The sequence below is a fragment of the Colias croceus genome, chromosome 7 (assembly GCF_905220415.1).
Source record: "Colias croceus chromosome 7, ilColCroc2.1".
Taxonomy (NCBI): Eukaryota; Metazoa; Arthropoda; class Insecta; order Lepidoptera; family Pieridae; genus Colias; species Colias croceus.
This window is the reverse complement of record NC_059543.1, coordinates 4,629,040-5,140,147: the sequence shown is the minus strand read 5'-3', so window position 1 is coordinate 5,140,147 and position 511,108 is coordinate 4,629,040. Positions and strand designations below refer to the sequence as shown.

Sequence of the window (511,108 nt, the reverse complement as noted above, 5' to 3'; positions counted from 1 at the left end):
TACAATAATGTGATCTCGATAATTTGAAGAAATATAAAAACTAAACCTGCCGAAATATTTCCTTGAAAAAGTTGTTATAATAATCGCCATGAGATAATGCGGGTACAATAATTATCTCTTACTTAGCCTTATTACCTACCTCGACTTCAATTTGAACCAATCCGTCGAATCTGGATTCATTCAAGAAGACGTTAAGGTCTACGTAGAAGTATAAAGGCTGGACATTGTCCAAGAGTCGGTACTTAGGGTCATCCAAGTTGGTATTGTGACCGACCCATTGGAATTCTGGCTCTGGCTCCGCAGAGACAAGTCCTGCTAAGAGGACGATGAAGGCCACCAGCATTTTGCGATCTGAAACAGTTTTAAAATTCACTTTTATTTGTATTTTCTGTGTATTTCGGAAAATACATGCTTAATCGCCCACGTAAATTTTTATCTCTATATTTCTGAAAAGTGGCCAGGTATTCGAAATTTATAATTTCTGAGTTACTTAAAGGTTTATAGTTTTAAAAAGGCTACCTAAAATATCAACTACATATTGTATTGTAAAATATTTGTATTATGTACATTGCTTGCATACGTTATAAGTTATGCTAGATTTAAAAGCTCACCACTCAATTGATATATATCATTACTAGCTTTCCTCCCGCGGCATCGCCCGCGTAGTCAAAGAAAAACCTGCATAGTTCCCGTTCCCGTGGGATTTCCGGGATAAAATCTATCCTATGTCCTTTCTCGGGTATCAAAATATCTCTATACCAAATTTCATGCAAATTGGTTCAGTAGTTAAAGCGTGATTGAGTAACAGACAGACAGACAGACAGAGTTACTTTCGCATTTATAATATTAGTATGGATTACAATTGCAATTAGTTTTACTATAAATATTTGCAAATTGTAATTTAATTAATGCAACTTACCCATGGTGACCACTCCGGTGCCTCACTGCGGACTAGTTATTTTATCGAAACAATTACATTTATCAATTCTTAATCATGTTATCATAATAAAGGTTTCTAGTATGAATGATAATGATTATAATGCCTTCATGATGACGATGAATATAGTTTTTTTTTCCTTAAACCCTATCTTTTTAACATAGCCATAAAATGTAATAATAATAATTTGTTAATGTCACACTCAGAAGCAAGGTATTTCGGGGTGTGGTAAGTGTAGGAAAAACCCTACGCTTTCTTGTACTTAGGACCTTCGTACTGATTAGAAAGTTAGAACCAATGATTTCTGGGTTAATTTCCATTAGGCATTGAACAAAAAGTGTTATTGTTAATATTGTTCAGTAAGATCAATATTCAAAGTGAAATTTGGACAATTAGATACAGAACACGGGTGCAATGCTGCAAACAAATTCTAAAATTTGCGTAGTATGTAGTACGTTACGAATTCGAAAGTATTCATATAAGTCATATTATGCTACAAAGGGCCATATCTACATATTATATTACATCAAATTATTTAAGGTATTTAATTAGAAAGGAATTAATGCTGTATTGGTTAAAATGACTTCGAAAATTGGCCATTCTCTGTCGTAAAAAGAGATGACAAAAATGTTATTGTGGGATATATAGAGGAATATAGGAACGGAGAAAGCGACTTTGTTTTATACTATGTAGTGTTTAGAATCATTCATGCCAATTAAATTCAGATTGTATATACAGAAATTGTATTATAGGTATAATACAGAAAAAGTGGCCGACGTTTCCCCTAAGTATAAGCACAGTATAAGTTTATGTCTATTTTTTTTGAAAGAAGGAGTTCTAATTAATAAAAAAATCTTAAAAACCTATCTGCCATTATCTACCTCTTTGTATCATTTACACAAACACAAAAAAAACTCACAAGGAAAATGTAAAAAATTTAATATCAATACAAATAACAATAACAATATTGATTACACTAAAATTTATGCCAATAAATTAATGGACACAGTAACAAGAAGCGTTACAACGCTCAGTACAGCAATATTAGCTGAATTATCATCATCTTTGTCTTCATCGCTGTCTCCTCCATCGGATTCATTGTCGTCTCCATCGGCATCGTTATCGTCCTCATTATCCTCATTTTCAAAATCTAACTTTTCCTCAACATAGCCGCTGTTGAAGAAAGTTACGAATTCAGACAACCTCCTGCCGGACCACGCTAAGTTGTTGCGGCTAGTGTTGATTGCATTAACGCCGGTGTTGTAGGCAGTACCTAATACTTCGCGATTCTGGTCAAGCCAAGCTTGGAACTGTAAAGTAGTGTATATTTTAGCGGGAAAACAATTCCATACAAGAAAATTAATTATATTATTGCAGAAATTTTGACTATAAATCATATAGAGAATACCAATCTTAAATCCCATCTCAAATTACAACATTTTTGTAATTAGGTATTTTTCAGTACTCATTGTATCTTATTTTAAATTAAAAATATATAAATAAGTAAACCAACCTCTGTCATTTGTGCCTCTGTTAATAATCTGGATCCAATGTTACTAACAGGTGTTGTTGCACTGCCAAGTCTATAAAATTTAAAATATCATAAATAACAACTCTATTAGCAGTAAATTGTAAAGATTACAAATTGCAGTGACTTAATAATAATCAAAGAAAATTAAGGCTCTTTAAATCTAGAGTTATTCCAAAGCTTACCCAGTAATAACTTGATTGAGATTTCTCTTCAGCCAGTCGAACAGCTTCATTGTATTTTCCTCATTACCAGTGGTGGCTGAATTAAGTGCTGTTGAATGGTCCTGCGGTCTCACAGTTTGTTGTCCATCGACGATAGCGTTTAGGAACGCTTCAAGACTTGCCGTATCGCTTGTGCAACCAGCGCTTTGAAGCATCACTACTACCTCATTGGCCAATTGTTCATTCAAATATCTGTTCCAGAAAAAGTTGAAGTCGTCGGCATTTCCTTGTCTCAATCCACTGCAATAGACCCATGGACGCATATTCGCTGGGATGCTGGAATAAATAGACCGCTTATAGCGTAAACGTAGCAGGCAAGGTGTTTAATTGTTTAAAGATTAAAATGTATTGAAATATCAATGTATTACATACAAGTACAAGTAAGTAATAGGATTTAACTGGAAATAAATCAATTTTAAAATTCATTAACATTTTTAAATATTAAAAAAGAGATTATCTTCGAAACAAAGACCAAGAGCTATCTATGTATAGATTCATAAATAAAATACAGCAGTAAGACAAAAAAACTTACTGCTGTCCTTCTTTCCAGCGTTGGAAGTAAGTTCTAGCGACTGACGCACATTGTGCATCCCCAACATCGCACAGGAATGTCATTAAGTACATCCTCAGTATTCCATCCATAAATGATTCACCAGATCTTTCTTCGTAACCAAGTCTAGCAACGACAGCCTTGCTGGAGCTTAAGATTTGATCCTAAAAAAAAGATTATTAAACAGAAATGAAGACATTATCATATCCATTGTTTTCAGTAACTATTTTATTTGATGTGTTAGTCAGAATATATATGTAAGAATACAAATCATGTACCCTCAATTTAGCCAAATTGGCGGAATCGTGAGCTAAACGTCTCCTTGCAAAGTTGTAGCCGGTGATGGCGGCAAGCCATGGTGCGTATTGGTCTTCGAATTCCAAGAATGACAGTATGTTGAAGATTCTATCATACGACATCAATCCAGCTCGTGCAAAGTTGAATAAATCATCAACAATCTGACAAAAATACAGGAAATGGTTAATTCGTAAATGAAAATAAAATAAAACATTCATTGAAGACATTCTAAGGTAAACTTGTGATAATACATAGTAATCATTCAACTAATAATAATTTAATTTAATTATTATTTACCTGAGCCCTGTTGTATTCGTGAATAGTTGTTCTTTCGTTACTTCTTAAAGCTCTAGTTAACAAAATCCAGTTATTGCGATCATAGTTTATTCTGTAAAAACCTGAAAGAAATATGCCGTAACATTTAAACTGTATTTATTCACATCAGATCTTAAATTCTCTAACATCAAATTTATGCTTAAATTGTATCATTATAAAGAAAAAATCTGTAAAGGCCTGACTGACTTAGTTATAAAAGTAGGCTAAATGAAAATGAAATCAAATGGATACTGTCGAGGTCCTATCAACATGTTTGTTAAATATTTTTACATGTAAGTAAAAAGTAATTAAATTCTACACGATATTACCTGATTGTTGCTTGTTGAAAATAACCCATTGTGGTGTTCTGGCACCAGTATCGAACGACATAGCTTGTGCTGTCATCACGAAATTTGGTTTGAGGTTATTGAAATCGGGTAAGCCAGCCCGCGTCCATGTGATAGGGATCTCCCAAGTACCAGTAAACTGAGAAACACCGGTATCTCTCTCCCATCGGGCCTATAATAATAATTGATTCATATTATACTGCAGTATTGTAAAATAATTCTAAATAAAAATATTTAAAATAATAATTAGTGAACTAATTCTGATTCCATAGTAAAAATACATAAATTTACCTGTGTTACTGTAACGCGACCAGTTGCCTGGTCAACATTGACGGTAAGGAGAGGATGACCAGCCTTTTCAGACCAAGTTTTAAAGTACGAAGCAATTGTGATACCGCCATAAGCTGATAGAGCACCATCTTCAGCGGCAGCCGCGTCCAAAGCTCGGAAAAGATGTTGCAGTTCTGCTACATCAAACTGCCTATTTAAGACAAACCAAACATATTAAAATAAACTCAAAAAGCTTACTTTGATGTTCCTACGACAGAATAATTTAATTACCTTTCCTTCAAATAGCTTCGAAGACCTTTAAGGTATGTGTTTTCACCCATTAAATATTGTGTCATTCGCAAAATTGCTGCTCCTCTAGCGTATGTGATAGTTGAAAAGTGAGCACTGACACTAGCAGGATCACTAACATCAGGATTTGTGAGAGCATGTGCGGTATCAACGGAATCAGACAACAGAGCTACGTGAAGTTGTTCAACAATAAATCTTGTATTGTAATCCAATTCTGGAGCCACCTGTGAAATTAAATATCATATAATAGAAGTTAAATAAGCCGAAATATTATTAGATTTTTTACTGTACTTATACACAAAACTCCCCAAGATTCAAAAGTGAACCGCTAATTAAAACAAGAACAAAAAATGAAAACTTTTATCAATTTCAAAGAGACTTACCATTTGAGTGAGATAATATTGGTAGAATCGAGCAAATCCCTCATTGAGCCATAAGTTATCCCACCAAGCACAAGTGACCAAATTACCGAACCACATATGGGCTACTTCATGGGACACAATGTTTGCAACTCGTTGTTTGTAAAAATGATTAGAATTCTGATCATCATAGAGGATGTTTGCTTCTCTAAAATAATTAACACATTAAATGTAACGTATTCTATAGTAATAATACGCAGGATATTAATTTAGCATACCATAAACTGTTAAGATGAATAAAAAATTAGATTGTAATTCTTAAAGTATACATAAGACTATACCTGTAAGTAAGCAATCCCCAGTTTTCCATTGCTCCGGCAGAGAAATCAGGAATAGCCGCCTGTTTCATGTCCAAATAAGGAGCCATTTCGTAATATGGATATTGCGTATATTCTTCCATAGCATCTAAAAGTTTGACACCGATATCCAGAGACCATTGCCCTGTAGTACCAACATTGTCACGAGCATAGATATGGAAGGGTCTCACGGTGTCATTATTTGTTGCTACTTCGTCGTAGTGAGAGACGATAAAAGCAAGCAAATAAGTTGATGTTAGCGGGGTGGTGTGGAATGTTTCGGAAACTCTATTAGTACTTGCGATTCTGCAACATCATGAGCTTTTTTATTACTGTTTTTCAGTCAGGATAATTAAAAAAAATGTTTCTATGAAACATATTCACGTAAGAATTAAAAGTTTATAGTTAATCCACTTACGTTGTCCTAGTTTTGATAGGCATGTTTGATATCGTCGGGCTAAAATCCAGTTCCCTGATTATGGTAATATCAAAGAGGGCCTTGAATCCTGGCTCGTCGTAGCAAGGAAAAGCTTGACGGGCATGACCTGGCTGGAACTGTGTGGTACCCATCCATCTATCACGACAATTATAAATATTTGACGAAATTACGGTTGATTTTAGGTTATATTCATTTAAAGAAGTAGAGGTAAATATTAATATTTATAACAACTTTTAATAAACAAGAAACTTTTCTCTGTACTTCCCAGTGATATGTATTTGTTTTGTTAGACATACACAAAAAATAATTAAGCTTATCAATTTTAATTTAAAATTTATAAACATGTAAGCAATAAGGATAATCCTATACATTCAAGTTTCTTTTTCAATTAAATTACTAAAAATAAAACTCACCTTTTGTTACCTGTACTGTCGACATACCAGCTTCTATAGAAACCGCGCATATTTTCTTGTAATCTGCCTGTAAAGGTTGACTTTATGACGTATTGGCGACCAACTTCCAGCATGGAATTAGCGCGGATCCTCAAAAAGCTATATGGCATTTCACAAGTGAACGTATTAGTCGCTAAAGGTACAACTACTCCGTTCAATTCTAATGTTAATTGCTGGATAGTAAGGTCATTGCAATGCAAAACAATTTCATTGGTCGCTTCGGCTATGGTTGTATAAATAACAACGTTTCCTTGAAATGTAAATGGTTGAATATTGGTAGGTACGGTTTCAAAGTAAGGTGTAAGGGTTACTTCGTATCGTTGTGGCCTGGAAGTAGTGGGAAGGCGGTAAAGAGGATCACTTAACATTGCCGCAAATTCTGCCCACTCATCTTCTGGTATTGGGATTGGGCTGAGGGCTACCAGACCCTGAATAAGGGCCAACCCCAAAATTGGGGCAAACCAGCGAACCATCTGCAATACAAATATTTCGTTGTTTTCCTTTCAGGCACTAGTGATTTGTATTAATTTATTCATCACTAAACAGGATTAATTATTTTATCTTTTTTTTTCAGTTGTGACTTACTTAGTTAACTTTTATCTAATTAACTACCTCGTGATTTGTGAAAAATTGACTATTTTTCACAAATCACAGATAATAATTATGATTATTAATGAGCATTCATTTCCTTATAATGTGGTCTAATTTGAAATATAATTTCATTTAGGGCTCAACAACATAGATGTATGATAATAAATATTTTATTCAGAAGAAGAATATTATAAAAAAAAAAACTGAGAAACTTAATCAATTTTTGATTTAAATATTCAGGCAAAATACTTGTGTACTTACCATTTTAGCGCTGGTTTTCCATGAAAATAAAGGATTTAGGCTAAATACTTTATTATCGTCATTCGATATATTGATAATGTTATCTTATCCTAAGTCTTATATTTAATTGCTTCAAGATACACTTCTGAAGGTCAAAAAACTGATAGGATTAAGAATTCGATTGTATATAATATCAATATTATAATCATGATGATGATTATAAGGCACAATTGTGATATAAATTTTGGCTTGTGCTTATGATAAAATTGTGATAGACGCATTTTTAATGTGTATTTTCTACTATATTATAATTTGAGTCAATTATATTGCAATTGTAGTAGGTAATCTGATCATGAAATATATAACGCCAGAGTATTTTCCACGTAATCATCATCATCATCATCATCATCAGCCCATATACGTTCCCACTGCTGGGACACGGGCCTCCTATGAGGGTCCACGTAATAACGAAGCCTATTTATTTATTTATTCGAGCTTTTGACTTCGTAGATATACTTCCTCTGTACTTCATAAACTTTGCCTAAGATTAATTTTATTATTACCATAAATGTATTTTGTTCTCATGGAGATAAAATGACCGAGAATATTTATTGAATTTTCAAAAGTTATTGCATATTTATAATTGATGAAGCCAAAAATTCCAAGATTACGATAGCGGAGCCATTTCCCAGAAATAATCAAGCTTGAAATATTGTGACCGCAATTATGTACCAGATTCCAAAAATTAAGATAATACCTATGGTATACCTAAGATAATACCCTAAAATTAAGATAATCTTTGTAGAGGATATTTTAGTTTTTGTGTTTTTAAGGTAGTAAATAGTATGAAGAAGAGCATTTCTTTCAATAGTAGACATTGAGATATTATTTATCAATCTAGTAAGTGATTTATATGCGGATGTCGCTTACCTACATCCTTAATGTCTTAGTTTATAAATATTCACCACCGCATAGGTTCGTTTGACGAAATGAAAACCCAAAAAAACCTGATCCACTTCGTTTTTTTATCAACTTTAATGACAGTTAATATTTTTGAGTAAATAAATTTTTGTTAGAAGCTAAAAGTTGTGTAATTTCTACATACATTTGTTTTTCCTTCGTAAATTTGTGTCATTTTAAAATAACAGTATATTGTAATAAACCACACGATTCTAAATACTTAAAAACGAGTAATATAAATTAGACTATCTTAAGGAAAATGATTATGATACATCTTATCGGATTTGTGTTGAACGTCAATACCTTTGTCCTTTTACTACTTCATCGACTGAAAGTTTCCAAGTTTTAGTAAAAAACAGCAACTCGGTAGCTATTTTCCGATAATTTTGTAAATATTTTTATTATCATGTTTACAAAAAGAAATTATTAATTATAAATACAAGGTACTTTGATTGATTATCAAGTGAATCACGTGGAATATTTCACTGCATTTTTTTAAAAACGTGTAAATTTTAATCTCTTCTTTTGAAATGTTCACAATTATCAAATATTTTATCGGTAACAGTAGGTAGTTCTAAAATGTAATCTACATTTGCTTCATATTGTTAATTTTTGATATATCTATAAGTATATGATATTAAAAAAATATAATATGTGTAATAAATCATGAGGAATAATAAAGAGTAATAATATATTATTTCAAAATCTCTTAGTCAAAAACATCTATCTGTACTTCCAGCACTTTATAGGAATATAGCTAAAGCAGGTAGGGAAATTTAGAAGGTATAAAACAAAAGAACGTACCTATATCAAAAAAGTTTAATAGCAAATAGTATAAAGTTAAATTTAACATAAATTACATTAATAAGTTAGTGACTACAGCCAGCGTCAACACAAACGCTGACAGGACGGCTGTAACAGCAGAATCAGGGATATCTGGTGTAACAGGCTCAGTTATTTCTGGCCTTGGCACAGTGACGGGGTCAGTGACCAATTCTGGTTGTGGCGTGGACGCTGCTATAACCTCATCCCCATTAACTAAGTAGTTGTTTATGTCGTTACGAATCGTCTCGACGAACGCTATGCTCTCTCTCGTTGATTCCGCCGCGTTGTAGATGCCAGTGTAGGCATCACCCAAGGCAGCTTGTGATTGGTTCGCCCAAGTTTGGAACTGTAACAAGATGTATTGTTTGCAATCAATGAAATAAAACTTCTGAAACGATCAATATTTATTAGATTAGATTATTAATTTGTTTATTATCATTACCAGCATATGGAATAGTAATAAGATTGGGATTATTCCATAATATATAAACGTCATACAAAATTAAAACTTACCGAATTAACTTCTTCCACAGTTCTCAGTCTAGATGCAATATTCGATAGCGGAGTGGACGGGGAGCCAAACCTGCGAATACGAGTTTTTTTTTATATTTAATGAAGTTATTTTTTATTTTAAGATTTTTTTTCAAGTATATTTTATATTTTTTTCATTTTTTTTTATCTATTTTTTTTTCTAAATAACTTTATAAAGTTATTGTATTGTATTCATATTTACACATTAAATTTAAACTTCTAAACTTTTCTTTTAAAAATATATGTACTTACGCTTGAGTCACACTAGCCAAGTTATTTTTAACAAATTCTAGAACAACTTGTGTATTTGCTTCATTTCCTGTCAATGCAGCGTTGAACGTAGTTGAATAATCTTGAGGACGAATTTCGTAGTTTTCTTGCACAATCGATGTTAATAGCCTGTTAAAAAGAAAAACATTGTCTTTATTAAATCTTTATCAGTAAGCGATATGCTTTATGATTTTACTGCTCTTAATTTATGAAAAAAATAAATTAATGGTGCATAAAGTGGCTCAACAATTATACACTATTTTAATATGTACAATATCTTTAAATTAAAATTTATATGAAAAGAAAATCAAGGTTCAAAGTGTGTTTGAGTGCAAATTCAATCACGCAAGGTTTCCTCAGAACTGCACTCTTCCAGACTATTCCTGTTGTACACTGGCAAGAATGCTGAAATTCACCACAACCTTATCTTTCCAAAATGTAATGTCAGTTCTTTTTAAAAAATATCATTAGGTACTTCTAACTGTATGAAATAACTATATAAATATACGAAAAATAATATAATAAAGAATCAATGCACTATGTCTTTTCCTTTCCATAATGCCACTTAAAAAGGTTTTTATAACATGGAACATAGAATATATCTGAATTCATACCGCGTCTTCTACATATCAATAAACCTCCTTTAAAAATGTAATACTCACTGATTCAATGCCTGCACATTAGCTGTGCAGCCCAGAGTCTGGAGCAGCTGGATCTTCTCAGTGTAAACATTGTGTTCCAGGTATCGCCTCCACAACGCTGCGAAGTCGTTGTAAGAGCCAGCCCGTAAGCCAGTACAGTATACCCAGTTTCGGCTGTTTACTGGTACTCTGTAAGAAGTTTCTATTAGAAAAACTGAATGGTGTGGATCATAATATTATGAAGAGAATATCATATCTAGAACATTAGCTATATGGAAAACCAAATTGTTCAATGTTCATATATTTTAAGTTAACATATCTGACAAATGGTGAAATTTTGCAGTATTTTAATGTATCTATTGTAAAGTCTATAATATCATGAAATACAAACAACTTACTCGATTCCATTCACAAGAAGCGCGTTCAGTTGGGTGGTTGCAGCAGTACGGCAAGCTGCTACATTAATGTTACACAGGACAGGTGCTAACTGGCGTCTCAAGTACGATCTCATGAAGGTCTCATTGGCCACAGGGTAGTATGTCAGTTCGCTCATCACACGCGTTGACCAGCGCGTTATGAGACTCTGTGGAAAAGGTATATTAACTAATATTATATTAAATTTAAAACAATCAGATTTATTAACCGACTTCAAAAAAAAGGAGGAGGTTATCAATTCGGCCGGTATGTTTTTTTTATGTATGTACACCGATTACTCCGAGGTTTCTGAACCGATTTACGTGATTCTTTTTTTGTTGGATGCGGGATGGTGTCGAATTAGTCCCATAAAAATTTTATTCGGATAGGCCCAGTAGTTTTTATTTTATGAGCATTTTTGTCGGTATTTGTAAATGTTGCAAGTGCAAGTTTGAAGTCGGTTGTTTTTAACGCAGTTATAATATTGAATCTACTTATTGAACGTGGAAACAGAAAAGATTCAAAAGTTCACCAAATTGTAAGTGAAATATTAATATCCTTTACGTTTCAATCTCAAAACAGTTAAGTCTGACTCTGTAAAGTCCAACTCCACAGTCCAACTATTGTCGAAAATTAATTTGAACAATCTAATGTAATAGTCAGTTTAATATTTCTCTACCTCTAAATTAGGTAATAGATCAGTGCCAGCGAGTCTGTTCCTCAACCAGGAGAATCCATTCATGGCCGCCACCCAGGGAGCGTATGCCGTCTCTTGTTCAAGGAATGACAGAATGTTGAATGCTCTGGTATAACTCATGAGGCCTGAACGAGCGAATTGGAAGACGTCGTCGACGATCTAGAAGAAATAAGCGTTTTATGTAATGTGGTTCAATGACTTTTTCATATTTATTAAAATTAAAATACCAATAGCACTTACTTGAGCGCGATTGTATTCATGAATAGTGGTTCTTTGTGCGCCACGCAAAGCAATGATGATTAAGTCCCAGGTATAGTCATCATAGTTAACTCGGTAGTAACCTAAAATTAAAAAAAATAATAATACTGTAAAGTTCAAGGCCTTAAGGTATGTACAAAGAATAGTTGATTTCAAGCTTACCTGTTTGTTGTTTATTAAATACGACCCATTCGTCACCGAGAGATCCGCGATTGACAACAGTAACAGTTTTCGTTAAGATATGGGATGGTTTCGTGTTGGTAAAGTTTGGATTGCTAGCGGAGGCAAATGTAATTGGTATTTGCCAGTTGAAATTAACAGCTGCGTAGCCATAATTGATGTTAAAACGACGCTACAACAAAAAAAATGTTTAGTCTTTTACATACGAATTCGCAAACAAGTCCATAAATTATTTTCACTGAATAGTTCAAAGAAGTTTATTTATTAGCAACTAGCTTTCTACCAAAGGCTTCGCCCGCGCAGTCAAAGAAAAACCCGCATAGTTCCTGTTCCCGTGGGATTTTTGAGATAAAACCTGTCCTATGTCCCAGGGTAAAAAGTAGCCTATGTCCTTTCTCGGGTATCGAAATATCTATATACCAAGTTTTATGTCAATTGGTTCAGTAGTTAAGACGTGATTGGGTAACAGACAGACAGTTACTTTCGCATTTATAATATTAAAAAGTATGGATGATGAGTATGATTTTATAATTGAGTATACCTGTGTTATAACCATGTCTCCAGTTTGATGGTTAACTTGTACAAAGAGCACAGGAACTCCAGGCTGATCATGCCACGTCTTGTAATATTCGACTACTGAGAAATCGTCTCCATATTGAGCTATAGCACCGGCAGCAACGGATGCGTTGTGCAAGGCTTCTGTTAAATCAGTTGGCAAGGCTACTTGGAAAGACCTGTTTACAAACGAATTAAAGATTGATTTATGTGGAAAGAACATATCTTTAGTTACATAGTGCTATCAAAAAGATACCGAATCTGGTTGACAAAGATCTTAATTACGTGATAAGATATTTTTTCCTATAACACACAATCGATTTACGTACTTGTTAACTAGGTAATTTCTTAATCCTTGTCTGTGAACTTCGAATCCAAGCAGATGCTCCGTCATTCTTATGATGCATGCTCCTTTATTGTATGAAATTGTTGAAAACATGGCCCATACTTCATCTGGATCTCCCACATGAGGGTGGTACAAGGCATGAGGATTATTTTGGGAGTCAGCCAGCATTGCAGTGTGCACTTGTTCTACTACAAAACGAGTATCGAAACCCATGTAATCCTCAACCTAAAATTAGTAATTTGATGAGATCCACCGTTGTTTGTAATAAACACTACTATAATTTGCTTAAATCACGTCTTATTACATAACTGATGAATAAATTAAGAATACAAACCCAGTGTGTAAGATAATATTGATAGTATCTCGCAAAACCTTCATTCAACCAAAGATTATCCCACCAGTCACAGGTCACTAAGTTTCCAAACCACATATGGGCAATCTCGTGAGAGAGGATATAAGCAATAATTTGCTTCATATTATCACTGGTCTGTTCAGCGTCGTACATTAAGTATGCTTCCCTTGAAGAAAAATATATTCATTTTATTGTATTATACCATAGACTAGCTGTGCTCCGCGGTTTACCCGTAGTTCTCCACTCTTGTTGATCTTAGCGACATGATATAATATAATATATAGCTATAGCCTTTCTCGATGAATGGTCTATCTAACACCGAGAGAATTTTTCAAATCAGACCGGTAGTTCCAGAGATTAGCGCGTTCAAACAAACAAACAAACTCTTCAGCTTTATAATATTATTAGTATATTAGTATTGAAAAAAATGAAAAATGAAAAATATATTTATTTATAAACCAAATGTTTTTTACACACTTAGTTTGACGTTGCTCGCTTTACACATATTGGCTTAATCTATGTTTATTAAAAACAATAAAAAGGATTCCCTATAGCACCCACACTAGGCAAGCCTGTATCGTGGGCACTGAGACGATTTTACCAAAAAAACAGAATTAGATGTCCTCGGTATGATCAACGCTTATTATACGTACAAAAGCATTTTATCACTTATAAGCTAGATACAGAATAATTAATATGGAAAATACTAAAAAATACAGTTAATATAATAAATTATGGAATAAATAAAATAAATGAATATATATAGATTATATAATATATAATATGTAATAACAATAAATATAATAAATATGTAATACTATTGGTGCCGATTATACACAAATTAAAATTAATATAATGATGCAAGAAGATTTTCTGTTGATACGTAGTTTAGAGAATTAAGGTAATTAGTTACGATGATCTTTGCTTTTTTAGAAGTGCAGTTTTTTATGTTACAATTGGAGCTAATTTTATTATAAATAAATATACCAATAAAAGGATTGAATCGCTTAGCAAAAGAAGTATTTACACGAACATTTGGTATTTTGTAAATACGCTTTCTCACATAATTCTTGTAATGGTGAGAGGTTATGACCCATTTGTGCGTAGATATAAATTTATCAAGAATAAAAAGTTGGCGAACTGTAAGAACACTGGCGTCTTTATAAAGGTCAAAAGTAGGATATCTAAAAGGTTTTTGTAACATAGTCTTAAGTACCGCTCGTTGAGCCCTCTCAATACGAATTAGGTTTGACTTAACGGCGCCTCCCCACGAACCAATGCAGTAAGTAATTAGTGATTGGCATAGCGCGAAATATATAGTTTTGAGTAATTTGAAGTCGGCAGATCGGCGGAGTTGCTTCATAATGAAAATGATTTTACGCACGCGATCAGACAGAAGATTTATATGATTCTTAAAACTTAGATTTTGATCCACCAAAACCCCTAAGTACTTGGCAACTTCAACTCTTTCAATGTATTGAGGTGCACATTCGTCAGGAGATATATTTATTAAATCGATAAGTGATGGGGCGGACGCAGCAGTCTTATGAAAGCAGATAAAATTCGTCTTGTCTAGATTCAGGGTCAACAAGTTACGTTCGAGCCAAGAGTTTACCTGTATCATTCCCTGCCTTGCAGCCAACACTGCCTCATCCCAACTGCCACCGTGAAAAGTTATAGCAGTGTCATCCGCATAACAAAGAATATCAGCATTGCTGAGGGGGAGGTTGTGAATATCATCCATGTAAAGAATGAAGAGAGTGGGACCCAGGATACTGCCTTGTGGAACACCGTAATTAACTTCTTTCGTGGCACTAACACTCTCTCCAATCTTCACACATTGAAGTCTCCCTCTGAGATAACTTTCGAACCATAGCAATGCATGACCCCTGACACCTTTATTATCAAGTTTTCTAAGCAGCAGCGGGATAGAAACAGTGTCGAAGGCCTTCGCAAGGTCGAGAAAAACACTGAGACATGCGTTTTTGTTGTCCAAATGTGAAGCTACTATAGATGTCAATAGGCTTACAGCATCTGACGTACTTTTTTGACATCTGAAACCGAACTGACGAGATGATAGAAGATTATTGGACTCTAGAAACTTGGTAAGGCGGGAGTTAACAATTTTCTCCAGAATTTTCGAAAAAACGCCCAATAGTGATATCGGCCTATAATTATTGGGATTGTCACGAACTCCTGATTTATAAATTGGGCAAACTGCAGCAACCTTCCAGCTATTAGGGAAAATACCGAGTGATAGGCTTCGATTATATATTGACGTTAAAGGACATAAAATTTCTTCCCGAATCTGCTTAATTAGTGAATTATTAAGGCCATCAAGGCCAGGTGATTTTTCATTTCGTAATTGTAAAATAAGGTTTTCAACTTCAGATGTATCCGTTGGACTCAAAAAGAACGATTTTGCTGGGATATTGTTCGATTTAATACTAGAAGCCAGCGTGTCTTGAGTAATTTGTAATTTATTTAAAATATTAGTAGCATATGATTCGCCGACTGAGGTAAAATGTTCGTTACATATATTTAGAGATTCAATAGTTCCATTTTTATTAATATTTAAGAGATCTAAAGACTTATTTTTGTGGCTATCTATGTAACAAATATTTTTAACTACATTCCAGAGCTTTTTGGGGTTTCCTACACTAGATTTTAGGATATTGGCTTCATACTCGCGTTTCAGTTTTTTCAACAGATTATTAGTAAAGTTACGATAACGGTGGTATACGTGGAGTAATACTGTATCGAGAGGGTTTCGTTTGACTCGAATGTGAAGACGATCTCTGTGGCGTATGCAACGCAAAAGACCGGGTGTTATCCACGGCTTTAAAATATATTTTGACCTGGAACAATGAACAATTTTTTGAGTATGTTTATGAATAATTGTAAGTAGTGTTTCTGTAAATGTCTCAACCAAAACATGTATATCACTTATAGCCATAACCTCGGACCAATTCACTTTTTTTAGGTCGTTTTTGATGAGATCTATATTTCTTTTAAACATAAACATTTTTGGTGTATGAGTTTTTATCTTCCCTAGTCTCATGCCAACCATGACAGTATCGTGATCTGTTATATCAGTTCCACAAACTAATCCCACAACAGCTTTGTTCGTTTTAACAAAAATATGATCGAGACACGCCCCTTCTCTTGTAGGCTGTGTAATCGCGGGAACAAGACCAAATTCTGCTAAGATACATAAATAATCATACCACCAGGAGTTTGCAGACTGTGCCAAAATGTCAATGTTAATATCACCCGCCAAAACCAAATATTGAAAATTTAGTGTTGTAAGGTGCATGTGTAAAGAACCAAGAAAAATTGAAGGATTTCTGAAGGACGGGGAGCGATAAATACCTAATATGCACGTTTTTTCATCCAGAACAAGCTGCAAACAATTTGCATCGTCGATTAAAGGTTCCGACACTGAAACGCTCAGGGTACTCCGTACATAAGCCACAACTCCACCGTTTTGGTTAATGAACTTGTTGGTTTTATATGCAGAGTAATTAGGTAGTATAGGAATTTGCAAGAGATCATTGAGCCAACATTCAGTGAGTATAATAACATCATACACTATATTTAAGCGTTTTAATGCTACAATTAAACTATCAAAGTTTTTATTTATGCTGCGAATATTTAACGAGAAAATTTTTAAATTATATTCACTTGTAAGATAAGTTCTGCATGATTCAAGGTTAGAAACAGTGTTACATTTTATTTTATACGAATCTAAGTCTGTTGCAATGTTATTCACAGCCATTAAAAATAATAATTGTTAAAATCCATTTGAGTATTAATTTCATGTGTTGGGAAAAAAGTGAAAATAATTTTTTAAAAATGTAAATAATATTTTTTCTCGCCTGATGATAATATTGTAGCAAATTTGTGTATGTACAAAACTGCATTAATAATATATTATAAATGTCTTTAGCATAAATTAATGTGAGATAATATAATAATTTATGTTTATAATAAATATAATAAAATAAATACATATAAAAATAAATTATAGATTGTAATATATACATCAATAGTTTAAATAGTACAAAGTTATACACGGTTAACATATTATGTCGATGAAAATATAAGACAAACAGGGTTCTTTTCAAACTAATTGAACAATAATTAAGACTTTTACAATTGAAAGATAATGAATCAATAATTTTATCACTACGGCTGACTAGGGACGTGTTTGTCTGTGTTAAAAATATTGGCAAGAACTTCTCGCGACCGGATATGAATTGCGCTTTTCCCTTCGCGCTGTCTAACATAAACGTTTCCGTTACTGCACCAACAGAAGGCATAGCCGAAATTCTTATATAGACTTCGAGCCTCACGAAATAGAATTCGATTATCTTTGGTTAACCTTTCGTTTATATAAATCTTACAGGCATCTCCGGGTAAATTAAAATCTGCACTGCTAATGTTTTTTCTTGATTTTGCGGCTTTCAATATCTCGTCGCGCTTCGAGCGGCGAAGAAATCGAACAACAACGGGACGGGATAGCTTATTGGTATTGTCAGGGCCCTTCTCCTTCGAAATACGGGGACCCACTCGCATTGCCCAGTCTATGTCTACATCGCTTAGTTCCACGCCGACTTTTCGAGCCGCTAATAATATAATATGATGAAGGTTTTCGTGAGAAGTCTCCGGGATACCGGCTAATTCAATTTCATTACGTAGATGTTGTTGCGCTTGTAGGTTTAATTCGCATTGAAGATTGGATATAGTGACTTTCAGGTCATCAATCTGCCTAGAGTTACATTCCAATAGCTTGATACGCGATTCGCTTGTATTAACCTTCTCCTCTAGTTTATCAAGGCGCTCGTTACAAATTATCAACGATTGAGTGGCGTCTTCTAATTTCAGCTTGACGGAGGAAAGTTCCTGGGTCAGACGACGAATTTCGGTAGTGAGTTCCTTTACGTCTTCACCCGTCACTGTCGCGGCGGACGTATCTTTTTTACGCATCGTAATAAAATGAGAGTCGCTAGTGCACCTCACCGGGGTATTGCTATTATCACCCCCTCTCTTTTGGGCCGAAGAGCAGTTAGGACACTCCCATATGTTTTTTTGTTCTGCGGATAATCCACTCACATTAATACATAATGGACAAAATTTTTTTCCACAGTCCGCAGACGAACATTTGACGAAGTTGTTATCTTTAAAAGATTTAAGGCAACCGGAGCACTTCATATTAACTTAATAATAGTAAACTGTGACGCCGCGATTTTTTACAATATACTTCCGTGTCAGTTCTGCGGAGGCTTATCTTTGCCGTGCGTCGACTCGTAGCCAATGACTAACGGCAAGCGGCCGCACGGAGATGTCACCCGGTCGCTCACAGGACTTACGTGAGGTAATCGCTTGCACGGAGATGCTGCCGCAGAACACTACCCGACACTTTATTACTTGCGAAAAGAATTACTTTACTCACTAAATTGATTGAAATTATATATATAATTGCACTAAATACTTGTTGCACTGTTCTTGTTCGTTCACAAATAGTTTATTTTAGAAAAATATTATAGAGAAAACTTGTTAACTTTTACAGCACTAAATAATTATTAAATACGGAGCTTACACAAAGACCAAGTTAACGATTTGACCGAGGCGTCAAAGATGATTTTAGTGAAGATATTTTTGTTATATCTATATTGCGGCAAAGCCAATAGTCTAACTTTAAATAACTGTGTCATAGCTTATCATTAGAATCAACTACAGGGTGTAATCGTTAAGTGTGCACAGGCAATTACTCCGTAACTATTAGAGATATTAAAAAACTTTAAACTGATATCGAAAGTACTTAACCTAATGAGTAAAATGGCCATAGTAAATTTTTAAAAATAAAACGAGAAATATCAAAAAAATTAACTTGAAACCCTCCCATACATTTAGTATGAGATATGAATATCCCATGTACATTTAATATGAAAGATTTTAGCTTTTTCTGTCTTTTTTTGGTTTTCTGCTTTAAATACTTCGCAAATATGAAGGGAAGTTCATTTAGAAACTGTAAATACACCTCCTCGTTGTATTGCAAAATGAGGATGTCTATTCGAAAATCTGCTATGAATACAAAATGTATGGGAAATAAATTGTATGGGAGCGTTTAATGTAACATTTTTAAGGGTATTTCTCGTTTTATTTTTAAAAATGTATTCTGGCCATTTTACTCATTAGGTTAAGTACTTTTGATATCAGTTTAAAGTTTTTTGATATCTGCAATAGTTACGGAATAATCGCTTGTGCACACTTAACGATTACACCCTGTATACATGTTTTAAATGTTTTACCTAGTCAGGCTCTACCAGGAATAATAAAAGTATTACAAGAAGAACAATTATTTTTACCGCCCATGACAAAAAATCTGTCAGCTTGCGTTTTGTAGAATTAAATTGGAGCAAATTTGAATTACTTATATTAACGTCTTTATTAAGCTTCAGTTACTACTATTATATGAAAGATAATTTTATCATACCTATAGGTTAGTAATCCCCAGTTCTCCATAGCACCTGCTGAGAAATCGGGAATAGACGCTTGTGTCATCTTAATGTGAGGGGAGACGCTGTAGAAATCAATCCCTGTGTGATCGCTCATTTCAGCTAATAATTCCTGTCCAACTTCAAACGCATAGTCACTTTGATTAGCTCGTATGGCCCCTGGTCTTGCAATCACTTCATATGTCAAAGTACCATTTATTACCAGGTCTTGTGTTTCGTACTCGGCTACTATGAGTGCAATCAAGTAGGTGGACATGATGGGTGTAGTGTGGTATATGTCATTTTCATAATTTCTGAAATTATTTTTCAAAATTAACTTTTTTTCAAAATTAAACCTTATCATGAGTGAGAGAGGAACTAGACGTATTTGCGCACTGAATAAGAGGATGTAAAAAAGAGGTGCTTTAAACCATGTCTTCTTTGTTAAATCTCAACGGTGAATAAACTTTACGTTTACGGGTCTGCCGTACAGGTATAGTACAAATCATAATCTAAAATTGCTGTGAAAGTATTTTAGTTGAATTTGTGTTCAGCTAGAGAGTATAGAATTAAACTTACGGAACAGTAGTGGTATTTTCTCGAATTCTTGTGCAGGACCAACTTTTATAAGTACTAGGCCGACGAATTGTAATATCGAAAGTAGCCTTAAAACTTGGCTCGTCGTAGCACGGGAACGCAGCGCGGGCATGTGTAGCTTGGAACTGGGTTGTTGCCATCCACCTGGACAATTCGACAGTTATTACAATACAAAATATATAATACAGGTTTTAGTCTAAAAAAGTTGTTATTCGGTAGAAAAATGTTTGTTATTTTCTAGGCCTCCGGGCTATCAATTTAATTCATTAAGGTCTGTTTCCTGTTTAATAAGCCTCGGAGTCTTTTTTTATTTAAGAAGTACATAATGTTTTGTAATACGAAATTAAATATATTTTTAAAGTTGTGTAGGTACATTTTACAGTCAGAAGTTATCGCCGGTCAAACTCAAAACTTTATAGATAGTTTTGTTTTCGCATGTACACGCTTTGCCTTTATAGAGTGACAAACGATTTTCACTGGTCGTCGGTCAATATCAAAACCACGCAAAAACCAGTCAAAAACGTCAACACATCATAAGCGACGGTGTAGACCGTCAATGAGTTTTGGCTGTAACATGTGTATTATAAACGGTAAAATATTTTGTATCGTCCTTTATACGTTTAAAACGATTTTGATTACCTCAATTCACCATTCCAGGTATTCCTGTACCAGCTTCTATATATCCCGTTCATGTCTCTACGTAGCTCGGCATCGAAGTCAATTGTCAGCTTATACTCCACGGGAGTAGTTGCGCTATACTGGAGAGCAGTTGCTGGTCGAATGCGCAAGAACTGAAGTTCTTTGTCCTCCACATATGTCGATGGGATAACAGTATTACCTTGGTGAAGACTGACTTGCACAATTTGCAACTCATTACTATGGATTACTATTTCGCTTACATTGGCCTGAGTTGCTGATAGATATATCGATACTGTGCCAGAAAACCGTAGGTTTGTCATATCAAAGATCCATAACACTTCATAGTGTCTGGGCCGCGTGGTTGTAGGCAATCTGTATTTTGCGGGATCATTGTATAAAGCAACGTCAGAATCATCAATTCCTTCAAAAATCTGTCCTTCCAGTTTTTCATCTATGAAGATTGTGTTTCTTGTGGTCGGTGGTGTTGGTACAGCGTGAACGTACAGCGTGAAGCACGCAGCCAAAAAAAGGAGTAGATATGTCGCCATCTAGAACAACGGATTAAAAATCATTTGTACAACATCACATAATATACCATCATCAATTAATGAAGTCGGTTGATACAAAGAAATCATGTATCATCTCGTAGTAATATTAAACCAACTTAACAATAGCTTGACTCTTTCTTATATAATTATTGATAATTTTGAATTATTTTGAAAACATACCTATTACAGATGCACAGTTAAGACTCGTTGTAAATTATACAAGTGCTTTTAATTGTGTGGATATCGCACACACATTCTTTGGCACACCACAAATTTCTAATGCCAAGTGCGCCAAATAATACGGTCAAGTTGATAAATGATATATTGTTATCCACCAGTTAATAATGAAGTACCTATAATATATATTAGACTATTTGCCCATGTTGTAAAAGTTATGGGTCATTTGAACCACCAGGTGACCTATCTAGAACGATATAAGAGCATAAAATAATAAGATTCAGCTGCACTATGCCGTCACTTGTAAGCTGTCCACCTGAATGCAGATGAGAATTCGAAGTACAGGTAGAGATTTTTTCCCCTTGTCTCCATGATTTTTGTACGGCGTTGCGGAATAATGGATTAAAAGCAGTATTGAAATAGTATGACACAAATGCCGTACAAAATCAAATGACCAAATTTACCCTGGCAATTGTCGGAAAATAAAAATAAATTCTGACTTTGTGGACCACCATTTTTGTATATAATAATAATTATATACAAAATTATATATTACTATAATACTATGGCATAGTTTGTCCGAATCGGCAATTGCTTATAATTTAGGTATGTTATCCATATCTTTATTTTTATCAGATTTTAATCTTTTTGTATTATAAATTTTAAGGCATTTTATCTGTTAAGCACGTGTCATACATTATGAGTAAGATTTCGACATAAGTACTAGTCAAATATTATTTATTTTGAATTATTTATCTTTACGACGTTAGGTATTTACATATTATTAAATTTTACCGAACTAATCTATACGAAAAAGGAAGAGTATTTTGTTTTACGCTTATTAGTTTATTGTTCTATCCTTTCCTCAAATAATATTAAAATGTTTTGTTACATTGAATGACCGACAAATCGACTATTACCTATCGCTCTTAAATCAGACTTATTTCTGAATAATATAAATTTATTATCTATAGGTAATTATTTTAAAAAGTTGAAGAGATTGTTTGTTTGTTTGAACGCGCTAAATTCAAGTACTACTGGTTCGATTTGAAGACTTCTTTCGTTGTTAGATAGCTGATATATTTGGTATATTATCATCACGCTAAGACCAACAGGAGAGGAGCAATGCCTGTGAAACCGTGGGGCACAGCTAGTATTCTATATTACTTGAGCCTAGTCATATTTTAACTTCTAAAACCATCAGCGGATATTTTTGTTGATAAAATTGATTAAAATCACTCATATCTTCATGGTTGTAACTGGAAAATATTGTATTCTAACACCCTTATCAACGAGGCGGTAAATGTAAAATTAATGTAGGTAGGTATTATAATATTGGTCAGATATTTAGTCATTCTATACCTATTATCCCTAATATGAATTAAATTATAATGAATGAAAATTCTTTATTGCGTGAAAGATAAATACATAGTATAAAAAAGGGGGCCTTATCGCTAGGTGGCGATCTCTATCAGGCAACCTTAACAATAAAAACAGATAATAAAATCCAAAGCAATTATGAAAAACGTTGATAAGTTTCCAAAATAAACATATATTTATAAGGAATATCATTATACAGAAGGAAGATAGGAGACAAGAGAAATGAAAAAAATACTATTATATGTATAAAATCTCATAGGTCATTTAACTTGAAACTTAATGTAAATATTTAAGCTTGTCTATCAGTGAATATACCCTTTTCTACCATTTTTGTGGTACTGGCTTATTAACATGATGTAACTTTGGTATAGTCAAGAATTGAAATAAATAAAGGAACCTATTGTATCTCTTTGCGCTTGCCGCTGACTAAAGCCTGCTCTCAAAATATATTATTTCTGATATAAAACATTTTGGAAAACTGGTTGAAATATATAAAATGAAACAAACCTTGATACGAGGCGACTGCAACACCACTCGTCCACTACTGGATTATTGTAAAATAATCGAAAGCCCAATATCTTAAGCCTTTTATCTCATATCTTATAATAATTTGTCTGTCATGATTAAGTGCAAGTTAAAGCCAATTGTATTTAATGCTCTTTTCAAGGTTGGTAGACGAACTACGAGTAGGTTCATCCAACATACTTGTTTGAAACTTTTCTAGTACCTACAGATATCCATAAAAAAGAAAAGATTTGATGTTAGGTATTGCCAACATCGAATGGAAAGAAGCATTCTTAATGTAAAACTAAAAGACAAAATTAGGCTGAAAATAATTAGAAAACAAAGTAAAGTATAGTATAGTAGTATATTAAGTATCGAATCAAACAGCTGAAATGGAAATGGGCAGGACATTTAACAAGAAGTAAGATAGAAAAGTGGACAAGGGAGGCAACGGAATGGTGCCCTAGATAATATAATAAAAGAAGTAAAGAAAGGCAATATCGAAGATGGGAGGATGATATAAAGGAGGTGGCAGGACCATGCTGGACGAGGATAGCGAGAAATAAAACGATGTGGAGAATTCTTGGGGAGGCCTATGCCAAAGAGCAAGACAATCATAGAACCGGTGTCTAATAATACAAACAATAATATTTTTAATTATGTTGCTTTCATAAACTTACATGTTTAATAATACTTAAGTAGCTTTTAAGAAGAAATGTAACATTTAGATTGTTAATAAAGGCTTTATTAATTTATTATATTTATTTATTGGTAATCAAAACGAAGGTTTGAAATAGGTATCAAAATGATGATGGGCTCGCTGACGAATTTTACCGACACTCGTGGCCCCATCATTGAAGCGTCTGGTCGCAACGCAGTGGGGTTTGATCGGTAGGAATCCGACATAACCCACGGCCTCTTATCTGGGAGCCGTGGGCCTATGCAAGACTACCTCAATAAATATAAAAAATAAATCTATCAAACGAAGAAAGAATTAACTTATGTTTACTTTAATTTGAACTCTATTAAAACGTTAATCGAAAAAAATAGTATAAGTATTCATGTTAAGTAAGTTAATTTATTATTTATCCATGCAAGTGCCGCAGATAGCAGCGACATTCAATTTCATCAGAGAGACTAGCTTGAATGTTTGCTGTTGAAATAAAAAACAATTATTTGAACAAAGACTTTATTTACATCATTTAGTTATATATTTGTAATTATTATGGCGGATAAGACAAAACTGACGCATAATAAATATTATGTGCACGTAATAATACAATAGCAAATGTGAAGACGATGTTGACGATTTTTATGAATTTAAATACTATAATGAACTTCTGCTACCTTTAAGTATAAAAATAAAGTATCTATACTAAAGAGTTATTTAAAAATAAATTAAAAGTACCACAAGATATAATTATAAATACTTTTATAAAATTTGACTAGCTTAATACGTAATAAATAACTAATTAAACTTAATGATAAAGCACTAAAAGTAGTGTGAACATATTCACATTTATGCTATACAATCAATTTAATTTATTAAATGACCCTATTCATAATTAGTTTATAATATGTCGTGGCCATATCGTAGATTTGCTCATTCCATGAAATGATTGATCATTTCGTAAAATGGTCGCATTTCATGAAATGGTTGAATGTCTATCGGCCACATCATGATGTGGTTTGAGCAGATCAATGCTAAGAAATCGTTTATCGATATGGCCAACTAAGCGGTTTTTTCATGAAATGATCAAAATTATTTGATCATATCGTAAAATAGTTACATTAATTATTATTTATTGGTAATGTTTCCTATTTCAAAAAACGAACCGCTTCTAGCACTCGCCGGTCGCTGCCGCGGCACTAACTTGAATGACATTGAAGAAGTTCTTTACATATTTTGATATATTTTTTTATATTTTAACGACTCCCTATATTTTATACGATCTGGCCAAATGTGGATGACAAAATCGTTAAACATTAACGATTTTACGATCTGGTCATACTATGTTGGCCACATCATGACATGCAACCATTTCACGAAATTATCAATCATTTTATGAAATGAGCAAATCTATAACGATATGGCCACGACATAATATGCATTGTGCATGTAAGTGTTTTTTTTCTTGCCATTCGTTTACAAAATAACAATGAGACCAAATACAGAGTACCTATATAGATTTATTATTACCTACATTTCCACTTGCTGATGAATTTTCTGATAACCTTTTTTACAACTTCATAAATTAGGTGAAAGAGCCTATAATAAAATAAAATAAACTAATGTAACTGAGATACATCCTATGAAATATTTTCTCGATGCTTGTTTTTAGTTTGGCTCTTAGTAAATGATTTATACAATATGTCATATTATATAATTATACCATGATACAGAAAATTTATCAACTAGGTCTTAGATTAAGGACCAATCCTACCAATCCTTAATCTAAGAACTAGACCGTATATACCGTGATATTAAAATATGTATAATGGCATCCTTAAAATCCCAGCATTAAAGAAATAGATAAAACTATAAATCAACCATTGTGTTACTTTTTTTCATAAAATAATACATTCTTTCGCATTTCTATACATAGGCGAAATATTTTTTATGTAGTTATAAAAATTATAATAGATAATACTAATCTTTTCTGTTTCTATTAATTACTTAATGTATTATTTAGTAGTATTTTTTTCTGCTTTTAACAACCAATCAACGATGGTGTCATAGTTCCGCTCCATCCATTGGACATTTGCTTCAGTTCTTTCTAGAACTTGTTGCACCGGTCTTCCCAAATGCTTTCCGTGTGTATCGACAAATCTCGTCAGCTGGAAATTTAAAATCATTATAAGGTGATAACTGGAGATAACCTTTACTTTTCGGCATGCGGGTTCGTATACCGTGTAATTTCTTTGTTTAGAAAAAAACAAAATTAAGTTTTTAATAATTGCATTTATTTCTTTAAAAAAACTATCCAGGTTATATCAGGCTTACTAGGTTGTAGTTTAGTACATTATTTATCGATGTTCTTACAGGAGTTATAATTATAATTTTATAAATATTATTTTATAATTATTACTTGTTTTTAGAAAGGTTAAATAAAACTTCACAGTGTTTATTTAGAGGTAACAAAATAATTACCTCGTCATATTCGTGAACTTGGTTTAATCTTCTCGTAACCAACTTCAGTATGGAGTTGAGAGTTGATACTGAACCAACACTGAAAATAAAATATTCATATATTAATAAATTTTTAACGGATTTTTTTTTTCGCAAGAAATGTATTTGCAGCATTGGAATACAAAAAATAATAACTCAAAGTATTTTACAGTTGTTGTGATGTTATATTTTTTTTAATAAAACGGTGGAAGACGCAAGTTCGAATCCCACCTCCCTCGTGATCGAATTTTTTTTCTTTAAATTATATTTATAAAGCATTTGAATTTATAAAAACCAAAATATCATATCCAGTCGTGATGTTATCAACATGCGTATACAAAGTGACTTTATATAGGTGTAATTGTTTTAAAGAGGGCAAAGTATAGTAGTAGATATTATACACCACTATTTTTTAATCAGTACATAAAATTTTACAGGGTGTTAAGTACCTTTAACCAATCATATTTGTGTAAGAAATAATTAAAAACACTAACAAACAGAAATGTCCCAAAATTGTCCACATAAATATGTAAAAATTGTTAAACCTATTCTTAGTCAATGACCCACACTAGGTATTGTGTTGTAATTTTCTAGCGTACGATTTCGAATAGGTCCGCTGGACAGCTCCATTGATAAATTCCGGCAAACTCGCGTCGAAGCTCGCCATCCTTCACCCCGCCACCCCCTTTCCCTCTGTGGCCTGCACCCGCGTCGCAGTTCGCAGTTCGCAGTTCGCACCCCAACGCCGCGCGTTGCGACAACGGACAAACAGTGCCTAATTGTTAGCGGAAGTGAAAACTTGCTTTTTTTCGTCGCGTTTGTTTACGTTTTTCCCGGTACAATATCATATCAATTCATATCACGGGATTATGTACTTATGCTTCGTGCGTTCTTTTTGAGTGGAGAAAATGCGAGTGCAGCAGTACGTATGTACAGATAATACCTAGTACCCGAGTCCCGAACGCTCGATCGCCAAATGTACGAACCGTCGTGGTAAATGCTTACCAGCAGGCGTTGTCACAAAATGCTAACGTGTAATGTACTAGCGTATTTTTAAGAGGATCCTCGACGTAGTACGAATGTCGAATAACGCTGCGGTTCATGAATTTCTCACAGCGGAGTTTGGAAGTCAGTGGATCGGTCGAGGCGGGCCTGCTGGTGTCGAACAATAATTAAAACAGCGCATATTGGATGAAGTGAAAAGACAAAAAAACATACCTACTTACTTCTCTCGTTAAAAAACAATTTAATAAAACGTGCACGTCTGTGTATTGATAATGGTGGTGGACATTTTGAAGGACAATTTTATTATTGAAATACTTGTAAGGTTAGTTAAGTTAAGATAATTGTAAATACCAGCTGATTCTAACTTCACACGCCAAAATCGTTTTTTCTTTCAATACAGATTAGGTATTGTAAAAACAGCTGATTCTAATTTCTTAAACACGCCAAAATCGTTTTTTTCTTTCATTACAGAGTAGGTATTGTAAAAAACAGCTGATTCTAACTTCTTAAACACGCCAAAATCGTTTTTTCTTTCAATACAGATTAGGTATTGTAAAAAACAGCTGATTCTAACTTCTTAATTTATACGTCAAAATTCGATTTTGATATTGTTTGCTTTGTAATTGCATACCTACGTACCTATTTAATTTATTGTAAAAAAGTAATTATGCCGGTCCTAAGCCCGGATGAAGTATGAAGGGGAGATTTGAATTTAGGAAATTAAAATAAATAAAGTTAGTAACTACATCTCTTGTTTCATTTTATTGCCCAAGGTTAGGTAATACTATCAATGAATAAGTGAATGAACTCTGCAATGTGTCTATGATTTTAGTGAGACTTTCATAAATAAACAAATGATTATATCTTTGCTATCTATCGATATTATGTAATTCTAACATCATGATCACGACAATAAAGTATTCGCTAACATGTCCTTAAAGTTTTTGTACTGATTTAAAAATAGTGGTGTATATCTATGTATAAATCATTTAGAGAAAAAAAATAGAAACATTGCCTAGCTTAAACTTATTTCTTTCATTTTAACTTTTATTTAGGTACCAAATTCTTAGGGAAAACGATAAAAAAGTAATAAAAACGCTGCAAATATAAAAGTAACTTACTATTCCTTAATCCTCTTCCAATTATCTCTTACATAGTTGAAAGCGATCGGTTCGCCGATGGACGAACTTGCTACAGCGGAAAACACTCTCACTGTGTCCTGCTTACGAATACCACTGTCGTTTCGTAGTGACAGTTCTAAGTATCTAAACAAGGAAATAAACCATTAGTCATATAAAACCATTAAAAAAAATTGTGAAGGGTTTATCCATATTACATAGCAAAATCCATCTATCTCTGTGTTCGCGATAAACTCTAAAACACTGAATCGATTATCGTTCTGTTTTCTTCAATTGATAACGTGCTTCCCGTGTTATATTATTACGCTTGTGGAAAGCTAGATTTAACATTTAGGTACTAGGTATATTGTTTTGGTCGAAACAAATCTTGCATTTCAAAAAAACGATTCATTGTTATCAAACTCTTCTGAAATTCTTGACCAACTTTAATGATATTTTTTTTGTATATTACGATCGGTATAGCCAAGTATAAGTGATAATGGTGGTACATCCCAGTATCAATCTTATATTTATATAGAACTATACAAACAAAAACGGTAAAACACTGATATTATGAGAACTAGTACAAGAGTATCAAAAACGTAACTAGATAATAATACAATACCTTACCTGTACAACAGATATGGTGCCCTGGTACACCCCAGTATGGAAAGGAGCAGTTCCCTCTCAGAGGGCACGCTGGCGACGACGAATCGCTCCCACGCGAAGTTCCACTCCCTCGCACCTCCCACCTGTACTCCCACACAGTATACCGTACTTCGAATGTCTGCGTGGATTCTGGAAGTATTCGTCTATTGGAATTTGTTGCCAAAATACAGATAATACATATTATTTCTTTATAAGTAGCAATTTTAAGATTTTGCTACAAATTGGTCATTAAACTGTTGTTTTATTTATTGATGTCATGTTACCTTCAAAGTTAACTATTTTGAAACCCAAACTAAATCTGCTAGTATTTAGTGAGTGATATTACAGTTTATCGATTTATCTAGCGCTGGCCGAAGCTCGCTGATGATAGAGCCGAAAGTTATTGTGATTCCCTTTGACTGAGACATTAATAAAGTTTTTATTTTCCTACTAATTAAGATTTATGATAATTTAATAACTATTTAAACGAACATTTGTATATAATAGGTAATGTTCCGAGTTCAAGCTAAAACGACTGTGATCGTATAAAGAATGTGGTAATGTAAAAAACTAAAATCGTCTAATAACATTTGCTCAGACGCAGAACAGACACAATGTAAGCGAATATTTAGATTTTAGACCATAAATTGGCTATATTGTAAAAAATATTCATAAATACTCCATATTGTACTTTCACAATAGAAATATCGTTCAAATAATATTGGTGTCATAAAACTTTGTGACGCTCATGCCTCATTGATAGTTGTTTATCAGTAATTCAATAATGGAATTAATATATAGTTACAAGGAAAATCCTTATATACGATAAAATCTATTATATACAATCTTCGATATTATAATTCACAAAACGAATCGTAATAAATTGCAATGAAAAACACGGCCTGTAAATTTTATGATTGATGTTGTTTTTTGCTGACTGTGCTGAAAACATTCGTGTTATCTTTTTAAGCTATTGCATAGCTTCTATCGCGGGCCTTGAGCGCGGGGAACGAATCGAGAAATTCCGTTACGAAAAAACCTCACGCTCCCCACTCCGACGGGCGGAGGTGTGGCTTGAAGGCATAGCATGCAATAGCTTTACCGCGGCAGTCCCCGAGTGCCACACGTCTTTTTTTTAATATATATGTTGAGTAATATTTACGCGTTTAAAAACAATAACTTACAATCTACCTTCTTTGTCTTAACAATTTTATTTTTTTTTATTCCAATTACAGATGAAACATGAACAGATAGGTTCCTAGTTACCTATCACCAACCTATCTTCTCTCATAAAGCTTTAGAGAACAGTGAAACTGTCAAATAATATAACTTTATAAAGTATTTTTACATGAATCTCAAACCATACTGATAATCTCTTTACTAAAGAGTCTTCTTAAACAAACATACACTTACTCATTAAAAGAATCTGGGTTCGGGTGTAACATCCAGTTCGTATACATTCGCACCGCATGTTCCAAACATTCCGCCTGTTGCAAGTGACAGGCTGTAGACAACATGTCGACCCGATGCTGGGCTCTAACTACGCTCTCGTTCTGAGATACATCCCACCCTAAGTCAGCTACAGTACCATGTAGCAAACGGAGCACGTAACGCTGCGGGATAAATAAAGTATTCTTTGTATTCTGTTAAAAAAAGTCTAACTTACAGCCGACTAAAAGAAGGCAGTTTGTAATTGGACTATTTTTTTGGCTTGTATAATCAGAACTTTCGTCTAGACTCTAGGTGAACCGACTTTCATGATTGTGAATTGTGATGATATAATATTATAAAGCTGAAGAGTTTGTTTATTTGAACGCGCTAATCTCAGATCTCAGGAACTACTGGTCCGATTTGAAAAATTATTTTTGTGTTAGATTGCCCATTCATCGAGGAAGGCTATAAATAATCACGCTAAGACTAACAGGAGCGGAGCCCGCGAGTGAAACCGTGGACCGCAGCTAGTCTAGGCTATAAAGTTAAACTTTGTATTAAATGTTGTAAGGGCGAAAGCTGAAAAGTCAAGCTGTTATTTGTTCATAAACTTCAAATTCATTTTCAAAAAAGTAACTATCTATAAGTAATCAACCAAAATTCCTTTACTCTTAATAATTATTATTCTTATAACACATACAAAACAATATTATCATGATACCTAATATTCCATACGGTTTATCGTTAACTATAATCTCATCATATATATCATTAATGATAAAATTCATTGCGTTAATAAAATTACTAGACTATCGATAAATAATAATACTATAAATGAGTAATTCATAATAATAATTAAACAAAGTTGAAATACCCAATGCTCTATATCACAAAGTACCTACTTTATTTATTTACGTCATCAATATAATATCATCATATAGATATTTATTACATTATTATTACACCGTGTGACCAAATATCGATAACAGTGTAAAAATTTAAAAAAAATTTTTACATCATCAATAATGGAATATTTTGGAACTACCAACTTAATTTTTATATGTTAATAATATAATCATTAATTATTTTCTGTACATAGTCACATTTCATGCGTCGTTTATAATAATAAAATAAAAAAAAAATATTTTAAATGAATGGTAAGTAATAGTGACACGATTATTTTGTCCATTTCGAAACAGGTGACGCCATCTCTTGATACTTTACCGTTCCCGTGGGATTTCCGGGATAAAACCTATCCTATGTGTTAATCCAAGTTACCCTCTATATGTGTGCTAAATTTCATTGTAATCGGTTCTGTAGTATTTGCGTGAAAGAGTAACAAACACACACATAGTCACAAACTTTTGCATTTTTAATACATATTAGTAGGATATCAATGAGCCTTACAATCTAACTAAATAATATTACAGAATGTACAAATTAAATGTAACTTTGTTTTATATTTACTCGAATCATTAAATTCTTGATAAATACCAAAAAATTACCTGATATTCCAGATAATAAGCACCTTTAGACAACATAGTGTCTATATACCCCAGAGCCACCAATCCCGCTTTCCACGGAACATAGCTTCTCTCATGTGACAGATAGCTCGTGATATCCAAAGCTACTCTGTAATCGAGTCTTCCAGAAAGAGCCAGATTCATAGCATCGTCGATTATCTGTGCTCGGTTAATCGGATGGATTTCTTCGAATCGTTTCGGATCGTTTAGAATTTTGATAAGCATCTCCCAGTTACGTTGGTCGTAGTTAATGCGATAGAAACCTTAACAAAAGAATTATTATTCGTAGCTTATTTTGCAAAATGTACTACAGACATACATTTATTCGTTATTAACTTATAAGTAGGTTGTACAAGAAATATGAATAATTATGATTATTACTATTTATAAAGAACACATAACATGCGCTCAAGCAGTCAGCACTTTCTTTTCAGTACTCTAATTATATTTTTTTAAATTCTTGTGAATGAAACTATCAGCGCAATAATATCGTTAACTACAAAGTCAATAATTTCTCAATAATAAATCCATAAATAATATACACAAAGTATTTTAACATCATACCAGTCTGTTGTATATTGGCTATAATCCAGTCATCTTTGCTGATAGAAATATTCTCGACAACAACAGATCGTTCTCCCTTCAACCATAACTGCGGTTGAGTGGACTGGAAGTTTTTTTCGGAAGCTGTTGTGAAAGATATCGGAATCCACCACACTGGATTCTCGTCAATTGTGTTGTTTATCAGGACGAATCTTTCCTGTAAATAAGAGAAAAAATGTTATAATTAAGTAATAAAGTGGCTTTTATCTTACAGCTTCTGATAAAAAAGCGCACGCCGTTGCTGTTTTATTTTCTCGGAAAAAATGAACCATAACACAATAATTAAGCCTCATATTTTGTACACTCATATCAATAAAAATCTACTAGTGCGGTCATTTTAATAGCAAATATTTATAGGTATTCAAAATTATCAAAAATATTAAATAGATAGGTATTATGCAAGCGCAAGTACCTAATAGTAAGTTCGTTCTAACCTTCTTAACTACAACCTGAACCTTGTAATAAAAGATCAATAAAACACCATTTTAACCTTACCTGTCTAAAACTAACAGCGCCAGTATCATAATTCCTGGTTATCGTAAGTACTGGGAAGCCAGTTTGAAGCGTCCAAGAGTCCATGATAATTGCAACGTCGACGTCAAAGTTGCCCCTTTCTCTTGCAGCATTGGTAAGAGCACTCCAGAGGTCCTTCTGTTCTGCGTCACCATACTTCTTGGCGTTCAGGTAGTCGGTTATACCGGCGTTGAAGACGTCATCAGTGAGGAAATGATTCATCATACGGAGTATAGCTGATCCTACAATTGAATTTGGTTTAGTTGAAAAAATTATGTATAATATATAAATTGGTTTAAATTTTTATTTGTGTAATAACGAACATTAGTAGTAGGTACTCATCGTCATAAAAGGTCAGTAAAAATACCTTTTCCATATGAAATTTTGTCAAAAATAGCGCCAATCTCCTCTGGGTTTCCAACTTCTACAGAAATTTGATGGGATGAAGTCAAAGCATCTAATTTGAAAACGCTCTGAACTTCATTTAACACGAAAACCTCCATCAACTTCCAAGTGCTTTCAACCTAAAATGAAATATTTTTTTATTGTTGCTTAAATCTGTACTCTCAGGAACCGTTTGGCAAATAATTGCAGATTCACCAACGTATCCTATAAACTAATATACCTCTATAAGATAATTCTTAAAGAAAACGAAAGGTCATTTTATTACTTATTTGTGCAACACTGTGTAGACAAACAATCTATCATAAATTACAAAAATACGAAAACAAACGAACGTATTCCTTCTTAACATTTTATGTATTACAAATAAAATTACACTTACCGCATCAACAGCTACATACTCCACATAGCTAGCGAAGCCCTCGTTCAGCCAGATCTCCGACCACCACGCTGGCGTGACCAGGTTCCCGAACCACTGGTGCGCGATCTCATGTGCTACCACGGACGCTACGCGAGCTTTGGCCGTGGTTGGCGAGACGCCGTGGTCGTATAGCATTGCTATTTCTCTGAAACATTACATATAACATACAGCTGAATTAACTGGTATAAGCCTTTAGAAAGAAAGAAAGAAACCATTTATTCCAATACACACAAACACACAACAATAGATTTATAAATTAAAAAAAAAGTTACGAATACATAAATTTATGTGTGGTTGCGTGCACTAAAAAAGGTAGCTATTCAGGATACCTGAAACATAATACCTCAGCACAGATTTTCAGTGACCCCCTTACGATAAATCAATAAAAATGAAGTACGGCCATCCATAGAGCTAGAGCAGTAGTACGTAATTTACAAATGTTGTCATGATTAAATCTATACAATTCACTGGTACATTATTGTTATAATATTAATTATTCCTCGAAATGATATTTTCTTAAAATTTGATAACGGTCAAATAAATAAAATTATATTGCAATGTCTCCGAACAAAAACATTGATATTAAAATCCTAAAGGCGAATTTAATTCTATTACTAATTTCATCATTATCCTTACATCCAACAAAATAAAAGCAAGATCTACCAGGCAATCGCAGAACAAGTGTAGAAAACATTTACAAAGAATATTAATGAAATGCTCCTAATAGAATACAAATCTAAATAAAATATAATACAATACAATTGTGTATAAAGTACACTAATTGCATATTAGCCAACCACAGAACCAAACCCACCATTAACTACATCCGATGGTCCGAACAAGGTCCGAACCCTTCATATATTTCCTAAACCACGTGTTAATCTCACGGTTAATTAAGCGTACAACTTAAAAGGGAAATAATTTGGGCACCGGTCACCCTAACACTACACATGATTGATTATATTTTCTCGTTATGCAATAATCGATTGACACCCTCATCCTGATGTATGACAAATTTTTATCCTCCAAACACTCCCGTGGGTATTCCGAATTACAAACCGTTTATTGTTATCAGATTACAAATTATAATTACAAATAGGTCTCTTATTTTAAAAACACCACCATACGTCGTTTATTATAAATGATGTATATAATATATTTAGAAGATTGAGAATCTGCAAATTATTCCAAACTAGGAACGTAAATATCATTTGTATATTTTTAATAATATAATTTTCATTACGGATAATATAGGAACTTAGCATTTAGAAATGAGGCTGCAAATTAGTCGATTAATTAAATTAAAATTGATACCTGAATGTTAACAATCCCCAGTTCTCCATAGCACCAGCTTTAAAATCTGGCAGCGCAATCATATCTATCTTCGGCAATGGGAATTTGATTTTATAGTATTCTTCCAAAAACTTCAGTATCTTCGGACCAATATCTAGAGCGTAGGCCGCAGATGATAATGCTTCCTTTCTAGCCCAAACTGAGAAGTTGTTATAGCTCATATTGCCAAAATCAGTTACCGCAAACGCAACTAAATACGTTGACATCGGTAGAGATTCAGCATAATGATCCCAGATGTAATTCTTCAGGACTTTGCTGAAATGTATTTATAACCATTATTTTATAGTCATTCCAGAAACACTTCCGTGATTAATGCAAAAGCGTAGAAGCGACTGGTCCTGGGTTCGAATCTCGGTGTAGACGAAAAAAAAATGACAGTCTGACAGGACAAAAAAGTGATCTTCTTTTTGTTAAGAACATTCATTCTTTTCGCGATTGCAGTAAATTTAACAATAATTTTCTTATCATTTATGTTTTACTGTTCTCAGAAAGTTAATAAGTTAAACTATAATATACTTACTGAGGTTCACGAGAAACAATATTCATATTGGATACGGAACTCATATTTACTGGTCGAGCTATACTAATTGTAAACTTTGCTTTGAGAGCGGGCTCATCCCAACAAGGAAAGGCCCTTCTCGCGTCCGTAGCTTGAAACTGTGTTACTGCTATCCATCTGAAAAAATAATCAAATACGATTATGAAGACGGCTTTAAGACATTAAATTTGTTTATGGGTTATGCAGACGAAGAACCCTTACCGCTTGTCCTTCTTTTCTTCATAGGAGCTTCTATAAAATCCGTGTAAATTATCATTCAGAATCCCCACATACGTTATATTCAAAACGTACTGCTGACCTGCTTTTAACGTCTCTTCAGTAGTCAGTATGTGAAATTGCTTTGAGACATCTTCCCTTCTCTGTAGAATTTTAATTGGCCTACCGTCTTCCTTCTTGAACAATTCTATACTAATGAACGTCAACTCTACACCGTGAAACGTAACCGTGTCTGTTTCATTTCTAACCGTTATTATTACACTAATTTCACCATCAAACGTAAAATTACCTTCAAATATATACGGCGTTAATTTTAAATAGTATCGGTCTGGTTTGATATTTGAAGGTAACCGTACATCGATAACTGTATTTTTCTCTGGTTGAGTCGTAGTTTCTATTAAAGCTGTTGTTTCTATATTAACACTAGGTTCTGTACTTAACGGTATCACTAATAGTTTTGATTGGTCACAGTGAGATAGTTCATATTTTGTCACATTTGCTAACTGATCAGTCCTTGGACAGGCTGCGAAGTTATATACTATGAAGGCAGTAGCAACGAGCGCTAGAGAGAAAATAACAAATATCACTGTTGCAAGACCCTTGGAAAGGTACACTCCTCTCTTGGGTTTTGTCGCAAATTCAGTTTGCAGGGTTCCGTCCATTTTGGATGCTTGCCGAACTTTTAGTTACGTCATTGCTACCTGGAACAAAAAACATGTAAAAAATCATATGATTTAGAGTTCTCGCTACTGTGATATGAATTATTTCGCGATGGTAGAGCGCTTCTTTATGACAGGTGCAATTAAATTGGCCTTTGCCGGCTTTCGCCAGCTGACAATTTTAAATGAGATTTCTCTTTGGAAGTAGACATTCAATTATTACTTACTAAAAAGTACAAATCAAAACAAACCAATCTAGTGACTCAATCTACTTTAACGTTGCAAGAACACGTACGCTTTCATTCAGAACGTCATAAATTATATGGATTATTTTATTGCTTTGAAGATAACTTTTGAATTTTAATGTATGATTCAATAACTTGCTAACTAATTTTCATATATTCATATTAAATCAATGAATAAAATTTAGTTATTTATTGTTTGTTGATAATTAAAACTCTACATCATCATTATTTTTAATTTTTGACAAAAAAACAACGCGGAAGTAATTAAACTTATTATTGTAATTTAAATAAAAATTACAATTCATTAAAGCATGTCATATTACATAGATAATAACAATAGTTTAAGGTCAAATCTATTAGATAAGAGATTCTAGAGACAGCAAGATAATTGAACAAATTATGGTGCCACATACGTATTGAAAAAGGGTATATATATGAAAAATATTCCCATTGAAGAATATTAAGTTAAACTTTTCCTATAATTGCAAAATCAATACTTCAATGTGTTTTCGATTGAAATATATGCTCGTCACACAATACATGCTCGTCCTTTAAATATGAGAAATTATTTACTATTGTATTAAAATTGTAACAAGCCAATGACTGTAGGTACAGTTTACATAATAGATGGTACAAAATTAAAAGTTATATGAGTTAGGCATGGATATTATTAAATATTAGAGCAAGATAAACCAGGCACGAGAACATAATCTGTCCATATTATGTCTTTATACACTCATCACCCTTAAAAAGACTTCAAGGAATTAAATATAATTTTATAAAGTTCTATTAAACTTAAACTGGACGATTTGCCACAGACAAAGCCGTGAGGATAAACTAGTGTAACAATAAATATTTTATCTATTTAGCTGCAGCGTCGTGACCTATAATATGAAATGGTGTAATAAGAGAAGTGAAGTTAAATGGTTTTACGGTATCGAACTCTGGAAAAACAATTTAGTTTGATGCGCTCGGTTGTATCATAAGTGTTTACAGACAAAGTGACGTTATTTAATCTCTATTATTGCTTATAGAATTAGTTGACAGTTATTATTAAACTGTTTTTTTTTTTATTAATTGTTATGAATTCGGGAAATCCGCAAAAATATTGCTTTGTATTTTTTTTATCGTCAGAAACTATCTTGAAACGGAAAAAGCTAAGTTTGATATGTATTTTACGTTTTAATATTATGAAATATGTCCACTCATATTTTATATTTTTATAGGCCTGCTTAAAAATCAAAATATGTACTCTGTGCAGTAGGATAGCCTATTGCACAGCGTGTACCTACGTACCTACGTACATAGGTACCTTATATTACTTTTATACCGAGTACAACTCGGCTAAAGCACTCACACTATCCACAAAAGCAAAGAGGCTAAGAGATAATAATTTAAACATAAAGATCGATTACTGATGGTTATAGTCTTAAACACAAATTTGATTAGAAAACTTAGACCGTCTCAACACGGTAACCTTACGGTAACACTAACGTAAACATATAATTGAGTAATCTGTGATAACACTATCTTAATAGTACCATGGCCTAAACGTTAACATAATAACAAAAAAAATGTACACACCTTTGAAGCTAATAAAAAAAGGAAATGAGTCGCGCGTCTTCCTTCTTACGAACCTCTTATTACTTCCGACGTCTTTATTCACACAGCCTATTGTCTTTGAGACCACCATTGATACAATGTTAATGGTACTTCTAGTGTTATCTAATTATCAAGGAATCTATGAACACGTGTGCGTTAAGACATAAACAATAGATAAACAAGATGATTTGTAATATGATAACTATTTTCAGTTTTAAAATGAAGTGCACTTTTGATCGATTTTTTGTATTAAGTACCTATATTAATTAATAAAAACAGAATACATGGATTGTTTTTTTTATATCACGACATTGTGTTACTACAGTAACTACTTTGTGAATAGATTCAATAAAATTAAATATTACGTTGAGTTGCAGTTTTGCGTCATTGCAATTTTTGCGATTATTTCTCACGAGCTACGACAATATTTACACTCCGGTAAAGTCAAAAAACCTATAATATACTCCCTTAAAAACATCTCATTTATTATTATTTACCCGGTATAATACACAATATTATGAACACTCTGTAAACCCGTCAATTAAACTTTAAAAGAGCGTGTCCCTTGAGGCGCTCCGTTATTTAAGTTTGAAAGCGCTTTCAAAATTGCACAAACATTTTAAGCTTTCCAGTTTCGTGGCTAGAAATGTTGATTAAAATTTAAAAAACGCATTAACGTTGTTATTCTTCGTCCTTTCTAAAGCCGTGTACACACTCGTTGACCGCAATCTATTGAATAAGTTTGTAAAGGCGTTTGTGTGCTGTAGTGTGATTTATAATAATTTTATAAGAATTTTTATAAGATTGTGAAATAATTTTTAAAGCATTCAAAGCCGGTTTCTTATTTTCTGGATATATGCTGGACATTGTAGGTATAACGTATTGTTGTATTACGCATATTACGCTTAAAGTACCGAAAACAACAACGATAATTTCATGTTAGAACTACCACTACCTACGCACTGGATCAATGTAGAAAGAATTATTTATCTCACATCATTTTCAATATGATACGAAAGGAAAATCTTACATAATTTACAGTGAATTAATAAATGCTTTATGTGCTGTTTTTCAGGCAATAACGCTGGACCGTTTAGAAGAAATTAACATATTATTTACTTTTTCAAAATGGACATGAGAGTGTGAAAACTCCCTAACATGAATATACATTACCAGGGTACTCTCCTTTGAGAGGTAAGCGACGGCACCAGTATTATCATAATAATGGAATTTTAATTTTTCACTTGTTTCAAGGTTGTATAAAAAAATCATACAGAATAAACTTTCATTGGCATAATTGATTTTTATACGTAATAGAGCCATGAAACCCCCATATTTATCTATATTTAAAAATTCATAAGAAAACTTCGTTAATGTAACAGGAACTGATTAGCTGACCCGGCAAATGTTGTTCTGCCTTACTCCCATCACTTATAGGTATGAAAAATATATAATTAGACGTTATCCGATTCTAAGACTTACACGATATCCACACAACATTTCATAAACATCGGTGCAGCCACAAGCATTCAGCATTTTATAAAAATATGAAAATGCTACAAAACCAGAGTTTTCCCAAAATCATTCATTTGCAAGTTAATCGACATACTTCTGCTTAAAAATTAATTTGAATAGTTTTTATAAAACAAACGTGCTATGCGCTTTAAAAATACATCGTCAAAGTCATTATCTCAGATTTTTCCAAGCCGAAGCTCACATTGAATGCTCACTCTACCAAACTACTAAAAGATAGTCCAACTAAAGTAAAAGAGATATTCAAATGGCCGTAGGAATAATGTATGATACAATAACGACCCGTCTCCGGTACGAACAGCTCATTGAATCGCAAATTCGATACAAACTGCTTCGCTGACCTGGCCTTCGGAACAAAGCCCTTATTGTAATTCTGTGAACTCAATGATAAATCCTCTCCTCCTCGTGTTGAGTACCGCTCCTTTGAGCTGGAACATCCAATATTATGTGAGATGTGACAAGTCTGTAGCTTCACCACCATTAGCCCACTATCATATTGGTAACATGCTTAAAGTTTATATATGTACTATGGGATAAGATTTTATTTAGATGTTTTTCATCGTCAATTCAGTTTTTAAGGGCCTACGATTAAGAAATCATAAATTCAGTCACAAGAAAATGATACGGCATTATAAAGTACCTACCAATTATGATTTCACCACCCTAAAAGTGTAACAGCTTATAAAACGATACATATAAAAGGCAGGGTTAAAAATATCAACATCATGTTGCGTCTAAAATCAACGATGCAATATAATTCAATCGCAGCATTCTCCCGAAGGGTATTTCTGTTTTCAACAAAATAGCATTAAACTCTACCATAAATAAAGCCCAATTATTTTTCTTTATTTTCAACAAAATCTATATATATAAAACTCAAAGGTGACTGATATAGTGATCTATCAACGCACAGCCCAAACCACTGGACGTATCGGGCTGAAATTTGGCATGCAGGTAGATGTCATAACGTAGGCGTCCCCTAAGAAAGGATTTCCCGAAATTCTTGCGGGAACGGGGAAAAACGGGGATGCACGTTTGTACGTGATAATTGACTAGCTTCCGCCCACGACTACAAAGTCGTGGGCGGAAGCTAGTCAATTATAAAATATCATTACGGGAGAGGCTTTTTCTCATACACTTGACTTTTGGTTAATTTCACTGTCTATCAAAATTAAACATAATAATATTAGGCTTTCTTCATTTATAATTGCGGAGAATATTTGCTGCTTTTCTTTTAAAAATTTAAATCTGCAAATATTAGGCGATGCCACTTCCTAAGTTCCTACGTAACAAATGCGTGAATTGTGTTCAAAATTGCTGTTTTACTTTTACTATTTGTCTAGCCGTTATATACATAAGAGCAAAACTGTGTATAAAAGTTTATAGTAATAACAGAATAGTTTAAGCTAGCTGCTAGGTTAGGACAGACATTTAGCACGTAATCCCAAAGGGGTAAGTGGTAAACATACAATATACACCCACAGTTTACCCTCGTTATGTTTACGCTGTTACAAACACGCGGCCTGAGTATGCTAATATTATATATGCGAAATATGTATATCTGTTTGTTGCTACGTCTGAGCCGCTGAAAACATGGATAATTTAGATACCTACAGAAAAATGGGATCATAAAAAGGGACTAGGTCTAGTGTTTTCACAAATTAAACTTTACGAGAGTGAAATAAGAAATGTATATTGTTATTGTTGTGTTGTTTTGTTGTGTAGAAATGTATGTTGTTGATCATGTATATTGATGGAAAACTAGTAAGTACTAATAGGACTACTTTATTAAGAACTAATTTTTACTTTATTAAGAACTAATCTTACTTATTATGTTACAGCTTGTGACTATATGAATGTATAGATAAGCTGTTAATGCCTAAGGCAAGGCTGAATAAACAAGTCAGTCTATAGCTCGATCATCAATACCGTTACTCTACCAATCCAACATTGAAATAAATTAAATATCTTCTACTGAACTTTTTTATCATCCTTCTGAATCATTGTTAAATCATGTAATTTTTCGATTCGATTCTTCAATCAATATTTATAGGGGTTCATTATTTTCTTAAATTGGAACCTTCATTTATTTTATATCTTTCAATGTGAACTTTAATTGAAGAAATAGGTAATATATCCCTACAGAAATACCACGTAGGTACTTTGAGTATTCAAAATTAGATCTCATTACCCGCGAAATAAATAAACAATCCACTGATCTAAAGCATGTGGAACCATAAACAAAACAGGCGTTTATTCACTACGTGAGAAGGAATGACGGTCTATTTTTGTTATCTACGTATTAGCAACAGGTCACTTTAGGGTTCGGTGGGAGAATTGCTAGATGACTCAGAATTTCGCTATATTCGCTCGATAAATTACAGACATTTTACCCAAAGACTGGCATTTTTGAGAATCCCTCTTATAATAGAATGATGATTATAGCACAATTGAGGGGAATGTCTCGTCGTCACCGACACGTAATTAAGCTTCAAAAGCACACTTATATAAACAATAAACATATTGATGGACGACTAGCTCTACAAATAAATTTATCCAAAAATGCCGAACTCAGTGATCGAAACCAGGCACTACTAAAAAAGTAAACAACGGAGTATTTTACGTTGCTCATGAACCATATCACCTTGTTCGTGAATCATATTAAAAATAACATAAAACATTTTTGCATGATGTAATTATTATTGTGGTTTTTCAATAAACAATATAATGTACACTTTAATCACATTAGATTAAAGTCATAGAACTATATCGAGATATAGTTCTGTGACTTTAATCATTCAGTTCGTCTCGTCAATGTGAAATTAAACAATTATATTATGAATGCGTCCCAATACATTATTCAGATAAGGTAATATGAGAATGAATATTAACATTTTACATCAGTACCTACAAAATAAAGAAACAAACACAATTACGCTATATTATACTATTATAATCAAGATGTAAACTAATTTATACTATAACATTCAAGGGAAAATCATACATTGAAATACATTTTCTCGTTAATCCACGTATAACCTTATCAATTGGCCCGTAAGTCTATTTTCCTTCGCGCCATAGTTTTTCTCGAGTATGATTCAATAACATTGACTCAGTCGCCTTACTGTGTATACTTGATAAACTTGTTCTTTTCTACTCAATCAAGTCTACATGACGTGTAGCAAGTATATAGAGAAGCCCTCGATTAATTTAATCTAACTTTTCTTATTACTAGTTATAAGGCTTTCAGCTAGTAATTATACTCTTATGGTTGTTTAGATAGTGATTAATTTACAAACATGATTAATGAACGAACATGGAAGGTTAACAACTTGTATTAATTGATCCTTCGTTAGCTACATTTTCCGGCGAACTTTCCTTTTTATATTATAAAATAAATGTACAGCGAAAAGCCCAGCTATCGTCACACTAATTAAATTGTTCGTTTGTTATTCACGACCCTTAAAAATCACAAATCCCAATCTGAATGATAAGAACCAAAATGGATAGCTAATAAATCGAACGTTATCACGTATTTAACTAGGGGATAGAGGGGTCCCTTGCGTGGCCCCTTTGTAGCATATTACACTATTCTGTCCTTTTGTTGTGATAAAGGGCTCTTCCCCCTCACACGTGAAAAACACAAAGGGTTTTGAACCAAAGTTTTAGTATTATTATACGCTGGTAATAAAAAATAAAACGATGGCCACATTGTCGAATGCTGAGAATTAAAATGTAACGCTTAAACCGTGACAGTTTGTATGAGGTAATGCATTTACTATGAGCTATGCTAACGGTTGAATAATGCATTTTGATTTTAATAACAACAGCTAGTTGAACAATGAATGGTAACTAGTTTTAGTAGACGCTGATATTTACGATTTTTCAATTTTCATTATAGTTTTGAATGTATACTAATAAGAAATGTCAGATAAGTTACAGGGCGCTTTTTAAATTTTACGTTGCTAGTAGATAATTATATTATTAAGTAAGATATTTTAAAATTTATTAAAACAATAGCATTGTAACATTGAAAAGTTTTAATTCAAGAATATTTTTTCAATAAACTATAACTTAGATTAATTTATATATTTATATCAATAAGTAGTTACCTAATAGCCACTTATACTGTGTCCTCGAGCACTCACAAGTTTACAATTGACTATTACTCTTCCATATAAAGATTAACTAATAATATTATTGGGTATTGTTTTCTATACGGTTTGAACCGTTAGAACAAATGAAAATGTACCTAAGGAAATTTCCTTAGGTACATTTTCATTTGAAGAGAGTCTTAATAATTATTAAGACTCTATATATTAAACTTATAGTATAACTTTTATTTCGCCTTCTTCTTCCTCTTTATTCCTACAAAGTTTTTTGGACAGCAATACAATCTATCATACAACAATGACCAGATTTCCTGATGTCTCCGTTATTATTACATATAATAGAGGTAAGAGGTAAGGTAGGAAGCATCGCGTCGATATTTACAAGGAGATTTCAATATTACAAATCGTTTTAAAACAATTTGGCGTGATCGATTGCCGTCGTTCCTGTTTTGTCAACGCTTTCAAATTGCTTTTTAATTACCACTCAAGGGAAAACAACTTCAATCACTTTCGCAAAGGAATGTTACAAGTTTCTTCAACTGCCGTTTGTATTTTTAAATATTGGTATTTTCCTACGAGTTTTATAAAGCTTCGAACTCGACAGCTGCTAATTCTTTCCTAGTTGTTTATGAATCTGACCATAATTTTATTCTGGCTAAATTTATTAAACACATCTATCAAATTCAGACGGAAAAGTACAAAGGATACATATCGAAGATATTATTAGTAAATAAATTATCTTGTTACGAGCCATAACGTTTTTACAAAGTTGTCAATCGGCTAGACATTGATTTTTATTCACATAATGTTTTAATTAATATCCCCAATTCTATGAAGAAAATATTTTTCGAGGAAATTGAAAATATTATGCTAGAAAAGTTAAGCCATAAAAGGCTATATATTTAAAATTTATTATTTATTTCCCACACTTTTTATTGTTAATTTAGGGTAGTTTACTTTAGGTTAGATGTACACTAGATAAAATCGGACACTGCAAAATTATTATAACACTGCGAATTTCGTAATTAGGTAGGTATCTACCAAACGGAATTTAGTTTTCCCAGGAAAATTTATATAAAATAATATCAATAATTTTTCAATATTCTATTTCTATCATAGTTCGTTAGGTCATAAATCGAATATTTATATACTGTCCACGTTACCTTTAGAATCACAGGAAACATAAAAGGCCATTGAATAATTTCCGTAAGCGTGTAGGTATAAAGTGCTTAATTACCTTCCTCCTTAAAAGATATACCGCCGATTTTTTCACGAAATACGAAATGATTTCCTTAAGGAAAATTCGTCCTTAGTATCCTTGAACCTTATCACAAACATAAATATTTATCTAGCGTATTGAAAACTACGTTACAGGACGCCGGCCGTTTAATATATTGCTTCGTTTCGATCGCTGCTTATAAATTAACTATAGGTAATAAAAAATCTTTACCTTAACGTGACGTAGTGTCCATTGTTCTTTTAATCGCGGCTGTTAAAGGCGGGAAGACACGTTAACACAGGACACAACCGCCTCATTCGGAGTTCTGGTGGCAACTGACCGCCCAGCTTTGCAGTGGAAAGGGGCAGAAGGCTAAGCTCACGAGATTTTTGATGGAAATGCGATAGATCGTCGATTTTCAATATAACGCTGCTGAAAAACAAGATGTTTTTCAAACTCGAGTCGAGGATGTAATTCACGTAGAGTAAAGCGCTATCAGGTCATTAATCTTAAACGGAGATATTTGTTTTTGTTTAACTGCCTATTTTTTTAATTATTTATATATACGTTTTATTTAATTATTTGATAACATACTTCTGAAATGACTAAATTTTAAAAAAATAATGCAGGGTATTTTTCATTGTCTGCCCTAAATTGACTTCAATTTTTTTCAAGTGACTGTGTATGGATGTTTCTCTAGCTGATTCTATTTCTTACCACTTCTTAGTTCTTACTCTGTACAGCCCCCCTCCGTATCTACAGCTTACGTCAATCTCATACATTCGTAGTCTATTCTATTGAACGCTACGCTAACAGAAAGCCACTTGGCTAGGGGGGCTGGTTGCTAAATGCTAATAGGCATGACGACAGTATCCATAAATGATCGTATTAGTGTTTTTAAGGGAAAATGTATACTAAATAAATTCAATATAGTGACTTAAAAATCTTAAAAACACTAAGATTAATGAGATTATCAATAAAATAAAACATTGAAATTCTGCAGTTGGCCATTTTGACTAAAACACGCGTGACGTCACGCTTAAGTAAACAACTCACGTCCGATGTATTTTGTTGTTATGAATATGTTGAGATTACGCATTTTTATTTATTTTCTATTGTTTCACGTATGCTTTATCGACTCAAAACATAAATATAATTGCGAATTCACGAATACGTGGCTTCGGGGTTCTCCGCGCCAACTTTATACAATCATTTCTTATTATTTTCTCGCTTGAAATAATTACTAACACATTTTTGAGCATTATTTAATGTGGATGCACACTGAAATACTGCACACCACTTATAAACTTTGAAATTCGTTTCTATAACACATATTAAATAAATATTTTTTTAATTTTCTTCGCAATGCATACAAATAATTACGTATTTACTAAAAAGTGACGTCACGTTACGCCATGACACCTCCGAGCTGTTTTGGCACAGTTGATAAATATTTTTTTAAAAATGGCTTTTATCTTCGTTAAATTTAAGTATATTACCGAAATATAGGGTTTTTCTTGTATAGTAAACGTATACACACATTATGGAAGAGGATTTCAAAATCTTTCGTCATGCCTATTCTGTGTTCTTACCGCTATGCTATGATGAACTGAATAATGAATACATTAATAATCAACCAGAACATAGTAATTTTTAAAATAATAATAATAAGAACAATTCTTATCATTATGAGTAGATACTGCCTTGTCTAATGCGAAACATCTAGTATCAAATTTTTTACCTGAAACTTATTCGACGCTACTAATTTCTAGAATTTGAATCAAAGCATAATAATGGACCCTCGACTATCTAGTTATTGTTTGCGCTAACTATAGTTTAAACTTTGTTTAAGCTGACTTTTTTATTCATTTTCAATTCGTCCAAATATTCAATTGTGCCAAAAATAGAAAATTAAATGCTTTTCTCGTTAGATTTAATTCCCAATAGATCCCTTACATAATTACTCGACTATATCTTTCTAATTAGACTACCCCACTTGATGTTGTGTAGGGAGTAGTAGCATTTAATTTGGATTTGAAGGTAAAATCTTTGTGGTGAACCGGGCGTATAGAGAATGATAGAGTTCCACTACTTCGAAGTTCGAATGAAAGATTAATTGTTATAGCGCTGTTTCCGATAGGTAGTTTTTTTTTTGTACGTAATTCGTTACAATATTTATTTTTTATTCATAGTTCTATTGTGTATAATGTAGTACCTGCTTGTTATAATTTTTTTTTTTTTATATGTAAAATATAACAAACACAAAAACTATACTAGGGGAGACCGGGTACAAAAGTAACACTTTGTACTTTTGCCTTGATTTCTCACTGGGTGTTACTGTTATCATTAAATTAATATAACCATATATAAATTTATTTAATATTCTTTACACTTGTGACTCAATTTATTACATTATGTAGTGTTTTATATTAATAAACGAAATTTAAAAAAAAAATCGTCAGTTGTTACTTTCGACCCCGTACGCAGGTCGAAAGTAACACGTCGTGGGTCGAAAGTAACAAGATAAAGGGGTTGGTAATTAACACAATATTATGATGGTAAATCAACAAATTATTTGTTTAAAGACTTTGTATTAATAACACATATCAACTATTGTATTTTAAATATAATACTTACAAATATAATACAAAACAAATCGATAAAAAATGTTCTTAGTTTAAGGCGACTACACCACCGAAACTAGCGCCCCCCCAACATTTTATTTTTTTACTCCTAAACCAGATCAAATTTAAAAAATCTAGCTCGGTACTTTGCTAGTATATTACTTGTAGTATTTTTGGTATTACTTTTCATTATTTTGCATTCGGTAAATTAGGAGAACTTTTGATTACCGCCAAAAGTGGCCACTTTTGGCGGTAATCAAAAGTTCTCTAGAATAATGAACAGTTAGAATAGTGAAAAGTAATACCAAAAATACTACAAGTAATATACTAGCAAAGTACCGAGCTAGATTTTTTAAATTTGATCTGGTTATGGAGTAAAAAAATAAAATGTTCGGTGGCGCTAGTTTCGGTGGTGTAGGCCTCTTAAGTAATGAGATTAATTGAGGAAATCATTCTTTTATAATTAAAAATTCTACATTCTGCATCCATCCACTAGCATTCCCAGCTCCAGCACAGGACCCTCGGCAATACGATAAAAGTGGGATGTGTTCTCCTAGAGCATTAATGGCAACAGCAACAGTTACTAATTTTCCACGCTCTGCTAAGGTTATGGCACCTACTTGTTTAATTCCTTTTTAATCTACAATTTTGTTAGGTTTTTGGATAGTGGTCACCCCTGTCTCGTCCATATTACAAATATCTTTTGGCTTAAACCTTTCCCAATACCTACCTACCTTTCCCAATACCTCAGCAAGGTTATCAAAAAAATTTTTCACATTATGCTCGTTGATGGAGATAACTGTAAATAAACTGCAGAGCACTCGATTAAATAGTTGCGTAGATTAATTTACTTGTTATTAGTAAATCTCGATTGGCGCAAGGTAGCTGCACTAGTATTACCGGCTTTTAAAAGCCGGATTTTAAAAGTCGATTTATTTATTTTCTAAATCTATATAATGTTACATGGCAAATATTTTTTTTTTGCAACGCCTCTAATTGTTGCACTATCTTTCAAAATACTCGTCAGCCGTGTCTGCAATTCCTCGATCAGTAGTTCTAATGCGTTATCGCGGCATTCTGTTGAAGTAAAGATGTATATAAAAATATACATAATCATAATGGGACAAAAATAACATGTTACTTTTGTACCCATAGGGCTATGTTACTTTTGTACCCGTCTATATTTTTGACAAGTCGTGCAACAAAACTTTAAAACGGAACGTGCTACATAAACAATATTATGAGCAATGTACAATTACTCTAATCAAGAATGGATATGCAAATATTCAGATTTCTCTCATCATTTTAAGACTACGTAAACGTTTAATAAAAAATGCCGAAAATCTTACTTTTGATAGGTGAAAACACGTTTCGTCCTGTCACACAGCCTAACAGCGCGTGGCGCACGCGGCGAATGAATACAATTAAGGGGGGCGCTCCCGGCTATCGCCTGACAGAGGCTAAGCGGTGTTCGCCCATTGGATAAATCTAGAGAGCATTTGTTACTTTCGACCCACCGTTACTTTTGTACCCGGTCTCCCCTACCTAGGTATATCGATTTGAAAAAAATTATTTTACCATACTTAGAGAGTTAGGGGGTGGGAGTGGGACACGCAACTAGTTGTTTGATAAATATGAACATATAAAAAAAAAACACAAAAAGGTACAATAATTGAGTTATATTAATTTATAAATATACTTTTCTTATCTTTTTTAAAAGCTGCTGGCTAGCTATAACGGATTTTGCATGAAATTATAGCAAATTAGATTGATATATGTATCATTAGCATCTTTTTGTAAACTCGAGCCATCTTTTTAAAGCATCCCTTACTTGTGAGGTTTGTTAGTGCAACGAATAGATAGCACTGTTCCTTTGAGATAAATCATAAATGCGTTATTAGAATAACATATTTTATAGGTATTGAGATTTATAAACTCACTTTCTTATCATCCATACGAAATATTTAAATCTATATTTTCCAATACACAAACAATAAAATAAATGAATACCTAATCTACAATATTCTACAGTTAAATAAAATTAAATAAAAATTGTTTGCTAAGCATGAGTGTTGTATATTTTTTTGTTATTAGATCTTAAAATATTTACCTTTTAAAACCGTGCGATTTTTAAAACGAATGTAACTCATATCTGTGAACTTCAAAACTTTATAAATATGACAATCTTCTAAAATAGAATGATGAATTTAAATTCAAAATTCAATTTTTTAAGGGTCGGTAGAGATCGTAAAGCTACGAACAATAGAAGCAGAGTAGCAATGAATAATTAATATAGTTTAAAAAATTTATAATAATAATAAAATAAAGTTTATTCGACTCAAACATACGCCAGTATTATATTGTCATATTATTATATTGTCACCGAACCTTGATAAGGGCGGCTATTCACGTACCTGCAGCAGGGGCGATATTGGAACAATCCCGGTTGGTCGGCAGTCAGAGCAATTCCAGTTGTCCTCTAAATTGCCCCTGCTTGCCTATACAGTTATACATATCACAATTAAGGACCCAATTTAAGGGTTCAATTTCAAAATTGTTCCTGCTACAGGTACGTACGTGAGTAGGTTTAAACCTACAAATTTTGACTCAAATCTGTTCGTTTTAAGTACCTAGGCCGAATTCGAGCCTTAAGAGCAAACAAAAGAGCCTTTTTTTCCATACTAACGTAGTCCCCTGTTTCCTCCCTGGATTGTGCCATTAGAGCAATATATTTTTTACTATTAATCTATAACATACAGGAAAAGCTAATAAAAGCGCTTTAAAAATGCCGAAAAAGAGGGAAAGTATTTTCATATTGCACAATATAGTAGGTAATATGTGCGTTGCCGAGGGGGTCGCGGAAGAATCCCTACCAATAGGTACCTGCGGTCCCATCATTACAGCGGCTCGACGGAACACAGTGGGGTTTTAGTCGGTAAGATCCGACATAACCCACGGCTCCTTCCCCGGGGGCCGTGCGTATCTTTGGAAGATTTCCCCACTTTAAAAAAAAAAGGTAATATCGGCGTCGATTTGAACCAGGCTTCTTAAACTCACACTTGTTATCAACAAGCTGAAGCCGTTCAAATGAATTCGTTATTATTTTAATCTGTTTCATGATTCATCACATATTCCGTTTAAGAAATGATCTGTGTTATCATGACTGAGCACTTTAACACAGAAACTTTTCGGCCTCTTGTTATCAAATTTTGCCTTGTTTTGTCACTGGTAATTATGAAAAGTTTAATTGTTATAGTTACAGTTATCAAAACGAATGATAATATTTTGATTCATGCGAATTTCATCACATTTATGAAACTTTAACTAATGACGTACCTAGTCTATTGTTAATTTCAGATAGTTTAAGCTTTTAAGGTTGTACTTGTGTAGGTATATGTATTTGTAGGTCAATCAATTTCTGATATATGTTACTTATCAATACTATATCTATATTATAAAGCTGAAGAGTTTGTTTATTTGTTTGTTTGTTTGAAAAATTATTTCGGTGTTAGTAAGCCCAATTATCGAGGAAGCCTATAGGCTATATATCATCACACTAAGACCAAGAGGAGCGGAGCAATGCGGGTGAAACCGCGGGGAACAGCTAGTTTTTCATAAGAAGGCCTCAAACTCATGCAGCAGGACTGATATTAATTATCAGTCATTCAATACCTAATGAAAGAAATGTATAGAGCTTTACTGATTTTTAGGTATGTCTGTTTGTCCGTACAAGTCTTAACAAAAAACTAAACCGTCTGAATAGTGTCAAAACTAGAATATGAAACCAACAGTCACGCAACAAATGAAAAAATTAATCATCAAAATCGGTTCACCCAACTTCAGAGTTAAAAATACCTAAAATACTTTCGAATTGAGAACCTCTTCTTTTTTAAATCGGTTGAAAAGAGAATTCCGAAGTAACAAACTAAATTGCGTTTCAAATATTAAAATTAGTACCTGAAGTTAAATAATAATATACAAATATACTTTCAAAAATTTTGAATATACTGTACAAGTTAATTTTACTGAATAAGCTGTATATGAAAGGAAAGCATGTATTGTTTTAAAGCTCATGAAATAAACTGTCATCTTTATTATGTAAAAAACGGAAAAGTAAAAAATAAAATGGATTTGATATTATTAATTACTACATATTATTTAGATGTGCTATTTATTAAATAGTTCTAAGTCGGTGCCAAGCACTCAGAACTTAGTATTAAGCCCGTGCACCGACATCAAACCTTTTTAGTAAATAGCACATCTAAATAATAATATGTAGTAAATAATAATAGCAAATCCGTTTTATTTTTTACTTTTCCGTTTTTGAAGTCGGTTGTTTTTAATGTAGTTATTTTTTTTATTATATCGTCATCGTTGTGATCCCGTAAATACCTTGTAAGGATGACGTTGCTAAAAGTTAAACAAATTGCATATAAATAGTTAACTGGCGATAATGTAACTTAATTAAATAGTGTAACTGTACGAGAGAGCACATAAAATCCTATTACGTAAGTACATAGATTCAAAGTGTTTTTTTTTTTTTTCAATTGATTTTCACTAAATTATTCGAGAAAAAAGAATTCGGTCGATAAAGCGGATTCCATCCGATTTCAAAATACGGATGGTTCTCGATGAGGTTCTCAATTCGTTTTTTTTTTCTTATTCAAGAATTTTTGATATTGGTGGTAAATGTGATTTATCTCATCGGGAAACCTTAAACTTTGGATGTTCCTTCACATATTGATTGTGACAAATAATGATTTCCGTGTATAGTAAAGATTAAATAATCAAGAACATAGTTTCTAAATGATCTAGTTCACCTATAGTTATTCACGCAATATTTTGTGCACAACGTTTTATGGCAATAAAAAAAAGCCACGACGCGTCTGAACATACATCGGTTTACCACAATTCAATTTATGGACGAGAATTTATAATGTATTTTCCATAGCCTATTTTTTTTTTACTTATTGTAAACAAGTTGGTATAATGAATAATAATATTAAAATTAATTTATTGCAGAATGATTCTGAATCTACTGGGAATAACATTGTTGTGTGTTGTAACATGGCTGTACTACCGTTGGACACGTGTGCGGCAGTACTGGGCGAAGCGCGGGGTGCCGCACCTGCCGCCCAATCCCATCATGGGAAGCCTCACCTTCCTGCAGCGACAAAACCCTGTAAATATTGCTTTCAATACTATCCACAACGGGTTACGGTTTTATATAATATGATATTTATATGAACCAATTTGCATGTAATTTGGTATGGACATATTTTGATACCCGAGAAAGGACAGGCTACCTTTTATTGCGAAATATGTACCACGGGCGAAGCCGGGGCGGGCCACTAGTACTCTATATAACAATATTATTCATTCTAGTTTTATATTTTTCAAGGGAGTTTGGATGGTCAACATTTACAAGCAATTCAGGAGCCCGTATGTGGGAGCATGGATGTTCTGGCGGCCAGCTCTCATCATCAATTCACCAGAATTAGCAAGAAACATACTTGTTAAGGATTCTTCATTTTTCCGTGATAGATTTCTTAGTTCAGGCTCCTCGGATCCCATTGGTTCACTGAATTTGTTTACAGTAAATGTAAGTACCTATTACAGAGCTGCATTAAGTGCCATATCACACTAGCGGATTGCGAGCGGTTTCAAAGCGGAGCGGGTGCGCAACGAACACGCCGCGGATGCGCAGCGAACACGCCGCGGATGCGCAGCGAACACGCCGCGGACGCGCAACGATTTCGCTGCGAATAGAAGCGTCAACGTCATTTTGTATACTCTCGCACAAAAGCCAGCCCTTGCCTAACTTCCATTCAATATTTCCATAGTTTCTGTAGCACTCCATTTTTTAACCGTACTGTGGAAATGCACTTACTTAACTAAAGCTGATGTATTATCAACTGAAGTTGTTGTAAAAGGTGCTATAAAATTGAATTACTAGGACTTGAGAATGTAACATACATTCCAAAAGTATGTAACGACTGACCACTTGACCAGTATAATCTCTCCCATAGCAACGTATTTTATAAAGAGATTTTGTGAACCTAATTATGAGCAAAGTGATAGTGAGTTGCTGGTTGCTTGATAAAATTTTCTATTCACTGCTAATTGCTATTTATCTAATAATAAGATAGTCTTGTTTAAGTTAAGGAGCTTTAAAATTTATTTCGCTAGTGAAATTTCATAATGAGCAATTAAGTTATCTGATTGCATTTCGACCAAGATTTAATAGATAAAACAATACTTACCCTAAACATTAACATGTTATGAAATTCGTAAAAAAATAATGATCTCATAATTATAATTATACTATCACAAGTTATAAGTAACAACCAGCACGGATTCCATTTTGTTAATGAGTGTACATGACTGCGACGTAAACGTTGCGCATCTGCCACGCGTCCGCAACGAATTCGCTGCGCATCCGCGGCGTGTTCGTTGCGCGCCCGCAACGTATTCGTTGCGCACCCGCTCCGCTTTGAAACCGCTCGCAATCCGCTAGTGTGATATGGCACTAAGATTTAAGCTTAACTTCGATTGTTCATATTGCTAAAATAACATAAAGTTATGTCTAAGGAAATTCGTAAATTACATGAGACCTTAAAATATATTCTTTTATATTAATTATTGGCAATTCAATTGATATCCCTTTGAAATAAAAATAAACAATTCCGAACATAACCTATGTACCATAAAAAACTGTTTTTTTTTTTCTAAGTTACCTTAAAAACTGCTTTAAGTTACCTTAAAAACAATTTCTGGAGTAGGTACTTAATCAAATAATTATTCTCCTTTTTTAGGATCCTTTATGGTCATCAATACGAAGACGTCTTACAAGTGTATTTACAGCTTCCAAACTAAGAGCTTTGCAGAGCCTGGTTGATTTAAAGTCAAGCCAATTGGTGCAAAGAATAAAAAATGCACAGGACACCAGTAAATTAAATATCAGGGTACGTATTATTTATTTATTTATAACATTTATTTCAGATAAATTTAAAATCCATATAGTTGTTAGTAAAATGGCCTTAAAAACTATGTTAGTATTATTAAAAACTATGTTAGTGTTAGTATTATATCTAATATTAAAAACAATTATGCCATTCCAACCAATCTTACGGACTTAAATCGTTTTTGTACTGACTCTACAGTATCGTCTTGTCGTAATATATTTTAAGGTTTATATTAAATGTATGTTTCCAGATGGTGTACATGGATTATACAACAGATATCATCGGCACAGCAGCTTTCGGAGTGGAGACCAATGCCACCCTCACTGGTGTGGACCCGATGCGTACTGTCACGCAGGCTTTCACGTCTTTCGATCTGTATAGAGGCCTCTGTTGGAGCAGCATTTTCTTTTTCCCGGAACTTGTGGATAAGTTTCGGTAAACATCAACTCGTACTCATCTATATATAATTATATATCTGTGATTCCAATAACACATAACACTCGTTATCATAAAAGCCAGTAAAAATATTTTGCGAAGAATTATGACCACAAAAGAGTTTGAGCCCAATGAATTGCTTACCTATTATAAGATCGTATAGGTTTTTAATTTTATCTAGAATATCTAAAGATCTATATTCACAAGATTAATTTTCAATTATTTTCAACAGATTTACGTTCTTCCCAAAATGGTCTACTGACTATTTTACAAAAGTCTTCAAAATAGCCTCAAAACACAGAAAGAATGAACGACCGCGAGGGGATTTGCTCGATGCTCTGCTTAAGCTGATGGACGAGGGAGCAAAAAGTAACGAAGGTATAATTAAAACTATTCATAACACTATCTTATTATAGTTTCTTATTTTACTTTTTTCAGAAGTAAATAAATTTGCTTTGAGAGATTTGGAAGACAAAGAGAAGTTGCTTTAATTTGTTACTATTTTAATTATTGATTAATAAATACCCATAGATACTAAGTTATTAGTAGGTAAGATATAAAAGATAATCTGATGATCCGATCCGACATTTATTTATATTAAATATCATTAATACTCTTACAGGAATAACTGAAGAAGTAGTTATAGCTCAGGCTGCAATATTCCTATTTGGAGGTTTTGAATCAACCTCAACAATGATGACCATGAGTTCTTACGAATTAGCGTTCCATCCTGACGAACAGGTAAATATTAAAGAAAGTATAAATAAATAAAACTAACAGCAAAAGTTTGATATGAGATATACGAACTTTGAAAATATAATGTATTTACAAAGATATTGTATTCGTAAGCTTATAGGAATGCACGAATTTATATCTTAAGTTGTTTGTTTTTAGGAAAAGTTGTACGAAGAACTAATAGCATTCCAATACGAAAGTGAAAATGGTCATTTGGAAATATCAAAGCTTGCTGATTGTCGATATCTCAATGCTGTTATTAAAGGTATGTATAAAAATGTATATCTTAATATATATAAATCTCGTGTTTACTATTTGTTTATCCTCAATGGACTCCTAAACCACTTAACCGACAGTTCGATCCAACTTGAGAGATAGGATAGTTTAAATCTCAAATCGTTTTATAGAAAGCGGGCGAAGCTGCGGGCGGTAAGCTAGTTTTTATAGAAAAAAAATTTTCAAAATTGTTCATTATCCTTGCGTGAGTAAAGTTTCGTCTCCCTAAGAACCTTCCATGTGCATTAACAAAAACGTTTAAAAAAAATACCCGAAAGAGCGTAACTAGTTTTTTTACGTTTCAATAATACATTTTTTTTGTCCTGCAGAAACTCTTCGTAAATATTCTCCAATGGGCTGGCTGGATAGAATCGCTGACAGGGATTATAAAATAGATGAGAACTTAACAATATCCGCGGGAACACCCGTGTACGTTAACAACATTGGCATGCAATATGACGACGAGTTGTTCTATGAAGCAGAGAAGTTTATTCCAGAAAGATTTCTACCCGAAAATGCGGGTAATATCAAACCATTCACATTCTTGCCTTTTGGCGAAGGACCCCGAAGTTGCATTGGTAAGAAGAAAAATATTTACACTTTTTTATTTAGTTTGTGGCATAATCTTTAAATAATCAATATCATTGGAGAGTCTTTGACAACACCAGCTTTCTACCAAGTGACTTTAATTAAATTCATAACCTTCTTTTCAAGTGTATCGGTTTTTAATAAATGTAATATTTATTTATTTCAGGCAAACGATTTGGACAAATATCTATGAGACACGCATTAGCAAATTTAATATTAAATTACAAACTGGAAGCATTACCTGGAGCCAAAAAGCCGAATGAAATTAAAATTGAAAAACGCGGTCTCCTCCTTGTCCCAGGAGAGGAACTTTATATAAAATTTATTCCCCGAAATTAGCATGCAAAGTTATAAGTTATTTTTATCTCAATTAATAAAATATTTACTTAAAAATTGTAGTTGTTATTGTGTTAGAAAATTAATAATAACGTGTCCCAAATTTAAAAGCATTTAAATGAAATAGTACCTACATACTTACCTTTCCCTAGAATATGATTCTATAAATAATTATATCGATTGAACATAATTGTTTTTATCGCGCATACTAGTTATTAGATTATCTGTATTAAGATTTTAGATTATCTGGATTTAATGTTCAATCTATACTATAGTCGAGCCAATTTAATAGGCAACATTTGACGTCTATCAATTTTATCTTCATATGGTGGTAACCTGCTTAAAAACATCGATTAAAGTAAATTAATCGATACGGACTTGAAACATTTGTCAATCGAACTTGAAACACATGTCAATAATTTATGATAATTTTTATTCCCAAGTAATCAATGCATTCGATTCTAGATGTCAGATTTCGATTTTTAGAGTAACGTCTCTGGTATTTAAAAAGAAAAAAGGTTTATTGACACAAAATTGTAGCGACGTCAGTTCTTTGAATCAGAAATTTTTTATTATGTTTAGAATGGTTTATCAGTAAAATCAAATCCTAAAATTACTTGTATCGGTCATTATTATTATAAATATGTAATCATAATTGAAAAAAGTTAAGCAAACGTGCAGTTCTAACAAAACGAAATATCATGTTATTCTATGTCGTCGTTACTAGGTTACGTTGTTGAATTTTGTTGAACTGTCAAATGTTGCCTATACCCGGCGCGGCCTAAGATGATCCCTATGACAGTTCGTCTTAGTGATTGCTCGTATGATGGATCGTGTCGATACTTTACTATTTTATAGGCAAAGGCGTGGTTTGCATTCAGCCACCTCGGCAAACATGTTTTTACAAATATTATAAAATGAATTTTTAACGTCTATTATGTAAACGAAACGGTAAGTAAAACGAAAGTTTTCCAAAACATAAAAATACACCTTATCATTTTCTCGTAATTTTTAACCCGTTTAACACAGTGTATATTATTTTATCATGAAAATGGAATCCCCCATTTAATTTTTCTAAAAAACTTATATTATCATAGGTAAGTAAATTAACGCGAACGGTAATTATTAATTAAGTATGCTGCGATCTTCTGTTCCATTCAATAGTGAATGAACTATAGCTTAAGCATGGAAAAAATGTAAACTCGTTTCCATTATCGAAATTTGTTTATCGATACTTTCCGCACTAGTCGATAAATGCCAACGATGTAAGTTTTGAAGGACGTAAACGTAAAGTCAGATTGATATAATTTCTCGTAAATGATAAGAATTGTTATAATTCCAACGGAATATCATTATAATAGGATAAAGCTACGTAAAAATTAATAAATGCCATTTTTAGACGCCTCCAATACGTTTCTAATTTAATGGTGACGCCATTACAAGTTTGTCTCTTGAGAATAACTGTCAGTGTCATAGGGATCATCTTAGGCCGCGCCGGGTATAATGGCTCTACTATAAATAACCTTACCTATAGATACCAATTAACTGAAGTATTAAATATTTTCAGTGTGTGTAATAATTACACTAATGACCGTTGTCGCTCTTCGAGTGAGAACTTTTTAGCACTTTTCAACCATCATCATCTATACAATATTGCCAGCAACATGTTATCAAAAGCTCTCAAACATTGCTGCTAGCTGTGATTGAAATTTGTTGCTCAAATAATTTTTTCCATGAATACGAACAAAACAGACTTCATGTTTTCCTACCAATTTTCTCTTATTAACTTTATATTCGAAGCAAAATGAAAATAGTGGACACTCAGTTTCCTTACTACTATAAAATAATATAAGTACTATAGTCTCGTATTATCTATCGAAAATACATTACATATAATATATTGCTGATTGATAAATGTAAATACATACCTACTGACTATAATTTCTGAAGATAGTAGATAAATATATTATCCATTAATGATGTGTTAAGGGTATAACGGGGGAAGGAAGTGAACCACATCTATCTTAATATTACGTAGAGGAGAGATTTGATAAAAAAAAAACAATAAAAAACAAAAAAAATGATAACAGATTCCAATCTGCTTTCTTAACGACCGTTTTAATAAATAACTCTTTTTAAAACAATTTTTTCTACACTTATTATTCACCCATCATAACGAGTTATTCACCAGGTAATTAAAAATATATATTATACCTACATATAATAATATTAAAATTGTTAATATTAATATCATCACTTTCCACGTCCTTTACATATGTCTGTTTTTCCGCTCAGTACATCTGAAAACATAATATTATTGTTATTATGAAATGGATCCCTAATAAAGAAAAATCAATGTTTAGTAATTAGTTAGTAAAATAAGCAAATAATTTGTATTTATGTTTAAAACAAAAATATGACTTGGCCATCGCATGAAAACACAATTAGGTACATACTTAGATTATTAATTAATGCCATTAGTATCAAGTAAAAGTTTTTAATTAAAACATAAAAGATTTTCAATATTGATACGGTCACTGATGTTGTTAGGATTAGCTAATTACATAATAATTTAATGCACGATGACCCTTCTGTAGAGATTTTATTTGATACTTGTAGGTAGGTACTCTAAAAAGCTTCAATGTGTGCTGTATGTTAGCGCCTTAGAATTTAAATAATCAGTCAATCAGATAATGATAAAAACTTCCACTACTTTCCACGTTCTTGAAGTACTGGTTCAAGAACTGTAGTGGAAGTCACTTCCATAGTCCATGCCCACTGCATTTAAATAGTAAACTCGTGATAATACCACTTAATGTGATAGTGTCAGTGTACGAGGAAGCACATAGATATCCAAGTATGTGAGTCTTATAAAATCAAACATAACTATTAAATTAACTATAACTATATATAACAGTATTTAGACAATACAGGCGGAAAGCTAGTAAATTATAATAATTTACTAGCTTTCCGCCCGCGGCTTCACCCGCGATTTCAAAGAAAAACCCGCATAGTTTCCGTTCCCGTGGGATTTCCGGAATAAAACCTATTCTATGTATTAATCTAAGTTAATCTCTATATTATGTAAACACACACATATACATCCATCCTCACAAACTTTCGCATTTATAATATTATTACTAGGAGGATTTATTCATTCCTTTAATTTTGTTCAGTTTATTTCTTTCGAAAAATTCAAAACTGCATCGTTTTACTTTTTGTTTCACTACTTAACCCGGCGTCATTGAGGTTGGGTCAAAATGACCCAGCTTGTTTATAATTTAAAATATCTTTGTAATTACGTGCACGATTGTGCTGTTATTTGTAGTAGCTGGAGCTAACAATGTATATTAAACGTTTTTGAAGTGAAATCCTTTCGACGTCGAGTGTACTGGGAGCTCCACGCGTGTATTTTTGAAAAAGGTAAATATGACCCATCCTCACAATTGATGTAACAATTTCGCGCCATGGCTAAGTTATCGATTTTTACTATTGTGTATGATTTCTTGATGTCTGCAAAAATTTTTTTTGCTTGTTTCTGTGAATTTAATGTTTTTGTTTGTCCAACAGGTACTTATTATAAAATAGGTACTATAAACGGATAGAATAGAAAATATCACGTATCATGGCGGGTTTAGACTCTTGTCTGACTCAGACTTACCTTATTATGATGATGAAGTAGAAGAAGAGGATCATGTTAGAGTGCGGAGTGTGTTTCAAGCGGAGAAAAGCGAAAACCCGAATCCAATACCTTTTACAATAAAACTAAATATGGGGTTGACGTCGCTGATGAACTTTGCGCCTCATATGATGTGAGTCGTAACTTCAAAAGGTGGCCCCTGACAATTTTTATGCCATGTTGGACACACAGGAATTAATCCTCTTATAATACGTCGCATAAATAAATACAAATCAAACGATAAGCGACGTAATTTTTTGAAAAACTAAGGTCTTGCTCTGGTCTTAGAACATTTGAAAATTCGCATGGAATTGATCGATTGCAATGACAAATGGGCAAAAGAATCAGAGAATTTATTTGTGGATCATCAGAGGAGCCACCTGCAATTCCCGCAAAAGATGTTAAGTGTGTCAGGAAATAAAAATAGTAAAACAAAACATTTTTGTCAAGCTTGCCCTAAATTTATTTGTCCTGAACGCATCATGGCTTTCTGTATTAATTTCATTTACAACGAAGATTCTAAATAGCTTTATTAAAGTTTTTTTTTCTAATATATTAGACTTAAGTTTATAAAAATGCTATTTGTAACCAAAATTACTGGTTATTAGCGTAGTAATGACATGAAAACGTAAAAGGTCTATATTTTGTTCCTATTTTTATGAGTTTATGTCAAAGTTGATTAAAGTGAATAAAACGTTGGTTAATTACTATTTTTATTTTATATTATCAAAACCAGAATACCTATAACCTATAATAATAACACAGAATACTAATTTTCTTAAAAAGTTTAAAAATAACAACTAAAAAATATATGGGTAATATTGACCCACCTCAACGTTGGCGTACCTGTTTTTTACCACAATGACGCCGGGTTAATTATTAAATATCTATTAACAACATAGGTACTTAATTAGATCACACTTAGGAAAGTACGGGAGGAGTAGGGTTGCAAGTTTATAGGGTAAACCATAGGTACATAGATGAATTTGTAAATATAATAACCTAGCATAACATTAAATAGAAATAAGCTAGGTACTAAATTATTTTATAATCCTAATAAAACTCCATTATCTTCTTATATATAAAAATGAATCGCAAAATGTGTTGGTAAGCGCATAACTCGAGAACGGCTGAACCGATTTCGATAATTATTTTTTTATTATAATACTTGAAGTACGAGGATGGTTCTTATGTAGAGAAAACATAAACATGTACCACGGGCGAAGCCGGGGCGGACCGCTAGTGTTTTATCGAATAAAGATATGAAATTGTTTAAATATAATGTACACATTACAGTAATCGCCTTGTCAATAAACAATGCAAGAGAATATGATCTGATATTATAAAGATAAAACAATGTTGATTTACTTTTGTCTTAGTAACTCCATAGTCCATACATACTTCACTAGCGTCTAGCTCTGCGCCCGCGGCTTCACCCGCGTGGTCATAGGAAAATTCACTCTTTACCGCAGCTAAGAGTAGCCTATATTAACACTCCCGGCTTCTACTTCTCTCCAGATACAAAAATCATAATATAAAATCGCTTCGATGCAACTTGAAGGAAAGAGAAACAAATAAACACATTTTATTTATTACTAGGTTTCCGCCCGCGGCTTCGTCCGTGCAGTCAAAGAAAAACTTCCCGTTTCCGTGGGATTTCCGGGATTGCGTCATTTTCAAATGTTTGTTTGTTACACACAAAAGCTGCTGAACAAATTTTCTTTTTTGGCACACACATAGAAGGTAAGTTAGAATGACACATAGGATAGTTTTTATCCTGAAAATCCGACGAAAACGGTAACGTTTTGAATTTTATGAAACGAAACTATACAGGTTTTCGTTTAAATACGCGGGCGAAACTGCGGGCGAAAAGCTAGTGAGTGAGTGAGTGAATTATCTTATGGAGATATTAGAAGATTTATTAAAATAAACAGTAATAAATTTTCTGAACAGATAACCTTAAACACTATCAAACATTAATTAATTAATATGATATAATGTTATTTAAACAACGCATAGATGCACATATGTCTGGATAATAACTTTAATTATCTATTTGTTATAAGTGCAGTCTGTGCTTATCAAAGCAAATAAAACTTTATAATTTCGTCCATCCATTTACCTATGATTCTGAAAATGATTAAGCATACATACGTAAGTATAAAATTCGTAAAATAAAATACATAGGTAGGTACCTACGTCTATTAATAATAATAAATTTAGTACATACCGCAATAATTTTGTTTGCAATTTTCTTATTTTTATCACAAACGTTCATCAATTTCCTCTACTTTATTTTTGTTAATAGTCCGAGTCCGCACATTGGCGATTAAAAATTGATGCTTACAGCATACGGTAGATAGATAGGTACCTACCTAATATCACAGTTTATCAATTTATATTAGCAATTGTCAAATTATGGTGATATCTTACGAAAAAATAAAAAACACCTACGGCATCTATTTTAATGTTTTTTTTTTTTTGTAAAGGAATAGATAGATACCTGATTTGCAAAACAATTCTTTTTCACTCTGATTCATTAGGGCGCGGATCCATAAAAAATAGAACTACCTTCAAATGTATTGTGTTACATTGCTCCTCCGACGTAGGTATTTATTTACTTCTACCGCACCGCACAAAATTAACAATAATAAAAATACCAGTAAACAAAAGCTTTCCTTCACACTTGTTTCCAATAAACTACCATATTGTGCTTCTTTTTTACAGTTACTTAGTTATAAGCTGTAGATGTCTGTCTATGTGTTGGAATTCATTGATTGCAGAATGCTTTGGAATCTTCTGGGAATAACAGTGTTGTGTGTTATAACATGGTTGTATTACCGGTGGACTTGCGTGCGGCAATACTGGGCGAAGCGCGGAGTGCCGCACCTGCCGCCGCACCCCGTCATGGGGAGCCTCACCTTCCTGCAGCGACAGAACCCCGTAAATATTTTGAATATTACTGCCTTAAAAATACTTCAGTACCACGTCCTTATTTCTATATTGTTAAAACTGGTTAATTCTCTTCAAAGGCAACCTGGATGATCAACATTTACAAGCAATTCAAGAGCCCGTATGTGGGAGCATGGATGTTCTGGCGGCCAGCTCTCATCATCAATTCACCAGAGTTAGCAAGAAACATACTTGTTAAGGATTTCGCTTTTTTCCGTGATAGATTTCTTAGTTCAGGTTCTTCAGATCCCATTGGTTCTCTAAATTTGTTCACAGTTAATGTAAGTATTACTACCTCTCGTACCTATATAATAAAATAAAATAATTTTGGAGTAAGTCCTAAAATAAATAAATACTTATATTAGTTGAAGATTTTTTTTTTTGTTTAATTAGAGGTAATAAAAATCTGGAAGATTTAATATTAAGTACTTATTAAATTCTTCTTTCTCAGGATCCCTTATGGTCAACAGTAAGAAAACGACTTACAGGTGTATTTACAGCTTCCAAACTAAGAGCTTTGCAAAACCTCGTTGATTTGAAATCGAGTCAATTATTACAAAGAATAAGGAATGCAGAAGATAACACTAAGTTAAATTTAAGGGTAGGTAGTCGTCACTCACAAGTCACATGTGAATATTTAAAATCCTTTCGCCTTTGACTCTTGTATAAATCCCGTTTTGAGCTCAGTCAATCATAAGATATTCTAAGAAATAATAACCTTGATACATAAATTTGCACTTCACATGATTAGAAGTATAAAAATTGTACTGCATGGGACAAACCTGATTCGAAGATAAAACATGTAACTAGAACTTCTTTATTTCTACCTTAACCTTGTTTCTTTTACAGGCAATATACACGGACTACACAACAGACATCATCGGAACAGCAGCATTCGGAGTGGAGACCAATGCCACCCTCACTGGTGTGGACCCGATGCGGACTGTCACGCAGGCGTTTACCACCTTCGATCTTTATAGAGGCCTCTGCTGGAGCAGCATTTTCTTTTTCCCGGAACTTGTGGATATATTTCGGTAACTTGTAGACATCATTATACATAATATAATGTAATTGATATGAACTATGATTTCAAAAAAAATTGGAAAAGATCTACTTGAGAAAATTTCATACCTAAAAATTTCTATAATCTACTGAGAAGGATCCTATTGTATTTAATAGCCTATATTAACAAACAGCCATTACAGTATGTTTTATTGTATATACCCATAGAAATGATAGAAATAACATAACCAACAGGTTCTCCTTGTTTCCAAAATGGTCTATTGACTATTTTAAGAAAGTCTTCAAAATAGCCTCGGAACACAGAAATGACAAACGAACGCCTGGGGATTCTAAAGATTTGCTCGACGCTTTACTTAAGCTGATGGATGAGGGAGCAAAAAGTAACGAAGGTATTATTTATCTTTATCTATATACTATATAAAAATGAAATCCGCTTTTCTTGGTCACGGCATCACTCGTGAACGGGTGGACCGATTTCGATAAGTTTTTTTTTTATTATATTCCTTGAAGTATGAGGATGGTTCTTATATAGAGAAAACGTAAATATGTACCACGGGCGAAGCCGGGGCGGACCGCTAGTAAGTAATAATTAAGTTAGTTTTTAAAACATTAATATTGCGCTTTCAATTAACTTTCGTCAGAAGATTATTAATTTTATACGTACTTACTTTAAGTAATTTGTTTTTTACTTGTTCAATGTTAAATAGGCCAAAAATCTCAATCAATCAATCATTATCTTGCAGGTATAACGGAGGACGTAGTAATTGCTCAAGCAGCAATATTTCTATTTGGAGGTTTCGAATCAACGTCATCAATAATGAGCGTGTGTTCTTACGAATTATCGTTCCATCCTGAAAAACAGGTAATTTTGATTAATGTCTAAAATCTAAATTAAACCAAATGTTCTATATTTTCATCTTATTATTTATTTATTTATTATGAACTTCGATAGAATCCTAGGTATTTATTATATTCTTGATATCAAACGATTATTATTTTTTAGGATAGGTTGTACGAAGAATTAATAGCAGTCAAAAATCAAAGTGAAAATGGTCATTTGGAAATATCAAAGCTCGCTGATTGCCAATATCTTAATGCTGTTATGAAAGGCATGTATCCATACTAATATTATAAATGCGAAAGTAACTCTGTCTGTCTGTCTGTTACTCAATCACGCCTTAACAACTGAACCAATTTGCATGAAATTTGGTATAGAGATATTTTGATACCCGAGAAAGGACATACCTAGGCTACTTTTTAGTTTTTACCCCGGGACATATGAAATCCCACGGAAACAGGAACTATGCGGGTTGTTCCTTGACTGCACGGGCGAAGCCGCAGGCGGAAAGCTAGTACAAAATATAATTTTTTACTTTCCATACCTATGTATTTTGTCTTATTACAATTTGCAGATTGTAGACTGTTAAATCCTCGTGATATGTGGAGATCCAAGGGAGACCTTATTAGTTATAAGTGCCATTATGTCAAACTCCGTAAATAAATACTGTTCATTTTATCATACAGAAAGTCTTCGCAAATATTCTCCAATGGGCTGGCTGGACAGAATCGCAGACAAGGATTACAAAATAGACGAAAACCTAACAATATCAGCTGGCACACCCGTATACGTAAATAGTATTGGTATGCAATATGACGAAGAATTCTTCCATGAACCAGAGAAGTTTATTCCCGAAAGATTTTTACCCGAAAATGTGGGGAATATTAAACCATTCACGTTTATGCCTTTTGGAGAAGGACCCCGCAGTTGCATTGGTAAGTATTTCAATATAGGTAACAAATAGGTATAAATTATTTTTTTTCTTATTAAACTGATAACTACAAAAATATTAGGATAATATTATATAGGGATTAAAATAACTGAGATCTGAGCTTGAATTAGGCTCTAGACTAGGCTCTGCCAGTTTTACCAACTTGGATTAAATAATAAATTTATCGCGTTTTATCTCATGTAGGTACCTAGGTACCTAAGTACTTACATAAATTAATAATACGGGAATATCTTTTTTTCAGGTAAACGATTTGGTCAGATATCTCTGAGACACGCAATGGCAAACTTAATATTAAATTATAAATTTGAAGCTTTACCAGGAGCAAAAAAGCCAAGCGAAATAAAATTTGAAAAACGCGGTTTGTTCCTTGTACCAGGGCAAGAGCTTTACATTAAATTTATCCCGCGGAGTTAAATCGTTAAAATAATATCATTATGTTATTTGAAATGTTATTTTTTATAATTATATTTTATTTACATAAATGTTTAAATCGTGCTAGAAAATTAATAAAATATTTCCAAATTTTAATTTTCTTGTTTTTTATACCTACTTATCTTACATATTGTAATACACGGTTCAAATCCTTTACTTTAATAATGTTTAAATCCTGCTGTTTTGTGTACATAATGCACCTATATACTATGATCACCTTTATGAATATCAAAAGTATCAAAATGTTTTTTTCCTACTAAAGCCGATGTTACCAGGTCCATATTTTTTAAATTTGCCGCCTTTTACTGGGTTCAGCTTTGGCTGGCCAGACTCTAGCTTTCCACCTGCGGCATCGCCCGCGCAGTCAAAGAAAAACCCGCATAGTTCCCGTTCCCGTGGGATTTCCGGGATAAAACCTATCCTATGTCCTTTCTCGGGTATCAAAATGTCTCTATACCAAATTTCATGCAAATTGGTTCAGTAGTTAGGGCGTGATTGAGTAACAGACAGACAGAGTTACTTTCGCATTTATAATATTAGTATGGATATACCTCTCAAGCGAAGGATTCTGTGGAAGGATTACATTGAAATTCACCCATACAACTCACACTTCACTGTTATCAACTAGACTAAGTATCTGATAGAAAATAATATATTATCGTAGAGTTATGATAAATTATTGTTCTTTAACTACCTATTTGATACTATCACACAAAATAAATAAACAAAAATCGATACTAAATGCAAACAATGAAGCTGTTGTTCCTGTAACCCTTCTGACATGTATTCTATTTTCCACAGCTATTTTCCCTGATTTGGGCAATATATTTTGAACAAAATAATAATGTCATTAAAATTCCGATAGCGCCACGTTCACGAGACTTCTTTCGTGGCAAGTTCTCATCATCTGTGAAAGACATGACATAATTTGAGTGTTGACCAAGAAGCTTATATCCTCTAATACACTGGAGATTGCACTATGACCATTAACTTGAAACAAGAAACTATGACATTCAATGACGTCAGTCATGTTATTTGTCTCTTTCTGTCGAGTGACCACGCTGGTTTGTAAATTCAGGATTTTTCAAAATAGAAAAAACTAAAAATCATGGTCTATAAATAATAATGACATATATTTTTAACAGTATTTATATTATAATATTATGGTCATACTTTATAGGTAGGTACATACAATTTTAATTGGTATAGAATGATAGTTATAAATAACTTTTGGCTACAAAGCTTGGATATGAACCGATATATAGCATTAACATCCTTTGTAAATAGAGGAAAGTTGTGTTTTGCATCAGATGCTGTTTACCAAATTGTTAGCTACTCAGATCTTCTTTTTAAACGCGTTGCTTCGACGGGTCAATTTCAAGCCAGAATCATCAAAGAAAAACTGTTTATAGCAGCCTTGCACAAATTTCAGCTAACTTTACAAAGTTTATTTTTCAAAAGGTATTTTTTTTCTGGGTCGTAATCCTCAGTAACCTTGATGGGCACATATATTTCTTTTTATTTTACTTTTTGGAAAGCTGAAATACGTAAAACAAAAAAATATGAGGTAAGTTAAAAAAGTATAAATTTCAATGTAAAAACGAACAATCTTATAACTACATGTGAGTGCAATACCGATGTCATGTGTTGTTTCATTACTAGTAACAATCTTTAAAATGGTGTTCTAAATTTTCATCATAATATTGTTATTACAATATATTCTCTTCGCTATCCATAAAAACTCGTCATCATGGTTACCTTACTTGTTAAATCTGTTTATTGAAAACTTGTTGAAAAATGATAAAGTATTAGGGAAATAACAAATTTAACATGACTGCTTACTAAAATGATGCTAAATTAGACAATTTTTGCCATTGAAATGATTCTAAACAGGTAAATGCAGGAGTATTGAGGAATATTGTAAATAACGTAAATATACACTTGCCTGTGAAATTCTATGCCAGAATTTGGTGTCCAAACACTTCTGCAATTTTGCACAATACAATGCATTCTTTATATTCGGAAAATATTCATTAAATAAGCAACAATATTAACTTAAATATTCGAAGCGACGCAATTTTTTTGACACACATGCCATATTGACAAAGTGAGAGTTGCTACAATTTTATTATGGTGACTACCCATAATCAGGGAGTATCGCTTTTTAATAATTGGTTCAGATACTTAGTTTATTTAGCATAAATAATAATTGTCTCATCCAACAATGCTTCTGAATGACGTTGTTGGCAATTTATCAACAAACTCATGTACAAAAACTAACCTTTTGCACAGAATATTACAGCATACATAGTAGCCTTGGGAAAACTTCGTATTAACAGTGGCAATACCAAGTTAGGTGTGAAAGTGATAAAAAACATGAACTGGGCAATATTTTCTTGTTACACGTCAATGTTCATACCGAAATCTCCAGTGTATTAGATATAAGCTTCTTGGTGTTGACCAATGTGTTGACCACTGACCAATGACTGGAATCCAATTCGGCAGTTTAATTTGAATATTTTTCAACATTACTAATGTCAAACTGAATGACAGTTGACAGTTTGACGTACGCTGTGAATTGCTCTTAGCTGTGATTCCTTATTCATTGTACGACAGGCGCCATACAAAATATGCTTAGCCAAGTGGCACTTGTGACAGGAGACTACGCCAATGGGCGTTCGATAACTAGCGTACGCTATAACATCTTGTAGAAATCGAAACAAAATGGCGATTTTATAATCAGCTGTCGAAGTTTCGTGTTGTGTTTAGTGATTATAAAATTTTAGTTTTCATAAAATGCACGCTTTGAGACTTTTAAAAGCTGCGCACGATGAAGAACTTTGGCTCAGGCGCCAAAAAAGAAATGCGTCCAGACGGAGTTTAGAGACAATCAATGAAATGCCGGAACAATTGTTTCAGGAGCGTTTTAGGTTAAGTAAAAAAACTTTTAGCGAGCTTTGCTGCAGCCTACGTAACGAAACAAACATACGGGGGACTAAAGAAATTCCTTTGGAAGTAAAGGTAATCCACAGTTTCTTCACTGCGATTGTTTATAATTATTAGTGATGTCCGATATTTTAAATGCCCAATGAAAGGCATGTGTTGTGCATATCTATTAGGTACCTATATTACGTATCCTAATTCTACTTATATTCGTAGGTTCTTTGCGCTCTGAGTTTCTTCGCAACGGGATCCTATCAGAGAATTGTGGGTGTCACACAACATTTGCCACAACGCACTACAAGTAGATGCATTAGGCAAGTTGTGGAGGCACTCAACAGTCCTCGGATAGTGAAAAAATGGATAGTTTTCCCTCAAACACACCAAGAAAGAACAAGAATTCGACAAGAGTAAGTGTTTTTATTAATTTATTTATAACTTTCAATGTACAACTACGACATTGGGGCCTTCAAGAAAAGAGCTTATTTGTCCATAAAAGGCCGGCAAAGCACCTGCAACACTTCTTATGTTGCAAGTGTTTATTTCTTATGCTTAAGTTGCTTGCTCTGACATAAAAAAAAAAACTTTCAATGTTTTGTACAATTTTAATAAATAACATAATCCTTTGCATTGAAGAAGGTTGCTGCTATTGTAGTCACAAACAATTCTATTATACCACAAAATGTTTGTTTCTGTTCAATTCTAAATGTTTTAAAGGTTTACAAAATATTATGACAAATTCATTTGAAAGTCTTTTTAACAATTGTATTATATGTTTAATATATGTAGGTAATTGTCTTTGATTATAAAATGTGAATGTACCTAATTACAGATTTCAAAGGTAATTTCAATTGCCAGGGGTAATTGGATGCATAGATTGCACTCACATATCAATTGTAAAACCCCACATTGATGAACAGAATTATTTTAACAGAAAAGGATACCATTCCTTAAATGTGCAAATGGTAAGCTATTTTTCTTTGCATATGTATTATTAGTTAGTAAGCATTGTTTTTAATCATGTTTCATTAAAACAAAATAACAAAGCAACTGCAAATAGAATATTTTTTATAACTTAAATTTTTTTTTTCAGATATGTGATGATAATTTAAAGATTAACAATGTCAATGCAAAATATGGTGGAGCCACGCATGATTCCTTCATATGGTCATCCAGTGAAGTGGAACCATACATGCGTGGACTTCACGAAAATGGTGAATTGACGTGGCTGTTAGGTAAATCATTTAATTCCTACCTACTTCTACATATTTATCATAAAAATATTGGAGTTATAATTTATAAAGCTCTTTAACTACATTATTTGTTTAAGGTGATTCTGGATACCCACAGAGAGCGTGGCTGATGACACCAATTTTAAATGCCGAACCAGGTTCTCGAGCAGAGGTGTACACTACACGCCATTTACAGGCACGCAATTGTATTGAACGATGTTTTGGTGTATTGAAGGCTCGTTGGAGATGCTTGCTGAAGCATCGTACACTCCATTACCATCCTCGTGTTGCCAGTGAGGTAACTATTGCATGTTGTGTTCTGCACAATATTGCACTGGATGCTAAATTACCTCCCCCTAATAATATGGCTGAGCAACAAGAGGATGGTGATGAACCGAGTGTGGGGGTTGGACCCATTTCCAGCAACCAAGATGAGCTGATGAGTGGCAGAATAATGCTAAATAATTTAGTTAATAGATTAGTTTAGTAGGTTATTTTTGTATTTTTGTATTTTTTAAAGTGTGTTGTGTGTAGTTTTAATGTGTATTACTTTTAAGCCTAATTTAGTATGCCTGACCAAGTAGTTTTGTATAATATTTTTTCGCTCCTAAAACATTATTTTGTTTACCTACACAGATTTAAATAATGAAACTGCATTAGTTACAGTATATATTAATCCTTTTAAAGTTTCTGATAACTGCTCATATTTTAGTGCAGGTCATAGGTGAAAAAATTGATCATTGTTGCAGCCTCAACCTGTTTTTTATATTTTTAAGTTTGTAATTTTTATTATTGTATTTTTTGTTAGTATTTAAAAAAGTGTGTACTGAATTAATGGTGGTATAAACTACTTAACTAATTAAGTAATAAAATATACTATTATTATGTATATATATGTTTTATTTAATATTCTTAAAACTAAAACAAACACTTAAAACAAATTAAGTACATATAAATCCTATAAAATTTAAAGATTAAAAAGTAAAACAACTAAAGACAGAGGACAGAAAATACTGTACTTAAACTATTAAATTAAAATATTAAAATCTAAAACAAACACTTAAAATAAATTAACTACATATAAATCCTATTAAATTTAAAGATATATATATATATATAATAATAGTTTAAAAAAACTAAAAAACACGCTTTTTGCAAATTGAAAAATGGAATAATTTTATCAAATTAGTGTATTGTCATCGGTCCTCAATAAATCTACAAAGTTTGAACGAAATCTGGCCGTTTAAAGTGGGTCAAAATCGCGCCCAAAGAAGTCGGTTACAAACAAACATTCAAACATACAGGTGAAGCTAATAAAAAGCGTGTAAAAAGTAAAACAACTAAAGACTGAGGACAGAAAATACTGTACTTAAACTATTAAATTAAAATATTAAAATCTAAAACAAGCACTTAAAAAAAATAAAAAGAAAGGCACTAAATAATACACTTAAAACCCTATGAAAAAAAAAATTAAGATGCGGGCCCTTGAGGCAATATCTCCAGCAACCTTTGCCCGATAACAGCTATTTGCTGCATCACCCTAGTTTGCTCGCGATTTGCCTCAACCTTTAGCGACTCCAGCCGCAGTCGCTCCATTTCTCTTTGGTGGAAAAGTTCCTCACGCTCCCTCTCACGTTCATGGAGAAGCTTTTCCCTTTCCCTTTCTCGCTCATGGAAAAGCTTCTCTCGCGTCTCCTCCAGTGCAAGGCGTCGTTGTTCAACCGCCACAAATTCTGTAGCGGCCCGGTCAAATGGCGTTAAGCCGCGATTCCTGCGAGCTCTCTGCATCCCATGTCGCGGCGAGGCAGTCGCAGATCGCGGTGACGCCGATGACCGTCGACCAGTGGGACGCGGAGGAGAACGCGGTAGAGGGGGCGGGACGTACTGGTGGTGGTGGTGGTGGTGGTGGTGGTGGTGGTGAGGGCTGTGGGTCTAGCAGTAGCGGTGATGCTGGCAATGTTGGAACACTTGCTGTTGAGTAATGAAAATAATGTTAAGGAGGCAAATATAATTCTGACTTCCACTTATATTATAAATTAGAAATGTTCATCCATTCCATCTGTTGAATAATATTCTCTAGGATACAAGCAAAGACTAATTTATTCAAGTCATTTAATGAATTATGTTCAATTATTATCGATTAAACTATATTATGACGATTGAAAACAGCTCCTAGAAGAAGGCTAATTTAATAAGTAAATAGAGTTTAATAAAACTTACTATTATAATTAAAATTCTCTAAGCCTACAGGAATTTCAATTTCCACATCTTCAGGAATGGGTTCTTCCCTTGGTACTGGTGGCGCCTGAAAAATATTTATTTTTATCAATATATTAGTTATTTATAACTTATCATATACTCTTAACACTTACAAATGTTACGATTAGGAATTGTTAGCTAAGTATTTTGTATAATTGATATAGATTTATAAAGAATAAAATATAATTAAAAGATATTTAATGTTCTCATCAACATTAAATATCTATTAATTATATTGTGATGGAATTACATTTTCAAACACTAGCTGTGCTCCGTAGTTTTACCTGCAGTGCTCTGCTCCTGTTGGTCTTAGCGAGATGATATATAGCCTATAACCTTCCTCGATAAGTGGGCTATCTAAAATCGAAAGAAATTTTCAAATCGGACCAGTATTTCCCGAGATTAGCGTGTTCAATCAAACAAACAAACTCTTCAGCTTTATTATATTAGTATAGATTTTCAAGCTGTTTATTTGTTTTATTTATTTAATACAATTCATTTTACACAAGTTGAAAGAGGCTTATATGTAATCTCTTTCAAAATAAATATAAATACTATTATTGGCCATGCAAGTTACAGAGGAATTGGTGTGATACGTAAAGTTGCTATAATATAATAGTACTAACATTAAAGCCATGCTCTTGTATGCCAGCTTGACCAAGAACAGCAGTCTCTCCCAGTATGGCACAGACTCGGTCTTCCAAAACTGTTAGAGACAGCCTGCTGCTTGGACCACCACCAGTACCATTTGTGTGGTTGGAAATCAACATTTTCTTTTTTTTTGTTTTAGTCTTCCAATCTGCCCAGACCTTTAGGTTTACATGTTGTGAGTTAAAGCGGTGCATGAAAAGGGCAATAGCAAAATAAATGAATAAATTAAAATATACAGCTATGTTAACAAGATGCAAGTAAATAGCAAAACAATTGAGAGTTTGCAATATACACTTAGGTTAACAAGATGCAAGTTAATAGCAAAACAATTGAGAGTTTGCAATATACTCTTAGGTTAACAAGATGCAAGTAAATAGCAAAACAATTGAGAGTTTGCAATATACACTTAGGTTAACAAGATGCAAGTGAATAGCAAAACAATTGAGAGTTTGCAATGTACACTTAGGTTAACAAGATGCAAGTTAATAGCAAAACAATTGAGAGTTTGAAATATACAGCTAGGTTAACAAGATGCAAGTTCAAACTTACTTTCTTCCACTTCTCTTGTGATTTGTGAACCCCACCACCAACTGAATTAAGTAATAATGTGAGCCTTGCCCACATTTGGTCGGCTTTTAGTCGACCCTGAGGTCCCCGCTGTGGTCGAGAGAGGTCACCATACCTATGGGTAACACACACAAATGAAGCACTTGGTATTAATGATTTCATTGTTTATTATAAAAATATTGAAGCAAGTTTGGAATCAAAGCTGTATTTTTTTAATAGTACCTTTCCATGAATTCTATAAGAGCAGAAAATTGCTCCTGGCTGGCGCGCAGTCTCTCCATTTCTAAACTAGAAAAATAAGTACACATAAATAAATTAAATTTAAACCTTGAGGACATTATATCTTTTTATGCCTCATTGCAAATGCAAAATTAACTTACCTCTATCTGGGGGCACGGTAGTGCCCCCGCCAAGACGAGCAAAGCGAACAAGCGAAGCGCACGGGCACTACCTACCTTTTCTCGAAGCGCTTCGACGTTTTTTTGAACCCTCATAACTTGGGTTTGGATTATGCTAGATCAACAAAATTTTCGGGATATATTGTCAATAGCGGACTTATTGAAAATATTAAGTTTTAATTACTTTAGCTTTTATACTTCAGTTTTTATTTATATCTAAAAAACGCTAATTTCGTCACTGACTCACTGATGATCATCAAAATTCTTAAGGTATTTCCTAATGTCCTAGAAAGCTGAAATTTTGTATGAAAGCTAGTATTAGCACACAAACAACAAAAAAATTATAAAACTTGTAACTTTCATCCCCCAACCCCTTAAACTAGGGAATGGGAGTTTGTTATGAGACCTGTAATTTTAAATTAAATTCTGATGACGCTAGAGGTCTAATCTAATAATCTAAAACTTGGTTCCCCTAGATATATATCTGCATAGGTACTCCTTGTTAAAAAAAAAAAAAATTTAATCGACAAATAAAATTTTGTTACAAACAACTTACAAAAAGAAATGAAATCCCACCAAAACATTTTCATGTAAAATGTTGCCAAGACGAGCCCATATGACTCGCACTGTGAAAAAGTTATCAGATCTCATGTAGAGCCAAGCTTCTAACACTACACGCCCTAACTCTACAAGGCCTAACTTCACAAACTCTACACCTTAGTCAAAATATGTGGCTTGGCCGTTCGTTACTACAAGAACTATTGTATAACACAAAAGTAATGAACAGTGAATTAATTAATTTTTCACCTTACGCCGATGATGTGAATGTAGCGAAATGGCCAAGCCACATATTTTGACTAAGGTGTAGAGTTTGTGAAGTTAGGCCTTGTAGAGTTAGGGCGTGTAGTGTTAGAAGCTTGGCTCTACATGAGATCTGATAACTTTTTCACAGTGCGAGTCATATGGGCTCGTCTTGGCAACATTTTACATGAAAATGTTTTGGTGGGATTTGTATTTTTATAATTTAAAGCACAACCTGTATTTTTTAGTTCACTTCAAAAATTTTTTGACTTTTTACTTTTTCCGTTTTCGGAATTCGGCAGTATAATTTGAATATTTTTCAACATTACTAATGTCAAACTGAATGACAGTTGACAGTTTGACGTACGCTGACTGACGTTAGAATTCGAAGCCATAGACATTAGCGTACGATCCAATAGAAAGCGTTCGCCAAGTTCTAATCCACTTGGCTACATGTCGTTTATCGTATTCGATATGGCGTCAACGTTTGTAGAAAGAGAAACGCTATAAATCGTATGCCACTTGGCTAGGGGGGCTGGTAATTTTAATATGTTCTATGAATAGGGCCGTAATAGGAGATGATATAACCTAATACAGAGTTACCTGGAAATAACTACCACCGTAATAGGAAAACTACTCCTTTTTTTTAACCGACTTCAAAAAAAAGGAGGAGACGAAAGGAGGAAACGAGAGCGCGGAACGAGCGACAAAGAAGCACAATCGGACGTTGTCACGTTCAACTATCGTCAGTAAACCGACTTTACAGACAACCAATTTTTTTTTTTTTTATGTATGTACACCGATTACTCCGAGGTTTCTGAACCGATTTACGTGATTCTTTTTTTGTTCGATGCGGGATGGTGTCGAATTGGTCCCATAAAAATTTTATTCGGATAGGCCCAGTAAGTTTTTATTTTATGAGCATTTTTGTCTGCATTTGTAAATGTTGCAAGTGCAAGTTTAAAGTCGGTTGTTTTTAACGCAGTTATCATTATAATCCTAATGCGGACCCATCAAAAATTCGATAAACAAGAGAATGTAAATGCTTTATCAAACGATAACAGTTTTTTGGCTCATAGAGCAGGCTCCAAGGAGATGTTCGTTTGCATAAATAGCGGACCTAAATCTGACTTCTGATATATATTGTATAGATCCCAGACATCCTATAGACAGATGTTGCCAACCAGTTTTGTGGTCCCCTTCCCCGCACCCCGGTTATTAAATATGGCATACAAAGAAAAAAATAAACATTTCCAAAACATGCCGCGTGGGGTATCAAATGAAAGAGCTTATTGAGTAGATCACGAATATATAGCATACTATAACATTTCTTACACTTTCTCTAAGATTTTTTAGAAAATTTACGAAAATGGTCCATTTTTGAGTTAACTTTAAACCACTATAGATTGAAAACTCATGAATATATTTTTTAAATTATTATTTTAAATAATTAACAATAGTCCATTGTTTACGATTCAATAGTTCGTACAGTGAAATAGTTGCATGGGGGAGTGGGGGGGAGCATTCAAAGATGGCGAGTATATTTTCAAGTTTAGGCCAGAAATAAAGGCCTAATACAAAAATATCGGTGTCAGGGCTTGGAATAATTATCTCTGCACTGTCGTTGTGTTTGACAGAATGAAAAATATGGCAGAACATTCTTGAATCAGCCTCTTAACCCGTTTAGCGTCCTACGCACAGTGGTTGTAGCGTAACTCAAATTGTACTGAGAGCGTCCTGTGCGTAACGCGGCCCGTGACATTGAAGGTCATCAGTAGAGACGTACAAGTGAATGTTTCCAGTATAAAAAATATTTCTCTATGCTGATTCAAGAATGTTCTGCCATATTTTTCATTCTGTCAAACACAACGACAGTGCAGAGATAATTATTCCAAGCCCTGACACCGATATTTTTGTATTAGGCCTTTATTTCTGGCATAAACTTGAAAATATACTCGCCATCTTTGAATGCTCCCCCCCACTCCCCCATGCAACTATTTCACTGTACGAACTATTGAATCGTAAACAATGGACTATTGTTAATTATTTAAAATAATAATTTAAAAAATACAGTGCGACACAAAAGAGATGACAAAAAATGAGGGCGCCACCGTCGCTCATATAGCAACACTGATACTGCGACGCAAGCAATCTTGATACTATAGAATAAAAATCAAAAAATAAAAAGTAATAAATACCGCGATTTAAAGTTGTTTCATTCATCATCGTGTAAATTTAAGACAAAAATACATTAGTATTTTAAATGACCTACCTAGGTCAAATTTTACTTAAATGTATTTGGAATTAGTTTATAGAAATCGGTCAAGCCATTTAGACTGCAGAGGCGCACATAGAATCAAACATACGAACAAACAAACATACATACATACAGCTCAAACCTAAGGCTTAAACACATTACGCTCCTTCTGGGTCCGTCAGGTAAAAAAAACAAGGTGATTTGAAAACTACATATTTTTATTTATTTTTTGTAGATATTCTCCTTCATTTTTACTCCCTTGATCCACTATCCTGCGTACTGTGCTTTCAGAAACCCCTATAACAAACGAATTAAGATGAATAAAATGAAATAGTACATTTAACATATTTATTTAGTAGCTTAAAACTATTTTTTTTATGTCGGAGGCCAAGACTCACTTTGGATCCCTGCGTCCACTCTAGTAAGTAGCAAGTAAAGATTATAAGCATAGATAGCTGTATGAAAATAGTTATCACTATACTATTTAAGGGTGGTTGGATTGGATATAACTTCTTGACTCAAATTGTGCTTGTCGCACTATAAAAACTAGTTTTTGTTTACATACAAATAACCTCAAATTAAATTTCAAAAACGTAATAATCGCCATAGATACGTACATTAAACACTCGTCACTAATGGAATATTCTATTTTACGTAGTACTGAGCAAAAATAAATGGAATCTCACCGGTATAATCTGCTGTACGTCTGTAAACGTTTTCCAAATATTTTTCTCGTTTTTCAGCTTGAAATTATGAGAAACACCGAATGAAAACTTTATATATGGCATCACGGACACCGCTACGTTTAACCTTTTTCATGATTTCTCCTTTTTTGAGTAAATTTCTTGTTTAAAATAACAATTTTATCTCAACTTCACCAAATAAACAACAAATTTTTTTCAACTTGACAGCTGCATTGATAATTCAGGGTTGCCAGATAATGAAAGAAAAATTAGTTCCAAATTAATTAATTTCATCTCTTTTATGTCGCACTGTATATTCATGAGTTTTCAATCTATAGTGGTTTAAAGTTAACTCAAAAATGGACCATTTTCGTAAATTTTCTAAAAAATCTTAGAGAAAGTGTAAGAAATGTTATAGTATGCTATATATTCGTGATCTACTCAATAAGCTCTTTCATTTGATACCCCACGCGGCATGTTTTGGAAATGTTTATTTTTTTCTTTGTATGCCATATTTAATTACCGGGGTGCGGGGAAGGGGACCACAAAACTGGTTGGCAACATCTGTCTATAGGATGTCTGGGATCTATACAATATATATCAGAAGTCAGATTTAGGTCCGCTATTTATGCAAACGAACATCTCCTTGGAGCCTGCTCTATGAGCCAAAAAACTGTTATCGTTTGATAAAGCATTTACATTCTCTTGTTTATCGAATTTTTGATGGGTCCCCATTAGGATTATAATGATAACTGCGTTAAAAACAACCGACTTTAAACTTGCACTTGCAACATTTACAAATGCAGACAAAAATGCTCATAAAATAAAAACTTACTGGGCCTATCCGAATAAAATTTTTATGGGACCAATTCGACACCATCCCGCATCGAACAAAAAAAGAATCACGTAAATCGGTTCAGAAACCTCGGAGTAATCGGTGTACATACATAAAAAAAAAAAAAAATTGGTTGTCTGTAAAGTCGGTTTACTGACGATAATTGAACGTGACAACGTCCGATTGTGCTTCTTTGTCGCTCGTTCCGCGCTCTCGTTTCCTCCTTTCGTCTCCTCCTTTTTTTTGAAGTCGGTTAAAAAAAAAGGAGTAGTTTTCCTATTACGGTGGTAGTTATTTCCAGGTAACTCTGTATTAGGTTATATCATCTCCTATTACGGCCCTATTCATAGAACATATTAAAATTACCAGCCCCCCTAGCCAAGTGGCATACAATTTATAGCGTTTCTCTTTCTACAAACGTTGACGCCTTATCGAATACGATAAACGACATGTAGCCAAGTGGATTAGAACTTGGCGAACGCTTTCTATTGGATCGTACGCTAATGTCTATGGCTTCGAATTCTAACCAATGACTAAGGAATCCTATGGACAGGGCATAATGTTCTATACAAACAACTGATTATACAAATATCATGCATTTCGATACCGAAATAATAAAACGAATACTGTCTCTTTCTAACTAATGAATATTCTGCTAAGTGAAAATATATGACTATACGTCAGTCAGTGCTAATTCTATACCTTTTGACATTTGAAGTTAGCTGAAATACCTACTGTGGCCGGGCGCCATTTTATGTTCTCGTTATTATGATGTACATGCTCTGTCATTGCTCCGTAGTAAACATTGAAAAATATTGAATATTTTTGTGATTGTGACAAACATTTGTGTCTAAAACATATAGTGTGGTCAAGGACAAATAGTGGCATAATACCAAAGCGCAGTATTGTGGGATGTGGCTCCGGAAAGAATGAAAACTAGAAAAGTTTGTCTTTGCACCGGTATGTATACGTTTTGACTGAAATATTAGTTATTACTTTGCTGATATACTTATTTTCATGTATATTGAATTGAGGAGTATTCACAGACTATGTTCAGTGTAAAATTGTTACCAAATATAGCTTTATTTTGTATATTTTCGTTCTAGTAAAATAATGAATTTGGGTGCTAGGGATGACTTATAATATCGACATCAGCAAAATGTTCGATGAAGACTTAATCTTAAGAATAGTTGCTTTGGTAAATACACTTCCAAAATAACAAATTAATTTTGCCAAGAGCAGCAGAAGGAAAAATAAAACACTTAAATTTACCTAATATGAATTTTAACTTAAGTAAGATTAATCGCTTTTATAGTAGGTACTTTAAAAATGTATTTACAAATAAGTCAGGTCAGGACTAAAATTATAATAACCTAAAAATTCATTTTTTGAAGGTTACCAAGAAGTGAAAATAGAAAAGGAGAATGGTAAGAAGCAATTGAAACTGAAAATATCAAGCCAAATGTAAAGGATATAATATCATAGTATGTTCCCTACATTTCCCCGAAAGTGCTTTCAATAGAACAATGGATGTGATTAGTCTGCACGATGATGCTATACCAGTATGTCTGCCGTTGCATTCACACAGGGTGAGGTTTTTATCTGTAGACACGTGATGTCTTCCAATTTACTTTTGGTCTTTTTGTTTAGATTTAGGGCTGTCATTTATAATCTAACGTTTCTCCTATTTTGAAGGAGGCCTGTGAACAAACTGAGATGGTTTTATATGATTTTTTGAGTACAAACTTGGGTGATATTTGGTTGTTGAAATGTTATTGACTGAGGGAAAGTGCAATTTACTTTAAATACATGGGGTGTTTTAAGTTATTTTTCTATTCTTTATAAATTTATATTTATAAAGCATTTCAATGCCATAAAACCAAAAATATAAATTCAAGTTCCGCTATTGTAAGCCCTAATGTTGATATTAATTTCAAACCATCAGCATTGCCCTTTTAATTAAAATGTATTGCATTTTAGTTTAAATGTAAAGTGAACAATGCTAGTAAATGTAAACTGTGACATTTCATTTCCAGGTACCAGTTGAGCCTCAAATCCCGAACTCAAAAATGAACAGAGTGCATCCGAGTGCATTCCAGGCTGCACAAAATAGTTTAGCTCTATAATTTTCTCTATTATTATATATTATTGTTTTTTTTTTGTCTATTATTTATAAATAAATAAATACAATTACTGTATATTGTGTTGTTCATCGTAATAAAATACTATTATATACCTATATTAGTATATATTATGTTGTTTCATTATATTACATTCCTCAAAACTGAAATTACCAAATTGTAAGTCTACCGTAATCCTTATATCGAAGTCATACTTAATTTTATTAATTGGCATTGTCATTTTTTCCATTTGTAATTTTACTTCTATGTTTTGTACAATAAAGTTAAAATAAATAAAAAAGAGTGTGTGTTTAACACGCGTTAGAAGTTACGCGCCAAAAGAAGTATAACTTCAAAAAAAATATATTAATATTATTTTTATATCGATAAACATAATAATGTTTATCGATATATTCTCGGCACTAAACACCGCCATGTTTTGTTACAAGCAATATGGCGCCGGCCACACTTTTTTTGTAGGTATGTCACTTCCATGTGATTCCTTATTCATTGCTATTTTGTCACATTGTGTCATTGTCATAAATTCACAATGACTAAGGAATCCTATGGACAGGGCATAATGTTCTATACAAACAACTGATTATACAAATATCATGCATTTCGATACCGAAATAATAAAACGAATACTGTCTCTTTCTAACTAATGAATATTCTGCTAAGTGAAAATATATGACTATACGTCAGTCAGTGCTAATTCTATACCGTTTGACATTTGAAGTTAGCTCAAATACCTACTGTGGCCGGGCGCCATTTTATGTTCTCGTTATTATGATGTACATGCTCTGTCATTGCTCCGTAGTAAACATTGAAAAATATTGAATATTTTTGTGATTGTGACAAACATATTTTGTGTCTAAAACATATAGAGTGGTCAAGGACAAATAGTGGCATAATACCAAAGCGCAGTATTGTGGGATGTGGCTCCGGAAAGAATGAAAACTAGAAAAGTTTGTCTTTGCACCGGTATGTATACGTTTTGACTGAAATATTAGTTATTTCTTTGCTGATTTACTTATTTTCATGTATATTGAATTGAGGAGTATTCACAGACTATGTTCAGTGTAAAATTGTTACCAAATATAGCTTTATTTTGTATATTTTCGTTCTAGTAAAATAATGAATTTGGGTGCTAGTGATGACTTATAATATCGACATCAGCAAAATGTTCGATGAAGACTTAATCTTAAGAATAGTTGCTTTGGTGAATACACTTCCAAAATAACAAATTAATTTTGCCAAGAGCAGCAGAAGGAAAAATAAAACACTTAAATTTACCTAATATGAATTTTAACTTAAGTAAGATTAATCGCTTTTATAGTAGGTACTTTAAAAATGTATTTACAAATAAGTCAGGTCAGGACTAAAATTATAATAACCTAAAAATTCATTTTTTGAAGGTTACCAAGAAGTGAAAATAGAAAAGGAGAATGGTAAGAAGCAATTGAAACTGAAAATATCAAGCCAAATGTAAAGGATATAATATCATAGTATGTTCCCTACATTTCCCCGAAAGTGCTTTCAATAGAACAATGGATGTGATTAGTCTGCACGATGATGCTATACCAGTATGTCTGCCGTTGCATTCACACAGGGTGAGGTTTTTATCTGTAGACACGTGATGTCTTCCAATTTACTTTTGGTCTTTTTATTTAGATTTAGGGCTGTCATTTATAATCTAACGTTTCTCCTATTTTGAAGGAGGCCTGTGAACAAACTGAGATGGTTTTATATGATTTTTTGAGTACAAACTTGGGTGATATTTGGTTGTTGAAATGTTATTGACTGAGGGAAAGTGCAATTTACTTTAAATACATGGGGTGTTTTAAGTTATTTTTCTATTCTTTATAAATTTATATTTATAAAGCATTTCAATGCCATAAAACCAACAATATAAATTCAAGTTCCGCTATTGTAAGCCCTAATGTTGATATTAATTTCAAACCATCAGCATTGCCCTTTTAATTAAAATGTATTGCATTTTAGTTTAAATGTAAAGTGAACAATGCTAGTTAATGTAAACTGTGACATTTCATTTCCAGGTACCAGTTGAGCCTCAAATCCCGAACTCAAAAATGAACAGAGTGTATCTGAGTGCATTCCAGGCTACACAAAATAGTTTAGCTCTATAATTTTCTCTATTATTATATATTATTGTTTTTTTTGTCTATTATTTATAAATAAATAAATACAATTACTGTATATTGTGTTGTTCATCGTAATAAAATACTATTATATACCTATATTAGTATATATTATGTTGTTTCATTATATTACATTCCTCAAAACTGAAATTACCAAATTGTAAGTCTACCGTAATCCTTATATCGAAGTCAAAATTGAACTGGATTTATCAAATTATACAGGGTTAGCTATCTTGTCCGGCGAGGTTGCTGGTGTTTTACAAGTAACCCTGTATAGGTGTTACCGTCACGAGCAGCCATCGTCATACTTAATTTTATTAATTGGCATTGTCATTTTTTCCATTTGTAATTTTACTTCTATGTTTTGTACAATAAAGTTAAAATAAATAAAAAAGAGTGTGTGTTTATGTACACGCGTTAGAAGTTACGCGCCAAAAGAAGTATAACTTCAAAAAAAATATATTAATATTATTTTTATATCGATAAACATAATAATGTTTATCGATATATTCTCGGCACTAAACACCGCCATGTTTTGTTACAAGCAATATGGCGCCGGCCACACTTTTTTTGTAGGTATGTCACTTCCATGTGATTCCTTATTCATTGATTCTAACGTCAGTCAGCGTCAATGCCACTGACATTAACAATGCCCTCTATCGATATCCGTTGGCTTATTTTCGGATACATAACCTCAGAATAATAATTTTTAAGAACAAAATATTATAAAGTTATTTAAAAAACCAAATATTTACTTAGATGAAAATATGATTTGTCCAGACTTCTTAGAATTTCAGGTTTGATATATTTATTACTTGTTGTTCAGTGTATGTACTTTTTTCAGAAAATATGCAATAAGATGTATTCGTACTTGCATGCTAGTTTTTAGTAACTGTAAATAAAATATGATGAAATATACATTTATTTGCAGGATATTCTGAAAAAAATGCGTGTTTTAGATGATAAAATAGTTTACTCCCTGAATACATCGATACCGACAGAGTCCTTTAAAAACAAAGTAGATGCCTCCTCAGCTTGCCAAGACTTATATGAACAAATTCAGAAGGGACATGGTGAACGAGAAAGTGTCATTAAAAACTGTATTGTCGTGACTGCTGATACAGTTAAAAATTTAAAAGCAGCAAAGGAACAAGCTCCAGACGATATTGATTTACTGAAGAATTTAAAGTCTGAACAAAGAAAGGTAAAAATGCATAATTTACAAGTGTTGTTACCAAAGCAAATAAGTAAATGTACTAAGTACCTATTAATTGATTCAGATTGAGACAAGTTATTTCGATTATTTCAAAGAATTAACTTTCTTGGAAGCTTTTTGACCATGTGATGAATATAGCATACATTATCTAACAATAATAACTAGCAAGCCGGTGAAATATTATTAGACTGCAGTTAAATGGAGGCCCTGGCCCAGTATTGCCACTTAATCCATCTTATGATAAAAGAAGGTATCCATTTTGTAAAAATAAAAAATGCTTAGATGTGCTATACTCGGATAGAGGAAAATGTTAAACCACTCGTACTTTGACTTGTATCAGATAAAACACCATGTACTTTTCACCCTACAAGAGCTCTTATATAATCTAAAATAGCATCATAGCCACTTTGGTTGTTACACGCTGTAAGCGGTCCGTGCGCTGTTTGGCTCAAATATGTGATGTTCAAATCAAATTGTCCATCAACCATTTGTCTTACAAACATATGAATTACTAATAATTTGAGGAAATGTTATGTCTATGTTGTTAGTTAGTTTTTTTTTTTTTTGTTATTACAGTAATTGTGAATACCATCTTGATAACTGAGCAGATGTTTACTTGATTTCACTTGTAGTGTTAATTTCGAAGCAAAAAATATCTGAAATTACTGGCAGATCTTACAAATAATAATTTTTAACTAACAGCAAAAATCCTTATTAAGGTCGTTAGTTAAAAGATGTTTTTATTTTGGACTCTTAACTTATGAAATTAACCCATTGAGCCCCCAGCGGCCCGATCGGTCCACGACACAATAGATTTTCTATTGTGTGTGTGATTCCGGGGGCTTAGTTATTAAAATCCAAACAATGTGAATTTTTTTAGAAATTATAGTCCATATAGTGTTCATTATAAGATAAAATTTAAAAAATCAACTAAGGTATCTCTATTATTTTTCTACTATTTTTTTGAAAGTTCTATAAAACTCTAGGTGCGACCCGATTCAAATCAGTCGGTAGTGAGCCTTTCCAGAGAGAGGACACGTTGCTGGGCGCTCTGCCTGACCCCTGTTGACCTTTGCCTTGCATAGCTAAAGGATAGCGCAAGCTTCAATAGATCAAGTAGATATAATAGAGTAAATTGAACGCTCTCTCTTAATTGTTGTCATTTATGGGCATTTTCACTTTCTGATGTGTCTTTTTTTCATACAATTGTTAAAGGTACATAGGTTCAATTTCAAGTAAAACATATCATTTGAAATCACCAAATACAAAAATCATGAAACATTCTGAAATCATAAATAGTCATAAAGCCATTAATACATAAGTCCATAATCTTCAATTTTTTGATTCCGTCATTGGCATCTTGAAACAATTTTTTCTTCCACCATTTTCAGTAGTGGTAATGTTATCAATATGCACAGATAATTAATAGCAAAATCAATTTTTTTCTTGCTAACTCGCCAGATCTTGCACCCCCAGCTTATCAATTTAAATTACCTTGGACCTTAGGGTCCTCACTGCTGTTTGTTATTATTATATAATTTTGCTACCATTTAGCAGTAGTGATCTTATAATATAGTATAATCCCTTTAATATATTTTAGAAAATAATACTTTATCAATTTTATGACATTGTTTATACTTTTTTAGTTACGCCTGCTGCAAACTGAGCTAAGTGTAGAAGAAGTAATAAAGGAAAAGACATCTAAGTTATTCACCGAAAAATGTAGAACCTATTACAAACCTGGAATGTAATAAAGACTGAAGTATGCATTTACAATGAGGATTTGGTTATGTAAATAATAATTATAGCTTTATAGATAGAACAAAAATATATATTAAAACATTTCCATTGACATTTTGTTTTATTTTACTAATACATACTATCCCTTAGGAATCTAGTTAAAAAAATTAGCATGTAGTCTCCTTATTAACATTAAAGAGAAGCATAAATAATAAATAACTCGAAAAATACACCTTTCTATCAATATTTTATCATTCACTGCACATTATATCATAGAAAAAAAACTAGTCAATAATAGTAAACACCAGCTGTATTAAATATGTACTCAATAAAAAAAATATATTTGATATTTTACTCAAAGATAGTAAATAATATCAATCTCATTTATGAATATAGATTCTATTAAAATAAATTATATATTTTTTGTTGTTATTATACATATGGAAAGTGTTTACTTTTATGACTCATTTTTAATGTTTAAACTTTACACCACAATATTTTAATAACAACTTAAATATGAAAGAAAGTTACACCACTTATTATAGAACAGGGTATGGACGATGTTATAATATGTCTACTTTGTATAATATGTTCTTAAAAAAAATCGAAAAACTTACAAAATGGTCTTACTCTTGGTCTTACTGAATAAACAAGGAAACATATATTAGAAATGGTGTAACCTCAAAGTTTTATGATTATCTAAAGAGATATAATATTATAATATTTTTTAAATTCTCTAAAACATGCACCATGAAATGAATGTTCAAAAAGTTCCGATAACAAGTCAATTAGTTATGTAACTGAAAATAATTTTTTATTTTAGTTATAAATATAACAAGCACTAACATTTTATAATCACCTACAAGCAAATTGTGAAGAAAAATATTACTTTGAAGATTATTGTTCCTTCTTTTTGAACTCTTCCTGGTATTGTTTGTGCCAATCTAAGTTCATTTGATGAACTGATTCTCCTCTTTTGGCAGCATTTTTGCCTGACCAGATAGCAAAACCACTGGCAAGTGCAGTCAGAAACATAAGAATATTAGATATTTTTATTCTCGCCTCACTGCGCGATCTGTCTATCAACTCCGAGCTAAAATTGAAAATAAATATAAATTATTTTTTTTAACGCTTTTTTAATATAATGACCTAAGAAACTGTCACAGTTTAGAATTTCCTTACGTTACAAATTTCGGAATTTCATCCTTGCTTTTGTACTTTTTGGTCCACACAAGTAAAAACTTTTGGAATTCACTTGGTCTGTATCTCGATGACAGTGATTCCACATTGGCCTGGCTGGTTTTACCTTCTTGGGCTGGTGTGCACATGCATCTTCTTATTACAGAAATCGGCGTACGAAAACGTAATATTTTCTCCATTTCTTCGTCACAAAGTATTGCGCAATCTAAAAACCAATACCTATGTAGCGTTATTTTTCAGTTTGGCTATTCACATTTCACTTTCAGTCCGTAGTTACTCTATGGTCCGTAGACTGAGAAACTAACTTAGCTTAGTTACTCTGTCTACGTTTCAGTCATTTCACAAAACTAAAAAATAATAATGATTAATGACAGTTTAGACAGATAAAAAAAACTCATTATAAAAATGAAACCCGTTTCGCGTTGTCACAGCATCACGTGTGAATGGGTGGACCGATTTCGATAATTCTTTTTTTAATAAATTCCTTTAAGTACTAGGATGGTTCTTTTGTAGGGAAAACGTAAATATTTACCACGGGCGAAGCCAGGTCGGACCGCTAGTACACTCTAGTACGTAGGTAGGCTATTTTTAAAATAATATACCAATTTTCCCGTTATTAGGTACACTGGGAGGGCGTGAATCACAACTTGTTGTCAGAACTCAGAACCACAATTTTTATTTTTCCTCAATAGAATTACCAACATCGCTTACATTATTATGTTATCATTATTTTGGTATTCTTCAATAATTCTTGACTCGTCAGAAACATTCGTACGAATAGTTTAAGCGAATAACGAAAACGCTTAAACGTGCTTATACCGTATATCTTTAATTAATGCATTTAGATAATGGTGTGTGATAATATGATTTCCTAAAATATTTGATAAAAATTTTATTTTGGGTCTGTCTGAAAATGGACTCAACGATCTTGATACTGCTTATTTTATTTTTTTGAAGTGAAAACTTCTTTAGCGGCGTTGGGTATAAAACACAGAACAGTAAGTGGTATAAAATTTAAACTCGCGTCGACACGTGGCCTGATCGAAAAAGCGTTATTCCATGCGTAAGACGGATACCATTCTTAAATATCAAACATGCTGAACGTTAATAATCAAGTTTTCACTTCTGCCGGCACTCCCGGAGTGCAACCCGTCTTTTTTATTTTGTCCTCAATATCATTAGTCACAAGCAAGAAGCTTATATCTAATACACTGGAGATTGCACTATGACCATCATCTTGTAACAAGAAAATATAACCTTGAATGACGTCAGTGTTGTTTTTTGTCTCTTTCTGTGGAGTGACCACGCTGATTTGTATATTCAGGATTTTTCGAAATAGAAAAAACTAAAAATCATGGTCTATAATTAATAATAACGACATATTATATTTTTAACAGTATTTATATTATAATATTACTGGTCATACTTTATAGGTACATATTACAATTTTAATTGGTATAGAATGATAGTTTTAAATAACTTTTGGCTACAAAGCTTGGATATGAACCGATATATAGCATTAACATCCTTTGTAAATAGAGGAAAGTTGTGTTTTGCATCATATTCTGTTTACCAAATTGTAAGCTAAGTACTCACATGGACGAATATCTTAATATATATAAATCTCGTGTCACAATGTTTGTCCTCAATGGACTCCTAAACCACTTAACCGATTATAATAAAATTCGCACACCATGTGCAGTTCGATCCAACTTGAGAGATAGGATATTTTAAATCTCAAATCGTTTTAGAGAAAGCGGGCGAAGCCGCGGATGGTAAGCTAGTAATATATAGGACTGATCATCGCCATACTAGAGATCGTACCACTAAAATTCAGACTATTACTAGATGGCGCTCTGATTTGAGCTTATTATTTAACTAGCTTTCCGCCCGCGGCTTCGCCCGCGTTTTCAGAGAAGACCCCGCATAGTTCCCTTCCCCGTGGGATTTCCGGGATAAAACCTATCCTATCTCTCAAGTTGGATCGAACTGCACATGGTGTGCGAATTTTATTATAATCGGTTTAGTGGTTTAGGAGTCCATTGAGGACAAACATTGTGACACGAGATTTATATATATTAAGATTTGCAGTTTTTAAAGCGCCACTAGTGACCAATTTTAGAACTAAGGAAACAGCAACCTGTGACAGCAAACTATCGATTTTCACTTATTACATCTAGAGGGCGTTGTTTTAAAAACTCGGGTGTTTTTGAATTGTTATTTGTTTTATGTTATTGCTCCACGATTTTATCTTAAAATTTTGTTACACGTCTATTTTTGTACTTTACAGGCATGAACTTAAGTAAAATAAATAAATAAGCTAAAAAAGGAAATAAATTCAATATTCATTAAAAATTTTCGGTTTGTGTAGCTGTTGTGTTCCTTGTTGTTCTTGTTACAATTTACCAAGGAACGATATAATTGGTCTACCTACGCCTCTTAAAACGTAGTGATTATAATAATATATTTAGTAGCTGTGATGCTTTTATTGAATGGGAATATGGACTAACTTAAGCCCGCGGCAGCTCTGCCGACGTAGAATACAGCTAGATACAGGGTAAAGTGGACATAATATCATCTCCAGCCGTGAGATGGAAAGTAAGTTTCTTAATATGCTAAACTGCATTGAAATCGGTTCTTCCGTGTTCTTTAGTGTTAGGTGTTAGATTAGGTTTGAAAAGACGTACTAGACGTACATAGACTATCAGAGGCGGCTCATGACAAAATTGTATGGGTGTTCACTTGAAATAAAACAACGAAAATACAATAGCATTAGCAGGATAATTTATTCCAAAAAAAAAAAATGAGCACCACATTATAAATGTTTATTTAAACACTAAAATTATAATTATTTCAAAACGAATTCAATTATTATTTAGCAAATAATTAGACAATCCCCGAATTTGCATTCGCGAGCGTATTCATACCTTAGAATTCATAGTGTTTGATGGTGTTTGTTTATAATATAGGAGCGGCAACGTCGCGCGCAATTGCTGCTGTCATGCGTGATGCATGAGATTTTCGCAACGTCGCTTGAAAGCGGCGCTCCGAAAATCTCCGAAAATGGCTATTTTTCCATAGTAAATCTTTTGTTTCACGCGCAGGACTGTGGCGAAATTTCTCTTTCACTCTTATTGGATTTCGTATGTAGGCAAAGTAATGTACTGAATGTTGTTTCATAGGAGCGCAATCGAGAGCGCTACGTAAGCGCTTCGCGCGTTACTTATGAAATGAACGTAGTGTGTAATGATGTATTTTATTTGTAATGTGTGAAGGTAGTTACTTATTTTATTGATATTAATATTGGATTTTTTTACGATAGATTTTAAATAATGAGCAGGTATAACTTTATTATAATTATTTATGGGAGTTCACTGCACCAGCGCTTCTTAGGACAAGCCGCCTCTGTAAGGCCGCGTTTCCATCTGCAAGTAAACTTCTGCGAGAACTGTCCGACAGTCTGTCTGACAGCAACTTGCACGTCTACTTGCAGGTGGAAACGCGGAATTAGACTTGCAAGTTGCTGTCAGACAGACTGTCGGACATTTCTCGCGGAAGTTTTCTTGCAGGTGGAAACGGGGCCTAAGACGTGTGTATTGATCTTCTGCTTCCGACATATTCTTTCCCGAAGTCTACTTACTACCTAAAAAATTTCATCAAAACGGTTCAGTTGTTAATACTTAGATGCGTGACATACAGACATACTTACTTTTTCATTTTTAATATTAGAGAGGATGTTGACGTTTATTCAGTGTTGAAAAATAAAAAAGTTTATTCATTTGGTACTCATTTATTTTTTAAAATTCGTAGTTTTGGATGCATTTTAGTTTTGTCTAAAACATCAAGTTTTGACGTTTTACAATAAAAGTTAACTTTTACTTTATTTAATTGGTTTATAATGGACACTATACAGTGATCATAACATGTAAAGTTAAGTAGCTCGGCTGCCTCGGAACTCAAAAATTGCATGATGTGCTTAGAAAGTTGAGATTTCAAGTTAATATAGTGCAACATTTTTTCAAAGTCCAAATTAAATGCATCGAGGGCCAAGGAAACCAATTTTATAAGATTGTCACTGGGCATCTTAAGTTTAATTGTTTTGTTAAATGAGAACGATTTATTTAAAATAAGTACCTAATTCTTTTTCACTGTTTAAAAAGGCTTCTTTTTTTTGTAACGTTTGGTAGCAAAATGTCACAAACATTATTTTTTAACAAGTGCATGGCTAAATAGCCTGCAAAGTAAGTAACAGAGCAATGTTCAAGAGTTGCGGGTTCATGATCATCGCTCTGCTCGCTGCATTGAACTTGCTGGGTCGACGTTTCAACTTCAGACAACAATATTCTACGAGAAGGTGTTTTATTGCTACATGAAGGCTGTGCAGTTGTTTCTTCAGACGTCTTGGAAGGAAGATTGGTTGGACATTCAATAAATGTTCCATCTTCATCTTCACAATTTTTTGATGATGGTAGTTTTATCAATGAATTGACTATGCTGCTCCTAAAAATTGTTCTCAATTGTTTAGCCGTTGGGTTCCTATTTGACCCGCTTTTTTGCCTAAACCTGGCAAATAGATTTTCACAAACGTCTTGATTCAGCCTGTTGGTTATTAAAAAATCAATGTTGTCTGTAGACTCTTCGTCAAATAGTTGCAGTACTGCTTTGCAATTCTGGACTATGCCATCGAAACAAGGTGGTCGAGTCATAACTAATTTAACGTTTTTTTTTGTTTTTCTAATTTTTTTTTTATTCCCGCAAAAACTTCTATCCCTACATTTATTGAATTTATAACGTATGTAGATGTCTTCGAAAGACCAAATCTGTGCGGGTTTTTATCGTACTTTGATTTGCTGTTGAATGCATCAAATAAATTATTTACTATTTCAACAAATTCTGCAGTATCATTTGCACTATGACTCTTTAATTCACCTGTACTTTTGGCTGTCCTGATTGCTGCGGCAACGGAATTACTAAAAACCTGAGTCGCCAGACTAACATTCATTTTTTGAAAGGGATTTGGGCTTATATGACGATCTGTTATTTTAAGCAGGCACCTGCTCTTCGTAGATTTTTTATCCAATTCATATGTTCGAATTATATCATCAAATGAGATAATTTTATCTCCATAAATAAAATCATTACTCATTAAATTATTTCTAACATTTTTAATAAGACGTGGGACATCAAAAAATGCATAAACTTTTTTTTTCATTCACAAAAAAAAGGGAAAGTCTATGGAAACACCTAAATTTTTGTACAATGTTTGGTTTGTTGACATTTGATGTTTTGATCACAAACGATAGCCTTGGGCAATAAACCGTTCTCAAAAAGTTTATTTATTATAGATTTTACAAATAATTTTAACATTTCAGCCTTTACATTTACTTGACAAATAATAATATGCTATTGGCATTTTCCATGGCTTGTAGAGCCCCCTCACAACAAAAACAAGAACATATTTTGCAATTTTGTTTGTTCTATGGCCACCTCCATAGTCCTCAAGCCCTTCTATACAATCGTGTGTCTTCGAGTACTCTAAGCTTCGCATAATGCTCATTTCGTCGAAGCTTACTACGCACGCCCTTTCTAAAAACGAAGAATGCTCGAATTTTTCTTTAATATTGTAAAATATTTCCTTTGAAATCCCAGGTGGAGTACTTACTTGTTTTTGCAAGCCATTTACGCAAAGTACTTGGAGCTGCCAATCGAATGTCTTGTCTGAGTAGGTGCATATATGCGGACGGTGACTTATAAAATAAACTCAAACAAAATTTTCTTGCATCTTTTGACCATTTCGATTTATCATCTTTTTTTCTTAATTGCATCTTCACTAATGTTTTTGAAGCTTCACTTTCAATATCATATAATCTGATGATGTTTTCATTGTGCTGCATCTTGGCTTGGAGGCGTCTAATTTGAGCTTGAAAAGCTTTATTTTTTCTGAATGAACTGCGGGCCTTTTCCTTCAAGCTTGCTCTTTTTGGGGTGTCCGTTGGATTGTTTTCAAACAAACACCTTGGTGACAATCGTCTTTTTGGGCCTTCAAAATTGCATCCTCTTGACACATGCGTCGTTGGAGTGGATGGCATTGAATCACAGACATGTATATTAAGTAGACAACGCAAGTACCGCGATCTGATGAAAACCAAGCGTGTCATATTTTTTGTACTGACCTTGACGCGTTATGACGTCACGAGTGCTTTTTAAAGGCCCTACTCACGGTTCAACACAACCAACAATCTGCTGAAACAATTTGTTGCAGTCGCGATTGAGCGTTCTCTACTCACGATTCATCCAACCCTCAATCTGATGACACAATTTCATTCCGCGATTGCTTGTCACAACGTGTGCACGTCACGTTGATGCCTGGCCTGATGCTAAACCTCAACGCAATAATACGCATTATTAATGGATATACTAATTTATGAAATATAAGATAATTATCTTTGTAAAGCTTGATTTTTTTCCAATTTTATTGATAGATTTCAAGGGCTATAAAGTATAAAATATAAACATCTTCCTCAAATATGTAAAAATGTCTTTCCCGCGTTTATTTCAAAACCGCCATTTTGCGATTAACGCGGCAGCGCGATTGAGCCGAGATTGGAGCAATCACAATACTCACGTTTCAACACGCACACAATCTGCTGAGACAATTTGTCGGGTTGCTTCCGCGCCGATCCAATACACAACATGTTGGGTTACGCCCCCAACGTGCCCTCAACTATACTATTCACGACACAATCTGTCAGCTCACTGCAGATTGTGTCAGCAGATTGTTACTGAAATTGAATCGTGAGTAGGCTACTTTAGTGATGGGAATTTCATTTTACGCTAAATCGATTAGGGACGACACTCGCGCGGCGATTCTAGTATATATCGTTTTCAGTATATCAATTGTCGGATAGGCTGTTTTTGTCAATAGTCGAAGCTTTTTTCCTTCAACAAAGCTGGCTTCATTAAAATGTTTAGAGCAAATTGTGCTATATTTTGTTGGAAACCAATCTTTATGTCCCGTTGCATCGATCCATTTTTCTTTTATGTTCGGGTTACTTGGAAAACTGAAAAAACAAACATAGTCTAAGCAATAAGGAGTTTTCTTAAAAAACTCCCAAGATGACACTTTAACTAATGGCGTCCATGTCCATATTTATTTTTAGTACCTTTGTATTAAAATACTTAAAAGTTCTAGGTCAAGTCGTATTAAATGACAAAAAAAATCTATGCCTTTTTTTCTGAAAAATTGCTCCTTCAAATTATCATTTTTCTGTCCGATTATAAAATCGATTAGAATCGAGAACTGTTGCATCAAATGAACATCACTAACCACAAAATTGGACAGAAAAATGAGAACAGAAAAATGAGAAAACGCTATTCATTGCTTGTTATCATACGACGCGATCTTTACCGTGCCAAGTAAAAGCCGCAATGTATTCCGAATCATTTCGTATGATTTGGTATCCGTGTTTGTCACGATCGTTTTCCACAGATATTCTTTATTTGATTTTAAAATAAATAGTGCATATTCTGATTAGAAAATTACTTACCGGTGGAAGGAAACATCTCTGCTAACTCGGCAACTCACAGCTGTGGAGTTTCTACAGTTTATAACGGCGCAATTCGGCATTTTACTTTATTCAGCTTCACGTCTTTCCTTGGCGAACTGCAAGCGCGGACTGAGTGTAGGCCAGCGTCAAGTAAGATTCATAAGCTTAGTTTGGACACGGGAAATACATACACTCGCTTAGTCTATCTTGATACATGTCTGTGCATTGAATGCACCACGTCAGCTGGCGAAGACCTTTCACAGAATTCCTCTGATGACGTACGATTCTTCTTCCGGTAAAATTTTGAAGGGGTTTTGACCTTCAGCACTGCCGGTGAGGGGGGTGCATCTGAAAAATTACAATCTTAAATAACATAATCATTACATCATTTTAAATAATTATTTTTTTTTAAACACAATAATAAAAATACGTTGTGATTTAAGTTTAATAAGTAATCATACTCATTAAACTTAAATCAACATGGCATAGACATAGAATATATTTTATATGTATTTAAGTATATTATATATTATAGTAAGTCTTATTTTGACCAGTTTTAATGGTATGCAATTATAATAACAACGACAATCTCATCCACAACATAATTATATTCAAACGATTTTTTATTCAATAAGACTGTTTTATTGGCTCTTAACTCCTATACTATAAAAAAAGTGAAGTCCCGTGACCCCTTGTGGGGTAAGGGGCAGATGCATTATTTTTTATTTCCAATCCTTAGTTCTGTGGCTAATTTATATTGTTTATGTTATATGCCACAGAATTAGGTACCAATAATACACACAGTACTATAGCAATTGTGTTATCTTGAGCCGAATGAAAAACCTACAAAAACAGAGTCTTTGTTATGTTGTTATTTAACAATATGATGTAATTATGTTGCTGTAGCTTGTAAAATGTGTTTATGATAATTATCATATAGCACAAGTGCAATCTATTGACTTAAATGCATTTAAGTCAATAGATTGTATTCAAACCGATGAATAAGTGATTATAGAATGAATGCTGGAATGGACTGAACGGACAGAGGGATGTCCTTATGTTTAGTTTTTCAATTCTTTCCATGGCAATGATAGACGTTTTTGTAAGAATCTACATTATATTTCAAGCCCTTACCCCCACAATAAATGCTCTAATCATCACAATGTCAAATTACCCATACAGTCTTTGTGCAAGCAGCTTCTATGAAAATGTTTGAATTTGTAGGTTTGACCAGTGTCAAACACATCAAAATACATCACTAGGGGCCATCCATAAAGTACGTCACACGTAAAGAGGGGGGGAGGGGGTCGACAAAGTGTGACATGGTGTGACAAGGGGTGGGAGGGGTCTTAAGTTTCGTGACATCACATTTCAAAATCTAGATTCTAGAGGTACTAATCGCGAGGTACTAGTTTATATTCGTCCATGGTACTCAGATCTTCTTTTTAAACGCGTTGCTTCGACGGGTCAATTTCAAAGCCAAAATCATCAAAGAAAAACTGATTATAACATCCTTGCACAAATTTCAGCTAACTTTACAAAGTTTATTTTTCAAAAGGTATTTTTTTTTCTGGGTCGTAATCCTCAGTAATTTTACCCTTGATGGGCACATATATTATTTCTTTTTATTTTACTTTTTGGAAAGCTGAAATACGTAAAACAAAAAATATGAGGTAAGTAATTAAAAAAGTATAAATTTCAATGTAAAAACGAAAAATCTTAAAACTACATGTGAGTGCAATACCGATGTCGTGTGTTGTTTCATTACTAGTAACAACCTTGAAAATGGTGTTCTAAATTTCATCATAATATTGTTACCTATTAACATTATATTCTCTTCGCTATCCATAAAAACTCGTCATCATTGTTACCTTACTTGTTAATTTTATTTATTGAAAATTTGTTGAAAAATGATAAAGTATTAGGAAAATAACAAATTTACAACATGACTGCTTACTTACTAAAATGATGCAAAATTTTACAATTTTTGCCATTTAAATGATTCTAAAATTTTGTAACCTAAGATTCTAAACAGGTAAATGCAGGTAAAAACAGGTATTGAGGAATTTTGTAAATAACGTAAATATATACACTTGCCTGTGAAATTCTATGCCAGAATTTGGTGTCCAAACACTTCTGAAATTTTGCACAATACAATGCATTCTTTATATTCGGAAAATATTTATTTATTAAATAAGCAACAATATTAACTGAAATCTCGGAGACTGAAATATTCGAAGCGACGCAATTTTTTTTTGCACGCACACATGCCATAATGACAAAGTGAGAGTTGCTATAGGTAAACCAGAATCTGATGGCAATTAGGGAAATTAAAATTTTGAGTGTGCAACCCTAGGGAAAATGGACTGAACGATCTTGATACTGCTTATTTTTTATTTTGTCCTCAATATCATTAGTCACATTACTTAAGTGGACAATACTGTACTTAATAATGAGATATCCACTTAATATTATGTAGGTAGGTACATACTTACATGCATAATATAGATACAATTATACATATTACTTTTATACAGTATACAGGTAATACATATTATTATTTACACATACCTATATTTGTATATTTATTACCAGTATGCCATGTGAAAATATCGATATAATGATAATGTAGATCAAAACTGCTTATATTTTTTTATAAAATAAAATAAAAATAAAATAAAACTATGTTTATTTTCGTAAGTATTAACAGATACACATTATAAAATTGACTTGGACAGCTTTGACTTGAAGAATAGCCGTATTGGAAACTCCTGTAATAAGTTTTCATAAAATTATATTCTAATCAACAAACAATATTATAGTTACCTACATATAATATTTTTTAATTTAAAGTATCAAAACGGGTAAGTCTAATTTACCAATAAAATCTTCAAAATTGAAAATTGTGATGTGTTGGACCCTTCTTCATCGAATGTTTTCTTATCAACAATATAAACAACACATCTCGCTTGTGATCGCAGCGGCTTTTTCGACATTTTCGAAGATTTTTTAGACAAAATCCTAAAAATTATTCATCAACTGCAAAATGACAAATAATTTAACAACCAATTTGATAGTTGTCAAATAAGTTGCCACATGAAAATCTTTTATTTCTTAAATATAAATATGCCATCAGATTCTGGTAGACCTATACAATTTTATTATGGTGACTATCCATAATCAGAGAGAATCGCTTTTTAATAATTAGTTCAGATGCTTATTTTATTTAGCATAAAATAATAATATTTGTCTCATCCAAAAATGCTTCTGAATGACGTTGTTGGCAATTTATCAACAAACTCATGTACAAAAACTAACTTTTTGCACAGAATATTACAGCATACATAGTAGCATTGGGAAAACTTCGTATTAACAGTGGCAATACCAAGTTAGGTGTGAAAGTGATAAACAACAACAACTGGGCAATATTTTCTTGTTACACGTTTAATGCCGGCACTACACATAGGCCAACGCGTTGGCAAGCGCGTTGGCACATGCACTGGTCCATGTGTAGAACGGGCGCAAGGCGCGTTGGTGGTAGGTATTTGAACGTTGGCCAGCACACTTGCAAGCTTGCCGCGTGGTGTCGGCAACATCAAAGGACCGTCGCAAGCTTGGCGCACCATCCACACATTGGCCGCGTGATCAGTTTGACTGTAGCAGCGATCAGGAGTGCGCGTTTTTTTCTTTCGGCGAATTAACACCTAACTTGACAAAATGGCGAACAATATGAGTAACGAGGAATCATTTATATTTATTGAGCTCTATCTAAAACTATCTAAAACTGCCTGTGGAACCCAAAAAATAAGTACCATAAAAATAAAAATGTAGTATGTATTAAAAATGCCAAATAAATAAGGTTCTTGGACATGCCGTTTTCCTCACAATGTTTTACTTCACAAAGAGCATCCTACTTCATTATTATTTTAATTTATAAATGTGAAAGTGTGTTTATTTCTTTGTTTGTTACATCCATTTTGAATCCGTCCGCACATTGGCTTGAACCAAACCAATAACCATACTGAACGACCACGTCGACCTCACAAGCGCGTTGCGCGTGCGCACCGCCAGCGCGTTGGCGAATGTGCTGGCCTATGTGTAAAGGCGACTTATTGTTCATACCGAAATCTCCAGTGTATTAGATGCTAGATCCTGTGGCTAGATCTGTGATTAGATGTAAGCTTCTTGTTCTCACTTCTCACTATTTAATTTTGACATAATTTTATATGTTGTAATGGTTGTACATAATATTAATAAATTAAAAATTAGTCAATAGTAAAAAAGCTTTTTAATCTGAACTGAACCAAAAATGTTGTATCCGTTGCGGTAAAAATAAAAAAAGGAAAGACTTTTCATTCATGACGTGATCTCCCTAGAGTATATTTTGTTCTGTGGACGTGATCAGCAGAGATCACCAATGGTACATAATTGAAAATTGAAATAGATTAAAGAAATATAGGTAAAATAAATTTTGTATTTGTGATAGATGGTGGATTGGTTGCTCAAACTAACAAACCTAAAACAATAAATAGTAAGTATTTTGTCATGTCTTTTGAATTAATTATAATCGATTGAAGTCTAGATTTTAGACCAAGAAAAAGTAAGTTGTTGAAAAACGTATTGTTGCATGTGTACAAATTGATTTAGGTCCTGTTTTAATGCACTACAGTAAACAGATTTTATCATAAATTCATGATTTCGAGTTCAAATGGTACAAAGGGTATACGAACTGTTGTTTACTGTGTGCGAAGGTGTAAATAAAGATTGAATTTACTATCTATATCGTCTTTTTCGTATTTATATTCTCTTCATTGATGATATCTTAAATCATTTATTTTTTATGTGTTATGTCATATCCTTAAGAGTAAATAATTTTTACTTTGATTAAATTGCTATGGTAGTTAATTACCTATTTAGTATTTATTTAATTTACTTATTAAATTTGTGATTAATTTCTGTATTTGTATATCATCAGTGTTCACTAAATTTAGGCCTTCTATATATAGCTATATAAAAATAAAAAATAATAAAAATTATTTAAAGTTCACTTTTGTTATTTAACTTTATGCATTTTTAGGGACTGTTCCCATTATTTTTAATTAGAATAGTAACAAAATTCACAACACAATTCAAATCATTATACCAAATAATCAATGTCTGATTGGAATACAACTACAACTAAACATTGCATATTGTGGAGAGTAAAGTTAATTTATATTAAGAAATAGTAACAAGCAATCTCATGACCATATAAGTCTCACATTTGTTTTATGCTTATTATTCAATGACATAGATACCACTAATATGTTGGTATTCAAAATGAGTATGTGATTAATTTCTGTATTTGTATATCATCAGTGTTTACTAAATTTAGGCCTTCTATAAATAGCTATATTTAATTTATAGCCTAACCTCTTTGTATGGGCTGCTGAGGTGATATGATAGTTGATAAATTGATAGTTTGATAGGATGATGTAAAACCAGTTGTAGCTTTTGATCACTTTATTGTTGATTGATACTTTAAACTTATGATGATATATATGATTAATGATATTTGATAGTTGATGATATTAATTGATAGTTGATATAGCGCATACACCTTGAGCGCTTTACACGAGCCGCGAGCGCAGACTAACTGGGTGAAGATGTTCTTGTCACCGTAATGAAATAGGATCGTGTAAAGCGCTGAGTCAGTATGTACGGCTAGCCTGTACACTCTTTTTTAAATGGCTTTTTCTCAACAAATGGTACAAACTATATTGTGCTATTTAATTAAATGTCTAGGAGAATAATATAACATTTTACTAAATTGTCAAATATTGTGCTAAATTTAATTTGAGGCCATAATCCAATAATGTTGCATATTCATTCTATATATTCTGTAAATTTATTTTGTATAAAAGAAATAAATAAAAATGTATTATATTGCTTTTAATTCTTAATAGATGTCGGGCGGCCACAAACACCGTTATAAGAATGCAGGTCTCAGTGCTGATGAGCTTAGGCGTCGTCGCGAGGAGGAAGGAGTGCAGCTACGAAAACAGAAGAGGGAACAACAACTGCTTAAAAGGAGAAATGTGAATCTCCCCGCGCCAGATGCATCTGATGCTTCATTACAGGTAAATTATATAACAAGCTGCAAATTGCAAAATGCAAACCCCACAAGAAAATTTTGTCAAAAGTTAATTTGTGATGATAATTTTGTGTGATTTGATGATGATGATGATAGTTGATGTGTGATGATGTTGTGTGTGTTGAGGTTCATGTGTGTGTGTATTGCAATGCTAAAATATACTTTTTAGGTATATATTTTTAATTTAATTATTTTTACTTCAGGATGACATAAACCTTTCACCATCTGAGGACATCACACCGCAGATGGTGGCGGCGCTAAACGGAGATAATCCACACGACCAAGTGATAGCGACACAAACGTTTAGGAAACTCTTAAGTCGAGAGCCCAACCCTCCTATAGATGAAGTGATTCGAACTGGAATTGTTCCTAAATTTGTTGAATTTCTAACAAATAGTGCTAATCCCACATTACAGGTGCGGTAAAAATCCATTTTTTGTTCATATTTGTATATTTTTAGTGGATATTTTAATCAAAAATTCATGTGTTACGTGGTCTTTATTTAGTAATAATAATTTTTCCACTAGTTTGAAGCGGCTTGGGCGCTCACGAACATAGCGTCTGGTTCGTCAGAGCAGACGCGCGTAGTAGTCGAGTGTGGGGCGGTACCGGTACTCGTGTGGCTCGTGAGCTCTGGCGCTAGTGATGATGTTAGGGAGCAAGCGCTATGGGCGTTGGGCAACGTGGCGGGTGACTCGCCGCGATGCCGCGACACGGTGCTCTCGGCGGGGCTGCTGCCGCCGTTGTTAGAGTGAGTGTGAAGTGCCCTTTAAGAGTGTGACCTAGCCTTTATGAAGTGCTCGTGTGGCCCATGAGTTTGGGCGCGAGCCTTAATGCCTAATGGTGTTTTAGAGTATGTGAATGAGCCCTTATAAACTTGTGGTTGTGCACTATGACTTAATACACGCCTCTTCCGTAGTCGTCAGACTTAAATAGTTTGTGGGTGTTTAGTTTTATCACTATTATTGAAGAAATAGTCAAAATTAAAAATATGAATTTTTGTTTCTTTCTTTGCAGAATATTAAATAAGTATTCAAGATTATCCATGACCAAAAATGCTGTGTGGACGTTGTCAAACTTATGTAGAGGGAAGAACCCGCCAACAAACTTCGAAGCCGTAGCTCCAGGTATGTTTTAAATTTACTATCTGCTGCTGCTGTTTTTCGGCATTATGTAACATACAATATAAAATAGTTCCTCTATAAATTGACTATCTAAGATAATAATATTTTTTTTCAATTTGGAACAATATTTCCTCAGTCAAGCAAACAATTAAATTCTTCAATTTCATAATTCTGTGATAGAATTTGTATTTTGTTATTTTCTATTTTTAGGTATTCCAGTATTAGCGAGGTTGCTTCACCACACAGACGCGGAGGTGCTAAGTGACGCCTGTTGGGCTCTCTCATACTTATCTGACGGACCAAATGAGAAGATTCAAGCCGTTATTGATGCTGGCGTGTGTAGACGACTTGTTGAATTGCTTATGTTAGTATGTTTTCACTATGTGTGCATAAATATAATATCTGTGTCAATTATGATAGGTTTCTGGTCAGAAATTAAACAAAAAAAAATTTTGACATAATTAATGCATACTTTTGTTATATTATGGGGATATCAACTAATATTTTTCAAAGTTAATCCGCAAACAACTTTGTCCAACGTCAATCCACAATCCAACAAATAAGAGGCGACGTCCCGCTCTTCCAGTACAATACGTGTAATAGCATTTGTGTTGTAACAGGGCTTTAATGTCTATAATGTTGCAAAATATGTTGTGCGCATATTTTGCATACATTATAGCCCCTACTATAGTCCTTTTCAGCTATGATGATTCCTGTGACACTTCATCGTGTTCCGAATTACGTATTTTATGTTTAAAACGCCAAAATGATTTTAGTGCATAATATTTTTATTTTATGGCGGCATTATTACCAAAAATATAAAAATGAGACATCTTAAGCTTATAAATAAAAAACAGTATTGTTTAGTTTAATATAATGAAAAATAAAATAAAATAACACAAAAATATAATACCTACGCAACTCGTGTACATGAAATGGATCGTTGAAAAATCATAGAGTTGGAAAATCATATAATCGGCGCCCATCTTATGATCGTTTGTCAATCGAGTCAATCGTCTGTAGGAGTGCGTCAGCCTTGTATACAAGTTGCATTTTTATATTGATACTTTCCGTGGTATTCTGCTATTGTTACTAATTGTTATTGTTGACTTTTTGTTGCTGTTGTTTGCTAAGTTTCCTTAGTTAATTGATGGCGAAATGCCGAAAAAACTAATTTTGGTACATTATTCAAATCGATTTCATTTCCATATAAAATATTATCGATTATCGAAAACAATTGATATGATTTCAGTACAGACATCTCTTCACGTGTCAAAAATCGATGTGTCACAGAAATCATCTTAGGTGGAAAGGACTATAATAGTGCTTGTCTCAAAGGAGATTGGTTGCCTTCAAGGCGGTTTATCTTACTCGACTATTATTACATGACCGTACAACGAATCCGCAGGCACAACAAATACACGGTGGTGTCTGCCGCGTTGCGCGCGGTGGGCAACGTGGTGACCGGCAACGACGAGCAGACGCAGGCGGTGCTGAACTGCGCGCCGCTCGCGAGCCTGCACGCGCTGCTCAAGTCCAGCACGGAGGCGCACCGCAAGGAGGCGTGCTGGGCGCTGTCCAACATCACCGCGGGCAACGCGGCGCAGATACAGGTGAGTGTGCTGGTGCAGACGTGCCAACCGGATAGGACACCCATTGAGATATACATATGGAGACGACACCGTCTACATCACTTATGTTCCGCTCAACATACGCCATATGGCGTAACTGCACGCTCATTTTTTATTTGTTTTAAAGTGAAACGCATCAATTAATATGCCTTCGTGTGTGTTACGATATTGCACAAATAATACAAATAATACGGAAAAGTGCAAAGGTATAACTTTCATCGGTAAGTACCTAACTAGATAATAATTTTTAAAACTTAGTTAAAGCAAAAAAATGGCGCACAGATTTTGTTCGTGGTGTCTCCTCCATACGTAGTAATATTATCTCAGTGAGGACAGCGGGGTTGTCGTGAACTCTCAAAGCATTACCGGGGGGTTTCACTCCGAAGTTTAGCATGTTTCGCAATTCGCGCCGTTGCCGACTGAGTTGGCAGTCGAGCTCGGTTTGCCTGCAACTCGCCGCTCGCGCGCTCACTGAGTTGGTCGCGTGACGTGTGTTCGCGTACCTATGATAAATCGGCGAGTACTAACCCTGAGCTATTATAGCTATACAGCTAGCTATTATTTATGCCTAAAGTTGACTTTTGTTAGGGACTATTATATAGTCTGTGGCGTTACTTCCAGTGTGGGATTGAGACGGCGCTAGACGGGTCGTCTAGCCACGCTCGTCGGGTATTTGTTTTCAATTTTCAGGTATAGGAAGAAAACGTGATACCTATGTAAAGAGTAGATCCTTCCCCTCCTCTAATGTGACTTACTAAAACTTATTTCGAGAAACTGAAATAAATTTATTACCCGTCAGTTTACATTTGTAAAATTATTGCTTTTCCGAGTCTAAAGCATCACGAATATCTGAAGTAGTATTCTAAAGTAAATTTTTAATTTTTATTCTTTACGTTTTTAAATGTATTTTGTGATTTTTTATGAAGATATTAAAATTGATTGCTGAGTTGAAACTTGGCACACTTACATAAGACCGAAGACAATACAATAATTAAGCTAGTTAAACTTAAAAATAGCATAATAATTAAGTTTAAAAAAAAAAAAAAATTCAGAATATGTACAAATATGTCTATATATTTTTTTAAAATTATTTTTAAAACAGTTATTAATAATTAATAATATGTATGTTTTCTTATTCTGTATTTTCATATTATTACGTAATCCGTATATAGGTATCACTTTGGGTGTCATAAGCGGGTGTCATTCAGCTGTCTCACTTTGTAAAACCAAATAATATGAAATGTAGATGAATAAGAATTTAAACTCATAAACTGTCATTATCATAATTAAAAATACACTCTATGTACTATCAAGTCTATTCTCTATGGTCGAATTTAAAGAAATGACTTACAGTTTGGGCACCTACACAGATCTATTACACCAGATCTGTGGGCACCTAGTAGTGACTTGTAAAACACTGAAATTACGTTGTTACTACAAAGTTTTCTACAGGTGATATAGAAACTATTATTTTCTTATCGTTTTCAAAAGATGTTCGGCTTGACATTCACGCCTCATCGAAAAGATATTGATAAATAAAAATTGGCAATCTTATCATATGTATTATGTTATATTTAATGTAATAATCTAGTAGCTATGAGATATTATTTATAAATCACAATATAATTTAATGGATGAAAATACTTAACTTCCATCTTATTTATATTTCACCTATTAGATATTACAGTAAAAAATTAAATTAAATCATTTATTGAACAAGTATACATTACACAAAATATGGACCCCAGACTCTTAATATAGCTTTCGCTGTGTTTCAGGAGCCTGTGTAAAAGTGAGAATATATTTTACGAAATAATCTTCACTTCACCTATACACTTGGCACAGAAGCTAGGGTTCGATTCCCAACGGGTACCGACCGACCGAAAAAATACTTATCTGACAGGACACAGTAGACTGCATTTGCTTATTTATCTGTTTTATATCCCAAATATTAAATGTGTGTTATAAGTTGTATATCGCTAATCATCATTCTATTAATAATAATATTATTATTAACAGGCTGTAATAGACGCAAACATTTTCCCAACTCTGATAGACATACTGAGGCACGCAGAGTTCAAGACGAGGAAAGAAGCCGCGTGGGCCATCACTAATGCGACAAGTGGAGGGACCCACGCGCAAATCAGGTATAACTATTTTTAGTTTCGATTCTAAATAATATTTATATAGTTCATATTTCCGATTATTTAGATATTTTGGTGAATAGTGTTTTGTATTAAGATACCTATTTGTTTAATCAGGTTATCTATCTGAATTCTTACCCTATCTTAGGAAAATTGTTTCAGTTTTATTCTTTGGTGCTAAAAAAGCATCGAAGAATAAAACATGACACACAAGTCAATAAAAAGAAGTGAAAATATTTTTTTTCCATCGATCTTAACCGGTTTTCTTATAGCAATGAGTTCTAACCACTTTCTGAGTTCAATAAATATATTTGTTTTCTGCAATTTGACATATTTTTAAAGACTTGTTATAAATGTTATAATTTTGTTTGTTTGTTTGCTAGCTATCTCGTCGAACAAGGCTGTATACCGCCCCTATGCGATCTATTAACTTTGACGGACGCGAAAACGGTGCAAGTAGCTCTTAATGGACTTGACAATATATTGAAAACAGGACTAAAATCTGACCAACGCAATAACCCATATGCTGGACTCATTGAAGAATGTTTTGGTAATATATTATATTTCTTAATACTACATATTTTGCGAAAATTTCGTTATTGTTCTAATATGTTTCCTAAATTACTTATAATATTTCATGCAAAATGCTGGTTACAGTTATTGTTTAAAACAATTTATAACCCCCTGAAGTTCCTCCATATTGTATTCAAAATAGTTCATATTATATTTCCACTTGTAACACACTTCAGAGGAGTCTAGTTTTTCTTTCATGGTTGCAGACTGTAATAAATAGATGCTTTCTAGTATTACTTGCAAATTCTGCTTGTTATTGAAATACTTTTAGTATACTTACTCAAACTCAAACATTTATTTATTCAATTAGACTTCTTCAAGAAGCACTTTTGAAACGTCAATACATATTTTTAACATTTACCATCGATTCGGAAAGCAGTATCTATGGAGAAGAATCGGCAAGAAACTCCATAGTTGCTATAATCATGATAATTAATCTATGAACTGTAGTTTATATTAAACTGTTTTTATAATAACAACAAATTTGCTTAATCCACAGGCTTAGACAAGATAGAATTCCTGCAATCCCACGAGAACCTCGACATATACCAGAAGTCGTTCGAAATAATCGAGAACTACTTCGGCTCGGAGAATGAAGATAGTCGACTGGCGCCAGAAGTGTCCTCTACCACGGACCAGTACACGTTCAGCGCGGACCAGTCCGTGCCTATGGGCGGATATCAGTTCTAGACGAGCGGCGACTCGTATTGTGCAGTATGTATACGTTTGTCTATGGTTGTTTTGTCATAAATGTCATTAGCCAGCGGACCAGTCTGTTTGTCTATGGTTTTGTGTTCTTTAAACGTTCATTCAAAGTATGGTTAGAATTTCATGCCTCTATACCCGGCGCGGCGAATGATGATCCCTATGACAGTTCGTCGTGATTGCTCGTGTGATGGGTCGTGTCGATACTTTACTATTTTATAGGCAAAGGCGTGGTTTGCATTCAGCCACGTCGGTAAACATGTTTTTAAAAATATTATAAAGAGAATTTTTAACTAAAATTTTTAACGTCTATTATGTTGTTGTTGTATTAATTTAAGTTTTTTTAGCATAGATTAAGTAGGTAAGTAAAACGAAAGTTTTCCAAAGATAAAAATGTGCCTTATCATTTTCAGGTAATTTTTAACCAGTTTAACACAGTGTATATTATTTTAATTTTTATCATGAAAATGGAATCCCCCATTTAATTTGTCTAAAAAACTTATATTATCATAGGTAAGTAAATTAACGCGAACGGTAATTAATTAATTAATTATGCTTCGATCTTCTGTTCCATTCAATAGCGAATGAACTAAAGCTTAAGCTTGGAAAAATGTCAACTCGTTTCTAGTATTTTGTTTATCGATACTTCCGCACTAGTCGATAAATGCCAACGATTTAAGTTTTGAAGGACGTAAACGTAAAGTCAGATTGATATAATTTCTCGTAAATGTTAAGAATTGTTATAATTCCAACGGAATATCATTGTTATGGCATAAAGCTACGTAAAAATTAACAAATGCCATTTTTAGACGCCTCAAATACGTTTCTAATTTAATGGTGACGCCATTACAAGTTTGTCTCTTGAGAATAACTGTCAGTGTCATAGGAATCATCATTCGCCGCGCCGGGTATGAGTTGTGAAAGATGTTTCTCCAGTATGTCTGTCTTCAACTTAGTCAAAAATGTTATTTAATTCAGATAATATAACAAACAGCAAGTAAGATTATATATTGCGAGATTAAAAAACATATTATAATTTAAATTTATTTCTTAGAGGTTACTTAATTATATATGTTTTATTCCAGATGCCTATCGAGGGAAGGTGACTAAAATGGCTTCCGCAACTTAAACAACTACACCAGAGTGTAATTATATTTTGCACCATTATGAAGTAGTGTAGATTGTGTTAATTATATATATGTCTAAATTTATTAACATAAACCTCGCCTCTTATATTCTTTTCGCAATTGTAGATAACGGCATATCTAGTTCAATTATTTTATTGTAATGGTATACATTACGTTGGCCACGCCAATCCTTATTTGAACCTTTACCTTATATAATTATATTACCTATGTATTGTTATGTGATAGACAACAAACTTTATTCGTTATAACGTATTAAAGATTGGTAACCGTTTGTTTTTGTTGTTTTTTTAACTGCTTTAATTTTTAATATTCATCACTCAAATATTTTATTGGAAATCAACTGGGACGTCATGATACAATTATAGTTTATATTTTACTTTCATCTCATGAAATAAAGACGTGCAGTTATATTTTTGTTGTATTATTATTGTCCTATAATTTATTTTTAAATAAACAAAGACCCCTAGAATAGCAGAGTTCAGACCTACCATCTTCACTGTGTATGTTAGGTTGACTGAAGTGTGGCGATTAACAAACATATTTTTACTTTTTACACAATCGTGTTCGTTATTCGCACGAATGTATAAATGCGTTATAAAAATATTATAAAAATTTGTTTTATATCATAATATTCCCTTTGCTCTCTGTGTGATATTTTTTTAATAATAGTAATAGTATTGATTTATTATACCTACCCACGCAACAAAAATACATATTGGAGACGTCAAAAACAACATATTTCTATATGTATATCTATAATCTATATTCTTATGTATAAAAATGAATCGCAAAATGTGTTGGTAAGCGCATAACTCGAGAACGGCTGAACCGATTTTGATCATTATTTTTTAATTATATTCCTTGAAGTATGAGGATGGTTCTTATGTAGAGAAAACGTAAATATGTACCACGGGCGAAGCCGGGGCGGACCGCAGGTTAAAAATAAAACTACAAATAATTATCTTTTAGACTTTTATTAACATTTATAAAATTTAACATATTCATACAATATTCCTATGCCGTTTACTTCTTACGTCTATAATATTAAAACTTTACATAAAATATATAAGGTAATTTCATCTTGGAATCCAATAAGATCGATCCTTATTTTAATACATAATATACATATAAAAATACATTAATAATTAATATAAATCTACATATTTTGTGACAAATTATTATAAGTTTATGGAATGATAAGCCTCATTTATGAGCTGTATCCAATAAATAATTACTTGCCTATGCCTTGGCACAAACAGGTTTACGCATAATAACAAAAATATGTTATATAAAATTAAGAGCTGTCAATAGAGTATTTTTTCCCATGGTAACTAGGTATAACAGCTAAGAGCTAGCGCGCAAGAGCATCTTTTGTCTCCGCAACTATTTTGTCTCCCCCATCAACTCTGTGGGCTAGTAAAAAAGTGCGCGCGACGCAACTCCCCATAGAGTTGATGGGAGAGACAAAATAGTTGCGGAGACAAAAGTTGCTCTTGCGCGCTAGCTCTTAAATGTAAGTCAGTTAAAACACAGATTTGCTGAAGACAATTACGTTCTAAATATTAGACAATAAAATAATATACAGAATGTAGCTTCAGAAAAGTCACGTTGTTATAATAACACTGCCTGCTTTTAATTATCCTCCTCTATGATAGAGTACATACTATGTTTGTTTGTTTTACAATTGTACTCTTGCATCAAATAGTTATGGCACATTATATACAATGTGCCATAACTATTTGATGTTATACATTACGTTGGCCACGCCAATCCTTATTTGAACCTTTACCTTATATTTATTGTTATGTGATAGAAAACAAACTTTATTCGTTATAACGTATTAAAGATTGGTAACAGTTTGTTTTTGTTGTTTTTTTAACTGTTTTAATTTTTAATATTCATCACTCAAATAGTTTATTGTTACAATTATAGTTTATATTTTACTTTCATCTCATGTTTGTTGTCCATTATGACATTATTATTTATGTGACTTTCATAGGAAGAAAAATACCTCTTTCACTAATATTTCAAAAAAAAAACAAATAATATTCGAGTTGTTTATTATAACTACATTAATAGTAATAATTTCTTCACAGAATTTCGTAAAAAACTTAATTAAATTATTGAGAAAATATAATATAAATACCATAGTATATAACATTATGTATAACAATTAACAGTTAACAAAAAAAAAATCAATAGAATATTTCTACAAAAATAAACTAAAATTTAAGGCCCATATCATTAAAATGTGTTATTATTTTTAAAATTACATGTTCTTGGTGCAATTTTTCCCAAAACATCATACGTTCGTAAAACGGGTTTCTGCCTTTCGTCAAATCAGCGCCTATGCTTAAGAAATTGAGCTTATTTTCATTTTCCACAGGATCCCACGTTATTTGCAACAAGTCATCATTGTCTGTTGGAGTTGGGTTTCTAAAAAATATTAAAATATTTTGTAATGATGTACACCAGAAGTACCTAGACCTTCTATTGAATTTTAAATCTCAAAGTTTGCTTAAGAGCTAGCGCGCAAGAGCAACTTTTGTCTCCGCAACTATTTTGTCTCTCCCATCAACTCTATGGGGAGTCGCTACGTGCGCGCACTTTCATACTAGCCCATAGAGGTAATGGCAGAGACAAAATAGTTGCCGAGACAAAAGTTGCTCTTGCGCGCTAGATCTAAAAGTACATTTCTTATTGTTTTTTTTTTACAATTGTAATTACTTTGAACATTTAAGATGCTATTGAAAGAAAACTTATCATAACAAAAAGGATCACAAATTTAAATCTATACTAATATTATAAAGCTGAAGAGTTTGTTTGTTTGATTTAACGCGCTAATCTCGAGAACTACTGGTCCGATTTGAAAAATTATTTCGGTGTTAGATAGCCCATTTATCGAGGAAGGCTATAGGCTATATTATATCATCACGCTAAGACCAACAGGAGCGGAGCAATGTGGGTGAAACCGCGGGGAACAGCTAGTCAATGATAAATGACAGAAATGTTTAATAATTTTGGACGTATTTTGGATGAGGATAAGAGCTTTGGTGGACTGTAAAAATTGAGATATATAATATATTATATCCCATACTAGAATTTCCTACGTAAGATTATTTAATTCTAAGTACATATGTATTTATTACTTTACTTTTACTAGAGTTCATTTCTAGACCCACTTCCCTGCCTCTGTCTGCTAAAGTTTGTATCATAGATTCCAGTAGTAGCTAAAGTAATGACGAATTCAACACCCATAGACATAACCATCAATGGACAAAAACTTGAATACGTAGAGAAATATGTGTATCTCGGCCAGATTATATCACCTTATGATCAAATGTCCAAAGAAATAGACAAAAGAATTGCAACAGGATGGAAGAAATACTGGGCCATGAAAGAAATCATGAAAAGGAAGTCTCTGGGAATTAATATCAAGAAGAAAACATTTGATACCTGCATCCTACCCTGTATAACATACGGCTGCGAAACCTGGGCTCTAACTAAACGCCATAGGGATAAACTAGCAAGTTGTCAAAGAGGTATGGAAAGGAGCATGCTGGGTCTGAAACTAAAAGACAAAGTTAACAGTACAGACATCAGACATAAAACAAAATTAACAGACATCCTTAAAAGCATAGACCAATTAATGGAGATGGACTGGACATATACTCCGCTGCAAAAAAGAAAAATGGAGCAAACAGGTGTCTCTCTGGTACCCTAGGGATGGAGTAAGGAGCTGGGGCCGCAAAGCTAGGAGATGGGAGGACGAATTAAAAATGACCGCAGGGCCCTTTTGGACAAGAGTGGCAGCAGACAGAGCACAATGGAAAGAGTTGGAGGAGGCCTTTGCCGTAAGGCATACCGAAATCAGAGATATTTTATAGTGAAATTTTGTTTTTAGTTTTAAGTAATTTTATGTTTATATATGTCAACTTTTTTCGAAAATAAAGGCTTTATTATTACCTATGTATTTAACAAACATCACTATGTAAAATCATTGTCATAATTATTCAATAAAATAAATGCTAAACTTATGAAAACACAAAAAAAAAACATATGTTTATTAATTTTGTCATCATGAGTTGCAGTATTTAAAAGTTGATAACAACTAAAGCTAAAAGTTGACGAAATTTATGATAAAATTGTTTAGTTACTTTTACATTTATTTTAAACATAGTCTTAATTGCTAGATGCTTTGATATCCATCAAAGTTGAATATTATGTAGGTATTCCACAATTCACATGCATAAATACAATACTACCACAGATAATCTATACTAATATTATAAAGCTGAAGAGTTTGTTTGTTTGAACGCGCTAATCTCGGGAACTACTGGTCCGATTTGAAAAATTTTTTCGGTGTTGAATAGCCCATCTATCGAGGAAGGTTATCCATACTTAATATTATAGATGCGAAAGTAACTCTGTCTGTCTGTCTGTTACTCAATCACGCCTAAACTACTGAACCAATTTGCATGAAATTTGGTATGGAGATATTTTGATACCCGAGAAAGGACATAGGCTACCTTTTATTGCGAAATATGTACCACGGGCGAAGCCGGGGCGGACCACTAGTAGGCTATATATCATCACGCTACGACCAACAGGGATTGGGCGACGGGGGTAAAACCGCGCGGGGCAGCTAGTATTACATAATACTATACTATCACTACATAATATAAAACAAAGTCGCTTTCTCTGTCCCTATGTCCCTTGTAGGCTTAAATCTTTAAAACTACGCAACGAATTTTGATGCGGTTTTTTTAATAGTGATTCAAGAGGAAGGTTTTAGTAAGTATTTAATTTATTAGGTTTGAGACAAAGCGGGTGAAGCCGCGGGTTCTAAGGTAGTTAAATAATAATCTAAATAACTTACCCATATTTAGCAAAATTCGTCCACATTTTAATAACTCTGTTCCTTGTTGTGATTGAGTCACGGCTTCCTTTATAGTATTGAGGTGATGATGATGACTCAGGTGAACCTGATTTTATTCTGAAAAGAAATGGTAATTCGCCTGCATGTCCTATAGAATTAAAGAAGTCTAATATCTTGGGCACATACCACTCTCCACCGTAATGAACTACATAGTAATAAATGTTGCATTCAGGAGCAACCTGACTGTGTATCCTTATAGTTTTGTCCATGTAATATAGAAAATAATAATCCGTAAGAAATTGCAAATATTGTTTCCGTGTGAGTTCATTGAGACTCTCAGCACCTTCAAAGTAGAATGATAGTATTTGTTGTCCAATTTTTTTGGAAATATCACAGTTCACATTTGACAATGTTTTTGGAACTAATAAACTTACATTCTTATTAAACTTTTCATAGTCTTCATAAAAACCTGCCTTCATATATTGTAAAACAGATGCTTCAATATTATTGCTTCCTATAATCAGAGGTACTTTATTGAATTTGCCAGATTTTAAAATGATAGCAGGGCTCTTGCTAAGAAAAACACACTGGCCTTCAAAGTCATTTTCTATACAAGGCTTGAAGATGGAGTCAAATGTATCATTTTCTAATCTTTCGCCCGCTTTAAAACATGAACCATATGCTTTAATTAGTTCTTCGGCTGGGATGGTACGCATCTCTTCCACAATTTCTATTTTGTCTGTTTTTGTAATGTTCAATTGTTTAGCTAACTCTACTACACCTTCTGCAGGATTCCTTCCTAATGACCATCCATTCAAGGCACTAGAACTTTGTATAATAGCTTTGTGGAATAAGCCTTCCGCCATAGGCGAAAGCATCAATAAATGTACAATGGCACCACCAGTACTACTTCCAAATGCTGTGACATTGTTGGGATCACCTCCAAATTTGCTAATATTCCTTTGCACCCACCTTAGAGCAAAGACTATATCCTTTAAACCACTGTTACCGGGAGCAGCAAAATCATTTACAGATAGGAAACCTAAAGGTCCTAATCTAAAGCCGCATCTGACGAACACAATATCTTGATTATTAATTAAAGTTGGATCAAGGATCTGATCGATATAAAAAATGAAATTGAAGCTTCCGATCCAAAACATAACAGGTAGTGGTACTTCAGGCGTAACATTGGGTGATGATACCTCAATGTAAAGGCAATCTTCAGAACCAACAATTTGCTCTTCCAAGTAAAAGCTCAATGGCAATGGTGCATCTTGAGTACAGTCACGTAAATCTGTCCAAGGCTTGTTGACCATTGGAGGCTGAAATATTTTCAATGTTATTTAATTTATTTCAACTTTCATAGTTATTTAATTTATTTTCTCTCTACATTAAACATTAATGGTGAATTGGCATTTGGCAATATGTCATAAAAGTACAAAACTTATACACCTGCAAATCTGCTGAATTTGTTAGGAGGCCGACAACACTTGCAAAATAATAGTTACATAAAGAAAATCACAACATCTGTAATGATATTTTAATAATTGACTGACTGGTTGGCCTAGTTGGTAGCGACCCTGCCTTTGAAACCAGATATGTGAAACATCAATGTTTAATCTGTGTCCGGGTGTTAAATCCATACTTTAATATTATAAATGCGAAAGTGTAATTCTGTCTGTCTGTTTGTTACTCAATCACGCCTAAACTACTAAACCAATTTTCATGAAATTAGGTATGGAGACATTTTGATACCCGAGAAAGGACATAGGCTACTTTTATGACGCAATCCCGGAAATCCCACGGGAACGGGAACTATGCGGGTTTTTCTTTGACTGCGCGGGCGATGCCGCGGGTGGAAAGCTAGTTTTTATATAAAAATATATTTTTAAAATAATATTATGGTCCATAATGTGAAAAATGTTCTGAAATATTTATTCATTTCATCAATCTATTAATTGTTAACAAATTTATCTAACCCATTGAGCCCCAATTGGCCCGATCGGTCCACGACACAATAGATTTTCTATTGTGTCTGTGATTCCGGGGCCTGAGTTATGTTAAAGGAACATATAATATGGTTAGTCATTTCACGTAACACTCAAAAAGATAAAGAGATTTTAATTATTTCTGGCTAGTTGTATTTATTTTTCCTTAACTATAAAATTTGCAAAGCTTACACAAGCAGAACAATGGTAGGTGTAGGGAGCTAGTAACTAATAAATCCTAGTAAAAACTAATGAGCCAACTATATATTATATCTTTTGAGAAATAAATGTCTTTTACCATATATATGTATTTTGTAGTAAGTGTTTATTTAGAGACACCCATATTTAATAAGCATATAGTTAAGGTACATATTTGGTTACCGAACTTATTGGCACTAGTTTTTATCAAGCAGTAATAAATTACCAGAAATCTGAGACGTCCCAATGGTGGTTCTGCATATGGTATGCTTTTGAATTTGTAATATGTCCCTTCATCACTTTTGTCAATATATCCACATATAGGACCCTCTTGTGTCTCTATTATATACTTAGATTCTTCAGGCAAGTTATCCATTTTGCATTTATGTTAACTTTTCATTATCACTTCAACTATCAGGTTACACTAAAATGTAAAAAAAATACTAAATAAAGCTCAATTACGTATTTGTTTTGTAAGAATACATGATATCTCTATTACTTATAGTTAAACCTTACCTCTTTTTTGATTATGAATCAAATAATTTTTATTCTTTTATCATATCTTATCTTATGTTTAGTCTAAACTTATTAATTATATCACAGAGCAAGTAATATAGTAATTATATTATCATGTTTCACACATAGAGCTAATTCAAAACACTTCAAACATCAAAAGTAATTTTTTTTTTCTATCACAGTGACACAGACACACACTACACAGTCCAGACTCCACAGAGTAGGTAATTATTTCAGAAATTTCAAATAATTACGTTGTGACGTGACCAGAGCTTGTGATAAATCTGTGCGTATGTTGTGGCCAAGAAGCAGTTGTGGGCGTTGTGGCGTATGTCCTTGAATTAAATTGTACTCTGTGCCCTTTGCTTTGTACCACAGTTAGATAAACATTATATTTGGATGTCTGTGCTTTGTACATACGCGATGTAGTACGGTACATACCTACTTAGTGGGTGAAGTGAAGACTTCTAGCCAGTCATAATAATGTACTCTGTGCTTCTCTCGGAGCAATTAACTAGCTTGTTAATTGCTCCGAGGTGCTTCTAGTGTGAGACCCATTTGTAAAAAAGTCGTCAATTAACGATTTTCGTCGGACTCACCTCCGCCATACGGACTACTGATAGTGATACCCACTTAATCGGCATATTTTTCTGAACACAAAAAGTGCGGTAGTCACTTCCTAGGGGTATGGAGGGGGTAGCTATGAGGTAGCGAAGATGACCGTCGGGCCATCCTATTGTGCGGTATATCTAGATAACCACCTACTGGGCCGATTTACAAAGAGTGTCAATTGAGAGAAAATTAAATAAACATTATTTGATTCCTAAGATTCATTAATGTTAAACTAGTACCAACTGAAATATCTTCAAAAAACAACATTTTATGAAATATACAGGATGTCCCACTGTTGGTATACTAAGCTCAAAGGAGTTTATAGTTTTGCATAGGCTGAGTACGTAAAAAATACTTATAAAACTCCAAACGTAGTTTTTTTTCAAATAGATGAGGTGTACACATAGAGTACACACCTAGTCAAGAAACCCGCCCAACTTTGCTACCAGCACGTGACCTTAAAGGCGTGATTAAACGACGCGGGCTAGCCCGCTGCCCGATCCTACGCGAGGTCTTTCGATGAAATTGACTTTACTGATGAAGTAATGGGCAACAGTCTGTTGTCCTCAACCTTTCAGCTAGATTCTATGGGTTCAGGTAGCGTGGGATTTGCTACGTTTGCATACTGCCAATAAAATTCCTGGTATGTGGCTCTTAGTGTATGCAGGCGAAACGCAAATCGTTGAGGTTATCTAACACAAGAATCAGATAACCTCAACGACTGATAAAAACTAAAACTGGTTTTATAACTGACTTATTCTGCCTGTTAGATGGAAAAGATTCATACACTCAACTGAAATCAAAGCCTGTCTATCCGATTTTCTATCAAAATAAATAGGCATTCATCAGAACTTTTAAAAAAAGAATTAGAGAGCAGCAATGTTCCAGAACATCATAAAACTTGATAAATTACCCCCTAATCCCTATATAACAAGCGTCTCACCTGCATGTGCTGAGACTGCTGAGAGCCACCTTTCAGGCATATTATTGGCAGAGAATGCACACGTAGCAAGACCCATGCTTCCTGAACCCATAGACTAGCTGAAAGGTTGAGGACAACAAACTGTTGTCAATGTATCGAAGTGATATGATATCGTTGTGTTATAAATGTTTTAACCAGATTTATTATGTAGAAGATATTGATCAAAACAATGGCGATGATAATTAGATAAAAAAGATCTACGAAGCCGACGACGAAGACGACCACAAACAAAATTTTCATCCAGTCGCAATTTAACAAAATTGTGAAAAACACACTTATAAATAAAATATTAAAATTTCGTGTCGTTCTGATGATTGCAATTTTAAGCTAATGCATACCTAGCTTCTATCGCGCGCCTTGAGCGCGTGGACCGAATCGAGAAATTCCGTAACGAAAAAACCTCACTGCTATGCAATAGCTTTACCGCGGCAGTCCCCGAGTGCCACACGTCTTTTTTTATTAATTTTTGTCCTTGTACTTAATAAGTTTGCTAAAAAACATTATTATTATTAGCCAAGTAAAGTGCGCTGTCCTACGCTATTTATTTATGCTGATTACATTAGAAAAAACACTGAAAATACTAACTATGTAATAGTTACGTTTCTGCTCACATAAATATCAGGAAATTTAAAAAAATGAAATAAATTTGCATGTAGTTTTTATTCAGAATTATATTATTTTACACAGCTTTCCGCCAGCGGCTTCGGAGGCATAGTCAAAGAATCATAAGCATAGTTCCCGTTTCCGCGGGATTTCCAGGATAAAACCTTTGTCCTTCTTCATGTCTCAAGCTATCTCTGTTCCAAATTTGAAGTAAATCCAAACAGTACTTTTTGAGTTTAGCCCGGACATACAGAACGACAAACAAACAAAAAATAAAAATAAAACTATAATTTTGGCTTCGGTATCTATCACGCCCCAAGTATTCTTTTAAATAAATATGCAATGTACAGTTTTGACTTTCCTAGTTACGATTTTATTATATTGTTTTATGTTAAGATAATTTCAAGATGATTCATACTTCTACAACAGAGGGCGTTTATTTTCAATAGATATAACTTTGAACCTAAATACATAGGAATAAGGTTGAAATTTGTGTTGAATTTGATCATAATTCATTGTTATTTACATTTCTATGGTGACATGATGTACATTTTAAAGAAAAACGGCATAAGGTATTTCTAAAAAAAAAATTACACATGAAATTAATTAATTATTCCTTTACTAGTACAATTATTACAACTTGTAGAAGAATTTCCGCAATGGAAAAATGCTGAAACACACCAAGTTTACACATGCACGTGCCGCAACTGAACAGCGACGAACGAAATGGTGGCTTGGAAGTCACCTGAGTATGGACGTAATATTACGTGACGCATTATTTTGATCTTGCTGTAACTTCTAAAATATGAATCATTTAATTTGCATATAATTAAAAAGGCAGTAAAAATTTTCATGAAATCATTTTCGTCAAGCTGACTAACGTATTTAAAATGATTGATTCCTATGAAAGATCGTCAGAGATTGCTCGTATGATGGGTCTTTACTTAGTTTACTATTTTATAGGCAAAGACGTTTCTTGCATTCCGTCACGTCGGTAAACATGTTTTTACAAACATTATAAACTGCATTTTCAACTAAAATGTTTAACGTCTATTATGTTGTTGTTGTATTGATTTAAGTTTTTTAGCATAGCAAAGTAACTAAGCAAGTAAAACGAAAGTTTTCCAAAACATAAAAATGCACCTTATCATCTTCTCGTAATTTTTAACCCTATAATTAAACACGTATGCGCTAGTGTATATTTTGTCACGAAAATGGATGTCCCTATTTAATTTGTCTAAAAAACTTTTGTTATCATAGGTAAATGGGTATTTTTCAGTTAAACTCACTATTTGGTTTGATTTTTTGGTTTTAAAAATATGTACTCATCTCCATTATCGACATTTGTTGATCGATACTTAACTACTTACACTAGTCGATTTATTATATTACCCCACCACCACCCATGTAAGTTTTGCAGGACGTAAACGTAAAGTCAGATTGAAATAATTTCTCGTAAATGTTAAGAATTGTTATAAATCCAACGGAATATCAATTTAATGGCATAAAGCTACGTAAAAATTAATAAATTAAATTTTTAGACGCCTGCAATACGTTTCTAATTTAATGGTGACGCCATTACAAAGTGTCTTGAGAATAACAGCTGTCAGTGTCATAGGGATCATGTTTCGCTGTGCCGGGTACAGTCTATTTCTTTTGTAATCTTCCAATATTTTTACGAGAAATTACCAATTAAATATCTTTAGCATCGTTTGAGTCGATTTTAAGAATAAAATAACCATTTTTAGTTAGTTTGATTCCCGGTCGATGCAAGTCAATTTTCGAAAATCTTCGAATGCAGTTCTATTTCTTTTTAAAAATAAAGAAATGTTTCCTTCCAGCAAAATTCGCTATCTTCAGATAATTAATATATTAAACATAATAGATTAGATACAAAATATTATAAAATATATCACGTGTATTTATTTTTAGTCAAACGCGTACAACTTTTTCGCATATCTTTAATTATTTTTATGTCATTCAAAAACAAACTGCAATCTTTCTGTCTACCTCTGAACGTTTAATATAGGTAGTTAGTTTAGTTAGGTTGGTAGAAGGGTAGTAGTCTTTAATTTACTATAATAAAATTAGCAGTATTTTTTTATAAATAAAAAATTGATTCTTTGCGGGTATGAAAAAATACACGTGATATGGGAGGGGGGAGGGTTAGTCTTAAACCTCACCACGTATCACCAAGTGGGAGGGGGGTCAAAAATACCAAAAAAAACATCACGTGATTAATGGATGGCCCCTTAGTATTTAATGCAGGTAATGTTTAAAAACTGCTCAACTCGGGACATTTATTTTAAAATAATATAATATTAGTATAGATTTACATTCTTGTTTGATCCACTTCCCGTTCGTAAAATTCGTTTAATATCTCTTGATTCATAATAGAATCATCACAGTATCTCAATTTCTTTGCCATATTTTTTTTTAGTTCTTTTACATCAGTTGCTAGCATATTTTTGAATGCTGTTGTGGATATCATGTTTGCAAAGAATTTTCGGTTGGTAGTGAATTTATCAGCTACTCCAACAGTTGTCTTGGATGGAGTGTTTATATAAATATTTATATTATCCACAAAATACCTGTAAAATGCACTTGTATTAAAAAATGATAGAGATAACGTTTCACTACACTTACGTAGGTAGTTTTACCAAGTAATTCCAAGCGCGTCGTCATAAGAGGCCATTACAATTTGTAACTGTTCTATAGCGAATCTTTAACTGCGAAGAAAGCTCTTCAAAGACAACAATAATTTTAAGGATTTAATTGCGTTCTATTTGTACCTACTCACCTTAGATCATTAAGTACTTACCGTTGGTTCGGCATACTTGTTGAGTAACATTTAATAAACATATCAATTAATTCAGTCATTACTGATTCCGCAATTTCGTTACCTTCTGTCCTGTAATTATTTCATACATTAATAATAATTAATCGAGAGCAATGTTGATCGATCACTTTCCTATTAGTTACAACCAAAAATTATGATAATATCAATACGTTTCACGTATTTACTTTCTTTGCTCATTGTTATCACAAAGAACTAGTTTCATTTGAAGATACATTAAAATAAGCGTTATTACGAGTGACTGAATTGTTGACATTTTACGAGCTACTTGAAACGTGATAAAAATACTGTATAATAACTATTATGTTATAAATTTCCCACAAGTCGTAAAGCACCAGCCGATCAAAGAATAAAATATTTTCAAAATAATAGATGCACTTAACTAGTTACTTACTGGGAAAATATATTTTTATTAACTGACATTAACCCAATATTATTAATTAATAAACTATATTTTGAGAGTTTATTTATGTGGCTTGATTTTTTTTTTAATTCTAGATAGGGAAGCGCTTGACCACAATCTCGCCTGATGGAAAGCTAAGATGTGTTCTCAGATGGTACGCGCTTCGCGCTTCCCTAGCAGGTACCTACCGTTTCACTCTTATATATGGTTAGGGAGCCACGTGCAAATTTGGTTCATTATTTCCTCTCAAGAGATAATTCGTCAGACGCATCAGAGTATAGTATTATAAAGCCTCGTGAACGTCAGCTGGCGCTCGGTTGGGGGGGTGAGCGGTTGTAGCCTCCCACGCACGTAGGAAAAAAAAATACATTCATTCATTTCCTCTCAGCTAAAAATTTGTCAAACTGTAGCTAACCCAATATCTCAACGAAAAAAAATAATCAGCTGGTTACAACATGGTGTATCCAGTCAGTATCCATGGTGTATCGTCAGCTGGTGTCTCGAACATGAAAAAAATAAAATTATTTTCCGTGATTTCCTCTCAAACAAAAATTTACCTGATGATAGCTTATATGTAACTGTGGATATATATATAAGTCAGCTGGCTGTATCTTGGTGGAAAAACCGTCAGCTGATACTTTGAAAGTTATTACATAGGAGTTAGACAGAAGCATCTATTGCCAATTTATATGCATCAACTGACTAGGTTTTCCTCGAATTATTGCTAGTTGATTTTTTTTACTTATCGCATCAGTATATTAACAATCAGCTCACAAATTTTCATCTGAGATGAAATGACGTATCTTTAATTATTATCGTTATTTTTAAAAATTCAAGCAATACACGCTAGCATAATATAGACAGTAATAAGGTACTTGGAGGTGGTTAGTTGTGCGCATGATCGGGGTACTACGTACATTCAGCCACATCGGTAAACATGTTTTTACAAATATTATAAACTACATTTAAAAATAACTATCATATCATCAAATTCACATAACTACCTAAAAGTGTAACAAATATGAAATAATCCACTAAAAACCTTAGTTAACTATAATTATTAAAAAAATAAAAGTATAATATATAATTAATAAAGTTATTACTTATCTTTTACGGGGACTTATGTTGATGGAATTCCACGTATCTCGATGATTTTGTTAATGTCTCATTATATTCGAGACACCAGCTGACGTATAATACACCATGCTGTAACCAGCTGATTATTATTTTTCGTTGAGATATTGGGTTAGCTACAATTTGACAAATTTTTAGCTGAGAGGAAATGAATGAATATACTTTTTTTTCTTACGTGCGGGGGAGGCTACAACCGCTCACCCCCCCAACCGAGCTCCAGCTGACGTTCACGAGGCTTCATAATACTATACTTTGATGCATTTTACTAAATACCGCTTGAGAGGAACTTGGTCATAAAATCTGCTTCTGGCTCCCGGACATGGAGATATTTAATTGTTATAAAGGTATCTAAATATCTAATAATAAAAACGAACGTATTTTACAACAAATTTATTATTGTTTCTTATAAAAAATTGTAAAAAAGTTACACTCAGCGTTAAGCTTCGTCATATTCCGGTATATCGAACACCAACAGCTTCGCAACATTTGGTAACTCGTCAGCTACTGATCTCTTATTGCGTTTCACACACCGTGGTCGACCTTTTACGCTTGTATCTTTGTAATATCCCATATTACAAATACAAAAGTTTGGAGCTGAGCAAATACCATTGGGACAGCCGCCAGGACAGTGTGCAATACACCTGTAAATATTATTTTGAACGAATAGTTACAATTTGTCTTTGAGTGTGGTGATGCAACATAACATCTGGACAAAAATATTATTATGAACTGTTGACATGTATTTTTAACCGATGATTCCCTTCAAAATCTAGTTAAATAAGGTTCATCGAGTAGGTAACAGAGGACAGATCATATTATCCTTGCTTGCAAAGAAAATTGACCAGTGAAACATAACTATGAAATGCATCTATCCCGTACCTTACCGACAAAGTCAAGTCAAGTCAAACAAGTGTAACATTCACATTCAGTATTAATAAAAAATTATAATTACCTCGTCTCAGTTTCATCAGTATTATCCAAAACGTAACCTCGATTACATTGGCATCTGTTTCCTTCAATGCAAAATCCATTAATGCAGGGTTGTGAACATTGAGGTTGGAATTCTTGGTTATATTGCTGAATATCAGGATATAACTGGCTCTGGTACCCTGTCTGACCTTGCGAACCTGAAGAGCCTTGCTGACCGTATGAACTCTGACTAGTGGAATTGACTTGTTGTCCCCCTGTGTATATTTGACTTCCGGTGTAACCTTGACCTCCAGATATTTCTTGGTTACCTGGGTAACCTTGACCACCAGGATACTTTTGATTATCAGGATTACCATTGTTTCCTGGATATCTTTGGTTTCCAGGATATCCGTGGCTTCCTGGATATTCTTGGTTCCCAGATAATCCATGACTTTCCGGATATGTATGACGACCAGAATATCCTTGGCTTCCTGTATTTACTTGATTATCAGTACTTCCTGAATTTACTTGGGTACCAGGATATTCATGGCCACTAGGATTAACTTGATTACCAGGAAGACCTTGGCTTCCTGGAATATTCTGGTTACCAGGGTATCTTTGACCTCCGGGATACCCTTGATTTCCAGGGTATCCTTGATTCCCGGGATACTGATATCCGGGATATCTTTGATTAGGATATCCAGGGTAACCTTCGTTTCCTGGTTGTACTTGTCCGGGCTGGCCAGGATAGTAATTAGGTCCTAGCTGCCTTGGATTAACACTTCCTGTGTTATTTATTGGTCTTCCCTGGTTACCGGGACCAACCTGATTTCCAGGATACAACGGAATATACGGTTGTTGAGAAGGAGGCGATATTACGGTAGTCGTTTTAATTTCAGGAAATTCACATCTGCCCGGGGCAACACATTTTCCATTCGGCGCACAGTTACTAAAAAGAGAATTGGAGAATTATTAATAGCGGCTTATTTATTGATTAAAATGGTAGGTAGGTATTAAAAGTTTGTGGAAATCACAACAAATCATGTGAAACTTACTCAGTACATTGTGGAACACATAGTCCCTGTTGATCTTTTCTGAAACCTTGTGAGCACCTGCATTCATTGGGAGCGACACAGTCTCCATTTACGCATTTATCACATACTGGTTTGCAGTTGCCATCTGGACTGGACTGATATCCTTTATTGCATTCACAGGTATTGGGCGCAGTGCAGTTCCCTTAAATTATTAAATATTAGTTACTTCTGTACTTACCTACTTGTGATAAATAAATAAATTACGCTTAATAAAATAATAATGTGCGGTATGTGTTTAAATGAAAATGTTTAAAGTGATAAAGATAGTATTATGGGTTTGAATAAGTATCCTATGGTCTTATAATTTGCAATTTGTCATTTTCAATATTTACCTACCTATGTACAATATCACTATAAAATGTAACAGTTCAAAAAATTATAATAGTATTCGTACCGATTCCACCGCAGTTTTCTCTACAGTTTGGTAGGCAGTATTTACTATCCGAATCTAATTTGAAGCCTTCTTTACAGAGGCATTCTCCTCCACTGCAATGTCCGTTTTGACATCCGATAGGGCAAGTCGGGATACAGAAACCAGCTAGGTTTTTCACGTGGTCTGGGAAGCAGGTACATGTGTCTGGCCCAGTGCAAAGGGCATTAACACATTCCTGAGTGCACACTGGGTCACAAATTCTGAAGTTGTGAATATTCCTTATATATCCTTTGCAGCAGGACCGAACCCGACTTAGATCTGGGCGGGACTGAAATTGGAATGTGAATATTTTTATGAGATAAGTTTTAGTAAGAGAAAGCTTTTTAATAGGAACTGAAAGATATAAAACATTAACTTACACCATTACCACGAGGCACATGTGCTTGGTCGTGAACTAAATTGGCGGTCCTGAAAATAATAATTAAATTATTGTTTAAAGTTTATTTGTAAAACATAGCACTATGAGGTGATGGTGCTTATGAAACTTATTCACATCTCTTAGTAAACTACTGTTCGTTATTCGTATCGTTTTATGTATTCGCCTACGTGTGTTTTATACCGGTATTAAAATATAGTTAGAGGTATGATCTGAGTGCCTATTGCAAGTTGAATAGGATTAATCATCAAATAACTTACGGTACTTCTATGTAACACACTCCAATTTCATAATCCCTTTGATATGATGTATTGTATCCTTGTTGAGTTTTATTTTGGCTGCCGTAATAACTTCCGTAACCTTGTGTTCCATTTCCGTAAAAGCTATAAAACAATGACATTTTTACCCTCATATTTTAGTTATTACCCTTACTTATTTACTTTACTTACTTATAGGCATATAATATAGACTTACAATATAAATTGAAATATTTCTATCTATTAATTTACTTTATAAAATGTAACTTGTTTATTGTAGATGGATAATTAATTGATGGTATAAGGAAACAGAACATGTTATTAGATACGCTAATGTTTATAAATTGTTAACCACATTCAAAAACAATGTCTAAATTTACTTTAGCTTTTGCTACACCGTAAAATACTCTAGTTATAATAATTATTACATAAGGTGTGCTTTAAAAGCGAATGGAGAATTATTTGATAAGGTGTCAACCAGAGAAGATAAGAAATGAAAGCAGTTCTACTTACTTAGGTAATTTTGCACCCGGATTATACTGTCGATAGCCACTATGACCTTTTACAGATTTCACGTTCATATACTGAGCGTCATTGTTTGCAGCCACACAAACTAATGTGGTTACAAGTAATATAAACAAACGCATGACCGAATCGATCTATGCTAAAAAAAGTAAAGGTATTTTAGATATAGAAGAGGAAAATAATTTTAATGTACCTATTTCTTGAAGGTAGAGTTAGTATTGTAGAGCTTTTATTATGTTCTATTAATTTACTATGACTTAAAAATAACACATTGTACATATTGTTATAGTTTCCAAGGAATCCAAGGGAATAAAAACATTTAAGTTCAAATAAACCTTAACTTTAAGTTTATTAGATCACTAACTGTTTTCCGCGGTTTCACCCGCATTGCGCCGCTCCTGTTGGTCTTAGCGTGATGATTTAATATAGCCTTCCTCGATAAATGGGCTATCCAACACCGAAAGAATGTTTCAAATCGGACCAGTAGTTCCTGAGATAGCGCATTCAAACAAACAAACAAACAAACTCTTCAACTTTATAATATTATATTAGTGTAAATATTTCATAATAGTATGGGTATTTACCTAATATAAATATGAATTTTGTCTAAATTATTAATTTACATACCATTAACTATTTATAACGATTGTCTCAAGTCTCAACTGTGAACTACTCTGTTAAACTAATACAACAACACTGAGTGTATTTATATTCGAATAATAATGCTTTGGATGATTAACGTTTTAATATTTCTTTACAAAAGGTTCCGTACATATTAATTTCGCCATTATTCTATAGAAGCAAAACATAATAATATAATGAAATGTTTGACACATCTATTTGTGTTTGATTTCGGTTTTCGTTCTAAAAAAAATATCCAGCAATAATAAAAAGAGAAAAACGAATCCACTTGCTGAACAAACATGACCACTTCTAAAATCAGATCTTTCTCGATGGTTTTAATTTATTATTTCTATAAAAAATAACTTATAACTTCAATTTCATACTATTATATTTTATATGAATATTAAATTGAACCCTAGATGATGTTGTCATCAGTAGCGATGAGATAATGTTGTTTTGCATTTTGTGAATCAATTCCCGGTACCTACCAACAGTGTCATTTGTATTTAACGTTAAATATAAAAAAAACATGTTTTATTGGGGTAATAATTCGCTTATTTTCGCTACGTAAAATTTTGATGGGATTTTTAACTGGCGAATGTTGAAAAATAATCTGCTCTAAGTATATGTATAACAGGGACTTTAATCGATGACAAGTAAAATTATGTAATAGGTAAATATAGTACCTACCCACTATGTTAATATTGTATACTCTCAAATAAGCGAAAATTGTTTCAGTATCAATTTACTCTATAAAAGGATTTTATTTTGGAGCCTATGAAAACCTTTTCAATTTCTTAATTTCATATTTTTATTACTCATTGCATATTTTTTGCAAAGATACTGTGCCACTTTAAATCGAGGTTGTTACAAATCTTCCACTAGGTAATGATCGACGTTGGACAGAAAAATACGAGGAAAATATGTGCTATGGTTTATAATTATTATTTTTGTATAAAGCTATGCAGAGACCATTTAACATGACTGATATAGGTAAGTAGGTACATATTATATTAGACTAGAGTCGTATAGTAGAGTATTCACATAGGTAGCAACAACTCTGAACAGCAGCCCTGCATCATGCAGTGCTGAATGCAAGCGATAACAGTACGGTAATTTACAGTTAAATGTACAATATTTGTTTATGTTCCACGAATTACGATTTCTTGATCGCAATTTCATAGATGTTAACAAATTAATTACATACAATAACAAACACATTATTATTTCGTGATACCTACATCATCACCATATACCTGAGAACAATTAAATCAACCACTGATAGTACTCTTCTCCAAAAGGACATAAACTCTTTGGCAGAATGGTGTAACATCAACAAAATGAAACTTAACTCAGAAAAATGCTACCATATACGATTTAGCAGACATAGAAGTAGAGGCATTATTGCACCCAGTTACCAGATTAATAATATCATATCTTAGCAACAGTAGATAAAATAAAAGACTTAGGTGTTTATTTCGATGCAAAACTTAATTTTCACGCCCACTTCAACAATATAATTAATAACGGTTTCAAAATGTTGGGCTTTTTACTGAGAACTTGTAAAAATTTTAGGAACCCTCTCACAAAAATTACCCTCTTTAATGCCCTAGTCAGAAGCAAATTAGAATATTGCAGCGTAATATGGAATCCAAAATACAAGATTCATATTAACAATATTGAACGCATTCAAAAAAGATTTTTGTGGCATCTAGCGTATAGTTGCAACGTAGCCAAAAAAATTCGTAGTTACTCAGAACGTCTTGATTATTTTAAAATACGAACACTTTATCAGAGGAGGAAGGTTTTGGATCAGGTCTTTTTACATAAATTGGTGAATGGGTCAATCGATTGTGCGTCATTGGTATCTCAGCTTAACTTTAAAGTTCCAGTCAGATTGCCTAGAAATTCTAATAATATGCCGTTCCATACAAAATTCCACAATAGTAATCTAGGCCATTATTCAGGCATTTCTCGCCTTACCAAAGAATATAATAATATAGTTTCTGGCAAAAATAAGACTATTGACATTTTCTCAAATACTGTACATAAATTTAAAAAGGAATTGCTCTCGATTGAACCTTTGCCAAAACCCAGTTGATCAAATGTAGTTTTCTTTTAACATTAATTTGATTATTTTGCCGTCAAAATTGGATTTATGTTTTATGTATTATGTATATATGTGTATTTTTTACCTAATCTGCAGTTAGCTGCAGACTGTGTGTCTTAGATTTGGATTTAATGTTGTATTTGTTAGTGGTGGTTGCCTATAATTGTGACAGCACTATGTCTACGATTGTAATTACTTTAATGCTTTTATCTCTGTATCAGTGTATGTCATGTTGGTGATCCTTAATGAAATAAATAAATAAATAAATAAATAAATACCTACGAGAGTTATGTATTTGGGTGCGAATTATTTTCTGTGCACTGTATAGGTACCTATTTACTTTGTATGGTTCAAATTTGGGAATAAAGATATTAAGGCTTTCGGTATAAATTGCCAAATCTATTTGGATCTTATGCATAATAATATATTCGCGGAAATGTAACTACCTAGGTAGTTAATTCGCAGCTAGATATCGTAAATGCATATTTATTTTGTCAAAGGAAACACGAGATATGAAATGCCCACGCTTGACCTCGGCTCTGTTATCTATCGGATGTTAAATGTTTCTACGAATTTTGCAAAATTAAATAAACAGGGATCGATGTAGTTAAATTAATCGTGATATAATATGTACTGAGAAACTATTTGTATCATACGTTGAACGTTTGTTTGGGTCTTTACATATTTTATGAACCTACTATTTTTAATTGATATCTATTAAAGATATTTGGTTATAAATCATATAGAGCAAGAGCCCGCTTCAGCCAGGCGCACAGTATTTCATAAAACCAGAAAGTTTGTCTGCGCACGTCACCAACACAGGTAAGAAGAGGTAGGTATTGTTTTAATACTGTGCGCCTGGCTGAAGCGGGCTCTTGGACTAATAACAACATAATTACGTCTAAAATCTAAATTATTATAAAATCTGTATCTGGTGACAGGTGAAGTAGGTATCTAGAATATACATATTACCTAATCTGTGGCCAAATCAAGAATCACGGCCACAGTATTTAGTTTTATGGATTATTAATTTTATTTGTTTGGATGCAATAACAATGAATCTTGATTCAGAAACACTTGATACAGAAAGCTAACGCTAATAATACAAAAAAATTGCTCTTAAAATATTTACATAAAAGAAATTGTTACTGACCCTGTTTAATACTGCAAGCTGATTTTTATTTAAAGGCGTCTAAAAATAAAATCTTTCTTTGCCCCTAATAAATTTTAAGGAGCAAGAAGTTTTTTTGTACATCAATAAATAATATTTTGTGAGAGATGCATTTTTAAAATCTGATTTTACTTATATCATATCCAGTATTTCAACATCTTTAGATATTGGAATTTCTCAAATTTGTTTGTCAATCTATGCTCAAATGCGACTTCGTTAGTTACTAAAATTATTCCACAAACAAAGACCACAACGATAATTAGGTAGTTTAATAATAATTATTCTTAGGCATGGGGTATGAAGAAAAATAAACTATTAAAAGTTAAAACCTTATTAAAGCCTGTCCCAGACAGACGCGGCCTGCGGTGGCGATCTGCTGTTGCCTTCTTGCTTGACCGTGATAACAATATACTGCCGCGGCCGCGGTGGCGGTCATTCTAACCTACAGCGGCACATTAGCTCTCGAGTCTCACCTGCAAGTGGACGTTAGTAATGGCCAATCGTATGAAGTTTTATTGCTTTTATTGCCCATATTTTGTCTTTAATTCTTTTGTTTTTTTAGTCTTTATGTGATGTATCATACAAAACTGGGTACTTTTGCACTGTTTGAATAAACAACTCAGTGTTTATAGGCATAATTTCACGCGGTACACGCGGCTTGTTGCAAAAATTTACAACTGATCGCGTAATGACCGCCTCATGTCCGCGCGCTCATTCACACAGAAGCGGTGGCGGAGAGGGCGGGGCTTGCGGCCGCGGTAAGCCGCGCTGTGACCGCGTCCAGGCCGCGTCTGTCTATGTCGTTCAGGGGCATTTTCACAAAAATGTATACCCCCTGATTTTCACCTGTCCCTCGAATTAATTAAATTCTATATAATGAAGTAGTTGCCAGAATTATTTATATATGCTATCAAAGTGAAGAAACGTATACAATATTTTGTTTTTTTAACAAAAACTATGACATAATCTAAAATAAAGTTAAGTTAATTATAAATAACCATTGAAAAATGTGTAATTTTACGCTGTCCCCTGCTTACTCTTACGCGTTTATTAAATCATTTCTTAACTTTTTTGTTAGAAAGGTACCATCTTTTAAGGTTTTATTTGGTCCAGGATAATCAGTTACTGTGATAATAGTTAAAATATAATAACCTTATATAACAAAAATAAAATATAAAAAAATAAAAAAGAAAATCAAAAAAATTGTCCTTCCCGGAACGTTCAGTTTTGTCACCGATTTTCTAAAAAAGAAATTACTGTGGTTCAAATAGTTTTGCATTACTGTCAACACCATAGCTACTGCTATGCAACTTATCAGGTTAGAAGCCTTCAGGGTCCAAAAACTGCTTAGAAGGAGTGCACGCGTGTTTGCAAGCCGCAGGGACCAAATTCTTCATTCAGGTATGTGACCATATTTTGGCTTATTTCTATCTATTTATCTTGTAGTATTTAGTTAATTTTGTTTTAAATGTTTTTATATGTAAGTTGATCAAAAGTTTTGATGAATATAAGTGTTGTGGTTATATTTTAAACCGTTTTTATTACGAGAGGATTATCAAATGTGACTTCCGCTGTGTGACTATTTGAGCGGTCACATATACGCTGAACGAAAAGTCACAACATGCCTGAACACATAAAGCAATGTTTACATGGCGATTTTCTTGAGCTATAAAAATATTTTTCTAAGACATTTTTGACTGAGTTCCAAAAGTAGATTTCAAAAATAAAAATAATTTCCCCATACAGATCGCAACAGCTGATTGATCATTTTGCATGAGGAAGTAAATTTTTTTTTTAGAGGAAAAAAAGAAGCAGTATGCATAAAAAGAAACAAAATAATCCAGCAGAACTAAGAATCTAGACAATGTGCCTTGTTTAACTACGAAAGGTAATAATGAAACAAAAATCTTAATTTTTTTTACGATATTTTTCATTGGTTTTTTTTTTATTTACAGATTAACCTTCGTGTTTGCAGCGTCCACTGAAACAAGATTTTTTATCCAATATGGTGATTGAGATTATTTATTTAAGGTTAATAATAAACGAATCACGAAGACTGATTATCGACTGATTAATTTGATTAGTGCCAATATAAAACATAAAAAAGACTTCTTATTCTTGAATCTTGATAGTAATTAACCCTTTAGATAAATAATAATAATGTGATGGCTTAGTCCGAACTGATTGTGATAATTTAGGTTGAAGTTAAGTTAAGTTTATAATTAGGTATATTTATTATGTGCCTGCGTACTTTTTTTTCGCCATGTAAACGCACCCTTTCCCTTTTTAGGTATTCGGTTGTGTGACTGTCCCTATAATACGGAGCTGAATTTTTTAAATATTTCAGTAGATTTTACATTTAATGCCCTTCAAATCAGTCCCTTTAATGGAGAATAATACATAAGTGTTATATTTGTTGCCTTTTCTCTAAAAAAGTATCTAACATTTTAAATGTAAAGATAATAATGACAGTTAAAGTACCAGAGTCACAATACTGAATGTACTATTATTTTTTTTAATTAGCTTAGATCCAAAAGTTGGGAATAGTGAGTGTTTAAAATATACAAAATAACGATTTTAAGTTAATAAATAAACAATATCTAAAAATTCTTATATTTTGCACTGTTTTTCCAGCTACTGAATATAGTCACAAAACTGATATAAAATTGCGAGTCTTTCCATTGTGTCCTATTATTTTTACAGATTTCTCATTTTAAACCCATTGTATTATATTTTTTCTTGAAGTATATTGAATTTCCGTTTTAAAGAGACCAAAAAAAGTTTAAAATATAATACTTTATTAAAAAATGTATTTTTCAAGCAGGGGGTACATTTTTGTGAAAATGCCCTCCTAGAACTTTCAAGTCATCCAACTGACCGCCACCGCCACCGCCACCGCAGGCCGCGTCTGTCTGGGACACGCTTAAAACACATTTTTTTATTTCAACTTGAAATCCTCATACACAAATTATTCTATTTAATATTACAGGTAAAAGTCTTCATTATTTTGAATCCTTGCCACAATCTACTCATAGTTCTTATTTATAATATAATAAAATAATTTTACAAGAAGTTAAACACGTTTTCATTGATGTTCACCAACGCCATCTTTGAAGTAAAGTTAGTATCTCTTGTGTTTTATTTTTAAATTAGGTCATAATTCAGTCACAGCTTCACCGTTTAAATTCATGACTTCAACGGCGTGTTCAGAGGGTGGTCGCCAGCATGGTATTTCTGCATACAATGGTTCAGAGCTAGTGTTATCCATTGCATCTAATTTGGCTTCACACTTTAGCGCGTCAATGGTATAGTCGGTAACAGACGTTCGTGCACTATGATGTTTCTCATCGTGAATAATAGATGGCGCTATTGAAGACCGAGTAGATATTATGCCGATATCGTGGTTCCTCCGTGGTAAATGGTCGTAATGACACTCAAGTATTCCTGAAAAAATAAGAGAAAATTAGTCAATTGTGTCATGTGTGTTTAATTGAAATCGTCTTACTTTATCATCAAAATATCATTTACCTCGGAAATTTTCCAACATAATTGGCGAAATATTTTGAACTACAACTGGTCTCATGAATTGTTTTAAGTTTCTATCCAACGTAGATATTGGTTGATAGTGGCATTTTTCTGATTGTGGTGGATCTATAAAAAAAAAAGTTATTAGAAAGAAAAACAAAAAATCACATGGCCCATGAGGGGATCGAACCCGCGACCTTCGCGTTATTAGCACGACGCTCTAACCAACTGAGCTAATGGGCCAACGATAGGATGAATGAATTTAATAATATTTTTTTAAGATGAAATTCATAATCAGTGCAGGCGTGAGGGCCACTTGAGAGAAGTAAGTGCTGATTTACACAGGATCAGTAACTGACTACAAATTTGAGGCAAATCAGTGCTGACCCGAAAAAAAACCCTGTGTAAACAGATTTGAAGTCAGTACAGAGGCTTGAAGTCTATGTAAACAGTTAACGGCGCCGAATTTCGGCGCCGCGACTGACTTGTCTACTGACCCTGTGTAAATCAGCACTAACACTTGATATGTGTAAATCAGCACTAACACTTGCGACTGACTTTAAACTGTTTACATAGACTTCAAGCCTCTGTACTGACTTTAAATCTGTTTACACAGGGTTTTTTTTCGGGTCAGCACTGATTTGCCTCGAATTTGTAGTCAGTTACTGACCCTGTGTAAATCAGCACTTAGGTTAACCAACTTCAGATCTTGGCGCCCCCCATAATTTGTCGCCCTGGGCCATTGCCCCCTCTAGCCCCACCCTAACGCCGGCCCTGTTCATAATATTATTATTTTGATATGCGTCGTGTATGACTTCATACATCAACACTCGTCATAATATGAGAGCCCTCCATCGGAGGTTTATGTCACAAGAATATTTATATTAGGGGAATGTAACATGGATAAAAATAATATACATATTAAGTACATTTAAACATAGTATTCAATTATATTAATTTTTAATGTATTTGTTATATTATATACATATTTTAAAGGTTACTAAGTAAGTAATAATAAAAAGAAAACGAAAAATAAAATAATATAAAAACTTCTGAAACGTCTGAAATATCATCAGTATCATTAGCCAGAGAAAAGTAAAGGCTTTTTGAATTCATAATATAAGATTTACCTGGCAGTGGTGTATGAAATATGCTCCTCACGTATGGCGGCGGTTCGTCATTATTATCAATCATTACTTGCATCCTAATATCGTTCATTTTTCTAACATCCTCATAACTTGGTCTCCTACATCTTTCAAACATAACTATTAAAACTGCTACTGTAATTACTGCCATCATTATACCACCAGCAACACTTATTACAGAAATAAGATCTAATGAACTTTTTTCTCTTTCCTTTTCTGACATAACGGCTGTGATATGCTCCGGTTCTGTTAAAATATGAAATGTTTCATCTTCAGTTGGAGTTTCAGTCGAAAGAACGTTAGAAATTGTTTTAGTAACATTTTTCTGATCAATCCTATGTGTCTGTTTTACTGGACTATGCGTTTTCAATTTACTTGTAACATTAGTTGTGACTGACTTTAATGTAGTTGTCTGCAAAGGAAACTCTTTTGTTTTGAAAATACCATCTTTCAAATACCTTGTCTCATCTTTTAGATTTATCGTACGTTGAGTTGTTATTTTTGAAGTTATGTTAGTCGAAGGTCGTAAAGTTAAAACGTTAGAAGATTTCAAGATTTTTTTAAATGTGCTTGAATTTGAGGTGCTGGACATGCTGTTAGTCGATTTAACTGTCGATGTTGGTATTTTAAAAACTGCCGCTTTGGTTGAAGAAGTAGAATGAGAAGAAGGAGTGCTAATAAAAGCTTTTCTTGGAATATTCTTAGATACAGCATTAGTAACATTTTTTGCCTGAAAGGAGGTAGAAATATTCCTTTGCGGTGAAGATAATATTTTAATAGTGAACGGTGCCTGTGTTGAAGTTTCTGTCGACATTGATTTCGTAACACCGGCTTCTATTCTCTCCAGATCCACATATTTTTGTTTCTTCGAACTTACATTAGTCCTTAATGGTGTATAAGAGGCTGTTGTAAAGGCTATTTTCTTAAATGAAGCGTGTGATACTGAGGTTGGTATTATGGAAACTATTATGGTCCTTGGTGTAGTAATTTCAGATAATATTTCATTTTTAGTTCCATTTACACGAACATGCGACAGATCGTTATTCACTTTTATTTTAAATTCTGTGGATATGCCTTTTTGGGTTGGTTTTATCCATATCTCCTTCGGTTTCAATTTTGGAATCGTCAAGTTAGATTGCTGTACTGTGTCTGCTTTTTTAATCATGTCCGTTGTTGTGGGAAGATCTTTTGTTGTACTTAAAGTAGCTCTACTTGTAGGTGCTGTGGTAGTAGAAGTTGATGTTGGAGTTGGAGTAGTAGAAAGATTTTGATTTGAAATGGTTTTAGTAGTTAATGGAATTTTAATAGTTGTTGAAGTAACATGCGCAGTGTTCATACTGTTTGACGTACCTTCTGCAGGCGTTTCAGTTCTATTATATATAAAAGTACTAAGCGTATTCATTGTAGTTATACCTTCAATTGCTTTATCAATATGTGAAATTGATGTCACATTGAATATATCCGACATAGTTGGTTTCTCTGGGGAAGTTGTTGTGGTAGTACTACTGGCTTCGGTTACTATGTTTGTAGTTGGTTTCGAGAAAAATGTTCTATTGGAAGGAGGACTAGTTGTTATTTGAGTAGTTATTCTTAAAGTCGTACTTGTACTTGTAAATATATTTGTTTTAGTAGAAGGGTGAGTTGTTTGGACAGTAGATTTTGTTGTTGTTAGTAATTCTTCCATTAAAGCAGGCGGAGGCGTTGTTGTCATGCGGATATTACAACTGAAAAAGAAATAGATCAGTCATTATAATTGAGCTACTTTTCAATTTGGACGTTCTCTTTCCATCTTTGCATTGTAGCTTTTGTAGATATCATAAATCTGCATTGTTATTTATTTATTGTAACGTAACGAGTACTGCAATTAGAAAATTCTAATTTATAAATTTCTTTAATATTAATAGTGGTAACCCACCTCTCACCTTGCCATCCTTCGAGGCATTCACATCGTCCAGTGGTGGGTGAACAGAATCCTTTTAAACATTTGGCGCATTCATGAACGCAGTTTGGTCCCCATTTGTTCGGAGGACATTCTAGAAAAATTAAAATCTAGTATTGGAAAATTAAAGAATAAAGAGTTGTAGATGTTAATTGCCAACACTATACAGGGTTATTTGTAAAACACCGGCAACCTCGCAGGACAAAATAGCTAAAATCATAAGTAACAACATTTGTTCTACGACTTTTGGCATAACGCAATAAATTATTTTTAAATGATTTTTTAAGCTTTTATTGTACTCTCCTAACATTTGTAAGTCTATGTCCTATTCATTATCGAAAGTACGACGCGACGCCCCCTTTCCCCTCCCGTTCGCTTCTTGTTTACGTAATTTTTGGAATGCGCGTAGAGTTTATAATATTCAAACGGAAAATTAAATGAATATTTATTTTTGTATGAAAATAAAATCTAACAAATTACCAAAAGTCGTAGAACAAATGTTGTTACTTATGATGTTAGCTATCTTGTCCTGCGAGGTTGCTGGTGTTTTACAAGTAACCCTGTATATATCACGATCTTGAAAAGTTGAACGAAGTAAGTATCACTACAATATAATGTAAAACAAAGTCATTGTGGCTGTCTGACGGTCCATATGCTTAAATTTTATATTTTCATGCAGCATTATTTTCATTTCAATAGATAGAGTGATTGTGGAGGAAGGTTTATAATTTATTAGGACAAAGCGCGAGAAGCAGCGGGCGGAAAGCTAGTAAAAAAAGTTGGTTAAATTGTAATACCTTCAGAACATCGAGTTCCCATTTTTCCGTTTGGACAAATTGGCACACAAGAAATATCTTTCATTTTGTATCCCGGGCAGCAAACAGCTACTTCAGCCATACGCTCCTCTGTCTGTAACCCATTAATTTTAATTATCTATGTCTTTTTGATCTACAAAATACCACATTTATTTTATTTATTTATTTACAATTAAAATTGAAATTACCTAATTTCAATGTTTTCTTTGTTTAATTTTTACATTTAGGACATTTACATTAGTTAGATTTGTAAATCAAAAAGGGCTTAAATACCGACTACTAGAATTTTATCCATACCAGAAGCTTTGTCTAATAAAGAAGATGTTTAGTTACTGTAAGAATTACCTACCATATTAGTAAAAAAATAATGCTTTAGACTCAAGGTACAAGTCCGAGACGGGCCGCAGACCGCAAACTGCAACAGCAAACTGCAAACGACACCACTTGTTTCAATGAACATCTATGAAATTGATTCTAAGCGCGGCGACACTGCTGCCTGCAGCCGCAACGCGCACCGATTCATAGATGTTCATAGAAACAAGTGTTGTCGCTTGCAGTTTGCTGTTGCGGTTTGCGGTCTGCGGCCCGTCTCGGACTTGTACCTTCATGCATTTATTGTAATGTCACCCATCCTTGATAATGATAATTGGACTAAGTTTGAATTAAATCTGTCCGATTAAAATGGATCAAAATCGGGTCTAAAATGGAAGGGCCTCCTTCACCTGTATGTTTGTATGTAACAAAAAGCTAATAAAAGCGAGTTATAATATCTCACCTCTAATCTCGTTAGGTCTCGCATTTCGGTTTTCCACCGTGAACACCGTGGTGGCATTGAGAAGCACCATTCGTAAGTCCTGACCGACATCGGTGCGCGATATTTTACACGCTTCGTGATATTGTATCTGGAAAATTGGAAAATGTTTATGGAAAACCATACGTGAAGGTAAATGGCGTCTTTCAAATATGTACATATAGAAGATAGAGATCGCCAGTTTGGTCAGTTAACTTTAAATTTTTAGATTATTCAATCTATCAATCTTAATATTTATTGATAACTCATTACTCCGAACAAATTCATACAATCATTAGTTCTCTATTGAGATGATATTATAATATTTAACATAAGAAAAATAAGTAAACTCTACATAGTTAAAATAAATAATAACTAATAAGTATAAACAAGGTGTAGGTACAATTCACATAATGCTATGTAATAGAATAGAATAGTTTCATCGTTAAAATTACTGCTTTGCACCAAAAAATTATAAAAATTCTTACTTTTGTTGTACCATGCAGACATTTGGACCACTTAAACTTGTCACTTGCACTATTATCATTGTGATGAACACAGTAAATACACAAAACACTATATTGGTCCGAGGCCATGATTGTATCGCTATCATTTTTAACGCTAAATCATTTCCAATCCATGTTTCAAAAAATATTTTCCTTCCACTTTTGCATTATCATTTACCTGAAGAAAAATAATATATTTTACATATTATCAAGCAAGGAATTGAACAAAATAAACTGATATGTTTTTTTTACTGAGATCTGTTCAAAAACTGTTAAAGTACTCCGTATAAATTGTTGGGGTGATTTTATAAAAAAAAATATGTTAAAAAATTGGAAATTCCTGTGGTTAAAAATGTACTCACAATCACAGTTTTTTGCTGTGCTTGTAAGTTATAACACTATCATATAAACCACAAAACCGGTCTCGATTATTCTAGAATCAATTCCCGTGTGACATAACCAGTAACCATGGTTTTAATTACGAATTATGCAATCAGAATTAGGAAACGTAGCCTATCACACGACTGTTAGGCGACAAATAATTTAAATGCCCTCTTTACGCTCCCCATCCTGTCGAGTTAGTTGACCTTTATTATGAGAGAACACTAGTAGAGGGAATAAAAACTATTGTCATTAATAAAATTTATTAAACTACAATGGGAATTAGTCTAGTGAATGATTTCCGATGACTAAACAAAGACATGATGATGTCCTAATAATATTGTAAGGTTGATGATGGACGCTTTAGATCCAGATAATAAAAAAAAAATACAGTTCGAAACGTTGAATCGAAATGGAGACAATTATATGCATCTACCTAACAAGACTTTATAAAACAATTCCTTTAGTGACAATGAAATTGAAATCTTGTTTCATTAACTAATATTACCTATCATTTACGAATTATCTATCTATCAACGCACAGCCCAAACCACTGGACGTATCGGGCTGAAATTTGGCATGCAGGTAGATGTCATAACGTAGACGTCCCCTAAGAAAGGATTTCCCGAAATTCTTGCGGGAACGGGGAAAACGGGGATGCACGTACAAAGTCGTGGGCGGAAGCTAGTTATTTTATAAATCTTTAACAAGATGGCAGTCGATTTTCCTCTCAAGTTTTCGTTTATGTATCTCTGTGTAATAAATTTCGCAAAAGTATGCGAAAAATAAATAAAACAAAAAATATAATTTTATGGTTTGTGTATTTGTGTAACTATTACTCAAGTAGTAATTAACGATGTGTTTGATCTAAACATTTTCTCAAAATAAATCTTATATAGAACAAAAACCTCATCGAAATGATGTAATTATGTATCAGTTTTATTTGTCCATATACAATTTACAGCCCACGCACCTCAAAATGCGTCTATTGTTGTAATACATAATAACCCATTATTTCTTTACAATCAATCAATAATGCGTATATGTTTTGTCAGGGAACAGTTACTGTAACTAGACGTAATTGAGGGGACCAAACTACTATCTTCCGCTCTTCTATTATAATATAATAATATAAAGAACATTCGAATTGGGCGTTATAAAATATTATAGGAAGAGAGATGATACATTAGCTCTGCTTGCTTTGTTGTAATTTGAAACTTTAAACTCAAATTCTGCATCGTATTGGCTCAAATTTCATGTTATACAACTTGTTGTCATAATATGTATTGCCTTATTTCTTCGTCATGTAACTAAAATGTACCATCATAGTGAAAAGTGTAATAGTCTATTAAATAATAATTAACCAAATCTTAAGAAAAACTACTGAAAAGTTTATATTATTCAATATAAATCCTCTATGTTCACTCTAAAATATATTTGATACCTTACCATAAGTGCACTTTTATATGGGACTACGATGTAGCTTTTGAACTTTCCTACATGTTCATTCATAACTCTGGTCGAGTAGTTAACGAAGGACATGTGAGACATTTATTAGAGTTAATTTATAAGGCAGCTGCCTATAACCAAGGATAAATTGCTTTAATGACTCTAGCGTTGTAAATGCACATTTGGTGATTGAATTTAATTTTTTATAGACGAAAAATGAGTTGCCCTCATTTGGATGTCGTAAAAATGTGCTAGTTTAATTATTTAGTGTTTAAACGATTAACGTTAAGATAGATAATTAATAATTAACATACATAAGTTACATAATTAAAAATAATTAAAATTTATGAAAGAAAATTATTGATATTGTGCTCTACTTTAACAAGGCTGCAAGGCACTACATATAAGCTTTAAAATAATTTTCAAAATTGCTTTTAAGCTTTTTGGAATTAATTTTGAAATAAATTCCTATTTTAATACTGATTAATAAAGCTTATTAAAAAGAAATACAGTATAAATAAATAAACGGTAGCTACATAGAGACAAAAGTAGAGTTGCATTGTTTATGATATTCAAAATGCATGAAGATTTTAAACTAATACATATTAATAAATTGACACAAATAACAAACCTTTTTTTAAACATAACACAAACACAAATACACCACAATTTATTGCAAATACTACTACGCGATTGATACAAATGTACCAGGAGATAAGGAATATAGGATAGATCGCGTGTTTTCGACGATGCGACCGGGATGCGACTGGGATGTGATAGGATGTGCTGATAGCGATGCGGGTCGTAGAAAAAATAGCGGGACCACGGCCATAATAGCTTTCTCAGAAATACGGCACAAAAACTATTGTGCGGGATCCTTTGCTTTAAATAATTGAACGTAAAAAGTTATTGTTTATATAAATAATGTAAAGCAGTGATATGATAAATATTTAATTTATATTGTTAATTTGAAATATAAAAAAAAGAAAGTGTGATGTAATTATGAATAAATATATTATGCTGATAGTTAAAGTTGTAGGTACCTGCCATAGTTCAAGACTGTGGTTCTGAACTTCTGAGATGAAGGTATTGGAATTTAGGATCGGTATTCTGGATAAAGGTAGAAGGTCAAATATTTTGTTTATTGAATAGTTTCATCTTTCTCTAGTATTGTTATTAAATTTATAGTTTAGTACGTACAACAAAATAACATGCTGGATAGATTTGGAATGAAATCTTGATAAAAGTGAAAAACTACAAAATTTTCAATGATCGAAATAAAGTTATCTCGGCGGGTAATTAAAAAAAAATACACATCACTACATTGTATAAAAAAAATCGCTTTCTCTGTCCCTATGTCCCTTTGTATGCTTAAATTTTTAAAACTACGCAACGGATTTTAACGCGGTTTTTTAATAGATAGAGTGATTCAAGAGGAAGGTTTTAACTATATAATTTAGGTTTTAGACAAAGCGGGCGAAGCCGCGGGCGGTAAGCTAGTTAATTATAAAGTGTATTTCAATAGAACTTAACGCGAGTATGAAATGTAAACAGAAAAATTAGAATAATATTTGTAAACAGGAATAAGCGCGCAAGGGCGTTGAAACCAAGCGGGAGATTTGTTCAAAGCTCATTTGGGAATGTGAACTTTATCAGTTGCAGTTAGGGATCAAATTGGAGTGGCTATCAGTTGGATGGCTTTAAGCACGGGGGACAGCAATTCAATAAACGAGGCGACGTGAAGTCGGGGTGATCCAATATGAGTGTTTCAGTTGCATCCGTTATGAGGGGATATTGTGTAATGTTAGTTTTATATAAGCACTTGAAGTAATAGTGTCATTTTATAAATTTGAATTTATTGGCTTTGCTGAGTTGTTTACAAATTTCGTACTACGAGCATGTCTGCGTGTAGAGACGACATAGAGACTTAAGTATGTTTTTATTTTAAGGATAACCTTTTTTATAAATGAACGATCAATATAATAACCTATATGGGGTAATTAAAATTTAAAAATGAAATTATTAAAAGATAATGAAAAATTGAAATGTGTATAAGCTGAAATTTAATGTTGCAAACAACATATCGGAGGAACATAACTTATTAAGTATTTTGCAATTAATTTCACGCACTAGTTTGTAAAAATACGTAATACTTCAAGTATCATACCCATCAATTTTGGCGCGAAACTAACGTTTTGTATTTGTAGGTAATTGATTAATATCTTTGATTATTACTTCCAGTTCTTTTACCCTTATTGTATGTGTTATCCTTTACTGTACTTTGTGTAATATAGGTAATTAAGTTTTGTAACCTATTAATAATTATAATATTATTATTATTGTTCCAAACTTAAAAGGAGGAGTATTCTTATGTATGTATTTTTATTTCATATGTACTTACATGTAACACTATATTTTATTCAGTATACGTTGATATACCTGTGAAGTAGTCGGTGTATTCACACGAGACCCTTAGGCACGCTTCCGCAAAGGCTTTAGGGAATGAGGCTTTGTTACAAGCCTTTGTTTTAACACAAAGATACCAGATTCCTTTTTAAAGTGTGATTACACTTTGAAACTTTGTAACAAATGGGGATGTTTGTTGAAAGCCTGTTTTATTTGTGACACCTTTTCTTTATTATTGCTATCTAGGTATTCTTTGTAAAAAAAGCTATAATGTACAGATGAAAATTGCTTTACCGAATTGTGTTTTAATTAAAATAATTAATCAATAAAGTATCACCTACATTAAATGCCTATTCTGGGTATTAAGTCTATATATATCTTGTTAATACCTACTAATATCAATTATATATTCTCTGCTAATATGTTTTATAAATGGTAAAGTTTGTGAGGATGGATGTATGTGTGTACTATGTACATAGGTAGTATGTATGTTGTTACTCTTTCACGCAAATACTACCGAACCGATTATAATGAAATTAAGCACCCATATAGAGGTAACTTGGATTAACACATAGGATAGGTATTATCGCGGAAATCCCACGGTGACGGGAATTAAGCTGGTTTTTCTTTGAAAACGGGCAAAGCCGCTGGCGGAAAGCTAATGTAATATAAAATCTTAAGAATCCATGATTGATATCGCAAAGTAGATTTTATTTAAATTATATAATAATTTTGTTCAATCAGCCGACTCAGTTATTAAAATCATTGTCCTAGTTCATAACAATATTATCGGTAGCTTGTAATCATCACATAACGAAACAATTAATGTAATTACTTTGTAATTGATCAAAATTATTAACCATCCATCTCTTCGCAATTGTTTTGTAACATTTTGTTTTTTGCTTATTAACCCAAAATACATAACTATTAGGCTGAAACAAGACTATTGCATATAAAGACGTATTATTATTGCACCATCATTACTATTTTGTTTGACTGGGTTCTAGGTACATAATTAAAGAAAATATTGGTTGATCAAATTTCTAACGGTCGCGGTGGGCTGTGGAATGTTGCCAATAGGAATAGGAAAATGTAATATGGTAACTTTAGTAATATTTTCACTTTTATCAATTTGTAAGATATTTGGTATACCTATATCTTAATATTAGGTATGTTTTAAAAAAACCTTAGAACCTAAAGGAATATGCTACGAGTATGGCTACTATTTGTCAGATTTGGGTATATTTTTTGTACAAAATAAAAGTTCTTAAGATGAATTACAATTTAAAAAGAATGGAGAATTTAGAATAATTAAATCTTGGAAGCGATTGTCTTCTTTTTAGTCTCGAACACCGTTCTAGACTTAGGTATGGGTAATTAGTAGGATTCTTAAAATTATGAATAAAAGTACAAAATAACTTGAAATTCTTTATTCATATTTCTCTTTACAAACACATAATAAATTGTTTTATGAACAATATTGAGAATATTTACAAACTAAGTTTAATATATATTCTAAATAATATACATATTACAATAATTATTAATTAATTAACATTTTACACGTATTTATACTTAACCCTGTTTAAATGATATAAGGTTATTAAATATTTGGCTTAAAATACTTCCCTAAAAAAAATATAGAAAAATTAATATTTTTAGTACAGTGCCGCCACTTCACTTCTTGTAAATAAAAATAAAAATGGTTATTTTATTTGAACAGAAATACAAAGAAATTGTCGAATAATGTTTATCTGAATCTTATACTAACAACGGTGGTAACCATGGAAGTGAACAGGATACATAAGAAAGAAGTTAGGTCAAATGTCTTGTTTGCAGCGTTGTAGAAACCTCCGTATACTTGGAGACCGGCAGTCGAAATGCTGAAAAAATCATAATACATATTTTAATGTTACAATATTGCTCTACAATGGTTTTAAACTAATTAAATGAACTAGTAAATGAACTAACTAAATGAACGGAATTGAATGGGTTCCAAGTAATTCAATGGAAGAATAAACGGTTATCTCAAAAATATCTTTGATTTTCCCTTTCAGAAATGAGTATAAGGATCTGAGTCAATATGGTAGCAAAGAGATGAACATTTTTGGTTTAGCAGTACTTGTTAGAGATTTTTATAATAAATTATAAATTATTAACAGGCATATCTTGTATGTACTACACTGTTCTTATTCCTTGTGATTTGCTGCTCTTTGTATATAGCCGACTGCGATAGGCAATGTTGAGCCACGGCACATACTTACTTCAAAATATCGAGCTTATCGAGATCTAAACTTTTTCTTTATTTAAGGATTTTTGTCAAAAAGGACGATGTCAACTCCATCGTACCTGGTACATGGTACACTTAACAATCTTAAATATGATATTATAATATGATATAATATCATATTTAAGACACTTTTTACCTGAATTTACAATAGTCCCCATCATAGCTCCAGCCCAGATATTCGCCGGTTCTCAAGTTCTCACTTCGCAGCCAGTCTTCGAGGGGTCTGAAGTAGTCGCGTAGGGCTTCCCCATTTAGTCTAGTTTCACCAATAGATTCTTGCAGGACTTGACTCCAGGGAGCGGAGGCACCTCGTTCCATTAACCGTCTGCAAGTGAATTATCTTTTTTAGTCTGTGGCTTTATAATTATATGCACAACGATTTTTTTTCAGCTTTCTTATAAATATGAATAATGAGTATTTTATTAAGTGTTCTTCAGTGCCGGAAAAGAATTTTGAGTAAAAATGGTTTTGAAAATGGCACTGTTGCGTCTTAAAAATTTGGAAATAGGTTCTACAACATAAATTGAGTTAAAGTAAATAAAGTTATTTACGTACGTATTACGTTTAAGTAAATATTGATATTCTAAGGAAATATATTATTTTTCTTCGTTTAGGGGAACAAAATAGTCGACAGAAGTATTATTACGTTTAAGTAAATATAGTTTTCGGTTAAAAGCTTTAAAGTTGTTAAGTAACTTTTGATTTACAGTAAAAACGCGTTATTATTGCCTTATTATATAAAACTAGTTTAAAAAATAGTGATTCATAAAGCCTCCTTGATATCTGTAATAATTGCTATATTATGCAACAAAGATAATTTGTTTCGTTGTAAGACATGATAAAATTAAACTAAATAAAGATTTCATGAGGGCTGAAATAATTATTTCGGATCGTTTAACACTGCGTGTATGTTCTACAGTGGAGGAATTTGGGGCAACGTAATTAACAATGTTGCTTCGTATTCGTCACTTATATATTTACTATTATTATACTGATATAGTCACTTGTATAGCTCGGCTTCACTCGGAATTGGGGTAAAATATAAATAAACTGTGTATTTATCAAAATCGTTCGTTGTTTTTGAGTTTAATTATTAATCACATACAAAAATTGCATTTATTCTTTTAAGTTTTTAATGTTAGAAAAAGTAGCTGGAAGTATGTTATTATTACTAAGGCAATACAAATACGATACCTATAATATAATACCAGAGATAATATAATAGACCGTACATACTATACTTACTGGATAATACCAATGTTACTACAATGCAAGTATTTAATATCAATGACTTATGTAAATGCATGATATGAGCTTGCAAACCGCAGATTATAATTCGTAAATTGATATTTAAAGGTACAAGTCCGAGACGGGCCGCAGACCGCAAACTGCAACAGCAAACTGCAAGCGACAACACTATTATTTCTATGAACATCTATGAATCGCTGCGCGTTGCGTCTGCAGGCAGCAGTGTCGCCACACTTAGAATCAATTTCATAGATGTTCATTGAAACAAGTGCTGTCGCTTGCAGTTTGCTGTTGCAGTTTGCGGTCTGCGGCCCGTCTCGGACTTGTACCTTTAAGAATTGCAAAATCCATTGATCATATTTAAATATTCATTTTAACGCTTTAATATATTACTATTAATAAATCTATTAAGAATGTATTATTTTACTTTTACAATATATATGTATTAATAACCAAATGCTATATTAAATTATTAATCAATGTCAGGTTTAAATGATTCTAATGACTAGAGGTCTTAAAATTTGTAGCGAAATAAGAAATGTATGAATTAATAAGTTCCTAAGTAAGTGGTATATTCGGTTATAGTCCACTGCTTTCTGGGCAGATTCCAACGTAATCCAAAATTCATGGGCATAAAGCTTTTTTCATAAAAGAAAAAAAATTACATAAAATTTGGGTACAATAATTGTTGGAAGCATATTTGTTGGAATCCGTAAGTTCCTGTCTGATAATAAAGGTTAGATAGGATAAATTTCGTTGAAATCAAGTTGAAATCCGTTCTGACTTTATGTATTTATTTACTTATTTATAATTTGCATAAAAAATATGTTAGTATTATTTATTAGCAGTATATGTATGATAGGTGACTTGCTATATATTATATACTAAGTCATAAGACCAAAAAAAAAATTAAATGAAGAAAAGATAAAATAATATTATAAAATTATTTAATTGCTCTCTATTCGAGAAAGGTTAACATATAAATCATGTTTTATAAAAATTGAATCTTTAAAATAGCCTTGGGTATTAGTATAATGCGTGGAGTCCATGAGAAAGCGGTCGAGGAAGACTATTAGTTTACTCAGATGGCTAAATTACTTAGGGCATTGTCTTATGGATCATTGCGTAAATAATCCAGCGGCTAGGCGTTAATTACTGAAGTGGAGCACATGCTAATTGAATACTTAGGAACTGTATCGTATCTTTTTATCACTTCTACAATCTGTCGCGAAACACTGCCCTACTTCTAGGTTTTTAGGTGAAAGGCAGTCGGAGTGGCAGCCATTTGCAAGTCTGGCTTTGTGTGCTTTCAAAGCGCAGAATTTGTATTAAATTATTATTGACTGAAAAATAATTAAAGAGAATTTCATAAGTAATAACAATTTTGTGGATGAATTTATTACAAGGAAGTCTTTTGAATGATCTTCAAAAAATAATTGTTTTAAATTGCGTCTTATTTGGTATATGATCATATGAATATGTTCTGCGTTATGCAGATTAAATATTAGATAACCAGGCCTTGCTTTGTTATGCTGTAGGTCGATGCTCGGTCAGTATTTATTTTAAGAAAAATATTTTCAGAGATACCTAGGTATCGGAAGTGTGAAAAAACAATGCTAAGCTTAAGCCATAAATAATATTTATATTTCCGAAGGAAGTAATTAAAGAATATTCGTATCTTTCCTTCAAACGTTTTCTGATAAAATAAATATTCCAATGTCTATATAAAAATATTTTAAGATTAAAATACAAGAGCTCTTAAAAGCGTTTATCGTAATAAAGGAAACGTAAATTGTTTTAATTTTAGTTGTTAAAAGTATAATATAATTAGTGATATATCGGACGTATCGTAACAAGTTCGTACATAGAACATATTATAATTTATTAAGGTCGTTCCCTGAGCGAGTGACCTTGAGCATTCACACTTCTTTCCCGAACCACAGCTATCCGCCGCTTCCACAATACTTCGCAAATAATTCTTGCGCCACCTAACGCGCATCCGCGTGAACTGTTTCAAATACAAGTAAAATTCACAGAGCTCAGAAGTAACAGACATGGCATACAATTAAAATATTTTTTTATATAAAAAAATTATAATGGTGCATACACATAATTTTGGTCTTTACCAATTCAGAGTTAAATTATAGTCATATGGATGAATTTAATATTAAATTTTTAAAATGAATCAAAATTGATGGTACTCTGTAATGATCATCATTCGGTGATATTTTTATATTTCTTTAAAACTAGATACACAATCCCATTCAAATGTTCTACAAAAACTGTCGCCAAATGGTTTGAAGGACTTCTAGTTGAAATAAATATACATGAATGTAAATAAAACCTTAAATACACCAACTTTTATACACAAATACATAAACCTTTAATAGTCTAGTGCGATAGCGTAAAGTATGTTAGTATATTCAACCAACTTAAAAAAGTGTGAGTGTTTTATAAAACCCCTAGGAAATGTATGCAATATCGAAGCTTTTTGAGAAACGCATAAAATACTTTTTTAAGAATTTTCATACATATTATGTTACCGGCAATGTATTAAATCCGGCATTGTATACAATTCTTAGGAAATGTATGTTATTCCGAGAAACGGTCGGAATGAAATAAATATTATTATATTCGTCAAATTACTTACCTACAAGATGGCGCCGAGAAAAATTTTACATCTTTTTGTCATTGGTGTCATTTTCATGGTTTTTGGGGTACCATTAACCAATATGAGGTCAAAATTAAAATTCAAGATTGCGACGACGATAATTTACATCTTTTTGTCGTGGGTGTCATTTTCATGGTTATTGGGGTAGGTTTTAACCAATATGAGATCAAAACTAAAATTCAAGATTGCGCCGACGATAATTGAAATCTTTTTGTCATGGGTGTCATTTTCATGGTTTTCGGGGTAGGTTTTAACCAATATGAGGTCAAAACTAAAATTCAAGATGGCGCCGACGAAAATTTTACATCTTTTTGTCATGGGTCTCATTTTCTTGGTTTTTGGGGTAGCTATTAACCAATATGAGGTCAAAATTAAAATTCAAGATGGTGCCGAGAAAATTTTTACATCTTTTTGTCATGGGTGTCATTTTCATGGTTTTTGGGGTACCTATTAACCAACATGAGGTCAAAATTTAAATTCAAGATGGCGCCGACTAAAATTTTACATCTTTTTGTCATGGGTGTCATTTTCATGGTTTTTGGGGTAGGTTTTAACCAATATGAGGTCAAAACTAAAATTCAAGATGGCGCCGACGAAAAATTTTACATCTTTTTGTCATGGGTGTCATTTTCATGGTTTTTGGGGTACCTATTAACCAATATGAGGTCAAAATTAAAATTCAAGATGGCGCCGACTAAAATTTTACATCTTTTTGTCATGGGTGTCATTTTCAAGAATTCGACTATATAGCTTGTATTTGTTAATTTGTTTTAGTTTACTTTAAAGGAGAAAATTTCGCTTCCAAGGCCTTGTTTCATGCAAAAACAAGATCTATCACGAAAGCGAGTTTTGTGATATTATTTGAGCCACGGCGTAAATTATACTCAAATTTGCTATATAGTCGAATCCTATATATTACGGGAGAAATCAATTTTAAAGAGCATTTATTATTGAAATACATATTTAAAAATGTAATGTAAAACGCAAATCTGTGTCAATATTCCGACAGATATTCGCTTTTTCACTGTATTCGCTCAACTTTGTTTAAAATAGAGTTCATCTAATATACTAAAACGAAGAGAATAAAATAAAAAAGAGCGCGTGAGCCGAGAACACATGTCAGAAGTAAAACTTCTTTGGTAAGATTCATAGATACGAAAATAGCCGCCTTACTCCATGACGTGACGGTATTACCATGACGCGACCTTGAAATTTTACTCTCAACGCGCCTATAGAACTTTCACATCAAAAAGCTACACCTTAACCACATAATTTGAATTCTGCTCGATTAATATATAAACGATTGTAAGAAAAACCACATAAATGACATCCATTTCGAAAAAATGTCAAAATTTTGTCAGCGCCTGGTTGTATTTTAGATTTGACCTCATATAAGCTACCACAAAAACAATGAAAATGACACCCATAGCAAAAAGATGTAAAATTTTGGTCGGCGACATCTTGGATTTTAGTTTTGACCTCATATTGGTTAATAGCTAACCCAAAAACCATGAAAATGACACCCATGACAAAAAGATGTAAAATTTTCGTCGGCGCCATCTTGAATTTTAGTTTTGACCTCATATTGGTTTATACCTACCCCGAAAACCATGAAAATGACACCCATGACAAAAAGATGTAAAATTTTCGTCGGCGCCATCTTGAATTTTAGTTTTGACCTCATATTGGTTTATACCTACCCCGAAAACCATGAAAATGACACCCATGACAAAAAGATGTAAAATTTTTCTCGGCGCCATCTTGGATTTTAGTTTTGACCTCATATTGGTTAATAGGTACCCCAAAAACCATGAAAATGACACCCATGACAAAGAGATGTAAAATTTTCGTCGGCGCTATCTTGGATTTTAGTTTTGACCTCATATTAGTTAATAGGTACCCCAAAAACTATGAAAATGACACCCATGACAAAAAGATGTAAAATTTTCGTCAGCGCCATCTTGAATTTTAATTTTGACCTTATATTGGTTAATAGGTACCCCAAAAACCATGAAAATGACACCCATGACAAAAAGATGTAAAATTTTTCTCGGCGCCATCTTGGATTTTAGTTTTGACCTCATATTGGGTAATAGCTACCGCAAAAACCATGAAAATGACACCCATGACAAAAAGTAGTATACTTAAAACTTAAAATGTTGTTTGTCTAATCCTAATACCTCACTAAAAATTTAAAAAGTAAAATGTGATTTATTGTATAAATTAATAAATTTATAATAATTTAAATTTAATTTTTATAAAATATTTTCGATTATTAAAAAAATTATATTTATAAAGCATTTGAATGTTTTAAAAACTAAATATCATAATTATATAATAATATATTATAATAACATTGACCAGTTATTATATTATTGATGATTTCTAAAATCTCACTATAAATAATTAATAGTAGTAGCGTCTATTCCTCGCTCATTGTTTGATATTCGTAGATTCGAATAAACATGGGTCACGTGATTGTCATGTGACGCTCACGGCGACAAACGACACAAGCTTCACCCTCGAGACCTAGCGGCCGACTGAATCTCCCATACAAGCGCAAGAGATATAGTTGCGAATACGCCCAAAATTTTGAATAAAATGTTTATAAAATCTAGTTTAGGTCCTATCCAAAAAAAATTCTTACCATTATTTTCGTAATGAAATTGCCTATCCAATAGTGTAAATACCAAATCAAAAGAATCATTAGTTTAAGAGGAGATACACGGTATACATAATTATTTCTAATTTCTGGGATTTCTTTGGGAGGAGATTAATAACACTTTAAGTCAATAAAATAAAAAAATACTTTTGCCATTTTTGAGCCAAGAATATGTAGAAATTTAATGTATTTTTATTTAGTTGATATATCTTTTGGATAAGAAGGAGATAGCTCCAGAAAACAGTACAAAAAACGGCTAGAGCTGGGTTTTACTCTATTCCGCGCCTTAAGCGTATTAATCATCTGGATTGTTATAATTATTATTAGAAACTCGCCCGGTCCGGATTTATTGTAATGGTAACGCAGTGTTACGTCTGAATGTTAAGTAATGCACTAACATCAAACGTCAATTATTATTAATATTACATATAACTTCTAGAAATTGCATATTATTGTGTTATAATAACTGTAATGCATTATTTATATATGTATAATGCATTACAGTTGTTACGACACTTAGGAGGTTAAAATAAGGGGTATTTCCATGTGAGTCTAAGTGAAATGTTATATTCTGTGGCATCATAGAGCCCTAACAGATTTAGTTGCAGTTTTATGTATCGCAATCAAACTCAAATTCTTATTATTCATTCAAATAGCCTTCCTATAGAAGCACTATTGAATAGTCAAATACATAATTAAATGTTTACCACCGGTTCGGAAAGCAGTTTCTACAAAGAAGAGTGGGCAAGAATCTTTCTTGTTTATCGAGATGTTACCTGTTTGGTGCTGTGTTTTCGCTTTTGACAGAAAATTAAATGATAATTTAGTTTTGAAAAAAGTATTTAATTCATGTAGTCATTACAATATAGATTTGATATGATAATAGTCAAGTGTAAATTGGAGCACTGCTGTAAGCATTTTTCCGTGTGCCGTAATAATTGTGTGTGGTGAAATGCAGTCCGAAGGTATCATTTAAATATTGCAATAAAGCAGATTTGCATGAACATTCTATTACATAAGTTATGTCCAGCCTGGTTGAGATAAAAGCAGGACTATATGGGTAGTGCAGCTAAAATGTTACATTTCAGCCATGACATATTTTTCTATCATGTCTCCTTGATTTCTTACATGAAGCCGTCTAGTTCTAAAATAAGTTAATGGTGAGTAGACTAGATCGTTGAAATATTATCTACATATTATGCATAATATAATTATAAAGAGTAATATGAAACACAAAATGCATAAATACATTCAATTTTTTTTAGTATTGAGAAATTAATGTGATATATGGTATATATGTATTTCAAATCACAGACTCCTCTACAATGCATATAAAAGAGGAAGTTATACGTACAGTCAATCTAATAGTTCACTGATGAAGCACTTTGGGTGCTCTACCTACTTGATTGTCATAAAGCAATCCTCTTGACTATGAATGGATAGGCATCCTTTCATGACATTTTAAATTTTAATGTTGAGGTAAATAATATGGTATATAAAGTAAAGGTAAGCATACCACGAGCCAAACTATCTTTTGCAAGTCATCAAACATAATCGAAAATGTCAAAAAGTAATTTCATTAATAATACTTTTACCAATACCCTTATCAGAAATGTAACGTTTCAATAGATAGCTGGTGTAACGAGTTTGATTTATGACAGCTAATTTACCATGAATGATGTGAAAAGCGGCATTTTAAGCGCTAAAGTTGATACATTTTCGTATTGCAAATCTGTTGTTTTCGCAACGATATCGACAAAGCTTCCTACACCTATAAATATATCTATATAAAACGGGCAATCTGTACACATAATAAAAGGAAAGTCTGACGTCTAATATTTTAGAATTTTTTTCTGTGTGTCTGTATGTATATCCGTACTAAACTCAATAAGGACTGGAGGGATTTACTTCAAATTTTGCACGAAATAGGCTAAGACCAATAGGAGTAAAACCGCAGGAGTAATGCGGGTAAAACCGCGGGGCAGAGCTAGTAAAAGATAAGGAGACACACAGACCATTCATAATTCATGTTAATTAATTAAAATTTATTTTAAGTTATGTCGCAATTTCATTATTATATGACAAGAGTGTGAATAAAAAATTCAAGGCAAAATAGAGTGGTATTAAAAAGCTGTTTAATATGTATAGATTCCTAAAAAGGAGGTATTACACATTGCATATTATATCCACATATCTTTGTGTAATTAATTTTAAAGACTGAATTATTCATATTATCCCTAAGAACAAATCGAGAAGAAACAAAACTTATGAAACTTGAAAAAAATATTGAACTCATATTAATCCAATTTTAACGAGGGTATCGAAAAACAATTACTGTTCCAATACTGCGCTTTCAAAATACACTTATGTAAATAGCTTTACCGTAAAACAGTTATGCAAGTGTGACAATATTGAGTAAAGTTCGAGAATTAAGTAGGCTTTCAATATTATTGAAAGACATATTTGTCTAGACTAGTATGAAAGTGAAGCGTTTTTTATAGACTGATTGTCCTTATATGATTTATAACACGAAACGTACCAGGTTTTCGCAAAAAGCAGTCAAATCTATACTAATATTATAAAGCTGTAGAGTTTGTTTGTTTGTATGTGCTAATCTCAGGAAGTACGGAACCGACTGAAAAATTATTTCACTGGTAAATAGTCTATTTGTCGAGGAAGCCTATAGACTTATAGAGTATAGGCAATAGGCATATCATCATTAAGTGTAGGTTTATGGATCTAAGTATGTGACTTTTAGCTTTTGGGAATGTTTGTTCAAAGTCATAGTAATGACTAAGGCGATCTTATGAAAAAAGACTTTCATCTTCCCAAAATGATCCTAAATGCACATAAAAAAAAATTATAATTTTGTCAAATTAAAACATAATGATAATATATGACTTATTATAGTATATTAATTGAATTGAATATTTGTAACTGAATATATTATATTGTTCGTTCAATTATTTATCGATTGTTAAATTGCACGATTTATTCTTAACTCTCTAAGTTTATTACTAGAAGATTAAGACGTTTGAAATAATTTATTGATTCTAAAATAACTAAGTCCTACGATTGGTTAAAAAAATATAATTCACTGTTTGTGATTGTATGTGTCATGTAATGTGACATAATATGACAGAATTAATGAATAGAAAATGCAAAAAATTTTTGCTCGAGGAATTTTATAATAAAGATATTTGTAGTAAGTTTGTAGCTAGCTTTGTAGGTCAAATGTATTACTTATATTTTTTTAATTTCACATAAGAGAAATGAAGAATTTAGTTCAACGATGAACTAAATCTTTATATGGTAATGTAATCAAAAATAAATAATAAATAAATTTCGTAATTAAATTCCGTCTTTGTATCCAAATGTAAACGTACGCAATAAGCTCATTTCACACAATCTCCACCTACATTATATAACGCATTTTGCAAATAAATTTTCGAATCATTACAATAATCCAGCCCGTCGTAATAGAGTTAACAATAAATTTAACGGCCCGCATGATGCCCTTAGGCCAAGTGGTCACTTCCTCCGAGACGGGTCAATTGTGTGCAGGCCGCTTTATTTTCTCCTTTTTATTCACGCAACGGCTATTTGCGATAAGCTGTGTTGGTGTGAATGTACTTGGTGAATAGGGGGAAGATTATAAGGGATTATTGGTGCTGTTGCTATGGAACAACTATTTTATCGGCTGTCAGTTTTCTGGTAGTAAAAAAATAAACTTAGAAGTTTCTGAGGATAGGTTGATAGATTGACTTGTTACGCGTTCTGATCATCAAAACAGCAAATCGGAAGAGAGGTATAAAGAAAATCGAAAGATATCAAATGATTCGGATTAGCGCGTAGGTTTAGAACAGCTATAAAACATGTATCAGAGAGAAGTTGGGGACTACAGCTAGTCAGGCGTATGATTTCCACATAGGTATCACATGTCGAGTTCACACATTAATAATATACAAATTAAAGGTTTCAATTTTTATCCGTTTTCACATAGCCTGAATTCTCACGTTATAATGTGATTAATTAGTCATCATAATCCAATGACGTATTTACAGTATTTGAAATTCATTAAGCCATTGCAAAACAAGGTCACAGGAATGGCACGATTATAAAATAATTATCGCAGCCGTTCACATGCCTGTTTCTTAACTAGGAAATCCTGTATTGAGAAAATTTAATGTATTTGTGCTTTTTGTCGGTAACGAAACTTTGCAAAGTGCAGGAAGGAATAGTTCCTGAAATACATAGGTCGAGAAATTCCGTCATAGCTTACCTTTTTATGACAATATCTATCTGTATAGTAATCTATACTATAAAGCTATATAAATAAATATTATAAAGCTGAAGAGTTTGTTTGTTTGAACGCGCTAATCTCGGGAACTACTGGTCCGATTTTAAAAATTCTTTCGGTGTTACGTTAGATAGCCCGTTCATCGAGGAAGGCTATAATATCATCTCGCTAAGACCGACAGGAGCGGAGCAATGTGGGTAAAACCGCGGTGCACAGCTAGTGTAATAACACCGTGTATACCGTGTATACCGTATATAATAATATACGGTATACAATGAGATATCAAGAATATTCTTGGAATAGTATTTGTGACTTTGTATTACTCAAAGCAGCACCTGGTACCTACGTGTAATTTATTTTCTCTCCAAATGAATGAATGTTTTAGTATGGAGAAGCATTTCAGCTCGTGGAAATGAGAATTTGCTAAATGTATGAGGAAAAAAATTCCTTTATAGGATTTTATTGTTTGTTTTTGCTCGTGTTTTTATTTTAGCTCGTCGTCTAAAAAGTGATTTTTTTATTGCTTATGTTAATGCTTTCTATAGTATGAAGTAATACGATTCTGATTTCTTATTGTATATGCAAATGTTCATCATAACACATGTACATAAATGGTAGTAGAGCCTGAATAGTAATTAAATGTACTTTATTAAAAATATTTTTTGAATAAGTATAACACGTTGCATTCTTGTTAAGAAAGACATAATTTTTAAAGAATATTTTTAATATGAGTAGGAAACAAAGCTCCCTCTATTTTTTCTTACTTCTTACTTTCTTTTTAATTACCAGCTTACTCTCGTTTTCGTCTTTTTACCGAGCTTTTATATTGTGTCTAAGTTTACTTAATGACGTAGCGTCACAGAATACACAATAGTAGCTAAACGCTAGTAGCGTGTGACTGTCGCAAAACAGGTTAATGTCCTTTGTTATATTTTCCAAACATTCATTTTATAATTTAATGCTTACGTTAAGATCCTTCCAGCTTCAGGGTTTCTATATATATCGCATTTGTGCAGCGGCCGAGTCGGGTCCCCAGGAATGTACTGACCGGTCCTTTCGCAAAGTGATCTGTGGATTTGGAACTGCAGTATGGTGCTGACGAAATATCTGCAAAGAGAAAGGATTATTATAGCAAAAATTACAATACTTATTTCTTAATCGACTTAAATAATAAAAAATATATATTTCCTATAAGGATACATGTACCATTTTTATAATCCAAAAAGCGCTACTAAACGAAGTCTATTGGAATAAATAAATGTTTGATTTTGAACCGATATAATAATATGATAAGTGAGAAAGTAAATTTAGTTTTGTTTATTGGTAATTTAAAGTAACGATAAATATAAATTTAAATAAACCTGTAAAAATCTATCAATCCATAGTGATAATTTGCTAAAACTCAGTCACTATTGTTACGTAAAAGGGTCGGATTAAAAACAATCTCTGAAAACAGTTTAAGGCAGTTCGTTAAAGGGGTCGATAAGGAAGCAGTAAATGAAAGCATTAGGACAACTTTATTGCCCAATCAAAATGCTTGCAAAACTATTGTATGCTCTTGCTACAAAATACTTAAAAGGGGGTCACAATTATATTACGTACATATTTACAAGAAAGATCCTTAATTTGAAGAAATATACCTACGGCTACATAATAATGTTGGCTCTAAATTGATTTGTGTGTACTGAGAAATAAATTGTACATTCATTTTGAATGTGCCAAGATATAATAAAATGATGATGTGCTAATTGAATGTCATCAGTAATAATAATTCATGTATTACTTTAGAATTTTATTTTTTACACACATTAAATTAAGATATAGTGTTGAGTGCATGTGAGTTAGCCCTGCGTAGGTACCCATGTGCTGAAGTAGTACCTACTCACACAGTACGTTTATCAGGTTGTATGTTAATTGTATGTTTGTTACTCTTTCACGTGAAAATCTCAAACGGATTTTGACTTGTGTACCAAAATAGTTGATTAAAGATACTTTAACCGTAGTAGGTAGTAAATTATTATAAATGGGCGATATATTAATAAATCGTCCAGACGTGATCCACTTTGTTTTTAAATTGCAATAAATGAAATACATATTTTTCATCGATTCATAGAAGTTGATGGAATGTTCTGACACGATACTCTATCAATTATTGAAACAATTACTTAACTGCATGTTAATCAGTGCAAATAGCAATTATTATAAGATACTGTCAGTACATTTGATGTAATAAAAAGGATATGGCTTCTTTAACAGCGGATAAATGCGTACGTAAAGGACTACGTGCATTTTATCAGGACATCATTTGCATTATATACCTACTATGCTAATTAAAATGTTTATTAAAATTTAATTTTATCTATAAATAGCATATAGAAAAAAAAAGATAAAGAAAATAAAATATATGACTTCAATATTAAAATTCTAGTAAATCCGTGCAAGGTGAAAACATCAATATTATCATCAATATACAATCCCACCAAAAACATTTTCATGTAAAATGTTGCCAAGACGAGCCCATATGACTCGCACTGTCAGAAAGTTATCAGATTTCATGTAGAGCCAAGCTTCTAACATTACACGCCCTAACTCTACAAGGCCTAACTTCACAAACTCTACACCTTAGTCAAAATATGTGGCTTGGCCATTTCGCTACATTCACATCGGCATCGGCGTAAGGTGAAAAATTAATTCACTGTTACTTACATTTGTGTTATACTAGTTCTTGTAGTAACGAACGGCCAAGCCGTTGAATGTCGTGTTGAATGTTTTTCATCCGATGATTTCAGACAAAACAAAACATAGTATTTATTTTCTTTATGATTTAATTTCCCAAAATGTGTTCATATCATTTTTGAAATAAATTACAATAATGAAGATCCAATATGGCGCGAAAGAAATTTCACGCCATACATAATATTTATACGGTCTAAGTAATTTTCTAAGTAATAAATGAGTAATTTTTAAATAATCATATTATATAATGGTTATTACTATTAAATAGGTAAGATTATAAAATAGCTTTTGTAATAATACTTACCTATATTATGTTATTTAGTAATTTACTCTATTTTAATATTTTTTGGTTGAGAGCATTTATTTTTCATTTATATGTATATTTATTATAATAACGGTTATATGTTAATAAAGACGCATATTATGAAGATAATAAAAACCTTTGTTAAAAACGAGTTTGGAAATACACGGAAAATATGTCGGTCACATCAAACATACTTGAATATTAAATTAATTTTATCATGAAATAATTATTATATTAAGATGTAACATACTTTATTAATTCTATTTAACATATTATTATTCCATTTTAGTATTACCACAGATAACATTATACTATTTATTACAACGATTCAATGTGAAGATTTTTATTAGGTACCTGTAAAATATACGTAACGTCCAATATGTGTCACATTTTATCTATAATTCGCTACTATGTTTTTCTGCATTTTCCAACCAAGAATGTGTACATAACAAACTGGTCCTATTTAGTTAATTAACGTACAGAACATCTATCACGCTCACTAATCGAACGTTATTTTTGATTACGAAATGTCTTATATATCTTCAGTTTTCTGTTTGTACCGTAATCACTTGGTTATTCAGATAAAACTAGTTAACTATTGGACTAATTTGAATCGATTGCATTCTCTATATGGATGACTAGCTGTCCCCGCGGTTTTACCCGTAGTGCTCCGCTCCTGTTTCTCTTTGATTATACATGGTATATGGCCTATAGCCTTCCTATATAAATGGGCTATCTAACACAAAATAATAATTCCAGAATCATATCGACCAGTAGTTCCTGAGATTAGCGCATTCAGACAAACAAACTTTTCAGCTTTGTAATATAATAGTACCTATATAGATGTGAAATGTTACAAAATTACAAGTCTGCTGATCCCAAGGTTTTTATATTGTTCTATAGCAATTTATTACAATGTAATTATACCTTAGTAAATAATATAATTCAATACCTTACATCTCTATAATCATTAAATAACAAATGGTCAAGTACATTTTATTGCAGATTTCAAATCGTTTGTAGATTAGATTATAAGCATCAGATTCAAGCATAGTTCAAAAGTTTCATTACCATTTATGTATAAAGAGACCATAAAAGTAACGTTATTGTTTATCTTAAAAATATCTTAATTCATGTTTTACTTTGTTGCTTTATATAAGGTCCTATAATGGAATATAACATGTCTTCGTCGTAGGTACTCACATTTGATGCAATTTTTAATTTTGTAATGCACAAAAATGTCGTAGATATAACGATTGTCCAGATTAGACAGACTTTATGAAACGCATGGTTTTCTTAAGTATGCTTTACATTTTGAAAAGCTAATACGTGTTTTATTATACAAACATAAAAAAAAAAATAAAAAATTATTTATTGCGCAATGCATAAAACACAAAAAACAATAACTTATACAAATACTACCAAATAAGCTTAGCTGTATAAATTGGCGGCGTTATTGCTTTGAAGTTATCTTCTATTAACAGGTTCACTGTCCACAGACCATTCTAATATAATATTATGTATTGTGATCTTCACAAATGTATTATGTCCTTTTTCTGCTAAATTTATTAAGTAAATAACCACAATTACAATGGAAACAATTCAAACAATTTGAATGTAATGGGAAATATATTGAATACACATAACAGCCACTTTTGGAATCGAAAGGAAAATTGGCGCGATTTATCATTTTGATTGATGCTCTATTACAAGGTGATATATTGAGCGTCTATTTGTTGCTTACTGTTACATCGATCATTGACAACAATAACCTGTATGAAAACACATTTAATTTAATTTATTTCTATAGAAAAAAAACATGTACATAGTAACGTATTAAAATGTAGAAAAATATAATGAATGAAAATGAGTGAAAATACTTTATTGCATTGAAAATACATAAATACATATAACAAAGACAAGACTACAGAAACTGCAAATGGCGGCCTTATCGCTAGGTAGCGATCTCTACCAAGCAACCCAACAATCAGAGGAAATATAACAATATGATGTGGGTGAGCAAAAATGGCAATACTAACACATTGAAAAAATAATAATAATATGAATTAGATACCTAGATGAAAGCATAAAGCCTGTACATTTAATTACACTGCATTAGATTTTTTTAATAATACATATAATAATAAATGATAAATGTCAATTAATTTTAAACCTTTCGCAATACATAAATACGCAAAATTAATGTGACGAAATGGTCATCTTTCGTAACTATCAGTTTTTAATTTTAACGATAATTTATAAATACTAGTATACATATTTATATTATGTATATTACACCGATGAGGTCAAGGAATGCTTATAATGTGACACAGTATTTAAACTTATGTAAATGTTCAATTCAATTAATTCCGATGCAAAGATACGAATCTATACATTAATAAAATTGATTTGTTGAAAGCTTGTACATAATAGATATGACTGGGTAAAAGTAAAACAACTTGTTCACCAGGTTTATTCCTTATGTGGGCAAAAAGTAATAAAATGCTCCTCTGTACTAATAACAGTAAACGTGTTTACATAATTTTACTGCGTCTCTCAATTGTTTTTACAACTTACGATGCGGTAACGATACGATCTTTTAACATTATTGATGTGATTGATAAAAATAACTTAAAGATTAAAGATTTAATTTTTATTGTTTCTTTAATATATTTTATATTTAACCTTTAGTCGAGTTAAATTTAAACTCTTGCAACATTTTACATTTGAATGAAAACATGCCTTTGATCAGAAATAATATTTGTTATTTAATTTAATGAGCGTTAAATTATTTTATATTTTGTAAGAATTATCTTATTTAACCTTAGAATACAAAAATGGGAATATTTTGTAATATGTGACTTAGAGTAAACATTCTTAAAAATATATGCATTTTTAAAATATTTAAACTATATGAAACAAATTGCAATACAAATATTAATAATGCTCTTGAAGAAGTTGAAGACCTCTAAAAATATTTAAATCGGTGCATCCGATATCGTATCGTATCGCAGATTGTAAAATGCACCCAAAATACCCGCATGAGCGTCCAATTATTTCTTAACAAGAATTTGTAATATGATAAATTGAGGCAATGAAATGAAATAGTTTTAAGGCGAAGGTCATTTTCAATCACATCACTAAATTACAAAATTATAATATGTGTTTGTTCGCATGAGTGATTTGCTACTGTTTAATAACCTATGAGTAAAAAACTACTGGATCGATTTTGTAAATATACGAAACAGATAATTTTCTTGAGTAACATTACTTACATAATATTAATATGGATATTTTTAGAAGTTTTGGAATTTTTAGTTATTACAGAAATATATTTTTTTCACTTTTGTTTTCAGTGTAATAGTATATTCATTACCTACGTCTTCAAATAAACAGAAAATTCTACTCAAAAGTTGCCTGGCTGAGATCAATCATTAGCAATTAGACTGTCCTAAATATGTTAGTGTTTATAGTGCCAAAAAATGACGATCGCCTGTAGCACAGATGTAATACTTGCTTACTGTGGGATATCGTCGTTTCTTTAATATCTTCTTTAAATGACAATGTCGTTTTATTTATAACTACAAATATAACTATTAATTTATTTCTTCATCTCCGTATTCTATTATCTGTAATTCTCGACTGCATCTCACATTTGAATCATCACAAGGCTTTCTGAGGCTTCTCATTTCATTTGAATCTCTAGGACTTCTATATTAAAACGCTAATGAAAACGTCGTATTGACAAACTCTTGCATAAATTGAATTACATTACTACGTGGGTGTAAAATTTATGAATGTTTTTATCACAAAATAGATTACTAAGACACAGTTGCAGTGTAATCAATATTATATCAAGTTTGCATATTCGTGTTGACCTTTTCGTTTTTCTATTAGCTGCTTTCAAGTAAAACAGTATAAAATGAATATATTTACATGTTAAATTGTTATGAATTATTTATTAATCAAACACCGTCCAAGTCTTCAGAAAGAGACTGCAGTTCTAGTTCGTATCATGATAAAAAAGACAAGGATAAAGTTTCAAAATAGGATAGGTTGACCCACTGATGACTTATTTTGAAAAAGATAATCTAAATAATTCATATTATAACTTATTTACGTTTTATAGAGATATTATCTAGCTATTTTATGAATGAAAGATTAAAGATAAATGGTTATCTTTGTGAATCAGTCACGCTGAAATGGCTAAACGAATTTACAGCATGAGATTCGTTTGAAGATACGAATGTAATATGTACTTCTAATCACATATATATGTTAATATAATATTACAAGCTTTTAAATACCCAACAATCCCTTACTAATAAATTGCGTATACTTTTTATTATTATAAAAATAATGCCCTACATTTAAAAGTTGAAATTCATACCGTACATGCAATATACTGTGATAAAACCGAGTCTTCTCGTTGCATAATTATTATGGTTGCGTTTGCCACTTTAGGCAATGTAATACATACCCTATGTAATTATACAAAGTAAGTCAATGGGCTCCATTTAAAACATTAATAGCAACTAGTTTGTGCTAGTGCCGTTCGTGCGGAAAATCATCAAACGCGTGCTGTTTATGTTTGTTCTTGTTATGTGTATATAGAATTGTTGTTAATTACGTCGACCCAAATGCCATATCTTTTAATTCAAACAAAGAAAAAAAAAACGAAAGGAAAAGAAAATACAAAGGAAATTTCATATTAAGCCATATTATATATTTTAAATATTTACGCGGAAGAAAAAGTCGTTTAATTATAATAATATGGTGCAAAATTTAAAGAAGTAAAATGTCTGTTACAAACAGGTCAAGGTTGAAGCAAGAAAATTAAATAAAAAGTAATAGTCTCGTTTACAATTACTTAGCAACGTGGAATTTCCATTTGAATGAATATAAACGTTTTTGCTTATGTATATAGTTCTTTAGTTAATTCTATTTTAGTTTGACTGTTATTTATAAGTTCTTATACATATTCTATATGTATACGTTATATAAATCGCTGTTAGTAAACCAATTGAGAATATCTAATTGTAAATGTTATGAATAATGACTAAAGTGATGGACAGCGAAATTAATAAGCAATAATGTAACAGATAAAAACATAGAAAGTAAAAAATATGTCACTGAACTGAATGTCACATAGCCATATCAACAAGCCCCTTTTTAATCAGTGCTATAAGTGATTTAAGGGGTCAAAAACAATGGTTTGTAGTTTTAACATTTCATGCGCACCGTGTTCACTGTGATCCTTGACATACAGCAATGTTAAGTCCGTTGCCACGCCTTGGTTACTGCAAAAGGATTTGAGTTCATTGACATTTATTTCACTGCTTCTAATTAACGCTAATCTATGAATTATTATAGTACTAGTGAGTCATTGTGGAACAATATTTGCAAATGAGTAATTCAATCCTTGTGTTCTCTGAATTGTAAATAAACAAATTTAATAACTAACATGTAATTTTATATGTATCTACAATGACAATAACCGACGTAAGAATTCAAAATTATTAATTTAGCGATTATAGTAAATTGAAACGATTCGAATGTTTATTTGTCACGGTCAGTTTAAGTAGCATATCAAATTTCTGTAGTCATAATCTTTTAAGAGAAGCCGCAGAAGAAGGAAAGCTATGCAATAATGAAAAGTGTGCATTATACGATAGGGTAAGCCAATACGAAGGCATAACTAGGAAGCTCTATCATCTATAAAGAGAAGTTGGTAATTAAGAAAAAGCTGCAAACACAGAGATAATGCAAACCAACAATCAATTTTATCAATCAGTTACGAAACTAACCATGACAATTATAAAAGAAATAGAACTCGACCTTTATCCCTTCGCAGGTGCTGTGGAGGCCATACAAATAATAGCACGAATTTTTCTAACCGGACCGTAATATATCAGTTAAGATAATCTAAAGTGTTATACTTGAATGAAGTTTTAATTACTAGAGCAATGGCGACATTGCTGGTGTCAAATAAGTGCTCCAATGAATCAGAGATGTAATTTACATAGGACAAGGCGAGAAGAAATATTGGTATTTGTATGGGTGAATGTTTGTTAATTTTATGGCGTTTATAAAATGTCGTAACTAATAATTTTCTGTACTGAATGAATTATTAATATAAAAATCTGCGTATAAAAAAATGCCTTATGTCTCTTTTATACATTACCTTATATATTATATTCAGCGTTATAATATAGAGCTTGTAAACAGTATACATGAAAATGCCGTATCAAAACATTTTCTTATGTCTCACGGTTGCTACCGGAACCTAGCCGTAGCTCGAAGGGCGCTGCCTCTCGCTCACAATGTTTACAATTCTTATGTACGTTTTATTTTATTTCTTTGTCCATTAATTTAATAGTGTGATTTGGCATAGTTATTACGCGTTCGCTTTGCGTTAAACTTACCTGCGTAAATTATATGGATACTTATAATTTATGTTTAATTAAAATTGCAACCGTCAAATTAATAGATTTTCATTGTCTGTTGTTATTTCTTATCTTAGTATTTGTTAGAAATATTAACGTCTATACTAGTATTATAATAAAATAATTTTAAGTTAGCTTGTAATTTTATTCAAACACTTCTTGCCCTATTTTAATTGTGCTTTACCATACATACTGAAACAAAGTACCTACCCATCTTCTTAACAAGGCTTAGTATATATTTTTTAACAAATCAAATAGTACAGAGAAAATATACCTTACACGAAGATGAATGGAATAATGTTCATATGTAGAGTAGCTGTAACGTACGAGTTTTGCTGGTCACTTGCTTTGAAAATATTTAAGGACCTACGCAATATTACATATGTACACAACTAAATAATATAATCACAGAACAATCTTAGTGCGTGCGTTTAACCAGCAGTAGGTACCGTGATGCAAGCGACGGAACCCACCAAAGGAAACCGTTGCGACAAACTGACATTGCTACACTCAAATAACTGATGGTTTTGTGGTGGAACATTTGTTATGAATGTTAGTGGAAAATAACAGACAGGATTTCAGTGAAAACTATGTTTTCAGTTGAAACAATCTAAGATTCATATAAAGCTTTTTAGGCGAGCTTTGTGATCCTTTTGTTTTATAAAAGGATACAGACATTTTGCCTTTATAGCTTGTTGCCTATAAAGTAGAAAAAAAAATGATACTAAAGGTTTAGTTGTTTAATACGTTGAGCTATAATTAACGCATTGACGCATTAACACAGTAAAACAAAAACCTCTTTTTTGTTTCTACTTTATTATCTCTGTAAACTTAGTCTGTAAACATGACAACATAATTTTCATTTATGTATACCAATTTTCGATAATACGAAATAATTTCTTTACAATTTGTATTACCTATATAATAATGTCATATACATAACGAGCTTTGTGAACTAAATTTGTTTTCAGCTAATTCATAGATTAGCTATGAATTATGACAGTACATGCTGCATGCATAACATGGTTTAGTCATTCGCACGGCTCTCGCAATAGCATCCGGTCAGGCCGTGTCCTTCACTTTTACTGTCCTGTTTGAGATTAACATTATATTCACAACATATACAGTTCCCATGATTATGAACCTTCCGTTGACCTAGTCTGAATACATCGCCTATTGATCGATTTCAAAACGTCTGCTTCTATTCCGTTGTCTATTAAAATTGAGATGTTATTCAACTAAGGTGTCGGTTACGACCATATAAGATTAACAGGAAAGTTAATTCAAAGATTTATAATGTTCATATGTAAGAATGCAGTTTTATAGTTATTAATTAACTATATAATATATATTACTGACGTATACGGAAATGTAGGGAGCCTTGAAAATATCCCTTTTACACTAATTACTTGATTGCCCTATATAGTATTCAACATTAATAGTCTTGCGATTATTTAAAATGTTTTACATAATATTTACGTGCATTAATCGTAAGTGTTGCATGTCTGTAACAACTAAGTAAATTTAATAAGGCTAAGTATTCATTAACAGCAAATTTTGCATAAATTAAAATAGATTATCCTATAATAATTTTCTTTACTTGTTAAAAACGGACCAAGAAGACTTTAATTGGGTATCAAAAACAACAATAAAACTGAACGAAAATTTTCTAATCAAAGTAGGAAATAAAGAGATTTTACTATAACTTCATAGATTCGAATTATAAAATGTTAATGTTAATTATTTTAATTCCCCTTTTTAACATTCTAACCTTCGAAAACCATTATTTAGTATATCTAAATTATAAATCTAAATACGTTATTGTTTATATGAACAATAAAATAGGAGATAAAAAGTGCGAATAAAATTGATTTTCGGCGTTCGTATCCGTCGACCTCGAAAGCGTTCACTTGCAACTGCAACTGTGACTAATGCTCATAAAATTATATCAATTCATAAATCAAAGTACTTTAATAAAAATCACAGTATACTATATTGATCGTAATAATTAATTTATGGGCTTTATACATTATATATATATATATGATATAGCACGTGTATTCCAAATTGGTGTAATTTGCATTGTTATAAAAACAATAACATTTTTTCTCATGTTCAATAATGTGAAACTTTTTGTAGTCACTATATGAAGAATTACATATTGATTTTGGTTTTGATGTCCTTGCGATATATACCTATTTTACAATTTTAACTATTAGTTCTTATTTCATCACTTATAAGGCTATGGAAGTATGGTACCCAGTCTTCTGGGTTCAATCCTTGAGGCGAACGTTGATCTTTGAGGTTTAATAAACATAGAAATTTTTGTAAAAATCTTTCTATAACATTTTTGTGCTTCCATTATGGTTAAATGAGTGCATAATAAATAAATTCGAAACAGTGAAGGTTTTAGTGGAAAAATGCATGCAATTTCTGTATGTAAAATAAACAACTCGTTTTTCACAGTTGAGCAATCATAACCATGTCCCACTTTAACGTTAAAAACAAGGAAGCTTCAAAAAGAGATCTTGCAACAAGTATATATATTTGCAAATGTGTGACATGTGCTTGAAATTATGCAAATGAATTAATTTTGGCCATACTTTATATTGCGAGGCCAATTAATCTTATATTATGTAAAGCAAAACATTACTTGCAATTATTAATTAAGCCATTTTTACTGCAATTAAGGAACATTTAGAAACATTTATATATACGAAGTATTCTATAAAAACATATGTATAAATAAATAATACACCAAGAATTAATAAAGAAAAAAATGATTTAAAAACAATGTCGTAAAAAATCAATTAAATTTAAAACTGCATTCAGTGTTACTGAAACTATTGTCTATTAGTAAACTTGTCCTATTTTTTCACAGAAAATTCTAAATCTATCTAAATTTATTATATTATCCCAAAGGGACAAGGCGATGCATAGAGTACCTATGCCTTTGTGCATGTTGAGGCCCTAATCTATCATGATAATTTTTATATGTAGAGCAATGTACTTTTGTTATTTTAGTTTAGTTTATATACATAAGTAATATTAAGATCAATGTTGGGAGAAGCCTCTGGCTCCTGAGACACAGTATTAAACTAGTTCGGGGACCGAAGGATTCATTATTTTTACCTATATTATTCTGTCAATAGAGATTTTTATTATTAAAAAAAAATGTGTTTTATATTTTATAATAAAGTTTATAACAAGGAAATGGTAAAAATCTTCAATATATTTAGTCGTGAAAACTTTAGCTATTATTATAATATATTTCGCTACCGTATATATTTATATTATATATATTTCGCTATGTAGGTAGCATACACACACTAAGTGCTGTTCTCATTTTTAGTGCTTTTTAGAGTGATCATAGCAAGTAGATATTGCTAAAATAGTCATATTGCTTTTCTAGAGCGCATGAAATTAATTCCGCTATTCACACATCCCGTCATTTGTTTTGTGAAATAATTATTATGATTATGATGTTAATTTTCACGAGATTACGTTACATAATATTATCTACTTTTCTCACAGTAACAAAAAATCAAACTAAATTCAAATATTTTGGGCTAACAATTTATGATATAATTAATATTTTAAGCTATAAAACTGTTAGCATTGAATATTTATGACTTATAGATAAAAATATTATTTAATATAACTATGTGGATCAAATCATTTTGATTTATATTCATTGTTTTTATTTATTTTCTTACACTCTCTTAAATTTATATATAAAATATTTTCTACTTTTATTACTATTTTAGCAAACTTTTCTTATTTATAATTTTATACGTACTTATATATCTTAAATTATATCTGTAGAAATACTATATCGTCATTACAATTTCTAAATCCAATTTGTAACTTAACTCAAATAAATCATATCAATCAAACAAATAAACTTTAATTCCATTCCAAACACAATCAATCAAAGAATGAATTAGTATTTCTTAAACACGATGAATCTCTCTAACCAATATTTTTGGTCTTGACCTAGCTACCAGTTACACTACCCATAAATCAAACCCATCTCTCTATTCCGCAATACAAATTAGAAGTTCGATTACATTATTTATTAAAATGAATAAACTCTTAAGTCATATTACGAAAAATTCAACTCTGTCATTAATGTTAAGACCGGCTACTCACGTACCTGCATCAGGGGCAATATTAGAATTGGACCCTTAATTGAGGTGTGTACAAGCAGCCTGCTTGAAGCAGGGGCAATTTAGAGAACAACTGAAATTGCTCCGACCCACAGATCACAGAAACTAACTATGCTCCGACCGCTGACCAACCGAGATTGTACCAATATGGCCCCTGCGGCAGGTACGTGAGTAGCCGGCTTTAGTAATGTACTGAATATTATGTATAACTAGATTTCAGCCCGCGGCTTCACCCGCGTTTGCAAAGGAAAACCCGCATAGTTCCCGTTCCCGTGGGATTTCCGTGATAAAAACTATCCTATGTGTTAATCAAAGTTACCCTATATGTGTGCTAAATTTCATTGTAATCGGTTCAGTAGTTTTTACGTGAAAGAGTAACAAACATCCATACATCCATACAAACTTTCGCATTTATAATATTAGTAGGATATCGCGAGTCTATTATATACGCATTATGTTTTTAATCTATGTTTGATATTTTTATTATATAATATATAAGAAGTGCATAACGAATCGAATGCAATAACACGTGATATATCTGTGCAATAACACGATCCATTCGGTTATTTTGAACGTTAAATACATTAAGAGAACAAAGCATAAGTTCGAGTATCAACTTTATTGTGATATGAATATTATAATCTAACTATAATAATACAAAACTATATTAAAAATCTTTAAACTCTATTTGTTAGTTGCTCTATTATAAAAATGTTACAAGTAGGGAAGTATATATTTTTACAGAAGGAAATATAAGTAGAAATAGGTTATAGGAAGCTAAATAATTAATCGAATGCTAATGCCGTCATGCTCTATAGATACCCAATGTATTTTCGTGATTAGAGCGTTGTCATGGCAACCGTTTCGACCATTCACAATACACCATACCGTTATTGTGTATGGCAACCTTGAAGTTGAAACAGAGCATATATGGCAATACATCTAATTGCCGAAGATATTAGTGCCTGAGAAATTTCGAACAATCCAAACATTTGTTTTTTATGACAGATGACAAGGCTGTTTGCATAATTTTATTGCATGAATGTAGAGCTATGAGGGTAAACTGGTTTTGTAGAATGTGAAGAGATTTCAAATTTATTTTTATTATAATAGAATAATCTTCTTTAATTTATAAATTAATCAAAAGATTTAATAAGATTGAATGATCTGCTTTAAATAACTTAAAACAGTATTAATATTTAAGCGTATATTAATAAACGAGTGTTCATTAAAATAAATAATATGTAGACATATTTTTAATATTTATTTCTCATTGATCTTAAAATAAACGATTTACGTATATGATTTATATTAATATATCTTGTTTATAGTACGTGATAATTGCTTATATTTAATTTAAGAATAAGGGTATTGATTGCCATAGCAACATATGTTTTAATTTATTGCTAATCTGAATAAGGGGTTCGTTCTTTATTCAGTTATTTTATATCGATTATGAAAGGTGTTTATTTATATTCGGACCAAGTTCAAGTTTTAGAGGCCTTGACTTGCTATTTTAGTTAATTCAAAAATGAGAATAAAATTAATGTGCCTTATTGATAGATTATAGATTGGAAGAAAATATTATAAATGGCGTTTTAAATACGCATTAAGTATGTAGATCAGGTATTATACATATTATTTTTTATTTTTATGCGCCAATCGATTCTAGTAAATTATAAATTTACATAACATAATTATAATTATGTGTTCCGAAAATATTAAAGAAATACTATCGATCATTAAATATGTATGTTCTTTGTATGTTAGATACATTTCATTTGATTCAAGGCAATTAAATAAATAAATAAATATTTCAGGACATTTGTCACATACGGCACGATCTGATCCCATACTAATGGTAAATGGCCGATAAACATAAATAAAATATTGTATATTTTTTAATTGTTATAAGTTTTTAGAGTAGTTTAGCATATACGTGAAAATATTACAATTTCTTATGTTTAGAATTTAAAATCAAGATATTACACCCATTACACCACAGTAAATTCTGACACTTCACGATTTCGCGACATAATCTATCATTTGAATATAATTTATTACATTGAAGCTGAGTTTAAATTATTACGACATTTGTGATAAATAATATAATTAGATCAGACACGTAACCCGCAACAAAATGTAACTTTATAATACTATTACAAAATGTATTCGAAAGCAGTATGTATATCATATTTCTAGAGCTAATATTTCCTGATATCAGGTAATTGTTTCAATGAACTATGCCACTTGTATATAACGAGGATAGTTTTTAAAAATATCTATATATGTATATAAAACTCAAAGGTGACTGATATAGTGATCAAAACCACTGGACGTATCGGGCAGAAATTTGGCATACAGGTAGATGTCATAACGTAGGCGTCCCCCCTTTTTTTATAGTGGGGAAATCTTCCAAAGATACCCACGGCCCCCGGGGAAGGAGCCGTGGGTTATGTCGGATTCTTACCGACTAAAACCCCACTGTGTTCCGTCGAGCCGCTTTAATGAGGGGGCCGCGGGTATTTGTTAGAATTCTTCCGCAACACGTAGGCGTCCCCTAAGAAAGGATTTTAAAATTCATCCGGTAAAATAGGGGATGAAAACTTATACCATGAAAATTTATCTTTTCCACGCAAGCAAAGCTGCGGGCAACAGCTAGACTATAATAATTATATTCCTCTCTCTCGCTTTTAGTTTATGTCAATATTTTTTGAATTGATCTATGATTTTTAATAAAAACTAAAATGTGTATGTTATTCTCTTTGGGACCATTTATCGACATGTTAAGCCTAACAAAAGTTATTTCTAAGGATATTTGAGATTGATATCGACAAAGAAAATTAAAAAATAATCTCTTCAAATGCATTAAATTAATTACTATTGTATGCGCTAAGTGCATTACCACCAAGGGCGAGATATCCGCCCAAAAGTAGGGCGGGGTTTATAAAGCATTAAAATCAGCATTATATCGATCCACATAAACAAACACAAATCCAAAAGATGCCGTAATTAGGTGTTGTAATGCAGATTACAATTATTACGTGGAACACTCTCAGTTACTAGGTCGAACGGCATAAAGTTCACGGCCTCTATTGTTATTATGCGTTGAATTAGATTGCGTGAACCTATTTACATAAACTATGTAATTATTAATCACTACGTGGTCAGCGGCAAGCGATAAACGTAACCTTCAAAAATCTATAACAGATATGAAATAGATCCTTGTAGGATTCCGCATCTTAATCTCGGCTGAATAATGTTAGAAAATTCTAGAAATTTTATGCATATTTTTGTAAATATTGAATGCGTGGTACAATTTTCTCTTATTGTCTAATTGAATAATACAAAATAAAAAAATATATATTTCCTAATTAATTATCATGTAACTTAAATATTCGCTTTATCTCAGTTCTACAGGTAATGAAAGCTCCTGTGCTTACGCCTTGTTTTCAATTTGTGGCAGATTGGCAAATACTGCAAACATTCCTGAAAACTCACGTAAACTTTGACAAAACAAGAATGCACTATAGGAAGTAATCATACCAACACATTAACCAATCCATCCAAACTTACGTAGAACTTTCTCAATAAACCCTTAACCCTGCCACTACCATATGTGCATGCGTTCACTGCACCCATTTAGGGATAGAGTTCATGGTCAGAGAACCGGTCATATTGTCGCATCGAGCACCTTTCCAATGTGGAACTCGGCCATAATAATATTGATATCGTGAATTCTTCGCAATCATTACGCGTATGACGTTTTGCAATTATTTGTGGCGGAAATTTTTTTCGCTTTATTATAAGTAGAGATTTTTCTTATAAGTAGATAGATATGATTAGTATTTAGCTTTATCACACTGGTTATAGGAATATAGATATGGTATCTTTGATTGTAAATGGTTGGTATTTAATACATGAATAATATACAGAGCGTTGTTTGTTGTTGTTGTAGTTGTACATTATCACTATATTGTTACACTAAAACTACGCTTATATAGAATGTAGATTGTGTGTCGAAATTGTAAAAGCTGTGAATAGGGCAGGTGCATCTCTTATGTCACTGTTTAATTTAGAAAGAAAGTGCAATTAAGAAAGTTAAGCAGTTATACATATACAGAATAGGAAATAAATTATGTCTTTTGCATTCACCATTATGTTCTAATATAAGCTTTTTTTAATTTTATAAAAAAGGACGGTTTTGGACCGTTGTTGTTGACCTACGACAAACTGCTGCTAACGAATACATCAATGTAGCTACTTTAGCAATAAACAAACTATTTGTATTTTACTTATTCTCTTTGAGAACAGTCTAAACTAGGGTGATATTTATTCATAATTTCGTCTTTTGCACCTAAAACGAAATTAGTGTAACCCTTCATATGTTATGCTAATTTCAAAATATTACGAATTCAGTTCGAAATTAAAGCGGTAATCTAAAGTGTCTCGTTTAGTTGACATTTTGCAAACGTATAATTACGTTTATTTAGGTAATATAACGATAAAATCATTATCTTGGGCTATATATCAAGCAAAGATCTTGATTAAGAAACGGACGTCAAATAAAACAAGCTACGGTCGTAGACGGTAGCGCTATTGTTATTTTACTGTAACAGTTGTAGGTATATATTTAGTACAAACTTTATTCGATTAATAGTAAATATGTATGTTTATAGTTATAGAGTACCCAAAAGTTCATATAATTGATTGATAGATTGTTATTGATTTTACTCTACTTAGAGTCATTTATTATAATAAGTAGGTACTTGTAGTAATTTTTATAGAAGGTTATGAAGATAACGATTTAGTCGTATATACTATAATTGAATTATTAAAGCTTCTGGAACAATTAAATTCAATTTTGGAGAGGTTAATCGCAACCACAAATACCACAATACAGCCTTCTTTTATAACATTAACCTTTAAGTTTTTATGTTAACCGGAAATTGATTTTCTTTGACGCAAAACGTGCTCGTGAAAATTTTTCTTCCAAATAAGATAGCCATGCGGAAGTATAATTGAGATGCATTGGGTGCCGGTTATGTTAGTTAGTAGATATTACAAAATGTAACATATAGATTTTTTTTGAATTAATTTGCATTTAATAACTCTCTCCGTATTCCGTATATTACGAAATCTATAGATAAGATTTTCTATGCTTTCTATGAAATAACAAATACACATTTTATTATATAGATAACGATTAGTATGAAATGTTGATTTGCTTTATATGCATGATCGAATTATGCCACAATAATTATAGCACAGCTCTATATTTCCACTTGAAGTAATTGCTTAAATTATATATTTAAATGTATTTTACATTCTTTAGCCTTGGTCATATAAATATAGTGCCTAGGTAATAAAAACAACAACATACATTAGAACGAGAAAAATAATCTTTGAAATATTGCAAGTAATATTGTAAAAATATTGTTCACACAATGAAAATATAATATGTTTATCTTTCACGTAAAACCTTCCTAAAATAATACGTCGTTTGTGGATAATTATTGCGGATTTCCGTTGATTATGTTTTGTTAATTTAAATTTGAGTTAAAATAATTGAATTAGCTGATACCACGATAAAGATCAACATGAGCACCGACTACAAACTCCGTAATAGAGAACCGCACAAGCTATCAGTTGAAAAATATTAATATAATATGATATATTATGATATTAATCGGTCTGCGCGTCGACCGCCCGCAACTCCCGCCTGACCGTCTATCACGCACGAAGGACTCAGGCCGGCCGCTACGACTCCAGCTCTTAGGGGGGCAGTGGCGAAAGTGCTTCCAAATATCCAACTATAAAAACACAAGGCACTATCCGAATAGCATCCAGTCCGATTCCCGACTCCATCACCGTCTAAGAGGCATTATGAAAACAACGGTGAGTGAAGTCGCGCAGTGCAGTGTTGTGTAAAGTGATGACTTCAAAAAAGCGTTCAGCCTCCTGTGCTCAAGTGATGTGTGTTCTAGCCAAGTGTTAAACCGGGATGTAACACTTTTTTGAAGTCGCCGCTTTGTCGAATTTTTGAAAACGGTCAATTAGGTTAATTAAATTAGCACGGTCATTCGTATCAAATTATCCAAAATTATTAAGTATCAATTGTTCATATCGATTACCAACTTAAATCAGTAACAATTATTTTTGCAAAAATTAGGTAAACGGCGCTTAACTGATTTTGATTATCTAAATCTTATTATGATTCACAAAGTTTTAATCGTTAATAATAAACTTAGTGCAGTCGCATTCCAAAAACTAAACTAAACTTACCTTTAATTTATAAATAGGTTATGCGAATATGTAACAATAGGCGGACACCCCGTTGCGTTGCGTCATAAAATTAACTATCTATCAATACAGGTTCTGATATATCAGACCAGGAAGAAAGTGCCCTAGTATAGAGTTACATCTGTAGTATAAATCCAGTTATTTGCGTAAGAGGAAGTTTATTAAGCGTAATAGTGTGAAGAATGCGCGAATATTAGGTCGACTATTGCAAATTTAACCCAAATAGTTTTCATCTAAGTATTACATATTTATAAATTGTATCCTATCAAGTCTTTTCTAATTAATTTATCCAAATTTAATACAAATATTTTCATTTTCTTTCTTTGTTTCAAACGCTTACAATTACAAATATAGACTTAGTATTAAAAACAAAGCAGAATATCTCGTAAAAAGCTTAATGTATGTAAAGTTATTCCGTAGAGGCTAATGCGTTGATACATCACTAATTCACCTTTAAACTAAAGTCATTAAGTCTTATACAAGTTTATAAGTTATACGAGTCTTTGACCAAGAAGGCAAATGTAGCAATAACCAACTTCCAAAGGACTAGGTTAACTCAGGATGTTAATGACTTTAAACGGGATCGTTTGCGTAGCATTTCTTTAGCTACATACGATTAGTTATATTAACATACAGGACAATTTTTTGTTACCAAATAATGGAAGTTTATTCTTATTGATATCTACAAAGATTTTTGGTTTCATAAAGATACTCTTTACGTCTGCAAAACAATCCGTAGCACACGATATGATCCTTATGTAACACAGTCATAAATTGTGCTATAAAGAAGTACGAAATGATATGTAATTCTATATTTGTGCATCGCACGTCTAAATGAGCCGTTATAAAAATCTATAGCACACACGTAACAACGTAAAGTGAAGAATAAAGTTGGGTAAGTAGCCCCGGCGAGGTGTTGCGAAAGTGACATAAGAAGCAACATTATCCCACGAGCAACCCGATCGCTTGGCCTCGTTCGATGTACTCACTGATTAGCGTAACTGTCAAAACAAAGAATATTTTTCCATAGCCATTCGATTTGGACCTAAAGGGCGTTTTATAAGACATTGTGGCGCGTTATTCCAACGTCGCTCTTTCGAAGACACATAAAACGACGTTCTACTAAACTATTTGGCGACTTTAGTCCTTTGTGCAAAAGCTTTTTAACCGTAGATAATTTTATTAATTGTTCAAAATATGTTATTAATATGTAAGATAGTTTATTCAAATCAAATATATGCAGCACTTTAATACATCTGTTAACCTGATTATTATGAAGTCAATATTACGAAACACTGTATTAAGGTATTGGATCGCAGACGTAAAAACTTACTAAGTGATTACTTATTGATTTTATAGCGCTTCTGACAACTTTTTTGCATCTCTTTATTGCCTGAGATTGGTACTTATTTCGTGCTGACATTTGGTTATGATAATATATTTAAGGTACCTTTCTACTATGGTTTGGTATTTCAATGGTGTAAGCAAGCCCAAATACGTTTTATTTTTGATGTTCGCTTATGGTCATCTTAAGGACGCTGTCACAAATCTGCGTTACTCAAATTTAGGTATCTAACGTCGCCACGTGGTTCGCGGGAACATCACGCTCACGTAAAAGACGTAAACATAGCGCATTCCATTTTATAGACCATCTTCATACTTGATATTATTATTTTTTTTTTATATTTTTATTGAAATTGATTCCAGAAGATTACTGGGAACTTTAAAAATTCATTTTGTTACTATTATTAGTAGGTACGATCCTTATAAGTATTTTAGTGTATTCAACCAACTTAAAAAAGTGTGACTATTTTACAACAATTTGAATATGAATTGTATTATTGTATACAATATCGAAGCTTTTTAAGAAATGTATAAAATACTTTTTTAAGAATTATTATCATACATAATATTATGTTACCGGCAATATATTAAACCCGGCATTGTATGCAATTCTTAGTAAATGTATGTTATTTCGAGAAACAGTCGGAATGAAATAAATTAAATTCGTTACCACACATTCACATTACAGCTATATCTTTAAATCTGAACTTTTCCTAAGTAGCAAACACATTTGCAAATGTGGGTGGTTTTTGGGGTAGCTATTAACCAATATGAGGTCAAAACTAAAATCCAAGATGGCGCCGACGAAAATTTGAAATCTTTTCGTCATGGGTGTCATTTTCAAGGAGTTGGAGTCGCTATTAATCAATATGAGGTCAAATCTAAAATCCAAAATGGCGCCGACGACAATTTGACATCATTTCGTCACGGGTGTCATTTTCATGGTTTTTGGGGTAGCTATTAACCAATATGAGGTCAAAACTAAAATCCAAGATGGCGCCGACAAAAATTTTATATATTTTCTTCATGGGTGTCATTTTTATGGTTATTGGGGTAACTATTAACGAATATGAGGTCAAAACTAAAATCCAAGATGGCGCCGACAAAAATTTTATATATTTTCTTCATGGATGTCATTTTCATGGTTATTGGGGTAGCTATTAACCAATATGAGGTCAAAACTAAAATCCAAGATGGCGCCGACGAAAATTTTACATATTTTCGTCATGGGTGTCATTTTCATGGTTATTGGGGTATCTATTAACCAATATGAGGTCAAAACTAAAATCCAAGATGGCGCCGACGAAAATTTTACATCTTTTCGACACTGGTGTCATTTTCATGGTTTTTGGGGTAGCTATTAACCAACATGAGGTCAAAACTAAAATCGAAGATGGTGTCGACGAAACTTTACATCTTTTCGGCATGGGTGTCATTTTCAAAGTTTTTGAGTCAGCTATTACCAAATCCCCAATGTAACCGTCGATAATTAGGTATATTTTTCTTACTCCTTTAAAGTAAACTTAAATAAAATAACAAAAACGTTAACAACCACAGTTTTGTAGAAAGTCTTAAAAAAAAAACAATTTTAAAGAACATTGAAATGCATATTTAGAAATTTAATATAAAACGCAACTCTGTGGCAATAATGTTAATATTCTGACAGATATTATTAACTTTTTAAATATATTCTTTAAATATATTCGCTAAACTTTATTTAAAAAAAAGTTTATCTAAAACATTTAAACAAAGAGAATAAAATAAAAAAGAACGTGTGTGCCGAGAAAACGTGTCAGGAGTGAAACTTCTTGGGCGAGATTCATAGATACCAAAATCGCCGCCTTGCTCCATAACGCGACAGTATTACCATGACGCCATCTTGAAATTCGACGACCATCTTGGATTTTAGTTTTGACCTCATATTCGTTAATAGCTACCCCAAAAACCATGAAAATGACACCCATCACGAAAAATGTCAAATTTTCGTCAGCGCCATCTTGGATTATAGTTTTGACCTCATATTCGTTAATAGCTATCCCAAAAACCATGAAAATGACACCCATGATGAAAAGATGTCAAATTTTTAGTCGGCGCCATCTTGGATTTTAGTTTTGACTTCAAATTGGTTAATAGCTACCCCAAAAACCATGAAAATGACACCCATGACGAAAAGATGTAAAATTTTTGTCGGCGCCATCTTGGATTATAGTTTTGACCTCATATTCGTTAATAGCTACCCCAAAAACCATGAAAATGACACCCATGACGAAAAGATGTAAAATTTTCGTCGGCGCCATCTTGGATTTCAGTTTTGACCTCATATTGGTTAATAGCTACCCCAAAAACCATGAAAATGACACCCATGACGAAAAGATGTAAAATTTTTGTCGGCGCCATCTTGGATTATAGTTTTGACCTCATATTCGTTAATAGCTACCCCAAAAACCATGAAAATGACACCTATGACGAAAAGATGTAAAATTTTCGTCGGCGCCATCTTGGATTATAGTTTTGACCTCATATTCGTTAATAGCTACCCCAAAAACCATGAAAATGACACCCATGATGAAAAGATGTAAAATTTTCGTCGGCGCCATCTTGGATTTCAGTTTTGACCTCATATTGGTTAATAGCTAGCCCAAAAACCATGAAAATGACACCCATGACGAAAAGATGTACAATTTTTGTCGGCGCCATCTTGGATTATAGTTTTGACCTCATATTCGTTAATAGCTACCCCAAAAACCATGAAAATGACACCTATGACGAAAAGATGTAAAATTTTCGTCGGCGCCATCTTGGATTTCAGTTTTGACCTCATATTCGGTAATAGCTACCCCAAAAACTATGAAAATGACACCCATCACGAAAAAAAGCCAAATTTTCGTCGACGCCATCTTGAATTGTTTTACCCCACCAATCTATTCAACAACCCATAAAAAAGAGGATCTCAGGCAAGGTAATTTTAAAAACATAATTTTAAATAACAAATAATTGGAATATGAAACTTATACAGAACTTTACTCATATAAAGTATCAAATATTTCAAATCACGAAAAAGACAGTGCACGCACAATAATCTTTTTTATTTCGTTTTTATTTTTGGCACGAGGAGCGATACACCCGTCCTTCCAAGAGCGCTTCTGAGCGCGGTCTGACGAACCGCGAGAACAAAATGTATGAAGAAATCGACAAGTATTTTTAATTTAGCTCATTATTGAAATAAAATTTTGATTTAGATTCATAAAAATTACACCATATATAAAGGACTATATATCCCTCAATAAGATATAGTTAAGAAGATAGATTAGGCTCTTAATTTTCCTAAAATGGTACCGGTTTAGACCCCATTTTTTTGCATTTTATGCGTTTATTGTGATGGAAAAAACGTATTTCAGCGACAATTTTGTATGACGTCGTACAATTTTTATAAGATGAACGTAGAGCTGAATATATTATCTTTAAATTAAGATATTACTATGTTCTCACGTGTAATTGCTTTAAGTTAAAATGGTACCGAAAAACAGCGTGTTTTTGTAAAAATACGTTATAGCGTCCTTAAGAGTTACGTAGTGCATTTCTTCATTTGTAAACATATACATTATACATATTTGTTATATTTTAAAATAATGCGTCTCTTTTGATATGAGATCTTAGAGATAATAATAGGCTGATCGCACTATAATGCAATATATTGCATATTTAGAATTTGCGTTAAATAGAATCCACCGACATTATCTAACCGTAACCGTTATGCACACGTAGTGCGTAATTATGCACATTACATGTTATAAACAGGACAATGCAACTCTTGCTTAACCTCTTTAATTAGAAGTTAGAGTGGAAAATGAGCAATTTTAAAAGTTTTCCGTATAACTGGCCTGTATCTCTGTTAACAAGATAATTAATGTGTTTTAAACATTCTATTGAGTTAACGCAGTAGCGGTCACGAAACACGGTTGAGTTTTTGTTATGATTCGCTAATGCAACTACTGCGTAACTTATGAAACACGTGGGTCAGGTATTATGATTGATTGTATTCAACAATATAACATCGTTATTGAACATGACCTATGAATTGTTATTTAATAACGACAATATTAACAGATTATATCATAACTGTCCAAATTATATTATGTATCCTTAGGTTTTAAATCCATTTTTTTTTCTTTTTCAGATTTATATAGCTCTCTTGCTGGTAGCAGCAGTTGCTGCCAGCGAGAAGTCGACGGAGCAGAAGGCTGAACCACTAGAGAAGAAATTAGACAAACGTGGTCTCTTAAACTTGGGATACGGTTATGGCATCAGCGGGCTCGACGTAGGATACATCGGTCACGGAAACGGTCTCGGTGGCGCCTACAACTTGGGTGACCAAGGAGGTTTCGCTCAGGGCTACGGCAGCATCGACCTCGGCGGCAGAACCGATACCACCAGGACCATCACCCTCCTTAAAGGAGTGCCAGTCGCCTACCCAGTCGACAGACCCGTCCCATACCCAGTGGAGAAACACGTCCCATACCCCGTGAAGGTGCCCGTACCCCAGCCCTATGAAGTGGTAAAACACGTACCCGTCCACGTCAAGGAATACGTGAAAGTACCAGTTCACGTACCTGCCCCATACCCAGTAGAAAGGAAGGTTCCCTACCCAGTTCACGTTCCCGTCGACAGGCCTTACCCCGTTAAGGTTTTAGTGCCCCAACCTTACCCAGTTGAGAAGCACGTACCTTACCCCGTGAAGGTGCCCGTGCCCCAACCCTACCCCGTGGAGAAACATGTGCCATACCCAGTCGAAGTTAAAGTGCCCGTTCCTCAGCCCTACCCAGTGGTGAAGCACGTCGGTTATCCCGTCAGAGTCCCAGTTGACAGGCCCTACCCAGTTCACGTACCCGCCCCATACCCCGTTGAGAAACCAGTGCCCGTCCCCGTCCACGTCGAGAAGCCAGTCGCCTACCCCGTCCACGTTCCCGTAGACAGGCCCTACCCCGTCCCAGTCGACAAGCCCTACCCCGTGCCCGTCAAGGTTCCAGTCCCAGAGCCCTACCCAGTCTACAAGCACGTCCCAGTTGAGGTAGAGAGGCACGTCCCTTACCCAGTCAAGGTTCCCGTCGACAGGCCCTACCCCGTTCACGTGGAGAGGCCCGTCCCCGTAGAAGTTGAAAAGCCCGTCCCAGTCCCAGTCAAAGTACCCGTCTACGTTGGACACGACCAGGGACACGGTAGCTACGGAGGCAGCTATGGAGGCTCATACAGCAGCGGCTCCGGAAGCTCATACAGCAGCGGATACGGAGGCTCATACTACGAACACTAGGGTATTAATAATTATATAGCTTTAAACTATTCATACGCTAATCTCACCAGTGCTATTTATATCTCGCCAGATACGGCCGGGACACCAGCAAACTATCCTCTTGTATATTTATACTGTCATTCTTTGAGATGTCATGTAAAATAAGTGTACTACGTGATTGCATAGGAGTACATGTACGTTGTGATGTAAAGGTTACCATTTCTAGGTTAAGTTGACTGTAAAATATGAAATAAATAAAAAATTATAAAATAGTGAAAGGTTTTATTTTCGAATAGGAAGTTATGTTTATTTGGAAGGTCAAGACGCAAATAAAAATGGTAATTATTGTTATTGTGAACAAGGCGTTGACCTTCGTTCTTGTGAATTGTTGGGCGTACTAAATATTTGGTGATTGACACAAGTTTGATAATAATTCTTTTGAAATCTGAACTGATATAGTTATCTCAATCTAGTAGCATTTTTAATTTCAATTAGAATTGAATGATAACCTACCAATAACAATCTACTACTATAAATTACATAATTATATCACACTTTTTTGCACGCCTCATAAGCGAAGCGTTGAGGTGGGTATTACTGTCACTTCGCGCAAAACATCTGATTTTGTTATAATTACGACTAGTAGCATGTTTGAAAGTTTTAAACAATAGAAACATTTTTATATTTATTTACCTACTCTTAACTAAAGCACGTAAGTTCTAAATTAACATAATGATATATCTAAAATCGTAGCCATGTAGTATATGTATAGGTAGGTATATATTAGTATGATCATTCGCAAACTTTTACTAATTGTCGAGTCATCTAAAACCCATTATATAAAAGTCATGTCGGTGAAGGTCAAGCTTACAAATAATTTGGGGCATTAGCTCACATTCGTGATGTAACGGAGAAATTATAAACCTATTAAATAAATAGGTAACACTTACACACGAGTACTCTTGACATGATTAACAACGCAAATATTTAATTTTCGAGATCATTTGTCACATCATTAAATGGTTAGTTCAAAGTTATGGTTTGTTCACTTTTACAGATTTATTTGTACTAAAATGTTACAGTAGTATGCAATTTTAGGAAAATCGAAGGATTCCTTAAATACTGGTGAATTTTTTAATATAAAAAGGGGGTTTTTTTGTTAAAGAAATAATAAACTATTCACATTTTCGAGGCAAAATAATTATGGTAAAGGCCATTCAAACTTAAATATTGTGAGTCATAAGAATATTAATTGGTGGATTATGATCATTGACACTTTTTCTGAATTAATTTTAAATTAATTAATTTTATATTTAAATGTAATTTTTTCTGAATTAATTTCAAAAGCATCTAAAACTAAAATTATCAAAACATTGCACATTTAAGTGTGCGTGCCGATAATATTAGGCATACAAATGTGGAAACAAAGCAAGTATTGTCCCATTGTTAAAATGGCCTCTCACAAAGATTTTCTGTACAAACAGGCTTAAGTAACGTAATAATGTGAGAAGTATTAATTGAAGTTTTCGGTGAACGCGTAGATAATATACATATTCCTACAGAACGATAAACCTCATTAAATTGTTATTTACGATACTGTATCAAAGTATCATACGACTAAGAAGGAAAAAGATAGACAAAGAACTATACCTCTAAAGGGATTTTAAGAGAATTTAATTTGCTTGAAATTGTAACTTGAATTATGAGTACTTATCGTCCTACGGTCCTAGGCTTTCATCATTACAGAATTGCACATTGCAAATCTATCGTTTGATTTGTTATTCCTGCCTTTGAAATGAGGTACGATGTATAATTTGAATTATCTCAAATTTGACTATAAACAATTTAGTTTGTATGTAGTTTGTAGTTTACCAGCACCTACTTTACTTAATTTTCCATACATTTAATCAAAAGGAGAGGAGGCGAAGATAAAGCCAATAGACGTTAGTTCAGAGTTCCTCATTGACAGCAAACTGATTTACAAAATTATGCGAACAGTTCACCTTTTCCTTGATGTATACACTATACAATAACTTAGCAGTGATAGATTTAAATTGTTAAGTGATTAGGTATGGCGAGGTATATTTAGAGACAAATTTAGAATGATTTTTATAGCTTTAGCTGAAGGAGAACATTGATAAGAAATCAACATCTCCAAGGACCAAAAACATAATGCGCATAAACATTTTCTCTTACACGGTCAAGATGAAAATAAATTAAGAAAATTTAACACAATAACATGAATTTGTTGCAAAATAATCGGAGACATAATAAGAACAATGAGGTGTGCTCTACTTTTTTGTCAAAACAGATTTTAACTTATAAAGAAAGACACAGAGCAAAGATACTTAAAAATATTATAAGGTATACCTTCGTTCTTTACTTCTTTTAACTTCTTCGATCTTAAATTGAGTCATTATATCTTAATAATTAAACTCTATCATCTTGAAAATTTTCATGGCAATATTACGAAAAGAGCTTGTTTTCACACAACGCATATTATGATGAAATTTGGCCGTTTGAAGGTTTTATATAATGTTACAAAATAAGCATAAGAAAACGGATGTTCAAAGACAACCCAGTTTTTAGGTAAGATTTTTCTCCTCGGCTTCTTATAATAAAAATGTTATATGTACAAATAATTGTTTTGTTAAACGTTGTAGGTATAGGCGTTAACTATGTAGTTATTTTATTCATTTTACTTATTAATGAATGTATTTCACTAAATACATTACAAGACCACTACAAAAAAGTAAATCTGCAATTTCGGGAGTTCGTTTTAATGACTCAAACACGGACATATTTATTTGAGTAATGTGCACTGAAGGTTTTTAATTCTATTTCAGTATTTTTTCTAGGAAAAGGTGACGGACTTAGATTTAACCAAAAAAATGTACCTATCTGTATAGAAACAATTCTAATCGAATATCGAATTCTAGTACATCGATTTAAACTGGAAAATTATACATAATTATTATATTTGTAAACTTTTCACGTTTTAAGGGCAAATGGGAACCAATATTCTTTTATTTAAACATTATTTATTTTGAGAATTATCTCAAGTTATATTGACTTTAAATAATAGTATTGATAAAAAAATTACGCGAAATCTTCTCTACATTCATAATTTCTAAAAGTCGCGCCATCTATTAGGCGTTATAAGAAACAAATGCCGTCAAGACATTAGTGTAATCACCATGTGGGTGTTAGACTCGTAACTATTGCCACCTTCCTTATATTGACGATAGAGGGCCTTTTAGTAGCATATAATATAATAACATAATATATTATACTAGCGGTCCGCCCCGGCTTCGCCCGTGGTACATATTAACGTTTTCTCTACATAAGAACCATCCTCGTACTTCAAGGAATATAATAAAAAAAGAATTATCGAAATCGGTTCAGCCGTTCTCGAGTTATGGAATTACAACGAAAAGTGGCATTGATTTTTATATATTAGAGATAGTCACATTTATTTTCAGTTGAAAATATTATTAACGATATAATATTATATGGTGTTTATAATTAGTTTTTTATTATAATAGGTCTACATAGGATTAAATTAAAATAAACTTTTACTATACGTAGGTACTACTAGGTATTACCGTATTAGATGTTAATGAATGTGTTTTTCAAGATAAAATTAAGTAGGTAGGTACAGACAATGTTGTTAGACTCAAGACTGTAGGACCTTCTGGTATTTAAGGCAGTTTGAAATGGTTTGTTGAGTTTTAAATTTATTGTGTCTGCAGTTAGCATTGTTAGGTTAATAACATTATTAGCATAAGAATCGTTATTTCAAGTAGCACAAATTCCATAAAGACGTGCAAAATATAATGTTGTAATTATTGAATTCGGGGAACATTTGGATGAACGTGTTTTAAATGTTACATTATGAACTTACACAACGCTTAAAACAAAAATAAAAAGATTTATAGTTCTCTTACTTTTATTTCATACGGTATACCTTTCACAACATATATTGCGTCGCGGTCTGAGAACACTAATTATAATATCAATAATATGCAATACTTTAACCATAGTTTAACTATTTATTGCCGACGATTCGCAGGATCCATAAATCAATTTAGAGGAGGTAAGCGTACAGAGGAAATTGAAGCTAATAGGGGACATTAAGTGGAACATAATTGCCTTGAGTCGATGTTTCGAGAACAATATTGCTGTTAACTAAACGATGGAGTTGTAATTTTGGAGCAATTTGCTGCGGTTTTTTTGTTGCAACTCGTAAGAGCCTAATTCAAGATTACAAGGAAATGATAAAACAAAGTTTATTCTTGTTTTCATTAATTTGATACCTAATATGATATACTTACTTTTTATTGGCTGTTTTGTTGCTTTACAGTTTTATGCGGAGATAAATTATTTTAATCGCGTATAAAAAACAAAGAACACCTAACACCTACAGAATACGTTCACGTAGAACGTATTCTGTAGGTGTCTGCGAGTGAATTCAAATAAAAACAACTTTTTTTTACCTTTCTGTGTTAGTAAATGATGCAAAATGTTTAAAAGTTGCAAGTTAAATGTATTATTATTTTAACTAGTAGTAGGTACCTAATATTAATTAGGTTAACTTTTGGCAATCGATCTTTTGCACAATGACTTTCTCACGCACTTTAATTGGTTTCTAAAAGAATCAGTAGGTAACAGTATGAATATATCTAATTGAGTATTTTATTTTACAATACGTTCAATCATTACTATTTCATTACATAAGAGTGGATGTGTAAGCATTTCTTAATGTGAGTCTAGAATTTATACAATGATTTGCTTGCTTTTGATTCGGTTCACGTGAGCGATTTGCAAATAATACCAACACTGATCTTTGTTGATATGTATTACAAAATTGGTACCTATATAAAGTATTTTTTGAATTCATATGAGGAATTGCACATTGCAGCAGAGGAATGCATGCTCGTTTAGCGGTATATAGTGTTGTGGATTAGGGAGTAATTCCAATTTTCTGCGTTTTAAAACATACTTAGTTCAGTTTAAAACGTCGTCAGGTGTGGCAAATTATATTTAATTGTAATGAAATTACAGCTGTGGTCTACGTTTAGAGTTTAACTTTATGAAAAACTGATATCAAACTAAAATTTATGACAATTTTGGCTTGAGGGCTACTCAGAAACTACTGCCAATTTATCACCACCTTTCAATATCTGATAAGATATAGGTAGTAAGACATACATAATATATTATGAACTACTAGCTGTACACCGCACACCTGCGTGCAATAAAATTAAAATTAATTTTTGATTAATAAAGTAGGATATATTCTATCCTAGGTTTTCAATCAGGTTTTCAAATTTCCTAGGTTATTTCATACTATACCCTAATCGATGGTGTAGTTTTGTCGTCAAGCGTAACAGATAGACAGTCATACACAATTTCGCATTTCTAACATTAGTTATATGTATGATAATGATTCAATAACAATACTTTCTTGACTCTTGGCTGGAGAAGAACCTAGCGCATCTAATTAACACTGGGAAGTTTTTTGCGTTTTACACCTTTTATTTGTATGCGGATTATGTTCTGAATTCCAACAATCTACAAGTAAACGTGGCAAATCTCTACCGCTATTACAGAAATAAACACCTAATACATATACGTAACACGTGTAACTATTTTCGCGTATTTGTTAACATAGATGTAAGGTTACGTATGCCATACGTTGGGCAAAAATGGCCAAATGTTCGCCAGTAAAAGCGAACACTTTTCACCAGCTGTGAGAATTGGAACATAGTTATAAGCCATAATCGTATATTGTATTAAAATTGCGTTCAATTTTAGGGCAAATGTTACATCAATACGTGGTCATCCATCAAATATATATGAAAGAGAATGGGCAAACGTTGAAAAGCGATCGCTTATTATAATTACAAAGTTCACTATTACATATTGAATCAATCATAATATCACCTATAATTAATTGCCTTAAACCAGTTTTATGAACTACATTTAGATATGCCTTACGTTTTGATAAAAGTATATTTTTATTTAATATGAAATATTCACTATTTATTATATTGAACTATGCCTTTGTAGGTAACTGTAAAGAAATAATGAAGAGAAAAATGGAGAGAAATAAGTCAGTAATAATATGATGATAGAGTAAATTTGTATGTATTATAACCAAATTATGCTTTGTACTTATGAATGAATAGTTAATAGTACTACGAATCATTACGCTAGCTTATGAATTGCAAATTTAGGTTCGTTGTTAAAAGTTATGTTTAACGTTGCTGCCCTTCAAAATTTACATTATTTTTTTCAAATTTGATTAATTGGATAATTGATGTAATAATGTGAAAAATAAATTATGTAGGTACGTGCGTAATTTTTGGTACGTCAAAAGATTTTTATCCTTATAGAAATTAATTTTATAAAGTTCAAATATTAATTTCTACATCCGTTAGTCACATCAAAATTCGAAAACTGCATGAGCATTTATTCCTTACTTTTAAGAAAAAAATAAAATATATTGAATATCAGTGAAAATTGTCAAATGAAGTGAAGAAAGAAAACAGTGACTATTTGACCGTCTGTTTGTCTCATATTATAATATGTACGGAAGAATATGCTAGGTACACTTTACAATTACACGAGTGTGTTCGAGTGCAAACATAAGTGCATTCTCAGTTACATCATTGTAACTAGTCTCATGGAACGAAAAATAGGACAACTGAACAAAGAATAGTTTTTCATTGTGTAGAGTTTTCCAATGACTAACTAATTTTTTTAAAGATTGTTCTTCATATTAAGATAACAATGATAATATTTTTGACCTGATCTGAGCTTTTAATACTCAAATCTATATGTATAATAATGACTTGAGGAAATATTTGTACTTTTAATAAGTAGCGATACCACGCGATACATCCAAAAGATCTGAACCAATTCTAGCCTTATTTCACTAAGAGCAGATTATTTAGATATTTAATATTTATGTATAAAAAAAGCTATATTTTATTCTGCCTTTATCCCGGGTTTGCCCGGGACAAACTACTAGTAATATGAATCATTCTAATAAGTCTTTTGTATCATACATTTAAACGATAACAATAAGTCCATAGTTACACTAATCTTGGGTTTATCATGGTTTGTTTTTGATTGCGTAAACATAAAATTACTATATGTATCAAGGTTGAATTTAACAGTGAAGGAAAGGCGGTTATTAATTGTTAACTGTAGTAAGTACATTAACTACATTTTTATTTTAAATGTTGTGTAAAAAGTTATTGCATAGGTACTTTAAAGAATATACTTATTTTTATTATAAATTTTCGATGTGTTAACATAGTTTCATATTTTATTTATTTTCATGGTGTAGTTAAATTATTCCAATGAATAAATTTGCATGTGTTTGAATGTAATACATAATAAATTTTCTTGTTATTTTTGCCACATAATTATTGTTAATTAGCTGGCACCCGCGACTTCTGCTTCGATAAATAAATGTTTTATTTTGGCGGGCACACAATTTCCGAAATAAAAATATTCACACTTTCTAAAACAAGAGCTACCTACACAGAATGTTCCAATATAATGTACCTATAGGTATATGTATAATCTATGAATGAAATAAAGTAACTCAATATTTATTAACTATACATATAATTTATGAACATAAATTACTACATAATTACTCTTAAAATAACTTTAATTGAAAAATTAAGATTGCAATGATATATATCTTTACACTGTGATAATTTTATCTTACATTCTATTATTTGTTTGATTGTTATTGCAATTATTGGTCCAATTTAAAAGAAACTGCGGTTCGTCGTTTTAAGAATTTTTTATGTGAAATGATTCTATCTTTTGCATTATTGAATTAGAAAAACTCAAGAAAATATTTTAAGCAATAATTTTAAGTTAATATTAATTATAATTACAAATTTTATGAGCTATTTACAAGTTAAATTCGTGCAAAGAAATTCAAATTTAAACATGAACCCAGATATCATAACAATATAGATTAATGTTTCAAAGCATATTTAAACATATGATATCAAAAGAAGAGCTTGTGTGCCAAGCACACGTGGCAGAAGTGACACTTCTTTAGCAAGGTCCAAAGATACCAAAATCGTCGTATTTACTCCATGACGTGACCGTATTGCCATCACGCCACCTTGAAATTCTATTCTTCTCTTCCGCTCGGATTGTGTTAGTGTTCAGACGTGTATTTTGCTGCGCCGCTTCTATAAAACCGGTTTACCTTGACTACTTAAACTACGGACTTTTGTCAAAAATGTCTAAAGTACAAAGATCTCCACCCGGAAACAAAGTGCACCATGTCTCGTCTGAAAATGATATTACTAGACTTGATCCCGAAAATACCTTAATTGGAAGAAGGCAAAAGAGGCTTCGTACCGATGTTCACTCCTCCGAGGAGAAATCTTTGAAAGAAGAACTACTTGCTATGCTTACTACTTGGAAAAAGGATCAAGATACGACATTCCAAGCTATGAGAACTGAAATTGCTGAGTTGAAACAACAGTTAACTGGAATACAAAACCAAAATATAGAATTAGAAAAGTCTATCAATTTTTTGTCACAACAGTATGAAGATATCAAAGAAAAACTCTCTTGTATTGATAAAGAAAGGCGTGAACAATTGCTACACATTTCTACTTTAGATAATAGAATTGATGATATGCAAAAAAAGGCGAAGTTCACAGTTTTGGAGTTTCGTAACTTACCTCAAGCACAACAAATAAAGTCTGAGACACAACAAGATTTATTTGATATTGTTCAAAGAATGAGTAATGCATTAAATATCGAATTACAAAAATATGACATAAAGGATATCTTTCGAATTAAGGGAAAATCTGGTAATTCAACAATTATTGCAGACTTTACATCCGTGTTAACTAGAAATAACATTCTAAGTGCAGTGAAACAGTATAACAAAGATAATTCACAAAAATTAACCTCCTCGTCTATAGGACTACCTGGTCCAAGCTCACCAATATTTGTATCTGAGAGTTTAACAGACAAAGACAGAAGGCTATTTGCTGTAGCGCGTAACAAAAGTAAAGAATTAGGTTTCAAATTCTGTTGGACTAATAAGGGAAGAATTTTTGTGCGTAAATCTGAAGGTAACCCTCGCTATGAAATTAAAACGGACTCTGATTTGTTAAAGTTAAAGTCAACCTGACTATATCACTTGTGCCAATTTACATTTGTAGTGTTTAGTTTTCCAATAATGTATTTTAAAGTCTTTGATATATTTTTAATGTACTTTTCTCAGTGTATCCAAATCCTTACCACAATCTTTCAACATTGTAAAAGTATTTTACGTCTACCCGCACTAACTCACATAGTTACTTATTACATTCCGTACCCTATTGCAATTACAGAAGATACAATTACCATGTTTAACTACACAAATCGTAAAATTATAAATTTCTTCATCATTCAAAACAAGCGTTTAACATTACAGTTTGAGTGCATTATAATATTATTTGTAGCCTTTATAGCCTTCAATAGTTTTGTGGTGACATTACATATATATTACACTAAAGTCTTATTAAATCATTTATTTGAATTGCAGTTTGTTAAACATCTAAAACAGATTTCGGTCTCTTCACTAATACTGTGGTATAATATGTTTGGCAAAAAATCAACGAAGTTAATTATGGATTTTTATTTGATACTAAATACAATAATTATAGATTTTTCAATTGCTTTGTGTTTGGTGGAAATTAAAATTCAGTCATCTTCATCATGTGTGTTCGACGGTTACGGGGCCTTGAGATTTAATTTTATAAATCATGATATTTCTGGTAAGTCAAGTTATAACCTCATTTATCATTTTTTATTCAAAGCTCAGTTACATAAAGATAAATGTCGTTTCACTAGATTTTTGGTACCAGAAAATGACTTAAACTATACTTATAACTTGAAACAGTTTATGTTAAAAATCTATCGATCTAAGTTATTGGACCTGTTTGTGAGTATTTATTCATCTTACTCGAATAACTTAATTTTATGTCCAAATTATTTATTTGACACACAAATTGCATTTTATCAAATTTCCGTCATAAACTCACTAAGGATTAATTATTGTTTTCTGGTGACAAATTTTTATTCCGGCCTAATGCTCATCTGCTTTTTTACTGTGTTTGACACTTATGTAACGTATATAGTATTATTTTTTAAGGATCGTAAAATTAAAACCATTTATAATACACCGCTAACTAAAACTTATATTGTATATCGATTTACATTATTTATTTTGATTAAAATTATTGCGTCTTGGCTTGAGGTTTTTGTTGTAGATACATTGTGTATATTTTTATTTCAAATTCGCGGCGATTAATGACTACATAAATAATTTGGACGACACCTCCTTTTGTGAAGCTATATCTTGCTCCCCTGAGGATTGCTCCCACTTACTGTCTTCTGATAATAATCATCTTAACCTTACAATATTATCACAAAATATACGTAGCATCAAGGCGAATTTTTTGGGACTTGTAACCTTACTAGAACGAGTAAAAGTATCGTGTGATGTTATTATTTTATCTGAATGTTGGCTATCTTGTAATCCTATTATTCCAAATCTGGATGGCTACTGCTCCCATTCAACTTCGTGTAACTTTAATCAAAACGACGGGGTTATAGTTTATTATAAAAACACAATAAAAGATGTAAAAATCGTTGAATTTCATATTGACGAAGCAAACTGTTTGCTTATATATATTGGCTGTGATTTAGTTATATTAGCTTTATACAGACCCTATGCTTTTCTAGATCCCTCAAATTTTCTAGTCTCGTTGGATAAAGTTTTATCTGACCTAAAATCTTATCGGAATATTGTGTTGATTGGTGATATTAACATTGATATTAGGCCTAATAATACATCCAATCACACATCGTCTTACCTCGAAATTCTTGGGCACCACGGTCTTATTCCGGGCCACTCTTTTCCTACTCACGGACTAACGTGCCTCGACCATGCCAACATTAAGACCCGTTCTCCGGCAAAGATCTTTGTTTTGGAATCAACGGTTACCGACCACTTTGCTATTGTATTATGCTTATCACAAAAAAAACGGAAAGTAGCGAATGACTCTCTTTGCACCAAAATAAATGAAGATAAAATAACTTCTGCTCTAAACTCAATTGACTTTCACCCTGTTCTTTCTACCTTAGATGCCAATCAGGCGGCAGACGTATTTATAGAAATTATCACCTCTGTTATTTTATCCTGCTCTATTGTCCTTTCATTACCCCGTAGACGTAGGCCTCTCAAACCGTGGGTAACTCCAGGATTATTGAGATGCATGCGTCATAGAGATAATCTTTTCAAAAAACATAAAAAATCCCCAAATGATGATTTATTAAAGCTGACCTATAAGAGATATCGCAACTTTTGTAACGCGTTATTACGTAAAGCTAAGATAGATTATGAGAAACTTGAATTTGCTAAGGCAGGCAAAAACTGTAAACAATTGTGGAAGGTCATTAAATCTGTTATTGATTCTAATAAACCGCAACCTACAGCTCACAATCTAATATCTAAAAATGAATATACCTCTATCTGCGCCATTAATAATTATTTTGCCAATGTTGGAAAAAACTTAGCGGAAGCAATCCCGTCTTCTCAACATAGCTACGTTGCTCCTGCTCACCACTCTGAATCTTTTGTTCTCTTAGCGACGGATGACAATGAAGTCCAGAATATCATAAATTGTATCAAGAGTGACTCCTGCCCTGGATGGGATGGTATCTCGTCTGCTTTTTTAAAAAAACATGTTAAGGTTCTTCTTGCCCCACTTACCCATATTTTCAATCTATGCCTTACTACCGGTACTTTCCCTAACGCTTTCAAAAAAGCCCTTGTGCTTCCGATTTTCAAGTCTGGGGACCGGAACTGTGTCGAAAATTATAGACCTATTTCCATTCTTCCAGCTATGTCCAAAATTTTAGAAAAGATTATAAACAATAGACTCGTAAATTATTTAGAATGTCGCAAACTTCTTTCGCCTAATCAATATGGTTTTCGTAAAAATCGGTCTTCCACAGACGCCGTTCACAACTTAGTTAATCACCTTGTTTCACAAATGGACAAAAATAATAAATGTATGGTTTTGTTTTTGGATCTTGCTAAAGCTTTCGACACAGTTTCGATCCCAATCTTACTGACGAAATTGGAGGCCCTTGGAATAAGAGATCTTCAATTATCGCTGTTTGAGTCGTATCTCACTAACAGAACTCAATGTGTTAAAATTGGATCTCTTACAAGCTCCGAGCACCCTATTTCTTATGGCGTGCCACAAGGCAGCATCCTCGGCCCGAGTCTATTTTTAATTTATGTGAACGATTTGTGTGATATTAAATTGCAAAATGGTGCTATATTCTCTTATGCAGATGATACGGCATTGGCTTTCTCGTCTAAAACCTGGCTCGAAACTTATAATCTTGCACAGCAAGGCTTCAATTCTGTTTTACATTGGTTAGATAAAAATGTGCTGACCTTAAATGTCAAAAAGACAAAATTAGTAAATTTTGCAATACGCAATGACAAATCTGATATTAATCACCTCCAAATTTTAGTTCCTTCTATCATGAATCCATCGAGTCTAGCTGTTATCGAAAGAGTATCATCTATCAAATATCTCGGCATCATTGTTGACTCTTCGCTAGCTTTTAAGGAGCATATAGAAACTGTTGGTAATAGGATACGAAAACTTATGTACATTTTTAAGCAACTACGCTCATCAGCTGACATTTCAATTATGAAAATGGTATATATAGCGCTGTGCCAGTCTGTTATATTGTATGGAATTGAATCTTGGGGTGGTACATATAAATCTTATCTAATTCAGCTTGAACGTGCCCAAAGGGCAGCTTTAAAGGTTTGCTTTCATAAGCCTCGATTATATCCAACAGCAGAATTATACAAACTATCTCAAGTACTAACAGTTCGCCAATTATTTATTCTTAAAATCGCGTTAAAACAACACAGTTCTACTCCTTACAATCCCCTTACTGAGCGTCGCAATTATTTATTAGCTCCGACAATTAGACTAAATACTTCTTTCAGTCACAGATTCTTTTTATTTCTTGGCCCTTACATTTATAATAAACTCCAAAATATTCTATCTGTACATTCTTTAAACTATCACAAACTGAAAATTTTACTTGATAACTGGCTACAGGGACTTTCATACGCTGAGACTGAGACCTTTTTAGACTCATTTATCTATCTCGTTCAAATTAAGATTTCAGATGTTTACCACACGCATTCAAACTCACTCACACTTACTCACACTACACACTCACTCACTCGTCACAATCACTCACACTTCATCCGGCTAGACTTTTGCATGTTTAATTTTATTATTTTTTTTTGTATTATTTTTTTTTATATTTTTTTGCTAATGTAACTAAAGTAATTTAATTTTTAAGCTACATAGTTTCTTTCTTTGGCTTAATTATAATGTTCTGTTCATCCGAGTGGTGGAGACCTGGTGACCTGTATTACAGGTTTTACACCTACCACAGGCACCAGCTTTCTACACCTTGTATATGTTGCCTGTATGTATAATATGTATTGTAAAAGGAAGAAATAAATAAAGATTATATATTATATAAATCTACTCTCAACGAGCCTAAATAAGTTTTTCTTCAAAAAAGATATTTCACAACGATTTCTTATTTTTAATTGAATAAAACTGATAAACTAAAAGAGAATAATTTCTTCACTTAGATACAAGTCTACTTTTGGTCTATTAATTTACGAAAATTAACAGAATACATTTCATACATTAAGCATTCAAAAATAATAATATTATGTTATTCAGCGTAAAGCTTATGACTTGGGCGCGAGGGATGTTAGTACGTTTTGCTCCACATACGCCGTACGTCGAGTGCCGACGACATTGCAAAAACACGCACTTTTCAATGTAATCGACGCGGTGAAGAAACCTTTAGTGACGGACATAATTACGAATTTTTAATACAGATATGTGCCAAGGACATACTATTTTCTGATCATCTAGATATATGGTATTGCATACTGTAATTATATTTCAGTGATATTGAAAGGCACTAAGTAGTTCTCGATTGGTATAATGCGTCTGTATATATAATATAAGTATAATATATCTGTAGGTATATATAGAATAATAATGAGTCTGGTGTGAAAATGACCTTTGTTTAAATTGGAGTAATGATTTATGAACATTAAGAAATAAAGTAGAACGTTATTGATTTAGTGATAATTATTTTAATATATTTATGGATTTTATTTAAACGTATGATCAGGTGCTAAGAAGTTTACTTGCGTAAAGTATCTAGTGTTTGGTCTTCGAAATATGCATTTTGTTCCTAAATAAATGTGTAGTTTGTGCACTTTACTTTGTCACTTGTTTCGATTGCGAACATTTGTTTTGGGAAATTTATGAAGGTAACCTTAGAAATTATACGACCATCGTTTACAAATTTACATGCCTACATCATAATATAGTTAGAGCTTTTACAGCTAAGACATTGTTATTCAACTAACGGTTTAAATCTTGTATAAAAAAATCCAATATTTCTAATTAATTATTCCAATTGTAAGGAAGTATACTAACCTAATTTCTACACAGATTAATATCTTTAACATATTTCATAAAGAAAATAAACAGACTGAATAATTTAATATGAGCGCCTTTCAGTATTGCGATATACCGAAATTGATATGATTTTCAAGCTTAAATTTCAGAACGTTGCTACACGGATGGATATATAATAAGTCAACCATAACCACATAGACCTAGAGTAATTGAATATATTATGAAATCGACAGTATAATTATGTACAATTAATGATGCATGTATATACCTCTATTAATTTGAAAATATACAAGGAAAAATATTTTGGAGGTATGGGGCCACAGCATTGGAAAAGTGTAGAATACTTTGTGTATTTATGTTTATAATGCCGTGTTCTACAAGGTCACATGAAATGACTATAGGGTCAAGCATTACAATATTCTTAATTTTGTATTTATTATTAAGAAATGATGTATGGGCGATCTGTCGATATACCCAAATAAATAAATAATTAATACAGTCAGTAACCATATTTCATGAAACAAAATGCTTTCTTTAATTGCAGTATTAGTTATTTTTTATGAAGATTAGGTAATTTTAAATATAGTCTGTTGACATATCAATTTTGATAGAGTTATATGTATAGAGCTCGGGAATGGTACCTAATAATGATTGTATCAAAAATATTGGTTTTTACCTCAAAATGTATGAACTCTATTATCGAGAAAATTTAATATAAACATCGTAATCCTGTTGTATCTATAGTCTTTACTGTACTGGATATTCACAAAACAAATAATGAATACTGGTAGGTATAAGTTTGAAATCGTTTCTACAAGGTCACATGAAATTACTATCACTCAAATTATATAATGCTTGTTATATGTATATTGATACAATATCCAATTAAAACATAATAACATGAATTTTTACGTCACAAGATTTCAGTGAGAGAGAGTGGAGATTGTAATTATTTCATAAATCACATTTAAATTCAAGTCTGCATTTCCTTGAGATTAAATTATATGAAATAGTGTAATATTTCTATCTACATTACTCGTGTTACATAGATTTGATATAATAGTTTATTGACGCTAAGTAGTATATTGTATTGTTCCATAATATGAGGGGTCTTTTTAAACGAAATTTTCGTTTTATTCAACACAAGAAAATTCCAATGAGAACCCAAAAGATGAATTGTGTAACGCCTGTTTCCATTTCCATCAAATATATATACCAAAGATTGTACTTGAAACATAAGACCCCTTCATAAAAACAAGCACTGAGAACTGCAATACCAGACACGTATAAAAACAATTATGTAAAACCTCTGATATTGACCGCCTCTTTAGTACAGCGGAAAACGTGTGAGCGAAAAAAACCGATCACTTTTAGGTTATTATTATGTTAATAAAATTTATCAGTGAAACAAATGTACCTACAATATATATGCCACATGGGAGAAAACAGGACTTCACAGATTTTCATTCTTATACTATAGCTTTCCCGGGAAATGTGGTTTTGCCTTACTCTTATCTCGATATTAAATTTATTGAAAATCGGTCAAGCTGTTTCAGAGGAGTACCTATAACTACAAACACGCGACACGAGACATAAATATTTTACTTATAATAAAATTGAATACAAAAATCTGAAAAAAAAGAAGTCTATCGTTAAGATTTAAAAGTTACTTAATCCACTGATACTTTTTACGTTGTTATGTGATGAGCATGCCGAGAATCGAAAATATTCAGAGCGTACAATTTATTTTAAAACAAGTACGTATTATATTTAATTATATTCTATTCCAGCCAATTATTTCAGCAATATTTAATTGGATGCAACTATCAACCTTATATGTACAGTAATAGAGCCTGATAATTACAATTTTTTTATTTTTTTTTTATTTTTTAGAATAATTTCGAATATATAAACGCAATTGTAACTATGTGAATTTAAATTTGTACAACTTTTTAATAAAACTAAAAATCTAAATGTTAATTATTGTTCTGTATCAACTATTAATAATTGGTGATAAAGTAAATAGTCGTTTAGACTCTGACATATCATAAATTAAGTAATTAAATTTTTGAATGCTCAATATAGCAATAAAAGCGTATAAAATATTTCAAATATATTTTCATATCAAAATATATTTTCATTACATATCAAAATTTTTAAATTAACTATAAAATGATTTTGCTAATGAAAGCGATTATTAAAAAGTTCTATAGGTACTTATAGATATTTATATATATCAACAACCAAAGATATATATATTTAAAGAATATTATCGTACTAAATCTATACATATAATAAATCTGTAGAAGGGTCAATTCTGTACATTGAAAATATTGAAAAAATAACTAGCAGGGGGTGTTACTGGATCGATACCAAACCCAAATATGTGATTAAAAAAATTTTTGTCTGTCTGTCTGTCTGTCTATCTGTCTGTCTGTCTGTCTGTCTGTATGTGAAGACATCACGTGAAAACTAGCGGTTCGATTTCGATGAAACTTGGTATAATTATACCTTATTATCCTGGGCGTAAAATAGGATACTTTTTATCCTGGAAAAATTCGTAGAAAAAAAATTAATCTCAATTTTTCAGTTATCCATAGACGTTGTTCTGTAGTAGGTACCGCGAACACACGTTGCGTATTATTATAGACCTAGCCGTATTTGGGTCCAATAGATATTTATAAGATGTCATTGTCCGAGTTACTCAAAATGGAGAAATAAACCATCCACGCAAAGACCGACATCCGCGCGGACGGAGTCGCGGGCGGAAGCTAGTATTCAATAAAATTAGTCAATATATTTGAAATATATTATACCATCAGATTATTTACTGTCGAACCAATCATATCTATGGCGTACAAAAAGCCTCCTATAAACATTTTTTTTTTATATTAATCAATTTCAAATGTATGTAAATTTTAACCAAATTCTCCACATACCAACATAAGATGATGGTATAACATTCAAATTATATGTTTCTAAACAAGTTCTACTTGGTTTACAACTAGGTACTACCGAAAACTTTGATTTTTATTCTTAAATCTTTGTTGTACGAAAGGTACTCTTAAATGTAAAATATATAGACCTATACTAATATTATAAAGCCGAAGAGTTTGTTTGTTTGTTTGAACGCGCTAATCTCAGAAACTACTGGTCTGATTTGAAAATTTATTTCGGTGTTAGATAGCCCATTTATCGAGGAAGGTCATAGGCTTTATATCATCATGTTAATACCAACAAGAGCTGATTAATGCGGGTAAAACATCGCGGCACAGCTAGTAACATAAAAAGTATAGAATGAATTAGAAAACGACTTAGTATAATCACAGATATTATAATATGACAATACTATACTAGCCATCGTAAGCCATAAAATTGTATATTTTATGGCATTTAATTATGCTTAATCATATCATATTTACTAAAATTATACTGTTATTGATATGTGTCAATTTACCTTAGTTCGTGTGAGGTAGGCATAATGTCATAGGCTAATTAAATGGATAAATTACATAGCTTATGACATTATATTAGAATATACTCCGTTGTTTGTACAGTATGTTCTTCACAAAATATTAAGTTTAGTATTATTACTAGGTGAATGTGTTAATGAAAACTATGGTCAAAATATTATATAATATATAATAGCCATATTGATAGCCAGCCAGATTTTCAGAAATTTAAAGAAAATCAGCAGCTGATTTCTTTCTTTAAGAAAGAAATATTCGTCCATCTTCACAAACTTCAATTTTAATATTAAACGAAAATATAAAGGAAAAATAAGCAATCATATAAATCCTTTCTAATGAGTATAAAATATATACCAAATACCAAGAGGCATATTATACTAATTGACCCAGGGTCACAATTTGTAGATAACAAATAGAAACTAAGTAATCAAAACGTCTAAATCGATTAACTAGATAGCATTACAGGAACTTCAGTATTAAATTAATTATTGCATACATTCCTTTCTTCGTTAATATTATCGTTTATGTATTATATTACCTACAAACAACAACAAATCGTTTATAATTGAATAATACTTAGTTTACTAAAACTCTTGAGTTATTAATTTCATAATGAAACCAGCTTTACGCCCATGGCTTCGCCAGTGTTTTCAAAGAAAAACCCGCATAGTTTCCGCCCCTGTAGGATTTCCGGGATAAAATTTATCCTATGTGTAGTAACCCTCTGTGTTGTGTGTGCCAAATTTCATTATTAGGTTCAAAAGTATATATTTGCGTGAAAGATCGATACATCTCAGAAACTTTCGCATTTATAATGTTAGTGTTCTCCTTCACTAGTTGATAGTAAGCTCTGTAATGCCCGAATATTAAGGAATATTTGCACACTGTAAGTTGGAAAACGTCGATAGATATAACCTACTTGTGAAAAAGATGATAAACTAACCTCTTTAGTACTAGATTTCTAGTTATTAGATAATTAGTTAGCATGTCCATTTCAGCCAGTGAAGGGCTTACTTTCAATAGACTGGAATGCAAAAGCGTGTACATTTAATTTAAATATTGTCTCTGCTAAGCTGTCTCTACACTATTGGGCAATGAAATTCTTTGTCAATTTAATTGTTTCAACATGGAATCTTATCGTTAATGTGTATATGCCTTAAATGGCGAACGAAAATACGTCTTTAGAGGTAGACGGCAGGTATAATAGTAAATGGGTCAAGTTAAGTAACCATTATGAGAATTGAAATTGTAACTTGGGTCCAATCGTGTGGACCTGAATAAAACCTGTATTTTCAATTATCTTTCCTATGCCAAATTTCATCCTGATTTAAACGAGTGCTTGAAAGAGTTAAAATACCTATGCATTAATCTTAACCAACCTTCGCTTATTTGTGAAAAGGACCGATAAACTGTTTCATATTATACACTATGAGATAATCAGATGCATAAAATGATCGCAAATGTTCTTTTTTCTTTATCATGGCTTATAATTATTTGTTTAGATAATTTATTAGCATGATGAATATTTAAGAAGGAACATCCCAAAATGTTGCAATACAAATTTAGATTTTAAATCATTCAATGTTAAAAACTTTTAAATGTTTTATCAATTTTTGTAAAAAGTTGAAGGTGATTTAAAGATCAATATGTTTCACACTTACATAATGGTATCGATTGTCTAAACTTGTTAATTTGAAGAATGTGTTATAATTTTTGTTTAACATAAATCCTTAAGCATATTGCATGTATTTAAATGATAAATTGAAGATATAGCACGGATTTCCAATTTAATTGGGTTCTTTATATTTTGATTATAGTTCATTAATCATTGTAATTTGATCATAATCGTGTATTAGAACGTTATAGTATGTTTAATTAAATTACATTATTAGGCTGGAGAATCATCTAGACTGTATGTTCTTTACTAATATCGGAAGACCTTAACTTCTTATTTATAAATATTAATCAGGGTCTACATTGTATTTAATGACAAATTGTAAATGTATTTTATTAGATATCGTAAAATAACGTATAATCCAACTTTATGCTATAATTTTTCATAAGTTATTGTCGTTTTATTGGACAACGAATTAAATTGTTCTTAGGTTTAATAGTGATAGGTTTTAAAGAACAGTAATTTTATAAAATATAAACAAAACATTCAAGTACCTATGCATCTTTGAGTATTAAGAAACGTACAACTATGCATTTCGTTGTGATGTAGAGGTCAATAACGTTTATATAATCTAATTTATGCATAAATGTCAAAATTTGATTATAATGTAACTTTAATTGAATGTCACGAAATAGTTAATGAGTATAGACATTATCAGATATTACTAAGCTTCAGGAACTGTCCGCATTATCTCGAATATAACCGGTCCGAATCTCCGCAACGCCAATATGGAGTATTTTGGCTTTGCGCTTTACGATACCCCTCGAAAGCGAAAGTGTAACGTAGTCCTACAGAGCTGTGTCTTTTTTTCTTCGCTCCGCCGCTCATGCCGCTCATATATATATCGAAGCTGAGACCCAACATGCATCATTCGCATTCAGGACCTCAGTGCCTTCAGTGCAACCAACCAAACGCAGCATCATGAAGCTCATGGTGTGTGTCTAACATAAATTGTGCTTGTGCAAGTGTTTCATGTGATAGTGCAACCGATTTTCTGGATTTGCCCTTATTTCTCAAACTACATTGCTCAATACGGAAATAGTACTAGAGCACTATATTTGAATTCTAAGTAATGTGAAATAAAGAGTGAAGGTTTAACCTTCAATTAGAATCGAATAGAATTATATAAATAAAACCTTTTCTTAGCCAAAAATAACTAACTGGACCGTTTACCTTTTTTGTTAGCAATCTTCGACTTATTTTTATATGCATTCTAATGTGATCCTTTAATTACAGCTCGTGGCCGCCAGTCTGGTGGCTGTTCTGGCTTTCGCTCATGCCGAAGAAGCCAAGACAGCAGAAAAAGAAGTGGCAGTAACCGACAATAAGGCGGCAGCCGACGAAAAGAAACACGAAAAACGTGGTCTCATTGGTCTCGGATATGGACATGGAGGATTCGACGGTGGCTTCAGCAGTGGTTACGGCGGTGGTTACGGCGGCGGTTACGGCGGTAGCTACGGCGGTGGTTACGGAGGTAGCTTCGGCGGTGGCTTAGGCGGTTACGGTGGACACGAAGAAACCCACAAGACCATCACAGTTGTAAAGAACGTCCCAGTTCCTTACCCAGTGGAGAAACATATCCCATACCCCGTTGAGAAACACGTCCCCGTCCCCGTAAAGGTTCCCGTACCTCAACCCTACCCAGTGGTCAAACACGTCCCTTACACCGTTAAGGAGCTCGTCAAAGTACCAGTACATGTACCACAGCCTTACCCCGTTGAAAAGAAAGTCCCATACCCCGTACACGTGCCTGTCGACAGACCTGTTCCAGTTAAGGTGTACGTGCCCCATCCTTACCCAGTAGAAAAGGAAGTACCTTATCCCGTTAAAGTTCCAGTGCCAGCACCTTACCCAGTTGAAAAGAAGGTTCCATACCCAGTGAAGGTGCCAGTCCATGTACCAGCTCCTTACCCAGTCTACAAGGAAGTCGCTGTTCCCGTCAAGGTTCCCGTCGACAGGCCTTACCCCGTCCACATTCCCAAGCCTGTGCCTTACCCAGTTGAAAAGCCAGTGCCCTACCCCGTAGAAAAGCCCGTGCCTTACCCCGTCAAGGTACCCGTCGACCGCCCAGTGCCCGTCCACGTTGAAAAACCAGTGCCTTACCCCGTCAAAGTGCATGTGCCAGCGCCTTACCCCGTCGAAAAGCACATTCCCGTGCCGGTAGAGAAGCACGTGCCAGTGCCCGTCCATGTGCCCGTCGACAGGCCCTACCCAGTCCACATCGAGAAGCATGTTCCATACCACGTTGAGAAACCCGTACCTTACCCCGTTAAGGTGCCAGTTCTCGTCGGCCATGGTCACGAGTATGGTCATCATGGAAGCTATTAATGGCTGCAGGAAGGAGAGGCTCTATTGTGATATATAATATAAGATTAGCACAAAGTAATGGTTAAGCCAGTGAGTCAACTATCAGAGTGGATATTGGTACCCACTAGATCTCTGGATAATACTCTGAGGCTCAACTGTTTTGCACTGATACGAATTGCTTATATTATTTTTTGTTATTTTTATTATTTTTGTATGAAACCTGATCGGTTGTTGCGTTGTATAATTTCGAGTTGATGTACCTGTTACTTTAGAAACGACAAATTGTTTCCCTTTATAGAAAAAAAGTTACCATTATTTTAAGTAATAAAACTTGGCGATGCCAAAAATGAACGATATCTTTTATTGATTCCCCTATTGTTTTCTGGGTAATTACGTATAGTATGTTATTATTCGATCCGTGGGTTGTAAGTATTTGCGAAATACGACATAATACGGCCTAGATTAGTATCGCATCGCAAGCCACTCGGATCGCCGCTAGTTAAATGATGTCGAAACATTTGACAATAAACGCATATGCCGTTGTTTTGCGTAACTGATGTAAGTAAATCTTTGTAAACGACGGTTGTAATAACTCATAACAAAATTTATACGAAATATTTTTTTCTACCACATTCTTGCAGTACAGATGCCTATCATTAACATTTGAAGAACCTTCAAGTTGATTTTCTAATTATAACTATGGTATGCGAGTATTTCGTAGCGACTGACGGGTTCGTTTGCACAAGAAGTAATTTGCTAACAACACATATTAACTGTTTTCATAATACTGGTGACCATCATTACTTGTAACTTCTCAAACTAATCTGATTGCTGTATACGAAATATGATCGAACATTAATGCGCTCTTTGGTCTCGTAATGAAAGTTGTCAGTAACTTGTTTGGTATTAAATTTACCGCATCGGAGAGTGTCGATTGCTTACATTGTGATTATTTACAAGTGTTATAACATAATTATTTTAAAGTCATTAACGACGTTAATAATAACATGTAGATTATAAATCATTTTTCAATATTTAGAAATGTTATCTTAGCATTCTTATTTTGTAGATAGAAATTGGAATATATTTTCAATGTCTTTAAGGCTTTATGTAAAGAATATACACCTTATAAAATTTGATTCTTATGGGTTTCGATATTAATAGACGATGATTTAAAGGGCACCATCCTTTTTTTAGATTAATTAAAAATATATGTGCTTTAGAAGATAATTAAAATTGTTCATGGTTTCCATTTCATCTCAACTTGTAATTCTTGACAGAGATATAAAAAGCCTAATAAAATTCTCATAATATTTTAAGGTTCTCTTTCTTTTTCCTTTTGTGGTATGAAACCCTAAAAAGCGCCAAAAATAAAAATTATATTTGCTTAAAATAAAAATGTTTGTATTCGTATATAAGAGAACAACCTATATTTTAAAAATATAACATTAAAAATCAAAAAGCAATTTCGATGTTAACATAAAAACACACGATTGTGAAATTTAAAACTATAAATCCTATATTGAACCCGGCAGTCGCAATAGATACGTGTGATGTGTTTAAAGTGATACTTCATAGAGACTTATTATGGGTAATACCATTTGCTCTCATTGCATTCTAAATTGTGTCTATTACATGTTAAAAACAAACAGGAAATCGTCAAAGTGTATTAGTTTCTTAATATCGTGAATATTAATTGAAATGGAATAAAGGCTTTAGGCTTTCATGGCCTATTTACATAATGTTGTCAATTGCGAATTGTAGAATATGTATATACTACAGTTCATATTATTTCAGTATATTTTTTTGGCTGGTAGAGATTACTGAGCAGTAATAAGGCCGCCCATTGTGCTTTATTTTACTCTATCATAATGTTTCTTTTATCTATTTTGTTTTCATACAATAAAGTGTCAATAAATATATTACTCATTATTATAATAATTATTATGTTGAAAAATGTAGAAAATTCAACAATTTTCCACAAAAGTGGGGAAATCATCTTAATCACCAAACTCACTATTTACATTGAATCTGTTGATATTTAACTAAAATTTTAATAATGTCACTTTGACCTGGTTATTTAAAACTGCAAGTCACTGTTTACCGTTTCATTTGGCATACAAGTTATGTGCCTAGGCTTTGCGCACGATAGGCGTGATATATCTTTTTAAATTATTTTTTTTTGTAAAGATATGTGATGTTATAAATTATTTGTCAGTGTTTTTATTATACTAAGGACTTTGTTATGTTATTTGAGAGAAGTTTATTATATTAAAATAAACGAATGGTTTGAAAATTTAATTGAATTAAAAACGATCTGTACTCATAGTTATACACATGCGTTTTACTACTAAATAATATGTAATGAGGTAACCTTAATCCAATAAAAATGTTGTATATCAACAATATTTATATATTATAAATAATAATATCATTACATAAAAGTCACAACCCTGTATTTGAAGCCTGAAGCGAAATTCTAGACTGATCATTATGCAAATTGAAACCTTATATAAATCAGTATTATGATATTGTCTTTGGACTTGCTCTGAAATTATTATAAAATTGTGCTTTCTTACAAAATTGATTAATATTACCCATGCTAAGTGCTAACTACGGTAACGTTTTACGTAATTTGCGATATTTCTCGTAAAGAATTACGTCATTGGGTAATATCAGAGTATAATTAATATATTGTATTATTGAACATCGGATAACCATAAGAAATAATACGTAATTGACACGAAACCATATTATTTTGTTGAAGTGAAACTTATTTATTGGGATTGGAAAAAAATTTAGTGTAACATTTTTTCGTTACGCGTGACATTTTTCCGTTACGCGCCATCTTTTTCTTATCCCTACCACGCGTGATTTTACGAATTTCTGTAAAGTTGCATACCTAAAGTAAATTATTTTTTGCAAATAAGGTCATAAAGAAGTTTCACTTCTTACGTGTGTACACTAGTATCTACACGCACACATTTTTTTTATTCCCTTTTCTATAAGAAAGAGATAAAATGACAGCAAGACAATGCAATTTATATAACAATATTATTCTGGAGCCAGCGAATTCAATCCGCTTTCAAGTACAAACTTACTACTTACTTCTACTACGTACCTACTACGTACTTTAAGTTAAAAGCTTAATGGGTTTTATGTCATAATAAGTTTCTTCTAAGTACATTTAGAATGTTTATATTATTTTGTATACAAAGTTTCTTATGTCTACAAAACTACGTAAATGAACTAAAAATGTTATTTTTATTTTTTTATTATAAAGCTTTCTTTATAAAATATAAAAAATGTATTTCTTCCATTGTAAGATTCAAAAATATTATATATTTTCAGAACATATTAATTAGAGCATCACAAAAATAGTATTTAATCCTGAATTATTATTAATAACAGGGTTAAGATGACGTCACAAGGTTTATAACAAGTCAACGGCTTACTGCTGAAGGTCACCTATTGTTCACAGTAGCGGCCTATCTCTACATACAATGGACCATTTCACAACCTCTTCGAATGTAGAATGTTTATTATTGTTAGCAAATCAATCATAATCTATGAAATTTAATCGGACTTTATATATGGGAATAAATTATTTTATATAATAAAAAAGATTTTCCGAATATTTATGAAAAAGCTTCTTTCATAGAGTAATGAAATCTATATAAAACTGAAGAGTTTGTTTGTTTGAACGCTGTAATCTTAGATCCGATTTGAAAAATTATTTCTGTGTTAGATTGTACATTCATCGAGGAAGGCTCTATGCTATATATCATCACGCTAAGACCAACAGGAGCGGAGCCACGCGGGTGAAACCGTGGAGCGCAGCTAGTCTATAATATCTATAATCTATGGAAATGACAGAAGCTTTTTTATTTACCATGTATTAACTATAATCAAAAAGCGTCTGATATTTTTATGCCTATCAGTCCAGAACTGTCTGTTCAAATATCTTCTTTCACTATTTTGTAACAATCTCTCATATACATTGTGTTTCGGTAACCGCATAGGTACATCATTTTATAATATCTAGCCACCAGTCTGTATCGTAGATAATAGATCGTCTGATTACATAGGAACACATTAAACAATATTTTCCCGCGCTAACTAGGAACCGATTTAGTTATGCCACATTCACGTAAAAAGTTATAAGCTTTTCTCGTAACAATGACATGTAACTTATATGTGTTATCATTATTTTATCTTATTTATAAGAACAAATAGTTGAACTAAAAATAACGTCTATTCTCTAGTTAAGTTTGTCATAGACGTGGGTATAGTTTTGGTATAGATGTTTAATTGGGAACTTTTAAAGACAAGTCATTTAGTTTTACGAAATGGAATAGAAGAGTGAGTTAATAAAAAAGTAAAAAATAATGTTTATAAGCGAAATAATCTGAAAAATTGATTATAAATGAAAGCATCGGGCTACATGTTTTATCTAATGTTAAAGTTTGGTTAAAGTTGATATTATATTTAAGTGTCAAATCTCTTACCAAATTGAGATATATGAATACGAACATTAGCTAATTGTAAACCAATATGTTGGGCAATAATGTGGTTATCTAGTACTGGTATCGGATATACATTAGACTGGTCAATAAGTCACAAAATCCCTTGTTTTAATACGTGTTTCTAAATTCAGTATCCGGCTTCACTTACATTGTATCCGTGTGAATAGTAGTTGATATAATAATATGTATTTCCTTACTATTCACCTTTGTCCAAATTTCATGAAGATATATGATTAATCATTCCATGAACAACTTTGTTTTGAATTTGAACTAGTAACAATCCATACTAATATTATAAGTGCGAAAGTAGCTCTGTCTGTCTGTCTGTTACTCAATCACACCTTAACTACTGAACCAATTTGCATGAAATTTGGTATAGAGATATTTTGATACCCGAGAAAGGACATAAGCTACTTTTTACCCCGGGAAATTGGATAGGTTTTATCCCGGAAATCCCACGGAACGGGAACTTAGGGGTTTTTCTTTGACTGCGCGGGCGAAGCTGCAGGTGGAAAGCTAGTTACATATAAGCTTCCTAAATACAAAATATTGGATATTATAATGATTAATTATAAATAATTATGACAAAATGGATATATTAGTAATGAAAAATTGAGAAAGGCGATACGCAATGTAGAGCAATCCTGTCTTTTCCTATATAACTATGATACAAACGAATTACTTTATATCAAAACAAACATAATATTAAACATTGATGTTCACAGACTGAAATAAAAATATAATAAAAAACAAGCATTTAAATATTTTGTAATTGTAATATTAAGTACGTATTGTTGATGTCACTGGAACAAATAAGCTGACTCGACCTAAAAACTTGTGGCAAACACATTAACATCTTCTTTGTCATATACATGTCTTAGAAAATATGTATTATGGGATACAGGATTTTTTTTACATAACAGATTTGTCCTAAGTCTGGATGTACGCTACAGTTTAATAAACCTTGTAACCCTTATCTAATTCTTCTACCGATTATTAAAAAAACTTTAATCGTGTAAGACGTAAGTTGACGATCAAATTATAAACCTATATCTTTGTTTCCTCTTTGAAAAGAACTGAAGTGATGACGTTATTTTTAAGGTTTTGTGTACAATATTATGCGTAAAAATTATGTAAATTTTAAGTAATAAAAAGCGAACATAAACACTGCCCAGTCAGGTTTACTTTCGATATCATTTACTCTCGATCTTATTTGTATCTTGTGATTCATACAATCAAGTAGGTTACCGGTTTGTACATAGCGGAATGCATTTCCCACGACTAAACAGCTACATTACTTCTATATCTAGGAACTATTACGCTGTCAACAATCAATTGAGATAAATTTCAAAATCAGTATTCGTTTTATCTTAATGTTTTTTTATGTGTTATTATATCCCATAGACATTCTGGTTAATATCATTGAATTTACTTACAATAAAGGTTCTTAATGGTTCCGTTCTAGATTCCACAGGATTAATCAATATTTGCAACTAGGCATTTGAAGCTTTTATAAAACTAAAGTTTTAAAATTTATGTTTATAGTAAAACACATACCGAAACAAGAAATAGGTACTTACAGTCCATACGAGTATATTGACTTGAGTTCATAATTATAAATTAATGTCACATTAATTGATAATTATTTTTTTAAATATTGACAGTTGAATTCATTATTCAAATGGCTTTCAATAAGCAATTTACTAGAGCCATCTACTGGTATTGCGTGGAATTATTACACATACGTAAAACTAAATGTGTAAAGAAATGAAAGGTTTCATGTATACGACGAAAAGAGGCTCTACCGCTACAAGTTCCGAGAATTGCCGCTACGTGTGTGTGGCAGCACCTGTAGTAATAAGAGCTTTTACATACTTACTGATTCCTCGGGATAGCTTACCTGAAAAAATAAAAAGATCATAAAATACATATTTTGTTAGTGTCTGTTATACGGAAACAAATATTGTACTTTTATATATTTTTTACAATAATAGATTGTGGATGGAGTCCTAATATATAAAGTAAATAATAAAATTGTTCTCTTTTCCTTTCTTTTATAAAAATTACAAAAAGTAAAAACGTATGTATGTCGCTATTACACGAAAGAAAAAAAGAGTTTTTATTATATAAATGACACAATATTACGAGCAGTTCACAATTTCAATTAAATTTAATTAACAACGTAATAGTTGTGCCGTTTCATTTATGTACAGCAGACAATTTGCTAATTTTAAGTATAACAAAGACTATCATAGTAATTAATGCTTTTATGTGTAGGTACATTTTTGAATTGTAACTCTGTTACAATAATGTTAAAATATATGTTAAGAAGCTTAAAGATAAACAAAACTCTTAGTTTATTTGACCATTTTTGAAGTGAGTCTTGTCTGTAGAAGCGGTAAGAGTTAAATTTCAAGGTCGCTTCATGACAATACCGTCACGACATGGAGTAAGGTGACGATTTTGATATCTTTGAATCTTGCCAAAGAAGTTTTATTTCTGACAAGTGAGCTCGGTACACTCTTTTTTATGTTTATAATGAGAGCTAGCGCGCAAGAGCAACTTTTGTCTCCGCAACTATTTTGTCCCTGCCATCAACTCTATGGGCTAGTATGAAAGTGCGCGCACGTAGCGACACAACTCCCCATAGAGTTGATGGGAGAGACAAAATAGTTGCGGAGACAAAAGATACTCTTGCGCGCTAGCTCTTATAGATCTAAAATGTATTATTTGAATATTTCTTCCATGTACCCAGTGAACGATTTAAATACGTAATTATTACCAGTAATTACGAAACAATGAGGCCGTTCCATAATGTAGCTCTTTTAATCATTCACTGTTCAGTCTAATTGTTTATGTTATTAATAGGATCAGTTTTTTTCATAATTTTGATACGTATTTTACATTGAATAATTACTTAGTGCACGAACACATCCGCTTGCAATCAGTTACGTGAATCATTTGATTGATCTTCTCATATGTAATGCTAAATATCGATAATATATTTTTAAGAAACAATTCATTTTGCAAGTAGTATTTTTTATTTATATAACTTTACTTTGGAATCAAATGAAAAGATGTGACAGTTAAGTGACTGTATAATATAAGTACATTATGTCGTATGAAAATTGTATAAGAGAAGATTTTAGCCATAGGTCCTAAGCAACACCTGTGTCCTCATACTTATTAGATAACTAGCTTTCCGCCGGCGGCTTCGCCCGCGCAGTCAAAGAAAAACCCGCACAGTTCCCGTTCCCGTGGGATTTCCGTGATAAAACCTATCCTATGTCCCGCGGTAAAAAGTAGCCTATTTCAAACTATTATAGTCAATGTAATTCTTATTGAAACGTAACACCTATAGGAGTAAGAATTTTATTAAATAGTTACGTAGAAGGGTATAAATGTAACACCAAACTTATAAATATCAGCTAGACGATAGTGAGACGCGATTTCCTGGATTACGAGAGTCGAGAGCGCTGATAAATCATACAGTTGGTATCATTTACTAATGTGCTGTAATCTAGAGGATATTTTGAAACAATAGAATTGAGTTTCTCTAATTGACCGATATGAAAAATTTGTAACACATAGAACGAGTATATAAATATCTCTCAGCAGAAGGTTATGTTTGTTTGAACGCGCTAATCTCAGAAACTGCTGGGTCGAATTGATAAATTCTTTCTGTATTGAATAGTTCATTTATCGAGGAAGAATATAGGCTCTGAAGCATCATGCTTAGATAATTAGGAGCGGAGCAGCAAACAACTGTCTCTCAAACAATCTTTTAGTCAACCGTTTTGTCATATTGAAACTAAAAAATATGATTGATTACACACACATCAATCAAGTTTGGTAAAATACTATAAGCATACGGTAAAATATCGTATTAAAGTACATTTTAATAATGAAGGAAGCTGTGGTGAGTAATTATGCATTTAGCAGTCGTTGATATATGGCTGTTAATATTTTACACCAAGGCGGAAAAAAACATGGGAAGTGCAGCGAAACGTAAAGAATTTAAGTTTACCCTTATACATTTCAGTTAAACAAGAGAATATTTATTTAACTTTAATAACTTGAATTATAACTTGACTTAAATAAAAAGTAAGCAGTCATTTAATTGCTGATAAAAGTGAAAACTTATAACTTAGAAATTTATCACGTATTTAAAAATGCAATTTCATTGCATTAACATATTGGTGACGATATTATTGTCAGATTTTACCCGTACCAAAAAGTATTCAACGCGGCTAAAGAACGTTTTACTACGTGGCATACCTATAGTTTTTTTCTACTTAACATACAGTATAATATAGTACCTATATACCAAACGTGTTTATCTAATATATAAAAATCAATGCCACTTTTCGTTGTAATTCCATAACTCGAGAACGGCTGAACCGATTTCGATAATTCTTTTTTTATTATATTCCTTGAAGTACGAGGATGGTTCTTATGTAGAGAAAACGTTAATATGTACCACGGGCGAAGCCGGGGCGGACCGCTAGTTCTATCTATAAACCTATCCAACTACCAAATTTTAAAACCAGTCCAAAATGCAAGTTAAATAAATGCATCCCCTCCCCTTTTTCGAGGAAATATAGTTGATAATTTTAATGAAATATATGCAAAAACACATTTAACTTTTAATTTTACAGATTTCCAATGACAAGAGTGAAATTTCTTTCACAATATATTTACAAATACAATCTTATTTGGACAGCCTACAATTTAATGTAGGTACGTTATATCTGCTATTATTATAATTCAGGTTATAACAGTAGTCTACATAGTTAGTTCAGCACAATTAAATTTAACGGAAGACGGCGCGTAAGGCTCGATCTTGCAGTTCGATAAATTACATAATTACTATTACCATAACATTTAAAGTAACACAATACATTAATGGATACTTTTCAACACAAAATAGGAGTGGATCACTTACATAGTATAAAACAAAGTCGCTTTCTCTGTCCCTATATCCCTTTGTATGCTTAAATCTTTAAAACTACCCAACGGATTTTGATGCGGTTTTTTTAATAGATAGAGTGATTCAAAAGGAAGGTTTTAGTATATAATTTATTAGGTTTTAGACAAAATGGGCGAAGCCGCGGGCGGTAAGCTAGTTAATAGATAAAACTTCTGACATTGATGGTTTAAACCAATTTGCTACTATTTTGATGCAATTATCTTCGGAACTATGTTATAAGTAACAATATTGTACTTATTTAAGAGTAGAAATTGAATTGATCGACGACAATTGGATTTCAGAGTAATGTAATAAAATGTAGGAAGTGATGAATGATGGAAAATAATTTACTATAATTCTAACATTAGTTTGCAATTATACTGAAAAATTACCCGAAAAGTTCTAAATTTAAGAAGATCTATTTTTTTAAAGAAGACTGCCTGTTGTGAATATACACGTGTAAGTGAAAAATATAGATATCTCTTATTTTCACATAATATGTTTCTTGTGTTAATTAAAGTATGAAAAGTTTTTATAACCCTTTTCCCAGACATAGTTGAAAATTTGACACATTCAATAAAATATTTGGTAAAATATCATAACAACAGTGAAGTAGATTTATCTATGAAATGTGTATTAGATAAGAGAAAGCATATTTTAGATAAATCCAGTCCCTAGTATCGTATCAATTGACAGTACCCCGTAATTGTATTTGTGATCTCGATAATATTGAAGGAAAATTTATGAAACAATTTATTTACCTCACTATCTAATTTAAATATATTGAAATTGTTAGTTTATAGATAATATTTGACTAAGATATGATTTTTAAACCTAAAAAAAACGATTAAGAACTTCAAGGAATGGAAATCTTTGACTTTATGTAAGTAATTTGATATTAATTATAATTTAAAAAAATATTTTAAATTTACAGAGGTCTATTCTATTTATAAATTAAAGAATAAAATATTGTGAATAAGTGGTTTGAATCGAGCATTATGAATAAAATTTTATATGTAAATTAAAAATTAATATTTTATACGAAACACAAGGGCAAGGAAAGCGTTTGATCGAGGTTAATATTTTAACATTGAGCAATATACTAATTGTTTCTGTTAATATATTAGAAACGTATTGTACTAGTTGGCAATATACAAATACAATATACTTTTATTACAGCCTATAAAGTTAATATCTGGACTACAGTCTCTGTTTGGAAATAATCTATAAAAGCTTTAGCAATAGCTACATGAGTAGGTGAATATTTTCTATGAAACGTTTGAGCGTTGTAGAGACAATTTGGCAAATGACTATGGTGCTTTTCTTAATTTGTAATCTGTTTATAACGTAGTCAGTAGTGAAGCAACTTTGTATCTTATACTTTTTTTTAATATAATGTAGTCTTCTAACCAGATTTTAAAATATTTGGTTTAGTTACTTTTTTTTTGCTAAAATTTTCAATATTATACGAGCATACTGTAGCAAAGATATTTGTTTCTTTTGAATAATTTTCGCCATCTTTTATCTATGTAAATATTTTTAGAAAATAACATTAATATGTATTGAGACTTTATTAATCCACAAGTTTAATACTTCCTCAAATCAACAGATACTAGCTTGATCTAAATTTATTTAATTACTTAAAAATAAACTGAAATCTGTGAATGTAACATTTTATTGGACACAGAAGAAAAATGTAAATAATACTAAAAATGTAAAGCTTCGTTGTTTGTTTGTTCGAACCTCCCAATCAGATTTGAAACATTATTTCACTGTTGTAGGTATAATAATATTATGTAGGTGATCCTTGTGTTATATAGGCTATATATTATCTACCACTAGCGAAACCGGGGCGGACGGCTAGTAGTACATAACAGAATATCGAAAAAATTAATACACAGAAGATACACGTCGTAAAGATTGTTATCTTGGCACATGCTTGGCACCGAGTTTGAGGAATTCCGTAGTTAACGTTACTTCATATAAAAATGTCGCGTGATTGTTTATAATATAATATTTAATATTATGCATAGAATGAAGATTTCATTATGATTTAAAACATATCTTCTATTTCACAGTTATATTTTGAAGCCGTTAAAGATATTTTCAGAATGTTGATGCATATTTTGTCTCTCATCTAAAAAATTCTGCTTATTATTTATTGGAAAATTATAGCATACGTATAATTTTTTTATTATTATGAATTTTTCAGTTGGATATGTTCGTATTCATTAACTTGAAGCTTAGAATGGTTTTTATCTTATTTACGAAAATAAAGAATACTTAATTAATTATGAAAGTGACTCATACGTATCATCAACTGAGTATAAATAATTTTACATGTTCCAATCAAATTGCGTGACAAAATCTAAATAATTTCTGAATGTTATTTTAGACCTTGATCATCGCATAATCAATGTGTATAATTAATTTATTTTGTTACGAAAGATAGTGTCTGTGTCATGGTGCATATTTATAACATTCTTAATAATTTCATTTGCTCTTGGTCAAGGAGATATGAATAGTTTGTAAACAGTTACAAAACGAATATAGTAAAGACGTAGATAAATTGCATAAAATATGATTAAATACAAGAATAGTTGATAAAAAGTAAAGAATCGTTTAGAGAAAGATACAAGGAATATTTTTTAACAAAACAATATAATCACATACCGCAAACGCACAATTCGCTGTTTCCCTGAATGCGGAATTACTTACATAACGTTTGCTTTTATTGTCAGCTTTAGTTTTCTTGCTCTCGAAAGAATTAGAGTAATTATTAAGACAATTGTAAACATGAATGACGATGTAAACTAACGCATGAAATGCCGTCACCTTTTTAAACGTAATCCATACAAAATACCTTTTTTTGAACGTAAAGTATCAAATATTAACTTATGATTTAATTGAAATGTAAACTACATTATAAAACATGGAAAATTGTTGGCAAACTATAAGTAATAAACGCGTTGATTGTAACATTCAATCAAGTTTATACAAGATGCATAATTATTTAAATTTGCTCGAAGTGAAATTCATACTGCCTGGAGCATTGATAAGATGTTTTACTGCTTCTATGTAAATGCTTCCTTTTGTTACAGCAATCATACGAATATTTACTACTAGATTTCCGCCCACGGCTTCAAAACCTGCATAGTCCCTGTTCCTGTGGGATTTCCGAGATAAAAAGTAACCTATGTCTTATTCTGGGTTTTCAGCTACCTACATACCAAATTTCATTGTAATCGGTTGAGTACCTAGTATTTGCGTGAAGGATAACAAACATCCATCCATCCTCACAAACTTTTGCATTTATAATACACTAGCTATCCGCCCGCGGCTTCGCCCGCGTTTTCAAAGAAAAACCCGCATAGTTCCCGTTCCCGTGGGATTTCAGGGATAAAACCTAGCCTATGTTACTCGTGGATAATGTAGCTTTCGAATGGTGAAAGAATTTTTCAAATCTGCCAAGTAGTTTCGGAGCCTATTCAATTCATACAAACAAACAAACAAAAAATCAAACCTTTCCTCTTTATAATATTTGTATAGATGTATAGATATTAGTAGGATTTAGTAATTTGGATATAAGTTGTAACTATTATATTTCAACGTTTATGTTTTATTATCAAATTGTAAGTGAAGACAATAAAGAATATCACAGCTTCAGTATGATAATTTCGCTCTACATTCAAAAATGTTTTGTTGATAAGAATCAAATGTAGCAAAGGCATCGTTACTTTTTAATTAAAATTAAATGTTCAAGTATCAAAATACGTTTACGATATTGTATATTACTGTATATTACTTTGTGGTCAGTTTATTTTAGTATGTCATTGACTTCATTAAACCTGAAATTAGATCAAATTAAATATGAGATGTGCATTGTATAATATAATGTTCTGTAATCGTTAACTATTGCATTCGCGATGTGTAAATCGTATCTGACTATTACGATTATCTAACAAATTATGTTTGATTGAAGTAATGAACTGATTGCTGTTTAATTTATGAAGTGTTGATGTACAAATAAAATTATATAGCACTCAAATACTTAGCTCAAATACAAGCCTAAAATGGAACATTATAGCTAAAACTGAGTTTTTTTGATTTCTCAACTTTTTTATCACATGTTTGGAATTTCATCCATTCATTTCGTCCCAGGTACAGACAACTAGCAGCTGTGCCCCGCGGTTTTACTTGCATTGCTCCGCTCCTGTTGGTTTTTGCATGATGATACAGCCTACAGCCTTCCTCAATAAATGGGCTATCTAACACCGAAATAATTTTTCAAATCGTACCAGTAATTCCTGAGATTAGCGCGTTCAAACAAACAAACTTCAGCTTTATAATATTAAAAGTATAGCTTCGCTGAGCTGAACTGAGCTTTTTTCGTGCCTTTTTTATCACATGTATGGACAATAATAATTACAAAACAATAATAAAGATAATACGCAAATGTACAAATGTATAAAAGAGATTAACTTTAATTGACCGCATATCGTTATATTGCTCTTGCAAAAAATTCATACACATTTTTTGTTGTTATATAATATAATATTAAGTTATGTATATAGTTATAAAAATGAGGCAAATATAATTTTATAATACCTTATCCACAGTCGTTTGTAAGAAGATTATTACTAAGGAAAAGGCTTGTTAAATTTGGATTATTAATCTATCTACTTTAAAATTATAATGCTAAAAAGTTTGTTCGTTGTTTGCTTCAAAAAATATTTCACTGTTAAAATATAGTCTATTTATTGAGGAAGGCTATAATAGGCGCTATCATCACGCTAAATATGGCATCACGCTAAAACCAACAGGAGTAGCCAGTTAAATATAAAATTTGTCTAACTAAATCAATAATTTCATATTTTACTACAACAGCTTAGAAAACATGATTGTAATGCTACAATTATTTGTTTTACTGCTCTATAGTTGCTCTTATCTACCATGTACCTATTGAATAATGGTTATTATAATTATTCCTTTAATATTTCTTGATTTCAAGTCAAATCTTAATCAGCGTATCAGTTATAGTATGTTAGTTCATTTCTATTATGTAAATATTATAACAATGTGTATTACATAAAAGTTTATTGTTTTTTTATAATTGTGGCAAATTAAAATTTACATAGTACAAAATAAGGAGAAAATGTAAGTTTCTAAAGTATGTATAACATAGTATTGTTTGTTTATAATAATAAATCCCGATACTATATTTAAAGTTAAATTAAAAAAAAACACACTTAGCTTTTAAACGCAATTAGTTTGATGAATCATTGGGATAACAGAATTGAAAACTTTTAAAATTATCTTTTGATCTTACTTCTATTGTTATAATCGTACTAAGGTATATTTAAGTTATAAATTATTGAATGAATGAAAAATCAGATCATCAGATAACAACTTTATTTGTTGTGTTATAATATTAAACTGTAATAGTTGTTTATATTATTATATCTAGGAATTAATATTTTGATAAAAAACCTAGATCATAATATAATATGTTCATATAATTATATGTAATTTTTGATGAAAAATGTAAAATAAACTGTTAGGTATATTTATATTAAAAAATAGACTCATCCAAATAAAAAAAACGTCACACGCACACATAGACGCGTTGTTTGAGTATGTGTACGAGCGAAAGTGTTTACTTCATTGATCTACGAAATAACTTGCACTCGGTATAAAACCAAGAACAGAGAACCTCACAGCACACTCCTGTGCAGCCTTCGCTGATAGCAAGCAAAGCGACAATGAGGCTACTGGTTGGTTAAATTTAATTAATATAAATCATAACTAGAAAAATATCACAGAAATTAATAAAACAAAAATACAAACAACAATCTCGTATGCTTGTGATTTAACATTCATTCTGGATATATAATAATACAGTTAATATTATTCCTTAATTTTTCAGAGGTCTACCTTCATCTTGGCCGTGGCTATTAGCCTGGCCACGGCAGAGGAAAAGGCGGAGAAGGATTCAAAGGCTGAACCGACCAAGATTGAAGATAACAAAAAACAAGATAAAAGAGGATTATCTGATTTCTACGGCGACCACGGATATGGCGGTGGTTACGGAAGCTACGGAAGCTACGGTGGCCATGGAAGCTTCGGAGGCGACTTCGGTGGCTTCGAAGGAGGTGTGGGACACATCGGCCATGAGGAACACGAGAAGACAATCACAGTTGTCAAGAATGTGGCCGTGCCTTACCCGGTCGAGAAACACATTCCAGTGCCAGTAGAGAAACACGTCCCCTACCCGGTGAAAGTGCCAGTGCCTCACCCGTACCCAGTCTACAAGACCGTTCACTACCCGGTGAAGGAGACCATCAAAGTACCTGAATACATTCCCAAGCCATACCCCGTGGAGAAGGAAGTGCCCGTACCCGTAAAGGTGCACGTTGACAGACCCGTCCCCGTTAAAGTCTACGAGCACGTTCCGTACCCAGTGGAGAAACACGTACCTGTACCCGTTCACGTGCACGTGCCTCACCCATACCCCGTAGAGAAAACCGTACACTTCCCAGTGAAGGTGCCAGTCAAAGTTCACGTGCCTTACCCAGTTGAGAAGACCATCCACTACCCAGTCAAAGTGCCTTACGATCGCCCAGTGCCCGTCCATGTAGAGAAGCCCGTACCCGTGCCAGTTGAGAAGCCAGTACCTTACCCCGTAGAAAAACCAGTGCCCTACCCAGTGAAAGTACACGTTGACAACCCAGTGCCAGTCCACGTTGAAAAGCCAGTGCCCTACCCCGTGAAGGTTCATGTTCCAGCGCCATACCCTGTAGAAAAAGTTGTTCCCTACCCAGTAGAGAAGAAAGTGCCCATTCCAGTACATGTGCCCGTTGACAGGCCAGTGCCTGTTCATATTGAGAAGCACGTGCCATACCCCGTTGAGAAACATGTTCCTTATCCAGTAAAGATCCCAGTACCGATTGTGCACCACGAGGAGCACCATGACGGTGGTTACGGAGGTGGCAATGACGGCGGATATGGAGGTGGCCACGAGGGTGGTTATGGCGGTAGCATCCACGAGGGAGGTTTCAGCGGTGGGCTTCAAGAGGGAGGTTATGGTGGCCATGAAGGAGGCTTCGAGAGCCACGAAGGCCAGCTGGGAAGTTACGAGGGTGGTCACGAGTACCATCATTAAATAGTCTGATCTCTTCTTTGTTTTTAGCTTTAAATGTTGTTTTGTGTTTAGTTGTCGACTAAGTATTTTATTTCTTATTTTTACTTTACGACGTGAATGTATTGTAAATAAACCGAAAGTATTAAATGAGATGTTACATAAATAAATTTATAATGTTTAATCATTGTCGTTTTAATAATCTTCATGCAATTAAAATCTAATTCAAAACCAATATCTTGATCTACGATATCCAAAATATGTAAAGTTTGGAGTCAGACAAAATATTCAAAATAAATGTTAGCCAACTAATCTTTCATGCATAGTAAAAACTGTAGACATGTTTATGTATTAAGTGATTCAACACTGTCATAAAAAAGATTTAATGATATCATTTCCTATTTGAAATGTAGCTATTAATATCTTTACTATTAACTTTACAAATTGTATATTATGGAATTCAAGAAGTTGGCAATTCGAGAAATTTCTTTCCAATAGCACGTCTTAATTTCACCTAGTTTGAATCAGCTATTTCAATATTAATAGTAGACCGTTGTTAACGGACAATTATTCATTGCGAAGTCATTTTGAAACTCGCGCACTAGATAGGTAAAGTTATGTAAAAGTTTACGTAACATGTATAAAGCTGTGTTAATCCACATAAGAGTTACTTAGAAAAATACAACTGCGTGACAGCCAAAGAGGTATTGCCAACACAGCCTCTGTTTCTTATTGTAGAATTTATTGAACGGGAAGCAAAAGTAACACATTTTTACCGACCACTAATTTATCTTGTAATCAGAGTATTGGCAAACCTTATTTATAGTTTAATGTCATTGTTCTATAAAAGCTTCAGTGATGTCTAATCAAATAATTCAAAATCCTGATTCATAGTTCATTGGCTTAAGGTCAGTTACGTATATGACATACTAAATTTACTCACAAGGAAGTTAATGTTATAACGTGGTTACAACCGCGGATATATTTACGATTAGCGACAGGTTTCTGAAGCTATTAGGATGTCGTTTAGCCTTACCTTATATACGGAATGTTGGCTGGGATGTGGTATTTGGACCCGGGATCGAAGTCCAATTCTGAACGAAGCACCGGCGGCTTCACTCCTTGGTATTGTTCCCTAAAATACAAATAGTTATTACGCACATGTATTACTTTTTATTTCTGTAACTTTTGCAACTTTAATTAAGAACAACAGAGTACTACGTTGCTTAAGCCTATGATGCATTGCAGCACATTGCAAGCGAATATTTCATAGGTCGCTAATGCTTTTTTAAAAGTTTTATTTTGAGCTTTTACAATATATTCCTGTATGCAATATGCCTTTGAAATAAAACAATAAAATTATAGACAATAGGTAATATCTAATAATAATATTGCGTAGTACACGTGACCAATCTCTTTAATATGTCTATCGTGATCCGTGACTTTTGCTTTCATTTTAGAATCGAGAGCAATGCAGTTACTTGGAGTCAAGGTCGAATGGTAACATGATTACTGGAGACTATAACTAGATTAGGTAGAAAAGCTTCAAATGTTTATGGATACTATAATTGCAAGTTTCTATTGTGTATTCACATAGTGACATTTTATACTCATTTATTTATTCAATTCGTCATATTATCATAGTTTTACCATTTACCACTAATTTATTTGTGTATGTAATCAAGATTGATCCAAGATTTTCATTTGCCATTTGTATTATATTGCCAATAATTATGACATATTATGGCAAAAGGAACCCAGAAGTAACCAGTTCGATGCGATTTCATAGAGCAACGGTGCGTACGTATTTGCAATTATGTTACGTTACTGTTAATAAACATTATCTAATGTTTCGGTCTAGACGTTTAACTTCTAATTACATATACGTAAGAATGATTGATTCTGATAATTTCAATTCGTTAACAAATTGGTCATAACTTCTTTATTTCTTGACATAATTTAACAATTTTAAAATAATTAGAGCAAACACTAAATAAACATTTATAAACTAAATGTGATACGAATCATCGCTACAAGACTTTCTAATAAATACATGAATTTTAAGTTTAATAACTCTACTACATTTTAGATGCAACTTATTATATTTGCATTTTATGTAACGTACAACGTAAATAGAGATACACTTCTTGCATAATATGTGGAATACTTTGAAGATATGATTTTGCGAGTATTACATATACCGTCTTAAATTTTATATTCTATACATTATATACTATAACTAGCTACTGGAGCGGAGCCCTGTTGGTCTTAGTGTGATGATAAACCTATGAGCCTTCTTCGATAAATGGGCTATCTAACACCGAAACAATTTTTCAAATCGGACTAGTAGTTCCTGAGATTAGCGCCTTTAAACAAATTAAAAAACAAACTCTTCAGCTTTATAATATTAGTATAGATATAGTCTTAAATATTACCTTAGTCTCCACCAATGGCAGTTATACTGTTCCTTGCGTATTTCACCATTGAAGACATCCCACCTCCAGCGGTCCATTACAAGGGCAAAGGGTAGAAAAGCAAGCTTGTCCATAGCTTGAGTGAATAAATAGTTTATGTCATGAGCTGTGTCATCTATTGATCGTTGGATGAGTCCTAGGGTCTGGAGATGGCGTGGTGATGATACTGACAGCGCGATCGCTTCCCCGACCGCTTCGTGGAAACCTACAAGAAATTAGGGCTTATTAAAGAGGATAATAAAGTAATTTAATATAATATTACTTTAGAAATTGGACTTCATATTTTGTGGTTTTTCGGTAGGTGGAAAAAATGACGAAAACGTATGTTCAGCGCCAGACTCTACTTAGAAGGTACATTACATAAAAAGTATTCATGTTAATGTTGATGTTGTAAATATTTGTGGTTGGAATAGTTATTTTTTGAATCTTTGTTTTGTCAAACTGTTGCCCACATATTTGGCACAGTGGTAACCGCATAAGCGATTACACCAATAACGATTTTACCTATTTATGATGATTAATAAACTAGGACTCCATTTGCAATGGGAAATAGGACCCCCCTTGTATATTAAATGCACTAAGAATTAACTAAATTGAATTCAATGAAGCAAGAAGAGGCAATCGAGAGAAAGTGTGCGGAAGTGCAAGTTGGACCCGATTGATAAATACTAACGCGGTACTTGCCGGAAACAACCCACTATACGAGCCTAGATTATTCTAGAAATAAATTTATGCGATTTTTCACATTTTATTAGCGGCTGTCTCACCTAAAGCTTTTCAATTTCTTAATTCTAATCAATATAGCAGGTATGACATAGTTTAAATTAATACACATGACTCTATATTTCCAAGAAATTCGTAAATCATCATCATCATTTTACGTCACAGTTTCAATCCAAATTATTTATATTCTCACTCACATAATATTACGTATAATATCTTCATAAATTAAGATAATATTGTGAAAGCGAGAGGAAGTTGAGGAAAAACAAAGGGGCTTTGTTCCAAAACGCTGTGAACATGGAATTAATTCCACTGCGGTTTCGAATGAATCTAAATGAGCTTGTAGCTGGTGAACTTGACCTCGTTGGGTGGAACTGTGGCGTCAAGTAAAAAACGGCACTAGATATCACTATAAAGAGAATGTTCTAGATGAGGCTTCGAATAGAGAACGCATTGCACTTCAATGTAAAAAATATAGAGATAAATTCCATGTTGTAAAGTTGATTTTTTTGAGTTTTAAATAAAATGAGAAATTGTAATTAGTGTGTAGGTCGTAGGAATACGCATAAGCTTCAATTTTAACTCACATTGATTATTAATATCACATTGTTTTCCAAAACATTATAAGAAAAAGTGTTCAAGTATATACTTTCCCAAAGGGGAACGTAACGTAAAGACGTTTAAATATATTTCACCTACTACCTATGTGATTTAGGAATATCCATAACACGTTATACAAAATTTTATAATAATTTGGTACGTCCATATTATTTACATCTATGTTCGCAATTTTATAAACGGCCGCTAGTAGATGCGCACATTATGTAACTATGTATCGTAACATTAATTTCCTCAAATTCGTTACAGCGCGTGCGACTTCATCAAATATTAAAACAGGTTATGAATAATCTATGTTATGTTTGATGGCTTAAGGTGCTAATTTGCATCGATAAAGTATAATTGGTTACTGTTAATTGAAGAAATTCCAATTGGTGGCCAGGAAGAGATGGCTACTACAGCCATAGGGCCGCCATTTGTGCATGTCTCTCCTCTCTACTGTATGTCTTTTAATGGTGTACAATAAAGCGTTTATTTATTCCAAACCCTCAGAAGAGGCTCGTGTCGAAGTGGGAACTTATATGGGTTGTTGTTGATGATGATGATGACGAATTAAAGAAATTTGACGTAATTTGGACTTAAAAAAATTATCAATTACAATATAATCACAAAGTATAAAAGTCCTAAGAATTATGTTCTTGTAGATGCTTCATAGATCAATGACCATATTATGGTATTTTTACTAAAAGGTCAGAAAATGAGGTTAACATGAGAGAGCCAGTGGTCATTAGAGTGTAATAAAGCTTAAAAACTCTACATATTTTATGAATGTAATAGAAACAAAAATATATACAAACAAAAATATTGGCAAATATTTTAATTCTATAAAAAAAAATAACGGCAAATGATGAGATGAAAAAATGAATTGATTTTGGATTTTTTTTTCGAGATTTCAAATAATTAATATTATGTAGATACCTACTTGTTTTTTTACTGATCTGAATGATATAAGTGATTAATATATTATAAAATAAATAAAAAAAAGTTTTTTATAATTATATAAAAAGCTCAATTTTAAATACAATGAAAACTTAAATAATTTTATCTAGGTTTTATATTTAAAATCTATTGTGAATTCATTTCAGACGCAGTAAATTTATTGTGCATTCGTGCTCGAAATACTAATATAAGTATGTACTTTAACAGTTTCTAGACACGCAGCTTGTTCTTAATTTCGTAATATGGGAAACGATGTTTCACACTTAATTATATAAATATATGTTTCCTACCGTGACCGAATGAGTTTTTATAATAAATGTGTATTTTCCTTGTTTATATATAAAAAAGTAAAAGCTATATGTTGAGATAATTATCGAAACAGATGAAGCACATACAAGTCAAGTACGCATATTAAATTGTATAACGAATAACGATCAAGTTGCAAAATTTTTCTAAACGAACTTTAGAACACAATTTTGTGCGTAATTATTTAATTTGACTGAAACTTAAAACTCTACCTAGTTCTTATATTACGCTTTTTAATATCTTATAGGTAAGGTAAGTAGTAATTATTAAACCATAATCGAAATTATCATTTATATAGATTTCGTAAATATAAGGTAGATATTCAATTTAATAACAAATAATTGTAATAAACATTTTGAGATCAATAATGGCTATCGATTGTGGTCAATCGCCCTTGTGTTATTTGATTCGTATAGATCAGTGACTGTTGTATTTAATACAGTTTAACATTACTTAATACAAAAAGTTCCGACACCCATTTACAATATAATTTAAATTAAACTGCGTAATTACTCCATTCACATGTAAGACCATGTAATTGAAAAATTAATTGCATTTATTCTTTGGACGATGGTGTTAGTCAATAAATTATCAAATAATTTTTTTCATTAAACTAAAATGTGCTAACATGATATTGTTATCCGTTTTAATATATTTGTATGATTGTTTTAATTTCCTTTAAGTAAAGAAACATATTTTGTTATAATACGATAAGCAATAATTTTAAATTTTCTTTGTTGGAAATTCTAAATAAAAATAAAATAAATAAATATTAATATCACTGTAACAGCACGTTTCGTATTTAACATTGAACTATTTTAAAATTAAGTCATTAACAAATAAATTTCACAATTTTCTTCTATTAAATATTTCAAGGGGACCAATATTGAAGGTCCCATTAGTAAGCTTGTGTCATCTTTTTATTGCAGAACAAGTTCTAGGTCACATTTATGTGAATTTCATTTAAATATATTAAGGTTTGAATGAGAGGCGTTGTTTTAATAGCCAATATTATGTATATTGTATAACCCTGAAAATTTTGGTTAAAGTAACCAATTTATGTTTGAATTAATATTAAAGAGCTTAGAAATAGATCATTATATATCCAGATAGTCGCAAGCACCAAATAGTGGACAGTAACTACGGAAAATTTGCTTTTCCTCAAAAGAAGATCAGTCTTATTTTCAGTGAAATATGACGCAATATTCAAGACCCAGTAAGAAGCAAAACATGTTCTATTTCAATAAATTAAAAATTAAGAGATAGGCTTGTATCTAGCAGATTTTGATAGATATTTTGTTTTTAATAAACGACTCTATCAGATTAATAGAGAAAAAGTAACAATAGAAGAGAAAAAAATTGAAGGTAATTGAAGATTTTGTATTACATATGTATAATGTATGCACCTAAGCAGACAGACACACTGAATTTCTCACAACAAAATATTATATTCAATACATAGTTGTGGATACTCGGATATTAATGAAGGATACAATTTGTAACATCAAAACATACTTTTGCATTTTCCTGGTAAAAAACAAATTCATTATCTCAGACGGGGTGAACCGGATATATCAAACGATTTTATAAGTATAGCCTATGACCTCGGTTAGGCTACTCTTAAACAATCAGCTATAGGAAATCAATTTGTGCCCTTTTAGTTAACGGTATTAAAGCCGAGGTAGAGGGCGCCTAACAACATTATACAGTGTAAAGTTTATATCGTACTGTAAGCTAAGCTACACTTAAGTTATTTTTAATAATTTTTCTTTCGTTCGAACATTACTAATAAAAACGACGACAAATTTAAATAAATTTCGATAATTATGATTTATTTCTACCACAAAAATTACATGTTTAGAGTTAAGATTCTCAACCAGACTTTACACCATTATTGGTTAATATAATTATTCATTGAATTAGTCTACAAAAACTTTTATAATTAAAAATCAACGTAGCTGATTAGAGCTTTGATTTTTTAAGAACCATGTAAAATATTAAATTATCGAATCGCTTCCAATCAGTAGTGGAAGCATTACTAACTTTAATTCAATTATAATTTCACAGCGCTGACGTAATTTAGATAGTGAAAAAACTGCTTTCTATCGTGTGTCTCATAACTAGTGTTGTTTTAATCGCCATCATGAAACTGTTCAAAAATATCATTGCTTTTACAATTTCCCTGTTATGTAGTGTCAATTATGGTAAGTAATCGCCTATATTTTTTAATAATGATTATTCATTTGTTTTTTCTTTTGTTTGCACTCCTTTTATAGGTTTCCTTTGTGTCCTATTTGTGAATAATAATATGTGTTAAGGGGAGACTGCAGCCCTTGTTTCAAGCTTTATATCTTCTCGTGATGTAGGTATTCTTTAGAGATATAATAAATAAATAAATAAATATTATAGGACATTATTTTTACCATCATACATTCTCTTGATGTTCTTGTGATAATTGAGAAACTAATATCTTGTATTTTTTTTTAAGAAAAAATAGAGGCAAAAATATGAAACCAAATAAAGATAAAATACATAATTCATTCATAAATTAATGGTTAATTCCCTTATCTATTATACTTTCCTAATTTGTAAAGTTCGCATACATTCGTAGACTCCCATACAATATGACGATGACGAATATTTTTTTATCCTTAGATATTTACACTAACTTTCTCTTATATAGAGTGTTATAATGTTATAAAATAAGGAAAGCTGACATCTAATCATGATTATGTAACATTTAGAATTTTATGTAATTTGTTGTATAAATAGAAACGAATAGTTTTATAATATTTTCATTTACAAGTTACAATTTTTGAGGTAATTTAAGCAGAAAAAGCATAGATCAATGATTCCAGTAAAAAAAAAAAAACAGTTCCTAAAATGCTGGTTATAAATTACGTATCAAAACAATCTGGTACCACAATTTTACCAATAATCTGAAATATAGGTCATAGGCGATGAAGAAACCTTACTGTTCTTTGAATTGGATTACTGCGTTGAACTTGAAACAAACTTTTCTTTGCTTATAAATCAATACCCATTGTCTACCTATTAATATACTTAACATAATATATATACCTACCAGGTACAACAAAATTTAACCAGTTATATAACGTAACTTTTTCTTTGACTATAAAATGTTCGAATTGGTTTACTTAATCTAATAGTTTTCTCTGTGAAAATTTTAATAAATTTGTTGTGCTTTTATAATAATTCCCCGTCAATTTATTTATACATTAAGCAGTATTAACTATCCTCTAATAATTATGTGGTGTAATAAAATTGTTGATCGATATCAGAAAAATGTAAAATGATATCATTAGTGAATTTTCAATATTTTACTTGTTTTTTATACCTACATAATATTATAAATGGGACAAATTCGAAAATTTATTTAAGATCGAACATTCCTAGTCCTTGACTTTATCTAACTCTAGATTTACCGATTTTTGACCCATTGACATCTATTACATACATTATTCACAAAAATTGGCAGAGTAAATGCGTATTAATTAATATCATTTGTCACTAATTTGAAGAACTTATTAAAATTTCACTCGAAATCGCTTAAAAATTTAGAAATAATGAATAATAAATCTCATCATTAATTTTAGAGACTTATTTAAATTTCCTTTGCAATGTATCTTTTCAGTATCAGCAATATTCTGCTATGACTGCAACAGTGCCTTCGATCCAAGGTGTGGAGAGAATTTCGACCACTTCAATTTAGGTGTCGTTAATTGCTCCCTCAAAGATCCCTTGGAATTGGATCATATTCCCCCTGTTGATGCTACTTTTTGTAGGACCATAAAGATGGAAAGTGAGTGTTTTTTTTTAAGAACGCCATACTAAGATAAATTGTACAATCATCGTTTTAAATTCGTAATATCGTTTATATATGAAATGTATATAATATAATCATGTGTATATATTTTATTATATTCTTTCATTACTTCTACTCTATCTAAAATTATGCTTTTATTTTGTTTTACAACATATTTCGCTCTCGCTTCTCTCCGTGGTTGCCTGGCAGAGATCACTGCATAGTGATAAGGCCACCCTTTGTGCTTCTTTAACTTATTTTTTTCACCTTTATGTTTCTTGCACTTAATTCTGTTTTTGGTTCGTAAATGAGCTTTCCATTTTCTAAAGAATATTTATATTTAGATAGACGATATTGCTGATGCAATCTGTCGTTTGAGACATATCTATTATTTAGTTACTTTAACAGCATCCATAATATTAATTTATACCTAGATTGGTTAAAACAATAGATGGAAGTTTCCAGGAATAAAAAACCATTCATAAACTAATTATTTACCGTTTTATTGCAGTTTATGGAAAAGTCAGAATTGTCCGAAAATGCGGATATCTCAAAGATGAATTCAAAATGAACGCATGCAAAAAACAAACGGGCACAGGCGAGCTTTTCGTCACCTATTGCTCGTGCAACACAGATCTTTGTAACAGCGCTAAAGGAAACAGCCAAGAGATGACGCTGATATCAATTGTTGCGATATTTAGCGTTTTAACTGTTATTAGAAATTTTATATAAGTAATTTACTATTTTTAGGCCATATAAAACACGAATGCTAGTCATAGACAATATTTTTGTGTGATATATTGTTATTGGAACAACTGCCAAGTTATTCTAATGTATTGTCAGTACTTATTGTTAAGTAGCCAATAAAAAGTATGAAATAAAAATATTCATGACACACATTTGTGTGTCATGAATATTAGGTAGGTACCGATTTAAGAGACAATAACATTCAATTTATTTCTGAAACAGGTAAATTGGAACTGATATGCAATATGTACTCATTACGTTTTTCACAAAGGATTATAAACATTTTATACTAAGCGGAAGAATGTTAAGATTAAATTATTATGATATTAAATAACAGCAGTTATTTGGGTTAACAAACCTGGATTGGCTCCGTCACGGAAGACTTTTGGTAGATTTCTATATGATAAGAAATATTGTATGTGCGCCATTTCATGATGAGCTGTGACAAGATCCTTCATGTCTGGGTGTGTACACATTTTAATCCTGTAATAAAATTATTGCCATTTATTTTTATAAATACAAGTGCGTCCAAACAAAACCGGACACAATTATATTATGCCATGTGTTAAAAGGAGAAGATATATAAATGTGACAATGACTCCTTATTTTTTCTAACAATAAATAAAAAGCTCTATAGCGGCTCTATTTTTTGTTAAGTTATAGAATACAACCTAAGAATACAACATTTTAAATGTATATTTCATTGTACAGAATGTGAATGAATTGTATAAAAACGAATTACTTATGTTATTAACATATTGATCATGTTTTCTTATATGACTTTAAGCGTAGCATAAAGAGCCAATAAAGTACCTATAATCGTGTCTATTACAAAAGTCCCAAGCAGAAGGCTGGCAGTGTATCTGCCTGTCCGCAGGCTGCTCGAAGACACTGAGGGCCCAGAAATCTTGCGGCATTGCAGACATGTTCATAGACACGTAGAATTCCTCAGCCAGTTGAAATATTGTGAGTGGAGTGAAACCCTGGAATGTGAAAATTGTTTTAAGTATTAAAGATACATACGTTGATTTGATTGTAGTTTTATTTAATTCAAATTTAGCCAAGAAATACTTATTCTTCCTATGTAAGCTTGATTTGATTATAATTGATTGAATTTAATTTTATGGGATTCAATTAAATATTATTGATTCATGATAGTTAAAATATGTAAAGTTTTAGTTATAACAATAACAAACAACACAATATGTCGCTACTTATCAAAGACTATTTACAAACTAAAACATAGATATCACTAACCTGGCGAACCATTTCTGGTGTAACATCGACCAGTTTCTTCCCTGGATACGGTAGCGTGAAGGGTATGATTCCGTTCCAACTCTGACCCCACATATCACCAAGGATATGAGCAGGAATCGGCGCTGACCTTGAAATCCGCTCCGGGCCATACGCTTCGCGGAGGCGGCGGCGGACGTAAGCGTGTAAAAGCTCGTATAGAGGCTTTACCTGAAATTTTATGTAAAAATTAAGCAGATATTGAAATAATAAGGATGGGACTTTTCCATTGACACAGCTAGTTACTATATATATACGAATTATAGTGTCGGTTAATTTTAGAGAAAAACTTAAAATCAAAGTAATTTTTATTCCGTATTTGATTCTGTGTTTAAAGAGCTCACTAACCTGATCCCATATTTCATCAATTTCTTGTCTCATATTAAATGAGTCGTAGGGAAACATCCAGTATGCTGACGCATCCGTGAAATCTGAGAACGAAATACAATGATTGTATATAAGCAGAAAAACCGTTTTGATTATTTGCTAAAAAAGTAAAAAGGCGTTTAAAATCTGTTAGGTGATTCTACTCTACATTATGTTTTTAGATAAATTCTCTAGGTTTATTCCCTTGTTTTTTTTTCTGGGAAATTATAATAGGTCCATGGAAGAATCATACATTTAGATGCCAGAAAGTACCGTTTTCCTATTTAGTTTTAATGAGTCATATAACCGTTCAAGTAAGTCATCATCATCATCAGAGTGCTATAAATATCGAATGACGAAGATTGATTATTTCGCATTATTCTATAAATCTAGAATATATAATTAGACTAAAGAATACTTTTATTAACTTACTGTTCAACCTTGCAGCCTGATTGGTCAGGTCCACAAGCTGTTCATACAAGTCTCTGATCCTCCTCCCCGTGTTCCTCCTCCACTCCGTCCATACATGTTGGAGTTCATCCCAATCCCTGGAGTGTGACATGATGAACTGCAGCTCGGGTTGCAAATGGAGACCGCATTTAAAAGGTTCGTTGTAAGCGCATATTTCAGCCGTATTGTACACAGCCAGCATGTCATTTATTATCCTATTGTACTGTGAAATATCATTTATCAGTTAGTGTCAGGATTAAAATAATATTGTTTTTGTTTTAAGGAAAACTTTACAACGTTTAGTGAGTCTACAAAGCTAACTTTTGTTGGTATTGTTTCTTGATAGTCAAGGAAGCCGTCAAGACATACGACAATATTTCATATATCATTATAAATATTATGTCTGCACGGCCAATCTTAATAGTTTTCTGAAGCTAATAAAACTATATTAATATAATTTTTCATGCCTTACTTTTGATTATACCGTTAAATGAGGAAGTATTTTTGTAAAGGAAGATATTTATATCAACGTTGCTTACTCTGTCCAATTGGTCAGGTGGTAGAGCAGCAGGTCCGATGATAGACAGCAACCGCAGTTGTCTAAACGTTGGGAAGTCCCGTATCCCACCTCTGGGCAGCTGCTGAGCCACTTCCCAAAGCCCTCGCTGGAACAGCGTGTACCGCTGTTGAGCATCCAACTGTAATAATATAAAATTATATTTATTATTTCAGGCAGAAAACATGTTGCTGTGTAGAAGATAATCTTTACGTCATACACGAGAGTAAAATACTATCAATACTATGCCCTGTTATTAAGTAGAAGCTGCTGTTACCGGCTATATCACTTTGCCCGGGATAAAAATAAAAAATATACCTATATCACTCATTAGGTATAACGTAGCTTTTTGCTGGTATAAAAATTTTTCACGGTCCAGCAAGATTAGTCCTCCGCCTTCGGAGCCTATTAATTTCAAACGAACAAACCAACTCACATCTTTATAAAATTAGTGTACAATGCTGATTGTTTTCAAACTGATAAGTCTTCATCTACTCTACAATATTACTAGGTATTATCTTTCCTCAAGCACAAAACTATTAAAACCTCAATACAAACAGTAATCAAATCTAAATAACGAGACGTAACCGTAATTAAAGTGAAGGTCGATTAATGAATTAGAATCGGTGCTCTGTTTTTGTCAACATAATACACTATAACCCCAAGGTTATTCGTTTCATGGTATCTGTATCTTTGGTATCTAGTGTACGTGCTTCTTTGTTGAGACCATAAACAACTCCTTATAGGATGAAGGTTGAGGATTTGCATCACTAAAGAGGTGTTTAGGGCTGCAGTGCATGTTATGGAACTATGGAAGAGAGGAAAAATATGAATTTCAAGGATATGTTCAGTAGATATGTTTACGTTTGTATATAGATATGTATGTAGAAAGTAGAGTTTGGGCAAAGTTATGTGTCTAAAAATACTGTCTCTATTAATATTATTCAATTAAAAATTATAGTAGAGCCATTTTAATAGGCAACATTTGACAGTTCAACAAAATTCAACAACGTAACCTAGTAACGACGACATAGAATAACATGATATTTCGTTTTGTTAGAACTGCACATTTGCTTAACTTTTTTCAATTACGATTACATATTTATAATAATAATGACCGATACAAGCTATTTTAAGATTTCATTTTACTGATAAACCATCCTAAACATAATAAACAATTTCTGAATTGAAGAACTGACGTCGCTACAATTTTGTGTCAATAAACCTTTTTTCTTTTTAATTGCTAGAGACGTTACTCAAAAAATCGAAATCTGACATCTAGAATCGAATGTATTGATAACTTGTGAATAAAAATCATCATAAATTAATAAATTCGATTGACAAATGTTTCAAATCCGTATCGATTAATACACTTTAATCGATGTTTTTAAGCAGGTTACCTCTCTTCGAAGATAAAATTGATAGACGATGTAGATGTTGCCTATTAAATTGGCTCGACTATAATATATTATCATTATTAACTTAGTCTTTTGAAAACCGACAAATGAGGTACGCCTGAAGCTTTTCCAAATGCTTGAATGGAAAAATTACAGTGTTCAACGACAAAAAACTGCATGTCTTACAACAATAAGGTTAACATATTTCAAAATCAATAATTATTTGCTTTGCTTTACTTGTAACTATGCAATTATACCAACCTAATTGAATAAAATATGAGAATAATCTACGGTTCGAAGAAGTATGTTAACAAAGTTGTTAGAATACTGATACATTTAAAATATCATGACATCAAACCAGAAATATAAAATCTGTAAAGCAGCAATTGTTCTGCGCAATAATAATTATATCTACATATATATATATTTTTATATTTGATATTATTTATTTATATATATACAAATTTCTTTCTTATATTAATATATATTACATTTAGTCCACCATTTCGTTTTCGAATGACAGTGACTGTGATTCCTTCGTAAGCGCTCATAGTTGTGATGATAGTTTTCAGAGTTTTGACAGCCCACCTCTTGATAAATGTTTGACTTCTACCTTTTCCGATGTTTTAAAAAATTTTAACGTTATCCACATCAACGCTCAGAGTATTCCGGCACATTTTACCGATATGCATGCATCATTTAATTCTAACTCCATTCACGCTATCCTTATTTCCGAAACCTGGCTCAAGCCTTGTCTTTCCTCTACCTCTTACTCCTTACCTGGCTTCAATTTGGTACGTAACGACCGTACCGGTCGGGTGGGTGGTGGAGTTGCTATATACTTACGCTCCGACTTACCTTTCACCGTTATCAGCACATCTCCACAACCGCCACCTGCCGACGAGGCCGAACACTTGCTAATTGAAGTCTTGATTTCCTGCACTAAACTTCTTTTAGGTGTTTTCTATGTCCCTTCCCTTCTTATTAACTATTTTCCGGCGTTTGAAAAAACGTTAGAGAATTTACGTCCTCTCTATGACCATGTCATTTTTATGGGAGACTTTAACACCTGTCTTCTTAAAAATGACATCCGGAGTGACAAGCTTTCAACAATCGTATCCTCCTGTAACCTCAATATCCTTCCCCTCAATCCTACTCACTTCTCTCCTGGCTGTTGTCCTTCTCTCCTAGATTTGATTATTGTTTCCTCCCCTAATCTTGTCTCTAAGCACGGTCAGTGCACTGCCGATGCCTTTTCTTACCACGACCTTGTCTTCCTTTCCTACCGTGTTCGTCCTCCCAAAAGAAAGCACAAAGTATTGTTACAGCGCAGTTTCCGTGGAATGGACGTCGAGCGTCTGTGTGATGATGCTCAAAAAATCGATTGGTCACCTGTCTCATCTGCCAATTGTATAGACTCCAAAGTTGCAGCCTTTAATTTACTACTTACTAAACTGTACGATACTCATGCGCCAATTAAAGCGGTTAAAATGAAGCATGTTCCAGCTCCTTGGTTGACAGATGAACTTAGATCCATTGTTCACAAAAAAAATCTGGCGAAAGCCAAATTTAAACTGAATAACTCGGACTCCAATCGTGAAAAATATAAAGCAATTCGCAATCGCTGTAATACGATGTGTAGAGATGCACAACGACGCCACATTCACAAATCCGTTGAGAGCGGCAACACTGCAGACACTTGGAAATTTTTAAAAACACTTGGAGTTGGTAAATCTCAGAATATCTCTTTTCCTGTAAATATTAATTTAGATCTTATTAACAAACATTTCTCCTCGTCAAAGTCTACTCTGGACTGTAACACTAAAACTGATACCATTTCACTTCTTTCTACCATGCAAACTCCTGACTCTCCTCCGTTCATTCTTGTACCTTTCACTGCCAGTGACGTTAAGAAGAATACATTGGCCATTGCTTCGAATGCTCTCGGCTGTGATGGTATAGGCCGTGCTATGATTCTGCCCATTCTTGATATTATCCTTCCCATCCTTACACACATCCTTAATTTCTCCCTATCTTCGAGTTCTTTTCCCCAGATCTGGAAAGATGCATTCATCATTCCACTCCCTAAAAAAAATAATCCATCCAATTTCTCCGATTATCGCCCTATTTCCATTCTACCATTCCTATCTAAAGTTCTTGAAAGGCTAGTGCAACAACAGCTGTGCTCCTTTCTTAACTTTAATTCCCTTCTAGATCCTTTACAATCTGGTTTTCGCTCGGGCCATAGCACGGTCACTGCTCTTGTCAAAGTTACAGAGGATATTCGTTTGGCAATGGACAATAAGCAGCTAACTATCCTTGCTCTCCTCGATTTCTCCAATGCCTTTAACACCGTTGACTTTGATATCCTGTTAGCTCTGCTTAGTTCTCTTAACGTATCTCCTGCGGTGGTTGGTTGGTTTCGTAGTTACTTGCAGGGTCGTCGGCAGCGCGTCCGGGTGGATGAATCCTATTCCACATGGTGTGATGTTTCTGCTGGCGTCCCTCAAGGCGGCGTGTTGTCACCCGTCCTTTTTAGTATTTTCATTAATTCTATTTCTTCTAAACTTTCCTCTCTCTACCATCTGTACGCAGACGATCTACAAATTTACACCCATTCGTCAATGGAAAATCTTGAAGAAGCGATTACTCGCATCAACACTGACCTTCAATCCATTGTCGACTGGACTCAAGCTTATGGTCTCAAATTAAATCCTGGAAAGACTCAAGTTATTATTTTAGGCAGTTCTTATTTCCTTTCTAAGATTTCTTTTCCGGATTTAGCTCGTATTTCGATCGATGGAGTCCCAGTTCCATATAGTACATCGGTTAAAAACCTTGGTATTCATTTCGATCAAACCCTATCCTGGACCGAACACATAAAACAAGTAAGCCGTAAGGTTTTTGGTGTTACGTCATCTTTACGTCGATTGCGCAACTTTTTACCTGTTCCTACGAAAACTGTTCTGGCGCAGTCTTTGTTGCTTTCTATCCTTGATTATGGTGATGCATGCTTTCCAGACCTTAATGAGGAGCTACTTAACAAATTAGAACGACTTCAAAATTTTGCTATCAGATTCATCTTTGGCTTGCGCAAATATGATCATATCTCAGAATATCGCTCGAGACTTAATTGGCTGCCGATCCGACTTCGCCGGAATACTCACATCCTTTCCCTCCTGTACAATATCCTTTTTGACCCTAGATCCCCATCCTATCTTAAAAATAGATTCGTGTTCTTGGGTTCCTCCCATGAACTCGATCTACGCTCCTTGGACAACCTTACGCTTCGCATGCCCGCTCACAAAACCCGTTTTTACGATACTTCCTTCACCGTGCAAGCTGTAAGGTTGTGGAACTCGCTCCCATTAAACATCAGGAAAGCTCAATCTATCAGCTCTTTCAAGTATTTGGTCAAACAGCATTATCTTCACAACTAACGTTTAAATGTTTCATCCGTTCTTATTTATCTTAACTACTTACTTTCATCCTGTTATTCTTTATTTTCCTTTATTTGCTATGTATATAATAATATGTATTAATATTTGTATTTATTTATCTATTTCCTACTTTTATTTGCACCTTCTAATAATGCCTCGCTATGCTCCTTCTACTATCCAATTATTCATTTTTCTTCATACTTTTCCTATATCCTAAGGTTGCCTGGAAGATATCGCTTCTTAGCGATAAGGCCGCCTATTTGTACCGCTTCGTTGTGTATTATTTTTGTTTGATTTTGTTTTGTATTGTGTGTGCAATAAAGTGTTTTTTATTTATTTATTTATCTATTAAATATGAGTCAGATAATATCGTGATGGAGTTGATGATGGCGATTTGTCACGTTACATGATTCATGGTATGTATAATATAATATAAGGCTACTCAAATTGTTGAGTGTAATTTAATGCTATCAATTGTTACGTAGGAAACTTCAGCTGAAATAGATTCATGTACATTTTGTCTTGTTTTCTTATACATATATGTTATTCAGTTCAGTTTATTTATAGCTATTCTAATATATTATGGTTCATATCAACAACAGAATAGCAAAATTTTACTCAAAATTGTGTCTACGTTTTATTATTATTATTACAATTGTTGAAAACACGCATTCTCCATGAGAAAAAGGTTTAAGGTTTGAAGGTTTATTTACATAGCATTCTTAAACTAAAATTAATCATTTAATTCATTAACTTCGACCTTATAGCCGTTCCGAGATGATAATCGCGTAAAATCTGAATTGTTTCGAGTCGACACGGCCAAGTTCAAACCGCCAAGTAATTACCACGAATGACTTTGATTTACTGATGTAATTGTGATATAACAACTGTGGCAGTAAAGTGTACGTTCATTAGTTACAATTAATTAATGGCTCTTCCATGGTGAACTTTTTATTTGTATTTCTATTGGTGACTTTCCGTATTTGAAGCAGATTAATCAACCATTTTGAATAACAATTTTTTTTTCTTCTTGTTGTATGGATGGCAATAACTAATGAGTTATCATGTAAGATAATAACTACAACGAACACAACATCTTTTTTAACGAATCTAAATATTATTTTTTCCTTAAGACTATTTTTTGTATCTGTTTGCAATTTGAAATTTCTGTACATTAATTGATTTTAGGTAAGGTGCGATGCAGTGAACCTCAATCATTAAATCTTATACTTATAATTTAAAATATCTATACACATTGTTCTTCACAACATCCTCTTTATGTAATGCAAATAAATACGTTTTAATATAAATTCCCACGGTACAGGCTTCAATGTACTTGAAACTTGTTTATTCAATTAAGAGTTGAATATAAAACAGTGCTTATGACGTATACCGAAGGTACCTACTAAACCATTATTATGTTGTAGATGCAGTAATCATGAAAATATAACAATTGTATCAAAATATATTATATGAAAGTCGCAACCATACGTTTGTATATTATCAAAATATGAATACATTTATGCAACGCTAAAGTTGGTTGTTTTATTGAAGTTGTTGTTTTATAATGATTGTTTTATTTGCTAAACAATCTTATCTTACTAATATTATAAATGCGAAAGTTGGTGAGGATGTGTGTGTATTTGTTTACTCTTTCACGCAAATAATAGGTACTGAACCGATTACAATGAAATTAAGCACACATATAGAAGGTAACTTGGATTAACACATAGGATAGGTTTTATCAAATCCCACGGGAACGGGAACTACGCGGGTTTTTCTTTGAAAACGTGGGCGAAGCCGCGGGCAGAAAGCTAGTATGTCATAAAAAGTTCTACATTTTAATATAAAACGAGTGGTTATAATATAAAATGTTACGTAGATTGTATATTTTACTTATATCAACATCATTCCAGCCTTACTTATACATATATATCTTAATAATAAATTACTTGCACACCCCAAATGCACCTTGTGAGTAATTATTTTATCATGTATCTAATCAATCTCCTTAAAAAAGCTCTTCGAAAAGCTTGATGTCTCAGAAAAATCGTTATAATTAAAGGGATCCAATAAAATAGGGAAGCCTATAAAGCTTGATAGGTAGGTGACTATATTGAAAAAGATAAGTAATTCTACTTCTCACAGATTAACATAGAACCAAATACTTCATGTGGTTTAAAGACTTCCTTAATAAATTATCTAACATATGTAATTGAGATTTTCAATGACACTGCACAAAGACACCCATTATTTCACACAGAATCGTGCGTTTTATTGTTTAAAGGACGTTCGCACGTATGTTTATTTCGCAATCGAAACGTGACGATATGACAAGTTTTAGGAAAATATTCTAAACACATGATATGGAAGTTGATTTTTTAAAAGTTAATAGTGGTCCGACCCGGCTTCGCTCGTGGTACACATTCACGTTTTCTCTATAATATAAGAACCATCCTCGAACTTCGAGGAATATTATAAAAAAAGAATTAACGAAATCGGGCCGTTCTCAAGTTATGCGCTTACCAACACATTTTAGGATTCATTTTTATATTATAGATTACATATTTGGACGCGTAGGAACTGAAAATGTGCGCACTTGTCCTCATATTGTATGGTGCAAGAAATTTCAAGACGGAATTTTATGTACATATCAATCTTCTACATGCAGTTCATTCGACTTAGAGTTAGGTCCCTTTTTAAAATAAAAGCTGACTATAATATATTGAGCAATTAGTGTATAACGATTTTAGAGGAAATAACTTCTCGTTTTTTTACTCTACCAAAGATAGAGTCTCACGTCTGGAATGTATTTTGCTGATTCGTATGTTTCAAACTCGTGACTATTTTAAATAATTATAAAAAAATTCAGTATTTATTGAAATTGAAATTGATTTTAAAATTGATATTGAAAACCATTGCGAAAAAGTGTTTGTTGATATTAAAGTAACATAAACAAAATAATTGTTTTCAGAACTACATTAAGAAGAACATCCTAATTTAAAATCGAGTTCAAGTTTACAAGCGAACGTACAATCGAAAACAAAAGTATGAAGACGTTAACTAAAACTACAATTCTTTCTTTATGCAACGCATTTACGTAGCTTTTTACTCGTTTAGATGTATAAGGTATATTGAACCTTATTCCTACAAGCATATGGTTATAAATAAAGTATAACAACTTGGAAGAATGTGTAATACAGTAAGGCAAGGTAAGATCAGGATCGTCTATGAATGGTCAGATATTAGCGTTGAGATAAGTTGTGTAGGTAGTGTGAAAATCTTGAATTCGTGCAAATTATTGAAAAGTACAGTCAAAGGCATACTAATTTTCTATTTGAGATGGTATTTTAATTTGTTGTTTAGTGTGTATTTTTGATGCTCCTATAATAGGCAGGAGCAACACCATAAATAGATACAACTTAAATTAATAGTTTTTAGTTTGTAACAATACAGATCATACTTAAGAAATGAAGTTTGTATTTATTTTGCATCGTCCAATCGTTAAGAAGTTACTCTTTATCAGTATAATGCAATACTACAGTATACTTTACTTAAGTAATTAGTTTTTAAGAAAAAAATCATTAGCTGTGAAATATTTCTCAAAAAAATCATCTCGTTTACGCACTCTAGCGTTATTTTTAACGCGCCATATAAGAGCGACTTTTGTTCTCAACAGTCCAATTTTTCGTTAAAAAATTAAAGCGCACTTGTAAATCTAGTTTATGTAAAGCAAAAAATCTAGCTTCAGTGTCATGACCGTGAGAAATGTACCAAGGCGAAGGCACGAAATGTATTTATCGACCATTGTACCCTTTGTGTTACTTGGCGACAAAAAGTGACATTCGTATTACATACCTACTATGGTATTACTATAATTTGCGATATATTATTTTTCGTATACCTGTAATTTTTATTAAAACGAAATAGCAGTAATTGTATGTGTGTCTCGCGTAGAACGAAGGAAGAGTAGATGGGTATTTTTTGCGTTCATTTCGCGGTGACTACTAACAATAAGATTGTTTGGACTTACAAGACAGTAGACACAGAGAGTTATTTAATGATTAATTTGGAATAATATGATGTATAAAACATTTTCCACGTAACTATAAGTGTCTACTTCATACAATTAACTTTATATTAGACACAAAATTGATTCGCCTTGTAAATGATGCCTATTTCGAATGACCTACATAGGTAATATGTATGTTACGTATGTTCATCACCTAGCTTTTGAAAAAAATGCGTTTTAGGGATGTAAAAAGATGCAATTTGGTTTAGGGACATTTATTTCAAAGAATTTTATTTCAAATTTTCCATTCTTTTACATCAATAACTTTGATTAATGTTCTAGAACTTATATTATACCTAGAACTTAGTCGTGTATCTTATAATATGTAATTTTTTTATCTTGGTCGTATATTTTTATAAGTCAGATCGTTAATGGTTGTGTAACAAACACGATATTTAACTACGGCCTATCGATTGGTGTCGGGACATCCTGCCATTTATTCTATTGTTATTTCAGACAACAATGGCAAAACAACCATAACAAATTTATCTATAAAATAAAAATAATGCCTAAGTTCATATTCTAAAGGAATTATGGTTTTATTTTTCCGGTATCATATACAACAGAAAAATATAACCATCAGCTAGTATTTCCTAGATACTGTGAATTTTTACTATAATAATATCAATGATCAGTTTGTTACCTACATAAAAAGCCTATGATTTTCATTGTAGATTAATGATGCAAATTATTATTGTTTTTTTATGAAGGTAAGTATTATGTAAATGTATTGTTAGAGTTTAATTATTTTCTGATCATTGTTTAAAATACTCTTACGTGACATAAAACACAGTCATATAACGCACCTATATTAGATGATTTCTTAGATAGTTTACAGATGAAGCTCTAGGTATATGACGTTTATTATTAAAACCTCTGCATGTTATAATTTAAATGTAGTTTTATTAAAAACTAGCTTCCGCCCGCGACTGCGTCCGCGCGGATGTCGGTCTTCGCGTGGATGGTTTATTTCTCCATTTTGAGTAACTCTGACAATGACATCTTATAAATCTATTGGACCCAAATACGGCTAGGCCTATAATAATACGCAACGTGTGTTCGCGGTTCTACAGAACAACGTCTATGGATAAAACTGAAAAATTAAGATTAATTTTTTTCTACGTATTTTTCCAGGATAAAAAGTATCCTATTTTACGCCCAGGATAATAAGGTATAATTATACCAAGTTTCATCGAAATCGAACCGTTAGTTTTCACGTGATGCCTTCACATACAGACAGACAGACAGACAGACAGACAGACAGACAGACAAAAATTTTTTTAATCACATATTTGGGTTTGGTATCGATCCAGTAACACCCCCTGGTATTTATTTTTTCAATATTTTCAATGTACAGAATTGACCCTTCTACAGATTTATTATATGTATAGAAGTACTTAAAATGAGTCGCAAAATCTTTTGTAATCAAATCAGTTTCTTTCTCTACTGATTTGACATGGATAAGTAATAGCGCCGAGCCTAATAGATGTTAGTCCATTATATAAGTAAAGTGAGCTTATATAACTTAAGTTATGTGAGTTATAGGCTATAGCTTCTAGATTATGTTCGCTAATCGTTATTTGAATGACCTTAACATTGATACAATAACAATGCTATTAAATACTACTGTAATAATTAGAATTGGTCTGAAATATCTATAAATAAAACTATTATATACCTAGGTATACTTTTGCGTATGTATATCGAGTTTAAATGTATCTTTTTGTCTGCGCATGAAAAAAATGTTCAAATTGTTAAGATTTAATTATCGGTGGTAAATGTTAAAAATATATAATCACGATTCAAAAGTGCTTCTAGAAGTCTTATTGAATAAATAAATGTTTGAGTTTGAGTTTAATTAGGTATTTAATGAATTTTTAACCGACTTCCAAAAACAAAAGGAGGAGGTTCTATCTTCATCTGTAGGTATGAATATTTTGTGTATGTTAGTCTAAAGCCGCGTATAGATTAAGCGCGGCAAACCATCGAACATAGGCGCGCGCGGCGGCCGCGCACTATGTAGACGGGATCGCCGCGCGCGGCGACCCGAACATTGCCGCGCTCGAACGTGCCGCGGGGCGATCCGCTCTCTGTCGGTTTTTGAGACCGCATCACCGCATCAAAGGAGCTTCAGTCGTTCGCTCGCGCGCCGTGTGGACGTTTTGTAATTTTGGTGATTCGGCTCGCGCGGCGTATACGTAAAAATAGACAACGAAAAATGCCGTTTACTAATACAATTGTATGGCGCTGATGAATTTTTGTGGAACAGATTTCCTCCCAATACCACAATAAATCGGTAAGGTATGATGCGTGGGTAGAAATCAGTAAAAAAATAGATATACCTATTCCTGACTTGAAAAAGAAAATGACTATACTTTTGGCGTCCTACAGAAGAGATGTTCGTGATGGATCGCCTGCCGCGCGCGGCAACTACGTTCAACTTAAAATATATCTACATATTGGCTCGCGCAGCAAATGATCGTCAACTCTGGTCGAACATTGGCTCGCGCGGCTGCCGCGCTTAATTTATACGCACCTTAACAATTAACAAAAAACGATCTTATTATAATATTTTACCTTATAGCGTTTTTCGTAAAATTTATTCCATTTTGTTTGTTATGTGGATATTTGTTATTATATACTGTTTCCTTTTCTGTGTGAACTAAATACATGCTTGTTTATTATTATTTTCAAATTTGAAATTTATATTCCTTGCTCATTGTAAAAGCACAGGAAAGAATTGCACTAGTTTTCTTATTCAACAATTGTATTCTCTCATCAATTGCTTATTGTTACGCGTCGATTACATATTTTACCGTCTTTTGATATCTCTTTGGTGATATTAGATATCTTTAATTAGTGTCAGAAAACCAAAAACCGTATTTTTTCACAAAATTAAAGGAACTGAAGGTTCATGACTTATTTATTAGATTCAGTGGCGTTTTTATAGTGTTTCGTGGGTACTATTTTCATACACTATAAGTAATTAGTTTTAATCTTTGAATATTGCCCATGAAACGTAATTTTACAGTTGCTCTGTTTAATCACCTGACTACGTTTAAAGATTCGGATATTTTCAACAATATACAATAGGTTAGATTTTAAAACTTATATACGTTCAATTATGATTTGTTCTGCATATTTTCAAGAAGAATTATCATGGGTTCAAAAGAATAAATCAAAGGATTTCTCACAAGTCATTTTTGCTGTGTTACGTACATACATTGTTTACTTGATAGCCATCTGAATACTCTGCTGTAATTTGCGTTTAATGGTAGTAACTACAACGTGAAAATCCTTGTAGTAAATTGTCTTTAATTCAATAAAATAATGACATGAGCATGTGCAGATATGTAAAGTCCTACTTTGTTTAAAGTGCTAACTTTAAATGTATAATTTGTTTTAGGATAAATCTAGTACTCATAAATCAATGTGTATTTAATAGTATTCGTATATATATCGATATTTTTTCAAGAAGTATATTAATTATAGATAACTGATGTTCACATACAGAAAATCTCATCTCATAAATAGAGAGTTCGTTTAGTTTTTCTCATGGGTAAGATTAGATGTTATGGTATTCATAGTGTAGCAAGAATTTTCCTAGGCATAGACTAATTTAAACACAGATAAAAAGTTAATTACTCACTGCAGCATGTTGAGTTACATCATTAACATCAGTTTCGAAATTCCACTGTGCCGCTACATTGTTTGTGCACTCTTTAGAAGCCTGTTCGTCTGCTTGTTTCAGGAAATCCCGAATCTGGTTTAAGCTCACTTGATTGACTCTATTATCAATGCTATTTGTATTAAGATCCCTGTTAAAATCAAACGGATTCGCCCCCGCAAAGTTAGGATCGTTCCTGACAAAATTTGGGTCATTCCTCCTAAAATTCGGGTCACTGTTGATGTCTATTCTATCATCGCGGTTGCGGTCGTCAAAGGGACGCAGGGTGGAGCTGGGCCCGCTTGCGTAGTTAAAGTTGGGGTTGCCATTATTGCTTATAACCGGAGTTATCCCACTAAAAGGCGTCGAAGAAGGATACCCTCCAGAAACAGAGCTTTGCGGTCGAGCGGTGCTGTACTGAAAGTTTCTGTTATCAAAGTTATTTCCTACACTAGATTGCGTACTAGATACACCATATCCATATGGATTCCGTTGGGTAGATGAAACTATCGGCGGAAGATCTAGCTGCGGTTCAGCTAGAATTAAGACCGGCAACAGAGTAATACGGAGCCAGAGGCTTAGAATCTTTCTCGTTTGCGCACAAGCCATTTCTGGCTGAGTAAGGAACAATGTTATCACTGTCCTAGTAGATATGATATTCTGGGTTATCGCGTTATGGTGGTAAGCAATGGTGCGTGGTACCTGGTTGCACTCGCGGCGGCAACTGTGTTTGGTTGACGCCTGTTTGAACTCAGGCCGTGTGAATCGGCTTTGTTTTCTGTGCGTCTATCCAAGTACAAACTTGGAGGACCTTGTATAGGTAGGTAAAGATAAATCGCAGTTGTTGGAAGGCAGGCGTTAATTTGGCATGTTAGTAGGAAACACACGTTTGTATATGAAATTAAGTGCGTGCAGCCTTCGTAGTATGACAGTTGCTTATCAAAGTTTTTGAGAAACTTCACTTGCGTAAGTAAATTACTTCTTAGAAAATGAAGATTTTATTTCTTGAAGCTCCAATGAAACTACTTATAATTAAATATACTTAATAAATACATTTATAACTTGCATACAATGTAAAGAATAAAATTCAATTTCTTTTTAGGAAAATGAATTCATTCAGTAAAGAAAATGTCAATAATTACATTAAATTATATACATTATATACATTAAATTCCAGATACTGAAAAATTGAGAAAGCACAATAAGTATTTATTTTCATGTTGCCTAAAATTTATATGCATCACATTTGCTGAACCTTTTCAACTATCAAATTAAAACAGACGAAGTAAACAAGAAAATATGATGTTATTTTAAGATATACATAAAAAAAATGATATTCAAATAGGTACTATAAAACTTGAGCCTCTATACCATCCAAACCAAATCAGTAGGGCAATATATAATATAGAGCAATATTATTAGCAATATTTAGGTACTAAGGCTATTGTGTCATTATACCAAAAATTTGTTTTTTACCAAACATTACTCAACATTGGGCCCACCTAAAGTGTCATAATTACGCTTTCCAAAGAACCCACTTTTAAAATAAACGAAAGTGTTTTAAATGAGTCTTGAGTTACATGAAAATGTTGTAAGGCGCATAGCACAGGCGTGGAACATCGTTTTACAATTAGTGCATTTAAGCTTAGAATATTTTAATTTTATGACGAAAGCGAGAATCTTTAAACAAGCATTTGAGGTCTAATCTAAAAGTATATTCTTACCTGTAAAAAATATTACAAGCAGGTTCACCTGGCTTATCCTATGCCACTTAGAAAAAAAAGTTTCTAGAGATGAAAGAGTCATCATTAATCTTTCAGTACCTTCATGATATCTAGACACGCGGCAGCGTGTCAAGCCGAGTTCAAGCGAAGAGAACTGGCGAGCAGCAGCCGTGTGTATATTTACACGAACCATTTCGAGCCACTTTTCACCCCCTTATAACTCGAAAACTATTTAAGTTAAATAAACCAAATTTGGTACATATCAAGAGGACCTCAAGATAAACAAGAACCTTAAATTTCATAAATACAGATTAAACAGTTGCGTAGATATTAATATCCAAAAATCGCAATTTTTAAGACTGACTGACTTATAGACATATACAAAACCTAACCCACTTCCAGATGACCTAGAAAGTTCAAATTTTGTAATCAGCTAGGTAATAGTGAGTGTACAAAGGAAAAAATCAGAAAATACTGAATTTATTTGTAATTTAATTTTTTTTTCAATGACATTAATTTTGTTTGTATGGAAAAATGGAAAAGTTTAAAAAAATAGAAAATAGTATATTCACCTTACTAGTCTTAAAAAATAGATCAAAACTAGTCAGTGGCCGAAAAAAATTTTGAAATCCACCAATAAATGACTGAGATATAGATTATTGAAGTTTACATATTTTAGCGCGAAACATCTGTAGATTCGATGCGCCTCTGACATCACACTCACTCGCGCTAGTATCGCTAGGGCGGATTACTTCGATTGCATGATTTCTTTATTCAAAACTATTATTAAACGTAAAATAAAAGAAAATTGTAATAAAAATATTGCTCATACAGTTAAAAATCTATATATATAAAACTCAAAGGTGACTGATATAGTGATCTATCAACGCACAGCCCAAACCACTGGACGTATCGGGCTGAAATTTGGCATGCAGGTAGATGTCATAACGTAGGCGTCCCCTAAGAAAGGATTTCCCGAAATTCTTGCGGGAACGGGGAAAAACGGGGATGCACGTACAAAGTCGTGGGCGGAAGCTAGTAATATATAATTTTACAAATTCACATTTCTTTATTCTTTATTTATGAGTGTTTAGTTTATTTTTAATTTCAGTGTAATGGAAGAAGGCTTTGTCGAAGGTCGAAATGATTTAATTTGCGTAATATTAATATTAATATAAGTGAAACATCTTTAGGCGCGTTTAGAGTAAAATTTCAAAATCTCGTCATGGCAATACCGTAACGTCATGGAGTAAATCGACGATTCTTCTACAACGATCTTTGCATCTTTGTAATAGTGTGTGTACATATTCACGCTGGATGTTTAGAAAATCATGTAATCTTTTAAACAGAAAACGAGTTTAAAAAATTGCAGATAATGACGGGGCAATGTGCGCTGACATTCATAACATACAAGAAAATATAGAAAATAATACTAAACAAACCATACAAAGAATCCGCAAGAAAAAATAAAAAAAAAATCGTATATAAAAAGTATTATATTCATAAAGTACCTAAATCAATTTTGCAGAGTAATTTTCTGTACAAAAAGTAATGATATCCCACCAAAAACATAAATGTAAAAATTGGAGCCGAGTTCAATCGTTGACTTAATTTGCCAAAAAAGAAATGAGATCTAATTAATGTGTGCCAAGTTCTGCAGACAGTCCAGAAATTTATTTATAAAGATGTATTAAATTCTTAAGTTGACTGAAAACTCAATTGTTTTATTTTCCCTTAGAGAACAATGTTTATTCCAAAATATAACTTTTTTAATTTGAATAATATAATTATTTTCACAAAGCAAACAACTAACGACCTATTGAACGACATAATTTGATGAGGCTAGTTTTACATACTGTTTATATTTTGTGAAGTTCTAAAAACTAGCCTCATGAAATTATGGGGTTCAATAGGTCATTAGTTGTTTGCTTTGTGAAAATAATTATATTATTCAAATTAAAAAAGTTATATTTTGGAATAAACATTGTTCTCTAAGGGAAAATAAAACAATTGAGTTTTCAGTCAACTTAAGAACTTAATACATCTTTATAAATAAATTTCTGGACTGTCTGCAGAACTTGGCACACATTAATTAGATCTCATTTCTTTTTTGGCAAATTAAGTCAACGATTGAACTCGGCTCCAATTTTTACATTTATGTTTTTGGTGGGATAGTATCTAAATAGTCCATCTTAGCTTAGTAAAACAGATCAATGAATTCGTTACTAGAGTTAAACTAAATATGACAAACTAAGGTGGAGCCTAAAAGTGATAAGGAATGAAAGTAGCACACTTTAAAATAGGACATTGTGAAAACTGCCTTAACATTAATGAGATTTTTGTATTTTCTTATATAATTGAGTAGGTACTTATATTGTTAACAAACAATTAATAAAATGTTTTAAAACGATAAAATTATATATAAATATTTATTATATTTTTATGCAATAACTAATATACGAAACATTGAAGATGTAGTATGTGCAGTAAACTAAACTGATTGTCTATTAAAAGTACTCAGAATGCTATTGCAGTTCGTATCGTAACAAAAGCAAATACTTCGTCTAAAGGGCCGATTTTTCATTCCCTGGTTAAAACTTACCCGTCCAATAAAGTATTACACTAACATTTTAAAATGTCACCTGTAAACTGTAAAATACGGACAATTAGAATAAATTTTTGAAATGGTAGTTTAATACGTTATTCGATGAATAAGTTATAACCGAGGATTGAAAAATCAGCCCTAAATGTAACAAAATAATACATGAATAAGATGCATATTATAATATACATGATATTTCAGTCACATCTACATCATACCTTGGGAATAAAAATAGGATTAACTCAAAACTCAAAGTCAAACACATAAGTGTAATGTGCGTTACATCTTGACATCGCTCCGTAGGCAATTTTCATTTTGTCCTAGTTACCGTGGGAATAGTCGTATGATAATTCTACTCTAGTATATCATTAGTGTGGTTATGCGTCGCATACAAATATAGGTAATTATTGGAGGCTTTTTATTTGTTGATTCTTTATTGAAAATATGTATGTCTTCTTTAAATATGCAATATAAAAGATTTTTCTTTATTATGCGCTATTATTTGAATTTGATAAATAAATATATACTTAAGATAGGCTTACGTTTTAGTTGATTTATTTTACTCCTAGTTTGATTTCTTAGTTGTTATCGACGCGATAACCACAAAATCAGTGTACCGTAAATCAGGAGATATAAAATTATATCTTACTAATATCATAAACGTGAAAGTTTGTGAGGATGGATGTAGTAGTAGGTATGTATGTTTTTTCCATGTGAAAACCACTGAACAGATTTTGATGATACTTGGCTATGATGTAGCTTATGTACGAGATTAACACATAAGCATTTTTTAATTTAATCTAATTAGTAATTTTGAGTGACTTTTTGAATGCAATTGCGTATTGTGTTGTTATGTCTCAGGAAGTTCCCACTATTAGTATAATCAGTTATCGATCAAAGAGTTTGGATGATATGTTCATAAAAAATATAATTGCATCATTAAAAGGACGTTCGTGCCAAGGGTAAAGCGGTCAGTCAGCAGGTTATCTATTCGGATCCTAATAAACCTTCTTAATTTCGAGAAAGATAAGGTAGTTAGAATAATTTCATGTTTCATGAATATAAATTACTTTTTCGTAAAATGAATATAAAAATACTTATATACATTTTATTTATATAAATAAAAAAATTCGTAAATTGTGTTTAAAATTTGTAACATAATGTATATATTATGCATTATGCACGTATGTAAATTGTTAATTTATTTATTTATTTATTTATTCATTCATTTATACATCTTTGACTTACAGTACAAAACATACCAAAACGCACAAAGATAACAATTATTAGAAAGTCTGACTTAAAAATAAGGTACAATTAGAGACAAACGATACAATATTAACATTAAATAGGTCAACTTCAGATTTAGAACGTAAAAATTTATTTAACAAATTGAGTGCATGATGGGTGGGTGTTAATCTGTATGTGACTTGAAAAAATGTTTATTGATTGTTTGAGAACTTATTTTATGTATTGGTTTAAAAAAAGCTCTTTAATGCACCTATTTAATGATTGTTTTTGAATATTTTTTTTGTATAAACTTATACTTGCTATGTCAATCATGGTGTTCAGTTCGTGAGTTAGTCGAAGGTTTTATGGAGAAAGAGATAATGTAATTAGTGATTCATCAAAACCTTATAGGTACTTAAAAGATAGCTACTTCAATTAAAGAGGAAAATTGTTCAAGCAAATACAGTAGGTAATGAGGTACTTTCCCACTTTATTTTTTCAATACAAGACTTGCAATAAGGACTGTTCCACTTTATGAATTGATGATTTTATATTATAAAGTCTCCAGACTTAATCTTGGCTAGTTCTGCTTTACCTTGAGATGGCCATAACATGATGCTGGTAACTGCTTCGTGGCTACTCGTGCGCGTCATGAATAGAGATAATTTTATTATAACTGATGGCCTTTGCTATTGTAGATTCAGATTTATTATTGTTACTATTTTAACTGGCCAACAAATTAATAGCCTAGGTCAGAATGGCTGCGCAATTAAGAGTAATGTCGCATTTATCTGAGTAAAAACTGGACTTAATTTTTAGTACAAATAATAATAATTATTGTAAGTGTATTATGAGCAGTTTGCGAATACAAATTATTGTAGGTGTTATTCAATATTTATGAATAACACCAATAACACAATGCTTTACTACATTGTACAATGACAATAATATGGTAAAAATATATTATTGGACGATAACAAAATGAAATGTATTATATCTAGCATCATACTATCATATATTCTTATAAGTTAATAAAACAATTAAAAACCTTGCATTGCTCTATGTTTAATGAAGACTGAGGTTTTTGAGTATGCATGACAAATGACAATGTTACAGAAATCTTTATTCGCAACTCACATAGGCTTAAATTAAATAAGGCATATTATTTTTAAAATGAGTCAATGAACTATTTACCGATTACTAATTAAAAATAATAGGATTAAAAATCGCTTGGAATCTTTAATAGTAATCTCCGTAATAATTAGCAAACAATAGCAGTGTTTCTTCTCAGTATTTAAAACTGAGTCATGGGGAAAATTTAAGCTCAATAGTTTTTATGTCTGAAATAAGCGAATACATTGACTTTTTGTTGTAAATGACTTTTGCGGTTTATTTACAAAAAACATTTCGATTTGCAATCTTATCGTTTCAGCGTAATAAGGGGTGGTAAAAAATATGGTGTTTTGGCTAGACGAACGACGTTTTGTATGACGCTTTTTGTAACAATTTTTTTTTTAATTGAAGATAAATACCTAATAAAATATTAAAGCTCTATCTAAAAAAATCTCTATAGTAAATATTTGTAACTTTATCTCAACAACTAGAACATAATATCTCTTTATCCATTGGGATGTTAACCAGTCTACCATGAAATTTTAACGTGAAAAATGTTCGTTTACGCTGCAAAACTGATACTCCATATCTACGGAATTGTGAATGGACTTATAGCAATATCACGTAGTTCTTTTGTATTATTTTTTTCAATTTGTCACTCGGTAGGTCACGGCTGAAACGCTCGATTGTGTGACTTCCCTCCATTGAAAGGATTTGGAACGATTGTTATGACATCATTCTCGATAAAATCACTTCAATTTTGTTTGTAACGATGACTGTTCTGGATATTGTTTAAAAATATGGGCCTGTATGTAATGATGTGTGATGAACTAGTCTTTTTATAAATATTATGATAAGCATGTTATTCAAATTCCTTAGTAATTTTTCGTATTTTCTCTACATTAACACTGTATTTTTGTCGATATTTAAGCATAATAATATGCTCTCTCCTCTCTATCTAGATATTAAATAAAAGTGTATATATGTTGAGAAATGTATTATTAGGATCTATTGTCGGAAATTTTTTGATTTCGCTAACTGTTATTTTGTAACTCTTGTTAGTAGAAATGAAACCACATTTTGAGTCAGAAAATGATAATTTATTATAAATATATTACAATTTATACGTTAATTCTTAAGGTACTTCGCGAGTCGTTCTTTAAATCCTGTTTGGTCCATAAAGCTTCTCTGTTCTTGTGTACAATATTCTGTTATGAAAAATTCAAATATTAGTCAAATTATAGATACATAAAATCGAAGCTCCCATTAAACACATCGCAATTCATCAGAGAAAAAGCTAAACATCCTATTGTGTTAGTTATTATTACTAACAAGCTTTCCATCCTCGGCTTAACCCACTTAGTCAAAGAAAAATTTCCATACGGAAATGTGATGTTTAATCCTCCTACTACTATTTATTTATTTATTTATTTATAACACTTCATTGTACAAAACAGTAAAGGAAATGTGGTACAAATTAATGAAGTACAAAAATTATGCACAATAGGCGGCCTTATTGCTACACAGCAATCTCTGCCAGGCAACCTGGTAGGAAAGGAAATGTGAGAAGAATAATGATCTCCGGACACAAAAAATATATAACATCGCTCCAATGAGAAGTTAAAGATAGAAGTAAGAAAAAAATAATATGAGTAAGGATTTATACTTACGTAATAAATGCCAAGATAAACAATACTCACGGACTGTACTAGGTTCCCAGCCAATATATTCTCCTGTGCGCGCATTTTCCTCTTTCAGCCAATCATATAGCGGTTGAAAGTATTCCATAACCCCACTAGCGTCCATGTTCCTTTGTCCTGTTAGAACTTCCATCGCATCCGGCCAAGGCTTTGATGATCCTAGTTTCAGCATATTTCTGGAAGAAAGTTTCTTAAATAAATATGTATTTCTTAAGGATTTTAGTTTATCTAAACTTGTGAAGTAGAAAAGTATGATTTGTTTACGTTGTTGCTTTACGTTGTTTGTATTACGATTTAAGTCAAGAACCTCTCGGCTCAGATTTAGAGTTTTTGTATCTCATAAGGAGGATGTGTGGCCAAGAGGCTTGCGGTATGAATTTTACTTACTAATAAACTTATAAAGAGGAGAGATTAGAATTGCACGCCTCATAAGCGAAGCGTTGAGGTGGGTACTACTGTCACTTCGCGCAAAACATCTGATTTTTCAAACTTAAAATGTCTTTATGTATCATACATTGCACTTGTAAGATAATACATACACACACATATTAAGAAAAAACACTATTTTTAACGTTCATGATATTTTTGATGTCATTTTTGTTATTTAAACTAGTTAAAAAACAGTTTAAAAAAGTTCTGTCTTGGACGTCCGTGTGTCTGTATGTGCGGATCCTTTTTCTTGTTAACACGATAGCGACCGAAATACTTTACTAATCGAGTCTTTTTTTTTCTCTTACGCTTGAGTATGCTCAGGAATAGAACCCTTTCATTTTTCAGGGTCTGATTCGATGTGGTTTAATTGTTATTAAATAAACAAAAAAAATATCGACTTTTTTTTTTTTTATAGTGTACTCAAAATTCACCATTATAAACTCGATTCTTTATACTATAAGCCAAGGTTTAAAAAAATAAGTTGGTAGTCAGTCCCTTAAACCTGCGCAGTTTCACATCTAGGTGGGGCCACAAGAAAAATAGCTCAATTATTACGGTACCGCTTTCTTTACTTTTCCAAATGTTTTATTTTATTTCATTTTTATATTTATAGTCACGTACTCTTTATAAATAATCAATTTTATTGTAAAGGATGAGATTATGAGGCGTGCACTTTTGGATTTTCCAAACTATTTTTTGTTTGTAAACGATTTTAATAAATCATCATCATCATCATCATCATCATCATCAGCCCATATACGTTCCCACTGCTGGGACACGGGCCTCCTATGAGGGTACAGGCCATAATCCACCACGCTGGCCAAGTGCGGGTTGGCGGATGACACATGTCGTCGAACTTTTTAATTCTTCGACATGTCGGTTTCCTCACGATGTTTTCCTTCACCGTTCGAGCAGTGGTGATGTTACAACATGCGCAGATAAATTGAAAAATCAATTTATTTCCTGCGCGCTCGCCTGGTCTCGAACCACGGACTTATCGATTCGAAGTTCGAGGTCTCACCACTGAGCTACCACTGCTTTTTAATAAATAGACTTTATTTTTTCCCTTATCTAAATAGTTCAGGATACATCGCCCATTTTTGCAAGTGACTACTATCAAGCTATTTTTCCGTTTGTAGCTTTATTTTGATGAGACGCCCAATAATTTCGTGTACGAAAGTCTCAATTGTGGTAGCTAACAGAGATAACAAGGATAAAAAATTTTGATTTGATGGTTCTCAAATAATATTTATTACTAACTGATTTTTTTTTGTTCAATCTCAAGATAATTACCTAAATTATTCGAAAAAATATTTGTCCTACAAAATCTATGGTTTGTTCAAAGAGTCCCCCTTTCCAAAGTGTATCGATAACAAGGTCATCATAAATGATTACTAACAAGCTGATTTTTTTGTTTTCACTTAGTTAATGTTTATATAATTCAACAGACATATTGTCCTACAAATTGCGTAATAAATATTTGAGAACCATCAAATCAAAAAATTTTATCCTTGTTATCTCTGTTAGCTACCACAATCGAGAGTTTCGTACACGAAATTATTCGGTGTCTCATCAAAATAAAGCTACAAACGGAAAATCAGCTTGATAGTAGTCACTTGCAAAAATGGGCGATGTATCCTGACCTAAAAGCAGGGATATATTTTACTTACTGTAAAGCATTTCCAGCAGCAGTATTGTTATAAACGTCACAATTGGACAATAGTTTGCTCGAATCTCCCGGAGTGTACTCGCCTGCTAACTGACACATGGAGCGGTGGAATTGGAACTGTATTATGTAAGAGATGTAGTATCTGAAATGGTTAATATTTTGTTTTAATTAGTAATTTAAAATATGATAAAAAAAGTATTATTAGAAGTTGCTTGTTTAGTTGGTAATCTATTGATGTAGTTATGTATATTTTTATATTAAAAGGGCTCCATTATTCTATTAGGATAAGGCGATCATAGTCCAATCTGATTAATAAATATGTTTTGAATACAATTTCTATGTTTTACAAACTCTATCTATTTAATTTCTATATATTCTTCGTTTAATTCCCGTTTTCACTGTTTTTTTCCTATATGCCTGTTTATCTTTATAGTTTAGTCTTATTTATTACCTCATATATTCAACATCTGCGGAGACATGGTATTTCGCAGCTGGATCGAAGTCATTTTCCGTTCTTGTTGTTGGGGGTTCAATGCCCTGAAAAGATTCTCTTAGCTGCCAAAAGTGGCAGTTGTAGTCATTTGGAGTTGTCGTCCCTCGGAACACTCCGTAGCGGTATATGTCAAGAAGGTATCCGAATGGGAGGAATACTATCTTTTGTAAGCCCTGCAATTTAATTATTTTATTTGATTAAGTATTTTCCAAAATCCCGGTGGATTACGAAATTATGACTAGTATAACTACAAAACATCCTATTGTATCAAACCAACAGTACTCAGGTTATTGGAAAGACGATCACACGTAATAAAAAATACAATATAATTATTGTAACATCAATTATAATCTATTTTATAGGTATTACCATTTTGTAGAGCTGGTTAATATTTGATTCTTTATCTTCAGGATCATCTTCAAGTAAGCCCATTAGTTTTAAGTGTTTTGGAGTTGCCACAGACAGAGCGATGACATCACCTACAGCTTCGTGGAATCCTGAAAAAAAGAAAAATATGAATTAATGGAAATATGGCCTTTAAATGTATTTGTACAAGAGTTTATTTAAAAAGTTGTAAGTAGATAATAATGTTACGTACATATTCAATGATGTCAAATCTATGACATAGCTAGGTTACACGCTCAATCTGGCATCAGTTCAGTCCATCAGTCTGCTCAGAATGACGGGAGAATTATCGTCTAACCGGTTGACTGACGGACTGATGGTTCAAAATATACCGTGTTTTTCATCCATCATTCTGGCATCAGTCTAAGCCGGATCAAACTGATGGACTGAACTGACGCCAGACTGAGCGTGTAATATATAAATATGGATCAAGTTTCTATACTCAATAGTATTTTTAATAAAATAGGTTCTTTATTGAGAATTGTTATAATATTGATGATAATATTAAATTGTGGCAATAATAAATTTTGTGATAGCACCATGACTTTGTTGTTACAGAATTTTATGCGAATCTTACTACACAGTTATTATCACTTCTTTTTGTCGTGACTATAAAGATAATATAATATAACTCACCAGGATTTGCTCCTTGTCTATAAACAACAGGCTGGTCTTTGTATTGCAAATAGTATTGAATATGGCCCATTTCATGATGCGTCGTGGTGAAGAAGTCACTCGTTATTGATGTGCATTGCTTAATTCTGCAAAGATTTATCGTATAATAATTTCCCTTGAAATTCCCTTTTTAATATGATTGAGAGTATTAAAAATTAAAAAAGTAGTTACCTAAAGTCTTCACGATCGAAGAAATCCCATGCTGAAGCATGACAAACCATGTCTCGGCCATCATCGGGCTTTTCAATGATGGACCGATCCCAGAACAAATCTGGCATACCACTTAGATTGAGAGACTTGAAGAAGTCTTCGGCCGTTTGGAAGAACTTCAACGCGGTGTAGTTCTGAAATAATAATTGCTATTATAATGTACTTTTGTACAACGAAATGTGTGGTAATGTATGTTTTCAGTTTTATAATATTCCTTACTTAACCATGATCTGTATTTTCAGGAGGTAATTTAATTTTTAAGTTTATTCTCTACAATTAAACTACTGAACAGATTAAATGTTTAATTTTTTACATATTAATCTATCTAGACAAGTATCACAGTTGACAGATATATACTACGCAAGTATTCACGTGCTACAAAAATAATAAATGAAGAACACATACCTGTTTAACTAAAGCATCTGTGACATCAATATCGAGCTTGTTCGGAAAAGGTTTAGTGAACTGCTCTATGTTATTCCATGTCTGTGCCCAGATATTTCCTGAAAAAATATAAAATATATTCAAATTATTGTAAAATTTATAAGAATTTACAAAACATACGAGAGCATTATATTAAAACAAATAGTTTGTGGTAAGTCTATAATATATTTTTAAGTATTTATAATATTAATTGTCAATAACTATATTTTATAAATCTCAAATTAAACAATTTATATAAGATACAAGCCTAAAATGTGTGATAAGGATTAAAAGTATTTAATTGGATTATTAAATAAAAAAAATCATTGGTTTACCCAATAAGTGTGCTGGAATTGGGCCCTTTGCGGACACGACATCTTCACCATATTTTTCTCTCAAATGTCTCCTTACATACGCGTGTATTTGTTCGTACAGAGGCTTTACTCGTGACCAAAGGTTTGCTAATTGGTCTTCAATGTCTGATGTTTCATATTCACTTAACCACCATTGCGCTACATTATCAAAACCTGTAAAAATGTACGTGAGTAAAATGTTATTGCCTTGATAAAAAAAATAATTTATATTAGATAATAGTATCACATAATACTATATATATACTACGTAATTGTCGTCTTTTATTGAATGTAAAAATAACACAAGTGAAATCAAATTTCTATCCCTAAAATTATTTTTTTAACCAATTATTTTAAAATAATAACCAAAACACACCATTCAATTTAGCCGCTTCATTGTACATTTCAACGTATTCTGTAAAATTGCCTTTAGAGGCTGCCCCGGCTGCCTCATGCCATTGTAACCACGCTTGCTTTAATTCTTCTGCATCTTGACTCTTTGCGAAAATGTTCGTGACACCTGTTGATAAACAATATCGTAAAGAGTTACAAATTTTAGTTACAAGGTGATTTTTGTTAGTTATATGAAAACAATAATGAAAAGCATAAAAATAAGTTTTCATCGTGACTGTGGTGATAATTATTGTTAGTTCTGAAAGTCTAAAAACAATACTTTTCTTGGTTTCTTTTAAATATAATTCTAAGAAATGTACTTACTTGGTTCAATGGTCAAGTCGCATTTGCTTGGATCTTTAAAGTCACAAATGGTTGCTTTTGCGTAAGTAGCCTTCATATTATTTATCGCTTGAATGAGTCTTTGATTCAAGTCCTCTGGTAGTGCTGAAGTTCCCAATACCGAATATTTCTTGAACATTCTCTTTAGATCTTCATCGTAGAACTCATGCCATAGATAGGTCATGGTTTCTTTCCAATATTCTTTCTCTTCCTCGGCGATATCTAGAGATGTTTGTAGCTGAAAATTTTGAATATTATTTATTTTTGTAATAAGTAATTACAATTGTACTAGGGGGTTAAAACTAAATATCCAGAATACATCAGACATAAAATAATATGATTTATTGATTGGTGTTAACAGAAAGAGAATTTTAACGCAGCTCCATCCTTAGCAGGCTTAAAAATTAAAATAAACTCAATCAAAAGAAACCTTAGATATAATTTGTAAATCTTAAATAATAATGCAATGCTTTTTTTTCGTCTTTTACTTATTTCCACTTTTTCCTATACTTACACAATTTACCTACATAAATATTCATACTTACGTATTTGTCTTCATTGTATTTGGTGATATTTGATTCATATGCCCATGCAGCCAGCGTAAGTTTGTTTTTAGCTTTACCCATGATCTCGTCAAGGGATCTCATGTACTCTCTCCCGGAGTTTTCCTCCGCGGCTCTTTCTTGTGCGCGGCCCTGAGCCGCGACTATGAATACAGAGGCGATTGCCCCTAGGAGGGCCAACTCACCGAGGATTTTCAACATCATCTATTAATAATGAAATAAAAAAAAATAATTGGCAAAATGTTCTTCATAATTAAATAAATAAAAAATAATTGTAAAAATGTCCTTTAAATATAATAGGAATAAGAATCATTCCATTGTCATAAAATATCACTTTAGTCGGTCTGGTAGTAAGTAAGTTTATAGGAATGTATAATGCACATAGGTCCCTACTTAAATTGTGAAATATGAACCGTTAAAACCTCTTTTAATTTAATTGTACAAACTTCGAAGGCTGGACATACAATTTACAAGTAATAGCGAACGGACAAGTATACAAAATCAATATTATTTACATTTTATGCCCATTTATAAAGACATTTAACTATAAGAAAAACAATGAATCCATGTCAAGGTGGGCTTCACGTTGACGACCCAGTGCAGTGATCTAAAATCTAAATCAATTACCATGAAAATATTTACTAACATTCAAGGGAATGCTCTCTATGTATATTTTGTGCTAGCTTTGCACCGTGGTTTTACCCCCAATGCTCCGTTCCTATTGATCTTAGCGTGTTGATATTATATATTATGTAGTACACATTCCTCAATAAATGGACTATCTAACACGGAAATAATTTTTTAAATCGGACCCGAAGCTATTTTTGTGATTAACTTATTTTTCTCGGCCATCTATTATAAATTAAAACAAAATTATATACTTCCTTATCTATATATTTATTTGAAGTACCTAGACTTAATTCTTTTTTAATATTAAGACGATCCGCAATCGCCGGAACAGCCTGAAAATCAGCGCTGCTTTTGTGCAGCATTTTGCTGAGGCTGTATCCGTTTGCCTAATTTTAAGATAAATTTTATAATGTGTTTGGCTGGTTTTTTTTGGCAATAAATTTCTTTTCTTTCTTTCAAAATAGACTTTACGAAGATAAAATAAATATTGTTTTCTTTTTATATTATCTTCATAAAATAATAATAATGCTATGTACAGATGATACTCGGTTGATCTGAGAGTTTGGAAGTTATCTTATCTAAGTACTAGAGATATTTTCTAAAGTACTTTCAAGCGTTGGTATTTGTTGTATAATAATATTTTGGATAAAAATTACCTATCGCATATCTTGTAGTATGTGAATTTTTCTACCAGTATAGTTTGGTTAATTATTCAAATGCCAGCTAAACTACTTTACATATTTTTTTTTCTATAAGCCCTATATTTTGTGTTTATTACTCGTGAGTACAGCAGGAATTCAATTGTGTTTACCTTATGGTATGTTTATACATTGATTGAATAAATTTGTCCTATAAATCTATTAAATAGAAAAAAATATATCATTGTCATAGTCCTCGATAAAATTGTTTTTACTACTTGCATAAGAATTAGTACCTATATAATTCCGTTATATTTCACCACTCTTTACGATTTAAATTATATCTGTAAGTACAAGTTTAGAATCGATTTAATCGTCACCATTCACTTACAAGTAAAACTTTCTTCGCTGTCTCCGAACAGTATCCACAAGGCATTTTCAATAAATATAACTACAATAAAAAGCACTATTTGAACACATACTAGAGCCAAACTGACATTCTCACTTAATGTAGGCATTTTTTTGAATATGCAAATGAATTAGTATGTTGTTCTGTTTGTCATGCTTGTTTGAGATTTTGAAGCCTTTTGTCCGTCTACATTGTGGCCGAAACCAATGAGATGACGACTTCACTCGTAAGGACATTTAGAACGAAAAATATTCTTCAAGGTAGGATAATAAGTAAATAATTTTTTTGAAACAGAAAAGCTTACTGTTCTCGGAGTTTGGTACCTTAATTTTTGATGTATTCTATAAAACAGGAATGCTTCTATAACTGTTGAATATTCAAATGTGCATAATGATCGTCAACTGTTGAGATCAGCTAATTACAATAGCCATAAACATGACATTGTAAGGCTGGTCCAGTAACTATAGAATAGTAAAGAGGACTTCAGAAACTCCCCCACCATTAAATAATATTAATTTTACCTCTACCAAAATCTAGAAGTTCTATTTAATTCAAACCTTAGCTTAATGTACCTATTATGTAGGTACTTATTACTATATCGTAGATCAAGACATCTTTAATTTCGTGCTTGTATTATTATTTATTTTATCCGTACATTTGTGTAATTTGGCAAAGTAACTTTATTAATCAAAGAGTTAGGAAATTTTGTATAACGTAAAATTTTAGTATTTCCGTTTCTCGGTTTTAGATAAAATAATATTCGATAGACGCCAATGTTTCAAACCCTTTCCTTCGTTCCTAAATATAAAAATTATTTACAATGTAAATTTAAATATCTGTAGTTAAATGTATGCTATATATCAAAATAATTTATTTATCAAGTCAATTTATGTACTATATTGTAAGCTTGTAATCGAAGTGCTGTTGTATATTATGTATATAAACATCGAACAGCACAACAGTAGATGATACATTATTTAAAATAATATGAATATCGAATATGCTAAAATAATATGCTCCCACAAGCTACTTTAATTACTTCAACTCAAAGGACGTGTGTAAACAACTTTAAAAGGCATAAATAGTTAGGTACCTAATTATTTGTGATTGATTCTAGCAGTTTCAATAATTTCTTCATTGTATAATATAATATTTTTAGTACCTATACAAAGAAAATTATACACAACATTTACATTTATTATCTAAGATCAAAATAACAATAATTGCAATTCGATGCGTAAACGTATTGAAAGGAATAGGTATTTTTTATCGCAAATAAATGAAGTTTTTAGTTAGGTTTTCGTATAATTACGAGTGGAATAAGATGATAAGATTTCATGATGAGATTCGTTTAAAACTAACTTTACAAAAATAAACCTTTAGGAACAATTTTTTTTATCTGAAATAAATAAATTATAAATATTTTTAAAATACTCGTCTAGGAGCCACTTACCGGTGTTGTTCCGTCTAACCCTAGATGCAAACTATTCGAGATATCATTTTATCGTACTGTGATAATGTTGCAGAGTCGACTTTCAAGTTTTAAGAGCCCTTTGTATCCTTAAACATCTACAGATGATAAACGACAAGTCGTATTTTAGATTACGATTGTGGAATACAAACATTTATTATTAAAAATAATTTTTGTTATGTTTCGCATATTTAAAAATAAAAGGAAACATTATTTTTATGAATTAGTAATTCAAAGTGACCATGGATTTTAGATTTTATATGATGGTAAAGGAAAATAAAACTCCAGTTATTTTTAAAAAATCTTTATTATCAATACTGATGTCCTAAAAATTATCCTATAATTTAAGTACATTTATTGAGTTCGTCACGACTCTTGCGTCGGCGCAGCCTCCGATTTTGATTCTGTGTTTAACGCGGCCTTTTGTTCTTCAGTACAGTATTCTGAAAAAAAAATAGGTTTGAATATATTTTATTTGTAATAAAGCATTTTTTTATAATTCCCGATTCCCGGTGGAGACGAAGAAAAAAAATCTCGGTATGGTAGGACACAGAAGGCTGGTCAACTACTTGTCCCTAAAGAAAATCGATCAGTAAAACAAACAGCATCTGCCCCTTACCCCACTAGGGGACATGGGACTTCACTAAACTTCACGGGAACGGGAACTATGCGGGTTTTTATTTGACTTAGTAATTTATCTACCTAGTAATTTATAACCAACTAGCTTTTCGCCTGCGGCTTCGCCCGCGTTTTCAAAGAAAAACCCGCATAGTTCCCGTTCCCGTGGGATTTCCGGGATAAAACCTAGCCTATGGTTACTCGTGGATAATGTAGCTTTCAAATGGTGAAAGAATTTTTAAAATCGGTCCAGTAGTTTATGAGCCTATTCATTACAATGAAACAATCAAACAAACAAAAAAAAAAATTTCCTCTTTAAAATATTAGTGTAGACAAATAGACTCACGTCGCTCGGAGGGTTCCCAGCCCACATGTTCCCCGGTGCGCGCGTTCTCAGCGCGGAGCCAGTCGTGCAGCGGCCGGAAGTACTCCAGCAGTCCGTCCGCGCGCATCGCACGCTGACCAGTTAGCGCCTCCATCGCGTCTGGCCATGGACGGGACGAACCCATTTTGAGCATGTTGCTGAAATAAAGTGTTACATTGTAAAAAAAATATTTTTTTTAGGGGAGCATGTGGATCGCCTGACGGTAATCAATTCCACAGCCCAAAGGCATCTACAGACGTGTCCGAAGATGTGTTGCCGTGCCGTGTTTCGTTGTAAATGACAATCTAGACCACATCTTCGCTTACCAACACGCAAGATCGTGGCCAAGCTTTTCCCTATAGTACGTATAAAAATGTCTATTATACTACTATTTTGTAAGTTTTTAAACTAGTAAAAAGTTGTCTTACTTTCATATTCTGTTAAAACTAAAGTAAATAATTCAACAGAATAATGTTTATAAAGACTGTTGCCGTGCGTGTAGGAATGACCAATACGTGTCTAACGTAGAGTTGCATGACGTTGTTTTAAATATGTTAAAACAACGTCATGCAACTCTACGTGCGTTGGCCACGTACGTGCACACGTCTAGCATCTGATTTGGTATATATTTTCTTTGAGAAATTAAATACTGATTCAAACAGCTCAAAGTGGGGAGACAAAACAACATTAATAACTCAGGCCCCGGAATCACAGACACAATAGAAAATCTATTGTGTCTGGGACCGATCGGGCCGCTTGGGGCTCAATGGTTTAACCCATTGAGCCTTTCACTTCGAATATTTTCAATGAAAAAAAAAAATAAAACAGAAATAAATTCAAAAATTTCACCCATTAAGATACTCAAGTGTGATGAAAATAGAATACGAAACTCACGACAATGCGTTGCCAGCAGCTATGCTCTGGTAGATGTCGCAGTCCACAAGCTTCTTGGTGAGATCCTCCGGCACGTACTCGCCCGCTATCTGACACAGCGCGCGGTGGAATTGGAACTGGACTATGAATGACACGTAGTATCTGAAAACATTTAAATATATTTTCGTAAAATGATAAATCGGCAAAAGCATGAAAAAAATTCTAGATGGATTGCTTACTAGAAGCATAAAAAAAATAAAAAATAAAAAACACTTTATTGTACAATGCACAGATATAAAAATACAACAATAATATACAAAATGAATCTTCACCGTACAAATTGGCGGCCTTATCGCTTTAAAGCGATTTCTTCCAGGCAACCTTGGGATATAGGAAAATGAAAAGATTGAAAAAGGTAGATAGTGCATATACAAGGAGTGAATACAAATAAATATAATAGATATAAGTAAGGTATAAAATTACATATAACTTAAGAAAGAAAGAAAACGTGCAGAAGAGGATATAAAAAATTTCAAGTAGAGAAATAGGTAAAACAGAACAGATACAGAATGACTATGAGGACAAATAATATTTTTTAATTGCAGCTTTAAAACTATTCAAAGTTTGCGCTTGCTTTATTGCGGTTGGTAGGGAGTTCCACAATCTTACGGCTTGCACGGTAAAAGATGAATCATAAAATTTGGAGAAGTGAGCAGGCATACAAAGCGTAAGATTGTTAGAGGAGCGCAAATTACGTTCACGAGACGAGCCCATGAATATAAATCTCTTTTTTAAGTAGGAAGGAGTTCTGGGATCGAAAAGGATTGAGTATAGGAGGGACAGGAGATGCGTATTATAAAACATAGGTACAATAATAAAATTATTTTAAATTTATGTGTCCAGCTCGAAGGACCAAAATTTAATGCGATTTACGAAGGTTAAAATTACCACTCCGCATCCGCAGAAATCAAAGAGCAGAAAAAATCATAGAAGAACAAATCAAAATTATTTCAAGAAATTATTAAGAATCTTACCTCGCATACTCCACATCAGCAGACACGTGATATTTAGCAGCAGCATCAAAGTCTTCTTCCGTTCTGTCAACTGGTGGCTCCACTCCTTGCAACTCCTCTCGTAACCGCCAATAGTGGCAATTATAGTCCTCTGGTGTTGTTGTTCCTCGGAACACGCCGTAGCGGAACAAATCGAGGGTATACGCGAATGGTAGGAACACGATTTTGTCGATACCCTGGAAGGAGAAACGTTTATCTGTCATCGAAGTTAGAAATTAGAATAAATAAAAGTACGCGCGTTCCATCTTAGACCACATCTCAGCTTAACATCAGGCGAGATTGTGGTCAAGCGCTTCCCTTTCGACAATAAAAAAAAGAGTAAAGTTATGCTTTTTTAAGTATAAAATAAACTCAGAATGCATAACTTGTAATAATTGAATGGATTTTGAACATCAGTATGTTTAAATTTCAGCAATAAAATAAATATCTTAAAAAAAATGGTTTGTCGCTTGTTGAATTTTAAGATTCCATCGCAATATTAGTGTTAAGAAATCAATAAAAGTGATAAGTTACCATTTTATAAAGTTGATTAATTTCAGTCTGTTCATCTTCAGCGTCTCCACTGGTCAATCCAACGCGTCGCAAATGTTTGGGCGATGATACCGATAGAGCAATCGTATCTCCTACTGCTTCATGGAAACCTGGTACACAAGAAGTGTGAGCATTTAAGATAATTATTATTTTATATTGAGTGGCATTTAAATGAAATTTATTAAACGAAGTGACAAGGTTAATATGATGATATTGGATGATTCATGGAAAATTATATTTCCTATATTATCTATTATTTATCCATTATTAATAATCCCTATTATTCCTATGTATATCATAAATGCGAAAGTTTATCGGAACCACTGAACAGATTTTTATGAAACTTGGTAGAAAAATAGTTGAAGACTATCGAGATAAGTTTCGATAAAATAAAAACAAAAACTCTATTAAATTACATTATTTATCTTCCTTTTAAAAATGATTGCAAAATATTGATCAAAAGTAGGTACAACTTCAAAATTTTTCTACGTCACACTAAAAAAATTAGTACGTCATACAAACACAATTAGTACAATGCTTTAGTCACACCATGGTTATTATGAAACGACATTCAAAATGCTAATCACCTGGGTTGGCACCGGACCTGAACACAACGGGCTTGTCCTTGTATTGCAAGTAATATTGGATATGGCCCATTTCGTGATGAACAACTTTAAAATACTGTTTATCGACCACCGAACACATTTTGATCCTGTATTGAACAAATTATTATTTTAATTACCTGGATTAGCTCCGTCACGAAACACGACCGGCTGATGTTTATACTGTAGGAAGTATTGAACGTGTCCCATTTCGTGGTGTGTTGTTTGAAAATATTCATAGTCTATTGTCGTACACTGTTTGATCCTTCAAAATTAAGCCAGACATGTTACGGAAACAATTTGGAAAACATTAATTCAATACCACCACCGTTTTTGCTAAGCGAATCATGAATAAGCGAATTTATTTTGCACTGTATGCAGTGTTATTGTTTCAGTGTCTAAACCACATAAATGTATGCAACAACTATCTAATAATGTCGGGAAGATTAAAACAATATCAGGCTAAAACTATTTCACGGAAGCATATGTAACATTCACAATTATTATCATAGCTTAGAATTATTATCATTAAAATAGAAATTTTACCATAAGCAGATTATTAAAAAAAAAAATCCACAAATTTTTTACCTAAAATCTTCACCATCATAAAAGTCCCAAGCCGAAGCATGACAAACAATTTCTCTGTCCGTTGGTTTCTCAATAATGGAATTTTTCCAGAACTTTTCGGGCATCGCCGTCAAATTAAGTGACCTAAAGAATTCGTCAGACATTTGGAACATTTTCAGCGCTGTGTAGTTTTGTTCTTGCATCGCTTGAGTCACATCAATCTCTTTCTTGTCCGGGTACGGACGAGTGAAAGATTCTATGTTGTTCCAGGTTTGTGCCCACATGTTTCCTGCAACGTTAAATTATTTATTTTAAGCATTATTTTTAAATGGTGTGTTATTTTTAAAAAGAGGCTCTGTACTATTTTTTCCAAAACAATTTTCGAGGGTTGCTTTTCTTATCAGGGACTAGCTGCGCTCCGCGGTTTCACCCGCCTGGCTCAGCTCCTGTTGGTCTTAGCGTGATGATACATATCCTATAGCTATCCTCGATAAATGGGCTATCTCACACTGAAAGAATTTTTCAAATCAGACCAGTAGTTCCTGAGATTAGCGCGTTAAAACAAACAAACAAACATACTCTTCAGCTTTATTTTATTAGTATAGATTACTTTCAATCCCATGATTTGATTTTATCATAACATCCGACAGGGTTATTAATCTTATAAATTTTATCAAAAATGTGAATAAATATCATTACTTACCTAAAAGATGCGCTGGGATAGGACCCTTAGCAGACACAACTTCATCTCCATACTTGTCCCTCAGCCGCTTCCTCACGTACGCGTGAAGCTGCTGGTACAGAGGCTTCACATCTTCCCACAATTTAGCCAACTGTTGCTCGAAATCTGGCACTTCATATTCTGATTGCCACCATTCAGCGACATCCTTGAAATCTGGAAAATTATTACGATAATCATAAATTGACGTAATATTTTTTTAAAGTATAGGAAAATGCCATTGCCGCATTTCAACATTTGCGAACAATACTTAAATATTTGTTTTAATCATTTATTATGGGGGTGTTAATGATTTTGTCCATCCTCATAAACATTATATAGATGAAAAAAGACGTGTGGCACTCGGGGACTGCAGCGGTAAAGCTATTGCATAGCATGCCTTCAAGCCACACCTCTGCCCGTCGGAGTGAGCGTGAGGTTTTTTTCGTTACGGAATTTCTCGATTCGGTCCCCGCGCTCAAGGCCCGCGATAGAAGCTATGCAATAGCTTAAAAAATTTAAAGCAAACAAAACAAAACATTCTGATGATAAACTTCAAAAAAAATGACAGAAGACTGGCTTATCCTAGGCTCATAAATTGTCTTTTGGATCTCACATGGATAAGATAATTAGCTAAAATTACTACGAAGTCAATTCAGTATTAAATACTTACTGTTCAATTTTGCTGCTTCATTGTCCAATTGTACGTATTCTGTGAAGTTTTGACGAGCACGAGCCCCAGCGGCCTTGTGCCATTCCACCCAGTAATATTTCAGTTCTTCTGGGTCTTGGCTTTTAGCAAATATTTCGGTTAAATCTAAAACACAGTTAACATTTTAATTGAGAAAGCTCTTCATGTATAAAATAAATTCGTAACTACAGTTATTTTGTAAATTACTCGTAAGGATAAAAGAGTAAAATGTATTCTTGCTCATCAAGGTAAACTATAGACCGTTTAATTCATAACTTTAAAGAGAACATTAATTGTAGATAGGCATACAATGATCGTCGCAAATAGTTACTAAATTATTGATAACTTCTACGCAAAAATCTGCAAAAAATCAGCAAAAAATCTTACCAGGTTCCAAAGACAAATCGCATTTAGTACCATTCTTATAGGAACAGATTTTAGCAGTGGCATAATTAGACTCCATTCCTGATATGGATAACATGAGCTGCTTATATTTATCATTTGGTAAAGCGGCGACTCCCAGTTGACTGTACTTTTTGAACATTCTTCGTAATGAGAAGTCTTGGAAGTCTTGCCATCTGTACATTTTAGTCTCTTCCCAAGCCTGTTTTTCTTGTTGAGATATCTCTAATTGGACTTGTATCTGAAAGACGATTTGTGATATAAATTTATTTTTATCTCAAACTAGTTCTTAGATCATCCAGCGTTCCAGAAATGGTTGCAATTGAATGAAAGCAGGTTTTGGTTTGTGTGTTACTTACGATTACTTTTGAACGATACAGTACTAATAGAATCGATTATTATAAAGGTAATATTATAACAACAAAAAATCTACAAATTTATTGCAATATAGCTTCCCTTGTGTGATTCGACAACAATATTGGTAGGCGTTATAAATTTTTAATATTCATTTGTATTTATTTGCTTTAATTGAGCAGATAGTAGAATTAAACTAAATATGGATAATCTAATTAAACTAAATAGAATTAAACTAAAAATGGATAACCAACAAAAGCTTACAATAGAATAAAATGAATTACTCTACATAATATTATAAGTTTCGTCTTAAATCAGAATCGCCAAACTTACCCGCTTCTCTTCGTTTTCCTTGGTAATATTCGAAGTATAGGCCCACTCAGCCAGCGAAGCTCTATTCTTCCTATCGCCAGCCATTTTATCCAAATGCAGTATGTACTCGCGACCCTCTAGTTCTAAAGCCTCCAAGTCCGGATCCCGGCCCTGGGTAGCGACCACGAACACGGCCACTATAGCTGCGAACAGCACCGCGCCCCCGCCGATTTTTAACATTGTCTGAAAACAAATTAATGCGATGCTCAGTTAGAGCTAGCGCGCACGAGCAACTTTGTCTCCGCAACTATTTTGTCTCCGCAACTATTTTGTCTCTCCAGCCATGGGCTAGTATGAAAGTGCGCGTACGTAGCGACGCAACTCCCAATACAAATTGATGGGAGAGACAAAATAGTTGCGGAGACAAAGTTGCTCGTGCGCGCTGGCTCTTAGGGTTTAGAAGACGGAAATTTTCCATGTCGAATTTAAAGTTACGAGAAATAAGTTTCATTTAATCCATCAAGTTTTACATTGTATTTTATTAAGTATAATCATTATTTATTTTATATTTATTAATTGGTTATTTTAAACAATTAAATTTCTTTAGAAGTGTACTTACAAAATATGTAACTCGTAAAACTCTTATAAAAGGGAATTGTTGTCATAATATATTATACTGTGTCTATTTGACAGATATCAAGTAAAGTAGCTTTTATATTCATTATTCACATAATATATTATAAAATAGGCTATATATAATATGTTTATCAGCTTTTTATTTAACTTTTATTTAAAAATGAATAAAGCTCGATAATTTTTGAACTTCTACCGTTTGTGATATAATATATAGTACGAGTACTTAAATGCCTTGCGTTTTTAATATAAATTTGAAATGATAATTTCAGAGTAGTACAATAGAATGACAAAATAATTTAAGACTTGGTAATTTAGTGTTCTATTCCTTCTTCACACCATACAAAATCAGCGGTGTGCGTCGAGCCAAAACGACAATGTCTGTTCTTATCTATGTCTACAATAGTCGTAAAATAACTGATATGACTGAAGTATGCATTGTATCTTGTTGTTACCTAGTGTAGGTTATGGTTAATGATTTATCTAACAGATAATTTTCATGGTGAACTACAATTAAGTTATTTAGTACACTTAAATATCTAAAAATCAAAAGGTACCATGGTTTTTACTTACTACAGGGCTTGACTTTTGCTTATGTTATTTACTTTAGTAATCTTATGATTACCAAGTTTATTTACAAAAAATAGAGTTATTATTGATTACAATATTATTTGTTTTTTTTTACGTAAAACATTCGGTTTACTGCTTAACATTTAAAAAATATCTACAAATAAACTGCGAGGCGTATCCAAATGATTTTAAACGCTTAAACTGTGATTGAAATCAAATGACACAAGTTTTTATTTAATGTTGAATTGATTCTGATTTATGTTCTCTACACATATAGTATTATTGTTACATCATTTTAATGAGTAATTACAATAATTTATTAAAGTACATAGTAAAGAGCACTTAATCAAGTCACATATGCAACAGGTAAATATACCTTGATTTTGTTAACTTAAAAGAGTTGCGTATAGGAAAATGTACATAAATTCTGTGATTACTTTGAAGCTGTATTTTAAAATGAAATACGATTCTAATCAGTAACATCGACGTGTATGATCTTAAATTCAAGGCTCATAAATAATAATTGCAACAAAATTAGGCATCCTCAATTGCATGTTGTTTGTTATTTTATCCGATAAAATGGTATAAGGTATGGACGCGAAAACTTGGAATAACATTATAAGGATATAATATTGTTTGAGTCCCTTTTACACAAACAAACAGCTGATCTATATGAAATTTGGTACATATAAAGGTTTCCTGTAGGTATTGATATTATAGGCTACTTTTTACTAAAGGTAGAGTTTTATACAACACGCGAGTGCTGCCGAAGGTTTCACCTAATGTACCATAATATAGCTTTATTAAATTAGCTAAAGACACTTGAGACTAGTAATTAAAATATTTTGAAGATGGTTAGTGTGTTGGCATTTTCATTTGAGTCATTGTCCTGACCGCGAACGAATGCTGCCGGTCCGGTTTCAACGCTGAACATCGAAAGTTTATACGCAAATTGGATTATATCATTTGTACTTTAAGTCTGTATGTATTAAAATACTCATTAATTTTTATATCTATCGCTAGACATGTAAATGGGAAGGACTATCACCTGTTAATTTAAACAACATCAACTATCCTAATATATTATGAATATTAAAAAATAACAATAAAAACTGTAAAATATTAAGGCATTACTTTTATTAATCATTGTACTAAATGCTTCTAGAAACTTAATTTATCAGCTTCTTTGGTTGTGTACATTTCACACTTAATAGTTGTTTATTGACTATTACTATTATGGAACATTTTTTCAATGATCGTTCCGTGCCTTGTCCACAATACTAGAGACATAAATTCGCTCTACAATGGAAAAGATCGCTGAATGTTATCAGACAATAATTTAATTTCAATTAAAAATATTCTGATTTACACTAAAAAGACGGCTTATTTAAAACAACATTTTCAAGTTTGTTTGAATATGCAAAATGGAGTTTTCTTCGTGCGTAAGTAAGAATTCTTACAATAATTTATAATATCAAGCATAAGCGGCTATAAAATGTATTTGTTGGTTTCCTATGATATTTCATATTGTATAAAAAATTGTTAGGTACATATTAAAACAAGGTCATGTAGCAAATAAAAAGTGGTGTATATATCAATAATCAGAATGCAAATAAAATCCCCTATTGTTATGCCATTTTAGATAAGCAGACAGATGGTATTATTTATTACATCTATAAAACCAACACGTGTTAGGCTGATTATTGATAAATTGCGTTACTAACAGTACATAAATATTTAAGTGAAATAATTTCTTATGAACTAGGAGTATTTATTTTTATTTTATGTACCTACAGCTAAAACGATTCGGTGCAGGACTCTATTTATAAAGTACCTACTGTTCAAATTAACTTTTTTGTTTTATGCTTTGAAATACATTGTACTCTAATAATATTGAAATACTGCAGCAGGGGCAATATTGGATTTGAATCCTTAATTGTGATGTGTTTAGGCAAGCAGGGGAAATTTAGAGAACAGCTAAATTGCCCCTGCCGGCATGAACGTGAGTACTGGCTTCAATAGGTGACATTAAATTAATAAATTATTTGTCTGTGGTATTAATTATATTCTTCTATTAAAATTGGTTTAATCAAAGTATAAAGAAAAAGTAGCACGATAATGCGTAGATACATTATTATGTTTTTTATGACCGGATCAAAAAATATCGTTTATACGTCGTTTACAAATTAAATATTTACTACGTATAGCTCAAATTGTAGGGCATATTACATAATATGATAATGATTTCAATATAAAAAAATCCAAGTTGGTATATAAGTGACACTTTCAAATAATTTTAACGAGTTATTTTATCATCTGATAAATGTATACAAAAACTATAATGTTGTTGTTATAAATACATTATCTGTTTAAAGTATATGACAAAAAAAATTGGAGATAAAACATATTATTATTGATTGACGAGTTGCTTAGATTCTGATTTATCCCATTTTGAAGTTATTATGTACTACACGGTTTATTATTCCCCCTTATTTAAAAGTTATATATTCTTTATAACCGAGCTTAAAAAAAGCCATATCTATATCCTTCAAATTTCTATTCTTTATCTAAAATTTCTCTATTATATCAGAAGAAGTCTGGAAGAATTAGACTGCCTGTTGTAATTAGTTTTTTAGTGATTTTTAAGATACCATCTCTTTATAATTTACTAGCTTCCGCCCGCGACTCCGTCCGCGCGGATGTCGGTCTTCGCGTGGATGGTTTATTTCTCCATTTTGAGTAACTCTGACAATGACATCTTATAAATATCTATCCGACCTAAATACGGCTAGGCCTATAATAATACGCAACGTGTGTTCGCGGTTCTACAGAACAACGTCTATGGATAACTGAAAAATTAAGATTAATTTTTTTCTACGTATTTTTCCAGGATAAAAAGTATCCTATTTTACGCCCAGGATAATAAGGTATAATTATACCAAGTTTCATCGAAATTGAACCGGTAGTTTTCACGTGATGTCTTCACATACAGACAGACAGACAGACAGACAAAAATTTTTTTAATCACATATTTGGGTTTGGTATCGATCCAGTAACACCCCCTGCTATTTATTTTTTCAATATTTTCAATGTACAGAATTGACCCTTCTACAGATTTATTATATGTATAGATTTCTTTTATTAGTGAAAAATGCTTTTTTGGGTATTTCTCTCTATATAAAGACGTTTTTTCTATTTATGCCGTCTGTAGATTGTCATCTCAATTTCAGAACAGCCACCCAGAACTAAAGATATTTGAAGATTTTCTCAAACATTTATTAATATAGCATTTTACAATAGCAAAAAATTTACACTAACTTTGAACTCAAACAGTTTTATTTGTACGACAATGATTTTAAATTTACAATGTGTTTAAATTCATTTAAAGATATGTATTTGAAGTGTATTTGTTATTTATTTTTTATCTGTTTTATATAAATAGGCATTCTAAGTCGTGACATGTTGACCGTTCTATAAGCACCCGGTTTTACTACTATTTACGGATGTAATTCTTTACTGTTTAAATGTATTTGTGGTAGATAGAGTCATTTTATTATAATTTTTTTTATTCAATTTAACTTTTTACTGACTAAGAAATATGTTGATTGTGATTAAGCACTATAAATATGTTGATGTAACCGTTACGATTAACCGTTCTTTACATTTCATATAAATCTTTAAAATAAAGATTACGAAAAAAGCATACTGCCTCAGGTATGTACGTACGAACTTCTTAAAAAAAAAGGAAAAACAAATCATTTATTTTGATAATGATTGTAACAATTGGGTTTATTGCAGTTTTATGTAAAATACAATTTATGTTGCATAATTTGCATGCTAAAGAAGGATATAAGCTCAATGCTTAGGCGTAAATAACTGTAAAGTATAGTGCTTTATTGCTCCAAAAGTTGTGCAATTTTAAGGAATTTCAATATAAGTCCTCAAACCTTGACATATCAACTTGCAGTTTGCAATGCCCACTTTTTAGATGAATAACATCTAGGCCAAGTGATATTAATTAATAAAATCTAGGTAGAATATATCTTAGCTCCATTTTCTATGAACAATAATGTGATAATTAGAATTCATATTCATAGGATTAAATTTAAATAATACAGTTTATGAAGAGTGTTACAACTGACGAAACAATTATTCTCTGTGAAAATCTTACAGGTACATCACCGGTAAATTTAAGGTAAAGATTAACCACATCTTAAATAAATACCACATAAGATACTCATAAGATACACATATATATTTTTTGATAACTAAATATAAATAATAACAATTCATAACTACTCTATATTATAATAATAATACAAATATTTTTTTTTATTCCTAAAAAAAATACCTCATAAATTTAGTTTATTATTACTTAAATATAATTTGGATGATTTAATTATTTATATTGTTTATCCCGTTAAATTATTAAAAAGATACACGTAAGATTACACGTTTGAAGAAGCTTTTGAAATAAATTTTGAATAAAATACGATTTAACCATAAAAAGAAGACATATAGAAGCTCCATAACTGTCTTCACAAGAATGAAATTGAATATTAACAAAATATGACCTAACATGTCAAAAATGCACAATGGAACTAAAGAATTTGAGTACGTAAACAAATTCGTTATGTATAGCGAAATATTGTATACAAAAGCCTACCTTGATTCGTCGGACAGCGAAAAATACGAAAAATTATTTATTGGTATCTGAACTTTTCGTAACACTTGATAATAATTTGTAAAGAACTATCAGTCCAGTCGCCGCCAGTTCGGCCGACCGATGACTGAGCGTGGAGCAACCTCGACATACGCTGTGCCTTGCGATGCACAGCTGACCACTTACTTCGAAACCTTATCTTACATATTTACATATAACAAGCTTTATACCGCCTTCACAAGGCTTATTTTCATATATATTTTGTACGGAACAAGTGTTTTTATGTGCGTTTTGTTTGTGAATTAGTGACACATGGTTTGTCTTTTAATTATTTTTGCGTAGTGACGTGCCCTCGTACGCTTCGAATAAACGACATTCCTTTCGGTGGTTTTAAATGTTTGCTGGTTGAGATACTAAAGTATAATAGGATTTTTTAAATTCATTTAAATGTAAAATGTATCCATGCTAATATTCAACTAATCATAGGTAGAGTTCATATGGAATTGAACTACCTAAATATGTATTTATCATTTCGCTTTTGATCAAAACATATTTTATTTTCTACATTGCTAAAATTAATTAACATTGTCAAACAGGAACTACGTATCTGAAATATGCAGAATATGCACAAACAGTAAAGTAGGGGGTATGCGTATTTCGCGAATATACGTGAGCAAATTATAGTTAGAAGCACGTTTGCAGGTTGTAGGCGGTGTCAGGGAGCGTTGAGTCATCGGTTAACACAGGTACAACGGTATCACACGACTATATTACGAAGTTGAACATCATATACGGTTTGCAAAACAAATTCTGTATTGGTTTTTAAATTTCTCCTCTCCAAAAGTTATTTATGGAATTAAGACGAAAATGATTGACATACAACTGCGTGCTTTACCGACAACAATAATGTGCGACGGTGTGTAGCAACTAGCGAGGAATGTGTTTCTAAATAACCAAACTTATATCGCTTCGTTTAATTTAAAGTTTGAAGCGTTTAGCGATTGAAGAATTGGTTATTTTAACAAACATATTCCCCGCTACACATCCTCGCCCATCTCTGGTGGAAAAGCGCCCTTATTGTTTGATATCAATACGAGAGAACGTAAGAATAGTTATAATTTCCTAATAAAATTTATTTTATTGTACTTTAAAATACCAGAATGTTAATGTTATACGCAAAATATAAAGTGTTTAAAAATGTGCATTTTTCAGATAACGTTAATTATATATTATTTGTTGGACATCATTTTATGTTTTCAGCAGTACTTTTTGATTCCATATCGCTTGTATAACTTATGCACGAAAAAGTAAGAATTGAGCTTAGGAATTGAGGAACAGGTTGTTTCGCTTCTTTTGGTATAGAATAAAGAGCACCTCTTTGATAATATGTGCAGACTACTTTGATAATATTGCATGTATAGATTTCATCAATATATTGTATGGTAGATCAAAAACTATAGTAACTACATAAATGGTAGGAAAAATGGTGTAAACTGTATCAACATATTTCGTATAAATATGCAAAGCGAGAATATATACTAATTACAATAATGATGGATTGCTGTTTGATATTATTCTACACTATCACCACAGAGTAATTAAAGCACTATCTATGTTAAGACTATTTTTTTAGCTCGTGCGACTAATCTAAAAAACTGTACCTTTTTTGCTGGCGCTACCGGCAAGTTTGCATTAAGCACTTGGCAGTTAGATACACAAGGTGTGTTGACTAGTTTTTTATGGATTTTGAATAAATTTTGCTGTATACATTCGATCGATAAAACAGCGTTTCTACCGTTATTTACGTATAATATCATGAACTTTTATTGAGACTCATATACTACATACATAGTGTTCTATATTTAGAATAGAGTTTAGAGATTCTCAAACATGCAAGTAGGTTATTTTATTTATTTAAATTATAACTGTACAGGTACACGATTCTAAATAAAAAACCTGTTTGAAGTGTTTTAAAAAAAAATAAAAATAAAACAAACACTGCAAAATATTCGCAGTAATTTTTATTAATAAAAATAAATGTAAAGTTCTTTGAATGGCGAAGATAATAATAAAAACCTTTTAAATCTATATTATTACTACAAACACAACAGTAATGTATGATGGATTAGATATGGAATAGATACGGGATTTGCGGGCCGCGTTTTGAGCGTGGGTTAACGTACTCAAAGGGTCAATGTCCTTCGCCATCCAAGCTTTTTAAATGGCGAAAGAGATTTTTGTTTAAATTCGAAATTAGTCTTATTTCAATAATGTATACTCTATGATTTATTTCTTGGAAATTTAGTAATATCTCATAATATAAGTTAGGACTAACAAGTTAATGTTGTATAAAGAGCCTTAAAACTTAGAGTACAGTATAGTGTTTTGAGTTATGATCTACTGCACATAGTGCAACAATATCCCTATGTTTCTCAACAGAAGGCTTTAAATTTCAGTTTCCATATAAATTATTTTAAAGCAGACGTTATTATTTTTGGCTTGTCAAAACCGAATTTACATAGATAAGACGGCTTATATACCAAATTACAAGTGCATATATGCGTAACTTGTACTTATTGTGCTTATTTGAACTCCCTAATTATTTCGTTATCAGTCAGTAAGTATTGAGTCGTATAGAAGTAAAAAGAAATTAAGTTTGTTGTCTATACTTGATAATTCATTTGCGAACTCTACATTTCAGACATTATTTTGTTACAGCGCCATCTGTGTAAATTTCTTTGTACTGCTTAGATGTATACTCTTACTTTATCGTTACAGTTGCCGATAACAAATATTTTTAATATTAAATACAATAGTCATAATATTAAAAAAGCACATATTATAACGGCTTAAGAATTTCTTATTACCTAGAACGACTGTAATAGTGGTAATAGTCTTGTAATAGTATCTACAATTTACTCTAGATGTCGTTGCAAATGTTAGTTGGACATGGACTCTCTTATCACTATGTAGGTAGATAATATGCCCGCATTTTCATAGAAACACCCGCACAGTTTCCGTTCCCGTGGGATTTCCGGAATAAACCCTATCTTATGTGTTATCCTCCAACCTAATGTGTTATTATAACCAAGTTACCCTCTATAATGTGTGCTAAATTTCATTGCAATAAAGAAATAGTAAAAAACATACATTCATACACATACATCCGTCCACACAAACTTTTGTTCTTATAGTATTAGTAGAATAGGGTAGGATAGATAGATAGATAGATCATGTTGAGTAGATATTTACGAGTTAGTTTTATTATTATGAAATATTTGAACTCTATAAGGATCGATACTAAAAGTGCTTAGTGCCTATAAAGGCATAATAGTTAAAAAATTTAATAACAGGAACATGAATTTATTAATGTATTTCTGATAATTATTAAAAAAAAACAATAATCAGCGATTGCACGGCAAAAGGTACGTATGTAGGTACATGGACCAATTGAGTATATTGGTCCACGGTATGTAGTAGCACAGACTAATAATATACTACGGTAGTAGGTATATTATAGCCTACGTAATTTTGTTTTAAAGTAAATGTATTTTTTAATAGAATAATTCTATTGTTAGCCTGACTTGATTATGATGATAAAAATATTATTATCTTGTATCTTTTCATTAGTTACGATCCGGTAATCCATTCGCGAGTTTAAAATAATTATGCTGTCATTGTGTTATCCACAGTGTTCTTAATTAAGATTAAATTAATATTACTGAAGAAGCAAGAATGTTTATCGCTCACTTAGCAAATATTTTTAAAATTAATTACAAATTTAATGAGTTGGGCATAGGATGAGACAGAGAATTATATTATATTGGAAGTACTCGTAATATTGGCTTTCTAAGCTTTGCTTATGCGAATAAAAGTAGATATGATTAGCATGGGTGTAGCCACGGTGGGGCAGGGTGGGGCGCTTGCCCCACTCTAGCTTTGACCTGGAAGGTAGGTAGATACCTAACAAAATCTAAAAATTGAAGTACCTACTAACTACTAAGCTTAATATCCGTAAGAAAATTCACACTCGATTCTCGAAAGTCGACAGGCGACACAGAAAATGCGACCTTTATAATTAGTAGTATTTACCTCTAAATTGACTGACCATAACAACTAACAAGTGTCATACGCCCAGCGACCAAACGGCTGAAAATTTTTGGATCTATTTCGTGGTGTGGTAGGTGAACAATAAGGTGTTTTGAATAAGAATACCTAATTCGAATAACGAATTACACACGAAAAAAGAAAATAGCTGAGGCTTCTATGTTACATGAACTGTAAGAAAAATGAGTAGTACCCCAATAGTACCCCAATTAGTTGCCCCACTAACTTATCCAATTTCACTTTTGTTGTGTTACACGTTCTACAACTAACTGATACTTTTTACTTTACACTTTTTTTTCTAGTGCCTACACTAGAAAAAATGCATTCGCGAATGCCTTCGCGAATGCCATCGCAAATGCCTTCGCAAATGCCTTCGCGAATGCCTTCGCGAATGCCATCGCGAATGCCATCGCGAATGCCTTCGCGAATGCCTTCGCAAATGTCTTCGCAAATGCCTTCGCGAGTGCCTTCGTGAATGCCTTCGCGAATGCATTCGCGAATTCCATCGCGAATGCCTTCACAAATGCCTTCGCAAATGCCTTCGCGAGTGCCTTCGCGAATGCCTTCGTGAATGCCTTCGCGAGTGCCTTCGCGAATGCCTTCGTGAATGCCTTCGTGAATGCCTTCGCAAATGCCGGCGGTACGGCCGCCGGCATTTGAAGACCTGGATATAACTTTGGGTACATACTTGGTACATACAGTTGCTAGTTACATATTATTTTTTATTGTTGCCCCATCTTGAGCCCATGGCTAGCTACGCCCATGATGATTAGAATAATGGTTAATATCTAGAGTAATAAATAAATATAAACCAATACAACAGACTAGTTTATTTATCATAGAAACCACAAAACATGATTATAAGCCTCTAGTTCGATGAAAATGTGGAAATAAATTGCAATGAATAAATTATGTTTTCATTGTGCCTCTGAGGCTGCCATAGTTAACTCATGAATATTCATATTATTGTAATACTGAACAAAAACTTATGGCACGTTTTTGTTAGAAAAATGACATATTATTGACGATAGGTCTGACCTTATTCTAGTTTTTTCATTTTTACACAAATAAGTGCGTGATAAATTGTGGTCATTTCATATTATAATAATTATACGACGATAAAAATAATTAAATAAAACACTAAAGCGATCCGAAATTCCAAGTTAACAGACTCGTATTGGTATTCATTTCACCTATGCTTACCTTATAATATCATTTCAATTGTGTAATTTAGGTACAAGATTTCTTTTTAATGTTCATAATATAATTAATCATAATATGATGTAAATTTCAAAATTATTCAAAAACTGAAAATTTTTATCTACTAAGATTGTAAGGTTTCTTGCCTAATTACTGAAACATCTTCATAATTTAATTTCACTCATCGATCGTTTATTATGGCCAATAGGCCATAATAAACGATAGACTACCAATAGGTAGTTAATTCTCGAATCGAAAAGAATAAAAATAAGCTGTGTACAAAATTATTTCGTGAACAACCGAATAATTAAATAATATGGAGAGTATGTAATATGTATGTATAGGTGTAGGTTCCGTTTTACATACTCTTAGATTTATGTTCATTTGCTTATAAACTATACAAGAAGTGGAAACAATTTAAATCACGTGTTTGAATAATATCCTTTCGTTATAAAACTTTAACGACTCACGGGAAATGTAGAGCTAGATCACAAGTCCCTAACAATTACCCAAAAATATGTTTAATAAATAGTACATTGTGCATTCACCTATATATTTATCATTTCCAAAAGCTTAATGTTTTAATAGAGACACAAAACTAATAAAAAAAAAAAATGTACACTCTATTTAAAAGTGGAGGAAAGAAATGGCATTAAAGTATAGGTAAAGTGATATAGATGATGAGCGTAATGCGCGTATTATCCATCATTTAAAGATAGGAGTAATGAAGGACCAATTAAATGCAAACAGACAGACACGCAACGGTCTATTGTTGGGAAAATTGCGTCCATGTATTGAAAGTAGTTGAGCGTCCGTTTTCAATCGCTCCGAACCTTTGTGTCGCTTGCACCGCTTTGACTGTCACGTTCGTTTAAATTGCGATTGATTAAGTCATAATTATTCGGATGCTGCTCTTGAATGGACAATTGTTGAATCTATGAGCAGTGAGCACACAATGAGATTATCCGTTAAAAGAAGTCAATTCGATTTCGGAATAATACCTACTCCTTAAAAACAATAGTAGTAGAGTAACTCTAGGTATATGAAAAGTCTATGTTCGTAATAATAATATTCCATAGTGCCCTTACGCACTAGCGGTTAACCGCGGGGGCGGCTAACCGCGCGGTTAGCCGCTTTCCCATTTTAATATGCAACAGCTTATGATTTTGTGGCGGTTTAGTGCGTACAATCATAAGCGGTTGCATATTAAAATGGGAAAGCGGCTAACCGCGCGGCTAGCCGCCCCCGCGGTTAACCGCTAGTGCGTAAGTGCCCTTAATTAAGCTGCAATTAAAATTTAGTAACCTAGTTTATAAGATGCATGAACGGATATGGTAAACAAAATTTGTTGTAAAGTCTTAAAAAAATATGAAGAATTGTTAAAGTTCATTTCTACCATTACAATCCTAGTTTTCATTTAATGCTTTGCTTATAATAATTAAAGAGAATAACTATCACAATTCTTATTCAATGAAAATTGTACACGTGTTAGACTGGAGAGTTTAAATATTAACATAATATTATTAAATTTCAGTTTTCTCTAGAAATGTTTATCTTAAATGCAAATACGGACACTTCCACATCTAGTTATAAGAGTATAGATTATATATTATGTTATCAGGAATCCGTGACGATAATTGAATCACGTAGCTTAGTACATACCTAGCGCTGGAATTGTTTCTAATCTAAATAGTTCTAAGTTTAACTTGTAGATTGGGTTAGATATTAAAGTTATTAAAATATGTTACCGTAACAAATAATATTCACGCATTTTAAGCTATTGGCTGTATATTTTTTCTGCCCCGATGTTATATTTTCACGTTATCCCTCTTACAGTTACTCTCAAGACCGTTTTTATGTAAACGCATACTATTATATTTTAAGACACACGTTTAAGACACACTTATATCAAAAGTTAAAACTTTAGACGCCTAAAAAAGTAAATGATTGTCGAAACATTTTATTGGATCGATACAATAAAGCAAATAAAAGCAATCAAGAGAGAAAACGGTCATTGTATTGACATTACGAAACAAAATCAATATAACAAGGTTTACTGTGAACATGTACGCTCGTAATATTGTGAAATTTTTTATGCTAAAAATCAACTGTTATATTTGGTAACTATCAAACTACATAAAATTAGGTAGAATTATAGCCAACTTTTATTTGCTACTAGCTTCCGCCCGCGACTCCGTCCGCGCGGATATCGGTCTTCGCGTGGATGGTTTATTTCTCCATTTTGAGTAGGTACCTCTGACAATAAAATCTTATAAATATCTATTGGACCCAATTCCCAAATACGGCTAGGCCTATAATAATACGCAACGTGTGTTCGCGGTTCTACGGAACAACGTCTATGGATAAAACTGAAAAATTAAGATTAATTTTTTTCTACGTATTTTTCCAGGATAAAAAGTATCCTATTTTACGCCCAGGATAATAAGGTATAATTATACCAAGTTTCATCGAAATCGAACCGCTAGTTTTCACGTGATGCCTTCACATACAGACAGACAGACAGACAGACAGACAGACAGACAGACAGACAGACAGACAGACAGACAGACAAAAATTTTTTTAATCACATATTTGGGTTTGGTATCGATCCAGTAACACCCCCTGCTATTTATTTATTTTTTCAATATTTTCAATGTACAGAATTGACCCTTCTACAGATTTATTATATGTATAGATTTGATCATATTGTCACACGACTAATGTTAATTAATTAATTACTAATAATTAAGAAACTAGATTAAGAAACAAAATCAATATAACAAGGTTTACTGTGAACATGTACGCTCGTAATATTGTGAAATTTTTTATGCCTAAAATCAACTGTTATATTTGGTAACTATCAAACTACATAAAATTAGGTAGAATTATAGCCAAATTTTGCTATTTGATCATTTTGTCACACAACTATGATAAACTTCTTTAAATAGGTACTCTACATTGTGATGTTACGTGTGAAAATACAAAGCTTAGAAAGCTGTTTCTGTAATTATCAAATCTCTCCAAAATTTCGGATTAGTTAATTTTTCTTCACTGCAATTGATGCACAGAATTTCGAGTTGTGTTACCTACTATAGAAATTTTAACAGAATAAGGAACAATAAATTCCATCATCATTTTATACAAAGTTATTTCAAAAATAAGAAGAGCTTTTCAGCCTGGTACATTCTTGGTTACTAAAGACTACTGACAAAGGACTTCCAATATCTTTAATTGTTTTAGGGCCGATTTTTCAATCCGTGGTTGAAATGTTTCGTCTATTTTTTGTAATAAAGTAAATATGGACAATTAGAATACATTTTTGAAATGGTAGTATAATAGGTTATTCGACGAATAAGTTTTAACCAAGGATTGAAAAATCAGCCCATAAAGGATGTAAGACATGGATGATGGAATATAGAGTAGCTCTATTAACTGTAAATTAATAAATTATATTTCGATATCTTAAAAGTAATGTTTCCATGCTATACTATTGTATCTTGTATTATAATATTTGTAATTACTATGTTATTTACGCAAGGGCCATTATGATCGCGTGCGGAGCCTATTAGCTAATTACATGTAATTCGGTCGAGAAGTTGAAACCAGTAGGTACTTCTGAAGATTATACACACGGTAAGGTAGCTAACGTTTCTATTAATATTAATATAACGAATTCATGATTATTTTATTCCTTATTGCTATAAGAAATAGAATCATTATTGTTTTTACTAATTTATACCTTATTAATAAATGAAACCGCCGATTACCTCACTATAACCGTCATCCTTTATGAAGTTATTTTCATTTTATTATTTTATTGTGCTGTAAAGCATTCATAGATCTTGAATGTTTTTCAACAATAATGATTTATTGACTTTCGATCGTTATCTAGCGATCTATTTACACAAGGCTGTATCTATAATAAAAACTTAATGATATGTTATTATAGTTTTAGAGACACTTAATTAAGATTTAATAATTATAAACTCATTATAATAGCTATTCAAATAGCACAAAATTGATCACGAATATCTATAAAAACACGGTCTTCTACAAATAATTCTTTAATTATATCTCTAGAGAGAACCTGTTAGATGAATAATGTCATGTTTTAAATTGTATTACAGCTGCTTTACAAAGAGAACACAAGTAGAGCCCCGTAGGACGCGGAAGGAACATACGTCATTGTGGTACTTAGCAATGCTCTCATACATTTTACATTAGTGGTAATGTATATCAAGTCCCACCGATATTGTATCTTCTAGTTGGTTTATAGGTGTCTCTAGACAATATTGTTTTGCTTTATATTATTATATTTTCGATTTGGAAGAATTTCTATTTTGGAGTATTCTGAATTATGAAGAATTACTGGTAGGTACCGCGCTATAAGAAGTTCTTCTCTCTTCAACAAGTTCGACATAACGCTATCTAGTTATTCATCCCAAGTATGGAGTCTATAAAAATTTATAGAGAACCACCATCAAAGCATTCTGAAAAGTACTGTAATGTACATAATACTAATGTTTACAATTTTTTTCTTCTTCTATACATGCTCATATTTCTATACAATTGTGAAAATTATATAAGCTTTTATTGACATGATACATTGCGGATGTCGGTGTGGTGTGCGGTGTAATTCAATATCCTATGGTATCAATCACTCGTGTTAAAACCCTTTCTTCCAATTGCATGTATGCATGTACATAAAATAATCCAATTATTGTCTAGTCTGTTACTCTATACCTATTTGTTTCGTTTGTTATTAGATTATTAAATGAAGGTATTTAATAAAAAAATATGCTTTTAAATAATATTTCATACGCTGATTTCCAAGTATTTCAACTTAGATCCAGGCACAAAACATTTTTTATTTGTAAAAACATGGTAACAAAAAGAGATGACAACAGCTAGTTACACTTATTATATTATATACTTGTAGGGAATATAATATACTGTGAATATAATGATAGCTTTATGGCGTAAACGGTTTCCGTTTCTTTATTGTACGTTGTACTATTTATTCTACAAATATAACAATACAATTTTTAAATAATGTTTTATGTATCCAGATAAATAATGAATAAATCCTTGAACATGTATGTATTAAATATAATTTTATATTGTTACTTTTTGTATTCAAATGTTTACCAGCAGGCTCTATAAACAAAGTTTAAATAGGTACAGCCTTATTTATTACATCACTAGGTTTCCGCCCGCGGCTTCGCCCGCGCAGTCACTGAAAAACCCGCATAGTACTCGTTCCCGTGAGATTTCTGGGATTGCGACATTTCCGAGGATAAAAAGTAGCCTAGGTCCTTTCTCGGGTATCAAAATATCTCCATACCAGATTTCATGCAAATTGGTTCAGTAGTTAAGGCGTGATTGAGTAACAGACAGACAGACAGACAGAGTTACTTTCACATTTATAATATTAGTATGGATTTAAATAGACGCAGAATATGTAATCGCATATAATATTACAATTTAGGAGACAACGGAATCCCCTAAGCCAAATATAAAATTTGAAGTTAGGGACATTACTAACCAGGTCAAAGGGTAATTGTATTCAATTGAACATTGCGGCAATTTCATTCAGTTCCTTATTTGATAATCTGTGATTTATTGTAATACGCGTAATGTAAATCTTAAAGAATATAGTAATCACACACGTACAAAAAATAGTAATAAGTCAATAAACAATAGGTAATGCTTTGATTTACAATATCAGTAGCTATACTAAATAATTAATGTAATGTACTAACATAGTAATTAAGAAATTACTAACAAGTGGACCTATGTTGTTCTATTAATAAATAAATTATTATTATTATTAATTATATTAGTCGCGTTGTTAAATAAAACTCAAATATTAACACTACATAATATTATAAAACATAGTTGTCTGTCTGTACGCAATAAAATCAAAAACTACAGCATCGTTTTCCATTTTGTTTTCCCAAATGGATAACTGATGGTCGGAAAGCTAGTCTAATAGGTATATTGACCGATTCTTATAATTTTTTGGGTAGATCTGAGAATCTGACAAAATCTATTTTTTAGAATCCTAAGTGATAACAGTAAGGCAGAACAACGTTTGCCGGGATAGCTTGTCTCTATACAAAATTATTATTCCCTATTTCCTTTGCTCGCGTCATCACGCGTGATCGACTGGATCGATTCGATAATTCTCATGTTCAATGTGTCAGGAGAAGGATGTTATGAAAAAAAAAATACCTGAAGTTTGCGCCTAAAAATTAAGTCAATGCGAAAACTTAACGGCTATTTAAACTTCACGCGTTTAACAATTTGCGCGAAGACACAATAACGTCTGTATAGAGTCAGCTAGTATTAAGATATTTATGACTTTTCATAAAGTAAAATAAAAACATGTGATAATTTTAAATAAATAAACAAAAATTGTTTATTTACCAAAGATTTAACAAACCAATGCAATATGTCACTCAATGCTCTTCTTAAATTGCAACTTTGTCCTATGACTATAGATGGAAATTGTATAATGGGATAATGCAATGACTCAATTTACAAATTAGCGTATTGTTATAACAAAAGTCTTGAAATTTATTTGTTTTCAGTTTCTTATTAATAAAGATAGTTACGTCCTGTTGATACGAATCTAAACAAACAATAATTGTATACTGTATTTTTTCTTTCCGCCATTATTCTATAAAAAGATTAAGTTAAAAATATCAATGCTAATTACTTAGTTAATTCACCATTCTTAATTATCAGTAGGTAGTATAAAATATATTGTAAAGAAAATTATTTGAAATAAATTCAATAGAAAGTAATTGTATTAAAAGTATAATTTTCTAACAGTTATTGAGACTTTTAGGGCCAAAGTGGAAAAGAAAACACCCGCATGTTTCCATGTATAACATTTGAAACAATAATATAATATAATATTATGTAACAACAAAGAGGTTTTGAAGTAAATAATAAAGTTATTTTCCAAGAAATCATAAAACTATAAATGCGATTGATTTTATTCCATAAGTAAACTGTACGACTTTTAATATTTTTAACTCGTGACATCTTAATTGGTTACAGAACATAAAAACACGATAACTTAATGAAATTCCGTCCTCACTCATAAAATAATGTATAATCTACTTGACCTTGGCGAAAAGTTAGCCCAACAAAACTTATATAGTAAACAAACAGCGAACTTTCCATTGAAAACGAAACCGAAACGGGAATCAGTTGAGTTACCTTGATTTTAGACATGTCGATTGTACCAATTACACCAGAGTCGTCATGAACTTGGGCACAACACCAATTGTTTCGGACACCGAAACACACACACAGAACGCGAGTTGCCGAGGGAACAGTCGGGTCGCGACTGAGTGTCAAGAGCGATCGCGATTCAGCATAGGAAAGCTCTGAATTGAATTGATTAATAGCTGAGACGAAAACGCAGCTGGATTGCTAAATTGACGAAAAGTGAGCCAATCGTAACTCCGAAGATTCTCATAGAGATTAGCGCAGACCGCGCTAGTCGCTACCAGACAATTTGACGATGCGAAAAACACTAGCGACGCGCTATATGGGTAATCATGATAATAAGGCGGGCTTATGTGTTTGCACGAGTAAATGGAACATTTGTGTTAAGTCACTAAGTGGATATGCCTCTTGAAATAAACAACGTCCGCAATCATTTTCATAGAAAAGAATGTTTACAAAGGTTGTAAATGCAATTTTTTTACATTATTTAATGTTATCATCACTCTTTGATACAAATATCATAACAATATCATTATCAAAAAAGTCATCGGTGTGAACACCTATGATGTAAGGTATGATGGTTATGAAGATGTTAAAAACTGTTTATAACAGTTTTGAACATCATATATTGTAACATAATACGAACTAAACATTTAGCATATAGACGTTATAATTTTTTTAATGTTCATGTTTACATTAAATATTTAAAGACCCTTAATATATTTTATACATTTTTTGTAAGTAAATTACTGCTTTTATATTTTTTATAAAGTAAAAGTATCAAAGGAACTCTCATGAATTATTAAACAGTAACTGTTTACCAATTGTTATAAAACTAACCGGAAAATAGAAGTTAACTTGTTAAACTGTTAATTGAGTAATTTTACATAAATTTACGATCAATTACACCGGCTACATTAGTTTCATTTCTGGTAAACGATTCTAGTACCTAATTATTTTAATATTCTATTTTATTCTTAAATCAAGTTCAAATATTTAATTACTTACTTACTAGAGTGGCGCACCGCGCAGGGACCCAAAGTGTGTCTTGGCCTCCGACAATAAGAGCCTCCATTTGACTCTATCCTGTGCCATCTCTTACCAGTTTTCAATCTGGAGGGTGAGCAGGTCTTTGGCGATTTTGTCTTTCCAGCGGTACCTGGGATTTTCCCCCATTCAATCCACATGAAAGAATATTTAGTAAATGTTTAAAAAAACTACATATTATTATTATGATCTACAAAGCATATCTATTTATGCTCTACTTTTCATACAAATCGCAAATCGTATCAATGTTGTATTTAATATTATAATATTAATTTATATTTCCTTTGATAATAAACAAAAGCACTTCAATTAAGATTTTCTCCTCGGTACCAAGGGAACACATTGTTTACCTTCCTTTAAATGAAGGAAAATTTAATATAAATAAATTATTTGCTCAATGTTAAATTGAAAAGCAGCAGAACAAGGATTCACGTAAACGTGATTAAAATTTTATATAATAATTTATAAGTTTCTCAATAATAATTATTAATCACGATTACAAAGATCTTGCCTTCAACTAAATGGTGATAAAGTAAATTGAAAACTCAGGCTCCTGAAAAACAGGTTATGGGTACCTACGTTGTGTTGCTAAGAGTGTCTCGAGAACGACTCGACCAATTCGGCAACTTTTTTTTCATTTTAACGTTTTTGCACAACCACAGAATACATAATAGTAGCTAAACGCTACAGAACGGACACTCTCCGCCTCCCGCCAAAATTAAACACTTACCTCACCCCGCACGATCAGCCATGTTATGGTAGCCATTTCCCGCTAGGACGATACCAACGACGTCTAAGACCACAGAGTACTTTTATATATATAGTAAGACGAAACGCAACGAAGATTGACAACATTAATCAAATTGACTTAAAGTAATTTTACTATTTTGGATTTGTGATTATGGTTTTTCGTAGAAAATTGTTAGATATTGTGCTGTTTACGGATGTATTTCATCAGAAAAACGCGAATTTTTTTTACGCTAGTGACAAATGTGCCAACCATAAAGCGTTAACACACACATTAACAGTCTTTACAGTGTGACTGTCAAAACGATAATTTTGTATGGAGTGTCCGGGGTGTGGCACAACTTTAGCAATACAGGTGGCACAAAGAAGGTTCGTATAGAGAGAAAACACGAAATAGGGGCAATGGGGCAAAACAACGTCTGCTGGGGCAGCTAGTATGTAATAAAAATAATATTGGATGATTTTGTAAACGTTAAATAAGTATTTAAAAAGTTATAGATATATCTAAGTACCTATCTAGACATCTAGAACTAACTAGTCTCATCTCTATATCTTTATCTCTATGTAAAGCAATATTCAGGTACTTATAACAAAAGATTATATTCATAAGTTACGTAAATTTCGCTATCTACGTCTAAAAACCTCGACCTATATTGTATTTACAATTGCTTCGTCTTTAAGGATATGCGTTACGTGCACAGGCTTTGTGTATTGTGATCTGAGTATTAATTATTTTTAAACAATGTTTTATGCCGACACGCCATTTTCCTAAACAGATTTATAATTATATTTTTTGTGCAAATAGGAAAATCTTCATCGTTGTTTTTCCTAACTACCTTTATACATTAACAAAATAATATGAATAAATGAATAATATATAATGAATAATATTTTAATAATTATTATTACATATGCACTAATTTCCGAGATTGCGAGGTTATAAAATAATGAATCCAAAGATAAATTTCTAGTGTGATTATGTCGGTAATAAAGATTTAGCTTCATATCTTCAGAACAGGGTACAAACCGTTGTCGTTAATGGAGAGAAATCTTGCGGTGCGCCGATTAACATAGGTGTTCCGCAGGGATCTATCTTAGGACCGTTTTTGTTCTTAGTGTATATTAATGACCTACCTTATTCTTTGCAGGATATGTGTGAAATAGTACTGTTTGCAGATGACACCTCATTAATATTTAATGTGGATAGACATGACACAAATGTTGACGAAGTAAACTCTGCTCTTTCACGCATATCCGATTGGTTTAATGCTAATAATTTACTACTAAATGCAAAAAAAACAAATTGTGTAGAATTTATCCTCCCAAATGTAAAAAAAGGTGAAAAGGAATATTATTTTAAACGGGGAGGTATTATACCCTGTGGAATCTACTGTTTTTCTTGGTTTGACACTAGATGAGAAGCTACAATGGGGGGCCCATATTACCACCACCGCTGCTAAGCTCAGCTCAGCTGCATATGCAGTGAGAAGAATAAGGCATCTCACCGATGAAGAGACGGCTAGATTGGTTTACTTTAGCTACTTTCATAGCATTATGTCCTATGGAATTCTACTATGGGGCAGGGGTGCAGATATAGAAACTATATTTATACTACAGAAAAGAGCCATGCGCTCTATATATAATTTGCGTGCTCGAGACTCACTAAGAGATCTCTTTAAGAATACTGGTATCCTTACTGTACCGTCGCAGTATATATTTAATAATATTTTATATGTACACAATAACGCTTATTTACACACAAAAGTAGGAGATAGACATTGTTATGACACAAGAAACAGAAATAAAATTGAAATTCCATTTTTCCGGCTAGCTAAAGTTAAAAATTCATTTATGGGTCAAGGTATACGCTTTTACAACAGAATTCCTCATAATATTAAAGAGTTCAGTAGTTCTAAATTTAAAACTTATATAAAAAATGTACTAATTCAGAGAGCCTATTACAGTATTAAGGAATATATGGACGATAAAAACCCATGGAGGGTTGTCGCGTAAAAACCACAGGACAGTTCTTTGGCATATTATGATTATAATGTACATATAACACATATAATGTATTTTGTAAAATTAAATTGTAAAACTGACATGATTAAAAAGAGCAACTATGGAGTTTCTTGCCGATTCTTCTCCGTAGATACTGCTTTCCGAATCGGTGGTAAATGTTAAAATATGTAATGACGTTTCAAAAGTGCTTCTAAAAGAAGTCTAATTGAATAAATAAATGTTTGAGTTTGAGTTTGAGTTTGAATAAAATTATATTATAATTATTTACTTTTTATTATTTACACAGTAGAGAAGTAAGTATTATAAGTATAGAGTTCCTGCATAGTGTAATAGGTAGAGTTATTTTACGTAATGTGTTCATGTAAACTATCTGTTCATTTTTTTTTTCTATAATTAATTTAAGAAATTGAATTTCAATCCTATATTTTTTTCTAATTTTCATTTTTTATTACTCGTGTTCAGAAAAAGGATGGAAATTCAAAGATATAGAGTTACATTATAATTGATAAAAGTGCCATCTGGTCGGAATATACCAAACTATTACAAAATGAGTGTGTAATGTTTTATGTGTCACAGAGGGCGCTCGAGTTAAAAGCTGTCATGTTTGACAGATATTCATCCGACGCACACAAAATGCCACAGTTCGGTAATGGCTGCCAGCGAGGTGGTCTATCCATTTGTCATCAGTGTGTCGCTTGATCATTGAATGTTTACATTATTCACATGCACATTTTACATTACATAAATACTGTGATAAGTGTTGTTGTGTTTTTATTTGTTTAAAAAGAACTGTTAATAACAAAAAACGTGTTATTTTTCACCTCTGTTTGGGGTACGATATCACAGCATTGAAATGGGAATGCATCGTCCGGTGTAGTGTTGTGGTGTGCTAATTAAGTATCCTAGCTAAATGCTGGGCTTCAGGAGCACTATGTGCAATCGGCAGCACACGCAGGCATGCTTGAACACCTCCCTGTCGATACGGCAGGAAATCCAAAGGTTTGAGAGCGTTCATCCGTCTATTTACGCTCTCTACGACCTTGTTGAACTTTTGCCGGACCCGCTCCTCGCTCAACAGATCCGCGACCACGTTGTTGCTATAGAAGGTTTGTTACCAAACCCCAATCTCAAAGTTTATATCTTTGTTTACTCTTAAAAGCTTTCGTTTCTCGGGTAACGGCCGCTGCCGGCTCCGTGTTGTTGCGGTTATGATAAGAAACTAGATAACGATTGATACGATTCAATAAAATATTATCGATTACTTCTATTGCATTTTCATAGCTTTTCTTATTTTATGCACTATTTTATTATGTTTTACTTTGACAAATTCATATAGAGAGTGTTTCAATATTGGATTGATCATGTTTGTCGTCGAACATTTTTGCTCTACCTAGAGCAGGTATTTGTTGGGTCGGCATGGCACTTCGTGGAAATGGAGAATGGTCCAATTTTTTTGACCGATTATATTTTATTTATTATAAATTTCATTCAATAAATAGTCACATGATTGGTGTAATAATTGCCTGTAATACATAGGTATTACCTGCACAAATTGTAGAATCCAAGACGTGGTCTAAGATTGAGCGCGCTTCACTGGAATTTACCCGTGCACTCTTGACTTGATAACATTTAATGGGATTAAAACATATATAACAACAACATCCATAGGGATGTTTATGTTTTTACCGCATAATAATAAGTCTAAGGTTTTTGGTGTCGGTGAGGTACATACCTCATTAAATGTTTCAGAGTAGGTTATTTTAATAAATAAAATACCTATGGCTTCGTTTTTAAAAATTAAACGTATACACATGGTAACTACAAGTAAATACGAAAGCTTAAATGGCGTATCCTATGGTTTCACCACAGTCTACAGTTTATATTAATAGTGAATAGTGAAAAAAATATCGCAATGGTAAGTTTTCGCTCAGTTTATTGTCTGCCTTTTCAATGGCAAATGGAGCAGTAACTGTTAACTGGGCAGTGTAATAAAACAGTAATAACTGAGCAGTACCGAGTAGGTGCCGTATTGTATTGTGTAATCTCTCTTTGTCCGTACCACAGATAATAATTATTATTAAGCGCCTGTTGTTTATTTCCTCTGCTGGTAATGCAGTTGCTTGCTTGTAGTTATTGAATAAGCCTCAAGGCTATGATTGGTAAACGATGTTTTCTTCTTGATTAACATAATGCCTGCACATACCTACCTATTATCTATGTATTATGATTATACAGTACCTACTTTCTCACAAATAGTTCCTCGTTTTGGCATGCAAATTATGCGGTACATTTTTGAATTGGCAATAGTTCAATCCATTTGTATAACTTCAAATCCTGGAAAAACGTTAATTAATTATCCGAAAATTTATTACGAGGTATCAGATATAGGTATGTACTTCACTAATCAATCAATCAATTTCAAAACTCAATTAAATTGAAAACTTTTTAGACTGGCCATTATTGAGATTAGTTATCGGGTTTCAAGTTCGTGCAAAAAGCCCTTCAAAAAGTTGTATTTATAAACCTATTTTTCGATATCTTTTTACTTTGTTGAGCATATTATAATCTCCTCGCATTGCATAATGCATGCTGCCACGTCGCATGCTCTTAAAATTGTGGTGTTGTTGCCAAATCAATATTATTAAAGTTTTTGTCAATAATTCCGATCTAACATCAATTAATATTGATGGTGTAAGAAAGACTTTATTGGGATTTGCGTGAAAGAATAACGAACACGCATCCTGGCCATCTTTTTCATTCATAATATAGGTAGGATAGGGGAGACCGTGGAGTGTTGGCACAAGTTTATTACGTTGTATTTAGGTAAATAAATAACGTACTGAATAAAAAATATGTTTTTGGTTGGTAAAGAGAGCTCAGAAAACCTTTCAGGGAATTCGCTATTGAACTACTGCTAGTTGATCACTCAAAGTTGATGTTGGAACGAAATATTTTCTACAATGTAGTTCAGCTTTACAATGATTGAAAATTTATTTTAATTTCTACCTTAACCTTAACCTATTCGGTTGAATTAAGTAGAAATATCAATAAATGCATGCCTATATACCTAACAATTTGTTTAATTCATTATTTCGGCGATTTCCTTTGAATGTTATCAAGTCAAGAGTGCACAGGTAAATTCTAGTGCGCGCTCCATCTTAGACCACATCTTGGATTATAAAATTTGTTATATATATTGTACCTATATGAAAAGAACCTTGAAAACGGCGTAGATCTTTAGAAGTCACATTGTCACGATCCTATTTTTATCTCTGCCAATTTGTCTTGTTAACTTTGGTATTTTTTATATACATTCTTGGTCCCAAATTTCCAAATACGAACCAGTCTTATTCCTAACAACATATCACTGCTATCTACCCCTATCTTCTATGTCAGCTATCCAAAGTCTCCCCTACATTAGTTGAATTCTAATCACTCAGTGAATGTAGAATTATTGTTTTAGTTAACAGCTAATGGATTTCATTCCATTCGCTTTGAAAGCCTTTATAATGATGATTATATTTATGACCACGTCCATTATTGGAAATTAAAATCTGATACTCAAATAATAATCGATACGAAATACAGGTTTTTGTTATCGTTATCTACCACGACAAGAGAAATAAAAAATAAATACTACAATAATTCTAGTAAGTAGGTACTTCATTATTATACTTAACTACACCAATAGGTAGGATAAGAATTAGGTACATAATACATATTACATGAGGACTTTGGCTAATTAATATTTAAGTTGACAGTACTAAAAGTAAGACATGACATACAGAAATAACAAATACCTATATATAGTTAATAGCATATGAAATAGTTCATATAACTCCAGTTAAGTGTTATTCACAAAAAATATGAAAATGAGGTTTGCTTACATTGAATTGAGCAGAATTAATGTTAAAATTATCTTGTGTAAGCTCAATCTCAAACTTGGCCATATAATAATAAATAAGCTTTCAAAATTCAACTCGATATATTCATAATAGAATAAACAACAAAACAGAACAAATAACATTCTTATTATCGTACTGAATTGCTTAAATTCTAGATAAAGACACTAAACCTGTAAAAAATCGAATAATATTATATAATCTCTGCAAGGCAACTAGGAAGTCTCTTTTTGTTACCAAAACAAACAGCAGAATTACAAACCGGTTATAACACAAATAGCTGAGGCTTCAAACACGTGTGTATCAAGATCAAATCCAAACCCGGCCACGGTCGATGCCTTATCGAACATGTAAACAAGCGTGTAGTTCATGAGTGGATACATTTGTATTGGGAATCGTGAACATTTCGCAATACTGTCGATTGGAACTTGTTGAAGCTGCGATGCACTTTAAACTTCGATGCAATTCAATTTTGCTCTGGGTGATTGCTATAATATCCCGCTGAATTTTTTCTAAGGTTAAATATTAAGATGTTAAACCAATTTGTACGATAACAAAAATTGTTTACAATTCGATTCATTGGTCTTTATTGATTGAATGAAATAAAGGATATATTTAAACGACTACAAAGGGTCAATAAGTCTGCAACACGAGCCATAAATTTTCCTAAACGGTCAAAATATATACAAAATGTGTAGCTATCACACATTTTCATGTAAACTGCTGTCGGTTTCATGTATGGCTCAATAAAATAAATCACAATATTTGCTCTTCCATTCAGTACGACCGCAGGAACAAATAATGGAACAAACTGCAACATATTTGTCCTTTATGGATCCTTCGTTCCATTTTGCCGTCAAAGGGCGTCGCGCGGCGTGTATTGAATTTACTTCGACGACATGTATCATGCATTGTATTTGTATGTTACTTATCTGAAATCCCTTTAGTAGGCTATTAGGTAGGCCCATTTTAAATATGTTTAGGTACCTACCTACACTTTAAGGTAATCGCGATATATACTATTGAATGTTAAAAATATGCCCCATGATTTTCGTAAGTAGTTTCGTAAGTAGTTTTGTGACAAAAAAACAAAACTCTTTTTGAAGAGAATATTTTCCCGTTGCGCAATACATACCTACGTGTGTTTGTATTGTATTTGTGTTGGTTTATTACGTAGGTGGAATATTCATTGGCCACCGCATTCTTGGGCTCAAGTTAAATAATTTACTGCGTATTATACACAAGTACACTCTGATTTTCGACCTTATGTACTGACTTTAAAGCCTACATAAAGTTATAACATGATCGAGTTGGTACAACCCACAGGGACCTATTGCAAAAACGCCTACTTTCTATCATTTTTGGAATACTAACCTACCTATTAGAAATAAACATAAATTTATGGACTAGCTTAATCATATTGCATTTTATCGATAAACATGGCTCCACATAGTTAGTACTTTTGAAACACCTACTAAAATTTAATTGGTAGATTTTATGCTATAATGAATCAGTTAAGAAGTAAAACATGTAGCAATGAAAATAACAATGAATATCAAATAATATCTAAGAATATCTAAGTCTGCTCAAATTTTCAATTTTGAATCGTGAGATGAACATTCAAGTGATGGCATGAAAAGAAATCAATTCGTCACGTGAGCCGTAAAAGCTCCCTTGCGGTAAAAATAACGTTTTCGAGAACATTCTACAATGGCGAGCTTCTAAGGAACTCTTCAGTTTCCTCTTAAAAAATAGAGTGCCCCAAAATAATTTCGGAAGTGCAATCAAATTTACGGGGTACTACAATTATACAACTCTATGAATTGTATTGTTTTGATAATGATTGATATAAAATATATAATAAGTAATATTTATTACAAGCATGTATTTTTGTATTTTCGCTTATGCGAAGCGTTGAGGTGGGTACTACTGTCACTTCGCGCAAAACATCTGATTTTTCAAACTTAAAATGTCTTTATGTATCATACATTGCACTTGTAAGATAATACATACACACACATATTAAGAAAAAACACTATTTTTAACATTCATGATATTTTTGATGTCATTTTTGTTATTTAAACTAGTTAAAAAACAGTTTAAAAAAGTTCTGTCTTGGACGTCCGTGTGTCTGTATGTGCGGAGGATTTTCTTGTTAACACGATAGCGACCGAAATACTTTACTAATCGAGTCTTTTTTTTTCTCTTACGCTTGAGTATGCTCAGGAATAGAACCCTTTCATTTTTCAGGGTCTGATTCGATGTGGTTTAATTGTTATTAAATAAACAAAAAAAAATATCGACCTTTTTTTTATTATTTATAGTGTACTCAAAATTCACCATTATAAACTCGATTCTTTATACTATAAGCCAAGGTTTAAAAAAATAAGTTGGTAGTCAGTCCCTTAAACCTGCGCAGTTTCACATCTAGGTGGGGCCACAAGAAAAATAGCTCAATTATTACGGTACCGCTTTCTTTACTTTTCCAACTGTTTTGAGACAGTACAAGAGCATTGGCACATGAGAACAAGTGTATCTACATACTTATATTATATACACCTTTATAAATAATCAATTTTATTGTAAAGGATGAGATTATGAGGCGTGCACTTTTGGATTTTCCAAACTTTTTTAATAATATGATGTTCCATGTTAATTATTGTTTTCTTTAACAAAGCTATATCTTTATCTACGTACCTATCTATCTCAGGTTCAGAGTTTGATTAAAAAAAAGTTATCGGAAATAATTTCTCAGTGATTCCTCACTATTTAACATTGACGTTTTTAAATGACTTCTTAACATCACCTTATATAAATATCACCAAGGTGTTGATGGATTTACACCTGATAAACAATAACCGTTATCCAAGAACGGTACTTTGAAGATTTCACACATGCCGCCCATGTAGGTGATTATTTCACTCGTTTAACACATAGACTTACATCACATCATATAGATGCAAGATGAAAATGTATTAACGTTCGACATCCTACTTCTGTTTGATGATTATTGACATGATTATTTATTCATTGCAATAACTTATGAGTCAAAACCATTTTTTTTTTAATTTGAAGCTTTAATTGTCTTCAGTCCTCTAAAGTCCGAAAAGCACATGGTATTGGAATATTTCTTTTGATAAGACAAATTAAAAAAACAGTAGATTATTTAAAGAATACAACATTACATAATAAACTGATCTGGTTCAACATATACGGTGATCTGGTAGAACATAATATAAGGTCAACGTAATATTATTAGATCGGAATTTCTACATCATAAATATTAAGAGAATATAATATTGAATTTATGTTTAAAATAACTTCCCAATCCACAAAAATAAGAAACTACTTCGTAGAGTTTCTTATAAGTAGGCATATAGGCCATTTCAATGAAATTCTTCAAATGGAAAACCATTCAACCGACAATCGATAAAACTTGGTATTATATTCGCCGATAAACGGTAAAATCACCCATATTTAACCGATTCTATTATATAGAGTCACGGAATCCTTTGTTCCATCAAGAATAAGAATTGCTTATATTCTTGTGATTACACGCAATATTATGTATGTACTTATATATATTTAGTGTTTGGTGTAGGTACCTGAGTAATTTATTTTAAACAACATACCTCGGTATCCCCTAAAAGGTTTGCATAATATCACTTATTAAAACAAAATTACGGAAAAATTTAGAACGCAAGCAAGCTTCACTTGTAAATTTAATATATGTATAATATTATGTACTAACTAAGAAAATGAAATATGATGTGAAAGGTGTTTTCAACAGGTTATATTATTTATTAAAATTGGGTAGCTACATTGTGATTTGATTAATATGTTAATAATAACATAATACATATTACCTTATCAATTCACACAAAATATTAGATATAATAACAAAATCACATTTTTATAGGTAAGTCGATATCTATAAAAATGTAGACACACCTAATAATATACATCCATCAAGATTTACACAAAAAAAGGGACTACTATATAATATACCACCATGAGTTCAACGTTCTTGTACTTACATTGTCGTCTAATCTCCAAAGTTATAAATCGGTCGCACGTACGATAAGCGTTTATAAAACAATTATGCGGTCAGTAATCGGTCAATAGAACACATTTCTCAACACTGTAAAGGGCTAGATTTAGAAGTATTCTTATCTGGTTGGTTTACACTTCATAATCTGTCATAAAATTTTCTGAATTCATGTTTAATCAATGAATTCTATGAAGCTTGAATGAACTACTTCAATGAACTACTTCATAGTATTGAACATTAAACATAGTTAATTAGTTAGTATATTTGTAAATATATTCTTAGAAAAGGTCCTCTCGTGAAGCATTAATCGATTGAGTCAAATAGCTCTGGAAACGGAGCTTATCTTTGGCTACAACCAGTGCTGACGTCACACGCCATTGTCTTAATATTAAATTGGCGGGCCATCAATTAGAAGACACACAATGTCAAGCAACCTACATTCCCATGTGTTGACTGTGTAAAAATAGTACAGAATTCCGGTCAACTAGTGAATAAGAAGTAGGCAGCTAGGCTTAGGCACTTACAAGTATTTACTCGGCAATCCACACATGTAGTTAGTTCTATCTGGGATTCATGTAGGTAATAGCACTCTTTTGTTATTGTTACTTTTTACATTAAATAATAAATAGTGTAACTATCAAATTTCGGACTGATTCATTTCGATAGAATACATTGAATTTGTGGGTTTGATAGATAAGTAGAGTGAAATTCTCTAAAAATATTTTTTTAAGTTTACATTTTCATAAGAATTAGTAAAGGAATGAATAAACTCTCTGTATAAAATTAAATTCAAACTTGATAAAATAAATTACTGCTTTAACAAAGAACATCAGAAATGTTTTAATTTGTATTTTAATTCCAAAGTACAGGGATGAGAGGTAAATTAGTTACCTGTTTGGAGCACTTGCCTGGAGCATGACATGAACATATTATAGCTCTAGGGTTGACACTCGCTAATAATATTACAGTAAATAAAAATTTTGCTGCATGTTAATAATAAGTATGTACATATATGCATATTTATTATTAAACTAGCTGTTGCCCGCGACTTCGTCCGCGATTAGGTCGTTTTTCGTCATTCGTCGTTTAAAAAAAATACGTGACACTTTATTTTAAAATTTTCTTAATTATTGTCTCTTATAAAATTTAACTACATTAAAATTGAACACTCTGATAAGAAAATCTTAAAATCTGAAGAAAACATGAATGTGGTTTAAATTCTACATTACTTAGTATCAAATAATAATCTAAATTAAATGTAGATTAACAGTTTGAGCACACCATTATAGAATATGTACCTAAGTATTAAATTACGTTAGTTTACATAGTAACTTTACTAAAAACACGATGACTATCTTTCGCGCTCGATACCACAAACTAAGCATGTTTGTGGTACGTGGCCCGCGTCACTTGACCCCCCGCGAGTTCCCCTCCGTTGCTATGCGAAAATACATTCGTCGCCCTACTGTAGGAAAAATTGTAATACTGTGGCCTGGGCGTTATAACACGTCCAGGGAGTTCCTGAGTGCCGATATCACCATCTTGAGGAAAAGCTTCTAATGTCGATTTAAAACTGCATACATACGAATTAACCTGTTCTAAAATTGTGAAATGAGTTCAGTTTTAAATTTGAGAAATATTGATTTCTTGTATTCCACGATTCGTTGTAGTCGAATACAAAATATATTTAAACAAACTTAGCTTGGCCTTCAGGCAAAAGGGATCCTATCAAATGGTAAACTTGACCTTGTATCTTAAAAGTAAGCATGAACGGATCTTCTGATAATTATTGAGCACCAAAGGATCATTTGAAACGCACTACTATAAGAGCGAATATTGTCTAATAACAGTTTACATTGCACCACAGAATACATAATAGTAGCTAAACGCTAATTGCACAGTATGTTCCTCTAAAAGTGATTTTGTGAAAGGTTCCGGTGTATCTTCAAACGAAAGCCGACTCGCCTTACTACACTATAAAGCATTACAAAAAGAACATACTACGTTAATATCGCCTATACAAAAAATGATGAATGAATGTTACAATATTATACTTTGACTACTTTGACTGTTAGTTAAAGTTTATTTTTACTAACAACATGTAAATGAAGAAGAAATAATAATTACCAACGAACTAACCTTTTCTATAATACTTAACACGGCACATTTTTCAAATTATCTTGCTCAACTCTACTAAAAAATTTGAGGGTTTTGTTGGAACTTTAATATGTAAAAACTATGATATATCTAAACTACGATACAACTTGCATGCGGAAATGCTCATTACAATTGTGAATCTAAAGAATAACTAACATACTGTTCAATTTTATTGAGCTGATGAATATCTTTTGCCTGGAAGAAATCACCGTCGCCTAACTATAATGTGTTTTCTTATAAAACCGTTACATAATTTATTTTATCTACTTAAATAATGAAAATGATATATTTATAAAATATAAAACATATTATGTAAAATGATTAAAAATAAATAAATGAAGCAACTACGATTCAAAGAAAACATCTTTTTCAGTGTGAAAATGCTCTAAGCAATCCTGGATGATGAACTGTATATCATGTACCTACTCTGATCCCAGTACGGTCGGTACGTCGATAGCCATAACGATAAATATTATAATCAGATAACCGCAAAGTCAAAATAAAAACATTACTTGTAAAGTTGTGAGTGCAAAATTTACGTTTCATTTGGCAATAAAAATTTTTTCGGTACTAAAACGTAGTAGTTTGATATGTGGTTGGCTACCCCTCCTCTCCTTCCTGAAAAATATCCTCCAAAATTTCCCGAGATACTTCCAATGATTGAACCATTGGACGTTGGACATTAACTTCAGTCAAAAATTGACGAAGCGGATGATTACTAATTTCCACTTAATCCTCGCTGCTACTGTCTTTATCATCAAATCATCAATTTTCAAGTGGTGTAGTAAAAATATCAGCAGAAATCGTCTTCCAAAGGCGATATAATTTTATTAGCATTGAATCTGTAAATAAAAAAATCAAAAGTTAACTGTAAATCTATAAAAAAAACTACTTACAAATAAAATTTTATCAAAAACTTCTGTTCCCAATGCACCTCAAAATAATAAAAGAATCATTTCATTTCATTTCATTTCAATAAATACCTGTAAGTAACAACTTACCTTTTGTGGGAACGCATGATGGTGAAAATTCACAAAACACGAAGATTGCATTTGATATTTTTTGTTTTATGGCATTCAATTGCTTTATAAATATCACTACATAGTATGAAAAAAGTCGCTTTCTGTGTCCCTGTGTCCCTATGTCCCTTTGTATGCTTAAATCTTTAAAACTTCGCAACAGATTTTGATGCGGTTTTTTTAATAGATAGACTGATTCAAGAGGAAGGTTTTAGTACATAATTTATTAGGTTTTAGACAAAGCGGACGAAGCCGCGGGCGGTAAGCTAGTAAATTTATAAAACACGAAGATTTTTAAAATTGTAACTAATGAACACAACAATATATTATTATTATACTCTTTGGAACACAATCATTAGATTAACTGTAGATAATGGTGTCTATTTTTACTTAAAATAATAAACATCTACCCTCACTTTAAAAAAATGTAGTTTATTATTTACACGAAATATATCTTATAGGGAACGGAAGATATGGGTTAAAGAGTTAAATAAATAAATAACATAATTATATTTAAATTATTAATTTTTAACATTGTGTTCAGTAGTGTTAACATGTAAATTGATTTGATTTTTACGAAATCTCATAGATGGCGCTGTTACAAAATTAACATTATACAACTTACATTCTTTAAGCTATGTTTCTCTTCCCAAGTTACTTAAATGGCATATTTTTTATAGTGTCAATATAGATATTGTCAAACAACATTTATATATGCGTCATTTGATTATTAATTTCCAATAGTTAACGTGTAAATTGAATTGATTTTTATAACATTTAATAGATGGCGCTGTTTCTAATTTGTCTTTATACTACTAAATTCATTAAACTGTTTCTCTGCCCAAATTACGTAAATGACATAGTTTTTATTTTGTAAAGCTAGATAATAGCATGGCTTACTCGAAACCAACATTTAAACATGAGTCTTTAGATTGTACGCTGTCGTAATACACGGAATACGTAAGAAAAATAAAGGTTCACAGCTCCTCCCCCGTAGGTGATAGCTTGATAATATGTAGCCTATAGCCTCACCCGACCTGTTAGTAATATTCATGCAAAATTTGAAGTCAATCTATGCAGTACTTTCTGAGATTAGCAAGGAAATACATACAGACAAACAGACAAAAATTCTAAAAACTATGTTTTTGGCTTCTATATCGATTATAGATCATGGATTATGTATTCTTTTAAAAAAATATTCAATGTACAGTTTTGACTTTCCTACGATTTTATTATATGTATAGATTAATCCTGATATTTCATTCAAATAATTGATTTTGGTGAAATCATTATTTTTAAGTATAACTTTATAGTCTTATCTTATAGTTGCAGAATCACTGTTTTATCTTTAGACAAAAAGAAAATTAGCCAAAAAATCTAACGCAGCATCTTTAAAAGTTATTATTTGTACAACACAAATACAATAGTATAATGTACTGAGCTGTATCTCCTCTGCACTTAAAGCGAATGTGTCATTATTTCACGCAGGCTACCAACAAGTCAGCTCTTCAGCGATTTCAAGCAGTATATTGTCTAACGAGTGATTTTGAACATAGCGCTTAAGAGTTGTATCGCTGGATGGGTTAGTTTGTTTGGCTCGAAGCCAAGATAGCACGTTTCGCCAATTTTGATGGGTGTCGGCTGTTCCAGTCATCAAGCATCATTTACATCTATTTTAAGCTCAAAGTTCAATAGCACTTCAAGTTTTGTTTTTACATATTCCTATATTATACGAACACTAATGAGGAACGTAACTCTCCTTGGATTATGGCAATGAAACTATTAAAAAACATCGTAACTAGAGGTAACTAAAAAGATTTATTATAAAAAGCATTTCATTTGTTCGCTATTACATTTTATTAAAAGTTAGGTGTATGAACTTCAGTGGACCTCAGCACGGAAACTAGCCATATTATTTGAATGCTTATCAAGTAGAGTTCGAACTTAATTAAACTACTTTAGCATAGCTATTAATTGTCACTATCCTAAATGCCATATCTCTTGAACCCTTTTCACGTTGTTCTATGACAAAGTGCAAAGTGAACATACTTTATGCATTCTACAAACAATATTCCTCCCTTTACTGTTATTGTACTGTCGTCCTTTTTGTAAAGGTGAGCGTGACATTTTGGCTTTATAAATGTTCGCTAAACAACAAATCTGATATGATTTTAAATGTCGAAGTATCTATGTTATATCTAAACATTTAACAATATTTTATTACAGTCTATCAGTACGTACTAATACCGTACGAACAATAAAATAGTATTATTTCTTTCATAATGTTCCCTGAATAAATGAGGCACCGTAGTTAGAATAAACACCACCGTAGTAGTACTAGGTACCTTCCTACCTATTCAACCGCCAGTCATCAAATGAATTCTTTATGTAATGTGCAGGTAAGGAATAAATTATTCATGTTTGAATTAGAGTTTTGTTGAGTAGGAAAACTTTATACGATTTTACGTGTGTACATTTTTGATGCTCGAGGACTTAAGAGGATTAATCAGGATTACGGATTTAGCCTGTTAAATTCAAAGATCTGTAGTAGGTATACCATTATGTAAGTAAATATAGATAAATAATATCTAAAGCTTTCCCGAAATATTGGCAGTATAAAGTTGTGCTTGGCTTTGTTAGATGGATTACTTAGTCAAGCGAAAATATTTGCAGAACAGATACCTTGAGGCTTGAAGTTGTGATCGATCAGTTTTGTGATGGATGACTCCTCGATTAAGTTTCAAATTTTAATGCATTTTTAAAAGACTTTTAGTTGGGTGTAAAAGCTCTAACTAGTAACTCTATCATGGGCTATTTTAAATAAACACGCAAAACAAACAAAATAGAAATACATGAACATTATAGAGTATCAATGAGTTTTGTTTACTCAAACAGTAACAACATAAACTTACACAATACACAGGATTAAATGGGACAATAACTGATAAATTGGGATGCTTCACTGATGTTTATTTCTTTATTTAAAAATACCAATGTACATAATTATGAATATAAGTATCTTAAGCGGAGTATTTCAAGTGCGTGTTAACTACACACTGTAAGTTTGTGAGTACAAAGGTAACAATTCTAATTTATACCTACCTAAATAATAGTACTTACCCAAATTATTGGCATTTATGATAACGAATCTCTCCACCCCAACAGCGGGAATTTAAAAAATCACGCGCCAAGCGTTCACAGCAAAATAACCACATGAAAATTGAAGCCCTGTCTGTCATTCACTCGCATGTCCGACAAATTTCGTGCCTGTGGAAAAATCAAGTTAATACATTTCTAGTTTGAAGCTGAATTTTCGATTAAATCGCTTTACTATACTGTTATTTGATTGTTTTGTTGTATCTAGTTGGTAGATAAATATAATGTGTATATTGTATATGTTTTCATAATTAAGCGGTTCAGCATGAATGTTTAATGTTTATGGAATAAAAGCATTAAGTTCTAGCAACTTTATAAACGCATGAACCCTTTTTGATTGAAACTCAATATATTAGCCGGAGAATATTTTTCTAATTTAAGCATCCCTTTTCTATTAAGATCAGACACGTGTAGTACAAGTCACGAATAACAATTTGGAGCTAGAAAAAAACTAAACTATATGGGGCAATATCTAAATACGAAAAAAAGGAAATAACTAATGTTTTCTAAAAATTAAAATAGTAAAACAACGACGTCCAATTTAATTTGCTCTGGATGAAGCCAGATATTACCGGTTTGAATGAGAATCGGAGCGTAATCTAAGAGGTTGTTGAAAAATTGCAGGTGACATTTCAAAATGTTGGTCACAAGTTAATAAGGACATTGCTTGTTTTGACGAAATTCCGAGCTATTCAGGGCAGTTTCAATTCTGAAACGTTGGCGGAGTCTCGGGCTTAATGGTTGGCCTAGTAAGCGCTCTGCATTTAAAACTTGTGAAAATAGCGACTGTCTTGTCCCTCACAGAGAAAGCACTAGCAATTAGTGAAAATTACACTGCGATATTTTGGTTGCAGTCCAAATTAACACTACATCAAGCTTTATCCTATAAAACTTCATTTTAATGAATTAAAAAATACAATAGGAAGGTTTACGTTTTCTTTTTCTAAGAGCATAGTCATATTTATTTTGTAGAGCATACTAAAAGTATTTTTTTAATACAAACATGTTATTATTGCCTACCCCCGAAATTAAAATTGTTAAAATTAAAAGGCAGCGGTTTAACACTAACTTTTTATTTCTACCGAAGTATCCTGAGGATCCCGATCCTTTCTAGATAATACTCTAGAATCTGGAGATCTATCATCATCTATGAAAAAATACACCCTATTAAAGTGGCGGATAAAAGTAGGTACCTACTTATTCTATTTTATCCCTTTGTTCTCTTTAAGGGTTTCTTTAAGATGAGGCTATCCGCTGGTAATATTAAATATCTTTTTAAAACAAGTATACGCATACGATGATGGACATTTACTTTTATGTATCATTTATTATTCACAGGCTTTCACTCTTCAAGAAAGTTTTTGAGTGCTCACCTAACTTTATTGTTGTTCTGTGGTAATTTGGTAACATCTGGGAAATTATTAAGTTCACACTATTGGTGTTATTGTGAGGTAACAAAAACAATATGTTTTATCAAAATAATTCTCAATTTTCCCTCTGTTATGTCATAAAACTTTATTCTTTGTGTAATGACTCTTTCACAAATATCTCAACATAAAAGAGAAACGAATGCTGGACTTAATCCGTTCATTTTAATGTAAATAATTTATAATACCCAAACTAATATGACCTATATTGTGAGGTGTTGGTTTTATTAAGTCAATATAAAATTGTGATATATAAAATAAACTAACTATAAAATTTTGATACCTGTTTCAAATTTCTAAATCATACATTCCTATATATATCGTAATAGCATTTCGTAACAAACACCTACGAACACCAAAGTGCCAAACACTGTTTCCACAAAACAATGAACTTTTCACATGAAATTGACTGCATCTACTCAGACACGTGAAACATAAGCTGTGTCTGCTAAAGGGAGAATAATTGTGTGCAAAGGAAGATTTATCACTGCTAGAAAAGCATCCTTTGTACACGCTGCACTTGGCTTGCGCTTGTTAACTGGACGACTGACAGATGTACTTGCTGTAATCTATTTGCACATGTGTATGGTGAGTGATTCATAGCAAAAGAATATATGAAATTCTATTTCATTAAAGAAAAATAAAGTTGTTCCTTTTTTTAATCGCAATTAGGGAAAATATTTGGTCATTCAAGCCGGTCTTTATCTGGCATTCATCAATAATTATTTTCATAGAACAAATGCTAGTATACGTGTATGCATGTACAAGTATATTTTCTCTATGCCTGTTAATACGTACCCATATTCTTTCTAAACGTACACTCTATAAAATATAATAAATGCCGCATTTTAAAATCAATACATTGAACAAAGAGAATTTAAAATAAAAATTGCAAGGAACGAAACACTTTATGTTCTGCAGTCACAAATTCTTTTCTTTGGCAAGCAACTTATCTGTAAGGGTAAGTTTGTAATATTTTATTGGACTTCGATGTCCTGATATTGTTTGTCTTCTTTGGAGATATTTTATTCAAATTCTCGTTTATTATGAAATATGATTAATATAATTTTGAAAATAATACATTAAATTTTAAAATGTTGCAATAACATTCTTTAGCTAAATTCTGCTTAACTGATAAAACTTTCGATACACTATTATCAAAACTGGACGTTAATAAATTAAAATCAATTTGTGATTAATTTCTTATTAATTATTTGATGGAGTGTTTTTCTGTAACCTAAACGCATTCACTTTGTCGATCTTGACACTTAATTTGCATTCACAAATGGGCTAAAAGCAGAAATTAGCTTCGCTGAATATTCGTATTCAGAGTTCAGACCTACTGAAAATCCATTTCTAGCGTTTGATTGCTAAATTCAGTCCTCAGCTAATTGCTATGTGAACTAATGCTATTCATGAATAATTTCATATAATATTAACGTCAATATAATTTTAATTTAAGCATTTAATTTTAATAGATAACTATAGACAAACTGAAATTATATTGGTACTAGGATCACTTCATTGAATATTATTGTAGGGTCCAACATCATGCCAAGTTTGCGTTACAAGCTATAAGTCAATGCATAATTGTAGGAGCCAATAACTTCGACGTGGAAGTTTGGTTACCAGTTTATACTAATACCAGTTCAATTGAATGCACATGCCGCCCCATGTGTTCGCGTGAGCCAACTAAGTTCGAAATAATTGAATAACCATCAATTAATCGAAATGATTGCGACTTGGCGCAGTTTCCATTAAACATGGTTTGCTGGTTAGAGTTAGTTTTGGACGTGTTTTCGTTACTGATCATTTTGAGAGACTAAAGCATAATGTGCGATCGTTCTGATAAATAAATTTTAGGAAATAGTGGGTGAGAGTAAACACAAATACATGAATGAATGGTTTTGGATATAGTAAACTTATTGAAAGTATTAGGTAGACCTTGATGTTTGTTAAGAGATCAAACAAATATATATATTAAGCCCCGTCTCAAACTGACGCGGTAGATATCCTATTCATATCCTAATCCTTATTACCTATTCACAAAGCATGAAAACCCCAGGATTTTCGAGTAAAAGATGTCTCTAACTTATCTCTGTTTTGGTTGTTTTGAAATGACTTTTATGATATAGAAGGGTTACTATATTCGATACTAAAACTATTAAAACACGTACCACTTAACATTTGTTAAAAGTTAATAAACATCGTCAACACCCAAAACGCTATTAGGGATGCAGTCAAATTTACAATGGTCACTACATAAGTATTCCTAATAGTTTTGGTCATTAAGCTGGAATTCAAAAATATGTGAATTCTTGTGGACTGAGCTACAAGTTCCTAAATTTATCCTTTATCTGGGACTGCCCTCATGGCATTGGACACCTACCTAATTGTTACTTTAATTTGGCACACATTACGTTTATGATACATTAGATATTATATTATTTCACCACCATAAATATTATATTGGTATAAATGTTTGTAATTATAGGCATAAAGTTTCGAATTAAAAAAATTGTAGTCTTGGTGTATCAAGGATTAAAAAAACTCCATAGTTAATCACAACAAGTACCTTATCTGATTGCTTTTAGGTATATTATGTCATACGTAAATAATTATTATTATTTAACTGCCTGCACATAATGAATTAATCCGGAATATATCCTTTTTAATAAACTGAACCGATAAGCTTAGAAAACATTCAATTAATCTAGATTAAAAATAAAAAGGCAGTATCTACTGTTCCTTTTATTTTGTACTGTGCTCTTTATTCATCTAGGTAATACGGCAAAGTACTAAATCAAGTTAATGAATGGAAATTTATATGCGTAATTAAATCGGATCATTTGCAGTCTAATGCGATTTGAATTAATCGTGTTGAGTGTTGTGTATTCAGTGTATTATTTGTTTTTATCCTCTTATATTGAATATTTTTATTAATTGGTAAACTAATTCTGTATCCTTACGGAAATAAACAATGGTTTAGGTACTTCAAATTTTCCGTACAACAATAAACTAATAAATCGACTTTTAAATTTATTTAGTAAATAAGTTTAATTTGTATGAAGCTAAATAGGTTTAATAGAATAGTTATACTTGTTATATGTATCCATGGCTTTCTAACATATCATAATAAAACAGTAGTTCAATATAATACGATGTAGTAACCCAATATTCAGAATATGCTAGCAAAGCAGGCTAATTACATTTAAGGTAATCAGAAATTCTGAATTACAAACCACATAGCGTAGTATTGTTACAACAACATCAAATGCTGTTAAGTAGTTTGCGGTAATCTGACCGCATCCCTTTACAACATTCACGAGAGCTGAGTGTTTTGCAATAGCTAGGTATGTCTATAGGATTAGAATTACCTGGATCCGCCCTACCGCCTCTGTAATCGGCTATTTAGTAAGCCTAATCTGTGGAGATTACCAAACAACGGAAAGGGACAATAATCCCCGGTATTTACAAAGATTTTATGTTATTCAAAACACATGTGTAATTTTGTATCGCATGTAAAAGTAATCGAGCCGCAAAGCCAATATTCATTGGATTATCGTAATTCATTGGACCTGTTTCTGTCGAATATTAAAATGTATAAACAATAAATACCACAGAAAAATCCCAAACTGCGTCGGTTTATTTTTTTCTATTGCTCTTTAAATTTAATTATCAATACCGATTAACTAATACGAACATATAGCAAAACCGATCTAGGTCAATTTACCACCACACCACACTATCATAAGAGCCAGTCAATACAAAATCGTGGAAGCTCATAAGTTTAATAATCAATCCATAAAACTCCATATTCAGTATAAATTTGTGAGAATCGATCACTAATTGAAACTGTATACCTTCAATATTATGAATGTGACAGGATAAATAATCCTAATCGAAATGTATAATTGCATTGCTTAAAGTGAACAAAACTCAGTAGGTACCTACGTGCGCCATATAAATTCGCCAATTCGCTCCATAAAAAGAACGAAAAGGATAGAAACGTCTGGAAAATTAAAGGAAATCGAATTGATGTGTTTGCGAGATAAGTTAAGCATGGAAATTGAAATGAAACGTCAACATTTTCTGGTACTACCTAACTAGTATAAAATAGCTTTTAGATTTTTTATCTTTCCGGTTTGTAGAGTTCGCATTAGATTATTTTAATTTATTGTTCACTAAGAAGAATACTGAAGAGAATAAATCAACCTTTATATTATTGTTCCTTAAGTGCAGGCGTAAGTAAGGTATATTTTACACTTAATTTGTTTTAATTACAACCGCTTAATCAAAAAATACGCCGTTATCATTTTACTTCCTTTAGGGGTAAAATTCTGAATAAATGAATATTGAATACTAGAAGTTTCAAACCCGTCGCTAGTTCCCAATTGTAATGTACCTAGTCCTAGTTATAAGAAAAGGAAGGAGGATTTGAGCTTCATACAAATATAATAATCCCAACATATTGAATGCGAAGGGAAAAGCTTGCACTTAGATGACGGTACTTTGCCTACTAAAGAAATTTTCCCCTTTTCATGCGGCATCTATTCCAAAAATGTACTCAATTGCCTTATTGATAAAGTCCAATATCGATTGAATCCCATATTGTTAGAGTAATGGAACGGTATAAATCATGTTTAAAGATTATGTCGCATCATATTTAGGATAAAGTATTGAATGAAAAGAAATCGAATCGATTCATATAAATAATGAAAAGGAGTCGCACCATCTTTTTGCCAGAGATTTGATACTAAATTGAATAACTCCTTATATATGCAAGAATTTGGTTTATAGAAACATTATATACCTTCCTACTAAAGTTGCTTCTATGCTTACCACTGTCTCATAAATATTTTTTGAGTATATTTCAAATGTATATCGTGGAAAACCCGTTACAAAATCACTTCTATAATGTCCATAGAGGTCTATTCACCTCAAAATAATAGGTAATAATATGTTGTATGCCTTTGTAACAAAAATATTATTGAAGCTACTACGACTATATGACGCTGCAAAATACCAAAAAGCGTTTAACATTTTTAAACACGGCTCGTCCAAACATACGTAGGTACGGAAAAGTCGCGTACAAAAGTTGTTTAATTTCGTCCCGACACACCTTTGTGTTTGAAACAAGAAAAAGTGGAACATTTTTAAATATTCAGAAAGGCATGGTCAAAGTAAAACAAACGAAAATTTGAAATAAAAATTTCAATTAAATTTCTTTCATGAGCTTTGTTATTATATAGGTAGTACGTGCCTATTCTTTGTATTTGTAAAAAATAATTCATTCCTATTGTTTTTACTAGTTTTGATTTTTGAACGTCCCTTAATATTATTTTTATATTCAAACTTCTAGCTAGATCTTCTTATATATTTTAAATAGAGTGTTATAAATTTATGGCACACTTTAACGAAATTTTAATTTCATTTCTACTTGCACAGCGTCAGAATACCTACAGTAGATAGATTAACAAGTAGACTAAGAGTTTAGTAGAATTACAAACTTAGTGCAACTTTTGCTTTGTAGTATTGTTGTAGGAACAAAGTTTCGGTTGAAACTATGAACATTTGTACAAAGTTTTAAAATATTTTGTGTAACTGGAATACTTTATGTTTCTTAATGAATATGAATCGATGGATAGGTATTATGCATTACGAATCATATTATTTTTATACCTGTTGATTTCTTTTTAAAGTTCTGTTATTCACCTATACTGATTTAATACGGGCTATTTAGTCTCACTAATTAGATAATATTGACATAACACGTTACCATATAAGCAATATGCGCCTACCATATATTCTTGACTAGATATAGTCCAAGTACTGTGACCTAGTTGCCTTTCAAGGTGGTTACGGCTTTATCCAACGTACTTACACACAACCGCTAATTAAAGGGATTCACGGCAAATGTCGCTAATTTAAAACTTGACACTGTTACATTTGCGGCATTGTTAACGGCTAGATCATTTTCATGCACCTAATGGTGTTGTGTGGTTTTGTTCTTGTTTTGTGTGGAGAGTGATATAAATGATAGATATTAGTCATTATTTGTGGCAAACGATAAATCAAACAAGTGACAATACCTCCGAAGTCAATAGGATACGATGCTTTACTATTAATTTGTTACTACCCCACACAGTTACCGAGCTATAAGAAGTTAAGCCTTTTTACCAAAATAATCTTGTTTATTAGCAGTTTAGTAGACTTAAATGCAACTGCTCAATCGCACCGTAGCAACATGACAGGACAGATTATATTAAATAGAGCAACCGGTAAAGCCTTTGTAGCCTACATATTATAAAAAGTAACTCAGCAAGTAACAATTTTATATATAAATAACTAACTCTAAGATCGTTGCACTTCTTACTACGTGTAATCGTTGCGTGATATGTAGTAATTGAAAAGAACATTATTTTATTTTAAATGAAATGCCATCAACGTTTATGAAGAATAACGGTATTTATAACTGACAATAAAAGTAATTGCTCATAAATGAACCGTATCAATATGCATTTCAGTTTCGAGAGCCATTTCAATTTCAGTAATTTCTCCTTGCACGATAGAACTTGTTTTCATACCATTACTAGCAGATACGAGCCGTGTGCTTGTGTTCTGCTAATCTTAGTGAAGGACTCTTTTAGATACAACCAAACTAGAAAGCTATACATTATCTAACAGAGGTGATTTAAAATTAACACTTTGTCAAAATCAATCCAGATTCATGTTGCCGTGTACAATTCTCAGCAAAAACTCGTCAGTGGAAACAAGTTTTGGTCTTATCCGCTACTGGATTTTACTTAAGATGCATTGTTACACAAGCAAGGCATTTGTTACCAACTAATAAGGCTTCACAACTTCGACGCGCTCGCCGTTATCATTCCAAACTTACTTTATTACTTTCACCAACAACGTATGAGAAAAGTTAACAATACAGAGAAAATTTAATTAAAATTGTCGCACATTAATATAGTTACTGAAGATTTGTTTTATCATAAACAATGACAGTAATCACATTAAAGTTTTATTCTGATGTAACAAGCCTGTGCGGAATTTCAATAAATTCGTTACTTTAATTCTTGAGAATTAATTCAGCACTTACTTATCTTGTTTTTCTGTTAAGCTTGTTAGAGCAAAATTCATTTTCAATATTTATATTGGAAATGTTCCATCACCCTAAATTAATTGTGACTTGAGTACTTACATAGTACGTACCAATATGTTGTAAATGTTAGTTTTATTGCTATAACGAGAAAAGTAAAAACGTAACTGTTTACCATATTCATTACATATTGTGCTATTTTTATCCCATAATACATACAAAGACGGACCGTCGTACGTTAATTACATAAGAGTCGTGCAATGACCGCGTAACCCAATACTCCGCCGGTCGACCTTATGATCGATTATCATGCACCGATTCACTTCTGACGTCTATCACTATAAATAATCTCTTAGTATTCCCTATAAAAAATGCCATATCAATCATATGCTAACACTCAAACTGAAAGATTTAAGTAACCATTTCATAGTATTGTGAAGAACACAAAATGTTCAAGATACTATAAAAAGTTGTGGTACATTTCATTTAAACTTCCCTGAAATGAAACTAAACCTTTCTGCGTGGCTTAAGAGGCCTACACCACCGAAACTAGCGACACCGAACATTTTATTTTTTTACTCCTTAACCAGATCAAATTTAAAAAATCTAGCTCGGTACTTTGCTAGTATATTACTTGTAGTATTTTTGGTATTACTTTTCACTATTCTAACTGTTCATTATTCTAGAGAACTTTTGATTACCGCCAAAAGTGGCCACTTTTGGCGGTAATCAAAAGTTCTCCTAATTTACCGAATGCAAAATAATGAAAAGTAATACCAAAAATACTACAAGTAATATACTAGCAAAGTACCGAGCTAGATTTTTTAAATTTGATCTGGTTTAGGAGTAAAAAAATAAAATGTTGGGGGGGCGCTAGTTTCGGTGGTGTAGTCGCCTTAAAAGTACGAAATTGAGAGCGATATTTTATTTTCTGGAAACGTTTATTCATGTATTTACATGAAAATTATCCAACCATGGTATCCATAAGAATATCATAAATATATTTGTCTTATTACGTTTTGACGAAAAAATATTTGTACTAGTGAATTGTTATTTCTTCTGATATGTAACCTATTTATTCAGCTGCGTGTATCAGTCGTTGTTCCCACACGTGACGAAATAAAGATTTATTTTTTAAGATACTCTATATTTATGCCATACTACAACCCAATAAATATATATATTATTAAATTTTGTACATATAAACTGTAAATTATCATTATTTATTAAGCATCCTTATATTATATTTTAATACATCACAATATGTTCTGCTTAGCAGTTACATAATCTATTACTGGAAGGCACTCGGCAATCTTATTAACAAATTCATGACAGAAATCTTAGGCAAATTGTAGCATATATGTATTTAATATTAAATTCTCATTGCGATCTTAATATTAAATAACACGAATACGTTCCATGAAAACTGAAACAAAGGGGATAGAAACAAATTCTTCGTATAAAATATTCAAAGAATGGAGCGCTCTGTAAGGTAATGCTAAAGGAATAAGTGAAAACTTTCCTTGAGCAAAAACGCTGAGTTATTTTTAATATTCACTTATATCAAAAGATAGCTTAAGCTCATAAATACATGCCTGGAAAATATGATTTTATACTAAATAATGTAATTGTTATTTACGGAAATTAACATCTACCCAGAGTTTTTTTTCTGAAAAACTTAGGTTTAGCTGCGGTTTCGGCTCCGTAAGTTGCTATAAAAACACTAAGTGCAATTCCTAAAAAGTAGGTTTAGCGATAGTTACTTCTCTGCGACACTTAAATGCCTCAACTAGGTACTAAAAATATCTAAAGAATTAATTAATGTAGACTAGCGTAGTCTCTAGAGAATTATGCGCTCTATTAATTTTGTAGAGGTAATAAGGTTCGTACTTCTTTAATAATTATGATTAATTACTACAATTACTTCAGGCAGAGTTAGATAGGTGCTAAGATAACGAATGACTATTTCATTGTTCAGTACGGAATACATTAAAGATAAAACAAGTCCTAAATTTGTATACAAAAGGATTTTTAATAAAAGTTGTAAGGCAAAACATTTACAGAGAAATCCAATTGCATCACGCTACATTAACCAACTCGAACGGGATTGTAGCGAGTAAACGGTTTAGGAAAAACTACAAATTGATTCCAAAGAGCTATTACAATTCAGTTCGACTTTAAGTAAAGGATTCCCAGCAAAATGCTTTTAATTGGGAACTTTCTAAGAGCTTTAATGGCTTCCTTAATCATTTGAGAACGGATTTAGGTACCTACTTCAAAATTGGCAATTTAAGATGTTTCTTGAATTTTAACTATACATTAGTTATTTCGTTAGAAGATTGGATAAATAATAAATCCCACCAAAAACATTTTCATGTAAAATGTTGCCAAGACGAGCCCATATGACTCGCACTGTCAAAAAGTTATCAGATCTCATGTAGAACCAAGCTTCTAACACTACACGCCCTAACTCTACAAGGCCTAACTTCACAAACTCTACACCTTAGTCAAAATATTATGTGGCTTGGCCATTTCGCTACATTCACATCGGCGTAAGGTGAAAAATTAATTCACTGTTCATTTCTTTTGTGTTCTTGTAGTAACGAACGGCCAAGCCACATATTTTGACTAAGGTGTAGAGTTTGTGAAGTTAGGCCTTGTAGAGTTAGGGCGTGTAGTGTTAGAAGCTTGGTTCTACATGAGATCTGATAACTTTTTGACAGTGCGAGTATGACTCGCACTGTCAAAAAGTTATCAGATCAGATGGGCTCGTCTTGGCAACATTTTACATGAAAATGTTTTTGGTGGGATTTCATTTCTTTTTGTAAGTTGTTTGTAACAAAATTTTATGTCGATTAAATTTCTTATTTTTTTTAACAAGGAGTACAGTATACATATAATATATATATATAGGGGAAACAAGTTTTAGATTATTAGATTAGACCACTAGCGTCATCAAAATTTAATTTAAAATTACAGGTCTCATACAAACTCCCATCCCCTACTTTAAGGGGTTGGGGGATGAAAAATAAAAGTTTTATAATTTTTTTGTTGTTTGTGTGCTAATACTAGCTTACATACAAAATTTCAGCTTTCTAGGACATTAGGAAATACCTTAAGAATTTTGATGATCATCAGTGAGTCAGTGACGAAATTAGCGTTTTTTAGATATAAATAAAATATGAAGTATAAAAGCTAATGTAATTAAAACTTAATATGTTCAATAATTCCGCTATTGACAATATATCCCGAAAATTTTGTTGATCTAGCATAATCCAAACCCAAGTTATGAGGGTTCAAAAAAACGTCGAAGCGCTTCGAGAAAAGGTAGGTAGTGCCCGTGCGCTTCGCTTGTTCGCTTGGCTCGTCTTGGCGGGGGCACTACCGTGCCCCCAGATAAGAAGATCTAAGTAAATCTTACAAAAAGAAAAGAATTTTCTTATCTTGTTAATATGATCTTTATTACGCACTTATTAAAATAAAAGCTTATAATACGTGTTAATATACAGGGTTAGTTTTCAATGACCGGCCAAATTTTCAGAAATGGTTCAGAATCGATAACATTTTAGATCTAATGAAAAAAAAACGTTTTTTTTTTTAATTAGATTTCATTCCTGTTCGCCACTAAAAAGCGAACGTGTGGACATTACAAAAGCACAATTCAGTTCAACAACCTAGATAGGTAGAAGTTAGCACACACAAAAATTTGGCGATGCGCGCACGCACACAAGTGCATTGATTCTGGCGGTGTTTACGATTTAGGAAATTTTTAAGACATTTTCAAATGAATGCTATTATTTTTATTTTATTTTATTCGACAATAATGTTTCAAATGTACCTTTGGTTTAATATCTAGATCTTAATTTTAAATTTTAGCTGGTCATTGAAAACTAACCCTGTATGTATAGGTCCAACATTATTATTAAATTCCTAATAACGAGATAAATATTCTACGAAAAATATAAAACATCTGTTCTCTAGCTTTAGCTATGGACGGAGATCAAGAGAAAATGTGTTGAGTAAATTGAATAAGGCTTGATTCCGTAACTCACTCAAAGCTTTACTTGTGGCTCAGAACTTTCGATAGCACTTTTATTAAGAATTTTATTATCAACTAGCTGTTGCCCGCGACTTCGTCCGCGATTAGGTCGTTTTTCGTCATTCGTCGTTTAAAAAAAATACGTGACACTTTATTTTAAAATGTTCTTAATTATTGTCTCTTATAAAATTTAACTACATTAAAATTGAACACTCTGATAAGAAAATCTTAAAATCTGAAGAAAACATGAATGAATGTGATTTAAATTCTACATTACTAAGTATCAAATAATAATCTAAATTAAATGTAGATTAACAGTTTGAGCACACCATTATAGAATAAGTACCTAAGTATTAAATTACGTTAGTTTACATAGTAACTTTACTAAAAACACGATTTCTATGACTATCTTTCGCGACAACTAAGCATGTTTGTGGTAATACTGTGGCCTGGGCGTTAAAACACGTCCAGGGAGTTCCTGAGTGCCGATATCACCATCTTGAGGAAAAGCTTCTAATGTCGATTTAAAACTGCATACATACGAATTAACCTGTTCTAAAATTGTGAAATGAGTTCAGTTTTAAATTTGAGAAATATTGATTTCTTGTATTCCACTATTCGTTGTAGTCGAATACAAAATATATTTAAACAAACTTAGGTTGGCCTTCAGGCAAAAGGGATCCTATCAAATGGTAAACTTGACCTTGTATCTTAAAAGTAAGCATGAACGGACCTTCTGATAATTATTGAGCACCAAAGGATCATTTGAAACGCACTACTATAAGAGCGAATATTGTCTAATAACAGTTTACATTGCACAGTATGTTCCTCTAAAAGTAGTGATTTCAAAGGTTCCGGTGTATCTTCAAACGAAAGCCGACTCCTTACTACACTTAAAGCATTACTTAAAAGAACATACTACGTTAATATCGCCTATACAGAAGATGATCTGTAATCAATTGTGAGGTTATAAGCAAACCCACTTTTATATTTGTCAGACCACACCACCAAATTCGTAGATTGTTTACCTCAAGTCATTAAGACCATGACGAAATCTGTCTGCAGTAAGACGGGCCTCTCGCTATTCGTACGTTTCCAGAGACCGAATAGTTTCAATTCTTAATCTTTCATTAAACAAACTTATTAATCGTTCTTGTCTCATATAATTGTAATATTCGCGTCCCTACTCTAGTCATTGCTTATGCTCATGTTCATCTTCAAGAGATCGAATAATATTATGATGCACCCTATCATTTGTCAAACGGTTTTCATATTGTACGGTCATAAGTTTCAGATTCTCGAGATAAAATATGACTGTCGTGATCAGTAGTGAGACGTAATTCCCTCTCAGTAAGGGTTTCGGTCTCACGGGATAGTACAATATGCCGTTTGCGATCAGCTGTGAGACGTCATACCCTCTCAGTGAAGGTTTCGGTCTCACGGGATAGTAGAGGAGACCGGGTTTGGTTGTCTCACGGGTTGGTTGTCACAGCGGTCTTAATACAAAACTGAACTATCGAATAAGTCTGTTGACCAGCGCGCGTGGCAAGAGCGATACAGTGACAACGCTGTCACCACTTTGCGTCATACCGTCCCGATCGGCCGTGAGGGCCTCACACGTGTTTATTGTTTTCGCACAGATTTTTTATGATATGAGGACCAAATATGCTCCTCATAACATCACTTTTTGTGAACGAAACGACAGCGCGGTTTAATTCAATGCCAACACCATCATAAAAAAGGATTATTTTTAATTGTGAAAAAATATATTATGATTTACACTATTAACACTATTTTAACATAAAATATAAGTCTGTGAGTGTGTAAAAATAAATCCAGCTAATTACACATCAAACTTATGTTTATAATTTGGTATACGACATGAAAATATATTAATTGTCAAGCAATAATAATACAGATAAATACTGAACATAAGCATAATAGATATTAAGTACCTAGTATTAGTTAAAATATACTTTGACTACATTGACTGTTAGTCAAAGTTTATTTTTACTAACAACATGTAAATGAAGAAGAAATAATAATTACCAACGAACTAACCTTTTATAAAATACTTAACACGGCACATTTTTCAAATTATCTTGCTCAACTCTACTCAAAAATTTGAGGGTTTTGTTGGAACTTTAATATGTAAAAACTATGATATATCTAAACTACGATACAACTTGCATACGGAAATGCTCATTACAATTGTGAATCTAAAGAATAACTAACAACATACTCTTCAATTTAATTGAGCTGATGAATATCTTTTGCCTGGAAGAAATCACCGTCGCCTAATAAATATAATGTGTTTTCTTATAAAACCGTTACATAATTTATTTTATCTACTTAAATAATGAAAATTATATATTTATAAAATATAAAACATATTATGTAAAATGATTAAAAATAAATAAATGAAGCAACTACGATTCAAAGAAAACATCTTTTTCAGTGTGACAATGCTCTTAGCAATCCTGGATGATGAACTGTATATCATGTACTCTGATCCCAGTACGGTCAGTACCTCGATAGCCATAACGATAAATATTATAATCAGATAACCGCAAAGTCAAAATAAAAACATTAGGTACTTGTAAAGTTGTGAGTGCAAAATTTACGTTTCATTTGGCAATAACATTTTTTTCGGTACTAAAACGTAGTAGTTTGATATGTGGTTGGCTGCCCCTCCTCTCCTTCCTGAAAAATATCCTCAAAAATTTCCCGAGACACTTCCAATGATTGAATCATGGGACGTTGGACATTAACTTCAGTCAAAAATTGACGAAGCGGATGATTACTAATTTCCACTTAATCCTCGCTGCTATTTATCATCTAATCATCAATTTTCAAGTGGTGTAGTAAAAATATCAGCATAAATCGTCCTTAAAAGGCTATATAATTTTATGAGCATTGAATCTGTTAAAAAAAACAAAAGTTAACTGTAAATCTATAAAAAAGCTACTTACAAATAACATTTTATCAAAAACTACTGTTCCCAATGCACCTCAAAATAATAAAAGAATTAATTTTATAAAAGTCTAATATAATACCAACAAAAAACATGAATTGCTATCATTATAAAAAATAAATACCTATAAGTAACAACTTACCTTTTGTGGGAACGCATGATGGTGAAAATTCACAAAACACGAAGATTGCATTTGATATTTTTGGTTTTATGGCATTCAATTGCTTTATAAATATCACTACATAGTATAAAAAAGTCGCTTTCTCTGTCCCTATGTCCCTTTGTATGCTTAAATCTTTAAAACTTCGCAACAGATTTTAATGCGGTTTTTTTAATAGATAGACTGATTCAAAAGGAAGGTTTTATATATAATTTATTAGGTTTTAGACAAAGCGGACGAAGCCGCGGGCGGTAAGCTAGTAAATTTATAAAACACGAAGATTTTTAAAATTGTAACTAATGAACACAATCATTAGATTAACTGTAGATAATGGTGTCTAGTTTTACTTAAAATAATAAACATCTACCCTCACTTTAAAAAAAATGTAGTATATTTATTATTTACACGAAATATAATATCTTATAGGGAACGGAAGATATGGGTTAAAGAGTTAAATAAATAAATTACATAATTATATTTAAATTATTAATTTTTAACATTGTGTTCAGTAGTGTTAACATGTAAATTGATTTGATTTTTACGAAATCTCATAGATGGCGCTGTTACAAAATTAACATTATACAACTTTCTTTTTAAAACTATGTTTCTCTTCCCAAGTTACTTAAATGGCATAATGTTTATAGTGTCAATCTGGATATTGTCAAACAACATTTATATATGCGTCATTTGATTATTAATTTCCAATAGTTAACGTGTGTTTGATTTTTATAACACTTCATAGATGGCGCTGTTTCAAATTTGTCGTAATACTGCTAAGATTCATTTAACTGTTTCTCTGCCAAAATTACGTAAATGACGTAGTTTTTATAGTGAAAAGCTAGATAATAGCGTGGCTTACTCAAAAACAACATTTAAACATGAGTCTTTAGATTGTACGCTGTCGTAATACACGGAATACGTAAGAAAAATAAAGGTTCACAGCTCCTCCCCCGTAGGTGATAGCTTAATAATATGTAGCCTATAGCCTCACCCGTCCTGTTAGTAATATTTATGCAAAATTTGAAGTAAATCTATGCAGTACTTTTCGAGATTAGCTCGGACAAACATACAGACAAACAGACAAACAGACAAACAGACAAAAATTCTAAAAACTATGTTTTTGGCTTCTATATCGATTATAGATCACGTCCCAAGTATTCTTTTAAAAAAATATTCAATGTACAGTTTTGACTTTCCTACGATTTTATTATATGTATAGATCTGTTTTCTGATTCCGGAATTTCATATTAAACAAACAATTCAAACCGTTTATATTTTATCTAGATGTTCAAGAAAATGACGCTTTAAGTTATACAAGTGATTTCTTGGAGATAGTTATCTATTTTAAATTTTATCCATTCTACAATATGAAAAAAATTGTTTTATATAATTGTTATACCAAATAACACATTTAACATTTAATTTTGACCTAAGAGCCTATTTTAAAATTCATGAAGAGATATTTAATTATTAATAGAGCCTTATTGATACAAGTAAAAACTATTTAAAATATATTCCATAATAACAGCATAGCTAATGTTGGTTACACATTACCAATGAAAAGGTGTTAGTTATATAATAATAATACGTTGAAAACAGATTTTAATCCGATAACAACTGATAACATTTTGCTTTCAAAGGAATTTCGAATTTTGTCTCTACCTCGGCCTGGGATTTGCATTGCTAAACTTATTTACCCTGCAACGTTAAATTGAAAGCTTAAGGTAAAATGTTTAATGCTTAATTAAAAAACTTCTACAGACCCTGAAAAATCTTTTACAACTCGAAGTTAAGTTTTTGTATATAAATGCAGATTTCTGTTTATCAACTCGTAGATATTAAAATAACATGTTTTAATTTTTAAAATAAACGTTGAAATATCATGAAAATATAAAAATAAAGTAGAATTTGTCCTATAAAGTACTTAAGCTGATTACGTAAGTTATGAGAGGAATTTACATACAAAATCATTATTCCCTTATATAAATCATGTCTAATTTCGTTTTACTAAATTGCTATTCTCAGCGAGTACAAACGATTCTAAATTATCTTTCTCTGTAAGTGATTATTTTTGTTATATTTTTGAGAAATAAATATCTTAAGCCATAAAATGTGAGATTGCAACACGGTTCGTAAACAGAAGGTGTCCGTATATGAGCGGTACAGTCATGTGTTCTCATTCGTAACAATAAAACATATCGGTGAGCGCGTTGCACCAAAAATGGCGTAACCCAATGTCTCATTGTTTCCTTTAGCACAGGAAACCTTCCGTATTCGGCTATCCGTTGCCATTTGGCACACGATGAATACAAAATCTCGTCTATAACCTTTGTATTGAAATTATGCCCGATGAATAGGTATATTGTTCTCGATATTCAAATCTGATACCAAATATGAACACAAAACTTTTACGAATTTCTTTCCTCTGCAAAGTACGTAGAATCTTATATATAAAATTCCCGTGTCACAATGTTAGTTACCATACTCCTCCAAAACGGCTGGACCGATTCTCATGAAATTTTCTGTGCATATCGGGTAGGTCTGAGAATCGGCTAACATCTATTTTTCATACCCCTAAGTGATAAGAGTAAGGCAGAACAACGTTTGCCGGGACAGCTAGTTATTTTATAAATATTATTAATAATATCTATCATCCATACGAGCTACATACTAAATGGTCAATTGCTACATCTTTTACATTCTATTTCATCATTACATAGTTTAAAACAAAATCGCTTTCTCCGTCCCTATGTCCCTATGTATGCTTAGATCTTTAAAATTACGCAATGGATTTTGATGCGGTTTTTTAAAAGATGATGATGAATGATTCAAGAGGAATATAAAGGAATATAATTTATTAGGTTTTAGACAAAGCGGGCGAAAAGCTAGTTAGATAATAATAAATGAACGATCGGCTAAAATTATATTTTTCTTTTTTGTACAAAAATATACTATACCCATGAAATAAATCGAACTTCTACTGATTTTTAAACGAATAAATAAACATTGTCCATGTGCCTTTAGACCGCCTCCTTGGTACAGTGGTTGACGCGTGAGCGTAGAACCGAGGGGTCCTGGGTTCGATTCCCGGTGGAGACGAAGAAAAAAAAATGTCTCGGTCTGGTAGGACACAGAAGGCTGATCACCTACTTGTCCCTAAAGAAAAATCGATCAGTGAAACAGATGTATGCATAATGCATCTGCCCCTTACCCCACTACGGGGACATGACATGGGACTTCACACACACACACACACACACACATGTGCCTTTAGTATTTTATTTACTTAGCTATATTTTATTTCACAAAATTCATGAATTAACTATTAATTGCCTGTTCTTGAATCATTCTAATAAATTCCTATTCAAATTAGCATTATCTTTGTTGAATATTATAATTCAAATTCCCTTTTCCAATTAAATATTCACAGACGAATGAATGTTAATTTAGCATTGTAAAATTATATCAAGCTTCTTTCTAATTCATGATTTCATTTTGTCCTCTAATTTGAACGTGGGTCATTCATAGGATAGGAAGAGCTTTTGAGGAATTCAAAATGTTTACTAAAATTGTTTTATATTCTATACTTATTTTGTAATTAAGTGTTCTATTTCACTTATTTAACGCTAATTTTATCGTTATTATTAATATCTACAAAATACACAATATAAGTACGAAAAGTAAAAATCCATTGATTTATTTTTGATTTTATTTCACTATGTATTTGTATTCAACATCAACTTAACAACTTAAATACACCGATTACATTAGATATGAGACGCACTATAAATTATGTTTGTTTTAGTAGGAAAAAGAGAGTTTAGTTTTAGTAGGTAGGTACACCGACATTCTTATCTATTTAATCGCAAATCAGTGTACATTTAAAACAAATTGTTGATGAAATCGCAAATATATTTTCTTTCGCATCACAAATATAAACCTCCTGATACTTGTTACAATTTATGAGGCAAACTTTCAACACATTGTATAGCAGCTGATATGATTTATTTGGGCTATTTGAAAGACGCATTCATGTCTACAACTTCTAAAAGAAATTTATCATCGTTGTCAAACAAAATATCTATTTACACAAAATATTTTCATCATAGATTAGGTACTGTTAACAAGAAGTTGTTTGTAAGCTCCTTGCTATTGTGCTATTATGAACTTGAAATTGTTATTATTATTATCTAGGTCGTAATAAGATAACTTTTCCAAATTAATTTCTTAGAAAACTGGGCTTCCTATTTACATAAACATACTTATCACAGTTATATACTCATGGATCTCGAATATTAATTTATACAAAGCTATGTTTGGATAGATATTTATATAAAAATATGGCAATTTCCGCAAATCAAGGAGGATTTTAATATTTACTAAGGCGAGTACTTACACAATCTAATCCGATTACTGTAAATCCAAATCTCTACAACATAAAAGAAAATTGTTATTTTAAAGATTTCGTATTTTTTTAATGATGTTTATATGGCCTAGCAACCAACGTTTATTTGGAATTAATTACTTTTCGTACCATAATGTAGGTAAAAGTTTTGTGCCTCGTGTTTTGTGTCCACATTTCATTAAATACCGCGCAACTTTTCATTACTACATGATAATAAGTAATAACTAATGAAAGATGAATTAATTTTTCAAAGAGAGTCGTGACCACATATTTCTCAAGAACTGTAATTGTATTTTAAAGATTTTTGGTTTGTTGGATTTGTCTCCGCTTTGAATCCAAAGATTAGAATACCTAACTGTTAAAAATTAAAAAGAATAACATCAACCCGAGCGGGATCAGGGCGAACCGAAAAATTTGATCTTATTTATAAATTACTAACATAGAAACTAATATCTACCTTTACGAGTAATTGAATACCTTAGTTACAAAGCCTCTCAATGGGCTTTGACAAAATTCCCTCTGAGACTGCTTTGACAAGATCTTAGATGTTCCAAGTGATAGATTGTGTTGGCTGTTTTATTAAGTTGAGAGCTTTGTCGATTTAAGACAAAACTACTAACGATATAATCCCTGATGTGAAATCAAGATTTAACTTTTAGTTTAACGATTTAACGTTTATTTAACATTTGTTCCATAGTTTCTTTTCTGTGAAAATAAGCTTACACAATATTCCTAATCCTGGGACCACTTGGATTTCAGTGATTCTCAAAGCTCTTTACCTACATGGTTTTTACAATCGTATTAAAACTTAGAACTCCCGTAGAACCTTTTGTTTCCTGTTTATTTTCTTAATATATACCTAACCTATATAAAACAGTCATATTGTAAACAGTTGCTAGAATGCAACATTTTATTGTAATCTAGCCGGAAAACAAAAAAAGTGACTATATAAATTCGTGGAATTAAAAATGGTAGCGAATAGCGATATTGTGTTTTCCGCTTCACTTAATTGTACCCAATAAAAATAAAGGAAAAAGTTACAGACAAAAATATGATTATATTGAATATTCAGCTGTACGCATATGAATAGTCATATATTTTGTGATTTGATCACCGATTCGGGATATTTATATACGAATGGTTATACATATGTATTTATACAGTCGAAAATAGCAAAGCCCTACCAAAATATATGATCCGTAATAGAATAAACACAACACAATGAATACAGGATATCCGTACACAGTATGTTTAATTAATATTATTTTAAATCCATGTTTAAATGAAGCTCATGAGGCGTAGTGCGGTCATGCCGTTTACGTTGGTTGCGAACGATGCGCAAAACTACCAAGTAATTAAAACGACATCAGACGACCCGACGATGTTTTCCTTTTTCCAACCATTTGTTCATTCAATTTGCAGTTGCCCAGAAAATCTAGTCGTTGTGACGTGCATTTTAATTATAAAAGCAATTAAATGTCCGTAGTTATACATCTACAGTGCGGTCTCCGCAGAATTCTAACGTTTATTTTTGTCCGCGGTCAGGGCTCCCCTTTTGATCGACATATTTACCTGCGGTAATGCTTTGACATTTTCATTGTACAGTACTTTAAATAGATTCCCATCCATTAGGTTGCGATGAAAAGAGTTTTCATAATTCTTCTATTTATTTTCTTTGCTTGAGTTACTTCAGTTTCTAGATTCATCCGAGGATAGCATGATAGAATATATGAACCGTTTATTATTTGACTGAATACAAAATTACTTAATGTACATTTTATGTTTGCAAATCGCAATTTTATCTTTTACAAACAAATTAAAACAAAGTTTGTTTAAAGATGAAAAGAAAACGTTATTTGAAGAAGATTTTTGGACCACAAGTCATTAAAATTTAAATATAAAGTAATGATAAAAATACATCTCTACTTATAGTTAAAGTCAGAACAAAATATGTCCGTTCTCGAAAATAAAACCTATAACAATGCATTATACTTAAAATCTGCAAATAAACATGATATTAAAGTTGTGTATGTTAACGTCACAAACAGGAACCTCATTCTAAGTTACTTTCCATTTAAGTTTGAAGCACCGCTCAGTGTTTTGCGTCTGACGCCGACGGCTTATGGCGTTGTTTGTATGGAGTTTACATTTTGGGAACATGAAAGTCATAGAAATTATAAAACCATTTTTTATATAGGCTAATAGCACAGATGGAAATTACTTTTTAATTTGTTTATGGTTTAGGCCTTTGGGTATAATAAACCGTAAAGATATTGTAAGATATACCTTACATACATAGAACCTATACCTTACATGGAGAACGCATAAAATATTCTTTTTTATTATATCTAAATCATATATTTGTCACGAAGGTGCGCAGTTATGCAACAAGAGTTTTATAGATTGTTAAAAATTAAATGGACTATCTTTCAGAATAAAATCATTAATATTATTTTTTCATTTCAGGTATGAACGATGTCATCCTATATTACCATCAACCATGTATATAATATTATTCCTAGTAAGTAAATCAACGAATGAATTATAAACACAGCTTTTCTAAATGTGTTATCTGTGTTTGTTTTTAATAAATTATAGTGAGGAACATTTATCATCTTATTCTGTTTAAAGGAGCCGATTAATTATCTTTTTGTTGTTAAACTGTACGTATTTCTAAACAAGACGAGATTACAAGCCTAATGAATAATTTAAATAGTAAAGCCGCGACGTCAACATTGTAATATCTTAAGCCAAAACGTCACCGACAAATAAACAAAGTTATGCCGCCGTGATGTTTATGTGTTGCCATCAAAAACTCCATCAATATGATGTGCCGTTTTATGGCACCCGACATGGAGTTCCTAATAAACGTAAGTTATGCCCTCTGCGTCATATTATTATTAAAATGTCACAAGAGTGACATTAATTTGCCAAAATTTCGCAATTTCTTTTAAGCCCTCAGAGTTGTATAAATTAACTTTTTGTACAGGGCTGATTGCTTTTTTGTTTATTTACACGGTAATCTCTGATTTGGTTTAAAGTGTTTTAAATGTTGAAGGTTTATTAGAATTAGAAATAGGTACTTTCTTTCTTTTTATTTCGTAATCCGTTTTAAATATAATATAAAATTATCTTTATTTATTAAGTATATCTAGAGTAGTTATAACTTTTTAAATCAAAATCCTAGATAGATAGCCGTCAAGCGGAATAAGAACTCGCAAAACAATTAACGAAACAAAGTCAAAAGAATACACACCATTATCATTAGTACCATATCCCTAATAACATTATATCAAGACAATATTATTATGAGCATCTTCAGATTTTCATATACAATTCACCAGTAGGTATAACACATACTACCCACATCAAAACATGAAACTATTTCGTAATGAGGCTCCGTGTTGATCATGTGGCCGTCAAGTTCATTGCGTTCATTATAACTCATGAATTCTGTATAATAAACCAATGAATTTGGGATTGCGGCTCAAGTAGGTAGAGTGTAGACTAACAAAGGCTGTCAAGACAAGAAAGCATACAGACGTTGAATGTGATGTAGTGAAATGCTGTTCTAAACAGTAGTTAGTAAATTACTATACCATTTATTCACATTATGAATCTCAATGTTTGTAAATACAGGGTATATGTTTGTAATCATTCTTTCAACAAAATTACTACACAGTTTAAAAGTTTAAAACAAAGTGGATTCCCGCTGTCATTCCCCATGGATGCTAAGATTTTCAAAACTAACCTAAGAACTAATGCAGACAGATAAAAAAAACATTTTTTCGATTGATTACTAAAATAGTATCGATTCGTACATTAAAATTTGTTACAACGTTTACGAGGGTACCTGATGACTCGGTCGCGGAAGTCAACTAATTTACTACGGTAAATTTGTATAACTTTTGTCCTCGCACATTAAGCGTGTCATAGATCAACAAGTATAATCCCGCTTTAACAAAGATTACTAATAGTATTGTTTGTGAGCAATTATTTTATTTTATTGGACTAGTGGTCGAAATTCGAATACGACCATAAGCAACTGTGTGTGTTTGTGTCAAATGTTTTTTATAAGATTTAATTTATTGCTGTATTTTTTTTAATATTAAAAAGAGGTGGGGGTGCAAAATTTTTGCTTCACGAATTATTATAATATTTAAAAAAAATGTGTACGTACACACGTAAGAAGTGAAACTTCTTTATGACCTTATTTTTCAAAAAATAATTTACCATATTATATGCAACTTTACAATCGTATATAATACGTCGAGTCACGCGTGGTTGGGATAAGAAAAAGATGGCGCGTAACGAAAAAATGTTACACTAAATTTTTTTCCAACCCCGATAAAGAAGTTTCACTACATATGATTTAAAAAAGTATACATCATTCTGTACTCTGTAGTCAGCCTACGGGATGGTAGCAGTCTACGGGATGTGACGTCACATGTCACGCTACGTAACTTGTGTACAAACGACGAAACGGTAGTGTTCTTTTATTTGCATAATACACCGTTATGTTTTATTAAAGTGATCATAATAATGATTGTGGTTATTTGTTTGATGTGCCAGAGTTTTTTTTTTGTACAAATAAAAAATGTAGTGTGTATTCACTACATTTTTGTACGTTCGTTTGTGTTTTCACGTAGATGTTTATCACAATCAATGGATATTTGGCATTTTAATTACAAATTGAATTTAATTAATTGACAATTGGTTAGGTACTTTTTTTTCATGAAAATATTTGCTCATACATTTTTATTTAGTACGGACAAATGCACACACGAAAGGTAATAAATAAAAATGATAAAATACTCACATTTGAACAGCTTAAAGTTAGTTTTCTCTGTTTCCATTTACATGTAGCGGGCTTCATTAATTATTGAGCTTTCCCTACCACCTGAGCTTATTTAAGGCGCAGGCAATACGGATGTGCTGCAATACAGTAATAAGAAATTAGATACAAAATACAATATATTCTATTACACGTAGGTATATAATTCTTTTGTATACATTCTTTGTATTTGTTAGAGCTTGTCATTTTCACTAATTTCATTCAATCTAAAAATTCACACTTTTATCCATCAAAAGCAAACTACATACTAAGTAAACAAACTGTAGCACTAGTACGGCATAGAATAATCAAAATTCAATACACATAGAAAAGATAAATGAGTCATGAATTCCGTATTTAAGTGCACAAAATCACAAATTGAGTCCATATATGCATTTTGCATACATTCGCAATATTCTCGGTTCGTATTCTATTGAGTATTTGATACTTTTCGATATCCGATGCGGATGACATTTGAATTTACTCGGCTGTGCTGTTCTCGTTTTATTCAACGTTTCAATGAAAATGGGTATGGTCCAAATTTCTAGAATGTTTGGCATATCTATCAAGTTTTGTGTGTAATTATATCCACAATTTTGTAATTTTGGCTATATTCCATACGGCTTATAAATTTGTATTAAATTCAAGAAATCAAGAAACTAAAAAGTTTTCTATTTATGTAATTTACTAGCGGTCCGCCCTGATTTCGCCCGTGGTACATGTTTACGTTTTATGTCCACAAGAACCATCCTCATACCTACTTCAAGGAATATATTTAAAAAAAGGAATCGTTTCAGCCGTTTTCGAGCTTCGAACACATTTGGAGATTCATTTTTATTGTATAGATTTATTTTTTGACATGTAGAACTTCTTGTAAATATATTTAATTAAAGTACCCTTCTTAACTTGACATTACATTTGACCGTGCCTCCTAATTCGCAAACCGTCGCAGGCTGTAAAAGCTAATATCCTGTTTATGTTCTGGCAACATTAATCTAAACCCGTTCTACGTCTGGGATTGCACGTTGATGAGATTGGGTCCCGGTCGGCACAATCGAATCTTAATGGATTGAACCGAATAGCGATTTATAACGTTGACTTACGCTCAAAAGCTGAACAAACATTTTGGTTTAGTTTTGTTCCACCAAGGCTTACGCTCAACCGAGTGTTTGTATAAACAACCTTTAAGTGCCTATTGATTGAATCCCACTTCATTTAAATGCCGCAGGTTAGAGATATACACGTGTAGGCAATCAATGAAATGTGTATCTATCTATTATTTTTATTCCAATAGGCAGTAGCGATGTTATATAAGCAGCTAAAACATTGAAACAATAAACAAAAGAAGAGGATATACATACGATCGCTCCAATAAAAATAATACTTGCTACCTAATATTTTGAGTGTTTTAAATTTATATGCACCTGAAATCTAACAAAACACAAAGTAATCCATCTCTTTTGTGTACATCATAGGAGCTAAGAACTGTGAAAAATTTATTGTTTGTACAAAACCGAAAAACAGAGCGGTATTTAAGTCCATATTCTATGCATATATGCAAGTTCACGTTCCACATAGGGTTATCGACACCTACGGGGAAAAATATGCGTACACCTAGATCTATAGAATATACATTATAATAATTATGCTTTAATATTTTGATTTGAGCAGAAACGTATCAAAAAGGTGGATGTGTTCATCTAATTTTGTAACATCGATAAAAGATTACTCCTACCTAATGCAACACAACCAGATGTAGTCAGTTAAGAATTGTCCACAAGTAATATCAAACAATGATCTTACAGAATTAAAAAGTTATAATTCAATATATTTTTAATATTTATCTACCTATATAATAATGTAGAATTTATAACCACATAATATAAATTATAGCTAGAAATTAAAAAATATAAGATAGATATGTATGAGCTCAATTATAATAATACTGCAAAATTAGCAGCCCTATTTATTCTGAGTCTGCTCTAACACTTTAATGTTTAGCTTTTAAAATAAAGCGAAACAGCTGTCGAGTGTTTATCTTTTCATATTAAAGGAAAGAGAAATGGATTTTTATTGAATAAATTTAATTAAAATTATATCGTTTTATGAGCTTTTACCAATGTTTGCATTGCGTAAACAAGTCCTCTTATGATTCGTTATCTTAACGTTTATCACAAAGGAATATAAATAAATACAATATATCTTTAAATTAGCTTACAATCTATTGCAGTAATCACTCTAGTGCCCTGTTTTACTGCAGTTTTATTTCTTCCAGAGGCCATTACTGGAGGGAGTTAATCGTTGCGATAGGAACGAAAGTAAATTGGGTTTTATGTGCCGTATTAGTTTCGTAGTTTTAATCAAACTGCTATTTTATTTTGCTTCTGATGTTAGCTGTTAAATCATGGATTTCTTTGTAGAATGTTCTTTTTAACGCGATTTTATTAACTTTACCTGTATCCGTATGTTGAATGTTTGTATGTAGCAGACTCCTATACTCGATTTAGACTTATAAAGAACAAGTAAAGAACGGATTCAATTCGAACTTTGTACACTTTCATGAGTTTATCATAATAAAGCGAGTTTTTTAACCTATATATTTAGGGATTGGTTGCATTTTGTTAAATAAAGTGCTCTAGATATGAATATTTACCATCTCGAAAATAATTGAATAAAACCATGATTCTCTCTTTGTACAATATTTTCAATATTTGGTTTTGATTCGAGAATATTTATAATCTTAAAAATTAGTAAGTAGTAGGTAATTGTTTCAACAAAATATTATCTAACTAATATAAATATTATCTTACTATCTCGGAAATAATTGAAATCTCTGGGATGGCTGGAGCACAGAAACATGGCGGAGTTATGAAATTTTGAAATACGGAGCATAGCGTTGTGCTACGGAATTATGAGAAATGGTTAATATTACAGCGCTGTTTAAAATATATACCATTATTAAATAAGTTATAATATACACATTATTTGTTTAATACTGAATGAAAATTTTAATAAATATTCTTGACTCAAATTACTAAATATTGTACTTACTTGTAGTACGATTTCAAGGAAATTGCAAGGAAATGTAAAGTAACCTACCTAGTTGTTGTAATTAGCTTTTACAATGCAAACGAAATCATAATAGGATAAGTATAACGATCTTAAAATGCTACAATTAAATTAGTGTGTTGTCGAATAAAAATAATAACGATACCAAATGGAAATTATCATATCTACCCCAAAAGACATGACTATGGTAGGTATAAGTAATTTATTTTATTGTCTACCTACAAATGATTTTCTTTTCATATAATTTCCTAATCACATTAAATGTAATTACATTCTAAATTTTAGAAGTCAATAAAATTAAAATCCATCAGTAAAATATTTGTATAAAACATCTCCTTCATATTCGATGTAACATATTATTTGAATTAATGTGAATAGTTTTCAATATCGTCAGTACAAATGCGTCTGTTACCTATGGCAAATAGTTCCTCCCTATAGACAAATCGAGCCCTCAGATGTGCTCCAATGATTGCTTTTAACTTATTGCTTATTTCTCTTCACTGACTCGAAGTTTATTATAGTTATTAAAACATAGCTAGAAACAATAGAATAGAACTTGTTTTTAATTCAGAATTATTTTCCATGTTCAGTTTGTGAAATCGTACCAACAAATTGAGATCATACAACATCATAATATTATCACATTAAAAGTTAAAACGTACCTTTTTCTGTAGATTGTAGCCCCCTGTTATCAGACAGAACCTTCTTTAAACCTTGAAACTACACATCAATACACAATTCTTAATTAATTAATTCATTGATTATTATTTAATTTTGTTTTAACATCAATTATTCAGTCTTCAGTCAAGATTACGTGTATATTCAAAAACATTCGAATTTTTTCCACCGTGTTCCAAATTTAAAAAGTACCTATAACATTGTAAGTTGCCAGTGCTATATTAAATTAGTTTTTAAGGAACAAAGGAGGTTGTAAATAATACACAATTCCTTTTTTATTACATAATAATTGTACTTTTGGTTTTCGTTAGTAAAAAATTTTTTATATTTTTTAATGAAAATTTTACAACTTATATTATAGTGGAGATACACTTGTAAGTAAGATTAACCTTAAAATCTATCGTTAAAACGAAATGAAGTAGGAATATATATTAGTAGGTATCTTAAATGTAATAAAACATTCAATTTATGCGTGATAATATAAATTATAAACTTTGTAACTAAAATAACAAAGTTTCAATATGTGCTTATTACATAGTTAATTATAAATTTCCAAATCAGAGGTTTCCTTATTGGAATTATTAGGTACCTACTTCCCGCTTTAAATTAGTTTACATTTTGCTGTCTCAACATTGTCACATTCATTTGTTTATTCTACTCGCCCCTCTCATTGAACTGGTTTGGAAAATTAATCATCACACCCTTTAAGGTAGCTTCGTGATTAATTGTTATACATATATAAATTCCATTACGAAATAAACATTACAATCCTTACATGTAATTCGATTTGCTATTACCGAAGACATTAATTTTTTTATCGCTTAGCTTAGCTTAATTTGTTAGTATTTGATGTAAGTATAATAAATACCTTTTTTACTTTTACCTTTGTAGTAGATAGTCTGTAGACGACGCTCATGACTGCGTCCGAATGAAATGAAAACAAGACAGCTTTTAAGGAAGAAAATCGATAGGGCAACCCTCATCATTTCTCCAATTAAAACTAACTTTAAGAAGCCTAACTTTACATTTACAGTATCCTTCATTAGCTTTACGGTCTTCAAAACTAGAGGTTATTAACTTAAAATATGCGATCCATCACTAAAATTATGAAGGATAGTGTATAGGGTGGCTGTCCACTTTTAATAACATCCCTACTCCCTACTAATATAATATTATTATATATGCGAAAGTAACTCTGTCTGCCTGTCTGTCTGTTACGCTTTCCCGCTTAAACTTCTGAACCGATTTTGATGAAATTTGGCACAGACAATCTTTTAGCCCTGAGAAAGAACATAGGCTACCTTTTATTGCGAATATTATGTACTACGGGCGAAGCCGGTGCGGACCCCTAGTACCGTAAAAAACGCTGTGTAGCACAAAGGTGTGGTCTTGATACTTTTTGAAGTTCGTTATGTTATAAAGAGTAACTGAATTACAAATAACAACTTGTATCGAATTTTATTTAATGTAATTTGTGAAGTGCTTTCAAAAACACAGGCTTCTTGCGTTCATCATAAGTGCAGCTAACATAAAAAACAAATTCAGTATATCTGATCTAGGTAATATAGATGTTTCACAACAATCACTTACCAAAACGTTTTTTATTAGTTTTTGATTTTGATAATCTATGACTAATCTACGATATATAGTTCGAAGCAATGTATTGCCAAATATTACTTAATTGTTACCTAAGTATCATGTATTACGCTATTAATACCTATTCCAAATAAAGTATATATACAAATTGGTAATAAAATGAGCAATTCACCGCCCCTTTCAAGGCAACGCGAACGTTCTTTATACCGCGTTGTAATCGCTACCTACAAAGTGCATATCGAATAGCCGGCGATAGGAAGTAATGGACGCTTGAGTACAATCTGCATATGGGCCTTGTACACCATGGACAGCGTTGGGCGAGTAGAGGCAATCATGATTGTGTAGGTATTTAGGTAGGTATATAAGGCGTTACTATAATAATTATGAGCGGCCGTCAATGTAGATGCTTATTCATAATCGCCGTAATGGCGGCAAACGTCGACGATCATTTGTTGGGCCAACGCTGGCCATTGTGAAGAGGGCCCATTAGGCGGACCGTTTCCGTATAATAATCCTATTACAAGTTGGGGATGCTATCGCTTTGGCTACCTTTGGGGTTCCATGATTGAAAATTAATAAATGTTTATGGTACCTACTAGCTTTGATGTTGTAGTGGAACACAAGGAATTCTTTATTTAATCCACGGATTTAAAAGTAATTTATGAGGTTACGACTTACGACTCTTGTTTTACAATAGGTAAATATGTTATACGTTACTTACCATATTTACAGTTTTATTGATACGCTATTTTTTATGTAACATATTGAGAACGTAGGTTGATTTTATCGTTAAAACATTTTGTTACGCAGCACAATAGAACGTATTTGTAGCAAAAACTAAATTTGTCGGAACCAATCAAAACAATGGGTTCCACGTAGGAATTGTAATATTCGGAAAATGACCAAATACAAATTCTGTTTCACTCTATCATTTTCTCATCTTCGCATCCGTCAGACGGAGGTTCTTAAAACGCTGCGGAATCTTGACGTGAATAAAGCCAGTGGCCCTGATGGAATTCCAGCCATAGTTCTTAAAACCTGTGCGCCTGAACTTGCTCCTGTTTTGACACGCCTCTTTCGCCTTTCGCTGACGACTGGAATAGTACCAAAATCATGGAAACTTGCCAACGTGCAGCCTGTGCCCAAAAAAGGCAGTCGTGCCGATCCTTCCAACTACAGGCCAATATCAGTCACGTCCATACTCTGTAAGACTATGGAACGTGTACTGAACAGCCGGCTCCTGGCACACCTAGAAGCGAACGACCTCCTCAGTGACCGACAATACGGGTTCCGCCGAAACCGGTCCACTGGGGATCTTCTAGCGTACGCCACCTACATCTGGAGCGAGGCCATCGAGAATCATGGTGAAGCACTTGCTGTCTCCCTTGATATCTCGAAGGCCTTCGATAGGGTCTGGCATGATAGTCTTATTGGCAAGCTTCCATCCTACGGTCTGCCTGCTGGTCTCTGCGCCTGGATCTCAGATTTTCTGAGAGACCGGTCGCTTCGGGTAGTCGTCGACGGCTGCTCGTCCGACCAAATGGCTATAAATGCCGGAGTCCCTCAGGGATCAGTTCTCTCCGCAACACTCTTCCTGCTACACATCAACGATCTGCTGAAACCCGGTATCTATGGGTACGCAGACGATAGCACTGTTGCGGAGAGATATGTATCCAGCGCGCGAGCCAGTACGGCACAAATTCAGTCTCTACGGGAGGCGATGGTCGATCGCATGAACTTGTCCTTACAGGCGGTCTCCGACTGGGGCGATGCCAATCTGGTCAAGTTCAATGCGTCTAAGACCCAGGCGTGTCTGTTCTCCGCTAAACGGAGTCCATTCCACCTGACTCCGAATTTCCAAGGTGTGTCCGTGCCGATAACTAACCACCTCGAGCTTCTTGGTATCACCTTAACGCCTACTCTGAACTTTGGTTCCTTCATTGAATCTAAAGCCCAAGTAGCCTCAAAAAAGCTTGGAATTCTGGCGAAGGTGAGACAGTATTTCAGCCCGGGACAGTTGCTCAACCTATATCAAGCACAAGTCCGATCGTGCATGGAATACTGTTCTCACCTCTGGGACGGTTCCGCCAAGTACCAGCTGGAGGCGCTTGAGGCGATAGAGAGGCGTGCCAAGAGGCTCATAAACGACAATGACCTAGTAGGCAAAAAGCTCCAGAGCCTCGGTCACCGCCGCAGAGTGGCCAGCTTATCGGTCTTCTATCGGATACACTTTGGAGAGTGCGCTGCGGAACTGCACGATCTCGTTCCGCCATCCCCGTTCTTCCATCGATCGTCGAGGCGCACAGATTCTAGGCATCGCCATATGGTGGACGTTCCATGTACCCGGACTAAGCGGTTCGGTTCCACATTCTTTATCCGAACCGCGAGGGACTGGAACATGCTTCCTGAGTCTGTGTTCCCCGACGAGTACAATATGGGGGTCTTCAAGCGTAGAGTGAACAGGTACCTTCTAGGGAAGCGCGTTCCATCTTAGACCGCATCTCAGCTTAACATCAGGCGAGATTGTGGTCAAGCGCTTCCCTATTACCAATAAAAAAAAAAAAAAAAAAAAAAATATCATAGGCAATGTTTGGAATTTAATATGTTCCCACTAATCGATTTTAATCACACAATGCTTTTGATAATTATATAGAACATTAAAACATTAAATGTTTATGTTATTTATATAATTTTGAATAGAAAATAATTAATTTTAAATAAGGGCTGATTTCACCGTTTCCGCATAATGTCTAACTATTGCACTAAATTAACTACCTACTTTATTTTAAATGTGGTTTTAAATTTTTACGATTCGAAATTAATAACTGAAAAGGTTAAACCATAATTCTAATAAATGAGGGACACTCAGTCAAGACAAATCGTAATGAAACGCTTCAATTAGTAAAACTTAGTAAAACAGATTCCATAAATTATACCTAGTTGGAATAATTCACAACATTGTAATATTACCTACTAGCTATGAATAAACGGGTGCAGCGGATTTTACATAAAAGGGTTTATTATAAAAATGGTTGCCCGTTACTCCATTGTTTATTCCGTTTGAATGATCATAACTCACGGCCGCGGCGTAGATTGTAGTCCTTTGTACGAATACATTATTAAATTATTTATGAAATTGTATAGAGAGATCAAAGAGCAAACAATAATCTTATTTTAGCTGTGGACTATTATTAATTTTATCGTTATGTTTTTCTTTTCGAATTTGATATCAAATCAGCGTTAAGCAATTTAGAGGTTGAATAGCAATTAGCAATGAAGTTATTTATTTTCATCGTGATTTATAAACAGTTTTTAACTTATTCGTGTTTTTTTTTTTTTATTCTATACAAATGATAATTATTTTTTTCTGATTCTCATATCATTACGCTAGTTTTTCCAAAAACGACTCTAGGAATAGCAGATGCTATTATAATATTAGTTAAAATTAACCTCATTTATAGATATCACGGGCAAAAGGATCATGATTACAATATTATGTTGAAATGAATATAGCTATACTTTACCATATCCCTTACCCATAAAATATACCGCAGAACCCTTTTATCTTATCACCGCAACGCGCTTAACTCCCCGATTTCATAAACAACAAATTGACACGGAACCCTTTACAATGCATTATTTCCGCCGGTGCGTTCTTTTTTACGTTTTGTTTTCCCCATTTTCCAGCAATATCTTCCAATGGAGCCCGTCTGTAGTAAATTATCATATTGTATTTTGCTGAACGCGATTTTTATTGACGCTATTTCATTTGAATTTAATAAGGGTTTATTGCGGTATTAACTAAACGTATGAGAGGTGTGTGAGTTTTATACTTTGGGTGCATTGTCAATAACGAAAATAAAGGATTTTTTTTTTGATCTAAAAATACCATAGTAGTTACTTCTTTTATAGTTTAATAAAAAGAAAAATGCTTTTTTAGATTTGTTAAATTTTCAAATGCAATAAAACGAATCGTACAATTTGAATTAATATTTAATTCATATTTCAACTTTATTTAATACAAATATAGCGCATTAACTTTTTCTTCGGTTCTTACATATCATAACTTGAATTCACAGTCGAGAAAATAGTTTTCGCTTTTCTATTGTATAATATATATTTGGTTCAAAGCACGTAACCACAGTCAGTATAGCTCGTTATAAAGTTTGATAACAATGTACGGTATTATATTAAGCTCTAATAATATTGTAAACTTATATATTTTGAATTTTATTAGAATACAACTTATAACTTCCTATCATAGTATGTTTATCTAGATAAGGAAGATGAAGTTTTGATGCCTGGTATATAATTATTAGTTTTATTATGTTGTCAATTTTTACGTAATTAAATTCAACTAACTTAAAGTAAATAAACAATGAAACGTCAGTTAGTTAATACGCTAAAAACCTTTATTTATATAACTAGGCTACATATACATAATTTGATGTCACTATCTTCTAATCCAGATCCCAAGATCTGCGTTAAAACCATATCGGTGCTGTGAGTTTATTTTTAAAGCAATTTAATTTTATTGCATCTGTAAAAGTGTTTTTATCATTATGTAAAATTTAAAGCTGAATCAGATGAGAGAAATTTAGGCTAATAGCCAAAAATTCCTTACATACGCATTACTGGGTAATAAACGCCTAATAGCCCATTACGAACTTTTTATGCAGGAACTTTTTGAATCGGAAGCTGTTACTCCGATATAATTAAAATATTATGTCCACTAAGACATGATTGCTGTTCTATTGGAGATATTAACCGATATTTTATGTATCTTTCGTTTTTTATTACTTTTTAGCAAAAAATCTGCCTCTCAAAAAACAAACTCTGCCTTTTGAAATATAATAAGAATATTTTTTATCTAAGTAAAACTACTATAACATTAATAAATGATGACATATTTTTATGACTAGACACTTCTATAAAGTTTAGTTAATAAAGTTTATAAGTAATATAAAAACTTATTAATTTTAAAAGAAAGAGTCATTACAAATAACACTTGTTTTCTTTGATAATTTAGTGTGTTACAAACCACTATAACTCTATTTTATGACGCCGCATACTTCTTTCAACGATCGTCGTAAAATAATTTATGACACAGCCGTAATTCAAATTGGATCAGCGGGAAGTAATTGCTTTAATTTAGAGAAAATACGGTGCGTATCTCCGTAACAAAATGTCCTACCGTAAAAATGTATGCGAAATTGGAAAACGAGGGTTGCTATTATGAAGTTCGCAATTTATGAGTACCAATCCTTGTACTGCACCTGCTACTGCAGAGTTCAGAGATTTAAAGGACAATGCCACGGTATATTGTTTTTAATAAAGAGAAAATATTGTAAATACTTACCGCGGCTGCAATGTAAGAAAGAGCTGGTTTAGCATTATAAAATCCCTTGTATATCAACGATAGTTTCATAGACGTAATTTAGGAAACTATCAGGGACAAAACCATAAATGTATTAATATGTACATTGATAGTGTAAACATAAAATAGTTTAACTAGTTACCATTCAACATTCGAAGTAGCACAATATCCCAAAGGAGAGGCCTGTCAGTCAGTTAGATATTTGCATTCGTCGTTAGACGGGGCAGCGGCGCTTGACGGCAAATATGATTTTACGGTAAAGTCGGCGTGTGGTGTGCCCTCGACGTGAAAAACATGATTGATGTGTTGTGTAGCATGTACGTGGTAAATGATAAAAACCGTTAGACTAATCAATTCAAGAAATTGAACAATCTATGAGTTATTTACATACGATCCCATGGGTAACAATTTTAAAATTGAGCATTTTTCGTGCATTTTTTCCTGTATTTATTGGGAAGTACTAGCAAGTTGTTTCTATTTTGGATAGACGGATAAACACGAGAAAAAAATGTCATCAAAATTTTACGTGCAATTTTTATTTTCATAAAAAAATGGTATTTCTTTCAGTAATTCTGACGTCACTCAAATATGGTACCTATACTGGCAGTACTGAATTAATTGAATTTTCCTCTGCAACTCAAACTAACCGCCAATCAACGGAAACAAGTTGGCGTGACATGTAATAACCGCTTGTTCAACGAGCTTGCACGTATGCTCTCGTAAAATTATTATATAACATACTTTTTTTATGAATTTTTCCATATATTTTTATTGATATTGAGATGCAACATGCGCCTGTTAGACCTTATAGACTTCATTTAATATTATATGTACCTATTTGTATACCTAGTTCATATTTACGACTAAATATTATCTGTACCTACCTATACCTACCGAATTTAGAATTTATAATTTGTGTTTATCTTAACTCCTCGAATATTGATTAAAACAAACATTAATTCAGAAGATCTATTAAAATCAGAGAAAATTGGCGAAGAAGGTTTTATCAATATTGGAAAGAACTAACCAAAATTACTCGAATAAATGGGAAAATTTTCAAAGGAGAAAAAACAAGTTAGTGTCCAATTAGGTCCTTTTTCCTGGGACGTATTTATTTTTAATTACGAATGTCACACGAAAGGTCACGTCTAAAACAAAATAGGGACTTATTACCAAGATGTCCATTGTTGTATTTTTAATCGTCTCTTCGTTATCTTTCCAAGTCCCACAGATGTTTGGGACGGTAATCGGTATAATTGCGAGCTTTGTGAAGGGTATCTTGGGTCTCTTCGCCAAAGGGAAGCCTTCGCAAACCGTGAATGAATGGCGGCTTAAATAATTTAGTGCAAGTGAAGAGAGTTCGATGGCAATGAAGTTGTTTTTCCCTTGTTCTGTGAACAAGAATGACAGGCGAGACTGAACTTTGTTTTTGTTTGACTGAGCTGACGAAAATTTATGATAGTAGATATGAAGCGTGTGAAATTATTGTATTTCTTGTGAGCTATGGTTTTTTCACTTATCTATTGAAAAAAATCAAAGCTTCTTAAAAAATATTTTCTATTGGGATAGAACTTCTTGTATTTTGAAATATGCGGCATATCTAAATGTCACTAAAAGCGAATCGCCTCACGTTCATGCCTTATTACGGGTCTGAATTCCGCTCAGACGAGATGTCCCGGTAAAAATCCCGACAATAGGGACGGAGAGGGGATGTTCGGACACCACTCATTGTTGCAAACGCTAAACTGTATTTGGAAATACACGCCGTGGTTTTCGGAACAAAAACTCAGCCGCCCATTGTATAATAGAATGCAGCAGTGACCCAAATATATTTAACTGAATGCTTCGTGTAATAGTTGTGCTTCATTTTTTACTATTATTTTTTATAATGGGATGACAAGCGAAATAGGCACACGCTGAGGCTCTTGCCATATAATTCAGTTGTAACAAAGAGCAGAAATTGTATAATGCAATCATTTTTTTAACACTATACAACCGTTAAATTGATGGATTGAACTTCAATTTTCCGTGTATTGGAATATGACAGACGTTTTTAACAATTTTTAAAATTGATGTTGGTATTTTATTTATTATTTACTACAGTTACGTTGTGGCGTGTTTTAAGCGTAAAACCATGTTTCTCCAGAATCGTGTGTTTCGTTTGGAAAGGCTCTCAATGAGAAACATGCTGTGAATTTTGATAACCTCTACGGGGGTGTAAAATTGCGTTTAGATGTTGCACACAGCGGTGAGGCCTATTCATCCATGTAGGGGCTATCGTACAACATGTTTGACTATAATATGACATGCTACTTTATGTAACTTATTTCTTGTTTGGATCATATACAAGACGTCAATATAGTCAGTAATCTATTATGAGTTTTTTTTGCTCTAAGTATAGTATCTTTATTTTATTGCATTATATACAGTTCATTCTTAAAAAAAGTTATATTACTTAAATTTGGTTCAGAAGCATTATCAACTCGCTCAAAACTTTGGGAATAAATACAGGAATTTGATAGAATGATAGTTCTTGTTATCATCTCCTCTGATCAAAATGCCCCGAATGTTCCCGAGCGGCCCGATCGGACCACGACACAATAGATTTTCTATTGTGTCTGTGATTCCGGGGGCTGACTTATTAGGAACATAACAGGTTTATTATTTACCATACGTCCTTGTACGTAGAGAAAATCGATCAGTGAAATAAATATTATATGCCTGACCCGTACTCTCAAGGACAGCAGTCAGCATTGTATTATAGATGCTAAAATCATTTTAATCAAATGCCTTTATTTTTTTATACAAATACATGGAAGATAACAAAAAACATAAAACGGCAAACCACGTGCACATGCAATTAGCGGATAGAATGATGTTATAAAAAATATTAGCACATATAAAAACGTGGAATTTATCTCTAAAGCAATTTGTAAACATCTACAATAATTGCTAACGTTACATGCTAACGATGGCTCATAATTATTTTATCGAAGATCGCATAGATACGGTCATTTGCATAAGCGATTCATTTTTTACGACATTGTTTATGTCCATGGTCGTTGATTTGGTTTATAGCATAGATATAGATATAGAATGAATTCATGACATAGATTTAAACTCTCTATTAGAGATAATACAAAATTTACAGAATAATAATATTGAATTATAAATACAACATTATTCATAACTCGTCTACTGAAATGATTGTTCCTTGAATTTTCCTATTTCTTACAAAACAGTCATCCATTCATCCCGGATAAGTCATAACAAAACAGTATTAATAATTAAATTTATTTTGCTCTTTCGTGAACTAAAATTGGTCCACTGACCACTACACAAATATGACATAGGCAATGTAACTTATACCCATACAGGTATTATGCTGGATGTTGTCCGTAATTGCATCAAGTTAATTCGGCAGATAGCTTTGTGCCCTCAGAGGGAGTTGATTGGATACGTACAGGACTCATCGAATTTGCTCTACAGATATTGTATGGGATATGTTTGGAATATGCTGTCTATGGAATGTATTCGAAATTTAAAAGAGGAAATGCGCGCTTGAATTTTTTTTATTTTTATTTAGTTTTATTGGTCAAAGGAACGTAGTTTTCGAAATTTAAAATTAAGAAAAAATATAAGAATTGCGCGTGTGAATATATTTTTTGAATTTCGATTTTAATCGATACAGTTTAAATATTCGATTATATATTATTTTGAATTCACATTGAATTCGTGAAACTCAGAGAAGTCGTGTGCGCTATGAGTTTACGCAAACTCATGCTATAATAATAAATTATTAATCCACTCCAGCATCTATTTTTCCACATTGAAAAGTGACTGTAATTTTGAGCTGAATAGCTTTTGTGAAAATTCCCTTTTCATAGTAAGCCAGGTGAATAATTGTGCGTTTTGATAAGGTTTCTCGGTGATATAATAAATACTGGAGCTTGAATGCTTTCATAGCGACAATATTGAGTTCCTTGTAGTCGGTATTACATAAAACGGGCTTTATATTTAATAGACAAGCAAAGCAAATATTTTATATGATATTAAACAATAAAAAGTTTTGTTACAATTTCTATAAAGGCTTTATTTTTTATTTATAAAAATAAAAACATCATCAAATGAATAAAAATACAGGAAAATACGAATTTTAAATGTGTTTAACCTTTTTCTAGGTATATAACCCAAAGTCCATTCTTGATATTTGAATCAAATTTATGTGAGACCATTCCACAAGAACCAGCTTAAATAGAATCACAATCGGTGCACCTAGTAAAAAAGTTATAGCACATAAAAATACAATAAAGAACCCTCTTATTTTAAGTCGGTTAATAAAGTACAAAATGGATCGTTTATTTTTACTTTTACTAAAACCCTAGAGTAGGTATCGCTCGAAGAAATCAATACAACAAGATCTAAAAAACCTCCTTATTGTTGCGCATTGTGAAAGATAGATTTAGTAGATAAACATCCAGCTAGTGAGATAGTTATTGATCAGTAAAAACTGTATTAAAAGCGTCTCAATGGTTTTATTTCAATGAACCGTTCAAGTTACTAAAAGCAATAATTACGTACTTATCAAATCATTCTTACGTAGAGGAATACTTACCATAGAAACAATCTGTGTAGAATGTAATCTTTGGCATAGGTATGTATTCATATTTTTTTATAGCAAAGGTTATTTTTTTGACTTCGTCAAGGTACACAGCTATTTGCTAATATTTTAATAGAAGCTAAAATTATTTCAGAAAATGTTACGCTCAGGTAGCTATAATATACAGCACTATACCCCGAGGATTACAAGGTAAGCCACCCAATAATGAGACAAAGGTCATTGCCCTTGCTGGGGGTGCAGGTTAAATAAAAGCGGGACTAACAGCTTCAGTACCAAAATTATTAACGCGAAATTACATTAATGAGATATTAAAAATGCTAAGTTAATTTAACGTTGAAATTTAACGTCAATTTACTTTTAATAAAGATCAAACTTTGAAAAACTTTAATTAATTAATACCGTTATATTTCTGATGCATCAGTGTCTAATAGATCTGAAGCCAAAATCCTATTTCTGAATTAAAATAACCTGAATTAAAAACAAGAAAGTCTTTTTTTTTATTTTCAATATTTAAAATATAAATTATTTAAAATGTAAAATGAAAAACTAAATTGTTTTTGGGCAGCATTTATCTTAAAACTCTCAATAGTCGATACCTAGCTTTAGGACTTAACTTCTGAGCTCACATAAAATTTAAGTTCTATTAAAATTTGGATAGATTCAAATAGATTTCGAAGAAACGCTAAATATAAAATAACACAAAATTTCAATTCATCTTAATTAACTTGTTCAAGGTGAACCTTGTAGTTCTGAAACAAAAAACAACTTAAAAATATTATGATCTATACGCCGAAAATACTCGTGTTATTAAATTTTATTTCGAGATGATCTTAAAACAAAGTGTAAGAAACATGTACATATTTTAAGTAATTTTTAGTGTATACCCATTAAAATACGAATCTAAAATAATATTGTATTCGATCTATTTAAGTTCTAAACATAACATTGTGGTTTTCACTCGAGTGCATAATATTATTATAATAAATGGATTATAATATGTGGATTTATTTGACGCTACACTATCGTTTGTTGAATAAAACAAATGCTCCCGAACACGTAGACAGGGTCCCTTTATTATGAAGAGGATTTATATAGAGCTGTTAATACAAAATTCAAACGATGTACCTATTATTATTATTAGCCAATGCAAACTGGTATTAACTATTAAGTATATTTTTTCCAGCTCACTTCCAACGTTTTGTGTTATTAAGAAATACAATTTCATTCCGTATTGAGATCTATAAATTCTGAAACTAATATTATTTTAGCTAAGTAAACTTATAAGAGTCTTGCGGTAGTCATTTTGACAGATATTAATTAACTACAATATTTTGCTCAAACAATTTTAGATAAAACATTAGCATACATATTATAGGTAAACTTGTTAAACTAAACACTGGGCAGCACTTGAACGATGTAATATGTATGCAACATCAAAACAAGGTTGTAACATCTCCTTATAAGCGCCAAGTAAATGTGGAGGCAAATAGCGTATCGTAGACTTTGTCTCGACTCTACACCATCTATCATTCAGGCACAACTATATTTATTCCGAGGGACTCTCGAGACGTGAATATTGAGATATAGTTGACACTTTACGTTGTTATACGTTGTTATTAGGCTCGGACAACATGGACCATTAATTACGACTGATTATTCTGTCGAATACAGAATTGTATTTGGATTTTCAAATATGTATCTTTAGGACACGATGTAGATAGTAATTCATTGAACAGAGGTCATGAGGAAATTTTATGTGCTTTTTTTTAATATCTTTTTGTAATTTTTTATGACTAATGACGTTTATGTCTTAAATCCTCTAGTCTTCCACTAGTATTATTTTAAATGTATAATATTTAGGTCAAGTTGGGAAAACAATATGTAGTTACGAGGACAGTAAGATGTGTAAGTACGGAGTTCACCGTTGTCCAAGTTTTAAATTTTAATCTACCTTTATGTAACATTTAAATATAATGTTAGGTTCCTTCTTGAGTGTCTTGTCTTGTAAAAGTGCAAGCAATTACACTGAAACTGCAGTTTAAACTTTATAAAAACATATTATAGTAACTTTTTTACAATAGGTCCGCGACTTTTTCCACGCAAAAAATACTTTTTAAGAGATAAATTCATTACGCATTGAGATTCAATAATCTGCATAATTAATGAAATCCGCACCAATATAACTGCAGTTAGTAATACCCTTAACAATATTATGTCAAGCGAAACATCTAAAATACATAACCGAATAAAATACCCTAAGAAAATAACCTCATGAAGTTTACTGAACTCGTTCCACATAACACAACTCTGTAACATATTCCAACTAGCGCTGTCAAAATATTTGCCTCCAACGTTAGCTGGTATAACGTAGGTAAAAACTAATAAAACTAAAAACATTTCACAAGCGTTTACTCGCAATATCCGAACAAAGGGTATGAGACGAAAATTCCTAAACGATACTCAAAGGAACTTGCAAGTTGCAACCTCTAACAGACGCCGAGAGCTTTTGACGTGAGGGCTTGTCGTTCGTTGTATACCACTTTAATCACCTGTTCTTTGGAAACTGCGGTACATTGTGTACGTATCAAGTTAATTCTATCGTATTTGTTAAACAGTTTACAAGATCAAATTGCTTATCTTTTGCAGTCACGGTTATCGAGATCGTTGAAATGTTGTCAATGATACTTTGTAGATCATTTATGAAAACAATAACATCACAGGATGCTTATACATCTAACTTGGCATTTACTCTTCACATACATGAAATAATTACATAACTTAAAAATTACTGAAGATATAAGTAATTAACAAATTTTCGTTTGATAAACATAGATCAATATACGTAAGATCTTCAAGTTACAATAATTAACATAATGAAAATTGAAAAATAAGCAATGTATCGAAATAACTGCAGCACAGTTTGCTCCGCAAAAGTTTGTATCAAAACCAAACTTCGTAATAGAATAATGTTATGTAACCAAAGTTGGGTATTCTACATAAATTTCACCTTCTATTGTCTTGTATACGTTTCAGTATTGGGGAAAGCTTGCGGGTTTTACCACAGTGTTGCGGGAGATCTATCAAAGTATTTTCATCTAGGATTCACCAGATAATTTATACCCTAAAGGCATAAACTTACGTTGGTGAATTATATGTTAGTAAACTTTGTACTTTTCAGTTCTAGGAAAGCTATAGAGCTTCTACATCTAAAACATCATATTATATTAGAGCTCTATATATTATATTAGAGCTCTATAGCTCTAATGATAATATGCGCAAATTGCCAAACCTAATTCATGCACTTTCTTCGCATCTCGCTCTTTGAATTCTTAGTATATCGGCTTAATCACTGAGACATCACCACTCTCATAGCCTGGAAGTGTAAACAGATTTTCTCTCGGTATCTCGCGAACAAAGCTACTAAACCTCTTATAGGTCACACTGTATCACGTTCCATACAATGTGCGAGGATTTTCATTTTATATCACTTCTTTATTCTTTATTCATTTCTCAATTTTTCACTACAATCATTGTTATAAAATACTTAAAAAAATGTGCATATGTATAAAAATAAATAATATTTATCTTATATATATAAAAATGAATCGCAAAATGTGTTGGTAAGCGGATAACTCGAGAACGGCTGAACCGATTTCGATAATTCTTTTTTTATTATATTCCTTGAAGTACGAGGATGGTTCTTATGTAGAGAAAACGTAAAAATGTACCACGGGCGAGGCCAGGGCGGACCGCTAGTAGATTATACAAATTGAAAATAATAACCCGAAATATAAATAAAGAAAGAATAATTATTAATAAGGACGATAATTGGTATTTTTGTTTTATAAAACCATCCGTAAATAACAATATTCATTTTTGGTTTGAATTTGTACAGATTCGGTAAACATATTAAGATAAAACAATGTTCCCGTTTTACATTTATATGAACGTTTACGGGTTTGCTTTAGTTAATTAAAAACAATAAACTCTGAAGTAATTATGTAAAAAAGATAAACATTTGTTTTAATCTTTTTTCCACGATGAATCTTGTTAATGACGGTTTGTTAATTCGCTACTTTTTATGAAGATATCTATACTAATATTATAAAGCTGAAGAGTTTGTTGTTTGAACGCGCTAATCTCGGGAACTACTCGTCCGATTTGAAAATGCTTTCGGTGTTAGATAGCTCATTTATCGAGGAAGTCTATAGGGTATAGGGTCGAAGAAAATAATATTTTATTATCGCTTTTACGAAAATAATAAGAATTAACTTTGAGCTTGTATTGGTACTTCAGCATTGACGCTTGAAGATGACGCTCTCTAAAAGCTTTAAGCTTCCCCTGAATTTAAAAGCTTTACCTGTTAATAATTCGTCTTGTCCATACCAATTACAAACGTAATCATTATCTACTACAGCTACAAAATCAGATATATATAATATCTTTTTAGCAGTGGCATCAAATTGTAAAATGACGCTATAAGCTTAGGCAATCAATTATAGGCTAGATGGGCAAACTATATGTATAATCATGTAATGCTGAATTGAATAGTTATAAATGCGTACTTAATAAATATCTGTACAAATAGGTATAACTTTTATTTTCTCTTTATAAGGATCACAAAAGGTCGTTACATATTGTGTATTGTGCTAAATACAGTTTTATAAATATGAGTTGGCGTATGCACATCCAGTTATATTTATTTTTTATGTGATCACAGCTTATATGTACATGAATTTTACTTAAAGTTATTATCTATAAGCACAGACTAATAATAATATACTACGTCTATAAGTAATTATAGATAACTAGGTCTCCGCCCCCGGCTTCGCTCGCGCAGTCAAAGAAAAACCCGCATAGTTCCCGTTCCCGTGGGATTTCCGGGATTGCGTCATTATCCCGGGATAAAAAGTAGCCTATCTCCATTCTCGGGTATCAAAATATCTCCATACCAAATTTCATGAAAATTTGTTCAGTAGTTTAGGCGTGATTAAATACCAGACAGACAAACAGAGTTACTTTCGCATTTATAATATTAAGTATTATAGATAACTACCGTCCTTTTAAAACAGAAGTATTCTACACAATACTCAGTATTAGAACTTATAACAGCAGAACGACTGAACAAAAACATGGAATGATATGTGACAGTCTAGACAGAGTTGGGAATGAGAATGAATGATATATCGCGTCGCATGTGTTATTTATGAACTTACCTTTTTTTCAGTTGAAACTTTAATTTATCTCTTTGTTATTGGTTTAAAAGTTAATATAACAAGAAATACGTTTGTTGTTTCTAAATACCTATTAATGTTCTATCAGAATAATTATTGTACCTATAGCTATACTTTTTTAAGTTAGAAATTTGATAAATCTTTTTCTCCAGTTTAAACATCTAAATAATGTTGTATGAGAGTTTGTATTAGGAATAATAAATTACATACATGCAAGCTTAACCAAATCTAATCTTATCAGTTTTCGCTTATCTCCCTCAGCGGTAAAGTTTTGCAATTCGTTAAGGTAATGCAGGCTTTGTGATAGTAGGTAGGTATATCAGATGGGTTACAATTAGTCGATATGTTTTGAGAAGCTTTTATCCACAAGCTTCATTTTTGTAACCTTTTCCTGTTGGTAGATTTCTTTTTTTTTATTTTTGGCACCATAGTAAAAAAATGTTTATGTATCAATTTAGGAGAATTTCAAAGATCGATAGATTTATTTCCAAGAGTAATTCGTTCAACATAATTTTTAACAATATCTAAGTAGATAAGTAGAAACATATTGTTTTATAAATTCTAATTTATAAAATTTATTTGATTCGTTCAATTTGTATACGTAGTATATTATAGTCTGTGGTTCAATTTTTAAAACTCATTTAATTAGTTCCACCTCCCCTCCATAGGGAAATTTTAAAATAAAATAATAATTTATTTTCGACTTTCGAGTACCTACTAACTAAATACACCGTAACATATTAATATTTATAAAAAAATATTTATATATTTTGTTATAAAAATCTCACTAGATGGCGATGTTTACTCCTGCAACGTAATGCTTCATCAATCTGTCACTAGATGGCGCTATCTCAGAAGCGCCCCCTATGGAAATATTCTTAAACAATGACATCATGTTAAACATGATAGTGTTACCTTAAACTACGCATAGATGGCACTGTAACCAAATTACTATATTTTTATTAAAATTTACATCAAAATATTATAGTTTTTTAATTTGTTTTCGATCAGTACAATATAAAAATAAAATAGTAAGTGAAAAAAAAGTATATTTTCAAAAGCAAAATTTTAATGGCACATTATTGATAAATATTAATTAATCTAACGTCTTCAGTTTCTAAACCCTTGATATTAGGTAATGAATAGTAAGTGCTTTTTATAATGACTTTTCATGCATTTTTTTTACTAAATATGAGGACAGAATTTCTTGCTATTTTATGTAACATGATTGCAGTAAAATATTATGTAACAAATAAATAGTTATTTTCACAGAACATTATTATAGCAAGAAAACATAAATGAATATTCTAAATCGAAAACAAGTTAAATCAAAAAAATAAAAATATAACTCCACCATGACAGTGTTTCACACTGCCGTGACCAGGATTCGAACCTGGGTTACTACGGCCACAACGTAGGGTCCTAACCACTAGACGATCACGGCTATCGGAGTAGTGGCTAATTGCGCGAAATTTTCCAACGTTATAAAAGTATGAGAAAAAAAACAATTGATTGCATTATTTTTTTATTAACTTCACTTTGTTTTGATATATTAATTATATTCGTATTTATTAGTTAACTTTATACAAGTAAAATTTGTCATCTAGTATTTTTTATTGTTTATTTCATAATGGTCAGATTTAAGTGGGTTTCTGGATGATTAAGATACAATGATTGCACATCAAAATGGATACAGCCTACCTACGCTATAATACGTGTGCGGCTGTACCTACCTCTTACGTTACTATTTCAATTCTTTTAACAATTCGTATTCGTGTTTAGCTGATTAGACAAGTCTTCAATTTACAGTTATATTCTTGATAGAAATGTGTCCAGTCATGCGAGAAGTATTGTTCAAAGTTTACCTCCATAGAAATAAACCAAAATTTAAGAACACAAAAACCAAGGTAAATGACCAATGTCAATAGGTAAGTACCTAAATATAGAATGCAACAATTAGGTTTCTATGTAAACGACTATTTAATGATCCTTATTAATATTTCCTTCTTATAAATGCGTTACCAACTCTGTTTAATTGTGACTTTTTTATTTCAATTTTATTTTTAATTATTTTCATTAATAGGTATTAGAAATTGGAAAAATAAACATAACGCTTTCCATAACATGGTGTTAATTAATAATTGGTGTTTCGCTGTAATTAGATCTAATTCAAAATAATATAACCTCCTTTTAAATACCTATTTCTCATTAGAACTGATTACTGGACAATACCTAATTCTTTTATGAACAATAACAAACCTACACGTAAATGAGTCATAATTGTTTACGTTTCAAAAACAATTTTTTTGCCACAACTCTAAAAGCTATAGGTACTTACTCATATATTTAAATATAATAGCGATAAATATTGAAATGATACACAAATATGGGGTTATATAACGAAAACCAGAACGGCTATATTATAATGAGTGTTAACATCTTTTTACTTTGTGTGCGTGAATGCCAAATGGCTGGTCACTGGTCATGTCATTTGCGAATTTGCACACTCCCATTGTGCGACCTTACTCGTTTCTGTTAACGTGCGAAAGTGGAATGCTATAAGAATTATACGGATTAAAAATACATTTTAATAATAAGTATCGTTGGCTTAGATTTGTTTTTGTCTTTGTGATTGTATATTTGAAAATATAGATAGAGCTAGAGCTCTACATATTTTGTAATATAAAAGGATACTGTTAGTCGTTATAACATACGTAGTTAGGTATGTTAGGGTTATTTTCCATTAGACTATTGCAGATATAATATTATATCAAAAACAACAAAACTTTGTTATATTTTCTAGTACGTTCTCTACGTGACAAAATGGTTTCATTAGAAAAGTTAAAATACTTTTAACTCTGTAATGCAATATGAAAATTTTATTTATTTATTGTCACATTTGAAACCTGACTTGTTTCGTTGCTCGGACGTGTGTTGAATATATTTTAAAAGCTATTCAAAGCATCTTGTTTAGTTCACGGTCTAATACAAATTTGCATTGCGAGTGCAAGATCATTATGTGGCCCGCTTCATGCATAATATATATTCTTGTTTTGTTGAATAATATACATTACGAATCGGATAATTTATCTCATACAAAGTAGAGATAAATACAAAACTTGTTTTTAAACGTCTTGCGAACGAAAGAACGTTTCAAAATGATTTGATATTATACGAAAAAATAATATAATTAAATACCTATTATATTTCTCTGCAATAAATTAATAAAAAAGCGCTATATTTGGAACACGATCTGTGTGTTTGTTTACAAACAGTGCATTTGGCCTAATGTAATAGAAATAGGTAAATAATGATAGAGCATAAAAAGATAGCATCAAAGATTAAAGTCATGTCATTTTCAATTTCTTTAATGCTATACAGTTTGCAGAGACCTATTTGCCCCACAAACAATATCTAGCTCATGGCTCATTTGAAAATTATTTGTTATTCTTTCTTGTATTTGACCGTCCCACACGGAAGCCCCTATCAGAAGCATTGTTCCCAAGAACCAGTTTTCAAATCGTCTGTTGGTGCCAAAATCCTTTATACGTCACTAAACATATTGTACAAGGAGTGCCCCAGGATACATCCAACAATAGAACATTATTGCAACTCTTTAAATCCCTAGAAATAAAATAAAAAATACTCTATTTACTTTCACATCCCCATTCAAATGTTCTAATTAGATGCCTTAAGGGCAGAGGATTTGCATTTACGGATCTCTAATAATTTAAAGTTCACGCACTGTAATGAAAACAATCAAGAATCGTGTGCAGTTTGCATGTTATAACAGCTATACAGTATTAATTCATTTGCCATTCACTTAGTAACAAATCATCCCCAGTGAATGCAATATCATGTCTTCTTAGGTCATCACTACGCGTGCTCTGCATTTGAATGCTATCAGCGATCTTTGATGCTATCGACCGCGCTCGTAGCTGGTGTCAAATACGTTATAAGATCGAGAAATCGATACTCTGTGGGAATATCGCAGAAACGAGTAAGGGCAGTTGAAATTAAAAATGATTTCGATCGCCGTAGGTACGAGGAATGCGTGCGCGTGGTTGCAGAAATAGATCCATTGTTCCCATCATTGATATGTCAAGAAAGGGTTAGCTAAGCCCCCGAATACATGTGTCAAAACTTACTAAATAAATGCGCGTGATTTTTAATGTTTGACAATTTGACAGCTTTATACACATCAAATCCGACAAAACGTTTAACGTTGTAAAATATTATAATGCGATTATTTTTAAAGAGTCTCATTAGCGACCTCAATCTCTCGTTCTATGAACGCTAATAATCTCCACCCAAAAAGTTTGAATAATGGTAAAAAGTCTCCCACTTCTAACAGTCTAAAACGTTTTCTCATGAACTTGAAAGAACTTCAAAATATTATTAATAGCGGTGCGCCTATTTTCGTTAAACTGGTTTTGCAATACGGAAGCTTAGTTATAAAGATTCCAGTTTTCTTATAAAATACACAAGCGGCTCGAGTAACATCTGTCAGCTCCGTTTTGTCAAATGTATTTTGTCGGCATCTCCTTTTGTTATTTCTATAGAGCTGCCAGCGTTTTCTTGATCGTACGTCGCTCTTGGCCCATGCTCATTGTTTGAATGTCAAAATCTTTTGCGTGATACAGTTTAGATTTCGAAGGGTATTTTTGGGGGTCTTTACAAGATAACAGAATTCTCTCAAGTCTTGATAATGCTCATATTTTCGCAAATTTCCGTATGTGGATTTTATTTTGTAGCGAAAGTATAAACCCATGTTCGTCAACAAATAAAACTAGGTATTCTTTCTCTTTAATTGTTATCAAACATGGTCTAATTTCACACCCATTATGCAGATTCTGTGGAAGATAAGTTAATTAAATGCCTATAAAGCTGATAGGAATTTCCGACTGTATTTGAAGCAAACAGTGTATAACTGCTTGTTGAAATTTGTGATACTCGTTCGCTGAGTTAAAACAGCCCTCTCGTTTGTTTTACTTCGTGTTAAAACAACATTGAACTACTCTGCATTCTATTCCAACGAAAATGTAATCAGCATATTTTGTTAAAATAAAGCTTGTCGTAAAAGTAACTTAATACAAGTTATTATAAACATGTCAAACAATTTCATACAAAAAATGTACGAAACAAGAAAAAATGCAAAAAAATAAGACGTTTCTAAGTCTACACCCTCTTATTTTTGGGTGTCACCCTTTGCAATTTCGCCAATGATAGGACCTTGTGTATTTTTATGTTGAGCCCCATCCCCAGTAAGAAATACATAAAAATAAAATATCCAAGGGTTGTATGCCCTACTTAATAATTCTTACTGAATCCCCGATCGTGTTCCCAAACCTCAGTGAATTGACTTTATTTTTTTTGTGTTTTTTTTTGCGCAATTCCTGTTTCAAATTGTGCCATAAATAGAATTACTTACCAAGTTGCGTTTTAGAATATCAAATTAAAATTGGTTGTTTATAAAAAATAAAGGATCGTACTCTAATATTTTATTAATACTTTAATTTTATTTTTCTTGTATAAACTAAAACCCATTTTTTAAATGTGTATCTCATAATATGATTACTTACCTTAACAAAATTGAGGAACAAAAGAATACTAACGTCAATTTCAATTAGCTTGAGGTCACATCTTAAATTCCCAATCGTCTTTGAGACTGTTTATTATAATACATAATATTAACATTCTTTTGTTTGCGTTCATCTTTACTTCGAATGCTGTTTCTAAAGAGGTACCTACCAAACTATTATTTTTTATGAAATATGAATACATTAAGAAATGCAGAGACTAATCATCTCCCTTCGTCATAGACCTCATGTCTTGTAAGTTAAAATTTATTATTACTGACTTTGAATAGATAACACTTCACCGGCTTTGACAATGAAGATTATCTTTTAAATACATTTTAATTGGACCCCTACCTTGAACATTTTGTTCGCTAGCGTTTTTATCATCGTGACCTTTGAGTTTGTCACGCATAACTAATGTAAAATTGACTGGCGTGTCATTTTTACGATGGATTAGAAATTATTTTAGTATTTGTTTGGTCGCATTGTTATATTGGATTAGCTCCACAAGTCCACAGCTTATCCCTCTTGGTACTTTTGTTAAGGAAATATTGTGGTCATAGTTGTTACAATTATTGTATGTCACAATGATTTTTTTAGTAGATAAGTACCAAATTGCAAACAATAAATTCTCCATATAATCCCAAGGACAACGGAAGTAGCTGTCATTACCAATACTTCCTCATAATTATTATTATATTATATATAACATAATGTAGAGTCAAGAAGTAAACTTTGCTAAGAATTTCTTTTGCTTGTTCTTGTAAAAATCCTTAAAAAATATTCAACCTGATATTATATTAGTTTTAAATCACATCCTCAGACTTTACGACGCTTGCACCTTAGGAGTTACGACTCCAAAATATTAAACTAATAATAAACACGTGCTCGTTAAACTAAAATTAATAAAACGACGATAACAAAACATATTATAATAGATAGATAATGATGATTAGTATTATGACTAATCACTACTTGAAGCACGTGTGAATCGTCAGCTTAATTTGACGAACTAGCTGACCCGGCGAACGTTGTTCTGCCCGCCTACCATACAACCTTATCATTTAGGCGTATGAAAATACATACTCCTATATAATTATATGCAAGCCAATTCTCAGGACCTATGCACAAAAAATTACATAAAACTCGTTAAAGTCATTTCAGAAAAGTGGTAGCGAACACCGAGACATGACAATTTTAACCACAGATTTAATTCAAACTTTGTACACTTATCATGCATCAGTGACAATCCAATAATTTAATGGGTTTATTTAAAGCGTGTTTTGAGTTTTCAACTACATATTATATTATTTTATTATATGAAGCATTTGTATCCTATACTAATATTATAAATGCGAAAGTTTGTGAGGATGTGTATGTGTGTGTTTGTTACTCTTTCACGCAAATACTACTGAACTGATTTCAATGAAATTTAGCACAAATATAGAGGTTAACTTGGATTAACACATAGGATAGGTTTTATCCCGAAAATTCCACGGGAACGGGTTTTTCTTTGAAAATGCGGGCGAAGCCGCGGGCGGAAAGCTAGTAGTCACATAACGCCAGATTCTAGACGATAACACTTGCGTGTCACCATGACAGTGAGATTACTCGTAGATATTATGGGGGCGGACCGTAATAACGATTTCTGGGCATAGGCATGGCCGGCAAATGGCATCATTATAGCGACTGAAATAGACGTGGCAAAATAAAATTCATTTTATGTGCTGGTAACGGTTGTGGTCGTTTTTGTTTTGATGGCATTTTATAGTAATGTGTTTATTAGGATAGCAAAAGCAATCGGTTTAGTTATCGATAAAATCTAGGTACATCAAGAGATCTAATCTGTGGTCAAGATTGAAGATAGAACAAACAGCAAAGTATTTCTGCTAATATTAAGGGGAAAATTAGTTTTTTTTTTCTGTGTGTAATGGATAAATTCAAAAAGTACTTAACCAATTAAAATTAAGTATTTTACGTGTAGAAAAATGAAAATAACGTTATTCCTCGGTAAAACAGGCCCAGTCAGAGCTATACTCTATAGCGAGTGGAGTAATTTGTAGAGACAGAGTTGTTATGGTTTATGAAAAATGTAGTTATAATGTTTACTAATTAAAATGCTTTAATTTGTCATCAATTTAAAAAGAATTTAAAGCACAGGTTGGTATTTTTCCAGCCGTAGCAGAAGCAATCACGCGTTACGGACGGCCCAGCGACGATTCCATCACACATCGATTCACCTAACAACCAATATTGATTTTTGTACCCCTCGTCACACAAGTTGTGCAGTTAAAATTTATATGTACGACCCTTAGAAATTTAGACGATTATTAGAAAATTAATATAATTTGTCACAAAATCTGTGTGATTCAGAACTTTATTATGGATTTTTTATAATCTCACATTGTCTTACCTAATTTAATTTTTAATTTTACGAATTAGAAATGAGGAGACAACAAGTTAACAGAGTTTTATAATGTTTTGATATAAGTTATAGACCATAAATGAGCTGGTGTAAAGATTACCAACGGCACCTTAACATTTGCATAGGTGAGAGATCTCAAGCCTACATTTTCAGGAAAAAGAAAAGGATAAAGAAGGATCTACATCGAGAATTGAGGGAAGGTTGAGATTTAGGAAAAATTACGAGAGACCTGAAAATAAATAAAATATTTTAATTGTTATTTTTATTGATAAATTATGTCTTAATTCTCTTATCTTTCACTTCGTAACACAAACATTGAATTCCGAGCCTTATTAAGCTTTAATTCAACTTATATCGTGGAGGGCCAAAGAACACGTGTCGATGTCATTATAATGTCAATAGAGGGCGATTCCCTCCCCCAGTGAGGGCATCTGATTCATTATAACTATATCGAAACTGTATTCTGATATTGATTGATTTTATATGACGCGAACGACAACTTTGTTGTAAGGCCTAAGGGTAGTGATTTGAAAAAATAGAAAATATTCTGTCTTATCTAACTTATAGGATCAAAATTCATACTAAATAGACATTCTGGATTAATTTCTATTAACGAATAGTGGTGGTGATTAGCTGAGATTTTCGTCTTATATAAAACAAACAACTTACCGTATGTATCAAATCTTTCGCCTTTAAAGGTTTTAGTATTAGGCTTAATAGTTGGTTATTAAAACCACTATAAATCACCAGAAAATCAAAATACAGACCTAAAGAATATCTTACCAGATAAAACACAAACTAGGCACCAGTAGAAATTTAACTACAAAACGAATACAATATCATCGAGTTGAGTCTTGACCCACTGAGGTGGATCACGTTCTTTGTCTCGTTACTAAGCCTCAGTAGATTGTTGGATGACACTTTCACAATATATAATTACATATTGTATAGCTCATCTATATCTATACATATAATAAATCTGTAGAAGGGTCAATTCTGTACATTGAAAATATTGAAAAAATAAATAGCAGGGGGTGTTACTGGATCGATACCAAGCCCAAATATGTGATTAAAAAAATTTTTGTCTGTCTGTCTGTCTGTCTGTATGTTCAGGCATCACGTGAAAACTAACGGTTCGATTTCGATGAAACTTGGTATAATTATTTCTTATTATCCTGGGCATAAAATAGGATACTTTTTATCCCGGAAAAATATACGTACGTAGAAAAAAAAAACTTAATTTTTCTTAATTTTTCCGCGCGGACGGAGTCGCGGGCGGAAGCTAGTACATATAATAAATCTGTAGAAGGGTCAATTCTGTATATTGAAAATATTGAAAAAATAAATACCAGGGGGTGTTACTGGATCGATACCAAACCCAAATATGTGATTAAAAAATTTTTTTGTCTGTCTGTCTGTCTGTATGTTCGGGCATCACGTGAAAACTAACGGTTCGATTTCGATGAAACTTGGTATAATTATACCTTATTATACTGGGCGTAAAATAGGATACTTTTTATCTTGGAAAAATACGTAGAAAAAAAACCTTAATTTTTCAGTTTTATCCATAGACGTTGTTCTGTAGAACCGCGAACATACGTTGCGTATTATTATAGGCCTAGCCGTATTTGGGTCCAATAGATATTTATAAGATGTCATTGTCAGAGTTACTCAAAATGGAGAAATAAACCATCCACGCGAAGACCGACATCCGCGCGGACAGAGTCGCGGGCGGAAGCTAGTCTGCAATAATGTCGTTTTCAACAAAATAGATGGGTAACAGCAGAAAAAGAGTAGGTACAAACTACTAATAGAAATGGAGTAACTCATTTCTTTCTGGATCTACTGCTTTGAATAAAGTAGCAAATATTATGAAAGAGTACGTACCTATTTTCAAGAAAAAAAAAGTTATTTATCAAATGTTATAAAAAAGCTCACCGCCTTAAGGCTGGAGGAATAAAAGTTGTACAAGAAAATTTTTGAAAATTTTTATCAAGAAACTTTTGTAGCTACACAAAGTTTTATAAACCAACGAACCACTAAACAAATTGTACTAATCTAATTATAATAACCCTCTTACTGAAGCAATGCATTATTCTGCTCCTCTTGGTTCGTGTCGGGTTTCGCAAACTCCTCTCAAGCTCATACATTTCATAGAGCGTAATATCGCAGTTTCGTAAATTTTGTACCGTTCTTACCTCTTACGGAGGTTGTATGTTATCCCGGCAAGTTTTCGACTCGCTATCAACTGGTTTAAGTTATATTGGTACAAGCTTTGAGTGCAGACACGAGCACTCAGCGAACTACCAGTTTATTTTAGTAGTTTGTTAACTTATAGGTTAAGTTTTGCAGAATTTTACTCAACATATTTTAGACTGATATGGGTCAAATGGATTGAAGTAGTTATTATATATTCCAATGTGGGGATGTCGATGTTTAGCAATGATAAACGACAAACGTCATTCATGCTTGAACGAATATCCTGTTCACTGTTGTCTTCAACGTTATTAAGTGAACAAAAGTTTTAATTTTGCATAACACGTTTCTTTACCAATCATACAGTAGATGCAGATAAATTAAATATTAGGTATTTACTATACACTTCTAAATGGTATTAAAGATAGATGTTACCGCTGACGATGGTTAATAAACGCAACACTCATACCCAATAACTTTCTGTCATAGTGAAAGTAGAAATAAATAGAAGTGAACATGTTATTTAATGGAAATCAACATATTGCTAATATATGAATCCAATGGCTCCTTGACTAGTCCTAGTCAGAGATCCGCCTGCATGAATAACTATTTAAAACAATTTAGCTATGTGTTCTTCAAAAATTTGTATGTGTTAGTATAGGTATACCTAGATGTTATGATAAAAAAATGCAAAATAAAAATAAAACAATCTACGGTAGACTGCATATTTAGAACAATTTTCTACACACCATATTATGTCACAATTCGTTCTGGTAAACTTACCCCAATAAACCCTTCAATATAATGCATGCAATTAATTTGAATATCGGTTTGTTTTATTCCCTTACACATTTTTGTGGGTGGGTAGGAACCTACTAGTTTATTACGATAATATACGCAAAAAGACTCTTGATGCTTTAAGTGGTCTAATTATCTTGATATTTGTAGTACAATACTATTTTATTCACAGAACATATTATAAAGAGAGGTTTATATGTTCTGTGATTTTATTCGTATTTTGTTAGGTTTACATATACCTAACCCCAATTTACCTTAAAAGTCAGTGGTCTAATAAATTTAGACCACCCCGTTGATTGGCGCCGACTCTATTAGATATCAATCTGTAGTTCCGAACCCACGTGTTCCATTCCTATAAAATATATTATACGGTGTTTTAGTTAAACTAAATGCAACGGGTCAATGGGACACACGCCACAAAGTTTTTAAGCCACGCTTGAAACAAATAGATAAAAGTTTAGGAACAAGTTTTTATTTTCAACTAGCGGTCCGCCCCGGCTTCGCCTGTGGTACATTTTTACGTTTTCTCTCCATAAAAACCATCCTCGTACTTCAAGAAATGTGATAAAAAAAAGAATTAACGAAATCGGTTCAGTTGTTCTCGAGTTATGCGTTTACCAACACATTTTGCGATTCATTTTTATATTATAGATCATCATTCTCAATAGTAATTTATAAATAGGATAACGGGTTTTATTTTCTGAAAATATTTATACTTATATACAAAATATGTTAACTGTTGTCGCTCTTTCAATTGAAATTTAATGAAAATTGAATTGACATAAAAAGAGGTAAACGATCATAATAAAAAGGACATATTGTTTAAAGAGATGATGGTTGATGTTTTGCCAAGAGAAAGTTCCTAACTAGCGAGTTATACGAGTGGGGAAAGTTTCCGCAGAAATTATCAATTTCACCATAACATCCTACATCGCAAACAATGATAGGGGCAGAGTTCACATTTCCTGATTCTTTAATACAATAGCCTTCATTCTGCATTCTTTATACAGGGACGGTAAGCGGATGGTCGCGTGTTTTCTTTCATTTAAAAATATTTAAGGAAATGTATGATAATGACCACATGGTCATTAAATATAATTATATTATGTTTAATGTTTTTATAATAATTGTAGTAAGGATATACAGTTTTTATGCGATATAATTCTTAATAATAATAATGTATTCGATATTCTAATTTCAACCAAGTATTATACGATGTCTATACGTTGCTACTTAGGGATGTTTAAGTGTACTTAAAAATTAAAGAGGTCTTCAAACACCCCCATATGCACCCCTATAATCTATTCACATATAAATTACATATTTTCCCAACTAACTAAAAAACATCAAACGCATCCCTGTTCTGAGCATCTCTTTATAATCAACCCTCTCGTGAGAAATGGCTGCGATTACTATCAAAAAGGTAATAATCGAATTATAAGTCGATAATCGTAATTCCGCCTGAACGATTTCCTACGCTCATAAATAAATTCAATAATCGAATGATCAAAACCGCTCGTTCGTGACTAATACCGGTGATGATCTTAGAAAAGCAACTCGTAAATTTTGTCGGTTTTGGGTCATAAAGTAATCGGGCCCGACCATAGTGTCAAGTAGTGAAATGAATTATGTAACCAGGGTGACAGACAATTATAGCAAGGGATGCACATTGCACAATGCTATGTTCACTCGATATTGTAAAAGGAAAAGAAAGTAGCCATTATAACTTATCTAGCTGATTTCATAGAAATGAAGATGCACTCGTCATTTTTGTTATTATATTCTAAAATGTTGCGGCGATGTTAATAATAACAGTTGTAAATCTTTTATATTATTTATAAATCACCCAATAATTTAGCTGAAATGTAGAAACATATATTATTTATGCATAGAAAATTTTGGCAAGTGCTTATTCTATTGCGGCGAAGCGTTGTTCACACAATTTACGAAACATTAATAGTCTTTATATTGACGTCACATGGCGATAATTCATAAAGCAAATTGTTTAGCACTCTATAATTTCACGTCTAATATTGTGCTATTTTTGCTGAAAAATCTGTTAAAAGTCTGGTGAGATCGGATGTTTTCACGTATACAATATAGTATATACCTACGTTATTGAAAAGTGTGGATGGCTTATGTAAGTTCGCAAAACCAAAGAAATAGGTCGCAGCCTTAGCTCAAGGTGGTTTAAACTGGAGCAGTGTAAAAATTGTAACGTTATCGTGTTGTTTCAATTTAATGGGAGAGGTATGCAGATTGATAGAGTTTCATTAAGAGTCGATTTTTCAATCCTTGGTTAAAATTTATCCGTCCAATAATGTACACGAACATATTAAAATGTCACCTATAAACTGTCAAATACGGACAATTACATACATTTTTGAAATGGGAGTTTAATACGTTATTCGATGAATAAGTTTTAACCAAGGATTGAAAAATCAGCCATAATTTAAATTGAAATTAGAAATAAACTTATTTAACATAATATTTGCTATGTTTTATGTATTTAACATAATATTTGTGCAATGTTTTATGCAGTGGAAACATTGTAATATTCGACGTAATATGTTTGTATTAAACCTGTTATTCGCTTATCGTGATACACTTTTATTTTCAGACATTCTTGGTGATGTATTTTTAATTGTTATTTTATACGTTGTTTCAGGTAATCTTCAAATGAAAGGTGGTGCAGTAATAAGCGATAGAGTTAGTTAAATATTTGTTTATCATAACAATATTATCTATACTATATTATATTATTTAAATGTAAAGGTAACTTTCAGACAAAATTTAATACAAAATACCTTCAATTGATAAAGTAAATCATTTCTTACAATTTATTCACGTAAGTATATAAAAATATATCTATAAATAAACAATACAATCAATAAAACGACTGTGAAGTAAATTCTAATACATAGTAGAAATGAAGCAATATTACATCCATCGAGCAAACGTTTGCTTGTAAAGTTTTTATTATCTTTATCAGTGTCACGTTTCCATTATTTTTTCTAATTTACATAGCATACTATTCCACCTACATAAAACAATCGTATTTTGTAATAATTTAATACTATGTAGGAAGTAAGACAAGGTAAGGTGAAACAATTTTACATTTTAGAAGCAGTTATGACCAATATAAGAAATAGCATTGATACCAACTGCCTACGTAAAGGTTAATTTTAATTATGATAAATTACTGTAAATTTGTTCATATTATTGTGGTAAGTATCCGCATATAGGCACCTAAATATTGTTTTTTTAATAATATTTTTGTATAAAACTACAAGACTTTTTGTTATATTATAACTATGAATACTTTCACCCGTTTTCAATATAGTAATTAAATACATTTTTATGGATCAGGGTGAAGATAGTAAGTTATGTAGGCGTAAAAGCATTACCATGTTAGCGAGGGTCCAAATAAGATTTTGACTTTTTATACAAAAGATATTCCAAACATAAATTAACCTAGTTAGGTAACTGTTTATAGTACATAAGTAAATTGTATATCTGTTCAATTGAATAACCGATAACCATGTAGTTAAGCCACCAGGATATTTTGTAACATTATGTAAGGACCTTACTTTCTCTGCTCTATTAAGAGCAAATGCAAATTATTAGCTTTATTAAAACTAGGAACAGATACTTAATAGCTATTAAGACGAGAAAAATGCTTATATCATAAAAAATGATTAAACGATTACCGAAACCTAAGCCCTCAAGATTTAAAGATAGTTTTAACACAGATAATGTAATACCTACTATGTTTCACTATGGAACTAGGGAAAATATTAAGTAAACCGTACCAAACTTTTTGAAAGAAACCTTTTTACCTTTTTCCTAATAAAGGATTCAGTACCAACAAAATATTGGGAAACCAAATACCATCAAATAAATTTTCTCCAAACTGACCTTATAAAAAGGGTAACATCGGTCAAACAATAGATAGTTTTTAACTAAGAATTTCCAGGGACAAAATTGGAAGACAAGATATCGGGAATAAGGAGTTGGGACCGGTCTCATCCCGGTTCCCGATTATAGATGTGGGAGGACGGCATTCTCAAAATGTAATGATAAATCATTAAGCTCATACGTATATGAGACTGGTTTCAAGGGAATGGCGTAAGGCCGTAAACATTTTTAACTTTTTGATGCGAATGTTTGAGCATCTTATTGCCAAACAATTGAACAATTAAAATTAGCAATTGATTAATTATTTTATAATTTTAAAATGTTAAAGTATATGCTTATGAGCACCGGATAACCAATTTTCAAAATAAAATTCTTATAAGTAACAGGTGTATTAAAATTATTTTCTTGTGCACGCTTTTGAAATGAGGAAGTTACTTTGGTGTCATATTATTCCACTTTGTATAAAATAAATATAATATTTGTACCCTATTTTATATCAGATAAAATTTTATATAATCCAGGTTTAGAACTCGATATATATCGTCAAGTACTTAGTCTAGATAGTGTAAGCTTAGAATTATAGTTGTTCCGCTAATACAGATTGAGGGAACCATAATTTTATTAAAGGCGATGGAACTTGCAATAAATTGGCTGGTGAATAAAATGGTAACCAGAATATCGTGCTGCGATGCCACGATAAGACTTGCACGACTCAACGGGATTGCAGTATGGATAACATAGCTGCTTTGGCTAAGACGGATTACTTATTTCCTTAATAATTATTAATTTTAATACACTCCCAAGTGTTACCTGTTTTATAATTTTTAGTTTAATTTGAATTTATACTTCTGTTTTTTACAACAGCTAAATTTTTCTATTCTTTATAAATTTATAACAGCTTAATCAGTTAATTTAGGTTTATATTTTACAATATTGATGAGTGATTTAAATAATTTCAAGGATACTTACCAAGCTCCGGAAAACTTGCGATGAGCTTGTCTCTAGGTAGCCTAGGTGCATAAAAATAAAGTGCGTATTGTTTTCACCTGATAACGGAAATATAATCCAAGATTTTGTTAATAAAACTGACAAACACGCCGCGTTGTAAACAAAAACCAATATGAAAAATACATTAGCAAATGGAAAAACATTCGACGAAATAACCGGTTTCGTTTTACCATACAACTTCTTTTAATTATCAGTCTTTGTAATTAAATGTGCTTCACTCTAATCAGTTAAGTTGCCAAGCTAATTACACTCCCCTTTTTAAGGCGAGGCCGCTGTTGCTACTTAAAAACTAATAATAAAAGCAAACATTTATGTTATATTCTTTAGTGTTTATTATACAGGGTGGAATTTTGCGAGCCCTGGAGGAAAAGTACCTACTTGAAATACTGGAGATAGCAAATTTAGCTGCAAAGAAACATTCCTTAGTTTTTAAAAAGAAAAAAAATTGCATTTTTGGGTTAATAGAGTAACTCTAGGGCCTATAGAAAACTTACATCCCGTATATTTTCCTGATAATATTTCATAATCCCTGTTGAAACGGCAATTAACTGATTGTGTAACACAGTGTAACAATTTTCAAATGGCACGATGATTAGTATTGATTCGGTTAAATGTAGACTTCTGAAATTAAAAGCCATCGCGTCACAATTTATAACAATTAGCGTGATTGATAAATGTATTTCATGACGAACGAGTAATTAAAGCTGAAGCTTCAGTGCTATCCAAGTTCACGCCTTGTAAGTTATGGCAATGAATAAGCTTCCTAAAATGTATTGAAGATTCCTGCATTTAAGTGCTGATCCAGTTCATCATTATAATAAGCAAATAATTTTAAATGGCGTTTGTGTTTTGCAATTCGTATGCGGTATAAAATGTATGGGAATTTAACATTCATACTAGAATCATATAAAAGTCACAAGATAATAAAATGTCTCCTTTTGTGTCTTATCGTCTTATCTTATTTATGATGAATTAAATGATAAATAAATGACACATTGTTTTTATATATAATCTGTTATAATGATATAATTTGCAAGTGGAGTACTATTCTGCTGAATATGGTCGTACGTCGGCACAGCGCACGTGAGGCAGTGTGCCGCTCGCTCTTGGCCGGTCTACACGTGTCGCGCTCTGCCAACATGAAGTCGCACCGACTTCAAGCGCTCGTTCGGGCCCTCTAAATACAGGCAGGATAGGCGAATTTTCGTGCACAGAATATTTAATCACAAAAACAATACTTGTGACGTATTAACAATAGATTACGACAGCGGATACAGTTCTTTTTTTAATAATGGATAGGTACATGTGAAGTGTAAAATAATGTTGATTTTCCTAGTGCAGTTTATGGTATGAACTTGATGGTTTCTAAATTGTGTGAATCGTCAACAAAAAGTTCACCATGAGAATGGATGTTTGAATCAGGAAGTTTGGGTCCGTAAATAAAGGCAAAATGTTGGCCGTTAAAAACTTTTTCATGCCTGAGAAAAGGGTGGACTCTCCCAGATTCTCCCGCATGCCTGAAGCTCTTATGAGATCAATTCGACGTCGCTCTTTGAGGGTTAAGAGGACGAAATCTTTGGTTCTTGTTAACGAGAAGAGGAAATCTGGTGAGTGGTAGCGTATTACATATTTCAACTAGGTACATTTAGTAGTAACATATTGCGCTTTGTTTAAATTCGTGACTGTAAAGAAAATTAATTTTAAATTATTCCGCTTTATTAGTTTCCTAAGTGCGTTTGAATAAACCGGTAGTGATAATGTTCGAAGGGATAGGAGGAAATAGACATTATGTTACATAAGATATTTGAATACAGATCTTGTATAGATTTATGGTAATAAATTAGGTACCTATGGGTAAACTTAAAGTTAAATAATCGAACGGTTTGAGCACTGCGTAATTTAATTTACCGTTTATAGAGTACATTGTTGCTAATATAGATAATACTGTACTAACAGGTTTCTTGACGTGTTACAAAAATAATTTTATTGTGCTTGTACTCGCAGTATCTCTATGTGAATAAAATAACTCTTGTTTAATCAGACTTTACGTGACTTACACGATTTAAAGAGTTATTGTAGAATGTAGAGTGATTTCAAATATATAAATCATTTGATTTGACACTAAATACTTAATTACAGAGATGTTTTGATTATTTTGTTTCTTAGTTTTGTTTATAAAAATACTAATTATAAGTGGGGAGATTTGTTAATTCGTTAGATTTATTACCTCCTGTCTATTATTAATTGTAACGAAAAAAAATTGAAGTTTAGAAATTGCAATTGTTTCTTTCTTTAATTTAAGTTATGATATTTTATTTCTAAATAGTATACATAATTATAAACACTAGTTAAGCGAACTTTCGTAAATTCAAATTCAATGGTTATTATAGGTCCTTATCAAATGCACATACAAACGTATATTATTGAACACAAATATATGATATAAATTGCTGGTTAATTTTAAACGATATTAATAATAACTGTGTACATTTCAAAGTATATTAGGTATAACACTTTCGCAATTATGATAACATGTGAGTTAAAACGTAGGTATATTAAGAGATTAGAAATTGTTGCAAGACGTTAGAAATCATTTCGTTTCAATTATACAGTCTGTATCATTCGTAACTCGGCTTGAAATAATTAGATATTTCGCATCATGTCATTGACATTGGCATCTTTCTTATTCTATTTTCAGTTTATGTGTATCATCGTTGCATTTACATCAAAGGAACATAGAGCTAGAGCATTATTTCGTGATCTTTTAGTGCAAACGAAAACTCGTATTTAGTGTTGTTCAGTATCAGAACATTGCATAGAATCTTTTCGAACGCATTAAAAAAAACGAAAGTATGCTCTACGTCTGTTTACACTAAAATAATTTGGCATAGTGGGGTTCCTAGGTGGAGTAAGAATTGAAGCGAAATTAGGAGACACTTATTAACGCACTTAGAAAATATGTCCATAAGTTTTAAAACATTAATATTTTTTTAGACTGTTACCTTTTGCAGTGGTTACCTCGAAGAGATCATTACTTTATGTTAAGACTTATCTATTAGATCATTACTACAGCGATCTTCTATGAAAAAGTCGTCTAATAAGTAATAAGTCTAGGATTTTTTTTACAATATTTTAAAGTTTTTTTTTTATCATAAACTATTAAATTCTAGTAGCACATCAAAATTCAACAATTTAATTTTAGACCATATCTTCAACAACTTCGATGTCTGGAAGTCTTTAGTTGGTACAGGTCTACAAATTTACGGGAAGTCATTATGTAAGGTGGAGATTGAGATGGTGGAGACATTATAATTAAGTAGAGCTAAGCATTTAATGGCTTAACGGGAACTAAACAAGTGTTCTCTGGAGAGATAACTACGTATGTTTTTCTTAGCTGTTTGTTTCAATTGCAACAAAATACACATATAGATAACTAGCTTTCCACCCGCGGCAAAACCCACATAGTTCCCATTCCCGTGGGATTTCTTATTTCCGGGATAAAACCTATCCTATGTCCTTTCTCGGGTATCAAAATATCTCTATACCAAATTTAATGCAAATTGGTTCAGTAGTTAAGGCGTGATTGAGTAACAGACAGACAGACAGAGTTACTTTCGCATTTTTAATATTAAGTATGGATTAATCAAACTTGTATATAGTCCCCATGTGTGTATAATATTTATTGCAACCATGGCTATAACCCAGCTTCCTACCAAAATTTGTCTCTGTCAGAATTATTGTTATTTGACCACTAAATTAATCTAATTTGACCGGATTAGTGATGGTAATCATTAATATCGTATATTGACAGCATTTGTATGTACGTCGTACATTTATAACAATGAATAACATTCTTAAAGAGGAACTGCTATGACGTCCACGGTCTCACATGTAACATTGCGCACGCGCATGTGTACCGAACACGTGTTTTCCGAGTTTTATCACTTTGTAATTAGCGCCGTGTTTATGTTTTAATGCGATAATTCTCACGGTAATTGTTTCTTTATAGTAGATACGAGGAAAGAGTGAAAACACTTTTTATTTGAACAAAGTGAATGTTATTCAATAATATACGAAGAATAAACAACCTACGTTGTTGGCTATTGAATATTTACTAAAATATGTAGAGGCAATTCGTTCTGAAGATTATTTTTTTATTTCACTTGCTCCTAATTTTATTCTTTATACTATAATGCGTAAGTAACTCTATCTTAAAGACACTATAAGCTTTAATGAAGTTTGGAACAGAGCTGATGGAATATAAGTTGAAAAGGTCACCTTTGGTCATTAGTTTTGTCAAGAAAACAAAACTACATGCTAGTGAAATAAGGGATAGAAATATGTAGGTATGTCTATCACGCGATAGTGCGAAGTGCACACAAGCGAAGCCGCACACAAAAAGCTAGGCATTTACAAAAGTGCAACTGCCCTTTTAAACTAAAATTAAATTTAAACTGTAACTGTGTAATTTTGATGCCCACGAAATACTAAATAATTATTACCTCCGTATAAGGAACTTTGCCTATTCATAGATCGATAGATTATATATAATTATCGGAATTAGAGGAATTTAAATTGAGTAGCGCTCGTTTTACATTTAAAGCTAATTAGACTATTAAAAAACAATTTTGTAATTATAACCCAATGTAATGAGGCCTTTTGTTTAGAATTGTTTACGATAAAATCATAGTCGTTGTAATATTGGATTATTATTATGAAATTTTGAGGTGAGCGATTGTTATCTTAGGCTAAGCGCGCACCACGATTTTAATTTTTGCGACATGATTTCAAAATCGCGCTGTAGAAAATCGCAGAGAGTACGGTGCGCGCACAGCGATAATTTAATAGTGATACTTACTCACTTTCATCATGGATTTCGTACAAGTTGCTTGTCTTTATTTACTACTTTGGAGTTTGGAGGATAAGAAAAAAAAAATTCGTCAATATTGGACTCATCCTTTTACAGCAGATAGAAATGTCAAAGGTTTCTTTTATCCATACTAATATTATAAATGCGAAAGTAACTCTGTCTGTCTGTAAATATGGTATAGAGATATTTTGATACCCGAGAAAGGACATAGGATCGGTTTTATCCCGGAAATCCCACGGGAACGGGAACTATGCGGGTTTTTCTTTGACTGCGCGGGCGATGCCGCGGGTGGAAAGCTAGTCAGAAATACAATGAACTTCGGATGTATCCCAAAAAAGTCTTTGGCTATTATAGAATGAAAATTCCGCCAAAAGGCCGCCGTTTGTGCTTTTTTATTATTGTAACCTTTATGTATATTTTGTTTCTTGCACAATAAAGTGTTAAATAATTAAATAAATAAATTCAAACTTCTGACAGATTACTGAGTTTATGTTTACCAAACAGTACCTATACCACTACGATGTTTACTATTGGACAGACGAAACACAAGTGAAGTGCCGGCCGGGCCCGAGTGTGCGATTTTATCATCGCAGTGCGCGCGGTACCATAGAATTTCATATTCTGCATTTCATTTTGGCGACAATCGCGTCGCGAGCAGTCGCAGCAAAATGTGACAAATCACAATTTTAAAATCGCTGCGATTATTTAATCGCATGTGCGCGCATTCTCATAGTAACTCATACGTTGTATTTCTGCGATAAAATAATCACGCTGCATAAAATCGTGGTGCGCGCTTAGCCTTAGACGAGGGTTAAAAAGCTAGCGTAGGAACTGTCAGTTTCGGCAAATATCGATTTTACGACACTGAATGTTAAATTCGTAGATTATAATGGTGGATATGATAATCTGTTGGTGATATTAAAAAAAAAATTATCGAACATTTTCATAGTAACTACCTAAGTGTGTTAATTTATCATTGGTTTATATTTTCAAAGTATTGAAATTCACTGAACAAGTAGGATACGTTACAAAATTTTCCTTAAATATCATTATTAAAATAACCCAAGGAAATACCCGACCACCTATAAACTACACTAAAAAATTGTTTTAAATTGTCTATAAGTATAAAAAGTGCATAAACAGGTAGTCTACGTATCCACCCCCAACCCCTGATCTAATTACTTTGCACCTGGCAAGCGCGTGCCAACCCTAATGTCAAGTAATACGTTACATAACTATGATAAACATTCACTGGACATTTTTTATTGGTTTACTAGTGTAGGGCCTTGCGAGGTATGTTAATTGACATTTATCTAACATCTGCATCTCTTTATTGTTTTTTGATTTAACGCTTTGAATACATAACGAGAAGGATTTTTATACAAAAGCATAGTTTTTAAGTGATAAGGTTAGGGTTTTTAAAACAGTTTTTGAGTAAGTGAAATATGCTCTGTATTCTTTATAAAAACTCAAAACTCAAACTCAAACTCAAACATTTATTTATTCAATTAGACTTCTTCGAGAAGCACTTTTGAAACGTTAATACATATTTTTAACATTTACCACCGATTCGGAAAGCAGTATCTATGGAGAAGAATCGGCAAGAAACTCCATAGTTGCTCTTTTAAATCATTTCAGTATTACAATTTAATTTTACAAAATATGTAAGTAACTGTACGTATATATTATCATAATATGCCAAAGAACAGCTGTCCTGTGGTTTTTACACGACAACCCTCCATGGGTTTTTATCTTCTATTTATACGTCGGATACTACCCTCTTCTATCAGATACCGTTTTATATTCTAGAATATACTAAGTATTCAATCTCATTATGAACAGCCTCTTTACGTCTTATGTAAACTAAAGTTAAGTCTTTAATAATTAATATTTTAAACGTTTTATGCTGAAATGTATGAAACTACGCAGTTATATACAGCGCAGTTTTGATCGTCAGAAAACTATGAATATTAATTTTAATGATTTGACGCGGAAAATTCATTTTGCGGTTTCCGACGGAAATCAGATATCAAATAAACAACTGCATTCGTAGCTTTATGCATTTGTTCAGCTGTTTATTCGCATAATTTCAGTTATTTTTTTCTCTTGTGTATTGGTAAAAACGTACTCTACATAGAGTTTTGTAATATTATGTCGTTTTCGACATAAGTATAATAACGTATTCCTTCATTATTCAGAATTATTATGAAATAATATTATTAGCGTAAGAATGAAAAGGTTCACGATGAAAATCGTTGTAAAAATATTATGTATCTATATCTAAGTTAAGTACTTATCTATTATTTGATTAGGACCTAAACATTCAGATGGTAAAACAATTATTTTAAACGTATTATTTATTTAATAATCTGATGCTGATAAATACAATATACAGGGTGTCCGGGGAAGTGACGATAAAAAGAAAAATTTAGACTTCTCATGTCAAGGGGTACCCGAATTACCCCCATGTATGTTCAGCGATTTTTAGTAGTTTAGGAGATAGAATTTTTTTTGTGATTTTTTTCATAATTTTCACCCAATGTCGGTTTTGATTTTTTTTCTCTTTCTTTTGGATGTTTGGGGAGGGTTTTTTTTTGTGATAAGGTATTATCATAATATCACCTATCACCTGAATAAGTACTATTCACCTAGGCCTTGCAGAAGTTCATTAGAATTCAGTCTGAAACACAAAATTACTGCATAAGCTTAGTAGTTCTAAAAGTTTAGGACCTTAAAAAAATTTTTGGAACCAAATCAGTAGCTTTAAAGTATTTTCAAAAACTTCTATGGACCTTCAACATGAAGAAACGTGAAAAAAAACTAGACCATTATGGGCTTTTTTTTCCCGTAGTGTGCCTTCAAAGTAAAAAGGTAGCTTTTTTTTAATAAAACTGGGTAATTTAGTTTGTGTTTAAATTATTAATTTTTCATTCACATTGTTACAAATAATGATGAGTAATAATTGTTATTATTTTACAGTAAAAACATCTAGCTATCTCTGTTACACCCGTTTACAATGACCACGGTCATTTGGAACTGGCGCTGACAAAAAAACCGGTTTGAACGAGCGAGATAAAGGCAACTGGCAGCGTTCACCCTCACAAACACAACAACCGCCTTTGTCAGTCAGTCGTTTTCACCACGTGTTAACTGCTGCTTGTTTCGCTATTTTTTCTCAACTACTGACTACTGTGCTACCTACCTTCGGACCGTTTCTTCTTAACCTGACTACTTGTGCTTGTGTATCGGACTTCGTTTTGCTTATCGGATTGGACTCGTTACCTGGAAACGTGTTAGTGATGAGCTTCAGTTTAAGTGAATATGCAGAAATGCATTACTTTTACGGTGTTGCACAGGGCAACGCCTCTGAAGCAGCAAGATTGTACAAAGAACAACTGCAACGCCGAGGAGGACCGCAACCCAATCCGTATCCAGATTATCGTGTTTTCATCAACACTCATAACACATTAATGGCAGGCCGCATTCCTGGTCGGGATCAACCACGTGAAGGAGTTCCAAGGTCTGATCCAGATCTCGTTGCAGTTGTGTTGGAGCAAGTACATCGGGATCCGGGAGTGAGTACGAGAAGCCTGGAACGTCGACTGGGCATACCCAAATCCTCGGTCCATGATATCTTGACTAAGGAAGGCTATCATCCCTACCACATTCAAAGGGTCCAAGGTTTACTCCCTACGGACTACCCATTACGGGTAACTTTTTGCCAAACTATGTTGAACAGGCAACGAGAGGACCCCGATTTTTTCAATAAAATTTTGTGGACCGATGAGTCACGGTTTGAACGATTGGGTATTTTTAATATTCACAATTATCATTCGTATGCACAAGAAAATCCACACTCCGTTAGAGCTTCAAACTTTCAGCATAGGTTCAGCGTCAACATGTGGTCTGGGGTCCTCAATGGCGAGTTAATTGGACCATTTGAATTACCATCAAGAGTTGATGGCGACACATACAAAAGTTTTTTAGAAAACGACCTGCCGTTGCTGCTGCAAGATGTAAATTTGGAGCTCAGGCGAATCATGATTTTTCAAAATGACGGCGCTCCATGCCATTACGCAACGAGAGTGCGTAACTATCTGAATGAAGTATACCCCAACAGGTGGATCGGACGAAGTGGACCAATAAGTTGGCCGCCACGCTCACCTGACCTAAACCCAATAGATTTTTTCATCTGGGGATTTTACAAAGAAATAATTTATGCCCGAGAAATATCCAGTGAAAATGAGCTGAGGGAGAAGATTCACCAAGCAGGAAATGATATTAAAACAAAGAGCGCAGCTTTCAGAAATTTGAAAAGTAATTTTTTACGTAGGTGTAGGCTGTGTATTTCTGCAGAGGGGCGTCATTTTGAAAACTTACTGTAAAATAATAAAAAATAATAACAATTATTAACTGTGTTTTAGTAAAATTCACCACTTGTCATCATTACTCATCATTATTTGTAACAATGTGAATGAAAAATTAATAATTTAAACAAAAACTAAATTGCTCAGTTTTATTAAAAAAAAGCTACCTTTTTACTTTGAAGGCACACTACGGGAAAAAAAAGCCCATAATGGTCTAGTTTTTTTTCACGTTTCTTCATATTGAAGGTCCATAGAAGTTTTTGAAAATACTTTAAAGCTACTGATTTGGTTCCAAAATTTTTTTTAAGGTCCTAAACTTTTAGAACTACTAAGCTTATGCAGTAATTTTGTGTTTCAGACTGAATTCTAATGAACTTCTGCAAGGCCTAGGTGAATAGTACTTATTCAGGTGATAGGTGATATTATGATAATACCTTATCACAAAAAAAACCCTCCCCAAACATCCAAAAGAAAGAGAAAAAAATCAAAACCGACATTGGGTGAAAATTATGAAAAAAATCACAAAAAAAATTCTATCTCCTAAACTACTAAAAATCGCTGAACATACATGGGGGTAATTCGGGTACCCCTTGACATGAGAAGTCTAAATTTTTCTTTTTATCGTCACTTCCCCGGACACCCTGTAGATCAGTAATATGAGTATCAAAATTTTAATAAACAGATACCTACATTTTAAAAAGAATTATTAAATATGCCGCTATCTGACTGATCCAAGTTAAAAACGTGAGTATAGTTGAGAGCGGAATCTATTATAACAATAGTGAACCAAAATTATCTACTGAATCGTGATATTATGACCCGATATGAACGGCCCAATTCGAACAATTGTGGATCCAGTCCAATAGCTCCGAGGTTGCATTTAATATTGAACGAACTGCAGCCTTGCCATTTATATTCTCATTGCTAACAAATGAACCACGAAAAGTATTATTGGTCGATTTTTATTGTTTTCCTTTTATTATTCGTTAAGTAGCAATCTTGCCTAATGAGAAGTAAGTTTCATATTGGATCAAAAGAATTAAAGAAAGAAATCAACGTGTTTATTGTAACTGTCTATTATTATCTGGTTAAATTTTTTGATTAAGATAGAAAATGGTCCATGTGTCTAGGCTCTTCAAGATTGCGTTATAAATTGTAAGATTGTCCGAGTCTTCTTTAATAAATAATCCAATTCAGCCAACAATGTAATGGCGAAGGTCGTAAATAGAAAAAATGACCTTAACATAATATTTAAGTTTATGTTAAACTTGTTATGTGTAACGTAGTTTGTACTTAATTCTAATATACTAATGTGGTAAGTCAAACTACTAAGAGAAGTATACAAAAAATATCAAATGAATACTTTGTCTATTTCAGAAAGAGCAATATTTTATTTTGCGTATTTGCACTATATGTTTAGGTACATTATATTATACATAGTAAATACATAATATAGTAAATGGATACGATATGAGTAAAACAATAATTTTAGAAGTTGCATGACAAGTAATGTCGTCCAGACTTTACTTTACTAGTTCGACTTTCCTTTCAATATTGATGAATAGTGTAGATACACAATGAAGATTCATTATAATGTAATATTCTCTTACAATCCAATAAAATAATGGAACTAAACAATAAAGGAAAGGTCCATTACACAACTCACTATCGAATATTGCAAAACTTTCGCACACGTCATAATAAATTCATTTAATATCATCTTACGGAAGTTGGGCTCATATAGACGATATGATACGAGAGTGAGCGGAAAATTATGGAATATCTTATTTTATTTATTCGAATATTGTTTTTTGATTCGATTTTAGCTGTTATAGTTTAAAGAATAAAGAGTCCACAAAATTTGTGTAGGACATTTAATTTAATTTATCAAGTTAGTAAATAAAACAATTTTTTTTTTTTTATAAAATTCGTAATAATTGTTAATATTCCATAGTAATGTATGTATAATCTTTCCATCAACTGAATAAAATTATCCGATATCAAAACTTTCGCTTACAAAAGTTCTACGTCACTTCTACTCAATTTCTTCATGTAACACAGTGGCCTACCGTCCCACAATTTATTGTGGCCACGGGGAAAAGCTTATGTTATTGAAAAGGTTCCAACCTATGGTTCAAACGATATATTACGTCGCATGGAGTTTGCCCCATGACGCTCCGGGGATCGTAGCGAGGTCAATTGGGAGTGACATTTTATCTGTAATGCATGGACCAAAGGTGTAAAAGTTTAATGACATGTTTACGTTGCGTCTGATGGGTTTTGGGCAGGAAAAAGCAAAGATTGTTAAATAAACTTGAGATTCTTTATTAGACGATGCGCGTAGTACGAAGGGTAAAGACGGAAGAGAGAAATTATAAGATGACACATAGGTATTTGACATACACATTTGTTTATACAAACTCTTTTCACCAACACTGGCCCTTAAACAAATGTGTAGGTACATAATTATTGTACAACATTAAACAAGTTTAGTTTTTACAATTTAAGAATTTAACAAATTTATTGTAAACCTAAACACGTTACAAACTTATAATGCTTTTCTTTAGTAAGTGGTTTTGTTAAAATATCGGCAGTCATTTCAGAAGTACACAAATAATTCAAATTAACAATATTATCTTTTACAACTTCTCTTATAAAATGATGCCGCACATCTATATGTTTCGTACGAGCATGATACATAGGATTCTTACACAATTTTTGTGCTGATTGGTTATCATTAAAAATCGTAACAGAACAATGCCTACCTAACAATTCATACAACAGAGTTCTTATGAATAACGCTTCTTTACAAGAATCTGATAGAGCCATATATTCTGCTTCTGTGCTAGAAAGAGCGACTGTTCGCTGTTTTCTACTTTCCCACGATACAGAACAGTTCCCAATTTGAAACACAAACCCAGTGTACGACCTACGATCGACCTCACACGAAGCCCAGTCAGCATCAATATACCCATTGATGTCTAGACCACTTCTACTAAAAACAAGTTTGTAGTTTACAGTACCCTTTAAATACCGTAGCACGCGTTTCGCGGCCTTCCAATGACGCTGATCATAACAATCATTATACTGGCTCAGCATGCTTACCGCGTGCGCGATGTCTGGCCTGGAGCTAACTGAAATATAATTTAAACAACCAATTAAATTTCTATATTCCAAATTCTCCTCCTTTTTATCAGCCTTTACAAGTTTCAATCCCGATTCCATTGGAGTTTGAGCTGGCTTACAGTCAGTCATATGAAAACGGTCTAAAACATTCTTTATGTAACTAGACTGATCAAGATAGATATTATCTTGGTTTCTTGTGATGCGCATACCAAGTATATGGCTGGCTGGCCCTAAATCCTTCATTTCGAATTCTTGCATGAGTTTCTTCTTTATTTCAACTTTCATTTGTGAATTTCTGGTTGAAAATAATAATATATCGTCCACATACAACCCAATGATGACTAATTCTTCACCATTTGATTTAAAATACACGCAGGGCTCTGAGGACAGTCTTCTGAAACAAAGTTTTGTAACCAACACATGGTTTATCTTTTCATACCAAGACTTCGAAGCTTGCTTTAGGCCATAAATTGCTTTATGCAATTTATATACTTTATGCTCACAGCCTTTTACTTTATAACCTTCCGGTTGTTCCATGAAAACTTTTTCTTGCAAATCTCCATTTAGAAAAGCAGTTCTTACATCCAAATGATCGATATCCATCTGCTTTTCAGCTGCTAAAGCCAATAATATGCGAATAGTGGAATATCGAACCACTGGAGAAAAAGTTTCCTCGTAATCAATTCCATAGCGCTGTGTAAAACCTTTAGCTACCAATCTGGCTTTATACTGCTTTAGATTTCCATCAAGATCTTTCTTTTTCTTAAAAACCCACTTGCACTTAATCGGTTTTTGATCTTTAGGTGGATCAGTTAATGTCCAACATTTATTTTTAATAAATGATTGATACTCATCAGCCATTGCTTTCTTCCAGTGAACAGCTTCAGCCCCTCCTAGAGCTTCTTGAACTGTCTCTGGTTCATCTCCAATGCAGGTCAGCATTGCAGTACACGCACTGTCATATTCCGATGTATCCATCGCATCTTCAAGTGTCGATTCACCTGGAATGTAAGTGACATCGGAAGGATCAACAGAACTACTGCTGTCAGAGTCATCTAACTCAAAAATACACTGTCTTCTGGGATTAGTTACAATCTCATTTTCTTCCCCTTTTTCTGGTGATAGTGAATTTTCAGACTGTGCCACTTCAACATGAGAATCATTTGAGTTTAAATTCTCAGTCTGTAAATTATTTATCATCATGAAAAAATCACCATTTTCACATTTTTCAGTGTTTTTTGTATAGAATTTGTTTTCAAAGAAAGCAACATCCCTTGATTTAATAATTTTGCTGAGATTCTCTGGATCAATCAATCTATAACCCTTACTATTTTCACAATATCCTACAAAAATGTAAGGTTTACATTTTGAATCTAATTTCTTACGATTCTGTGTCAAGGCATAAACCACACAACCAAATATACGTAAATGGCTAAGATTCACCTTCTCATTAGTCCATTTTTCCTCTGGCGTGCTACCGTAGACTGCTTTTGTAGGGGACCGGTTCTTCAAATAAACAGCGGTATTGACCGCTTCTGCCCAGAACTGCCCATCTAAGCCTGCGTCTCGTAACATGCTACGAGCCTTCTCGACGATTGTCCTGTTGGCCCGCTCAGCAACGCCGTTCTGCTGAGGCGAGTGCGGTATGGTAGTCTGGTGAATGATGCCGTTATCCTTCAAATATTCCTGGAATATAGAATTGACATATTTGCCTCCATTATCCGTCCTCAACAATTTTATTTTTCTATTGGTTTGGTTCTCCACCATTGCCTTGAAATGTTTGAAGTTATCGAAAACTTCACTCTTATTTTTCAGAAAATAAATCCATGTTTTCCTACTACAATCATCAATAAACGTGAGGAAGTAACTAGCACCACCGAAAGATTTCACTGGCATAGGCCCGCATAAATCACTGTGTACAACACCTAACAGTTCATTTGACCTACTTTGTGCCTTCTTAGGAAAAGGTAATTTGCTAAGCTTCCCCTTAACACAAGCTTCACATTGACTGAACTGTGATTTATCATAAGTAATACCACTAGCCATACCTTTCATTAACAAATGCATACTCCTCATATTGAGATGTCCTAGTCTCCTGTGCCATGTCTCCTGCGTAACAGAGTTAGCAGCCGCCTGGAAACTCAGCTCAGTTTCTTTCTTACAGCTCTCAGATGCTTTCTTCTGCACTAAATCTTGAGCTTCTGTATTTACCTTGGTAGTTGCAGATTCTACACTATTCCCTGAAAACATAGAACAGCCACCACATCCTACCACACACAGATCACGCTCTCTAACAGATTCTGCAGTTTCTAATTGATAAACACCATTTTTATGTACAGCGGTAGCTGCTAGCTTTTTACCATAGAATATATTACAACATTTTTCATTAAAAATAACTCTAAAACCCTTCCTAGTTAACGCACTGACTGACAACAAGTTTGTAGCTAAGTTCGGTACATGATAAACTTCACTGATTGTTTTGACACCTAATTTTAAATTTACTTTTACATCACCACGACCAGCAGTAAATAATTTTTCACCGTTAGCCACCTTGACTTCAGACACATAACCAGGAACAAAGTTATTTAGTATATTCCTGTCATGACACATATGACTATTCGCACCAGAGTCTATTAACCATATATCATTCTGCACACAAGCTGATAATGCTGTCAATAGTAACTGGTTTGTTGAGCTCTCCGCCTTAACTGGTTTCACAGATTTACAGTTCCTCGAGAAGTGACCAAGCTTCTTGCACTTAAAGCATTTGATTTTCTTACGTGCCGCCACCAACGCTGTTGAACTCGTGTCACCTTTTTCATCACGTCGATGCTTCTCCTGCATGAGCTTCGCTTTGACCACTTCACTCGACAACTTGATATTAGAATTTTCAAGTGCCATTATGAGTGGATCAAAGTCTTGAGACAAGCCACTCAGTAAGAGAACTGCAACGAAATCGTCTTCCAGAGGTGAACCAATATCGTTCAGCTGTTGACTTAGGTCGCTAATCTTCGCAACGTAAGCTTCCATGCTTTCACATTCGCATAATTTTGTTGCAAACAAAAGACGAAGCAAACTCAGTCTCCTTGACAACCCCTTGTCTTCGTACGCCTTTTGCAAATTAATCCATGCATCCCGCGCCGTCTCTGCGTTCCTTACATGCGTAAAAACCGAGGGCTTTACTGACAAACAGATCTTAGCAAGAGCTTTCTGAGATCTCTTCATATGAGCCGCATCTTTGACATCTTCAGTTTTATCTTCCGAAACGACGTCCCATAAGTCCTCGTGAATGAGTAGCATTTTCAGTTGGAACTTCCAATTACTGTAGTTTTCTATGCCGCTCAACTTCTCCACAGGAGTTAAAGTCGAAACCGATGTCGATGTCGCCATTTTTACATGTATGGACGGGCGTTTTAGTTTATTTATAAAATTACTTTTATTCTGCCAAAACTCAAAAATAATTATATACAGAGCAAAGATAACGTCCTGGGCCCATAACCTGATGGGTTTTGGGCAGGAAAAAGCAAAGATTGTTAAATAAACTTGAGATTCTTTATTAGACGATGCGCGTAGTACGAAGGGTAAAGACGGAAGAGAGAAATTATAAGATGACACATAGGTATTTGACATACACATTTGTTTATACAAACTCTTTTCACCAACAGCGTCCATATACCACTAGTATATACTCGGTTTTGGTGAGACTGTTTCAACTTTCAATACTGCCTCTCTGGATATATGTGACCTATTTTTAATTAAGTCATCGTTACTCACAAACAATACAATAAAGTACTAGTACTGTTTAAATATATCTAGTAATTATGAATCAATAGCAAATGCAATATTCTCTCTATACCATAACAAAACTTTTGTCGAGTATTTTTTAAGTATTTTTTAAGGGAGCAAGAAAATCTAACATTTAAATTTAATTTATTAACACCTTGTTCAAGTTATAAAGTGAATTGTTACGCCATTTTGAAAGTCACTGATATTTTCCCTCAAAGTAAAGGCTTTGGAGTTAGGACGTATTACAGATTACTCAAGCAATTTTCTAATTACAAGTTACCAAGATCCTGTTAACCATGTCAGCATTACGTATATTCAGAATTAATTAACGTACAACATTCTAATTAAGCTTTAAAAAGGAAAGCCGTTTTCTTTGGAGACGCGTAGGTACATATTGAAAAAAAAAAGTTATTGTTTCGTGTCTTCGTATAATAATACTCTGTACTGCCTTGCGGTGTTTTCTCTTGGCTGTTGTTTAAACCTAGATCCATTTTTCATACGTATAGACGTTTAACTGTTATTAAAATATAAAAGTATGTTGAAATTGTAATCACATTAAGCTTGCTATCAGAAAATCACCTGAATGCATATTATTATACTCATAACATTTGCATAACTGTTATTTTATTTGTATGGAAAGATTTACACACATAAAAATAAAGCACATAGCGACAAATAATCGATGATTTGTACAAAGTTGTACAAAGTTATTAAAATTTAAAACACGGTCTTGAAATACGAAATAAAATATATTGTTGTTCATTAAAATGATTTCTTGTTTCGCACAAATTAACTGTTCAATTCGATCGTGATGTAATGTACCAATTTGTGAGTCGAATGATTCACTAATTTATTGCTCTAACAGCTATCACGTCATGTTTATCGTAATTTCTATTGTTTGATCTTTATCGAAATAAATTACCTGTAAAGTTGATACATTTTATATTGAAAAAGTATTTATTTTATGAATCTTTAAATAGGTACATATAATTTGTATTAAAGACAAATAATGAAAATAGAGATATTATTTGGTGCGAAAAAATCCAAGCAAAGCTTTCTTGTTTGAATTAACATTAATGAAAGGAATTAAAAAAATATTTACGATAAATGTATTTACATGCCATAAAATTTTTAATCAGCGTTCCCAAAAACTTCGCAGTATCAATTTATAGCGTATATTTTTTATTTCCCTTTACCATTTGTATATAAATGACGTTATCGTAAATAATGAATCACATTGCATCGATGCATCGTTTGTTAGAGCCTTATTTAGTGTGATCTTCAGCAGGTTACTTCAATGTGGGAGTGAGATCTCCAGGGTCATTGAATCATGATGATAATGAGTTCATATATCAACAAGGTTGGTTGATTGAACTGTACTGTATTCAGAGTTCAACAAGGATATTAAACTTTTTGCTTTCGTCGATTTATTGGTTTCTGAAAAAGAGATTTTAATTTCATCGGTCGATTTGTTTGTTTATTTTAACAGTGTTTTATCCTCTGCATGACTTGTATAATAATTTACATGTAAAAATTTAAAATATTTAAATATTAAAATAATATTTATCACTAGAAACACAAGATACCGTTTTTATTGATACGTATGTATTTATTAGTATTGGCGACCTCCTGAAACTATTTACCAACCTTGGACGCATTAACCTTGCCAACTCATCCTGCCAAATTAAATTAAGCAAGGTCTATTCAGGTGTTAAATGAGATAATGGATATTTTAATAAGTCACACCTGTGGTATAAATGAAAACTATGAGTATTATAATATAACTCTTTTTTTTTTTTTTTTTATTGCAACCCCGGCAATGGAGCAGGCGACCCACTTGATGGTAGGTGATGGTCGCCGCCCATGACAGTTCACAACATTAGGGAACGTATTGCCGGTAAACATTTTAACATTTTAACCAACTGTTTAATTAAAGACTAGGTATCCAAAATGACGTGGAACTGTTATCAAAATATTTAAAAATGTTCAACAACTTTGTATTAGAATTTGTCGCTTTAGATTTAACGAAATTTAAAATAAAAGTACCCACGATTTTCAACATACTCCTATCATTTCTCACATATTCTGTACTCCATTCTCACGATCATGCTACTTTAAAAAGCCATTACCTCCCATAGTAAACTGAAAGCGTAATGCGGTCCGTCCGTTCCAATTTTGCTCCGCAAGCAAAGGCTGTAAATGCGGGATTTTAAAATGGAACGTCAAGCCAATTGTGAAAGCCACTCTGGGACTAGAGGTCGCCAGTGACGTGACGCCTCACTGCCTGACCCACTTACTTTTTAAAAGACAACGCAATCTCGTTAGGGCACCGTGAAATGGGACGGAAAATTGCAGCCGAGATGGTCCCATATTGTCCTGTGGAAAGGATCGCTTTATGCAGTTTTTCCAAGGTTTACAGTTCGTTTAGAAAAATGGTGTATTGAGCTCGTTAGAGGATTTAATTATCGGACAAAACTTGAGATAATAATTAGTTCTGATTTTCTTATCAGATTGGTTTGATTTTATTTAATAACATAAATTGATACATTTCTGATTTATGTGGATTTCAAACGCTCTGGACCGTACGGACTTTAATCCACTGTCAACGCTGTAATCTTAGGCTGTAATAGGTAATGTTTTTCATGTAGGTACTTAATATCTACTTACATAATTTATAATTGTATAATCGTACATAGTACCTACGTCAATTGAAAGCTAATATTTCTCCATAACAACTTACACCTCCTCTACAGAACAAAGAGTTGATACTACATTATGCGTATTAAGGAAACGTACATAATATTACAAATATTATGTTAGTCCCGATTCCACGTTCAAAGTTCGAATGCCGACGCATTTTGAAAACGTCGCACGTGCTCATACAGAGCAGGAAACGGAAACGATTGTCCCTCATCGATTCAATCGCGAAATAGCGCTGGCAAGCACGCGTTCTGATTCAAGTGCCCACTTAGCGCGGGAACCGCCCGCGTGTTACTATGTTGGGGAATATGAGAAACAAGGCCAAATACAATTTGAATTAAAAAAAAGTTCTTGTTCTTTGCTGCTCCCTCCGAACACGAAACAACGAAATAAGTTAAATTTAAAAAAGGAATAGCAGAGAATTGGTGCAATAAAATTACAATTAGTGATGTCTATGATCAATGATCAGCTTTCAGATAATGAAGTTAGATATTATTATATTTTATCGAACTCTATTTTGTATCTTAAGATTTAAATCACAAATTTTCTTAGGATACCTAATGCTCCAAATTCATGTACTTCAATAGACGAGTTTCATTCAGGCCATCATCTACCTACGTCCCGTAAATTTAAATATCAAAAGTTTTAAAATTGCTTTAAGAGTTTTAATACCGCAAAAAATTATTGTTTTATATTTTTTAAAATAATTAATCACACAAGTAAAGCACAACCTGGTCGTCTCTACGTTTCTCATACTGTTTTGTCATTAACCATAATATAAACATCATTAAGCGTGTGAAAGGGCCCCCATTTATTGTTGATTGAGAAAAAATGTAGGCGTTGCCGGGTAACCGACAATAATGACTTAATAATGATCCAAACGCATAAGAAATTCACGTATCAGAAAACATATAATTATGAACATTGAGAGGTGGTCTTGTAGGGGCGAACTTAGGGATGTTGTTGATTTATCGATAAATGGATAGCGTTGTGTATTTTAGTTGACAAATTGTGAGTAGCGATTATAGAACACCGAAACGGCTGTCCCTTTGTTAGCTCATATCAAACAAAAAATATTTCCGTGTTTGAGATAAAGATAAGTACTTACTCTACTTTCTTATCTATGTGTAACGTGGTTTGATAAATATAGATTATAATATTTATCGGATTTAGATCATCTTATTTTTATGCTGTGTGCCGAATTTCTTAAATGCCCTGAATAATACTTCCAGTATATTTATAATCTGTATTCAGGTTATTCATGATAATCTAAATACATTTTGATACATCGCCTATTTTTAATAATAAATTACCTACTTAAAATACAATAATTTAGCTTAAGCTTTGTAATTTTTGGTATACTTTATAAAAAAATAAAAAGCTGTTGCTTTTATTCGTATAATTATCTGAAGAATTGGCAATTTATTGAATATTCTATATTATACTTTGATACTAGGAAGCTTTTGTAACAAGTTCAATTCAAATAACCCCATTCAAAATAAATCAGATCATAACCCTTAACGCAATCATCGATAAAATCTACAAGGAAATAAACAACTAATCTATCGATATCTCCTGACATCACAACATCGATAGAGGCCGATAAACGATTACGTCACTAGCCAAGAATAGGGTTTCACTTACCGCGCGAGTATGAAAGATTTCGTAATCTATTCGCGAAGGGATCGCACAAAAGGTGTTCTGGTCGGATGGCAGATGTTATACAGGTACCCAAATCAGAGCAAGCAGATGTATAGCAAGACAGACAGTCGGCTATTGTTCGTTTTAATTAAATTACTGCTCTTGAGAGTTGTGATTTCTATATTGCATCGTGTGTACGAGCTTGTCTCGCGTTTATTGTTGGGTTCTCGGTGTCTTGTCAATGTTTTGAGGTTTAATTAGATCAGAGTATTGGTATTACAGTTTGCTGGATATAGTCCAGGTGATAAATAGACCCTAGTTAATAAGTTTTCTGTAGTACTGTACTCTAAATACCTAAAGGTACCATTTAAAAATGAATCTAAAATATTATGTTTACTTTATAGTTTATAGTATTTCGTGTGGGTACCATGTTTGCTTCTAGAAACATTTGTTTATGTACATAATATGAATTATTATTGTATATTTCACAATCTTAATCACGGATGATTCAATTTAGGTATCTTTATTATGTAATATTATGCATATCCTCAATCCTGTCATATATTAAAGGAACTATAGTCTATACATAGCCTAGTGTAGTTTTTTAATTATTTAAACATTAAATATAAGTACCTAATCTTTTAAAATAATTTTATTAATCCCGTTTAAAAATTTACACGTAGGTACATTTTGAAAATTTTCAAAAATTATTCGACTATTTTGGTTCACGATATTTGTCCTTTATCCTTGATGGAATCCATTATGATAAGCTAAAAACGGGCGGAAGTCACGATGTCAAATGGCCATTACCCCTTTTCCGATTTTGTACCCCTAATCCGGCGTTGTGTGGCTTCAGTAGGTCAAACCGTCAAGCCTTCGCAGGCGTGGTGACATTCACAGGGTTATATAATATTGTCAGGCTTCTATTTTATCAAAATATTATGTTAAAATCATAATAATTAATATTATTTGAGAAAGTATATCTAAGTAATACAAAGTCGATTGTACAGGGCAGATATTTTTTTTTTGTATTTGACTTCCAAAGCTACCTATGTAAACTAATTCTAAAAGTCATTTACGAAGGTTATTGATGAATGATATTTTCTAAGTTCCATAAAAAATGCGGATGGAAAAAGGATGAGCTATGATAAGGATAAAATATCAAATGAATATATTTAATTATAGATTAATTATGCAAATAATTAAGTGTTTAACTGTTTACATCTTAAATGCACATAAATATAAAACATAATTTAATATAGGTAACCAGATGTTCGAAGCATCGTGTAAAGCCATCAAAGCGATGAGCTCATTGTTTTATCAGGTCACCATATTAAAAATATAAATGACTAGGTACATATAATTCAGTTATTAACGACTTACCAGTAAATAGTTTATTAATGCGTTTTATCAAAACTTGTATCTATTTGGATCCTTTCAACGAATATAATTATGCCAATGCTATAAATTTAATGATACAATAATTCAACAATATTGTATAACATAAGCCCTTACGTATTGCGCCGCGTGTGTCCACTTCTAAGCGACCAATATTTTTTCCACAATTTTTTTCTGATCGGTCATCGATCTCTACGCGAAAATAGCACTTATAACTATTTCATAGGCGATAGAATTGTATCTATTTTGATCTCTTTAAGCAGTTTTTATATCTAAATTGTATAAAGTAGGAGGCAGATGCGTCTCACGCTCTATTTTAAATACTATTCACGTCACACGCTCCCGATGAAGATGAAAAGCGAAATCCGATTTATGATCATGAATAACATTTTGTAGTTCAGATATGTCTTGTAAACTTTAATTTACTACCGAGCTGGAGACGTCTGTATTGATTTCTGGTGTATAATTAAAACTATGACTTCACCGCTTTTGTGACTAAGGATAACTTTGTATCGAACCACGATCTTATTCATCGACACATACATTATTGTGTAATTGAAACACATTTTCCCATTCCTATGCCATTTAGGTATTAATTAATTATTTATTCGATTACCATTTCTATTCGTTAATCTTTGACATATTGTTAGTTTAAAATAAAACAAGACATACACGTTTCGTCGAATTTGCAAAAAATAGTAAAATAAAAACTGTGTCGCAGAAAAACAGGTTTGCTCAAAGTATATTATTTTATGTTTATAAACAATAGATTAGCTTCGTGACTATTGTGAAGTGACCTTCCTAAACGAGGTCTTAGTAAAACAAATCCCATTTGTGAATTCACTGGCGAAGCGGAAACCGTAGAATCGATTTTTTTACTCATTGTTCTAATATTTTATCGTCACAAACAGATGCAGTATTGACTTATGTATTTATTTTTTGATCGAATTCAACGTTAATGTTTGCTCTTTACATAGTTAATTCAATTTTTTTTTTGGCATATAAAACAACTCTAATATATAAAAATGTTCAACTGCCAAGTTGTAAGTGTGAACTTTATTTTCAGCATTTAATAGGTAAAGAAGTATATTTGTCTCTATATGCATAGTTAAATTAACTTTGCTTATAACTTTTAAATATATATTGGGTTGTTTGATTTTGTTTTTGAATCCACGTACCTATAAAACACTTTGACCATATTATAGATAATAAATTATTACTCCCATATATGATATAACATTAAATGTATGTTGTCATGTAGGTTTTTGCCCGCCTGTAACTCAGCTATCTGCCATCGAATTGCCAGCAGTAAAACTAAATGCGCCTCGCTAAAAGCAAATTAGTCAGGAAATAGCTTGCAAATGTGCTAAAGAGCGTTATTTTACGCTAAATGTTTAGAGCACTGAGAGGAAGCTTGTTCTTAAAACAGAAATGCAATTAGCTGCAACAGTTGAACGTTTCGCATTTTTAAATTGTTTGAACTCGGATTCACATTAACGAACGATGTGTATTGAAATAATTGATCCAAATTTTACGGAGCTATTCATTGTTAATTTTTTCGTTTCATCAGTAGGTATTATTGTTTCTAGTACCTACTTTCTAGATATTACAGTGTCGGGAAAAGACGGGAAAAAATGTTAAATGTTGGAAAAAATGAATAATTATTCGATTAAAACCATTTGCCAATTTCAAAACTTTAGGTGGAGTAGTATTAATTATTGTATATTAAATGCAATTCGTGTACAATTTGTTGTAAGGTCAACATAACCTTGACAAAATGTAACAGAAAATAAAATTTTATGTCGCAATAAAATTACGATTGTACTAATTATTGTAAACATTAGAATAAGTGGGTTTTATATAGCAAAGTGGCATTATTCGGCCTACAAAATACCTCATAATAGCATAATGTTTTCCCATAACTCTGCTAATAAATCATTTTCCACCTTACGTCGCTATAGAATATAGAGCAAGGGTCTAAGGAATGAAAAAGTTTATTGAGAATTAAGAATTCATAAACCGAAATTAACCCGCCTATTAAATACGCGACGGGAGGTTTATAGCGTCGTAAATGTGTGAAATGAGTGTTTGATCGTATTTAGCTTGAAAAGGGGTCTGGAGTACCCCACTGCCTTATTGACGGAACAAGTTATGCATTGATTTATTGTGATGGCTTGTCTTGTTTACCGTGTTGAACCAGCTATAATTTATAGCCGGTTTGTACACTATTCGAGTTTAGTATTAGCTAAATTTTGTTATTTTCGTACAACCTGGGACGTTTTATTGCAAATTCTCTAAGTATCACACTTTTTGTAGCGGTGAAACTTAAGTTTTACTTGCACAAAAACGTTTTTAATCTTTTGGTAAGATGTTTTTAGTGAATTTCTTTTTGCATCATGTTTTCAAGCTTAGCAACGTTGTGAGGTTCCTTAGCTTCAATACGTAGTATCAATTCGTCGCAGTAAACTCTTGAAAAACCGAGTCGTTACGGATGATTAAACATTCACGATTAGAATGGCCAGTGTAAAAAAATATTTATGTATAGGTACTTAATATTATATTGCAGTATTTAAAAAAAAAATCAGAGTCTTATAAGACTGACGAAAAATTGTAATAAATTATGTTCAACTTCAAGCATTATTTGTAAAAATATCACGACTTTGGTCGCTTCAGATGACATCAAAATTCAAATGTATTTGCGCAGATAATGTTTTAAATAGTAATGTGCTCTTGCGCAACCATTGCACAAAACCATTTAGGTAGTTTTTATTGAATAGAAAATAAGAAAGCGCCGTGTTACGGCATTCAATCTTCTTTTCTTGTTCGTGGTCTTTATATTAGCACAGATATTATTACACAATTTGTCTCTGAAGTAATGTAATATTTGTCATTTGACTATTTTTTCTGCACTAACTAGATATGACTGGCATAAAAAGTGAAGGCCGTAGATAACAATTATTAAAACTCATTTCAATTAAACTTCTGTAGGTGTTCTAAAAGTTTAATAAAGTAATGAAGAAATCCTTTGAAATCACCTGAGAGTTATTTTTCATTGTCATTTCTAATAAGACTATTTCTTGCTTTAAAATGGTTCAGCTTTTTAGGCCACTTATTAATAGGTACAAAAAATAAAAATGTCTTATGACTTATGTTAATTTTAGACTTAACAACTAGGTAGGTACTTACCTACCATTTACTACGCTAATGCTTCTTTTCCCGGAAAATCCGATTTCGCTGTTAAAACCCAGTGGGTCACTTATCTAGATCTTCAATTATAAAATAATTAAGCGATGTGATGATGCAGAAGAACATGATGACATTGACTATTATTTTCGCATTAGAAAATACATTCACATTACTAGGTACCTACCTACGTCTTACTACTACATACCTAATGGGTAATGATTTTTTATTGCTGGTGTTCCCTTTACCCAAATTGTATCTAGTGAAAAGAAAAATACCTACATGTTATATGTATATAATATAATATATATTGTATTAGAAAATAAATAAATGTATGAAAACTGAATTATTATGATTATGTAATAGATTATAGAATGCAATCCATCGCTTAAAATACCCACTTCTCACACGCTTCTATTTCTTTCTAGATTCATTCGTGAATAGTCAAGAATGGACTTCAGCACGCGGAGTAACAGAACTGCGTGTTGGGGTGTTAGGCTCCCCAGATAGTGGGAAATCGGCACTAGTACATCGATATTTAACTGGGGCATATATGCAAGAAGAAAGTCCGGAAGGTAAGAAAAACATGAATATTTCAATTGTAATATCAATCACTATTTAATACTGTAAAGATTAATAATATTTTATAAATTATATTTTAATACACAATGAAGACCTGAATATGTAGTTTAAAACAACGCCATCTAGTGTGCTTATTGTGAACAACATACCTATATTTTTCTGAAACTTTTTGAATAGCTAATGTTTAAGTATAAGTGTAGATGGCGCTGTATCAAATGTTTGTTGTCAAAAAAGTAACAGAGATGTCGCTGTTAATTTATTCAGAATATTTTGATACAATGATAATTTAAATATTATGGAAAAATGAAAAAGATGTGTGATAGTTATTACGAAAACAATAATTTCTAAAGAATATTTAACAAATTTTATCCAGTGATAAAACGCACCTACGGACCTACCTTTACTGATAATATGATATTATTATAGACCTTTGTTAGGACTGAAGGTGTTTTAACCCTTAAATTGATTTCGTCCGTTTTAAAGGACATAGTATTTACACACATGCTGGCGCTGTTATGGCAGACCTAAGCTTCGCTAATCGGTATATTGGGAAGGGACTAGCTATGTCCTTCGCGTACATGCAGGTTTTTTTACCAAAGCCATGTACAGTCGCGAATGGTGACCATTTGAAAATTGCAAAAAACGGATCTCTTGACTCTTCTGATAAAATTGATAAAAACTGTAAGTATTTTGGCTATTTTGTTTATAATGTTATATTATTAGTTAGAATACAATTGTAAGTATAGTATTTTGACATAATTTTTACATATTTTACAATATTTGGTATACAAATATTGGTTTATATACGATGTCCCATAAAACGGACGTTGACAACTTGGAGTATATACTAGGGTATTCTTCACATGTCCTATGAAACGGACGTTGCCAATAAGGCCCTCCATTTTTAACGGAATCATTTTGATATATTTTTCTCTATTTTTATTATATTTTACAGGAGCATGACTTGGCAATCAATAAAAAATTCACTCGCTACCTCTGGCGGAAGCTGAAGAGTCTAGTGTTGAGTTGAGATGTCGATTTCGAAGGAAATGTAGACCTACAGGAGTGATTTCACTATGATAACAGTGTCAATCATTTACCCCCAGCACCATACCTTCGGAATTATACGATATATTGATTTGAGACACAATGAAGACCCAAAAAGTCAGAATTTTTACCATCAACAAAATATTATTGCTGCAGAATTACAGCCATTACATGAGGTGCGAGATGAATCTTCCGTACTTCTCAGTAGTTCTTCAGCCACAGCATCATGTTACTTACCAGAAATACTACCCAATGTTTGAAAATTTAAATAATAATACCTTACAAATTAAAAAACTGGCAGAAAATGGATATAATATATGCCAAAGAATCCAAAAATTTCCTGTTAGTTTTGGTACTTCAGGCATGGTATACGACTTCTTTGCATACGATGAAGCAAACACATTTCAATCTGTACAATATAAGAAATGGGAAGAGGACTTTCTTGGTGTATTAGATAAGTTCTCAGGCTATGTAATACTATTCCTATTCCAATTCTTAGCATATTCTTAGGCTGTGATTTTTAGTAGTGTCGTTTTTTAAAATCCATTATTTTTTAACGATATCGTTAAAGTTTTAACCAACATTTTAAGACAGATGTTTGAAAAGCATATTCTAGATCGTCCATAATTATAATTTGATAATAATTTTGAATTACATAGTTGAAAAAGTGCATTGTATTCATGTACCACGGTTGCAGGAATAATGTGCAATGTCCGTTTTATGTGACGGTTCGAACATGTACATATAATTGGCAATGTCCGTTTTATGTGACATAGTGAAAACAATAGAAAAAATTAAAATTTTTAATTTTTTTTTTCATTTTCCTCTTTTCTATCCTAATTCCAATACATCCTTTAAATTTGGACATTATAAACACAAGTTATCTAGGGGTGACAATTTAAGGGTTAAAAAGATAAAAATGATTTTGGTTATTTTATTAGCGGTATCCGATGGAGTACTATGTAAGTAGGTCATCAATACCATTTCAATTACTACACAAATTCTACACATTATTTACCTACCTACACTCAAGTCCAACACAGGTCTATTCAAATCGAAAAATTAATACCTAGGTACTCTTTACTCATTAATTCTATGATAAATTATTATTATTCGCTACATAATTTAAGATTACTAACAATATCATAGATGTATGTAACATCAGGTAACATCTATGATAGGTCTTAGATTACAAAATAAAGTACAGATGGAGCATGACAACCGCCCGTCGCCCTTGTCAAAGAAAATACGAAATCAAAAACAAATAGGTACGTCGCTGCACCAGTGCTATAGCGCATAGTGTCATGCAATACGTCAAAAAGGGTTTGCAATTTTAGTAAAAAAATGCCGTCTTGTGATAATAAAACGCTGTAAAATTTGTTCCCGAAAACAAAAAAAAAGATAAATCATCGTTTCACAGGTTTTCTGTAGATTATTTGGCACAGATATGAAGGAATACAAAACTTCAACGTATGTTGCCAGTATTTTGAAAATGAATTTGCCATTTTTATTGGTAAAACGGTAAAATGGTTAAAAGATCTTCAGGGTAATGCTGTTGGATTTTTCGATCGTGAATGTGATTATTTGTATAGTGCACTAAAGGTTCATGATAATTATTAGATTATTTTAATAAGCATAATACATTATTTTGTTATTTTTATAAAGCTTAAAAACGTCATAGTCGTTTTCGCTAGCAATTTAATTTATGTGAACTCCATGATGGATATGATGAAAATATAATGTCCCGTATTCTCGACTAAAAACTACCGCTATTTGTATTCATATATTATGAAAAATAAAAAATAATATAATTATTATAGTTAATATTGAAACTTTTTGTATGTAATTTATTTAATAAAAAATTGAATACAATTATTTTGTCCATATATAACTTTAGTAGGCAGGTACTTTATGTAATAAAAGAATTTAAGGGCCCTTAGTAGGTGAAAACGGCAAAATGGACTGTTTTCTATGAGCTATAATTGAAAATATTGAAGTTTTTTCGCACTGAAATTTCTAATACGTATTACAGAACGTATGTGTGATGGGATGACTGTTTCCAAAACACGATTGGAAAAATTTTGCTCGATAAAAAAAAATCCTGAAGTTACCTCTAAAATATCATATAAATGCTCAATACAACTGTAATTTACGATAATAATTCGTATAAAATCACAAATACATAGGTATTTACCTTCCCGATTTCTTGACTGTTTTAGATTTCGAAAATACTAAATATTTTCATTCATTTTTTGATAAAAATGTGAATGGCGCTTACGATTTTTAGTTTCGAGCACGTTGATTCCATACTAAACGCGGACCCTCTCACCGCTTACCTCAGGCCCGAATAGCTGAATTTTCGCTGACCGCCTAACCCCCCTTAAATAAACATTAAAACTTGACTTCTCATTTATGTATATAGCCTACGTCACTACCGCCACTAACATAATAATTCAGATCATTGCAATGAAACCTCACAACTCAAAATCGGTCCAACGGTTTATACTGCAGGGCGTGTCAAAGAAATATTATACATACATACATAAACTCGAAAAACATAACCCTCTTTTTTCCGTAGTCGGGGAAAAATTTGGGAAATTTTTCAATATCTGGCAACATTACACGCACACAGAAGCACCGTGTACGTATAGTGCAGCGGCGAAATGACAGCACACATAGCTTTATTGAAAATGACGATAAATTATTCGGTTTAGTTCGGCAACGCTCCATCTGTCTTTTATTTTGTAATCTAAGTGATAGGTATTGTTTTATTTTATTTTAATTCATTCTACACTTTGCCAATAAAATTAATGCTAATCCTTCTTTGTAAAAATTTACCGAATACCGATTTCTGATTGGCCTCATTTGGCGTCCGTATTCCGTAAACAGTCAATGTTGCTAGCATACACATTCACGATCACCCGATTTTATGGTTAATTTTTTAATAATATGATTAAAAATATAAAGTTGCTGACTAAGTACATAATAAATAAGCTATTTTTAAATATAATAAACTTATACACGTACCTACGTTTCAAATGTAATTTGTTCATTCATCAAACATTTTTTTGTTTAATTCTTCAAACCTTAAGATATAATATGTAAGGCTTTCATATAAGTAATGCATTTAATTGTTTTTAGGTGGCAGATTTAAGAAAGAAGTAATTATCGATGGGCACAGTTATCTCTTGCTCATCAGGGACGAAGGTGGTCCTCCAGAAATGCAGGTGAGTTTTATTTATTTCGGTTTGTTAGTATCCTATTTTACGTAAATGTAATTAAATTTACTTAATGTATGACCAACAGCCAATGTTCTAACAAAATAACAGCGTATAGGTACCTAATTTGGATTTTGAGGATACCTTATAATATGAAACTCTTCTTCTGTGCTTTCAATATGTAAAAGTTTAAGGGATTTACAGCTTATTTGTCTCATTTTATAACAATTATATTTTCATGACATTATTGTACAGTGTAGTATGCGTATTTTATGGGCTAATTTTAGTTACCGCCCACAACAAATAGCGGCATAAGTAGCACAAAATGTAGTGTAATAGGATTTCCGTGTTAACGCTAACCATAATGGCAGTTTCATTCACTAATTAGGAATATGTCAGTGTCCTGTGCCACTTATAAGAGCAACCAAACTTTTCATTAAGTCTATTTAACTGTGAGTAGGTATTTACAGAGCGTAGGATAATCTGATTATCTGTAAACAAAGAACAAAACTAAAAGTTAACTCTAAGGCCACAGACATTTGAGATGATAGCTCTTCTCTTGTTCCGCTGGTTCAATATCAATTCTTATAATATTATGTTGTTGTAGGTGTTTATTTATTTTTTCATGGAAATTATAGGAAAAATTCGCAAGTCTTGAGAGGAAAAATTCATTCTATTTTTAGCGAAGAGTCACTAGAACTGTTTTTTTATATGAAATATATGAAAGTAGGCACTTAAACGTTCCATATAAATAAATATAACTGAAAAATTAGTGATCAAAACTTCAGTTATTCTTTCTGGATATTAGACAATTATTTTTATGCTCCTCAATTTTAAAAGTTGAGATCTTCGTTTGTTAAAGAAAATACTTTAAAAAATTAAGGGAAAAGGTTTTTAGTTTATTGTAGAAGTGTAATTCAGACTAATTGCGAAAACTGCAGTTCAAAATTGCTTTTCTCGATTCTGAGTAATTAGTACATTTTTTTAAAGAGCTTGTTTCGTTTTCATTAAAAATAGTTTTTTATCGATTATGCGCCCACTGGCAAGAGAACAACCTTTAAGTTTGTTTTTTCTATTTTGGATAATTTGGATTTAATATATCAATAAAAGTGTTTCCGAGTGCTTTAAATATTTATCTTATGTACCTAATATTATAGTATAGATGTTATTTTATTATATACAGTGTACTTAGCACCCTCTACTTTACTGCGTAGTTAGTAAAAACATTTCTTAGTATATTAGTGTTTATTTATACTCAAAGAGAGTCTTTGAAAGGATTCCCCTCCTCATTATCCTAATGATACCAATGTCGAGAAGGAACGTATAATTTTCAAAATAAAGTGACGTGACAAATTGCTACATTAACTAGAAATGAAATAATAATAATTGGTACGATGTTAAGTTTGAAATGTAGGTCCTGTACTTTTTTACCCTGAAACCAAAATGGAATATTTGATTAACAAGTACTCATAAATTGTCATCTTTGTTGTTTTACCTAAGTAGGTAGGTAGGAGAGCAGGTCAATTTAAAATACGAAATACCTAGGTAATATAAGAGCATACAAGTAATAAATAATAATATACCTAGGAACTTAGTAGAGTCAATTCAATTCAAATACATATGTAGGTGCATAAAAATGTTATAATAGAGATCCCCTTAGGCAAAAGTTAAAACAATTCTTCAATAGCGATCAATAAATGTAGCCTGTACCCACAAATGTTGCTATCGTAGTACCTAATTGTAATCATAGCGAATCAATCGCTACCTTCATTATTAATTCATTCATGTATACCGTTCTCGGCTAATGTGTATTGAATTCTCTATCTTCACGATTATGAGTCAATTTCGAATAATTTGTCGACTCTCTTCGCAGGGTACGCGTGCCGACTCTTCGGCGCCTAAATGAATGAAACGATAGTATGTCGTATGGTTTATTGTTCTATATGTAAACTTACAGGGCGTTTTTTAAACTGATGGATGGGGGAGATGTCTGCCTACAATCGATAAACTTTTTTTTATAACTTACTTCACTTATGTCACCGAGTTATATATAGTACTTACTGTGTCGTAAGTTGTAGGGTCTTGAATAACTTCAAGGGTGAGAAGTGGGTGGAAAATATGAAGGGTACTGCTATATATTATTATGTTTCGTAATAATATGATCTCCAGATGTCGACGTGTTTCGCAATACAATGTCTAAACTATTTTACTAATAAAGTAAATATGTTATAATATTAAGTATGTTCCAACTATATTCGTTCAATCAAATCAATGAAATAACACGTGCCTACTCTACCTAAATTTCACAGTCGAAATCATTCATTTTACTTCTGCATGCTACACGCAGCTCTATCAATTATTAGTTTAGATATATCTAAATGAAAATATGTACCTATTTATGCAATAAGGAAATTAAAATGATTTTCCAATATTTATTATTTACTAGCGGTCCACCCCGGCTTCGCCCGTAGTTACATATTTCGCAATAAAAGGTAGCCTATGTTCTTTCTCAGTGTTTAAAGATTGTCTGTGCCAAATGCCAGAAAAGTAGGGATTTTCACTTGTAAGATGATCAATAAGTAATCGAGTAAACTTCTAATCCCTTGTCAATGAGGTTGATACTGCCTGCCGCTTACCATAAATATCTTGCGACCTTTATTAAAATAGTACTCGTGGATCGTGCCCTTTAAAAATAACAAGTTTTAGATCCATACAAAACGTGACAATAGTCATTTTGAACTTGAAATCAACAGGGATACCATAGTAAAAAATATTCTTTATGAGATAGGTAAAATAGTATCTATATGTATCTGCATGTACCTGCACGATATTACCATACAATCTTGAACATTGAATTGCATTTTCCGCTATATAAACAGCTAGGATTATTAACTACATACCTGATAGGTATCACATGTATAATATTATCTATTGACACTTCTACGATTAATTTATGGAGAGAATCCTGTCGAACAGGTTTCATTCTTTACAATAACAATGAAACTACACCGCCATGCACATGTCCAGGCTTAACGTCTTCACATTTTATCTCAATTAACTCTTCTTATTTTTTATCATATCATTCTTCAATGTACATCTTTGTATTTTTTATATTGAAATTTTCCTAATTACGGCCTACCTAATGAAAGATTAGGTAGGTTCTTCTGCTTATATTATGTAGGTATTTTCCTCATTTTGTTAATTACCGTTACAGCCAGCGTCTAGTATGTGACCTTCTAGCTTCTGTAGAGTATCTTATTACTTGTGGCCAAATGTCATCTATTCATGTTCCTTTTAAACTTTGTACAATGTTACCGGTATCTGGCTATATGGTCTCATTGTTCGTTACGTATTGTGGGTTTGCGTAGGATGGGAAACCTGTTTCCGATCGTTCTTACTTAGACAATGGGAAGGATGTTACACTTATCTATATTTTATTTTATAGGTATTTTAATAGCGTTTTATAAGTAAGTTTGACATAATATTGAAGATTTATTCCAAACTTTCAAATTACTAGAAAACCGGAGTACAATACACCAGTAACTTACTTTATATTGCACTCGTATTGTATGGAATATAAAATTATCACAATTCGTTGTACCGACGAACTCGCATGTTTATCTGGTAATGTCCTGCAATGATAACTTCATTTCATAACTGGGCTAGTTGGTATATTAAAAAAAATGAATACTATTGTCTCTTCGGCATTCTTTTGTAATTTACCATAAAACCAGAATATAACTAATGAATGAATGAGTTTTCGTATTAAAAAAAATAAATCTAAAATATAGTACTTATAATTATCTAATATTGCACCAAGTTTCTGATCCATTATCTATTACGAGCAATCTCCGTATAATATACAAAATTTGTATACGTTGTATTGCAAGGCTTAAAGGCGAGTGCATTTAGTCTGTCCTTGTCTCAAATACACATTCCTGTAGTGGGAGCAGGACAGCAGATATCAAGGCTCTACTGACAAGGTTCCAATCCGCCCGCCCGCCCAGTCTACTCCTGAATATTACCTCGTTCGGTCACAATTGTAAAATATTTTGCATTATATAATTTATTTTGTGATTGACAATATTTTTTGTCTTTAGTGGTAATTCATAATATTAATAAAACTCAAAATTGGTAAGTTATTGTGTATATTCATGAGATTCAGAATAAATAATAGCAAGTGATTTTTGGCAGAGTATATTTTTATTATTAATTTTATCAGTTATCACCTGTCAATAACCTAAAAGCTAAAATTATGAAAAGCTAAATTGGCTACGGCCTTTTAGGCTTTTACAGATATTTTGTTTCCACACATTTTCTATGGTTAAAAAGAGTCTAAAATTTAAAGACTAAGACCTAAGTCCTGCTATGGGAATCATTGTTGATAAAAACAAAGGGGTATCACCCTCTTTAATGTCTAAATTCAAGGGGAGTATGAGTGCATTTCTGAGTGATATTTAATTGCTTAGGTTTCTCGGTCCTGTGCTATTGTATGGGTATCTTTTATATTTTGTGTATGATGTATGGGATGTCTATTGTCTACCCATACAACATACAAAAAATACTCTCAATAATTAGTTTCTATTACAATCAAATTGATATTTGTATCGCCTATCTGGTAAATATAAATATGTGTATGATGTAGAGCGTAAAAACTAAGTGTCTGATAAATTACGTAAATATTAACTTTTAATCAACACCTTGTAAATTTTATGTTAAACGAATATGCAGCTGAAACCCTTTCGAACTTAACCCTTCTACTCGTATAACGCGATAGTACAAAATGACCCCACATTTAATGGGTAAAACCTAGGGTGTGGCGTTCCTCAGGACATACACGAAGTAAATAAATTATAAGAATTTTAATAAGATTTAGAAAATAATTATGTAACTCATTTCAATTAATTATTATTATCTTATACTTTATTTTTTATCGCTGTTACTGTGTAGCTAGTGTTATTAGTTTATTTAAATTATGTTCTGAATCTTTTCTGAATGCATCATTTTATTTTGTTTCATTTGTTACAGTTCACAGCCTGGGTGGATGCCGTGATATTTGTGTTTAGCTTAGAAAACGAAGTCAGCTACAACACAGTTTCAAATTATTTCAACAAGATGTCTCACTATCGAAACTCGGCAGAAATTCCCATCATATTAGTTGGAACTCAAGGTACGTTTTAAAAATACGTTACCTACATCTCTCTTCACGTACCTATTTGAACATGAAAGCAGAACGATTTTTTGTTTTGATTGAAACATAAATTTTACTATAAACGTTAGATTTCTTGGACACTTTGAAGAGTTATTTCCTGTCTAATCATCGGTTATTCTTCCAGATGCCATAAGTGAAAGTAGTCCGCGTGTTGTCGACGATAATCGCGCTCGCAAGTTATCTAACGAACTCCGAAGGTGTTCATACTATGAGACATGTGCAACATACGGTTTAAATGTCGAACGCGTTTTTCAAGACGGTAAGAATTTTATTTGTCTAATTTTTGTTTCAAACTCAATTAAAAATAAGTTAAAGTACCTAATTTGTGATGGTATAAAATCCTCACTTCCTATTCAAATTAACTGGGTACTTAGGTGTTAGGTACTTTATTGCGATTCATGAATTTGACTATTTTAAAGGCAAATATTTATTAAATCAATATAACAATGGTACCTACTGTTGATTTCGGAATGCAAGACTTTTATTATTATTATTTACATTTTAAATATTAACTAAACATTTTTAATAGATCTTTTTGCGTAAAATTTTCATATTATGTATTTTGTTAAATCAAAAATTATATATTCCATAAGTTGTTAACAATTTAGCGTGTTATAGAACAGCAATGCGTGATGATATCGGATATCAGTGATGTTCAAATAGTTATTTTGAATACTTGCGTGGGGAGTTCAGCCGCGAACAGTGGCAACACTGGCCCCCAGTCGAGCGGTCGTGTTGTGTCGTTGACGTTCGTTCCGCATTGTTTACATTTTTGACACGACTTTTAAGCGTTTACCGGTGATTTGTGGCAGTGAATAATTTTATAAACTTTTAAAATACAAATGAAAAAATGGATAAAACACTCATTTTCAAATCGAATATGTCACCGATATCAAGTTTAAGGCGTCGCAGTTCCTGTTACAATATTCAAAGAGCAGAGGAACGCGACCGTCGAAAATCAGCTAAATTTGAATGTGCGTGTTGTTTTCTTTACCGTTTAAATGTTTTCGTGCTTGGAATTACTTACTATGTTGCTATTTTAGTATGTTATGTGATGTGAAGATTCTGTTACGATATGCAATACGTGTAGTGATTTGCTGGTGGTTTTTTCAGCATGTCAGAAGATTGTTGGAACAAGATTGTCGGCTTCGTCGCAATGTTTGTCTGGTGGTTCTAGGCCGGTCACACCACAGCCGCTGGCGAATTCACCAAACCATAACCATTCCACATTCCTATATAAGGTAAGGCTGTATAGTTAAATTGTATTCACGCTTCATCAAACGTCGGCCTTGATTTTAATCAATAATTAATGACCTATCATAGTGTACTTGAATATATTAATTGATGTTCTATTTGCTACGTTTCTATATTCGGAATTTGATGACTTTTATCAAATATTATCAGAACAGCAATATATATCAGTTTCATATCTGATGGTGTTGATCTCATCTGTAGTTAGATCAAAAAAAACATGTTACTATCATAAATGTTCAAGTTGATAACTGTATGGTACACTTTGACAAAGATAAAAATGTCATTTTTTCGCAGAATTATATTAACTTGGTTTAATAGAATAAAACCTTATTGAGATCCTAACTTTAATTACCAGTTAGCATTAACAACAATGGGTTCAACTCACGGTCTTTACACAGAAGGCTGATCACACCAATATTCATTGCTCATTTAGAAAATCTATCAATGAAACAAGCCCACAATAATACATTTTAGGACACAAGACTTCTTAACTCTGATTGTATGGTATCTAAGGACTTTTTTATTTCATTTTTTTTACTTCTGCTTGTAATACTTTAAAAAAACTTAAACAAAACTTTAAAAGATGAAAGTTGTTATTGGATCTTGATGTAAAATTATGAATGATTCGTTGACTTGAAATAACTGAGAGTGTACAATTTTGGGTTACATAACCATTTACATATTCTAAACAGTGTAAGCACTAAACAAGTTTTTTAACGCCTCCATTGATTTTTTTTTGGTTGGTTGTAGCGTGACGTTACATTGCCAATAGTTAATTGATATATTTGCTATCAAATATAAAAATATTTGTTAAATTTGAATAAGAAAAAGGTTGAGAATTGGCATGTTCATCTTCACCTATAAAACAAATGTATTAACTCTTCAGCGTCATATTATTATATTAATTCTATTATTTAAAGAAAAAAAAAAAATTGTATTTGTTGCTTTCGTAGAACACTTAGATATGTTTTGTTGCTAAGGAGAATACTCATGTTTGTCGGTTAAGTTCAAGGTATTATGAGGATCTTAAATATAAAAATAAACTGTGAATATTTTTTATAAACAATATACATTTATTCTCGAATTTTTTGTATCTGAAATTTAAAAGGCAGCATTTTTTAATTAATCCTTATTAAAAAGTTTAACTTGAAGTTATTTGCAATATGTGCTCATAATATCAATAGCATGAAAGGGTACAGAGCTATGGAGTTCGATTACAAAAGTTTTTGATTATCAAACAGGCTGCATTATTGCTTAAAGTTGTAACAAACAGTGCAACTATCATTTGAAATGTCAGCTTGTGGTTACTGGAACTATGCAAAATATAAGAAAATTAATTTGTTTTATTCTATTAAATACTAACTAGAAATTAGTATGAAACATAGTAATAATAAATTAATTTTGCTTAATTTATATTTATTTATTTCAGGACTCTCTTCCTCGCAGTCATCACACCTTATCAGCATCATCACATCACTTGCACAGAGGAGCGTCATCATTTGATGCCTCCTCCAACAGCAGTGGCATATCCTCAACACATGTCGTAGAAATCCATAGCACAAACGGTTCAGACACATCATCTAGATGGGGCAACTCATTGGGAAGCCATGGCTCATCATCGGGTCTTGTTTCCATAGCAACAGAAAATAATAATGTCAAGTTCACAGCACCACATTGTTTGGACAATCTCCAGGCGAAAGACTCAAAAGACCTGCCGACTCCATCTTCCACGCCGACGACATCGCGGAAATCGAGACGGAGATCCAATCTCTTTACACCCTCGAAGAAGGGTGAAGATCGATTGAAAAATGGCGAGCTCGGTTCCGGCAGGGCGATACCTCTGAAACAGGGCTATTTGTACAAAAAGAGCAGTAAAGCCTTGAACAAGGAGTGGAAGAAGAAATATGTGACGCTGTGTGATGATGGAAGATTGACATATCATCCCAGTTTACATGTAAGTAGGACAGTTTACATGTATTGAACTGAATTAAAACAAATTGCTTATTGCATTGTAACATAAGTATTATTAGAACTATCATTCTAGTTATAATATTGATATGTATGGTGTAAGATTACAGAATGGTATTCAATTCATATAGATATGCCCTATAAACTATAAATTTATAGTTAGTGCATTATATAATGTACATAAAAAAAAATTATAAGTCGTAATTTTTCGTAAATTTGCCTTTTTTCCATAATTTTGATTCCATCACCATGTTTACTTTAATATCTTATTAGTTACTTTACTACTTGAATTACAGGATTACATGGAAGATGTCAACGGAAAAGAAATAGCGCTACAGTATGTGACAGTTAAAGTGCCGGGACAGAAGCCCAGAGGCTCTAAGTCAATAATCACAACAGTCCCAGGGTATAATGGTTACACAAGTATTGATATACATGATAGCATTGGTGGATTATCTCTTGGTAAGTGTTTATTTATAAATGGATTTGCATACATCACAATCTGTCTAAATGAAGGGAAAAAATAATTGAATATGAAAACTTTGTTGCTTTGATGCCTTTTTATCTTTAGTTATAATTCAAGCCTTTTCTAGGTACTATAATAATCATCAATCACCCTTTCAAATGTTATTTGAATCCATTATAATTTATATGTTGAAGACATGATTAATGGTCATATTTATATAAATAGTGCTGAACCTACTAGATACTATTAAGAATTACTATACTATAAATAGCACAATATCGATAAAAATAAAAGTAATAATAAATGATTAAAATAAGATTTGTGATTTTAATTTGAGAAAGGTTCAGTTTCATCGATCGATTTTCTTTGAGAATAAGTAGTAGGTGATTAGCCTTCTGTGTCCGATTTTAATTTGAAATTAGAACTAATATTTATGAAATAATGGATTTAAATTTTCACGTAGGTAATGTAGAAAATATAGAACTAACGAGTTCTATATTTTCTACATTACCATTAGCATAAATTTTGTACCAAGGTCAAAATATTATTTTTAATCTATCTTCAAGACAGAGTGAAACAACCTTCAGTTAAAAAAAAAAAACATTGAATAAAGATGTCTATTAATTTTAGGTTACAAGGAAAAGCCCACACGAGCGACGGACAAAGCTTTAATGTCAGCGTTTGAAGCTATGAAGGAACCGGCGTCAAGTCGACAGTCACTTGCATCGGAAGTAGATGTAGCCACAAATGGAACGGATAAAGATACACCACATGTTAAGAAACGGCATAGGAGAATGAAGAGCAGTGGTGTCAAAAAAGATGGTGAAGAAGGTAGGTTTTAACGATAATTTTTTATTTTTATGTAGGCTTTTGAATTCGTTTTTAAGCTATTGCATAGCTTCTATCGCGGGCCTTGAGCGCGGGCACCGAACGCTCCCCACTCCGACGGGCGGAGGTGTGGCTTGAAGGCATAGCATGCAATAGCTTTACCGCGGCAGTCCCCGAGTGCCACACGTTGTTTTTTGTTTGTTTTTGCTCCTAGCTTAGGTTGTGCAGAACTGATTATTTGATAGTAATTTCAATTGGTTATACATAGGTAGAACAATTAGGTACACAGAAATTCAATAACATAATTCTATTCCTGTTTTCTTTGTGTGTAATTTATATTCTACTAATAGTGTTAGTTCTTAAGGATTTTTGGATTTTGTTTTTATAAAAGTTATACAGATCTCGCTCAAATTTGATAAGCTAAGTCGGGGCTTAAATAAGCGATTGGTAGATATCAAAGCATTTTTAAACGGATTTTTGTCGCAATTTTAATTTTCAATATTCATTATTTACCCCGACATTTCACACACTTTACAGCCATCATGGTCACAGGGAGATGCGTTTTGACATGTGTATATTTTGCTTACAGAGGGTGAAAGCGCAACCTCCTGCGAGTTCACCATAGTCAGCTTGGACGGCAAGCGGTGGCGCTGGGAGGTGTGCAGCGGGGCGAGCGCCGCCGCCGCCGCCGCGGAGCGCGACGCGTGGGTCGCCGCCGTCGAGGCGCAGATACTGGCCTCGCTGCAGGGCCGGGTGAGTGCTGCCTGTTGTAGGCACAGACAACAGAAACTAAAGGGAGATATGGTTAGGGGGCGGGGCCGGTGTCGCAGCAATATGCCCAAAAAAAGAACACATGCTGTTTGCTGCATTCAGTTGACGTTCGACCGTCGGCCGGGTATTATTTGACAATACCGTGTTGTTCCGTTAAAGTTTGTAAAAACCGAAGTGAAACCAGCAACTTTAAGTCAAATGTAATCACATACCATCGGTAAACGTACTGAAAATTATACGATTTTCTTACTAAAATTTCAAAAACAATATTACATAGTGATTTCTTGGTTTCTGGTCTTTTATATTATGTGACAGAACGACAGTCACAATAATTTATGCAAATAGTGTACAATGCTGCTTCTGTACGTAACTCTATTCAAACGCGGAGTTCGAATACCGCAGTGTATAATGAACATACTAAAGCTAACAAAAATACGTTCGATCGACTCGATCGTGTACTACGGCCGCTGCTGCATTTGTAATGAGACACCAAGTTTCGTACTCAGCGCAAGCGATTGGCATCTCTCTATATCTCTATGGGTGTGTGTAGGCATGCGCGTAGGGTAGTCCCGACTACATACAAGTGGATTGCCAATGGCAGGCGCGCGATGGGTACCGTGAGCGTTCCCACCGGAGATCCCGGGATCCCCTCTTGCGCGGAAGTAGGCCACCGTAAAGTTTTAGTCAGTAGGAGTCTGATATAACCGTACTGCTGCCCCCGAAGCAGCCGGTATTCATGATGAATTTCCTCACGTAAAAAAGAAACAAACGGGAGAGTGCAGGCTAAACTCAAACTCAAACATTTAGTCACTTATAAGCGAACGAAACTGGGAATTAAGCGTTTATCATTCACCATTCAATTTATCACTCACTACATGGTATTCGTAGTTCACCCGTCATCATTCGCAATTCACCAGTCATCATTTATCACTCATCATTTCACTCCCTAAACGGCATTCATTATTCATCAGTCGCCAATCAGCACTGTGCATTCAGCAGGCAGGATTCACTATTCACCATTCACGTTTCAGTCACCATTAATTATTAGGCACTATACACCGATCACCATTCATCATTCAGCAGTCATCATTCACAATTCATCATTTAAAATTCACCATTCACCAGTCACCATTCAATGCAGTCACTATTATAAGCCAATCGATATAATTATTATTAGTGTTCAGGATTCAAAATACTGCATTTTTAATTATCAATGTGCATTACTTTTCAATGTAATTTTTTTACACTCTTACTACTGTTTTAATAGACGGGTACTCATTTCATGCTCTTTTCCTTTTTATTATTACTATGCTAATAATGTAAATGTATCTTAAATTCAATTTAGTTGATTTTCTAGATAACATAATATTATTGTAAATTACAGACGTCAAGGCAGCCAGCGCCCACGGGTGCAAATTCGACGGGCGACGTTCGAGCCACATACTACATACGGAGGGTGAAGGGGAACGACAAGTGCTGTGATTGTGGAGCGCCGGGTACGTTTTAAATGTCTAATAAATATATTTATTTAATTTTCATTTTTGTTTTTTTTTTTCCAAAAGTTCTGATGAAAATATAATATAATAAAGTCTGTTAGATAAGAGAAATATGATGTAATAATTAACTTGATACTTAAAAATATAGTAATAAAATTATTCATACTTATTCTTGTCTTATTATTTTTACACACGTGTTAATAAAAATAAATTGTATTTCAGATCCTGACTGGGCCAGTCTCAACTTGGGTGTGTTAATATGCATAGAATGTTCGGGAATACACAGGAATCTAGGGTCACACATATCAAGGGTTCGCTCTCTCGACTTAGATGAATGGCCGTAAGTATTTTTTTTTAAATAACGAATTATGAAAATAGTTTCACGAAAATATTTTTCTTTTTCAAAATTAAACATCCCTCTTGAAGTCGAAAATAAATGTTTAATAAATGTTTACTTCTAATTTTCAGGCTTGGTCATGTCAGCGTAATGGTATCTATGGGGAATGCGTTAGCGAACTCCATATGGGAGGCAGATTTGCGAGGACACATCAAGCCCATTGCTGCTAGCAGTAGAGAGGATAAGGAGAGGTAGGTTCATAATTATCAAAAAAAAAAAATTAATAATATTGATTTCCTTTCAATTTAATTATCAAATTAGACCCGCCTAACGATCGTTTTAATAAAACTATAGGGTGTAATTTCAATAGATTTTAGTCGGTTCGATTCCTGGGTACGAATCTCCTTCTTTCTTTATGTAAGTTTTCTTTATGTAAGTTTATTTGAGTAAGTTTTCTATCTACAGTATGAAAAGTATTGTCCTTCCGGTTCCGGCAATAAAATTAAATTCTACCTTACCTTATCTTTCACAAGAATTTCCTGTATAACACAATGGTATGTTGATCCACAGGTGGATACGCATGAAGTACGAGCGGCGGTCGTTCCTATCGAGCGCAGAAGCGGGCGGGGCTACAGGCGAGGCGCTGAAGACGGCAGCAGCTCGCGGCGCTATGGCGGCTCTAGCGCGCATGCTGGCCGCCGCGCCGCCGCGCGCGCCCTCGCCCGTCGAGCGCTCGCTGGCGCTGCGGGCCGCCGCCGCCGCTGGACACCTCGCCGCTGCACAGCTGCTTATTTGGGTGAGTGTTGTTGTTAAGCGCTGCAGCCGCTGTACGGTTTCTTATTTGAGTAAGCGCTGTTGCTGCAGCCGTCCGTCGAGTGCTGCAGCCGCTGTTCATCTGGGTGAGTGTTATAATATTGTCAAGCGCTGCAGCCGTTGCACGGTTGTTTGAGTATGCGCTGTCTCTGTAGCCGTCGAGTGCTGCAGCCGCAGCACGGTTGCTTATTTATGTATGCGCTGTCCCTGTAGCTGCCGAGTGCTGCTTGTCTGGGTAAGCGCTCTTGTTGTTGTCGAGCGCTGCCGTGGCTGCACAGCTGCTTATTTGGGTGAGTGTTATTGTTAAGCGATGCAGCCGCTACATAGTTGCTGCATATTAGAGTAAACGCTCTCGCTGTAGCCATCCGAGTGCTGCAGCCGCTGCACGGTGGCTTATTTGGATAAGCTTTTGTGCCTTTGATGCTCTTCAAACGCTGTAGGCAGCCGCGAACGGAACCAGTGCTGTAAAGGACATCATCATCATGACGTAAGATTTCACGAATTTTCGCACCAGACGTTTCAAATACCATAAAACTCTTATTTTTTCATGACTTTGCATGGAAAATTTTTCCATAATTTTTTTAATGTCCCTCACAGCTTTACAGATTTATTTTATTTTATATATTCTATTGTACTTGACAAAATGTAACAATACATTTTCATTGCAGCACAACGGCAACCCGAACTTCCCGGACGCGGACGGGCACACGTGCGTGTTCTACGCGCGAGCCGCGGCCAATCACCTGTCCGGTATACCGATGCAATACCCGAAGAACTTACAACTAACCTGCCCTCTACATCCAAGCCCACCAAGTTCCAATTCAAATTCCAACTCAACCAGCTCGAGCTCCAGTACCAAAACTCCAGAATTGGAATGCAACTGCATTATATTTGAACTTCTCAACGCTCAAAGCTCAGCTAATGCGCTAGTCGACGTACTACTCGCGTTACAAAACAACCAGTTTATTAATAATGGCTTCGATATGGCAGTCGGAGGATTTGCAACCTTAGGACGCCCGTCTTTAGCACCAAATCTATCTCTAACAAATGGCAAATGCGGGAGCATTGTGTGAATTTAATATACGTTGAGTGTATATTTGTGTTTTTATTTGAATTTTTGTGGTGGGGATAGCGAGCATCACAGATAGAGGGTATATAACTGTATCACGTTCGATGGATTTAGATTTCATGTGACGTAGTTACCAAATCACGAAATATACACCTATAGTGCTTAGTTAAGCTATATTATAATTTATTGATTGTATATTTGATTCTACTTTTAATTGATAGTCGGCGATTAAAGGAATTTTATAAAAAAAGAAAACATTTTAAACATAAAACTCGTGTTTATTGTTGAAATATAATAACAATATTGCGGCGTATTATAATTAAGACAAGAAATTTTCAGACAAAGAATATTACTGTATAATATTCAATTTAAATGGGATTATAAAACTATGTTTACGTATCATACCTAATTTTACCTAATTTTTATTTTCGGTGCTCAATACTATGTTGTGCTATTTTTAATTTAATTTTACAAAGTTTAGTGAAGAGATAATATACCCACAAAACATGTAGTTAACTAAAATTTATCCTGAAAAGATTGGAAATAGGTCATTACCATCTAGTTGGTATTTCAAATAAATAATCAAAAGATAATTCTATTGAGATTATTTCTTTATAGTGAGCAAAGAGTGGTTAAATGTCATTTTATTGATTTCTTTATCAAAAGATAAGATGGATTTTAAAACACTAAAATTTAAGTAGAATGCTCTTAAAGTGTAATAAAGTATTACACAGATCAGTGAAGCAGGATAACTGTAAAGTAATTGCGTCTCAGGATTAACAACTATTCAAATGTATTGAAAATTTATCGCTTTTTATGTCAACTGTTATAAAGGAAATTTTTAGACAATTATTTGTAGATAATGAATTATCTAACATGTCGAATTGAGAGAAATAGGTACTTTTGTGTATCTTAAAACCATAGCTTGTTTGTAGATAAATAAATTATAAATAATGGACATCACAAACTTTGATCTATAATTTATATGTATGGAATTTTTGGAATGGAACTGGTATTCTGTTCTATTTTCTAGCAACAATTATTCGATGTCTAGTAAACTTATAAATCTACTTAAATATAGATTTTTTTTGTGTCATCACATATAAAATAAATACAGGGTTAGTTTGCAATTACCAGCCAAAATTTAAAATTAAGATCTAGATATTAAACCAAAGGTACATTTGAAACATTATTGTCGAATAAAATAAAATAAAAATAATAGCATTCATTTGAAAATGTCTTAAAAATTTCCTAAATCGTAAACACCGCCAGAATCAATGCACTTGTGTGCGTGCGCGCAACGCCAAATTTATGTGTGTGCTAACTTCTACCTATCTAGGTTGTTGAACTGAATTGTGCTTTTTTAATGTCCACACGTTCGCTTTTTAGTGGCGGACAGGAATGAAATCTAATTAAGAAAAAAAAAGGTTTTTTTTTTTCATTTCTGAAAATTTGGCCGGTCATTGAAAACTAACCCTGTATATTCATCAGTGAGGTTATAAGTTATAGTAGAATATCAGTTTTTGTAGATCTAGTGATAGTTATTAGAAAAATTATTGATTTAGGACACAAGATCTCAGCTCAATGCTATTTTTAGGGTATATTTAGTGTAACAGATTTAGATAACGTCGCTTTTTCTAAATGTTCCCTTGGGGTGTAATTATAATTTTCTCATGTCATCAATCTTTACAGGATATAAGTTTCTTTTTAACATTTCTCCTATAAGGAATTCATGGTCGACATTCCATTATATGATATTTTAAAGCACCTTAGGGGATTTTAAAATTGATGTGATAGTGCTAAGATTTTCCCAAGTTAAGCCAAATGTACTGAACCCTTCTGTGCCTACTATAGGTAGTATGCTTTATATACCATGCTAGAATAAGAGTGTGTTTTAATTAAACGCTCTTAAACTATCATCGGTATTTAGTATTAGGTATATTTCTTAGACCCTTAGACAAAGTAATTCACATTTAGGATAGTAAATTATAAACATGATATGCATTTACGAGTTTTCTTCAAATCACAACGTTTTATAATTAATAAGATAATGTTTGTCTTCATTATGAATCACAGTCGTCGAAGCACCGTAGTATACGATATTTTTTCCTTAAATTTTTATATAAAGTTTTTATTATTATTGTATATTTAATTTGAATTGAGGTTAGACAGCATTTAGGGAGATAGCAATGTACAAAATTCAAATACTATGTAAAGTTTAGATAAAAGGTACGCGTACGAATTAATATATAGACGGCACACATCTTCAGAATGAAGAATAGCAACTTGCAGGCTTTCGTGAATAGATCGTGTCGATGAAATACCATAAATTCTGTAAAATATTTTTATCCCATCGCTTAGTACACTGTGGCTTATTATATTTCTTGAATTATTTTCGCTTAATTAAAGTAAACACCGATTCCAGTATTCAAAATAATTATGTACAGATATGCATTACAATGTGTTAACGCGTTTTATCTATATTGTAATGATTTATTTTTGTGAATATTTCGTTAAAATTTTATTGATAATTTTAAATTCGTTACCCGGACATGTGTTTGTTTATTTGTATTATTTTTATTGTTTTTATGCAACGTTTTGTACAGGCCAAAGAGCTTAATATTGTACATATGAACGCGCAGCTACAGATGCTGTTCTACGATTAGATCTTCGTTATTGTAATTTTTAAGAAATTTGTTGATGTTCTTGATCTTGTGAAAATAAATATAATATAAACATAATGCTTTCTTTTATTTCTTCTTTTCCCCCAACCTATCAAAAAATACATGAGTACTTATAAACTCATTGGTTTAGAAATTTTTGAGTGATTGTGTATCAGACACACAGTTATACAATTTGCACAATGCACGTACGTAAATATTATTAAAATAGCATTAGCAGAACAAGTTTGCAACAGACGCAGCGATATTAATGAATTATTAATTCGCTAAGATAAATTTGAATGTCTCCACAGAACAAGTATTCGTGAAAATTATTATTACTAAGATGTATTTTTATGTACAACATTGACGTTCCTTGACTTCTATTTATTTGTTATTTTCCTTTTGTCCAATCAAGGCAGTGCAGTAATGATTCAGTGCATAAGCCAATATCAATTAAAAAGATACTGATTTTCACTGCAGATTGCATATTATTATACTGTGTTGATATCAGCTGTCATCGCATTCTTGGCCAGCTTGCTGCGTGGTGCTTCTAAAAACCCTTATAGATAGGTCCTAGTTCCTAAGTCCCTACTTTAATGTAGGACTGATGATGAGGACGATTATTGAATATTTTAATTTGAAATAGGTTTGGCGATTCTTCTATACTTTCCTCTGGTTCATCTTTACAATATAATAGCTTCCAAATTTGAGCTTTCAGAATATTGTACTGATTTTAGGTAGGAGGTAAGTCGGTAGTAGGGTAACAAAAAAAAAACGTAGGTATAAACAAACATTTCCCAGAAGTGCAACACAATATATTATCATAAATAAAACTGTCTACGTAGGTAAGTATACTGTTACATTTAAAATTTATTTCTTACTTTCATTCGACCACCGGTTATAATAATTAATCCTGTATGATCCAAGAGAGATCCGGTGAAGCATTATTTATTAGACACCTGAGGGTTACCACTTAGTAAGTATGGGAGCGTAACTTTAGGGAGAATTGAAATTTCTAGTTATTATTTTACTAAAATTTAGACCATTTTATGTTCGTCAAACAATTCAAATTCGTAATTACTAATAAAAGTTCCTAAAAGTTCCATTGATATTGATGTAGGTATTTTAGTAATTACCTATAGCTCCTATCACACAATGTGGAATATACCGATATATTAATAAAATTAGGGTACCTGCTAGTGTTTTACTTATTTACAGCAAAAACTACCTAGGTACCTATATGAAGTTTTTTGTGAAGTTAATACGTAGATATAAATTCAGATAGAATGACCTATAAAATATTTGTACATTTAACTACCTACCTATAATTTATTGGTCTGAGATATTATCACCTTGAATTTTTTTCATTAGGTAGGTACATTACTACATTCTTATCTCCGAAATCCTACGTCTATCTAACAAAAATATGCTTGTCTTAATTCTTATAGTAGGTAAGTTAAGTTTGTGTAGCAAGATTTATAGGAATATTTTAACAAACCAGCTTTGTTTAACGTTTGTTTAAAATAAAAAATGTCATGAGGTAGGTATTAAAGTGGGGACAAATTTTTGACTGCACAGGAGGGTCAGACAAGTTACATTTAAAAATGCGAATATTTTCCATACATAGGTACCTAATCTGTTAGAAATCTTGAATGGTTTGTGTTTTATATGTAACCTAACACAGCTAGTTACAGGTGTCTCATTATTTTGTCTATTTGTCTAGATGCAAAACTTTAATCTATAATTATTAGGTATTAAAGGAATGTAATTATAGATCCCTATGAATTACACCAGACAATAATAACTTATTACAATTTTGTGAGATAAGTTAGGTAATACCTACTACTAGATTTTTTTTTACCTTATTTGATAATGAAATCAAGAGTTTCAAAGTTACACAAATAGACGTACGTTGGCTTTTCCAATAATCAGGATTTAATTTTATAGGTCATATAAATTCCCTTTTTAAAACGCTTATAAATTATTAATTAAATCTTTTGTTTAAATCTTCAATTGTCTGCCACGTTCAATCTTGTTCCCTCATTGCAGATTAAAGAAATGATAGAATATAATATAACACAATTATATTATTGTTAGACGTAACTTTTGATTTAATATTTTTGTGGATGAATAGTTGTCAACATAGGTAGTTGTCATTATTTCAAGTCTGAACATGCTTAGCTGTCGAATACTATAAAAAGCCGCTTTCCTTCGTCTCGTGGCGCATTCGTACGAATCGTGCCTAGGGGCTCGGACGTTGTTTATACGACGTTCGACCCAACTACCTTCACTTTGCTAATAGTCGTTGACTTGCTGCGTTTTGTTATCAACTACCTACATCAATTAGGTAGCTGTGTAGAATCGCAGTACATTCTTATTACAATCAAATTAATATTTAACCCGGCCTCGCGTGTTATTTCTTAGATCAGAAGCGGGATAGAATTCAAGCCTACACTTATTTAAATGTGTTTGAGTTTACGTAGTTTTGTAACGGCATACTGGCGTTTGTGTTTTTCCGTGCGTAGTGTAAAGTAAAAGTATGTTACGTGGATTATTGTAACGGGAATGTAGTTCATCGAAGGAGTTGTGTGTGCTATCCGGACTGCCTGCGGTCCGGGGTAGTTGAGCCTTCATTTGTGTTAAGCGAACGTCGTGCCTATGTCACAAATGAATAGGTGTTGTTCCCATGATACGCGAACGTAGTGCCTATGTCATGTGGATGTGATTGTTGTTCTGTAAGGTCAGTGTGGCCGAGGCAGGATGGTTGTGTAATCCCGAGATGAACTACCGTTGTACTGTAATACGAGAAAAGGCGTACGAGGACGTACGATTGTCAGTATGGCCGTGTTAGACGTAACTTTTGATTTAATATTTTTGTGGATGAATAGTTGTCAACATAGGTAGTTGTCATTATTTCAAGTCTGAACATGCTTAGCTGTCGAATACTATAAAAAGCCGCTTTCCTTCGTCTCGTGGCGCATTCGTACGAATCGTGCCTAGGGGCTCGGACGTTGTTTATACGACGTTCGACCCAACTACCTTCACTTTGCTAATAGTCGTTGACTTGCTGCGTTTTGTTATCAACTACCTACATCAATTAGGTAGCTGTGTAGAATCGCAGTACATTCTTATTACAATCAAATTAATATTTAACCCGGCCTCGCGTGTTATTTCTTAGATTATAATTAAGTATATTATTTCTACGTAGGTATCTATTACGTATCAAAAAAAACAATACAGTAAAATATAACAGTGATTGCGATGTGCATAAGCATTAAACAATAAGGATAATAAAGAACAAAACTCACAAGATTTTGCATCATTCATCTTATGATCTATAGATATTTAGAATTAAAATTAATATTATGATGATACTAAATAAATTTAGTAACAGGTAAAAATGAGTTTATTGCCATTTCAGTGCCGTGATACTTACTTAGGTATATCATGTGGCCGTCATCTCACATCTGGTTGAATCTGCTATTCGATTGAATGAATAGCGCGTTCATTTAATGACGACATTCATGCATAAGCATTCCTTCACCTAGGTATTTCATTATAATATCATGTAACTCCTAAATGTTAATTTATTTCATAAAAAACGAAAGGAACTTTTTATCCAATCGGGTGTCCCACTTGTGACACCTCAGACATTTTTTTTTACAATGGTTTCCTTTTATCATTTCATTTTGTTGAGCTAGTTTCTCGATTGGTTTTTGACATTATAAATTAATATCATTAATTAACAATATTAAAAATAATATTACGTTTTTATTGAATTCTTTTTTACAAATTTCTAAATAATTAACTAAAAATTAGGGGATAACATGTATATATATATATTATATATTGTATAATATGTCTTCTTCCTGAGGTTGAAAGTTTGATCAATGGTCATGCCTTAAATAAGAAATACATTATAATATTGTCCTTAGAACCGTCATTTTCGTAATGATTTATAAACCGCAATGCCTAGTTATATGAATGCTCTTACTGCCTATGAAATTACGTGCCTATGTACTTCCCTAAGTACATAGGCCTATGTACTTCACTAAGTACATAGGCACGTATTGATGCATACCAGTCTAATAGAATCACTTTGTTACTGCTCCATAACTAGATGAAAGCATTTCGAGGGTAAATAATGAGATTTGCGTCGTAGTGACAGTGTCGGCCTGCACTATATTGTTCAGTAATTCAGTTACCTTATTGAGAGGATTGTTTACGTGGAATCTAGTCGTGCTAACACTGTTTTCCTGTCTTCATTATTGGTGTTTCACGATTTAATTGATGTTTCACAAGTTGTCCTGTGGGTACTGAAGCCATCGTTAAGACTATATCGGTACTTATGTACTGTACCTATTAGAGGCGAAAATAATGTGTTAAGTTTAAGTTATTCAGTTAATGAGGTACCTTGACTTACTTGACTTAATGTCCTGTGGCCCCTATGTGGGGCAGAGGGCGTCCACAGTGCGCCGCCATCGCGTTCTGTCTTGGGCTACGCTCTTCACCTCCTGCCACGTCAACCCAATCGCCCTAGCCTCCGCCGCCACCGATCGTCGCCAGGATTGCCTAGGACGGCCACGCTTCCTTTTTCCTTGCGGAGTCCATTCCAGGGCTTGCCTAGGTATATGTGAGGTATTCCTTCTGAGGTTGTGGCCGATCCAAGTCCATTTTCGACGTAAGATTTGACATGATATAGGAGTTTCATGGCAGCGTTCCAATAGATTGTCGTTGGATATCTTGTCTGGCCAGTGGATTCGCAGTATTTGGCGGAGGCATCGGTTGACGAAGACCTGAAGTCTATGCGTGATGTCTTTGGTCACCCTCCACGTTTCACTCCCATATAAAAGGACACTCTTTACGTTGGAGCGAAATATTTTAAATTTCACTCCACGCGTTAGCTTCTCCGATTGCCATATGGGTCGTAGCTGCGCGAAGGTTGCCCTTGCTTTGGCGATTCTCGAAGTGATGTCCTCTTCGGTTCCACCGGAATTAGACACAATACTGCCGAGGTACGTAAATTGCTGGACACGCTTTATTTGTTGTGGGCCTAAAGTCAGTGGTTGTGGATTTCTCCCCTCAGTGCGCATTTCCTGGGTCTTTAGGGTGTTAATTTTTAGTCCACAAACAGCAGCTTCACGTTGAAGGTCATCAAGCTTGGACTGCATGTCAACGTGTTTGTGACTGAGCAGACACAGGTCATCAGCGTAGTCCAGGTCATCCAACTGGTCGGTCAACCCCCACTCTATACCGCGTCGCTTACCTTCGTTGACTTTATGCATTATGCCATCTAGTACCACCAGGAAAAACAAGGGGGATAGCAAACAGCCCTGTCTCACACCTGCACTCACACCAATGTCATCTGAGATAAGTCCGTCATGTGTGACCTTACATACGTAACGCTTGTAGATAGCTCTCAGCAAGTTTATTATTTTATCTGGGACGCCTATTTCGCTGAGTCGGCACCAGATGCTGGACCATTGAACTGTGTCGAAAGCCTTTTCGAAATCGACGAATGTGAGGTAAATATCACGTTGCCATTCTGATGCTTCCTCCAGTATGATTCTTAAAGTGTTGATCTGGTCCGTACATGAACGGTTAGGGCGAAATCCAGCCTGTTCTCTTCGCAGGATAGGTTCTACAGCTTTCATCAGTCTATTAAGTAATATCCTGGAATCTAGTCGTGCTAACACTGTTTTCCTGTCTTCATTATTGGTGTTTCACGATTTAATTGATGTTTCACAAGTTGTCCTGTGGGTACTGAAGCCATCGTTAAGACTATATCGGTACTTATGTACTGTACCTATTAGAGGCGAAAATAATGTGTTAAGTTTAAGTTATTCAGTTAATGAGGTACCTTACTTAAACAAAATTACCTATAATTAGCTACGTGCTGCTATTTATCTGCGCTTCTGAAGGCGCCAAATTTTCACACTAATTTCATCATCTTTGAAGTCCGGTAGGTACTTCAAGTGGAAATGGTTCCTTTCCAATTCCAAACATTTGTATAGGTAATAAACCTATACTATAATTAGGTTTAAAGACATTTATTCCCATTAAGACATGAAGTCACTTACACGAGAAACTTAATTTTAAACATAGGTATATATAAAAGTTATCATTCGTTAGGTAAAGACTACTCTTTACCTAATTTATGTACTTCTTTACCTAATTTATGTACTTAAATAACCTACGTTATTTAAGTAGATACATAAATTAGGTACTCATTCATTGCATTCAAAGTTTGAGCGTGTGGTCTTCCATTATGTATTTCGCTAATTGTTTTTTAAATACAATGAATGAGTTTACACTTTTCAATTTGCTTGGCAATCTGTTATAGAATAATTGTGCTCCCTTTTATGTTGCCGTTCGCCTTCCATAATTCGTTCGGAATTCGGATCTTCGGGAGGGCAAGAGGGTAGTGGCGATTTAATGTTGAGAAAATTATGTTTGTATTTATGTTTTTATGTAGTGCTTTGTGGATGAACATACACGTATTATAAAAGTATAATTGTTTTAAATTTATTATTTTAGTACCGTCGTAGATTTGATTTGTAGAGTTTGTAGATAATGGCCTATATTATATATACACACCGGCACAATTAGCGGAACAAAAAAAAAAGTGAGACTATGAGATAATAACGCATATATTTGACGAAAATGTAATTAGACACAAAATAACAAGTTGATTAACATCTTTTAACAACGACTTTGAAAAGTCTTCGTTATTTTTTATTGAAAAATTAAGAAATTTGAAATAAGTAAATGAAATTTTTAGATGATTATGAACCATCACAAAAAAATAAAAAAAGTAAGCATTAAATGATTTGACAATAAAATTAAAGCAAAATTAATAACGAGTGTTTCCCCCTCTATCTCTGATTACGGTTTCCATTCGTCTGGGCTTGCTACAGATTATGTTATCGATGATTTCTTGAGGCTACCGCTCCCACTTCTCAAGTAATGCGTTTCCAAGTTCATTCAGATTGTTGGGGGGGTGGCATTCTGGATTTAACCCTTCTTTTTAGCAAGTCCCAGACGTTCTTTATCGGATTCATATTGGGGGAATTTGCTGGCCACTGCATCACCGGTATACCTACGTGGCTCAGATATGCCTGTACCGATTGTGCACTATGAGCACGAGCATTATCTTGCATTAGAATAAAGTAGTCACCAATAAATGGGACAAATGGTACAACATGTTCTTCTTAATTAATGTCTCTGATGTATCTGTCTGATCTCCTGTGACTATCAATAACTCCGTGCGAGCTCTCAAACATATCCCTCCCCAAACCATTATCGAGCCGCCAACATAAGCCACTGTGTGTTCAAAATTAGACTATATTTGGCGTTCTCCTCTGTGTCTCCATATTCGCTGTCTCCCATTGATCTGTTTTAAAAGAACTCTGCACTCATCAGTAAAGAGAACCTGCTGCCATTCGTTCAAATCCCAGACGATGTTCTCGCGTATCGGTTTCTGTTCCGCTAATTGTGCCGGTGTGTGTATATATAAGTCGAAAACGGTAAAGACAATGTAAAAGATAATTCTTATCCTTGAAGTTTCAGGTCTATTATTTCATTTTACGAGTGTAAAACACACAGTCGTGCTAATAAAGGCTGAATTATTTAGAAAATGAGACAAAAGACAAACAAGTTTAGTTTTTATAAAATCTATTATTTATTCCATGGCAATTAGTACATAATTCAGTGAGTAGGAAAATTTATAGAAAATTGAACTAATATTACCTATAGTAGAGATAATTTGTAGCATTAAAATTTCTCGGAAAGATCTGTAACCCTCATTATAATGGCCGTTATTAAAATCTACTTAAATGTAGCTGTTCAAAACATATTGTACACTGTATTTGTATTGTTTACACCTACGAATAGGAAACTGCTGATTGTTCATTAGCATTAGTACAGATCCCAGATTGCGAACGTCAACAAGGACTTCTTATCATTAGATTTAAGAGAATAATATTTCTGAGCTAAAAAATCGATAGCTGAAGCCCATTTGATTCGGAAACCATTATTGGTTTTACATAATGGTATTTATACATAATGGTCGGTAGGTATAATAGGTATGGTACCTAAATATTCAAAAGAAGAAAAAATAGGTGGCATATTTATATTTAAAAGTCTAGTTAAAATATTAACTGATAAAATTAGGCTTTATCAGTTTTATAAGAGTTGTAAATAGTTGAAAAATAACTTGTTATATGACTATTGATGTGTGTGTTGACCTTTGCTAGTTATTAAATGCTTAAATAAATAAAGTTTCAAGTTCCAAATAAATTTATTAAGAACTTAGAATTGGGTTAGCTTATTTTAACTTAATAAATGCTCATTTTGAGCATCACAAAATATTAAATCAACTTCTATAGGCACTTGTAATAATATGTAAATTGTGAATTACAGATGCGGTTTGCTGTTTCTAAAGAAATAGAGCTATTCGAGAATTCGTTAAAATTTCCATTCATTAAAGGTTGTTTGCAATTCATTCCTATTTGTCTCGGTATATTCTATTGCCTACACTTAAATTTATACTTTTAAACAATAAAATACATGCGCTGTTCAATTAGTGAGTTGTCTTAGTACTTATTCATGGAACATTTTACATTAGTCATTAAATATCACGTGTCTATAAAAAGGAAATACTTTTCTTTTTTATTTACATCATAGTATGTATATTTATATTATAAAGATAACCTGTAGAAATATACATTATTCCTAAATATCTATTATATTAACACATAATATCAATATCTGTTATATACTATATTGTGTGACAAAATGTATGGCTCCCTGTACCACCTAGGTAACTTTTTAGAAATAAGCCGAATCTCCTTTATCCACTATGTTTATAAAAGTCATCAAAAACTGTCCAGCAGTTAACGTGGGTGTAAAAAAATTACAGAGAAAATTTACTTTATCTATGAAGTTCTATACAATTTTTCCAATTAGAATAAAACAAAGAAATCTATTTTAAATATCTTTGTAGGAGCAACGATTAAAACCATACTTCCACGTGAAGGAAGTCAATTTGCATTTTTATTTATTATGGAATTAGTGAGGTAACTTCTCGATTATATAATTACATCTTAGCTATTATTTTCCATGAAGCAGGTATTTATTAGCTGATCGTGTTGATTAATTCCATATTAATAAACATTGTACTTGATCTCTCTTTATCCTTTTTCTTTGAAGAGTTTTAAATTCAGACATCATTTATGAATATTCAGTTACTAGACAATGCTATACAACTAGACACACCTAAAAATATATTTTAAAATAATATTTAGTGTTTCCTGTAAGACCATTGTAAGACATATTATATTATACCTATTGTATTTAAACTGTATTCGTCACTACGATCATTAAAATTTGAAATTGTAAAAGTTATGTTAGGTACTCATATTTCTTCTACATATTTGCGTAGGTAACTACATATTATGTAATATGTGTCTCTAAAATAATTACTTACGGATTGAATTGAATTTTTAAATGAATTTGAGCGTTTAGGAATTTTAAAACAATTATTTATTTCTTGCTTCTATTGCAGAAACGATAACATTATCTTTGTAAAGGTGCCCATATTTTTAAGGTCTTATTTTTGTTTTTAAACTGGTATCTGATTTCATCATACATATTTATTATTTAAATTGGTAGCAGTAGATATGAATAGTGTCTTATGGCATGCGTTATTTTTGCTAAAGTAGGTACCTACTTATTTATGACATCGAACGAATGAACGAATATATTTGAAATACTTACCAAATGCAAAATATATGGGTACCTATAGGAAAAATAATTGTAGTACGTACTGTATACAAGATAATATTTGTATCAAGGTTCTAACTTAGATTTAAAAGAAATTGAGAATATCACTAAAGAATATTTTGTAATTATGTAATTCTAGATTATTAATAGTACCTAAGTATTTGAGCAAGTTTTGAACACGAAATGAAAAATAAAATTAAACAGTTTTTGGTTAACATTGTAATCGGTATAACATTGTGATAAAATAATCTAAATTAGATCTTAATAATAAAGCTATGAATTACCTAATTATTCATTTAATGCAATTCCGGGATTTTCTATCCCACTTTTCTCTTTTCTATGTCGTACACAGTATGAAAAGTCCCAGATTTTTAAATGCCTAACCATTTCCTCAGCATCATCAAATGTTTGAGGCATTTCTCTATTCGCTGTTTCTGGTAAAAATAAAGCTGTTAAGGCCCCTACTATACAAATACACGCTAATATTACTAATGGCAGCCACGATATATAGACTTCTAAATAAACAATATAAGGAGAAATAATAAGAACTATAAAACTACAAATGTGAACGATAGACGTGCCAGACGCTCTCACAGCAGCCGGAAGAATCTCTGGAATCCATTGCATGGATATATTGAATGCCATATTTAACATAAATCTCATTATAAAAGCACAAACGAGAGATGGCCAACCAGAGAAAAACGTTGTCATTACACTAAATATCGCACAAATCGTTAGCAACACAAACATAAGACTTTTTCTCCCGAATATATCCATAATAAAACCGACTATGAATGTTGATGGAAATTCAGTGAACGATATCAATGTGAAAGAAATGAAGAAGTCGAAATCTAATTGTTTAATACTCCTGAATAATGCATCAAACGTTACTGAAACGCACGTGTACTGAAGAATAATAATAAGAAAAGCTCGTCTTAAAAATGGTCTTTTCAACACTTCTAATATGTTTATGTCTTTGTCTTCTTCGCATTGTGCAGCACTGGCTTTAAACCTTTCGATTAGGTCTTTAGGGATCGTTTTTTTATTTATTTTCGCTACTCTTTCAGCTTTACTCACAGCTTCATCGACTCTTCCTTTAGAGAGTAACCACTTTGGGCTTTCGGGAAGGAATACCGGGGTAAACAATGAAAACCCAATCGGCACTGAAGTAACTAACGCTGCAATTTTCCAATGTCCACTAGCTAGAACAATCCAAGGGAGCACAACGAGTGCCAAACTGTAAAATATCGCAAAGGATACGTTGGATATAACACTTCTATGCTTTGGTACTATAAACTCTAAAACAATTAAATATGCCATATTTCTGCAACTGTCATAGGCGATGCCAGTAAAAAATCTATAGGCCATAAAATCATATAAGTTCGTCGATAAGACACTCAAAGTACCGAATATACAGCCCATCATGTTACTGATAATCGTAGCTTTTAAACGTCCATAACGGTCAGCTATAAAGCCAATAAAAAAACTTCCTACTATGGAACCAACGAAAAAGGCTGATTGAGCTGTAGCTGGATAGCTGTCCTTATCACACACCCAACCCATTTCACTCGTGATTGTTGGATATGGTATTTCACTTTTGTTAAACTCCCATCCGTTCTGACAGGGAATAGTTGGCCACGTATTGTTTGGCGTCTGCGCAGTGTGCAGCACGTTTGTCCAATCGACATCATATGTCCTACATTTGGAGTATCCGAATCGTGTCATATCGTCTGGAGGCGCGACTAACGATCTCCGTTCCATCGCAGTTAAGTTTTCCAATTCTGGAACCCAGCACCAATGGTTCGGCGAAACTTCAGTCAGAAAGAGCTGTGTAAAATACACAAACACGACGAAAGTGTAGAAAGGGAACATAGCCAGCGCCATTAATATTTGGTATCGACCAAATTCACCGGACGCTGTCAGTAGAGCATCAAATTCCACCCTGTCTTTAATGTCTCTAGCCATTATTTGATTATATTCACTTATTCACTGTTTTAATTAATAAGAGGATTATAGATTCGCTCCACTAAACTAACAAACGTCCAATCATCGGGCGTCATAAGATACGACTGAGGAGTGAGGTTATAAGGTAAAAATTATACAACTACGTTAATATGTATATTTGTTTATGCCCTTCACTGTGAGGGGTTCTGTATTATACATAAAAATATATAAAGTATGTATTCATTATTAACGACGGCAATTATGACAAATGTCCTATAATTTCGGTTTGCAGTCTGATAAATGATAAGTATTACCGATAAAAATGCAAATGAACTAGAGAATTAAATAAATTTTAATTTAAATAGCTGTTAAACAATAATTTCTGAATAATTAATGTTTTAAATATACATAGTTAACAAAGATCGCATTTATGATTTGAATCCGTATGTAACATAACGCAAGGGACATGTTTAAAAGAACTAAGGCATTTATATTATTAAATAATAAATGCAAAAATGATCATCATGGATATCATAACATTAGTCACTAGGAACAGGTTTGATCAATATCATGTTTGTTTGATATTATACTAATGCAATATTTAGAGTATTTAAACTTTCCTTATCACCATTTTTCATAGAACTACGCAGTTTACACACAACACCTACGAAACATAAGTAGATATGATTAAAGGATAAACTTTTTTCTTAATTAAATAACTGTATAAAGGAAAGGCTTGTAATTTGAACTTAAAATTGCAAATGAAATTGAAATTTCAAGTGTTATTTTGTTTTTAATTTCCGGTGCTACTTACATACTTATTACTTTTTTTTTTCATTTTCATGAACACAAAAAACAAACGTCAGGGCTTAAATTCCGTTTTACCAACCTCAAATCATTTATTTATTCGATATCTTTAGGAAATAGATAGCAAGTTAGCAAATTTTCTATTAATCTATCTATGATATATCGATGGAACATAAATGATATAATATATATACAATTTGCATAATATAATAACTAGGCCAGTTATGAATCAATTTTATTTTATATATTTTTCTTGTTGTTATTTATTTGGGTCTTAATGGTTTTATTGGTCATTAAATTTCCATAATTTCTAAAATTATATAATTTTTTGAGTTTCCTTTTACTACACATAGGTATATTAAAATATTTACGTATTATTATTATAATTTCGTATCCTTAATAGTCAATTGGAATTTTATGACTATTATTGAGTAATTAACCTCTTGTTAGTTTGTTATAGTTTCTTTTTTTAATTTGATGGATCATTAAAGCGAACCTAAATCTATATCATGCACATTATTGGTATACAAAATGTACTGAGTATAATCCTTATTGTCGATATATTTACATTTCTTTAGGTATTTTTAAAGATATATATTTTTATTTTATCTTTACTGTAGTCGAATAGGAGTAGACCATAAAAAGTTCACGATACATGGACACTCATGGACAATTATATAGAATCTACATAAAAATATTTTTTTATTAAAAAATAAATTTTCTTAATCACTTATCATATGCGAAACATTTAAGGTAAATACTTGGCTATAGCCAAACCTTGGAGCACACTAACCGAATGAAAACATGTTTATTTATGAGGTTTTAGGTTTATCAAGTTCGATGTTAACACATTTTAGCTTGACTGTGGTCATGGACAATATAGGTTTATGACCCTTATAATAATATAATATTATGTAGTATATAATAATTATTATATCTGAAACGGTAGGAAGCACTTAATACAAGAACTACTTGTACCTCGTCAATTTTCATAAGTATTATTTTTATGAAATATTTAACTATTCGTATAAAATGACGGGCCTGATAAAATTTTAACCGAGACTGTATAATTGTATATTGCACTTATCATACTTATTATTTTATATATTTTATATGAAACTAGCTTCTAGCGTTAATACGTTTATAAATATTTAATTTCCTTTTATAATATAAAATAAAAATAGTAATTATTTTTAGATATAAAGTAAGTACAAAATGTTATCAATGAAAACGGGTTATTGATTCGTTTTGAATTTGTTAGACTGTTAGTTAGACGAAAAAATAGACGGATGATATTTTTTTTTAATTTATTGCTTTTCAAGGATAGTTTCATTATTATTTACATTCTAATAAAACCGGCCAAATGCGAATCGACATATATATCGAAATATCTGTGCGTCAGTGCTGAGACGTTGTTTTGTATTGTTATGTAATTTTGTACATTCTGAATATCCTGTAGGTTTTGATACATAAAGAAACTTTTGGAATAATTTTTAATTTTAGACTGTCTAGTAACTAAAAGCGAAGTAGGATGTTGTTTTGACAGCAGTGTGCATATGAAATAGATCAATATTTCTTATAGATTCCATATGAATTTCTTTTTATGTGAAGCTTACCATAGTACATTAACGTATCCAAATTAACTTTATTTACATACATTTACATTACGGTTTTTGATATTAGCCTAAACAAACATACAAATATACAGAATTCATTGCTTATGTAAATACATATTGATAGTTTTATAAGCACTTATTCATAGTTTTATTCATATACTAGCTTCCGCCCGCGACTCCGTCCGCGAAAAATTAAGAAAAGTTAAGATTTATTTTTTTTCTACGTATTTTTCCGGGATAAAAAGTATCCTATTTTATGCCCAGGATAATAAAGTATAATTACACCAAGTTTCATCGAAATCGAACTGTTAGTTTTCACGCGATGCCTGAACATACAGACAGACAGACAGACAGAAAGACAGACAAAAAATTTTTTAATCACATATTTGGGTTTGGTGTCGATCCAGTAACACCCAATGCTATTAATTATTTTTTCAATATTTTCAATGTACAGAATTGACCCTTCTACAGATTTATTATATGTATAGACACATGTAAAATATTGCACACGTATGTAACCTATGTAACCTTTATACGTGAAAATTTCATTTGACGCAATTCGAAATACACGACCGTAGAGAAAAATAGATAGACGAAAATTCCAATTTAATTGATTCAGAGCTGTGTAACAGTCCACTTTTGTCAAATATCAGATTTATATAAAAGCTGTATTTATTTTGTACTTTTAATTATATTTTGTTCTTTTATTTTTAACGTACATTAATTATTTAAAAGTGACAATGAGTTTGTATTATTTGAATCAGAACACTTTTGTAAAAAATTGTGAAAATAAAAAAGCTTCGTAAAATTTAAAGGACTATAGGTAATTTAATGTAAGGTGAGTCGGGGTAAGACCGGACGGATTTTAGACGTATTGAAATAATCTAGCAAAAGCCCGATTTTCTCAGCACTAGTTCAAGATTTACTACTTAAAACTGATATAAATGACAATTCATTTAGCATCGCTTTGCTCTACAATAAGTTTATTCTTATAAACTCAACGGTTTCTGATTTTAGGGCGTTTAAAAACAACACTTACTTTTTTATGACTATGGTAAATAAAAAAAGTATTCTTGAGGGTAAGTTCGGACATGCTTTTAAATGCACTTCTATTGAATATAGCATAAGGTCGATAAAAAAAATATATCCGATCTTTTACGCTCTAAAATAAGGTCGATAAAAAAAATATATCCGATCTTTTACGCTCTAAAATGATTTTTTGACGATTTTTTTTGAAATCCACTTTACAGGCGCGCGGCTCGTCGGAGCCACGCCCAGAACCTGAACGTCTATGCAAAACAAAATGAAGTCGTACAGAATTTTGCCCCCGTAAATAAATATGCTCATATTCGCCGAATTTTTGATGTTTACGTTCTTACCCCATGTCCGGACTTACCCGTACTCACTATAACGCTGATAAAAAAAAATGATCACAACATTGAACAATCATTTAACATTTTAATATTCACCACACTAGTAAACCTTTTTCGATTTATAGAAAGCAACCGGTGAGTACATAAATGGTTTTCCTAATTCCCTGCTAAATGGATTCCTTTATATTTTAACTGGAAAAGTCAATTGAAACTTTGTTCAAATATTGGTTCTTGCATTCGTGGGATATGGAACCGTATACCTAACTGTTTCACAAATCGACTTTTCTAAAGCTAGGTAAGACTTTGGAGATTGCTTTCAAGGAAAGAGGCTTTTTCTTTTTTAGTCTACTCGAAACCAAGAGCTCATTTACGATTAAAATTTTTAAAATGTCATTTGTAGGGTTCACCGTGGCCGTGCAATATTATTATAAAATTATGAATGATATTGTAATATAGGTAAGTACACACTTATGTTATGCAGAGAACGCATAGTATTGAAAGTGAAACATAACAAGTGATAACTGCGTTAAAAACAACCGACTTCAAACTTGCACTTGCAAAATTTACAAATACCTACAGACAAAAATGCTCATAAAATAAAAACTACTGGGCCTATCCCAATAAAATTTTTATGGGACCAATTCGACACCATCCCGCATCGAACAAAAAAAGAATCACGTAAATCGGTTCAGAAACCTCGGAGTAATCGATGTACATACATAAAAAAAAAACAATTCGGCCGAATTGATAACCTCCTCCTTTTTTTTGAAGTCGGTTAAAAATCGCTTTCCGCTGTCTGTCTGTCTCTTTGTATGCTGACAGCGGGAACTAAAAAGTAAGTAGGTACGCAATGGATTTTGATGCGGATTTTCTAGTAGATATTTTTGATCTCGTTTTAGTTTGCGTTTTAGTTTTTAAAGCGGTCGAAGACGCGGGTGAAACCCAGTATATTTTAACAGAGAGCAAACCTCAATTTTAATACTACCTAGTTTTGATATCCCAAAGGTTTTGTTATTTGTATAAAACTATGTTTTATTTACTAAACTTCCCTCGTGTGAAAATAACCAACTAGAACGCTACAATGTTTGGAATTAGTTTTTCAACTTATTTCAGTTTTTATGCTTAACCTCATTCGTGTGTTTTTGTAATTGTATTTCATGTTTTGTTAAATTCCTAAACACAGTATTTACGTTTCATAGTAAATTCTTTTGAAACACTATTACAAAATTCATAGTTGTTATAATTTTAAAGATATCACTTGAGAATTTTTATCGAAGGAAAAATGAATTTATGGATAATCAAAGAAAAATTCACAAAGAAGAATAATTTTGTTGCACTAATTAAAAAGCTATGATAATTTTCTGCGGCACGAAATACTGTAACTCTCATTTCAGTTCAGGTTATTTCCTTAATAATTATCTAAATTACATTTTAATGACAAATTACGATTCCATGATTTCTAAGATTGTTTCAATCGCGACAGTTTAATAGTCATTTGTATTGAGATATATTTTACCGTTTTCAAACAACAATAAAATACTTTTTCTTGCTGTTTCTATCGATCAAGATGTTACATTACGATCATATTAATTATAATTCATAACCTTATATTTGTTCCGGCTACGGGAACATTGGCCTCCTATGAGGGTTTATGATAAGGTTCATAATTTGTCAAAATGTAGATACATATTGCTCACATTTCATTACTAAATTTATGTTTAACATTTTTACGGTGTACTTGAAACATCAAACCGAATATGTTGTAGCAGTTTCTGTGATCTGTGGTTGTAGCGTATGTTATAACATACATCGAGATATATGTACTTAACATATAATATTTTATGTATTGGTACACGTCTAACCAAACCAATATGTTTACAAAGAGTACCTAAATGCTTCAATTTTCTTGTCAAGGAGATTGAAAGATTGCCATAATATTTCGTTGAAAATCATGTAATGACGTCTTCTTCTTCATCGAGGTATTTTAATTTCGTATAAAATAAATTAGTTATTACGTTTCTTTATCCATCGTTTCTTGATATTTTAAAAGTTAATAAAAAATTACCCACTCGCCCAAAACATTGATTTTGGTTTGTTTAAATAACTTTTAATTAGGTACCTATTGTTTGTCTTTTCGTCAAATTTATCCTTGCTTTTATTTTGCGTACGTATACATACGTTCTTTGTTTGAATTAAAGTAAATTGTTGAAACCCGTTTATAAAAAAAAAATAATACTAAGAAATGTATTTAATCATCATAAAGTACAATTAATTTCCTATAGAAAAATAATAGATTATTATAGGAAATATTATTTATCGGTAGTAAGAACACCTCTATACAATTTTAAAGTTTACCTGTGAATTATTGTGGTCACGACTTCGAATTATACGCTAATAGCCTAATATAAATATAACATAGTATATTCGTGGCAATTTAGTTGGATATTTCCTTATTCATGTCGTAACGAATGAAGTGCCATTAGGCTGATATATTTGGCTAGTGACACCGAAAATCCAGTCTTGTCAGCTGATGTAAGTCTGAGGTCGTAAGATCTTTGATCGATAGAACCATGTTCAATATACTGTGTTAACAATCTTATGTGAAAGATAATGTGCTATCGCCTTTAGTTTGTTTTCATGAAGTACTATGTTCATTGTTCAGTCTATTTTATTTTTTTTTGCTTCTGTTTTGAGGTGTTAACAATCTTATGTGATAGATAATGTGCTATCGCCTGTAGTTTGTCTTCATGAAGTATGTTCACTTCAGTCTATTTTTTTTGCTGCTGTTTTGAGGGGTCTCAACTAGTTTGTACTAATATTGATAATTTTTACGATTTAAGAATAGGGTTGTAGGCAGATATGAATTATCATTTTAATTCATTTCTCTTTGCATATTACGCAACATTTTATGGTTTACTCTCAAAAACTTGCAACGTGTCAATAACGATCCCACCAAAAACATTTTCATGTAAAATGTTGCCAAGACGAGCCCATATGACTCGCACTGTCAAAAAGTTATCAGATCTCATGTAGAGCCAAGCTTCTAACACTACACGCCCTAACTCTACAAGGCCTAACTTCACAAACTCTACACCTTAGTCAAAATATGTGGCTTGGCCATTTCGCTACATTCACATCGGCGTAAGGTGAAAAATTAATTCACTGTTCATAACTTTTGTGTTATACAATAGTTCTTGTAGTAACGAACGGCCAAGCCACATATTTTGACTAAGGTGTAGAGTTTGTCAAGTTAGGCCTTGTAGAGTTAGGGCGTGTAGTGTTAGAAGCTTGGCTCTACATGAGATCTGATAACTTTTTGACAGTGCGAGTCATATGGGCTCGTCTTGGCAACATTTTACATGAAAATGTTTTTGGTGGGATTTCATTTCTTTTTGTAAGTTGTTTGTAACAAAATTTTATATGTCGATTAAACTTCTAATTTTTTTTTAACAAACATATATATATCTAGGGGAACCAAGTTTTAGATTATTAGATTAGACCTCTAGCGTCATCAAAATTTAATTTAAAATTACAGGTCTTATACAAACTCCCATCCCCTAGTTTAAGGGGATGGGGGATGAAAGTTACAAGTTTTATAATTTTTTTGTTGTTTGTGTGCTAATACTAGCTTACATACAAAATTTCAGCTTTCTAGGACATTAGGAAATACCATAAGAATTTTGATGATCATCAGTGAGTCAGTGACGAAATTAGCGTTTTTTAGATATAAATAAAATCTGAAGTATAAAAGCTAATGTCATTAAAACTTAATATATTCAATAAGTCCGCTATTGACAATATATCCCGAAAATTTTGTTGATCTAGCATAATCCAAACCCAAGTTATGAGGGTTCAAAAAAACGTCGAAGCGCTTCGAGAAAAGGTAGGTAGTGCCCGTCGCTTGATCGCTTGGCTCGTCTTGGCGGGGGCACTACCGTGCCCCCAGATATAGACGCGCATGTAATAAACTATTTTATAGCTTCGCTATAATCATCATAAAAAAGAAAATGCTTAAGACATTCTCACAAGGATAGAGTCTCTACGTGCATTCTTATCATAATAATTGTTTTTGTTTATTGCTCTATAATTATGTTCGTGTATTTTATTTGATTTCCTCTGTTGCAAAGTCTAATTATAAGTGTCGATCGAATGACCAACCAAGTAACTTTGCAGTTAATTACATTTGTGGACATTAATCATAGTTTTCTAAGCTAATTACTGTCACCAGTTCGTTAGTTTCGTCAGCTACGAACTATAAGTAACTCATTAACTCGCGTCTATAATTACCTACTCTCTTTGCAGAGTTTGTAGGGATTTCATTTTTCACAATGTTTTTAGTGATAGTTTTTGCATACAGTAAAATGGGAATATATATATAAGTTTAATGAAATAAAATCTTAATTTAAGGTTATATTTTTAAGAAGGACTAAAGTTTTTTATGCCTAAATTGAAATAAAATGTTTAAAAATAGGCTGAAGTAGGCGCTGATAAAATGTATTTTTTGGACCAGTCTATTTTTGACACTGTTTTATCGAGGTCGAGGTTTTCTCTACCAAATCGATTTTTGCAAGATTCGGTGTATTAATGAATTAATTGAAATAAAATATAAATGAGTTCACACATGAATTCAGTTTCAAAACACGGCAACAAAAACCGAATCTTGCTGAAGTTGAGATGCGATTTGGCGACTACAAACCGATCCGGTATACTGAGTGGTATATATGTATTATTTACAGATAAATATGCATTTTATTGCATTGATTAAAATTGCAGTAATAAGGGTGATACATTACGAGCGGTTTTCCCGCCGCGGGAATCCGCTCGCCAAAGCTGCCGCAGAACATCAAACTTCACGGGTCGCTGTTTATCACTGTTTTCTGTTCATTTGAATATCACGGGCGAGCGCCAAGGTCCCGCGCCGAATGACGTAACGTAGCAGGAAACCGCCCGTGTAGTTTACCGGTTATTGGCGACGCGGACGGTTTGACGCTGCATGCGGCGCCGCGGCGCGGTCGTATTTGTACCGCCGCGCCTGTGAAACGCGACGGGAAACCGCGCAGTGTAGTATGCAGCATACAACTTTCATATTAAGTTGTGACTAGGTTCAGAAACGGATTCCCGCGGCGGGAAAACCGCTCGTATAGTATCACCCTTACTACTGGAAATAGATATTTAAGGTTGACTGTTCTCTCCTTGATCTTACAAGAGTATCTCGTTACATTGGACATCCAGCATATATAACTACTACCTACCTAAAGTATATAAACGTCACTTGTCAATTGGACAAAGTTCTATAAATAGGGTTAGTCCCTTGATGTTCGGACTCTATCTAATTGATACCCTTCGCTTGTTAACAGTCATAGTAAGCTGTGATTTGTACTTCCGAGTCTCTGGAAATCGATGAACTGCGCCTCTTATTTCTAATCTATTTGTAGCTATTCCCGGCTAATTTCCCGTTTACTTTGAGATACAATTCATAGTTCAATATGAATGAAATTGCTTTGTATGAATATTTTATTTTTATATGATAACGAGATGGAAAATTATTAAGGGCCCTTAACCTTTTTGCGTCCGAATATGCAAAACATTGAAGCGAATCCGAGTGTAGATATTTTGTAGGTAGCTACTCGAAATGATTTGGAATAAGTACATGATATCAGTTTTTGCAAAAATATTGTAAGTAAATAAAGTGAATATATGCTTTATTATAATGATGAGTAAGAATACTATTGGAACTTTAGTAGGTAATTGAAATTAAGCGACAAAGGCAAAGACCTATAATTGGTATTCAAATTAATTGTATAACTGTTGGCGTAGTAATTAAATCCTGATTGGTGTTAAATTGATGTCCACTACAGCAGAATAATCAATTAATATTGACCATAGATACCTACAACTTATTAATTACTAGCTCTCCGCCCGCAGATTCGCCCGCTTTATCAAAATATTAAGAAATAATATACTAATACCACAGATTAGTTAATAAAGAGTTAAAAGTACCTAATACCTTCTTCGAGAAGGTAACAAAAAAATGTATCTAAATGTATATAAAAAGATAACATACATAGGAAGGTACAGAAAGCGTCAGCAACTTTGTTTTGTACTTGTATACTTAATATAATATTTGTATTTGTTACATTAATACTTATAGATATTGAATATTGATAATGTAAGCAGTAGTTTCTGTAAATGAATATATTATTGTAAATGCAGGGCCGGACCGTGAACTTGTGGGGCCCTGGGCTGAAACTACCCAGGGGCCTTTTTTTTTTTGGAAATGTTTATATTTTCTTAATACAGGGTGGACCAAAAGTCCGTTTAAATTTGAATCGGTAGCTGCAACAAGCAGCGACAACGGGGTGGGGCAAGAGGGGTACGTAGGGCTAGAGCGGCCTATGGGAATTCAGTACCATGGAGTCGTTCAGCGACGAGCAAATTGCATTCTGTGTGCGCGACTACTACCGCAACAGCGATTCTTTCACGCTAGCGCTACGAAAACTTTGCGTTCATTACAACATACGGCGTAAAAATGAAGCTCCGCCAGTTCAATTGATTAGGAAATGGGTACAAAAGTTCGAGGAGACAGGTTCAAGAATGAATCAACCACGATCCGGCCGACTTAGAACATCAAGAGACCCCGGAAACGTAGAGCGTGTAAGAGCGTCTGTTCGTGAAAATGCTGTTACAGTGAATACAGAGCGGTATATTGCCATGCTACAGGACTTTTTTACACCAACGCTACAGGAATTCGATGGTTTTAATCAGCGAACGTGGTTTCAGCAAGACGGGGCCACATGCCACACTTTTAATGACTCACTAAGCGCTGTTCGTGAAATTTTTGGACAAAAGGTGATCTCTAAAAGAGGTGACATTAACTGGCCGCCTCGTAGCCTCGACCTATCCCCAATGGATTTCTTTCTATGGGGATACCTTAGAAGTAAAGTTTTCAACAGTAATCCGGTGTCTCTTGATAAATTAAAAGTCAATTTTCGAATGGAAATGAGAAACATTTCACGAAACACTTGTGAGGCCGTCATTGAAAATTTTTGCTCCAGATTGCAGCAGTGTCAAAATAGTGAAGGATTACATATGGACGATGTGATTTTTAAAAAATAAAATCCCTATTTGTGTATTTTTTAAATAAATAAACAGATTTCATCTTGCTTAAATCGTTTCTTCTAAATCATCGTTTGAAATGTAAACGGACTTTTGGTCCACCCTGTACTTACTTTCGCAATTTGTTTATTTTAACATATTCAAATTAGATTTTAAATCGTTTTATTAATTCAGGAGTCTATCGCGGACAAACAAAGTACCTAACACGTAATTTTTTATACATTATTAGATAATAAAAAAATAATAAAATAATGTTATTCATCCATACTAATATTATAAATGCGAAAGTAACTCTGTCTGTCTGTCTGTTACTCAATCACGCCTAAACTACAGAACCAATTTGCATGAAATTTGGTATAGAGATATTTTGATACCCGAGAAAGGACAAAGGCTACCTTTTATTGCAAAATATGTACCACGGGCGAAGCCGGGGCAGATCACTAGTTTATTATAAATTAGTAAAAGAATCTGACAGTTATGTATTTAAATAATAATTTAGAAATTAACCTTTCTCCATTTTTGTGCTGCAAATTCTTTTATTGGTCATCACATTGCAAGTCTTTTGTTAGATCACAATGTAAATAAATATGTAAATAGTAGTAAAACGTAAATAGTTATATTATATTGACACCCTAAAAGTTGTCTCAAAACCTACATATGGTAGGGTCTAAGCAACTATTTAATTTCAAGGTCAAATGAAAATTCAAAATGAAAATTCCCGGAAAATGTCTGGAAAATATCCGGAAAATGCCTGGGAAATATCCGGAAAATGCCTGAGAAATGCCCGGAAAATGCCCGGAAAATATCCGGAAAATGCGTGAAAATGTCCGGGAAAAGTGTGGAAAACGCCTGGAAAATCCCTGGAAAATCCTCGGAAAATGCCAGGGAAAAGCCTGGAAAATATCCGGAAAATGCCAGGGAAATGCCCGGAAAATTCCCGGAAAATATCTGGAAAATGCGTGAAAATGTCCGGGAAAAGTGTGGAAAACGCCTGGAAAATCCTCGGAAAAGGCCTGGAAAATATCCGGAAAATGCCTGGGAAATGCGTGAAAATGTCCGGAAAATGCGTGAAAATGTCCGGGAAAAGTGTGGAAAACGCCTGGAAAATCCTCGGAAAATGCCTGGAATATCCTCGGAAAATGTCAGGGAAAAGGCTGGAAAATATCCGGAAAATGCCTGGGAAATATCCGGAAAATGCCTGGGAAATATCCGGAAAATGCCTGGGAAATGCCCGGAAAATTCCCGGAATTTCCCGGATTTCCAGGCGTTTTCCACACTTTTCCCGGACATTTTCACGCATTTTCCGGACATTTTCACGCATTTCCCAGGCATTTTCCGGATAAATTTTCCGGATATTTTCCAGGCATTTTCCGGGAACTTTCCGGGCATTTCCCAGGTATTTTCCGGATATTTTCCAGGCTTTTCCCTGGAATTTTCCGAGGATTTTCCAGGCATTTTCCGAGGATTTTCCAGGCGTTTTCCACACTTTTCCCGGACATTTTCACGCATTTTCCGGATATTTTCCGGGCATTTTCCGGGCGTTTCCCTGGCATTTTCCGGGAAATTCCCAGGCATTTTCCGGGTATTTTCCAGACATTTTCCGGGAATTTTCATTTTCCGGGAAATACCTGTATAGTAATAAGTACACCTCCCCTGTATTCCGGGGATTTCCAGGCATTTAAAACGCTTTTCCCGGACATTTCACGCATTGTCCGGATATTTTCCGGGAATTTTCCAGGCTTTTCCCTGGCATTTTCCGAGGATTTTTCCAGGCATTTTCCGAGGATTTTCCAGGCGTTTTCCACACTTTTCCCGGACATTTTCACGCATTTTCCGGATATTTTCCGGGAATTTTCCGGGCATTTCCCAGGCATTTTCCGGATATTTCCCAGGCATTTTTCGGATATTTTCCAGGCTTTTCCCTGGCATTTTCCGAGGATTTTCCAGGCATTTTCCGAGGATTTTCCAGGCGTTTTCCACACTTTTCCCGGACATTTTCACGCATTTTCCGGTTATTTTCCGGGAATTTTCCGGGCATTTCCCAGACATTTTCCGGGGTTTTTCCAGGTATGTTCCACTTTTTCCCCGGACATTTTCACGCAGGCATTTTCCGGGGACATCCGGAAAATGCCTGGCAATGCCTGGATAATTCCCGGAAAATGCCTGTAAAAGTCCCGGAAAATGCGTGAAAATGTCTGGAAAAAGCGTGGAAAATGCCACTTCAAATCTGCGAAGTAATTAAAGCAGAAAACCAAAAAAAGAAAAAGAAAGCTAAAATCTTTCATATTAAATGTATATGGGATATTCATATTTCATACTTAATGTATGGGTTTAAAGATAATTTTTTTGATATTTCTCGATTTATTTTTAAAAATTTATTACGGCCATTTTACTCATAAGGTTAAGTACTTTCGATATCAGTTTAAAGTTTTTTGTTATCTGTAATACTTACGGAAAAATCGCCTGTGCACACTTAACGATTACACCCTGTATAAGTATTTACAGACTTACAGCTGGGTATCTCGAATTCCGAGATTCTTACCTAATTTAACCTTACATGACTTGGCCATAACTCGTTCGGGCTCGTACATAAGAGTTAAAACGCATTCAATAACGCATTTCGTTAAAAAATGACAAATGTTTATAAGTATATAAATTTTTAATAGTACGTTGATAGTTATAAAAAAATTATTTCGGTGTTAGATAGCCCATTTATAGTGGAAGGCTATTATATCATCAGGCTAAGACCAACAGGATCTGAGCCACGTGAGTGAAATCGCGGGGCGCAGCTAGTTATTATTATGTATAACTACCTATATAAAATAACCAAATAGTTTCAATAAATGAGATTTATTTTCTATAAGTTGAAAATCAACATGCAAACATCCTTTTAGGTACATGTTAGCAAAAGTTATTGAAGTAGGTAGTTATGCGATTTTCATCAATTTTTTTTTCGAAAACCGACTACAGATTTTTTTTCAAATTATCGCCCATTGTTTTTATCGGGGTATGGGGGCCCTTTTAACCTCGGGGCCCTGGGCTGCAGCCCATAAAGCCCATGGGTAGATCCGGCCCTGTGTAAATGATTATATTATATTATTATAAATGATTATATATTAAATGATAATATTCCGTATTTTTCATTTTTCCGTTGGGTTTTGATTTAAATTGAAAGTTTAAATTTCTAGTCTTGTGTTTTAAAGATTTGTTTGTTAATGCATAAGCTATTTTTCTCTAATACCACATGTAGAATACTTTGATTTTTAAAATGGTCCATGTTTTTAATATACATATTATTTTAATAATAAATACGCTAAAAATATATTTTAATAATAAATACAGTACAAATACAAAACTACCAAAAATGTCGTCACATTACTGTATATTAGGTACTAATGTTAAGTTACATTAATAAACACTAACAAAATGTAATGTTTCTTAGCAAAAAGTTAAATGATATAAGTTTTCACTTTGATTTATTGACTTTACCTTCAAAAGTAATAAGTAAGTGGAACGGTTCCATCCTTTCACTGACCTGAAACCAGAGCTTTGTTTAAACAAGGGTTTCAGGCCAATTAATTTATCGAGCAGTGTAACCAATTTAGAAAATATATTCTTTGACGTAATTAACTTTGTAGGTATATGGTAGAATAGATAATAATAATTATTAGATATTACCTAGATGAATTTCACGATAGCATATTTTATTGATTACTTAAAGTCTAAGTAGGTAATCAATTTTATTCACCATTTTTTTTGTGTTTAACTTTTATTTTTTAAGAATCTGAGATGGGATTTCCCTATTGCACTGGTCAACAGTTATAATTAAGTTTTTATATTGTAATATTTTCTTATTGGTTTTACTTATATAAAATCGCTACATATCAATGAATATCTACTGCTTTACAAATATTTTCTCATCTATTTTGCACAGAACTCACCTGCAATCTTTTCAAGGGTTTTAACGTTCGAATTTTTGTATAGATCAGCAGAAATCATATTTACGTGTGTAAATTGTATATGAAAAAATTGTGTAGAAATATATTTATTCTGTATTTATTTAATACTAGATACATAATATTTTATGGAAGTGCTCTAGTGTCTAAAGAAGCCTTTAAAATATTTTATGCCTGTTCATTTATATTAGCAAATATTATGTGAATTGTGTCTAGCTAAATTAATATAATATCATATTGTGATTAAATTTTTATTAGTTTCAATTCAAATTAGTTTCGTTGTGCGTTATTGTGCATACGTGTACTTTTTAACGCAATAAAAGTTTTCGTCCTCCCAGTAAATGTTTTTATTTAAATGTTTATTTTCACATTTCTATAAAAAAAAGAACTTTTTTATGGATGTCATTTTATATTTGGTACTCAAATAGATCCAGGCGGTAATTGGATGTTGGGAAGCTAATGGACTATGAAAATCACTTTTTCCACGTAAGCACTTTGAGCTCTACATGCAGAACAAGGATAATAAATTCGCTGAAATATATGAAAGCGTGTTTTTGGAATTCTCATAATTCGTTTGTGAACCCTTTAATGAGGTTTCATTTTATTTCAGTCTCGTCGAAAAAACGTGTCTGCAAAAGGCAAGAGTTTTGAATGTTTATGCAAATTTTATTAGTCTTAGAAAATGCTTATCTTGTAAATACATTTTGTATATTATGAATACTATTTTAAACCCTTGTAGTCAGACTATGTTTAAGAAATATCAAGAAGTTGTTCTTGCGTATTTTAGATGTAAGGGTTGATTTTTCAATCGTTGGCTTAAACTAATTATTCATCGAATAACGTATTAGACTACCATTTCAAAAATATATTCTTATTGTCCGTAGGTATAGACAGTTTTGCAGGTGACATTTTAAAATGTTCTTGTAATATTGGACGGATAAATTTTAACCAAGGATTGAAAAATAGGCCGTAAAAGGAATATAAATAAAACATTTATATTATGGACTATGTTGGAAATAAAAGAACAATTAAAAAATACAGTTATGGAAGTGAAATGATTAGTGATAAGTAGTTAACGATATTTTGTATAATTTTATTAAATTCATCAATTTGCACAAACATATTCACATCGAAGAATTCATACATAAATATGTACAATGTACATATAATGTGTTATTATTTATTTATATTAAATAAAACATTTATATTATGGACTATGTTGGAAATAAAAGAACAATTAAAAAATACAGTTATGGAAGTGAAATGATTAGTGATAAGTAGTTAACGATATTTTGTATAATTTTATTAAATTCATCAAATTGCACAAACATATTCACATAGAAGAATTCATACATAAATATGTACAATGTACATATAATGTGTTAAGGGCACATTTTTTCTTGTGTGATAAAATTTATAAATACCTACCAACTTTATCTGTGCTGGTTTATGTATAATAATATTTAGACATAATATACAAAGTACGTCAAAGGGAGAAAGGGCGGTTAACGAGTTTCCATTAAATTTGGTACTTATAATAAAAAAGCCTTTTGCGACTTTGTTTTATTATTCATTCTAAATTACCTTTTCTACTCAGATATAGGGAACAATTTAGCTGTAGAGTTTAATCCGTAATTTACGTCCAAATCCACCTAAAGCTTTTATTTTACAAGCAATTATATTTATTTATGACTCTTCATTGTACATTTATCAGGATTTTTTTTTTATTTATTTGCAATCAAACATGGTTACAACACAACAGACAACTTACATAATATAAATAAATCTATACTAATATTATAAAGCTGAAGAGTTTGTTTGTTTGTTTGAACGCGCTAATCTCGGGAACTACTGGTCGGATTTGAAAAATTCTTTCGCTGTTATATAGCCCATTTATCGAGGAAGGTTATAGGCTATGTGTCATCACGCTACGACCAACAGGGTTGGAGCCACGGGGGTGAAACCGCGCGCAGCAGCTAGTGAATACATAAAATTGGAAAGTGTACAATAGGCGGCCTTATAGATTAAAAGCAATCTCTTCCAGGCAACCATAAAATAAAGGACATGTAAGATATTGGAAAAAATCGAGGATATAATATTTGCTTTATATAAAACTGTACATAAAAATTAATATATTGAACAATACAAAGTTATTAATAGCTTGTCTATGGAATAACACCACCCGCATGTATTAAACTTTATGTGAGCTGCTTAGATGACTACGAACCTACGAATATTCGATGTTCATTAAATTACACATTAAAGTAAATAAAACCTTTTTTAAACTACTTTTTCGTTGTGCCTGTAAATAAACTTGTTTCTCACACCGGCTTGGCATGGTCTAAATATTCTATGTCACTCAGGTATGTTTTAAAGTTATACCTACTCATGAAAGAAAAAAAAAACAACTAAATCGTTACACTATCCGATATTAAAATATAGATTCATTTTTATTAAGTACTAGCGGTCCGCCCCGGCTTCGCCCGTGGTACATGTTTACGTTTTTTCTACATAAGATCCATCCTCGTACTTCAAGAAATATAATAAAAAAAGAATTATCGAAATCGGTTCAGCCGTTCTCGAGTTATGCGCTTACCAACACATTTTGCGATTCATTTTTATATTATAGACTAGCGGTCCGCCCCGGCTTCGCCCGTGGTACATATTTACGTTTTCTCTATAACATAAGAACCATCCTCGAACTTCAAGGAATATTATAAAAAAATTAATTAACGAAATCGGTTAAGCCGTTCTCAAGTTATGCGCTTACCAACACATTTTGCGATTCATTTTTATATATAAGATTATTTTCTGGCTTAAGTAAAGAACAATAAAAGCAAAATTTTATTGAATAAAATCCTGTTTATTTTACTTCTTTCATTTGAAGTCTTCGTGAATATAAAAATATTATTAATATGTAATAAATTAAATGTTAACTTTTGCTTTGTAAAACTCTGGTCGGGTTCGTTGCCTGAGGGACCGGCCAAATTTTCACAAGAATAATTGTATTAAATTTTCATAATAATACGAATTCATAATACTTTCTTTCCTGTTTTATATTTTACGTATATTTGAAAATATTGAGGAAAATGCGGTAGAAGTTTCTAATCTAAATAAGAAAAACTTTATATTGTCATTTAAAAATTAAATAATATTCTACAGGATAAAACTAAACTTATTTTTAGAGAAAGTAACAAGTACATTATCGTAATACCTTATTTTACCTTCTCTCGAATATTTTAACCCATAAAATTGGATCTTATATTTGTATGGGTAGTGAATTTGTGGTTGTGATCTTATATTTGTATGGGTAGGTAGTGAATTTGTGGTAGTGATCTTATATTTGTATGGGTAGTGAATTTGTGGTAGTGATCTTATATTTGTATGGGTAGTGAATTTGTTTTCTAATTAATATTTTACACTTATCTTCAGCTAGGAGCAATAAAAGACATATATAATATGTTTATTGAACATAATAGTAATTTATTTACACTTATTATTTAGTTTATAGAAATATTTGTAATACAATATGATGATATTTACATGTTTAGTAAAAATATAAATAATATTATGGGTTGCATATTAATTTTTTTTTTCTATATACCTAGTTACTTAAAAATACAATGGAAAAATCAATTTTGCATATTATAAGAAATAATAAAATAACAGCAAGATAGTTCGTATACTTACTCATTTAATATAATAATCTACGAAAGCATCATAAATAAATTCATTCTATCATAAATTATAAAACAAAATAACGATTTATCAATAATTTCCCAAGCTTATAATAAATTATGTCAAAATAATACCCTAAATGAATACTAAGAGTTCTGTTCATGTTATGATACAAGTTTTACAGTTAAGGCCCTCTTTTTAATTAATGGATGGGCCATTTTAAGACTAATTGACTAAAAAGGTGTGAAACAACGCCACCCCTAGGGGTGTGAGACAGAAATAACCCGTCATCATTTCAAAGGTATTTTTGCATTGAATTTTGCTTTTTCGCTTTTGTAGATCACAAATCTTACTAAATTACAAAGATCTTTGAAGACAAGATAATAACGTTAATTTAAAGGCATTTTAATACAAAATACCTTAAATAATTCATAGTAATAACACATATAAAAGCTTTTTTATATAATAATTATATGGCAATACCACAGATACATTTAAAAAGTTTCATCGATGCTATTCACATTCGTTATACTCTTAAAGAATTCGTATGTCATACACAAAAGCAATTTTCCTTGGCTCATCTGTTTTCTCTGTATCACATACAATAGTTCTTTTTATTGGTCAACTTCAAGACCATCAGACACTAACAATCTTATTTCCAAACTGCCGAAGCCAGAATCTATTTTATTGATCCAGGTTTAGAACGTTTGAACTTTCAAATTACGGAAATACGTTTTTAAACGTTTTCATCTTCACAAACAACGTGATGTGAAGAAAAACAACTCATAGACAATTTAAACCTGTGATTCCAAAATACAATCCTTATATTACGATCAACACAAGTAGGTACTATAACTTGCAGCTTGTCAAAACACACGCAACAATCGCGTTTTTGAAACATAGCCACCACGAATTCGGGCGCCTTTCAATCTCATTTCATTCAAAATAGTTTCTCGTACTTGGAAGCTGTTTATATAAGCCAGGCTACGCGTTTCTCCCGCTCAACTGTAGTGGAAACTATGGGTACGGTCGCAGTGGCGGCGGGCGCTTCGCTCACGCGTCGGCGTGCGAGCGGGCCCTTGGGCTCATGTCAGGCGCTGAGGTCTATACGGGCGCACACCAGCGCGCTTATTAGTGTAGCGGACGCGAGAGCGATTTGCACGATCGCTATGATAGTCAGGTCGCGTGGTGATGTTAAGCTCTCTTCAGGGTCGCTGCTGCAAAGGAGGCAAAAAGCATGTTGAAGTGTAAAAAAATAACAAATCGAATGGATATGACACTGCATTCTATTTTATGTTACATCAAATTATTCAATTGAGAAGATGGTAGATCTAATAATAGTAACTATTCATAAAAAAAATCATCACATTTTATGCCATACCAATAAAAGTTAAATATCATTCTTTTTTACAGTGTTTTTTTTTTAGTTTGATGAAATTGCAGTTTCTAACACCATTACAAAAAAGCAAATAACCTGTTGTACTGTGGAACTTCCAAGATAGTCCTGAAGCATTGTACTATCAGCGCCAGGAGCATACATATAGATACAATCCACAGTACTGCAGCTGTCGCTACGCCCATCGCGCCGCTCGACATCATACCCCAACCTCGTGACGTATGAATCGACACCGCTATAAAATTGAAATTAAAATTAAATTGTACAGTACAATAAACTTAATTTTGTGTTCAGCGAACAGTTAAATCGTAAATTGAAAATAATGTGTGTATGAAATTTTTGGCTATCTGACAATTTAATATTCGTATTCATCTAACATTTGGATATTGGTATTGTTTCAAACTTCTGTTCAAGAAGGATGTGAAGCGAAATTCTTTATCTTTGATTGTTTTGTTGTTATGAGTTTTGAAATGAGGAAAGCGGATACAATGGATTTTCTTTTAAATTTTTTGTTTCACTCTCGATTAATTCTCTGCTTTGCGTTTTTGGACAATGAAGAAATAAGTCAGGAGTATGACAAGTAGAACATTAAAGAGATGGACTTATTTCATTTTATGTAATTCTCTTGTGAGATATTAGGTTTGTGACATACAGAGAATAGAATAAAAATATACAGTTCATTAAATTCTATTGAAATACAGAAAAAATAAACTACAAATCGAGTGCTTGTTTGAATACTTGTAATATAGTCAGCTATATTCACGTGGTTATGGATAAAGTATTACGATTCCAGTTGCATTTATTTGTATCTTTATTGATACAAGTTTGTATCATTACAGACTAAAGAACATAAAACTTGAGAAACTTTTCAAAGTTTACGCAATAAGTTGCTGTAGTTACCAACTTTTAGCTTCCTCTGTAATAAAATATTTATTTATGTGTTCTTAGTTGAAACTACGTATCATTGCTTAAACTAAATTATTAAAGTTAGCTGTAGAATAGTACTGTTTTCAATGGTAAGACAGTTACAGTTAAGACACAGTTACAAACTACATAGGTAATGTTTATGTTTCATAGTATTACTTAGGTACGTAAAATAAAGTTATATTTAGTTATCTGTGGTATTACTGCTGTTTATTATAGGTACACACATTATAGTCTGAATTTAATATTCAACGAAATAAATCGTAATTAAAACAATATGGTCCCATATCCAGTCGAAAGCCTTTATTTCTAACTTCATTGATCCTTGTTATGACTTTTGTTTCTTTCCTTCTTAACTCCTATCAAACAAGAGTGAATGGGACAAAATGTTACTTACCTTTTCCACTATGTTAACCAAATAATAATTTAATTTATAGTATTCTTAGTAAATAAACATACCCGCTGCCAAAACACTGAAACTGCCAGCCGGTATGCCAAGACCCATGTTTAGCTTTTGACGCTCTTCTATAAACGCCACACTGCCCATTATGATTTTTGATATACCGCACACAATCTAGAATGGAAAATAATAATTAATTTCCGGCGTTTATTTCTAATGAAATATGAATTACAGGAAAATATTTGAATGGAGCATTCGAGGATAGCAAATATAATAGAGTGCAATGACAAAAATGTTTTTATGTAATCTACTATTTACCAGTACCAATAAGCAATGCATCTTATCATTATACCACACAAAGTCATATAATTTATAAATTAAATAAATGTACCATAGAGTAACTAATTTTTATAAATTCCACCTTCATAATATTATGTCTTATAGGCAAATTTTTACGCAATTTTTTTTTTACCTTTTCTTGTAAATTCTCTATCTTTCCCTAGTTTTGAATTTCTTGTTCAAACGGGACGAAATATTTTTTGTCCATTTTCCCACATCTCTTAACCACGGTCTCGCAACCATAATGTACCTCAAGTCTCACTGAACTTTAGATAGAAAATGTTTTCTGTGTTTTAAACTTTTGGTTACAACTCTCAAGTTACATTTGTGTTTGTTGTTTCTGTATTTAGTTCTACAGAGGGAGTTTAAATTGCCAAAACCAATGTTTTAATTAATTAAACTTTGAATTTAACTTTTACTTTTAATTTGTTAAATTTTCGACAGTTAGTGTACCTATAAGGATGGATAAATATAATATATCGACAATGTTAATTATTCATTATACACTTATACAGGCACTGATAGGATATAGGCTTTGATTGAGGGCCGATTTTACAATCCTTGGTTAAAATTTATCCGTCTAATAAAGTATTACATGAACATATTAAAATGTTACTGTAAACTGTCAAATACGGACAATAAGAAAACATTTTTGAAATGGTAGTTTAATACGTTATTCGACGAATAAATTTAAACCAAGGATTGAAAAATCAGCCCTTAGTCTACTAGTGTAATTAATTATAATCCCTTATACAGAATTTGTTTTAAGCGAAACAAAGTATAACTTTTTATTTGAACAATTATATTAAGAATTGATACCTACATATTTTCAAATTAATAGCGCTTTCATATTATAATATGAAGTAAACAATAAATATAATATAAATCACTGATTTTTTTTTCTAACGTTATCGCACAACTACCTCTCAGGTAAAACAGTGAGTTTACGATCCCACCGGATTTAGTTCGGGCTGATATACAATTATTTCAACGTGAATTTAGTACGTAAATGCTCTTAAGAATAGCGCTTTAGATTTCCCCGTATTTCTTCTTTCTGATAGTCGGGCTTATAGTAAAAAACGACTTAATTGAACAATTTTTTTGGCTGTTTTGAAATTTTTTGATCTATTTGTAAAAAAAAGCTGTATTTACGACTAATTAATCAGAGTTTTAAAAACGTTTTCACTCGATTTTTAAGGATATGGTTCTGTTCATATATTGAGTTGATTTTGACTGATCCAAATAACAAATTGTATTTTCTTGATATAGCAGAACAGTTAATCTTAGGTCTTAAGACAGTTTAGGTCTCTAAAGCTAGGTACAACCCAAACTTCGGAGTTAGAATGTATAGCCCTCACATTGCTACGATACTAGTTTCCAACAGGATAAACTACCACGTAGTTTTGCAATCACCATTAAATGTAACTAAGTTATTTCAAATGTGTTCATACACAAAATTTATTATTAAGTTGCTCATATCCAGCTTGTGAAGTCTCAGCTTAATATTCAGACAGTTGCGCTATTTTGATTCAGTCGACCGTTCTATAACCCTATATATGTTTCTAAAAATATGAGCATCAAACGTTATTTTCATACCCAAATCTTATTATATCACGATACAACGATTTATCAACAATGGTGTCTTAAATAATATTATATTTTACCTTTTATCCTTTATTTCTCAACACGTACTACGATTCGTTCAAACGGAGGATTGGTGGCGGTAACTCAATATCTATTATAATATTCCCCGCGTTTTTCATTATGAGATAATATAGAAACGATAATATTAGACGTTATTTTTATTGCTTGCGATACAGGAATATCAGGAATATTTGTATCGTAATAGTAGATATTATGTATCTATTTTTAACACATTTTTATTATATTTTAAGTCTGTATGTTGGTCTGAAACCCACTCCTTACTAGCTAGTAAGTTAGGTTTAATTAGGAGCTCCTTATTTCCTAATTTTGAACCATTTCAAATTATAAGGTTTTATTCGAACTTTCTACACTCTCAAGGATAAGTGACAGTAAAATAATTTATTTCTTCTTAATACTTTCTTCTTACGTAAAATAATTTCTTTCTTACGTATTTGAGAAGATTTAGTCGATGTAAAACGTGTTTTTTTAGTTTTCAAGTGAAACTTTATTAGGCACGTTGAGGGTAAAATATCAAGTATGCGTCATGGCAATACCGTCACGTTATAGAGTAATGCGACGATTTTGGTATCTTGCCAAAGAAGTTTCACTTCTGACACGTGTGTTCGGCACACAATCTCTTTTTTTTACTTAACTTAGGTATTATTTTCATTCTTAATGTAGAGCTACAATATTTGTATGGCGAACTATGCTTCAGTGTGTAATGGAGCACGTTCGTTATTATATCCGTCGGAGTTTGGGAACACAGTGCGAGCTTAGGCTGGTTGCAGAGCTTGACCGACCATCAGTGCGTACGTCAGTCGCGCTTGTCATATGTATGGAAATTCATAAAACCTTTCATAACTAGACCGACCATACGCACGCATATTGTCATGCGCATTAGTGTCATAGTCATACAATTGTTGATTCGTATCGTCAGAACCGACGGTACACACTGACGGTCGGTCAAGCTCTGCAACCAGCCTTATACGCAAGATAATTACACTGTTCCGGGATTGAGGAAACAGAAACCTTCCTATTCTTATATTATTCTATTCAGACACAACATACCATTTAAAGCTTATCATAAATTTGTTATGTATTGTGTAAATGGGTTCCATTAGAAGTAGAACACCTACATTTCTTTCAATATAAAAAGTAAAACAAGAAGATAAAAATAGGTAAAAGTATTCTTGAATACAATGTGCTAAGTATCTTGTATTTGCGGGAGAGAAAAGTAAAATGCAGGTACATAAATATCCTCGTAAACTGTTGTAAAATAAGAATTTAAAATGAAATTTAAATATTTCTTGCTATTTCTTGCTATTGCACGGTATGCTTGCGGTTAAAACGTTTTGTTATATTTTACAAGAAATAATAATGTTGCAGACTTTGAAATATGAAGGAAGATAAATAAATTATACCGGTACCTTTGATTTAACGTTCAATGAAACATTTCATTCGTATAATATATCAATGCCTTAGTAAAATCGATATTGGAAATATGTATATTAGAATGGTTTATCTTTCAAGATGATTTTATGTAGGAAGGAACTTATCGAAAACAGATACTATTAGGTTGATTTAAAATTATGTCAATATGCCTTGTTAAAGCCAAATTCATGGAATATTTAATAAACATTTGTATGTAATTTAGGACAAATATTCTTAAAAATATTTGTAATATTGGAGAAAATAGTACAAAAATAGGTTATTTTACTGTAATTGTACCTGTAACACCCGTAGTCTTAGTACCACAGCCAAGGGATAGCCAAAAGGATGGTTGAAGATCGGGTCGCCTGTAGCGGTCAACGGCACTGCAGATTCCTTACGGTGGGAGAGCGAGGCCTATACAATACATAATATCATATTAATTGTTAAATCACACAGTGCGTAATATTTGTTAATTATATCATGTAAGCTAGTTCTTTATTCGATTTTCTTTTTCCTATTTTCATCATTTACACTTCAAAATTGTAAAATCATTTCGTTTCATCTCGCTTCGTATTTAGTTTCGCTTAGTTTTTTTTTATTTTTTTTTTATTGACGATAGGGAAGAGCTTGACCACAATCTCGCCTGATGTTAAGCTGAGATGTGGTCTAAGATGGTACGCGCTTCCCTAGAAGGTACCTGTTCACTCTACGCTTGAAGATAGTTATATTTAATATTATAGTATAATATTATATTTAATATTATATTTAATATTATATTTATTATAGTTTAATATTATAACAGTTAAACGTATCTCTATACCTACTAACTGTATGCTCTATCTGTCTATGATTTATTAGGAATAGGAACTAGATTATTAAGAACTGCTATCAAAGCCCAAAAATATCACAACCGTATTCAAGTTAATTTTCTTATTAAGTAAACGGGAAACACAACCAAACCCTTAATCATGTTCAGGCCCCCTCCCTATAACGTGCCATTCAGTACCATCGTAACCTCTACAAGACGCAGGCGTATATTATATTTATTTGTGAATGATATTTATTCGTAACTAAAGGCAACTTGAGTGTGATACAGTATCATATAAGTTTACTTTTCATCACATTTAATGAGCAGTTCAGATAGCGAAGATGACACGAAAAAGGTTATACAGGCTTGTGAATCCTCCGACTCGAGCTATGAAGAAGATACGTTGGATAAAACGGAAGGCTCTGAAAGTAAGTAGATTTATGTTATAGTAATAATTATGTACAAGAAAAGATTAAATCGATATTCAATGTTATAAAAAGTTTGTAGTCAAACTTTTTTACTCAAAAAATATACTTAAATAAAAATGAAATAAGTATGTTGACAATAGTAACAATGTCATTGCTTATTACATACTTGACAATTAGATAAATAATAAAGTATTCGAATAATAACGGTATATCTTTATTTATTTCTCGTATTTCTTGTATATTCACAGAAGATTTGCTGGAAAGCAAAATGTCTACACAGCAACCATTGCCCCGCAGAAAAAGATTTATACCTAAATATGATGTTGAAGGAGTACATAAGATTGTTATTGGAGAAGAAACGCAGAATCAAATAGAACTTGTAATCGGTACCCATGTTAATGCTCAATTTCCTTGGAAATCTGTTAATAAGGCCAAGGTTATGGAAACAATTGATTTAGGAGGCGAGTTATCAGAATTTTTTCAATTAAAAGGATTGCTAGAAGCTTACCCAGGTGAAGAGATCTTGATGGGATATATTGTAGATGAATCCAAAGATGTCGATGAGTTTTATGTTTGTTGTACTAATGAAGCTAAAGAGCATTGCAAACAGCAGTCTGATCGATTTATTAGAAGGCAAGAAAAGAAACTGGAAAAAGCCGTGCAGAAAAAACCGAGGCCGTGGAAATGTCTGGGTAGCGATAAAGAACTTAAAGAACTTATACCCATAAATCAAAGACCATTAATGGAGATAGAAATACGTGCTAAATTTCCTAAAGAAAATGACCCAAAGACTCTTCAGGTTAGGGATACAAATTCAAGTCGGGATGGATATATAGAATTAACACCATATAGACAAAAGTTTAACAGTGTTTTTCGTCGAAGAGTAGATTGTGCAACACAAGCAGCTCCACCCATGATTCACAGCCATGCTCAAACTTTGTTAAAATATCCACAAAATATGTGGACACAATCAATAGCAGATGCTTTAGGCAAAGTCGATGACACTGATGCGGGAGGCGATACTGGGAATGCCAATGAAAATGATGAAGCTGGTGCTAATAAGATTGGTAGCTCTGATGAAGATGAGGAAGATGAAAAGGGAACTTCAGATGAGGTAGGGTTATTAGCTTACAAAAATGCTTTGTTACGTATGAGGCGTCCATCTTATATCAAAATGATTAATAGCTTTATGGAATCGCGGAAGAATGAAGTTAACTCCATTGTAGAACTGAACACAGTAATGGATATGTATTGTAATGATTATCCTAATTTAGTTTCTGAGCAAACAGTCGATATTTATGATACTATGACTTTTGAAGAATATGTTTGTTTCACCGACGTAAGAGCGAAAGATAAGTATATTTCATGTGCAGTTTTTCATCCAATGTGGTCGGGTATAGTCGCTATATGCTATGCAGATGGATCACCAACAGTTATGAAAACTGTAAGTAGTCGAGCTGATCCTATTCAAAGAGCGGTATATGGTATAAATCCTGTATTAATTTGGACCCACATTGATAGTTTATTGCCTAAATTATATCTTGAGGCTCCTCGAGAAGTAAAAATTCTTTCGTTTTGTCCTTTTAATGAAAATATTTTAATTGGTGGTTGCGTTAACGGGCAAATAATTATATGGGATATATCAAATAAATTAGAAAATGTTGAGAAAATCGAGGTCCTGAGTGAGAAAAGAGAAAAATATAGAATCGCAATGAAGGCTCATATGGATTGGATGAAAAATGTCCAGGATAATGCTGTAGTTCAACCAACAGTTCTGAGCAACCTCGTAACAAGTCACTATGGTCCCATTACATCAATAAATTGGCTCTCACCTAATTTTACTGTTACTCCTCAAGGCAAAATGGTTTTAAATCGCCCACAAAAGAAGTCTTTGATGTTTTTTACCGGTTCAGATGATGGTGTTATCCTTATATGGAATTTGTCGGTAGAAAATGTAACCCAATTTGAAGGAAAAAAAGTTAAGAAGTCAAAAAGAGTGCTACAAAGACCCTTGGGTTTACTAGTCGATGAATCAGAATTTAAAGTTTTAGATAGAGTTTTACAGCCATGTTATAAATTAAAACTTGGCGCTGCGGGGGAAGTTTCTTCTTTACCTTTACAAAGCTTTGCCATGAATGCACCAATTATAAAGTACATATACACGCCAAGGAATACGGGATCAGGAAGAAAATATTTTAAATCAGAAATTGTGCGACAATGTGATGCTGATATAAATACAATCCTTTATTGTGGTTCTCAACATGGTGAACTAGTTCAAATTACTTGGGAAGGACATGAGTTCAATACCGGAGAAGTTGTGAATTCAGAATATGCAGAATTTAAATTTAGTTGCTGCATACATGATGGAATTGTTGCCTCATCTCAAAAAAATCCTTTTATAACTCATGTAACTTTGACTGTTGGTGGTAAAATATTAGCAATTTGGTCTGATAAATTAATGGGGAAACCATTAACTTGGAAAAAGCGCCCGTACCGATTAACCGCTGGTGTTTGGTCTTTATATAAGCCTAGTTTATTTTTCATTACGACATCTGAAGGTGATTTAGAAGTATGGGATTTATTATTAAGAAGTGATCAACCCATTGCAATACAAACATTATCCGGAAATATGTTGACCGGTCTTAGCTTACATACATTACCCTTAGCTAAAAATATGATTGGTGTGAGCGACGTTAACGGATCTTTTAGGTTATTCTTAGATCCACCGATATTCATGATAGAAAATCCAACCTATATTGGTCGCATGGAGGCAACAATTATTCGCGAACTAAAGGTAATGCAGTCATTCATGGAATGGCAAGATGAGTGGATGCGCAATAACCCCCAAATATTATTAGAGATGAAGAGAAAAGAAGGAGATCTTCTTGCTCTGAAAGAGGAGGAAAAACGTAAACAAAGAGAAGAAGAAGAGAAGAAATTAGAGGAAGAAGCAGAAGCAAGAAGGCAGGAAAAAATGAAAGTAGTTGGCCCAGAGGAAAGGTGGCAGAAAATTATACAGAAATTGATCGAACGAACTATCGCAGTCAAAAAAAGAATCAATAGGGCCGAATTGATTGAGCATGAAAAACCATTAAGAGAATTAGAAGCACAACGGTTAGAAAAAGAAAGGAGAATGTTAGAGATAATGAAAAATCAAAAAACAATTTTTAACGATACCGTTGCTATACTATTCCCTGAAGCAATTAAGAAAGAGGAAAAGGTAAAAAAGAGTCTTTTGCCAGGAAAAAAGAGCACTTTAAAAGAAACATATTTGCAAGAATATTCTTCGTTAAAGAATAGTGCGCTTAATACTGTCCGTGATAATCCTTTTAAAGTAGCATTTTCATGGGAAGCAACATTAGCTGAAGGAACAGAAAGAAGACAAGCGCTTAACGCACATGAAGATTTCATAAAGCTTCATAAATGTAGAATAGTTGAAGAAGGGACAAATTATTCTCCTCCAACCGTAGAAACAAAAGTAGTCCAGGAGATAGTTGAAGATGAAGAGATCCAAGGGGACTTATAGTCAGTTATTTGCAAAATGATACTTTGACAAACAAAGTTTTCCTTGAATTAGATATAAATATCTGGACTAATATTCTGATACTTTTTTAATTTATTATAAATAAATAAGGAATGTTCTTTGTAAGTCCAAAGGAAATCCTGAAGTCACAGTGTAAAGATACATACAGCTGTAATTCTTTATTGCATTGCAACATTGCTGATTTATAATGTCATATTTTTAAACTTAATATTATGCTCTAATTATCAAAAAGAATAAAAATATAGGTACTGAAAATAGCGTTTTTCTAGTGAATATTTTTGATGTTTTACTGCTGTTAAATTAACAAACCTTGTTAATTTTAATATTTACAAACAACAAGTGAATTATAAAATTCTTAGAAATAAACTTGCCTTAATTTACATAATTGTCTTGGCACAATTAGTACTTATTTCATTTTTTTTTCAAAAATATTCTAATAATTATAAATAATAGTTTAATTAACGAAAATTTACACACGATTTGGTCTTTAATTGATAATCATGATGTTTATAAGCATAATGTTGTGTTATTGTCCTTACTGTTTTCCCTGAAATAATTAATATTAACATAAATTTATCTGCCCGAAACCCGTCATATTTGCCTATTCAAGTATCTAGTGATATTTGGCTTCCTCAATTAGGCTTTAAGAGATTAAGTTGTCACCATTCTGAAATTACAATTTTTTCCGATCAAACATTTGTGTTCGTTTTTCTATCAACACTCTGCCTTTTGCGCAATTTTAATTCTCTGTAAGCTTCATTGATTTATAGAGATATTATAATATTACGGGGTATTATGAACCTTTATACGATTAAACGTTACAATGTAATATAATTTCTGTCTTATAAATATTAATATGTGAACATCATGATTTTGTGTAGGTTGTATGATTTACATTAAACAATTTAAACAATATTTGTTAAATAGCATCATAAATATGTCCTGCAATTATGAATTAATTATACTTACCATAGTAATAAATAAATAAATTAATACATACTGCATTTAATTCTTCCATATCGTCGTCACAACTGAAAGACGTTGCACATAGTTTACGCTTCATAAATGCGGCGCTTGATGCGTTCTGAAAGAGAATAAATATGTGTTAATTGTTTATTTTGTTCAGTTCCTTCAGAAACTTCTTATAGCAAGTGACTTTTTAACGGACTCGACATCAAAATTCATATAACTAATTTAGCAGTAATAACCAAGGCAAAAAACGATGCTTTTTGCTTATGCTGCTACAATTTTGCTATCCCAGACAGACAAAAACAATTACTCTCTAATGGAAATTATTAATATGCGAGATACATAACATAGATATGCAATTGGAATGAGATAATTTATATTTAACAATGTTTTTAACTATTTTTAGGAGCCTGCAGCACTCATCTAACAACAAAACTCAAACAAAAACATTCAACAGAAAATCGCTTAGCTTTGATGATTGCTTTGTTACGTTAACAGCAGGAGAATGCCTTAGAATCTAAATAATGGGCCATAACAATTTGATCTGACGCAGATACATATGCCATGTATTTTCATAACGCTCTAAGCATTTTGATAATATTGTAATTTAAATTGTTATTCTAAAAGAAACGGTGTTTTACGCTTAAATATATGTATATTGTATGCCTATTGAAATCTTTTATCGTTTTATTTTAAAGCTATGCAGGTTCTATACCTACGATAAAGCATAATGAATATTCATGAATTTTCATACAATGTGGTATTAAGTTTTCGCAAAGAAATTCCATTCACGAATCGCGAATTTATTTCATAACTTTGTATTACATGTAAAAAAATGAGATACTTGAATTGTTTTGATTCATTAACCAAAAAAGGAAAAGTAAAAGCAGTTAGGAAAATAATTACATTAAAACATAATATATATTAAAACAATTACTTAGAAATACTTAGAATATTAGGTGCAAAGCAGAATAATTACGAATACAACAGCAGTATAGGGAGAAATTACCTACATATTTTTATTTCTACGATTATTGCGTCGGTATATTCACTTTGGGAATCGTAAAACATGCTCAAAAAATTCTGAAATATTCACCCAACACTCCTTGTAGGTAATATATGTAAATCCAATCCAATCGTACAGAGTGCCAAGCCTACGACTAATTTGCTAATGGGCTGCAGTATATGAGGCTTTAATGAGAATAAACGATCCCTATGAATGGCCTTTTTGCGTGCTCCAATGGAACTTGATACTTATCCATCGATCTTCTTTATCTAGGCCATACTGTGTGGACTGCTAATTATTATGTTTCATCTCTACAATTTACATACATATACAAGGTGGAAATTTTCTAACACTGGAGGGGAAGTACTTGAAAGCAAATTTCCTTTATTTTTAAAAAGAAAAAGAACTGCATTTAAAGAAAACATTCCAATCCATATACACAATATTAAAAATAGGTCTTACAGTCGTCTTTTTCACAAAATATTAGCCGTAAAATATGTAATACTTATTATTTAGAACTAATGGACCTTGATCAACATCAACAAAAAATGTTTCACCTCATAAGTAAACAACAATTATTGCAATACAGTGCACGAGTGTCAAACTGTGTTTTCAGTTTTTGTTTTCTTTTAGCTTCAAGCGCTTTTCACTTATTATTTTTGCGAAGGGCGACACAATAGACAGAAATGCTTTTGCTTGTTTTTCCCTAGAATAAAAGAATACTGCAGCTTGTTTTCACGTGAAAAGAGAGGCAACAAGATATTTGAATAACAATGATGCTCGTTGAGAATTATTTTTCAGCATTATGTTCACATAATTTCCCTTAACTAGTGGTGGGACTATTTTGTCACTTAAAACAAGGAAGATATTATACGGTGGGTATCAATATTGAACTGATCTAACGCGTGGTAACTTAATTGCTTTCTATTGTTACACATTTAAATAAGCTATGTAAAATATAACAAAGAACTATTTTTATTTTGTACATTTTGGATTGATATCTAATATTATAATATGTAAATTACAGCTTATAATAAACTCAGAGTATTGAGTTAGCATAGGCATAGGCATAGAAAAATAATACATTGCATGCAAAAGATTTTCTTCGACTTCTTTTTAATTGGTTCCAAACTACATTAAAAGCGGAAAGTCTTCGCAGAAAGGCCCGTAGGGACCGGTAAACAGAAAAGAGTGAACTATCGTAACGTTCGTCTGGAGACGATTCTGTTAAGCGTAGTTTCTGTTAAATTGCTGCCCATGACGGAAATGCTTTAACTAATGAGGGTCTTCTATTCCGATGCTGGAATGGACAAATTACCCAGAAACTTAAGTATTATTAAAGTATTTTCTTGTTTTGGATTTCACTCTTACAAGTGTAGTAGTTGAGAAGTGTGCTATTACGTCCATCGCGATAATAAAGTAGAATTGCGAATAAAAATGTTAAAAATTCTTATTGATAAATTTTAAACACCAGTGGGTGCAGTATCATATAATGCGGAATTACATCTGGCTAGGTATTAGCAAGAAATTTCTAACCGTAGTTGCACCATAAAAGCAGTTCTCATTAGTTAATTGCATGCGCACTTTGACGTTAAAGCAATATACCTCAGTACTTTAGAGATAACAATATAGTTTTCCTAATATAGCCCACTTCTGCTCATAATATCAGGAAAAGCTATTGGATGCTCTAGGTGCTCTTATAATATAAGCTGTTCCATAATATTACATGATATCAATAATGTGGGCTTATAGCGATACAAGCGTATCAGGAAATTGTTTTGTGTAGTTATATTATTAAGATTATATTCACAGAAGATAAGCGTTATATTGGCAGTATCAAGGAAGGGGGAATTTATTCACAAATTTTATTGGAGATATAGGGCATAATGGTGGAAGAAACATTAGAGAAGCTTGTGTGAATGTTTTCTTAAATGCTCATAACGCTTAATACGGTATGAAAGGTTAGAAATAACCCTAGTCATCAGCTCATACCCATTTTTTAGAATAACAATAAAAGTTGCCACAAATGAGGGAATATTTGTTATAGAAAATGAAAAGAAATGCTTGATTTCAGGGAATTGTTAGGTTGACGGAATTAAATGTAACTTTCGTAGATAAGGACGTTGTATTCAATGAATCGACATTGACTTTTAAAGAAAGATATTTCATTTTTGTCCCTACCCAGGCTCAGAGCACGTGAAAAGTCTTTGTTGTCTTCGTGTCAAGTGTAAGGGTGTTATTTCCGACATCAAATTTCTTCTTCAGAATTGCGAAGTTATGACATTATCTTACTTAATGTGACTTCTTATGGCTCTTACGTTTTATGCGGGCAAAACCGCAAAGTTTCGCCCCGTCTAGTTAGTTAAAGTAAATGAAAGAAAGTGTAGTGTTGTGGTCCATTGAAACGTTTCATTTGGTTATAACGAGCGTGCCGGAGTTACTGTAGATGAACTACCTAGAAATAAAACAAACAACTGAATGAAGAGAATTTGCATTCCCTTTGTTTGTGTGCTTTGAGAAAATATATTAATATTCTTTTTCTATTCGCATTATTGTCATGAAATATTCAATGGTATATTGCTACAGAGTCGATAAGATTTTGAATGTTCTAGTTTTTTTTAAGTTTTTTGAATTATAAAGCAGAAAGAGATGTTCTGGATTGCTAATACTAATTGACATTACAATAATTAATGTTTCTAATGTAGAGCCATTTTAATAGGCAACATTTGACATTTCAACAAAATTCAACAACGTAACCTGGTAACGACGACATAGAATAACATGATATTTCGTTTTGTTAGAACTGCACATTTGCTTAACTTTTTTCAATTACGATTACATATTTATAATAATAATGAGCGATACAAGTAATTTTAAGATTTCATTTTACTGATAAACCATCCTAAACATAATAAACAATTTCTGAATTGAAAAACTGACGTCGCTACAATTTTGTGTCAATAAACCTTTTTTCTTTTTAAATACTAGAGACGTTACTCTAAAAATCGAAATCTGACATCTAGAATCGAATGCATTGATTACTTGTGAATAAAAATCATCATAAATTAATAAATTCGATTGACAAATGTTTCAAATCCGTATCGATTAATACATTTTAATCGATGTTTTTAAGCAGGTTACCTCTCTTCGAAGATAAAATTGATAGACGTCAAATGTTGCCTATTAAATTGGCTCGACTATAGTAGGTAGGTACTCATGGTAATGAATGAAAATCAATATTTGGAGTGGTACAACATGGGTACAACGTATGACTTGTTCACTTGTGATTGGGTTCTACAAATTGCGATGTAAGTTTTGGCAAAGAACGAATAATGCTGATCCAAATAGGTCGTTTATAAGGAAATAAGAATTCTAAGAGTTGATATTATGTAAATAGCTGAGAGGTTCGGACACAAATAATATTATTGGAGTTCATGTATTTTTGTTATACGATTGATATTTTTGTCTATTCTTCGTAGGTACATTTTATTAATGAATTATTAATATTGATCCTCGTGGATCGTTGACATTTCAGAACACAGACAGAAATATGTTTGTAATGGAAATACTTGGACTTAGTGTTAAATCTGGTCAATAATTTTACTTAGAATATCGAAGCTAATAGGCACAAATGCTCTAGTTAAACTGTTTAAATAATTTTGGTAACTCCGTCTATTGGACATTTTAACAACAATTTATTTCGATCCGTTAGTAGTTTATTTTTTGCTAAAAACAAAGCTAATAATATACATAAACGCATTTGAGAATGATAATGAACATCTCAAAATCTCAGGTTTTTCAATCTCCTTATTCAAACGATAAAAACCGTCCCAAATTACATTATAGAAAGGGATAACGAGTTTTCACGTTTTGTATCTAAAATGGCTGCCGAATATTATAAAACAATGCATAATAACAACGTATAAAAAATGTACAATAACAGCTTATAAAAAAAAAAGGTACGCATGTAAGTAGTTTCAAGTAGGTACCTACTAATTGGTTTCTGTATCGCTTCCAAGATTACAATACATACACGTGTATTATAAAGTCTTTGCTTTAACGATGCGCGTTTTCTTGTTTTATTTCGGGAATTTCAAAGTTCTTTACATAATATCTACATGCACACAAAAGTTCTCATGTTATACTCGAGTATTGAAGAGAATAGGTGTTGCACTTTATATTAGAGTCGTGACTCTTATCATGTTCTAAATATTCTAGAAGTTTCTCGTAGTTTTGTTTTGTGCAAGGTTTTAATATAAGCTTTCCTGTCCGATAACAGGCCAATATAGACAACATTTTGAATGTGAATTGTATCGTTGCATATTGTAGTTATAATAATAATTATTATGGCAAGAAAATTAATATTAATTAGTCATCTGTTTTATGACTCTATAACCAACACAGCTTATTTTTCGTGCTTCTTTCCTAAAAGGTCCATTTTTTGTAAATTTGTTCCACAAATAAGTAGCTAGTCGAAGAAACAACTGATGTTGTACTAATTGTAATTTATCTTAATCAAATACATTCTGCTTTGAACCAATGAATTTGGCAACAAGTTAAAAGATTTAAACTTCAACCATTTGCATTTAAACGGATCCTTTTTTTATTACAGGAACAGTTTATATTATTGAAATTTGTTAAGAATCGTAAAAGATACTATGATCCTCTAATTAATTATTATTCTCAGAATACGTACACGTAGAGGTTCTAGCTAATAATCTTGATTGTAAATGAGTTTATCATTCAGCTTTTAAGAAAGAATAAATATTAGACATTAATCTTATTAATAATATCGATATAATTTAAATAAGCTATTCCTATGCCTAAAGTTATATAAATTAGTTGTAATGTTACTTTTGATACTCATAGCTGAGCAAAGTTTCAGTAATCTATACTTAATCCATACTAATATTATAAATGCGAAAGTAACTCTGTCTGTCTGTTACTCAATCACGCCTTAACTACTGAACCAATTTGTATCAAATTTGGTATAGAGATATATTGATACCTAAGAAAGGACATAGGATAGGTTTAATCCCGGGAATCCGACGGGAACGGGAACTATGCGGGTTTTTCTTTGACTGCGCGGGTGATGCCGCGGGTGGAAAGCTAGTAATAAATATTATTAAGTTGTTACAACAACTGCCATTCTATCAATGAATGTATACGTGTATGTAAAATGCATAATTGTAAACAAGTAACATCTTTAAGGTTAAATTATAACGTAAAAATTTAAAACAGCTAAAATAAAATTAGATTAATTTGCAAACACTCTACATAATATAAATGTTAATATTTACTACTCATGACTTACATTTGTGCAAATTATTTAAAGCATTAAATACACTGAAACGTATTTTATTCATGAAAATGAAATTATTATGAAAAGCCACTTGAATAAAGTTAAACACATTTGGTTTTACTTAAGTATATTGTGTTAGGACGAATAAACAAGACCGGTAGAAATCCTTTGCTTCTATTGAATAAATACTTAGATCATTCCATATTTTAGCGGTTGTTTTTATTAGTAGAATATTGTAGTGAACTAGCTTTCCGCCCGCGGCTTCACCCGCGTTTTCAAAAAAAACTCACATAGGTTCCGTTTCCGTGGAATTTCCGGGATATAACCTACCCTATGTGGTTATCCAAGTTACCCTCTGAATGTGTGCTAAATTTCATTGTAATCGGTTCAGTAGTATTTGCGAGAAAGAGTAACAAATACATACATACACATCCATCCTCACAAACTTTCGCATTTATAATATTATATTTTAATAATAATTAATTTTAATATTATTTATACCTATTAGTAGGATAGTATAGGATAATATTCATTTATGAGAATGTACTAGTTATATAATAGATGGTCATAATAATTTCAATTGTATTTTGTGTAATAAAAACCAAATAAATGTTTATTTATTTTTTCATAAATTATTCAGTAAATAGCGAGATTGTATTCAGCTTTTAATCTAAGATTTTGATCTAAGGTTAGAGTTGAAGAAAACGAATTTAGTTGGCTAATGTACAATTGACTGATTCAATTTTACTTGCCGTATTTCGGAAGGTCATTGAGGCTTTTATAAAAAAAAAACTGTTTCTTACATGCCCAAAACATTATCTTACACCAAAAAAGTCGTTTGAAGAACCTGAGCTTCGTGCAACATTTACGAATAATATTTGCTAATTTAGTAATCAACGAATAAAATGTGTGTGTTATTATAATAATTATTGTAATAATGTACTTATTTCGAAAAATCTTAAGGATACCTACTAATATCATTTTTCATTGAAGAATCGCAAGGAATTTGTATCTACAAATAGCATTTTACATTGCTTTCTGTAAATGTACCTACTTCTAACTGATCAATGATGCATATTTATTGTAAGCCATTGCGTCTTTTCATTACAAATATCTTGAACAACAAAAGGCGCCTGGATTTTAATCAAACCTTTCTTTGAAGCCTTATATCTAAGAGTGGTTAGTTATTACACGCTTAGATTAAAAGGGAATGCTTGAAGGGCTATTGAAGGGTAATTTATAATATCCACTTATTATTTAGTACATGCTTCTTTACACATGAAAGTCCTAATAAATCTGCCGAAAGTATAATAAATCAGTCTTTCACTTTTACTGTTAAAGCATTATTCGGTAATAAATTTATTGGGTTTAGGTTTTCTCTTTTCAACTTGTTAAACAACACTGGGGGGTTGATGTGCTTTCCGATTTAATTTCATTATATTAAAACTATATTTTATTACCGGAAGTTCATCGTTTTGCAGAGCCAGCATAAAGTTTCCTTTGAGCATAGGCAATGAACCTGTTAGGTACCTACCTACTTACGATCACAATTTGCTATCTTTTAATTTTAAAATTTCATGTATAACTTCTAGAGTACAGAAATAAACAAATTATACTGAATTGCGTAGTTGTGTTAAAATATTGTGTTTACACAATATTTTTAAATTGTTTGCATACTCCTACGGAAGATTCGCTATTGGATTTTAATTTACATTTTACTATTTTTAAATAAAAATAACTGTAGTCTGGTTATTGCACATTGAAGGTAGGTATATATACATATATATATAGGCTATGTTTATATATATTTTTATTAATCTTATATGAATTAAATTGTAAATAATATACAATCATACTTTTGGTTTAATTATTATTGAACCAACTCTATAACTGGTTATACAGATAAATTTCATGGTTCTCAGAAAACGTTTATTACAATTTTCACTTCGATGAGCAATGAATTCAAAATACAATAAGTTAAAGGTATTCAACATGGATCACTTTATGAAATCTGCAATTCGGTACTGACAGTTGAATGTTTTAATATAAAACGATTTCAAAATTTGATGCCGATGTATTTTATTTACTACTAGCTTTCTGCCCGCGGCTTCGCTTAAAATACGTACGCTTAAAATAAAAGAAACAGCTACAAATGTGTAGTTGAATTAATAAGTGTTTTAATGCTTTTACCAGTTTTAATTCATTTAATTTTTGTAGTGAGAGTTGTGCAAGCTACAACTACAGGTAATTAGATGCCGTAATATACTGCCTCATAGACGCGGACATCATAACGGGTACTTACTTGCAGTAGGTACATCAGGCAAAAATTGGAGGCAGTAAATCACACAAATTAACATGGTACCATGATCTTGACAGCGACTTAAGAAGGAAGACGGGAGCGTTTCAAATTTTGGGAAAAACTGAACGGTAGGAAAGACTTTTGAAGGTATTCCCATCCGTTAATAATATAATTAAATTTTACTCGAGAAGAATTTTTTTTTGTTTGGCAATAGGCATTTTAGATTATATTCATTGATAGATTGGATTGGACTGGATTCATTCAATACATTGGATAATCGAAATATATAAAAGATATTATAAAAAATACAGTGTACAGAAGCTTTTACACTTACGATCACTTAGTCACTATACCTACAATGCATAACTAATTTAAAAAATTAATCTTAACTGAGGTAAAGTTACAAAATAAAGCATCAAATTGAAGCTATTTTTAGATAGTGTCACAGCCCTCGACCCCTTGGTTACACTCTGAAATTATATGGAATAAGTTAGAATTGTGAAAAAATATAAATTAAAAAAAATTGACATCAATTTACATCACGAGTCCTATGATAAACTTATAGTAGTTCCCATAATCATTTTAAATCAAGTAGAACAATAGAAAGCAAATAACATTGTTATAATATCAAATTTTAATTATTCGTTAAAATGTGAATGTTCAAAGGGCCACGTTTGTTAAATTGGGAATATCAAAGAATAACAAAACATTCAAACAATAATTTTTATATGTATAACAAAAATCGATAGAAATTCGACATCATTAGTTCAGTCAGTGTTTATGTAAAAACATATTCAAATAAAGGAATAAAAGATATTTCTCAACGTACCTCCAATTAAAAGTTTTTGCCGAAGTGTCAGTTCTATATTTTTACAGCACGTAGTCTCAAAAGCATCCAGAATGCAAACACTTCACACTAAACAATACAAAGCCATCAGATTTAAATTTCCGATTACATATTCATGTTTCTTTCGCGATTCAAATGGAGATTTGACCTCGGGATCAAAATATGAAGCGGGCGAATGCCGCGGGAGCTGAAACTGTACTGAAGCCAGAATCTGAAATTACTCTGTAGTTAGAAGATCAAAGTTAACATACTCTAATATTTTCTCAGAGATGTTTAATTTGCAATGTTCTAGGGACCCTCAAAATAATGCCAGCTACTATTTCATTATTTTTGTTGAGCAAACTCATTCAATTATTTATGAAGTAATTTCACTGTAATTTCTCTAGCGTTTGTGTGAATGAACACGTGGTGAAAACTTGTTTTATTTTTGTTTTTCTTTTGTTGAAGAATAAGTTTGAAATGTAAGTTATAAATAAGATCTATGTTTTTTTTTTTTTTTATCAGATGTTTTTATCGCGAACCTAAGTTTTACTTTTGAACATTATTATTATTTTTATGGACTGAAGTTATGATTATGATTACAGACACATTATTTTTATTGATTAAATTCTTGTGATATGTGTCTACTGGATGATTCCAATACCTAAAAAGGTTTTATTAACTATTAACTTACGCATCAACTAAATGGGGACGGAACCATCGAGATAGTATGTACTATGGACGGAACAAACTTCTATAGTACAAGGAAATTCCTAGTTTCGAATTCTGGACTACAATGTGACATAGATTTGTTATTGGGGTATTTGATTATTTTTATAAATTCTTTTGTATAAAGGTTCAATATCGAGAATTAATATTAAATTAATTTTGAATGTATTTATTTTATGTAGATACCTATTTTAAGTTAAGGAAGAGCGGGTCCTCCTGACACAGGTTTTATCTTAAACTTACTAGGATGGCCCTACTACTCCGTATTGTGTAAAATTTAGAAACGAAATAAACAATTTTTATTTATTTTTATTTTTATCGGAATAAAAACTGTTCTAATGTCTCATGTCTGTTAGACCGTTCTTCTGAATACCAAAAATTATTATTATTAGTTCTTCCGAATTTAAGGTTTAATGTTCTAAGTATAACGATTCTTTGACAATTTATATAATAATCTTACAAGAAAAAATATAATACTAAGGTTATTTACGTAGGGCTGTACTTAAGAGGTTTAAAAATAAACTCGAGTAATCGTGAATAATGATGCGAACAATGATGCGTAGGCCGTCTCATTCGATGTACTTAATGTTAATGTGCCCTTTACAGTTTCCCTTGCTATTTTGTTTGTAATTACTTCGTCTTAACATTTTCAAATTACATTTCTTTAAAATGTAAATAATACGAAAAATTATTATGTTGTCTGAAAAAATGAGTAAGGATTTTTTGAAGTGAAATTTCTTTAGGCTCTTTGAGAGTACCTAAAATTTCAATGTCGCGTCATGCCGTCGGGTCAAGGATGACGAGGTGATTTTGGTATCTTTGATTCTTGCCAAAGAAGTTTCCCTTCTAACACGTGTGCTCGGCACACACATTCTTATAGAGATATTTGTCGAGCAACAAACAATATTTAGATCTGTAGCTACCTGTATGTAAAAAAGCCTTTTTGTGAAAAAGGTTTTCATTTGTGACGTATTTCCCATGAAAATTGAACATGAATGTGGCCTACGTATTCTATTTTAGGTCGGCTACGGATTAAAGAACGACAGCATTTGTTTCTCATTTTTCTTTATTTTATACAATAATTTTTATCTATAAGATTAAAATATGTCTGAATACTGATACGTGTACTCGGAATGATACTCGTATTATAGGAATTCTAAGAAAAATTACGAAAGTATAAAATTATAAAGAGAAAGATTTTCGTAACACAGTCACGCAGAAAATATATTTACTTAATGTTTGTATAATTTAGTGGAGATGATTTATAGTAGCGACTTTTTAGGGGATGTGATAAGGGGATATAAATCTAAAGTTAATCGAGATCTAGCTAAAGATAGTCATATAGTAGCTTTCTGAACGCGATTCGTTGTCAAACGAAAATCCGCGTAGTTCTTATTCTCGATTTCAGAGATAAAACCTTAGGTTCTTTCTCACATAACATCACACACAAACTATCTTTGTACCAAAATTCATCGAAATCAGTTCAGTGGTTTAGATGTGATAAAGAGTCACACAGGTAGACAGAGTTACTTTCGCATGTATAATAGTAAAAATATGGATAATTACTGACGAAGGTGTAGATGTATTTTCAAACCAACAATTCCAGGAGTAAAATACAAATCAATTATGTCCGGTATCGACATTCAATCGGTACGTAATCTCTCAATCAGCTACTCGGAAATGTGATTTGTCGAAAATTGAAAGCAAGCAATTGGCGGCGGATTTAAAGAAAATAAAAATGCTAAATTCATTTTTAGGTAGCGATGCGGATGAATAAAAATGTAAATCAAAATTTTGGAACGCTTTAATTGTTTCCTTGTTTATTTTTCTTGCTCTATCAGGATTTTCCTATAATTTTGTTTTTTTAACCTTTTCTAATGAGCAGTGAAGCCTGGATTGGGGCAAAAGATATAGTATATTTCTCGACCAATTTACCAACCCTAATGTTCTAATACTTGGTAATTAGAAACAGAAATAGCGAGAAGAAACCCAAATCCTCTTATATGAGGTTGACGTTTTAGCCAACGTTTAGAAATGAATGAGGTTGACGATTCACAACGTAAAGTACTCTTATCTCATCAATGGTGATCATAAATAGATATACTTAGGTCGATAGATATTTATTTTACGTCACGGAAAGAGAATCATTGAAAACAGTTTAAACGTAAAATAAAACAAAAAACACTTCCTTCTTTTACACGCGGGATAAGGATATATCTTATTTTACAAAACAATTATAAATAAACATCAACTGTTACATTCCTTTTTTGTTTCTAATGGGAGAATGCTTGTTACTACTGAGTACTACTACTACTAGTGAGGTACTGACCTATCTATGTTTTATTTCGCGAATTGTAAGGATTGTATTGACAAATAAGGACATTCCTTACTGTATCTAAAATTGTTCAATAAGTTTTCTACTAACATCGTTATTTGCCAAATGAGCTCTTTAAGATTTCAACATATAGTAGCGTTGCTAGGCAACACAATGAGAATTGAGAACCTACCAATCAATGACTATAGAAACCTCATAGAAACCGGCTTAATAAAAGGGAAACGTATTACTCAGTCATAGAGCGAGTATATTAGATATGTACATGTTTGAAGCTTTAATACTCGTATAATTTATATTTTAATAAAGAAATTAAATATTTTAAAAGCATTATCAATTAACTAGCGCATTCAATTAATTTATAAGTAACCAGTTCTCTCGTCACATTATTTTTCGTTATAGATTACATCTCCCCTAGTTTCTTACTTTGTCGCGGACTTAGGCTACTCTATCTCTCGGGTAAATCTTCCAATCTTTTTATTTCACGTCCATTTTATTTTTGCGTAAGATCATTATGTTATGTCTTCCTTCCATATATTTATGAATGAATGAAAGCTTTATTGTACACACCAAAATAATGAAATAACATTAAGTAAAATATACATAAATTGCACAATAGGCGATATCAATCTTTATTTATGTTGTTTTCATAAATGTCCAGTCCAGAGTCAATTTAATTTCCTTTTATGAGAAAGAAGTGGGAGTAGGTAAAGTATATTAAACATCTATTATATAATATGTTAGCGATAAATATTACGTATTCATGTTTGAATAACATGACAGAAGATTTAGATAGAAATGATAATTTCTTTTTCTATTTCCCGAAGCTTTAGAAGTGGCTTTACTTACTGACGAAACACATTATCCTTTAAATGCAAATATTTGGCGCTGTGAAAGGTTTTGCTATGTACTTGATCTTCTTCAACGTGTGAAAGGAACTCTATTTGATGATTTGTAGATTTTTATCGAATTACGGGTTTCACATTGATTTGTTGGTAATGTCAAAGGGAATTCGTAAATGTTAAAGTGGGAAATACCACAAATATTTCAGCAGAGAACTTGATCTCGCATACTTAAGCCATAAATTTGCATATTATGAATAATTTGAGTTTTACTTATTACGAGATATTAACGCTAAACTATGAACCTGAAAAATTATTGGAATTAATTATTAGTTGCGAAATTTCAATCGTTTGATTGAATATTGGTACCTTCAGTATTGAATATCCAGTTTTTTAATTATTATTAACAGATAAGTTATTTATTTATTGGGAGTATTTCTGATTAATCGTTTAGAATTTCTGTACGATTTACGCCTAGTACAATTTGAACATTCTGAGACAAATTCTTTGTATTTATTTTCAGACTATTTATTTTTAAAAATTTATTGTTAACTTTCCAAATATTATAACGTAAATGGAATTTGAAAGGCACTGCCTTCTGAAATACAGGTAATAATCCAGTTCAGAGGGCAGAGCAATATTGTAATGTTAAATTTGAATTTGATAATATTATTTTTTATTTGTTGATCGGCTTATTTGCTTAGTTATTATTATAAAAATAACTATAACCACTTTAAATAGATACTTAGATTTAATTTAATAAATGTATGATACTTTATGATCTTCTCTCAATCCTATAAAATTTATACGCACTCAGTTCAAGGTAGTACAATTTTCTGTGGATCTGGATCGCATCACAATTCCCGGAAATATGACTGATAGGATTTTATTTTATTTTATATTATATTTTATTTTATGACTGATACTACAGTAAAACCCTTTATACAAAAATGTTTGCTCTCTTTGTAAAATGCTTTCAGAATTTGATTGCGAATACCATAAAATAATTACAACCATAAAATGAAACACGTAAATATAACTAGAATTTATACTATACTAGCGGTCCGCCCCGGCTTCGCCCGTGGTACATGTTTACGTTTTCTCTACATAAGAACCATCCTCGTACTTCAAGGAATATAATAAAAAAAGAATTATCGAAATCGGTTCAGCCGTTCTCGAGTTATGGAATTACAACGAAAAGTGGCATTGATTTTTATATATTAGATTATGAACATGACAGTCGAATGTAATAATTAATGTTCAATAAGATTTTATACATCGAAAATAAGTTAAAAATAAGATAAGAAAAAAAAAGAGTTTCCTGGTCGCGGAAGAATTCTAATCAATACCCGCGGCCCCATCATTAAAGCGGCTCGACGGAACACAGTGGGGTTTTAGTCGGTAAGAATCCGACATAACCCACGGCTCCTTCCCCGGGGGCCGTGGGTATCTTTGGAAGATTTCCCCACTATAAAAAAAAAAAAAAGGATAGCCATTTAAAAGAAAACATATAAGGGACGCTAGAGAAATTCGATACTAATAACATCAAACATTACGAAGTAGCTGTATCACCGATCTCCTTTCCGATCTTGACCCAAATTTATCTTAGGGTAGTGGACTCCAAGTCCTAAATTGCCTCAATAAGGAATATCCATCTCTTCAACTACAGATTTAAAAATGGCTTTAAGTTTGAAAATGTCGTTGAGTCAATTAGAGTAATCAAGAGAACTTCTCAACATAAATAAACATTGGAAACATTAAAATGATAAAATAATCTTATCTTTACAGTCCAAGTTCCTTTTAATTTCTTCATGCAACTGTGGTTACTTTTATAGGGTCGTAGAAATTATACGAACAAAATGGAAATCAACCACCAGCGTTATATTTGTTTATTACTTCTCTTGCGAAACTTGTATATAAATCTCTGTGTTACGGTTGACAAATTTATACAAAGCTGAAGAGTTTGTTTGAACGCGCTTTTCTCAAGAACTACTGGTCCGATTTGAAAAAAAAAATCTTTAAATTGGATAGCCCATTTATTGAGGAAGGATTATAGGCTATATAACATCACGCTAAGAAAACCAGTGAAATAACTTGTTGAGGAAATTCGTTTTTAAAATGTTTATTTATAAAAAATTTTGACCGAATGTCTGTATAAAAATAGTACGTTTCTATTAAGGAAATTAAATTTAGAGAGTCACGCACTTAAATGGAACGTGATTAGGATTAACGTTGGAATTTATTATTCCCAGTATCGACATTTTCTGTAAAATTAAGGAAGGAGGTATTAAGGAATAAATTCTAAGAAATAATTTCCCAAAAAATGGGACATTTCTAGTGGCTATTCTACTTAAAATTCTAGGAATCTAATAATACTAAATCTTCTTTTAATTGTCTGGTTATTAATATCAATATATAAAATCAATGTATAAAAGCTATATATATATAAGCTACTTATATTCAATCTTGTAAGTTAATAAGTATTCAATTTCTTTAAAACATTTTCGAAGTACTCTTTCTGAGAATTGGCTTGTGGTTTGGTAGGTACGTTATTAGAGTAATCAATCAGAGTAAATATTTTTCGATTGCCTGTCTTCAATCCTCAGTCAAGGTCTGTAGCCTGAACTTCCGAAGGATTTACAACTTTGTATTTTGCTTTCATTATAACGCTTTTATAGGTTTCAATAGAGCTATTGATAGACTTCGTGTAATAAATAATTATAAGTAGTACCTACCTAATTGAAAAAGATGTTCAATATAATTATATTTTGCAGACAATTAAAAGATTATTAAAAATTTAACGTTATATCTACGAAGTTACACTTGTCAGATTTAGAAAGAACATTTAAAATTTAAATATGGTCTTAATATGATCTGAAGTACCTACATTCACAATATAATTACCACAATTCTTCGAGTGTCATGGAGTTTTGTCTAATGCCTGCACAATAAATTTCTCATCATCAGTAATGCTAAAGGCATATAATGAGTTATGAATTTTCAAATTCGGTTCATATCTTTTATTCTACAAAGGCGTTCATTGTACGCATCGCTGAAATTTGTGAGATTTTTCCCGATTTCCTTTCAGTGGAGTATCGTGATGGGAATAAAATAGCTCCGAATATTTTATGAAGTGATGTCTGCGGCATTGATCTTCGCAAATGGCTTGCCTACTCGTCCTGTCTTACGTCAATATAACCCAACTTTTATTTTATTTGTAAATACGGGTTCTGAATGTATATTTGGAAACACAAACTTGATTTACGCATTTTATCCGCTTCCACATCATGTTTTCTGAGGCTTTGACTTTATTGATGGTGACAAATGAAATTATTTGCTTAAGGGGTGATTTTTCAATTCTTGGTTAAAACTTATTCATCGAATAACGTTATTAAACTACCATTTCAAAAATGTATTCTTATTTGACAGTTTACAAGTGACATTTTAAAATGTTCGTGAAATACTTTATTGGACGGATAAATTTTAACCAAGGAATGAAAAATCGGCCCTAAACCAAGTGTCATATTGTTTTACACGAGTCGAACGATTTTTATGTGTTCCAATGGTTAAATGTTTATTTTCAAGTTGGAAACATCTTTTGTTTATACTTATTTATTTCGTGTTAAATTTTGGGATGTTGGAAAATAAAAACCAGACGTAACAAAAGTGCTTTATTTGAGCTACTAAATCATCATCGATTTAACTACTATATGTATTTGGCAGTAAATATAATCCATATTATCTACATACTTATTAAACTAAAACTAGTAGATTCTATATTTCTTTTAAAATATTTAACACAAACAAGAAAATCAAACATCTTCGTATGAAAACTACACCAACTTCAAAAGTAACTTTTTAACATTGAATTCATATTCTTAATATTACAGTTCATATTGAAATTCTCTTAAAGGATAACAAATTTAGCTTATCAAAACGTGGAAACTCAAAACAAGCAAAAATAACGATAAAATCATCACTAAATGTAGAGTTTAAAGAACAGATCAATTAATAGATTTAACATATTTACAACAATCTCGTAGGTAAAATTATGTCTAAGTACATTAAAATAATAATTATTAGTAACATTATAGGTAGTGTATAACATAATATATTTGGCACAAGGAATATAAGAATTAACAATTATAACGGTAAAAGCCACGCAACTATATGATCATAATTTCAGTCTTCGGGATTCCGATTCGCCTAATTTTATAGGATTTTTAAAGTAATAGCCGCTCACTCTAGCTTTGTTCTTTTGATTTCTAGAAGTTTCATCGTATTCAAGCACCAGAACATAGCAGACACAACGTAGAATATTTGTAGGAGTGTTGTGATTGGGCTCGGTGATGAAATACTACGAGTAAGGAAGGCCAAGGCTGAACAGCGTAGTACCTCCAGCAGCGGCGCGTATTTGGAATTGTCGAACAACATTCCAATGATAGTCAGAGAAGACATTATATACACCACGAAGATTAGCACTGAGATCGGCGTCATACCCTGCAAGAGAAATATAATACATCAATAAAAGCTGAAAATATATCTTTATCCATCATTAACACATATGTGTAGTTGGAATTTTTATACAACGCGAAAGAATGGAATTTCTTAATTAAAGTTTTGTATCTATACATAAGCTACACTTTATATCGAGAAGTTGCCATGGTAACGAGAATTCATTTAATAATTCATAGACTGCGCCACGGCAATCCACTTGGTTTGGTTTAATAATATAATATTTATAATACTACCTAATAAAATATAGCTTGGACCGTCTGTATAAATGTCACTTAGATAATAATATTACGAATTTATAATGAGCTCTTAATGCTTTAAAAGCCGACTATAATAATTAAACAATTTAGCGCGGGCTGAAATTGAGCTTTGCTTTGACATAAACAATGAATTCTATTTATCGAAATTATTGACAAAATTATTGACACTTTATTGGATTCCAACGACGTATGTAGTTTATTGAATTCCATGATCTTACGTATCCAATTTAATTCAATTCTTATGAAAAGCTAACCATTATTGACATCAAACGCTCTATTTACATTTTATAAAGGAAATAAAGATGTAAAATAATATTTGTATTGAATAGAACATGTTCAGGCAATAACGCTTTAGGCTACGAGGCCTTTTGTAGTTTTAACAATAGCCGCATGAGGCAAATAACATATTGTTATACCTACGAGTATCAACGAGTTCATTTATCATCTGAATTTAATTAACAAAGTTTCGTAGGTGCTTTAATAACTGTTCGTTTCACAGCATCGATAATTGTATTACTTCATATACGCATATAAACATAAACAAGAAATCCTACTAATCCTATTCTTCCTAGTAATATTATAAATGCGAAAGTTTGTGATGATGTATATGTGTATGTGTGTGTCTGTATGTTTGTTACTCTTACACACAAATACTACTGAACCGATTACAATGAAATTTAGCACACATATAGAGGAACTCTAACTTGGATTAACACATAAGATAGGTTTTATCTAGAAAATCCCACGGGAATGGAAACTAGGCAGGTTTTTCTTTAAAAACGCGGGCGAAGCCTCGGGCGGAAAGTTAGTAACCAATAAAAGTATCAGCAGTTATCGTTAAAAAATAACGCGTTTTGCACTTATTTGAAAAGTATTTGATTTATGTTTATTATGTATAAAGTATAAACCAGTGGGAATGAAAATGAAGGGTGATCGTAAATGTTTGCGTTATAAATTGACTTGCTTGAATTGAAATGTCGTGTAGTTTTATTACTAACTAGTTAGTTTCTTCGATGTTGTTTGGTATTACATCTTAGAATTTTGGTTATGTGATATTTTGTGCATAACTCATAAATAATAATTGTGACAATATCAAGAGAACTTCAGACACTTTATTTTCAATACATCTATTCTTTTAGCAGCAATTTTTTACAATTTTCATTCAATACTTTTGACGCGTGTCTAACGTGTAACTTAGTTTTTGTTTGTTTTTTGCTTACCATGTATCGTGAAGCTAGCTCGAAGAAGCCGTACAGAACCACCGCATAGTGTGTAACTATATAGAGGTTACACCACGCCGGCAAATGGACGTCATATTTGTCTCTCACTTCAACCTGGATAGAAATGAAATATGGCTATGTTTTATCGATGCAGTTAAATAAAAAGAGACTTTAAATGTAATTTTGGCGTGTAAAAAAAATTCACGTAAAATTTCCTTATCAGGAACTTAATATTGCTTTTGTCTTAATACTTACTTTTAACAGCACAAAAACATGTAATAGTGAGGAGTCTTTCATCAAAAATAATTGCAAATATAATATATGTTTGAGACATTTATGTTTGAAAAAACTTTTTGAGAATTTCTTTTGTTCTTGCCGTAGTGAACCAAATTAAAATAATGATAAATTGCAAATACTTACATCTTCTTTCATATCATCATCTCCAAGTCTCGCTGTGCCCGGCTGCCAGCTCGGACCCCAAATTACAGCCTTAATCTTATGTTCCCAATTAGTAAAACTACGGAACTTTTCGACCACATAACCAGTGTAGAATATCTGAAAATTTCAATAAAAGTTTGTTACAAGGTATGAAATAAAAAGCTTTATTTAAATACATTAAAAACGTTATAAAACCTAAACTTTTGCTATAAAAGCATCTCTAGAGATATTTCATCGGAAGATAAAACAAAGTATCTCTTCAGTTGAAATTATAAGAATTTCTTAGTATGAGCTTTTAATAATCTCCGATAACAGTGAAAGCTTTGTATTTTTCATTTAAAACTATGTTCTATTTCATTTCATTTTATAACTGTTTTACTTACTTGCAAGTAAAATGGATTGAACGAAGGTTGGTTGTATATTAAACCGTAAACAATTTCAACTTTGTCGGACTCCGGTCTGAAAGTGCCGAAAATTCTGTCCCAAATGATGAGGACACCACCGTAGTTGACGTCCAAGCAGTATTTGTTGCTGCCTGTAAAACAGACCAAATATAAATACAAATATATGTATAATGTTACTTTTAGCTATCTGATGTCACGACAGGTAAGGATAAACTTTTAAAAGAAGTAAAACAGGGGGTAAGTTGTATGGGAAACGGCTACCATGTAATCAACGCTAGTGAAGCTGCGGATCTCAGGCTAGTTCTAATTAGAAAAAAGATATAGGAACGAAATAATATCCCACTATTTTTTTCATGCGTTGGAAAGTAAAGAATTAATATTATATTTGCCTTTTAATTTTAAGACATTTGTAAAAGATAAAGTACCTATAGTAGGTACATTTGTAAATCATAGAAAATATTTCTAACAGTCATGTGATAAATTAAATTCCAGTCTCTACTTTCCCTTACACTACAATCCTGCTTTCTCATTGCTCGATGTTTAACTTTTCATAACTCAAGCTAATAATAATGTATCGAGGATCGACCTTTGAGAGCGCGATTATAGGTTTCTTTGAAAACAAAGCTCGTGTTAAATTTTAAATTGAAACATATATTTTTATAATACTTACAATAAATTAAAAATTCAATTTATGTCGTACAAAGCTATGTAACGATTGATTTAACGACGCGTGGTAGTCTCAAAATTGAGTTTATAAGTTGTAGAAATTATTCCGAATCACGTTCGTACTTTTAATTGTTATATTTTATACATATTTATTGAGTTATTAACGTAGTATTTACACATTAACGTGAAAGCTTTTGATGGAAATTGGACTGATTGTCGATTTTCTTAACCCTCCAAATCTTAAGACTGACGTTAATTAATTTTGCGAGAATCAAGGTTTTCGATCACTTTCAGGCCTAAATAATGATGATTACAACGCTCTTTCCTTTACAAGGTGAAGGTGTTCTAATTCTTAGGTACCTACAAAATGCCTTGAATACGACGCGACGCTATAACGAGTTAACTTTGGTCGATGAATTTGCGCATAAATCTTTGATAAAAGTGGTCAAACTCGTAAGATGTATTTGAAATCTTGCAGTATGGCGTGCAACGAGTCTGTTTATTGTACTTAGCAAAGCAGATCAAAATAGCTGAATAGTTTTTGAAACATTATTTTTGGAAGATTTTCAAAATTTTATCAGTTACTTTTTTATTTTTACAAAAATCGTTTCTAATAATGACGAACACATAAAAGAAAGATTCATCATTCAGTAGTTTGGAAGTTATGCGCGTATTAATATTTTGGTGATTATTTTTTATTTGTATGGATGAAAAGGCTGGTTATATCACAGATAATAAAAATTCACGTATCCGATACTCTTCATGTACGTTCATAATAATTCGTTTAACATCAAAGGGATAGGTTCAGCTCGAAATAAATAAAAATAGTCTGCAGAGAATAGAAACACAAAGGCCAAAGAGTTTATATCTTCGATTATGTGGATGAAGCTCTAAATTATTCTAATATTGTTTAATTAGGTACAACACTATTATAACTTACAGTCAAAATTTAGGAACAAAGGAAATTATTACATCAAATAGAGACACAATAAAGAACTTTACGTTCTTTTATAATTAGATTGTTTCATAAAAAATAAGCAATTGCTACAGAAGGAAAATACGCAGAGAAATTGTATTTTAGTTAGTTAAAAATAAATTAACGCAATTTTGTGAGTTTAAAAATCTAAATATGTATGTATAAAAAAATGTCCTTACACGATTTTCATAAGATGATTATAAAAGTGTATCATTAGCTGATACTTTTAGTCTATGAATTACATTTCAGTTGTTTATATGTATTAAAAAGTGAGTTTTTTTTTAGTTTATAAAATAAAGTAAACAGAAGATATTAAATGAATTATGTTCATCCTGGAAATGAACTTTATAGTTTATAATATTATCTTCTTGCATATTAAGTATTTAATAGCACTCAGTGTGACCAGTACTATAAAGTTCCACTAATCGCAAGTAATAAAAATATTTAATGAACTTGATTATAGTTGCTCACTTTAAATTCTAAATTGTTGATTTTAGTTCAAGGGTAATACACAAATAAATTAAAAAACTATCGTGCTAATATGAAGCATTTATAAACATTTAGAATAATTAATAATTAGTGTTTATTTAGCTGTATCTAATAAATAATTAATGTTTATATAACTGAGTTATATCATTTTAGCCTTTGTTACAACAATTGTTGTAACAAAGGCTTTGTTATTTTTGGTTTATGTTTCATGGAGTACGGTAATGTTTTTCTAACATTTGAAAGGTAAACTCTCTGTATACGTAGATTGGAATAAGCCCTGTGTGAAGTAATGAATCAAATATTTATTTAAGGGAAAGCTGTATTACAATCTTCAACAATATACATATTTCATAAGAATAGGCGGTTTTATTCAGAGACAGTATTTTCTTAAAAACTCTTTGTAAAAGTATTTTTGTGGAAGATGTACATCATTGTTATTACTTGTAGCCTTGTAGGTATACTTTTTATGTCATGGTCACAAAGAAATAAAAATAGTTCGATTCCTAATTCTGCAGAAAATGTTTTGTACTTTTCCCAACGTATTATGTCGGAATTCCGTTGATAACGAAAGCTTATGATTGTGATACAGCAAAAGCCTCGGAGATCACATAAAGTGGCGGGCTTAGCGTCTACAGAGAGTTCCTATCAGATCTTCCATTCCATCAATTTATGTCCGGGAGTGAAGAAAAATTGTACTTGATTTTTTCCCAAATTTGGACTCTAATGCGTAGTGAGTCTACGTTGAGATTGTTACGAAATCAGTCTCGATAACACAATTTATTCACGTAAGAATAATTTAAGATTAATTACACATATTTTTAATAGCTTTGATTACTTTAAACCACAGCTAAGTAGTTATTAGTGCGGTTGTATGCAATCAAAGTTATGCAGTTGCAAGATTTAACAATACCACAATACTTATTATAAAGCGTGAACATACATGCTGCAATATTAGAGCCAGTAATACCGCGAATAATAAGGGTATATATTATATAAGGGTAATATAAGGGTTGCAAAAATAGATATCTATCTATTTGGAGACATTTTCGACTGAAATGTGCTACGTAATTGAATTGGTGCTATCTATAAATACTTTTGATACAGATTAAAATAGTTTGACGGTGAAATAAAAAGCTCACGTAATTTTTTAAAATTATTAACGAAAATAGACAGTTATAATTATAGTTTAATGTCATGTGTAGTTGTTTGTTAACATTACAAAATAATTTCATCTATAAGCTAATTATATAAAGCAATAATTAAAAATACATATAAGTTTATTAAAATTTTTTTAGAAAATGTATCGTTTATATTTCCCAAAGGTGTAGGTAAAGTCATACATAATGTATTTATTATTTACATAATATAAGCATTTTGCTTGTTATGATAAAGTCCGCTTAAAAAACGGATATAATCTAAACATACACTATCTATTAGGAATCTCACATGGCAATACTGGCTTTAACTAAATCTGTTAAGGAGATTACCTGTACTGTTGAATAGGCAATTTCATAGAAGATATATCCGCACAATGGAGTTAAATTTAATCTAACCATGACATTACGCATAAAGCTCGCTGAATAGCGAATTTAAAGCAATTTGCATATGAAATGATTATTTTATGTGATAAACAATAAAATCAATTTGGAATAATTAATAGAGCCCCATTAAACCGCGTTCTATTAACGTGGAGGATTCTAACCAGATTGCAATTACATTATTTAGGCTCAAACCCGTAATGAAAACTTAATGAGTGTGGGTTAAATTTGCCTTTATCTTTCGTATCCTACTTATAGCTATGCCCCGCCGTTTTACCCGCATTGTTCTACTCCTATTGATCTTAGCTCGATGATATATAGCCTATAGCCTGCCTCGATAAATGGGCTATCTGACACTGATAGAATTTTTCAAATCGGACCCGTATTTCCTAAGATAAGCGCGTTTACCCAAACCAATAAGATACTTTTCAGCTTTGTAATATTATCTTTCGTATCCTCAGTATACTATTTCGTATTCTATCAGTCGTCAGCTGATCGCGAAAGTGAAAGGTCGTTGACACACCGTGTGCGCGCGAGGGCAATGGCCTCTACGGTCTTAAAATGTTCTGCGTGTAACATAGTAATAAATGAAGTGCTGGCTTTCATGCACAACAAAATGAACGTCATGGATGAAGAAGGGTTGGTGCAGATCTGCCGAACGGCTTTCTCCACCGATGATATTTTCGAAGCAAAAAAGTTGTTGTTTGACGCTGTTCCAATAAGAAAAATTAAGAAACGAAAGAAAGAATCTAAATCTACAAGGGACTTGGAGGATGTCATTGAACTCCTAAAGCATATAGATGCAACTGATCCAGAACGTCTACCAATCTTCGTGGCTAGAGACCTACATAAGTTACCACCTGTGACTTTCGATCACGTAGACGTAACCAGATTACTGCGTGATATTAACTTACTGAAGGACGAATTAAAAACAATTAAATCTACTTATGTCACAAAAACACAATTAAAGGATACAATTGAATGTTCGCGAGAAAAGTCGTTGAACTACATAAACACAAAGCGGGGCGCATACGCATTGAATAGCTATAGCTGTGATAGCGGGCCGATGGGTCTTCAACCGCTCTGTGATGAGTCAACGGCCACTGTTGCTAAGTGTAGTGCGAGTGAAGAGTGCGCGTATATATCATCTCTCTCGCCCTCACGCTCAACGATGGAACCGGCCTTTCAAGGACATTCGCCGAGACAAAGAAATGAGGCCACTGCGGTTTCGACACACGCAACTGTTGATAAATGTGTTGTCTCATCTCTTCCCGAACCTGAGAAAGAGACCGCGATAGGCTCGCGCGTGGAGGCCAACACCGCGGTTTCGTACATTATCAAACCGGTTGAATGCAGCGCGCGCGCTTCTGTGGAACGTGCGATGAATTATACTAATAATAACACAAATGACTTTAATACTACGGAGCGAACTATGGCTGACATTGTTCGTGAAAGTTTATTGCATGAACGAGTAAATGAGGATGAACAATGGCAAACGGTTCAACGAAAAAAGAAAGTAATATCTAAAAATAGATTTATTAGTGAGACAGGGCGAGCGAATTTTGACAATAAATTTAGGGCTGCGCCGAACAAAGTACCATTGTATATATCTAACGTGTGTAAAGAAACAAGTGAAAGTGACATAGTGGAATATATTAAAAACAAAACTAGTGAATTAGTAACTTTAGAAAAAATTCAATGTAAAAAGGAGAAAAGCTATAACTCATTTAAATTATTTGTTGCTAGAAATAAATTACACATATTTTTGAATACAGAAACATGGCCCGAAGGTATCTGTTTTAGGCGTTTTATTACGCTTAAAAAATCTACCAAATCGGGAAAATCACGTGAAGTTGTCACTGTAAAGTAGTTGTAAATAATAGTTAAAAATTAATAATGGCTAAAACATGTAAAATGATAAGTTTTAATTGTAAATCACTAAAGCGATCGTTGGATAATGTGAGAGACATGTGTAGATATGCAGATATTCTTGCTCTTCAAGAAACTTGGCTACTGCCGTATGATCTGCCTTTGCTTGGGTCGATAAGCAAAGACTTTGAATACACAGGTAAATCAGCTGTAGACCTAACTAAGAGCCTACTTAAGGGCAGACCATACGGTGGGGTTGCAATCCTATGGAGAAAAGGCTTGTTTAAAAGTGTAGAAATTATTGATTGCAATAGTAATAGAATATGTGCGTTTAAAGCTGTTTTATGTAATAATACACATATTATAATATTTAGTGTATATATGCCAACTGATAATGCTGAAAATATGTTTGAATTTACGAGTTGTTTATGTGAAATTAAGACCATAGTTGATAGCTATAACATAGAAAATATTTTCATGTTAGGTGACTTTAACGCACATCCTATGCAGCCTTTCTGGAATGAGTTAGACAGTTTTTGCTCTGATGAATTGTGGATATGTGCGGACACAAATAAATTGGGTATTAATTCTAATACATACACCTACAGAAGTGACATTAATGGCAGTCTTCGATGGTTAGATCACTGCATAGTGACTAAATCTGCTTGGAGGACTGTAGTTGATGTAAGTTTAGTTCATGATGTCTACTGGTCTGACCACTTTCCTCTTATCATAGAATGTGACCTCAATTGTATTATGACAAAAATGCCTCAATCAGGGTATGTCATTGATAAAATAAAATGGGGTCACAGAAATGAGCGCCAGATTAGTGAGTATCATGAAATATGTAATAGCAAACTCAGAGAGATTGATTTTGCTGAATTTCATAAAAGTTGCGGAAAGATATGCAGAGACACATATCATAAAGTGTGTCTTGATAAAGTGTACAATGAGATTATAGGAATTCTGTCCCATGCTGCCTCATTGTCTCATACAGAAATTGAGAAGAAAAAAGGTCAAGTTATTGGATGGAATAAACATGTACGCGAGGCTCACTGTGAGGCTCGGTCGAAATACCACATATGGCTGTCATATAATAAACCAAAAACTGGAAAGATCTGGGAAGATATGTGTATGAGCCGTAAAATATTTAAAAGTAGGCTAAGATGGTGTCAGAATCATCAAGATGAAATAAAAATGGACATGATTGCTTCTTACAGGTCAACAAAAAACTTTTCCAGATTTTGGAAAGCAACCAATAATCTCAATGTTCGACCGAGCTTACCAGTGAGTGTCGCGGGCTGCAATACTCCGAAAGAAATTGCAAATATGTTTAGGGATCACTTTAAGGTATCATCACCTTTGGGACCTTCCAAGCAAATGTTTAGCCTTGATAAAGATCTAAACAATGATCTTATTACTTTTTCAGCTAAGCAGGTGGCGAGTGTCATAAATAAGATGACGAGAGGTAAATCACCGGGCTATGATAGCCTCAGTGTGGAGCATTTGAGACATGCAGGTGTGCACTTGCCCCGAGTGCTTGCTAAGTTTTACTCTCTTTGTGTAAGTCATTCTTATATTCCCGCTGAGATGATGAGAACTATTGTGGTCCCTATTGTCAAAAACAAAACTGGCAATATTTCGGATAGGTCAAATTACAGACCAATATCACTGGCCACCATAGCAGCTAAGGTTTTGGATAGTTTGTTTGATAAATGTCTTGGCGAAGCGCTGAACCTGGATGATGCCCAATTCGGCTTTCAACCAGGTCTATCAACAGAAAGTGCGATACTCTGCCTAAAACAAACTATTCAATACTATACTAGCAGAAGAACCCCAGTGTACGCCTGCTTTCTCGATCTTTCTAAGGCTTTTGACCTTGTATCTTATGATATACTGTGGGAAAAGATGGAGAAGGCGGGAGTACAAAGGGAGTTGATAAGTGTACTTCAATTTTGGTATGCAAACCAAGTGAACAATGTCAGGTGGGGGACAGAGTTATCCGATTCATATAGGTTGGAGTGTGGCGTGAGGCAGGGAGGTTTAACCTCGCCAAAGCTTTTCAACCTATATGTGAATGAACTCATATTAGAGCTGAGGAAAAAGGGAGGCTGTTGGATAGATGGTGTATGCGTTAATAACATCAGCTACGCAGATGATATGGTTCTCTTAGGACCCACTGCAGGTTCCATTAGAGAACTACTGAATTCCTGCCAGGAGTATGCTGCCAAGCATGGATTATCATATAATGTCGCAAAAAGCGTTTATATGATCTTTGGAGTCCCCCGAAAGCACATTGGTTACGAACCGATACTCAACTTAAACCAAATAGCGTTAAAGAGGGTAAAACAGGTTAAATATCTCGGACACTGTGTTTCGGAGGACTTGAATGATCAAGTAGATATTGAGCGTGAAAGGAGATCCCTGGCGGCTAAATGCAATATGCTGGCCCGCAGGTTCGCCCGATGTAGCAAAGAGGCAAAAATAACTTTATTCAAAGCCTATTGCCAAAACTTCTACACGGGAAACCTGTGGTTCAAGTACTCCAAAAAGAGTATGAATGCATTACGGGTGCAATATAATAATGGGTTTAGGATGCTGATGGGCTTGCCGAGGCATTGTTCAGCGTCTGAAATGTTTGCGCAGGCTCATGCAAATGATTTTCATGCCATTTTGCGAAAAAAGACAGCTTCATTACTCCAGCGGTTACGTGCAAGTCCCAACGGAATCCTAAACACATTATCACAAAAAGTAGACTCACCAATACTAGAACATTTTATTAATGTGTTGGTGAGACGTGAAGTTTTTTAAATTGTATACCGAATAACTATTTGTATTTTTAGATTAATTATTTTTGTGCGTACTCTAATTTTAATTTTTGCTTAATTTTTCTGTGACTTTATGTATGCTTCTGATTATTTGTGACATGTCAATTTTATAATTTGTATTTCTAGATTTAATTTTATTGCGTATTTTAATTTTAATTGTTATTTCTATTTAATTTTGGGTCTTTGTTACTCTGAAATAAAGAATTTATTATTATTATTATTATTATGTTTCTCATTTCCATAATACTCGGGTACCACCAGAAGGACGGTACCCGGATCTTTGGAAGGCTTACGTGGGGACACGGATCCAACACGCAGAGGCCCTTTGAGACTTTTAATGTGTTGTGGGACACCAGCCGCAGCCTGCCCATGATTGCACTATAGAGATACAGCCCTAGGCAGTCCGCGGCCGATGTAGGACTATTGCAGGGTATGGAAATTTAATAATTGGGCTATGGATTGGGATGCTAAATGGACTGGTACTGGGGACTATGGGAAACTATGGCACCTGCCTTTCTACTAAAAGAAAGTAAAAATATGTTGGCAGGTGGTGACTCGCCCTCTCACTGTATGGGCCCCCGAAATAAGTCGCTGCAATAGTGCGACAAGGGGGCAACATATTGTGAGCAGCTAAGGGTGGAGAGGCGTCCCTGGACTTTAAACTCCGATCACGCGCTCCCTGAGGGTCCAGCATCACGTGCCCACTCGCCACTTACGATTCGCATCCACCCTTCGAGCTAAAAGCTCTCGCGACTCCACTCTGGCCGGCCGGTTAAGGCAAGCCAGAGGTGGGGGTCCTGTCCTCGTCAGGCTTCACTCCGACCGGCCGGTGAAGGCAAGCCGGAGATGAAGACAGGGGCCTCCCCCGGGAGCACTCGGTTCCCGCGGGGTCGCTACTCCCCGACACCCCGCCACAAGGTGTCCTGCGGGTTGACTGATTGCACGGGTGGAATATCTATTGTCACGTAGACAACAGATATTCCAACCGTGGGCGATGGGGTCGTCACATCCCTACGCCCTTATTATTATTATTATTATTAGTTTAAATACGTACCGTGATGTACTCTGTGGTGGCTGGGGGTGTTGAGAACATACTCCAAGGGGCCAAGGCTCTTGATAGCTTCAGTGTGAATCCAGAACATGTACAGGTAGCTGAATTGGTGATGTACCACGAATTGCGCTGGGGGAATTGCTAGAGCCAACGGTAGGTAGAACGCCTGTAATTGATAATTTTATATTAATAATATTATGTGATACTTCACACATTTCGAGAGATTTCTCCCCTATAATGTCGTCTTGAATTTTGTCTCAATGATGACAAACAAAGGCATTAATTTGGAGGATAATAAAACAAGGCAGAATATATTCTTCAAATAATTTACAACCCTCCATGCCTTTATTGTTCATGACCGAGTAAATTCTAATTAGATTAAGGATTATTTGAGTGTTTGGGATTAAAACGTAATTCTTTTTTGTCGTAACGTTTTATTAAAATTTACTGCTATTTTGTTTTTTATTTTGATGATGACGACAGGACTCAAAGATTATCCGAAGGAAGATTGTAAGAAGGTGATCCCATTGTAAAAGGTGAGAATGTACATAAAATTCTGTACACACAAATTGTCTATGCCCATATAGAAAAATTTGGTAAGCATTCATATCATACAATATATTATGTATATATAAAATATTATGTATTCTATTACAGTATGACGTCACAATTATAGGCAATAGCGCGTCTCTATGACGATGCATGCAAGCCTCAAATGCTATTCGTATCATGGAATTTTCGTAATTTAAATTATTTTTTAATGGAATTGTCCTCAGAATTAGAGGCCTATAGAATTAGAAACCTATAGATTTTGTGTAAATCACGGTAAATTACATCGCTGTGTTCGACTCATTCAATATAATTGAATTTCAGAGAAGAGGAAAAACGAGTTTTCATGTTCGTAGTATTTTAATGGTTTGTGAAAAAGTATTTAGTTTTTTTTTTCAGAATGTAGAAATGAGTATGGTATAATATACCTGCCATTAAGATTACATATATACCAAGTTTCTATTATATTTATTTACATCTTAGCTTGCAAATAGTCCTTGTTTTGATCTGAATATTATAAAATCGATTTAGTCTTCAGAGAATGGTAAGAAATCCAAACTGCTCAATTTATTTTTTAACATAGGTACTTTATGATCTTTCTTTAGGATCACAATCTAATCATACTTATCACATAAAAGGGCTCGCATTTTCGGGTGATCTTTTTACCATAAAGTCCCTCATCATTATTAATATTATACAAAATTATACAGGATTACGTCGTCCGTTTGTCCATATTAATTATGAAAGGGAAACAAGTTTAATTGAATTTTTTCATACGTACAATGATATATTATTATCCCTTGTAAATATAATAATGTTTTCTACAAACAAAATGTTCAGGAAATGGGTAACGGTAAGGATGTACCTTAAAATAAGTATGAGTTAATAAAAAGATCTACTTACAAATCCACACCATCCTTGTAGTATCGATTGTCTTATTCCTACGCCCATATTGAAGTCTTCAGATGTATGATGCACTTGATGCTGAGCCCATAATATGTGCACCTCTAAAATAAATAAATAAAAAAATTAAATTCTGTTGTTTTATAGAGTCTATCTGACTCTATAAATCTCTATATCTCTTTTTGGGTCTATTTTAAATAAACCCAGGTGATTGATGATAACTTCGTAGTTAAGCAATTACTTATCACTTATTTATTTTAAGTCTGTTACAGAGTAAATCATAAATTATTCAATAAAAAAGATATCCTCCAAAAATGGGTGTTTATTTAACACTTATTTTTTACTACTGTTTCTTCGTTTTTATTGTAAAATTATATCGACTATAACTAACTAGTATATAAAGTGTTAATAAAACGTATGGATGAATAAAGAATAAAAAAAATAAAAATAAAAATATTTATTAGTTGTATCAAATATCATAATATTACCATGACAAGCCCTATGCATCCAATAATAGCAGAAATCGACTCCCAGAGCGGCAGCGTACCAGGTCAATGTGTTATCCCAGGGGAGGTCTACCAATCTGTAGTTTGTGTATATCCAAGTATATAAATAGGACTCAGCTCCCCGCCATATTAATCTGTAAGGCAAATATTGATTGTATAATCAATCACGGTAAATTAGAGCAATATTATCATTTCCAGTTCAGGGAACTAGAATTGTGACTGTTATAAAGGTTTATTATGGGATAAATTGAAGTGTTATCAAGAACTTCCGTTATACCTTTCTTAACAATAAGGAAAAGGTAATAAGTATTAGACTTGCACTAAAAATCCATGTATTTAAAGGGGTCCTTAATAAAAATAGCTGACTCTGACATTCCAAAGTAGTTGAAGTTAGAAAGAAGACTGCCGAAAGGAATAAATTACACGTGAAAAAGTTGTAGTTGACATTTTATGATAGAGAGGTAAAAATTTCTCAAGTCACGAAGTTAAATGGTCTGTCAAATTGATCGATATTAGGAATTATGCTCAAAATAAAACTTAAGGGGTTTTTAGTCTTGTTAGTGTCCTATGGTTCCTTTAGAGATATTTGCCGACGTCGTGGAAAATTTTACTAAAACCTGATAACATTTTCTTCAAATGAAAGGAAGTTCTTTGATCAATTTTAATATATTATGTACTTCTAAAACAAGTGCCTATTTGAGAAAATGACCAAGTTGCATTTTTCTTCTCACAGCCAATATAAAGAAAAGTGTACAATTTTTATTTTCGTACTATATGTATTCTAATGGAAAAGCTCAATCATTCAACTGTTATCTCAACAGATTTCTAAAAACGTTATGCCTGGGTCAAGAAAGAGTTTATATAAGAAAGCACAGATAATTTTTCCACCAAAAACTTTTTTTTCACAAATTTAACTATAATTTACATATTATAATAAGTGTCTATTAAATATATGTATATAAATACCTGCCACATTCTTGAAATATTCCATGTGATATACTCGTAACACCATCATTTAGTCGTATACCGCTTTTGCCTTCGAACCTTAGCACAATGTGTTCAATAATCATAAATAGTATGAAATAAGGGAATGACTGAAACAAGAGAAAATTTACGAAATATTAGTTATTTTATTACTTAGTTTTATTATATGAAAACATAAAATAAATATTTGCTGCAAATACGAATTATTTTGCTAAAGAATTAGTTGTTTGCTTTAGATATTTCAAATGATTTCAAAACTAGTGGTCTACTAATATGTTAACTAAGGAAAACAAGTTCATAAATCATAACATTGCTGAACCCAAAATATTATATTTAATGGCATAAGAATCAATTAAAGATGGTCTTGATTAATATCCAATGCTTGAGGGCTCACGATAAAGAAAAGTTTTTAGGATTATTTAAGTCAAAACCTTCCAAAGTACCAGACGAACTGGTTCTTTAATGAAATCTGTAAAAACTTTTCTATAAATTTAAAATATAGGACTTTCTGTCCAACATCTAAAATTATATTTGAGGCAATAAGAATTATTCTACGCATATTAATTGTAATTAGAGTATTACTTAATTTTATTGCTATAGTGACATAATATTGTAATATAAGTGCCCTTACGCACTAGCGGTTAACCGCGGGGGTGGCTAACCGCACGGTTAGCCGCTTTCCCATTTTAATATGCAACCGCTTATGATTGTACGCACTATCATAAAAGCGGTTGCATATTAAAATGGGAAAGCGGCTAACCGCGCGGTCAACCGCCCCCGCGGTTAACCGCTAGTGCGTAAGGGCACTAAGGGTTGAAAATACTTTACAAGTAAGTAAGTACGTAATACGTAATATAAAGTCAATGAAAGAAAAAAAAAAAACTGAATTCTAATGAACCTTAAAAATACAATGAAAAATAATGACTTTATTTTATGCAATGAAATGATACAACACAATTTTGTGCGTCATATTTTCGCATATTTCGTGAACTCTACAATATACAAAAGATCACGTCCATTACATATTTGACTATTAGTTATAGGTATTCAACTAATTATAATTATATATTAACTATATTGGTATGTTGTAACACAATAATAAATTATTAATACTAACACAATGTAGTTTATAAGACGTCTCGTTACATGGTTACACCATAGTACATTGATATGTTAGCCTAGGTCAATACGTAAATACTATTGTCCTATAGGTCAGTTAACGATGTGATTATAACAGTAATCTATATAATCTGAAAGATGATTATAGCAAAAAGTAATTTATTAGAAGGGTTTCAAGATTTCTAAAAATAAATTAGCCTCACAAGTAAATTGCAAAAGAAAACACATTTTCCTTTGTTTTAAAGCTGTATGATTAATTAGGTCCTATTGTATTTATTTTAACATTGACTCTGGAACAAGTCATTATTATAATTTATCTTTATAACAATACGAATAAGGCCTAAATTCGTGAAATTTTGTTTGTATTGCTTTGTAAGTATAGAACACAGATAATTAAACAAAATATTCCATTCTTGCCGCTTTTGTATGTAAGGAGGTATATAAGTGTTTAAAAAGATACAATCGATCAAATATTTTGTATGACAAACGAATAGTTGTTCTTTTAATTGTTGTAATTTAATTAATTTATACGAATATGGCTTCATTTAATTGACCTTTAAGTAATGTTAAAATATCTAGTATTACTAATTAGTACACAATTATCGTTGCTCTTCTTTACTTTTGTTAATATGTATAATATTATACATCCATGACAAAACTAGACCAATTTAAGATCGAAATTTCTAAAAATATCTGCCAAAAATATGAAAATATATAATTATTCTAATCATACATTAAGCAATGCGTCTGATTCCAATTTAAATTGATTTTTAACCCTTAATTCGACGCCGTGCAGTATACTTCGCGTTGAATAAAAAAAAATCTGCCTAAAAAACTAGACCTTATAGCTTGAACTAAAACGGCATAATCGAATCATTGACTATCAAACTACGTTGTCAAAAATCGGTGAGGCACACACTTCAACGGGAATCGAGCAGTCACCGGCGAGATGGCGGGGAGAAGCAAAGTGCCGCGCAGGCTCTCGATAAGTTGCACTTTATTCATTTTTTACGGCTTATTTTTTTCGTAGTATCATTGAAAGTTCCAGATAAAATACACGTAAAACTACTTACCATATATTTATTGTCTTACTGTGATTTGTTTCGTTTTTACAAGACCCACTACCTGAATGTCCAGTATTCTTCCCCATATCAAAGTTTTAGAAAACTATATACAAAATTATATGTCCAGTATTGTTCTCGTTGTCGACTGATTAGAAAATTAACTTTTGTTGTTTATTATAATACTGTATTAGGGATCCGCATTTAATATGTTTTGAATTTTACTATTTTTGTCCTTTTTAGAATTTCATGTCAAGAGGACAACTCTTAGTAGCATTGGTACCGCCTGAATATGCTCCTTCCGATATAGACACTGATTCTGAACCTGATGAGGATATTGCTATTCATAATGGAACTGAAGATTTGTCCTCCTCATCCTGCCCTTCCATTGACTCAAGCTTACAGCGCATGAATTTATTAGACAGTTCCGAAAATGATACACAAGATTTAGTCAAGTCGTAGATAACGATAAAAAGATCGTCATTGTAAAATGGTTCTATAATAAGGTTGTGATTTTGGCCTGTTCTTATGCAGATGCTTACCCTGTTCAAGAAGTCAAGAGATGGAGCAAAGAACAGAAAAGAAAACTTGGTGTCACTTGTCCCCAATTAGTCAGCTACTATAATCAACATATTATGGGAGGCGTTGATCTGTGCGACATGTTGATAGCTCTTTAAAGAACATCTTTGAAGAGCCGTCGTTGGTACCTACATGAACATCTTTGACCAAATGTTAGACGTATCGGTTAACAATGCTTGGCTGCTCTACAGGAGAGAATGCAACATGAAGAGCCTGAAAAACATAAACCTAAAAAAGTTTAGATAGAGGTTGGCAGTTGAATTGTGGCAAAAGGGAAGATCGGTTGAGACGGAACCCCCAAACCGTACCGAAAAAAGCTCTGATCGAACCCAAGTGCACCCAGTTTCTGTACGTTATGATGGATACAACCACTGGCCTGCATATACCACTAATGGACGTTGTAAGTTCTGCAAGAACAATAAAACGAACATGCAGTATTCCAAATGCAAACAGAGGTTGTGCTTAGTGACCAAAAGAAATTGCTTTTATAATTTTCATATTAGATAGATAAAATAATGATTAACAATCTACTTACATCGATATTTTTGATACTCATTTTTATTACTGAGACTGATTATTTCAACTAAATGTTGATTATTATGAAGACTGTATAGATAACTTATATGTTCAAAACATAATAGTGATTTTTATAATTTATAAGATTTAAGAGTTACTTCTAGTATTTAAGCGTAAAACGATGTAACTTTGAGACTTAATTTACCAAAATATATTGAATAATATTCTATTGAACCTCTGGTTTTTATATTCTATCTTTTTGACAGTGAGAAATATACTACACATGATTCAAGTGCATTAATTTGTTGTAAACTTGATATGGTCCAGTATATAGGACGTAGGTTTTTCAGGAAACTGAAAACAATAGATTTTTTTTTGTATTTTATTTAAGGTCCTAGATAAGCTAAGAACTGAAATTAGTAACACTGATACAAATTTAATTATAAAAAAAATCTGTCGAATTAAGGGTTAAATATAAACATTGAATTTAAGTGGCTTACAAAAGCAAAACAAGTTATTATTGACAAATTAAGCCTTGGAGCTAGTGCTGTCAAATTATATTGCGCCACTTTTAAATATGTTTTGTTGAGCAAAAAGTTTTGCGACATATCCTTTGTTATTGAATTTTAATTTACGAGGTGTTATTAATTTATATTTTTGATACACACGTTTAATATCTAGTTTTTATAATGCGCAATAGTTTTGTTTTTGAGTGTACTAGTCTATTATATTTTTAAATCTATGGAGTACTTTGTGTTTACGTTTTATTTTTTGTTAAATCAATTTATTTTTTATTAGAATTTGGAACAGGAATATCATAATCAATAACAATCACAAGCATAAATCAAAAAATTATTGATGTCAATAAATGTGTTTTTTTACCGACGTAGGTAGGTACCTCAAGTACATACCTAACGGATATTTTTAAAGAATGTATTTTTTCGACAGGTAGGAAGAAATTTTATTATAGTCAGCATTTGGCACTTATATATCAAGCCGTTCTATCTAAGAGTAAGTACATTTAAAATATAAATACCTGTCTAAAGAAATTTGGCACATCTTCAGGTTTTTCATACAAGGTCTCCTCCGGCGAATGCAAATAAAACATCCGGCCAACGCCCTTCAGATGTCCCATCAACACATCCGAGAAATCCTTTCTTAAAGTCGCATTATTATATAGGATTTCCGCCGCCATTTTCAATATATTATTATCTGAAACAAAAAATAATTGAATAAATATTTTAATATTAAATTAACACTATCAACACTATAAAATTTTAACTTAAAAGTTTCCTACTCAGGAGAGATTGTTCGAACAAAGTGATAATAAGAGTAGGCGTTAGGTTGTAAAGTGCATACAAATCTGACCGTAGGTGAAATCATTTACTAACGATAAATTGAATAAAAGAAGCCCTTTAAAGTCATTTACGCCGCGGCCGGACGAAACGAATTAGGGTTATTATGCCTTAGTTTTTGCCCGCGACGTTCCACGCGTGTTTTATTTCTACCCGAGTCTGATTTCACATCCTATACCTTAGTATATGAATTCTATGATTTATAGAAATATACAAATCATTCTGATGATCCTTTTTCGTTCCTGAATACTTTACAAAGATAAGTTTTAAAATACCAATAAATTCCTGTTTTCATGGAAAATATGAAACAGCGGATATGAAATACTATGCAAAAAACATAAGCAATTCTATACGTACAAATATCCAGTAATTTTTAGAGGAGTGAAAAAATAATATTTGTATATTTACAACAAATTTTCATTTTGCACCTTTTTTTACAGGCGAAGTCAAGAGACAGCTAGAACTAGATTGACCTGAATTACTGAAACCCTATCGATTTATTAACATACTTGCATTGTGTAAATTAATAGGAATTCTAGATAATAAAAAATAGCTTCTACAATGCATGCAATGAATAATCTTTTTCATCCTAGAAACGTAGTAAAAGTATAAAGAAAAAATATCTTGTGAAAGTATATTCCCTAACTCCATTAAATTTTCAGACATTCATCTATAAATATTATATTATATAAAAATGAAACCCGTTTCGCGTTATCACGGCATCACGTGCGAACGGCTGAACCGATTTCGATAATTCTTTTTGTATTATATTCCTTGAAGCACGAGGATGGTTCTTCTGTAGAGAAAACGTAAATGTGTACCACAGGCGAAGCCGGGGCGGACCGCTAGTACCATGTAATTATCTTGAAATTTTTACTCGCAAAAAGAAAATGCTTTTTATAGGCGTTATACTTCAGCAACATTTTTTCTCATTAAAATCATGAGACTTAAATTAATAATTATATTAATTTTCTTCTTCTGATTAATTAACCTAATTTAATACAATTGCATTTTCGATGAATTCAAATATTTGTTCATAAGAAAGTAGCGATTTCAATTTGGAGCAAAATTAATGTATTTGAAAATAAAAACTGGAACAGATAACTTGTAAAGATTTTATTTCGTTCAATCACGGGTGATCCCGATCGAAGCCAAGTTAATATATTATATTAGCATAATATAATAATTAATTATTACTATATATATTTTTTATAGATGTATATTTCGAGGACACAACCAAAGTGCAAACCATATTCGGTGTATTATCATAATTAGTTTGCCTTATTTAAATACTATCAGTATGTTAATTTGGAACGGTGTGAATAAATGCAATTTATAATGCATGAAATTTCTGCATCGCGGATCATGGCATTGGAAAATACACTTCTCATTTTAAGTAACTGTTAAAAACAATATTTTATACTCTTAAAACTTAATGTATTCAACTTATTTAAATTAATACGTTATCTACCAGTTGAAAATAGGTGCATTGGTATTATTTTTATCTATGTGTGGTATATGACAAGATTAATCACTATAGGAAAGATTTGTAGATAGCATGATAACTGCTGATAATAGTGTCGTAAATTAGTTAAAGCGATGCAATATTTCTTCAAAACGATACATGTAAAGTGCATGACCTTTTGCCTCACTTTTACCACGTGTTAATTGCCATATTGTGTATCTGGTCATGTACATTACTCTGTGGTCATTTTTATGGTTTATGAAACTATAAAATAAAATTAAACATAATAATTATATTTATTGAAAAGAACATGAAAATAAACATAATATATTTATTGCAAAATTTATTGGTTAGTTTAATTTGCTGTTGATTGTGCTGTTTTTAAATCAATCATGTATTTTTAATGAAATTGTATATCTACTGAATTGTATAACATTAAAAAAGTTAAGTGTATTATTATCACATTATTTAAATAATATCAGTATTTATAGCAAGGATAGATTCAAATTATGTCATGATTTTATAATAATTATAAAAATTTGTCATTTTGGCTACTTTAAAAAAATATATTATGCTATCTATGCATTGACCCAAAAATTACATCAATGTAAACGTCGAAAAAACCAGTCAAGGGCGAGTCGAAATTGGATACTAAGAATTCCATATTCTTAAATAGTTACATAACTGCTTAATTATTGAGAACGTACTATTTTTAAACTTATCATTTAGAATTACGTTTGTGAATTTCTGATAGGAATAACATATAGAAATAAAAGTTTTTATGGATTTTAAACGCGAATTACATTTTTTTATCCCGACGTTTCGCACACTTTACAGCGAGCGTGGTCACGGAGAAACCGCGTTTAAAATTTTTATTTTTTTTAATGTATAATCAAACACAAGTTATACTGATCTTTATATTTTAAGTACATAATGAATGATGAAGATAATAATTGTATTGTTTAATTATTTTCATTTTATCAGCATATAAGATATTTATTAGAATTATTATACAATTTTCTCGTATTCACGTGATCGGATTTACAATAATTATCTTACTGGTATGATAATAGGTCATTGTATTCATTCCACCATTTAAATATTTAACACATTATTTCACAATTACTTGCATTCGTAGATTTTCCAATAACTTTTTTTGTAGAGATAATGTGGAGTATATCACGAAATCACACACATGTTAACACACACACGCACATGCATGCTCCCAGCACACACAATAAACCCTCTTGATATATTGAAATAGCCCTTCCAGAGCTACCAGTTTATTTTTTGTACACTGCAATAAACATCTGCCATATTCGATAAATGTTTACGTTTCTGTTAGTTTTTTATTTATTTAACATGTACTTTTTAATTAGCTGCAGCGAAGTGACTGAATTGCAGGTTTTAAATTTTAATTCCCTCTGCATAATTGCAGCACATTATGCAGTGCGAGTTGCAGTTCAAATAATAACAGTCAAGTATTAAAGTGTATATTTAAAAAGAAAATAGAATGTTAAAGATAAAAACAATATATATAACTTTTAAATGAAGTAGCGAGTTTCCATATTGGATATTGATGAATTTTATTTATAGACGTTATTTAATAGTATCCATTGATGGATATGGCTCAAAGCCAGGACTTCTAGACTGTATTAATCACACCCCAAGCCCAAACGTGAATATTGTTTTGAAAAAATAAACTACTCTCAAAATAGGAAAATTTCATGAATTAAATTTAATGATACAATTATATACATTGTTTAGTAGATAAGGCCGTCTTTGTGCGTCTTTTGTATCTATTATACAAAAGATAAATAATATAACTGTATAATTATGTACTTTCCTCTTGTAAATTAACAATGAAAATAAAACGGGCAAACAAGAATCACACTTGATTTTATTGCGCGTGAAAGCATTATATTAATTGTTATCATCATTACCATTGTTATGTATTCAATAAATATTGATTTTATTAATACTAAATGATATTATCTCTATATTAAACGTAACTTTAACTGTATATCTCTATGTATTTTATAAGGATTGTAGCTTTGAGATCTGCTAGAATATCATAGGAAATGTAAAAAAAATGTAATATGCAATTTTTTTACCTAAACTCAAAAAATAATACGAAGAAAGCGAGGTCTAAAAATAAATTAAAACATGGACAACACTGCTGAAAACTACAAGTGTGTATTATAACATTTGAGTACGTCGCATATTAAATTGATGAAAAGCAATTAAAATTTAATTTATTTTCATATTTCAATGACGATGCTTCACAAAATTATGTTTAGGCACTGAATGTATTTAATTTTATTTGAGCCAAAATTGTTTATATACGTATTATATACGTTCTAAAATACCTATATCACTTCATTTCATCGTTTATGTCAATTTCCTTTTGAGATGATTCCCAATATATTTTAAGAACGTTAACACCTCCCCGTTGAGTATGATTAAGGTTGTCACTTTACAGTATTTTCACTTTATAGTAATTTGAACACAATAATTATGTTTCTTGAATATAATGACAACTGTCTGTCTCTGGAATTTAAGAATGACCAAATGACTAAAGCTAAAATCTAAAATATTAAGATCATGTTAAAAATGTTCTTGACATTACACACACACACACAAAGTGACAAAAATATATTTAACACATCAAAGACGCCTAAAAATGATTTCCTGTAGTGTGTAGGTTTACCTATAGGTATGTTGGTTTTGTCATTCGATTACAATAACCTATTTCGTGTGTAAATAAGTAATTTTCATACATATTGTATGAAAATTCTTTACTTTCAAAATAGATTTAGAACCTAATATAATTATATAATGGTTGAAGATAAAATTAGGGTTTTCAGTTTTCACGATCATGATTTTATTTGGACTTGATAAATATAAATGTTAATAGCCAACATCACTTTGCAAACATTGTAATAAATTTTCATAACAGATGATATAAGAAAAAAAAAAACAATATCGTAAGGAGGTATTCGTTTATCCGCTTGTGTATTAATTACACTAGATCCGGTAATATAAATGTAAATTAAATTAATGCTCCAGTTATCTCAGGTGCCTATAACCTTTTATCGACGATCTAATGGTCCGGGAGCCAGAAGCAGATTTTATGACCAAGTTCCTCTCAAGCGGTAATTAGTAAAATGCATCTAAGTATAGTATTATGAAGCCTCGTGAACGTCAGCTGGAGCTCGGTTGGGGGGGTGAGCGGTTGTAGCCTCCCACGCACGTAAGAAAAAAAAGTATATTCATTCATTTCCTCTCAGCTAAAAATTTGTCAAATTGTAGCTAACCCAATATCTCAACGAAAAATAATAATCAGCTGGTTACAGCATGGTGTATTATACGTCAGCTGGTGTCTCGAATATAATGAGACATTAACAAAATCATCGAGATACGTTTCTTCCATCAACATAAGTCCCCGTAAAAGATAAGTAATAACTTTATTAATTATATATTATACTATTATTTTTTTAATAATAGGCATGACGAAAGATTTTGAAATCCTCTTCCATAATGTGTGTATACGTTTACTATACAAGAAAAACCCTATATTTCGGTAATATACTTAAATTTAACGGAGATAAAAGCCATTTTTCAAAAAATATTTATTAACTGTGCCAAAACAGCTCGCAGGTGTCATGGCGTAGACGTGACGTCACGATTTAGTAAATACGTAATTATTTGTACGCATTGCGAAGAAAATTAAAAAAATATTTATTTAATATGTGTTATAGAAACGAATTTCAAAGTTTATATGTGGTGTGCAGTATTGCAGTGTGAATCCACATAAAAATAATTCTCAAAAATGTGTTAGTAATTATTTCAAGCGAGAAAATAATAAGAAATGATTGTAAAAGTTGGCGCGAAGAACCCCGAAACCACGTATTCGTGAATTCGCAATTATATTTCTGTTCTGAGTCGATAAAGCATACGTGAAACAATAGAAAATAAATAAAAATGCGTATTCTCAACATATTCATAACAACAAAATACATCTGACGTGAGTTGTTTACTTAAGCGTGACGTCACGCGTGTTTTAGTCAAAATGGCCAACTGCAGAATTTCAATGTTTTATTTTATTGATAATCTCATTAATCTTAATGTTTTTAAGATTTTTAAGTCACTATACTTAATTAATTTACTATAATATATTATATTTTCCCTTAAAAACACTAATACGATCATTTATGGATACTGTCGTCATGCCTATTATAGTTAACTAATGTTTTTAGTGGGTTATTTCATATTTGTTACACTTTTAGGTAGTTATGTGAATTTGATGATATGATAGTTATTTTTAAATGCAGTTTATAATATTTGTAAAAACATGGTTACCGATGTGGCTGAATGTACATAGTACCCCGATCATGCGCACAACTAACCACCTCCAAGTACCTTATTACTGTCTATATTATGCTAGCGTGTGTTGCTTGAATTTTTAAAAATAACGATAATAATTAAAGATACGTCATTTCATCTCAGATGAAAATTTGTGAGCTGATTGTCAATATACTGATGCGATCAATAAAAAAAATCAGCTATCAATAATTCGAGGAAAACCTAGTCAGTTGATGCATATAAATTGGCAATAGATGCTTCTGTCTAACTCCTATGTAATAACTTTCAAAGTATCAGCTGACGGTTTTTCCACCAAGATACAGCCAGCTGACCTATATATTTATACACAGTTACATATAAGCTATCATCAGGTAAATTTTTGTTTGAGAGGAAATCACGGAAAATAATTTTATTTTTTTCATGTTCGAGACACCAGCTGACGTATAATACACCAGGTTGTAACCAGCTGATTATTTTTTTTCGTTGAGATATTGGGTTAGCTACAATTTGACAAATTTTTAGCTGAGAGGAAATGAATGAATGTATTTTTTTTCCTACGTGCGTGGGAGGCTACAACCGCTCACCCCCCCAACCGAGCGCCAGCTGACATTCACGAGGCTTTATAATACTATACTCTGATGCGTCTGACGAATTATCTCTTGAGAGGAAATAATTAACCAAATTTGTACCTGGCTCCCTAACCATAACGTTAACTAGACGTCGTAAATTGAAATCACCGATATAAAAAAGTTGAAAATTGACAATTCTTATTCATTCTGTAACGACTCATAAAGTTAAAACAAATCGTGCTGTATATTGTTATTACACTATAATTGTAACATATTATTGTCTTAATATATATAAAATATGTATGTCATTATTGAAGAAAGAGATAATAGTACTTGTTTTCTTATCAGCTATATAGTCCTTGAGTTTTATACTTAGCTGTGCTATTATTGCACTCATGTAGGGAAATGTACCAAGATGTACATATATTATCAGACCCCCGACCGATAATTTAAATGTAAACGTTGTTTGTGACAGTTTATTAAATTTAAATAGATTGTTTACTTCTACTCGTAAAGTTAAACGGAGCGTATTACGAGATACATACACGAGATGATAATTAATGTACCACCAAGACATCAATAAATTGTTGCATCGATATGCAGATATCAATATAAAGTAAGACTGTATAAGATAGCGGTTTACATGTAAACATTGAGTCTGATATGTTTTAATTTTATGTCAAGGTTTTAAAATTCATAAGAACTACTAATATTTTTAGAGTGAAATATTGTTTATACTATTGTAATAAGATGTCGCCAGGGCCAATTTTTAATTATAATATCATGAAATCATGATAAATTCAAAACAACGACTCGAAAAGCTCGTAATATCGTTTGATAAGTAAAAATTTACAATTAAACAGCATCCTCTTACAATGGGACATGTACCTCTAAACAAATCAAGCTAGTTCTTACAAGCTTTACAAACCTTGCTAGTAATAAAACCATTATTTATCGTTTATATATATCGATACATTGAGGAAATTAATGATTAAGGTAAGATTTCAGTGACAAGTCGAGTGAAAGTAATTGCAAAACCGGTGTCATTAGTCGAAGGCGCAATAGACGTGGAAATGCAGTGAGGCTAGTGCAATGTAATATTATAGGTACATAATTATTATTAATTTATAATGTAATATTCTAGAAATTTCCGTGAATATAGATTGCAAGATGCATTGTGTTTGTTGTTAGCAATGCTTTCAGAGATAAGTAATTCCGTTTGATCCTTCCTCTCTGATTACTAAGGATTAGTTACTAAGCAATAGTGATCGGAAATTAATATACATATTTAATTGAAAGGCTTTGCGATGTCAACTCCAAAGGCCAAGCTCGTATGGAAAATTGCTCTAAGTGCTCACTTTATTAACATTATTTACTACGGTAAAGGTAAAATAAGGACTCACTGTCATACTTTACTATTGTAAAAAGATAATAATTATTACTTTACGAGTGCAATATGTTCGCCAAATCGTTTAGAATAAATCGAAGGGCGGGAATTACTAGCCATGTCACGGTCATAAGACCGAGTTAATAATATATTACTATATGGACGGTGAAATGTTTATTATTTATTTTCCACTAACGATTAGTTCACAATCTTGCCTTTCTAAACGCGGCTTCAATGTAGCACATACGTGTAATGCAAGCACAAAATGTTCCTATGTACATTTACCTGTACCTGTAATACATATTAGTATTAACCTGTAATCTAATCTAATCTATTTAATACATTTAAATTATTACCTATGTGAAAATAAATGATTTATTTTTATAAAATTTCTCGTGTCACAGTGTTCGTTCCCACACTCCTTAAACGGCTTGACCGATTCTCATATGAATTTTTTTGTGGATATCGGGTAGGTTTGAATCGGACATCTATTTTTCATACTCCTAAAGTCCTAAGTGATAAGAGTCAGAACGATTGCCGGGACAGCTAGTAGTTATATTATCTGTGCCTGTATCATCTTATTAGCATAAAGAGTCGTAAGATTACGATTGATCTAAATATTATGCCAACTGATTGTTACAATGTATTAAGGTACTTCAAAGGTCAATAAGGAAGTAGGAAATACGCTAGTGCATTGGAATAAAACAAACTATTTGACAAAATAATCTCGTAACGGAGATGTGAGTAGTTTTAATTCGTAAGATAACACGTTCAAGGCTACATTGCTACTGGGTAAGATTTATAAATGTTTTTAAAAGTTTATCTTTATAAAAATACGACAGATAATAAGTACTTAATTAATGTATTCAAATGTACACGTGTAATAAAGTATTTTAAACTATCGAAATACTTATTTCAAAATTTGAGTTCTAGATTGTATACAGCTCATTTGCTTTGACGACTTTAAATTACTATAGACGTATTATTTTTACAATAGCTATTATTAACAATATAATATATTCTGCAATTTTAATTAATCTTTCTTCTAAATAGATATGCTTCACAAGTTAGAGAATAGATATTAATAGCAAGCTTTGAATGAAAGAAATTGTTCTTATGCTTTAATTAAAGTTACAAGCGCTGTATCTTTCACAATTTTCTTTTGAAATTTCCATCTTGTTAATTAGATGAATACTCGATTATGACTTTTAAAATGTTTTTTTTTTACACATTTTTTATGAAACATTATTATATTGATTAAATGAATGAATATTCATAAATTTAATATTACATATAGGTAATAAATAGGTCGATGCTAAAGCATTGAATGTGTCCTCTGTCTTTTATTATACCTAGGTACGTATTGTGTCTTTAAAACTATAAAAAGCTATAATATATACTGCTCAGAATACAGACAAAATTAGATGCTACTTCTGTGTTTGTATCCGAGTTGTTTAATTTTTAATTTTAAATACAATAAATCAAAGCTTGTTTTCCTTTGTCAACACAATCTTGTTTATATGCAGGTACAATACTGGTAGTAAACATCCATGAAGTTAGTTTTAAATGATCTTTTCAAATGTTGTAAACAAATTACTATTTAATTATTAATGTATGCGCGCATATTTTAAAAATAAGTATTGTTAGGTTACGGCTAATAAGTACTTTATCATCATGCTTTTGTTATAGATACTATTTTTATTTCCTGTAGGCATTGGCATACATATGAATGCACGTGAGTAATAAAATTAATAATTTATCTTCTCAGTGTTTTTCTGTCTTTTTAATACGATAAAAATATTTATATACAAACTTCTATTGAAAAACGAAAGACTATCTAGAACTGAATATATTCATTCATCACAAGAAAAACATTTGGATATAAAATTACATTTGATATGAAATAATTTTTCGCGTCAAAAACTTTCATTTAAAGTATAAACCTTTATATAAACTACTAGCTCACCGCCCGCGGCTTCGCCCGCTTTGTCTTAAACTTAATAGGTAAATTATATACTAAAACCTTCCTCTTCAATTACTCTATCTATTAAAAAAAACCGCATCAAAAGCCGTTGCGTAGTTTGAAAGATTTAAGCATACAAAGGGACATAGGGACAGAGAAAGCGACTTTGTTTTATACTATGTAGTGATACATGAAAAGCAACAGTTTATGGTCGAGTTTGTTTTGACAGTTATTGCTGCGGTATACCCACAGGTTTACCCACGATCTATAATTATACTCAGGGGAAAATAAAATAAAGGAAATCAAACATAGGAATATAAATAAACTATCAGAACTTAATATTAAATTCATATAATTCGTTCAATATTCGTTATAGTAAAAAACTACGCATCTAACATTTGAAATGTAAATAAAAACAACATTGCGTGTCTATTACAATGCTTAGCTATGTATGCAATAAAGTATTTCATTTATGAATTTTGTAAAACAATAATATATTTATCAGTTACTAGATGCCCCAGCAGACGTTGCCCTAATGCCCCATTTTCGAGTTTTCTCTCCATGAGAACCATCCTCACGCCTTAACAAAAATGTTAAAAAGTTGCCGAATTGGTCTTGCAATTCTCGAGTTTTAAGCTTAATAACACAATTGGCGATTCAGTTTTTTTATAGGTATGAATAGATTATCAGTTTACATGTCATTGTTATTAATATTTAGATATACAAAAATAAAATACACTTTATATCAAATGTTTTGGATATATCGTAATCGACCTATCACTTCTTTAAACAATTTTTTTTTTATATTGAAGTTAGCCGCCAAAGATTATTTAAAATAAGTCGTCTTTTCTAAACAAAAATACGAGATAAATTTATCTAAACTTATAGGTATTATTATAACTAAAGTAGTTATCTACCTATATTCAATTTGATTTATATATAAAACTAACTTACCGCCCGCGGCTTCGCCCGCTTTGTCTAAAACCTAATAAATTATATACTAAAACCTTCCTCGTGAATCACTATTAAAAAAACCGCATCAAAATCCGTTGCGTAGTTTTAAAGATTTAAGCATACAAAGGCACATAGGGACAGAGAAAGCGACTTTGTTTTATACTATGTAGTGATATCAATATTATAGGTACTACATATATTATTATTTATTGAATAAATACGAAAGCGATCCTTGTGAGATCGTCGAACTTTGCTCTTGAACATAAATATTAATAATTACTGTATCTATTATTGGAGTATTATTAATATTTCTGGGCTGTTCCAGTACGACCTTTGATTTATTTAAACAATTATTATTCCACTTTTTTAATTTACTTCATGTTATATGTTTTACGTGTAAATGTAAACAGGAGACAGTTAAAGTTAGTTCCCATTAATTAATGATGGTAGCGTCTGCCTAAAAAGTATCTGAAGATGGTTGAATAAAATCATTGCTACCCTAAGTATAGTTGCTATTATAATATTAGAAGATATTATGTTATCGATACCAATAGGATATAATTATAATTAATATAGTATTGAGTAATTTTAAAAGGAAATAATCTTTCACAAGTTTTTATATGGTACTTAAAAATAATCTTGGATTTTCTTTTGTACCTAAAAATAATCTCGTTAGTTAACTTTATTTACTAATTAATCTTAATCAAGTAGGTACTATATTTTAATTAAAACTAAATAAACAATTTATGATAAAAACATAATTTGGTAATTTTCATAAATACCAACGTAGTTCAAAACAATTTATTCTAATTTAGCACAGGCTCTAGGCTTTGGGAATTTCGTAATTAAATATGAAGGTACATAATGACGAGATTCCAAAAGTTATTATATTAATCTGAATTATTCATTAAAATTGTAATCATCGTAATTGCCCACGTAAACCATTTATTTCATTTATTGTGTTATTTATTTTTATTTACGACATCCACAAGCAATTACTTTAATGATTGTAAATCATATTGCTTACTTAAAAGTTAAAACTAAACAAAAAAACATATTTATTACTTAACTAAAGGAATTGTGTAATGGATTGATTTATAATAAATAGTCAACTAATATATTAGGTACCTAAATATACCCACAAATTATGAAAAAGGAATCTCATTTCATATTAAAATAAATTACATATTTCGATTATTAAAGTACGTTATGATAACGATGAAAATACATGTAATATCAATAAAATTTAATTATTGTTTTTGCTGGAATCTTCTTAAAATATATCAGGCACTTCAGTTTTTGTATAAAATAAACTTAGAATATACTTAAAAACATAATCTCCGTACCTACGTACTGACACTAAGAAAAATAATAGTAAAAAAAAATAAACAACAACATTTCTTATCTCATCTACTTACATATTTGAAGTCTCTAAAAATAAGGTTATTCACATTATCACAAAACGCGCGAATATACAACTGTTTAGTACATTCAATGTCCCAGAAGATAAAAATCGTAAAGCGCAATCGATCTGCGCACACGCACGCTCCGAGACCGCGCTAACTTCAGAATGTAGATAATAAACAGCGCCGGGTCTATTTGTATACACAGTATACACTGCCGGCAAAGCAAAGCCTAAGCGATTATTATAGGTCAAATGATAAAAATACTGTTTTTTACATCGTACTTTAAAGACACCGCTGCCAAAAATATCCTCTAAAACAGGATATTTTTACGGTTGATTTATTGTGTTTTGATCACTTATGTAAGTGATTAATTAAAATTATTCGTTGATTGAGGATTTGAATATATAAAATTGTATTTTTAATGTAATGCCTTTCTTCATGTAATCGTGTTCCCTATTTACTTGTATAATATATGTCTTAAAACCTGATTCCGACTCTTATATCAATAAAGCGGTCACACAGTGATACTCTTACTAAGGCACGCCATTTAATTTACATAGATAAGAAAAAGTATACAACCAGCTATCAATGTGTTAATGAACATCGCGACATTTATTGTTAAGTATAAAGGACTCACTTTACGAACATAAATTAAAACAATTGATTTTTAAGTCCACTCTATAACATTGAAAATATCGTAATTATTAAAATCACGTAATAGCCAAGCAACCAGAGTAATTACTTGTAGTAAAACAAAGTAAAAAACGTAAACATCATGACTATGCATAAATCTGTCGCATTGTTCATTTGTATGCCATTTCTCTCGCTGGCTCTACTTTACCTCCAACGAGGTCAATAGCCTTGATTGCATAATTTTTATACGGAACATAAATAGTCATATATCAATCTATATGTCTGTGTATAATTCTGTCCATTGTCATGTGAAACGTGCTACAAAACGTGTCAGTCCTCATTACATATTATTGTACGGAAATTGTTATTATTTTTTCCCGTGATATGCTTAGATGTATTTAATGAATTACGCTGTAATAATCAATAAGTTTATTTATGATATTAATAATGGAATAGAGCACTCTTTTTTATTAAAATTTACTGGTCTGTTGTTATTGTGCATTGTTGCGTAAATCAGTATTAACAATTAAGATATGTAAAGTCTAATTAAGCACCAGAAATATAGAGTACCTATTTATATTGTAATTATAATTATTACAAATAGATCTACAGCTCTAGAACGTTTAAGAAAGCTTCACTTACTTCCAACTCTAGGCTCTTGTACACAATTTATTTTCCACTCTCAAAAATAGCTTGATTTTCCTGAAGTCTTTCTCCTTTTCACAAATATTTATACACTCGTAACCCCGTACCTACAGCCCGAGGCCTATGTCCAGCAGTGGACAAATGTAGGCTAATAATTATGATGAAAGGGCAGGTAAAACGATCCCTTGCTATAAGTTTAACAATCCCTAATTTTAAAGCTATAAAATGAAATATAACCACGTGTGACCTACATAAGCGTGGTTATAATATTCCGTATGGCTCTAGGCAAACTATTTTAACGCACCCTCAGGTAGCTAATAATATCTGTGCCCTCAGCAACAAATTCAAATACCTTCGCATTGGATACAATAAGCTACTGAATCATGTAATGCGTTCCATTCTCTTGTATTTACATAATGCCATGTCATGCTTGAAAAAGTGCTCATAATAAATACATAAATATAAGTTCATTATTATGTGGATATATTATATTGTGAGTTGACAGCTGCTTTTAATTAATTATATGTATTATCTTACAATCTTGTAATGTTTGTTTATGCCACTACTGTTTTTTGCGAATGCATCGCATTTTGATGATCGCTAGTGTTTTTGTTAATTCTAGATTTACATCGGTATTGTTTTTATTAAAATGAAATATTTGACGTGTCCTTTTTGTGATTCTAATGTTTGTGCACAAGTTTGTGTCAGTTAATGCACAGGCGAATGTGACTTCGTTCTCTAAGGGCCGATTTTTCAATGCTTGGTTTAAATTTATCCGTCCATTAAAGTATTACACGAACATTTTAAAATGTCACCTGTAAACTGTCATATACGGACAATTAGAATACATTTTTGAAATGGATTGAAAAATCAGCCCTTATATTCAGTTAAATTTTTTTGTGAAGAGCATTGTGTGGTGAGTATGTTTTATTGTTTTACAATTAACATAACAACTAAGAATAAGTCAGTTACTCATATTGTTTGATAATACGATTTATTGTTAAAAGTAACTCTCTTAGAGTCGATATTAATAGCCAATAACGTGTGGAGATATTAATTGTATTATCATATTCCAAGAAATACAGTAGGTACTTTAACATAAAATCATTTCGTTCAATATAACTTTAGTCTCCCAGGTATCTCGATCTTAATATTATATTCAACCCCATCTAAGTTTCTATATCTATTCTAGGTCTGTGTTCTTATAAATACAAAAGTTTAATAAAAATAAGTTAACAATATTTTTCTCTTAAAGTCTTTAAATAATAAATAAATAAAATTCATTTATTTCAGGCCACATAGC

The 511,108-nt window shown here is 32.3% G+C and overlaps 26 protein-coding genes, 3 long non-coding RNA genes and 2 other non-coding genes across 48 annotated transcripts; 14 read left to right on the top strand and 17 right to left on the bottom strand.

The window, feature by feature from the left end:
- Positions 1-1,859: 1,859 nt before the first annotated feature.
- LOC123693220 lies at positions 1,860-23,690 on the bottom strand. The gene is made up of 29 exons (XM_045638220.1): positions 23,592-23,690; positions 20,980-21,527; positions 20,323-20,484; positions 19,743-20,057; positions 13,226-13,409; positions 12,875-13,116; positions 12,532-12,724; positions 11,973-12,162; positions 11,793-11,893; positions 11,535-11,711; positions 10,840-11,024; positions 10,463-10,630; positions 9,783-9,929; positions 9,513-9,582; positions 9,033-9,345; positions 7,236-7,318; positions 6,345-6,856; positions 5,911-6,066; positions 5,478-5,798; positions 5,161-5,344; positions 4,760-5,001; positions 4,490-4,679; positions 4,181-4,370; positions 3,834-3,934; positions 3,518-3,697; positions 3,222-3,403; positions 2,651-2,965; positions 2,451-2,520; positions 1,860-2,247 (listed from the first exon to the last, which is right to left on the bottom strand). Exons 2-29 carry the CDS (start codon positions 21,525-21,527, stop codon positions 1,921-1,923), a joined length of 6,048 nt encoding a protein of 2,015 aa, XP_045494176.1. The 5' UTR covers positions 23,592-23,690; the 3' UTR covers positions 1,860-1,920.
- Positions 23,691-24,763: 1,073 nt separating this feature from the next.
- LOC123693454 (aminopeptidase N) lies at positions 24,764-46,248 on the bottom strand. 3 transcript variants are annotated; one of them, XM_045638562.1, is made up of 14 exons: positions 46,151-46,248; positions 36,535-37,250; positions 36,295-36,450; positions 35,736-36,029; positions 34,383-34,566; positions 33,966-34,122; positions 33,581-33,840; positions 33,047-33,242; positions 32,465-32,745; positions 30,942-31,141; positions 29,511-29,678; positions 28,884-29,027; positions 26,740-26,818; positions 24,764-26,426 (listed from the first exon to the last, which is right to left on the bottom strand). In XM_045638562.1, exons 2-14 carry the CDS (start codon positions 37,209-37,211, stop codon positions 26,274-26,276), a joined length of 2,949 nt encoding a protein of 982 aa, XP_045494518.1. In that variant the 5' UTR covers positions 37,212-37,250; positions 46,151-46,248; the 3' UTR covers positions 24,764-26,273. The 3 variants fall into 3 exon arrangements, with proteins under 3 accessions (XP_045494518.1, XP_045494519.1, XP_045494517.1); XM_045638563.1 differs by having other exon boundaries at positions 36,535-37,246; positions 46,151-46,247; XM_045638561.1 differs by lacking the exon at positions 46,151-46,248 and adding an exon at positions 45,938-46,017.
- Positions 46,249-52,844: 6,596 nt separating this feature from the next.
- On the top strand, positions 52,845-57,881 carry LOC123693271 (cytochrome P450 6k1-like). The gene is made up of 10 exons (XM_045638284.1): positions 52,845-53,051; positions 53,566-53,725; positions 53,945-54,145; positions 55,359-55,508; positions 55,759-55,943; positions 56,176-56,321; positions 56,566-56,684; positions 56,838-56,943; positions 57,284-57,532; positions 57,709-57,881. The coding sequence occupies exons 2-10, from the start codon at positions 53,567-53,569 to the stop codon at positions 57,879-57,881; spliced, it is 1,488 nt and encodes a 495-aa protein (XP_045494240.1). The 5' UTR covers positions 52,845-53,051; position 53,566.
- A 2,132-nt stretch (positions 57,882-60,013) lies between these two features.
- On the bottom strand, positions 60,014-63,420 carry LOC123693272. Its single transcript, XR_006751667.1, has 3 exons — positions 63,389-63,420; positions 62,926-63,111; positions 60,014-60,178 (listed from the first exon to the last, which is right to left on the bottom strand). It is a non-coding gene; the product is annotated as an uncharacterized LOC123693272 (long non-coding RNA).
- On the top strand, positions 60,585-67,829 carry LOC123693270 (cytochrome P450 6k1-like). Of its 5 annotated transcripts, none has more exons than XM_045638283.1 (10): positions 60,585-60,739; positions 64,341-64,500; positions 64,590-64,790; positions 64,961-65,110; positions 65,359-65,543; positions 65,767-65,921; positions 66,276-66,394; positions 66,536-66,641; positions 67,057-67,305; positions 67,564-67,829. In XM_045638283.1, exons 2-10 carry the CDS (start codon positions 64,342-64,344, stop codon positions 67,734-67,736), a joined length of 1,497 nt encoding a protein of 498 aa, XP_045494239.1. In that variant the 5' UTR covers positions 60,585-60,739; position 64,341; the 3' UTR covers positions 67,737-67,829. The 5 variants fall into 5 exon arrangements, with proteins under 5 accessions (XP_045494239.1, XP_045494235.1, XP_045494238.1 ...); XM_045638279.1 differs by having other exon boundaries at positions 60,664-60,735; positions 67,564-67,827; XM_045638282.1 differs by lacking the exon at positions 60,585-60,739 and adding an exon at positions 63,265-63,300 and having other exon boundaries at positions 67,564-67,827.
- A 2,583-nt stretch (positions 67,830-70,412) lies between these two features.
- Positions 70,413-72,815, top strand: LOC123693245 (putative nuclease HARBI1). Of its 2 annotated transcripts, XM_045638245.1 has the most exons (5): positions 70,413-70,775; positions 70,914-71,104; positions 71,527-71,659; positions 71,788-71,929; positions 72,025-72,815. In XM_045638245.1, the coding sequence occupies exons 3-5, from the start codon at positions 71,657-71,659 to the stop codon at positions 72,411-72,413; spliced, it is 534 nt and encodes a 177-aa protein (XP_045494201.1). In that variant the 5' UTR covers positions 70,413-70,775; positions 70,914-71,104; positions 71,527-71,656; the 3' UTR covers positions 72,414-72,815. The 2 variants fall into 2 exon arrangements, 1 of the variants encoding a protein (XP_045494201.1); XR_006751665.1 differs by lacking the exon at positions 71,788-71,929.
- A 486-nt stretch (positions 72,816-73,301) lies between these two features.
- On the bottom strand, positions 73,302-75,891 carry LOC123693244 (protein enabled homolog). The gene is made up of 6 exons (XM_045638244.1): positions 75,859-75,891; positions 75,626-75,691; positions 75,386-75,518; positions 74,812-74,994; positions 74,147-74,231; positions 73,302-73,897 (listed from the first exon to the last, which is right to left on the bottom strand). The coding sequence occupies exons 2-6, from the start codon at positions 75,682-75,684 to the stop codon at positions 73,674-73,676; spliced, it is 684 nt and encodes a 227-aa protein (XP_045494200.1). The 5' UTR covers positions 75,685-75,691; positions 75,859-75,891; the 3' UTR covers positions 73,302-73,673.
- Positions 75,892-81,298: 5,407 nt separating this feature from the next.
- LOC123693331 lies at positions 81,299-82,495 on the top strand. The gene is made up of 3 exons (XR_006751674.1): positions 81,299-81,337; positions 81,772-81,966; positions 82,414-82,495. It is a non-coding gene; the product is annotated as an uncharacterized LOC123693331 (long non-coding RNA).
- A 947-nt stretch (positions 82,496-83,442) lies between these two features.
- LOC123693275 lies at positions 83,443-84,717 on the top strand. Its single transcript, XR_006751669.1, has 3 exons — positions 83,443-83,481; positions 83,916-84,110; positions 84,558-84,717. It is a non-coding gene; the product is annotated as an uncharacterized LOC123693275 (long non-coding RNA).
- Positions 84,718-85,307: 590 nt separating this feature from the next.
- On the top strand, positions 85,308-87,727 carry LOC123693296 (protein MIX23). The gene is made up of 3 exons (XM_045638315.1): positions 85,308-85,456; positions 85,591-85,863; positions 87,522-87,727. The coding sequence occupies exons 1-3, from the start codon at positions 85,427-85,429 to the stop codon at positions 87,624-87,626; spliced, it is 408 nt and encodes a 135-aa protein (XP_045494271.1). The 5' UTR covers positions 85,308-85,426; the 3' UTR covers positions 87,627-87,727.
- On the bottom strand, positions 87,685-89,467 carry LOC123693297 (UPF0389 protein CG9231). Of its 2 annotated transcripts, XM_045638317.1 has the most exons (3): positions 89,348-89,467; positions 88,798-89,020; positions 87,685-88,708 (listed from the first exon to the last, which is right to left on the bottom strand). In XM_045638317.1, the coding sequence occupies exons 2-3, from the start codon at positions 88,992-88,994 to the stop codon at positions 88,513-88,515; spliced, it is 393 nt and encodes a 130-aa protein (XP_045494273.1). In that variant the 5' UTR covers positions 88,995-89,020; positions 89,348-89,467; the 3' UTR covers positions 87,685-88,512. The 2 variants fall into 2 exon arrangements, with proteins under 2 accessions (XP_045494273.1, XP_045494272.1); XM_045638316.1 differs by lacking the exon at positions 89,348-89,467 and having other exon boundaries at positions 88,798-89,109.
- An 11,291-nt stretch (positions 89,468-100,758) lies between these two features.
- Positions 100,759-110,230, top strand: LOC123693172 (importin subunit alpha-7). 2 transcript variants are annotated; one of them, XM_045638146.1, is made up of 11 exons: positions 100,759-100,893; positions 102,308-102,481; positions 102,699-102,911; positions 103,023-103,246; positions 103,513-103,622; positions 103,830-103,983; positions 105,028-105,232; positions 107,270-107,397; positions 107,778-107,944; positions 108,467-108,681; positions 109,758-110,230. In XM_045638146.1, the coding sequence occupies exons 2-10, from the start codon at positions 102,308-102,310 to the stop codon at positions 108,655-108,657; spliced, it is 1,566 nt and encodes a 521-aa protein (XP_045494102.1). In that variant the 5' UTR covers positions 100,759-100,893; the 3' UTR covers positions 108,658-108,681; positions 109,758-110,230. The 2 variants fall into 2 exon arrangements, with proteins under 2 accessions (XP_045494102.1, XP_045494101.1); XM_045638145.1 differs by having other exon boundaries at positions 100,799-100,821.
- A 1,764-nt stretch (positions 110,231-111,994) lies between these two features.
- On the bottom strand, positions 111,995-117,708 carry LOC123693444 (esterase FE4-like). The gene is made up of 4 exons (XM_045638541.1): positions 117,402-117,708; positions 117,112-117,309; positions 114,700-116,021; positions 111,995-112,256 (listed from the first exon to the last, which is right to left on the bottom strand). The coding sequence occupies exons 2-4, from the start codon at positions 117,259-117,261 to the stop codon at positions 112,043-112,045; spliced, it is 1,686 nt and encodes a 561-aa protein (XP_045494497.1). The 5' UTR covers positions 117,262-117,309; positions 117,402-117,708; the 3' UTR covers positions 111,995-112,042.
- A 4,126-nt stretch (positions 117,709-121,834) lies between these two features.
- LOC123693443 lies at positions 121,835-122,732 on the bottom strand. The gene is made up of 3 exons (XM_045638540.1): positions 122,623-122,732; positions 122,420-122,509; positions 121,835-122,189 (listed from the first exon to the last, which is right to left on the bottom strand). Exons 1-3 carry the CDS (start codon positions 122,709-122,711, stop codon positions 121,931-121,933), a joined length of 438 nt encoding a protein of 145 aa, XP_045494496.1. The 5' UTR covers positions 122,712-122,732; the 3' UTR covers positions 121,835-121,930.
- Positions 122,733-124,367: 1,635 nt separating this feature from the next.
- LOC123693442 (fibrillin-2-like) lies at positions 124,368-128,284 on the bottom strand. 2 transcript variants are annotated; one of them, XM_045638539.1, is made up of 8 exons: positions 128,214-128,284; positions 127,575-127,725; positions 127,065-127,187; positions 126,788-126,836; positions 126,390-126,696; positions 125,957-126,137; positions 124,945-125,850; positions 124,368-124,633 (listed from the first exon to the last, which is right to left on the bottom strand). In XM_045638539.1, the coding sequence occupies exons 2-8, from the start codon at positions 127,706-127,708 to the stop codon at positions 124,429-124,431; spliced, it is 1,905 nt and encodes a 634-aa protein (XP_045494495.1). In that variant the 5' UTR covers positions 127,709-127,725; positions 128,214-128,284; the 3' UTR covers positions 124,368-124,428. The 2 variants fall into 2 exon arrangements, with proteins under 2 accessions (XP_045494495.1, XP_045494494.1); XM_045638538.1 differs by lacking the exon at positions 128,214-128,284 and adding an exon at positions 128,171-128,194.
- A 3,442-nt stretch (positions 128,285-131,726) lies between these two features.
- LOC123693441 (cell wall protein DAN4-like) lies at positions 131,727-142,798 on the bottom strand. 3 transcript variants are annotated; one of them, XR_006751687.1, is made up of 9 exons: positions 142,673-142,798; positions 140,194-140,389; positions 139,691-139,817; positions 138,898-139,009; positions 138,077-138,194; positions 136,147-137,885; positions 135,020-135,142; positions 134,422-134,935; positions 131,727-131,831 (listed from the first exon to the last, which is right to left on the bottom strand). XR_006751687.1 is itself a non-coding variant. In XM_045638535.1 (8 exons), the coding sequence occupies exons 2-8, from the start codon at positions 140,316-140,318 to the stop codon at positions 134,646-134,648; spliced, it is 2,634 nt and encodes an 877-aa protein (XP_045494491.1). In that variant the 5' UTR covers positions 140,319-140,389; positions 142,673-142,798; the 3' UTR covers positions 134,415-134,645. The 3 variants fall into 3 exon arrangements, 2 of the variants coding, with proteins under 2 accessions (XP_045494491.1, XP_045494492.1); XM_045638535.1 differs by lacking the exon at positions 131,727-131,831 and having other exon boundaries at positions 134,415-134,935; XM_045638536.1 differs by lacking the exons at positions 131,727-131,831; positions 138,898-139,009; positions 139,691-139,817; positions 140,194-140,389; positions 142,673-142,798 and having other exon boundaries at positions 134,415-134,935; positions 138,084-138,194.
- Positions 135,186-135,259, bottom strand: Trnai-aau. Its single transcript has one exon. It is a non-coding gene; the product is annotated as a tRNA-Ile (tRNA).
- A 3,064-nt stretch (positions 142,799-145,862) lies between the features above and the next one.
- LOC123693399 (angiotensin-converting enzyme) lies at positions 145,863-248,508 on the bottom strand. Its single transcript, XM_045638477.1, has 12 exons — positions 247,746-248,508; positions 235,171-235,329; positions 234,614-234,854; positions 234,164-234,246; positions 233,780-233,986; positions 233,336-233,505; positions 232,881-233,005; positions 225,325-225,568; positions 223,926-224,024; positions 158,585-158,725; positions 146,874-147,062; positions 145,863-146,330 (listed from the first exon to the last, which is right to left on the bottom strand). The coding sequence occupies exons 1-12, from the start codon at positions 248,370-248,372 to the stop codon at positions 146,198-146,200; spliced, it is 2,418 nt and encodes an 805-aa protein (XP_045494433.1). The 5' UTR covers positions 248,373-248,508; the 3' UTR covers positions 145,863-146,197.
- LOC123693400 (skin secretory protein xP2-like) lies at positions 176,938-184,479 on the top strand. Its single transcript, XM_045638478.1, has 2 exons — positions 176,938-177,171; positions 183,098-184,479. Exons 1-2 carry the CDS (start codon positions 176,953-176,955, stop codon positions 184,226-184,228), a joined length of 1,350 nt encoding a protein of 449 aa, XP_045494434.1. The 5' UTR covers positions 176,938-176,952; the 3' UTR covers positions 184,229-184,479.
- Positions 204,784-206,607, top strand: LOC123693403 (skin secretory protein xP2-like). The gene is made up of 2 exons (XM_045638480.1): positions 204,784-204,882; positions 205,186-206,607. Exons 1-2 carry the CDS (start codon positions 204,871-204,873, stop codon positions 206,275-206,277), a joined length of 1,104 nt encoding a protein of 367 aa, XP_045494436.1. The 5' UTR covers positions 204,784-204,870; the 3' UTR covers positions 206,278-206,607.
- LOC123693401 (pollen-specific leucine-rich repeat extensin-like protein 4) lies at positions 221,457-223,073 on the top strand. The gene is made up of 2 exons (XM_045638479.1): positions 221,457-221,525; positions 221,678-223,073. The coding sequence occupies exons 1-2, from the start codon at positions 221,514-221,516 to the stop codon at positions 222,911-222,913; spliced, it is 1,248 nt and encodes a 415-aa protein (XP_045494435.1). The 5' UTR covers positions 221,457-221,513; the 3' UTR covers positions 222,914-223,073.
- Positions 230,017-233,552, top strand: LOC123693404. Its single transcript, XM_045638481.1, has 3 exons — positions 230,017-230,153; positions 231,605-231,772; positions 232,287-233,552. The coding sequence occupies exons 1-3, from the start codon at positions 230,093-230,095 to the stop codon at positions 232,505-232,507; spliced, it is 450 nt and encodes a 149-aa protein (XP_045494437.1). The 5' UTR covers positions 230,017-230,092; the 3' UTR covers positions 232,508-233,552.
- Positions 248,509-255,521: 7,013 nt separating the features above from the next.
- Positions 255,522-265,277, bottom strand: LOC123693330 (angiotensin-converting enzyme-like). The gene is made up of 13 exons (XM_045638373.1): positions 265,221-265,277; positions 262,073-262,294; positions 261,510-261,765; positions 261,169-261,312; positions 260,775-260,966; positions 260,422-260,519; positions 259,978-260,150; positions 259,768-259,892; positions 259,096-259,223; positions 258,685-258,899; positions 258,235-258,375; positions 256,133-256,308; positions 255,522-255,640 (listed from the first exon to the last, which is right to left on the bottom strand). Exons 2-13 carry the CDS (start codon positions 262,292-262,294, stop codon positions 255,561-255,563), a joined length of 1,950 nt encoding a protein of 649 aa, XP_045494329.1. The 5' UTR covers positions 265,221-265,277; the 3' UTR covers positions 255,522-255,560.
- Positions 265,278-265,526: 249 nt separating this feature from the next.
- Positions 265,527-291,046, bottom strand: LOC123693142 (angiotensin-converting enzyme-like). 3 transcript variants are annotated; one of them, XM_045638108.1, is made up of 12 exons: positions 290,747-291,046; positions 272,365-272,586; positions 271,663-271,918; positions 271,258-271,401; positions 270,570-270,761; positions 269,888-270,155; positions 269,285-269,409; positions 268,680-268,807; positions 268,128-268,342; positions 267,115-267,255; positions 266,203-266,378; positions 265,527-265,681 (listed from the first exon to the last, which is right to left on the bottom strand). In XM_045638108.1, exons 1-12 carry the CDS (start codon positions 290,759-290,761, stop codon positions 265,605-265,607), a joined length of 1,959 nt encoding a protein of 652 aa, XP_045494064.1. In that variant the 5' UTR covers positions 290,762-291,046; the 3' UTR covers positions 265,527-265,604. The 3 variants fall into 3 exon arrangements, with proteins under 3 accessions (XP_045494064.1, XP_045494063.1, XP_045494065.1); XM_045638107.1 differs by lacking the exon at positions 269,285-269,409 and adding an exon at positions 269,440-269,564 and having other exon boundaries at positions 290,747-291,042; XM_045638109.1 differs by lacking the exons at positions 269,285-269,409; positions 290,747-291,046 and adding exons at positions 269,440-269,564; positions 278,213-278,345.
- Positions 291,047-295,216: 4,170 nt separating this feature from the next.
- Positions 295,217-415,382, top strand: LOC123693376 (centaurin-gamma-1A). Of its 3 annotated transcripts, none has more exons than XM_045638448.1 (15): positions 295,217-295,680; positions 395,805-395,951; positions 400,147-400,232; positions 405,252-405,393; positions 405,560-405,694; positions 406,549-406,676; positions 408,383-408,643; positions 408,954-409,119; positions 409,754-409,954; positions 410,541-410,704; positions 412,107-412,218; positions 412,441-412,558; positions 412,687-412,806; positions 413,126-413,351; positions 414,037-415,382. In XM_045638448.1, the coding sequence occupies exons 1-15, from the start codon at positions 295,485-295,487 to the stop codon at positions 414,439-414,441; spliced, it is 2,607 nt and encodes an 868-aa protein (XP_045494404.1). In that variant the 5' UTR covers positions 295,217-295,484; the 3' UTR covers positions 414,442-415,382. The 3 variants fall into 3 exon arrangements, with proteins under 3 accessions (XP_045494404.1, XP_045494402.1, XP_045494403.1); XM_045638446.1 differs by having other exon boundaries at positions 408,119-408,643; XM_045638447.1 differs by lacking the exon at positions 295,217-295,680 and adding an exon at positions 371,387-371,912 and having other exon boundaries at positions 408,119-408,643.
- Trnah-gug lies at positions 355,754-355,825 on the bottom strand. The gene has a single exon. It is a non-coding gene; the product is annotated as a tRNA-His (tRNA).
- An 11,705-nt stretch (positions 415,383-427,087) lies between the features above and the next one.
- LOC123693327 (carcinine transporter-like) lies at positions 427,088-428,941 on the bottom strand. The gene has a single exon (XM_045638370.1). The coding sequence runs from the start codon at positions 428,846-428,848 to the stop codon at positions 427,172-427,174; it is 1,677 nt and encodes a 558-aa protein (XP_045494326.1). The 5' UTR covers positions 428,849-428,941; the 3' UTR covers positions 427,088-427,171.
- A 19,291-nt stretch (positions 428,942-448,232) lies between these two features.
- Positions 448,233-468,891, bottom strand: LOC123693409. Of its 2 annotated transcripts, none has more exons than XM_045638488.1 (6): positions 468,693-468,891; positions 459,288-459,371; positions 453,805-453,921; positions 450,153-450,267; positions 448,848-449,004; positions 448,233-448,590 (listed from the first exon to the last, which is right to left on the bottom strand). In XM_045638488.1, the coding sequence occupies exons 2-6, from the start codon at positions 459,348-459,350 to the stop codon at positions 448,464-448,466; spliced, it is 579 nt and encodes a 192-aa protein (XP_045494444.1). In that variant the 5' UTR covers positions 459,351-459,371; positions 468,693-468,891; the 3' UTR covers positions 448,233-448,463. The 2 variants fall into 2 exon arrangements, with proteins under 2 accessions (XP_045494444.1, XP_045494445.1); XM_045638489.1 differs by having other exon boundaries at positions 448,233-448,587.
- On the top strand, positions 454,995-458,281 carry LOC123693408 (dynein axonemal intermediate chain 3). Its single transcript, XM_045638487.1, has one exon. It carries the CDS (start codon positions 455,012-455,014, stop codon positions 458,267-458,269), a length of 3,258 nt encoding a protein of 1,085 aa, XP_045494443.1. The 5' UTR covers positions 454,995-455,011; the 3' UTR covers positions 458,270-458,281.
- Positions 468,892-476,250: 7,359 nt separating the features above from the next.
- Positions 476,251-508,697, bottom strand: LOC123693078 (alkylglycerol monooxygenase-like). The gene is made up of 10 exons (XM_045638029.1): positions 508,540-508,697; positions 496,100-496,275; positions 491,771-491,898; positions 490,787-490,938; positions 490,299-490,402; positions 488,850-489,012; positions 479,409-479,560; positions 479,008-479,142; positions 478,588-478,701; positions 476,251-477,092 (listed from the first exon to the last, which is right to left on the bottom strand). The coding sequence occupies exons 2-10, from the start codon at positions 496,256-496,258 to the stop codon at positions 476,832-476,834; spliced, it is 1,368 nt and encodes a 455-aa protein (XP_045493985.1). The 5' UTR covers positions 496,259-496,275; positions 508,540-508,697; the 3' UTR covers positions 476,251-476,831.
- LOC123693079 lies at positions 483,588-484,424 on the top strand. Its single transcript, XM_045638030.1, has 2 exons — positions 483,588-484,147; positions 484,179-484,424. The coding sequence occupies exons 1-2, from the start codon at positions 483,640-483,642 to the stop codon at positions 484,394-484,396; spliced, it is 726 nt and encodes a 241-aa protein (XP_045493986.1). The 5' UTR covers positions 483,588-483,639; the 3' UTR covers positions 484,397-484,424.
- Positions 508,698-511,108: the final 2,411 nt, after the last annotated feature.

What these genes read in the sequence shown, in the direction of transcription:
- LOC123693409 (XM_045638488.1), bottom strand. Translation starts at nt 459,350, where the DNA reads ATGAAGCGTAAACTATGTGCAACGTCTTTCAGTTGTGACGACGATATG. An exon ending in ATATGGAAGAATTAAATGCA is followed by an intron (nt 453,922 to 459,287) that starts GTATGTATTAAT and finishes TGTATTGTATAG; the next exon opens with GCCTCGCTCTCCCACCGTAA. An exon ending in GAAGTTCCACAGTACAACAG is followed by an intron (nt 448,591 to 448,847) that starts GTTATTTGCTTT and finishes CCTCCTTTGCAG; the next exon opens with CAGCGACCCTGAAGAGAGCT.
- LOC123693142 (XM_045638108.1), bottom strand. An exon ending in CAGGTCCGGTGCCAACCCAG is followed by an intron (nt 268,808 to 269,284) that starts GTGATTAGCATT and finishes CTTGTGTACCAG; the next exon opens with GTTTCCATGAAGCAGTAGGA. An exon ending in CTGGGAACCCTCCGAGCGAC is followed by an intron (nt 265,682 to 266,202) that starts GTGAGTCTATTT and finishes TTTTTTTTTCAG; the next exon opens with AATACTGTACTGAAGAACAA.
- LOC123693443 (XM_045638540.1), bottom strand. Translation starts at nt 122,711, where the DNA reads ATGTCAACAATTCAGTCACTCGTAATAACGCTTATTTTAATGTATCTT. An exon ending in GATAACAATGAGCAAAGAAA is followed by an intron (nt 122,510 to 122,622) that starts GTAAATACGTGA and finishes AAATAATTACAG; the next exon opens with GACAGAAGGTAACGAAATTG. An exon ending in ACAAGTATGCCGAACCAACG is followed by an intron (nt 122,190 to 122,419) that starts GTAAGTACTTAA and finishes TGCATTTTACAG; the next exon opens with GTATTTTGTGGATAATATAA.
- LOC123693441 (XM_045638535.1), bottom strand. Translation starts at nt 140,318, where the DNA reads ATGATAGCGATACAATCATGGCCTCGGACCAATATAGTGTTTTGTGTA. An exon ending in GGGAACTCGATGTTCTGAAG is followed by an intron (nt 138,195 to 138,897) that starts GTATTACAATTT and finishes TAATTTTTCTAG; the next exon opens with AATGTCCTCCGAACAAATGG. An exon ending in TATGTTGGAAAATTTCCGAG is followed by an intron (nt 134,936 to 135,019) that starts GTAAATGATATT and finishes TTATTTTTTCAG; the next exon opens with GAATACTTGAGTGTCATTAC.
- LOC123693244 (XM_045638244.1), bottom strand. Translation starts at nt 75,684, where the DNA reads ATGGAGAGACTGCGCGCCAGCCAGGAGCAATTTTCTGCTCTTATAGAA. An exon ending in TACAAGAGCATGGCTTTAAT is followed by an intron (nt 74,232 to 74,811) that starts GTTAGTACTATT and finishes AATATTTTTCAG; the next exon opens with GCGCCACCAGTACCAAGGGA. An exon ending in AGAGAATTTTAATTATAATA is followed by an intron (nt 73,898 to 74,146) that starts GTAAGTTTTATT and finishes ATTACTCAACAG; the next exon opens with CAAGTGTTCCAACATTGCCA.
- LOC123693297 (XM_045638317.1), bottom strand. Translation starts at nt 88,994, where the DNA reads ATGGAGAAAATATTACGTTTTCGTACGCCGATTTCTGTAATAAGAAGA. An exon ending in GAAATTCCGAAATTTGTAAC is followed by an intron (nt 88,709 to 88,797) that starts GTAAGGAAATTC and finishes TTTCAATTTTAG; the next exon opens with CTCGGAGTTGATAGACAGAT.
- LOC123693079 (XM_045638030.1), top strand. Translation starts at nt 483,640, where the DNA reads ATGGCCTCTACGGTCTTAAAATGTTCTGCGTGTAACATAGTAATAAAT. An exon ending in ATACGCATTGAATAGCTATA is followed by an intron (nt 484,148 to 484,178) that starts GCTGTGATAGCG and finishes GGGTCTTCAACC; the next exon opens with GCTCTGTGATGAGTCAACGG.
- LOC123693454 (XM_045638562.1), bottom strand. Translation starts at nt 37,211, where the DNA reads ATGGACGGAACCCTGCAAACTGAATTTGCGACAAAACCCAAGAGAGGA. An exon ending in TGGAAGAGGATTAAGGAATA is followed by an intron (nt 26,819 to 28,883) that starts GTAAGTTACTTT and finishes TTTTATTTTCAG; the next exon opens with TGTTGGTTCAGTATCAACTC. An exon ending in AAGTTCACGAATATGACGAG is followed by an intron (nt 26,427 to 26,739) that starts GTAATTATTTTG and finishes TTAAATTTCCAG; the next exon opens with CTGACGAGATTTGTCGATAC.
- LOC123693400 (XM_045638478.1), top strand. Translation starts at nt 176,953, where the DNA reads ATGATATTAATCGGTCTGCGCGTCGACCGCCCGCAACTCCCGCCTGAC. An exon ending in GAGGCATTATGAAAACAACG is followed by an intron (nt 177,172 to 183,097) that starts GTGAGTGAAGTC and finishes TTTCTTTTTCAG; the next exon opens with ATTTATATAGCTCTCTTGCT.
- LOC123693245 (XM_045638245.1), top strand. An exon ending in TGAATTGACGTGGCTGTTAG is followed by an intron (nt 71,930 to 72,024) that starts GTAAATCATTTA and finishes TATTTGTTTAAG; the next exon opens with GTGATTCTGGATACCCACAG.
- LOC123693270 (XM_045638278.1), top strand. Translation starts at nt 64,306, where the DNA reads ATGTCTGTCTATGTGTTGGAATTCATTGATTGCAGAATGCTTTGGAAT. An exon ending in GAACTTGTGGATATATTTCG is followed by an intron (nt 65,544 to 65,766) that starts GTAACTTGTAGA and finishes CATAACCAACAG; the next exon opens with GTTCTCCTTGTTTCCAAAAT. An exon ending in GGGAGCAAAAAGTAACGAAG is followed by an intron (nt 65,922 to 66,275) that starts GTATTATTTATC and finishes ATTATCTTGCAG; the next exon opens with GTATAACGGAGGACGTAGTA.
- LOC123693078 (XM_045638029.1), bottom strand. Translation starts at nt 496,258, where the DNA reads ATGGCGGCGGAAATCCTATATAATAATGCGACTTTAAGAAAGGATTTC. An exon ending in CCACCACAGAGTACATCACG is followed by an intron (nt 479,561 to 488,849) that starts GTACGTATTTAA and finishes TCTGTTTTACAG; the next exon opens with GCAGCAACAAATACTGCTTG. An exon ending in AGCTAGCTTCACGATACATG is followed by an intron (nt 477,093 to 478,587) that starts GTAAGCAAAAAA and finishes TTTCTCTTGCAG; the next exon opens with GGTATGACGCCGATCTCAGT.
- LOC123693220 (XM_045638220.1), bottom strand. Translation starts at nt 21,527, where the DNA reads ATGGCGACATATCTACTCCTTTTTTTGGCTGCGTGCTTCACGCTGTAC. An exon ending in CGAAGCTATTTGAAGGAAAG is followed by an intron (nt 4,680 to 4,759) that starts GTAATTAAATTA and finishes TGTCTTAAATAG; the next exon opens with GCAGTTTGATGTAGCAGAAC. An exon ending in ACGAATACAACAGGGCTCAG is followed by an intron (nt 3,698 to 3,833) that starts GTAAATAATAAT and finishes TATTTTTGTCAG; the next exon opens with ATTGTTGATGATTTATTCAA.
- LOC123693408 (XM_045638487.1), top strand. Translation starts at nt 455,012, where the DNA reads ATGTCTACACAGCAACCATTGCCCCGCAGAAAAAGATTTATACCTAAA.
- LOC123693172 (XM_045638146.1), top strand. Translation starts at nt 102,308, where the DNA reads ATGTCGGGCGGCCACAAACACCGTTATAAGAATGCAGGTCTCAGTGCT. An exon ending in GTGCTAATCCCACATTACAG is followed by an intron (nt 102,912 to 103,022) that starts GTGCGGTAAAAA and finishes TTTTTCCACTAG; the next exon opens with TTTGAAGCGGCTTGGGCGCT. An exon ending in CGACTTGTTGAATTGCTTAT is followed by an intron (nt 103,984 to 105,027) that starts GTTAGTATGTTT and finishes ACGAATCCGCAG; the next exon opens with GCACAACAAATACACGGTGG.
- LOC123693442 (XM_045638539.1), bottom strand. Translation starts at nt 127,708, where the DNA reads ATGCGTTTGTTTATATTACTTGTAACCACATTAGTTTGTGTGGCTGCA. An exon ending in TGTGTTCCACAATGTACTGA is followed by an intron (nt 125,851 to 125,956) that starts GTAAGTTTCACA and finishes TTCTCTTTTTAG; the next exon opens with TAACTGTGCGCCGAATGGAA. An exon ending in ACTGATGAAACTGAGACGAG is followed by an intron (nt 124,634 to 124,944) that starts GTAATTATAATT and finishes TAATATTTACAG; the next exon opens with GTGTATTGCACACTGTCCTG.
- LOC123693404 (XM_045638481.1), top strand. Translation starts at nt 230,093, where the DNA reads ATGAAACTGTTCAAAAATATCATTGCTTTTACAATTTCCCTGTTATGT. An exon ending in GTTATGTAGTGTCAATTATG is followed by an intron (nt 230,154 to 231,604) that starts GTAAGTAATCGC and finishes GTATCTTTTCAG; the next exon opens with TATCAGCAATATTCTGCTAT. An exon ending in TAGGACCATAAAGATGGAAA is followed by an intron (nt 231,773 to 232,286) that starts GTGAGTGTTTTT and finishes GTTTTATTGCAG; the next exon opens with TTTATGGAAAAGTCAGAATT.
- LOC123693271 (XM_045638284.1), top strand. Translation starts at nt 53,567, where the DNA reads ATGATTCTGAATCTACTGGGAATAACATTGTTGTGTGTTGTAACATGG. An exon ending in TCCTGCAGCGACAAAACCCT is followed by an intron (nt 53,726 to 53,944) that starts GTAAATATTGCT and finishes ATATTTTTCAAG; the next exon opens with GGAGTTTGGATGGTCAACAT. An exon ending in TGAATTTGTTTACAGTAAAT is followed by an intron (nt 54,146 to 55,358) that starts GTAAGTACCTAT and finishes CTCCTTTTTTAG; the next exon opens with GATCCTTTATGGTCATCAAT.
- LOC123693399 (XM_045638477.1), bottom strand. Translation starts at nt 248,372, where the DNA reads ATGGCTTGTGCGCAAACGAGAAAGATTCTAAGCCTCTGGCTCCGTATT. An exon ending in TCAGGCTGCAAGGTTGAACA is followed by an intron (nt 234,247 to 234,613) that starts GTAAGTTAATAA and finishes TTTCGTTCTCAG; the next exon opens with ATTTCACGGATGCGTCAGCA. An exon ending in CCGTGACGGAGCCAATCCAG is followed by an intron (nt 225,569 to 232,880) that starts GTTTGTTAACCC and finishes AATTTCTTGTAG; the next exon opens with GTTTCCACGAAGCGGTCGGG.
- LOC123693327 (XM_045638370.1), bottom strand. Translation starts at nt 428,848, where the DNA reads ATGGCTAGAGACATTAAAGACAGGGTGGAATTTGATGCTCTACTGACA.
- LOC123693296 (XM_045638315.1), top strand. Translation starts at nt 85,427, where the DNA reads ATGATTTGTCCAGACTTCTTAGAATTTCAG. An exon ending in CAGACTTCTTAGAATTTCAG is followed by an intron (nt 85,457 to 85,590) that starts GTTTGATATATT and finishes ATTTATTTGCAG; the next exon opens with GATATTCTGAAAAAAATGCG. An exon ending in TAAAGTCTGAACAAAGAAAG is followed by an intron (nt 85,864 to 87,521) that starts GTAAAAATGCAT and finishes ATACTTTTTTAG; the next exon opens with TTACGCCTGCTGCAAACTGA.
- LOC123693330 (XM_045638373.1), bottom strand. Translation starts at nt 262,294, where the DNA reads ATGATGTTGAAAATCCTCGGTGAGTTGGCCCTCCTAGGGGCAATCGCC. An exon ending in CGACTTGACCATTGAACCAA is followed by an intron (nt 261,313 to 261,509) that starts GTAAGTACATTT and finishes GTTTATCAACAG; the next exon opens with GTGTCACGAACATTTTCGCA. An exon ending in TTCGATCGTGAAGACTTTAG is followed by an intron (nt 259,893 to 259,977) that starts GTAACTACTTTT and finishes AAATCTTTGCAG; the next exon opens with AATTAAGCAATGCACATCAA.
- LOC123693444 (XM_045638541.1), bottom strand. Translation starts at nt 117,261, where the DNA reads ATGGATAACTTGCCTGAAGAATCTAAGTATATAATAGAGACACAAGAG. An exon ending in TGGGACGTCTCAGATTTCTG is followed by an intron (nt 116,022 to 117,111) that starts GTAATTTATTAC and finishes AAAATATTTCAG; the next exon opens with CCTCCAATGGTCAACAAGCC. An exon ending in ACGAATTTTGCTAAATATGG is followed by an intron (nt 112,257 to 114,699) that starts GTAAGTTATTTA and finishes AATATTTTTTAG; the next exon opens with AAACCCAACTCCAACAGACA.
- LOC123693376 (XM_045638446.1), top strand. Translation starts at nt 295,485, where the DNA reads ATGCTGGGCTTCAGGAGCACTATGTGCAATCGGCAGCACACGCAGGCA. An exon ending in GTGGTCCTCCAGAAATGCAG is followed by an intron (nt 400,233 to 405,251) that starts GTGAGTTTTATT and finishes CATTTGTTACAG; the next exon opens with TTCACAGCCTGGGTGGATGC. An exon ending in AGTAGAGAGGATAAGGAGAG is followed by an intron (nt 412,807 to 413,125) that starts GTAGGTTCATAA and finishes GTTGATCCACAG; the next exon opens with GTGGATACGCATGAAGTACG.